Source organism: Cheilinus undulatus, linkage group 5 (genome assembly GCF_018320785.1).
Source record: "Cheilinus undulatus linkage group 5, ASM1832078v1, whole genome shotgun sequence".
Lineage (NCBI taxonomy): Eukaryota > Metazoa > Chordata > Actinopteri > Labriformes > Labridae > Cheilinus > Cheilinus undulatus.
The window spans coordinates 9,476,881-10,053,596 of record NC_054869.1 but is presented as its reverse complement, the minus strand read 5'-3'; the positions used below and the strand labels follow the sequence as shown (position 1 = coordinate 10,053,596).

Here is a 576,716-nt window from a genome sequence, read left to right as displayed (position 1 = left end):
AGGCTGTCAGAAATTACCGCCTCATTTTTCATGGTTTTGAAGCTTAATTTTATAAACTAAGGCTGGCCACACCCTACAGGATTTTAAGCCCGATTTGGGGCAAGATTTGCTTCCTCTGATAATCGTGGGGGCATATACCGACTGGAGCCTCATTGCAAACGATTATTTGTCTGAGTAGTCTGCATGTGTGTGGTGTCAACACGATTAATTTACTGCTCCAAATCGCGTCGTAGTCTCTCAAACCCTGAATCGTAAATATCAAACATGACTGATATTTACAATTATAGGTCGTAGTGCAGCTAACAGAGTACCCACAACAACCAATGAGAGTGAGCACACCGGGTAGCGTCACCAGACGAATCATACGTACTTTCACCGCTCACAACCATAAACACAACGGTACCTTAATTCCAGCCAGGATTTCATCCTGAGTCTTTCCCTTGTTTTATGATTTTTGCTGCACCTGTAACGCATGCCAGGACAGCCTGTTGTGGAGAGACAGCAAGACGGTATCAACAGACATCCGTGTTTTTTGGGTTTTTTTTTCTGAAGTCACGTGATCATGCAAGGTCATAGGCAGGTGTGTTGTTTCCAGTGACCTGACAGTCTGGCTGAGTCGTCTAGTGTGTGCGTTCAGAGGATTAAAGATGAAAAATCTTTGGAAATTGCCCTAAAGTCTGTGGTCTCCCACGGTTTTAAAATCATTTCACATTAAAAAATCATCTGGTGTGTGGCCGGCCTTAGAGATGTTTTATTTGATTGAAATTTGACCTGGAGTTCATAACACAGTGACCTGTCATACAACAAACCTAAATACAGATTCATTTTCACATTATAGGGTCTTTAACACTGATCAAAAGTGGAATCATAACTGTTTTCTTAAACTTCTAAAAATACTCCTAGAGAAAATTAAAAATTTTCTGTCACTTCATCCTGTGTCTGATGTGATTCAGGTCCAAATAATGTTTTAAGTCATTTCTAAGCCCTCTGGACATTATAAATTGGTCTAAGTGATCAAATATGAGCTGCACTGCGTTTGTGATAGAGCTTAAATATCATTTGTAAAAGGGAACTCCCCGTTTTATTGTCAGTCACTTGAGACTGATACAGAAGACACAGAAAGAAAAAATAAGTAGAATATCAGAGAGAAATTACCTACATAGCTGCCTGTGAAAGCATAAACCCGACGTAGAAGGTTTGGTGTGTGGCCGTCCTGCAGGGAGATAGCACATCATTCATCATCTCATTAAAGAAGCTTAAAGAAAGGAAGAAAAATGGCTGCTTGGGCTCATTTTCCACACGGTCTTTGCCATTGGATGAAAATGTGAAGTGGGTGTGGCATTCAGAACATCCACTCATCATCATTGGTGAAGCGTTGCGGCTGTCGGTGACGGCAGCTGATCTCGGGGATCGTGCGCTGTCAGGTGCAGCAGTCAGTCAAAGCTCTCAGCGAGTTGGCAATCGGCCCTGAAACTCTCACCCAAAGCCACAAGAGATACCTGCAATTTGTCACCCCTATAAAGTAACACTCTCCATGTAAATAGTCATCCAGAAGCAGAGGAGTTTGTGCTCCTATGGGGGAAAACACAACCCTGAATCTGTGTTTCTTACAAAGCTAGGTTTTATCGAGTTACCCCAAACTCTCCGCTCCTGCTGTTTTCATAGCAGTTGGCAGAAGGAGAGGAAGGTTTTTAAAGAAGACATGTAATCTTTCCTGGCTGCAAAAGCTTTCATTTTAGTCAGTGTAAAGAGTGGCAGGAAAAGCCCCGAGGCCAGCGCATCAATGCTTTGTTTGACGACGGGCTTGGCAGATCGCCAGGGCCTGATTTCTCACACCATGCATGCCACAGCACACCTCAGGCTTAGAGACAGAAACACAGATGGAAAGACTGACGACTGGATTCAAGACGAGAACATTTACTCTGCTGCTTTCACAAACTGTGCTGACCTTTTTTGTCATTTGGATTTTAGAAAGAGATTATCGTGTAATCTGACAGAGTCAAATACTTCCTTAAACAGCTGTAATTCCATTTTAATGAATTTATCATCTGCACGTATTTAAAGTGTTTACATTACGTCTAAGTAAAAGAGACTTTTCATATCAGTGGGGCTGACAGTGATAGGCCTGAATTGGTTCAATAGTTTTGCAAAGCTTATGAGTTATGTTTACTAAGCAAACACTTAACCCTTGAAACACCAAGCCTGTTGTTGCATGTTTTGGTCTGCCTGTATGTTTTATGCAGAAAATTCCTGTAAAATCTCAACCCTTTCAAACACAATTAAGTATCAGAAGTCTATTTTTTCAGGACCAGCTGGACTATCAGAATATTTGTGCTGCAACGATGTCAGATGAATGTCTCAAAAGTTATATTGCCAGAGAGGCCAAGTAAAAGCACAAAAAGGAAACTGAATCCTGCAGAACTTTATACAAATCACACCCAGATTAACAATGAACAAGGCTTTTTACATCTGCATTTTATCTCCACAGGCCTTTTCTATCAGGAAAGTAAATAACAACTAGCTAAAAAACACACAAAATAAACTATCATTATCATTTATCGCCATAAAGCCAATTCATATTTTGTGCATCCAGGTATTCCAGTGCATAAAATGTGCATGCTTTCCATTTCTGAAGTGCAAACATCCTCTTTTAATTATGTGGGGCAAAGAAGTCTGTTTTTACAAACTTGCAGATAACTATCTTGTCTCTTGTTGATCTTGGCTGGACCTGCTTGGTCATGAAAGCCAAGAAACAGCAGAAGAACTTGGAGCATGCTGATTAGCTGACAGGCTAACAGGAAGTCTTTGTCTTTTACTTCCAGTCACTTCTACTCCAACCCAAGGATGACTGATTCCATGTTTAGCCTCCCGAGACCTGAGGTTGTGTTTGGAAAGCATTTTCAGTTGGGATAAGTGAGTCTAATACGTTAAAACATCAGCGTTGTCCTCTGAAATGTTCCTTTACAAAATCTAAAAGACTTCCCTAAAACTTCAACTGAATTCCCTACATTTTCTGTAAATAATAAACTTATCACAAAAAAGTGCCCCAAAAAGTATTTGAATAGTCTTCAAATCAGTGAAACTTTATCATAAACCTAAACATTGAAATAAAAATCCCCATTAAAATTCAGTTCAAATTCCTGAATTTTTTAAAGCAATTCTCCCTAAGTAAAATCTCCCTTAAATCTTTTAGAAAATTCTACAATTAAAAAATACATCCCTAAAATAAAAATGGCAGAAATATTCAAACATTCCTTGACATTTTCATGAAAATTTCAAAGGGCAACCCCCCCCAAAAAAAAAAATTATAAAAAATAAATGAAATATATAAAAATACCCTCAAATTTCCACAAAAATAATTGATAGTTTTTAGCCAAGTTTCCACAATATCCAAACAAACTATCCCAACATTTCAAGAAAATTACTTCCAAACAATTATCAAAAAAAAAAAATCCAATAGCAGAAAATCTTACTATGCTACAGGAAAGTTAAAATGGAATGTCCTCATATGTGCATGCTGGGTCTAAGGAGGTTAAAGTCATAGGTCAAAGGTCAAAGTAACTGGACCTCCTGTTCATCCCTTGCCTGTGAATACTAATTTAGATCTCAAGACCCTTTTCAGGATTCTCTTGAAACTTCTCACAAGCATCAACTCTGACAGTAAGATGAACAGATTAGATTCAGAAACTGTTTCACAGTTATGTCTGTCTCCTTCAGGTCAGTTCAGATATTAGAGCATTCAAAATTTTCATATCTGCCAACACAGATCTCATAATAAGATGAGATCTATATCGTGCATCTCTAATTAGAACGCTGTGAATTTTCCTGTTTTCCTTTAATATTTGTATATCTCTGTTTCTTTTTGTCTGTATGTTTTGTGTCTGTTTTTATCTTCAGTAAAGCACATTGCATTTACATTTGTATTAATGTGCTGGTGAAATAAAATTGAATTGAAATTGAATATGCCAGTTCGCTGCACCTCACTGCCTCAACCTTGGTCCTGTACTGCTCTGGCCTCCTGACGGCCATCGTCCCAGTCTGCACCAGGCCCATGCCCCATCCCTCTAGGCATCTTCCCACAAGTTACAATGGTATTTTTTTGTCCATGCCTCACTTAAAAGCATATAAGCACAAGCATGGTCTATGTCCTAATAGCATTAGGATACATTTCAGTACAACACAGCAACAAAAGAAATGCAAGTTTAATTTATAAGTGCTAAAGCACTCAGAAGAATTTAATCCCAGAAGAACTATGCAAACAAAAGATTAGAGCAGCATCTTGTACTGCAGTAACTAAGGCCCCGTCCACACAGAGACGAATTCAGGAGTATATGCAAAAGTTTTTTGTCAGCAGTTCATCCACACGGAAACGGCGTTTTGGGTGACTGTAAACGATACGTTTTGAAAACGGGTCCCAGAGTGCACGAATCCGTAAACGACTACTGTTTCGTCTCTGTGTGGACGGCCAACCACATCTTTCTTGAAACGATTACGTCACACATAGCTTAGCCCCCTTAAGATGCCTGCGCCGGTCCAGCCAAAACAACAATGGCTGATTACAGGGTTGTGTTTGTGCTGCAGAAGCCACTGAGCTTTTTACAGCAAAATTTAATGCTACCTTACCCCCACCAAGAAACGCATGCACCATATGTTCTTAAATCCAACGCAGAGAATGACCAGAAGGGCAACTAGAAAAAAGTTTGTGTCAGTTTTCTGTGATCTTCTTCTCTCTTTTGGTGCATTTCCGTGGCAGTGTTACGGCGCCACGTACAGGCTTGGCATATGCACTACAGCATTTTCAGTGGTTCTGTGCTCATGCAGATATTTCCTGAAACGATCCCATCTTTACAGAAAACTTTTTCAAAACAAAAAGGCAGTATATCGTTTTCGTCTCCGTGTGGACAGGGCCTAAAACTCTAAAACTCCTAAAGTTTGTCCTGAGAAAGGTCATAATAGTTTTGGATTTTTGATTATTTTAAATTTTTATTTAGTTTTTACCTTCTTTGTTTTGAATTTTAGTTTAGTTTTACTTAGTTTTCACTGCTTTTTTTAACTTTAGTTTCTATTTTGCAAAAATTCTTAGTTTTAGTTTATTTTTAATTCTTTTTAGTTAGTTTTAGTTTTTTAGGCCAGGGCAGCACCCAAAAGGGCTCTTTAGTTTTCGCTGTAATTATTCAGTTTTGATGTTTGTATACAAGACCTAAAATTATCATTGTGTGAAGATAAAATCAGGTGATTTTACTCTCTCCAGGCTTGGGTGTTCATGTCAGTCAGTATGCAAATGACAGACTAAAACTAAGGAGATTTTGTCCCTAATTTTATTTCATTTTAGTTAGTACAGTTTTCGATTTATTTGTAAAGCTTGGTTTTTATTTAGTTTTAGTTAACTAAAATTATTTGTACGTTTTAGTTTCAGTTATAACCAGGCCCATTTTTTGTCCATCACTCTTCTAGATATGAGCCTCCTCTGGTTTGCACGGAGGATCAGTTACTTTTTTTGTCACAGTGAGTGAGCTTACACGTGTTGTCATTCATCTCCACGAGTGCTCCCTCACACATCTGTCACAAAACATGCAGATGCATGCGGGGGTAAGACGATTCAGTGGTGTAAAGTTATGTATGACATACCTAAATCAATAGAAACTTCCCTCAAGGCCTCCAGTCCTCATAGCTTATGTTTCATCAACTAGCTTGCTTATGGTTTTAGATGTCCTTCCTTTCCTTCTGCTGTTTTGTTGCAGTGCTATAACTGACTTCATATCTCCTATAATATATATGTTTACTGCATATGTGTCTCTGCATAGCCTGAGAGCACTCCTCTCTCCTGCAGGATCTGTATGCACAATCAACATTTACACAACTTATTATCTCGTTTACACTCGCCGTGACTCATGACAGACCTTTTTCACTTTACAGCACTGCCTTGCACCATGAAGGGCAGCTTCTCAGTCATCCGTATGTACTTTGTGACTACAGTAAGCACCTTTTTAATGCCATGCAAATGTCAGTGTCTTAATCTAAACTGTCACACCAAAACACACAGGGGACCATAGAGATTGCAAACACAGCTCACAGAAGATAAGTAGATAGGGAGTATTACAGATAACAGAAATGTATTACCCATGTACTGATTTTCCAAGTGTTTGCAGTGGCTTCAATGAAAGACAGGTCATCTTTCTTAGGCAGTTTGAGCTTCGTCCTTTCTATTTTCCTATGCAGGTATGCTTCCTTAAACTTTACAGTAATGGTTCTGTCACTCTTGTTGAAAAATTTGTAACCCTCCTGACTCTTTGAAGTAAACCAGAGCCATTTTTTTGCTCCAAATTTACCTGGTGTTTCTCCTGCTAGCCCCAGGGTATATATTACATGTAAAGAGGATGCTGCCCATTATGGAATTGCTTTATTCTGTTTTCTGTATATCGGTACTGTATATTCCTCCACACTATTTCGCTGACACTGTGAACATGTCTTAGAACATGTAGCATTGCAACCTGAAATGCCAGATAGACTGGTCCACGTAATCACTGCATTGGAAAAATTTGAAGGAAACTCATGCACACGGCGGCAGGGATAGCACATTCTTTCACATTAGACAGTGATGTCAGCGTCACATGGAGGTAAGAAGGAAACAGTCCACTCTGTAGACATGTCCGTGTGTTGGCTAGCATTTTTTCCACATCCTTAGAAGATTGGCTTTAGGCAGTGACAGACAGCTGAGCTGCACTCTGCTGCACTCACACTTTGCTGGAAGGAAAATATAGCTTGTTGGAGGCTACTGCACTAGTTGATGAGAAAAGTCAGCTAAGCTTCTTACAGCTATTTGATCAGAAAATAACGACACTACTACAAAACTACTGAAAAATGTAGTTAAGCTACTTACGATGCTATATTTAGTGATGCTACTGCCCAACACTGGTTTCTGGTGTGATCAAGGTGCAGAGTGACAGATATGGAGCAGTTGACGAGGCTTTAAGATGACACTACTGTCTGCTACTTGCTATTTCAATAACCAACAAATAGAATGAGTATTTTGATCTATTTCAGAGTAGTATTTCAAATCCCCGTATGTCCCCCTGCCATCAAACTATGTGCTAAGAGATTAAACAAAATGTTGTTGAACCTCAAAATGTCTCGTAAGCAGTTTCATTGCCATGTAGAGCTGAGCCGGAAGCTTTTTTTGCTATAAATCCAGATATTATCTCACATTTCCATGTTGACACAGGAACACAGGAGCGACAGTCACCCACTCATTCACCCACACCCACCATCAGACACAGTCTTTGGTTAAAAACTGGGCAGGGAATCCATGATAGCCTCTCCTCCCTGAACAATATGATTATACGCTGCTGAGTGTATCTAAGATTATGAAACAGGACATTGTCAAACAGAAGCATGTTGACTCTGCGAACCTCCCTTTGATGAAGAAAGGTTAAGACAACAAACAAGAAATGGAGAAGCACAGATGTGCATTATACTGAAGATGTGTGCACAGGTGCAAACACATAACTGCTGCTGCTTGACTGTAGAGTTAATGAACTGTAATGACTTGTTGTTTTAGATGAGGCTGACAGTTTCTTTAGATGTGGCTGATATCATTACTGCCATTATCCTCACCCACTTTACTAATAACTTAGAGGAAACAGTACTCACCAAAATGTCAAACATGACATGATTAAGACTGATGATCATGCAGAGTTTGCACAGCATGATGCTGGTTGGTTACATTTCTAAACTGGGAAGTATTTATTTTGCTATAAGCAGAAGATAGAATAAAATGAGTTTATTGAATTATGGCTTCTTCATGGAGGATGCAAAGAGAAATTAAGGCTAGTTTAGAGTGAGAGATTTTTGTGAGAACTTATGGAAATGTATGGGCTTTTGAATATTTGTATTGGTATAACCCCAGACTATACACCATGGCACTGGTGCAATGGAAATATTCATGTGCAGCAGCATGAGAAGAAGCAGATGATGATTGGCAGGGCCCTCTGCAGGGCAGACCGGCCGGCTGATGGCCTCGCTGGCCGACTGGTTTGGGGTTTTCCTCGTCAGCAGCTGGAAACGAGAGAGAGAGACGTGGGGGTGAGGAGAATGTGTTGGGGTGAGTGAAAATATAGAGAGAAAGAGAGTGGCAGACAGAGCATGGTGCCAGCGATTTGCTCTGCTGTTGCCCTGGGATCTTTAATAAACACATCCATACTCTAGCTGGGTCCCCAACTTTGGCCTCTTGTGCCATGTTGACTGAGGCCGGGGGTTAAGATAACCAATTTCTGTTGGTGGACTTTTTAAATATTTTATTCAGATTTCTGAGGAAATTGAAGTCAACACTTGTGGAGGAAGCCTGCATGGACAAATTGAGCAAATATGCTAATGTTAAGACCTTGCAGAAAGTCACTTTACCTAGGAAGATTGCACCTTAGCAGCTGTGACCCTGCTTTATGATTTTACATGGTCTTGTGCTTTTTGACCTAGTTGCTGTTGTTCCTAAACTCTTCCACTTTCTAATAATATCACTTACAGCTGACTGTGGAATATCCAGCAGAGGGGAAATTTCACAAACATCCATCACAGTACCACGCTTGGTCACTGAGCTCTTCAGAACAACTCTTTTTGTATCATAAATGTTTGCAAATGTAAACTGCAGGTGCTTGATTGAAAATTCAATAATAAACGGGTATGGCCAAATACTTTTGTCCATATAGTGTAAACTGAGGTGGGTCCTGTACATTCTGGCAAATTCAGTTATAACTTTTTGATTTCATGGACCAATAAGCTATGAAGAGTTTTCAGAGCTATGCATATGGACCTATTGGCAACAAAACCATTTTCTGTTGCTGTGAAAATGTAAATTTCTGTTGTAAAAAGTAAGATTTTATCAAAGATTCTAACGGGGACTGTGGGATGGCTTGGCCTACACAGCCAGCCCTAAGTGGACACTCACACTCTTTCGGATGTATTGTCTGCAGTTTTCAAGAATGGACTTTTTTTTTTTTACGATATCTGACTACTCAAAGCACTTTTACACCACAGGCCACACCTACCCATTCACACCCATATTCATTCACTGATGGCAGAGGTTGCTTTGCAGACGTGGCTACCAGTATTACTATTCCATACCATTTACTGACATTGACGTGGCAGTGGGAGAAAATTGGAGTTAAGCGTCTTGCCCAATGACAAACCGACATGTGACTGCAGGATCTGGTGATTGAACCCACAACCTTCTGACTGCAGGACGACCAACTCTACCCACAAAATCATATATCTTCACATGGGCAACACACATTTTTCATGATTAAGTAAAAGCTGACCAGGGCCCACACAGAAAAACTGATAAGAAAATAGGGCAACTCAGTTCCAAAATACAGTATATATGGACAAAAGTATCTGGCCACACCTGTTAATTACATGAAGTTTGGTGGAGGAGGGATAACGGTATGGGGCTGCTTTCAGGGTTTGGCCTAGGCCCCTTATCTTCAGCAAAGGCCAATCTTAATGCTTCAGCATACCAAGACATTTTGGACGATGCTATGCTTCCAACTTTGTGGCAACAATTTGGGGAAGATCCTTTTATATCCCAACATGACTGTGCCCCAGTGCCCCAAGGACTATATGGTTTGATGAGTTTGGTGTGGAAGACTGTCAAACACCAGTGCCTGACTTCAAAAATCCTGCACAGAATGAATGGGCACAAATTCTCCACAGAAACACTCCAAAATGTTGTGGAAAGCTTTCCAAGAAGATTGAAGGCTGTCAAAGCTGCAAAGGAGGGGGGGGGGGACTCCATATTTTAGTACATATACTGGAATACAGTTACAGTCCTTGTTGGTATAATGGTCAGGCAGCCAGATACTGTATATTTGTGTAAACCATCTGATAAGTGTTTTATTATGAATTTAGTAAATATTGACCACCTTGGAGCAATCATTTGGGATCTTGTGGTTCCTCCATCTTGTGTTAAAAACACTGATGAATGTCAATCTCAGCCCTAGTTCAGAGGTCCAGTCAAAGGTCTTGTATTGAATGTCGTTCTTAACCCTCCCATGGCTTTGACCTGGAAACACTCTGGTGTGTAACCTGCTGAACTCACTCCATTCATTCCTCACTCTCACACCTCCCCCCCACACTCACCCATTCTCAGACACCGCAGCTGTCCCATCTCCCTCCAGGGTCAAAGGGAACATCCTAATGCTCATCCCACTTGAGTCTGGCACCTGTTGGAGCGTCTTAGCCCTGCCTTCATAAAGACAACAGAGAATTCAATAAAGCAGGCTTAGAGGCACGAGGCCGGACGGTGCCTCCGTTCACCACTGCTTTTCTCCCACTCCTTGAAAGCCGTGAGCTGGGTCTGAACAAACATAAAATGTCCTCTAAAGTCTTGACAAGGTCTACTCTCTTCAACAGCAGATGGTTCACATAAAAAGACATTGAAACGCAGACAACACATGAATGAAGATGCATTGTTTGACTTATAGTGGGTTCATGCGGCCGGGACTCTCCGTGCTGAGGCTTGTCAAACAGTGGAAACAGTTGTTGGAAATTTGGCAAGTGACTCCTTGTCATGTGTGTTAATTAATAAGAATCCGTCTGTAGGGGCTGATGTAAAGATAAGATCGTAAAAAGAAAATGTAAAACCATCATTTTATACACCTGCTTGTCAGTGTCAACTTTATTGGTGTCATTTCTAAAAAGCATGCAGAGTTGACATGAAGCCAAAAACTCTTTATCAGCCAGTGTTTCTTTAAAGGAAGTAGGCGCAAAGATAAGATAGCAGAGCTATGGTGAGCTTGTTCCAATGCAGTAACAGAAATCACACCAGTTTATCATGTCCCATATCATCTGTGATCATTTTTATATCATGAAAAGTACTACGTTTTAATTTGGGGCTTTTTATACATCATGTTTATTATCATGAGAAGTGGTTGCAGTCATTTAACTTGAACTGTTAAATTTCATATCACATGCAATATTGCATTTTTTAGGATACAACAGTGGTTCCCAAGCTTTTTCTGCTAGTTCTCCATTGGCAAGCACCTCCAACCCCTAACCAAACACAACGACACAGAAACGTCTACTCTAAAAAGCCTGTCTTATGTAAGTAGGATGTGGTAAAAGGATGGAGTGTGGCTTTCTTTTTCATACCCACTGCAAGTCAAGGGTGAGATACATTGGCTCTAAAAGCCCAATTTTTCCACATTTAATTTAATTATGATATATAAAACTGAAAAACAAGCAAAATCTTTAAAGAGGTACTACTGTAATGACAACATACCGCTGGTAAGCATGGTTAGGGCAGCATCAAGCTTTGTGACTGTTTATATTCAGCTGGATCTGGACTTTTCATTCATTATTCATTAGGAAAGTTCCAAATATTACCCTTTTTGGCCATGAACCTTCCAATATCAGCTAGAAAGCTACAGATGAAGAGATAATTTCACCTTTCAGTGTGATATTGACCCAAAGAATGCTTTCCAGTATCAGGAGAAGATAAAAGTTTGGAGCTGGACCTGAATCTGAATGCTGAAAATCTGTAGAGTGACCAGAAGAAGGCTGTGCACAGGAAATGTCCTCTGACAGATTTCAACTGCTTTTGCAAGGAATAATAGGCAAATACTGCCGAGTTAAGATAGATTACGCTAGAAGTCCCCTACCCAAAAAGACTGCAGGTGCATTTCAAAATTTACAATATCATTTAAAAGGGTTTTGTGTGTGTTTGAGTGGGTGTGTGATTCACTTCATAAAGTTAAACTTTTATACATTTTAGATTTATCTCATACAAAGTGAAATATTCCAAGACGTTTTTGTTTTAGTCTTGATGAATACGGCTTACAGCTCACACAAGTCCAATCTAAAAAATATCTGAATATTGTTAAAATGACCAGTTTCTAAAGGCTTCCTGAGCCTCCTTTTTCTCATTCTGGTTCAGTACACACAACTGCAGTCATGGTGAAGACTGCTGACTTAACTCGTGTCCAGAGGACAATCATTGACACCCTTCACAAGGAGGGTAAGCCACAGAAAGTCACTGCTGAAAGAGCAGGCTGTTCTCAGAGGCTGTATCAAAGAATATTCCTAGAAAGTTGACTGGAAGGGAAAAGCGTGGTAAGAGAAGGTGCACAAGCAACATGGATGAGCTCAGTCTTCAGAGGATGGTCAAAGAAAGCCGATTCAAGAACTAAGGGGAACTTCACAAGGAGTGGACTGAGACTGCAGTCAGTGGATCAAAAACCAGAACACACAGACAGGTCCAGGTGATGGACTACAGGTGTTGTGTTCTTGGTATCGAGCAAATCCTAAACCACAGACAACATCATAACCTTAACCTGGGCTAAGGAGACAAAGAACTGGACTGTTGCTCAGTAGTCCAAAGTCCTGTTTTCAGATTAAACAAAATGTTGAATTTGGTTTGGAAATCAGGGTCCCAGAGTCTGGAGGAAGATCAGCGAGGCACAGAATCCAAGGTGCTTGAAGTCCAGTGTTTTCAGTTTTCACAGTCAGTGATGGTTTGTGGTGCCACACATCTGCTGTTGGTCCACTGTGCTTTATCAAGTCCAGAGTCAACGCTGTCAGCGGTCAAGGAGATTTTGGAGACCTTTATGCTTTCATCTGCTGAGAAGTTTTATGGAGATACTTATTTGTAGATACGTACTGTCCCTTATTTAATTTAATTTAATTTTTTATTTAAGTTTTGTTTAGTTATTTGTTCAATTCTATTGTATTTTTACTACCAGTTGTGTTGCTGCAATGCCAGAATTTCCCCTCTGGGGATCAGTAAAGTCTTATCTTATCTTATCTTATCTTATCTTATCTTATCTTATCTTGTTTCCTTTTCTAGCAGGATTTAGCATCTGCCCACAGTGAAGCCAGAACTACCAGAAACTGGTTTGTTGACCATGGTAGCCAACTGGTCTGACCTGAACCTGGTAAAAATTTCTGGGATTCACAGCACATAGCCACAATGCAAAATAGTGCCGAACACAGAGCCTTTCTTGGTGAAAAATAAAACGCTTCAAAACTTTTCAATATAGCGTACAATTGAGCAAAATTTGTTTTTGGCCCTATTTCACCTAAAACTCGCTAAATTATGCAGAGAAACAGTCTTTATCTATTGCACTGTGTAGCTTCCCGGCCAGTACGAGTCCTGTATATAGGGGCAATGCACACTGACATTTCTGGAGGCGAATGGCACTGCTATTGCCAGGTACCTCATAATACCCAACTTAGCAAAATGACGAAATATCCCTTTAACTGTTAACCTGACATGTACTTGGAAGCCTCTCACAACATTTTTAATGCTTTGCTTGCTGTGCAAAAGAGCACTCACTGCTCATCATGTGCAGTATAACTTTTCCATATAGGAAAATAGTCCAATTTCAGTAATAGTCCTTCAACATCACCCTCATGGACAATATGCAGGGGTGGCTATTCAGCCTGGTTTGATGGCTCACTTCCTCCTACTGTATCTTAATTTTATTTTAATGTGCTCTCAGCTGCCCATTAGTGTAATTAGAGGGCAGATGGATCCTACTGTAAAGCTATTACACTAACACTGAAGGAAAATAGGTCTGATTGTGACTCTGACATTGTGTGAGTCACCGCTCTGATCCTCTGTTCATTAGAGCAAATCCCTGCCATAAAGACCAAAGAAGAAGAGATTTACTGTAGTCTGGGAGGTCTAATGTCCCTGCATGCGTGTGTGTGTATCTGTGATGTAACCTGAAATGTTTCCAGACTTTTTTTTTTCCTCCTTTCACTGTTTCTATATCTGCTCTCCTGGCTGTCACTCACACCCCGCTGCTTGCTTTATAATTAACTGCAGTTGTTAATGGGTTCAAGAAGAATTTTGCTTGTAAGCTGATCCTACAATTAGGGCTTGTTGACTTTGCATAAATGTTGGGGGTTGCCCTCCCCAGGGGCGCAGGGGCAAGAGAAGGGCGTCTTTGAGGGGCTGCCAGGTCTGAGATGTTGGAGGGGAAGTGGAGTCTAAAACACACATTGAGGAAGCACCTCTAGCAGATTTCACTAGGATCCTTCAGGGTCACACAGGACACCAGGATTACCACTGAAAACTAAGAGGAGACCCCATGGACTAAAAGACATCCTCAAGAGGATTACCAGGTAGAGTTATTAAAAATAGGAAGAGGCCCCAGAAGAACTGAGAGCACATGGGATTCCTTCATCAAAATGTAAATTGACATGAATCATAAGTTTGAGGGCTCATGTTTATTCTGTTTCAAACAATTGTATTTAAAATAATACAATAAACATATACAATTTACCTATAACACATATGGTAAAGTGCATATAAAAAGTTTTTACCCCCTTGGATGTTTTACCCTTTTATTTATTTTATAAATCAATCACTGTCAACATAATTTGGCTTTTTATACCAAAAATATATGAAAAAACCTCTTTTATGTCAAAGTGGAATCTGGTTTCTACAAAATAATGTTCAATAAAAACATGTAAGGTAAAATAAGTGGCTACATATATATTCACAAACTTCAAGTCAGTATTTAGTAGATGTACCTTTGGCCTCAATCACAGCACTGAGTCTGTGTGGATAGGTCTCAATCAGGTTTGTACATCTGGATACTGCAATTTTACTCCATTCTCCTTTACAAAACTGCTCAAGCTCTGTCAGGTTGCACGGGGATCGGGTGTGAGTAGCCCCTCTGAAGTCCAGCCACAAATTCTCTACTTGACTGCGTGTGTCTTTAAACCATTTCTGTGTAAATAAATCTCCTCCCAAGCCGTAGTTCTCTTGCAAACTGATAAGATTGTCCTCTAGGATTTCTTATATTTTGCTGCATTCCTTCTACCCTCTAACTTTACAAGCCTTCCAGGGCCGGCTGCTGAGAAGCATCCCCGCAGCATGATGCTGCCACCACCATGCTTCACAGTGGGGATGGTGTGTTTGTGGTGATGTGCAGTGTCTGTTGTCCTCAAAACATAGCGTCTTGTCTGATGGCCAAAAAGCACCATTTTGGTCTCATCAGACCAGTGAACTCTCTCCCACTTGACCACGAAGTCTCCCACAGCTTCAGGCAAACTCTAGTCCTTCAACAGTGGATTTCTCTTTGCCACTCTTCCATTAAGCTTTGACTGGTGAAGAACCCTGGCAACAGTTGTATGCAGGTGCTGAAGCCTGTTACACCCTCAAAGTGTCTTGGTGGTCTCTCCCACTAGTCTCCTTCTTGCACAATCATTCAGTTTGTGAGGATGGCCTGATCTAGCCAGAATTTACACATGTGCCATATTCCTTCCATTTCTTGATGATGGATTTAACTGAATTATGGAGGATGTTGATTACCTTGGAAATCTTTCTGTATCCACCCCCTGACTTATACTTTTCAATAAGCTTTTCTCTGAGTTGCTTGGAGTTTTCTTTTGTCTTCAGGGTGTAATGGTAGCCAGGAATACTGATTAACCAGTGACTGGACCTTTCAAACACAGGTGTCTTTAAACTACAATGACTTGAGGCACATTCCCCATTTCAGTAATTGTGAGACTACTAGCACCAATTGGCTGGACCTCTGTTGAATCAGGTCAGCTTTAAAGGGGGTCAGTATTTATGCAGTAAGAGGTAAATTGTATACATAACAGTACAAAGTTCTCAAATCATGTAATTTGGCTTTTTTCATCACAAATAAATTTGAATTTTAACAAAGACTCAGACATTTGAGAGCAATTGCATAAAAGTAGAACTATATCGAGAGTGGGTTTTGCATAAATTGTCCCCTTTAAATCTGAACAACATGAACTTAACAGCTTGCTAAATTCTGGGTCTTGTTGATTTCATGTGTTTACACCCGTTTACTGCCTTGGGATACTGTGTTTTATTATGTGTCATTTTTTTCATCTACATCTATAATACCATATCTCCCACAGAGACACAAGTGTGCAGGAAAACAAATCGATCTTTAATGAAGTCATCACCAGGAGAAATGCTGTGATTGGCCCACAGTGAGCATATGTGTCTGATTCCAACTGCTGCTTTACAGTGATGAACGACTGCAGCTGAATTTTGCTAATGATCATTTTGGAAAAGCAAATAGATGTTTCCAGCATCAATATTTCTTAATTACCAAAGTTTCCTGTGGAATTCTCTGTTGATGAAAACAGGGCAAAACAATCAATCAGGAAAAAGAGAAAGAGTGACTCAGTGAAGCAGGAAAGTAAACCTCAAAGTATGGATTTCATCATTTCCAGTGGATTTTCACCTTTCTGAGGACGTCTTAAAGCGTGTTAGCGTGCATGTCTGAGAACAGTAAAGGGAGTGACACCTACAGTAAAGAAAGAAGAGTGTTTGGCAACCAAGAGGAAAACATGGTGACTTTCTCTGCCCTCTTAATCCCCTGCAGACTACATGCCAGTGGCTACATGCTGCTGTGAGAGGTATAATGCCCCGTCAGCTGTGCCAGTGGGAACCACGTACTCACAAATACACACTCATATAGTGAATCATCCACTGACACACACACACTGCTAACCCCACAGTACAAAGGGCTGCAGCTGCTGCCAAGAGGATCATACACCATGAGTCCTGAGAGTGAGTGCTTCAGATCCAAGGATGGTGGAACGGCATGTGAGTGAACTGTGTGTAACTGGAGACAAAGCTGATAAAGGCTGCGACTGTGCATAAAATAATATAGCTGGAATCTTAATGTCTGCACTGACAATTGGTTATGCGACTCTGTTTAAAAGGAGACATACTGGTTATCCCAGTGGAGAAGTTTTATGCTCCTACTGCAGTGTCCCATTAATTACCAAGTCTGTGGTGGCCCGCCATATTCTAATCTCTCCTGCCAAAGTCAGATTTTCCCCATTAATGCTGAACATATTCCTACACTATTCATAATAAACAGATCTTTTGATCTGTGTTGCCTTTGCCTCAGCAAACCTCCTGTCACCTCCAGTTAGTCATTCAGTTCCCCCACCTCTTCTTCCTCCTCCATGACTTTTACATGCAGTTACATCCTTAAGCCTTGCTTCCAGTGCCTGATAGGTTTATTTTTCCATTAACTGTGAAAAATTAACCAGACAAGAGAGTTTCATTTAGCAATGGCATGGGAAATATTTGAGATTCACCTGGGAAACCTCACAGAGAAAGTGTGTGAGAAGGGCAGGACTTAGGATTTAGGGCAGAGCGATAAGACAAAGGGAGGCAGTAGGTATTCACAACTCCAGTGAGAAACGTGAGCTATGCAGGCAGGAGCTGTTGGCGTTTACGAATGGTGGAGCTTGTTGGTAGATTAAACTCATGCCAGGGCCTGGTGGGTCAGTGGTTTTTCTGGAAGATCCATTTTCTGGTTGAAACCAGACTCAAACATCAGAAGAAACTCTTGTTATACCATTTGTTTGTTTTTAAGAAAAAATGGGGAAAAAAATGAATAATGAGCCGTTTTTCATGTTTTTTCATTGTGAACAAAAGAGGGAATGAAAAGTGAGCCATTTCTCATTTTTTCATTTTGGTCAAAAAACAAAAAAGCAAACAATTTTCTTTTTTTTCAATTAAATACTTGCTAAAAGTATATCATGTGACCCATTGGGAAAGGTGAACATTACAAAATAAAAGCCCTCATGCAAAAAATGTAAGCCATCCAAGCCAACCTTTACCCATAAGATTCATTGTTTGTTTGTTGTTTTTGCTGGTATTATTCCTTAAGTTATATTCTTACCTATCTATTGTGTACACACACTTATAAACCTTTCCACAAAATAATACGAATAATAAATTAAAAATCCAACTTTTTCTGTATATGGATAAACACCTCAAGCAAATCACCAGATCTTGTACCACTGACTTTATTTTTAGAGCAAATAGGAGGGCTTTTATTTTGAAATAATCACATTTCTGAATGGGCAACATGATTTACCTTACCTCAAACATTTCATTAAAACAAGAAAATAAAATAGAGAAAATAAAAAGAACAAAAAATTAGACCCCTTTTTAAAAAAAATGTTTTTCCATTTTGTGGCAGAATTGAAAAATACAAAAAAGAACTCATATTTCAGTTTTTTTCCATTTTTATGTAAAAAAGTGGAAAACAAGAAAACGGCTTATTTTCACCTTTTCTGACACATACAAAACAAAAGAAAAGAAATAAGACAAGGGTAAGTTTTTATGGGTTTTTTTTTCTTTTCATTTTTGTCAAAAACAGAATAAAAGTTTCTCCCGATTTTTGAGTCTGGTTTCAACCAGTAAATGGATCTAACAGAAAATACACTGGCCCAGTTGGGAGAAGTGCAAAAACATCTGCTCTGTCGAGAAAAGCTCAAAGTGTGACTCTCTGCTTTTGTTAAAATAAAGAAATGTGGTCCAGATCTTATAAACCGACGTGATACTACAGCTACATCCAGGCTAAATGCTACAGCAGCACCAGACATTGCTATCCAGTACAGCCAAACCCCGCCCACGCCTACCGCCACCTTCTCAAAATGTGCTGATTGATCAGGTCCATTTTCAGAACTGGTACTATCATTTCAGATTGGGCATTTGCAAGATTGATTTCTGTCATTTGCTGGTGATAAACATGGAATCTGTCCAGTCCACCTGCTTTGAAGGCTATACTCAGTCTACTCCTTTCCTGCTGTCTTACTTACATCAATCAGAAGAGTTCTGGAGCCTTCTTTCTATGTTCTCATTATGTTTTCTGAGGGCATTTTCACACCTCTAGTTTGGTTGATCTGGTCTGAACCAGTTTGATCCATGTTCACACTGGGGCATTGATAAGTGGATCTAAACCTGTAATATGTGAGGAAAATGCTCTCAGATTGGTCAGTTTAATTTGTTTTTTGTCTGCAACCTGAGATAAATCCAAATCAAAAAGTCATAATCAAATGTGAAGAAAAGAAATAAATGAGAAAAGTTGCCAAGCAAGTCGGTCCAGACATCCCTTTCCCCAGCAGCATTTCCCTTCTGGAGGATACCGAGGTGTTCCAAGACCAGACAGGATATATAATCCCTCCAGCACATTCTGGACAGACATCCACAGGGAAGCATCCTGATCAGATGCCCGAACCCCCTCAACTGGCTCTTTTCAATGTGAAGGAGCAGCAGCTCTACTCTTAGTTTCCTCCAGATGTCTGAACTCTCTATCTCTAAGGCTGAGCCCAGCCACCCTCCAGAGGAAACTCATGTCAGCCGCTTGTATCTGCAGTCCCAGAGCTGATGACCACAGGTGAGGGTTGGGAGGTAGATCAACCAGTAAATGAAAAGTCTTGCCTTTCAGCTCAGCTCTCACCACAACAGTCCAGCACAACGCCTGCAGTAGCAATAAATCCAAAAACAAACAGTTAGTTTACGAGAGGGACAGAATCAACATGCTCCACAGCACAGTGTGTTCATCTGTCTGCCAAAGTCACAGCAAGTGGGAGAGTGTTTGTTTATTGATTTCTCACATTGTTTTTCCAATAATTAATCAATTAATCAAGGGCCTTCCTTAGAGTGATGCCTCAGAAAACAGAGACATCTGTCCTTCTGGAAAGATCAGAGCTATGACAGTATGAGCAGTTCAGCACCGTGGACAGTCTGCAGGGACAGAGGGAGCAAGTGTGCGTTTATTAATTGATCTCGGATCACATAATTTATCCAAAAGTAATGAGAGGATGAAGAAAGATGTTTGATAGACTCTGAAGCTTCCTCTCTTTTAACACAACTTCTTCTGACTATGGTAGCTGATTTAATCCAAAAAAGCTTGATGTTTCCTGAGTCAGGGCAGACTGAGCTTGGTTCATGTACTCAATACAAATAAATCGCACCATAATGAGAATGGAAGAGGACTTTTCAAGCGGTCTTGGCATGGCTTTTTGGTCCGTACCTGAGTTGGGTGGTCAGCTTTCACACCAGCACAAACGAATCAATCTAACTCAGCAAACAAACTGGAGTTTGTTTCAGCTGAACCAAACAGGTTGGGTGTGGAAGCTCCCTTATGGTTAACAGTCAGAACTATACTTTTAAAAAAGGCCTTTAAATTTGCTTAAATTTCCTTTGCCTGAAATGAATTACAGGACTGGAACTTCATGATGTTGTTATTTGATGAATTTAAGATGATGCTGGATGACTGGGGACTGATCTGTTTGTAGATGCTCTGACTGATCTTTGAGGTTTGTATGATTGTGATCCAGTTCTGTCAGATATTTGCTTATTTGAATATTTCATCTTTTTCTTCTTTTGACTGCCAGGACACTCCTGGAAAAGAGATTTTTTAATCTCAGTGAGATTTTCCTGGTTAAATTAAGGCAGGGGCGTCAAACTCATATTGAGTTCGGGGCCAGATTTGCTCTGAAGAGAAGTCCTTATAAATTGTCTACCTCATTTTCAGCATTAGTAAAATATGAAAAAATATAAATAACACTGATAATAAATCACTCTGAGATGAAAAAAAAATAAAATGATAAATTTAAAGGCTCAAAGTCTGAGATTAAAAGACAAACTTATTAGTTCAAAAAGTCAAAACATGAAATTTAAAGGCAAAGTAATGTTTTTAAAAGGCAAATATTTGAGATAGAAAGTCAAAATCACAAGTTTAAAAGGTAAAATATGACATTATTTTGAGTTGTGATTCTTGAAAGTCAAAACTGACTTTTTTTCTAACTTCTTTTATTCTTTACTTTTTCAGAATTTTATAATTCAACAAGGATATTTCAAATCATCGAGGTAAAGTTTACATGTTTACTGGAGGAAATCCGCAGACCTCATACTGCTCCAGTTATAATAGAAAGATCTTATGGTCTTGCGGGCCGGATACAACTGTACCACAGGCCGGATTTGGCCCCCAGGCCTTGAGTTTGACACCTGTGAATTAAAGTCATGTAGATTAAAAAATAAATAGGGAAAAACTGCAGTACAAGGCGAAATGGTCTCATACAGCAAAGAAGAAAGAAGTAAAGATGACTCCGTGGCTCTTTTACTCACTGATAAAGAAAAGGAAACACCGGGTCCATCCATCCTACATACGTAGATGTCATCTGCACAAGCTTGTGTCTCATAGAGATGTGCCAAGTTAGAGCAAGAGCACGCAACTTTTCAAGTCTCTGTTCCAGTATGTGGCTGCAGTGACAGACCGGGATAGAAAAAAAAACTCAGCATGGGGCACAGATGGCAGAATGGTTAGTTGCGCCGCATGTATGCAGGCAGTCCAGGTTCAAGTCTGGCTTGTGGCTCTTTCACCGCATGGCTTTCCCCACTCTCTCATCCCTGTTTCCAGCCCGATACACTGCCCTATCTCTCCAAAAAAGGAAACAAAACCCTAAAATAAATCTTTAAAAAAGCCTTGGCATTTGCAACGGACCAGCCCTATAGTTCATGCCCAACTCATTGATACGTGGATGAAAAGTATTAACACTTTTTCTATGTTTAGAGCAGCAAATTAATCAAATTTTTTGCTTTGATTTAATTCAAATAGAAAAAAAAAGATTGTTTTAGATTGAAAAAATTAGATTTAGCAATAAATAGCCAACATATGCAAACAGCTAAATTTTAGAAGAAGACTTTTAGAGGTCACAAATGCTAACTGTCAAACAGAAAATCCTCATTATGCTTTAAACATATACAACCCAATCACGCATTATCTATCTGCCACTCCGTCCTCAACCCACCCACCGAGCTCTCTACTAACCTGACTCTCCCGTGTGAAAGGCCGGGATTAACCTTGGATTTGAAGCAGGCTGCATGCCCATACACTCACCAATCCCTCTGTCAGACCCACCCTCATGAACTCATCTCTTTCCAACCAGGGTCACAGGTGAGCACACACAACAGCAAAAAAAAAGGCTCAAACAGCCTCCATGTGTCTGAAAGCAAACTAAAGGATCCAGTGTTTTTGGCCGATACCAGGAAATAAAAGTCTGGATAATCCAGCCTCTGCTGTATCATCTTTAACCAGCCTGTTTCTAAATCTGTCTCAAGGAAGGCTTTAACACACCCGCCCAAACACACGCACAGACACTTGTCTCGCAGTGTGATCTAGTGTGGAGATAGTGCTTATTAGTGTCCTATAAATCTTCTCTACCTCCCAGTGGGGCCCTAAGTCGTAATTTACAGCCACACATGCTGCTGTTGTTCAGGCTGCAGCCGCCGTGAGATTCTGAAGGCTGATAGCTGCTGACTGTCGACTTTAACTTACTGCAAAGGTGATAAGATCATCATGGAAAACTCAACAAGAAATCTGGAGAGCTCCCAAGTATTATACTGAACACTTTAATGTGGAACAATCTGTGATGGGTTATAGGCTTAACTCAGGTTTCAATACTTTAGAGAATGTCATAAAATAAATCACACTGGCTTTTTATAGAGAACACATCAGCCTAACCAGGGTGCTCTACTCCCTCCTTTTATAAATTATTAGTATCAACGCATACCAACACCCCCAGCAGGAGGAGAAAACAGAGGTGTGAAGAGAGAGAGGAGTTACAAGTTGAGGAAGTAGAAGGTGAAAAAAGGAGGAGAAGAGGGTGGAGAGGAAGTAAATCTTATCTCCAGGCTTGTCAACACTGAAACGTGACATTTATGTGGACTAGTATTGGCTATAACTCTAGTAATGGCTCCAGATAGTGCAGACTAGCGATGTTCATATGTAGGTGTGAAATTTCTCATCTAATTAAATGCAAAATATAACTGCAATTAGCTGACTAGCCTGAAGTCAAATAAGTATATTCTGTTAACCAACTTCACACTGCACCGTTATGGTGCAAAGATGGTTTGCAGAATGTGGCTAATGTTAGCAGTGCTAGCACTGACAGCCTTCAGTCCTCTTTGCAAGTAAACGTCCACATTCCTGAGCTGAATATTGTCACACAATACTTTGGTCAGTGCTAAAGCAGTTAGCGGTTGCTTCTATCGGATTAAAGAGCACCGTGGCAGCGAGGCAGTACTCATTAAGAACAACTATGGCAGCTACTGGCGGGCTGCTGCATCGCAGTTCAGGCGGAGCGTTTGACCATGGGCCTAAATTGATTTAAAAAAACTAAAAAGAAAATATATTAATCATTAGTGTAACCAATTGGTAATTTATATGCAGATTTGGGGGTAGCCGTGGACTTAAGCCCAGACACCCCATTGGCTAACCCAGGTATGAATGTTAAATCACAATGTCTTCTTGCAATAAATGGCTACTTTTCCCATGACAATGAAGTAATCTCACAAGTTCTCTAGAAAACTGGCAAAAACTACACATAATGATGGGAAAAGAGGGTATACATTTTTTTTAGTTTTGTCCCATTTATATATATATATATATATATATATATATATATATATATATATATATATATATATCAGGTGTTTTGGTCCAATCATGCTCCAAACTAACCTGACTTGCTAGATGGATGTGTTTCACACATCCATCTGGAAAACCTCCAATAAACAACGTTTGGAAAAGGCAGAGCCTTTGAAAAAAACCTCGGAGGGTGGTTGGATGCACTTTCTGTCACATCTTTTTGGGCTAATTAGCTTAACAAAACACGTGACGTAGCCGCGACCGAGGTGCGCCCCTTCCAAAGGAGTAAACTCCATATACAACTGCATAACCCAAACAATGGCGACCGTAGACATGTCAGTACATGACTTTGAGTCGTTTTTGAAAAGAAAACAACTCAATGCTGTTCTTTGTTCTTTGTTTAACGAAGAAATGTCCTCAAGTTCTGATAAAACTGACGTTTTAGCAGCATCCACACTTAGCTCTTCCACCATAATCGCACCAGCCTCTAGTTGCTGCTTACTTACGTCACGACTGCCGCTCCTGAAAGTACTGCCCCTCGACGCTGATTAGTCCTGTCACTTTCTAACCAGACCCAAACTGTTCAGACAGGAGCTTTGCAAGATGGATTCACCAGTGAGAAACACAGAAACAGGAGAATCCATCTGCTTTGCAAGGTTAGCTCCAAACTGCAACATTTTCAATTAACTAAAGATGCATTGTTGACATTTTTTTTAAAACTTTGGTCTGGATTTGTCCTAAGACAGACTGGTGGGTCCTGAGGCTGGACCAGTTGGGAACCACTGGTTTAAGGACAATAAGGGGAATGTTCTGAAGTGGCCAAGTCAAGCCAAGACCTCAATCCAAAAGAGAATATGTGGCTGGATGTGAGAAGGGCTGTTCACCCTCAAACCCCATGCAACCTGACAGAGGTTTTGCAAAAGAGGAATGGAGTAAAACGGCAGTGTCTGATGCAAGCCTGAGTGAGACCTATCCACACAGACTCAGTGCTGTGATTGAAGCCAACGGTGCATCAACTAAATACTGACTTGAAGGAGGTGAATATTTATGCAGTTACTTATTTTACCTTACATATTTTATAGGCACTGTATATATTCATCTTAGCATCTTAGAATAAGAAAAGTTAGTTGTTTTTTTACCTAGGTGTAGTAGAACTAATAGCACTGCTAAGCTCTATGAGATGAGCTGAACATCTGAATTCAGTACTAATCTATAAATCTCTGAAGCTGTGGACACTTACTTGAACCAGTAGTGCAGACGTCATTATTATATTACTCTCAGGAATAAGCAAAAAGGTTGATTATTTGGGCACTGCCCAAATTACAAATAACGATAATGTAGAGAAATGTGTTGCCTGTACAGTATGTCTCTAAAATAGGCCTTTTGTCGAGTTAGACACATTTTTATCTTCATATAATAATGATTTCTTAGGCAATCCAAAAGCATGACTGGCCACCCCATCGTCAATAGCCTGGTTCCACCACTGAGGTAATTTCCAGCCACAAAGGGATCCAGGTTTAACCATGTAGCTGGCTAACTGGGTGCATCCGTAGCGCAGACTATTTGTAAAATGACGTTCCGAGGGAGCCATTGAAGAGAATGAGTGACAGTGCAGCAACACACAAAGCCTGAGAATAAACCTGTAATCTGGGGTATCGGATTCGACGCGCTGGTGAAACGGCATGCTTGGAGTGAATGGGCTCTTTGTGGAGACTGTGGCTTACGGGCTCATTTGCATGCAGTGATAAACGTTGTTTACACTGGACATACAGCTCTGTGAAGTGGTAGGTAAACGCAGCAGGAATGATAGATTTACTGCCTCACATGGGAGCCAGACAGTTATGTAGTAAGCTCACACACAAGCGCACAGCTGCACACAAATGCACACACACCGGCCAATTCATGCAACAGGTATGCAAACATAAGCTAAACAGAGACAGATCTGCAAACACACACACATTCAGATGGATCATTCTGCAGCATACACACACAGGTAGGCACACAAACACACACATGAAACAGTATCCATCCTCCTGGTGATAAATGCCTCCTTCTTTCCACTATGGCTGACATTCATATTTCCAGGCTATCTGTCAACATTATGCTCAAACAGAGTTTATTTTCTCCATGTATATTTGATAAACACATAGATATAAGCTGGGTGGAGGAGGGTAGAGGGGCGGAGGTGAAGTATAAGGCTGACCAGGTCCACCGCCTCACTGCGGGATGAGGAATCCCCTCTATAAGCAGAAAGGGCAGGCTTCAGGGAGGAGACCAGGGGCCGTGCAGGGTCTCAGGCCTATTTAAGGAGCTGAGGGTGATTTGTCATCTTGTGGAGGCGACAGACAGGAGGCTGGCAGTGTGTCATTGCAGAGGAGAGGAGGAGGTGGGGGTGTCAGACAGGGGCAGCGATTTAAGGCAGCAAACGGGTTTTGGGTCACTGGCATCGCACAGTGAGCCAGTCACTCAGCCCCATAACTGGACGAGGGGATGGAGTCAGGCAGCAAGGAGGTGGAGGAGGGAGTGGGCAAGATATGGATACCAATCCAGAATTAAGTGGTTTCAGTTCAAAGCCATCCTGGGTGTGTTTGTTTCAATCTGCCAGGTCACGATGTTTGACAGTAAGCTTTTCATTTTCAAAAGCTGAGCTTGTCTCTCACCCTCAGATGTCCCTGCATAAAGATGATATGACCAACTATGGAGTTCAACAACACTCCATCACAAACACAGCAGCTACTTTAGATTTAGTCTTTAGACAAAAATGTGTTTTATTTGTAGCCGGATTTGAGTCATATTTTTACCCTTCCAAGTCTCATTAATGAGTTGCATGGAATGTATTTCTCAGCCATCTGGGCAGCCTCCCATCTTCATCATTTTGGAAGTACAGGAAAAAAAAACTCAGAGAGTGTTTGGACAAACTGTCACATTCATTATAGACCAATCACAGGAACAAGACATATGACTTGGGCATGTGCAGCCCTGGTAGACGACATAATGTGAGCTTGACAGGCAGCTGCTTTCATTGTTCACTATCAGTGGAGTCAGGTCATCAATCAAACTCATGTCTAAGCTGGTCAGGAGAAGAGCAAAAGCATCCTTTCTGCCAAGAAAATTTTTCAGTGCAGTTCCTTCTCCTTTTATCTAAACATCCAAGCTGACCGCTTCCCCTGAAGCCATTGTTTACCGGCTTGCAGTACAACTAAACCCCATGCATAGCAACTGCCTCATTCTCCTCAAATGGTGCTTATTGGTCTGTTCATTCTCAGACCTGGCAAAAAGGTTCCAGATTGAAGCTTTGCAAGATGCATCTGTCTGTTGACAGATGTGGAATCTGGCCAATCCATTGGCTTTGCAAGGTGCAGAACTTAAACATTTTTTAGTGAAGTCTTAGTCCTTAAAAAGACCTTCCATTTTTTGTCATTTTTGTCAAAACATGTTCTTTCTTTAAACAAACTTAACTGGGCAAACTGTACGTTTATATTTGTGTATGTCTCTTATATTATTGCAATCCATCCATCAGTCCATTATCTACGCAAGTGGTTCTCACATGGTGTGGCAAGGCACACTGGTGTCTCACTAGCCTTGAGATTTTGGCAAGATGTCAGATTCTCCTTAGGCAAAAAAAAAAAAAGTTTGAAAACCACTGATCTACACCACTTCCTGTTCAGGGCTGACGTACACAGACAAACAACCAGCCAAGCTCACACTCACACTCACAAGCAATTTTTTGAGTCACCTATTAATCTAATGAGTCTGATTTTGGACAGTGGGAGAAGTGCCTGCAGAGAACCATGCATGCACAGGGAGAACATGCAAACTCCACACATAGAAGTCCCTTCAAACTGGGATTCAACAAGAAAACTTCTTGCTGTAAGGCAACAGTGCTAGCCACTGCACCATCATGCAGCCCTGCACCACCAGTACTTGAATTAATTCAAAATAAATTGATGAAGCTTGGAGTTAGTTCATGCGGGACGTGGAGGTCAGCTGACTGCCAACGGATTAAATTATCATCTTCCTGCAGATGTAAAGCTTTTGTTGCACCCTTATACTCAGTTTTATGCTGCTAAGAAGTGGTTTTCTGCTGAACTAAATTTTATTGTATTTGAGATGCACTGTCATTCATCTTCCTGTCAACATGAGAAGGTTCTGGCACTGCACTTTCTTGATAGCTCTAAGCAAAACTGTATAGCCATTTGGCAATAAAGATTAAATCTATGACTGAACCCACATACTTTGAATGAAGGAATTTAAGTGTAGTGGAAAACTTTCACAGTAAAGATCAGGATCCTTGATTTATTGATAATGATACCCCTCTGATATTTTTTAACCATCAAAGTCCTTATTGATCCTCTGTGGTACTTAACATAATTACCTTTGCCTAATAGTCGTTTCACTAGGCCAACCATGGACAAATCAGAGTTAATTTAAATCAGTCCCTAGTGAGTTAGCTAACAAGCAAAGTTTGCCAATAAATTTTGTTTTTATTTGATGCAGAATGCTGATGTGCTTTTTGGCCAAAAATCCTGTTGATTTTGACTGTTCAGCAGCCCACCTCTAACATTTTAGTCTTATCTCTTCTTGTTAAGAGAAACATACATTCTGCCAGAGGTTTTCTAATCAAAGATGCATTTTTAGGTCAGAACTGTTTCGTCCTTTCCATGGAAAAAATTAACGCGGTGCTCCACCCAACAAGTTTTTAGATGACACTGCACAAGTGAGATGAGAGCATTTTGGTAGCATAACTTGTTTTTCTCTCAGATGTTGCTGTGTAAAGATGATATGACCAACCATGGAGCCCTAGATCACCCCATCATAGCCGATTCAACCCCCCCTGTGTGAAGTGCATCTCTGTTGGTGGGAGAAATAATATTGAGTTTCCTAGTTTCCCACAGAGACTCCAGGCAGGGGAACGATGCGGGGGTCAGACATTTTTCTCATGTGCTGGCAGCCGGCTACTGCAGTGAAAGGCCAATAAATCAGCAGGAAGTAAACATAAAGACTGTGAGTGAGTGAAGAAGAACAACAAATGACAGCAGAGTTCACCCTCTGCTAAGTGGACCATGGGCTGGATTGTAAGGTCAGCGTCAGAGTAAGGGTGTACTTTGGAATATAATTCAACCATAATAAGGGGTAAAATTCAATAGAGAGGGTTGGGACCAGAGGTTGCACTGGACTTTTTTGCTGTCCGACATTTTGACGGACAGGGCCGCAGAAATTCCTTGCTGCCATGCAGTGTTAATGGCAATGAACATGGTCTGTAGAAACTTTTTTATTTTTCAATTTGTAATATAATATAACTCAATGACTTAAGTAGTAGCATCCATATTGTAAAGCACCCTTTCCCAAGTAATATTTTATAAAAAGAGCAATCTTTAAGGTTATACATTTTTTAATAGCATTGAGAGAAAGATGAACATAGCAGTACAGCGTTTACTTCTCATGTCATTTTTTACACAGGGACAGTGGAGCACAATCCCTGTCTCTAATCAAGCAACTATGAACGGCACCGTTTAAGACATCACTGACTGTTTTAGGAATATTTTGAATATCAAAATGTGGTAGTTTGAAGACCATGGCTGGTTAGTTGTTAAAAGTCCTGCACATTTCTGTCTGCTCCACCGGATTTCTTATCATTACCGTATGCTTATGCAGCGTCCGCACCTGCACAGCTTTAGTCCATTCTAGTCCAACGATCAGACTTACAAACACTGCATTCAATTTAATGAATTATAATGAAGAAACAAGGAAGGACAACTTAATGTGATCATCACATCCTCCTCCGCCAGGTGCAACAGCTCCATCTGCAAATATGTGTGGAGCATCTGACCATGTCAGAGTGATTTAACTCCTATGATAATAATAGTGATTAAATGGTAATGTATCCATCCATCCATATTCTATGCCACTTATCCCATTTGGGATTGTAGGGGGGCTGGAGCCTATCCCAGCTGTCACTGGCAAGACAAACAGGGTATGCCCTGGACTAGTCACAAGGCTGACATTGAGAGACAAACAACCAGGGACTCTCACACTCACACCTACAGTCAGTTTATAGTCACCAATTAACCTAATGAGGATGTCTGTGGTGGTGGGTGGAAGCCGGAATACCTGGAGAGAACCCACACATGCACAGGGAGAACATGCAAACTCCACACAGGAAGGTGAACCAGAAACCTTATTCCTGTGAGGCAACAGCGCTAACCGCTGCTGTGCAGCCCAGTAATATAATAGACTTTGTTTAGGTTATCATCATTTATAAACTGCTATGTTAATAATAGTACTAAAAACTAATAAAATGGACTTAAATTTTGCTAAGCATCAATGCTTGAGACAGACTTCTGATCACTTATAAGTTTACTGTATGGTTTCAGAAATAGCCTACTACAGAGTGCCTACCAGCTGCTATCATCATCATTTTTGCTCTGCAGGAGGTTGTCACTGTTTTTGTAATAAGGTGAACAGAATAATAAGAGAATGTTATTTCCTACAAATTGGTGCGTAACTGCTCAGCCTTTGTGCATGATCATTCTTTGCATAAATACCTTATTACCTCCGCCAAGGAGGTTATGTGATTGGGAGGGTTAGTTTGTTTGTTTGTTAGCAACATAACTCAAAAAGTTGTGGACGGATTTTGATGCAATTTTCAGGAAATGTCAGAAATGGCATAAGGAAGAACTGATTAGATTTTGGGAGTGATCTGGATCACCGTCTGGATCCAGGAATGTTTTTTAAAGGATTCTTCACTATTGGGAGATAGGGCTAATGGTGGAGGTCTGCGCTCTCCGAGTGTTTTTCTAGTTAAAGATACTTTCAGTTTCTCTAATTAATTCAGAGAAAATATCTGAAATATGACATTAACAGCATCAGGCCTAAATGACAGTCCAAAGTTGTCTGTTCAGTGTGCTCCCTGACCAAAGATCATTTCTTGTTAAATACAGATTCCACCCCTAAAACATTAAAGAGGAGTTTTCAATTTAAAGAGAATGCGTCGATTTCTGAACAGGACAGGTAATACTCAGGAAAATTCATCCCAAGCAACATCACTGTGTCAGAGACCATTTGTCAACCTTGTCTATGCTGTTCTTTTTACTTCATGTCCTGTCTCATGAGACCCCCACTCCTTTAATCTGACAGGGCGAGTACCTGCTATGAGGTGCATAAATGGACAACTAACTCGGGAAGATTTCAGGGTCAATCTGGCTGAAATTTTCCAGAATTTTTGGGAGTTCTTATCTTGGGTCTTGGAAAGATTGTCACAAATTTGACCACATCTATTTTAAAATCTAAATCTCCCAAACATTTGTATATAATTTTGAAGAAAATGTATAATTGTACTGAAGATGAAAGCAGCTATTTATTGCAGCTATATGGTAAAATCACAGTTTTAAAGAGCTCTCCCTCCCTGCTGTTCTGTCATACTTTAATGTCCAATATCACTGACCTCTCCTGTGTGTGCAGTCAAAATTATATTGTTTGTTTGTCCTTCCAAATGTCAAGATTTAATTTAATGCTTCCATGTTACAGTAGATTTAGAGTCTAGGGTCCAGCTGGCTGATGATTATAAATGCAGGCTTGTGGATGAGTTAACCCTGAGATGTACACACATGCACAGATGCTCATGCACACAAAAACACACTTGACTTGACTTGATTTAACCCGGTCTGACAGAGGCCTGATTGGTGTCTCTGTCTCTGGGTGGGCTGATTTAAAGTGTCCCTTAGGTCTCGTTTCCAGGTAGGGAGACAGACAGGGGTCTGGAATCCCCCACCAGCTCTCTCATTCCCTCCTTCTGAGGGTCCCAGTGAGCAGAACCCACCTGCCCCCCCCAACACATAAACCCTTTAGCAACCCTGATTCTTCTTTATCCACACAGTATCTATGCTTTCTCACACTGGCCCGAGATGTCTGGGTCTTTGGGTTACGTAGACTTCTCACCCGTCCCCGACAAGCTGCCGCACATTCCAGCAGCAGCAGCGACGGCTTATTATCGGAGGGAATTTATGGGGCCATTCGTTTAACTGGATCCGAATGACATCGGTTCTGGATGAGTGCTGCTGGGGCAAACTGCCGGGCCATGTGGTCCAGGGAAAACAGAGCAGGGGATAAATCAACTGACTAGGGGAAGGAGAGCTTGGTGGTGGGAAGGTGGGAAACAGGGAAGTAGAGGAAGAGAGAGGAAAAGCAAAAGGCAGAAGAGGAAGGGGTAAAAACAAGTAAACAGCATCATTGAAGTAGTCAACGTTTGGGCCTTAGGGCAACACAAAAAGATTAAAAACATACCAGAAACTGAGACATTTTACCATTTCAGTAAAAATATTTGTTGATTTTCCATTTGATGGCAGCAACGCTTCACATAAAAAGTAGGGACAGGGTAACAAAAGGCTGGAAAAGTAAGTGGTGCTAATGAAAAACAGCCGGGTTAATCATCTACGGGTGAGTAATATGACTGGGTATAAAAGAAGCATTTAAGAGAGGCAGAATCTCTCAGAAGTAAAGATGCGCTACAGAAAAGTGCATCTCAAATTTGTGGAACAATTTCAGAAAAATATGCCTAAATATGAAATTGCGAGGACTTTCTACAGCCCATAATATCATCAGAAGATTCAGAGAATCTGGAGAAATCTCTGTGCCCAAGGGACAAGGTCAAAGGTCAATATTGGGTGTTTGAGATCTTCAGGCCCTCAGGCAGTACGGCTGTAAAAACAGTCATGCTTCTGTACTGGAAATCACTACATGGGCTCAGGAACACTTCCAGAAATCATCGTCTGTCAACAAAGTTCCCTGTGCCATCCACAAATGCAAGATAAAGCTGGATCATTAATAAAAGAATGCCGATGTGAACACAATCCAGACATGTTGCCGTCTTCTTGGGGCCAAAGCTCATTTAAAAGGACTGAGGTGAAATGGAAAACTGTTCTGTGGCCAGACGAATCAAACATATAAATTCTTTTCAGAAACCATGGACACAGTATCCTGCATACTAAAGAGAGCCCATCCAGCTTGTTATCAGCACACAGTTCAAAAGCCTACATCTCTGATGGTAGGGGGTTGCATTAGTGCCTACAGACTGGGCGACCTACACATCTGTGTCACATCAGGTTTTAGAGCAGCATATGCTCCTATCCAGACAACGTCTCTTTCAGGGAAAGCCTTGCATCCATCACAACAGCATGGCTTCACAGAAGAAGAGTCCGGGTGCTGAATTAGCCTTACTGCAGTCCAGATCTTTCACAAATAGAGAAAAACAGCAAAGAAGACCCAGGACTGCTGAGCAGCTAGAATGTTACATCAGACAAGAATGGGACAACATTCCTCTCCTTAAACTCCAGCAATTGGTTTCCTCACTGCCCAGATGTTTACAGGATGTTATTAAAAGGAGAGGGGATACTACACAATGGTAAATACGGCCCTACTTTTTTGAGATTTGTTGCTGCCATTAAATTCAATATGAGCCAATATTTTTTATGAAATGGTAAAAAGTCTCAGATATGTTTTTTATGTTCTGTTGTGAATAACATATGGTCTTATGAGATTTGTTTGTTGTTTTTTGTTTGTTTTTTACATTTTACACCATGCCCCAACTTTATTGGAATCAGGGGTTGTAATTTGGTCCAAGTCCTCTCCCTGTCAGTTTGATTATGATGTTTAACATGAAGACACTGCTGTTGTCACCACAAACTAACAAGTTGATGCTTAATTTCTGATGTCCATCAAACGAGATTTCTGATCATAAATATTGATCATGTTTAATATATTGCACACAAATTGGAGCAGCCTGATTGCCTGCTGAGCACATCGTAGGATAATCAAGCCAGATAATCTTTAGAGCCTGGCCTCCCTCCACTGGCTCCATGTTGATTTTAGAATTGATTTTAAAATTGTATTCTTCTTTTTTCTGTAGTTGCACAGGGGCAAATTCAGTCTCTGAAACGATCAAACATGAAGCTCATTAAAGAGCAGATCAAACACATTTATAGAGCCAGAAAGCATGCCGAGTTTCATCATGGGATCTCATAAAATACCAAAATGTGATCTGAGCCCTCGTTTGATGTGGAAATGAATGTGATCTGCTGCTACCAAGTAATGTACTCCCCCGTCACCCATGTGATATTTTCCACATTTAAATTGGAACGTATGATATGGAGCCTTCAGCGGTAACCCGAGTCCTATTTACTCAGCCAAGCCTAATGCAAACAATCCTGCTCTCACAGAGACACACACAATCACACACACATGCACCGCACTAAGTGACTGACACTGACGGCTGTCACGAGCTGCTGGGGTGGAGGGTGAGAGGGGCTGATAATCCCTGTCCGCAGTAATGACCTGCCTTCAAAGCAAACACACATTCACAGAAACCTCATCCTGGATCATAACACACAAACGCCTCTGTACAACGAAAACTAACCGAGCAGAAAATCTCCCTATTACTGTGATTACACTAAACTATGAAAATAATGAGCTCCTTTTGAACTTTTCCAGTCTTTATTTTGGCCTGAAGGGGGTGCTGTGATGTTTGTTTCAGCCAAACTTGTATATCAGTGAGTGTGTATTCATAAAATGTGACGGACTCATGCAGGCTATTAGTCATAGGTCAGCGACAGCAGAGTTTGTTTTCTTGTTTTGGATATGCAGACATTTCATCAGTCATCATTCGCTTTCTTTACACAACGTAGCTGCACATACACAAAAACACACAAACACACACAGACAAACTAAACAGAAAGTGTAGTTAAAGCCAAAAAGAACACTTTTTTAAAAACTACTCTCAAAATGTATCCTGATTTAAAGTAAAAAATTCTGCAGAAGGAAAAAACCACACTAAATGTTTGGGATCTGAGGCAATACCCACTTGTATTATTCATCTAAGCGCAGTGCTGTGTGTGGGAGTTGGTCAGAAAGAGGGAAAAGGTGGAGTGTGGTGTTCTCACCACTGGATGCAAGAGCAGGAGAAGGGATCTCAGCTGTCTGTCTCCTGTTTACTCTTCTTATTGGCCAAGCAGCAGCTCTCCGTCCTGCAAATCAAACCCATTCCAACAGAACATGTGTCCCTTTCTGATGTCTTATTTTTGTCACACTTAAATGTTTCAGATCATCAAACAATCTTCATATTAGACAGAGATAAATCAAGTAAACACAAAATGTCTATTTTGTAACATTTATTAAGGGAAAAGGCCATCCTAACCTATCTGGCCCTGGGACTCCAGTGAACCACCGTAAGAGCCCTTATCCACAAATGGGGAAGACTTGGAACAGGGGTGAACCTTCCCAAAATTACTCAGAGAACATCCTGACACCAGTTCTTTTGGGACCAGGAGAGCACAAAAGGACCCAGAACAACATCTTAAGACCTGCAGGCCTCACTTGACTCAATTATGATTTAGGGTTTTTTTACATACTGTATATATTAGGGCTGAACAATTTGGGAAAACAATCCAATAGCGATTTTTTTCCCCAATATTGCAAATACGATTTGAAATGCAATTTTTCCTCAAGTTCCTCATCTTCTGTATTTTCCAACAAACACAAGCAAAAGATCATTCTATATTATAAACAACACAATATTAGATAAAACTAGGGCTGAACAATCTTGAAAAAAACTTCTAAATGTGATGATTTTGACACACATTGCAAAGTGGATATAAATCATTGTACTGAAGTGACTCAAGTAAGTGATAAGTTTTATGTCATCGTCATATTTAATCAGACAAATGTACAGAAATGGAGAAAGTAGGATTTTGTCGTAGACTATTCTAAAACATTGGTCTTGAATGATTTTATATGTAATGCATGACATTTCTGCTGCAAAAAAAGTTTTTAACTGGTATTATGAGTAAAATTTCAGGTTAAAGAAATATGGCAACTTCTGTGATTAGAAAATTGCAGCAGGCCATATTGCAATTTAATCTAATTTTCAATTAATTGCCCAGCCCTTGGATAAATATCCAAGGGCTGTCTTTATAATTTCTAAACCATTGTAAAAAACAAAACAAACTAAGACTTCAGTAATAGTGTAAGATTTTTGCACAGCTTGCATTTATATTAATATTTATATTATATAGATATTTCATTGGTTTTTACTGCAGTATTAACGCTTTGAAAGCCCTGACCATTGTGGTCACCACTCACATGTCTCTGTACATGGTTTGACTACATTAAACACTTTAAAGGGCTTTTTATTACCATTAAAGAGACTAAATCATGATGAAATTATATGTGTATTTTATTAGGTGGTTATATCAAGACCTCTGGGGGGTTAATGTTTCTGTTTATATTATTTTTCTGAATATATTATTATTCACAGTAGATGTCATAAAAAAGTAATGGTAATAAACTCTTAAACAAGTTTTGTCTTGTCACTCTGAATAGTCATATGTTGTGTTCCATCTGAGGTCCAAACTGACTCATTTTTCTTTAAATAAATTCAAATGGTTATAACATTTCAGAAATTAGGGTTGAGTTTTGTTAGTATGGAGGTGTTGGTGTGATTAGAGAAGCGCTGCATTTGTCCAGCAGTTAGGCTGCACACCCCCATGCAGAGACTGTTGTCCTCAAAGCTGCCAGCATGGGTTCAACTCTCCTCCTCAGCTCCTTTTCCACTCTCTCCTTCCCTTTGCCTTCACCAAAGAGAATAAAACAATAATAATAATAATAATAATAATAATAATAATAATAATAATAAAAACAACAACAACAACAATAATAATTCCACGAGTCCAACTGGAAAGAAATATCCGTATCCAAAAATGGATACGGATAAATGCTCTAGAAAATTTCAGCATTAATAAACCATCAAAAAAGCATTAGAAAATACTGAACTCATCTATAATGTAAAAATAATGATTTAAATATAATTTATAAGCAAAGTTATTGATGTTTAAATGATGCATTAGTAAAGCAGTAAATAGTATCATCGACAAAGCATTATCAAATAATTTACATGTAAATCAGAAACAGTCAAAAAACACTTCATTGCTGCATTAATAAAGCCTTTACCCGAACCATAACCCTATACTAATGCTTTACTAATACAAAAATAAAGCTTTCATATGTGCTTATAGTGGCATAAAACTGGTACATCATGCTTTATAAATTAGTAAAGTAATCATTAATCTTAATTAATGCTTTTTTAATGCTTGGTGTGGAGTTATTATAAAGTGTTTCCAAAAAAAAGTTATCACTGCATTTTGAAAAATATGTTTTGAACAAACAAACAAGTAAATAAATAAACAAACAAATAAATGAGCTTTCTCTGCAGCTGGTTTCCAGTGTTGTTGTATTAGGGCTGTCAAAAGATTAAACATTTTAATTGCAATAAATCTCAGAACTTCTGTAGTAAATCACACTTAATTGGATCCTTTTTATCACATTTGAAATTCCCCTGTTTTTCTATTTAAAGTGTTTTTAGGTAATTTTGGATTTCTGTTCCATCTTCATATAAGGGTAATTGACTCTCTGTTAATTCCATCGGTGCTCCACTCAGTGCAGCCTCTAGAGGCCTGACCCGAAGGCCCCTCTACCAGGTGTGTCCAGCTGAAAGCATTCCTTCACTGGGGGGGGCAGGGGAGTGTGGAGGTGGAGGGGGGTATGGATGTAAGAGTTAGGGTGCAGAAGGAAAATCCACCACCCACGAAGCCGCCACGCTCTCTGCTCCTGTGAAGCTCCCCTACCTGCTAATTTGCATCAGTAAACAAGCATCCGACATCTTCAAAGTGTCGACACCAATGAGGCCTGACACGGGAATGGACTTGTGTTTAAGCATGTGTGCAGGCATGTGTTTGTGTGTCTAAATGTAACTTCTAGTGTGTGTGTTGGGTTTTATATCATGGAAATACCTCTTTCAGCTCTGGCTATCAGGGGAAACTTCTGTGTTTTAATTTCACGTGGGCAGTCATGGACAAAAATGATAACCTGGATGGTATTTTAGAGGACTTCTGACCTTCCAGACGGTCTGTTTCTTCAACATTTGCATATTGTTGCGCTCTTTTTGGAATGAAAACAGTCAAAGTAAAAATGCTGAATAATATCTGACCACTGACAGCTCCGGCCCAAACAGCATCCATATCAGCTTTCAAAACACAAATCAGAACAGCCCTAGTGTGTATTTGTGAAAAATCCATCACTGTGAATGTGTGTATACATGTTTCTTTAGATGGGCCGCCACCCACGGAGACATGTCAGGTAAATATTTGGAGGGTGCGGGGTTGGGTGAGGGGGGTGTTGAAGTGTCCAGTGTCCAGAGAGGGCACATGCCATCTGAAACAATCCATCCACTCCACACAGGCATCTGATACAGACACGGACACCTGATCCTGCATTAGGCTGCCTCTGAAGCTACGCTATACCACAGCTCACCGTAAACATCAACTTGAACCAAAGGACCTCTCACCAAGTATCTCTGAGTTAGGGCTGGCAAGGATGTCAAGTTTTTAAAATATACTGAGATATCTTGAACAAACATGAGAGCTCCTTTTCAGTTCCACACACTTTTTAAAATGTTATCAATGCATTTGTGCAGTCAACACACTGCCTCCCCCCTCCGTCTGAATATCAAGACAATCCTACCTCTTATCAACAAAATAACAGAGATTCTATCAGTTTGGAACATATGGTATTTGAGTTGAAAACTTACAAAAATGTCAGTATTTTTGTTCAATTTATACAGTGGGGATGACTTTGTCTGCAATTTTTAATGAGTTCCAACACAACATTTTTTGTATAAACTTTTAAGAACAGATGAGAAATTGGCATGCATCTATCTTTGAGACCAGCTGCATGTTTTGGATGGTCTTATCGTTTTTATTATTTATTTGTATTTATTTAACCTATATTTAACCAGGTTGGTCCTACTGAGATTAAAAACCTCTTTTTCAAGGGAGACCTGGCCAAGACAGGCAGCAGCAAAAACACAAAGTTACAGACGGAAATACAAAGTACAATTTACAAAGCACAACATTTTGGATTTAAACCATCTGTGAGTCATATCTGGGAATCAATTGTTCAAACAGCTGAGCTAAAACACATGCCGACACATGGCTGATAAACTGCAACACAAGCTGCTAAAATGCATGTGTTGAAGGTGTTTGGGATTATTCTAAAGTCTTGATTTCAGCCTCCATACAGAAAAGCTGATGGATAAAAAGGGCTGTCAGTGTTAATGCCTTAATAAAGGCCCATAATTAGGGTATTGAATTTCTTTTATCGTGTTAACCACATGCTTTATTGTCCTCTTAGCACACTTTGAATAAGCCACAGCAGTGCCTCCCTGCAGTCACAGTGATGATAAATAAGTCCACCACTACTCCTTAATTTCTCATTTCACTTTAAAACTCACAGAATGCCCAGTGGACAAGTCTAAAGTCATCTGAGCCCTTATTCCTTTTTTAATCCATGACAGCTTCCTTTGTCTGTCAATCTATTTGAAGTCCCTTATTTACTTTAAAATAAAAGCAGACCTGTATCAGAACAGGAAGTCAACTACCCTTAGTATAAAGGCAGTACAAAAATCCACCATGAAATAAAAACTAGTTAAAATGAAAATTTCAAAATGTGACAAAAATGTAAGAATATTCACAACTAAGAATAGAAATGCCAAGATTAAACGCAATGAAGGATTTAAGGAGACTATCGTGGGAGGACTCCAAACCCTCTAGGAGGGTCTGGGGACAGGAGAAAAATGTTGACATTCTGAAGTGAAATGCACCAACCATGTGCATTTAAGGGCAAAAATTAAGGGGAAAAATCTATGAAAATGGTGCTCTCGTTAAACAAGTTTCTCTTGTAGTAATTAAATCAGAGGTTTACTGATTATAATCTGATTGGCCAATTCCAGTTTCCAGTTTTTTCCTAGTCTGATCTGTCGGTTGAGATTTTGGGTTATTATTTTCTTTTTAAAAATCTGTTATTGACATCTTAATATTACTTTTGAGCTCATCTTCGATGAATTTTTATTTTCAAGTTCATAATAATAAATCCTCTGTCTATATTAAATCCAAACTGCAGCAGATTACATGACCATCTCTGATTTAACTAAAACTAATCTCCACCTGAAAACTGTAACAGCCTCTATTCTCTGTAGTGTTTATTCTTATTATATTAAAGGAACAAAGACATTTACAGCAGATTTATTCTCTCTAACTCCTGAAGGAGTTATGAATCATCCAACTGCTAATTAAAATGAAAGCCTGTTTCACTCAGATGGAACTGAAACCTTTTACCTGACTATCTTTTTCCCTCTCTCTGCCTTATTGGTGGGTGGAAAGAGATTTTAAATGTGTTTTTTAATTGGCTATAAATACTGTAATTATTTCCTGTAAAGTGATATGTCTGACTGAATCTCAGTCTTCTAAATCACGTGGTTACACACTGAGGTTTTTTTCACTTAAGACAAGAATATAACCAGAATATTGAATCATTTAGACATTATGGTAGTGTGCTACGCAGCCCAATCCATACGGATACGCAGATCCTACACAGACATAAGGTGGAGAGGAACAAATGTTATAACTGAAAGTCTCAAGGCTTCATCTCCGGTGGTGAGTGTCTGAAGCTCAGTGACAGTACAGAGGGTTCATCTGTTCATCTGCACCATACTGTGCAAGAACCACAGCTCACATGCACCCATGGGTTCACTGCTGAGCTGGCAGACTGAATGTTGGCTTTATGAAGATGTGAGGCTCTTGGGGCAAATTAGCAATAAAAATCAGGCAATAAAAAATCAGATTACAGTGGAGCACCATGGTCTAGGTAACTGATAGGAAATACTGGAGAAAACTTCAAGATCTACGTCATGTAATGCTACTATGTGAAAAAAAATAGTCATGATTTTGGCCTGTATTTCCCTGCCCTACTCTGAGAGCATTTTCCAACCTGTGTGAGCACTTTGAGTCTGGTTAAATTCACAGAAACTTCAGAAATTTGGATACTTACAACAAAAAGTCACAAAATTGCAATCTAACTCTGAATTTCTATGTGAATGCTGAAGCTTCCTAGGTGTGTATGTGTGCATGTGTATGGGGTATTTGTTGTCATCTGTCACATGGAGAGAGAGGTGATGACAGAGGCTTCTCTGGCTGTGTTTTCCACAACAAGCATGTGTGGGTCAAACACTGAGGGTGAAATGCATGTCTTATTTGCATGCTAACTCATTGTAGCAGCTTAGATTCCAAAGCTATGCTTCACTTCCAAGCAAGCTGCTTTAACATCCAGTAGATTAGAGCATCTTTTAATGTCTCATCAGAGGAGTCAGAGTCTCACCTCCTGCTGTGCCAGTGGAGCTGTGAAGGCCATGTCTCAGTACCCAAATGCCCACCTCTCCCCCTGCCGTGCCAGGTGCTCTTACACCAGGAAACCACAAAGGGGAGCTACTGCTATTTCCAATGCCTATAACAGAAACACACACACACACACACACTTACACACAGAGTAGCATACTTTCTCCTCGGCCAAACCTCTCCAGTCAACCTGCTGCACCGGGTTCAGCGTGCATCAGCAGCGGAGCTGGAGGCGAGGAAGGCGGAGATTTCTTTCTGCAGGGAGAGGAAGAATAGCATTTTAGAGATAGTCTGCAGGTATTATAGCTGCTGAGACCTGTGATGTGACTCCAAATTAACAAGTTAGAGTAAAAAAGATTCACAGCTCAAACCAGGAGCCGGGGAAAGAATAATTGAAATAATACTATTTACTTAAAAGGATCTTGCCTTTCTACAGTACTCCCTATTAAGATAATCAAAGTGAACTTCTTATCCTGGTGTAAACATTTTGCCATAGACAAATATGCATTTTTTTTAAATATGTAAGTTGTTAATGAAATTCATATATTAATGCTTAACTTCACAAAGAATTGAAAAAATGTTGAACCTAAGTTGCTTTTTTATGGGCAGGTCAGCAAAGGCTGCAGGGTTTTAACATGACGAAAAGGCTCAATTAAAAAAGAAAATATTTCTAGCATTTTTGGTGTCCACCCTCTTCCTCTTAGTCATGTGTAAACACTCGTTGGTATCTAGGACAATGATGTCAGATACAGTAAGAGACGTTCAGCAAGCAAAGACATGTTCTAATAAATATCATTACCCTGAAAATATGCCCGTCTCTGAGATGCTCGCCATGACTTCAGTCAAGATTAATGAGCTGAGAAATCAGACCAAAACAAGACGACTGTTTTTTTCCACATCCACCTCGCACTAAAGTTCAGGAACTGTCTGCGTGCGCCACACGGGAGGCTGCTACAACATGTATGATGAAAAAATTCTCTGCTCGTCTGTGCTGCTTGGTTCATCTGTCGGGGGGGTCCACCCATATTTTAGAGTGCGGAGAGGACAATAGGGGCCTGTGGAATACCTTTATGTAAGTGTGGGTGAGGTCCAGTCATAAAAGTATAAATAACGGCATCGAAAACTGAGGCAGAAATACTCAGGAAAATAAGAACCAGGAGCAAACATGAGTATGGTGGAAATTAATTGATCATGAGGACACTTGTTTTTTTGTCAAAAATATGAAAATTTTGATCAGGATTTGGAGTTGTCAGTTTAAAAACTTTCTTCAGTACATTTTCATGGTTTTATAAAACTTTCTGATTACTAAGAATTACCTCATTTATGCTGTGTTGATGCATAAGTGCCAGTTTTCAAGTCTTATTTTCATTTTCTTACATAAATAAATATACAATTTGGTCATTTAGAATAATTTGACATGACTTTATATGCAACTGTGGATTTTTTATGCATGCATTGGATGATTTAATGTGTATTTTTCATGAAATATATATAAAATTATGGAATCTTGAACAGTAGTTTTCATTGGCCTCATTGTAAATTAATGTTGTTTATTAATTTGATCTTCATTTCTGTCTTTGAAAAAGCATTTTATTCATATGTATAATAAGCTACAGTTAAATATATATAATCATATTAATTGCAAAAAGTTTTTGATAATAAGAATTTCTTCATGATTAAGTTAAAACTGAAACCCTTTTTAACAATCCTGGTAAACAAAGAGGGAGTTAAACAGCATCAAGTGTGCTTTTTGGGCTTGTAAGAGTAGCGAAATGTAACAAAAATTCATAATGTAATAACTGGTCCATTATGTAACAAAATGCTGAGCACATAACTCAACTTTTTGTGCATATTGTAATTTTTTTTTGCATCTGCTATTACGTTATGAAGCAAGCAACATATTTTTCTCCTAATATTGTAATAATTGTATTTTTAGTGAGCAATTGCATTCCTCCTTTGCATTGTTGTTAAAGCAATGTAACAGAGAAATACACATACATCTAAAAAGTTAAACAGGTGCCAGACCAACAAACACTACTGAGGAAAGAAGGGAAGTCTGCACACTGTAGTAATAGCTCCCAAAGTAGATTAATTAGAGGCAAAAAGTGTCTTCAATGTCATAACCGCAATGATAAAATACACGTAATACAACATAGGATGCAGGGTAATAACAGGTAAGCCTAATAATAGCATACTTAAAGTCTTGTATTTACCTAAAGATATGTTATTGTTTTAAAACACTATGGAGAAACAACTACCATGTTAAGTTGTTGCAATATGCACAAAAAGTTATGTGCTCAGCATTTTGTTACATTATCAACCAGTAATTATATTCTGGGTTTTAATTAATTAATTTTTTGTTGCATTAAGTGTTGTTACATTATTTGGTCTTACAGGGCTGTCTGCTTTAATGCAATGATTCTGATGCAAGTCAGGTCCGTCATTGTTAGAGGTGACCGCGAGATCTCGCTGCGAGACGTTCTACCTTTGGGAAACATTCAGTATCTTTCAAAGGGAGCACATTAAGGAACAGTTTCCCACTCTCAGTCAGTGATCAACTGGGTCATCTGAAAGTGTGGCTCAGGACAAACCAGAATTGCGACCATGTCTAAGCATTATCCTTGTTAAACCATTTCTATGCGGACATGTCAAAGGTCAGAGAAACTCTGTGTGTGCATACAACTGTGCAATATTACATACAGTGCTTAACAAATTTATTAGACCACCTGTCATTTTTGTCTCAAAGACCATCCAGCATCATGAAGCGCTTTAATGCAGACTCTTTCATTTTCAGTCAGCTCTCCACGTTTTACCATTTTGAACAGGAATGAGGAATTTCAAACTGAATTCACCCAAATTTGAGCTGGCTCACTGGGCTTCTCTGAGAAGTCAGAAATTAATCAAGCATAACATTCAACCACTAAAACTCATTCTTCTCTTCAGGAATGCAAGTAAATAACTATAATTTGACATATTAATTAAAAATATTAATGTGCTTTACATTTTTTTTTTTTCGTTTTTTTGTAAATCAGTAAATTTGAAAATTCATGGATAACAATAATTATTATATTCTAGCATTAAAAATAGCATTTTGGTTAAAGAGCTTCTACATATTGGTGTATTAACCATTGCAGAAACATAAAAATGATTTTGATAATTACCAATGCTGTTAATTTAGGACAGCTGTGGCATAAATCTTACTTTGGTTAGGGTTAGGGTGGTTTAATACATTTATTAAGCACTGTAGATACACTTGTGAATGATATCCCTGCACAGTTATATATGCATTAACATGTATGTAAGTATATGCAAATTTTGTGCAATCACACTGGCACTTTAAATAAACAGGCCAAGGTTAAATGTGCAATTTCTTCAAGCACATTCATGATCATGTGCAATACCTATGCACTATAACACTTTACCATGTGCTTTATGAACTTTAACATCTCATAGACTTTTACTGCAACAGTCACTTTATTCCTGGTCAGTCTTAAGCAAAGTCAAACACCCACCTCCTTTATTGTTATATGTAGGTCTTTGTATGATATTGTACTACTTATGTTGTTTGTTCTCTGCGTGTTGTCTGATTTTATGTATATTTTTTATTTTCATTAAGCACATGCCTGATGTACACTTTCATAAGTAAACCATCAAACTGCCAGGGTATACAGATGAAAATTAGCCTATGGCTACAATGTGGCAAATTTACAAGTCCATGTTCATTAATGGGCACTGTCCCCTCGAACACATAGATCAATTAAATAAATTAATAAATAAAATAATAAGTGGTGCATTCATTTTTTAATTGCATTAATTGCATGCTTTATTGTCATGCTGTATCACGCTAATGTGTAACAGTTCTCAAACTTTTCAGCCTGTGACCTTCAAAATAAAAGTGCCAGACTGGGGACACCCAATGCACCTGGAGGAGGTTGAAGCATAGTTTAACACCAGGCACATTCAAGAACACTCATGTGCAGACTTACTTTTTACGTTTTTTTGAAACATTACTTTTATTTTAGCAAAAATCTCTTATCACTAATTTTATGCATATATTTTCAGAATTATTGATAAAATGCACAATTTGAAATCATTTAAAAATCTTATTAGATTTGAAGGCATCTGGCGACCCCCTCTCAGTGTCCTGCAACCCCCAAGGCAGTCCCAACCCACACATTGAGAACCACTGATGTAAAATACAGTAAGTCCACTCCTGCTCCTCATTTCACTTGAAAAAAAAAAAACTCACAGATGGCTGAGCAAACATGTCAAAAGTCATCTCCACTTTGTGTTATCAAAAATTTACCTTTTTACAGTTCCTTTATTCCCTTTTTAATCTAAAGCCTACTAAGCCCCTTTGTCTGAATCGTTGATCTGGCTGAAGGTTCTTAATTTCTTTCAAAATAAAAGGTTTTATCCAACAGGAAGCTAATTACCCTTAGTTTAAGACAATATGAGAATCCAAAATCATACAAAAACAGTTTAAAGGGCAAAAGAGTGGAATTTCAATAAGTGGCTAAAAGGAAGTTTAATTGTGATTAACTTCAGAAATTCTGAGATTAATCATGCTTAAAAGTTGTAGTTTTTTAAACAGCCCTTGTTTATTTTCTGATATATTCTACATGCTACAAGTGTAAAAAAAATCTACAAATTTTCTAATTTTTGTTGATATGAAAACACTGTGAAAAGCTTATCAGTATTTCCAAAATGAATGTATTCCTTTGGTAAATTCTTGGACTGTTTGAGCACAATAGCAGAGGGAACTTTTTCATTACACACCATGTAATCTCTGAACCTTTTGTTTTCCTTCTGCTCTCATATGTTCCTCGCCACCTCCACAGCGAGCTAATGGATGCAGATGGAGGAAGTGTTTGACATTACGGACACAGCAGTGCTTGTTTTAGAGGAGCTGGTCATGTGGTCTGCCCTAACAGGCCACACAGTACCCCCTTAATGTGACCCAGACCCCCCAGCTAACTCCAGGGGGTTTCAGGAACTGTTCGCTCTGGGGGAACAGAGTGTCAGTTTAGGCCCCTAGTGAACACAAGTCAACATGCCTTAATCCCCCAAATACCTAAAGTTACACTTTTGGTCTGCAATTAGCCAGCCGGCCTAATCTCCCCTACGCCTTTTTGGGCTTGCTTTTTCCCAGCCCTGACATGGAGCTCCGAGCCAGAGGGCCGCAGCCAGCGCAGAGAGCTCTGTGCTGGGACCTGGAGCTGCAGCTTGTGTTGATGGTTTCCATGGCACAGCGCCGGCCCGGCCACATGCTCCCTCATCTTTCACTGTCACTGTGCTAGAGAGGAAGAGATCAAAACAAACATGTGGTGGCAGGGAGCGCCTGACATGATGGATCGCTGTAATCAGTATCAGACAGCCCAGTTGGCGCTCTGATTGGTGGAGGCTGCTTTTGACAGATTTTCTGAGTGACATGGCGCACAGAGAGAGATCTGTGACCTGAAGCACGGACGCAGGCCTTCAATTAAAACAGCTAGTCTGCTGGTCATTCCACTCTGGGATGAATGTAAACATTTTAAGGTGGGGAAATATTTGCAACATGGAAACCGGGTGTTTGGCGGGCGCCATGTCCATTATCAACTGGCCATGAGCCATGCCAACAGAAATGATGGGGGTGTAAATTCCAGCCCTTGGTATCAGCTCCTTTCTGCACATTGTTTACCTCCTGTGCGACTTCCTGCTTCTTCATCTTGGAAGAGGAGCACAGGAAAGCCCGATAGTCCCCACTCAACCCAAATCTCCTGTTCGCCCAAACAAAAAGCCACATTGTAGCTCATTTTCCTGTCTCCTCTGCTGTGCATTTCCAGCCGGGGGTGTGGCATTGGCATTCCTCAAGGTCAAATCTCTACAGGCAGTACAGCCCCTAATTTCTCTGTCTCAGTTTGGTGTGGGGGCTTTCATAATGGACTTATCCATTTCCTCTTGTTGGTGAGCATGACCGTGATGATAGTGAACCAATCATCAGTTTTAAACCCCAACAAACACCAACAGCATTTACAATTCATAGGTTTGAGAAGGCTTGCTATGGGTTACACCAGCTACGCTCTTACCTACGACTGAACTTACACCTTATTAACATTTAAGGTGTTGCATCTGCTGAGAGAGGCTTACATTTTTACCCAACCCATCTTTTGCTAAGTGTAAAGTCCACCGTAAAATATGGTTGTCATTGCACTTAGTTTTGAAAGTGGGTTGACCTGGAGGATGATGAGGAGCTGAGGATTTCACTGGCTGTTGGGCTAGAAGTTTTGGGTGTAGGCTTTGGAAGTCAGCTAAAGCAAAATGCTTTGTCAAACCTTGTATCTGCACTGTTTAAGGACTAAGAGAAGTAAGCAAAGATTATTTGCAGCTGTTAGTCTGCTATGAGATGATTTGACACAGGAGGCAGCACTGTAACAAACACTGTGTTAAAAAATGATTTTTACTGATTAGTCAAATTAAGTGACAACGTCGTATCTGCGACAATATTTCAGGTAGTTTGGGCGTGAAGCTGTACCAGATAAGATGAACCTTACATCTCTGTGGTGCAACCGAAAAATGACACGACTAATCTAGTTTCATAGTAAGGTTTAGTTTTTAATTTACACCATAGCTTATGCATAGCTGATGCAACAGGCTCCCAGAGGGCAAAAAGAGTTAAAGAAAGTGGTGGCCCCCAGCCTATAAACATTCCCATGTTTACATCAGGGGTGCACGATATTATCGGCATGATTGTGGTATCGGCAGATATTAGCTTAAAAAGTTTATCATCAGTAGAAATCTGCCTATATCAGCTGTAAATATTGGCCGTACTAAAAAGTAAATTAGTGAAGTTTTTAGGCTGGATAAACAGACCTACATCAGCTGAAGTCTTTTTTTGTATTCATCATCATTCCTTGCACTTTAAAATCTGTTGTAAAGACTGAAGTTTTGGGTCACAGCTACATTTAAATATCTGTATCATTTTGTAAATATCTGCTTATCAAATACTGGCAAAATCCAACATTGTGCATCTGTACTTTACCTACATGTAGGGGAGAATCCTTCCTCTTACACCACCACCAGAATCAAAGTCTACAGCGGACATCTTTGTTGATGTGGCTAAGTCAAACCTGAAGGGCAAGAAATTATGTGGTCATGTCCAAAATCAAAATATTTTATATCTATATTTTTTCTATGACAATCTATTTTAGTCTAGCCCCTTAATATTTTATTAGCCTCTTCATATTTTTTTCTTCTTCTGTGTTGGTTTGCACTAAACACCAAGTCAAATTCCTTGTATGTGAAATTATACTTGGCAATAAAACCTGACCTTGACAAACTCACTCCCTAACCCCGTCTTTCTATTCCCCATATATTTAACCGTCTATAGTGGACTATATAGCGCACTCAGCAGCACACAAAAGAAAGAAAAAAAGGTTTCACACACTTTGCTGGTCAGAAACAACACCATCACTGCTGTCGCAGAATTAGAATAAATATCAACGACAGCTTGTAGATAACATGACAGCAGCTGGGGATTAAAAAAATAAAAGTAGAATTTCACTGAAAACTAAAAAGTGACTCAACATATTTTCACAGAAAATTAAAATACTAAACAAACGAGTTTTGTGAGATTTTAGCAATAATGATGATCTGTTTATTTGTGTTGTCTCACATTAATTTTAAGACCATGGCCTCATGTCTGTGGAGTAAAAACATTCTTTCATCATAAATCCTCAGCATTTTTATTATTGATTATACATTCTGTTAAAAAAAAGCCCCAATATCTAAACTCCTCTGTGTTTGTGTGTTATATATTCACACTAACTTCACTCCTCTCGTCCTAAAAGATTAATCAAACATCACTTTCTGCTCATTTAATCTTTGACCCCCAGTGCATGATGGAATTAATGGGCTATTGACCTTCATTGTCAGCTATTTTTCACATTGCATTGTGGGATACCGTGAGTACACTATATAGGGGAACAACAATGCTCACTCAGAATTTGTAGTTCTCTAAGAACGGTGTGATTTTGGACACAGCCTCTATTGTGACTGTAGGTATGTGCTTATCAGTTAAAACAAGATAGATGCTGTAAGTTAGTGATATTCTCAGGACTATTTCAGCCGTCACTTTCAGTCACAGCTGTGGGGCATCAATGTCAGCAAAAAAGCTGTGATTTTTGGGTCAAGATAACACGATATTTGATTGCAGGATCCAGAGAAGCTGTGTTAATTTTGTCAACTATTTAAATAAAGTTTTAGTCCCAGTCTGTAGATTAAAACAACTTTTCTGTTTAGACACATTTTAATCATTTTTAACCTTTATAGTCTTAGTCAACGAAAACTCGAAAACGTTTTAGTCTTTTACTTTTAATCAAGGCATTTATTTTCTTTGAACTGGTTTAATGTGCTATATTGTAAAATTAACATAAATGTAAAACACTCAAATAAATGTGCTACAAATACTTAAATTGATTTCAGCTACACTGAGGAAATAACTTTTTTATCTCAGTCTCTTTGATGAAAACTAAACTATTTTTGTCAGTTTTTATCTCCTAAGGTATGAGGAGAGGGTGATCAACTACATTTCTACAAGGGCTTTTTTCTTGTAAGCCACCAAAGGGGCTGGACCTCAGATAAACTAAAAGTAAATTTTGTTCCAATTAGCATATTAGCATGTTATGGTTTAATTACTTTATTTTCTTAAAAAGTGTAAATAATGTTTTGCCTTTGGTAGTGAGATCAGCCCCAATTGCCTGAACCGCAACTGCCACTTGGGGCGATTGCAATATTTTGGCTCCATATTTCTGGGGCTGGCATGATGTCCATCAGTGGGTTTGATGCTAAAATGCTGTGTTGTGATTGGTGAGGAAAACGGGCAGGACCGGCCAATTGTTGTGGTTCTCTGGCAGGAAAAATTGAACTCTCAGAGTCTGATGTGGAAAGTAGAGTTTGAAAAAGGCAGCTTTAATCAGGAACAGACCAATGAGTATGTGATTCTCATGCATCATATTCACCAATAACAAGTGATGGATGGACTTTTGTAAAACGGCTCAAACATTTAGCCAATGCTTTAAAGTGTGTAGGGATTTTTGAAATAACATTCCTGAATAACATGACATTTTCCTCTACACATTTTCTGATGTAAAAAATCTTCTGGGGGCTGAACGGTAAACTGCTTCAGGCCTGTTTCGGCCTCCATGCTGCCAGTTGATGACCACTGACCTGTGGTCTATTTTTAGCTAGTCTTAGTCTAGTCTTCCACATGGAAAAAAGGGATTCAACTGGCATTTTCTGTCATAGTTTAAGTCAAATTAACACCATAACGAAGTCATTTCCATTGTATTTTAAAAGGACAGTGAAACATCTAATAGCATTAACTCTTACTGGATTTTCCTTCTTAGATGTGGATCTGCTTTAATACAAGTACAAGTGCATCCAAGTAAACAACTGTTCCATTTAGGAATAAAAAATTAAGAGTGATAATTACACTGTGAAGATGGCATCTAAAGGTGGCAACTTCTCCATGTGGTGCAACAACAGAAAGCTTCTTTAACCTGTCGTAGGTGTGTGACATCACATGGAGGCACATTGGTAATTCATCACCAAACACTTGAGTTTGTTTAGGGAGAAGGAAGCCAAAAAAATCCCCAAAACAAGAGAAGGATCGGCCTCTCAATGATGCATTTTTACTGATCTGAATGAGACTTTGGAAAGTAAAGGGGTACACTCTGGCTGCCCCTCTGGCTTGGACATTACCTCTGCTACTCAAACACACATTAGCAGCCTCTGACTGGGAGGTTCAAGTTCACCAAAGCAGAGGCTGGTGAAGGAGGGAAAGATTGAGCTTGTGTTGTAGGGACGAAAGGATAGAGGGAGTTTTGGGGGTTGAGGGGCATGAGGTGGTGGTGGAGGAGAGAGGGGGGGTGAAGCTCTGAGCCCCCTCTGCCAGAAACAACAAGCAGGCCTTCTCATATTCAAATAAATACCGAGCCAGTGGGGAGCACGGAGGGGCTGCAGATAAGGAGGAGGCAAGGGGCAAGAGCCAGACTGGAGGATGGCTTCTCTGCTACACTGAAGCCTTTTTTAGGATCACGGGCTCGACCGAGAAGAGCAAAGCAGGCAGTGACAGATTTATAATGAGCGTAGACCTTGCCCTTGCATTTAATACCGGGCTTAAGATGTATTAGACAGACAAAGGCAGCGGATCCTGCCTGGGAAGAAGAAAGGCCTTAATTAATTTGGGAGATCACGGAGGCCCCGGGCCCACATCATCGGGTCTTTGTGGCAGGAATGCCAGCTATTTACCGGCGCTCCAATAGGGCTGCGGGGAGAGGCGAGGTGATGACGACTGGGGCCGCCGTGCAACAGATAGGGAAAGGATACTTTTCAAAAGCTAAAAGCTTCCCAGTTTTAAAACAAAGACAGGAGGGAAAGAGAAGAAGTGATTTTGAAAAGAGATCTGACTCCAAGCATCCCCCATCCCCGCCACCACCCTTCCTACGTCCTACACACACATTCCAAACTGTTTTTGCTCTCTCTGTCTCTGATTCAGCTTGATTAATACTGAAAACCACACCGAGAGGGAATTCATAGCACTCAGTGGTAAAATTATAAACCTGCAAGGACTGCAGATGCACACAGTTCAAATACTGCCAATCTTACTACCTTTAAATAAAGACTAAAAATATTTTTTTGTGTTTTTCTTTGGTGGCACAGCTTAAAGAGCATCCTACCCTAATGTTCCTGCTTTGTGATAAATTCTTTATACAGTGTTGCTTCAGGTGTGTTGGGGCTGAAGGGAGCAGAATGTGGAGGCCGGCCTGCAGCGGCCAGGCCGAGCCTGTTGAAGGGCACAGTTGGCAGCTGTCAGGCCTATATTGGTTAACTCAGAGAAGACATGTGGAGAGAGGAGCTTCCTTCCCAAAATAAACAAATAGCAGTGGCACACATCATCCCAGACAACTGCAAAAGGGGAGGGAAAAAAGTGAAAATTGTGCTACTTCTTTGTTTCTTTTTCTGCAAGGCAGCTTGGACAATTAGATCAGGTATTAAGTCATTAAATTTATGATCACAAAGAAGGGTGGAGAATGCGTTGGATATTTCACACTGCTGGAAAATACATATCACAGAAAAAGAAATCTTTAAGTCATAAGGAAAAAATTGATTTCTTAAAGCATAATTTTAAAACACACGTGGTGTTCTTTCATGTTCATGCTCGCTCGGGGAATTCTATTAAAGAAAAAAATAGAAGAAATAATAAAACCAGTAACAAAGGTGAAGTCTGCAGCCTGTTTTTCTGGGTTTTAACAATGTGTGGGAATATTAGCTGGAACTTGACAGACACTGGGGAATCATGATTTTCACCTTTGGTCAGCCATTGTGTTCATTTCCATTGTGTTTTTATGCGCATGTTCTCTTATGATGACCCCCAAAATACAAAGAGAGCAGGGCTGGACAGGAAAACCACATTTATATGCCAGTGAGGAAATGTGTTTGGACTTTTTTCCCCTTCTTCATTGAAAATGTAGAAACTCTGTGTCACTTTTACAGACAATGAGCAAATACAGCTAAACAGTGAGTGACATAAAAGCTCTCCTAAAGGTCTGATGGATCTTTAACCAACATGTAAAACTGTCTTTACGCTCAGCTGAGGGCTGTGGAGTCTGTTTTACATCGTCTCTTTTAACTTTAAGATTAGTGCGCCATGGCCGCCTTTACGCATGACTGACACTCTTTGGATGGACGTTGTAGATTTGTAACACAACATGAGCATGCACGTGCATCAATATTTACAATCTACCTCTACGCACGCGCACTTGCAAAATAAAAAGCAGTCTAATATCCTTATAAATAAGCTCGCATATTTGCTCTAAACGAGCTTATGCGCATTAGAGTATTTCTTTTATTTATTTACGATGGCTCTAACCAACGCAGCGGAAAGGTCTCCTAAATACGCAGCTGACCACTCAGTGACAGACGTTAACTTGAAATTACAAATAGGGAAAAACAAATAGTGATAGACATCGGACAAATATTCATCACTGTGGTCAAATGTTTGGACGTTTAGACTGAAAAACTCTAATTAGGATTCGCGCTGATGTGGACGTTTCATTTCAGGAGCGGAGGTGGACGGTTTTTTTTTAACTCGGAGGATTGAATGAAGGTATTCAGAGATTTAACAAACAGACAGGATTAGATCCATGATGGTGCTGAGAGAGAGAAGACTGCTGACACCTGCGCAACAAGGACAAACCCTGACTTTTCCACTTTGGCACTGGGAAACATTTGGTAGTAGACTTTAAATGGTTGTTAAATGCCAGACTATCCCTGGAGTTTACGCACTAGATTCCATATCTATGTTTTTGTTGGGTTGGTTTTTTCTCGTCCACTTTAGTTTTGTTAAAGGAACTGTTGAAGTCTGACTGTGGATAAGGCCACATAAGAAAGGAAGCAGCCTTTTTTTAATCAATACTTTATTTTTAACTTCACCATATTTGGTCACAGAGGGTATTTTAATACAGCTAATATCATTTTTACAACCGTTAGTTCCCAGCATGCACTCTGATTCTGAACATCACTGGGACTTTTCACAATAAGCTGTGTATCATTCCGCCTCAGCCAGGTGGTCTCAGTACTTCCTGTCCACCTCTAGGCCTGGCTATGCTTTGACTAAAAACTCTCATTCACCACATACTCTGATTTTACTGCTTTCATTATAAAGCTCACTTCTGTTAACAGAAAAGGAAGCTACATGCATGTTCTACTACAAACTAGCTGCCCTGTGGTGACCATGAACACAAAAAGTTTACAGATTAAAAAAATAATCTGACGTTTTTACTTCTTTTTAAATCTGTTAACTGTTGTATTAAAGCAACACCACACTCACAGCTGATTATCCTCTGAACTACCAGCAGAGATGATATTCAGGACATCACTCTCTAGTGCAGTATGGCAAGAAAATCATTTTATTTTTGCTGTTTGCACCTGAAAGCAAGAAAAAGGCAAACTTAAACTTAAACTGCTTCTACAGGGGTGGATCAGAAGGGTTTGATATCTGGGCTTAGCCCTAGGGAGGGTCCAGGGGTCGTTTTTGCTCATCAGGAAGTTCAGTGCATTATTTAAAAAAAAAAAGTATACAAATTTAAATTTATAACACCAATAAATCCATACACCATTTGGGCAAAAACATCCTTTGCAACATCATTTATTTTAAATGCTGTACAAGTCTGCTAAAAACACAGGGCACCTCTGCCTAAAAATTTGCAGAAAAACTGCAAATTGCAATTTTCTTTTTTTGAATTTACACATCACAAATATGATAAGAAATATGTGTAAAAGTTTACAACTGATAGTATTGGCTTAAAAAAAATCATCAATGTGAAATATGATGTTCTAGATTTAGATATACTCTGATAAATGCAGAACTTTTTAATATCTAATACAATGTAAAAAGTGTTTTATACTGCTGTGTAGGCTTTTAGGAGTCAAAAAAAAAAGTTTGATTTTATTCAGTTTGCAAGAATGAAATTTCCAAATCCATCATAAAACTATCAATCATTTCTTTTTGCATTTATTTATCATAAAACTAAGCAGTAAAGATTCAGGGCTTGAGCCCTGTCAGCCACCCCCTCGCTCTGCCTGTTGATCCTACTTTGAAAGACAACTCTTAAGTTAATATAAGGAAAAAAGCATTCTAACGATATTATCCAGTGAGAATTTAATCCACTAAAACTATGACTAAAACTATTTGTTGACAGCCTTTGTTTCCATGACAAAAACTAGACTAAGACTAACAAAAATAGATCCATGACGACTAAAACTGACTAAAAGTAAGTTTACTTTTAGTCAGGATGACTAAAACCAAACTAAAATGTAATGTAGTTTTTTTTAGGGGCATTCAAAATGTGTGATATTTCTCCACTGTGGGTATATCTGTCAAAAAACAATGCATCTGTAGCGTTCTGCCTCTCAGCTGTGGAAAGCAGGGACCCCAGGTTTAGCAGGTTTAGAACACACTGGCATGATTTGGTACCAGATTTAGGCAAGAAAATAAATGCCTGGACTAAAAGTAAAGACTAAAATGTGAGGACTTTTTATGGACTAAAACTAGACTAAAACTAAAATGAGTAGAAATGACTAAAGTGTGACTAAAACTAAAATGCATTTCATTTAAAGACTAAAACTAAAATAAAAAAAATAGCTGCCACAATGAACAGTGGTATTATCTTGTCTTATAATCTCATAATTTTAAGGGATTTAGATTGACCGTTAACCATAGTTATCTGTGGCTGTAGAAAGCTTATTTTAACAGAGAACAGACTGAGATTCAACTGTTTAACGCCATGTTTTATTTCTCAGAATTAAGTCTAAATAATCCCTGAAAAGTTTCTTTTCTTTTTTTCTTTTAAGAGCCTATATTTTTTTCAGTGGGATCTATAAAACATGGGTATTTATTTCTTGATTTCCCCTGAAAACTGAGGCTCCTCTCTGGATGTTTCCTCCCGCATACCTGCGCCTGTGCTCTGAGCGTTTGTTTCCCCGCAGCCCCGCGGAGAGAGCGGACACCCCGGGCCCTCTGCTGTCAGCGGTCAACTGCTCACTTCCTCTCCGTCTTCTTCAGGGATTCAGACTAATATTTAGATAGGCTCGGGTTTAACACGTGGAGTGCGCCGCCTCGGTCTCTGCAGCTTCACCCACGCTACATGCGTGTGAGAATCGCTGTTTTTATGATCAGTGAATTAGCCGTGATTTATTATCTGTTAAATGATGTGAGCGTGTAATTAATAACTTCATCATTCCGGTTGTGGCGCTGCAGACAGGATCATTAAATTAGAGGGTGGAGGAAAAAAATGACTCCACAGTATAAAGTTGATGCTGCTTTAATGGCTTTTGGTGAGCTGGAGCAAAACAACACAGATAGGCGCAGCCGCAGGTCCTTCCAGATAAAGCGATGATCTAATCACGTCTTTGTCAGTACGCTTTTGATTTTAGAGGAAAGATAACAGGAAGGAACCAAGCAGCATGGGGGGGGATCGTGCTGAGGAGCTGACCTGTCAAAATGAGCAGCTGGGTGTTAAAACACAGCTGGTGGTGTTTTCTTTATTTTCTTCATAGGATAAAATGTGTTTTTTTATTTTAATTGACCAAATAAATTATGATTTCTTTAAAATCTGTGCGTAAAAGCGCACAAAAAACCAGCACTGCCATACAGCCTGTGCTGTGTGCAGTTGGCCTTGCCATCATTTCATTTATTCCCACACGGTCTGTGCAGCCTGACGACCTAGAGCAATGCATCAAGGGAAAAATATACAGGGCTGGAAATGTTTTCGTGCGCAAAGTTAGTGCGTAAAAACAAAACATTAATTCCTAAATAATGAGAAACCGTATTTCTCAGACTCTACTTTTAGTTTCGCCGTTTTAAATGATGTAACAGTGGAAAGACTGCCTGCAGCAAACTCTACAAACTGTAAAAACAAGTGTGTGCTCGTGAGCTGCAACAGAATCATGCGGATGAACTCACTGATTGAATTATGACACGAAAAATTAGCGCTTTTTAACCAACATTACTCCACATTGGCCAAGGAGATCCTGCGCATGTTTGATAATTTGATAGTTTCTTTTTTTTATATCTACCAATAAACAAAATTTAATTTCCTTTTTAAAGAAGTAACGATCAACAAAAATCTTTTCATTTTCAATAATCACAAAATAGTCGTTTCCCCTTTAATATGGACTCAAAGACTGTCACATCTCTCAAAAATTAAGCTTTCTGCAATGATCAAACTATCTCACTGGCCATGCGTCACTGTTATAATTAGTACATCATTATTATAATGAAAGAAAAGAAACCAGTGCTGTCTAAAGGCGCAGCAGCTGCAGAGGGATGTGGCTCAGTCAGTTCACGCTGTTCTCTTTCCATCCGTCAGTGAAACGGTGCTGCGGCTGTTCAGGCCTGTATCCTCTAATCAGTGAGAGCTGTTCACATTACTTTGCTCACTTTGTCTACTTGTTGTCAGCTTTGTTCCAAACGTGCTAAACTTGTTGGGACTCAGTCTGCAGCGCTATGGAGTCCTTCAGAGCAAAGAAAGAAAGAGAAGCCAAAGAAATGCCCATAAAAATACATATTTTGATCAAATGGCACTGAGTAAGGAAGCTTGAAGAAGATTGGTGGTTCGGTTTTTTATCTCACAAATGCAGCGATAAATGCTCTCATTGTAGTTCATGAAAGCTTTGAACTTCTGTCAGGGTCTGACTGCAGAGAATTTGGATCCTCGCCTTACTGATCAAAGCTGATGATCTTTATAATGTACAAATATATTGGGTTTTTTTTTATCAATTACATGCTTTAAATGCATTTTTACGCACTGAAATATTACATTTTTGATTTATTTGGAGCTCCATAATTTTTGTTCTCAATGACTCTTTTTCAAAAGCACTTTTGTAACCTTAGAGAAGATCTCTCTGCGCAGTGGAAGCAGGTACATTTCCTCCCATATTTGAATTTTCATCCAAAGCTTTTTCCTCCCTGGTGCAAATGTGCAAAGTCAAATCCCACCGCAGTGCTTTGGCGGCAGCTGAGGCCTCGGAGCAAACGCCAACACAGCCTCTTCCCATTTAGTTCTGCTCCTGTATTTTGTCTGTTATCACCTGAGTATTTACAAAGGAGGCTTCCGACTTGGCAATGATGAAGTGAGACGGTATCGATGGCATCATATCTGATAGGGCCGGCTCACAGAGAGGAAAACATCACATGGGTTATGGTTTCAACTGAGTTTGACTGCGCCACGTGCGTAATTTCTATTTCTAAAGAATAGTCCATGCGTAAATCTATCTATCTATCTATCTATCTATCTATCTATCTATCTATCTATCTATCTATCTATCTATCTATCTATCTATCTATCTATCTATCTATCCATCCATCCATCCATCCATCCATCTATCTATCTATCTATCTATCTATCCATCTATCTATATATCTATCTATCTATCTATCTATCTATCTATCTATCTATCTATCTATCTATCTATCTATCTATCTATCTATCTATCTATCTATCTATCTATCTATCTATCTATCTATCTGCAGTAGTTTATTTGTGTTTCCTGCCTCCTGTAGAGAAACATCCAAAACAAACAAGGCTAATCCTCTAACTGCTTTATCTCATTAGAACCCCGCTGTTGCCTTCACGCTTCATTTAATGGCTGCAGTGTAAATGAGACTGTAAGCTCGCTATCGCAGCGGATCCAACAAAACACATCCTTGGTTCCTGCACATTAAAGCTGAACCTCGATAAGCTGAGAATCAACGAGGCGCGAGGCGGAGAGGTCAAGTCCAGCTCGGGCCTGAAGCGCCGCGTGTGTGTTTGCTCTCAGTGTTTACAGACGGAGCTCTGCTGCACTTACAAGGATGTGAGTGCGTAAAATTACGCACAACATTTTACTGGTGTTTGGAGCAGTGTGTTCATTAGAGCAATAAGTAAACAGTTGGGTGGCGCGTGGGGCTGAACAGTAATCCAGTTTGAAGACAAACTGATATATTTAGGCAGAGACAACACAGTAGAATTCCATTTGGTTCCTGTTGATGCTGATTTGAAAAAAAAAAAAGCTGTCAGATCAAAAGTCCAGTAAAGAGGTTGTTTACAGTAAGAACCACAAACAGTAATATGCTCACTGTCCACAAACTATTCAGTCTGAAAGTTCATTTAAACATGGAGCTATAATCCTGGTTATGTTGTTTAATTAAGGAGTGTTTCAACATAGAATTATATTCATACCTGTTTGATTTGGCAACCAAAAAAAGAGTACAAGAGACAAAATATTGGGAAAAACATTGTCTTTGATTCTTAGAAATTGCAGCAACCTCCTAGACTTTGTCTACATTGCACAAATATGTTGGCAATATTTGGAAAATGGGTGGAACCCCCTCTTTTCCAAACGTACCAATGCATCTTGCTCTCTTTTGATTAAAATGTGACTGAAGATCATGACATTTCTGGTATTTTTAGTACCATTTATCCTTCAAATAAGGGAGATTTGATTCTTGATTGAAACACGTGGTATTAAGGAGTATCACAATTTATTTTTGGCTGTAAAGTACTGAAATGTTGCCAATGTTTTTGCACAATTTGGCTAGAGTGTGAATTTACCTGACTGTATGATAATAAGAGATGAAAACTTGCCCAAACTTGGATGTCTATGGGTCTTTTTGTTGCTGTAGTATCAAATATGTGTCAGTTTCACTGGATTTTACAGTGAGTTTATAATTCTGGTATTGTGAAAGCAAACTGTTATTTACAGAAAAGTATTTAATTATCATGAATCGCCATTTGTCAGTAAAAATATCAAGATGTGATTCTTGGTCCATATCGCCCAGCCCTATTGGTGCACATTTTAAAAACTTTAAGAATCTGGAGAGTGTCACAAACTCAAAGTCCTTTAAAAAAAGAAAAATCTCTATCCTCTCCATTCATCTAATCTTTCACTAACATTTTCTTTTCTGACTGAATTCTTCTCACTGCATGTTTTTTGAATCATAAAACATCCAAAAGCCTTAAATCTGGAGGCGCAAAGGGACTTTGATGATTTCTTCTTGCTCAGATTCTGCTTTTATAAACTACATTTCCAGAGTAAATATTTGCGTAAAAGAAGTTGTGCGCCTCAGCCCCTCGTGTCCCAGCAGCAGCTCCATCTGCGCTCAAACTGTTCAAATATGCAAAGGCATCTATAAGAGCGGAATTTACTGGAAAAGTGGCGCACTTTGACGCCGGACATTGCAATGACGTTGGAGCTGAATTCAAATGACTGACACGGTCTTATTGGAATAAAACATCCCGTGCAGAGCGCAGACACTTTTTTCCTGGTGGTGCAGGGGAGGCGTGGATCTTGCTCACTTTTGACATTCTCGTTGCAGCAGTAGCTTCTCCTCAAGGCAGGACTCAGATGACACCACCCCGCCATCGACCGGAGGAGAAACAAGGGAAGCGCTCTCTCTCTCTCTCTCTCTCTTCTCTGTGGATGAACTATGTTTTGACACCAGGACGTGTTTAGAAGTTCATCAGATGAATCTTTTGGCGTCTTCTCTCTAGCAGTGGGAATACTTTGAGAACAGTTCACCCCAGACTCTCGCGCACACGGAGCTCCGGGGGCGGAATGTGAAAACCCCATTTTGGCGCATGTTCTTCTCCATTGTGAGCTGCCTTCTCCTGCTTTCTGTGCGGTTGGAAAGCGGAGGAGGAGGAGGAGGAGGGACGGCTTTTCCCGACTAGATCTCTTGCCTATGGACGACGGCGGTCCCCTCTCTCCAAAGGCTAATGCTTTCAGTATTGCCTCTCTGATTTCGGCTGCAGAGCAAGCAGGAAACGCAGCGTTTGACAAACAGAGCACCGGCCTGGACAAGCCAGACCTGCACAACCACAGTTCCTTTAAAATGCACTACAGCACTGTCACCCGGGAAATGGAAGGTAAATCTATTTTTGATGCCCACAGAGCTGCTGTAGCATAGATTCATCTCACCCAAAATTACGTAACACCTTGCGTCTGCTCAGTTAATCGGCATTTCCAAACGCGCAATTATGATCTAAGCGCAAAATAACAAATCAGTTCAGTTGTGAATGCGCAAATAAAGCGGTTATAAAATCAGCCAGTGCCTTAGTGCAGTGTAACTTGTGTCCTGATAACAGCAGAAAAGAAGTTTGCACAAAGCAGCCAGAGCTTAAAAAAAAAGTTTCCCATTCCAAAAGCCCAAGGCGATGCACAAAGAGTCAGCTTTAATTCACAAAGGGTCACGAAGATTGAGAATGAAGCCAGGAGGAGGAGGGTTTACACGGACACCCTGTGCGTAATGGTGAAAACAGACCATAACGCGCATTTCCAGCTCAGAGGGAGGTGTATATCCATTCCAGGGATCTATTTGTCCAATAACGCGAAAGCTGCAGTCACCTGCTGCCTGTTTGTTTGTTCATGCAAATCGATGTGTGTTTACCTTGTAAACCGTTTACACTCCGATCGGACGAGCAGATCCTCTATTGTTTGCAAACGGGGGTGATGTGGGCGATACCCTTATCCAAAAAGTTCAATGGGTGCCGGAAAGCCCATTAAAAGGGGCGCACTTCTCTGTCAATCAGTCTCGTCCCAAGGCGAGGAAAAGGCACATTACCTGAAGTTCCTTATCTAAATAGAAATAAGAACCGGTTTTATCGCAAAGGGGAGGCCCTCTGCGTCAGATAAGAGAGGAGTCAGGGTTGCAGCGTAACACACTGCAGCAGTGCACAGCAGAGGCCGCGCACAGCGCAATCGATCCAAAGGAAAAACGCTGACGCGCGCGCTCGAAGCTCGTTTCTGTGATTAGCTCGGACTTTCTTCGCGAGCATCGCAGCGTTTTGGGGACATTTCGCCGCCGTTCTCACGGTTTCCTCTAAAGATCCGGTAGACTGTGCTCTGGCAGCGGATGCAACCTCAGGGATTAATACGCCGCCGAGACGGAAACTTTTAATGCGCAAGGGTTGCTCTTATGTGCGACGACTTCATCTGGACCGCTGAATTCTGCTTCTGTTTGACCATCTGTGTTGTTATTACCCACTTACAGTGCGAGGCATATTTAGTAAATCCAGTTTTTTGGGATGATTTCAGCCATTTCCAGTCCGTGGCTGACGCAGCTGTCCCATTTTTGCGATGTTGCAGCCTTCACGACGAGCAGCCTGAGCAGCCTCAACACGCCGGGGGGCTATCACCTCTCCCCGTCCCCCGGGGATCCCTACAGCCAACATGAGTCCCACTTCGAGCCGTGCCCGGCCGCCCAGCACAACTACAACTACCCGGGCTCTAACCCGGGACAGGCCCCGCCGAGCGACAACGGGACTCCCAACTGCTCCTCGTCGTCTTCTAACTCCACACCGAACAGCAAAAGTATCGTGAAGAAGAACCCCAAAGTGGCCAACATTAACGTCCAGCTGGAGATGAAAGCTTTATGGGACGAGTTTAATCAGCTGGGGACGGAGATGATCGTCACCAAAGCTGGCAGGTGAGCGCAGAAACTACACAGGCCACACACACCTAAAGGTAGCCTAGTTTCTGCCATGCAGGGAGCAGGAGAGCGGACACACACTGAGTAAAGAGGACTTTTACATAAAAGAGAGTCAAGGCCAAAAATACGTTCATTAGAGAATTTAAGTATTTTATGGCACAGATTTTCTCCTTGACGATGATGAGGATTATACATTTCAATAAAGTCTGTTTTGTAATTCATTTTTTTTAAATATTAGGACACAAACATGAATCATTTTAAATACATTAGGCCACTTTTACAGATTTCTTTCTGCAGCTTTACTTCACTATGCACTGATTTTTTCCACACATTTCTTTGTTATTCTGTGTTTTTTATTTTTATACTTTATGGGTCCAAAACTGGTAAACTTTAATGCACAAAAACTCCAACAGTCCTATTTCTTCTCTCACTCTTAGACTAACAATTATAGTTTGTAATCAAGCCAGAATAAAATAGATCATTCTTAGATAATGCGTAAATCTATTTGACTTTAAAAGGGATCAAATATTTTGTCTGCAGTCTACATATGTAAGCAGGCCTTCTGTGCGTAAAAACCTTTAAAGACCAAATCACACGCATTCTTATATAAACATACATATATATACATATATATATATGGATGCGGATTTCAGCGCGCATGTGTCTGCAGACTCTATTTCTGTCTGCTCCTGTTTTGTTTTTAAAGATCCAGTAGGAACCACTGTGGCCCTCGGCTGCTTTTCTTCACCGTCAGTCTCACTTTTACGCACCGCTCTTCCACCAACATTATGGCTTCATTTCTTAAAGGTTTAACGCAGATCAGAACCTACACCAGCACGCTGCACTCCTGCAGTTTTGTTTGTATTTGGGTCTTGACACGTGTTTACTTTTTCCTTATTTCCTCATTACAGGAGTGTGTGTGCTTCCCTCCCTTTCCCCTTCAGTCTATAAAAATCTCTGCTTACATAAGCTGCATGAACACACCGAGCTGCTTCTAATTTTGGTTCATAATTTAAAAAAGGGTCTGCTAGAGAGTAAAATGTGATGTCTTCATTTGAAAAATAATTGCAGATTTATTTGTATGTTGCAGAATAAATATCTTGTATCATGGAGACGGCATTCTTATAGCGCTGACCTTTGACTCTCCTGGAGAGCCAATAAAATGCCACGCTGATATTTTTGCGCTATTTTTTCTGAAACCATACGCATGAATCATGCGTTTTTAAGGCACTCCAAATGCCGTCCGAGGTTTTGGAGTTTCGCAGTAATACAAAGAGGCATGAGATAATTGATTTAATCCTGAAAGCGAGGGTTGAGTTTCCCCGCTGCGCTGTCTGACAGGAGAAAGGAGATCTGCAGCAGAGCACTTTAACAGCTCCTTCAGCCTCACCTAGCCACAACACTGACGTTAATTGAGCGTTGATTTTAGGCTCCCTTTCACTGACTCGGCGGATTACTCAACTTTCAGCTGCTGTTGTTGGAGGATATGGATCTATCTTCAATTCTGACCCGCGGGAAAAGGAAAGGGGAAAGTAAAAAAGCGTTTGCGCAAGGGTGCCGGCCGGACTGTTGATGCCAAAACTTGAAGCATTTCTCCTTAAAGCGGCAACCCGAAATTCTGAGGACAGATCAGAGAAATTGTTGATGATGCTTGAAAAAAAAGGTCACACACGTATCAACACGCAGAGATAAATCCTTTTAAAGTGTTTTTAAAATTTCTGTCCTTTTCCCTCCTAATCCAAATGACTAAAAAAAAATAAAAATAACCAGACATTAATCTTAGTTCCTCCTCGCTGACTAAATAATGCAGATCGACGCGTGTGTATTCCCATAAATGTATGCGTGTGTGGCCCTACGTGAGTCTGGAATTCATCAAAACGGCAGAAAAGTACACAAGGCCAGAAATTACCAAAGCAGAGCTTAAAAACAACAAATCTAAAGCTCTATCAGATCAGGGGGAGTTTTTACGCACGGACTGAATAACGTCACTTTCAGCTGCTTCAGGCTTATTTCTCACTGTAGACCCAAGCACGCGGATCCAGTGGAGCTCAAAGGGCCTAGAAGCGCGCGTCCCTCTGCAGATATGCTCATAATGCTTTTATAAAAATAAATCATCATGTCCTCTGACTCATTACGAACAGTTACAGCAAGTTCAACACAATCTCCCAGTGATCACAGGAAAACCATCCTCTGTAAGAAAGTGGGTCAAACTGAGTTAAATGCGCTCTACCTGCAGAAAAAGCTACAATTAAAAGATAGATTCCAACTCAACAGTCCCTTTTGGGGTTTTTTCTTTGCAGGAGAATGTTTCCAACTTTCCAAGTGAAAATATTTGGGATGGATCCCATGTCAGACTACATGCTCCTGATGGACTTCCTGCCTGTAGATGACAAACGTTACAGGTAACTTTGGGATGTTTGGATTCATCTGAATACCTTAAACTGAAAACCTGTGATTTTTCACTACGTCAGAATGGATATCAAATAATTTAAGGGGCTTTTTCTGAGACGCACACTGCAGAAATAAATTACACCAGCAAAATAGAATTAAAAAAACAGTACACACTCAGACCTCTGGTGTTTTTACGCAGCGTTTTACAGCACATTTTCTAACTTCTACCTTACAGAACAGGTTTTAAATTCATGAATACATGCCCCCAAATGCATTTGACTCCTATCTAACATAAGGGCTGATGCTGTAATATTTCCACCATGTTATCAAATAGCCTCAGTGTGTTTCACCATTCTTGTGCTGACTTGTTTGGATTTTTTATGTGTTGGTATTTCATTGATCTGTCTGAATTTTGGGTCTCACCACCTTCTGTGGGCCTCGCAGGTATGCTTTCCACAGCTCCTCGTGGCTGGTTGCCGGGAAGGCGGATCCCGCCACGCCGGGTAGGGTACACTACCACCCGGACTCTCCGGCCAAAGGCGCGCAGTGGATGAAGCAGATCGTCTCTTTCGATAAACTTAAACTCACCAACAACCTGCTGGATGACAACGGCCATGTGAGTGCACAAGTGCAAACAAACACACGCAAAAAAGATAAAGATCAGTGCGCAAAGTTTAGTACATTTAACAGCGATTTAATTCGCCGTTAATGGTGAATGAGTATGTCATTATAGTCATTATTTAAAGAGTTACAGGCTGTGACTATGAACTAACTTCACACACTAAATCCATGCAGATAAAACCTCCAGCCGTTACGCAGAGGCTGATTCTATTCTACTCTGATAAATCTGTTTGTATGAGGGATTTCATCATGCACACTGGTGATTTCATTAAAAGCCTGATGTTTCTATGAGCCGATGTTCAATCCAAGGAAAGGGCGCTGCACAGCAGGCTGAGCTCCAAAAACGTCGGCATGGAGAAGGAATATTTCACCACTGGAAATGATTTCAGTCCAGCCTGTTTAATGTCCCTCTCTGTGTTTCTCTGTGCCACTGCACTACTGATGAAAACGCAAAGAAAACGACCTTTGGTGTCATAATGGAGCATGAAATAAAACCAGGACGACTGGACTGGATGTAAAGAAGGATAAAACAACGATCCTTGAATTTTCTTAATGGATATATGCTGAAAAACACTCTAAAAATGCTCTTTAAGATTTCGATAAGCTCATTACTTTTAATTATTTCTTTATTTTACAGGAGTGTCAGTAACTTCTGCATTATTAGAAGTGACCAAAACTGCGCTTATTCATAAATATTATTTTTTTAATATTAACGACGCTTTGTTCATCATAAATTAAATACATCCTTTTTATTTTGAAAGTGTATTTGCAATAATTTATCCTCCATATTTGTGCGTAAGCGCCATGTTTTATTTCTTCAACTGCCCTATCTTATCTTTAATGTAATAACATCTGTTTGTAAAGTGCCATTCTTCTGGTGTTTAGTTCAGTGTGTAATAATACCAGACTGCTAATGGGTCCTCTGGTTTTTACAGATCATCCTGAACTCCATGCACCGCTACCAGCCCAGGTTTCACGTGGTCTATGTGGACCCCCGGAAGGACAGCGAAAAATACGCTGAGGAGAATTATAAAACATTTGTTTTTGAGGAGACTCGCTTCACGGCGGTCACAGCGTACCAGAACCACCGGGTAGGAGGCCTTTATTACTGTTATTATTGTTCTGGCTGATGCGCAGAGACAAACAGCAAATGTATGAGCGCGTGAGCTGATTGAAAGGACCTTTAAATGTAAACAGTAGAAATGTGGGCACAGTGAGACAATAATGAAAACATAAGAACACAGAAAAGGTCAAAGACAAGATAATAAATAAACATTTTTTGCTGTTTTGGTAAAAGGTAACCTGACTTCATCTTGTTACATAACGCTTCTCTAGTCATCTAGTTGACGTTCACACGTCACTGACGCAGCTGTGGGGATATCTGAGGCCCAGTCTCTTCCCTAAGGACATTTCCACATGTAACTGCGTTGTTGGAAATAATTCCAGTCTTTATCTGTGAAGTCTCGGCATCTTTCCTGCGGTGCGTTTTTTGTGCGTAAAAGTTAGCCTTGCTCTTTACGCATAACTGTGCTCCGTTTCTCTGCTTCGTCCCTGCTCTGTTTCCCATCAGCCTCAGCGTCTGTTTAGATTTACCCATCAGTGCGTTCATGCTTTAATCATGTGACACATCTGATACAATTCTGTTGCTGTCTGCAACATAACAGTGAAGAGAGCCGGTGCGTAAATGTGATAGCAACCAAAAATATTCTTCTTCTTTTCCATTTAAAGTTAAATTTACCACATGTTGAACGTTTTCTCTTTGAAAATGGGGTAAATTACAAATGCCAGGACATTTAAGCATTTTTAATAACAATGAAGTATGAATTTAAAACACAGTAAAGAGCATTTTAAGAACGTTGTGGATATAAATCATGACTGATATAGGCTCCTTTATGGGTTTCCTCAGTTTGTGGCCTACATACACTGTAAGACTAAAAGTGTTTGAAAAGAGGTCAGATGTTCATTTCTGAATAAAAGCTCTTGTAAGTTACATTTTGTTTTAATTAACACTTACTAGATAAAATTATTCTGATCTGGACAATATTAGTAAAACAGCTTTGTGCTTTAGTTTTGTGCTAAAATTGTCCCCCTTTTAAAGAAAGAGCATTTGACTTTAAGCTTCTCATCATAGAAGCCAATCACTGTTGTCCTTACTTTTAGAATCTGAATTCAATAGCTTCCAGACAGAATAAATGTTGTTTATTTTATCCGTATTAACGTTTGTTTTCCCTTCTGCTCTGGATTTCAGATCACGCAGCTGAAGATAGCCAGCAACCCTTTTGCGAAGGGCTTCAGGGACTGTGACCCAGAGGACTGGTGAGTGTGTACATCCAGACATTCAGCCTTCCTGGCAGGTTTCCACATGGTGTAAAAATGTTAAGAAGCATTTGTAAAATAGTTTTGCTGTTAGTTTTATCACGCACAGGTGCCAGATGGGTGGAGTCTGCAACATGAAAGAAAACAATGAGTGGCATGGAGTTTAGAAATCACTGGATATTGTTTGAAAGTCAATCGACTGTGCTTTTCTGTCACTGACAAATTACCAAACACTCTGGTGGATGTCACAATGTTGAAAAAGCCACCCATCTGGTGCGCTCAGGCAGCGTAAAGCAATGTAAAGATGTATTCCATATGTTGTTTATCTGGCTCTGCGAATGACTCTCTCTTAAAAGCATTAAAACGATTACATAGAAGTTAATGAGAACTTTGGATTCTTTTATATAACAGAGCCATGTAATAAGCTGCTGCACATTTCATCCTTCGTAAATTGAGGGGTCTGTCGATGTGTAAATGCTCATTACATGCATCAGTGTAAACTTTTAAATGTGCATTCATCACTTTTATATATAATGAAGAAATTGCGCCCTTGACGTTCATTAAAGAAGTATGTAACTGAATCCTTTCTCCCTGTTCCAGGCCCAGGAATCACAGGCCAGGCTCTCTGCCAATAATGAGTGCCTTTGCCAGAACTAGAAACCCAATGTCATCTCCTCCGCAGCAGAACGGCTCAGAGAAAGGTCTGTAGCTGAGTCTGTGTTTTTGTTTGCTTAACTTGTGTCTTTTATCAGACAACAAAACAGTCATGTCAGCTTTTTCAGCACTTTATGAAAGATTATAATTTAATGTGATTGAGCATTTCACTTCTTTTTGTACGTTTTACTGCAGTGTTTCATTTGCTGGTCAATGTCGGCTGGCCGACATAAAAGGAGCTCTTTTATTATTTTGCAACTGAACACATTTCCAAAATCAGGTTAAAGCTACAATACTGTTATGCTTTTATTTAATAACAATAAAAAACATAAAGATAAAAATGAAAAAATTCACACTGGATACCAAAATTTAAAAACATGTTTCAATTCAGATGCTCATTTTAAAAATCCATTTATGAATATAAATATACATCATTTTATATGCAATATTTTTGTTGTAACAAAACAGAAACTCATATTTAAGTTATTCTGGGATTTATTTGACACTTGGCAGCTTCCATGTGATCCAAACAGAGTTTAACTAACTTAATAAATAAATAAATAAATAAATAAATAAATAAATATCTTCAGGGAATAAAAATTTGTTAAACCCTTTGTTTTTCAAATCAGAGGTCCCAACGTCCTTTGGGGTCATGAAAAGATGAGATGAGGGAAATATAAAAATCAAACAATAGCACTGTCCCAATACAACATACAGAAATATGCCCTTTTTGGTGTTAACACCAATCATTGAAAAACGTGGATCCTTTTTGTATGCAAATCTCACATTTAAAAGAAGAGAAAAAGTGTATGTGAAGGGTGAGAGGTCGATGGAAGGACTCATCTTTTTTCTGCAGAAATGGAAGAAGCCCCTGGAACTTTTGGGACTTGACTTTAATCTGGATCTTAATAAATAATGTTGCAGACAATTAGTCCTGTAAAGCCAACTGTATCATATTTGATACACAGTTTTGTGAGCTTTTTATCTAATCAACATGAGCAAAAACTTCCTTAAATATCTTTTGTTTACAATCTGATAAATGATTTTTAAAAATTCCTTCCAGTTAATTATCACTTTAAAACACCTCATGTATCAAATGTGATACAAAACAATATATGAGAAATGTTATGGTAATTTTTCTTTTTATTGATATTGTTATAAGGTTTAATAAACATCTAGGTTCCAAAAAGATGAGAATTTTCTGGCTATTATTTGAGGTACCAGGCTTTAAAGGGTTAAAGCATTTTTCTGACCTAGAGTAACGGACGCAAAAGTGTCTGAATCCCATAATTTGAGTTACTTTGCAAGTTCAGCATCTTACGTTTTTCTTATCTTTATCTTTCTTATCTATGTCACAGCACTTTTTATTATATGGATTATCTAGACTTGTGGTATCATTATTTGTTTGTTTGTTTACTTTGTTCTGGTGATTTCTTAAAACTTAATAAACATAATTTTAAAAAACAGCATCAGAATCTGCAACAAAAAAAGAGAAAAAAAAGAAAAAGGGGAGAGAGACAATGTTTACTTTAACTGCTGATTATTAAAAAGATGTGAATTATAAGACTGTTTACAAAACACACTAAATAGGTAAAAAGATATATGATTAATATTTGATAATAAAAAATTATGGAAGGATATCGATAAGAAAAAGGTTAAATTTTTTTATTTCCTATTTTAATGTCAAATAATTCTAAACAAATTTTGTAAAGAGAGGTCCCATCAGAGAATAAAGCCATATTGGTAATTTGCATAGCAATTAAGGCTGTCAAATGATAATTATTTTAATCGTAATTAATCTCAGAATTTCTGCAAGCAATTTTGGTAAATCTCACTTTTTGTCATATTTGAAATACCACTATCTTGCATTTAAAACATTTTTTTTTTTTTTTAATTTACTGTCTTAAAGGGTAACTGACTTCCTGTTTTGGTACAGAGCTGCTTTTATTTTGAAAGTTTTTTAGGAACTTTGGGTAGATTGAATATTATGACATCCACGTAACCACTGGATTGAAAAGGAAATAAGGGGACACTAAAAAGGTAGATATTTGATACCAAAAGGCTCTGATAAATTTTAACTTGTCCACTGAGCTGTCTGTGAGTTTTTAAACTGAAATGAGACATTAAAGAGCAGTGGTGGACTTTTTTTTACATTACTGTGGCTGCAGGGAGATGCTGCAATGGCCTATCCAAAGTGTGCTGATTGAAAAATAAAGCATGTAATCAGAAAATATGAACCAATTATGGATCTTAATAAATTTGGATTAATGCATTAATGCTTATCGCCCTAACAGCAATGTTTGGAAACCTCTGATGTGACCTATCTTACTTTAAACTTTAGAAAAGAAGGCTCTCCTGTTTTGTCAGCTATTTCCAATCTGCTGATAACCACGTTGACTCACTCTCACCACTTTCATGTCTCCTCCTACACAGAGGACAGTAGACGGGAGTATGAGCGAGACCCTAGTGGCACGCCCATACACGCTGACCCAGCTCACCAACTCATGTCCCGGGTCCTCAGCCCTGCCTTACCCGTCCCAGGTGGCCTCCACGCCGTCCCGCTCACCAGTGGCAGACCCAGCCCTCCCCATGACCTGCGTTCAGACCCCCACGCTCTACCCCCGGACACCTTGCACCACCACCCTTACAAATACCCCACCACCTATGAACACTACCTGGGAGCCAAGACCCGGCCGTCGCCTTACCCTTTACCTGGTATCAGAGGACACACGTACCACCACCACATGAACCCAGCCACAGCTAACATGTACTCAGCCACCAGTGGGCCCTCTAACTATGACTACGGGCCCAGATAATGATGACTCTACATCTGAGCTAACGGCGCACAGCACTCTGGGAACAGGCAGGAAAGGCAACACTGCCCTGTCTGTAGGCGGCTTACGCACCCTCATGGTGCATTCAGCGGGCTGAGACTCCTTTCTGCTGGATAAACTCTGCCATATTTATTTAAAGGAAATTTCTGCGTCAAGCACTGCCACCTACTCGGAGCCCTTAAAGAGGTCAGTTTGACCTTTGAACCAAAATGGCTGAAGCCCCACACTAGGGCTTCCTTTACCTAAGCGGTGCAGACATTGAGCCAGCAAACAGAGGCGGCAGGAGGGACCTCTCCTTAACACGGACGTTATCACAGACTGGAATTGAATTCGGTTTTTTTTGTTTTTTTTGTGTTGAATGCACTTTTTGATTTGCCTTGTTTTTAATGCTTTCAAAAAAGCCATATGTTATATAGTCCATCAACCTTCTAGGTAGACGAGATGTTTGCATGTTGAGCTCATCAGAGAGAGTGTCGAAACACATCGAAATGTTTTTGTTTGAGGAAATAAAAATACTAGATTTGGTTTTGAAACGAGCCGCTCCAAGAAGTTTGTACCATGGCACTGACTTGCAGCAATTCAAAGTAAATAAATGAAGCAGAATGACTGTTCTGTATCTGTAAAATAAACATTAAATTCCTTTAATTCATAAAAAACAAAAAGGTCTAAGAGCAGATCGTCCATTCAGAGCTGTGTGTTCTCTTGCAGTGCTGAAGGGGGGAGGGTTAAAACAAGCTTACCTCACTGATAGCATTGTTCAGGTTTCTCCGGCCGGATTTGCCCCGCTGAATTGGGTTGAGGTGTCGGCTGCTCCTGCACCAACTGCTGGTCAGGACTTGGAGGCTGTCTAAACATGGGGCAGCACTGTAGTTCAAATGTTGAGGTCTGGATCTGGTTTAAAAAAAAAAAAAAAAAAAAAAAAGGACATACATCGCGTAAATGCTCCACATACTTCCCTCTTAATTTTCATTAAGATAAGGTAGCCTAGGTCACATAACTGAATGAGGTTTTCAACTGAAATCCTCCTGAGATTAATGAATAAAACCTATAACAAAAGATCAGGTAACATAATAAAAAAATGCATTTATTTTTTCATGTTTAGGGAAAGTTTACAGGTACATAAAGTCATATATGGTGTGTTTACACCAAGCAGTCCAGTTTAGTTCAGTACAGCATGTAATTATTTGCCCTTTCCACTGTCAAAAGTTGGGAAAAGTACCAAAATAACTATTGTACTATCCTGCTTTTTGTCACACTTTCGTAAATGTACCAGAAGGATCAGTTTTAATAATGTGGAGACCAATGTGAGGTCTCCTCTCCATTTAGTTAAAAGCAATCATAGTGAGTGAATAAAATATTCTGAAAGATCTCTTTTCAGGTAAGAAAGCCAGAGAGCATATCAATAGGACATACTCAAATCTGAAACATAAATATTCAACAGTACTTCATCAGCTCTTAGAAGAGCATCATCACAATATGTTGTCTCTAGGCCAGGCGTTTCTTTAAAAATACTCACTATAAAATAATCACTATTGGTACAATGTCCATTCTTCTTAAATTTGTAACAGTTGCATGCCATTTAACCACACAGTAACCCGCAGGTCCATGGTTCATTTTTACAATATGTCTTTAAGAATCTAAACTATATTTTTGCTTGATTTGAAGACATTTGGGGACTTGTTGAGGGGCTTTGGCTCTGCTGTTTGGGCCAGGGGTCCTCACCAAGGACTTTTAGGATAAACAAAATCTATGTGATGATATTGTATGCCCTCTTGGCCCCTTATTTACATTCAAAGTAAACAATTAAAAGTACTTTTAAACGCATACATCATATGTTGACACATATCTTGAGGCCCCATGGAGCATGAGACCCCAAACAATTGCCTACCTGGAGTTAGACACCCGCTCAGCAAGTGAGAGAACTGTCAGCCATGGACTCAGATGAGGGTTCGCCCTACCAAATTGTACAGAACCATCCAGATTGTTTGATGGAAACACCACAGTGGTGTTTCTTTCTTAACAAAAAAAAAAAAAAAAAAAAAGTTAAAATATATTACAACAGTGTGTCAATGATGCTTATTTCTGTTCATATAGATACATCATCAAATAATATTACGCTCTTCTTAGGGTGTCAAGATTAACTGCATTGATCACGATTAATCAAGGTCCACAATTAATGCACTAATTTCTTTATTCTCAGGCTTTATCAGGCCTTTTGGCACACGTTGGTTAAGCCATGTCAGTGTCGCCCTGCAGCCACAGTGATGCAAAATAAGTCAGCTACTGCTTTTAAAGTCTCATTTCACTTTAAAAAACTCAGACAGTTCAGGTGTCACGCCAGAAGTCATCTGAACCTTGTGTTATATTTTAATATCTTCCTATAAAAGCAGGTCTACACCCAAACAGGAAGTCAATAGTTACAGACAGTAGAAAAATCTAGAAACACAAAAATAGTTCTGAATGCAAAATAGTGGAAGTTTAAAATGCAATTGTAAAAAAATGGTGCAATTAATCACGATTAACTAAAGAAATTCCGGGATTAATTGTGATTACAATTTTTTATTTTTTGACAGTCCTAGTTCTTGTGCAGACTTGAATGATGTATATGAATAAAAATAAAATGTAAAAAACCTGCAAATTACATATAAAAATAAATCTAACCAGAATAATTATTAAGCAGGAACTGCAATGGAGTGATATGAAAAAATGCTGTTTATTCAAGCATTACTAAAGTTAGTCATTAAGTTTATATGTGTGCACTCATGGTCTTCAAAAACATTACTGGACACTTAAAAAACTTTTTTTAGGGCTGTAAAAAATAATCACGAGCACGTAGTGCACTAATTTTTAAAATCAGGATTAATCACTTTTGGCACTCTTAGGTTATGCCATGTCAGTGTTTTCCTGCAGCAACAGAGATGTCAGATAAGTCCACCACTGCTCCTAAAGTCTCATTTCTCCTTAAAGACCGTGGATAGCTCAGTGGACCAGTCAAAATTTCCTTTCCAATTCATAAAAAGTCCCTTTTTCTGTGGTTGAAGTCAAGTTAAAATCTTCAGTCTCCCTATGAAGCAGGTCTATATCCAAACAGGAAGTCAATTACCCTTAAGACAGTAGAACAATTCAAAATGGCAGTTTATGTTGCAAAAAAGTACCATTTTAAATTAGATAAAGTAGACGTGGTTAATAGTGATTAACTCAGAATCAGAAATATTGCAAAAAATAAAAACATCTTTCTTTTCATATTTCAAATAACTTTGTGATGAAACTAGCTTCCCAGAGACCAAAACCATGCCATACAAACTGGAGAAAAAAAACAGCAAATACACTTCCTCTCAATCGAAAAGGAAACCATTGCTCATCTTTAATGGGACAGTCGGGTTGATATTTCAAGGATGTTCTCTCTGTGCAGCCATTTCCAGGCTCTATTTGAAGTCCTGTGAGGAATGCTTTGTTGTCAAGGTTAATCTAGTTGGGGAAAAAAGATGCTTTGGGATTTGTGCCTGTCGCTACCCTAATGATTGATTTCAATAATCTATATTTCCTTCTTAAACCCCGCTGCCTTTGAGCGGACAGGAGGGGGAAAGGATGCCTGAGGGCGCGTGACCCCCAGCTGTTTAATGGTGTGTAAAGGTGTCAAAGGTTAAATAACGTTTACATTTATCGAAACAAAGGACTAATTGGGTGCATCATTTTGTTTAGTTTGTTTGTGCCTTGGCAAAACATTCAAGCTGGTTGATTTCGACTGGACATTATTTTGAATCTTTTAAACACAGTAAGGTCTGGAAGACTGTTTTAAGCTAGGCTAAAAATCAGGGCTAACCAGTTATGCATTTATTGTGTTTTATTTTAAAGTTAGGCTAGTTTTACTTGGCTTCAACTTTATATAAGTCCCCCTTTTGTGTCAATTACACTGGGAATTAGGCTATTTTAGACTTTTATCAAAATAAAGCTTACTTTTGTGCACTTTGACTTAATATTTTTGATAAAGCCCATCAGTTTTTCACTGTTTTATTACTTTTGTAGCATTTGCTCATGGGCTACTTCCGGTAAACGAATAATATGGGTTTATTTCGTTTACTTATTTTTCAACTACTTTGTAGCCTACACAAATAGCCCACACAACCCGTTTCCGTGTTCCTGTGTAGTCTGGTCAGGAAGCCGCCTGGCGTGGACCGACGCCGGCCTGCAGGTGCTCAGGAGCCGGGGAGGACGACGAGACAACCCCGGGGTTTATCCCCGCACCGCCGGGGCTGGTGGGGAAGTTTGGCAAGAGTGGAACGAGGGGGAAGAGGGGTCGAAAGGTGAAATGGGGACTAATTATAGGTTTCACAACACAGAAGAAACATCAGTGAGGCTGCCCATGCACGTCGTATGCACTGGTCTGGATTATTTGACCGAGAAGAGCCTAAAAAAAACTATTAAAAGTTGTCATTTTAGAAAGAAGCCAGGGCTGTTTTTAAATCCCAACACATAGCCTTAAGTAAGTTTTAACCAGAGTAATTTACTTTTACTTTAGAACAATAATCTTGTACCTCTCCCACCCCCGTTGACGACACAGTAGCACACAGAGAGAATGAGCTGTTGTATTTTACTTTATCAATGAGGTGTGAATTTGCTTGAAAAACCTGGTTGGTGATATTCTCAAGCTGTTATTGCCAATAAGGAAAGTTAATATTTGACTGTACAACTCCTCAGTAGCTCCTAAGGCAGGGCAATTAATCTTAATTTAGACTGATTCGCTATTTATCCCACTGCAGTTTTCAAATAACAGAAGTTGCAGTATTTCTTTGACCTGAAATGTGTCAAAAAGTCAGTTTCTTACATTTTTTTTGCAACAGAGGTGTTGCACTCCACATATCATTCAAACACTGAAGAATCATTTTTTCATATAATAGTCTGCAAAATATCTTCTTATTTTTGTAAATGTTTTTCCTTATTTGAAATACAGCCTTTTGCATTGTATTTGCAATATGAGTAAGAAATAATCGCAATAAGATTTTTTCCAGAATCTTTCGACCCTTGTTTTCATGATGTTTGCTACAAGGCTGTAAGTCAAAGAAATCAGTAAATATGCTACGATGATCAAAGTGGATAACTTTAGGTGTTTAAGGTATTTAATTCATACTGATTCATGCATCATCTAATTACATTCTAACATAAAGGCTGGGCCAACAAGAAAGAACAGTTTATGTTTAATCTGTCTTATATTGTGTTGCTTATAATATAGAATGATTTATTGCTTGTGTTTGTTAAAGAAAATGAGATGAGAAACTTTATAAAAATTGCATGTCAAATCATAAATGCAATATTGGAAAAAATATATATATTTTTTCTAAGTTGTTCAGCCCCAGTAACAACTGAGTGCTTAGAGTAAACTTTGAATTCTTTTGACTCTTACTTGAGTAGAATTACAGATGAGTACTTTGACTTTTTCTTAGATAAATTTTAACCAGAGTAACTAGTTTTACTTGAGTACAACAGCCATGTACTTTTTCCTCTCCTGTCTATAAACTATGCCTGAATACAGCAGAAAAGCTATGGTGATGTATTCAGAGCACTAACTTAAAACAGCAATGTCTCAATATGAAATGCTTCATTAAAGTCATCTGCAACAAACATAACTGCAGAAAAACAATGTCTTTTTTGTCCAAAAAAAAAAAAGTACAGTTTCTCTGAAGTTGTATTGAAGGCTTCAAAAAAGACAAAATATCCCCTTGACTATAGTATATTTGGTGTAGTTTGTTAAGGTGGCCATTACTTTAAAAAATAAAATAAATTAAGCAAAACTGTAATTCATATCAGATAAAAATGCCTACCTGCATCCAACAGTATTTTTCTACCTTTAAACATTATTACTGCATTACTTGATGTCTATTCTTCAACTTATTGTGATGAAATGAATTTCAAAGTAGCCTAAAATTAGTAAAATAGCACTGCTGTGCAGCTTTCTCGTTTTACCTCTTAAAACCATGCAACTATATTCCATATACTATGAGGCAACGGAAATGGTCCTATTATTGCACTTGTGCAGATTGATTTGGATTTGAGGTCGAAGCCTTTGATCAAATACTGGAGATTCTGTCTGTTTTATTAGTTTTCCAAAATCTATTGAAGACGATTTGTTGAATCAAGATGTTAAAAATACATAGATGAATGAGAAAAGATAAGAGGTATAAGATAGAAAAGTAGTTGTCATTCTTTGCAAAGTGACAGGAGTGATTTTCAAAGCTGCAAATCAGTGAAAGTGCGCCTACTGGAGGAATTATAGTGCATTGCACCCAGTGAAGTCAGTGTGAAGTCTGCATGCCGTCTGTTTTGGAAAGCATCCTTCATTCCCCATTTGTGCACATGTACCAAAACAGTCTCCGGCATGCTTTCAGCAGACTAAACCCGTCATCAAGTACAATATTTCAATGCATGTTTCCTGTCATACAAAGGTAAAAAAACAACCTGCATCCATCCAATCACATTAAGGAGCAGTTAATGTGCCCAGATGTCTCAGGCTCTAGGAGACACCATGCCAAGGACTTGCCATTGAAGTATGAAGAGGTAAAGGATAGATGATAATGTAACCTGAGGAATCATATGACACTCAGCTGCATCTGGAATATATGTTGTGACAGGCCGATCAGGGTCTTGATTCCTTCCTTCCTCCTCTGTGTGCGTTCATGCTGCTGGGCCTCAGCTGTTTGCTGAACCTGGGGAAAATTATAAATTCAGGTAAGTCAACCAGAGTGCTCTGGTTTAACGGCTAAACACATTTCATATTTCCCTCATATGGCCTCTCAACTGATACAAGAGGTGCCAAGTTTCATGTCGTGTATAAGGCAGATGATTGACATTTTATGAGAAACATCAAAACACATAATGACAGGCAAGAAGCTTCATACCTTGAATTTTAATTTTAACTGCAATCTGAGGTGAAACATTATTGCGGCTTGAAAAGAAGAGATCTTTTACTTGATGCTTTCCTTCCTCGCTTTAAGTATTTCTCTAAATGATTAGGTTCAGTGTGGAGTCTAAATCCAATGGCTTAGCAAGTGTCAGCATCAACAAAATGAACAGATTATCTCCAATCCCTAAACCCAACTGACCTCTGACCTTCCAGGCCAAGGAGGACACACGTCAGGTGATAAGTGAAGCAAGGCTCTATTGTGCAGACGGTCTCCCTGTCCATTTATTGACTTCCTAAATGATCCATTATGAAGTGATTTACGAGGTCCCCGGCCCTCCACCAGTCACCTCTAAAGGCCGGTGGGTTGCTGTCTGCTCCATTCAGCACACATCTGCACCCATGGACCTGGCATTTGATTTATCAGAGAACGGACGGAAGCTGGCCCACGCCACCTCTAGTGTTTGTTCAAAGCCAACAGCAGAGTTAGGAAGCTGTTATGAATGCGGCGTGTCAGCGGTGGGGTCAGGGACAAAAGGTAGGGATGGTACTCTGCGGGGAACAAGGAAAACATGCCAGTAATAGCACAAAGTTAGAAAATACATGGAAAAAATGGTATAATCAACACTGATTGGTTAATGAAAGTCAGGGGTACAAGAATCCATAACATCACTTTAAATTAAAGCATGAAAAATGACCAAACATGCACTTTTTCATACCGGTAGCATCACAGCAAGGAAGCTTGTCTAGCAAATGACCTTGTCTTTCCTCTGTACGGTAATGATTCGTGGCCATCGTGTGAGTCTGTCTCTTTGATTTCTCAGGCCTTTCCTGTACAGCATGATGAGCTCCTCAGCTCAGGGTCATCCCAGGAGACAAAGCCTTTATGAAGCAGAACGTGGAGCGTTTGAAGCCCTGGCCCCACGGCCCCCTCAGCACAGTGCTCCTGAAACACATGGGCTCCCATGCTGCTCATTGACTCGCAGGGATATTATTAGAGACAGTGGAGAGAAAAACAACACCTCTGTAGCTTCTCTGGGACTTTGTTTGTGAAAAATGTGTATTTTTAATAAGACATCTGCAGAGCGATGCATGTGAGGTGCATTCAGGATTAAACCATGGATAAAGTTGTAATATTTTATCTAATAATAAAGAAGTCATACAAAAAAAAACCAAATGAAATAATGACAATCAAGCAGCATTAAGCATGTGCCGCTCAGCAGCTCTGTTGAACCAACATCTCTCAGTTCTTTATTTCCCTGCTGTGATTAACCTTGTTTGTCAAATACAGCTCAGGTCAGGCTGGAAGGCTGTGGGTGTTAGGCTGAGACCTGCTAGAATAACAACACCAGATTACATAGCTGCTCGGGTGCATCGAATAGCTCAAATTCAAATCCACTGGAGCAAACCTCCCATCAGATAAGTCAACACAATCACATAGCTGCATAGGGCATCACAAAAAACCTCTGCAAACAGCAGGGTGAAAAGTCAACAAGTGCCTAATTAACTGTTGGAATTATGTGGAAGATTTTAAGACCAGTGTCACATTTTAGTTTAGACTGCGTCTGCATATCTGACTCTGACAGAAATACATTGATACATGTAAAAATAAGATCTTTGATTGCCACTGTAATGGTCACGTTCACATTCATAGCAAACAATTTGAGCTCATGCTTTCTACGTAAGCGCTTCCAATGGCTGCCAGATGCATTACAAGATATCTCTACTCTCAGCGCTTCAGGTAAAAAGATAACTTTATAATAAACACTTATTGGTAAGGAGAGTTTCATGAAACTGAACATTAAATGCAAAAAATGAATTCACTGGGTTAAAATCACAAAAAAGTCAAAGCACTGCAGTCGTTTTTGTAAAACTACAATTAATTTCCAAGGCTGGGATCAAATAATAACTATGGAAGAAAGAAATATTTTTTATTTCTGGGATATAGTATGTAACAACATGAAAAGTACAGGAAGTTAATCCAAATTGATGCATTTAGCTTTAATGGTCTTAAGTAAGTGCAATCAATATGTAAATTACAAAGTTAGAATAATTCTATCCTGACATATCAGCGCTCATATGTGTATAAGAGTGATCTTTAGTGTTCAAAAAACCTGGTCAGCTACAAACAAATCACAGACAAGAAGTCTTTGGTGAATGAAAGAATTGCACATTGGTTTGAAGAACTAATATCTTCCTAAGAAAGGTTGGCAAATGAGGCCCAATTTATACTAACTTAAGCTAAGGGTGAGTTTCTGCTTTTATTTTTAAGGAAATTAAAACTTCAGGTAGATCAAAAATTTCATCAGTTTAACCGTAGACTAAAGAGAATGTGCTATGGATAGAAAAATAAATCAAAAATTGTAGGGATGCACAATATTGGATTTTTGCAGATATCTGATATGCATATATTTTCAAATTAATTTCAGCCAATACCAATAACAATTTTATAATTTAAATGTAGTTAGAACAAAAAATATAAGCCCTTTTAACACATAATTTAATGTTTGAGAAAGAAGAATTATCAAGTTTGAGTCCTTAAAACACTCTTTCAAGAGTAAAGAATGATGATGAATAAACAGGGCTTCTACAGGCTTTTTAAATATCAAATCTAAGACTTTTGAAGACATTATCTATGAAAAAAATGAAGACCACTTTTTGGTAAACTGTCAAAAATGAAAGGCATAAGAATTCTCAGTACACAAGCCAACAGCTGAGTTTTCTGATTTAATAAACTTGATGATGAAAATCCTGCCACATTTTGTGCCTCTGTTCTAGCAATATACAGCATATTATTATTTATCATAAAGTTTTTGTGTGTGTGTGCTGAAATGATTCTTAATAGTTTAACTATTAAAAGCAAAATTAACTGTTTTTCAGGGAAAACCTGTTAAAATATGTGTGGGCTGCAAGGATTCTTAAGAGGGCAACCTGCTAGCCCAGATGTTAGAGAACTGGACTAAAGTTTCACAACAGTAAAGAGTTCATTAAATCACAGTAGGTCAGATAAAATCAGAGAGGGGTCTGGGGTCCTCCTAGAGGAAATTCAGAACAATTAACACAGAAATCTTCTGAATTGTTGAGAATATTTATGCAATAATCCATGAAGGAAATAATAAAAATTATATAAGGTTGGATAGAAATAAAGGTTGAAGAAGGAGACGTCTTAGTCAAAATGCCTTCTAAAATTTAAGACCCCTCAAAAAAATCAGACTTTTTAAGACTTTTAACAGCCTAAAATGTAAAATGTGCAATTCAAGATTTTTCAAGGTTCTGCAGGAACCCTGAAAAAAGAAAAACACTTCAGCTGACATAGTTCTGTTGGTCCAGTTTTAAACTCCACAAATTTATTTGTTCCTATGGCCAATTTTTACAGCTGATATCCACCTTTTTCCTGGGGCTGCTACTGTAAATCTGAATGTGGGTGAAACTTCCGGTGCTGAAGCGGAAGTACATAAATACATGTATTCTAGTACAGCAGCTAACGATAGATGCTAACAAACAACGACAGTTGTTTCAATATGAATTCACCTCGAATTGATATATTTTTGAAATCACATGTTCACATTGTTTGTATTGTAAGCTGGAAATAAGTAAATAAGGTGAATAACACATTATTCCTATGCCAAAATATCAGCTGTTAATATTGGCAGAAGTGTTCATATCTGTCGATATCATGACGATAATATCGCGCACCCCTTAAACACTGCGAAAGGAAACCAAAAAAAAAGAGCAGAGTCAAGTTCATTTCAGACCTTAATTGCATTATAACAATTAACATGTTATAATACTGACAGCTCAAGTTATATATTATTGTTTCACATGAGAAAAAACCTTGTTTTAATAATTTAAATATTTATTTCCCTCTTCAAAGCCAGCTCAAGCAGCATAGTTGTCCCTGTCTCTTTTGCCACTCTCTGAGATTTCTTAGCCTTTGCCCAGACTCATGCACATGAATTTGCAGCTGATCTTAAACCATCTCACCCAGCCTGGTATTATTATGTCTTTCTAGGACAGATGTTGAAGATCTTAGTTTTTCTTATCTTTTTTCTGTTTTTAATATGCAAACTACTTTGATACTAAATACAATAAAGTCTTGTCTTTACTTGTTAAGATATTTGTCAGCTCCAGGCTGGTATAAGGAATTGAGATTTGAATTGGGCCAAATGTTATGATACTTTACATTTTGGATTCTTACTGGAGATAGCATAAAATACTTTTTTTCTTACTTCTTAGTAAGTAATTTTTCTGATTTTAGTTTATATTAACTAAATGAAGTATTGAAGGTTAATACAAAATACCGGGGCAAAATAGTGCTCATCTTCATTGAAACTAAACCGGATTCTGTTTACCAGGTCTTGGCCACATTAGTTTTCTAAGAAATAGACAGGGCTTGTTGTGTTAGATGAACTGAAATGTCAGCATCCATCAGCTTTATTTATGACTACGTTTTCCTCCTTTTATAATCACGTTAGCAGTCATACATAGATCAACATGTCCAGAAACTTGAGCTCACTGTCCATGCTGATACATGTTTTAGGAATAAATACCACTGACAGCACTGAATAGCTCTTTCCTTTTAAAATTATATATATATGGTCCATATATGCATATTAACCTTTACTCTGGCTGAAAACTAAACTGCTGGCAAACATCAGTACACACAATGAATTAGAGTTCATACATTCTTGCAGAGCTCTGAGTCTCAGCTTGTGTCAGCTCCCTCATTGTAAATTGACCACAGGCTGATCCGCTGGTCCTTGGATCCAGCAGCCAGCAGTCTTTGCTTGGGGTCCTGGTGGTCAGAGAAAGCCACACTTTGCACCATGTCAGTGTGGTACTGAAGCACTGCCAGTGGTTTAAGCTTCTTCCACCCAAACACCCGCACGCGATGGTCCCAGCCCGCTGACGCCAGAAGTTTACCATCCTCCCTGATACATAGCTGGGAAACCCCAGGGTTGACCAGCGTCACATTATCCTGGAGCTGTGAAAACACAAAGAGGAAGAGGATCTTAGCCATTTATCACACATGCACACCTTTAAATGCACTGCAAAAATCACACGAAGGCAAAAAAGGCTGAATGGCAGTTTCAGTGTGGTGACTTTCAGAAAAATATAGAGCACAGAAAACATATTGCAGAGGCAAAACAAAGACAAAACTATTAGGTCAATTAGTCGATTAATCACTGTCGTCCAGGGAAGCGAGTCCAAAACAAACACTGACAGTCAGGCTATCAGCTGATCTGATGACTGAGGTCCAAGTGTTAGCTGGATGTCTGTTGAACCTGGCTGGAGACTCCTGGGACTCAATCATCAGCCATAAAACATTACAGCACGCGGGCTGCTAGCACATCTCTCTGCATCCCACTATTTGGATTGGAGTTAGGGGGGCCTATTCTGAAAGCACGACTGACTTGAGTTACCTTTGTCACAGTTTGCGAGACCATCTTGGTGAAATACGTGTTTGCAGAGGCCTTGTTGCTTTAAGCGCCTCTGATGAATTACATTCACACTGAAAGGTCTGGTCAGCAGGAGAAGAGACCCGATAAATACACTGTTGTAGCGTCTGCCTGCTAAAGATTAGCCACAGCCTGCTCTCCCTGTGATCTACAGTGTCCCAAGGACGGTATCAATCTCTCTAAAGGGGCAACATTCTGACATATTATAATGAATGGCCGCTAAGATCCCTATCTAAAGAGCCTGCCGTGCGAGGGCAGTCCAAGGGGGCGAACGTGCTCTTCTTGCGATGTAGAGACCTGTAGACTGGATACAAACATCTGGATATGGGGGCTGAAATCAAACTAGGCAGCGTAAAATTGACTTCATAAGTTGTGTCTAAAGAGACTAATGGTTTTGGATGGGAGGAGAGGATGGAGGATTTATCTGCATGCTCCTGTTGAGGGCAGGAACCATCCACAGGCTGCATGTGGAAGATATAAGCCAGGTACTCACAACCCGAGTGGATAAAGTGGAATGTAAGGCAGAAAGAGAGCAGGAAGGAATGTCATTGATCAAAACAGAGAGAGGAAGCTAAGATCAGAACACACAGCAATGTGATATTTATTTTTAATCAAACTATCATCGCCAGTGTCACCAGAGGGAAACAAAGTGACGTAGGTTAGCCCAAACAAGCCGGCACACTGATACAAAGAAACGCTGGGGGTGAAAGCTTGTTTAGAGCTTTCTTATTACCTCAAGAAGTTGGTATGCCTCTGCCGCTCTCCATCTGGTTTGCATTAGCAGCCTGATAATGATGGGTTTAAGTGTCTGTTTTTGTTTGTTTTGCTTCCCATAGTTTGTGTCAGGAAAAGGTATTTGTTTCATTAAAGGGTCAATTGTAAGCAGTAAATGGCTAATGATGCAGTAATGGTTGTTCAGGCGGGCTGGTCAGATAATTGTTTTTACTTTCTACAGAAAGGAAAGTGGTCATCCTGTGCAATAACTCACAATTAATGCAGCTGATTTGAGGCTTTGCTGCTTCCTGGGCTCAAGTACTCAGGGTTTTCTCTGTGATTTTATGTGGTAATAAAGCTTACAGATAAAACTTTACACATTGGTATATTAAGCAAGGTATCTACACTCTTTTAAAGCCCCAATTTGAAAAAAAAAGCCACTTTTTGCACGGTAAACTGTCAAAAATGAGAGGCATGAGATTTCTCGGTACACCGGATAAGGACTGAATTTTCTGATTTAATAAACAGCTTAAAGTATGTCAAATGGTATTGGGCAAAATAAATTATTTTGGCCAAATTTGAATATTTCTAGCACGTTTAATTCTTATTTTCTATCAACATACAGCATATTGAAATATCATAACATATTTTGGTGCTGAGCTGATTGTTAACAGTTTAATTATTAAGCATCAGAATAAAACTTTTTGTCACTTGAGACCTGTTAAAATAAAGATGGGCTGCAAGAATCCCTAACTGGGCAAACTGGTAGCCCAGATGTTAGAGAACTGGAGTAGTGTCTCACAACAGCACCAAGATTATTTAATCACAGTGAGTCAGACAAAATCACCCAATACTGAATCCTCTGAATTATGGAGAATATTTCCGCGATGATTTGTGGTGGAGATGGTTGAAATCAATAAGGCTGGCTAGAAAACAGGACTGGATACAGACATGTCTTACTCAAAGCACCTGATAAAATCTAAGACCTCTCACTGGTAAAAAACAAACCTTTTTAGACTTTTTATGGCTTTAAACTATTAAAGACTTTTAAGGATCTGCAAGTACCCTGGTTAGATGACAACACTGAAAAACATGAGTCCCTGGCAACATTTTTAAATTGAATTAGTCATTTTATATTCCAAACATGTTAGTTCTGCTGCATAAATGTTTTGTATTACTGCAACTCACAAGCCAGTGTTAATCTTGCAGCTATTTAAATTTAGTCAGACCTTCGTCTCTGGATCAAAATACCTTTTAACAGGAGTGCAAAGTAACTAATTACATTTGATCAAGTTATTGTAATTGAGTAGCTTTTTTGTGTACTTGTACTTTTTTGAGTACTTTCAAAATCACTACTTTTACTTTTACTTAAGTATATTTTGAGGGATGTCTTGTACTTCACTACATTTATCAAAGCATCAAGTAATGAGTTAAAAAAAAAAAAAAAAAAAAAAAAAAAAAAAAATTAAAGCCAAAACGAGGAGGTTCTAGCTTTCTGCCAGCAAGAAAACATCCAGACGTTTGACTTTTACAGCACATGGGGGTCAGTAGTGAGAGAGGGATTCCACATTTGTTCCTAAGACAGCTGTTAGTTTTGACTTTAGATTCATATTCTAGTTATTTCCATTAAGAAAAGATTACATTTTACTGTATAACCCCCTCAGGTATCAAACGTAGCAACTCAGTACTCGGTACTTTGAGTAAATTTAAGATGGCTTTAAGGTGATTACTACTTTTACTTCTACTTAATTACATTCTATCCAAAGTAAATTTACTTTTACTTGAGTACAATAGTCTCGTGGTTTTTCAACCTCTGCATTTTAGTTATTATAACTCTTGAAAGTTGTGGTCTAGTTTTTAAACAATGAAAACTCAGAACATTTGGTTTCAGTTTTAGTCAATAAAAGGTTCTTACGTGTAAGCCTTTACTTTTAGTCAAAACATTTATTTTATTTTAACTAATTTAATCAGCCATATTTTAAAATTAACATAGATGTGAAACATTCAAATTAATAAATTATCAATGCTTTAATTCTCACTTTCATACTCTTGAAAAAGTCATTTCTAATCTCAACAAGGTTTTTTTTGTTAAATATTTTGGATTTTAAATGCCTGAAAGTCCAGGACTTACATTCTATTCCAATCGTAGTCTCCTTGACGAAAGCTAAACTTACCTTTCGCAAGAGTTTTTGTTATCAAAGATTTATTTTTAGCTAGCCCTCGTCTGATGTTCCTCACTGAAAAAAGTTAATTGAAGAACATTTTTAGTCATAGTTTAGTTGACAAAATTAAAAACGGTGTAAACTGACATTATTTGGGGTTTGAAGAGTCAACATGAGCAAGCAGAGGGAAACATCACTTTGGCTGATTGAAGATTGGACAAAGTTTGACCAATTTTCAACAATTTTCAAAAGTTACATTAAGGTGATATGAGAAAATAATGACAAACATGTTTGATAACTGTTAAAAATCTTGAGTCATGTTGGGTAATTTTGTTAAATAACAGTTTCAGATTTTGCAGCTGTTCACCAGTCTAAAGTCTTAGTGCCAATCTTATGTGAGCTGGACTGAATGTCTACTTTTAAAGATGCTCAATATTATCGGTATGATGTATCAGAAGACACGAACATTTCTGACGATACTTACAAACAACAAGTCAGCTGTAAATATCAGCCTTTATTGGCTGAAAATATTGGCTGCATATTCAAACAGTGTAAAAATATTTTTATACAATAAAATATTCTGTAAATATATCTACAAAAATCTAATACCATGCATCCCCAATTATCTAATAAGTGTGCACAAAGAAAACAGATAAAGAAGAAGTCTCTTGCGCTTCAGGCCCTCTAAAGGGGAACGAGATAGTGTGTCAGAAAAGGGCCCGAGACATTTAAAAGGTGTTTCAGGGCACAGATGGCCACACTTCATGTAGGTGGGCCCAGTACTGTGGCTCCTTTCCCTTCCAGCATGTCATTCCCTAGTCTCTCAGTTCTGTTTCTGACTTTATCCACTGTCCTCCTTTGAATATAAAAATTCACAAAATAAATCTTAAAAACAAATAAACAAGAACGAATAATTAAACATAAATCCCATTCATTAAAAGAAACTGGAGCACACAACCATTTGTTCAGTTATTAAGGTGAAAAGGACAAACCTGAACGCACACTGTGTCTTTAACACACTCTAACTTCGCTCTGATCTTCTCTAATAACACTCATTAAGAAAATTAAAGAAACAACTTCCTAATAATGTTTTATTTTAATCTAGAGGTAAGAAACTTTTGAATTTTTTTCTTTTTACAGCCCTTTGTTTTGATTTTGAGCCGCTGTAATGAAAAAACCAACAAGTGCAAAAATGATTAACTTTCCCATAATCAGCAGACCAACACACATTAAAAAATGTAACTTTGTTTCCTCAAAGTATAATTTCTCAAAGTAAGGCCTACTCATCTTTGTAAAAAAAAGGACATCTCTAAATTTCCCTGTCATTTAAGTCCATGTTCTCAGCAGCAGGATTGTTGTTCTTGCTGCAGAGCCACACAACTGCTGAATGAATGTATGGAAAAGTCTGCTAACTGCCAGAACAACCATTAACCAGCTCTCAATCTGTAATGAAATCCATTAACTTAAACAGGGGAGTCTTGGCTTCTTTCAGCTCACACCCCATCCCTCTTTCTTCTCCCTGCTTCTTTACTATCTGATCATGGACAGAATTCATCTTTGGGGTCATCATTTCTTGTCTGAAAACGTCTTCACTGCCTGTGTTGCATCTGCACACTCACAGCAGGCCTGCTGTCGAAACGCCAGCTCTCTCTGCTGTCAGGAGGCGATCAGCTCTGCTCGGCAGCTGGGCCCAGAAGATGTTCTGCGGCCCGCGACAGATCCAACACAAACTCACACTTCAGGATCCTCTCCTGTACCATTCTACCGACAGAGAAGGCGCTCAAAAGGAGCATCACCTTGGCAGATCTCACTCAAGCCACGCTCCCCTTCCCCCCGTCTTCTCCCCCTCAGTCTTGGCACGGATCTTGGCGTTCACGCTTGTCTACTGAAACGACCCATCATCGCTCACTCACTCGAGCCTAGCGGCTGGGAGGCTTTTCGCAGGTATTTTTGACACACCCTGTCCCTGAATCACACTCAGCGGCGGGGAGATTACAGCCTTTTGTCACCTCGCCTGTTAGAGCTCGACTGCGGCTGACAGGAGATGGATGTGTCAAACAGGTGAGCAGACCCATTCAGAAAAGGGAGAAGATGACGGAGTGGGCGCTGCTCAGGAAAGAGAGTTATAATTTCAATGACAGCAGCTAAAACATGCATCAGTCGCAAAGCAGACTTGGCAAGACCTGACCCATGAGTCAGACCAGAACAGTGTCCAAAGATGAGGCACTGCACAGGTGAGTATGGCGCAGGGCTGGGCGATACTTAGCTGAAGGGTGATGCAAGATACATATCTTCATATTTATTTTCTGCAAAGAAATAAAAATGGTCATCAGAAAACTGTTATAAATTCTAATATGGTTCTAATAAAAATAGAACCATATTGAAACTCACTTGATTCCTCATCAACAAAGAATCCTAGTCCTAGATATCCGATAATGGGGAATTTAATCCCTTGAAGTTGTCTAAAACTGCACAAACTAAACAATTTCATACACAGCCTAAATTTTACAAAAACATTGGCAACATTTCCACATATTGAGATTGTAAAAAAAAAAAAAAAAGAATACCATGTGTTTTAAAATGATAAATTTCAACTCAGCAGTATTTGGAAAAAATGGAGGAAATTTGCCTGTTAAAAGTATTTTCCAAATGTTGCCAACATATTTCTGCAATTGTGTCAGTGTGTGGGAGTTAGCCTGCAATTTTTATTCATTAAAGACAATAGAAGACTAAATACTGAGTGTCCACGACTTCTAAATTGTTATCATTGTATCAAACAGATATTAATGTAATTTTGTTTTTACCGATAGTTGCTACTTGTCCAAATGTTGCCAACATATTTGCATAACTTTAACAACAGGCAAAAGTTTGCCTGAAATTATTGATAACAAAAAAAAGGCTTAACATTGGGTGTCCAGGACTATCTAAAATAAAGGTTTCTCAAGTAAATAAGTAAATGGTGATAATAATGGGCTAATTTGCACAAACATGTTGCCAACATTTGTAAAAGTGTGTGAAACTGACCTAAAGGGAATGAGATGCTTGCTCCTTGTCAGTCCACCGACTTTTCCAAATGTTGTCAACATATCTGTGCAACCCAACAGTACGCAGAAGTTTGTTTGCAGATTTTTGGAATTAAAACAACAAATTGCTCAATACTGGGTGTCTCACAGGTATCATTGGATTTTTACTGATAATATCAACATTCCTAAATCAAGGAGATACATGAAATAATAATAATTATTATTATTATTATAATTATTATAATAATACAATAATGGGATGTCTTAATTGCATAATTATTTTGCCATCCTTTGAAAAAGTGTTTGAAACTGACCAAGAGGGAAAGAGACTCTTATTCATTGTCAGTTTTGCCCACTTTTCCGAATGTTGGCAACATATTTGCACAACTCTGACAGGATGCAAAAGTCTGCCGGCAATGTTGAATAAATAAAAGAAATACATTGCTCAATAGTGGGTATCCAGGACTTCCACAAAAAAGTTTTCTAAATGAGATAAATAATTAAAAATAATCATACTGGGCTGTCTTCATTGCACAATAATGTTGGCAACATTTGGAAAAGTGTGTGAAACTCACCAAGAGGAGGGAGACTCTGCACCTTATCAGTTCCACCCACTTTTCCAATTGTTGCCAACTTATTTGCACAACCTTGACAATATGCAGAAGTTCTCCTGCAATTTTTGACAATTGAAGAAAACAAATTGCTCAATATTGGTTGTCCAGGGATTTTAAACCAAAGTTTTTGAATTGTATAAATAAACAAGAATGATAATGGAAATTGCACAAATATGTTGGCAACATTTGGAAAAGTGTGAAACTGACATAGAGAGAAGGAGACTCTTGTGCCTTGCCAGTTCAACCCCGTTTTCAAAATGTTGCCAACATATTTGCACAAGGTTTTTGATTATTAAAAACAATTTATTGCTCAATATCGAATTTCCAGAACTATCAAACATGTATCAGCATCATTGGATTTTCACTGTTAATATCAAGGTTCCTACGTCAAAAATATAAATAAATTATAATAATAATGGGTTGTTTCAATTGCAAAACAATGTTGGCAGCATTTGGAAAAGTATGAGAAATTGACCATGAGTGAAGGAGACTCTTGCACCTTGTCAGTTCCACCCAGTTTTCCAAATGTTGCAAACATATTTGCACAACTTTGACAATATGCAGAGATTCTCCTGCAATTTTTGTTAATTAATGACAATATCCTATTAAGACGAAACATTTCAAACAGATAAGCAGTGACATTTTAATTAACAATGTTAATTGTTCTTAGAGTAAACAATCTTTTCACTAAGTATTAGGCCTGACATCTATTTTTTCCATCTTTTTTTATCATTAACAACATTAAATTACCTTTGATTTTATTTGAAAAATATAAAATTATCTTAAAAACGTGTGAATCACTGGTGTAGAAGAGGGGCAGGAGTTCCACCTGTAGAGAACTGTCATCGCTCTCAGGAATAGCTTGCTGTCAGCCATGCTTGATTTACACTGCTAATCTCCCTCTGTCTCTACCTGTTCTCTCTTTCTCCAGTCTGCGACCTCTACCTCTTTCTTTGTCCTGGAGGAACCCGTCACAGCTCCTGTCAATAGGTTCTGGTGGCCGTCTAAATATATGTCCATCTGGCTTAACAGCTTGTAAACCCTGACACCCACGCCCTCATAGTCTCAAGCTGACACATTCCTGGAAATATACCCGAGAAGAAAAGGAGAAAAAAAAAGGCAGAAGATGATGCCTCATTACTATGAAAATGTATCAGGGCAGCCAGGTCAAACAGCAGATAAAGGCCTCTGGGAGCCATGTGTAAGACATTAACCTCCATTCCTGAGGCTATCTGTCTTTATCTGGCCTTGATAAGCTCACTTCACAGCCTTTCAGCTTCACTAAATCATAACTGCACTGTGTTGTGTCACATTCAGTTTCCCCTGCATTTCACAAGGAACATCCATCTTCTGGGGCTGAGCAATAAAGTCGGTTTCTAAGATAAAATGATATATTTTCAAATGAGATATAGGGTAAAACTAAACAGTTAATATTGATGGGGTTTATGTTGAGTTGAATAAAAAATAAATGCTAGACCTGATGCTTAGAAAAGATTGTCTTAAGTAAAAAACTACAACCGGTGATATGCTTATTGACCCCAATAAAGTCTAAATCATATCAGTATCAGCAGGTATTGGCTTAAATGGTTAATAACAGAAATGAAAATTTTTGCCTATGGTAATAACAGCTACACTGGCCTACATCCTTGGAAGTCTTTTTATATGTTATACTTCATTCCTTAAACTTTAAAGTGTGTTTTAAGGCCTTAAATTTCAGGTCTGAACTACCTGCTATATTGGTATCAATATCAGTATCAGCTAAAATGAAATAGCAAATTTCTGCAAAAATTGATATCATGCAGCCTAAGTCTAAATAGGAAATTATGACTTTATTAATTCATTCAATTAAGGACCCTTTATTTCACCTGTAAAAATTAAATGATATAAATATCTGTTTCATACCACAGCAACAAAAATACAGACATTCTAGACACCGATAATAAGTTAATTATTTTTTCTAATTCTCAAAAAATGCAGACAAACCTCTGCATGCTGTCTAAATTGCACAAATATATCAACAACATGTGGAACAAAGTGGGTGGAACTGGCAAGGTTAATCAAGGGTTTCCTTCCCTCCTGGTCAGTTCCGCATACTTTTCCAAATGCTGCCAACATATTTGCACAACTTAGACAGCCTGCTATCATGTAATGTAATGTAATGTAGTTACTTATTGCAGGATACTTGTGTTAGGAATGATAAGTAAGGTAGAGTTCCTCTTCTCAGGTTTGGACTGGTTTTCATGTAGAAAGTAACCAACAGGTTAAGCTGTGTTGAAAAGTCACTGGATTGTCCTGTAATCTTGAAGGCAGCACGCCAGAAGCTGCTGCTGTGTCACCTTTAAATGACGTCACAAGGCTCAGGGAGATGGCTGCCACAGGGATGATTAGAAGACACCATGTTAGCAGACTCTACAGCCGACCCATAACCACGGACATGAATGAAACTAGTCATTTTAAAATTAAAAACTAAAACTGGACTACAACGAAGCTTAGGCTCACCGATCACTGCAATGCCGTCAAGATCAAACAAGGCTGGAGGCCCAACTGATTGGCGTGCGTGTGAGCTCAGCAAGCTTGTTCATGAAAACCAGTCCTTTCTTATGTTAACCTTCTCTTTTTCTTTAAAACACTTAAATTTAGGGCCAGTAGATAGTGTTTTTGTCTGCTACCCTGGCTCAACCCACAACCCTTGACATTACCAGTTAAAGTTGTATCAATTAGCTACCATGGCACAAGATAGAAATCCTAGACACCTAATAATGAATAAGTTACTGTGTTTTTATTCTCAAAAATTGCAGGAAAACTCCTGTATACTGTCCAAATTGGATAAATACATTGGCAACTTTTGGGAAAATGGGTGTAACTGGACAGTCCCTGTTTTATTCAAATGGTTCCCAACGTATTTGCTCAACTTACCCAGTGTTCTCTGTTTAATGAAAAACCATGTGACTGAAGTTACTCAACTGTTTGATACCACTGATGATTAAAATGATAGGGGTTTTATCCTTTCGAAACACATGGTAGTTAGGATTATAAAATATAAAAAACTTCAATGTATTTAAATATTGTCAATGATTTTTGTACAATTTAGACAGCATTTAGGAGCTTTTCTGCAATTTTTGAACCATTACTGGGTGTCTAGGACTTCTTTTTGAATGTAAAACAGGCCCTGATTTACTTGATTTATACTAAATATTTTTTTCTAAATCTCAAAAATTGCAGGCAAAATTCTGCATTCTGTCAAAACAGCAAAAAATATGTTGGCCACATTTGGAAAAGTGTGCGGAACTGACAAGGAATACGGGTTTCCTTGTTTCTTTCTATTGACCGTCTCTTTTCTTTAATTCAGTTATGTTAGGGCTATTAGATAAGGTATTTGTTCTAACCTTGGCCTTAGCCAATAACACGTGAGATTATAAGTAAAAATCAAATTTAGATTCATACCAATTTGACAACTTGGTGACAAAAATATTAGTCCTAAACAACCAATACTGATTAATTTTATGGTTTTTATCCTCAAAATTTACATGGAAAATATTGTATACTGTCTAAATTAAACAAATAAATTGGCAACTTTTGGGAAAGTGGGCTAGCCAGTTACACCCTTTCTTCTAAATGTTGCCAACATATTTGGACAATTTACACAGTGTCTCTTCTTTTGTTAAAAATCTGGCTGAAGACGATTAAGATTCTGATATTTTTGATACCACTGATCTTAAAAATTTAAAAATGATGTTCTTTCCTTTTGCAAACACTTTATGTAGGACTATAGAACAATTGAAAACCTTAATATACGGAAATGTTGCCAACAGTTTTTGTACAATTTAGACGGTGCTTAGGAGGTTTTTTGCAGTTTTTGATCATTACAATTAAAAATCACAGATTATTGGGGGCCCAGGACTTCTATTTTACAGTAAAACGGGTTTTGATATTGTTTGATTAATACCAGAATCATATCACCATTTATGACTCTGGTATTGTGGTGACCATTTTTATTTTTAACAAAAAAATCTCTCAAAATTCATATCTTGCATCGTTATTCAGCTTAAACATAAAGGTATGAATTTAGGTCCTTATCACTCAGCCCTGCTATCTACCCTCTTCCTCACCAGCCAGTTCCACTTTCCTGGACTGTATCTCAGGGTAATTTGTGGGCAGTGGGATGCTGAGGCACTTACAGCCTCCTCAGCCTTTATTGCAGCCTCCCACTGTGAACTACTGTTCCCTTTACTGCAGATGTGTTTTTTGTTTAGTTAAGGGGCCTCCAAGGTTTTGATATTTTTATTACCTCTCACGGGTCGTCCGTCTGGACCGGGGGCCCGGGTCTGCCACCCGGCAGGTCCTCCCGCCTCCTAACTGCTGCCACACAAAAATACTTTTGTGGGAAGAACTGAGGAGAGCTGTCTGGACGTCACACTGAGCTGCACTTCAGGATAATTTAAAAGCCCCTGTTGGATCTTTTCCCTCTCCTTGTGCTTTTTTCCTGTCATCCTCATCCTGGATTACATGCTGAATCAATATTTTGTTGCTTGAGAAAAATAAACCAAATATTCACTCTTTCCTGTTTTTAGTATATTGAAACAAATCCTTCCACGTGTTTTTGTAGACGCATTTTCAGGGAGAAAAAAATAGGGTTTTGCAAATATTTCTAATTCAAGCATTCATTTGTAAAAAGCGCTGGAAAGAATAATACCCCTGGACCTTGCAGCAGTGTACTATATCTGCCTCACGTTCCTTTCTGCTCTGATTCATGGGGGTTTGCTGCAATATGGGAGCATTCCCTTTAGCTCATGAAATCCAGAGAAAAATAGAGCTTCAAATGAGGCGTTAAGTCTCTGATGCATTGGCTGTTATGTAAAATGAATTATGCTACAGAGCTGATGATCTGTTTTTGGTGGCAGAGATTCTCCTGTATAAGTTTTAATGTAAAGTTTGGATCAACTACATGTATTAATGCATGTGCTAAAATGTGTTTTCTAAAGTTTGATTGCATCCTAGTTAATAGAAATAACAGGGGTTTTTAAACTTCTTATTGAGAAAAATATTTTTTTCTACTCTACTTTTTTCTATTTTAGTGATTAAAAATAAACTTATAATTGTAAACAGTATTTTCGTCCAGGCCTAACGTGCAACTATGAGTCAGTGTTTGTCTGTGGGTGGCTTTGAGTCTGGAGTGACAGCCCCAGACCGGCCCTTGGCCCCTGGCCCTGCCAACGCTGTGTAACCAGCAGCTGATTTATGGCCCCTGGAGCCCTGCTGAGCCTCTTCCTCTTTGGCCCCCGATGTTTTCTGAGAGAGTCTGGAGAAAGGCAACACTCCTCTCCTTCCATCTCCACCATTAGTTCTTTATTATCTTTTATGGCTTTAGCTGACTCTCTTGTGCAACAATTAGTTAACAGAAGCGGATTCTGGACCGCAACCAGAAGCTCTTACACAAGACAGCTGAACTCAATACAAGCACATTACTATGGCGAAACAGGGGCACTGCAGTTACCGTAAAATCTGGAATAGAAGTTGCACTGGTAAATAAGACGGTTTGTTTTGGGGGCTCTCCTAGAGGGGAAAGGCTTTTAACCGTCCTGTGTAATGATGTCCATTGTGTTCAGCCACGTCCAGAACATGCAGTATCTGTGTAGCTCTTTATAAATATCTTTTCTCACCCTGTGGAGTTTTTAATCCTTCAAGCTATTAGTTTTTGATGCACAGCTGCAACTCTCAGCCTAGGGTCACTTTGATGGTTTGGACCCACAGCCTCTGAATAATTTCTTTCAAGTTGCACTGCCCACCTCAGCCGGTCATTTGGTTTTTACGATACAAATGTGAACTGTATTGACTTTACCCTCTCAGCCCGACGCCGTGTACGACAAGAAGTACAGGTTATGTAAAGTGAAATAACTTTTGAACCATAAATCGGAGCCTCTTACTTTTTCTTCCTCTTGAAGCTCGCCATTGTGCCATTCCAATGATGCTATCCATGCCTTAGAATTCCTTATGGAAGCTTTTCCAGAGAGCCTGGAACTTGGGTGACTTATCAGGGAACTTAACAATTAAATTCCCACTGGTAAATCCAATATTGAACGTCTTTTTATCCATTTTAAATTGATTTTGAGCCTGTCTGACGCTAGTGGCTAATGCTAAACGCCACATTGTTTTCAAAACAGCTGACAGTGCTGGAGCCTATCCCAGCTGGCAATAGGCAAGAGGCAGGGTACTCCATGGACTGGTTGACATATAGAGATGAAAAAATATACAATATTATAAAAAAAATATACAATTTAAAAATGTATTTCAAAAGTGAATAAGAAATTAAAAGAATAAAATGTCTTTCTTTTAACAGTTTATATGTAAGATTGATGTGATGGATAAAGGCTGAAAACTTTACAGTACAATTATCTTGTACATTTTGGCATTCAAAAAACTAGCTAAAGCAAGAAGCAGTTGGAATATTTCAAATGCTAAACTAAATATGACCTTTAGGATACAAATGGCATATTTTAATGAGTATTGATAGCCTTCCCTAGTAAGTAGTTCTTACTTGCCAGTTTACCGATAATAAAGCATCTGTCATCTATCTAAAATAATTTCAAATTTTTAAAAAATCTGCAATTGATGTAGATGATTGTAAAAGGTTATTAGTTATTTTTGCAGAGCTGTGGTTGTTTATCAGAGTGAAAAGTGTGAAATCCTCTGAACTACACACCACCTCCACCCTCTCTAACCCGCTCTCTGCTGACCTGCAGGTTGTTCTGTCCGTCCAGCTTCCAGCAGGAGAGGGTCTTCTCAGAAGAGCCTGATATGCCCCTCAGACGTTCTGGATCAAAGGTCAGGCACATGACGGGTTCAGGGTGGGCTTTGACTTGGCTCAGCACGGACCTCTGGGTTACATCCCACAGCAGCAGAGATCCGTCCTCGTATCCAGCCAACAGGAAAGGTCCAGGCCCTGAGTCGGGCTGGAAATGAGGGAGGCGATAAGAGAGGGGGGGGGGAAGGGGGGACGGGTAAAGAGGACATAAAGAGTGAGGTATGAGAGCAGTGTAGTAAAAAACCTATGAAGAAACCGCCGTGTGGAGCTGGAAGCTGAGCAGAGCAGAGGTTATCATCCTGGAAGCTCCCGCTTACACTCAGATAGACACTGTGGGCTCCATTCGTCAGCCTGCTGCTCGCTCTTAACGGCACGCCATTACACCACTCCTCACTTTACTCCTCATCTGTATTACTGAGGTGCAGAGCTCGCTGCAGGAAGTCAGACCAATGGGAGTAACTGAATGCGAAAGATGCTGCTCGTCTTAAAACCTGGTTTGTTTAAATCATGATTAAAAAAATAGCAAATAAGTGTCACTTTCATGTTGCTAGGTTATTCTGCCGTGCTTAGCACTACAGTTTTGGGGCTTTAGAAGCTAATAGATACTTATTTGATTTCGTAGTGAAAAGTATACTCTCTATATTTCAGTAACCTTAGAATAGCATTTATCACGTTTGCAGTTTGATGATCATATCTAATATCCTTATTGTATTTGTAGAATGTTTTTTAGATATTTTTTGATTCTATGGCAACACATTTCATTTTCCTTTTAAGAAAGAGGCATTTTTCTAAAAAATAAACCACATAATACAGACAAAACAAAATTAAATACAACTGAGGCAAAAGCATTTTTAAGCTTAATTAACACTTAAAATCAAATATTGTCAATTATTAGGTATTATTTAGTCAAAATTTTTTCTTAAGTGCTAATTATTTCTCAACTGGTTACATCTATCTGAAAAACGGTCTTCATCCCCAAAATCTGGCAGAACAATTACAAAAACTAGAAAAGCACTCAGAGCGCAGACCTCTGCCATTAGCCCTATCTCCCAACAGTGAAGAATCCTTTGAAAACATTCATGGATCCAGACAATGATCCGGATCACTCCCAAAATCTAATTTGCCAATTACTCCCTCCCCGGTGGGGTGGAGACATGGTGAGGCAAAGCATTGGATTCGCTACGTGTGGACTGTCATGGCAGAAGCACCCATGGTCTCACTGGACAACTGGAAGTCATGGCAGAGGGTGAATATTCCTCTATTCCTCCCAGCATTGTGAGTATTCTCGTACAATTCACTGTCTTTCTCTCTGTTACGCTCCGACTCGTCTCTGAGTCGGGTGTGCTTCTTTCAAACTCTATAAACCCCAAAACTTTGAATAGCAACACACCAAAAATATGCTGCTTGGATTGGAGTGACTGGTGTAAAGCTGTAACAGCACAGACCTCCACCATTAGCCCTATCTCCCAATAGTAAAGAATCCTTTAAAAAAATTCCTGGATCCAGACGGTGATCCCGATCAGTCCCAAAATCTAATCAGTTCTCTCTTATGCCATTTCTGACATTCCCTGAAAATGTCATGAAAATCCATCCATGACTTTTTTAATTTATGTTGCTAACAAAAAAACAAACAAACAATCGAACAAACCCACCCGATTACATAACCTCCTTGGCGGAGGTCACAAGAAAATAAACTGGAACTAAAGTCTTTTCGGTATATTTTCTTGATAAATTACAAGAGTGGTTAATTAGAACTAGTGATGCACAGTATTACTGGCATGTCATTGGTATCGGCAAATTCAGCAAGTAGTAGTTAAGAAAGTTAATTATGGGTACCTGCAGATATTAAAATTGCTTCCAGTATTTACTGTCAATATATTGCCAGGACACATTGGTGAGTTGCACAAACTTGTAGCACAGTTAAAAGCAGAACCAATGGACCTACGTCGGCTGAAGTTTGTGTCTTTTTACATCTTCGGTCCTTTAAGGACTGAAGTTTTAGGTCTAAAATACACTAATTTATGCTTTATGCTGGAGAACTATATGTTTTTGTGTTGTGTCATTTCAGTCAATATCAGAATTAGAATTAGAATTTTACTGCCAAGAATGCATACAAGGAACTTCGCCTTGGTGTTTGGTACAAAACAGATAACAAGAAGGAGACTGAAAAGTGAAAGGCTAATTAAATATTAAGCGGCTAGAAATGCAAATCGATTATTATAGAAAATACTGTAGTAAAATAAAATATGGCTAATAAAATAGAAACAAGACAAAAGTGAGTATAAAGGTACAACAAAGGAGAAACTGTACAGATGCGCAGGCTTACTGGTGATTAGATTATAATTTTCTAAATGAGTATAACACAGTAATACTCCTTTGGTTAAACAGTGTTAAACAGAAGTGATAAACTCCAGTGTGTAAGTGAGGGCCAGAGTACTGCTCATGATGAAGAAACTGTTCTTGTGGCAGGAGGTTTTGGTCCTGATGGACCTAAGCTGCCTCGACACCCAGGAATCTGAAGAAATAAGCAAGCAAACCTTAAAAAAAAGCCAGCAACTAAGAGTATATTACGAGTGGTTCTGCTGGTATCTGTATTTCTCACTGTTTATATATTTTTACAAACTATCAAAAATCAGAAAAAAATATTAATGCTTAAAAAATATTTGAACCCAAAATAGAAACAACCCTCCAGCTCCAACTCTCTCCAAATCTTAGAGTCCTGCAAAATTGTACAGTTTGAAAACATAGTTATGTAATTTCACAGGTATGGGCAAAAATAAACAAAATGAGTGGTGAGTGGCAGACGACTTTAATATAAAAAGAGAAAATAATAGGCTCCATGACAATGATCAGTATTATTTTTATATCAATGATCAGATCATTTATGATCAGAATTAGTTCCTTCCTCTGTGTTACCTCTTTGCTATCTCATATTTGGACTTGTTTTCTGGCAAATTCAGTGTAATAGCTCAAGGAAATTACTCTCAATGTGCATGTCATGCACTGTTGTAGGTTTTAAATTTTATTCTTTCAGTCTTTGGTCATACTTTATACAACTGGGCAGTCATTTTAACAAGGCATGTATTAGCTAATGTATGCATGCATGTGCCAGTGTGTGTCTACATGTGAGAGAAAGGAAAGGCGCTGTATTAGGCTTATTTACCACTACTTATCTTTGTGCATGATATGCACAAGCCTGTGAATTTCATGGACATGCAGGTCATACCTTCGTTGTTCGTACATTGTGCAGCAGCTAAAAATTTAAGCACTGTTAACTAAAGTGTGTGTGTGTTTAATCACGGGTTGCATCATGAGGCGCTCGCTATTCACGGGTCTTGGGTCCAGGTACTAAATGGTCATAATTGCAGGTAAGGGGTTGGGTTTCATTACTGAGCTCTACAGGTGTGAATGCAGGTTTGCAAACTAGACCCGTGCAGGACTGTGCCTGAAATATCCTAAAACAATCAAATTTACACATTGTCAGTCACACATATTTACTTTTTTTCTGCTTCTTGCATGTAGTCTTATCTATTTATTTATTTACTCTATTGAAAACAGTGTAAATATCTGTTCATCGTAAACCTCATACCAAGTTTGTGACCTACAATGAACTATGGCATGGGTATGGCACGATCAAACGCAACTTTAGAATAAACAAGCTAAATGTGGCTAGCTGATAGCTACCTGCTAAATCATGGCATCATAATTTTGGTCTAACTGCCATTCTTGTCAGTTTGACTGAGGTGTATTTTACAGGACAAATCATATAAACACTTGTTTTGTTGCCAAAAAACAGGAAGTTGGTCCTCCATTTATAATGCTCACCAACCTTCATGCATTGCGTTTATAATTGTCGCCATGACGATGTTTGTTGTGCTTCTTTCTTCAGTCACCTCACTTACTGATTGGTAATTGCTCCATTCCAGGTCACAATATACTGTGTGTCTTTGGTTTTTGTCCCTATCACAACAGATTTCATATAGTAAATAATAAACATTTAATTCTTATGATTTCAGAGCAGTGCAGATTCTTCCAAGCAGATCAGGGAAGGTAAAATCATTCTCAGCACACTTCACACCACAGGGACAGTTGGCAAAATAATCCTTAGAAGCACCCTATCAATGGGTCTTTGCTGACTTTGATCAGAAGGGGGGAATCTGCCTCCAAATCTGCATGATTATCTTGTATTGTGTGCAAGAGAGAGAGAACAGAGAACCCCACCCAAAAGTCCAAGTGTCCATGAGTGTGTAGACTGTGATTTAGCCAGTGACAAGGAGGAGCAAATTAGAAGGAGGAGCAAACGGACAAGGGCTTTGGGACTATGGGACAACCGTTAACAGCTACCCCACTTCCCTAAAACTCCACATTTCATTCTAAATTAATAACTCCTGCACAACCAAAGACAAAAATGTAACTTTTCCACTGTCTGTCTGAGAAGACAATCCATTTCAGAAGACCTGTTAAAAACAGCTCATACACACATTTAGTGCTGATTTGTTACTTCAAAATACCATCAGACCCTCAGCTACAGCCCGATGCCCTGCAAAAGCAAGAAGAGAAAGAAATGTATTCCATATGTGCGAGGGGGCCACGTCTGCCATTTTTCATCCATCTTCAAGTCCTCTTCTCACTTAACGCTCAATATTTCTCTTCTCCAAGCTTTAAACAAATTATAGACAAAGTCATGTATTCCTTCCAAACACATCAGCCAGGACGAACACCAAGGCATTATGAAAACAAATAAAAACAAGTGAAAATCAGTGGCCTCTGCACGCCGGCAGGGGCCCTGCAAGGCGTTCCAGGCTTGGGGCCCACCGCTTCACTTAAGTGTAGAACCTCCTTGATTGATGATGTCATGGGTCAGAGGTCGGGGAACCCTGGGTAGACACCTAATTCATTATATCCTCCATAGGCCTTTCTACAAGAGGGCTCTCTGCTGGAGTGGGGCTGGGGCTCAGGGAGAAGATTCATCACCGGAGAACAGCTGGAGAGACAGATGGATGGAAGCTGGTGGAGGACGCAGCACCGGAGAAAGCTTGTGATTCTCTGGAAGAGCAACAAGTTGGGCCTCAACCTGTTGGTAGTTATGTGATGCTCTGTTCTTTATTTATAGAAAGTAGACAGCAATATGATAATGGTAAAGAAAGGACGAGAATGGCTTGGTGTAGATTTGTTGGTCGCTGGTAGAAAGGTCAGATCAGCAGTTTGGTCATCAACAAAACCCAAGGACCTTTAACGCTTCCTTTTTCTCTCTCCTTTAACAGTTACAGTTAGTGTGGAGGTCTTAAAGCCTTTCTGAATCCTACTACTGAGGCGAAACAGATGTACAGGGCCTATAACAAGTATTCGCGCCCTTGGATGTTTAACCCTTATCAGTGATGTTATCAATCAAGGTGAATATGATTTGCCTATTTTTTTTACCAAAAAGATTATAACAAAACCTCTTTAGTGTCAAAATGAAAACAGATTTCTACAAAGTCATGTCAGTTAAACAAACATATTTAATGAAAAAATAAGTGACTGCATAAATATTCATGCCCTTCAAGTCTGTATTTAGTAGATGTACCATTGGCTGTAATAAGAGTATTGAGTCTGTGTGGACAGGACTCAATCAGGCTTGCATATGTGGACAATGTAATTTTACTCCATTCCTCTTTGCAAAACTGCTCAAGCTCTGTCAGGTTGCACAGGGATCGACGTGAACAGCCCTCATCAAGTCCAGCCACAAATTCTCTATTGGATTGAGGTCCGGGCTTTGACTCAGCCACACCAGAACTTTCACCTTGTTATCATTTCTGTGTCGCTTTCACTGTATGCTTCAGGTCATTGTCAACTGGTGAACAAATCTTCTCCCAAGCCATAGCTCTGTTGCAGACTGAATAATATTGTTTCAAGTCCTCAAGGGCTGGCAGCCAAGAAGCATCCCCACAGCATGATGTGGTCACCACCGTGCTTCACAGTGGGGATGGTGTGTTTGGGGTGATACGCAGTGTTTAGTGTCCACCTATAGTGTCTTGTCAGTTGGCCAAAAAAAAAAAAAAATATTTTGGATCATCAGACCAAAGAACCTGATTTCACTGGACCATGGAGTCTCCCACATGCTTTCTGGTGAACTCTAGTAGAGATTTAATCTGAGTTTTCTTCAGCAGTGGCTTTCTCTTTGCCACTCTCCCATAAAGCTTTGACTACTGAAGAAGAAGAAGCCACAGGTGCCTTGGTGTCCTCTCTCACTATCCTACTTCTAGCATGGTCACATCGTCTGTGAGGACTGCCTGATCTAGGTAGATTTACACATGTGCCATATTCCTTACATTTGTTGTTGAGCTGAACTCTGGTGGATGTTGAGTGCCTTTGAAAATTTTCAGTTTTCTTTTTCTGACCAGGCTAAAAGTGGGGATTTCTGTTATTATGGAGAAAATTATTTCTTTATAAATATAACTGATCAGTGCCTTACAAAATTAGAGAAATATTTATTGAACAAAAGTAACAAAAGTGGCAGGTTATATATACCTTAATAACCCCTCAAGAGGATATTCAATTCACACACTCTATTAACTGACCATAACACACATATTGGCAGAAATAAATTACATTTTTGTTTGTTTGTTCATTTATTTATTTATTTGTATTCACTTGGGAAAAAGTTAATTGATTCCACAGCTTTAGACCAGCCATTTCTGTTTTTATTTTGGTTTTACTGTATTTTCTCAGCCTTGAACTTTTAACTGTCCCTATGTCACATAACTACAACAATTAAAACTACTGAAACAAATAATCTCAATTTAATTAGAGAGGAATATGTGCGTGATATACAGTACTTATTGTGTTCACTGCAGACACATTTATGTCATTTCCTCATGTGGTGAGACTTTAAAACTGTTGTACAACCAGTGACCCGCTGCTTGTGTGCTGATGTGGCCGCTGCAGGCCTCCAGCAGGCCCCACTTCCACATGAGGAACCAATCGCTTCCTCCGTTTTGTGTCCCACTCCGCCATGATGTCATGGCCACGAGGCAGCAGGGTGATGAGCTGAGAGTGATGGATATCTGTATAGGAACATTTCCTTTTCCCCACCAGCCTCTGTTCACATTAAAAGTCTTTCACATCATATATCACTACCGCCCCCCTGGCCAAGCGCTGCATCCTCACACACGTAAAACCCACATGTGGAGGTGCTTTCTTCCTCCATGTTCAATGCTTCACAGCCAATCAGAATCAGAGACAAAAGACAGAAGCTCTGCCACCTATAACAAACGGAGGTCTAAGGGATGGGTGGGATTCTGCAGAAGGGAAGCAGGATTGATAAAAAAGTGCTTGGCATTACAGTTAATCTTTCCATAAACTCCAGCAGAGAGAGAAGGGGCTTTAAAACCAACAATAAATCTGTTGGTGAGTCTGTCATGGAAATAATGGGAGGATAATCACTCCTCATTTCTAACGGTGAAGGAGAAGGGATGGTGAGAGGGCGAACAGAGAAAAGAGCACTGTCAGAGCCTTCTTCGTGTCCTTCCTGGTGAGATGGAGAGAGACAGGGTGGAGAAAGAGGAGGATGGGGTCAGCTGTTGCCTCCTGCTGTGTGAGGTTAAGGAAACAGCAGGTACCAGATGAGCATTTGATGTGAAAGACAGCAGGAGCATTTTTTTCCTCATGATTGACAGACATAGGTGTAGGTAGTGTTTTCAGCCAGCCTGCCAGTATGTTTACATGTAGTTAGAAAAAGTTTAACGATTTTGTGAGTCTGATTAAAACCTACATTTTTAAAGGAATCAAAAATCAGTCTAAGGCAAATGTCTTGGAATCTGACTAACAAACCTAAGTTACATGTTGGAGATCAATTTACTGTGAAGCATGTGATCTGAGAATGCGTCACAGTAACTACAACAGACTTTGACCTGAAAGCATAAATGTGTAGCCAAGGCCCAAAATTAACTTGTCTGACTCACTGACCAAGTCTGTGGGAAGACACAGCAGTCAAACAAGTTGATAATGGCCAAAAAATTAACTGCAAATTCCATGTCCAAAGTTTTAGGTGCGCAGTGTGGTTTGCTCTGACTGACGTCACGCCCTTGGCCTCTGCTTTTCCAGAGTAATGTGCAGCAGAGTGCAGCCCTGAGCTGCTGAAGGCAAGCTATTATCTCACAGGACAACTAAGTCCGTGTGGGAATGGTATGTAAACAACAGATTACTTTGCTCTCCACTTCAGTATTATTCTATGATTTCTTTTGCCTGTAATATAGGTGAGAACATCAGGAAGTGAAAAGTCTGTTTTCTTGTGAGGACATGTGGTGTCATTGCCGTACCTACCTTTGAGGTCACCAAGGTCAGAGCCAATGTATTTTTTTAAGGTTTATACCTTCATAGCTTTACCTTACTGTGGTAAATGCAAAGATACTAAAATGCCAAGAGAAAGACATGCTCAACAGCAACAGATTAAGTGAATGACTTGGGGATGAAGTGAATGCTCTTATTGTGAATAGGCAATCTTTGGTAGATGCCAAGGTTGGGGTAGCTAAACCAAAGCTGAAGGGAAAAAATGTCCAAGACTGAGGCGAAGAGTAGGCTTCTGAAATACAGGTAGGCCTACAGGTTTACCACATGATTTAGTAGGCAGCCAACATTCAGCAGGTTAATTCAGCGTGAGCCCACAGCTTGTCATGTGTCTACCTGCATCTGTGTCGTTTCAGTTACAGACTTGTCACTCTGATAAAAAGCTGAAAACACAAGCACGTCCATCACATAGTAAATCAACTGCATTACTGAGCTATAGCTGAGAAAATAAATACGCATCCTGTCCATTACAGACAACACTCCTTTCTAAAAGTTTTATTGTGAGTTCTGATCTGTTCGTGTAAACTGTGAGTCTGCTGTGTCCCTCCCCCCATGGGGGGGGGGGGGGGGGGGTGCTTCAATGGGTGGGAAACACTGTCTCCACCTATATTAAATTGGTTTTACTATCTTCAATATCCTCAAGGTTCGCTATATGAAAACAGCCCCACCATTCTTATATACTTCCATATGTGGCCCTTAGTGGAAAAAGTTTGGACACCCCTGATCTAGAGAATGCTTTGGACATTATCTGTCATTGTTTTGGGTTGCTGCCATGAACAAACATTTGCATAAAGAAAACATTTATGTCCACTCATGTGTTGATAAGGGTATTTAAATCTTGTGAAATATTTCCAGTATGGTACATTTAGAACAGACAGAAATAGTGTGATTAATTTGTGATTAATCAGGAGTTATGAAAGTTGTGAGATTAATTACGATTAAAAATTCTAATCCCTCGACAGCCCTATTGCATACTAAATGTGTTTGAAAAGAGTTTACACACACTCACAGAGGCACAAACAGTTTTGAAATCTACTCCCACCGCTCCGTCCTCTTGAGTCGCTCAGTCAGTGTAACGGATGAACACGCCTCGGCTTTAAAAGGAACCGGCCTGAAATGATTTAAAATCACTTGGGCCCATCGGCTTTGAAGTGAGACAGCTGACTCTGCTGTGTTACAATGATATTATATAATTTATAATGATATAATTGATCATTATGTTTCCTGGCACTCATCGCTGAAGCAGCTCTGTTTCATAAATCAGATGATGAAAGGTGGGTGTAACAGCGGAATCAAAGAGAGAGGGAACAAAACAAACGTAATGTCAACATTAAGTAAGTCTTTCTTCATGTCTCAGTGATAATTACATAAACACTTTCATGACCTTTAAATTGTTACGCTATCTCTGATAAGTATTACAGGAATACAGGGCTGAATGCACAAGTGAGACTCTGCCTACTCTGGTTTTTAAATTACAATCTTTTTTTTGCTTCTGTTGCCTGCAAACCATAATGTACATAATATTTATTCAAAGCATTCTCAATCTTGGATAAGTCTGAAACCTCACTCCCCCAAGAGCCTGAAACCTAGAGTTAATAATTAGCCATAAAAATAATTACAGGGTCTCGTTAATGGGGTAGGAAAAAAAATAAAACTTTTGAGAGCATTTACAAAACAGAGAGCAACTTTTTTTCTTCTCTGGGATCAGATTGGATGTACAGCTGCAGGCTGATATATGGCTGTGAACCCCCAGCCCTCCAAAACGCTCTAATTACAGTGTCGGAACTCGCTGCCAGCTTAGAAGAAGTGCTTGGAAAAAAGGCCCAGGACGAGTTGTTGTGCCGTAAATCATGTGCCACATCTATGGTGCACATTTTTGTTGTCTTTTCTATTATTGTGCTTATTATGGGCTTCTGGCCAATCAGAATACAGCAGGTAAGAATCGCAAAGGTGTCATTTAAAGCAAGAAGGAAAGAAAAAAGAAGGTGGGGATTCTCTTTTGATAATGGGTGCCAAAGTGAACTGTGTGAAGTCATGGTTAGACAGGGACATATAACAATTATGGAGTCAATTTAAAAAAGAAAAAAAAATGTTTACACCAGAGATTTTTTTTGTGGTGCTTACCTGCCACAGTTTGATACACATGACCATCCCCACCGTTGCATCTGGCACAAGGGTGCAGACCAGGGTCTTACTAGGCAGCTCAATGATCTTGATCTGAAGAAAAAAAAGATTTAAAAAAGTTAAAACACACGACAGACATGGTTTCTTTCACATTCTATATCCATACTGTAGCTGATAACATTAGCAGGCTAACATGTTAGAAATACTACTACTCGTATTACTCCTTGGTACCAGGTGTGATGCTCTGATTGGTTGTTTTTCACTGAATCCAAAGTTTTGACAAATCTAGAAAAACAGGTTCTTTTAAGGAACCTCTGGCATGGAATACTATCTCAAGAGAGCCAAAGTTAGACACTTAGTACATGTAATAGTGATGGGCTATAATATGGTAACACCATCTCCTGGGGTATTTAAAATAGCCACGGTATTGCTTTAATGACAAAAGATGTTGTGTAATGAGCACATGCTTATAAATAATGCCTGAAGAGTGTGTGTCTATTTCCAGCAGCAGCACCACTGCCTGTTTGTAAAGATGCAATGAAAGTGATGGCAGAACTCCTGTTAATGATGTTGGGCTAATTAAAGGGGACATATTTTACCCTTTTAAGACAAGTTTATATTGGTCTTATCAGCTTGTGTCAGCACACATTTTCTGAAAGGTGGAGGGGGGGGGTTCTGAGTCCAGGGGGGGTTGTGGACAGGACAGGGGCAAATGTTTTGTTGGAAAAGCCTGAAAAAGGGTTTTTTGCATAATATGTCCCCTTTAAGTTTATTGTACATAACTATATCTGCTATAGCAGTTACAATTAACACATTCAACAGTTTTTTAATAAACATTTTAACTTGAGTTAGCCTCTTTAATGGGATATGAAGATGAAGTTCATTCGTGTTTGTAGGTTATTTTGGGGGCTAGAGTGGTCTGTAACTTTTCATATCAGCTGAACAGCTACTAACGGCTGGACAGAGACCATATGCAGAAAAAAAAATCATATTTAGGGTCTATAATTATCTGCACACGGACCATTACTTCACATAGCTTAAGCCTGCCTATTATTAGTATTAAATTATTTGTCAAATAACCTCCAAGGAAAGGAGGAAAAGAAACCACATATGTGCTGTAATGCACAGAGGGAGAAAAACAAAGGGACAAAACTTTGACAATCTTATAATCCGTTGAGTGTGACTGAGGCAGTCTTGAAGGTACACTTTTGCTCATTTCCAAAGGATTTCACAATTTCAACCTGATAAAGGCACTTGATGAAAGCTAAAGGGATCACAGAAGTCATTACAACCCATCCTACATAAAAGTCTCAACCAAATATAACGGCATCCAATCTTCAACTGTAAGGAGAACTCTCTGAAAACCACAAATTTGGACCTTATGGCATCTGTAGAGAATAAAAAAAGAGCAAAAAAAAAAGAGTGGGCTTCACCTTCTGGGAAGCATAACATCTGCCCCAAATTTCATGGCAATCTGTCCAAAAGCTGCAGACAGTGCTATCGCTGTCCCACCAAAATCAGGATATTTAGTGCATGCAGTCTGCAGTCAATGCATGACATGATATTTAACACTTAACTAGCTTAAGTGCCTTGAACAGTTTAATTCAGGTGTCTTCTTGTGTCCCATTTATACCATTGTTAAAAGCTACACTGTAGTCAGTGTTTTCCTACCCAGTCTCTGATGTCACTACTTCAAGGTCTCAGCTAACTTAGTCTAACTTCAATGTTAAACTTAAAGCATATAATCTAATCTATCCAAATGTATTTTAGTTTTACAACACACTTTTCTACTGATGCTTTAAATACTGTGACCCAGTTACAGCTGCACACAAAACATGCAGTTATGCATATATTTATTTACAAGCTGTCTGCTCTTCCACGATGTGTTTGTCCTCTGAATTCAAATAACAAAGCAGCAACCTGAATCTGTCATTGTGGTTTAAGACCTCCGCAGATCAGAGAGCCTCCAACCGGCAGTACAGTACCATCCATCAGAGCAGAGCAGCCGCCCAACTGTCTATAATAAATCCTGCTAAAGGCCGACCCCGCGACGTGAACGGTATTTTCCTGCACACATTGGCACTGATTCTGATAAAATACACAGCCTAATGGAGCCAGTGATAAAGTGTGTACCCACAGCAGCACCAAAACTCATTCCTTCCACTTCCTCAGTGCTGATGATCTGCATATTCATCCTCATTAGGCCTCCGATTAAACAGCGCTTAAAGGAAGTGATCTGTATTTTAGCACTAGGCCACATCTGTCCTGTGTGTTTACTTCTGCATGCCTGACAAAGAGGGCCTTTAAGGACTTCCCTGTGCCTCAGGTGATTGCTGTTCTTGTGTGGCATCATGCTGCCCATAAATAAAACACCCACACTATTAATTAATGTTTCTGCTGGCAGGGATCTCGCTGTGAGCAGTAAACAGTAAAACCACCTGAATTAGCTAAGGAGGAAACTTTAATTCTGTGGTCTAGGTTGCATACCGAAATATTGATCTACCTGCTTTAATGCCATGAGCGTGTGTATTGTTTGTTGGGGGAATTGGTGGGTGTTTGATTTGCAGGCACATGATAAGTATCTGTCTTGGCCACTTATGTCTGTGGAATGAGGTGGGGAGGCTGAATGACAGAATCGGCTGTGGCCTGTTTTGGTCTGACTTGTATTCGTGTTTCTGTCTGTCTGTGTCTGTTGGGACAATGGCATTATTGAGGTGCTGGGAGTCACAGGCGCCCTGATGCCTGGCCTGCTGGATCGGGGTTAACAGAGGCACGTTTGGCTGGATCAGGTGACCGCTCTGTCCCTTTCAAGTGTGGCTCCTCCACAGAGAAGCAAGTAACATGAATCTGGAGGCAATAAAAGGTGGATGAATCGCTGGCTGCCCTCTCCTCATCAGACTTCACTCCTCACAAAACCCTACAGGCTTGTGGGTGTTGAGCATTAAGTGCAAGACAAACTGTGTAGACTAAACTGTGATCTCATTCTGGTGCACAATCTCCTCAGCCCTGGGAATTCTCTTTTTAACCACAAAGATTACAAACTTATACGGTCACTTTTATAAGGACTTTTTCATTTGCAAAGAACATGTTAAACATTATAAAAGTACAAAAATACATCTATATGAACTCACAGCACAATATCTGGATGATAACTAGACATTTTTATAACTGTGCATAACTGCAGAATTTTAAACAAAATAACCTCAGCTCACTGTTTCTTAACTTGAATTTACTGTAAGGTAGTCCCTTGAAATGCAGCATCTCATTTTCAAGGGGTCATATCTCATTTTCATCTATGTTTTTGTCTTACTTTGTCAAAATAACAAGTAAGGACTGGATCAGATTCCACTTAATTAGCCAAGTTTTGGCCTTGAAAATTATGTCTTGTAGAGTGCCATAGTCAATGATATGTCCAGGACACCCGACGACCCTGATTCAAAAAGATTACTTCTTGCATTTTCTGTCCAGTTTGACACCCTAACCTGATGTCAATGACATGTATCCTGATGTTGGCAAACAGGATAACATTTTCCCCCATCTGAAAGCAAAGTATAGCTGCAGCCATCTTTCTTTCTGTACTGAACTGTTTTAAAATGTCTACAAACACGCAGCAACAACCCCGCTCAAATCCCTGGATTCAGTTTATTACTCTTTTAGATTCATAACTTGAGATCCTTAAAACCCTTGTCATTGTATTTCGTATAACAATGTTGGGTGGTCTATTAGAGGCATGATTTCTTTTTACCTATTTGTGCAGCTCAAAAAGTTAGAATATCATAACAAGTTCATTTTTTTTTCCTGTGATTTAATTCAAGAAGTGAACCTACCTATATTTTAGATACATCTCTCACAAAGTGAAATATTTCAATACTGTCTTTGTTTTAATGTTGATGATTACAGCTTACAGCACACAAAAATGAGAAAATCTGCTATCTCATAATACTAGAATATCATAAAACATCAGTCCAAAAAGGATTTATAACAGAAATGTCAACCTTCTGGAAAATAATGCTCATTTATATACTCAGTAATTGGACACACCTTTTGCACAAATCACTGCATATATGCAACATGGCATGGAGGCAATCAGTCTGGCACTGCTGGGGTGTTATGAAGCCCAGGTTGCTCTAATAGCAGCCTTCACTTCATCTCATCTGTATCGTTGAGTCTGGTGTCTCTCATCTTCCTCTTAACATTTCCCCAGAAATTCTCTACAGGGTTCCGGTCAGACCAGTTGGCTGGCCTTCTTGATAAAGTAGGCTTGATAAAGACCAGTAGACCAACAGCAGCAGTTGACATGGCACCCCAAACCATCACTGACTGTGGAAACTGCAAACACTGGACTCTAAGCACCTTGGATTCTGTGCCTCTCAAATCTTCCTCCAGACACCGAGACCTTAACTTACAAATGAAATTCGAAATTTACCCTGAAAACAGGACATTGAACCACTGTGCAGTGGTCTATATCTTTTTCTCCTTAGTCCAGGTGAGAAGCTTATAATGTTGTATGTGGTTCAGGAGTGGCTCGACACTAGGAACATGACACTTGCAGCCCATTTCCTGGGCCCGTCTGTGTGTGGTGGCTCTTAATACGCTGACTCCAGCCTCAGTCCACTCCTTGTGAAGTTCCCCTAAGTTCTTAAATCTGCTTTATTTGACAATCCTCTGAAGGCTGAGCTCATCCGGGTTACTTGTGCCCCTTTTCTTATCACACTTTTCCCTTCCAATCAACTTTCCATGAATAAGCTTTGATACAGCCTCTGAGAACAGCCCACCCTGTCATGAGTAACCTTTGGGGGCTTACCCTCCTTCTGAGGGGTTTTGGTGATGGTCTTCTGGATATTTTTCAAGTCAGCAGTCTTCCCCATGATTGTGGTTGTGTGTACTGAACCAGGGTGAGAGAATAAAGGCATAGGAAACCTTTGCAAATTGGACTTTTCTACAATATTCTAATAATTTGAGATAGTGGATTTTTGTGAGCTGTAAGCCATAATCGTCAAGATTAAAACGTAAGTCTTGAAATATTTTACTTTGCATGCGATAAATCGAAAATTTATAAAAGTTTTAGATTCAAATGTTTTTAGATGCACCTGTTTATATGCTTGATTGGATGTACACCATCTTAAATAACATCTGACTGGACCACTGAATCTGAATTTTGAAAATCAGCTTTTATGCACCAAAAATGTGCAATAATTTACAGCACAGTCTCAAGATTGACATTCATGTTTCTCTGATAATTCAAGACAATGCTTCAAACCCTTTCACCTTAGTGTGTGAATGTTTTCCCTCAGTATCCTCCTTTTTGATTTGTTTTAATTTTGCATTTCTGTGCCTTAATTCCTGCTGCCATTTCTCCTGAATCCCAGATTATCAGCATCAGTCATATAAATCTTATATTGGTTGTGCTCAAACATGACTACTTGGTCAAATTAACCTACATTTAGCTGCTGGCTTATATAAAATGCTATTCTTGCAATGTGCATGCTGATTCATGACATGAAGGCTAGTTTGTTAATGATTCTTAAAGTCCTGGGTAACGCTTCCTGGCTGCTAACAGCAAGCTCACATGTCACATTGACTCATGACACATTTATGGACGGCTAAAAATATAGAAGCGTCCACCTGAGTGATCTGAAGTAATTTCCAATTGTGGGACTCGACCACAGAGCGAAAGATCACAGCGTGATAACAGGAAAGATGACAGCAGTCTGATGTAAGAGGACGACTCCTCCTGCTGTGGCATCTCAAATAAATTCTCTCGTAACTTGCTAAACAAAACTGAAAGCCACAAAAATGTCTGTGCTTCACGTCTATCAAGCAAAATGTCAACAGCATGTCTGGTCAGGCTCATACAAGCTGGTATTTTTATACCCGAGTCAGCAGTCTAACCAATTAACCATCCCACCTACCACCCACCTAGATATTCAACTTTATTTCATGCTAACATGGAACAGCATGTGTAAGTGGACAATTTGGTCTTAGCTGATTGCTTTATAATGTCTCTTAATCAAAATGAAGAACAACACATAAGCATTTGGAAAACAAGTAATCGTATCTCAAAGGTTAAAGAAGGCTTGAGTACTTGCACAAGGTGGGAGCCAAAGGTTCAGTTGGGTACTCATACCAGACTCATAACCATGCATACAGAGAATTTAGAGCTTCCATTCATGATATCTGACCTCCTCTGTCTGTTGTCCAGCAAAGGCCAGCAGGTGGTTTCCAGGGCTCGTCTCCAGCACAGAGCACTGACAGAATCCAACGCTGCCAGTCCACACAGAGTCCACCACTTCACTGCGACCTTCATTCAAATCCCACAGACACACCTGCATGTCCCGGCCCTGGCTGATCCACAAACACAAAGATTAAAGAAACAGATAACAGCTGCTATTTTATGTATATTTTAATGACTTTTAACCAAGCTGTGAACTATGAAAACAATTCTTTACCGTCAAATTACAATTGAACAGCCTTTAAGTAAGATAAAAAAAAACAAAATACTTGACATTCTTACCTGAGGAGGGTATTTGTCGCCTGCAGTGTGCTCACCCAGATGATCGAGTTTCCAGAGTGACCTTCCATGATCCTTTGAGCTCTTCTGGTGTTCAGGTTCCAGATATGGATGGCCCCTTTACCTGAACTGTAGAATAGGACATTTTATGAAATCTGCATGGATATTTATTCTGTATAAGATTGTCAAATATTTAAAACTTTAATTCCTTTTATGTTTTTAAACAATATACAGTGGCTATAAATGTATTCCCCCCTTGGATGTTTTACCCTTGTATTGATTATATAAATCAATCATGAGCAATATAATTTGGCTTCTTGGCGGAAAAAAAAACTCCAAAGAACCTCTTTACTGTAAAGTGAAAACAGATTTCAACAAATTTATATCAACTAAATAAATATACGTGACGTAAAAAAACTGACTGCATAAATATTCACTCCCATTAAAGTCTGTATTTAGCAGATGCACCTTTGGCTGCAATCACAGCACTGAGTCTGTGTGGATAGGTCTCAATCAGGCTTGCACATCTAGACACTGTAATTTTACTCCACTCCTATTAGCAAAACTGCTCAAGCTCTGTCTTCTTGCACAGGAATCAGGCGTGAACAGCCCTTTTTCGAGTCCAGCCACAAATTCTCTATTGGACTGAGGTCTGGGCTGTGATTCTGTCTCTCCAGAATATTCACCTTGATGTCTTTCAAACATTTCTGTGTAGCTTTCACTGTGTGCTTCGGGTCAAAGCCTTGCTGGAAAATAAATCTTCTCCCAAGCTGTTGTTCTCTTGCAGATTGAATAAGATTGTCCTCTAGGATTTTCATATATTTTGCTGCATTCATTTTACCCTCTACCTATATGAGTCTTCCAGCGTCTGATACCAAGAGGCATCCCCACAGCATGATGCTGCCACCACCCTGCTTCTCAGTGGGAATGGTGTGTTTGTGGTAATTTGCAGTTCTTGTCGTTTGCCAAACCTAGAGTCTGACTGATGGCCAAAAGCGCATGCCTTTAGGCAAACTGTAGGTGAGATCTAATACAAGTTGTCTCCAACAGTGGATTTCTCTTTGCCACTCTCCCATAACGCTTTGACTGGTGAGGAACCATGGCAACAGTTGTTGTATGCAGAGTCTCTCCCATCTTAGCTGCTGAAGTTTGTAACTCAACTCAGAGTAGTCGTAGGTGTCTTTGAGGCCTCTCTAGTTAGTCTCCTTCTTGCACGGTCACTCGGGGTGTGAGGACGGCCTGATCATATTCCTCACATTTTCATGAGGATTGATTAAACTGAACTCTGGGGGATGTTCAGTGCCATGGGAATGTTTTTGTATCCATCCCCTGACTTATAATTTTCAATAACCTTTACTCTGAGTTGCATGGAGTGGTCTTTTGTCTTCATGGTGTAATGGTAGCCAGGAACACTGATTATACAGTGACTGGAACTTCCAGACACAGGTGTCTTTATACTACAATCACCTGAGACAAATTCACTGTACTCAGGTGATCCTCATTTCACTAATTTTCACTTTGACATTAAAGAGTGTTTTGTCTTTTTTTAAATAGCCAAACTGTATTGACCATGACTGATTTAGAAAATAAATCATGGCTATAATGGTGATGACATATGAATCAGTGATGAGCAGGAATGAAACAGCCTGATGTTATGCATTATCATGACGATAAAGCTGCAGGGAAAAAACAGTTAATGTGCAGTACTATTCCTTTTGTAGAGATAGATTTAATGCACAGCAACTTCAAAAATAAATCACTTAAAACTGACTGACTGTGAGAGTCAGTGCCATGGAAATGATGCATTGTTCCTTTAAGTCGCTGCGCTGTAACCTGGCAGGTTTTTAGAATGTCGCTGAGTGGACCGTTGCAAATTTTTGGTCTGAAGTAGGCTTAAGAAGATTTCTGAGACCAAGTAAGGAAACATAAAAAAATTTCAGATTTGCTTTTGTAAATATGACAAAAAAAGAGCACTGTGAGGCTCTTACTGTGTGGAACTTTAGCAGCTTGCTAATCTAATTTTTATCATGCTGCCGTCTTGGCCAGGCTTCCCTTGTAAAAGAGATTTTGTATCTCAGTGGGAATAAATCCTGGTTAAATAAAGGTTAAATAAATTCAACAGGTGTTTCTAACAATGTCCTCGCAACTGCACAGAATTTTCTAACTAACCTGACAGAACTCAAAAGACAAAAGTAAGAAGTTGTGAGAATTTGATGAAGACTAAGGGACAGAATATTAATCTTGTGAGTAATGACTCACCCAGAATAAAGGAGCGGGGTGTCTCCACCATGGCAGCTTAAGTGGAGGGTGTTCAGGGGCCCGCCGGCACCCCTCAGGGTGTAGATTGGGGTCGGAGCAGGACGAGACATCAGCAGGTCACACAGTCAGTGTAAGGAGGAGAAGAATGTGCAAACCCATGTCAGAAATCCCACTGAAACAGAAAACAACATGACTAAGCTTAGAGAGAAGTTCTGGGATTTGATGAACTGCAAAATTAGCAAGGCATCTTAAAGTGGTGTTATTTCAGCAGGAAATGATGAAGTTATTCAAACCTAATTTTTATTTTCACTCTGTAAAAAGACGACTATTAGAAAAAAGTTAAGTTTAGGACTTGAATCTAAACATCTTTTTAGTTTTAGCACAAACACTGAACACAGGCTGTCAGAAAGAAGCTCTAATTTCCATTGAAGCTTTCCTCCTCCATTCTGCAGACAGTCAGGTTTAATGCACTGTCTGTACTTTCTCTATTGTTAGCAGCTCCAAACCCTATGGCTCTCTCTCTTTCTCTCTGCTATCCTCCTTCTAGTCGACATGATAACACCTCTCTTACTCAATACGTCATAAATCACAGCTCCTGACAGCTTAATTATAGTAAACAGACAGAGATCCAGGCTTCTCCCTCCTCTTGTGATCAACAGCCGTTGTCCCAGAGGCAGAGGTAACAGCTCAAGCTTTCATGTCGTTTGTAGACCAGGCAGCCGAGGAAACCCAACCGACCACAGGTATGCTGCTAGGAAGTGATGCATCAACATTAACCTACAGCACAATCACTGATGCATGTCTCTAAGAGATGGCTTCAAAAATGTATATCCACCTATCCATGCAAGCTCTGAGCTTCTTATGTATGTAATGACAGAAAGCTAAACTGTCTAATCATTCTTTAAATTCTGTGCGAAAAAAATTAACAGTAACCAACTTAACCACGTAATTACAATGAAAATGCTTGAAGGATTTACTGGCACACCTTAATTCTTCTTGGATCGAACTGAAAATGCGTTTAACCTGGCAATCTGCAAAAACATGTCCAACAAAACCAACAACACAAGAACAAATAGGACTCCACAAAAAGGTAAAATTAGACACGTCAGGCAACAAATGGCAAAACACAAATATACACTTTAGCTTCTTCTTAGAGAAATACATTCATATTTGAGAAACTGCTAATCGCTCTGCATAAACTCTCTCAGTGTGTGAGTGTTCCTTCCTCTAGCGATGCATTGCTTACTCTACCTTTGTCATCCTGCAGACATTACTGTAACTTGTCCTACCTTCTCAAATAATAAAGGGTTAAATCATGTTGTAAAATGATATCAAGTGCTGTAGTTAGCGCAAGTACTCAGGCTTAGTATTAGCACCAACAGTGGTGCAACCCTTGAAAAGAGCAGAGAAGAACATACCAGTGAACAGAAAACAAGTGAATGAAAGGCAGGAAAAAATCAAGTCAAGGGCGGTTTCACCTGGTTGCATTCAAACATGTATCTCATTCTGAAACTTTAAGGGAAATTCACAGAAGTTTTGTGTAAGCATGAAAAATGATACATGTCATAAGTCACAGGGAAAGGAAATAACTAAGCAAAGAATGCCTGCTTATTTTAAAACTTGAAGTAGGGAAGCACAATACTTGAGTGTGAAATGGGGATCACCTGAGTGCAGTGAATGTGTCTCAAATGACTGTAGTTTAAAGACCAAACCATTACACCATGAAAACAAAAGAACACTCCATGCAACTCAGAGAAAGGCCATTGAAAAGTCTAAGTCAGGGGATGGATATAAAATCAAAGATACTGAACATCCCCCAGAGTTCAGTTAAATCCATCATAGAGAAATGGAAGGCACGTGTGTAAATCTGCCGAGATCAGGCGGTCGTCAACAACTGAGTGACCATGCAAAAAAGAGACTAGTGAGAGAGGCCACGAAGACACCTCTGACTACTCTGAAGGAAACACAAGCTGAAATGGGAGAGACTCTGCATACAACAACCGTTACCCGGGTTCTTCACCAGTCAAAGCTTTATGGGGAAGTGGCAAAGAGAAATCCACTGTTGAAGAAAACTCAGATTAAATCCGGACTAGAGTTCACCAAAAGGCATGTGGGAGACTCCATGGTCAAGTGGAGAAAGTTCTTTGGCCTGATGAGACCATAATAGTGCTTTTTGGCTATCAGACAAGACGGTATGTTTGGTGGATACCAAACACTGCGCATCACCACAAACCATCCCCATTGTGAAGCAGGTGGTGGCAACATCATGCTGTCAGGATGCTTCTTGGCAGCCGGCCATGGAAGGCTTGTAAAGGTACAGGAAATAATGAATGCAAATACAGAGAAAGCTACACAGAAATGGTTTAAAGACAACAAGGTGAATGTTCTGGGGTGCCTGAGTCAAATCCCAGACCTCAGTCCAAAAGATAATTTCTGGCCTGAAACAGGCTGTTCACAGCCTGGGCAATCCGACAGAGCTTGAGCAGTTTTGAAGAATGCAGTAGAATTGCAATGTCCAGATGTGCAAGCCTGGTTGAAGCCTATCCACACAGACTCAGTGCTGTGATGTAGCCAGATGGTGCATCTACTAAATACTGACTTGAAAAGCATTTATACAGTCACTTATTTTACATTACATATTTTTTATTTAACTTACATTACTTTGTAAAAATCTGTTTTCACTTCGACAGTAAGGAGGTTTATTTTTTATTTTTTGTCAAAAAGGCCAAATTATATTGACCATAACTGGTTTAGAAAATCTATAGCCACAGCAGCTGATTTTTACATCAGTATAGGGTGATATTTACTGGCAATATATCGATGTAAATATCAGCAAAAATGTTTAAATATTGTTTTAAATGTTTTATCTTCAATACAATGATCAACTTTAGGATAATATATGCAGATACTGATATCATGCCAATAATATTATGCATCCCCAACTTGAAGTTTTCAAGACTTTTTTTATGCAGTTTAGAAATCAAAATAAAATGTACTACTGATTGAGCTGGCCATTCCCCTCCAATTCATGTCATCATGCTAAGCTTTCCCAGTTGTTTCCTGGAAAAACATGAACAATTGTTTTACTCAAAATATTTACAACTTAAGCACAATGTGGGTAACTTTATATTTAAGGTCATCAGAGTGAAGGAGCAAGACCTCGAAACCATCAACCCCTCCTCCACTTTTACTTATCATAACCTCTGCACCCTGCAGTCAGTAGAGACTGAAACTGGAGCCTGAGGCATCCAGGAGCAACTCATTTCAGGAGGTTAGTGGTTAAATTGTCCATGTGAATCTGTGAAGCGAAGAGACAGGGACCCCTGACCAGCCTGACTAATTAAGGACATAGTGCTGCAGTCTGACAGACTCACAAGGACAGAAACATGTCACCAACTTTAACAGCAAAAGCACCTCTCTAAAATGATCAAATGTCATATGCTTCCAGTTTTGATTACTTAAAAACAATGTGTTTGCATAAGATATTGGACATAGTCAACACCCGTTTACCTGAACTACACCAACAGTAAACTCTCTGGACAACAACTGTCCAAACTTGTTTTAGCATGGTATGAAAAAAATGGCAAAAACCGTCAACAGGGTTTTTGTGAGGGTCTATTAGTTAAGCTGTGAATGGGTGGGTAAGCCTGCATTCCTGAGGCAGAGCTCCATGCCTGTGTGAGAGTGTGACAGGGTGAGACTACCCCTGATAACAGGTGGATTACGAGTCTCTTATTGTCTTCTTGGAGCAGATCTTCATGGGGCTGTGAGTCATGGACACAACAGCCTGTCTGTTTTCATTGTCTGAAGGTAAGACTTTCCAGTCAACAATCACAGCTCGCCATCAGTCAGGGGGCGGTAATGGAGATGTCACTTGAGGCCTCATTCAAACCAATTCTAATGTACACCAAAATACACATATAATGGCCACTTTCCCCCGCTCAGTTTTCCAGGCGTCAGCATTTCCAGAGTCTGATTTACCCCTAACAATAGGTCTGTTGTGGTGGCTGCAAGTGAATCACCCACAAACCCAAATACAAACACGCAGGCAGCAAAGGAAGGGAGAGAAGGATACTGTAAACAAACAAGACAGTGACAGGATGTCACTCAAATCTATTTACAAGTGCCTTTAAATTGTTCTCTGCTAACAGAGAGAGGAGGCAGGGTAAACAGTCAGCCTGGTCATTTGTTGAGATTGTATGATGGATTAAAAAACAGCTCTGTTAAAGCAAAGGCATCCTTCTAGTGCAGCATCTACAGATGGGACTTATCAGGGGTTTCAATATTCCAATGCTCTTATTACCATAACAGCCACTTTGTTGATATGTTGCAAATCAGCACTCAATTCACCTGCACTTTCCTCATCCATCTCTTCCCAAACCAGGGGCTTTTTTCTGTGTCTGTGGCTTGAACTGTAGCTGCACAAAAAAAACATGCACTTGTGGAAGTCTTCTCCTTCCAAAAGCTTAATGGTAGCATATCTCCAATCAGAATTTTCAATATTTTCAGGATCTTCACTGCTCTTGTATGATCAAAAAATGAAGATGCATCGGTTTAACATCAATATTGACCCTTATGACAAACGGTGACCATCAGCAAATGACGTGGGGTAGGACGGATGTCGGCAGAAAATTGTCTGTTGTTCTGTCCCAATTTAATGCTGGCATTATGCACACCTAGTGGCTTATTTAAAGAGGACATGTATTATTGGGCAGAAGATGTTACCCGTTGGAAAAATTCGGATCTGTTTTATTTGTGGTCAACATGAGAGAAATTATTGGTATTGAGATAAGAGCGTTGCACCCAAAGAAGTAATAATCAAAAAATTGGAATCAGCCACTGTCAGAACTCTTACCAGCACTGGTCCTAATTTTTACAATTGATGCATCTGTAATCACTAATATGATGCTAGAAAACATGTGACGTGTCTCCACTCCAAAGTAGTGTTGATTTCGTCGAATAAAAATGTTCATCGACAGCCTTTTTTTTCCATGATAAAAACTAGACTAAGACTAACAAAAAAGATCTGTGATGTCTAAAACTGACAAAAAATACATTTAGTTTTCATCAAGATGACTAAAACCAGACTAAAATGTAATTTAGTTTTTTGTTGGACATTTAAAATCCGTGATATTTCTCCACTGTGGGTATATCTATCAAAAAAACGATGCAGCTATAGTTAGGGTATTCTGCCTCTCAGCTGTAGAAAAGAGGGACCCCAGGTTTGGCAGGGTGCAGAGAACACACCACCATGATTTGGTACCAGATTTAGGCAAGAAAATACATGCTTAGACTAAAAGTAAAGACTAAAATGTGAGGACATTTTTAGTGGACAAAAACTAGACTAAATTGTTTTGGAGCTTTTTGTCAACTAAGACTAGACTAAAACTAAAATGGATAGAAATGACTAAAATGTGAAAAAACTAAAATGCATTTCATTTAAAGACTAAAACGAAGGCTAAAATTAAAAATAGCTGCTAAAATTAACACTGCTCCGAAGGAGTAGAATCCCACTGTTTTTGTGTTGGTAATAGGGATGCATGGCAGGATGATCTCAGATCATGAAGAAAGCGTATGGTGATCTGCTGAAGTTGAAAGATCAGGAGAATCACATTCTACTTGACTACATCTACATTCACTCCTCCCCTCCCCTTCTACTTTGGCTGAGCAGGGATTCATGGCTAAAAAAGAAACTGAAACTTAAGATTACGTCCTTAAAAAGAGCTCTAACAGGCCAATATGGAACTGCTATGTTTTTTTCTGATCCGTCAGGGTGGAAGAAATGATTATTTGGACAACCTGCACAAAGTTTACTAACCTTTTTGACACTCTCAAGAGAGCAGCACCACAGTCTTCACTGCATGACCAAAAATCACAGTGTGTGCCAAGGCAGGCCTAGTCCGGTCATTTTGATTGAGAGCTGACGTCATTCTGCTGCTCTAGTGTTTTTTTCAAGTTATTAACAAGTCCCTCCACCTCTCTGCATGAGGCTTCACTTGAATGGTGAGTGAAACATTTGTTTTTGTTTTTACAGATGCAGGCGGTATTTAAAAATTTTTTAGACAGCATGATCACTGATTTACATGCATGATTTGCATAAGATACACATGCTACTCAAAGTGATCCTGTAGCTCTCTGTCTCTTTTGTGACACTGTCATCACTCCGTGTTCATAAATAAATAATTTCCCATTTCTTTTATAAATAGAAATCCCGATTGGGTCTAAATGAAATAAGGCCACTTCTTCAGTGCATGCCAGTATATCAGAGATGCACACAAGTCATATTGTCCATATTGCAAGTCCAAGTCAAGTCTCAAGTCTTTGCTCACGAGTCCAAGTCAAGTCTCAAGTCTCCAATGGTTGTAATGAGCGTTCTATGATCTGCCTCTGACGTCCAGTCTGCTTAGACCACTGCATTTTCTATCTAAAGAATCTAAATCCTGTACTCTATCATCAACATCAGTAGGGTGGGGTATTTTCTGTGGCCGGCTCGCCATGGTGCGCACATGTGTACACTTACATATGCACAGGGCTTGACATTAACTTTTTCACACCAGGCAGCCACTGTGACTAATGGTTACTAGTCACTCAGTGTTTCCACTAGCCACAGTTCTGTTGTTGGGGATGTATTTTCTATATATCATATGTACCTCAGCTTTAAGATGAAACACATGCTCTCTCTTTTTCCCTCATCAGCATGATCAGTTTAAGCTCTCCTCTTAATAAAGCTCCTCTCTGTGTACATCTGAAACACTACAGAGACATGAGTCAGACTTCACTGATAGAGACAGACACTAAGACACTGGAGATTAAATGTTCTTATTTGTCAGATATATTTCTTTAATGGTAGTAATTTTATACTTACACAAAAACACTAACTGTTAATGAACTGCTTATTCTGGGAAAAATACATAAATAAACAAATAAAAACTCAATGAGCATTTCTAATTCTCACTCAGACAGGTCTTCAACAGAGTATACTGAGTATTTCTCCATTCTCCTTAATAAACTTCTGTCATCATTTATGGTTTAAATTTCTTTATATGGGTAAAATCAAGCAAAATTTTACTTTATTCAGCCGAAATTTCCTGGACTCCTTAGTTATGATTTTTCTGTTACAGCCTCTTATCTGTCTCTGTTTCTCACTGCCTCCATGAACCGTATTTAAAGTTTTAATGTTCCTGTCGTCTTTTATGTCCGTTCATTATCAATAAGCAGCAATGCAGAGATTCTAACATTGATTTGTTCCCCACAAACGTGATATTTAGGGAATTATTAACCAAATAATATTTGAACATTGCACACACCCATGACTCACGCTGGCGTCACAGAGACACACAAAGCTGTAGCGCACACTCTAACTCCGTGGAGAGGAGTGTTAATGCAGGAGAAAAGAGTTTTGGTATTCTGAAACTTTTGCCCTCAACAGACTGAAGTCCAAAGTCTGCAATCCGTACAACCAACATGTTAGCATGCATTTCAAAGTAGGTGTGCGTGTCGCGTTTATATGTCATATGCAGCATGAACGAGGATGAGGTAGAGAGGTTGGTGCTGCGTAAAAGGCGCACGAACCGTCAAAGAGAAGGGGAGGAGAAGGAAAAAGAGTGACTGGGGGACAAGAGATCATGATGGAAAAATTAAAAACTGAAGACTGTGCACGAGTCCCAAATCACGAGTCCGAGTCAAGTCACGAGTCTTTTGTGCATGAGTCCAAGTCAAGTCTCAAGTCACTGATGTGTGTGACTTAAGTGCAACTCGAGTCCCCATCTCTGTAGTATATCACAGAAACGAATCCCATTTTGGCTTCTGTTTAAATTAGTCCATATTTTTCGGCTTAAAATACCTGGGAGAAAAACCTCCAGACCTCCTTACCTGGTGGTGCCAGCTATAAATTGTCAAATATTTGATTATTTCACGCACTGACCAACAGGCTTTTGCTGAGGAAAATTTTTTTAAAAAGATAAGTTTACTTTTAAGCTCAGTATTTGTGAATTTAACAAGTTTATAGAGAGTACAGTCAGAAAGTTTTTAAACAGACAACCTTTACTTTTTTCTGTTTAAAAGGCACACACCTCTCTTTAGAAGGCCTCAAAGCTGACAATGCATATCAGAGCAAAAACCAAGCCATGAGGTCAAAGGAACTGCCTGCAGAGTTTAGAGACAGGATTATTTTAAGGCACAGATCTGTAAAAGGCAACAAAAAAGTTCTGCTGCACTGAAGGTTTCCAAGAGCACAGTGGCCTCCATAATTCTCAAAGGAAGAAGTCTGGCACAACCAGGATTCTACCAAGAGCTGGGTGCCTGGCCAAACTGAGCAATCAGGTGAGAAGGGCCTTAGTAAAAGAGGTGACCAAGAACCTGATGGTTATGCTGACTGAGCTCCAGAGATCCTGTGTGAAGATGGGACAAAGTCCCAGAAGGACAACCGTCACTGCTGCCCTTCATCGTTCAAGGTTTATGGTAGAGTGGCTAAAAGGAAGCCTCTCCTCAGTGCAAAACACACGAAAGTCCACTTTGCTTTCATTTGGCAAGAAAGCTCCAAACCATGTTTTTTAAACCAAGGGGGAATTGTATCATGGTTATCATTGAAATAGATAATAATTTCAGCATTATATGCAAGTTTAAGGTCATATATGTCTCACTACTACATTGTTGTCTTTTAAATTACTTCCACACATCACTTTCCTGGTCATGATGGAACATGATGGGACTGGTGCATGATCCATGTTACACTCACTGGGTGGAACTATTGTTGCCTACAACAAAACAAATGCACAGGTAGTGAAATATTACACTAACAATGACAGCAACAACAAATACTCCAGTAGTTATGTCCCAACAATACCTCAGATCATAAAGGACTTTAGGTTGTTCTATCTAGACATCATGAACTCCTGCACAAGGTTGTTCTAATGAAACTAGGAAGCTTTCATAAAGTGATTGAAGGACAGATAATAGATACCCAATAGGTCGGAGAACTTTCTTATTAAACATGTCCATGGAATGACTCTCTGCAGCACAGGCTAACCAGCTAGGCCTAATTAAACCTGTGAGTGGTGGACAGGCCGTGATAAATCAGACTGACTGATTAATAAACTTGAGCCAGTGGGAAGAGGCAGGAGAGGAGGACTGAGGCTCCTGCTTGCCCTGTAACAGATAAGACAGCTCTGGGGTAATCTGACTCTAAGTCCGTGGATAAAGGCAGTTTGTCTCTTCTTGGGCCGTCTGTCCACACCTACTGGGTAATTAGGCCTAATTATGAGAGAAAGGTCCGCTTCCCCTTCATGTTATTAAATAAGAGCCAGCCTCGTCCGCCAAGGATCTCTCAACACCAGCAAGGGGCTGGCGACCTTCAGATCAAACGCATCCACTATCTGTGCCCCCCTTCCCTTTGACTGAAACACCCGTTCCCCTTCTCGGCATCACCGCACATATGAGGTTATGAGGAGGGAGGGGACAGGACGGGGAATTCGTTATGATATGGGGCATCAAAGTTTTTTTTTTTGACCAGAGGCTAGGGGGGAGTCCTGTCCACATTCCTTGCCTGGCTCTTTAGTCCTGGTATCATGTGATCGGCAGCTACCTACCCGAGCTGCCCCCTTGTCAAATTCTGCCATTCATAAATAAGAGCAGGGAGGGAGGGATATACTGATCACAGGGGTTTATTATAGAGGCTTTATAATGCTCCAGCTTCACAGGAGCCATTATAGAGGCATGGGATCCCAAGATCCTCTGCTGATATCCACCTCATCAAATATGAGATCTGAGCTGTGTGATGAAAACTCAAAGTAGATTACACACAACTCAAAAGCAGCATTCTAGATAGGCCGTCGAATGAAAAGCTGACTTCATAAAATTTCAAACCAACAGCCAATCTTTTCTGCTAGCCTGAAATAATCTGAATTTTTGAGAGAAAGTCACCTAATCCGTCTGCTGGTGCTACATCATACCTCAGACATTAGTCATTCTACTTACAGGCAACGGTCTTATCTGCTGTGTCCCTGCTTTTCTCACCAACAGGGCACTTCCTCCTCGCTGCCTGGTCAGTGGGTGGTGGGTGAGCTGGCTCTATGACCATTAGTCAGCTTTTCTGCCCTGACCCTCCCCCAACGAATACAGATCCTTCAGAGGAGGAAACCAACCTGCCAAATAGAGAACAAGCTCCATTATAAAAATCCACTTACACAAACATCATGGGAAGTGGTGAGGAAGACACACGCCCTTTATTGTGTCTTGGTGGGTTTATCTGGCCTGGATAAACAGACCAGCGTCGGACAGAGGCCGAAGTCAGACACAAGTGCACCAACACCCACTGTCAGTCACAGATCCACTGAGTGGGAAGAGGTGGCATTGTTCGCGTGAATAGCGTGAATGCTAAGCAGGGGCCATTGCAGATAAGGGTTAAATGCCTTGTGGCTGTCATTGAGGCAGGCACTGATGGAGCACTGTGCCGTTTCAGGAGGTCCTGACTGTGGTCAACAGGTACCAGGAGCCTTATCTGTTTGCATTATCACCCATTTCCTCCATGAGGTCATTTACCTGGACACTAGAGGATAAAGGGACACAAGAGGGTCGACAGCTTAAGTGTCATCATACATCACACATTAAGGGTGTCACAGGGTTTGGATCTACTGGGATTATGCTGTCCATACAGCAAAGACATGAAAACACCTACATGTTTTTGTGCAATATTTCCAATGTGACACACTGCAAGAAGTAAAGAAGAGCACAAAAAACATGATGCTACACTTTGTCAAACAGCACATCCCAAACAGTGCTACATCTGTCCGTCAGCTACAGTGAGTGATGAGTGACTGCATGAAGGCTAAGTAATGGACGGCGAAAAGATTGACTGAGTGCTAACTAAATAAACATGATAAACGGCTTCCGGAGGGATGGCAGGACTCGCCATTGAATAAAAAGAAACTCTGTGCATTACAGAAACTATTTTAAAGCTCCTATGAGGAGTTTTTAGGTAATTATGAAAGAGATTAAATGTTAATACTGAGGCCTCTTTACAAGAGAGCTACAAAAGCGAACACTACAATCAGTGACAAAAATGCTAGACTGATCAATTTTATAAGCTGATTTTTCATGCTTGTAAGCACTGCTGCAGGGTAGGTGTCAGATGAGGTTCACTGCAGATTTATGTAAAGTAATACCTCTTAACAATGACACGAAAAAAACTGCACAATTATCACATGCACAGGACAGGATAAGGGAATACATTAGAAGGATTGCTTTGTAAACAAGGGGTGCCAAAATGCAAATGCAGAAGCTTCACTCTGGAGCTTTAAGCTATAAGGTTTGTTGCCCCATAACTAGAGATGCACAACACCTGCTTTTGCCAACATCTAATATGCCGATATTTCCAAACTTTTTTTTAGCCGATACAGATGCATACAACTTTTTAATTGTACTGAACTTCAAATTAAACAGCTCCTGAAAGAGCTTTAGACAACAGCTGCAATTAAAATAAGCTCAATCCTAGACCTTCAAGCTCCACATAGCTCCTGGAGTCCCATTTCATAAATAGGTGTTTTTAAGAATTATCACGATAGATTGTATTTGCAATTTTATTGATTTTGTGAATGAACTGATTGGTGATCTCTTTTGTTGCTTTTATAAGCAGCCAACATGCATGGTACTCTAACAGTGGTTCCCAAAGTGGGGGGCCGTGGGATGCTTTCGATAAATCAAGGAGAAATTTCAACTGATTAAAATCATAAATTTTATCTATTATATTAAAAATTTTAATAAAACGGGTTTAAATAAAAATCAAAAGGTAGTTCTCAATTGGTATTTGTGCTCCTAAAATGCAAGTTTTGTACATGATGCTTCCCTCTCAAGGTAAGATGGGGGTCCCCGATCTCTGAAGCTGTTTTTTGGGGGGTCACCAGCTGAAAAGTTTGGGAACCCCTGCTCTAACTGACCTTCATAATGTTAAAAATCATAGGGCAGGCTTAATGGATACACAAACAGCCCTTAGTTTAGTTAAATATTTACTTTCTTGAGAGATTACAGTTGATCTCATTTAGATGTGTTTGAAGATAAAAAGAGAGGTGTAAGATTCAAGCTAGTCACAAACTGCATTTTGTTTGAGTCTGGTAAAACTGGTAGATTATTGAATGTGTTATTCACAAGCCTTTCAACTGTCTTATCATATTTCTGTCAAACTCCTGTCAAACAGGCAATATTTAATTCTAGTTTGCACTTACAGCACCCTGTTATAGATTCAGGAGTTAAAATTACACTCACAATAAGATAAGTTAGAATTTAAACTATTGATAATATTCTGCTCATGTAATATTTCATATCATGGCATTAATCTCTTTAGTGAAGGAGTCATGGGCAGGAAGAGAAGTCCAGATGGTTATAAAAGAAAGGCTGTTTGTTGAATTACACGAGTTTTGAATGAAGTTGAGGACTTCGTCTCTCCCAGCGGCTCTATTTGGTGTTGTAATAACCCTGTTATAAAAGCATTTCCTGTTGTTTTAAATCAAAAAGCGTGTGTATGATTTCATCTACAAGCACTTGTCAGTCTGTGCTGTTTGACAGGTTAGCAGCTAGCTAACGGTTAGCGACAACGGTTACAAACAACGTATTTACCTGGTTAAAATGACATGGCAGGCTTTACCAGTGGGTAAAATAAGGTCACTTTACCACAAAAAGCGGAAATAAAACTATAAACACACTTTCAGCGGTTCCATCTGTGGTTGTACAACGACGAGGGAGCCAGGCAGCTGTGGAGGAGAGAATACAAAACATGCGCCAGAGTCGAAGGACCTCTATTTACAGTACATTAGCTGCCCATTCAAGTGCCTGTCTAAAAATATCAGTGCGCTCTCTCTCTCTCTCTCTCTCTCTCTCTCTCTCTCTCTCTGTCTGTCTCTTACACACACACACACACACAGAACACCCAGCTCTGTGTGTTTTCTTTTTCACTCCTCCGCGCCCTTTGGAGGGATGCTTTTAGTTGTAAGTAGCCTGCATTAAATTAGTCGAAATGTGACGTAATACTCTGTTTTGTATAGAGAAGATGTGTTTGTAAGATAAATAGATGCATTCAGGAAAAAGAAGAGAAGACCTACTCTTAAAAGTAGTTTAAAAAAAAAAAAAAACTTGATATTGATAAGATAAGATATTCTTCATCGTCCCGGAGGGGAAATTTGTCCCAGGCGGAAGCGCACTTTCCACAGCTCAAAATATACTGGCATGTAAAATGAGAAGAAGCAACTGTACATTCAACAAAGTGTAAAAAATATAAGTACATGGTCTAAAAATATAATACAGAGTGCATAAGAGCATTGCAAGATCGTTAGAAGCAGAAGATGTGCTTTATTCATCCTTCAAGGGGAATAATAATTTCTTTAGTGTGATACTGACATGCCATTTTGGCTGAAAATAGCCTACATGGACAAACAAGATCCTATGGGCATGCACTAATGGAGGACTGAGGCGGTCCTGAAGAGTAGGGGTCTCAGCGTCATCATGAAGAGCAGCTCAGCAATAGTCAGTAGAAGTGAACAGGTACCTCACCACAGGATAAACCGCAGAAATCACCTGGCCCCTTACAGGTCCAACTGAAGGGCCCTCCTCAGGTCTGATTAAATAATAACACATGGGTCAGCAATGTGAGCGCTGGCCTTCTGGCAACCATTCATCTCCAACACCAGGCTAAGATCAATGGTTAAGCTGACAAAAAGTTGTTAACAAGTCTCTGTTGGGGTCATACGCTACATTTTTCCTTCTCTTTTCTTTTCCTGTATCCCAACTTTTGTCCAGGTCCTGAGCAAAAGATTAAGAAGATTTAGAATAAGAAGAAGTTTATTGTCATGTTCACAGTAAAGACAGCTTACACCATTAAAAAAAAGACTTACTCTGCCAGTCTACCTTTATACAATAATAAAACACAACACAGCTGATTATGGATTTTAAAAGAAGGCTAAAAGAAACATGAATAAATAAAATTTCAAAGGAATAAATAAATGTTCAAAATGTGTAAATTTTGAAACTATATTTTCTGAAGATGCAAACAATAAAACATAGATTTTTATTGCTTAAATAAGAATACAATTTGGTTGTCATTTCTTACAATTTGGATGGACTGTGTTTTGCTAACCCTCATGGGGCCCTATAAGCGTTCCCCTCTATCCCCCATTATGGGAGGCCTTGCAGTGCCATCCAACTTAGTCTGACTGTGATTTGAGCTGATAGTTTGATAAAGTATGACCCTTGGAACAAACCCAGAACATTGCAGCTTTTCCAAATTTATTCAAAATGGCAGATCCCCAAGTTGTATCTACACACCCAAATTCATAAATCTGAGCCAAACTGCCTTTTGACAGTGTTCCTTAGAAGCACAAAAGGTGGCGCTATTGGGGCAGTTCCCGAGGGGACGTTTTTGAAACCCATGTTAACTTTGCATCTTTTATGCCATCTATGTGTGTGCCAATTTTTACATATTTTTGAGCATGTTCACTGCCCTGAAAATGAGCAAATGAGGGAAATACTTTTAAAAAACTGAGTCTTGCACCACTTGGGCCCTTATAATAATAATGATAATATTAACCTAAATATAATAGTAATTTTTCTATAATCTTACTCCATCTAGGCCAACCCCGACAGCAGAAATGAGTGATAACTAGATTTCCAAAGCCCTACAATGGCCTGCTGCTCAAACAGGAGTCTTTTTTCATTCTTTTCAGTCTAATGGAGAAAGAAAGACAGAGAAAACCCCGGCTCCTAATCTACAGAGCACACAGGCCCCTTTCATGGCAGTGCTGGGGGAGACCTTTATTTGTCCATTCCTATCATAGAGAAAGCGGGCTTCAAGCTTGGCTAGGTCTGAGCTGGAAGATTAGATGAAACCAGAGTGTTTTAAACCTCTTCTGTGGCCATGGATTAGAGTCAGACAGTCCCCCTGAGCCTGAGTCTGAAATGAAACAATAAGGAGTACAGGTGGCTCAGTGGGAGAAGGTGCATGGCATGTCAAGCCCAGTGGGTTAGAAAACTAAATAATCTATTAGACCTGGGAACAAAAAGCCCTGAGAGATTAAGAACAGTTCACATTTACCTTTAAGAGGTACATGTGCACCTGATTTTAAATTAAATGCTAATAGACTGCATGGACATGCAGCACCTGTTGTTTACTGTGATGCAGTTACTGAATGTTGATGCAAACATGAAACCTCTAAAATACACCTTCTAGAAACATCATACTCAATTTGTGCTGAATGGGGCCTGTAATATTTTGGGTCAAGCATGAAAGAGGATGAGAAGTGTATCTAATTCACTTAGTTAAATGAAATGCATAAGCACTTAATGACATACATGTAAAGGGTGAGTTTCAGTTGTGAGTTTAAACCAATTAGTGCAAATGGAGGTGGCAGGATGCTAACCCCTCAGCAGGAGGTGGGAGAAAGTGTCTGCTGTCCTGTCTGGGCAGATACCATGGCTGACATCATCATCAATTATTCCTGGCATCTCAGCTTACCCAGGGGCAGGGAGGGAACCAGGGTGCACAATGCCAGGGTGCACTCGTGAGCTGCATGGAGCCTTGCCCCCATGGGTCCAGGAGGAGAGTATCATCCACCTAACCCAAGAGACCACATGGTAAGGAAATCCCTGGAATCCCACTCTTGCTCCTGTCGCCTGACCGTGGGGGCAGGCAGGTCACTTTACAGCTCATCACCGAATTAGAAAGATTGCGGGTCAGCCGGAGCAGCAGCCAGACCACAGAGAGGTAGAAATAGAAAGGAGGGCTATGAGGCAGTCTGCTGGCCCTCATTTAGGAGGCTCCTCTCTCATCATGGAGGAGTAGAGGTCTGTAGTGAGCACCCCTGAGGGCAAAACTCCAGGCAGGAACACAAACCAGTGCTCTGAAGTCCCATAAAGACTGACCACAAAGTAATGAATACAAAGTGTTTACACAGAGAACTACTGCACGGACAGGCTCATGAACTTTGCTTTTTTATTTTTCACCAACATAAAAGACATTTAAAAAAGAGGCATCAAATGAAGTGATTGCGTAATGCTCAGTTTGTGGATTTTTAAGTCAAAGACAGGTCTTTAAAGCTTAAAGAGAAACTAAACCCTCATACCACTTTTTCCAAATATGAACTTATGTAAATGCATATCCTCTGTTGGCCATTTAGGGTCCAAATCTGGACATTTGAGCACAGCTCTTTAATGTCAAAGTGAAAAAAAGAGTTCTACAGAGTTACATCAACTGAATAAAAATGTGTAATGTAAAATAAGTGTCAGCATAATTATTCACCCCTTCAAGACTGTGTTTAGTAGATGCACCTTTGGCTGCAATCACAGCACTGAGTCTGTGTGGATAGGTCTCGATCAGGCTAGCACATCTGCAATTTCACTCCATGCTTCTTTGCAAAACTGCTCAAGCTCTGTCAGGTTGCCCTGAATTGGGTATGAACAGCCCTTTTCAAGTCCAGCCACACATTCTCTATTGGACAGAGGTCCGGACTCTGACTTGGCCACTCCAAAACATTCACCTTGTTATCTTTAAACTATTTCTATGTAACTTTTGCTGTGTGCTACAGGTCATTGTCTTGCTGGAAAATAAATCTTCTCCCAAGCTGTAGTTCTCTTGCAAGATTGTCCTCAAGAATTTTCCTATACTTTGCTTCATTCATTTAACAGCTGATGGCTGCCAAGAAGCATTCCCACAGCATGATGCTGCCACCACAATGCTTCACAATGAGGGTGGTGTGCACTGTTTGGTGTCTGCCAAACATATCATCTTGTCTGAAGGTCAAAAACTACCATTTTGGGGGGCGCAGGTGGCCGAGTGGTTAAGGCGTGCGCCCCATGTATGCGGACAGCCCGGGTTCAAATCCAGCCTGAGGCCCTTCACTGCATGTCTCTCCCCCGCTCTCATCCCTGTTTCTGACTCTATCTACTGTCCTCCTCTGTCAAATAAAGGCACAAAAATGCCCAAAATAAACCTTTAAAAAAAAAAAAAGTACCACTTTGGTCTCATCAAACCAAAGAGCCTTCTTCCGTTTGACCATGGAGTCTCCCAGATGCCTTTTGGCGAACTCTAGTCCAGATATAATTCAAGTTTTCTTCAACAGTGTCTTTCTCTTTGCTACTCTCCCATAGTGCTTTGACTGGTGAAGAACCCGGCCAATAGTTGTTGTATACAGAATCTCTCCTCTCAGCTGCTGAAGCTTGTATATCCTTCAGAATAGTTATGGGTGCCTTATCACAAGTCTCCTTCATGTACAGTCACTCAGTTTGTTAGAAGGGCCTGATCTCGGCAGATTTAAACATGTGCCATAATACTCACATTTCTTTATGATGGATTTAACTGAACTCCAGGGGATGTTTGAATTTGTTTGCATCCATCCCATGACTTATACTTTTCAACAACCTTCTCTCTGAGATATTTGGAGTGTTCTTTTGTCTTCATGGTGTAATGGCAACCAGGAATACTGATTAACCAGTGTCTTTATACTACAATCACATGAGACACATTCACTGCAGTCAGGTGATCCTAGTTTCACTAGTCGTGAAACTACTAGCACGGATTGGCTGAACCTCTGTTGAATTAGGTCAGTCACTTTGTAGCGGGTGAATATTTATGCAGTCGATAATTTTACAGTACATATTTTTATTTAATTGACATTACTTTGTAGAAACCTGTATTCACTTTGACACTGAAGAGTTTTTTGTAATAATTTCATCTAAACAGCCAAATTATATTGATCATGATTGATTTATAAAAATGATTAAAGAGTAGGCACTGTAAATGGATGTTTATTTTTGGCAATATGTTAACACGTATTGGGTCTTAGGGGGGATCCAATTTAAAAAATGGATGGGAACCACTTCCATAAACAATCACTAAAAAAGATGGTATACTGTAGCTTAAAATTACAAATCAATGCTCAAATAAAGTAAATCAAAATTAATAATTTGTATCACAATAAAATGTTTGGATATTATTGTTTTTTCCACTGTCAGTCCCCATCCACCCATGTGTTACTGCATTGTATTCCAGATTGATGCAAATGAAAAGGTGCAGAAATGCGTGTTTCAAAATTTGGTGCAGAAATGTCATTGTTGATGTTTTAACTCAGCAGTAAATTGCGTTACAGTGGAAACCCCTGAATCTAGGAGACAGCACTGGTTAGATTTCCCTCCTATTTCCCCTCATGTACAACTCTTTCATAACAGTGGGACATTAGAAAATGTGTTGGTGAAACTTTCTACGTGTCGGTGGACGAGTATGTATTCAGTTATCAGCACAGAGGGAGAAGATAGCATGCATGGGAGTAAGTGTTGAATGTCCAGGTATCATAAGACAGGATGGAGAGGCCTCCCCTGCTCATGTTTTCATTGGGCATCAGTGCAGGTGTGAATGGAGAGATTTCAGGGAGAGCGAGGAGTGACCGGCCTGCTCTGTCCCTTTAGAAAAAAAAACATAACTTTAATAAATCTGTGCAGCAGGAAGGAGGAACAGATGCACTATCTGCTCCACTAAATCATCCTCCCATGGAGTAGTGAAGAAGAGGAGGAAGCCGGTGTCTAAAGTTAATACTTTTATCAGCCCTTCTGAAACTCCTCTGTAATGATAAAGCTGTTTCTCATGGAAACACTTTTGCTGTGTCACATTTAACTGCAAAAGAAAATATAGAAAAACAGAAAATATTAAGCGACACTTTATTCTTATTTTGCATTAGTTTGGTACAAAATCTACTTCTACTTGGACAAGAAATAAGGAGGAAAATGAAATTGTTTGATTTTTTCAAAAATTATTTTATTTATTTTACTGAGAATTTAGAGATGCTGATACCTCTCTCTTATTTACTTGATTTAAAGCATATTATTTCCAGCACATATACTCACCAACCTCTTCACTAGGTATAATTGATGAACTGCAAACTTAATGTAAATATCTAATCACCAGGGGGGCTGGAGCCGATAAATAATGGATTCCTTACAAACAGAATGTGTGTACCGAGGAAACGCTATCTTAAAATTCTGTATGAGGAAACACTGGAGGTTAGACTAGAATCTTAAAACAAAGTGACGGTAAATAAAATAAAAACAGAATGAGAAAATACTAAAATAACAATAAAAACAAAATACAGCTCAATAAAACTGTATAAAATAAGTATAAAACACCAAAAGAGAGCTTGGTAAAGTTATGATAAGAGGATAAACTACTAAAAGGCAATCCTAAAATTAGAATATAATGAGATAAAACCTAGAACACAGACAAAATTAAGATGATGAACTAAATTTTACCTAAAAGCCAGGCTAAAAAGGTAGGTCTTGAGTTTACTTTTAAAAACATAAACATTAGGTGCAGCCCTCAGGTCTTCAGGGAAGCTGTTCCACAGACGGGGACCATAGGTGCCTCACCGTAAGTTTTAGTTCTAACTTTAGGTACTGTTAACAGAGAACTGTCTGAAGACCTGAGGGCTCTACTGGGCTCATAGGCTGAAAGCAAATCTGATAAATAAGAAGGATCAAGACCAGTAAGAGTGTTAAAAACCAATGATGATGCTGAGATCCTTGCAGAGACTGTAGATGTCCTTGTGAGGGCTCTTAACTTCCTAAGTGAGTAGACTGAAGCTTCTCCTGGGCCAAAACAAAGATCCAGGAATTTTGGGGATGCCTTGAATGCTTCCACCAAATCTGTGTCTGTGAAAGGTGAAGAAGTTGTGGAGCAGTTCACATGTCTTGGCAGTGTAATCCATCAATCTACTGACTGTGAGGCTGAGGTCAACAGCAGACTTGGCCTGGGTGTCTTTCTGTCCTTGGTCCTCCTGATCTTACTATACTCTTGTGAGGCCAGGACGGCCAGAGGCTGCAGCTGGACTCCTTCGTGACGACTTCTCTTTGGCGCATTTTTTAGGTATCAGTGGCAAGGCTATGTGTCTAATGCTGACATGCACAGGAGAGCACAGATGGGAAGAGTCAGCAGCTGAAACAGAGGCAACAGCTGGGCTTCTATGGGCAACTAGAGCGCTTCCATGGGGAAGATCCAGCTCACTGCGTACGGGGTGCCTGGGACGAAGTAGGTTGATTTGTCAACCGCGGGCGTTGTGGAGGGGTCAGCTGGGAGAATACCTTGAGAGATAGGGCACGGGCCTGGTGCTGGCCTGGATGATGGCCATCAGGAGAGTACAGGACCACATGTTCCCATGTCTGACCTTTATCGCCCTTCTCAGGATACTTTGGTTAAGCCACTGCAGCTTCTCACTGCAGCCACAGTGATGTAAAATAAGTCCACTGCTGTGTCTTAAAGGTTTTTTTTTTCTGTAATTTAAGGTGCAGCAGCATATTACAGCTTGTGACCTAAATATTATTAACCTTGTTATATTATCATTATAGTGATATTATTGGATGATGGTTTTGATATGCTAACATTAGGCCTTCCTTTACACATGCAGCTCACCTGCAATGATTTTGGAATATGTAGTGAAACATTTCAAAAGAGAGGTGCATGTTATTCAAACACACAGCTGATGAACACTTAAAAAAGCAGGAACAAAAAAAAGGAGAAAGGTCAGGATGGCCATCTCTACCACCCAAGGTCAGCCTCATCCTATGGGAATAATTGTATGCTGTGTTCTGTTTTTTCAGTAGAGGCCTCCACATACAGTAATGACCACTCTTCATGTTGCTGCTACTTCATTTGTCATACAAGATTACATTAAAGCCAAAGGTCATGCTGTTAAGGCTAATTAGTAGCTGTAAAGAATAAATTGGCCTCTACACATATGGGTTCCATGGCAGCGACCTTCCTGTTATAGACCTGTCTGAAAGAGTTGAATTTGTTTTGGAAAATCAGAGCAGAGCTACAGTTATAGGCCTCACAGCTTTATTTTAGGAAATGCTCATGTGCACTTGAATGCAGCCTCACTGTGTAACATGCAGTACGTGTGGACATTCAAATAAGCCATACATAAGAGAGCTCATGTTGCCAACATACCTACACTGTCACATTCCCACCTGCCCCCAAACACACCAACCACACACACAAAACATACCATGCAAGCCATCTCTTATCAGCTCTGCGACCAACAAATAAACACAGGCAGAGCATAACTGTGAGCTCCAGAATCAGAGCTAGCAGATTCTGCATGCAGCATGTGTGTGTGTGTTCATCTTAACACACAGAGCTTTCATTGGCTAAACAGGAAAGACAGAATCAATCAGAGAGGCATCGACAGCAGCCGCAGGGCAGGCCCAGCATGCCGTCCATCCCCTTAACATATCATTGTCAGTCTCTGCAGCTCAGCCTGCATGTGAGTATTCTTTCTGTGTGCACGTAAGTGTGCAGCGCCATCAGCAGGAATTGCAATCTGTGCCAGCTACATGCTCAGCTCAGGCCCAGGCAGTGCCTTGAAGTTGCAGCCAGATGTTTTTGCTGCATAGCGGGAAGCCACAGAGGATCTGGAAGGTTCTGTGATTTATGTGAAGTGACTCAGACTGATAACACCAGAGCCCCGGAGCAGACACATTCAGAGGAAAACTGTCAGGCGGCTGTTTATACTGATTCTCTCCCTGATCTGTTTGTGTTTAGGAAAAACCTTTAGGAAGTGTAATGAAGTAGTTTGTTTTGTTTGCTGCTGAAGCTTGTTAACTTAATTACCCCCTTTATTGCCAGCTTGATGTCTGTGGGATTGTGCATTTTAAAGACTATATTGTCAAATCAACCTGCAAAAGCTCGTACGCAGCAAATGTTTTGCATTTACAAGAAAATCACCACAATCTTTCCATAAGACATCTTACGACAATAATTACGGTGTTTGTCTGTGTATGCCACATGCTCCAGTTGTCCTTGATACCTCTCCGAAAACTTCTTGGGTGTACTGGTTTGAAACTGGTGCCATAACAAAACCATAAATATGTAAAGATTGTCTATAAAACCAAACTTGTTCTGCCTTTTGCTTCAGTTTGCCCATATCCCAATACCCCGTTATGTCATTTCCCCTGTATAACACATACACTCATGTATGTAGAAGAAGAAATAGCCTTTACTCTCAAACACAGTCTCAGGCATGCAGAGATGCTGAGCCATTATGCAGGAAAATATCCCCTCTTCTATGCAAATTGGCCTTATTGCATTCAGTATCTAATGATGAGAACAGTAACAGCACAGTGTAAACAGAGAAAAGATTATTCTGCTGAGAGCTGATGAAAGTGTGCTGCAGTCTTTATGACGCACAGACTTTCCAGAGATAAGGAAACAGTTGACTTCAAATAAACAATGATAAACAAGGTTGGTAAATATTGCTTTGACATTACTATTACTATGGCGCCCACAAGGCCACGTATTTGGCACACCTGGATATGATGATACACCTGCTCCATGATCTCTGATCAAAGAAAGATCTCTTTAAAGCACACAGGAGACGTATCACATGGTGCTAGAAACCAGTTTGTTGTTATTTGTCTGTTGTAGCTGCGTCAACATGTTTGAATGTGATGCTTTGTTAAAGCTCCACAATAAATGCATGCTTTAAATAAGTGATTCTCAACTGGTGGGTGGGGACCCAAAAGTGGGTTGCGGAGCCGTTTACAGTGGGTTACAAAAGTGTTTCTGCAAAGAAATGGTGGCAAAAAGTCTATGAAGCTTAAGCCCTTAGTGAGCATGCATCAATGCCTTTAATGTACTATGTTTAACTGTGAAATTGGGTAAATTTAAATGCTCTATCAATGTAACAACTCATTTATCTTCTTTTCTTGCAATAAAAAAGTTGCTTTTCCATGACAATTGAGTAATTTATCAAGATCTCTGGAAAATGTGCAAAAATGTACATGCAATGATGGGCAAAAGAGGTGAAAAACTTATCAGTTTTGTCCCATCTCTTTTTCCCATCATATATTTTGGTCCAATCAAGCCCCAAATGGCAACATATTCAAATGATTAACTATTTGTTGCCAAAAATTTTAGACAGTTGGGTTGCAATTTATCTTTTGGGAGACTGGTGGGTCCTGCGACTAGACCAGTTGAGAGGCACTGCTCTAAACTATGTCAATAAGTCAATGGCACAGCTTTAACACTCCCCTTACTGGGTATTTGGCCAATCCCTGCAAACACACACAGGTGTGCAGAGATGCTCAGCCATTTTGCAGATATTTTGGGAAAATATTACTTTTTTCATGCAAATTGGCCTTATTGCATTAATGACTAGGACAGTAAAGATCAGTCTACTGTCTGTGAGAGCTGATAGAAGTGTGCTGCAGTTTTTATAATGCATGGACTTTCCAGAGATCAGGAAACAATCCCACCTTAGTATGAGTTTCAAATAATGATAAATGATGTGTAAATAAGGTCAGTTAATATTACTTTGACATTGCAATTGCTAAGCCATAACCAGGAGTTAAATCAGTCTAAGATTCTCAGTTTTTTTTTTCTTCACATGTGGCACCATTGTGCATGACAAGGATGACAAGGACGTGAGTGTTGTGGTTCTTTTCTCTGAGTTTTCCTTCATCCACTGAGGAAACTTTGTCAAGCTGGTGTTAACGTGAACACACTAATATTAACATTCCTTTAATTAATTGCACTCTGTTTTATTTTGAATATTTAACACAGACTGTCAGAATCTGTGGGCAATGTGAGCAGAATTGAACACACCTGCTGCAATGAGAGTGAATGGCATGTACTGCAGGAGTGGGCGTTAGTTGTCAGAAATCTTGGGGTATCAGGGTTAAGAAAGCGCCCCATTCTGGGCTCTAGTTTAATCAATAAAAGCAAGAAACTCCACCCAGAAGAGATTTCAGGGATAAATGCTTCTTTTTCTTTCAGGATATTTCCAACTGTTTTTGTACCAGTTTGGTAGAATAGCCCGTATTACATTACAACAATGTCATTGTAATATACAGTGACTTAGACCCACTGTCCTCATATGAGGACATCATTTCTTTTGTTGTTATACTTATCAGGCCCTACTAATCCAAAATAAGTTAGAGATATCAAACATGCATATCAAATTAAAGCTTGGCTCTCAGGAGGTTTAGATAAGCCTGGTCATTTCTTGAGCTTTCATTACAGTAACTTTATGTTGACATTATGAAAGCTTTTATCCTTATTTCTTACAATCCTCCAGCCAAGCCTTTTTAACAAAAAGCCCCTCTAAAGCCCTGATTCATTTCAGCACTAGTATAAATAACCACTAGTTCAACAGAGCTCTGAATGACTGAGGAATTACTTCAACAATAAACCTTATGTGATGTTTATCCTAATAAAAGTGTAGCCTATCAGAAAGACGATGATGAAGAGGCTTTAAAGTGCAACAACGGTCCTAAACATGTGAGTGCCAAACTTGTCTTGTTTTAATAGAAACACCGGTGTGTTGTGTGTATTTAAAGCCAAATGCTATCACACCAAACTGCATGTTTTGGCATACATACACACTCAAATACACGCCCTTTGTTGTAAGACATCTTCAAGTATCAGTTCAGTAAATCTCTGTGCTGCTTCCAGAGGTAATAAGGCTGCTTCCTGTGTGGCAACAGACCTGACTAAATGATTTAAGAGTAGAGGCTGCTGATCATAACGGAGCTCTGAGTGATATCCACTGATCAGAACCACAATCTATGATATTACTTTGACTACCTGCCACAGGAACTGGACTTAAAGCAAGGCCATGGACCGCAGGACAGGCCGAGATAGACCGAACCTAACCACAGAGCTACATCTAGCTCCTTTTCAAACACCTACATCTCAGATAAGGCTGCTGTTGCAGCCATGTGTATTGAATTTAGACCCTTCCTGAGGGTATCCTGTTCTTATCAGAGGTCAGATAAGCTCATTTCACAGGCCCTCACCTCCACAGGGCTACCAACAGGACCGCACTCTGTCAAAAGATGACCTCACCTACTCTTTCTTGATGTTTGTGGTTGAATGAGAAGTCAGGGGAGGCGGATTTCACTGATTGAATCTTTCTAGAAGCCACAGTTGTAGCAAAGTCAAGCATGTTTTTGAAACAAACAGGACAGCCTTGACATTCCTGACTGGGAGTGTTCAGATGGCAGACAGTGGAATTAAAATGTGTCTTTGGAGAGTGAAGCACCAGCAGAGGAGAGTAAACGGTGTACATTTGTAGGAAGAATGACAGGAAAAGCTTCATCACCCTTGTTCACACGGTTGCTTTTGTGAAACCTTCCATTAGCTTTAGCACACGGCTTCCCTTGGTTCTCTGAGCTAATTGTCTTGAACTTGGGAGGCCTGAGCAGGAAGAAACCAGCAAATCCAGGTTAAAAACTCACCTTAGCGTACCAGTCTCTCTCCCTCTCCCCAGCCTGAGGCCTGCAGGCATCTCAGGGCTGACAGCTCTTGAGCCAGATACTGGCAGTACAACAGAGCAGTCATAATTGGCCCCTATTCATTTCTCAGGGATAATCCTCACCTAGGTTGAGCCTTTTCTGTTCCTAGCGTCATTTTTCGCTAATGTTTACACAAGGTATGTATTGGTATCTCTTCCTCCTGAGGCTTTAGCTCTGGCTCTGTGGTTGTATACCCAGCATGTGTGTCTGAACGTATGTCTCTGCTCTTCCAGAAAGGCTGCGAGGGCTCAAGCCCTGAAATGACAAAGGCCCCGTGAATGTCTGACTCACAGACAACTGTCAGCGATCAATGGGCCGGATTAAGACGGAGTGAAGAACCGAGCGCACTCTGACATGTTGACATGTTCTACTAAGTGCATTTCAAGGTGGATTTAGCTTGTTTGCTCCATTGTGGAGGGACAGAGGAGACACAATTGCTAAATGGGGCCGACTATTCTTGAGACAGCGGGTGAACTTTACTCCCGCTGGCTGGGTTAGGACTGACACTGGCTTCATTCTCAGGGTGAGTGAGGCTGCTGTGGATCCTGAGGAGGTTCAGGGGTTTCAGAGAGCTCTGTCCTTAACCAAACAAACACAGTGGAATTTCTGCCATTGTTGGTGCACAGGGTTGAGTGACAGGGCTGCATAGCAGAGCTGCCTGTCAGCAGAAACGAGTCCGGGTCAAAGTATGACCGCCTCTTGTGACACTGCTCAATATCTAGACAAATCCGAGGAGTATATTACAAGATAAACCACTGCAGATTACAGAGGCTCAAACAGCACTGTCAGAGGTTTACTGCATTTATTTTTGCACACACTTGCACACTAATGAAAATTATTTGAAATAATACTTCGATCTCTGCAACAATAAATTTGTGATAAAAGTTGGAGAAGTTTTGATACAAGTGGAAACCTCCAATGCTAAGTCAATGCACTAGTGCAAAACAGAGCAGTTCCACAATTGTCACCTCAAAGCCATTAAAGTAAATGTAAAAAGGGCCACCCCTGCTTTGCTGTGCTCCAAACACATGCAAAGTCTAATTTTGACTAAGTTGCTTCCAGCATGCTCCAAGCTGAATAGAGCAGATCAACCTCAGCAGGGAGTTAGAGAAAGGAATGCCTTGAGCATCAAGTCAATTTCAAAATAAGATACTTGTCACTTTTTTTGGAAATTGTTCTCTTAATTTCCAGCTGATTTTGCAAACTCTTGAGCCAGCTGTTCTGCATTGTGCTCAGAAACAGATACAGTAGTTTAGATCAGGGGTACCTCAACTTTTCAGCCCGTGATCCCCCCATAAAATGACATTAGAGATCAGGGACCCCCATATTCCCTTGAGGGAGATAAAGTGCGCGATACTGCAAAAAGCATCATGTACAAAACATGCATTTTAGGTAGTTCTTATACTTTTACTTGCATTTAAGCACAAACATCACTTAGTAACTGCCATTTTATTTTAATTTGAACCCATTTTAAAATGATAGATAAAATTTCTAATTTTAATTCAGATGAAATTTCTCCTTGATTTATCGAAAGCATCCTGCGACCCCCCCCCGTCTTGCAACCCCCCTGGGGGTCCCAACCCCCACTTTGGGAACCACTGGTTTACACTGCGGATATACTTGGTGCTTCACCTTGTGTTTGCATATGTGTCTGGCCATGTCTGCAGCATTCTTGTAAATATACTTGCTTTTACGCAACGCATGTCAATGGAGGACATCACTAGAGGTCACACAGGAGAGTTCAGGCCATATACAAGGTATGGCTTTTAAACAATGAGACTGTGATTATGAGGATAAAACCACATGATTCACAGACACAGGAGTGTTACATATTGAAGGTTGGATATTCATGCTCAACTGCTGCAAGTTTCCAATACAATTACATCTTTAGTTCACTGCTAGTTACTGATTAAAATGTGTTTTTGCTTAGGCGTCAGAAAATGATTGGCTTAAAAGTTGACCAATGCATTGACTTGAAATTTTTTGTGAAATTGAACAAAACAGGAGTTGAATCTTTTGGTACTTTAACTATGGTGTATGAGGAACACTGCATGTCAAATTCATATGGCACGAAAGATTTAGTGAATGCAGAGAGGATGTCCAAGACCACAAACATTCTACAAAAAAAAAGTCTGAAAACATTCAACAAATTGTTTTAGATGATAAACGACTCAGTGCGAGAATGACAGCAGAAATGGTCTCCATTGATAAAGAGACAGTTAAGCTAATTTTGCAGAAAATATTGAACATAACTAAAGTGTGTGCCAAAGTTCTCCCAAAACTTTGGACTCCTGATTCAAATAATGCAAGCAATTTGTGGAGACCTTTTGGAACAAACTGAGGGAAATCCAGGTTTTTAGGAGTGATTACATGAGATGAAACTTGGATGTTCAAAAGTGATCCTAAGACAAAACGACAGTCACTGCTTTGTAAAACACCATCGTCACCAAGGATGAAGGAAGCAAGACAAAGCAAGTCCAAATTCAAGGCCATGTTGATTTTTTTTTTTTGTTAATTTTTACTTTGTCACAAGATAAAATCTGTACTCAGAGTTTTGAGTGTGTCAGAAGTTAAGAAAATAACGACAGAGGTTCTGAGACAACTGCCTGAAACAGAACTTCTGCACTGCTTTGACCAGTGGAAGATCTGAATGCAGTGGTGTGTTGATGCAGAAGGGGAAAGACATTGAAAAATGTTTATGTTTAATAAAATTGTACCTTAGGGTGCAGGTGTCAGATGGAACAAAAGTCAAGGTGCACACAGATCCTGGAGGCTTTAGGGGTCAATCTGTTACAATGTTGACTGAGAGTTCAGAGTTAGCATTTTAAATATGGTGACTGCCATTGATGTAGTTAGTAGTCTTACAATGGCAAGCCAAGCATAAAGTATGTTGTAATATTAAGTGTAAGGAAATTTGTGCAGACCTCATTTAATTTTTGATGCAAAATAAAACAACCATGTTAAACAGACCACAGGACATTTAAAGGTGGCCAACATTACTTTAATGGTGACACAGTGCATTCCAGTCTGTTATTACTTTACATATAAATTATTTATAACAAAGCTTAAATGGAAAATTACACTCCTCTATTTACAAGTCCTAAAGTTAGTGGCCAGGTGACATCAGGCCTGCACTCCCCAGCTTTGGGTTTTGGTGCAGGTCATCATTAGCTGGCCGACCTGAAAGATAAACCCTGACCCCCTCTGGGCACGGCTGAGGCTAACGGGCAAGTCTTTGGCCTGGAGAGACTCATCAACAATGATGAACACATATCTTTCATACACGTTAAATAAAATTAAATACTGAGTGTTCAGTTTTGTGCGTGTGCAGCCATACTGTGTATAACATAACAGAGCAGATGAGAAAACTCAGAAGGGAAGTGGAGGGTAAAAAGCAAACAGACATTACAGTTACACTGATGGCCTCAATAACTTCCCTCTCGGTGCCTTTGGCCCACCCTGAGGTCTCTGAAGTGGCTCGTTAAGCACAGGAACATCGACTCAATTACTCTGGGCAAACACACCGCTACCGCTCCGTGTTGTGTTGGTTGGCTGGCTGGTCGGCTCTGTCCGTCTCTTGGCCATCCTACCTTCCCCTCCCGCCCTCCGCCCTGAGCCCCCCCAGGCCCCTGCCGTGCAGCGCTGCAGCATGTGAGCCCTCCGTGCTCCGAGTGATAGAGTCAAGCTGTTCCTGCTGAGCGGAGGTCAGGGTCCTTCAGTCAGCACCTCGGCCCTGAACAGAGCACACAGGAATCCCCCTTCCCTCCCTAACCAGGCCTGAAACTCGGCTCCCTCTCTCTCTCCTCTGGCCTGGGTCCAAATAAACCTGGTACCCCTCTCTTTCTCCTTTTCCTCTCCCCATCTCCTGGCACACTGTCATTCCCCTCATCGAAATCATTAATCAGCCTGAGCAGATTAGACTTCAAATAAAAATAAACTACGCCCAGCAGCCTCCTCTTAGTTCTCGAGGTTTCTGCAGCAAACCTCCTTATTGACAGTCCTCCTCCTCTTAATAAACCCAAGATGTCCAGTGCAGCCAGCAGGTTGAGCACTCTGGCAAACTGTGGGGGTCTATTACTGCTCTATTGATATAAACAACCCGCCTTATCTTCCAGGGTGATGACTTTTAGACCAAACCTGCCATCCTTGTAAATACACAACAGATAACCCTTATCAGTTTGGCACCCTTAAAGCCAGTCTGCCTGCAAACTTCTTCCAAAAGCACATATCTTTTATAGGGATTAAAGGGATTAAATGTGCAACCTGAATGTATTCAGGCGGATGTTTTATCCACTGACTACCTTATCTTACCTTCAATTCTTGGATCAGTAAAAGTGGGGAGAAAATGAGGGCAACAGTGCCACCTTTGGGTGCTGTTAGGTAGTGCAGTTTCAGCAGCAGTTTCAGAGTGCTGTCACTGATGTCTAAGGGTTGGCCTGTTCTGTGCCGGAGCAGGGACATGAGTGTTTTAAGATTTATTGCTATGTTTTTAAATGGGAAACCAGGTAAGACAATGCTGTGTAAATCTACATGTTAATGTTGATTTAAAATTATAGATACCAGGTCTAACGCTCAGTAAAAAAAGTGTTTCCAGTAAGAAACACTAACAGTAATATGCTTTTGACCGCAAGAAATATGCAGTCTATATGGGGAACTCTCATTTTATTCATTTCATTTAATTTAGGGGCAATTTTTCTTATTAGCAAAAATTTAAACTGAAACTGAAATACATATTTGAAATTTAATTTATAAGTTTCAAACTGAATTAAAATGAACTTTAAGCTGTATTTTTCCTTTCCACAGTCAGCTCACTCTTAAAGTTCTGCCTCCCCATTTCAGTTTTGTGTGGTCCATTTAAGACTGAAGTTTTCTGTGCACATATCCAGCTGATAAGTAAGAGCAATCGAGCACAGATTCACAGCACACATTTAAATTAATGTTAATCATCCTAATATATATAAAATTATTTCATATGATAAACATAGGAAAAACCTTTCATTTATACTTAAGGAGGGTCCCTCCATGGACCTGGCATCTTGGATTCTGGCATTTGAATGTTTCTACAGTACCACAGAAGGGTTAAAGTAACAGATACACATTTTTAAACTCCACCGGATGCCAAGATCACCCCCAGAAGTGAGCACTGCAATCTAGAAACTGTTTGATTTTGCTAATATTCCCCAATTCTACACATTGCATCTTTGAATCTTTGATAAAATGAAGCCACAGAAGTCATATGACACAGTAGTCATATGCCCAGCCGTGATCAGCGTACAGCCAACTGATCCTAATTATTGTTTCCCAGCTCCCACAGCCAATCACAGCTCTTTATCTCAACATAGTGGTGTATTTAAAGTTGGTGTACTTCTCACTAACCCCTGCTTGGATTAATGCTGATGCACCATGCTGCTGCAGCTGCTTTAAAAGCTTAACCTCCTCCACCCCAGCCTCCTCCTTTACACCATAAAGCTTGTGGCGCCCTCATATTGAGATTCATACTACTGTGTTCATGCTTTTGAAATTATTTTACTGTATTAAATACACATTTTCATAAAAAAATGTTTATTATTTATTGTGTATGTATAATTCCATGTGGGGGTTTCTAGCTATGTGGTGCCTGGAAAGTTAAAGCATGCTGCTGGACTAACCCAGGGAGCTCCTTTTGAGCAGAGCCTTCTCCACCAAGTAAAACTGTGGATCCATTTTGCAATGAAATGGTTAAATGTATGACAAGAGTGTTCCTGACTGAACTGATATTACCTTGTTGTCCATGATGGATAGTGCAGGAATAATAAATCCTAGCAAGACACGTAGTCACGTGGTACAAAGGTGCTGACTGGTCAAAAATGAATGCAGTGAATCTGAACTTGATTGCTCTTTCTTATCAGTTGGACATGTGCACAAAAAACTTAAATCAATGCAAAACTGAAGTGTGAAAGCCAAATTCGAAGTGCGAACTGACTGTGAGGACTTGTATTTTTTAGCATTTTGTCAATTCCTAAGGGACTTGTCTCGTCACCATAGAAAAACAGTGTATTCCCACAAAAAGGAGGCAATTTAGCCAAATATCATGAGGAAACAGCCAAAATGTTCTCCTTATCATGTAAAAATCAAATACAATAACATTTATGAATCCATGTCCGCTTAAGGCTTCTGAACATCTTAGATTTCTTTGCCAATAGTTTTTTTCCTGTCACATAATGTGTTTGGACCCACCAAAGGTCTGCCATTTTTATAATCTAAAATGAAAAATTGCCTTTAATAGGATGTTCAACAACACTATTTTTGTTTCTGGGGTATTCAATAGGTCTCATATGGTTTGATTTTTACTAGAATCATACTGGAGTTTATAACTCTGGTATTGTGACAACTGTTTGTTTTTTTCTGCAGAAAATAAAAAATTCCATATATATCAAGAAATGCCGTTAAGCTAAAAGGAATTAGGAAATGATTTTTGATTACAACATCCGGCCCTGGCTTTAGCATCCAGATAGTTTCTGAAGTATGTTTATAGCCCCACTGTGTTTTTCATGCATCAGAATAAAGAAGGGCATGGGAGGATTAGGACGGGTCTGATGGGTGCTCAACAAGTCGGGGCTCCCTGGACAGGTCTTAGCTGTCTGACTGACAGGCAGCCCACCGACTGTTTGTGTGTGTCCATGGGAAATGGGGCGGTGTCACCGCGGCCACGGTCCTAGGGCTATCCATCAGTGTCATGGGGGGTGGAGTGTATGGTATGTGTCACCTCCAAGACTAATGGACAGGAAGTACAGCCAGAGAAACAACAATATTTGTAGAATATATATTCAGAAAAACGTTTGGGTTTGGACCATGGTTCTCGTACGATTTCAACAAAACCCCGAGCACAGACCTTAATCCTGATTGATGAGCGTGTTTATTTAAAAGACGCTCGCTCTGCGGTCAGCGCTCTCACTGACCTGATCTATAGCCTGCACTTTTGGAGCATACACTCACAACATGCTTGTATATGGTATAATCATAGCTGTGGTTATCAAATGACCGGTATGACTGGACTGTAAAGAAACCCTGTTACACAAGAGGTGCAGCAAACTCCCAGAGAGCAGTATGGAACTGAGGTCAAATATGGGGCCAAAAAGACGGAGAGGAAAAAAGAGAGACCGGATCAGACCCAGGTTAATTTCTTTCTACTACCACCGAAGGACCCTGTGTGCTTACTCGTGTTCAGAGACCGAGGTGCTTAACCTCAGCAGCCGGTTACCGTGGCGTCTAACCCAGAGCGCTTTGTGATGTTGACCTTGGTCAGCTCCTCAGCACAGGTCGGGTGAATACCTACTGTCTGAGACAAGTGGGAATATGTTGCTCCACACCTGAGACACAGACAAAAAGAGACGTCATCCAGGATGCATTTGCACACAATCACTCACGACCGACCGCTGGTGTTTACTGTAATCTAGTAAATCAAGTTTAGGGCTGCACGGCGTCACAGAGGTTACCACACTGTTGCCTTACAGCAAGAATGTTCCGGGTTCGCTTCCTGGCCAGGGCCTATCTGTGCAGTTTGCATGTTCTCTCGGTGTATGCATGGTTCTCTACAGTGTGAGCGTACCTGGTTGTTTGTCTCTGCATGTCAGCCCTGTGATTGATAATTGATGGATATACATAAGTATACTGTGTTTGCTTTAAAATGCAGCAGTTACCAGCTAGCTAACTCATATCTCATGTGTACTTGCTTATCTGCTTGTTGATTTATTTGGATTTTAGCTTAACCAATGCACTTATTTAATAAAATTGAGCCTTTATATTTGGCATCAAAAGTTGATCCACTTAACCCACAGACAAAAAAAAAATCTGTCTGGGGCAGAATATACGATTCAGCAGGAAAACCGCAACCGCAACCCTGCCTGCATCTCAAGTTTGATGACTACAGTTCATATTCACTTTTCAGAGTGTGGTTAGGACAGGGAAATGCTGTTAATCAGCCCTATTATATTTTAGGCTGATTCATAAAGTCTCTGGAGAGGCTGGTTTATGATATTTGAGCAGGTTTTTAATTTGGTGGAACAGTTTGGATTTTAAAGTAAAGGACCGACACAATTAAGATGTTTATTACAGTGCCGCAGGATAAGTAAGGATAAGAATAAACAAAAAAATACAAGTAAGTTAAATAAATTGTTTCTGGCCTACATATTAGTAGGGATGTTCAACTTCAAAATCTACAACCATAATATTTTCTAAGAAACAAATGCACAAATTAAAAAAACATAAATTAGATATTTAATAGCATGTTTAACTTACTGGAAGCCCATAGCAAAGCCCTGCGTGACTTCTCCAGCATTCGGACCTGTGAAATGCAGACCGAGGATCTTCTGGTCTCCCGCTCGCTCACACACCACCTATATGGAATATGCGCAGAAAGGTTAGTGGTGGCCATAATTATTTAATGTGTAGATTTCTGAAGAGTAGAATATCCTTCTAGCAGCAGTCTGAATCCCACAAACGTGCTGCAGGAGGATCCCCCTCCTATTGTTTTTAATGTATGCAAAAACAAAAGCGCATTATTCAAAGAAGTTTATTATCTAAGCAGCTAAAAGCAAACCTTTAAGTAACACTGGCTGGCATCACGGTCAGCTACAGTGAATTCCAGAGGCTTGTAGAAGGCATGGTAGACCTACGGAGAGGTAAAAACAGACCACAGATTATATATAGTGCCGATAAAAAATTTTCACCTCCTTGGATGTTTTAGCAATTTTCTAAATCAATCACAGTCAATACAGTTTGGCATTTTTGACAAAAACACCCTTAAATGTAAAAGTATTGTCAATTAAATAAATATATGCCATGTAATATAAGTGATTGCATAAATATTCATCCCCATTAAAGCCACTGATGTAATTCAACAGAGGTCCAGCCAATCGATGCTAGTAGTCTCACAGTTAGTGAAATGGGATCGCCTGAGTGCAGTGAATGTGTCTCAAGTGGTTGTAGTATAAAGACCCCTGTGTCCAGAAGGTCCAGTCACTGCTTAATCAGTATTCCTGGCTACCATTACACCATGAAGACAAAAGAACACTCCAAGCAAATCAGAGAAAAGGTTATTGAAAAGTATAAGTCAGGGGATGGATACAAAAACAGTTCCAAGGAAGAGAACATCCCCTAGAGTTCAGTTAAATCCATCATCAAGAAATGGAAAGAATATGGCACATGTGTAAATCTGCCTGGATCAGGCCATCCTCAAAACTGAATGACTATGCAAGAAAGAGACTAGTGAGAGAGGCCACCAAGACACCTGGTCTGATGAGACCAAAACGGTGCCTTTTGGCCATCAGACAAGATACTATGTTTAACGAACATAGTATCTTGTGTGTTTGCACATCACCACAAACACACCATCCCCACTGTGAAGCATGGTGGTGGCAGCATCATGCTGTGTCATTCAGTCTGCAAAAGAGCTACAGCTTGGGAGAAGATAGCAAAAGCTGCACAGAAATGGTTTAAAGATAACAAGGTGAAAGTTCTGGAGAGGCTGAGTCAAAGCCCAGACCTCAATCCATTAGAGAATTTCTGGCTGGACTTAAAACAGGCTGGTCACGCCCCCATTCCTGTACAACCTGACAAAGTTTGAGCAGTTTCGCACAGAAGAATGGAGTTAAATTGCAATGTCCAGATGTGCAAGCCTGATTGAGACCTATCTACACAGACTCAGTGCTGTGATTGCAGCCAAAGGTGCATCTATGAAATGCTGACTTGAAAGGGGTGAATATTTATGCAGTCATTTATTTTCTGTAACACATTTCTATTTAACCGACATAAGTCTGTAAAAATCTGTTTTCACCTAAAGAGGGGGGTTTTTTGGTCAAAAAAGCCAAATTATATTAACTATGATTGATTTTAAAATCAATAAAATGGTGGAACATCCAAGGGGGAAAAATACTTTTTATAGATACTTTGAAAGTGACAAAAAATCTGTTATTTGTTACTGGGTTTTAATCTGAGCTTTTTTTTGTGTTGAGGCTACAGACAATGAATGCTTCACATTGATATCTGCTTCAATAGCAGAATGCACACAAATACTCTGAAAGATTTTCTGCACTAATGAGCAAGTGGATGGCTTGGCATAAAATATGTATAAAAATATACAGAAAATTTTGTATCTCAAAAAACTTAAAGGTCTCATAAACACTTTTAAATTGAGTGACTTAATTCCTCAAATTCACTTATACTCAGGTTTTGTTTAATCACAGCCACACTCTAATGGCTCTCTCTCTCTCTCTCTCTCTTTAAGGATGCTACTGCAATTATTAAAACTGCCTTTACAGCTGTTTTTAAGCAACCTATTCAAAACAGGAATAAAAAGACATATGCTTGTTCATGATACTGATTGATTCCACCCTCCTCACAGAGAGCGTGTGTGCAGTGTGTTTTATTCAGCGGGTCGACGTGCCGACACAAGTCAGGAGAACCATGCAGCTGTCGGAGGCCGGTCTTGTCGGGCTCGTCCTCAGATCTCGGCGCGCCTGTCATCACCCCATACACACCTCAATCAGGCCTCCTGCTCGCCTGTCAGTCACAGCCGGGAGCCCCACCTCGCCAGCTAAACCATTTATCGAAGGCCTTGTGCAGGTGTTGGCGAGCATCTGGCACGGCGCTCATGTATGAAAGCACGTAAAATACAGAGCTGTTTGCTGTTTCTTTGTGCACGTGTGAGTGTGTCAATGTTTGTTTAGGAGTTATGGGATAGTGTGTTTTTTTAAATAAAGGTTGATGGCAGTATTAATCCACTAACAGTGTTTGTGTAGCTTCTTTGTGCATGTTAGGCATGTAGCAATCCTTTTATAGTAAAGAAAAAGACTCATAAGATCACACAGAGTCGCCATTGTGGGATGGTGCTATACATTACCTGTGTGGCTACACCACAGTTTGTTTCACATAGAAGAAGATACGTTGAATCAACTATTTTACAGACAGTGAAATAAATTTGCCATTTTTTATACAAACATACATGTAATTAAATATGTGACACTGCATCATATCTGAAGTACTTTTTTTATTTTTTTATAATTGAGGAATTTCACAATATTACAGAAACTTTTTAGGTGTTTATAACCCAGCTGAGTTCAAGGTTTAACTCTCTTTTAGGCAAGCACTGTTTATTTGGGCTTTCATGACGTATAATGCATTATCAACAGTATTAGAAATTTAATTTTAGGCATTTTTTCTTTTGTATTTTAACATGAAGTTACAGCTATCGCTTAATAACATCTATCTCACCTCTATGCCATCTTTTCCATGCCTTCTCTCGGCCTCCTCCTCAGACAGACCCACACAGCCATACTCGAGGGGAGTGAACACTGTGGTGGCAACCTGAGAAACACACACATTAAAGCTGGAGCTTAAAGAATGAGCAAAATAAATAATCAATTAAAAAGAATCAAAGCTTACTTCATTCACATGGGGAGTAAAAATGTAAAAACATGTATCTTTTTGTATTTATTTAATTGACTTCCATTTTCTCTGTTACTAGTGACTAGTTACTAAGTTTACACAGAATTTCAGAAGAGGCACACAAAATTGACAAAAAAAAAAGATAAATGAATAAATACATAAAGACAAAAAGCATCTCATATAGTTCCTGGATAGCAATTATGTTGAACAATGTGCTGTTATCTAAGTATACTATTTCATATTCTCCAATGTCTAGATATATTTGTTCACTTTATTACTCTGGGCACTTCATGAAAGTATTTACTCTAAATTTGATAAAAATAACTAATGTCTCGAATCATCCCAAGCAGTGGATGGAGGTCCTTAAATGTAGACTAATGTTCAGAAAATTATTATAAATAATGGGGGGAAATGTTAGAATTCATCTGTGACGGGGGTGGTCAAGGTTTCAAAGACTGCTACTGTCAAAGACTCAACCTAAGGAGATTTTATCTTTAATTTTTTTTTCATTTTAGTTCATTTTGTCAGCATAGAAGTTTCAGTTAATTTTTGTTGTCTTGTAAAGCTCAGTTTTTATTTAGTTTCACTTAACTAAAATGATTTTGACCTTTTAGTTTTAGTTAACTATAATAACTCTGGTACAACCAACATTTGTAGCGGCTGGCTCAGATGTAGCTATAGTGCAGTGGTACTTTGTGGTAGTTTTTATTAGAACAGGACCTCATGTCTTTATCAAAAGAAGAGGAAAAAACTGCACTGTGAAAGTAGAGATGCATGATTTTGGATTTTTGCAGATATCTTTCAAACCAAGATTTCCAAACTCATTTTAACAAATACAGACACTGATATATATACAACTTTCATTATTCTAAAGAACACCAAATGTCTCCACTGCAGAGAGAGGCTGAGTTAAGTAAAAATGAGAAAGGAGCAGGGAAGGGGACAGTATGGTAGATGTTTTATATTTGGAGCTTCATTAAAAATGTTCAGGGCTCATGCTAAACCTCTATGGGTGTATAGGACCCTAGGCAACCACCTATACCATATACCTGATGGTATTGTTGTACATTTAGCTGATATCTACGGCCAATATATGATAAACACCACTGATATGTATGGCTGCTATATGGGAGGAAATTTTCATATCTGCCAGTACTGATATTTTACTTTTTAAGATAATACTTACTGACAACAATATCATGCTGATAATATTCTGAATCTCTATTCGTGATGGATTTCAGGGTAAGACAGTGTGCTAACTTAGAATACAAGCTGCTTACTGTCAAACAGGCTAGTCTGAAATGTGAAAAATGTTGGAACATATGATTAGAGAAAAATGGGTTAGTTAACATACAAACAAACAATGGAATGGCTGAATGATTTAGCTCATACATCTTTTAATTATATATTTGTCAAAATATGCTCTGTTCCAGGTCGACCAACTTCTTCCCTTATTTCTTCCTGTGTGACATTAGTCCTGTTTGTCTCAGTATTTTCTTCAACACATATTCCAAACTACTTAATTGCAAAAAACTGACAAAATTTTCCTCTTCCAATGGCTACATGTAGTTTTAATCAGGTTTCTTTCCATCCTTAAAAATGAGCAACACATTGCTTTAGACACCAGGAGACATCATCTGTGTATTTACAGATTTATCAGTCACATTCATATGTGGAAACAAGGCGTTAGACACTGACACAGTTTGGCCACACCAGTCAAATAGTCTGGCTACGCCACTGACCAAAAGGCTACAGTCACAGGCTGCAATGTAGAAGAAATAACATCTTTGGTATAAGTGTGTTTTGATTGTCTGTGAGTGCATGTCTTACGTTGTCGTAGTTCATGAGCTCAGAGCTTTGTCCGGCCAGTCTGCGGGCGAGAAGCTTCCCAGCTTTAATGGCTGTTGGGGTCAATTCAGGACGGCCCTAAAACAAGAGACAATTCAATTTGTCATTTCATTGTTACTACAAACATTAAAGTTGTTAAAGCAGCCACTAAATTATTATAAAATTCTTGCAATTATGAACACAGGTGTAAAGTGGGAATGTAATGCATTTCCAAAACTTTCTGAATTAACAGAACAGTGCAGAAGAACTAAGGAAATACATGTGAAAGTGAACCAGAAGTCAGTGACTGACAAGTGCTAAATATTTAAACCGCTGTGCACATTTAGATCTCTGCTTCTGTGTTTCTGCCTGTATTGTTCTGGGAGTCTGCCAGACAGCCAAACACACACACATAGAGCAGAGTGTTGCAGGAAACAGTTGGGCTGCAGGGCAATTCTAAAAGCATGACTTAAAACCTGTTCAATTGCCACCGCACATCCTGTTGTCCAAAACATCTCCTGCAGCGCTGCATGTAGTTGGATGTTTGCTCTGGCATTCCAGTAAAAGTCTTTCGTCATACACACATAATGCATTCTTTGGCACACTTTTCTCAGAGGAAAAACAACAAAACACTGAAGGAATTGAGAGATGAACGTGTCTGCTTTAAGAAAATAATATTCAAGAAGGTTTCCTTGGTGCTGCAAAAGGCTGACAGATTGGGGTGGAGTATTACCCATCAAAGTATACTGTCAATCATAAAGGTGTGTGTAATTAGAGCTGAGAGGCAGGAAGGAAGCACACAGCTGGTCATGTTGGAAAAACAGCACTGACACTAAATGCAGCAGGTATAACTAGTAATAATGTGGCTGTTTTATTCGGGAACACACACACTTGCAACTCGATGATTATTTGACAACAGGCTGAAAACACTTCACTTTGGTCTTTTGCAAAGTTCCTTTTAAGGATAAGATGTCCTGTGACATGCAAAGAGAAACGCTTGATACTGGTAAGATAATAGTTACTATCTGGTGCAATAATCACTCTCAATCCAGAATTTTGAACAAAATGTCAAATTTGATTCAACTGAGCAGTCAGGTTTTGTGTGGTACAGCATGGTGTGTATATCTTTGTTTTGATTATTGAAACTTGGAAAGGACCCCAAAATAAACAAGTTGTAAGGTCGTATTTTTCTGGCATCCTTCTATAGGGGTGCCAAGCTTACCTATCAGATCCAGAAGGGTGAAGCTACACACACAGCAGACACATTGCAGTTCTTTAAATGGTCCAAAGAACCATCTCTGCATGTGTGACAGCAATAATAAAACAAACATGGACCCCGCCATGTTTCAACATCTCGTGGATTTTGAGAGAGCAACTTCAGGACAGTCTTCTTATTTAGGAAACAATGTCAGTGTGAAGTGCTGCCCCATGGACGACCTTGGAGGTGCAGACCTTCCTGAGGATTACTGGTGAAGAGGAGATGCAGTGGGAACTGGCTGGTGCAGTTAGGAATGAGTAAGGCCTGACTAGTAAAATCCACATACACCGGCTTCGCTGCGCTCCACAGCTCAGCAGTTTTGTTGCAACCGAATGTGAGCGACCTCTCACACTTGAAGTGTGTCTAGAGCACTGCACAACACAGTTCACTTCCTGAGTGCTGCTGAGGTACCCATGAGCAAGGCAATGAACCCCTAACCATCTGGACACTACTTGATGTGTAGCAGCCCCTCGCTCTGACATCTCTGCATCAGTGCAGGGACATAGCACCCTGTTTGTTCCTGTTTGTATCTCAGCCTTCACATATGTGTTTTGTTCAACAACAAAAGGTAAAAATTTAATTTCTCCTCCAGAAATCAGTAAAGGAAGACAGGGCTAGTACATAGACTCTGTCATCTATTTGTATCTTTCTGACTGAGCTGGTCACCTGAGAGTTTTATACTGGTATATAATTCGCCCCAGCATATAGCAGGAAGCAGGAAGATGAAAAAAAAACCAAAAAAAAGTATAAGTTTAGCTTTATACCGAATTTTACAGCAACTGTACTCCTTCCTTCATCTCATTTTATGTTAATTAAAAAATTAAAATGGTTTATTTTAATCAGAGTACTTCCTCTTAGCCCTCAATGTAATGTTTTTGTATTTTTCCTTAAAATATTTCAGTGATTTTATTTCCATATTTTTGTAAAACTGATTATGCTTTTATGTCATTTTCAGCCGATCTGAAATGCATATTGAAATGAAAGAAAGGGTTTTCTTTCTTCCCATTAAAAAAAAACATCAGAACAATTAACAAGAGATAGAGATCAGGGGCTTTTTATTACCCAGTACATTTCTTTATAATGTGTTAGTATGACCAGAGTAAGATTTTGCTCAGTTACTCACATTATCAGTAATTGGCCTGTAGATGTAGATTTTTGTCTGTCATTACACTATTGATCGTTTTGGGTGTAGATGTGCTTACGTTTACTTTTATTTACCTCTTAAAGCACTACAAACCTCAGGGCCAGCTGCTCAAACTATAAAACTCCTTTACAGTAACAGTGATGGGTGTGGACTTTAGCTCAGTGTTGATTTTTACTGTCTAAATATGCACTTTTATTTGATGTTTCCCACCTTTAACTATCTATTTATCTGTGTGAGATGGTGTCTGTTAATGCCTACCTCTCCGATGTCACCAAAAGCATAAATATTTGGCACTGAGGTGGATTCGTTGGCGCCCACAATTATTTTCCCCGTCTCCTTGTTGAGTTGCACGCCAAGCTTGTCCAGACCCAAGGCTTTGGTTTCAGGGGCTCTGCCTGAGGTCGGGGGAAGGAAACAACACAAGGAGAATATTACATTACAGCTTAGGGAGGCAGAGGTGTGGGAGAGGAGAAAAGCTCTCTGTACGATGTTAGGAACAGATTCTGTGGAGAATTCAAGGCATATGCTACACAGTCAACCTTATCCAATAAACACTGGAGCAACAACTTATTCTGTAAAGAGAGTTCAATGTGCCTTTTACACATTACTGCATTAAGCTCTTCCTTTGCTATAATTATACACTGATCATAAGTGGGTGAAAATTTGTATTCCAAATATTCCAATCAGTGCATTTTGAAAAAGTTCCCTTGCTTAGTCTTGCTACGGTGGGTAGCTTATTTTAGCAAGTTAGCATGCTAACCTATGCTAATGAACAACATCTGCTCAGTGAAGCAAAGAAGAGAAAGAAACTGATGAGCAATGAGGACTCAGCTTCTCATCAACCCCCAGGACACCCAAAGGTGTGATTCCTGCCACTTCCTGGGGGACGGCTGACTGATGCTGTCGACGCTGAGTCTCTATGGTGATGGACCACGGACCACTCGCCCCCCTCTTCCTCCACAAAGTTCCTCACAACCTGCCTGGTTAGCATAATAAACACCGAGCTCTGAGCTACCCATGTAGATGCTATCGGACAGCAAAAACAACAAACCCCTGAGACCCTTTTTCCTGGCTGGAGCCAAAGAACAAGCACCCCCCTCCTCCTCCTCTCAGACCGGGGTGGGGGGTGGGGGGGACATGGGGACCTATGTAGTGCTGGACGTATGGGTGGTTAGGGACGATGGAGAGCACGGAGAAGTCAGAGAGGGGAAGGTAAGCAGTTACCAATTCCCAAAAGCTAAATGCCAAATATTTTCTTGTTCAGTATTTACACATAACTGGAGTAATCTGCTCAAACCAGACCTTTTGGAATTTAGCTAAAAGGACTTTACTGCTGAGGGAATCTACCTGTGAATTTATGATAAATTCAAATATTCACATCTATTATTGTGTCAACTATCCATATAAACACAGCCAACCTATACTTAAACTAAATCAGCAGTTTTTGAGACAACCATGAAAGCCCCTAACATTTAAGATTTGATGATACACTATTTGGACAAAAGTATTTGGCCAAACCTGTTCATTATTGAGGTATTTCTATCAGACCTGTTGTCACAGTTGTATAAAATCAAGTACCTAGCCATGCAGTCTCCATTTACAAACATCTGTGATACAAAATGAGCCGCCGTAAAACTGAAAAAGAAGAAGAGGAATGACTGCAAAGGCCCATGGTGTGTAAAAGTCACCAATGCTCTGCTGATTCCATAGCTGAAGAGTTCTGAACTTCCACTCGCGTTAATGTTAGCAAAAAACCTCTGCAGCCAGAGCTTCATGGAATGAGTTTCCATGGCCGAGCTGCTGTATGCAAGCCTCACATCACCAAGTCCAATGGAGCAGTGTAAAGCACAGTGAGAGTGGAAACATGTTCTCTGGAGTGACAAATCATGTTTCTCTGCTTGGCAGTCTAATTGGTGAGTCTGTGATTGGTGGATGATGCAAGTTTGGTGGAGGAGGGATAATTGTATGGGGCTGTTTTTCAGGATTTAGGCTAGGCCCCTTATATCCAGGGAAGGGCAATCTTAATGCTAAAGCATACCAAGACATTGTGGATAAAATGTTTGTGGCAACAAGTTTGGGGAAGGCCCTTGTCTACTTCAACATGACAGTGCACCAGTGCAAAAAGCAAGGACTATAACGACAGGCATAGAGCCCTGACCCCAGCCCCTCTAATACCTCTGAGATGAACTGGAATGTAGATTGTGTGCCAGGCCAACATCAGTGCCTGACCTCGCTACAGAATGAATGGGCATAAATTCCCACAGAAAAACTCCAAAATCTTGCAGACAGCCTTCCAAGAAGAGTGGAAGCTGTTATAGCTGCAAAAGGGAGGCAAACTCTATATGATAGTACATGTATTTATATACAATATCATTACAGTCCGCTGTTGGTTGGTCAGGCAGCCGAATAGTTTTGTCCATACAGTGTATCTTACTGTTATACAGAAGTATACAAATACATATTATACTGAATTAAATTATGCCTAAAACCCTCAAAAATTAAACTACTGAATACATGCAGCTTTCTGTTGGCTTTGTTGGGATGATTAAAGTCAGGAAAGAGTTCAAATTATGTTAATTATTCAACCAATTAACCAAGATATGCCATAGAGAAGGAAAAAATAGGGATGCATGATATTGGATTGTTGCAGATATGCATTAACAAATTTATTTTAGCCAACACTGATATATTAATATAGTTCATACCCAAAAACCTGAGTTCTTAAAGCACACTTTAAAGTTTAGGATGAAAAAAGACACAAATTCCAGTCCTTAAAACACTCCTCTAAGTTAAAGAAACGAGGAAACACAGAAAAAAGACTTCAGACGCCATAGGTCTGTTGGTTGAGCCTAAAATATCACAACTTTTTTTAAACATATGGCCCTTTTTTACAGACTACTACTATTATCGAGCTAATATTTAATGATATCAATTTCATGTATATAAATTGTGCATCCCTAAAAGAAAATCCAAGCCCAATAAAGGCTCCTACCACCATCTGGGCCTGGGGTAGTCAGCCCTACTCTTCCTGCCGATGTGTATCTTTTTGAGGCTTTATATAGCAAGTAATACATTTCTGCAGCTGGGATACCGTTAGTTTTATATTTTCTGCTTTAAAAACACTCAATTTCAGCATCAATTACAACAAAAATATAAGTCTAGGCCTAAAAACGCCATATCAGTACAATCTAACTGGTAAGGAAAGACTTTTCCTTTCCATATCTGCCTTCCTGTCTGCCACTCCAGTCACTGATCTGCTGAGGCAGTGAGCACGGCTCCATTGTACAGCGACGACACAACAACAGCCAGGAATGATAAGAGATTTGGTTGAAGTCTGGACCAACAATCACACACACAAAGTGGCCCGATATATAGGCCAATCTGAACAAAGCCTGTTGTGACATTAAGAGGAAGCTTCCAGAGTGCTAGGCTAATTAGCCACAACGCGCCTCCTCCGTTGGAAATGAGAGCTGAATGCTTATCTGATCAATCAAATGAACAAAGACAAAAGGCAAAGAAATGTAAGGGAGGTCTGTTTTCTTTGGGGAATAGATCATACAGGATGTCAAAAATGATTTCTATAAACAGCAAATGAAAAAGATTGTACAATGATAATGTAGAATAAGAGCTCATACAGGCTTTGTAGTGCACACACATAATATAATGTGACAAGGCAATGGGAAACATAATGGGAGCTCTTTATAATATGAATCCTAAAGACTATTTGAGGGTAAATGTTTGGACTAAATGCTCAGGAGGGAGCAGGAGAATAGGTAATAAAAATACACCAAAACTATAATCCTAGTAAGTACCCTCTTGAGGACGGGAGGCCTTCTGCTGTTGTTTTGCCAGACAAAATAGGATATAAATAGGCCTGGAACTCTCACACATTACCAAAACCACAATATGGACATGCACAACACATCCAGAGACTCTCCTTCTGATTTATCTTCCCAGTCTTTTCATGTTTATCTATTTTATTTCTATTTTATCACATCCTTTCTTGGTTAATTACTGCCCAGCTCATGTCTTTGCTGTCCTCAAACACTGTTACCATGCACATTGTCTTACATTTGCATTATTTAACACTGTTTTTGCAAATTAAAGAAAAAAGAAAAAAAAAGGAAGACAATTTGATGTGCTTTAGTATCACCATGATTCCATCATTGATGACTTTGACAGTTAGCTAATGTTTGCAGTGTGGCCGACTTTTCATCAGGGACTAAGGAAATGGTATCATGATTTAGGATTTGGTTTGATTTAAAATCTATTTTGACTTGAATCATGTCCCCTCCCAAAGATCAAAATCATATTGAATTGTGATGCACTGAAAGAATCACACCCCTGGAGTTCACAATTTGTGCAAATTTTAATTCCCAAAAAGGTTAGGACACTGGGTAAAATTTAGATACAAACAGAATACGGTGATTTGCCCTTTCCAACTTTTTGAATAAAGAACAGAGACAAGATACATAATGTCCAAAGTGATTAGAAATTAATTAATGATTAGGATATTTAATTTGGAAAAACACACACATTCTAAATCAGATGCCTGCAACATGTTCCAAAAAAGTTGGGATGGGGGAAGAGAGGATGGGAAAGTTGTGGGATGCACATAAATGAATAAAGTAGGGCCACAAGGAGCACTAAAAGGGCCCTTGCACCCTGGTGCATCTCGGGATGTATGGCAACTGCAAGAGTGAGGTGTTTGTAACCCATACAGTGTTCTGCAGCACAGCAGAGAGGCCAAATAAATCCTCCAGGACTGCCATTAAATCAAAAATAACAAGCACATTGCACATTGTATATGAGGTAGTACTTGCTGTTTACACTAGGTTGCAGTATGACAAAACAAGGCACTAATATGCAGATATGAAGAACTGATATTTCTAATCATATAAAATTCAATGAAAATGGAAGACTTTATGTAAGAGGTGACACTGTTTTTTACAGTAGGAGGCGCTACAGTAGAATAAATAAACAAAATCTACAGGTAAGTACGTTAGTTGGTATCAGATTACAGTACCATGATCGGGTATAATAGGAGCACTCCTGCAAAGCCCAGTCATTAACAGGGTGGTACGAAGTTCTCCACTTTATGAAAGACTGCATGGGCAAACATACACATTATGTCACTGCAATGCCAAATGCAAGTTAAGACCACAATGCAAAACAGAAGCCATATATCAACAACATCCACCTCATCTGAGTTGTATCGACCTCAAGTGGAAAAATGGGCTGTGGTCTGAAGAGCCCACATTTCAAATTGCTTTTGGAAATAATAGCTATGGAGTCCTCTGGCTAGAGAGGATATAAACCATACAGGTTGATATCAATGCAAAGGTGAAAAGCTAGCATCTGTGATAGTGTGGATGTGTAATAGTGCCCATGGCATGCACTACTTGCAAATCTGTGAAGGCACTATTAATTCTGAGAGGAACATACAGGTTTTGGAGTAACACATGCTAGATGACATTCTTTTCAGATACGTCCCTGCTTGTTCCAGTGAGACAATGGCAAGCACATTATGCATGGGGTCCAACAGCATGGCTTCACAGTAAGAGTGTAGCTACTTGACTGGCCTGCATGCATTCCAGACCTGTCTTCCTTAGAAAATGAATGGCCAAGTATGAGGCGTAAAATACAACGATGGGAACTCAGCAATGTCAAGCAACTCAAGATCTACTTTAACAGCTCTTTCTTTTGCAGGGAGATTAGTTGAGTGTGAATGCTATCATTTGAGTGTTAATGTTATATATACTGCCAAATTAAGAGAAATGACAAATCAAATGTGAAGAAAAACAATAAATAGGCCTTGGAAACTGAGAAGTTAAAAGCCGTCTGTGACTAATATTTTGCAGAAAACTATATATACTGATAATGATAATAACATTCTGCATGAGATACAACAGCATGGCTTCACAATAAAACTCTAGACTTGCCTGCATGCGGTCTAAACTTCTTGTCAATTGAAAATTTAAGAAGAATTTGGAAGCTCCAAACGTGACAATGGAACCCTACCCTGTTGAAAAACTTGAGAAGTACATCTAACAAGAATAGGAAAGACTTCCAATTTCAGTACTTTAGCAATTTGTGTCTTCAGTCCCCAGACATTTACAGAGTATTGTCAGAAGACAATGTGATACAACAAAGCAGTAAACAAGCTCCTATATCACCTTTTTTGGAAATGGGGTTTGTATTTCCTCCATTACAAACCGTAACTTAAAAACTCATGCTTCTCCATGCTTCTGATTATATGAGCATGTGTACTCAACATGAAAGGGCCATTTTTGATAGCACTTCAGCCAGTATGTTTGCTTTGTTCTGTCTTACTGAAAGTCATGGTCATCAACACAGGGTATTTTCATAAAAGAAATGAGAGTAAATGTCTCTGGTCTCTTCAAGCTACACTAGATGTAGAAAACCCAAAGATATGAGTGCAACAATCAGGGGTGCCATCAGGAACTTAAAAAATTAAAACTGGTGCTCTGTATAAAAATGGGAAAAGTTTTAAAATGACATCCTTGAGGACTGAAAAGCACAGTAAAGAGGAAAACTAATGTTCCCACTGTCTGCATGCAGACAGGAAGTGTGGAAATGTTCTGTTTCCTGGTTTGTTCTGTGAGCACACCTGGACAGGGGAGCGGCCATGAGGCCAGGAAGGAGCAAGGGAAAGGTGGAGGCAGGCAGGACCATGGAGAAGGATGTGGCAGACGGTGGTGATACTGTCCCCCCGGTCCCCTCTGGCCTTTAATAACTCCGCAGAGGCCTTGGACCCTGCCTGGCCCCTAGTGTAAGGTCACAGTAAAGGGAAGTGGCCTTGTACTCATAACTCCTGCACGCACACATCAAAGAGCGGAGGCCACACTGTGACTGGTTCTCACTGAACTGGATGGGAACAAAAGATGTCACAGATATAGCTGGGTCTGAGCAGGGTTTAAGCTAGTAGCACCAACACAGAGGTATTACTGCTGGTGTTACACTGCAAAACAGATGATCTAATCTTTAGTTCAAAGGCTCAGAGAGAGAAATTCCCACCCAAATGGCTATAAATGGGAGTCAACAGAAAATAGAGCTATATTATATACAGTATAGTGCTGTTACACTGTACTGTTCTGTATAATGTTATTTCAGATTATCTTGTGTTCAACTTACACTTATACTGCATCTTATATTAAATCTCAAACTTCCTATCAGACTGTATGTCTGTGTGTACATTTCTCTCTCAGAGCCAAGCAGAGAGACTAGGCTACGTTCACACTGCAGTTTAAAGTGACCTAAATCTGATTTTTTTTTTATCATATGTGATTCATATCACTTTTTTCTTTAACAGTGTATACAGCACAAGTCACATTGAATCTGGCTGTTTTGTATCAGACTCAGGCCACTTTCATATGTGGTTTCAAGTCAGATATGTTTCTGATTTTTTATGTATTCTGTCTGATACAGGTGGTGGTATGCACATAGCTGGTTTACAAACCTGCCAAGAGGAAAAAAGTTACCATGGCAACCACTCAGGCCAAAACCTGAACAAAGATCGTTTATGTTTAAGGCCAAGTTAAGACCAAAGATGATGATATGATATAAATGTTAGACATGATCATGACAACAAAAACATCTCACAGTCACTCGTTAAAGTGAGCCACTGCAAGAGTCATTGCCATGGAAGCGATGCATCGTCTCCTTCAATCGCAGCAGTGTGAGCTGGGAGGTGTTTAGAACATCGCAGAGTGGAAAGTTGTGAGCATTTTCAGGTTTCAACTCGACTTGTTGTGAATCTCTGGTCTGACCTGGGCTTTAAGCTGGCAAAGAAGTTCATCCTGCCCCCATGGATGTTTTGAAAATCCCCTTTTTGATGCCAGCAACATCCCTCTTTGTATCTACATATCTACATGCAGCTTAGAGGAGTAAATGCACTGGCACTATGTTGATACAGTGGTTTTTGAGGTGACAGGAGACAGTTATTGCCTTTGCAACTAATCTCGCTGCTAAGCACTTGTGTTCATCTCTAAGGTGAGTCATGACAGGCCATTTATTGACTTGATTCTGATGCTTTCCACTTTTTACAAAGAAAAAAATGGGAGCAAAATGCTGCGCCGGGGAAAGAAGTTTAGTTTTAACGCTGATGTCATATAGGTGCTGTGACTCACGTATCTGGAGGCGACAGCGTTTCTGTTGAAATATACAACTGACATTTTGGCTGTAAAAATCTGTAAATATTGGCTGTGCATGCAAACAAGTTTTAGGCTTGACCAACATGCCTATGTCAGGCCTAAGTCTCTTTATTGATCGTTATTCCTTACACTTTAAAGTAAGGACTGAAATGTGTTAATCTGTTCACCCCCAAACTTTAAATTGCTTTTTATAAGGACTGAAGATTTTAGTCTTAACTATATTTGAATATCAGTAACGGCAAAAATCCAATATCATGCATTCTTAGAAATGTTTTACCTTCGTATAAAAGGGCAACAGCATTTAACAAGGCAGAAAGCGTCACTTGCAACTAGTTTCAATGTGGAGTTTTGTACAGCCTTCACATCATATTTTCAGCTAAAACTTACATATAGCTGGTGCAAAAGGCTAATGACATGCAAACATACATGGCAAAGAAACATAAGAGTTATGGTGAGTAAACTGGACAAACTAAAAACAACTACAAACTAACAAATAATGTAAAAATGGTCTGCTTAGGTTGACAAAACTGAATTCTCCCCAAATTTGTTACCTCCGCCAAGGAGGTTATGTGATCGGCAGGGTTTGTTAGTTTGTTTGTTTGTTTGTTTGTTAGCAACATAACTCAAAAAGTTATGGACGGATTTTGATTAAATTTTCAGGAAATGTCAGAAATGGCATAAGGAAGAACTTATTAGATTGTGGCACTGATCCGGATCACCATCTGGATCCAGGAATTTTTTTAAGGATTCTTTACTATTGGGAGATAAGGCTAATGGCGGAGGTCTGTGTTCTCCAAGTGCTCTTCTAGTTTACTATAGAACTGAAACAAAAATGTATTGGATGCTGAACTTTTTGGTCTAAACTATCAAGAAAGCTTCTGGTTAAGAGCTCAGTCTCTAAAGAATAAGGGAAACAAAAGCAATGCAGCATCTCATGCATGTCTGAAAATCCATTCATAAGTGCACTCAATGAAATTATCACTGTCACCAGCAATCCCACGCTGGCATGATGTGGGAATTGAGCCACAGGAGGGAAAAACAAACGTAAGCTCAGCTGCTGGGTCACGCACATCCTCATCACTGTCAAACACATGGAGCAAAAGAGGACAGACTCGAGCCTCCTCGTCCTACAACACTAGACAACAGCTGACAGTAAGGTGTCGTCAACTCTGGAAAAGCCTGATTTTTTGAAGCATTGTGCTGTCTCTGAATTTGCTCAACAAAAATACACCAACTGCAGCTATCCTGACGCATTTCCCCTTTATTTCTATTCAAACTGCTGAATAAGAGTAACTGAAATGGTAGAATAGATGAGAAAGAGGATGAGGAGGGCTACTGGTATTAGCACGCAAAGGGCTGCGGGCAGGGCTGGCAGTGACAGATGCGGGGTTTGTTTCCGCAGGGCTGGCATGAGCAGGAAGGCCCAGAGAGAGAGAACAAAGGGGGGAACGTGGTGACCCTGTGCCTGAGTGCATCCTGCCCCATCCTGCCTCTCTACCAGAGAGCCAGCGGTGGGTGATTAACACTTCCCCTGGCTGTTCCCATCACTCAGGCTTTATCACTTTGTTTTCAGCCTTGATTCCTCTGCAATCTGCTGACACTGCACTCTATTCAGAATGACAATGATAAAAATGGTGGTGTGGAAAAAAGTCAAACTAGTGTTTATTTCAGGATTGGATACATGGTGGGGGGTTTTACATGCAAGTGTGAGAAAAAATAGGGGATACGGAGCTAATAATGGCACTGCAGCTGTGCACTATTAACATAACACACTTGCTGAGTGGATTTTATCATAAATTAAAGCTCTAAAATACAGCTTTTACATGGAACACTTGTAGCGTGAACATTAGTTTTTTCCTGCAAGCAGGGCTCATATCTAAAATGACAGTTTCTGACTAAACAATGCTGGCTAAAGCTTCCATTGTTATTTTAAAAAATCCAATAAGGCAAGCATATTCTACATTTTAAGTGTCTATCTATATTACTTATTGGAAGTAATGCAGGCCTTTTTTTAACAATGTTAAATATCTTGAAATAAGACTTTTATTTGGGCGTGTCAGGTGATGATTGATTGAAGTTAAGTGTACTGAAATATTCTGACAAGAAATTAGACCAACACACTATTATTTTCAATTTTTTGCAGTGAACTTATATATAAAATTATGCATAATGACACATTATTGAAAGTTTGACCACACAGAGGAACAAACAAACACTCACCAACAGCCCATAACACTGAGTCAAAGGTGTCTTTTTGTTCGCCGCCTGTGCTGGCGTCCGTCCAGGTCACCTGCAGGGCCCCTGAGGACAGTTTGTCCACTCTCTTTGGGACGCACTTCCATGCAAAGTTGGTCCCATAAGCCTCCATGTAGTCTGTCACCAGGCCTGCCATTTGCTGCATAAAAAGAATGAGATTATCTTCTGTAAACAAGGCAAAAACAGTCATGATGAGTTTAACTGAGACTGTGGAACAGGGAGTAATACCTGGTCAAACCCCCGGAGGGCGATGCTGCGAACCATCACTGTGGTGTCCAAGCCGATGCCTGTGAGGAAACCTGCACACTCCAGAGCCACATCTGAGCAACACCATGTTCAGGATGATAACAACAGTACCGAAGCATCAAATATGTAGCCAAACAGCATACGGCAGTATAAGACAAGGTAACTATTATGCTGGATTTGGAAAAATGTAATCATCTTTCATAAGCAGTTAATAACTTTCCTCTGATTACGATTGGTCTCCAGTTACAAGCTCACTGGCAGACAAAGGATACAGCTGGCTCCAACCACAAGTCTGTAAAATACAAATAAAGAAAAGCCCTAAGCCGACTAATAACAAAGAAAAAAATACATTTCATCCTTTGTGAAGCACACTTTGGCCAAACAAAATAAAGCAGGTTGAAAATGTTTACTTTAAATCCTAGAACTGGAGAGGTGATGAATTACAAAACTTCATAACCTCCGACAGAGGTGAAGAGGTGTGAAGAAAATGCAGAAAACGGAGCCACTAAAAGAGCAGAGTGTGTTTTTTTGAGTATGTGTGTGTGGTCCAGGTGAATCACACTTCTAATTCAGCTCTCCTCAACAGCTCTCCTGTTGAGGAGAGCTAATTGCCAGCGTTTAGTCTAATCCCTGCAGATGGGTTGTGCCATGTTCAGGGCTCAGTCCACACATCAGTCAGCTGAGTGATCCCTGTCACCCAAATGTATGAGGCCCGTCTCTGTTTTTTACCTCCGTCCTTATCTGTCTGCTCCACCTGACAGCTCGGGCCCCCCGCAGCACATCCTGCCGGTCCATACTCACAGCAACCACTAAAAGCCCCAGTGCCCATTTTCTCCATGTCTGTATTTAGCACGTATTGTGAAGTGGCTTAAAGAAGATTAGGCAAAGAGCTTTAGTTTAATTCTTCACTTTCATCACTGAGACACTGTCTACTTTCCCCCCACCTCTCTTCTTTTCAATATACACTAGTCTGAAATCTGTGCTGATTTTCAACTCAGATATGTTGGATCAGATCTTCTATGGTCTTTTTAACCTATTTTTAACCTAAACATTTTTAGTGTCACTATGCATTACTTGCTCCGCTTTTATGTCAGTCAATTCGAAAATAACCTTATCCATTTGTAGCTTTACAATATAATAACAGCAATTAATTGATAGCCAGACAGACAGACAGAGACTTGATAAATCCTTAGGGAAATTCAAGGTATCCAGTAGCAGCTTACAGATGCATGACATGAGACAACTCTTACAATTAACCACCCCGGCCCCCACATTTACCAAATCAAAATTTATAAATTAACTTCTACATAGAAGTGAAAACCAAAATTCATCAACAGAGAAATTGAAAGCCTTTCCAGAAATTTGCCTTTATACAAACTAACCTAAAGTATATACATTTAAGAGCAAACACACATTTTAGCCTGTGGAAGAACATAAACAGTGCAAAAAGTTACAGGAAATTAAAGCAGTGTTTAATAGAGAAAAAAAGTAAAGATTTGAGTATGCACAAGCTCTTGTTTATATTTTTTCTAGTTTATACAATTCATGTGCATTGTTAGAATGGTTGCAGGATTTGCAAAGGGGGGGTGAGCTTTCTCCACAGTAGTTTAAGTTACAGCTGATGGATTAATTACTGCAAATATGCATATGAGGTGATGCATTTTATTGCAGTAATTTAAGTTAAGGTTAATTGATTAATTGGTCCAAATGTGCATATGAGGAGAGGCTTTTACCACCGATTTTTAAGTGACAGTTGATAGATTAATTAGTGCCAATATGCATATGAGGTGAGGCATTTTTACTGCAGTGATTCAACTTACAGTTACTAGATAATCTAGCGCAAATATGCATATGGGTATAGGCTTTTACCACTGATATTTAAGTGACAGTTGATAGATTAATAAGTCCAAACGCGCATATGAGGTGAGGCTTTTACCACAGTGGTTTAAGTTACAGTTTGTTCATTAATTAGTGCAAATGTGTATATAAGGTGAGGCATTTTACTTAAGTCATTTAATTTACAGTTAATTGATTAATTAGTGCATACGCACATATGAGGTGATGCTTTTTCCACAGTAATTTAAGTTACACTTATAGATTAACTAGTGCAAATATACACATGAGGTGAGGCTTTGTCCACTGTCAATACTTACAGTATTTGAGATACAGTAAAACAGTTAAAGAGGGCTTAAGCAGGGCTTAGGTATTTGTTAAGTCAGTGTTCTATATTATAATTATCTATTTCCTGACACTCCTGTAACTGTTGGGTGGTCATCGGAGTAAAAGAATAAAAAGAGTTTTTTTTTGTTTGTTTTCACTCTGACTTAGGAGTAGTTCATAAATCAATACGTGTTGGAATAATCCTGATTTTTTCATATCTCTTGGCTTGCTCTCCAATAGTCCTTCACTTTGCTGGTGGCTAATGTTATGACACTGTTGGTGCAAAAATCCAAACAGCTCAGTTTTGCTCCATGGCTCGCTGGGTGATCAATAAATCAGTCCATCAATAACTAGGATGAGAAGCAACTGTGTTAAATTTAATAGACGGTGAAAAAATTGGCAGCCAACCATTTCAAGATTTCAATTTAAGAAAATTTCAGACTTGTTTCTTGATATTTTTCCTGGAGCTGGAGAATATTAGTGTATTAATGGCCTTTAGGGCATCTTATCTTTTATAATTTTCCTTAACAGTTTGATTTCAACATGTAGGGAACACTAGTTCAGCTTTTATAGTGTCTCCAGAGTTTCAGCTGGGGATAAACTGGGCAACTTTAATCAGTATTTGTTCCCCACTTTGATTTTCATCCATGCTTCAGGCAAACCTCCAGACAAGATAAAGGAAATATCACAAACATGAAAGTCTGACTCATAAATGTAACTTTACAAGGGGGGAAGCAAGATTGCATAGTTTAGAAGTGTCATTTCCCATGAGACTCTGGGCTCCCATTCATAGTAACGAAGTTGACATGGAGTTATTAAACATGAAGAAACTTTTTAACAAAACTGTCTGGAAGCTCGGGCAAAGGCTTCACTGAACACAATGTTCCTCTGGGAGGATGTTTGCCATCAGCTGTTGTTCCATCATTTCAACCTTGAACATTTCTTCAAAAGCCCTGCCACAGCAAATACAACATTTTGATACTCTTTGTATCTTCCTTGAATGTGGGTGGTTTTGTTAAAAAGCCTTGATGTGAGTCCTGCTTCAATAATTCTTTGAAATGTTGCAAAGGCTTATGAAGGTCCTTTCATTAGCCTGAAAAATCTGTAAAATGGTTAAAATCAGTGATGTAGACTTTTTATCTAACCACAGCTTCGGCTTCAGAAATTAGCTTTTTAATTTTAATGCTAGTCACCACAGTATCCCAAAGGTAAAGGCAAAGCATGGCATTGTGAAAAGAAAACTCCACAATGCCTTTCAATATGCCTACTGTTACATTTAAAAATGTTCTCCTTTTTCCATTTTTCTGATTGATCCAAAACTCCTGATTGATCCAAAACCTTATCACAGCCATTATTGATCATCTTCTATTACTTGGTGGAAACACAAAAGACAATGTTTCTTCAAACAAAGTTGTATAAAATGAGTACAACATTAAAAAGGTCATGATTCCATCATTTACTGATAAAGAAAAATATTCCTCATCTTCATACCTTTATTTATACTTTCTACTGAGCTGATCTTGAATGCATCGTAATATATCGACTAGTTAGGTTCACTACTTTGATTTTACAACAGAACTTAATATTGGATTAATATTTTGGATTAATTATTTTCTACAAAGTTTGGGTGCACTTTACAGCACTGATGATAGCAGGTAAGGAAGAAAACAGTCCTGTAGCTGCTGAAGCCAATGTTTTGAGTGCATGCTACTGCCAGTGCAGGTTGAGTTTTTTTTTTCTTCAAGCTGACAGTCAAAGGTAGGCCAAGTTAATTTTGCTTTGTTTTGATGCACAATGCCGATGCGCTCTGTGCTTACGTTCCCCCTTGCAAGAACCGTTGACTGTTTGTGCTCCAGATGAGACTTGATAGCAGTATGGATAAGATCAAATGTCGTGGATTTTTGAGTTTTGTAAAATACAGAACTGAATCTTCAGGTACTATCCCAACCCTAACTGTAAAGCGCTGGTTTTGCAATTCAAGTAATCCGTTATTAGTCCCCCTTATGAGTAATCCATTGCTAAAAAACAGGCAATTTCCGCCTGCAGAAGCTAACACAGTTTTATCAGTGCTTGTGCTGATAATGCATTATGTGAGATGGCAGAGGGGACAGCATTACACCATGCTTGCTTTGTAGTGTTTTACTAAGTCACTGTGCTGCCTCCCTGGTTCAAAGAGGCATGAAGTATTACGCACAGCCAGTGTGTGATGTTGTTTGCCTCTGTCTAGAGCACTGAAAGAGTGCATATAAAGAGCTGTGAGGGTTATGACCTAGGTTATTTTGTGATCAGGCAGCAGAGTGACTGTGGGCTGCAAATATCCTGTGTGCTGTTTTTACGGCTGACATGAATCGAGTAGTCGAAGGGTTTTAATTTGTGTGAATGCAAAAGTACTTCAACAATGCAATTCATTCAGGTAATGCTACTCAACAGTGGTAGAACTAATTTAAGTTGACTACACTGTTTTTCTTCTGATTGGTTTCTAATACACTATTTTTAAACACAGCAGGAGTTTCAAGAGGCCTCTCGAGAATAGATATTTCAGATTTTCCTAAAAAGGATTACATTGTGCTACACTGGTCCATCTCTGTGATGTATTTGTTTTTTCCCAAGTGTTCAGAGGCAGTTTTATGTTATGAAAGCTCATATGTTTGATGTTTCAGTGCTTTAATTAAATTAATGATATTGGCTGAATATGTAAAACAAAACACATCTTTGGCTTTACTTCCCCTTTCCATTGTGACAAATCCCCTGACAAGGCACACAGGAGTTTGAGTCCAGTTATTTTCTGTGTTTTAGAGATTTTAAACAACTGCTAGGAAAATGTACTTATTCATGGGCCAATTTTTATTTTGATGCATAATCTTCCAGTTATCAGAGATGCCTACGTGCAGCAGGGCTGCAGCGTGGACCGTCGTGACCGTGTTGGCTGCAGTGTGACATTATGTTGCACGGTATCTGGTACTACACAGACACACAGTCCAAGTATGCAAAATAGATTCTGTGAATGTTTTGGCTCTCTACAGATGCTGGGAAGTTATGCTGGAGCCATCTGTGCTGCTTTCCAACTGCTGAAAGATGTTCCCAGGAAGTGTGGTCCTCTTCCGCTACACGACACAAGACAGACCCACAAACCCCTCAATCCCATTCAAGCACTGGCCTATCCCTGGACTGGTATCACAGTCCTGCTGGCACGCGCTCACTGCTTTCTCCTGATAGCATGATGATGGCAGCCGACTCTGGGCTCCGACCCTGGGGCCAGATCTGTCACTCAGGTGCGTGTATGCTCCATGACCCATTAGACACCCATCACTCTCCTGGACCCTCTCTCTCCCTCCTTCCCACACACAAACACCAGCCCAGCCTGCAGAAACAGCCTGTCGGACCTCACCTGCACAGCTGACAGCTCAGCAACACAACAGCTCCAGCTCTGACCTCACTCTGTGTTATGAGCACTTATAAAGGAAGATGAAGCTACAGCTAACCCTAAGGTAGCCCCTCAAAGCCTGCGGGGGGTAAAGAGACCCCACTAACCACCTCACGCTCACATCAAAAGACTTCCTGAGTTTGAGTGGTGTCTCTTTTAGATACTTCTGCTTCATAAACAAATAATACTTTGTTGAAAGGATAAATGCTACAGTGGCAATTGTTTATGGACAGATGCACTCATGTTGATCTGTGGAGTATTAGTGATTTCATACTGCCACCAAGTGGCCACAAACCTGAATGATAAACAGTAACCCAACAAATACAATAGCTGGTAGAAACATATTTTAGAAGTACAATGATAATTGTGCTGGTTTTTGTAGATTTTTTTTTCTTTGCTCCTCTTTACATCTCTCCCTCTCAGAATGAATAAAATTATACTGTCGCTTTATTCTGAGTTTGTGTTCAAAGATATATGGCTAATTTTCTGAGCCTTCATTCTCTCACTCTGGTTCAGAGCACACAACTACAACCATGGGAAAGACTGCTGACTTGACAAATGTCCAGAAGACAATCACTGACATCCTCCACAGGGAGGGTAAGCCACAGAAGGTCACTGCTGAAAGGCCAGGCTGTATCAAAGTATATTCATAAAAAGTTGAAAAGGAGGGATGAGCTCAGCCTTTAGAGGATTGTCAAACAAAGTAGATTCAAAAACTTAGAGGTGCTTCACAAGGAGTGGACTGGGGCTGGAGTCAATGGATCAAGAGCCACCACATGGACGGGTCCAGGGAATGGTCTACAAGTGTCGTGTTCTTAGTGTTGAGCCAATCCAGAACCACAGACAACATTCTAAGCTTCTCACCTGGACTAAAGAGGAGAAGAATTGGACTGTTGCTCAGCAGTCCAAAGTCCTGTTTTCAGATGAAAGTTAAATTTTGAATTTCATGAGGAAAAATTAAGGTCCCAGAGTCTGGAGGAAGATTATGGAGGCACTGAATCCAAGGTGCTTGTAGTCCAGTGTTTCCAGTTTCCACAGTCAGTGACGGTTTGAGGTGCTATGTAATCTGCTGCTGTTGGTGGTCCACTGTGCTTTGTCAAGTCCAGACACAAAGCTGTCAGCCAGGAGATTTTAGAGCACATCATGCTTCCATCTGCTGAGAAGATTTATGGAGATTCTGATTTCCTTTTCCAGCAGGACTTGACACCTGACCACAGTAAAGCCAAAATGACCAGTAACTGGTTTACTGACCGTGGTATTACTGTGTTTGATTAACCAGCCAACTGGTCTGACCCAAACCCACAGAGAATCCACAAGGAAGAGGAAGATGAGAGCAGGGCTGGGCAATTAATTGCAAATTAGATCAAATCGAAATAGGGCCTGCTGCAATTTAAAAATCACTAAAATTGCAATATTTCTTAAACTTCAAATGTGTCAAAGTACTAGTTTAATACTTTTTTGTAGCAAATATTTTATGCACATCATGTAAATATTCAATTGTTTTTAGAATAAAAATTTCCGTTTTATTTATTTAAAATGAGATGACATAAATGATCATCCCTTCAAAATAGCAATTGATATTAAATTTGCAATATGAGCCAAAAAATCTAAATCAGCTATTTGTTTGAAATTGTTTTGCCCTAGTATATTCTATATAATATTGTGTAGGTATTATATAGAAATGTAATGCTTGTATGTATTGAAAAACATATAAGATGAGGAACCTAAAAATCACATTTTAAATCACAATAGCAGCATTGGGGGAAAAAATTGCAATTTGATTATTGTCACACATCGTTCTGCCCTAGGTGAGACATCAGACTCAACAATACAGACAAGCTGAAGGCTGCTTACAGAGCAGCCTGGGCTTCATAACACCCTAGCAGTGCAATAGACTGACTAGATCCATGCCATGTCACATCGATGAAGGAATTCGTGCAAAAGGAGCTCCAGCTAATATTCTAAGTGATATTCTAATATTTTGAGATGGAGTATTCATGATTTTCCTGAGCTTTAAGCTGTAATTATTAATATTAAAACAAGACAAGTTTTGAAATATTTCACTTTGTAGGAGATGAATATAGGATAAATGGAAGTTTCAATTCTTGAATTAAATCACAGGGGAAAAAAATGACTTTTTTCATGATATTCAAATTTTTCTAGATGCATCTGTAGGCATGCAGCCACATGGTAGATATGAGAATGGGACACTTCCTTATAAGTAGGGATGCACAACATTATCAGCATGGTATTAATATTGGCAGATATTAGCTTAACAGTTAAATATCGGTATTGGCAGATATGAGCATTTTTTTGCAGATATTTACAGGTAGTATAAATCATATTTTGACATTAGATTTTAGCAAAAATGTACAAATGTACATCAGGTATACAGTAGGTAGTTACCTTGGCCCCACAAACTGAGAGCCCTGAACATTTTCAATGAAGACAAAAACATTAAATAAATCTACCAGACTTTCTACCAATCCTCTCTCAGAGCTGCATGACTCAGCCTCTCTTTGCACTGGATATTACATTTTTTTAAAAACTGTGTATATATCAGTGCTGGTATCAATATAGGACAAAAATTAATTTGGAAATATTGGCATATTGGAAATCAGCAAAAATTCAATATCAAGCATCCCTACTTTCAAGAGCTTGCAACACTATTTGGTATCCTACAACTTTAATAACAACATACTCCGAGACAGTAAAAACCAATATTAAGTTTGAATCAGTTATGGCTTCACTGATGTTACAAAAATTATGAAAAAAAGGAAGATGGTATTAAATGCTCAATATTGGTTTAAAAAACATATCTCAGGCAGCAACTATCATCATCAAGAGAAAAACACAAAATTCATAGAAAATCAAAGGCCCAGATACGGACAACCTAGATACATATGAAGCTTAAAAATCAAATTAATCATTTCCGCTTATCTTTCACCGAGAAGCAAACAACAACCATAGCCCAGGTATACCACAACCACTAGTCACCGTCTGCTTGTTGTGCCAAGAGGAAACATCATGTAAGGACCAATTAACCAGGCGATGACAGCGGCTAAAAGGCTGGATTAAAGAGCTTGTTCTGTAAAGGTCAGGATGCACGCTGCTAATCTGAATCATGAGGCGAAGACAGGCTGACAGGAAGGGAGAAAAACAAACTGCATGTCACCGATGAATGATTACGGTGCGTGACAGTGGGCCGTGTCATGTCAACAAGCGAGGTAACTCGGTGGGGTAGAGCGAGACATTAATACTGCAGAGGTTAGGGGCTCTGTTTGACTTGTAGCTCATTGTGTAATCCCACGCATATTAAAACAGAGCACTGAGGGGTAAGGAATTTTCCTGGCTTTGATTTTTCAGGTATTTTCTGCTAGTGGAAGAAACAAATGATGCTTTTTTTGATGTGATGTGGGCAGCGAGGGGTTGCCTTACGTTTTTCCAGGCGACTTCTTCAGCCAGAAGATGTCGTCACTGGTGAGGCCGTGCTCGATGGCTCCTGGAATCTGTTAGAAGAACAAAAGTCATCAAAAAACACTATTTCACTATCGACAAACTATGAAAAATTTAAACAATCCTAAATATATTCTAGCTTCTGTTTTAGCTGGTTCTTCTTTATTTCTTTTTCATTTAATTTGTATCTACATTTTAGACTTTTTTGGCTGTTTTAATGACTCTTAATGTTGTCTTCTTATGTGTTATCTTTTCCCTTTGTCATTATGTCAAGATGTTTGTGTAAGGCACATTGAATCTCCTTGTTGCTGCAATGTGCTATAAAAACAGAAGTGCCTAGCCTTTATTTGCCTTACACAGAAACCAGTTGTGCAACCCAAAAAATGACAGCCGAGTAAAACAAGGAAAGTAAAGCTAACTCACATTTGTGGGGTATTTGGGTCGTCCACCTGTGGCGATCACAATGTTCTTAGCAGTCAGGATGGTCTGTGTGAGAGAGGAGGGAAATGTTAAGTAACAGTCTTTGTCCATATCCTTCAGAAAACAAGGAAATGTCAAATGAAAGCAAATGGTCTCTACAGTATTCAACATTGATGTGATGATAGAAATATTCTGAAACCAACGAAAGACGCCTTCCCATTAGGTATGGCGCTGCACATGTGGAATTAGCTTTGCAAACTTGAATGAAAAAAAAAGCAGAAAAACATTAGATTTGCATATTTAACGACATGAGAAAAGTCACAAGTAGAACAGATTAACTCATTGCATGTGTCCAAAAATATGCATTCAAATATGCTGGAACTGTTGCTGAACGTTTCTCTCTGCTGTCTTGTGAACTGTGCTTGGAGGTGTCACAATTGGCCTAGTGGTCGGCTTGTGACCCATTTATTGAGGCAGTTGTTCACAAGTAGGTGGCCAAGGTTCAAGTCGGACCTGAAGCTACTTTCCTGCATGTAGTTCTTCAGCCTCCCTCCTGTTTGCCACTCGATCCACTATCCTATCTAAATAAAAGCATAAATAAGGCATACAAGCCCATGATTTAAATACTACTACCACTGCAACTATTACTAATAGGAGAAGTACTCATAATAATAACAGTAAAAACAACATACGCTTTTCGTAACCTGCCTTAATACAACAGATAATACCTCAGATTCAAACTGCTTTATTAATAACAGAAGGGCAATTCAGTTTCACAGTCTACCAAGTGTTACTAAAAGAACACAAGGTAAAATAGCCGCAGAAACATTAAAAGAGTTCAGCCTTTGCATTAAATGAATTCTTGCCCATAGCCTTATTCGCACAGGATTAGTGTCACCTAGGGACCTCTGGTAATTTGTAATAATCGCACAGGATGTCTGTGTTTTCAATCCTGTGCAAATCAAACTTGTCAGTAATTTGCACAGTCAAAATTCCAGGGCAAATTACCAACCAGATTTCAGCACAACAGGGGCCCCCTGGTTAATACTAATCCAAGCAAATCAGCATATTTGTGATTAAGGGAGATAATAATGTGATTTTTTTACGATCAGTGCGGCTTTTTCTGCTCCTTCTGACAAGAAATAATGGAGGCTGCATAAGAGATTTTTAAAGTTTTGACACATAGGTAATAAATTGTGCTTCTCTTCCAGTTAATCTCAGTCTATGTTTAAAAATGGCTTCAATTTACTGAACTCATTTATTTCAACTCTACTGTCCAACTGTGCATGCATACACCACTGCTCTCTTCAGGCGCCCAGCTCTGCTTTGCAAGTGCCTGATCTTGTATGAGTATTAATGAGCCGTACATTTCATGCATAACACAATTTATGATTTGAAATGTGCCGCTCAACATTCAGTGATTAGGCTGCAACAGCTGATTTGTATTAAATGGACGTAAGGGGGGATTGTACACTAGTTTAGTAGTCATGGACTGCTACAGATCTAAAAAAGAAAGAAAAGTCACGTGCAGAATGCAATGACATTGCATTGCATTTTTTGTATGAACTCTAGAAATAAAAATTCCCTGTGCATTTTCATTACTATAACCATCCTGCACCTTGATGTTTTCAATCAGAAATGTCTGTATATTGTAGTACATTACAGATTTCACTTATCCAGTGCAAATGCACTACACCAAACACACATCAGGGGCTAATTCACAAATTATCAGAGGTCTAATACTAAACCTGTCCAAATACTACTCATGTTTAACTACTGACTCTGTGTTTTTAGTAAACATCAGTTCAGAGTCAAACACCTTTCAAGATATCTGTACATATCAACAATGTGTACGTCTTCTCCATGGATTATGCTGGCCTCAAGTTTATGGTAATTCTGTCTAAAATCAGTGATCAGCTCCTTGGTTTTTGTGATATTAAGGTCCAAGAAGTTGTCATCAAACCTTTTGACAAACACTGATAAAGCACCAACATGCAAGTTGCAATATAATTTTTAAATATAGGAAGAAACATACAATTGGATGGACTAAAATTGTGTTTTTTTTCTATGAAATGTGTCAAAAATGTGAACAAAACATGTCTCAAATAGTGGTTGTCTTTTTTTCTATAATTGAACTTCACTTTCCAGTGAAAGAGCCACGAATAAGCACAACAAAATATAATGTGAATCAGCAGCCCACCTCTTTCCCTGCTTTAGTGAGTCCTTTAACTGTGTGCTCGTCCACCAGGCTGCCTTTCATGTTCAGATATTTCACCTTCCTGCAAAACAAAGAACAAACAGCTGGGTGCATTAGCCTGCAGTGGAAGTACGAGTACGGGAACTGATTAACATTCCTCTCACTCGTTTCCTGCTAACTTCCACTTAAAGTGCCAACATTTCATCTTCTGAATCTGTTGAAATGCATGAAGCTCCTACTGAGTTACCTCTAAAACACAAATAAACTCCTGTAGCTGCACAGAGAGGAGGACAAGGACATGTCAGATTCAAGTTTTAATGTGTCATTTTAGAGGTCTGTAACGGTAGGTGGTCAGAGGATGCTGATTAGACTTTTTAACTAGCCCTTCAAAGAGAAGTTTTATGCATAATGAGCACATGGAAGATATAAAGAAATAGATTATGCTTTAAGTTTCTTAACAAAAATAATCAACTGTAGCATCATAAATCCAGCCTCAGGTCCCCTGAAGAAAGCATAAGCATTCTGTAGCAACACTTGTAGTTTATGGGTAAGGTGGATGATTGATCAAAGTCAGTAATTACTGCTTTAATTGATTACTTTAAACGAAACTTCACTTTGTTTCAAACGTGTGTAAATTTCCATCAAAGAAGCCGTGCTGTTGCATTGTAAATGATTTATTTTGAAAAGCCTTGATAGGAATCAATAGCTGGAAGCTTACTTCAAAATTAATCACATTACATTTAATTAAAGTGTGAATAATTGTTTCTAAATTAATTTGTTTTCATACACTTGACTGCACAAATCTTTTCTCCTACGACTGATACATTACACTTTTATGTTCAAACTCTTAAATACTACTCAGGCTAATTGCATTTAATTACTTTCGGTAAAATCGATCTTAATTCCAACTTCTTAAAAATGGGTCTTTCACTAAACATCTGGTCTCCTGTAATTTTATATTTATGATTAATCCTCTGGTATGGAATTACTGCTCTGCATGGAGGTTAACAGTTTTTCTATGCTGCTCTGGAGCCTCATGAAGCTAATTATTCATGAAAATTAAATTATACGTGAGCATTGTTAATGGCCTTAATAGAAACAAATGATGTCATTTGACTGTAAATATTTTAGACTGAGTGTGGGCTCATTCACACACAGGTTAACACCTGTTTGCCCTGCAGCAGACGCTCATTCAACACGTGGTCGCTCTCTCAAAACTTCATCTGTGTGCTGAGAGAAATGTACAGCCCACAGCATTATTAATGTCATAATTCAAACACAAATAGACCTGATCATAAATATGTTGTTATTTTATCGGAATTCTGTTTGCAATAAAGATCTGTATGAAAAATGACTGAAATATTGGTTCTGTGAAGGCCGAAGAGAGACAGCATAAGTGGGTTAAACACAAATAATATTGTCATTGTTGTTAACCACAAAATATACTGAGATAAAAACAGAAATAACAAGATCAACAAGAATGTGTTTGTTAATTTAGACAACCATGACAAGCAAATAAGTCCACTTAAAATCTTTAAGACCACTTCAACTAGGGCTAGGAGATATGGACCAACAATAAAATTACTAGTCCATCTGTGTAAATATTCTCTTTCCACAAAGAAATAAACGGTTGTTGTTGTTTGCACCTGTTTTGTTCCATGGCACTGAAATACAAGTCCAATATCAATGAAATGAAAATGACTGAATAAAGTGATTGCAGTATAAAGACACTAGTGTCAGGAAGGTCCGGTCACTGGTTAATCCGCAATCCTAGCTACCATTACACCTTGAAGATAAAAGAACACTCCAAGCCCCAAGATTAGGCCGTCCTCACAAGCTGAGACCACGCAACAAGGAGACCTGTGAGAAAGGCCACCAAGGCACCAATGACTACTCTGAAGGAGAAACAAGCTTCAGCAGCTGAATACAACAACTGCTGCCCGGGTTCTTCACCAGTCAAAGCTTTATAGGAGAGTGGCAGAGAGAAAGGCACTAATCTCAGCTAGAGTCACCAAAGGGCATGTGGGAGACTCCATGGTCAAGTGGAAGAAAGTTCCAAGGTTCAAAGGTTTAAAGTTTGTGAATCTAACATTTATATGATGGTATCAGCCCTGAAAAAAACAGCATCAGCTCCTATTGGAAAACATTTTGCTCTATCTTAAAAACTCAATATATTGCACAGCCCAAATTTCAGTCAACTTTAATGAAAAAAGGGGACAGTAACTCTCATATTCCTGCCTACTATACTGCATTTACTGTATATTTACTATTGCATGACCACTACAATAAATCAGTCTGAAAGATGCAGGGAGACCTGCTGTCACTCACTTGTCTTGGAGCTGAACTCTGTGACCCCAGTTTAGAGACCTGACATGGTTCTGAACAGCCTCAGCCATGGTGGCCCTGAAAAACAAAACAAAGGCTATTTTATAAACACACATGAACGCTGCATTCCTCAACAACATGACCACACACAGAGGAAAAGATGGCTTTAGCTCCCTTGTAGGTATGTTGGATCTCTGGTGACATTTAATAATACCTCTCACACATGAAATAATGCACCAACACCAAACCACATGATACAATCAGTCATTGATTGGACTTTCTAATAGTTAAAAATGTTTATTCTTATATTTTTTGATAGCATATTGTTAAGAAACATTGCTAAACAGCAGAGTTATATTGTTTCTACATTGCATTATTTGTATGTACTTCCCTCTAATCTATATACATTGTAATTATTATTTAATTTTGAGAATAAAGGGTAAGATATGCAATCACCAGGAAAAGAGTTGATATTTGTACCTTTATAATAAAGCAATAAAATGATTCAATTTGCCTTTAGGAATAATGTCCTACAGAAGCGTAGTGCCATTTTCATTCTGCAGTTATAACACTAGATGGTGCTGTTTAGCCACCTTACACAACAAGTCAATGTGTTTACATAGATCTCAGAGTACTTTTCACTTAAGCAGATGAACAACTTAAAGGATAGGTTTTGATTGACCTACCAGTCATGGCAGATTGGCTCTGAGATCTGCCAGCCGTACTTCTTAGCATCTTTCACTGCTGTGCCAAGTAGAGCAGCCTGATGCATAAGCTTCTTGGGAATGCAGCCAACATTTACACACGTACCTCCCAGTCCCCACTTGGTACCTGTTTGGAAAAGCATTAACAATGAGGTTATAAAACCGTTAATCCACAATTGGATTTATTTTTTATTAAATGGCAAAAGGGGTTCATAAAATGTATTTCTACCTTTAGCAGACGGCTCCACATAATCTAAGACAGCAACTTTTTGTCCCAGCTGCGCCGCTGTAAAGGTGCCATGATTAAGAGGTGAGAGAAAAATATAAATCATTGCACAAAATCAATGAACATGAAGAGAAAAATTTAGAAATAGCTCACCTTCTTTGGAACATGCAAGGCCTCCTGAACCTCCACCGATAACCACCAGGTCATAGTCATACCTCCCTGTATAAGTATATCAAAGGATTAATTTAATTGATTAATTTTGCAATACATCAACCTCAAACATCTAGAGCAATTGTTGCATCATTCATACATCCAGCAATATAATCTGCACAAAGGTCCATCATCACTAAAGAAGGTAACTGCACAATTTTTGTCCTCTGAAAATGGATTTTAGTGTGATTCTCACAAGGCGATTTCTCCCGCATCAAAATTATCAGAGCTATCAAAGGGTTGGTTGCTCGTTTGCTGAATCATAAGCTGTTTTAACCTGCTGTTTATAAAAGCTACTCTTTCTGGTATTGCTTCTTGTACAATTATGCATGAATTGATGTCTGTAATCTGGTGACCATCAAGTGAATTGAGCCTGTCTGTGTCTAAAAGCAGTACTGGAAAATAGTCGGAGAGGACAGTTAACTGGGTTTCAGTTTTATTCTGCTTCTGGCATCCCATGATCAAAACAACTAGATAATACTAATATAATAAAGATTAAATGATTACTGTGCTGTATGGCATGTTGTATTAATTTGTCCAGAAGTTTTATTATGAGTGATTAATTCAGTATTTGTTTTATATTTTGGCCACAAAAATATATATTCACCACCGTATCTAACTTATTTTCATCTCCTTATTTACTATTATGCATTTCAATTTTTATATAGTATAATGATGATGCATCTAATCATGATTTTAACATTTATCATAAGGCTAAGTCTGGGCAATTAATAAATCACAGAAGGTGCAATTATTCTGACATGTGTCAAAATGAAAAAACATTATTTTTGCAGCAGAGACTTATGCCCAACAAATCACGCAAAGATTCAAGTGTCAGTTTTTTCAAGAGTAGTTTGCAAAAAATTCCTACCTTCTTACCAAAAATGGGAATCACAGAACAATGATCATTACCTCCAATATAACAATTGACATTGTATTTGCAAAATGAATCAAAATAGTTGCAACTAGATATAGCTTACTTTATGATCTATTTAATATTTTGTTGGTTATTATATAGAATAACTTATCGTTTGCATCTGTTGAAAAATATATATAAAGGTATACGATTAGGAGCTTACACAATGCTTGAAAAATTGCAATTAGATTTTTTTCCCAAGTCATTCAGACCTACACAGTGGACAAGTAACCTGCATCTGCACCTTATGTTATCAAGCGTTTCATTTTTTTTCCCTGTTCTTTTACTTCCTTTTCAATCCATAACAGGTTCCTTTTTTAGTGGTTAAATTTATAACATGATATTTGATCTACCCAAAGTTCCTTATTTTCTTTCAAAATAAAAGCAGGTCTGTTCCCAAACAGGAAGTAAATTTCTCATAGTTTAAGACAGTAGTACAAAACTCTAAAATGAAACAAAAAACATTTGTAAGGCAAAAAATGCTATTCAAAATGCAACAAAAGGGGAAAGTGACTGAAATTAACTTCAGAAATCCTAATATTTATTGTGATAAATATATTCAGTTATCATTATTGTTTGACAGCCCTAATGTAGATAGATAGAATAGCGCAGTATAGATGAATTACCTTATAAAAATATATGCATTACATTAAGCGACATTAGTAAGAAGACAATTTCAGACATAAAGCAGAATCTCGTGGCAGTTCTGTCAGGTTTAATTTTGCTGAGTCATACCACATTAACCAAAGAAACGACTGCATTGTTGAGAGTTCACCTCAGGACACATCTGTCTGAGACCAAACACATCTCAGGACTTTACAGCTCTGCTGACAAAGATTACTCTGAGCTGACTAGAACATATGTTAATACATTGATTAGAGGAGGTATAACTAGGGTAAGACGGTAACACAGTTCACTGTTATAACAGAAATAAAGGTGATGAAGAGCAGCAGCACTCACTCTTACAGCAGCGCTGCTAGTTTCTAAGCTTAGCTGTTTCCTCACTGAAACACCCCTGACTATCACCCTCACATCTCTCTGTTCTCTGTATCTACACACATCATTTCAGCAGCATTTTGTTACCTGTCAAGTTTCTCTTCAAAACATGTACATAATTTATCCCCTTCCACCGGTGTCTGCCCCTGCAGAAGGCGGCCATGCTGTTGTTGTGACAGGACCCTGGCAGGGGATGGGGTGGCTAGAGAAGTGCCTGATCAAAAATTAGCCGAACACAAAACTCTTTTTGCCCCCCCCCCCCCCCATTAGACAATAAAGGTGTCCATGCATAAACACATCTAGTCATAATACCTGACATTTTCGATAAAAATGTTTGGCTAACTTTAAAACTGTATGTTTTGAAGGCCTAATTTAATTCCCAGTTTTAATAAAATAATGGCCTATAATCTTAACTATGGAGGACTGAGAGTGCCAAAATGAAATATATAATTCATTAATTATTTAAATGTGTCATGAATTAATTGAAAGTGTCATGAATTAATTAAATGTGTAATTTATAATTGAATTAAATGTGTCATGAATTAATTAAATGTGTAATTTATAATTTAATTAAATGTGTCATGAATTAATTAAATGTGTAATTTATGAATTAATTAAATGTGTAATTTATGAATTAATTAAATGTGTCATGAATTAATTAAATGTGTAATTTATGAATTAATTAAATGTGTAATTTATGAATTAATTAAATGTGTAATTTATGAATTAATTAAATGTGTCATGAATTAATTAAATGTGTAATTTATGAATTAATTAAATGTGTCATGAATTAATTAAATGTGTAATTTATGAATTAATTAAATGTGTCATGAATTAATTAAATGTAAATTACACATTTAATTAATTCATGACACATTAATTAATTCATGACACATTTAATTAATTAATGGCACATTTAATCAATTCATGACACATTTAATTAATTCATGGCACATTTAATTAATTAATGGCACATTTAATTAATTAATTAATTATATATTTCATTTTGGCACTGTCAGTCCTCCATACTTAACGGTCAGTATCTTAAATTGGAATGTGTTAAAGTTACTTTTTCCCTACATAGGAAAAGAGCTGCCAACTCTCACGCAATGGGCGTGAGACACACGCATCTGCCACCTTACACTCGCTCTCACGGCTCGCAATTTATTTCTCACGCTGTCAAATCTGAAAAAGAACATTAAGGGACTTGAGAAGAGAGCTGATCAAGCCTACAGCAGTAGTGTACAAGCATACAATTAGCGCACAAGGCGAGAGGGACCCAACTGCAGTCAACATTGCCGACAAGGGCGTTGCTATACATCCAATCCATGCCGGAAGTCCCAAGCAGAAGTTTCTTCTTGGTGTTGGACTCAGCTGCCAGTGTTTGTCAGTCTTTTTCACACCTTAGCCTAAGCCTCGGTGCTGGATCTCAAATATATCACCTTCCCCACTGCGTTACCCTGAACCTAACCACTCAGGTTTTAATGCCTAAACTTAACCTTAGACGTGCGGACTTCAGGTTGAGACTTCCGGTATGGATTGGATGTATGTCGGCCATCTTGTCTGCATCAAGGTACTCTTGCACAAGGCAGCTCTGGCCTATGACTGGCTGACAAAGCTTTTATTTTGACAGCAAATTGAACGGTCTTGTGCACATGCTACTGCGAGCTTGGCGAACCTGCACGAGAACACAGCTGGAACTTCATTAAAGAGATGCTGGAGGATTTTAAGGAGACGCTAGAAGTAAAGTACAAGCCTAGCTTATTTATACGAGTTCGGATTGTTAGAGAAACAAAGCTATAGAACTAAATCCATGCCAAAGTTTTTTTTAATTTGAAAAAACAAAAAGTAATAATGATAACCGAAAAAATTAAGCTTGTACAAGCTATTTTAGACAACTCTTGGCAATTATTTATCTGTTAAAACATTTAAACATGTCAGATTGTTACGTTCATCACCCATACTTAAAGAAACCATTTTTCCACTTCCATATTGGACTGTGAATGCAGCGCAGCAAGGCTGCCCATTAAGCCCACTACTGTTTATTTTAGCGATTGAGTCCCTATCAGTAAAACTTAAAACTACACAGTCCATTCATGCTAGCAGGAGTGAGTCAATATACAAGGTTTATCAGACCCATTATCTTGTACAGCTGAGGGTTTGAAGATCCTATAGCCATTTGTCAGGTGATTAGATGAACTATTCAAAAGCATGATTCCCTTCTAATGCCAGGGCAAAGCAGATTCAGGGTTTAGATATCTGGGAGTCAGTATCAGCTCTTCTTTCTCTGGTTGGTTTGAAGCTAACTTCACACCTTTGCTTGAGAAATTAGAATTCACTTGCTAATTTTAGGGTTTGGCAGCAAATTTACAAAAAATAGTTTATTGGTTCCAACATCCAGATTGGTGCAGGGCAGAAGCAAATTTGTGTAAATTTACCTCCAGTCCAGTAGTTAGCTCTTCATGAAGAATCTGGATGCGGTTTAGACAAGCATTGAACCTACCTAACCTTTCTCTGTTAAGCCCAATATGCAAAAATCATCTTTTTCCAGCTGCCAAACGAGACATCACACTTAAACAGTGGGACAATATGGGACTAAGGACTTGTGAGGATTTTTTAGATCATGTTTTCTCCAGCGTCACAGATTTAGCCAACGTCTTTGCTATTTCTTTAATCTAGTTTTTTCTGGTATCTCCAGATCAGCCATTTCATTCAAACTCATAATTCATCATTCCCTCATTCACCTGGAAGTTCCAGCTTAGATGTCATCCTTCAGATGACTTTAACTCCAAAAGGTCAGATTTCTAAATCTATAATTCAATGATGTCGTTGTACTGCGTTTCAGCAGACGCCATTAAAATGAAATGGGAGGAAGAACTATGGACAGGCGTTCCTGAACTTTCATGGGACATAGCTTTGAGTGGGTGAATAAAACGTCGAAATCTGATTCCATTCAAAGTTCTTCATGGCGTTCAGTACAGTAAGGTCAGACCGGCCAAAATACAGCCAGATCTAGGTGAGACGTGTGAGCGCTGCAGAACTGCTACAGCACATGTTTTGAGCGTGTCCCAACATGAAAATGTTTTGGACATCAATATTTGGGATCCTGAATGAAGTCTGCGTCTACAATTAAAAAAATCAAATATTCCCATTTCAACCAAGGAAGATCAACCAAGAAATTCTGTCATGTCTGGGGACCCTTTACTGCTTTATTTGAACAGTCTTACTACCCTCCCTTCTTAAAAGCTTGTTAACAGAAGCCTAGAGCACTAATACCTGAACCAATGGACACATCTCCCTTTTCCATACTTTATTCTTTAAATTCATTATTTATGTTTTAGTTGATTTATTCCTGTTTTGTTGTCATAACATTGCTGTCAATATTAATAATGTCAGTGATCTATGTGGTCATTTATTTAATCAAATAATTTATTTATGGATTTTGTGGGTGTGGGGTTTGTTGGGGTGGGAGGGGCTTATAGCAATATAACCACTGTTCAATGCTTCAAAGGTAACAATGTTGAAGATTGTCTGCCAATAGAACCCTGGCAAACTATGGCACTCCATGTGACATTGTAATTACTGTCTAAAAAATCAATACAAATATATGGAAACAATACTTACTGTGAAATATGTGAGTCATTCTTTAGAGTTTGATTGGAACAGCAGTGAATTCTACATTCGAGCAACTTTAAATCTATATTTTTCCTGATGTGTTCACGTAGGTTAGCTATAAGTAATATTCTAAGTAGGGTAAGATAATCCATAGCCTAAAGGTCCTATCAGTAAGGGACGGAGGAATGTTACAGCTGTTTTTAATAGGAGAGTAGATGGAGGCGGTCTGCAGGTTGAAATGTCTCCTAAATTGAGAGCAGATTCTGATGGAGTGATAAATCACTGGACAGGAGTGAAACTGGCACTGGGGGGGAAGGGGGGTGGAGCAGATAAAACAGACCTGAGGCTGACTGGGCTGCAGGCTTACTCAATGTGAACCCGGGTTTCAGGGCTAGAAGTAGGTTTTCATCAGCCCAATGGAACATAGGTTTGATATGACATGACCAATAATAACACATGAAACTGGGTAGAGCTAGACCTGCAAGCTTTCTGTGTCTCTGAAGAGAACTGCTTTGAATTTGATGTGGTCCGTCATTCCAAATAAACGATAATACGCTTTAACCAGAGATTTGAACAATTCCTTTCTGAACAGAGTGGGGATGGTCTGGAAATATAAATACATTCAGGCAGCACTTTCATTTTTACAACATTAATTTATCCAGCCATGGACCGTGGAAGGTTCCTCCATCTTTCCAGATCCTTTCTACATTTTCCAAACAAAATTCTCAAATTCTTAGTGAACAGGGATGAAGATACTAAGATGGTCTCAACCCCTAGGACTATCATTACTTCTTTACCAGGGGTGTCCAAACTATGGCCTGTGGTCCAATTCTAACTGGCCTGCAGAAAGTTCAAGAAATAAAATGAAATACAGCCACAATAAAACGTGAAGCTTGAGCTGTATTGTACTATTTTACTCTCAGTTTAGACAAGGGAAGCACAATATGCTGATATTTAGCCAAGAAATTCATTTTAGCTGATAGATTGATATTAATATAGATAAACATAGCTCTGACCTAAAAGGCCCAAAGGACCATGGCAGCAAATATCAGCATGAATGGCACTCATTTGCTGAATCATCTGCTCCATCTCCAGCTCCACCTTACAGATCATATTCAGGCACCATCACTCCTAAAAAGTCTGTCAGCTTCCTTGCTCTTATTTAGGGTCTGAATGTTAAGATGAGCCGCCAGCGTCTCCTCTCTCTGCTCTCATCCTGGCTAGGGCCAGATCCAGGAGCAGACAGGACCATTTTATGTTGTGGCTAATAATGGAAAGCTCTAATGTAGGCCTTTTTTAAGTAAGGAAACTGCTCTTTATAGAGTGCAGTGGCCCTGAAAGGCAAGGCAAGCTTATTTGTGTAGCACATTTCAGCAACAAGGCAATTCAAAGTGCTTCACACAGGTCATTAAAATACATTGACAAAGGGAAAAAGAAACACAATGAAAACATTTTAAACAAAGCATGTAAAAAGGGATTAAAAACAGCAAATAAGACCCACACAAGATAGACACATCCCTAGTGCCATTTGTCTGAACTTTATATGTAAAACAGCAGATAAAATCCAAAAAAGATAAAAAAAAAAAAACACACATAAAAAGTTTTTTAAAACAGCAAAAAAAAAAAAACAAAAAAAAAACAATAAATTTAAAAACAGATATTAAAGTAAAAGCTACAGTGCAGAGTTTGAGCAAAAATGGAAAATTTGAAAGGTAAAATGTTATTTAGTCAAAGGCAGCAGTGAACAGGTGTGTCTTCAACCTTGATTTAAAAGAACTCAAACTCTCAGCAGACCTGATGTTTTCTGGGAGTTTTTCCAGATATATGGAGCATAGTAACTGAACGCTGATTCTCCATTTTTGGTTTTCTGACTTTAGGGACACAGAGCTGACCTGCACCAGACGACCTGAGCAGTCTGGATGGTTCATACTGGACTACAAGGTCTCTGATGTATTTTGGGCCTAAACCATTCAGTGCTTTATAAGCTAACAGGAGGATCTTAAAGTCTATTCTCTGAGGGACAGGGAGCCAGTGTAGAGACCTCAGAACAAAGGGCCTTTTGTTTGTGAAGTACTGTAGGGTTGGTCACAACTAAATGCCTTCAGGAGCGCTTGGCAGTTTCAGAGGTGAACTACCAGGTGAACCTCTCGCTCTGCAGCATCAGTAACCTGGTGGACTTTTTGGATCCCAGACGACTGGCACTTTCCATGGGGACTGAGTCTTCAAGGTAGGAGGTTGGGCCTCTGTTGACCTCAGGAGGCTCTGGAGGATGCAGGTTGCTTTCACACAGGCGTCTACATGTGGAGATGTTTCTCCATCACCTGCCAGAACATCCAAAACCTGGAAACAAAGATCACAAATGTGCTCTCTACCCCCAGCAGAGCCCAAGACACATGAATTACATATTAATATATAAGAAACACACACATGGGATGTCATGCCGTGTGATTCTGGGAGCCACAATGGCAAGAACAGCATCAAAGTGTTCCTGGGACAGCCTGAAGAAGTTCCTGAACAAATGCAGCGAGTTCCTGGCGCTGATGCAACAGTGTTCTCATCCAACAGGAAGAGATATTTATGAAGAGAATCGTAAATATCAAACACATTTGATATTTATGGTTCTAGGTCATAGTGCCTCTGGCGGAGTACCCACCCAGAATTATTTGAAAAATCAGAAAATAAGAAGTTTATCTAGATTTGCCAGGTGAATGAGGCCTAAAGTAAGTGTTCAGAGGTATTTCTGACCAGAAATAAGATGGACTGAGTCTGAGTTTTTGCCGGTGTCTGACGCATAAGGCACATAAGGCACTCGAAAAGATTTCCAAGGAGGCAGAGCAATCAGTGAGCTAATGGCAGCTGTTTTAATATTACATTACTCTTTACAACATTAAATAGTCAGGAACAGATCAACTGAAAATGATATCATATGCCCAGCCTAGGGGGAAAAAAACAGTTAAAAAAAACCACTCAGAAATCCAAAACAAACAGAGGTATGGTTGCTAAAGACCACAAAACATATCCTCAAAAGTCCCATTTCTTTTAATGGGAAATGAAGACTTAAAGTACGGCTTGGTTGTATTTGAGAAACATAAAAGACTGCAGACTTCTGTGACTACATTGTGCACGATGGGGTCTCACTATGATGAGGAATGGGGAATCATTAATTTTTACTGAAACTGATACTGTTATCGATACTCCTTATTGATCCAAGTCCTTATCAAAACCACTAACAATACTTTTCTATAAACTGGAGTAAAGAAAAAAATGAGGATAAATTCTTACAATAGAAGTAGTAAGAACTGAGTTTTGTTTGAGCTAAAATGTCATTATTCAGTCTGTAACATCTATTCTATATCCCTCAAATACAAACAATTTCCTCATATTCAAAGCTGCATTGATGTTTCCTGTCAAAACTAAATGTTCCTATCTTTTATGCTTCATGTACAGTCATGGACGAAAGTATTGGCACCCCTGGAATTTTTCCAAAAAATACACCATTTCTCCCAGAAATCGTTGCAATTACAAATGTTTTTGGTATACATGTGTTTATTGGCTTTATGTGCATTTGAACAACGCAAAAAGAAATCTGAAGAAAAAAAGACAAAACTGACATAATTTTACACAAAACTCAAAAAATGGGCCAGACAAAATTATTGGCACCCTTTTAAAACTGTGGGTAAATCATTTTATTTCCAGCATGTGATGCTCGTTTAAACTCACCTGTGGCAGTAACAGGTGCTGGCAATCTAGAAATCACAATTGAAGCCAGTTATAATGTCTAAAAGTTGACTCAACCTTTGTGTTGTGTGCCTGTGTGTGTCACACCAAGCATGGAGAAGAGAAAGAAGAGCCCAGAATTGTCTGAGGACTTAAGAAGCAAAGTATGAACAATCTCAAGGTTTCAAGACCATCTCCAGAGATCTGGAAAGTTCTTTGTCCACTGTGCCTAATATAATCAAGAAGTTTATAACCCGTGGAGCTGTGGCTAATCTCCCTGGACGTGGATGGAAGAGAAAAATTGACAAAAGAATGCAATGCAGGATAGTTGGAATGGTGGATAAACATCCTCAGTCAATTCCCACACAAATTCAGGCTGTCCTGCAGACTCAGGGTGCAAAAGTGTCAGCTCGGACCATATGTGATCATCTGAATGAGATGAAGCGCTATGGCAGAAGACCGAGGAGAACCCCACTGCTGACAAAGAGACATAAAAAAGCCAGACTGGAGTTTGCAAAAATGTACCTGAATAAGCCTCAATCCTTCTGGTTGAACATTTTGAGGACAGATGAGACTAAGGTAGAGCTTTTTGGAAAAGCATTCTACTGTTTACAGAAAATGGAAAGAGGCCTACAAAGAAAAGAACACAGTAACTTCAGTCAAACATGGCGGAGGTTCAAGGATGTTTAGGGGTTATTTTGCTGCCTCTGGCACTGGGCGCCTTGACTGTGTGCAAGGAATCATGAAATCTGAATACTATCAAAAAATTTTGGGGCTGCAATGTAGGGCCTAGTGTCAAAAAGCTAGGTCTGCGTCAGAGGTCATGGATGTTCCAGCAGGACAATGACCCCAAACATACCTCAACAAGCACCAAGGAATGGTTGGAGACAAAGCACTGGAGAGTTCTGAAGTGGCCAGCAATGAGTCCGGATCTAAATCCCATTGAACACCTACGAAGGGATCATGACACTGCTGTTGCAAGAAGGCACCCTTCAAATCTGAGAGACCTGGAGCCGTTTGCAAAAAAAGAGTGGTCCAAAATTCCAGTTGAGAGGTGTAAGAAGCTTTTTGATAGTTATGAGGAGTGATTGGTTTCAGTTATTTTTTCCAAGGGTGTGCAACCAAATAATAAGTTGAGGGTGCCAACAATTTTGTCCGGCCCATTTTTTTTATTTTTGTGTAAAATTATGTCAATATTGTCTTTTTCTTCAGATTTTTTGTGTTGTTCCAATGCACTCAAAGGCAATAAACACATGTATACCAAAAACATTTGTAATTGCAACAATTTCTGGGAGAAATGGTGTATTTTTTGGAAAAATTCCAGGGGTGCCAATACTTTCGTCCATGACTGTACATGAAGCATAAAACTGTCTTGGGCTCTCCTAGCTCACAGTCTCGGCCTTCTGTCGCCTCCTACCTCTCACTCCAGCTTGTGTGCAGGGGGGTGTGTCCCTCAGTCACAACCAAGCGGCAATCTCCGGTCCTGAAAAATGAAGCCAATGAGGAAGTGCAAAAAATTGCTATACCGCAAGTGTCCACTTGAGGCTGGCTGCAGGAACACCGGAAGTCCCGTCTGGACACACGTTAAACAGCCGGTTTTGACACTAGAAATAAACTGGTTTACACACCAAATGTGTCTCATTAGCTAGTGTCTTATTGTGCTCCCACTGTATGGGGGTGAATTTTTTTGTACCACGATCATTTGGATTATATTTAGGATGAAAGCTGATTGGTACGTCTCATTTGATTGACAGATAGCTCGGCAGGCAGAGGCTCCGTTTCTGTCAACGAGAAAGGTCTAGCTGCAGCCGCAGCCACTACAAACCACGCCCCGTACAAACACGCCTACCCCAATGAGCTACCCCTAAACCTAACCAGTGGAAACTAAAATGCTAAAGCTAAGCTAATAGCACAGGTGGGCGTGTTTTGTAGGGAGCGTCTTTTTTAGGGGGCGTAGCTTGTACCGTACCCACAGAAGTGGGCGTGTTTTGTGGGGGATGTGGTTTGTACGGTGGCTGCGGCTGCAGTTGAGTATTATTGGAAAATCACGGGTCCAGCACAAGAACTTTGTAGGTTACTCCCACTGTCCCTTTTTCATTCCCTTCTGTTAGTCATCAGGCGAACACGGTAAAAAATTGTAAGTGTTGCGACTATACTGTTTATGCTTTCAAGAAGAAAATGAGAAAACGTTGTAAATGATGTTTAGTTTGTTATTTAAAGTTTAATTTGGTACGATATTGTGGCACTGTAAGTGCGTTGTAATTCCTTAATTTACTTCAAAATACGGTGCTTTATTTTCAAGTCGTTCAGGAAGTATCATTGAGCTGCCCTCACATAACTCTGCTCTCACGTGAAAGCCACTTGTGTCTGCCTGTGCTTGGGAGGAATAATATTTATTTTATAGCTCACGAGTTATTAAATGTTATTTTAAGACGTATGTAGGACTTCATATGATTTATTGTTATTCAAACCTGAAATAGTCTTGTTTATTTCAGTTTCATGATGCTCCATGATGGGAAAATTCTTTGTCTGTGACTTCAGGCCTCAGGCCAGTCAGGCCAGGTCCAAGTAGATTTGCTTGTAACCCCATCTTGTAGACTTACAGAAAAGGTGTAGGGGATTGCAACAGTGTATTCTCAGCAAATGTATACTGTATAAATGAATTATGTTTGAATACATATGTATTATTATCACCTTCATAATGAGGAAAAATCATGTAAAAGAGTACTTTTAACAAAGATTACAAGTCTTCTTGTTTTTGCAGTTTTTCTTATAAATTGAGAACAGGATTTAAAATTTCCCTCCACATGTTAAGTACATAATCATGTAAGTACATTAAGTTTCGGCTTAACACTGAACTTTTTGATAGGTTTTATAGGGCTGGCTTAGATTTGGACCAGCTCTTAGGTCCATTTTAGTGTCATTCTGGACACGTGAAAAGAACAAGACTAGACTCAGGTCCAGGAGTGTGCTATAAAGGACAGATGTTCAGTTTAAGTTACTCTCACCCATACAAATGAAATAAGAACAGGATCAGAGCTGTTAAAACTATCTTAAAGATATGTTTTGGATAGTTATGCTGCTATAGGCTTGGGCTGCAAGGGGAACTGGCACTAATCTGGCTGGCTTAAAGGTGCGTTTATTTAGACAGGTGAAAAATGAGTTAGGATAGACAAAACAGGAGGAAATGAATGCATGAATAATCATCTCCATCTGAGCTGTGTAAACAGACTGAAGTGATAACTATGAGATTTTTAAAAATGTATGCATATGAAATTAAAGATGTAAATTTAGCCTTTAAAGTTAAAGCTGTAATCTACAAGATTAAAAAATAGGCTTAAAGCGGGCAATTCGGTTATTTTTACGGGTGTGAATCCCTCCTTCTCAAGATGTTTTGCATTCCAGTCTCGATTCACAAGCTACACTTCGATTCACTGACGATTCATTAAAATACAGAACGATTTGGTCTGATTCCATCCGATACAAACTGATTATGGAAATAAAATAAGTTTTTGCTTTAACAAAAATTATAAAAAAGGAGGAAACAAGATATTTCATAATAATCCAAGTTTATATGAGTTTATTTATAAAAGAGACTAAATGCCAGGCCTCCTGTTTAAAGATTCTGAAATTATGATAAAGAAAGTTTTCATCACCCATATACCCAGGTGTCTCACTTTCACAGTTAATTGGAAGATTAATATTAAAATTAGTGTTTACTAGTTCATACATTTTTGTCCTTTTTTACTTGCAAATTCCTTGGCATTATTAATCCTGGTAACAGTAAAAACTACATATCAAAATTCCCAAGAAGTACAAATTAAAAGCTGTTTAAAATCATAAGTAGATTTGGATAGACAGAGCTCTGTGTGTCTGCTGGTACAGGAGAACAAGGGTTAAAGTAATACTGAAAACGGTCAAATAAAAACAGCTTTCTAAACATTACATTTTTTTCTGTCATAATTCCTCTTAATCTGTGTATTTAGTCTTCATGTCACTAAAACATTATCTCCTCTCTCCGTGTCTGACCATTCTTGACTGTTTTCGTTCTTGAATTAATTCACTGAGATCAGCTGATCAGCTCAGTGAAGTCCTCTCTGTTTAATATCATATCAGTGGGATCAGACGTAGTGATTATGTCAGCAAATCAATCACTCTGGTTAACCCCAGTTTTAACTCAGAAAAGTGTTTATGTTCAGGTCTGTTTGTGCTATGTTTAGCGTTAGCATCTTAGCTGAACTTTAGCACCACCGTCTCAACAGGTGAGATTTATGAGCTGCTGTAGTTCTTAATCCCTTTTCTCCAAAGCGTACAGACGGGCAGGCATTTTGAAAGTTAACCCTCCTTCATATTTAGTCCACATGATTCTGAGGTGCAAAACTGTAACTGAAAGACGCCTCTGTGATGACTGGTGAAACACATCCAGCTACCTAGCTACCACCTACAGTGAATGGAACTCCCATTTAAAAGCCAAAGGTCACAGTGGGTCGCGCGAGAGTAAAGACTCTGAGCCAGAGCACGGCGGAGCGGGCTATGATGACAAGCTGCAGAGCCTCACTGACCCGCTCTCTAAAGTTAAACCTGTCCAAAGATTGATTCGTGCATCACTTTTACCGATCCAGGGCTCCGCAAACCGATGCACTTAGACCAGGAAGTACGTACTAGATTGACCCAGTTTAAACTGTAAACAGAGTCTTTTGGACGCCAGCCAGGCTAGATTAGGTCTGACTGATGGCCCAAGGTGCTGGAAGTGTCTTTACAAGGAAGGCACTCTTGTGCATGTGCTTTGAAGTTTCCCAACAGCCAACGAGTTTTGGTCAGGGATACGTATCACCGTAGGGAAAATTATTGGCCAGGACATCCCCTTCACTCCTAGTTTGTTTCTCTTGGGAGACCCCTCTGCTTTGAAAAAGTTCACTCCAACACTTGCAAGCTGGACCCAGACTGCCCTTATGCTGGGGAGGAAAATTCTAGTAAGGGAGTGGAAAACTTCTTCTGCACCTGCTCCATCCTAGTGGCATACATTTGTCGGTCACCTGGCTGCCTTAGAACGGTCATCCTGTAGGCTCAGGTAGGGTGGAGGAGTACAATTCAAAATGGGGGCACTACCACTTATTTTTAATGTCCACTGATGTTACCAGCTCATATAATAAACAATTAAGAACTACATAATATTCTGAATAACTGTGGCAAGCATTGTACAGTAGCCTATTTAGAGGGGGAAAGCAGTATTTAAGCTGTTTGTGCGTTATTGTTAAGATAAATCTCTATTGTCCCTGAGGGGCCATTTGGTTTGCAACAGAAGTTCACACAATCCATACACAACATCAAAATACATAAATACATACGTTATACATAACTTCCATAGATTTCATCATGACAGATGGGCAGTGGGATCAACACAATGCAAACAGTCCAACAATCAAAAGTTACACGATTCCATGTGAACATGTAGTGTCAGCAGTGCCTACAGCTTATCTAAACCCAGCAGCTGATGCAATAAATGACCTCAGGTATCTGTTAGATTTGGCCCTCCTGGCATAAGTAAACCTCCTCCCTTCTGTATGCATAGGGTGCTGAGGGTCTCCCAGGATGGCCTTCGCCTTCTGCGTAGCCCTTACATGAAAGACACGTCAGAGATTATTCAAGTCAGCGCCAGCAATCTTTCTGCGAAGTTTAACGATATTTCCCAGCCTGTTTTTGTCAACTACACTGAGATTACCAAACCAACAGATCATTGCAAAGGTTAGAATAGACTCAATAAAAGAGGAGAGATCTATTAACATTAAATCCTCTAACTTCTTATAAGAACAGTCTCTGATTGGTCTTTTTGCAAATGTTGTCAACGTAGGCGCCAATGCTTATTATCAAGGATGAAGCGTTAGTATTTATACTGACTCTTCACAGCAATGCCATCAATAAATGTTGGTGCACTAACAGGTCACTGTGGATGGAAATCAATGAACTTCTCTTTTGTCTTGGACTCATTAAGATGCAAGTAGGAGTTGTGTCACCATTTAACAAAACTTTCCAGATCTGGACCGTGGCTCATCTCATGGTCCTGCAAGAGGCTGACAAGTTAAGTTGTAGTTGAGTTATCCCTTTATATACATTTTATTCATATTATATACAGTGGCTTGCAAAAGTATTCATCCCCCTTGAAATTTTCCACATTTCTTCACGTTTCAACCACAAACGTGAATATATTCATGTGTAGATCAACATAAAGTGGTGCATAATTATGAAGTGAAAGGAAAATTATACACGGCTTTCAAAATTTTTAACAAAAATCTGAAAAGTGTGGTGTGCAAAAGTATTCAGCCCCCTGGACTCAATACTTTGTAGAGCCACCTTTGGCTGCAGTTACAGCTGCAAGTCTTTGCGGTATGTCTCTACCAACTTTGCACATCTAGAGGCTGACATTTTTGCCCATTCCTCTTTGCTAAATAGCTCAAGCTCAGTCAGATTTGATGGAGAGCACCTGTGAATGGTAACCTTCAAGTCTGGCCGCAGATTCTCACTGGGATTTAGGTCTGGACTTTGACTGGGCCATCCTAACTCATGAATATGCTTCAATCTAAACCATTCGTTGTCCTGTTGGAAGGTGAACCTCCTCCCCAGTCTCAAGTCTTTTGCAGATTCTAACAGGTTTTCCTCCAAGATTGCCCTGTATTTGGCTCCATCCATCTTGCCGTCAACTCTGACCAACTTCCCTGAAAAGCATCCCCACAGCATGATGCTGCCACCCCCATGGGGATGGAGTGTTCAGGGTGATGTGCAGTGTTAGTTTTCTGCCACACATAGTGCCTTACGTTTAGGCCAAAAAGTTCAATTATGGTTTCATCTGGCCAAAGCACCTTCTTCCATGTGTTTGGTGTGTCCCCCACATAGATTTTGGCAAACGAGACTCCTCATAGCTTTTTTTCAACGATGGCTTTCTTCTTGCTAGTCTTCCATAAAGCCCAGATTTGTGGAGTGCACAACTAATAATTGTCCTGTGGACAGGTTCTCCCACCTGAGCTGTGGATCTCTGCAGCTCCTCCAGATTTCCCATGGGCCTCTTTGTTGCTTCTCTGATCAATGCTTTCCTTGCTCGGCCTGTAAGTTTAGGTGGACGGCCATTTCTCCGTAGGTTTGTCGTTGTGCCATGCTCTTTCCATTTTGGGATGATGGATTGAACAGTGCTCTGTAAGATGTTCAAAGTTTGGGGTATTTTTTTTAACCTAACCCTGCTTTAAACTTCTCTACAGCTTTCTCTCTGACCTGTGTGGTGTGTTCCTTGGTCTTCATGGTGCTGTTTGTTCACTGATGTTCTCTAACGTACGTCTGAGGCCTTCACAGAACAGCTGTTTTTAGACTGAGATTAGATTACACACAGGTGAACTCTATGTACTAAACTAAACTAAATCTGAAAACAAGGATCCCAGATGTGCACTCTGCCCCCAGCAGATACCAGAAGAGACTCTCTTGTGGCTCTGGCGCCTCTGGTGCAAATACTGTATGGTTACTGTGTTAGTCAAAGAACAACAAGATCTGAAGTTCAGGCATCTTAGCTAAGTATAGACCTATATCTAAACTTGTTGCAAAGATCCATGAGAAAGTAGTGCTTACCAGTTATGTGGCTGTCTTCAAATGAACACTGCATTTGACTACTTAAAGTCAGGATTGAGAGCCCAGCTTAGCACATTGGTTAAACTGACTTAAGATCTACAGTCAGCTGCAGACAGAGGTCTTTTCTCTGTGCTTGTTTCATTACATCTTAGTGCTGCTTTGATGGATTGTCCGTTTTATCTTATTACACAGACTACAACAGTAAGTTGAAAGTACAGGAGCTGCTTTAAATCATTTCCATCTGATCCATCTCAGTTTGTAGATGTAAATGAGTTCTCTGCACACATCAAAGTTAGCTATGGAGTTCTACCATGTTCTGTACTTTCACACATCTTCTTCCCTGTGTATATGCTTCTTCTAGGCAATATCATGAGGAAATACTCCACAATTTTCCATCGCTTTTAGAGGACAGCTGTTATTAGGAATGAAGCCAGATGATATCAATCATCTAACTAACCTAGAAGTATGACTTAAAGACATTAGGACCTAGATAATCAGGATTTTGTTGCTGCTGAACACAAACAAGACTGTGTCCTGGCTCCCACGGCCTTTATATACAGATCATTTTTTCATCCTTACAACAAAGTAGAAATCTGGTATATCCTGCCTCAGAATGAAGCAGTAAAACTTATCACTGGAGGCTGTCTTTGCAAGTCACTACTGACTTTTCAGCTGTTCCAAAATGCTGCACTGACAAAAACTAAAAAAAGAGATCTTTATTTTTTGTAGACTTCTCTGCACTGTCTCCCTGTAAAATCTAGAATATACTTTAAAATTCTTCTCTCCACTTACAAAGCTCTCTTGACACTGACCTGCTTGTAGTACCCTCAGTCTCTAAAAGTAGTGTGGGAGGTAGATCCTTCAGACCCCTCTCCTTTGGACTCATCAACCTGCCAGAGTCACTCTTAACTTTTAGAGGAGGCCCAGAATGTACCTTTTTAAAAAAGCCTTTCCTTAGGTGTTGCTAAGGCTTGGATCAGCCCTAGTTATTCTATGGGCTTAGGCCGGCCACACACTAGACGATCTTCAAATCTGAAATGATTTTTAAAACAAGGGAGATCACAGAATCAGGTAAATTTTGGATGATTTTTCATCCTTTATCCTCTGAAGGCACACAGCACACGGCTCAGCCAGGTCATTGGAGACCACACACCTGCTGACTTGCCAGCGACCTTGCGTGATCACATGACTTCAGAAAAAAAGAAACAAACAAAGATGTCTGTCGGTACCCTCTCGCTGTCCCTCCACAACAAGCTGCCTTGGCAGGTGCAGCAAAAATCATAAAACAAAGGAAAGACTCAGGATGAAATCCTTGCTGAATGAAGATACATTTGTGTTTATGGTTGTGAGCGGTGAAAGTGTGTATGATCCGACTGATGACGCTACCCTGTCTGCTCACTCTCATTGGTTGTTGTGGGTGCTCCGTCAGACGCACTATTTAACATGTTTGATTTTTACAATTCTGGGAGGATATGGCACGATTTGTAGCAATAACACAATCGTGTTGACACCACACACATGAGGATTATTCAGACAAATAGTCGCTGCGATGAGGCTCTATTCAGGATACGCCCCCACAGTCGTCGGGGGGAAGCGAGCTTTAAATCCTGTAGTGTGTAGCCGGCCTAGACTGCTGGGGATTTGGCACACTGAGCTACTGCCTCTCCTGCTCCTCTCTATGCCATCATGTTGTATTAAATATTTGCAGCTTACTTAAAATCTTTATATCTCATTAGTTTTACTGAACATTTATCTCCCATATCTCGTTGGTTCTTCTAGATCAGGGGTTTTCAAAGTGTGGGCCTCCCAAGGAAAAGATGATTTATTCCACGCCCCCCAACCCAATAAAAAAATAACACTTGATTCATTTTTTTTTTTAAATATAGAGATAGAGACATATGGAGAGGGGTCTTATAGTCAAAAATGAATGCTTCACTTTTATAGATAAATCCTGGCAAGTGTAAGATGTTGGTGTACGAGCCCCAACAGAGTTCTTGAGGGTGCTACAGCATTTTACTTGAGCTAATTACTCCACAAGAGTAAAGGTTTTTAAGCAGACAAAAATATTTCAGATATGACATGTCCCATCTTTATTTAGTTTACGTCACTGAAGAAAGCCAGCTTTACTTTGATAACAGATTTATTCATGTAGACGTTAAAGTGACGATAAAGTGATATCCAGTACTTTATTAGGGTGTGTTATTTTTAAGCTTGAGTCTTAAAAAATGGCCTAGCTAATAATTTAGTTATATTCTTAATGAATTATTTGGAGACAGTAATTTTGTGATATTCATTTAATTCATCATTTATCCATTTCAATCAGTTTGTTGCTTTAGGGAGAGTATTTCAACCCTTGTGTTAGTTTAAGACTGCGGTGCAGTGGTGCATGCAGAAGTGGGCACGCTCTTGATTTATGTGCCATATATTTGTAATGAGTGTAGTGATCCAGCAAAGGATAAACTGTTTGTGTTGACTGCTCTTGCAACTTCTGCTGCTTGACTTTGAGGAGTAAGGGTCAATGTGAAATTCTGATGAGGGAATCAAGCTGATAGAATGTAGCACAGCCAGCTCTGTTTCCACTGTTATATATCCCATAGGACTACAAGGTGTGACCCACTTTATTTGACCTGTGACTGACCTACCTTCAAACTCTCACCAGAACATCCAAAGAGTCCTAGGAACAAACTGCAGCAAAAATCTGCATGATAGCATCAGAAGGGATCAGGAGTATAATAGAGACTTAAAAGTAATTAATGGGTTTACTCCGTATACCTGTGTGTACCCTGCACTAGAACAAGGGTTTTAGCTGATAAACAAGACAGCTGTCAGAAAGGAAGTTTGTCTCAGACTCCGGTCTTTAATCAACACAATAGAAAATTATGCAGAAAACAAGCCACGCTCTGCCCTGTGCCATGCTCTCTTTGTGTTAGGTTGGTATTTGGGGATTTTTTTTTAATAGATAAACTAAACAAATGAATAAATGAATAAATAAATAGATGTATGCACTGGCACAGAGAATTTGGCAAGCTCGGCACATGCAGTTCTCTCTAAAATCTCACTCCTAACGTTTCTGGAAAGTTGGCAGCCCTGAAAAAAGGGACATTTTCAAGGAACTTCCAAAGGCACAATTTCTTTTTTTTTTAAGATTTATTTTTTGTACATTTTGTGCCTTTATTAGATAGAGGAGGACCGTGGATAGAGTTGGAAACGGGGAAGAGAGCTGGGAGAGACATGCGGCAAAGGGCCACAGGCCGGGCTGCCCGTGTACACGGGTCACACGTTAAACCTCTACGCTTTCTGCACACAATCTGAAATAAACTTAAGCTCTTTTATCACTGCCTTTCAGAGAACTAACATAATTACTAGCTGGCACAAACAAAGATAAAAACAAATAGTAGAAAAAACTTTTTCAGATCCGTTTTTTTTCTTCCATGATCATGGCTGTGTGGAATAAGAATGATAAACATTCAATCAGTCACTGTTTTGCAGATGATCATAATTACACCAGTTGCTGGTTCAACTCCCAGCCAGAAGCCACTTTATGTCTGTCGTAGATCCAGGCTTGAGCATCAGTCATTTGGTTTAGTGGTACTCTTGTTTCTGTGTATTACTGTGTATAAATCAAGTTCTCCAAAAAATCCTGATCAATTTTTCAAAAATTACAAAAAACATTTCCCAAATTTTCATTAAAATGCTGATTTTTTTTTTTACACATTTGTAGAGTATCCTATTAAAAGTACCCCAAATTATCTTCAAATTTTTAAATGAACCTTACCATACAGCCAAAACATAACGACAAAATTTCTCCCCAAAATTCCATGTAAATCCTGAAATTTTCAAGCAAATTCCCTCTGAAATTTCTTATCAAATTCCAAAAATATTAGCAAATAAATTTCCCCGAAACTCACTGAAAATAATGGAAAATTCCCTGAAATTTATATTAAAATTAATGGAAACTTCAAAATTTGTACTCTAAATTCCAAGTTAAATTCTCAAAAATTTTCAAATAAATTTCCCCAAATTTCTATAAAATTTACCTGCAATCCCAAAGAAATTCCCTTTTAAAAAAATCTAGTGAAATTCTCAAAATTTACATTTCCAAAGTATCCATAAAAATGTCTGAAAAATTCCACGCATATCCTTAGATTAGCCCATTAAGTTTCCCAAAATATCTTCAAATATTCCCCAAATTCTTAAATTAAATGTGCCATACAGCGTAAACATTGCAAAATTTTACCCCAAAACTTCCTAAAAAATTTCAAGCCAATTCCCCCTCAAATTTCTTAACAAACTCCAAAAATATTACTTCATACATCTCCCCAAATTCCATGAAAATGATGGAGTCCCCCAAATAACTTCCCTGGTATTTTAATTAAAATTAATGTAAACTTCAAAGGTGTAGACCTCCTAAATTCCCAATTAAATTAGAAGCATTTTACAAAAAAACATTTCCCCAAATTTCCATGTAATTTACCTGAAATCCTAAAGCAAATTTTCTTCAAAAATTCTAGTCCAGTTCCCAAAAATTGCAAATACATTTCCCAAATACCCATGAAAATGCCTAAAAATGTCCCCCAAAATCCAAACAAATTTCCTTTTCAAACTTGAACAAATTAAAATAAAAAAAAGCAAAACAAACAAATCTCTCCAAAATATGCACATATGTCCCCAAATTTCTATGACAAGTCCTGACTTTTTCATAGTAAAGTCTCCAACATTTTAAGCAGAGTACTTCAAATTCAATTTACATTCTGGGCAATCATCTCAAATTCTAATAGAAATTATTACTGTTTTGTAGGAAAGCCAAAATGTAAATCCTTACGTGTGCATGCAGGGTCCTAAGAGGTTAACCGTTAGCTTTACGTTAACTGGAAGTCCTCTTTCAAAAACTGCCATGAATGGCAGCAGTTCAAAACAGAGTGCAATGTTTTACTTTCACTAGAAATCAAAACCATCATGTAAAATAAAGACACACAGCCAAGCAACAGGTTTCTTTCCAGGCATGATTTATTGAAAACACACCAAATTTATACTCTACAAACCAGTATTTTTCCGTTATGTTTAACAAGCGTAATATTTGCCTCTGGGTATTAGTAAAATTAACATAATACATTCTGTCACTGTGGCATCGCTTCTGCTCGCTACGAAAGCATTAACAACTTTACTCCTCTAGGAAATCAAAACCAATTCTTCGAATGACTCTATCTTTTTAAAAGTTTATAATACAACGTAATACAAGGCAGAAACCCACCAACAGTCTAAACTACTCGGGGCTGGGAGGGGAGAGTGAGGGAGGATGCGGGATGGATGAATGAATGAGAAAAGGGAGGGAGGGGACACAGGAGGAGAACTGGAGGGGTGGAGGTGGACAGACAGGATGGAGAGATGACAGTGGAAAGGAGGAATAAAGTTATATAAAACACACTTATTTTTATCTACCATGGAAAAGGTTAAGGCACATGATAGGTACAAACACATCTGCTACTGAGTAGTACAGTTACTTTATTTTGACGGTCTTGAATCAGTTATATCTACACAGGTAGGTTCGTTTGATTCGTCGTGTGTCCGTGTCGTGCGGTTATTTTACAGCACAGTCGCTTGGCTCTTATTTTGTAAATGTACAATGTGTTGCACATCCACAATAAAACCCTTAATTTTTATGAACGTGTGTAAATACGACTCCAGATCCTTTGGTTGTTACTGCAGACAGTCATGTGGGTCTTTGTTGAAAGGGTTCGGTATCGTCCAATGAAAGCACACACTTCTGAGGACACACAAAAGGGATGCTGGGTATTATTATAACTTTTTTAACCTCTTGAAATTAAAATTTATACAGTAAGATTTTTTTGTAGTTTATTAATTTTTACCACAACGTACACCTTTGTAAACACTGTGTAAAATATGCAAGCTTTATAAAGTCACATACGTCACAAAGAAAATCAGACTTCAATGCAGGCACATGCCGTTCGCCTTGATGACGCATGAGTGATACCCACTTGGATTGGCTTCTCTTTCTCTCGGGAGAAAATGGCAATATGATTCCGTTTCCCTCTGCTGTAATAGATCGCATCCACACCCTAAAACGTTGTAAAAATATATACTATATGACCAAACTTGATGTTTTTATACAGTGCGATGCAACTCTTATTTAGTCTTAAACCTCCAAATCCACTCGACCTCGTGCTCTCCCCTCCTCACTCCAATGAATTAGTTAATATCCAAATGACACCACAAAAAACTGGCACTTGGAAAGAATAAAATATAAACATCTGTACAGTTTTTCTGCATGCTCACGACTGTAGATTTCTCCTGTGAAGGAAGGTTTAACTTGGTCTGAATGCATCAGGAAGAAAAATGAATGGGGTTTATAAACACTGCCATCTCTCCCAGACAACACTGCAGATATTTCTGTTATTTTTTGACAAATACAAAATATAAATAGGTGATCATCGGCGACAATATTTGACACACATTTAAGTTACGTGGTTATTTTGTTGTTTACAAACATGGTGAGCCTTTATCAAATGAGATGTGCTTTCCAAACAATGTGATATTAATATACAACTAAGAAGTCTGCAATTTTTGTTATTTTTTCCTTCATTTTCCCGTTTTTTTTTCCTTTTGACCCTAATATACATTTATATAAAACCCAACAAAAATAAAAAACGCTTTTAGATCTATGCTCTCCACCTCTCCTTTCAAAATCACAACTCTTTTATAAACAAAATGCCTTAAATCCTCTTTAATACACATCATTGACACATAGCAACCAGCCAGGAAACTTGTGAAGCGCATCTCAACACAACCTGCGTGGTTTTAAATAAAACCGCGGCTCTTTGAGTGAGGGAAACTTGTTTCTATTTTCAGCGATGCAGTGTGAACAGAAACTGTGATTCCATTCTGATGCACACACCATGTCACTTTCCGCTCTCCAGACTACGACTTGCAGACTCCTCTTTTTGCAAAATGAACACCAATCACTTTTGATTTCAAAGCATCTCAGTGCAGTTTTTCTCTTTATAAAACACAGTGAACCAAAAATGGATAAGTCAGTGAGAGCAGCTGCTGATGGGATTTAATGCTAACGCTACAGCTCTTCTCAGGCTCTGTTCTTCTCCTTCAGTCTAAAACACAAACATTCAACAACTTTCAAACACACCAGTCCATACCTGCTCACTTAAAAACCAGAACAAACTGAGAGTAAAATTCTCCAAAACCCACAATCTTGAGGCATGATCTCCTCATGTGAAAACCAAAAATCTCCTCCAGGTTTCCTTCCAACACACGTTCCTCTTCCCACCTCCTTCACCTTCGCCCAACTTCTTTAGTCCATTTCTTCATCAGCACCGGCCTGTGTCCGTTCCTCGTCACCGTTAGAGCTCAACAAGAGTCACACTGTAAAATTCACATGATATCCAGTGGGAATGTAGATATGTGAAAGAAGGAGTAGTCACTTTTTATTCTTTTTTAAAAAAACTCAGAAAAGCATGAGGATGCTGGCTGCTGCTGGGTAGTCGCTGTTGTGATCAATATTTCTTTTTTAAATCCTCTTTTTCTGTACAAAGTCCAACTCCAAAGATGAGTGAAATGGCAGTGGTGATATGAGAGATCCTCCTCTAGCTGCAGTGTCGCTATTTAAGCCTGAAGAACGTGAAAAAAGGGAGAAATGTCAGAGAATGCATCCTTAAAATTCAAGCCTAAATACAACATATCCACTATTAATGCTTGAAATTAAATATGCCATAGTGGCGTGAAAATCAGGTGATATTATTCAAGTTGTTATGCGATTGTCAAGAAACTGTTAACCCTTGTGCTTTCAGAATTTGAAGTACATGCTTGTTGTCCTTGGGAGTCAAATCTGACCCACCCTGGTTTCACTGTTTTTAAAGTATGATAGCAACTCCATTTCATCTTATGAACACAAGATGTAAGATTTTTTTTCTGAAGTGTGGCCGTTATGCCTCCTTAAAATGATATCATTCCTCAGTTTTGAGTTTTAGATAACAATTTTGACTTTTTTCTCTCTAGTTATGTGTGAAGGAGCATTTGGTGATTTATGATTAGAGTCTGATACAGTATGAGTTCCCCATCATGCCCACATTTAGATGTGGTTTAGTTGTGTTTAGATGTCTCCTGTTGTATGGTGATCCCTGCAGTTTTTTCATGTTTCTGGTGTTGCTGTTTTTGTTGTTAGACACATTTACACCATGAGTGAAGTTATCCACTGAGTTAGAGTTCCTGCCTCTGACTTCAGGTGCTCCTAAAGGACACTTTGTGCATCAGTTTGCATTGTCTTGCTATGAGGTTGACTCTCTGCTTTGTTGTTTTCCAGAGGAGACCCCCTTTGCCACAAATTTTCATGAGTTACTGCAGCTCTGTCATATTGGAAAATATTTCCACTCTTTCAAAAGAATAGTTTAACTTTATGAAGCATGGACACAGACACTTTTAAAGTGTTACATTTAACTCTATATAAGTTTAATCTACATTGACTTTTTATGTCTATTTTACTTTATTATAGAGGTGTCAATTTTCCTGACCAACCTGGTCGGAGATTTAGTCTTTTGAATTAAATGCTTTTTACTTAAAGGGATACGTCAACATTTTGGCAAATTCGCCCATTGCCATATTTCCTATCGTCTTAGTAATATGTTCGTTACCTTCAGTTGTTGGTGCAAGCTGTTTTTAGATCGCCGCTGCCGAGTTCGGACCTGCTGTGCCAACTCAATGTATGCAGACGGTATTCCGGCTTTCTCTCATCAAACCCATCAAATACACAATCCAACAACTCCAAAACGCTCTCGTGGACAAGTTGTGACCTGCACATTCACCACGCTATGTAATAATAACGTATAATTATGTAACATTATGACACATGAAGCAAATACTCTGAACTATTTCTTGAGTAAACCACTGGGCGAAGTGACACAGTGCAGCAGCCATGCCTGGAGTGTAGTTCCGGCTTTGCATTTAGCTTTAAAACATCTCCGTCTTGTGATGTTCCATGATTATTTCATAGCACAACTTGTCCACGGGAGTGTTTTGGAGTTGTTGGATTGTGTATTTGATGAGTTTGATGAGGGAAAGCCGGAATACCGTCTGCTTACATTGGCACAGCAGGTCTGAACTCGGCAGCGACGATCTAAAAATAGCTTGCACTGACAACTGAAGGTAACGAACCTATTACTAAGACTATAGGAATTATGGCAATGTGCAAATTTGCCAAAATGTTGAAGTATCCCTTTAAGAAGATTTATAGACCAGTACTATTACTTATACTTAAGTAAATTTTACTTGAGTAATATAGTTGTGTACTTTATACACCCCTGGCTGCTGTTTGTCAGTCAAATGTCTTAAACACAATAACATCATCCAGAGCATGCCCACGTTGCATTAGGTCTTAAAGATGGAAGCATGCCATCATCTCATCCAGTTTAAATGGATTAAGAGTATTAAGAGTAACACAAACACATAGAAAATGATTGAAATCTCCACATTTTCTCTTGTTTATATGGATTTTTTAACATCTTGCTGCACGTCTTTATTTTTAGGCAACTTAAATGATCCAGTTTTTTCCCTGTAATCTAGTCAACCTCATTTTTGGCAACATCTGGAGCTTCCCAGCTGTTTTTAAAGCTGTTGATAAAGTCTCTGTAAGATCAGTTACCCCATGAAGCTTTACGAATGAAAAGACAACAGACTGGTAGGAATAAATTGTGCATCATATTTGTAAGGAGGTCAGAAAACAGTCTTTAAAATACATCTACTCCGTTACTCAGCGTCTGCTGGAGATGTAGAAATGCAGAAAATAAGCGAACACAGCAGCTGTAGAAACTTTTTAATGCTGTTGTACAGCTGTGGGAAAGTTAAGAGACAACTTTCACTAAATCTGCATCCTGTATGCATGAAAGCCTTTCTATTCTAGTGTCAGCTGGATTTAAATGGTCGAAGAAAAAGCAATGGTTACAGGCTTTCAAAGTTGAGCTGTTTAACAGGGGCTAACATGCAAAGATGTATGAAGATTGTTTTTAAAATCGGGTTTATTTCGACACCTTTATGTCTGAACTCATGTTTTTTTAAATCAAGACATCAGTGTTTTGTTGTTTAAAATTATTTTACCATTTTAGTAATTGTTTAAATGCTTATCATTGATTTACTAGCTTTAATAGAGGTATTAGTGAGTGCATGGAGCTACTGTATGGTAGAATCATACAGGATGGTTTTGGCCTTGAACAGGATCTGATGACATAACATCCATGAATAACATCACCCTGATATTTCTTAAACTTTTTTAAACAAAAATGTATTTTATATTGGTTTAAAATTGATTTCCTGGTTGTCCTTTCTTGTCTGACAGCAGGACAATCAGTTGGTGTAATCAAAGTAAATCACAAATCACATCACTGTCAACAAACGCTTCAAAAACAACAGAGCAGATGGTGAATGGAAGCAAGAGACAACAAAACAGATGTTCAAGGTGCCGGATGAAATCCTGAATGCGTCTGTGGAATTACTTACCTGCTGGTCCATTCACCACATTACCAAGAACAATATTTTACTAAAGTGAAACAAATCAACGAAAACCAACCGTTTACTATGCTGCTTCTACAGGTGAACAATGGGTCGCTTTTCCTATGACAGAGCAATGAGTGGAAATGAAAGAACTGAAAAAACAGTCATGAACAAAAATGGCAGAGATGAAAAGATGATGAGTAACACATCGTGAGAGGAGATCTGTGGCAGAGGAAGGCAGATAAAGGGCAAGAGGAGAGGAAAGATCACAAGAGAAGCTCACCCAGATCAGCATGCTGCTTTGCAAAAGCCATTTAGTGGGACATTTAATGGCTGGTAAGTACGGGAATGAAAAGACAAGCAAATACTGCAAGGAAAATGATCTTAAATGCACTTCTATTCAAAAATTTAGGTATGGTGAGGGCATTACTCAATTTTATTTCCTTGTAAATGCTACTTTGTTGCATATACATATCTTCTAAAGTAACATTCACAAAGGAGGAAACAGCTGTGTAAACACAGATACTTAAGAGTTTTTATCATACCCTTCATAATAAAATTGGTCAAAGCTTTCTGCTGAAATACATCTCGTTCTCTCCTTAAAACATTTTAGAAAGCACAGCACCAATGAAAGGTATTCACTCTTAGATTTTTCACCCTTTTATGGATTTTATAAATCAGTCATGTTGGATATAATTTAGTCTTTTTGACAAAAAAAAAGTTGCCCCTTTGGCTGCAATCACAGCACTGAGTCCGTGTGGATAGGTCTCAATCAAGCTTGTACATCTGGACACTGCAATTTTACTCCATTCCTTTTTCCAAAAATGTTTAAGCTCTGTCATGCTGCACAGGAATTGGCATGAGCAGCTTTAAATCTTCTCCCAAGCCGTAGTTCTTATGCAGACTGAATAAGATTGTCCTCCAAGATTTCCCTGTAGTTCTGAATTCATTTCACCCCCTACCTTTACAAGCCTTCTATGACTGGTTTCTGAGAAGCATCCCCACAGCATGGTGCTGCCACCACCATGCTTCACAGTGGGGATGGTGTGTTTGAGGTGATGTACAGTGTTTGGTATCTTGTCTGATGCCCAAAAAGCCCCACTTTGGTCTCATTAGATCAAAGAATTTTCTTCTACTTGATCATGGAGTCTCCCACATGCCGTTTGGAAAACAAGTCCAGATTTAATGTGAGTTTTCTTCAACAATGGCTTTCTCTTTGCCACTCTCATAACGCTTTGACTGGTGAAGAACTCAGGCAACAGTTAATTTTTGCAGAGTCTCTCCCAGCAGCTGAAGCTTGTGACTCTTTCAGAGTAGTCATGGTCTCTCTTACTGGTCTCCTTCTTGCACGGTCACCCAGTTTTTTGTGAGGACAGTCTGATCTGGGCAGATTTACACATGTGCCATATTACTTCCATTTCTTGATGATGGATTTAACTGAACTCTGGGAGGTGTTCAGTACCTTGTCTCCTTCCCCTGACTTATACTTTTCTATACATTTTCTCTGAGTTACTGGAGTGTTGTTTTGACTTAATGGCGTAATGGTAGCCAGGAATATTGATTAACCAGTGACTGGACCTTCAAGACACAGGTGTCTTTATACTACATATTTTACATCAAACATATTTTTATTTAATAAACATGACTGTAGACAACTGTTTTCACTTTGACATTAAACAGTTTTTTGGGTAATTTCTTCTGTCAAAAAATTCAAAATTATATCAACCATGATTGTTTAATAAAATCAGTAAAAAAGGATACCATCAAAGGGGGTGAACACTTTTTATAGGCACTGTATCTCCCCAAAGAGACTGTGAGTTTCTTTCCCTCTGAGAATTAGACTATCTCAGTTTTGTTAGAAGGCAGTAATCATTAATGTCTATAATTCTAACACAAAATATCCAAACGGACCTCAATCTGCACATAAACTGCATTAATGTGAGCTCACGCTCCGTTACATGTCTGCTCTGGCTATTTTCTTTAAGAGAGTCGATAATGTATGAATTTGTGTGCACAAATGTCTTCACTTCCATCATCGAATTATAATCCTACATGAATTATTTATATGAAGTCATCTCGCTCTGACAAGACGTGGTGTGTACGACGACTGTAGACAGAGAGGAGAGCGTTTATGTGTGCCTCTCAGTGTATGTGCTTGTTCCTTCTCACTGTGCGTTTCATTACTGGATAACTGAGTCTCTGGAGGATCCATCTGAAGTGCAGGAGAATAATTTCCCTTCATCATTTGCCACCACTTCCAACAAAGGCTGTCGAGGGACATGCTGAGTAAAGTGAGGCGTATATTTGAAGCAGACAGGTGGTGTCGAATGGTAAACACAGACCAAAGCCTGTTAGCTTGCTGTGTGTATTTCAAAGCAGAAGAGCTAAGTAGGTTTTCACACAATGCCGTTTTGATCCCCAAGTGACTGCTTTGGAAGTTGTGTGCTAAAATAAACACAGGATGCAACTTTAGAATGATAACTGACCCTGAGCCCCTGAGCCATACTTGCTAATAATAACAATAATAAAGGCAGATTTAACACCTGATTTATTTTGTGATTATTGACATTATAGACATCTACATGAAGAGCCAGGCTTTGGGCTTCTGGGATGCATCTATGCAGGTGCCATTTTGAGGAGGTAAAACCACACCTTAAAAAGAATGCAAGACTAGGACAGAGGAAATTTAAATACTTAGAACTCACTGAATGTGAAGGTATTTTCAACATATTTTTTTTGTTGTTGTATGAACTCTATTTATTTAACCCTATTGTTAATACTTCTGTATTTTTATGACCTTTTTGTTTTTATAAGCTCAGAAATTCTTTTGTTATTGACTCAACATCTTTGTAAATGAGGGATGACCTCTTAAGGATTTCTCTAGTTAAAAAAAAGATTGACAGATTGAGTGTTGCTCTAGGTTGCAATCGTTTAAAACTTAAATAGTTTTATGTCTACTGTGTTAAATTTAAGTTTAGTTTTTTTTAAAGCTTGTTTGTAGTTCAGTTTCTGCTCTATGATATATTTGCCCACATGTGTATAAATTACAGCAGAGGTGCCAGACCTGTTTTCCTCTGAGCACCCCATACTTCTATCTAAATGTGTTAAATTTGATCAATAGTCTTGATTAGAAAAAGTCATAACAGGGAGTCTAGACCTGCCCTCTTTGTAAAGTGTACTGAGAAAACTTTGGTTGTGAATTGGCGCTATACAAGCAGAGATTAATTGATTGATATGAAGTTCTATACAATTAAAGAGTGGTTGATTGATTTAATCAGGACTGTAAAAAGATAAAACTTTAAATCAAAATTAGCTTCGGAACTTCTGTAGTTAATCTCATTCTTTTTTTCGGACATTTTAAATTCACTATTATGCGTTCTACATTAAGGGGAACTGACTTTCTGTTTGGATACAGACATGCTTTTACAGGTAGATCAAAATTTAATATGAATTTAATCATGAAAAAAATACTTGTTACAGATTGAAAAGGAAAAGTAAAAAGTTACGATAGCACAATGCAGATGTGTTCTGTCTTCTCCACTGAGCTCTCTCAGCTATTTAAAGTTAAATGAGCCATTAAGGAGTGACGGTGGACTTATTTCACAACATTGTGGCTTAAAAAATAAAGCATTCAGTGAATCACGATTAAATAAATAGAGCACTAATTGTGGACTTTGATTAGTTGTGATTAATCCTAACAGCCCTGTTTTTTATTCATGAAAATGTTTAGTTTCAGTTTGTTTTCTATTCTTTTTAGTTTTCTTGTCAGGGGTGAAACCTGAAAGAATCAGCAAAAGTAAACATCAAATAATTTAAAGTAGGGCTGAAAAATTCAGAAAAATAATCTAATTGCAAATATTTCTCCCCAATATTGGGATTTAATACGCAATTAGTTATGACTAGGGTCCTAGTCTTATGTTTTTTTTTCAGCAAATAAAAGCAACATATCATTCTATATTATAACGTACACAGTGTTAGATGGAATAAACTAGGGCAGAACAACTTAAGAAATATCTAATCACAATTATTTTTGCTCATATTGCAAATATAATAATTGCTATTTTTCATTCTCATTTTGATTAAGTAAACATACATAAACAAGAAAGCAGGATTTTTCTTAAATTATTCTTATAAACAAAATTTGAATGTTTGCATGATGTGCATAAAAATCTCTGCTGCAAAAAATGTGTTAAACTGGTATTTTGGCACATTAAAAATACGGCAATTCCTGCGATTTGTAAACTGCAGTAGGCCATTAATGCAATTTAATCCAATTTGTGATTAACTGTCCAGCCCTTATTTAAAGGCAATATTCTTATACTGTGTGGTTTCTTTTTTATTACAGTATGCATGTCTGATATTTGAAAACTATTCAAACCCTAAAATACCTTTGTGTGAAGTCCTGATCAATTCAATTGCACCATTACATGCCATCCAGCCTTGGGTGGCCAATTTTTTAAGAGTTTAGGGTCCCTTTAAAAAATTGTGGATCCCCCCCGCTTGCCTGCTCATCAAACTTGTGTTTGTGCGCTCACTATCACGTCATGTTTATCTCTCAACAGCTGATGGATCTATAAAGAGTTATGCTGAGAGAAGGGGCTCAACTTTTACCCTGTAAAAAGTCAACAACTTCTCAAAGATGTTTGTCCGTATTTCCGTTATTGCTCGTTGCTGCTAAGGAGTCGCATCTGTTATCATAATGAATAAAGTATTTACAAGTTAGAATGACACGTCCAAACCAATGTAGGAAAGAGAGGAGGTAGTGTCATATTAGTAATAGTCATGATTGTCATTAAAGCATAAACAGATGGTTTGTGCTGTGGCACTCTCATGAACACAGCGCAGCAACAATCCCTCTTCCTATTAAAACAGGTCATCACAAATAGAGGTTTGGTATAAATGTTTAAAGGACTCTAAAGAACAAAGGCTCTGTCTTCAGTCTAAGAAAGGAGAACCATTTTAATACCCATTATCAACAAGCTCAATGCAAAATGTGAATCACGGCCTGAAACCGTGCTTTAACAGCATGTGAACGTCAGACTTCACATCACATTGCACACTTTCTGCAATGAATTCTCTGCCGTGTGAATTTCAAGGCTCCCCTTGTAAAAAGTATGACATCTATCACTTTAATTTTTAATGCAGACAAACAGAAGTGTGGCGTTTTAAGCTGACAAGCTTTTGACAGCTGTGGGGCAAACAGGTTTGACACAAGTCAGAGCAAAAGCTACATTTCAAACATTGTAATTCACAACTATCTCCCTTAATCTGCACCTGCAACAGAGATGTTGGTATGAATTTTGGGTTTTCATAAGACTATATGTCTGAAATCCTCCATCAGAAAAGTTTGATAGGATTATTTCTATTGGAGCTTCCAGTAAACTTTGTAAATTTCCAAGAACAGACCAAGGTGACTTGTGCAGCTGACTGCTCTGGGTGCTGGGTGACAGCAGGTCTACGTGATGCAGCGTGAGGGTGAGAAGTACACAGGTGGAAATGTTGAACAAACAAGGTATGAAAGAGGATGCTACAGTCAAACCCCAAGGGGGAAAAGGTCGTTATTTTGGTTGTGCTTTTATTTTGTCAGACCTACCATGCATGCATTTAGACCCAGGAGTCAACAGGCTGAGGCTTTACATCACAAGCGTCCACCAGACTGACCGCAGGCCTGTTACTCCTGATATAGTGTTTCCTATTTGTGTCATTCTGTGGCCACAGGAGGATGGGTTAAAAAAAACACAGCAAAACAAAAAGAGGTCAATACATTTCACAAATTCACTCCCACAAACATCCACAAACACGCAGGCATCCAGGATCAGAGAAGCCAGTGTTAGTTCCCTGCCGTAAGGAGAGCTTGGATAGAAGTCAGAGAGATTACAAAACAGCATACCAAACCATGCAAATGAAAGAGGGAGAGAGCCGTTTCAACAGCCAAGTTGCATTCAAAGCGGGCAGAAACACCTCTGGGAAGAACAGCGGGCAGACTTAAGAGACAGCTTTGGAGTGGTGCTTAAAGGCCTGTACACTGTGAAGTCAAACACGGCTGTTTGCTGAGATTACTTCTCCCTGTGTCTGAGTGTTTTCAAACATCTGTTGTCCTTTCAAAATGTGAGAGTACAACTTCAGCTCTATCTGATTTACTGTAGATCTAAGTTGGCTGAAGAGTCAGTGTCAACCAAAATAGATTATTCCTGAGGTCACTGCGGGGCTCTGAAGCTGCCAGTAGCTCGTAGTCGTTTTGAGCTGCTGTATTCTAAAGTAACTCTGTAAACAGGCCAAATACTGCATTTGTTTTGCTCTAAAAGCCTCTGAACAGCTCAAAAGATGACATGTGCTTGTAAAATTTGCCACTAAAGACTTCACAAATAAACAGTTATAGTCTCAATGACTATATTTCAATGTGCTGGGGAAAAAAACAGCAATAATTCTTTTAAAGTATACTTCTCTTTTTGCTCTGACTTAAACCCTTTAATTTTCTTCTCAAAGCAAAACATTACAGTATGCTGACATAAAGTCAATATGAAAAGAGAGCACTAGAAACAAATATAATCCTAAACAAGAACTACTTCCAGGTTTATACCTGTTAAGAAAAATTGAGATGGAAGTGTTTTATAGTGGTTTGAATTTATGGTGTTATGTACTGATGTTTAAATTTATTTCAGTCTTTGTGAATGCACATCAGCATCACTGTTGCGTTGGTTAAATCTGCCATGGAAGTCATTTTTGATGAACCAGAATCCCCAAAATCAAAACTTGTCACCCCGGAGACTACAGTAAAACATTTATTTTTAGCCATGCTAGGTCTCCTGTTTATCAGAACAAACACGTTTGCAGCACATGGCTTTTGAAAAGCAAGATATTTTTTTCAGCTATACCTGAAAAATATGTAAATTTAATTGTCTATTAAGGAATTATGAGGAAAGTTTGAATTTAAATCTAAATATAGGTTTGCAATAGCAGTAAAAAAAAGACCTATGATCAAGTGCATCTTAAATAATTAGAATATCATTAAAATGTTCATTTTTTTCTGTGATTTAATTCAGGAAGTGAAACATCCACATATTCTACATTCATCTTACACAAAGTGAAATATTTCAAATCTTTTTTTTTAATGTTGATGTTTAAGGCTTAACACTCACAAAAATCCACTATCTCAAAATATTAGAATATCACAAAACATCAGTCCCAAAAAGGATATATAATACATAAATGTTGACCTACTTGAAATTTATGTTCATTTATGCATTCAGTAATTGAGCTCTTTTGCACAAATTACTGTGTCTCTGTGATGCACATGGAGCTAATCAGTCTGTGGCACTGCTGGGATGTTATGAAGCCAATGTTTGGCTATGATGGCCTTCAGCTCAAAAGTATTGTTTATTCTGGTGTCTCTCATCTTCCTCTTTCCTAAAGATTCTCTATAGGGTTCAGGTCACACCAGTCAGCAATACGGTGTTTGGTAGTTTTAGCTTCATATAGGCAGGTGCCAAGTCCTGCTGGAAAAAGGAATAAAGCTTCTAAAATCTCCTGGTAGATGGCTGACAGCGTTGACTCTAGACAACAGCAGCAGATGACATGGCACCTCAAACCATCACTGACTGTGAAAACTAAAAACACCAGACTTCAAGCACCTTGGATTTTGTGCCTGTCTGATCTCCCTCCAGACTCTAGGGCCTTGATTTCCAAATGAAATTCAAAATTTAATTTAATCTGAAAACAGGACTTTGGACCACTGAGCAATGGTCCAGTTCTTTTTCTCCTTAGCCTAAGTGAGATGCTGATGATGCTGTCTGTGGTTCAGGATTGGCTTGAACACGACACTTGTAGCCCATTTCCTGGACCCGTCTGTGTGTGGTTGCTCTTGATCCACTGACTCCAGCCTCAGTCTTTTCCCTGTGCTTCCCTAAGCTTCCCTAAGTACTTGAGTCTGCTTTCTTTGACAGTCCTCTGAAGGCTGAACTCATCCCTGTTGCTTGTGCACCTTTTCTTACCACACTTTTCCCTTCTAGTCTACTTTCCATTATTATGTTTTGATGTAGCCTCTGAGAATAGCCTTCCCTTTCAGCAGTGACCTTCTGTGGCTTACACTCCTTGTGAAGGATTGTCCTCTGGACACGAGTCAAGTCAGCAGTCTTCCCCATGATTGTGGTTGTGTGTACTGAACCAGAGTGAGAGAATGAAGGCTCAGGAGCTCTTTGCAAACTGGACTTCTTTTTGAGATGGTGGTTTTTGATTTTTGTGAGCTGTAATCATCAAGATTAAAACAGAAAAGGTCTTAGGATATTTCACTTTGTACGAGATAAATCTAAAATGTACAAAAGTTTAACTTCATGAAGTAAATCACTAGAAAAAAAATGAACTTTTACCTGACATTCTAATTTTCTGAGATGCACCTGTCAAGGTAACTCCATAATTGAAGTATTGTTGTGAATGGGAAAAAAAAGTTTTATCTCTCCAATAGACATGCTAACTGAGCCACAGAAATATCTAATGAGATAATTTAGGCCTGTAAGGAGAAGCAGATAAATGAGCATCCACCTACAGAGGCATATGCTAACGCGTCTCTAATGACATTCATTTTACAACCCCAGAGGGAAAATCTTCTTCATCTAGATCAAAAACAAACCACAAAAGTACTTGGTAGTCATCGAACACATGTCACATTGTCTTAGGTCATTATCCTGTGACTCCTCTTTGAGGCTGGATTGCCAATCAAGAATAAACAAACTTCAGCTGCAGTGTGGCTGCATAACAAGCAGGCGACTGCTTGATAATACGCTGGTCTGTTCATTGGCAAAGCAAGGGCTGTCTCCACCAGGAGTGCTTGTTGGCAGTTCTTTTAATCAGCAGCAGATTAATTACTTTACAGAAACCAAAAGCGTACGCCCAATTAAATGGTGGCTTGTAGATTTGAGGCTGTCCACAGCGCTTGGCTGAGGGTGGCAATATTACCAGAGAACCACAACATCCAGCCTCTTTAAAGAATCGATAGGATTAAGAGCTTCTAACAACATCAAACACGAAGAAAAAAAGACTAAGAGAGGGCTAAATATTACTGAGACACCTTCATTTCATCGTCTTCACTCAAGCCCAGAAAATGTGTGATTGTACCTTTAAAGGCTCCCGTTCTGTCAGGTCCACCGAGCCGTCGCCTGCCTTGTATTTGCACTCCTTGTCCCTCTGGTCAATGGTGGAGTAACCGTCTAATGAGAGCAGAGAACAAAGGACAGCTTATTTTTCAATCCAAAAACCTAGAGAGAGCTTTTAAAAAGTTTGTTTTAACTTGTGAAAAGTGACTGACTCGAATATTTTCAGCACAGAAACACGTACGAGTGCCAGAAAGTTGTTGGACACAGAAAAGAAGACTGAGTAGCACATTCCTTACTTGTGCTTGTCAAAACTTTCTGGCTCTCAAAATATTTGCCACCAGAGTAAACAAACCAGATGAAGTATCTGTTCCCTGTCCTCAAAAATGTTAAACCATGCACCCATCTGTAGTTTTCATACGAGTCAGTACTTATTAAGCGTTTTTGAGTGAGACATCAGCCTTCACTAGATGACACTTCAGCAGCTGCTGCCAGCAGGAGTTAAAGCCTTTTATCAAACATCCTAACCTTGAAAATGTAGCTCCAGAGATTTCATTATCAGCAAGCAGTTGCCTTAAGTTGGCATCTAGGAACATGTAAGCAGATTTTCAAGAGGAGGAGATGTTTATTGAGGATAATGAGATCAACAAGACTTACCGTGGTGGCAAATATTTGGAATTGCTTTGACCAGCTTGTTTGAGATGCAAAGCACTTAACTAACTCAAAAACTGCTGACCACTGAACCTCACAGCATGGAGAAGTGTTGCAGCATGTTATAACTAAAAGTATCAGCAATTATTATGAAACTCTGCCATACAGCAATATTATCTGTATATTTCTTGCAGAAAAAGCGTGTTAAAATATGGCTATAGGGGCTGTGCAAGACTCTTACTGGCCCTCTCATATATATTTATTCTCCTTAACTCACAAACATGCATTTGAAGAATATTCTATGTACATAAAAGAGGGAAGTATATGTATGTGATACGAGTCTTGTTTGTGAATATTAGGACAGTGTCAGTGTATGCCTCTGGGAATAATGAAAATCTCTCAATAAGTCTGGTGAAGCCAGCTGTTAGAGTCAAATGTCTTCTAGAAAGGCCTTTCTTTTCTATGCAGCATTTGCAATGCATGTCAGGGTCCATGATGCCCTGAAGCAATGCCTGATCATTTCACTTTAGTTTAACAGTTACATAGCAAAATCCTCATTTCAGCTGTATGTGCTGAAAAATTTAACCAATTTTCTTGTGATTTACTCACAATAAATAGAGATTACAAATACTAACAAAAGGCAACATCATGATGCTTATTTGTAAAAGAGTAGCGATTCGATACCACTTTTTTTTAATGAAGTACTCAGTGATAGAGTACAACTATCAATACCATTAAAGTTCTTTAAGTTATTTTGAACATTTTATTTTTATTGGCTTTTTATTGGCTGTTTCTCAACACACCTCTTGACAATAAAGGAGTACATTACTGGCATTCTGCTCTTCTTTTATGCCCTCATTTGTTAAGATATCACAACACTGAAGACAAAGCTCTAACTTTGCCTACCTACTCATAGAATGACAGGCTAAAATCATGCTGTAAAACACTACTGAGAACAGTATCTGCAAAGTTTTACATGTCCAAGTACTTAGGCTTGGTATCAACAACAATACCTTACACTAGTATCAGAATTGGTGCATTCCCTTGTAAAAGCAAAGTCAAGCCTCAGCATTTCGACAATGGGAAACTTTTAAAATTGTTGTTGTTTAATAGATGCAGGTTGGTTGAGAGGGGTCTGGCTGCAGACCGTATATCTCTGACAACCATTCTCACACAGTGTTCAATAAAGACGGCATCTATCTCAGAGTAGAAATACACGCTGAAACTTTCAAAATAGAATCAGGTTAAACGTTTGGGGTAAAGGTTAAGGTAAAGGTTAGGATACCAAAAGTTGAAAGTCAAAAACCTGACCTGCAACACCTGATGACAAAACATTTAATAAAGCCAAGTAAACAGTCTGCTTACTGGAAAAAAGCTCATCCCCTCACATAACTCTGTTAGCTACATACATAGTGTATCTACGTAGCTAACATATCTAATGTAGATATGTAGCTAACATAGCTACAGCTAAGCTCACAAAGCAGATACATAAGCTACGCATGTAAGCTATGTAGCTAAGTTATCTTTAATACTGTTTGCCAAAGAAAACATTGCTAAAGCTGACTTTACTACATTGGCTAATGTAGTAGTGTTAATAACCTATTATTGTAGCCAGGGGCGTAGCTAGGGAATTCAGGCCCCCGGAAAGAATATTAATAATAGCAGGCCAAGCATCAAAAGTTGCATAAGTTTTTACAAATACATATGCATTTAATGTATTTACTTGCATTATTTTCCAGCACTGGATACCATTCGGACATTTTTAAGAGAGGAGCAGAGGCCCCCCAGTATTGATTCTACTCTATTTGATACAAATTTCAGTCTGCTGAGTGATTTGTTTTGTTGCTTTTGATTCAATAAAGACACTAATTACTAAGAAAAAAATAGATAAAGACACACTTTTCATTGCAGGCTCCTCAAGGGCCCTTCCCTGCTGTGGGCCCGGGTAATCAGTAATCCCATACTAGTCCACTGACCTTTTTCACTGTTTTATTTATAAAATGTTTCTTACTCTGATATCAGTTTGGTTATTTTATGAATGCAACTGCCAGACTTTGTTCATGAATAAGGTTGAATTAAAAAAAACAAACAAAAAGCTAAATATGCTGTACTGGCCAATTACGGCACTTCCGTTCTGAGTTATACAGATGAACACTCCGTAAGAGAGGCCATTAGAGATGCGAGGTCTGCAGCCAGACTGTCTTTGGTTGGTTTGACGTGTTTCAGATAGACATGGGACCTTAACACTGAATAGCTTTTCCTCTCCCCATGGTTGTTTGTGTTTCTTTTCCTTTCCTTTTCACATGCTGAAAATGAAAATCCCTGTGTATAAACTTCATTTTGGTTGAAAATCTAAGGTAAAAGAGAGATAAGGAGAACATGCATGTGGGAGAGGAACTGAATAAATTGGTTCATACGGCCCCTGATACGAAGCACCAATTATTGTATTGTAATCTTAGTTTTGCATAGGACTGTAAAGGATAAAAAACAACATTGATTCATATCTGTATGCATAACTGTCATATAATTCCTACACATAAATAAAAAATTAAAATAACTGCAATTCTATTAGCATATTTGTAGCCCTTGGCAAACATGCTGCCTCATTCTGAGCTCAGAATTTACCTCTATTTAAGATTTCAAACCACAACTGTCAGAAAGTTAAAATATGTCATCACAAATTCTTCTTAACAGCTCTGAGTGTTTCAATTCTCTCGAGAGCCTTTCTCCTTTTTTTGAAACTCACTTTGGGAAGTTTCATACATGACCTACTTTACAGTCTGAGTATTTTTCAGTACCACTCCAACTTCCAGTATAATTCCTGGGAGGGACTCTGAAAAATAGATCCAGCAGGCATGAAAGACAAGCAGCATGATAGAGTCTTGGATATCTTTTGTAAAAGGATGAATAATAACTTCATGTTCCTGTTAAAAGGGACTTCTTTATTGGAACAACTTTTATCTGTACGTATCACCACCTACAGTCACACAACTTCTTAAACGCTAAAGGGATGTCTTATTTACCACGTATTTGTAACAACAGCAGGATTACAGAGGAAGAGTCTAACCTTATAATTTATAAAGAGTATTTATTTCTGTGAAAACCGCCCACATCTAGAGCTCATATTGAAGGCCCAGCTTTGAACAAACATCTTATCAAGAGAGGGGTCTTGCATACATGATCAAACGGCTTCATGTCTGCTGTTTTCAGTGGTTTAATTTTATGAGTAAAAGCAACATTTTGGCAAGCATTTAAGAGCAAGTAGAGAAGTAAAATAAGAGCAGACGCTATTGGACACTGGAGGGGGATAAGACGAGAGCTAGCTCTTCTAAGGACAATCATGTGGTCTGTCTCTTACCTGGAGCCAGCTCATCCATAGGTATCATATCACCAATGCCACCTTTCCTGGTGCCTGAAAAGCATTCATATGCCATGTGTACATCAAGAGGCACATATAAAAACTAAGAAACTGAGCCAAATGCTGCTGCTTTGTTGTGTAATGGTTCTGGGCCAATGACTGGAAAAAGCAAACTGAGAGTGGGCAGACATGAGCGTCGCAAGTTGAGTTTATGTATGAATGCAAAGAAAAATAAATAATGGGACACAAGGCTAAAAATCAGGACGTTAAACTGCTGTGATGATGCTGACTCCTCTGTCAAAGAGATGTTTGTTGTTGGGCCAATGCATCCCACATACAGCGCTTATAGAAACGACCCTTTCAATGAGTATAAATCATCCATGGTCAATATAAATACATTTTCTGACAAAAAAAAGACAAAAAAACCCTTCTCAATGTCAAAGTCAAAAAAGATTTATACTAATTAATGTCAATTAAATAAAAAATATGTGATGTAAATTAAGTGACTGCATTAATATTCACCCTTTTAAGTCAGTATTTAGTAGACACTGCACCGAGTCTGTGAGGTTAAGTATCAATCAGGCTTGCACATCTGGACATTTTAATTTTACTCCATTCTTCTTTGCAAAACAGCTCAAACTCTGTCCGTTTGTGTAGCAATTAAGATCTGGGCTTTGACTCGGCCACTCCTGATCATTCACCTTGTCAAACATTTCTGTGTAGCTTTGGTTGTATGCTTCAGGTCACTGTCTTGCTGGAAAATAATTCCTCCAAGCCATAGTTCTGCAGACTGAACAAGATTTTCCTCCAGGATTTTCCTTATTTTGCCACATTCATTTTACCCTCTACCTTTACAAGCCTTCCAGGGCCAGCTGCTGAGAAGCATCCCCACAGCATGATGCTGCCATTATTGTTATTCACAGTTGGGGTGGTGTGTTTGTGGTGATGTGCAGTGTTTGGTGTCCACCAAACATAGCGTCTTGTCTGATGGCCAAAAAGCACCAGTTTGGTCTCAAAGAGCTTTCCTCCACCTGACCGTGGAGTCTCCCACATGTCTTTTGGCTTTTGCCAGTATCCTCCTCTTTGCCACTCTCCCATAAAGCTTTGACTGGTGAAGAACCCAGGCAACAGTTGTCAGCAGAGTGTCTCTCATCTCGGCTGCTGAAGCTTGTAACTCCTTTAGAGTTGTCATAGGTGTCTTGGCGGCTTCTCTCACTATTTTCATTGCATGGTCTCTCAGTTTGTGAGGGTGGCCTGATCCGGGATAATTTACACATGTGCCATATGCCTTCCATTTCTTGATGATGGATTTAACTGAACTTCTGGGATGTTGAGTGTCTTGGAATTTTCTTTTGTATCCATCCCCTGACTTTTACTAACATTTTCTTTGCGGTGCTTGGAGTGTTCTTTTGTCTTCAGGGTGTATAATGGTAGCCAGGAATACTGATGGACCAGTGACTGGACCTTCCAAACACAGATGTCTTTGCCCTGCAATCACTTGAGACTCATTAATCACATTCAGGTGATCCCCATTTCACTAAATGTGAGACTACTAGCACCAACTGGCTGGACCTCTGTTGAATTATATCAGCCACTTTAAAGGAGGTGAATATTTATGCAGTCAGTTATTCAACCCAACATATTTTTTGTTAAATTGACATTACTTTGCAGAAATGTGTTTTCAACATAAAAGAGGGTTTTTTGTTTTGTTTTAATGTCCAAAAAGCCAAATTATATCGACCATGACTGATTTTTAAAATCAATAAAAGGGTAAAACATCCAAGGCGCTGAATACTTTATAGGCACTGTACAGTCCCTCTCCCACCTGCTGTTATAGAAAACCTCCATCCCAGTTTTAACATTAAGCACAGAGTACATTTACTTCATAGTGGAAACTTTTTTCAGCATCTCTGACCCTATTACATCAATTTGAAACCCATGGTGAATATAAGAGTGCAAAAAAGCACTTTTCCTCTGTGAGCTGTCATAACAAACTTTTTGACAGTTGAAGGTTTAATAGGAGTAGATTGCTCTTCAAAATTTTCAGCTTTTGTTGAGATTAACCACACAGAACAGCTTTAACATACAAGAGATGAAAGTAGTAAAAAGGCAGGCACAGCATGCCGAACTCATCCATGGAAAAATATGACCTCAGCGTGGTGGACAAACACAATAACAAGCTTTTTAAAACAGGATAGTTTTTTGTTTCAACCTGCTTAGATGGCTTTATGGATGGGACAAAAAAGATAAATAAATATTGTAAAATAAACTGCTTAATGCAGTGTTTTCTGAGGAAGAAATGTGGTGATATTGTTCGTATTTCTAATGCTTAATGAAAGCCAATGAAAAGACCAAAACTGTCAAAAAAATCGGACAAAATCACCAACAAATACTGCATATGCAGCTTAAGTGTGATACATTCTGCTGCTGAGCTCCATATTCATCTAAAAACCATTAAAAACACATCAGCCAACAGCATAATTATGAAGGGTGACATTTTTCTTCATTATGATAAACAAGAGCACTGCAGTGAGTTTTAATTCAGTGCTACATGCAGCCAGGGATAATCATTGGAGAAACAAATGCTTATTTGATTATGGCTGAAAACTGTCCCATAAATGGACTATTTATTTAATTTTAGTGAAAAAGGGAATTATGTACGTTATTTTTGTATATTTTAACATAACATTTTCAAAAGACTTTTCCAGAAAAGAATTTTTTTTAAAAGTTTTGAATCATGGACTAAAACTTTGTTGGTTTTGGACTTTTCATGGAATCTGTTGCCACTTAGTTATGTCTAGAGTATTGCTGGGTCTTGAGACTCTAGTGAGCTTTCATTTCATTTAAATAATGATCTCTGAACTCTTATTATGCCATCACTCATCCAACATGTCCTCTGAACAGGTAAAAACATTAACCATTAATAACTCACACTCAGACTGACCTTGGTTCTTCTCCATCAGAGGCAGAGTGGTGTCGTCATAGCCCGGCTTGCCATTCTTTGTAGCTTTTGGGGTGGCTGTCACCGTGGGCTGTAATGAGGCAAAGCAAGTAGTAGATGAAAAATAAAGCTACAAAAATTAAAATACAGTACAAAAAGGAGATAATAAGTTCATATTCACTCTTAAAGACAAATATTAGCGCATAAAACCATTTGGTTTTCACTTCTCAACCTTTTACCTCTCTGATTGTGTGATATTCTTTCAAAAGCAATATTGGTACAATATTCATGTGCCTTCACTGTCACGCTTGGTGTAGGAAGTTCAGTTATGTCATTCTTATGAGTTCAAGGTTGTAAGTCATATTATTAAAAGAAATCAGACAACTGCATGTTTTTTTTTTTTTTTATTAGTGCTCCAAAAGACACAAAACAGTAGCAATCTGAGAGACATCAGGCCTAATTTCAAGTTACATCCAATATTTTTTTCTAGTTATTTGATAATTCTTTAGCAACTATCAAATATCTGTTTGTGTTAGGATTTGGCCATCCCTTTAACACTAGAACTGCCGGGGATCCCTATATACCTAAAAAGCCAGTGGGTAAGATGTACACGTTATTAGAGTGCATTGATTTTCATTAATAACTCCAATCAAGAGCATTTATTTAACCACAGGCAATCAACAGCTCATTAACCATGGAGAGAGACCAAGATCACAGTCAGATGATGATCCATCACATCCAAAATAGTCCTTGGATTTAGCTAAAACCGCAGCCTCCCACATTGACATTATGGAAGCAAACAGTCAAAGTAGCAAAACTAAAATTAAAAACAGAAACATTTTGTGTGAATTTTATGTGAAGACTTTGTGGAATATCTTATTGGCAGAAATCTTCTCAAAACTACAAGGCTCAATGTTCAAATAATCTGTTTTGCAGCCTAAAATAACACAAAGGTTTTTTTGATTCAGATTCAGTGTGAGGGCCATTGATCACAGTTCAGTACCTGGAAGTGGCTCTTGTTCCATCCATCCTTGGTCAAAGCGTTTCTCAGGTCCTTATAACTCCAGACTGTCTGCAGCACGTGGGACGCCGCTTTAGTTTCACGAGCTGATTGGCTGAGAAGACCACAAAAAAAGTGGAAAACACTGAGATTTAACCACAGCAGTAACAGTCAGACACCTCATCTAACCCTTAAACCAGTGACATCCGGGTGTAGTAACACACTGCCGCAGCAATCAATCTCTTTATTCAAAGACGCCAAGTCCCATGGGTGGCTGCAGGGTCTAGTTTTTAATTCACAGCCAGATGAGTGCACATTTCCTTTCATTAGCTACCTCTGAGCCACCAGTATTAATTACATGTGGGTGGGGGCCTCACTTCAAAGAAAGCTAATCTCACAAGGCTGCGAGAAAACACAGCTATTTGGTCTGTGAATGAACAGTGTGTGGTTATGCTAGTTAGAGCCAGCCTCTGTATGATCAATACTTCACGTCGCCAGGACGAGAGTTTGAAAAGTGCTCTTGATCTTAAATTAAAAGTTTGGTGCAGTCACACTTCATTTCAGCAGGGTTCACACTGTGGAAAACAAAAGACATTTCATATTTCCAAGTTTTCATTATCACAGTGTTGAGCAGAGCTTTGGCATACAGGAACGACTACTCGCTTATGAGCAGCAGCTTCAGAGGCACTCCTCTTTAACAATGCCCTCTAGTTCTGAGAGTCTGTTAATTAATGTGTAGTGTGTGGTGATGTTGTGGTAGCCAAGCTTGTGGCCATTAGAGACACATTACATTATCCTCCATGAATACTGATGTAAATGCCCACAATGCAAATTGCATCCAAGGTCATGCTGTAATTATAACATGTATAATGTCTTCATGTGTATTCACATTCCTGTATGCTTTACATTAGCATGACGACTTTGTTTAGGGCCCAGTCTGCTATACAATGCGGGTGACTCACAGACTCATGATTGAAACACACAAGGAAAATAAACAAGCAATAACCAATTAAAGTGAGATTTTCAGATTACTAGATGTTCTCCTGGAGATTTGTTTCACGATTTCATAAATGTCTGCAGATAGTAATATTTCTGCCAATGTCTACAGCTGACATACTGACCATAAATATCAGTAGAAACTGTAGAGTTTAAATTGAATAACTTAAGAAGACTAAAGTCATTTGAAAACATAAACTGAAATGAACTGAAAAAGTACTATAACTGGCCTAAAGTGTCAAAACTTTTATAAACTCCTGCTCATCCTCTATTTCATTAGAACATGGCACAGAAAAAGTCATAAAAAATATATAAATACATATACTACCCAAATTTACCTACATGCTGATTGGCACGGGATTGGTATTCCCTGTCAAAATCCAGTTGAAATAAGGCAGGCAATTTGGCCTGGAATTTACATTACAAATTATAGACATGGTGGATTTGCAAGGGATTAAAAACACAGGCATCCTCCAAGATTTTTTACAAATTATTAGAGGCCCAGATGATATTACTCCTGTGTGGATAGGGATTATATTTGTGGAGTTTCAGGCAGTACAAACAGACCTTTATATGCAGGAGTCTTTTTCCTTGTTTATACTAACCTCTTTAACTATAAAGTGTATTTTATAGGCTGATGTCTTAGGTCGGAACTATGCTTATATATCAATATTGGTATTAGTTTTGGCTACAATCAATTTGTAAATAGCAGTATATTGGATAACGGTAAACATCTTAAGTCGTGTATCTCCAATACAAAATCATAGGCTGTTGTTTTCTCATGCCAGTGTTGGGAAATGCAAATTAGTGAGCACATACAGCTGTGTTTAACATATTTTAACCACTTCCAAGTACAAAAGGGGTCAGTAGTCTATGGTACTGTTATACTTGGGTCACAGACAGAAAAGTTTGAGAACCCCTGTGATAGACAATAAACGCCTCTGGAAACAGAAATGAGTTCCTTTTCTTCTTCACAATTTCTGTGAAGCGAGTGAGAACCATGAAACAAAAAAAAAAAAACCCTTCCTTTTCTGTGTAGTGTTACTGTCTGCAATGTAAACCCTGACATTTCTTGGTTCAGACATCTGGGAGTAGTGCATGTTCACCTGTTGAATCTCATTTTAACTCAACAGTAGATGTCAAGTGTTGTAGCTACTTTACCCTGACCCACTTTAGTGGTGCAGCATGATAAAGTACTTGCAGTTAACAGGGGTGAGTTTGGATGAAATAACAACATTATGAAGCAAATTTGAAAAAGGAGAAGGAACACCTTTTAAGATGCTAAGTGTTGAACAGAGTACAGATCAATCACTTTTACTAAAGAGTCTGAAAAAAGTAAATTTATGGTTAAAAAAAAGTGGATAAGGTTGCTCTTGTTTTTGCTAGGCACACGTGCTTGAGTTTTTAAAAACTCCAAGACAAGATAGTTAAATCTGCTCTCACAAAATACAGCTGCATCACATCTTACCTGGTCCTGTTGATAGCGACCAGCTTTTCGATGGCCTGGGCCTGGATGAGGGAGCGGGCGTTTTCCGAGCTGTCGGTAACGATCTCATGGATGGTGTTGAGGATGGCAACCACTGTGTCCTCCTCCAAGTTTTTGGCTGGTCGCTGCTGACCGCTGGGAAGGTTGCTCACCAAGTCTCTCATGGCGTAACTTCCTGTAAAGTTGAGCATTTTTTTACAGTTAAAGAAAGATTTTTCGGTTAGAACTTTTCAAGTAATTTATGATCAAGTGAATACCTTAAAACAATTGCGGCATTTTTAAGTGATAGTGGAGGGATAGCAAAAACGGAATAAACTACACACTCAGAATGCCCTCACAACGTCTGACTCAACTTATACCAAATTCGTTTGGGATTAGTATTACCTTGGAACCTCTGGTAATTTGTAATAATTGCACAGGACGTCTGTGTTTTCCATCCTGTGCGAATCAGCATATCTGTAATTTAGGGTGGAAATTCTGTTTTACTTTATGGTCCATGCTGGCTTTTCTTATCAAAAGAATAATAGAGGCAGTGTAGGAGATTTTTAACAATGTTTTGACACATATAGGCTATAAATAGTGCTTCTCTTTCAGTTAATTTAAGCTTATGTGTAATAATGGCATTATTCTGCTTCTTCATTTAAACTCTGTTGTCCAAATGTGCGTGCACACCACTGCTCTCTTCATATGCACAGCACTTGTGCTCTGCTTCCTACAAGTTCTCTTTGCAAGTGCCTGATCTTATATCAGTATTAGTCAGCCATACGATTCATGCATGACACGACTGATGATTTAAAATGCATCGCTCAACATCTAGTGGTTAGACTACAACAGCTGATCTGTGCGAGGAAGGGTATTGCAGATGCGTAATAATCCCAAATTTATAGAGCACAGAATAACATCAACAACATCACCTGCATAGAAACTGTTAAAAGTAACAGGAGAGGTTCACATTTAACATAAGATGTCTCCTTTTCTCATATATTAGCAGAAGGGATGCTTGACTTTCTCTCTCTTCCTCTGTTCGATCAGCTGTAGATATGCACAGGTGACTAACGCTACCTTGATGCATAATGGGAGAGGTAGAGGAGATATTTCACTAGACAATTAGCCATGGGCAGCTTTCTACAGACTGTTAAAAATGTTAATATTAGGGCTGTCAAAGTTAACGCGTTAAAAACATGTTAATTCTTAACACCACTAATTTTTTGTCACATGAATAATGCACGCGCATTCTGAGTAGTTTGCGAGACCAGGAAGCAGCACCGCCGTGATGCAGTACAAGTGAGCAGAAATGGATAAAGGACAGAGACTTTTGAATGGCAGGTTCAGCTTTGAGATCATGCCAGATAAGACTGAGGTTATTTGCTCTTACTGTCGACGCGAACTGAGTTACCAGGAGTTTGTAGAGTCTTAAACACCACGTACCAATCTTGAATACCTGTTTTCGTTTTGGGTTGTTGCCATGAACAAACATTTGCATAAGGAAAGCATTTTTGTCCACTTGTGTTGATAAGGGTATTTAAATCTTGAGAAATATTACCGTTTGGCACATTTAGAGCAGATAAAAATGGTGTGATTAATTTGCAATTAATCTTGAGTTAATAATGAAAGTTGTGAGATTCATCACAAATAAAAATCTTAACCTATTGACAGCCCTAGCTAAAACACACACACACACACACACACACACATATATATATATATATAGAGAGAGAGAGAGAGAGAGAGAGAGAGAGAGAGAGAGAGAGAGAGAGAGAGAGACAGAGAGACAGAGAGGGGAAAACACTTATGTGCATGCTTCCTATTGGAACAGTATTTATCTATTTAACCGTTATTTAACAAGGTTGGTCCCATTGAGATTAAAAACCACTTTTTCAAGGGAGACCTGGCTAGTATGAACATTTGCTGTGCATTTTCAATTCTGCATCCATGCAGCACCCTTATCTTGTCCTTCAGAAAAGTCTGCTAATTTTGTACATGACAGACTTTGCCTATCCCGTGTGAATCCATTGCACCAAACAGTGATATCAGAGGTCCAGAGGTAATGCTACTTTAGATGGACAGTTAAGGCTGCAGATTTTCTTCCCTGGTTCTTTCATTTGAGCGTTATTAACTCTGCCAAAGAGCACTGCCAAAGAAAAGTTGAACAGAGGCTTTCATGGTCTTTGTTCATTCCTAATTCTTGGTGTGGCTGTGCAAAGAGTTACCTCCATATCAGTGATTTAAAAACATCGCTGCTTTTTTAGATTTTTAAAGTTTCATACCAATCAGGTCTTTGTTGCGGCGGTCAATGGACAGGTTGCGGAGGGCGATGGCCACAGCCCGGACCACCTTGTCAGAGTCGGAGCGCAGCAGCTCTACCAGTATTGGAAGACCTTTCTCTTTTCGCACCGTGGCTCGGATGTAGTTGGACCACTGAGGGCAGACAAAGGACATGATGTGACTACATTTTTTTTTTCATTTCAACCTTTACCCCTGTTGGTGGAGTGAGTGAGCACACGCTGTCAGCAACATCCTGTTTGACATTCATGCAGACCTGAGAAGCCCCACATGGGAGCTGCCCGGCATGTCGACACTTCTCTCTGGGCGAGCTTCACTAGACGAGTCCGGGTCACCTTCATGACACCAAGACGGTTCCTTTTTGTTCACACAATCTACACTCCCTCAGTCTTTCACTTTTTAACTACAAGCCGGCTCTGACTGCTCCTTGACTCTGACTAATTCACACATTACACAGCGGGGCTCTGCATCGACAAGTGATATAATTTGTCTTAATTTAAACATCAGTAGATTTTACTTCTCATTTTTCTGTAACATGAAACATTAAGTTTGACATAAAAGGGTTTTCTCATCTAAGCACCAGCACCCCAAGAGATGTAATTAAGCAAAAGGCACTGACAGCAACGCCACTAGGTGGCAGTAGCAAGCCTTTAAAAACAGATCAGTCCAGAGGTAGAGAGCTGAAAGGAGGCAAAAAAAGATGGGGATTTTTTTGAAGAAGCTCTGATATCCTCTTGGGGAGCAGGGACAAGCTTTGTCCAGCTACCAGATGTGAAATTGAGATGTGTAAGCAGCTCCACGGGTTCCTGAGCCCCTTGCCAGAAATTCTGATCAGCCTCAGAATGAAAAAATTCAGCACAGGAAAGAAGGATTTCTCCTCAAAATGTTCACCTTAGCTGAAAATCACTACTAATGCATTATTAATATAGAATTTGGAGCTCAGACTGGATGTTAACTCCAATAGTTTGTGTTCTTTTTCTCCACTCGAGGCAGAAATGCTTGATAGTGCTGATGAATTCACAGGACCGGAGGATGTGTTTACAGTCCACACCGTGGTGTGAAAAGAAGCGCTGCTGTGATAATGCTGCTCTCGGCTGAATGTAGCCAGACTGCTGAAACACTAAGTGACTCCTCTCACCCCGGGGCGCTACGAGTAAACGGGCATCTGACAAGTAGACCTCCCTGTTTTTCATCATTTCTGCCTGTGGGTCAGACAGCCTTCCTACAGTGATCTAATTGGAATAAATGTCTTGTGTTAACGTTCTTATATCATCCATTCTCAAAAGCAAACATCCAGCTGAGATGGAAGTTCAGTGTACTTTAGTTATCTAACTCCTATCTGGTCTTATTATCCCACTTCTATGGATGATTCTGACAAAGTAAGGCCCTATCATAGCTTCTTGCTGTCTGGTTTAATCGTGTCTTTAGACTTATTGTAGGTTTTTCTGTTTATAGTTTGCAGGAAAAACACATTTATAAGGCTGAGCTAAGACCACAGGAGTTTAAAATCTTACCATTTTTAAAGTTAAGTTGCATCAGGCTACATGAGGAGAAACATACAATTATTTTTCTCTTTGATCTCAAATATTAACAAGATAGGGGGAAATGCTGCATTTCTAACTACAGTATACCATAAATATAACTGTGTTTGTCAGAGGAAGAGGCATACCATGATCACATATATTATCATAGGGAGGGAGATATGAACAAAACAGACCATCCAGAGTGATGATTATCAGCAAATTAAAGCAAAAGGCTAAAGGTAAGTGGACAGTTAAATCAGTCTTAAGATCCACTGATGCTGTTCATTTAACTTGTTGGTTTTCTATCCACCTTATTCCTAAACTCCCATGATACATTGCATGAAGTCTGCAGGTGACATCTAGTGCCTTCTGGCCTTCAGGTTCCACCTGGTTTTAAGACTGATTCAGAAATAAAAAAGCATGAATCAGGACAATGCAATTATTCGTACTCCTTTAACTATCAAGAAATGAGAGGATAAAGTAAAGAAATAGCCTCAGACATCATGCACAAGTAAACAGGGGAATCTCAAACAATTAGGATATGATAGAAAAATTAATTTCTTTCCAAAAGTTAAATTTACATATATTCTAGTTAATCCCACACAATGTGAAATATTTCAAAGGTGTTTTTGTTAAAATCCTGATAATTATGGCCTACAGCTCACTAAAATAATAATATAAAACAGGTTCTGTTAAACTGCACACAAACTGCTCAGTCAGGCAAACATCCCTCCAGGTACGCCGACATTTGCATGTATGTAAATGAGGGACTTTTCTGAACTTTGGTGAAAAATTGCCCCCTTATGAAATGCATTCAGAAAGTATTTAGACCCCCTTCACTTTTTTAGTTTTGTTATGTTGCATCCTGATGCTACAGTTGTTTAAATTCATGTTTTTTCTAATTGATACACTCAGTACCTTGTAATGACAAAGTGAAAACAGAACTGACTTATAAACAGACTTTCCAACCAAGCAAACTTTCATGTGCAAAAAACATGAAATCCCTCTTATAGTTTGCAAAAAACACATGAAAGCCAAGCAGACTTTCATGTGTTTTGCACTGAGGAGAGGCCTCTGTCTAGCCACTCTGCTATAGAGCCTAGATACGTGGAGGGCTGCAGTGATGGTTGCCCTTCTGGAACAATGTCCCATCTCCACACAGAAGCTCTGTCAGTGACCATCGGGTTCTTGGTCACCTCTCTTACTAGGGGTGTAAGCCCTTTTTCCTTTGATTGCTCATTTTGGCCAGGCGACCAGCTCTTGGAAGAGTCCTGGATGTACCAAACTTCTTCCAGTTGAGAATTATGGAGACTACTGTGCTCTTGTGAACCTTTGGTGCAACAGATATTTTTGTAGCCTTTCCTAGATCTGTACCCTGCAACAATCCTGTCTTTGAGCTCCGCAGGCAGTTCTTTCAACCTTAGCTTGGCACTATAGCTTGCTTTTTGCTCTGAACTGCATTTTCAGATGTGAGGCCTGCTATAGAGAGGTGTTTGCCTTTCTAAATCATGTCACATCAATCAAATTTACCACAGGTGGACTCCTATCAAGGCGTAGAAACATCTCAGCAAAGGTCCAGAGAAATAGGAGGAATCCAAGCTAAATTTCAAGGGTTGCTGCAAAGGGTCTAAATACCATGTGTTTTTTTCTCTTTTTTAATTTGTAAAAATTTGCAAAACTTATAATTCTGTGTTTACCTTTTCATGATGGGGTACTGAGTGAAGATTAATGAGAATAAAAATGATTTTAAATGACAATAGCATTAGGCTGCAACTTAACAAACTGCAGTGTTTCTTAATATTTTACAGATTGAGCACAAATGTTGGAGCAGCATGTCTCTTTAACAGACGCCATTAATGAATCAGCTTAAAACAAAAGTAAACAGAAGGGCACCAGTGTGTGGTCATAGCCTTTTTTCTTTTTTATTCAGTCTCATAATTCTCTAAGGTGCACCATGCTTGCGTTTCTTTGCATGCCTCTGCACGAACTCGGTCTGATTTGCAGTTTCCTTTTCCCTCTGTGTCTCTGTCATTGCAGTGCCAGTGGTCTAAGCTCAAAGCCACTGATGCACCACTTGGCCTGTTGCAAAACACTTACAAAGTGTGCTCAGCTGCCCAATTTTATGAGGGTGCTAGTGCAGGTATATGAGCAGTTTCATATGTGGATATGGTGCAATAACAAGGCTAATAGCTGACGCTATATGTGTGGTAATGCTGGTGCTATTAGCACAGTGTAATTAATTCTTTGTGGATCTGCCCCTTGGCCTATAAAGCCCTTATATTTGCAAGTTATTTGGGCTATCAGCATGGATCATTGGCCTGAAGATTTGTCCTTCAATAGTCTAGTGAAGGTAATTTGGTGTAAATTAGCCCAAAATTCCTGTCACCTTAGCCTGTCACTGGCGACTCCAAGAATAATGCTTTGCTTTTTTGTGTTTCTGTTCATCAATCTAAGACATCTGCAACTGAGAGGTCAATGATGAGGACAGTCATAAAAACAATACAGCATTCAGGAAAGAAATGTCAGTCAGAGCACAATGTGTACATGTTGTACCCTCCCCAGCCCAAGACTCACGGTCCACTGTCCAGCGCTGAGGTTCTGAAGGGCCCCTGCAGCGGCCTCCAGGGTGTTGTAGTTCTGGCTCTCAGTCAGCAGAGATAGGTACAGCCGCACGACTTCAGGCTGATACAGCAGCTCAAAGCCTGCAGGGAAATACACAGAAACACACACTGGTTAGACTCCCTGGCATGACAGACAGGCCAATTAGGCTGAGTGAAGGTAGAGGCAGTACAGTGCTGAGGTTTATCTCGGACCAGAGGGAGATTCTTTGGCAAACAGGAGAGAGGCTTTACTATAATGCACAAAAACACTACAGAAAAGTGGGGGACCTCGACTTATGCAAAAGTCCAACTGTAGTATATTTGGAAAGTTTCTCAGAAAATAAGAGGAATATAAAGTCCTGGCCACTTGGTTTCACAAAAGGCTGCAACAACTTCACAAAGAAATGTTGGAGCGGAGCCCAGCATCTTTCCTCCTGGTGATTCTGAAGCGTTATGAGTTCGAATACTTCGGTAATATAAATGAGCAGAGCACAAGAAGGAGAGAATATTGATCGGACCGAACCCGGAGTGTTTGAGCAGGAGGTTTATCTCACATAACACATAACGCATTCCAGCACAGTCAGTCATTAGGGCCTCCCTCTGATGGAAACATAATTACATTATCAGCTATTAGACAGCGCCGGCACACGGAGAGACGAAGGCGTCCAATCACATCAAATCACATTTAAACATCCATGGGGTTTTCTTATGTTGCACAAACAGGTTCGGCTCTGCGTGCTGCTCAACAAGACACAGAACAGATCAATTAAAAGGTAGGGATTACACCGGGAGGAGAGTTTTAAAGTCAAGGTCATGTTAAGCCGGAGAGGGAGTCATACATTTTTATAGCTGGAGTGCTCACAGCACAGGAAAGGGAGACGTTTCATCAGATTGTGAAGGCTTGAGTAAAATATTTCTCTTCATTTATGATCCTGAAGGCATAGAAAGGCCTATCTTGAAGAATAAAACATCACCCTCACTGGTGGGCACTGGAATTATTAGTCAGATAAAGCACTTATTAACATTTTTATCATTTCAAGGTTAGCAATACCACTCTAATGTAGTATGTCTGCCACTATTTAGGGCTGGAGCTCCAGGTAATGCATACAAGCATTACTCCACAGTGGTCTAACACAAGCACAATGGGGTGCAGATGGCCTAGCGGTTAGATTGCACCCCATGCATGTGGCTCCTTTTCCGCATGCCTTCCCTCTAATCTCCCATCCCCATTTCTGATTCTATCCATGATTATAATAACTTATCTTTAACACCAGCACAATGGATGGATGGCACCTTGCAACACAGAGCAGTTTTCTAGTCTTCTGATTAAGTAAATGTAGATAAATTTGTGGACATACTGTGACAGAAAAAACTGGAAAAAATAGCCTTGTAAATGCTTAGTCGGAGAAATAAGTGCACAGTCTGGTGGTGCAAGCACTGCTATTTTCAGCCACATTTGGATGGATTGACTGCTTCATGTTTGCATACCTAACATGTCAACAATGACAAAACCATATATGCTTCCTTCCACGTTTAGCCAGGTTTCATAAATTGTGCTCAATCTGGACTGTTTTCTGGGTGTTTTCTTAAGCCACAGTCAGACTACGTGTTCTCAGCTCAATTATATCCTGACCCGACAGTTGTAGAAAGGAGGAGGATCAGGAGAGCCACATTCATCAATCCACATCCATTTCCTGAGAGGGGCGGAGTCAGGCAGCTCAGTAACATTTAAAGCCACAGACACAGGAACAGCTCGTTCTGAGCAGGGCTTTTTAGACATGCAAAAATCCAATACTGGCGTGTTTTTTTCAGCAACAGACATCACAGGCATGTTTTATGGATCTCTGAGACCAATATAAACTTGTCTTAAAGGGTAAAATACAACCCCTTTAAGTGAAATACTTGTGTTGTCTCCCACTTTGCTTCCTCAGACATTTTCCCTCTCAAAAATCATGTGGTCTGACGTTGGCTTTAATATGAATAAGTCGTCTAGTCTGATTTTAAATTTGCATTTAACTGACTGTGAAATTAGTCATCAAGGAGCAGCCATAATCATGACTAAAGACGTACATTTAAGGTTTGATTTTAATCCAGTCATCGTCCAGACTGCTTTTCCCTGATCCCAGCTGCCACTGGACAAAAGGTGACCACCAGTCAATCACAGGGCTGATATAAAGAGACGGACAAGCAGTTAACCATCTTGTACATCAATCTAACAGGCATCTCTGCTGGAGGATCAGGAGAGAACTCTAGCCTGCATACAGAGAACTTCACAAAGAAAAACCCTGTACAAAAATAGGACTGGAACAAACAATTGTCTTGCTGTGAGGCAACAGTGCTAGCCCCTGCAGTACTGTGCAGCTGGGATTTATTTGACAAAACTTGAATAAAATTGTCAAGGGAAGCATTAACAAAATTGGAAAAAGCCTTAAAACTGATGTGAAAACAAAGCTTGGTTATGACATTGACAATGTGATGACCAAAGAGTCTTTAGGAGTCAGAACTGAGCCTAAGTGCTGCAACTGGGGGCACAATCTTCTCTTCCTCAGTGAGGCTTTAACAGCCTGCTGCAGAGAGAGCTGGTGGCTAAAATCTCCTTTTACAGAAGCACCATTTCCCCTGCAGCTTCCCTCATATCCTCCACAACAGCACACAAGCAATTTTAAAATCCTCCTTCAATCCCTTCAGGCTCAAATTAAAAGAAAATATAACCCACTGTTTCTCCCCATGTCTTCTGAGCCCGTGTTTTTCCGAGGCTCTATTTGAAACCCCCATATTATGTGGGCAGGGATGTATAGTAACTCATTAGATTGATGCACAAGGGCTGACAATGCCTTTGGTACATTTTTAAACCATAGAATAAGAGAATCTTTTTGTAATGTGAGTCCGACCAGGGTCCCAGTATAAATCAAAACTGTTTAAGGGCGACATAGGGAAACAACTCCTTTTTATATAGATGTTTCATAAAAGGGCTGAGGAAAGAGTGAGAGTTTGTGAGCTACAACGGAAACACAAACTGACATTTTTGCCTCTGAATCCACATCTCACACCCGTAATTTGCAGAGCGGAAGCCTGGATTTGCCAGATTCAGACACAGAAACACTCAAAAACCAGGGTTTCATCCCTGTGGTGTTTTACCCCCCAAATCACGTCGGTTGTGCGTAGGAGGAAGAGCAAGGTCAGGGAAAGTATTAAACTTTCAAAGAAGCAGAAGACGCAGGAGCCGTCACACCTAAGACCCTCGTTGTAACCATGTGCTCCAACATGAATCACATCAATAGAGGCAACGTGAGGGGGACGAGCCTGCAAACCAGACACTCAGCAACATTCTGCATGCTCCTCATATTTCTGGGCCTACTGGGTGCACACTCAGCAAACTGGAGACCATGTTGCAGGCGCTCCTGTTGACAGACACTTCATCTCCTCGGCAGATTCTCTCCGTGCAGAATGTCAGCCATGTTCTACCTTTGTTGCCAAGTTCATTGGCACTCTCAGACTGTGCAGCATCCCCGTTAAAAAATCTGCAAATCCACATTTTCTCTTTTTGTGCAATTCCTGTGGTCGTGGTCTGGCAGCCGACTGAAGCGACTTATGAAATTGGCATTTCACGAAAAAAAGGACTAAAGACCAAAAAAAAAAACCATCTACTGTTCGACAAAGGAGAATGGTAGTGGAAAGAAATTCACTAGGGCTGTAATTCCTTTATCCTTTAGTGTAATTTTTTCCTCTTGAGCCAGAAAATATCTATGCCAGAGTTTTTATTCTGAATCCTTTGCCTTTTTGTCACCACTAATTGCCTTTAAACATTGCTGATAGCATCTGCCAGGTTGAGTTCTGTCATCAGCTGAGTGCCTAAGCGCTCTTGTTGTTGTTGTCATCAGTCGTTCCTTTCTAGCCTTTGGGCCTGCTAGTTGTCAGTTAGTTAGGCAGCATTACAATTCAGCGGGGATATGAGCTGTCAGAGAGACGTGACCTTGGCTTTGCTCAGGGGTGACATACAGCCCTATATTCTCTGACAGGCTGTGAACATGATGAGATTACCTAAACACAGAGGTTATCAGTGGAGATTCTGCACGAGAACGGTTTGTTTATAGTGAAAAAGAAAGACTAAACTCAGATTGAAGCTGGATTTAGGGCTAGATAGAGGACATACAGTGCCTATAGAAAGGTATTTCGTTGTATTGATTTCATAAATCAATCATGGTCTATATACACTATATTACCAAAAGTATTCACTCACCCATCCAAATAACTGAAATCAGGTGTCCCATTCACTTCCATGGCCACAGGTGTATAAAATCAAGCACCTAGGCATGCAGACTGTTTCTACAAACATAATTTGTAAAAGAATGGGTTGCTCTCAGGAGCTTAGTGAATTCCAGCGTGGTACTGTGATAGGATGCCACCTGTGCAACAAGTCCAGTGGGGAAATTTCCTCGCTCTTAAATATTCCACAGTCAACTGTCAGTGGTATTATAACAAAGTGGAAGCAATTCGGAATGAGAGCAACTTAGCTACGAAGTGGTAGGCCACGTAAAATGACAGGGTGGGGTCAGTGGAGTGCACAGAGGTCACCAACTTTCTGCAGAGTCGATGGCTACAGACCTCCAAACTTCATGTGGCCTTTGGATTAGCTCAAGAACAGTGCGTAGAGAGCTTCGTGGAATGGGTTTCCACGGCCGAGCAGCTGCATCCAAGCCATACATCATTAAGTGTAATGCAAAGCTGGACTCTAGAGCAGTGGAGATGTGTTATCTGGAGTCATGAATCACGCTTCTCCATCTGGCAATCTGATGGACGAGTCTGGGTTTGGCGGTTGCCAGGCGAACAGTACTTGTCTGGCTTGGCATTGTGCCAAGTGTAAAGTCTGGTGGTCCAGCTGCCAAGAAGCATCCCCACAGCATGATACTGCCACCACCCTGCTTCACAGTGGGGGTGGTGTGTTTGTGGTGATTTGGAATGTTTGGTTTCCACTAAACATAGCGCCTTGTCTGATGGTCGAAAATCACCATTTTGGCCTCTTTAGAGTACAGAACTTTCTTCAACTTGACCATGGAGTCTCCCATATGCCTTTTGGTGAACTCTAGCAGAGATTTGATCAGAGTTTTCTTCACCAGTGGCCTTCTCATTGCCACCCTCCCATAAAGCTTTGACTGGTGAAGAACAACAGTTGTTGTATGCATTGTCTCTCCCATCTCAGCTGCTGAAACTTGCAATTCTTGGTGGTCTCTCTCACTAGCCTCTTTCTTGCACGGTCACTCAGTTTGTGAGCAGGGCCTGATCTAGGCAGATTTACACATGTGCCATATTCCTTCCATTCATTGATGATGGATTTAACAGAGCTCTGTGGGATGTTCAGGGCCTTGGAATTTTTTTGTCTCCATCCACTAACCTAAACTTTTCAACAACCTTTCCTCTGAGTTGCCTGGAGTGTTCATTTGTCTTCATGGTGTAATGGTAGCCAGAAATACGCCAGTGTCTTTATACAACAATCAAAGAGGATTTTGTTGCATTTTTTTGTCATGAAAGCCAAACTATATTGACCAGTAAAGATGCATCACTTATGTAAAGGGAAGTATATTTGCAGTATCATGATGCAGCAGGAATATTTCTGGCCTAGCAAGACCACTGCTGAGGAAAACAGGCAAACACATGAAATACTAAGACACCTGACGTTGTCTCTCCTCACACAAACACAGAGAGACTCAGTCGATACAGCACATACGAAGTGCTCTTGGGATCTGCTCTCATCCCTAAATGAGGTGAGCAGGAGCAGCAGCAGGTAACTTTTCAAAGCAGAAGATGATGCTGACAACTCCTGCAATTGAGGCAACGCTCAATTAGCACCTAGGCCCTGCAGAGAAGAGGTTCTGTGGCGCTGCGGTGTGTGAAAACTGGGTTAGAAACAAAGTTTAGCCAAAGTGATTGAATGATGCTTAGCACGGAGCTACTGCATTAACTCGGTTCAAATAGATTCACTATTGAGTGCAATTAAAGGCAAGGTGTGGCAGTGTGACAGCCTGGTAAATGATAATGGATTAACTGAAGGAGGGACACCCCACATTTACACATGCATGTGAACAAAATGTAGACCCTGTTCTTTTTGCCTTCCTCTGGGTTAGTCCGGTGCAGTCGTGCAGACTGGACACGCACATCCACAAACACAAAACAAACCCTCTCACGGTCATGTCAGAAAGTGATGTTCATCGATCCAGCCTTCCTCTAACACTTGCTTCCTTCTATTCAGGCGCTGTACTTGCTCTATTTATTTCCAGGATACAAACAGAACACGGCACTTCCATCGAATCAGAGGGACATGATGGCGTATCACTTTTTACAACTCATATGGGAGTTTTCAGCGCTGTGGAGGGACAGGAGAGATGGATGAAGGTAAAGCGACTGACAGATGGGAAATATAGAAAAAAACAGCAGAAAAAAGCATCCTCCTAGCTGTCATTTTTTCCCCAATATGTTTTTGCTTTGGTATAGTTTTTCTGCATTCACAGGAACATGGTAAGAACACATGGGCTAACCTTTTGCCCTCATGATGATTGGTTAATAGAAATGCTGATGACATGAAGCACTACGGGGACTTTCTGCTGCGGCTCTCATTTGTTCAGTCTCACCAGGTAAGAGTCATCGAGAGATGGAAAGAGCAGCGCTGACCACGGGGTCACCATCTCCTCATAATGAATCACATGCATAAATAAACAAGGCCATTCCAGTGGGAGAAGCCTCAAGCCGCCGTGTCTCCAGTCTTTTCCACAAGTGAAACTCGAGCACATTTGTCCACACCAGCTTTTAAAAAGAGGGTTGTTATATAAGGACATGCTAGTACTATATAGTGCTAATGAAGAGGGTAAAACTGCAGCAGGGTGATGGCTAAAGCAGCACATCATTAAAAGTTGTATGCCACCAGTATTATAATGGCGGTTAGTCTCTCAGGTTCATTAAAAACCAAAAAAGGTGAGTGGTAGAGCCACGTAAACAAAACAAGTAAATTGGCAGGGCTCCCGGGGGCATTAGAAACGCCTGAAACAGCTCTGCCTTCAGTCTTAATGGGTTTTTGCAAATAATGCTGATTGTCCACCTGCTTGAAGGACCAGACTGATGACATTTACAGACTGCAACGCATATAGATCAATAAAATTATACAGGACACAGTGAATGTTGATAATCAGTCAATGTAGAGCACAACAGCGTGGTTCCAGAAATGAACATCCCACTCATTTTCTACGTGGTAGATTTGATTATTAATGCTATAATGTCATGCGTATGCAAGGTCGACCAATCAAGAGCTACCCAAGTGTACACGGATGGTATAAGGTCCTATAGACCCTTGGTTCTCAACTGGTGGGTTGCAAAGCCATTTTCAGTCACTGGCATGTATGCTTGGAAGAAAACATATGTGGCAAAAAGCATCTAAAGTCTTTTATTTTGAAGGAGACATCTTTACATTTTAGCTCTGTTCAATCTTTTGTTCCATTCCATGTTCAAACGCTCAATTTTTCATAGAAAACTTTGGATTATGACTGAAAAATATTTAGGAAAGTGGGTCCCGGTTTGCCATTATGGTGTTGGTAGTGGGTCCTGATGCCAGTTAAGAGCCACTGCTGTGGACGACCAAAGTTGGTATGATATTCACCTTAAGAAAAACATGGTTTATTTGTAATCTTATGCTAAGAACTGAACTAACCATGACACTTGAGTGTCACAGGTGTGTCTCTGATTGGTGAAGCCCATGTTACCATTAGAAATATGTCTGTCAGCAGTCGGTGATGACAATACGAATGGCACACTTGATATGAAATACTGCATACATAAAAAAGAATATATATCTACTATAGCTGTTAACCAATATTTTTAAATAATGATTAATCAGAGAATTTCTAAAGTTAATCACAATTACTATTTTTGTAACGTTTTTAAAACCCTCTCTTTTGCTTTCAAATGTTTTTATATCATTGTGATTTTTCATACTATCATAACTTCTTACTGCTACTACTTTATAGATCGAAGGTTCTGACATTAACTCAACAACAGAAAAAGGTAAATGTTTCATAAAACAACATGCAGATGACTTCTGACTTGTCCACTAAGCTTTCTGAGATTTTGTAGTGAGACATTAAGGAGAAGTGGTGGGCTTAATTACATCACTGTGGCTGCAGGGAGACACCGCAGTGGCTTGATCATACAGCATGTGATTAATCACAATAAAATAAATTATCCACTAATTACGGACCTTAACTGCATTGCAATTAATGCATTAATGCTGACAACCCTAATAACAACATTACTTTAAACAATTTAAATGCAGGATGCAGATGGCCTAGTGCATAGGTTGCACCCCATGTGCACAGACGGCCTGGGTTCGAGTCCAGCATGTGGCTCCTTTCCTGCATGTCTCTCCCCCACTCTCATCCCAGTTCCACTGTCCTCCACCATCAATAAACACATCAAAAGTCCAATAAATATATCTTTAGAAAAACTCAGTTTAAACACTACAATAAAGATAAATGAAGAACAGAGGTCTGCCTATGCGTTGAAAGTTTGTAAAGCTAGTATTATCACTGACTTATGGGAATCCCAATGGATTAAGGGACGCAAAATCCCATCTATATTAGAAAATATTATGCAACAGCCTTGCACCTTTGCCATTACTATTTCTGTGTTGAATCCTAGTCATGAGTATTACGTGGCTGGTTGGCTTGGCTCCGGGATTAAAAGCATTGATAACCTTATTCCTGAGGGCTCTTCTGTTGATATGATCATGGGCAGAACTACAGCTGGAGCAAGAAAAATCTTCCACTGGCTGTTGGCTAACTACCAATAACAATTTCTAAAAGAAGCCAATTAAGCAAAAACAGTCTCAGTTTTTGACCAGATGTTTTGCAAAATTACAATTCGACTTTTAAATGAATTTTAATTTTTCGAAATGTCCATGCAGACTTCTGGTACCTGTCTCGTTTGCATTTGTACTAATAGCCAGATGAAGCCACTGTGTTGAGCATTTTGTTTTCTGTCTTCTGAAAGGAATCCCTTATTCCAGGTTTATTGATTTGAAAGGGCAGCTCGCATGAATAAAAGGCATCAACATTAAGACGTTTAAAAAAGAGACTTGTTAGTGAAAAAACGACAGTTTCACAACCTCCACAAAACATAAAATATTTGACGATCCTTCTGAAGTATCTATGCTAGTATTTATCTTAAGCTTTACCTAAGCTTGTTTTGAATAGAAAGCATTTAACCATGTTGGCTTGTGTTTTTGTGCAGATTTTGTACTTAAAGTGTGATCATAGTTAGCCACTCGCTACAAGCATAAATAACAAAAAGCCAGGCCTGATGTCAGATATCAAGGCTATGACTGGGCTCTACTTCTGCTTTTAGTACATACGTATGGCTGTGCCCTACCTCCTTTAGTATCACACAACCTTATTACCATGTAAATACTAAAACGGAGCCAATACAGTTCGCTAAATAAACTTGTGTACATTATCAGATGCTATTTCTTTATACTGTCCTCTTATCCCTCAATATTGGAAGGCAGAGGAATATCACATCATCCTGTCTGAGGTGTAACAGATGACGTTAACACATTTTTATCTCTGAATCACTCTAACAATCAGGATCAGCATATGGTAACTATGGAAAACAGCACTTTCTCATTCAGTGACAGCAGACACTAGAAGTTATATAACATATTGGTGACTTGGAGTGACTGATTTTTACCTTCTTGAAACTGTTAGGACTGCAAGTGAAGATAATATGCATTGAGAATTGGCAAGGAGATGATGAATCCTTCCATTTGTGTTCTAGAGATTCATTTTAATGTGAGACATAAATGTAATCAGGCTCAGACATGAGATGCATGTGAATGCTGAGCATAAATCACAGCAAATTACACTTAATTGACTTTCAGGTTCTCTTTCTGCTGCTCCATCCGGTGTCATTTCTTCTGGGGCGAACCACTGTGAAATTCTGCCTCCCCACACGGGTTACACTGACAACAAACACTCTTTTGGAAAAACAATTTGACCCTTGTCTGGTTTAGCTGATTTAAAAAAGGCATGTGTCTTCATCCGAAGCCGCAGGGAGAACATGTGATAGAGTCTCGCATTCCCTTTCTCTCCACAGCCTTCCCAGCAGACTCAGAGCCGACTGGAGCCAAAACAGAGAGCAGTGCCAGGCTGCAAAGGCCGTTCACCCCCTGGTCACCCCTTCAGACTGACAGGGTCCAGAAGTCAAAGCTTCGATTTCTCCTCTGCTGCAGATTGGCACCTCTTTGGGCAGCCCCTGGGCGCCACACATTAGCATACCCACATGGTGGCTTGGCCTTAGTTTGCTGGATGTTGACAAAGAGAGGCAGAAGGTGGCAACTGGCCCGTTGCTTGGACAGTTACCCATCAGCTCTGGGCCACAAAGATGCCCTGGTGTGATGGGGGGGTGGTGAGAGAGAGGAATGAGATTGTGAAAGAGATGTAGCTGATGAAATATGCAGCACATTTTCCTCCCGCCCTCCCTTTTTTCCATCTTTGCCATTTCACAGCAGGGGTCCAGCTACAGCTCTACCAAAAAGTCTGCTCCATGAAAGCTCATTTCCTACCATTAAGCACAATGGGACCCTTTTCACAAAGCTGCTTTAGCAGTGACACAGAGTACTTCCTCTTTCCTGTGCTGAGAGGACAGCAAAGTCCCGCTGTGGGCTTTCAGTCCAGAGAGGACACATCAACACCGGTAGCAAGAACACGCTGACAAACAGACACCAAATCGTCTGAAACTCCACTGGAAAAGCTCCATCTCCGCCGCTGAACTTTGTACAAAATCACAGAGTCAGTAGGTCTCTAAGTCTTGAGCCACAGTTGTATGAGGGTTTCTGTGGCTCGTTCAAGAATGTGCCTCGCAGCTATCTGGCTTCTTGCAGGATCAAGCGGGGTAATGCTTTGGTTGTTTATTTCCAATGTTCCCCTCACTAATGTAATAGTCTCAGGGCCTGGGGTGAAGGTGTTAGTTTATATTACAATCTCTGTCAGGCACAGATATTATTTCCCTCAGGTAGAAAACATATTGACAGGATATGTCAGGATATGTCACTTTCTGTGCTGTGTGGATATGACGAAGCCTTTCAAAACAATTTACCAGTACAACAAATGGCTTTCAAAGTTAATATGAGCTAATGTTTAGACAACTATTGTTGGATTTTACAGATGTCTAGCCTGTGCAGAAAGTCCCACAGAGCACAAAATAGACTCAGGTAAAGAGTAAAATCCATTTTTCAGAGTTTATTTACCCTTTTTGAGGACATTCCTTACTTTCAAATCTGCCTGAAGATATAAAAGACAAAAACTCTGTGTATAAAATAAAATATAAAGTCCCCTAAAAGGGAAGCTAAGGGTGATAACACTGTACTCGACCAAGATGACAGTATCCTGCTGGTAGTTCATCTCTCAGTGTTCTTAGCTAAATATTTGTCATGCCATGTGAAAGTTCTTCTAATTGCCATTTTCCGGGCTTAAACATGATATGAGTACCATTTATGTCAACATACAAGACTTAATTTCATTACTGACACAGTTTACTTAGTTGTATTATGTAGCTTTTCTTGAGGTGAAATGATACGGAATGAAAACAAACATAGCTCAAATGAGCCAGGCTTTACTGTTCAGGGTAATTCAACACTAATGTAATCATTGATAATATAACCCTTATATAACCAAGTCTGCAATGCTAAAACTTACATAAAATACACGTTTGGATGATGACTAATTCTTTGTTCAGTGCTGAGCCTAGGCTTTCCATCTTAAATACTTGGCTGCATCTTTTACATTAGTAAAAACAAACAAACAAACAAACAAACAAAAAAAAAAAACAGGTACAGGTAGAACAGGTAGAAAATAATGACCATGTCCATATGATTGCAAGTACAGCCACCACTATCAACATTGTACGCCCACTGACAAGACTATACATAAATCCCCATTCGCTATGTACTGCAAGATATGAAACTTGTCAAGGTGATAAATCCATGTCTGTCATCAAGTGGATCCATTCTCCAAAGATTTAAGTTGAATTGTTTGTATCTGCTCAGAGACTTACCAATCCAATCAGCGTCATCAAAGGTGAAAGTAGCAGCTACAGTATGGCACCATTTCTACAGGGCCGGACATTTCTTCACTAAAAGAAGAGCAAAGAACCACATTTAAAGCTTTTCTTGATGGGAAAAATGTTTTTACTCTGGTCCCAACTTGCTTCAACAAGAGTTTGATGCACTCAATGGCTCCAATAACCCGTTATTTCCTAATACAACAGCTGTGCTGTGCTCCACAGCACCACAGTTTTGCTCCAACCAAAGGTGAGTGACTTTGACACTGGTGTAGCGCACTGCAATGCCACACAGAACTGATCAGCTTGAGACAAGAGGGCAGAGATTGTGGGGAACTGTGAGTTCACACAGGGATATGTAAAAACTGGATTATTTTGCCTATTTGGGGTTGATTTGCAATTCATTAGTACATAACTCCATGATTTTTTGCTTTTGTCATGGGTGAGTACATTTTTGAGCTAAAATGTAAAAGTCTGTGTCTTTATCTGTGTCCAGCTAAAGATCTGCTTTGGCAAGATATGGAAGAATACATGTCAGCATATATACTCTTGGATTGCTTCGCAGTAAGAACTCAATGTTTTTACAGCTTTTAGGTGAAATGAAAAGAAGAGCAAAAGCTCCAGAGTTGTAAAACTTAACATCTGAGTGTTAGGAGATGCTCTTCTGTGTTTTGACCTCTGACTAGCCTTCAGATTCATGGCTCTTCACTTAAACTTGACTCACTAGATCAATTTCTGTGTCTCATCTGAAGCATCATGCTGGTATCAGTGCAGTATGCTGCATCCTTTTAATATGGGCTTTTTTTTTTTTCCTGGCTAAACCCAAGTGTAAATTGTTGGAAGCATACTGATACCCCATTAAGACACACACAGTGGTGCGGGTCAAACTGGGTCAAACTGGGTCAAGTGAGAATCAGCAGTCAGGCTGAGTGGGTCAAAGTGTCTCAGCTGACTGTTTCATAACATCCACAAGAGAGAAGGAGAGAGAGGAGAAAATGTGTGTGTGAGAGAAAGGAGTTTGATGTAATTCTGTGTAATTCTCTGGCTTCCTCTGAAGTGTAAGGGGCTGCACTGCGGCCATGTTAAATGTGTGATGATGTGAAGCCTTGCAAGTCAGAAACACTGCTTTCAGACTTCTATCCTTAATATTGTTGATGAATTTTATCTTGTACTGCTGTTAATTCATAACAGCTATGAGGCTGAGGCACGAACTCTACTGTACTAAAAAGCACACACAGACTGCAGATGTGTGTGTGGACTCTTCTGTGAAGCTGACTGCAGATAGAGAACAGATAGTGAGAAGCCTGCTGCTCTGCTGAGAACATTCATTTTCATGCCTTTTAACACCACGTTTCACATGTGTTCTCTCAGCCTGCCTGTCTTACGTCCTTAAATCGCCATCATAAAAATGCAGTCGACATGCCAAAATCTATTGATGGAGACAATATGCAGAGATGAAAGAGAACACAGTGGTAGTACTAGTGTTGCTATGGAAACCCCTCTTCGTCTCCACTAACAAATCTGTTTATTTGAGGTTTCTGTGATACAGTTTGGCTCTGCAAAACAAGGAACAGGAGAAAAAGACAAATCCTAAACCTGAAACAGGACTGAGCCATATGGACCAAAAATCTCATTTCATGTTTTTTAACTGAATGGGGATACACAATATACAGTATGTGATGCTAGTTTTTTTCTGCAAAGAAATAAAAAGATCCATTGTTAGTAGAGGGATTGAAAATAGTCTTTTTCATGATGCATTGTAATTCAGATGTAGACAATTCTGCATCGATGCAGACAGACAGATGCTGCTTGTCTCTTTCCCCCTGCAGCTGAACCTCCTGTAAATACACAAATAACAGCCTATTTCCTGTCCTAACAGGACTGTTGCAATGCTTTTCAATGGTAGTCTATTTGAAATGGTATAGCTTCTCCTGTCTTTGCGATAGCACCAGCGTTAAGACTCGGCTGGCGTTAGAACACGGAAGTGACAGAACCACATAGGCAAAACAGGTTAGAGAGAACGGGAAAATAAGAAAGCAAAAAGATGCTTAAATTGATGATTGACAGACTATTTTATGCTTGTTATGTTCCTTGTCATCGATTCGTCGTAAACCAGTCGTTGAATGTGGTAATGTCCAACATGACTATGACAAAACACCCATCTTTGGGGTGACTGTATCATACACTGACAGAAAATAAACAAAATGTCCAATTGGCTAAATTTACCAGAGTCCTTACTCATTGAAAAACTGCCTAACAATGTGTCAACAGCGTTTCCTCAAAGTTACGTTAGTTTGTGTTGAAATCATTTAAATGACACAGGAGGCCTACTGTCACATATTCAGCCCAGATTTAAAACCTAACAGGGCAATCTGAAGTTCATTTCTCTTATATCATTTGACTTGTGAGCATGAGGGAAGGAAAAAGAGAAGGAGTTTATGAAGATATCTAATTGAAATATGCAATGTTGTATATCATACATGCCATACGTCCATTGATGTATGTCAATACAACAATTGGTTAATTTATTATCCAATCAGATCAATAGAAAGTCAAAATATTAATCTCCACCATCATAGTTCCGCTACACTTTTATTTTGAAATTCTTCCTGCACACCTGTTGACAGTTTCTGCCGCTCTGTACGTCCTCAACAAGCTAATGGTAGTGGTAGTTGCTAACACTTCGCAGCCATGTTCTACTCCTCTATTGTGAGGAAGATCAGCCTGGTAACTCACTGAGTGTGAATCAATCAGTACAGTGTCAGTGTGTGTCAATAGTGCAGTACCAGGTGCGTGTCAGTCAGGGCAGAGCCAGGTGTGTGTGGCTGATTACCACTGATTGGGGCCAGATGTGGCAAACTTATATATACTCTCAGGCTGCAGCCCTCTGTGCTGACTCATTATCTCACCATCAGAGGTTTTGAGAGCATCTCCTAGTGTTACTTCTCGTGAGTTTGAAAGTTTCTGGTCACATAAGTCAATGAAATGTCTTGATTATATTTTATGAGAATAACCAGCTGCCCCTGGGTTAAAGATTAGTTGGTGCTGGAAACCATTAACTAGTATTTTTTATTTTTTATTTTTTGTTTAAATTTATTATTCATTTCATTCTATAAAACAAAAACAATTCATACTCAACATAAAAATCTTCCACTTTGAATGAAAAGGAGCAGAATGAAGAATAAACTTCTACTATGCCCCGTTTTCACAAAATATTGATCAACAAATCATTACCTGCATAGTTCTCCTTTTCACACCAGACTGGTGATCTTTGGTTTTTCAGCTAAAGATAGATTTCTCAGTCTCCCTAAAAGTTTGTGTTCATTTCTGCTGCATGGCAGCAGTGGTTTAGGTTCCTCTTTTCTTAGTATTGTCAAGAGCGGGAGTTATTGGTTTCAGGCTAGTTTTCTTGAGTTTTTCTTTTACCCCTTTTCCCATTAATCGCTTGCGATTTAGTGGTTATCCTTCTAGGATAACTTTTAGAAACCTGTTGTCTGCAGTTGTGTCCCACTGCCCCGCCCACCTGACATCTATAGGCTGTGTGGGCATACTTTGGAGATAGACAACTGCTGGGCGGGCCTCTTGCCTTGTTTAACTACATCTGCAATTTTAATATATAAAACCACTGCCTTATGAGATCATTTACAGATAAAAACCGCTCTCCCCTCGCGAGTGGTGTCTGATACAGGCTCTACAGGTAAATGAGGGGGGAAAAGTCTGCTGTCTTGTGCCTCCACTGATACACAGATTGTAGTCAGCCATATCACGTTAGATTGTCTGAACTCAACATGGTTCAAGCATGAAAGCTTTTCTCTATCAACACCCCTCTCTCTTTCTGTCTTGTTATGAGTCTACTCAATGTACGACATTTGTGATATAAAATGGGTCGTTCTGAAGAGCTCAGGGACTTCAAGCTTGGTATTGTGATGGATAGCACCTTTGCAGTAAGACAGTTCATGAAATTTCATCCCTGCAGGATATTCCACAGTCAACTGTAAGTGTTAATAATAAGAGTGGAAGCATTTAAGAACAACACTGACTCAACCACAAAGTGGAAGACCATATAAAATTACAGAATGGGGCAATGACTGCTAAGGTGCATGTTGTGCAAAAGTCGAAGATGCTCTGCTGATTCCATAACTGACAAGTTCCGAGCTTCCACTAGCATTTATGTAAGCACAGAAGCTTCATGGAGTGGGTTTCCATTTCTAAGCAGTTGCATGCAAACCTCACATCACCAAGTCCAAAGCCAAGCTTTGGATGGAGCGGTGTCTGTCTGGCAGTCAGATGGGTGAGTCCGGGTTTCAGAGAACATCTGCCTGACTGCACTGTGCCAACTGTGAAGTTTGGTGGAGGAGGGCTAATGGTAAGGGGCAGTTTTTCAGGGTTTGGGCTAGGCCCCTTATCTCCAGTGAAGCGCAATCTTAATGCTTCAGCATACCAAGGCATTTTGGGCAATGATATGCTTCCAACTTTGGGCTTTCCCCAAACTTCCAACAGTTTGGGGAAGGCCTGTTTCTATTCCAACATGACTGTGCCTTAGTGGACTACAGCAAGGACTATAAAGACATAGTTTGATGAGTTTAGAATGGAAGAACTTGACTGGCCCACACAGAGCCCGGACCCCAGCCCTATCCAACACCTTTGGGATGAACACTTCAAAATCTTGTGAAAAGCCTTGCAAGAAGAGAGGAGGCTGTTATAGCTGTTAAACGGGGCTAACTCCATTTTAAAGTGAATGCATTTAAATACAATGTCATGACAGTGCCTGTTGGTTTAAGGATCAGGTGGCTGTATACTTTTGTCCATAAGGTTTATCTCAAAAAACAGCCCTAACACAAAACTTGGTCATTTGGGTGATGTTCTGCATTTAGAGGCAGTGTGTGTAAATGAAGAGAGGGATTAGCAAGTCAAATTGGCAGCCAAAGTGGCTCCAAATGAAGTTTATTCACAGCCTTAGGTATAATTCCCATATTTCAGCAGCAACTGGGCAAAACGTTGGCCTGAGGGCTACAATTAGCAGCCAGGCTCTGCTCATGCTCCATGTAAGTTTGTGTTTAGCAGCAGCAGCAGCTCCCTCAGTCGCTCAAGTGCTTCAGAGTGGAGAGGTGTATATACGCTTTCAAGCGCATTAGTGTGCATGACTCTGTGTGTGCGTGTGAGAGAGTGGAGTATGTTTCAGCATCACCTTGAGTGCCTGCTGTCTTTATCCAGGCAAGTCACGTCCTCAGCCAGACACAAACGAAAGTAAAAAGTCAGGCAACACCAAGAGCCTGCCAGAGAAGGGAAGAGATACGGGGAAAGAAGCAGATGTAGAGAGAGAGATGGAGATAAAGACAAGGGAGAGTTTGAGTCCATAGAGAGAAACTGTGGTGGGCGTGATGGACAGCGTTTCTTGTTTCCTGTTTGGCAGTTTTAGTCGCTCATCTGAGCATGAAAGGCTGAAAAACAAGCTCAGGTTTCAGGACAGAACTGTGGTTTCAGACAGTATGTTACTTCCAACATCGGACACGGTGTGGGAGAATATATCAAGTTTTTAGGATAGATCTATAGATTTTCAAATGAGACAGTTTGGCAAAATGAGACACTAACATCACTGTGGCTGCAGGGAGACACTGCAGTGGTTTAACCATTGACCGTTTTTCATTGTTTTGCTTTTACATGTTCGAAATACACTTCACTAACTAAAGTGTGCTGAAAAGGGCAATGAAGCAATAGCTGTTGAAAAATGAATGCACTTATGATGGACCTTGATTAATCGCAATTGATGCATTATTGCTGCCAGCCCGTTTTATAATATTATTAATTTTGGGCGACTGTGGCTCAGTAGGTAGAGTCGGTTGTCCCCCACCTCCTGCAGTCACATCTCCATTTGCCCTTGGGCTAGACACTTCACTAACCAATTTGCTCCCATTGCTTTGTTGGTGGCATGTAAATGGGTATGAATGGAATTAACTAACACTGATGGCCAATCTCCCATAAGAACTCTGCCGTCACTGTGTGAATGTGGAGTAAAAGGGTGTGAATAGGTAAGTGAGACCTGCCGGACCAGGGATCTGGACATCACCACATGAGACTCCACAGTTCCCCTGTTACCTGTTCCATTATTCTGTCCATAAAAGGTACTGAAGAGTGTAGGGGAGATGCACCCCTGCCTCACCCCAGAACCCTCCAAAAGTCAACAAAGGACCTGAAGTGCAGCCTACCATAGACCTCTTCGACTGTTCAGGCTGCTGATTTTGGAGCAGTGGGTCACAGATCCTGTTCAGCAGTACCAAGAGAAAAGCAATACCCTTGTAGTTATTACACCTTTGCACATCAGCCTTTCCCTTTCAGATAGGAAAAACAATCTTTCTGTCAGTAGGAATGATGCCTGATCTCCATACAGAGCAGATGCAACTACAGGAGAGAGGTTTCACAACCTGCCTTGAGCATCTCAGCCTGGATCCCGCTGACACCCGGTGCTTTTCCGGCCTGCAGCCTGTTCAGTGCCTGTCAAGACTCCTCAACAGTTGGTGGATCACAGCTCACAGGTGGGTCCACTCTGACTGCATCGGCAGCATCCATTTGGAGCGCACAACTGGGAAGATCTGCTCAATAAAACTGCTCAAAGTAGCTGGACCATCATTCCTTGACATCTCATTCCTCTGTCAGGATTGTGCAATCAGGACTCTTTACCGCAGAGCAACATGAATTTACCATTAAACAGGAAAGACAACTGATAAGAAGCGTTTATCAGGTTAAGAGGGATTTTATTTTTAAACCGTATCGCTAAGTCCTAGTTTAGGCTCAATAACTGCTCAGCTTATTTTTTTCTTTTGACCTCTATTAAATCTTGAGAAATCACTGAAGTCACGCCCTCATTTTCAGTGACATCTAGGGTACAATTTAAATGAATAGACTTAAAGATAGAAAGAGAAGAAAAAAATAATAGAATAGTCAAATAAATCTTGAGCATCAGATTGCAGTCAGAAACAGTTACATCCATGAAGAATCAAGGATGATTTTCCTATTGTAGAATTACATTGTAGTATTGTATTGAAACTCTAGCACCTTCAGCATTAGTCAATCACACAATCAGTTTTATAAAATATAGAAGAATTTATGAGTGAAAATCAAATGAAACTGAAATTAATTTGATACCCCTGCAACAGAAAAACAGAAGACCCAGATATCCAATTATTGTTTTTGACATGAAAATTGCAGGACTAACTATCACACACTGCCTAAATTGCAGAAGTACATTGGCAACTTTTGGTAAACAGGCCAGAACTGAAGAAAAATGAGGGTTTCTGAACATTTTTCTAAATGTTTCAATGTATTTGTAGATTCAGACAGTGCTCTCTCCCTCTCTTTTAGTTAAACATGACTGAAAATTACTTAGCTGTCAATGTATGCATTGAAAAGTTGCTAATGTTTTTCATAAACTTTTGACAATAGGAGTTTTTCTGATCATTTTTATAACAGGAGATGAAAAACAAGCCAATATTGTTCGTCCTACAGTTGTCCTTCACCTTTATTTCTATTGTCTTTTTAATGTTGTTCGGTTTAACTAGAATCATACCCATGTTTATAGGTTTTGATCTTGTAGCAACCAATTGTTTTTTGATATTTTGATACATCACATATTGCCATTCAGGTACTAAAATACTGAGATAAGAATTTTTGGTCCCTACTGCAGAGCCCTAATCTGACAGCGATTTCAAGTAGAAAGGAAAAAGGAAGAAAAGGGGAAAAGGAGAAGAAAGGCAAGAGAAAGGTGAAAGGGAAAACATGGGGATGGGGTGGTGGGAAGGGGATGGAGGTAAGAGGGAAAATAAAGGGCAAAGAGAGGCTGAAAGAGGAGAGAGAGGAGGAGAGAAAAGAGGAGGAGTGGAGACAGCCAGGGAGCAGGAAAATGGGCGAGGGACAGGAGAGGGAAACAGAGGAGTAAAAAAGTGGGAAGAAATAATAGGACTGAGTGGAATCAAGCTATGAATATTGTATGGTGGATGGGACAGCTGTCTTGTAAACAGTCCACAGAGATGCAGGGGCACAAAGACAGAAAAGACATCCAGAATAAAGCAGAAGAAAAACTGATGCACTGCAGCACAAGCTAAATGATGTCCTCTGCAGTTTGGGATGGGGGGTGAGTGGAGGTTGGGTGTCCAGCCTTGGGGAATAAGCCTAGATAATCCTGTGGACTGCTGCTGTGTGTCTGTGTGTGGGAGGGGGGGTTAATAGAGATATGGCAGCGACTGGAATGAGGGCTGAAGATAGAGGCCTTAGACTGGAGCAGATGTGGGGTGAGGGGGGAGGTGGAGGCTGACAGGGGTCTGGGTTTGGATGATGGAAAGGAATCAGGATTAAAGAGACAAGAGACATATGCACAGACCAGAGTGGCACGAATGTCTGCTCTTGAATCTTTAGCTCAGAGCTGCTGTTACCAGTAGTGTGCCATTAAAACACTCCAGCTGCCTTCAAATAAAACAAATACACAAAACATATTCCCTATTCCAATATGGTGCCAGTATTTAGATGTTTTCATCCAGTTAGAGTTCAGAATATACACCACTTTTCTCAATCTTTTAAAGGAACAAAATAGTAAAAGGATTTCTTTCTCAGATAATCATCTGTAGCACAAACATTTGCAAATGACAAGGGTCCTACTAAGAGTTTCACATGTTAAGATTATCTGCATATCCATTAGCTAAATCCATTAGGGGCCAAACCATACTGATTACCTAGGATCCACCGAGACACCTATGACTACTCTGAAGGAGTTACAAGCTTCAGCAGCTGAGATGGGAGAGACTCTGCATACAACAGTTGTTGCCTGGGTTCTTCACCAGTCAAAGCTTTATGGGAGAGTGGCAAAGAGAAAGCCACTGTTGGAGAAAAGTCATTTGAAATCTGGACTACATGGGAGACTCCATGGTCAAGCGGAAGAAAGTTCCTTGTTCTGAGACCAGAATGGTACTTTTTGGCCACAGTGGTGGCAGCATCATGCTGTGAGGATGCTTCTAGGCTGCAGGGCCTGGAAGGCTTGAAAAGGTAGAGGGTAAAATAAATGTAGCAAAATATAGAAAAATCCTGGAGGACAATCTTATTCAGCCTGCAAGAAAAGCTTGGGAAAAGACTTGTTTTCCAGCAAGACAGTGGCCTGAAGCATACAGCCAGAGCTACAAAGATATGATTCAAAGACAACAAGGTGAATGTTCTGGAGTGGCCGAGTCAAAGCCCAGACCTCAATCCAATAAAGAATTTGTTGCTGGACTTGACAAGGGCTGTTCACGGCTGATCCCTGTGCAACCTGACAGCTTGAACAGTTTTGCACAGAAGAACAGAGTAAAATTGCAGTGTCTAGATATGCAAGGCTGACTGAGACCTTTCCACACAGACTTAGTGCTGTGATTGCAAAAGAGCCAAATTATGTAAACCATGGTTGATTTATAAAATAGATAAAAGGGAAGAAACAGTCAAGGGAGTGAATACTTTTTATAGGCACTATACATGCACAAATCATACATTCACTCATTGTGCATCAGGTAAATGTACTTTCTCTATTCTCCAAGTTTGATGTCTGCAAAGAGGAGCAACTTCAAGGGAGTGTGCTCACTTTGCAGAGCATCTCTGTCAGTCTGTCTGGGGCTTAAACGCAGATCCATGTGCTGGATCTACTCACTTTATCTTGAGCACAGCACTGCAGTGATTTGCATCTTCATTACAACAGCTTTAAAAACTGCTTAAAGGTGTGTTTCGACTTATGAGTTGCTGGTTGAGTCCAAGTTGATTAAAAGAAGCAGGCTGTGGATGTGAATGTGGTCATCATCGATTCTTTGCCACAAAGAACAAACAGAAGAAGTGCAGTCACTTTGGTAGTTTCATAAGAACATTTTTTATTCAACAGTGATGTTATGCAACTAAACCTTTTTGGGACAGTTTGACAAAAGAGGTGTTGTGGGTTTATGCTCACACTATGAACTCCAATGAAACAAGAGAAAATCTTGATATGTTTGTGTTTGATTTAGACCAATAAGAAGAGGGAGGAAAAACACTTAGGAAGTTCATGAGCTCTTACAGAAACCCCTACATTACTGTACCCTCTGCTCAGATACAGTCCAGCCAGGATGTGTGATGGCGGCTGTGATGGTGTTTGACGGTGGAGGGATTTCCTGTGTCTAGTCCGGTGTCAGCACCCATCTCTCATTTACAGCTCCCTCCAGCCTCAGCAGCCCCCTCTTTTTCTGTGAAATGGCACTCTGAAGTGTGATGGATACTCGGGATTAACTCTCGCCTCTGAGGATGAGAAGGTAGCTATGCTTTTCTGCACACACACATACACGGCGGTCAATTTTCCAAGGTAATAATCTTCCTCTCTCTGTCTGCGACACTGTGGCAGACAACACCAACTCTAATAGCCACATAATACCACCCTCGCGGTCAGAGGTTGAGTGTGCGTCTGTGTTTGTGGACAGCTGTATGACTTGGGATTTGAATGCGGATTTGCATTATTGTGTGTGTGCTTTTAGAGTCAAATGAAAGGCAGCGAGGATGAGAGGAGTCGCCCCCTCCGGCTTAAACGAACCCATCGTCAAATCAAACGCACATTAAAATCCTAAATACTCGTCATTATAGACCAGTCAAACAGATTGGCTGTGGATGCCGAAAAACTTGCCGCCGAATAAAGCATTTCACGTCCTCGCTTTCCACCCACTCCTCTTCCTCTGCCACATAAATAGACGCTCTGATCTTCCTCCTTAGACTGTTTACACTCCCCCTCCATCTGCCTCCTCTTTTTTATGGTTGCAGGAATATTGTTAAAGCGCTGAGACCTTGACCTTTTGCTTACTTGCTTTTAAGAAGTGCTGAAATTTAATGTTGGGTGTGATATAAAAGTCTGTTAAAACCCTAAAATATAATCCAAAGTGTCATGCCTGCCAGAGTAAAACCTCAGCAAAGGGACAGTTTGATTGGATGCCTTCCAGTACGAAACTCATCTCCTGACCCTCTCCTTCGATTGTGCACAAGGGCGGCAGTCCTTAGGGTGCATTTAGGTGTTCCTGTTTACAACAGTCTAGACTGTATACAACCAATATTTCACTTACTGTTTACCAGTAACAGGACAGTGGCAAATTCTAGAGGGGAGTGTTTTTCCCCTCACTAAGCCTCTGTTGTAGCTCCAGTGATGCCAGTCAGCACGCCATTAATCTGCTTTTAATTAGATTAAAGCATCTCTCGCAGAAACAGGAAGCAGCGCTCTTGTGCCTCAAACGGGGCCAAACAAAGGCTCCAATTGGCAAATAAATCTTGCAGGCTTCCTCCCACTTCCCTGGAATCATCCGTGTCTCATAATTATTGCTTTGCTCCAAACGCTCAGATTCGGGGAGATGGGGGAGGCGAATGACATGGCTGATCATCTGAAGAGCCTGATGTTGCTGGCGACTGTGGATCTCCGGCACTTTACAGAAATCCGGGTGGGAGTGTTGTAGGAGGATGAGCGCCGATCGGGGAGTTTTTCTGGGGTAAAGAAAGTTTAAAGAAGTTGTGAAGTAGTTGATCACCGGGAAGAAACGCTTTTAAGTTGAACCGCCACGGAGGAGGTGCAGGGGATTAAAGGCGCCCCACTATCCTGTGCCAAACACAGGTGGATAAACGCTGCCATGCGTCCACACACTAATCTGCAAGGACTTCATTTCACTAATGATGTGTAGCAGCCACTCCACCAGACCTCCTAGGAATAGCTTTATTATGCAAACCTCTTTGTATTTCCGACAAAACACAAGGTGGTACCACTTAAATAAACCTCTCGCTCCCCTCATTTGTTTTTCACTCCTCCACACCTTATTATCACTCCTTTTCATCACTGCCTGTATGAAACACCTCATGAGAGGAGAGGAGATGAAGGGAAGGTGAAGTAGCTAAAATGTCAGCTGCAAGCCGCTAGCTATGCTTATAATTAGCCTCTTTTTCAGGGTTGTGCTGAGTTTTGATTTAAAACAACAAAGACAGGAAAGTGATTGGCATGAGAGGAGGTTAGCTGACAGGGTGCTGGTCACCCGAACAGCTGGGGTGGCAAACAGGGGCTCAGTTTCAATCTGGAGGAGGTTGGTGATGGATGGGCTAATGGGAAATTTTGTGTCTGGAGCAAAGTGGCAGGTTGGTTTATAGTTAAAAACCAAGGACTTACAAAAATGTGCATACTTCTGCACTGTTGCCATCTGTTTCCCCAACTTAATGAGTATAAAATTTACTTTTAACTCTGCAGCACCATACTTCTGTTTCACTCTTTCTAGCAAATTTCTGGACAGTGAGGTTGCTGGTGGCCAAGCAGGTAAATCTGCTTAACTGCTTTTTCATTTTTATGCCAATTTTATTATTTATGTATTCTATCATAACCGCAACAACACATTATAACCAAATCCTGAAGCCTTAAAAGTTACATGGAAAAACTGCTGCAATTCTCTGTCCTGTATTGGTGCATTCACATCACTCGCTCTAGCGGCTTTGCGTTGATCGTGACCTCAGGCTTCGATGCAGTTCAATTTTATTTTGGTTGGGTTTCAACTCAAAAACAATGACAGGTGTCGTTCATGTCTGAGGGAGGGAGTTTGCTGTAAAGTCTGTTGACAAGTTAGCATCTTCTCATTCTCTCAGTGGCAGCTCGCCGCTACCTGAGTCTTGTGACGTAGTTTAAAGGTGACAGTTGCAGCTTCGCATGCACTGCCGGCATGGTGCATTCAAGACAGTCGGACATTCCAACAGAGCTTAACCCAATGCTTATTCCCCACATGAAAACTAGTCCAAAACAATTTTACAAAGAAAAAGGTCAGGAAAGGAAGAGGAACTCTATCATGCTTATCAATGCAAATATCTAACAACAGTTATTACTGCACCTTTTTTTTTGTTGAGCTTGTACATCCTAGGCCAAAGATTCAGCACAAAGTTAGCGAGCAGTTTGTCTGTCAAACAGTGGAAACATGGAAAACTTTCCTGCTCTCCTTCAGCTGACTGAGGTATTTCTCCTGGCCTGGCTGACCTCGCCTGTCCAACAACGCTTCTTGTGCTCACACTCACCATGTTAAAAACTTTGTTGTTTTCTTCACTGTCTTCTTCTACATCAGCTGTTCAGCTCAAGGTGTCTATCAAAATTAAATTGACCCAGGGCGCGCCGGTAGTTGAGTGGTTAAGGCGCACAGCATGTACGTGGGCAGTCCAAGTTCGAATCTGGCCCTTTGCTGCATGTCTCTCCCTGACTCTCGTCCCTGTTTCCGGGTCTATCCACTGTCCTCCTCCATCCAATAAAGGCCCAAAAACAAATCTTTAAAAAATAATATATAGTTTCAGTAGGACTAAAAGGAATGTCTGCCAAGGAACTTACCAAGAGCTGATGCAACACATGGATCAATTGCAATATGTTCAAATGTAATTGTACTACTTCTCAACAATCTTATTTGAAAGTGTAGTCTCCGCTGTGTTTTTGCCTGCTTATTCTAATATTTTAGCAAGACTCTGATGTGTTAGAGTTTTAAAAAGGAAGTGTAAATGGAGAGACAAAACATCTGTGCCTTGTCTAACACATCATTTATCTCCTGCCACTCGGTGCACTCCTGTACAAACTTGTTCACTGCAGGAAACTGTAATTAGACATAAAGAGTTTGGGCGGAAATTCCAGGAGGAGCACTATTATGTCTGATGTTTTGTTTTTGTTTATCTTTATTTATCTCCTATTTAAATGGGAGGTCTCCTGAGATTTGATATCTATTTTTGTTGGGGTTTTTTGTATCCCGTTTGACTTTTTCTGCTACATTTGAAGGTTACTGCAGAGCAGGGAGAGAAATGTGAAACCAATTAGTCACAGAAGAGAGTAGAATTTCCTCTAGTCGTGCCTGCATCCAATGTAAAAATATGTACGAGCTGTATGTATGCCATGTGTATACGAAACAGCATAAGGAAGGAGTGCTGCCAAGGGAAATGTAATGAGGTCGATGGTGATGTAAGATGCCAGACAGTCTGGATCCGGCCCCGTTTTGATGCGTCGTGATAGAAGCTGAGAAAGCGTGTGTGAATGCGCACCAGAATATGGTCTCTACATGTGTTATTTACATACACATGCTCTTCTGTTTGTGTCATTGCTTTCTGTACGTGACATTCCATCTCTGTGAGTCTGTGAGTGACTCTGTGAAGATGCCATCGACGTACAGGGTCACACTCTGCTGTCAAATGTGACGGCTGGAAGTGAGGAAGAGGAGGGAAGAGTGGGACGTAACTGGAGAAACTGAGTGCTGTGTTTACTCTGAACAAAAGAGGGAAAGTGATTCAAAGTGCTGTAAGCTAGCATGCACTTAGCAAGGCCAGGAGTCAGCGTTCATGTTCAGGGTGATAAATTCCACAGCAGTAAAAAAAAGATGGAGTCATCATGAGACTGCTGCTTGGAATTAAGGTCTGGGAGTTAACTCTTCATCTTTTCTGCTTCAGTGTGGGTTGTTATGTGAAGCAGGGTCCTAACACTTGAAGTTTTAACTTTGATATGACACTAGAAAATAAAGATTAATAATAGGGATGAGGATGCACAGATGCATCAGCTTAACATTGACACTGACATTTAGCACATCCAGTGGCTAATTCAGTGAAGAGATTTATTATCAGGCAGAAGATGTGGCCTGTTGGACGATCTCTGATCTGTTTTTATGCTCAAATATGAGAGCAAAGTTGGTACCGCCAGAGTGCTGCACCAAAAGAGTAATAAAAACCAAAGCATTGGCATTCGTATCAGCATTCGGTTCTGATTTTTACATCTTTCATCAGCCATGACAGCCGTCGCTCAGTGGGCTTGAGCTCACAGTTTAAGCACCTATACCATCAGGTAAGTCAGGATCTCTCCTGCCAACAAGTCCTCACTAAGGCTTCTCTACCCACCTTCTTTCCACTGAGTCTCCTTCAGTGGAAGTTCTTCTGTGTACTCTGGTTCATAAAAGTGTCCCCTCATATCCAAAGCCATCAGCATGTCATCGTCACTCAAGTCGAAATTGCTCATTTTGTCTTGTTTTAGCTGAGTTACTTGTTGAGCGCTTAGCTAGTAGCTGAAGCTCACATTGTAAAATAGTACCAAACTCAGAGGCTTTCTGGGTGAAAAAAAAACAACACCTGAGGATCGTCATTAACGGTAGAATTTTACTGAAAACTGATACAAAATGTAATGTATTTTCACAAAAAAATTAAAAAATACTAATAGATAAAAATGTTTGTGTCTTAAGTGGCTAAATAATATACATTTTGTGTGTATTATAACTTATTTTTGCATAAAGATGATGGTCTCTGTTTTGAATCCTTAACATTTTCTTACAGATAATATACTTTGGTTAAAACCAACAAACAAAAAAAGTATATGAACAAATGTTTTTATATGTGTTCCTGTGCTCTTGCGTTCGTCCATCATGTTTGAGAGAAACAACCTCGATGCATGATGGTAAATATTGCTGTCTTATTGACCATCGGCTGTTCGTTACTTTTCAAAATGCATTGTGGGACAGAATGAGTGCACTATACAGCGAATAACAATGCTCACTCAGAATTTGGACACCTCTACAAAATTTAGTATTCACTATAGTGCACTATACAGTGAATAGGGAGTGATTTCAGACACAGCCACTGAAACTACTGGCATCTAATGCTACTAGTAGCCAAATACCTTACACAATCCAACTTCAAAAATACTAAAATATCTCTTTAGATAAAAATATATATATATATATTGAAACCTTTAACCTTCAGAAAAATCAGTTTTCATTCATTTTCATTACTTGCACTCACTTGCACCAGTCTGCCACTGAATTGAATTGCAGGAGCTGGGTCAACAATACATGCCAATTAAATTAATCCACATTACCTATTTTATTTTAGAGAATTTATTGAATAACAAGTCAAAAACCCTCTCTGTCCCAGGAGCTTCTATTGTGAAAATTTGCTTGGCCTGCTGCGCAGGACTTCGCATGCTCGTGGAGCTCTTCTGGAGAGAAGACAGTTGTGATTTATCAAAACAGCTCAATTATTTGAGTAAGTAAATGAGTCACTGCTGTTGAGTTCAATGTCTTTGTTAAAGGACTAACATTCAGTGAAGTTAAAGTCTTGATTATCTGTACCCACCCTGGGTTTTCCATCAAAAACAAACGTTGGCAATGTTTGCAATTTGTGCACAAGTGTGCCTCCTATTTTGATAGTTTCATACCTCCCCTGTGCACCTATCTTATGAGAAATATATACAGTGCTTAACAAATTTATTAGACCACCTGTATCAGAGACCATCCAGCATCATGAAGTGCTTTAATGTGTACTCTTTCAGTTTTTCAGTTTTTTTGTAAATCAGTACATTTGAAAATTCATAGATAACAATAATAATTGTATTTTAACATTAAAAATATCATTTGGGTTAAAGAGCTTCTACATATTGGTGTATTAACCACTACAGAAACATAAAAAAATGATTTTGGTTTTACCAATTTTTACCAATGCTGTTAATTTAGGGCAGCTGTGGCATAAACCTTACTTTGGGTGGTGGTCCAATACATTTGTTAAGCACTGTAGTTTTCAGCGTTTTTGTATGACTGTTAATATAACTGATGATTGAAATGATCACTTACATGTTCAAACAGAGACTGTGTTGTTTTAAACGTTGTATTGACCGAGTGTCGGACATTTTGAAAGCTTTAATGAGGACGGAATACAGGCCAAAACTTTCTCCCCCCACTGGATATGTTTTACTGTCCTGAAACAGACTTGGCACCAGAGATGCTTTGTTTTGAAAAATGGACCTTTGTGAACACATTTGCTCTCTGTAGCGGGACATCTATCCAACCTTTGGGCTACACTGTTGTTTTTCTTTGCCACAGCTTATGAGCCATAGAGATATTGCAGGGAGGATTAGAAGAATCAGATTCCTGCCACAGAGCCATTAAGTGAAAAAATTTCTCCTCCAACAGCAGAGACAAACAACGAAAGTGATGCTCTGTTTCCCTTAATTCAATTGCGCCTGTGACTTTTCAGACTTCAAGAGCGGCGATACATCAGAGACAGAGATGACTCCGATAGCACAACAGTCAGCGCTCATTACACTAAAAATAGAGCTCTCTGCTGGGAGGATATCAAAGAGGGTTGTACAGTGCAATGCAGAACAGCGTACGCTACAGATGTTTGTCAACGCAGAGACCTCTGCAAATTAAACGTTCAGCTTGCGAGACAAAGCAGCGAGATGTGCTCCACAGTTGTCGTCTTGGTAAACGCTCCAGTTTTCTCAATTGCTCAGTGTGCGGTTCTGAGGTGAGTGGAGCGCTATCTTCCTCCCAGCGATGGAGAGAAAACTGAAGTAGCAAAGAGAGAGAGTTATTAAGCCAGCGTAGACAGACGGAGAGCAGGAGGGCAAGCTCATAGGAGCACTGAAGCTTTACAAACACAAGGCCTTTATGGCTTATGCAGATTGCCCTTATTGTCAGATATGACTAATTAGCACCACATAATGCAGTTGTGATCAGTCAGCCCACTGGAAACAACAAGCAGTTTGACAAATAGGTTCATCACGGTGGGAATAAGCTCTGCCCGAGGAAACAGCCTTCTCCTACAAAGTTTCGAGTCATTTTTCATATAAAAAATTACACTCAAGGGGAGAGCACCAGCCAAGAAGTGAGGGCAATCAGGAGCTCATCGATGTGTGGTTTCACACCAGCAGAGAATGAACACCTTTGACTGACATCACTTTAATACTGTAGAAAAGGTAAGCTGATACATAAGTCCACAAAGTCTTCCTTTTTAGCTTCGTCCAGCCAGCACAGGGGCAGTTAACATGACTGGAGGTTCAGTGCGCACTCGATGTTGCCAAATGAATTATTCAACAACTTTTGGATGAATGAGTTTCATATTTAGTGCAGGCATTCATGATTCCCTTTAGTAAATATTTCCACATTTCCTGGATGAATAGGTGTGAAATTTTGTTCACAGGTTTAAGGTCAGGCATCCTCATGTTTTCTTTTCTTCTGACTTATTCTGCAGAAGGTTGACTTGTTTTGAGTCGATTGAGAAGATTGTGTTAAAATCTAGCACCAACAGTCATGAGCTCCAAAGGATAGACTGTATAAACTCACACTTTCATTTAGTAATAGAGTTAGGTCCTAACTATCTTCAACTATAAGTACAGGGGTGTCCAAACTTTTTTCTATCAGAGTCACATAAAAAAAAAATACATGGCTCATTGGGCCACTTTTACATACCTCACCTCTAGCGTGAGTTAAAATAAGTCAAAAGAGTTTAAGATGTGCTTGGTAATTAGATGTGCTAGAGGAAAAATAAAAGCCATTTCAATGGCTGGCAAGGGAAACAGCCAACCATCATAAAGGATTTTGGGCTAGCCAATCAGGTTCCAGGAGGGCCTAGGTCGGCCCCATGAAATCAAGAGGGGAGACACTGACATCTCATTTCTACACAGCAAAAACTGTAGTTGTAAATTCTATTCTCAGTGTTAAACATTTCAGTGTTTATTTTAACACTCAAAGTGTAAAATATGTTGTGCAGATTTCCTATTGTGCTTTTGTTCAGTGTGTTTGGATGTTTTATACATTTAGATTTACTTACTGTACATCAGTGTTAATTTTATCGACTTAAACTTTGACTAAAAATGTTCGTTGACAGCCTTTTTTTCATGAGAAAGTCTAGACTGAGACTAGCCAAATATAGATCTGTGATGACTAAAACTAGACTAAAAGAAAGGTTTAGTTTTTATCAAGATGACTAAAACTAGACTAAAATGTTATTCAGTTCTCATCAGACATTCAAAATCTGTGATATTTCTCCACTGTGGGTAAATCTGTCAAAATACAATGATACTGTAGCTATTCTGCCTCTCAGCTGTAGAAAGCAGGGACCCCAGGTTTAGCAGAGTGCACAGAAGACACTACTATGAGTTGGTACCCGATTTAGGAAAGAGAATAAATGCTTGAACTAAAAGACTAAAATGTGAGGATTTTTTATGGACTAAACTAAAATGTTTTGAGTTTTTGTCAACCAAAGCTAGACTTAAACTATAAAGGGTAGAAATGACTAAAATGTGACTAAAACTTAAGGGAATGTAATCTCAAGACTAAGACAGACAAAAAATTAAAATAGCTGTCAAAATTAACATTGGTTTGGATGTTTATCTGTGTTTCCATGTTGTCTTGTGTGCAGTGATCACTGCTAGGATTCACTTGCACACGTTTCTTGAATTACTGTTGTTTTTTTATGTTAAACACTTCTGCACCATGAGTGAAGTTGTCTACTAAGTTGACCACTTCCTGTCTGTGGTCATGGTTGACTTATAACAGCGGCGTGAGAGCAAACTTTCTATTCAGGGCCTCTCATAGCTCTGAGTCTGTCTCATTGACCCATGGCTGCCATAAGCTACCTCACATCGTCACAGTGGTTTGACGTGAGGTGGCACTGATATTCATTATGAATTTAAAGTGTTTTTCACTGTGCAAATAAATGAATTAAAATGACCTCAGATTTACACTCATGACCAGATTAACACTTAAAAGTGTTAAATATCAGGGACACTGGGAGTGTTATTTTCTTCATAGAGTTAAACTTTATTAACCCTTTGCAGTGTAGTAGTGTATAGCCCAGTCTAATTAATTTGGAGCAGTGTTTCTCTGTGGACAGCTAATATGGGTTTCTGTATTCATTCACCCTACTCTTAAAGTCAGAGCAAACATCAAGTGAAAGAAAATCCATATTTTTTTAGTTTTTAGCACTTCTTTAAAACGTCAACTCTGTCTCCTCTGTTCCTCGCCTCACTTGACCTTTCTCCGATCTAAAGGTTTACGCTGTGGTTTCAATTAACTGCTGTTTCATCATCTCTGTGACCGCTGCCGCACTCGCCAGCTCTTTAATAAAAACGTCTTTTTGCACTTCTTAATTACTTTTGTGAGAGCTTTCTTTTTGTCCGCCTTGTGTTCTTAGCAGCGTGGATAATGCACTGCCAGTAAAGTCTGGACTTCTCTGCTTCTAAGTCTGTGAAACAGGACATCTTTCTGGTGCAATTACACTGACAAATTACTCTCTTAATCATCCTGATGGACAGCATGCTCACATCAATAACTGGAACAGCAAATTAAAAGAAATGAAGAAACTACCAAGACATGGTCATAGGAAAAAACAGCGCTGTTTTCAGGAAAAAAGGTCTAATCTTTGTCCAGCTCAAAGTTGGTTGGCTGTCACACTGTCCTATGTTGCCTTTAAAGGAGGATAGACCTGCACAATGTAAAAATAAAAGCAATGTGCAATGATTGCATTGATCAATATTGCAATGACAATATGAAATGCAATGCACAAGTACTTAAATCACAAATATTAGCTATATCTCAGTTTCTACTTCTGAATGCTGATCTTCATGTTTTACACATGTCTCAAACACCTGTGTTTCTCCTGAATCTTAATGATTAAATGATAAGACAGGGCTTTGACTTGGTGTTTACATGTTCTCCTCATACATGTGTTGGTTCTCTTTGGGGTCTCTTCTTCCCAAAGTCCAAAAACATGCTTGTTAGGTTAATTGGTGACTCTAAATTGTAAGACTGTTAAAATTTTGGGTCTTTGGTTAGTTTTTTTATATATAAATGGGAGGTCCAGCCACTGCTCAATCAGTATTCCTGACTACCATTACACCATGAAGACAAAAGAACACTCCAAGGATGGGGATGGATACACAAAAATTTCCAAGGCACTGAAACTCCCTCAGAGTTCAGTTAAATCCATTATTAAGAAGGAATACGGCACATGTGTAAATCTGCCTAGATCAGGCCGTCCACACAAACTAAGTGGCCGTGCAAGAAGGAGACTAGTAAGAGAGACCACCTATGACTACTCTGAAGGAGTTACCAGCTTCAGCATTTGAGATGGAAGAGACTCTGCACACAACAACTGTTACCTGGGTTCTTCACCAGTCAAAGCTTTACATCCCTACGCTCATAGGGACTTTAAAGAAAAAAAAAAAAAAAGGAAGTAGTTTTTGTTGCTGTGGTATCAAAACAGGTATCAATATTGTTTGGTTTTAACTAGTATTGTATTGAAATTTAAAATTGTAGTGTCCTGACAGCTGGGAATGGCTCCCTGAACTAGATAAGTGGTCAAAATAAATGGATGGATGGACAGACGGACAGACGGAAGGACGGATTTTCGTCCTTACTGCCCAGCGCTTGTAGGAATATTACCTTTCTCTCTGCCAGAGGAATGCCTTTGACTTACAAAAAAGTCATGCAATTTCTATGAGATCCTGAATAAAATGCAGCAAGTTTTGTTTTCAAAGGACAGAAACAACATTTACTGCCTTAGGTTATAACCAAAGTTGTTTGTAAAGCCCTCAAAGGGAAGACAAGTTCATTTGAAAAGCCTTTAATATCTTTTAAAGTTTTTGCATGTGGAAATAAACTATATGCCTGAAGCCTCTGAAACTTACCACTCTGCCCTCTTTCTTCCCTTCACCTCCATGCACAAACAAAAAGATTAATCATTGCCCACTGCCAGGTCCAGCCCACACTGACCTCTCTCTCTGTCCGACATCGGATCAGGATCAGGATACACATGTAATCTCTCATATCTCTGCTCCACTTCACTGCCAGATGAGAGCTACTTCCTATCTCTATCTCTCTGCACAGGATCATGGACTGGGTGGGTGCAAGAGGTGGAGTACATGCCCCAGCCTATACAAACATACATTTCCTCAGGCAAACAAACAAGATGACGTTTATTGTCCCACCATCCCGAACACTACTACCCCCAGACTCCCCAAAGAGAAAAACTGATAAATGTGCCCCACAAGTCAAAGTGGGTTTTGCCCTGGTGATTAAGCTGATTATCCGTGCACCTCACTGTTGTTACTCGCCTGTGTGTTGGGCTAATAAACGTCAAATATGATTTGTCTGGCTGTGGGCAAGAAAATGCCGGGTGCTCTCTCCAACACTGAGCCACATACACATTTCAACTGTGCATGACATTTAGGCCTTTAACGATAATTGCTTTCTCTGGATTCAAACCTCCAAAGGGTGTTGTTAGCACGTTGTGCAACGTAATCACACCACAATTGTAACCACCACGGATGCAGAGTTGATGCATGCCAGCTTGGCTTTAACCCACAGAAACCCAGTGAGTGGAAAATATTAATTAGCATCCTTGAAGCTCATGCGCTTCCCCTTACACTAGGTTTGATTAAAAAAAAGGAAAATCAGCTTAACTTGGAAAAACACAGCAATTAATCGTGATCTAGTTTAATGAGGGCCCACTTTGCCGTGTTAATGTGGCTAATTAACAGTCAGACAGGAAGTGGTATTGACTTTGAGTGGCTGCCACTAGGCGATGATGAAGCTGCCGATGTGTAAATACCACATAAGTGCGCAGGACAAGTGCATGCAAATTCCACGGACACCACAAGACTGATGGGTGTCCTGCACCTTTCCACAGAGGAGGGAAGGTATTATACAAGCACACAAATCCACATTCTATCAGCGTCTGCATGCGCTGATGCGTGTGCTGCATACTAATGTGCTTTTATGACTGCTACAACTGCCTGTCAGTGCCAAAAAAGCAAAAGCAAAGAGGAAATGAGCGCGCATACACGCGCTGTTAGTCACACATGGCTGCTAGAACCAGTTTCAGAGTCTGGGGATGCAGCTGAACTCTTCAACCGTCCATGTGAGGAGTTTGCCAAGTTACCTGATCACATGTTACACAACAGTTATAGAGCAGAGAGGAGACAGTTTCTATTCTCTGAAAATGGTCAATAAAAGCACACTTCCTTGAACTTCATGACCCAGCAGCAGTGCATTCACTCTTTCAAACAACAGCGAAACACTTCTTTCTATCCAGCTTTGTTTGCTGCCGACACACAATTTCAACATCGTTCTGCTGTAAACAGGTCAAATCGAGGCTGATGATACATCACAACAGCCCTTGGGCTCTTTTGAATTTACTGTATGGTGAGAAAGCCAGAAAAGTTCTCCATCATCAGTAGGTTTTATTGCATCTACAGCAATTGCACCCTCTCTTATCGTTCTACAGTCGACCAGAAGATCTTCATCAATAAGGTTAAATAATTTGATTTGTCAGCCAAACACAGACATAACCATCAAAGTATGGAATTTAGAGTAAACTCTTAGGAGGGTTGAGTGTGAAGAAACAACAGTCCTCAATGAGCTAATCACGCTGACTTTGCCACTGTTTCGTGCACGTCATCCCTCACATTTCCATTCCATCCTCAACTGTCCTGCCCAATAAAAGGCCAAAAAGGATCTTATGAAATGAAAAAAAAAATACTCCTTAATCATAAAAACTCTGAGTTAAAAACTAACATACTAAAAAAAAAAAAAAAAGGCAAATTCACATATCTGGATCATTTTGAGTGAAGTTATTTTACACTATTTGACTGTGTTTTTGTTTTTGATTTTCTTGACCTTAGATATATCAACTTAACACAATTATAGTTTGTGTTTAATCAGATGTGAGTTATTCACTAAAGAGCATCACTAATAATGACAGTAATTAAAGCACTTTTATACCGAAAAAAACATAGTCCTTAAAAGTTAAGATTTGTTTCCCATTTAATCTCAAAGTCAAATTGCTTGTGTCATTAACAACTGATACGTGGTGGGTGGTAAACCAGTGTCAAAACCGTGTTCCGGCACATAACAGGTTTAAATGCAAGCGTTGTGGTGAACACATGAGGCAAAAATGATGCCGCCGTTAGCATAGCAGAGTGATATGTAACAGACAACAGCTCAGTCTGAGTCCAGATATCAGCATGTTTCGCTCCGACACCTAAAAGCAGCCAGGTACGATTACAAGCCAAACACCAACCGTTTAAAATGTGATTATTGTCAAGCAAAGCAGTGAGGTAAAATGAGTTCTTTCCTCTTGTGTATAACAACAGCAACATACAGTAAGTATCTTTGCGCTGCATAACGTCTCTGTCAGTCTGTCCAGGTTTGAACAGAAGCTGAGCTGCAGCGGATCAACTTGGGTTGTCCTCAGCCTGGTTTGATAACAGCTTAAACAACTGTTTAAAGGTGTGTTGTAACTCATGACTTGCTTGTAGCTTTTGATTCTGTGGTGTTTAACAAGGTTGGAGAAGCAGATTTAAACACAGTGCCTGGCACTGTCGCTAAAGCTAAGTTAAATCAATGTTAACCACGCTATTTCCAACAGGTTCTTCACAATAAAAGTCTGCAGATATCATTTTGCTCAGGCCCTTTATTGTGAACACTCACATCATGAAATACGTGGTTGTCAATAGCAGCCTGACACACCTCAGCAAGAGAGAAATGGAACTTAAAACTACAGGTACAAAGAACTGAACACAAAGAGACATAAAACATTTTCTGAGATCCTGTACTCAAACAGCTGAATGTGCTATCACAGGCTTGTGTCAGTGGGAGAGTGAGGATTGAATAAATATCCAAAGACAAAGGAATGGGCATAAGCTCAACATTAATTTGGTATTTTAAATTTTCCTCACACAATAAAGTTCACTAATGACAGTAATGTTAGATTTACTGAAATGCATGCAGTAATAATATATTATCATGTACTTTCCCCATCTACTCAACACATTTTCATTGGACCAGTTTGCATATGACTGAAGTACATTGCCATTTAATTTCTTTGAGTGCATTTTCATCATAAAACAAAGAGAATCTGAATATCATCCATGTAAGAAGCTAGAACCAGAAAATGATCAGCATTTTTGCTTGATAAACAGCTTAAATAATTAATTAATCCCTATGCAAAAATAGATTTTCTGCTCATTAAATAATCGATTCATCAGTAAGTTTGAGCCTCTCCTGATTAAACCGAGCATGCTCTGCTGGGACAGTCGATTCCATATCTCCCTGTCCCAGGCTCACTAGCCACCAATGAAATATGAAGACGTACAATGAAACAGACACAACAATGAATGCCCATTATATAAAATCTTGATCGAGCTCTTTATACAAAAACAGCCTGCCTTTGTTTTGCCTTTTGTGTCACAGCACATTGTCGCCGTTTAACAAAAGTAAAGCTTACAGAGTTTAAGTTCTCATAAGCTGCCAACAATGACTGTCACAATAAGGGCACAAAACCATCAAACAAAGCTAAATTACCAGAACGCCTCTTTTTCTATCAAAGGCAGAGGCTAATGCTTTTGTTAAATGACCCAGCCGACCTCCAAACAAACCACAATCTTCACCAGCATGGCTCACAAATCTTCAGCTAGGATAACATCTCAATAAGGGGAGTCATTTTCATACACGCCTCCTGCTTCAGAAGTTCAAGTGTTAACAGAGGGATTTTTGAGCCTGACAGACAAGGCCTACCTTTAGACGGCTCTGCACGCTTGGGCAGATCCAATGTATCGTAGTTTTTGTCGTTCTCACCGTTTTTTCTGCCTGGATGGAGGAAAGAGGAGGGAGGACAATGTCAGTGTCATATGCTGAGTTAACAGAATAATAAAGGACAATGTTTTTGACATAGAGTTAGACTGATATGGTTTAGAAAGGCTAGAATGAGCAATTGAATACTCAAATTAAAATCAGCTTATACTTGTTTTTCAGTGATGTGATATCTTTACAGCAAACTTTTAACACTAACAGCCTGTTCATCTTTGAACGGGTATATCGGTCTAACCCCAGCTGACACACCAACCACAGAAAGCATGAATGTTGGCATATGTACACAGTACAGTACAGTACAGCTATGAGCATGATATATTTAAACACACAAAACTTCAAAACCATCCTGTTTGCATCTGTAGCTTCACAAAGATGACCTTACCTAGCAGAACCATAAAAAATGAACACAAAACGAAGCCCAATGTCTTTTCACAATGGCTTGCATACACTTTAAACTTTAACAGTGGTACTTCCTGAGTATGAAAATCCTCTTAAATAATGCACAAGTAGATGGGAAATGATAGTAGGAGGGGTGTGGGCGATGGCAGCTCAGCCTGCTAATGGTCATTTCACATGCACATGAACATGCCCATGGGACAGGAACGCCACACACAGACCAAACGTCTGACTCCTCTGGTAAATGGAAGCTAAATTTCCGGTCTCTGTGGCTGCTTTAGGGAACAAAATCCTGCAGTAACATTGCCTTAATAAAATATGGAGGATATTGAGTTGCAGTGTAATGCTAACAGGCAATCTTAAATGTCAACTAGCTGAATGTTATATACTGATAAAATGTTGCAAAACATCTTCAGCTTCACCTCTATACCCAACAACATAATAGGTTGAAGGATAGAAGGATCCATGAAGTATTACACTGCCTTGTCTTGCTTCTGATTTAAAACATACCTTATTTCTGCACATTAAAGACAGTGTTAATGTTGTCTACTCAAACTGTGACTAAAAATGTAGGTGGACAATCTATTCCACAGCAATACTTTGTTGGTAACCTTTTTCATGAAAATAATCCATTACTGAAAAAACACTCCACTAATCCATTTCTCTTTTGTGAAAACAAAAAACATAAGCTGCATGATAGCGATAGGATAGCCAACTGATTCAAAGATTGTTGGATGTTGTCAGCTATCACATCTTACATCTTTGCTGTCAATGATGCATACACTATATGAACAAAAGTATTCGGTCAGACCTTTGAATTCAGGTGTTTCAATCACACCTGTTGCCACAGGTGAATAAATGCTTTAGTGTACCAAGGTGTTTTGGACAATGCTATGCTTCCAACTCTGTAGCAACAGTTTGGAAAAGGCCTTTTTCTATTCCAACATGACTGAACCCCAGTGCACAAAGCAAGGGCTATAAAGACATGGTTTGATGAGTTCATTATGGAAGAACTTCGGTGGCCTGCACAGAGCCCTGACCTCAACCCTATGGAGCTCCTTTGGGATGAACTGAAATGGGGAGTGCAACTAGGTCTTCTCTTCCAATATCAGTGTCTGACTTCATAAATGCTCTACAGAATGAGTGGGCACAAATTCCCCAATCTTATGGAAAGTCTTCCAGGATAGTGGAGGCTGTAATGGCTGCAAAAGGGGGGGAAACTCCATATTATTTGAATTTTATGTCATTACAGTCCCTGCTGGTGTAATGGTCAGGTGCCCGAATACTTTTGTCCATACAGTGTATATCTAAAAGCACTCAAACACAAACCCACACCCAATCATTCGTCTGTAGCAGAGCTTGACATTTGTCCTTAGACCAAATGGGAAAGGAAGAAAAAACTGAAATCTAAAAGAGATATTTGGTCAGAGTTGATGGGTCAGATTTATCTGTAAGAATGGAGGCCAAATATCTCTGTCACATCCTGGATTCTTTTGAGGGAAAAAATATAGAGTTTAAATTTGAGACATGATAAGTCAAGCTCTGCTTTACATCCTGAAACTTACTTTTAGACTTACCTGTTTCACCAGTGCTTCCTTTATCTTTAACATAACCAAGGAACAGCTTTTTTTCTATTTAATGTAAAAACTACGAGGGGTGGAGTCTATAAAACTCAGAGTAACACTAGATAGGAGGTAGGTATGATGAGGGAACTGTGTAAAATGAATGAAATAACCCTATTTTTCTGTAGTCCTTATACATTTCTTAGGTTTTTTTGGAGGTCACCCAAGACTACTTATACTATTTTCTACAGCCAGGGGACAGGAGGAAGAGGAGGGGGGGATGGAGAGGGGGAGGAGGAGTAGAGCTAAAGGGAGACACTCACCTTGATTAAACCATTCCTCTATAGTTAGCCAAGGAAGCAGCAGCAATGCCAAAAAACACAAAGCGGGGGAGAAGAGAGAAAAAGCATGGTGAAAAAGGCGTGTGTGCAAGTGTCAAGAGGCTGTCTAGTAGATGTTAACAGTTTTTACAAAAAAGTCATCGCATACTGAATAGAGGAGGGGACAGGGAGAGGAAGCAGAAAGGGGGAAAGCAAGAAAGGGCAAGGGGAGAGAAAGGGGTTGAACTTTTGAAATTGAAAAGAGAAAAGTTGGGGAGCCATTTGAAGTCAAAGGGAGCAGGTTTTGCTCTGGGAAGTGTTCTGAAAGATTTTGCAGCAGTGGGGTCGTTTTTAGAGTGAGAGGAAGAAAACAAGTCATGTCACTAGAAAAGTGTGAATATAAAGAAGAAAGTAAGTCGTAAAAAAGAAAGCTGAGAAAAAAGGCTGATAGAAGGGCAGAGTCACAGGGAAACATAAACATAAAAACTGCCAGCATGACTGTATAAGTGCGTCATTAAAATCCCTGCATGGAAATACAGAAATAAGCTCAAAGTGATGGAAATAACAGCATAGAACCAGACTGTTTATACGCTAAAACAAAGCTTGAGCTGTATGTTGATCATTATTGCATGTCATGACATTAAAATGAAGAAGAGGCCAAATGCAGCCTACTTAAGGTAACAAATTACAAAGCATATTGCCGACAGTGCTGCTTAACCACCCTAGTTTATGCTCTGTTATAGCTGTGTTTAACGTTTCTGTACCTAAGCTTTATTCTCTACAGAACACCTTCAGGGTCTACAGCAGCGAAATACTACTCATTATTCACGGTGTGTTTTTGTGAGAGTATTTGTGTTTTTAATTGATGTCTATCTGTACACATGCATGCTCCCGTGCTTTCCTGACCCCTGATCCGACAGGATTCTCCACGGAGTCGTTAGGTATCGGGGGTCACTGGCTCGTAGTCACACCTCATTGGCTGACTGATTAATGGCGGCCATTATTGCTGCACAGCGGGGAGATAACAACGTCGTTTAGCTAACAGTCTGTGAGGATGCTGATTAAGATGCTGCTAAAAACATGTGTGTACATGGCACATCTGTTAAGGAGAGTCAATAATGACAAAAAGCTCCTGACGGGGCAGGAAGTGCCTCGATTGATGTCTCAGTTGAAGTGCTTGAACACTAACGTCTTATCTTGAAAGCAAGATTTTATGGTGGCATTAACTGCACAAAGGCATTTCGTTCAAGCATAAAATTCAATATGTGCTATTTGCTCTTCTCTAATGCATAGTTTTAGCCTAAAGTGGACTATTTTCTGTAAAATTAAGACTCTATTTCTTGAGATTTTGGACAAAATGAGGGGTTTCCAAAAATACATGATCTTTCTTTGCACTAAATAGACAGATACTCACATTTCCTTATTTTTTCAGTGTAAAGGGGATTTTTATGAATACAGTGCTCATATTTAACCATGAAAACTGAACCACAAAGAGCAGGATTATAACAAAAAAAGAATAATGTATTCTAATCCATCTGTGTAAGATTAATGCCTTGGTCTTCATCAGTTATTTTAATAGCCTTCAGCTTTACTGAAAACAATAAGGAAAACAAAAGGTGTGCAACAATAAATAAGACTTGGAGGCACTACAGCAGCTTCTGCTGAGGAATGGAGCATTTATTTTCTAATTAATCAAAAATTTTCAGCTTTTATTCATGCCAAATTGTCAACAGGATGGCATGTTTTTTCTTTTATTTAGTGCAGTTACTATTTTTTATTACATGTTTATTGAGGAGACAAAAATCTCTATCTGTAATTGTGTAATTGTGATAAGTTGTGACAATTTTTTTATTCTGTTTCCCTCTTTCCTCCTCCTCACCTTTGGCTTTCTTTCCTCCGAAACACCCAGCATCATCTTTCTTCTTCCTCTGTGGTCCTGCTGATCCAGGAGCCTGGAGCGATGAAGGGTCCTGGAACTTTTCAGCCCCCGGCACCTCTTTGTGGACGTGGTAGGAGAGGTTCCTCATGATACAAACACAGTTCTCCACCGACTAGGAAGAAAGAGAGACAGAGAAGTTAAGCAGAACAATACTTGTGCTGACAAAAAACTCAGTTATGTCACAATAAAAGAAAACAGATGAAATCCTGTACAAGTGAATGCACCGTTCACATGAACAAATGAATATTTTACTTGGTGAGCTCACCTTGTTGTCCATGTCTTTCTTCCCTACAGCTGATTGGAGAGCGTGCAGCAGGGCATCCACCAATCCCTCGCATTCCCTCAGTCTGCGTCGAGCCTCTGCTCCATCGGAGCTCACATTTCTGTGGTAAAAAAAAAGTCAGATAACACAAAAAACCTGTCAATATAAAGAAAGAAAACTATAATGGTGAAAAACACACATTTGCTTTTACCTTGTTCTAATTGGGCAGTTCTTAAGGGGGTGACTCAAATGTTGGGAGATGGTGTTAACTATTGTTAACTATGATCACAAAAGTTTGTTAGATTCTAAGAGATAGTTTAGTGAAGATTCAGGAAGACCTCATTAAGGCATATGGTCCTAATATGCTTTAAACACTTAAACATATTATTCCAAACTTAACAACTTTGAGGCAGGATGCATCACCTACTTACTAGTACTAATGGTATTACAACTGCAAGGAGTAAAATCATTATTACTACTAAGGATGCATGATACTGGATTGTTGCTATCTGAAATACCAACAAATGCATTTTAGTCAATGCTGATACTGATACAGACATAGTATGCTGTACAATCCAGTGTATAATCATACTTTTGATACCTAATTTTTCATCTAAAAAGTTGAGTGCAGCTTAAACACCAGGGCGTCTTATATACCAGTTTAAAACACTAAGATGTTATTATGTCATGTACATCCACCTGCCACCATCACACACAACACAAGACCTAATACAACTGAAAATTCATCCCCATTCAAGTGAACTGCAAGCAGACACTTTGGCTCTACCTCACAGATTGTGCTGAAACAAATAATGACACAAACCACACAAGCAGGGGTTGGTGCAACTTTTTAACCGCTTTCCGCCCTCGTCATGTCATAACTGTACATTTAAAGAAAACAGGAAGTACACCATTAAGTAAACAAACCATGTGGAGCACTGGTTTGACTGAAAACACTCCTAAGGACAACATGTAATGTACAGGGGAGGGCTTTAAGTCTGTCTCATCACTGCAGGTTGATCACCACTAATTTGGCTACATTGCAAGTTTGTCTTCCACTCTGGTTTCATTTTCCCTCTCTTCAGTCTCATCTATTGTCCTACCCACAGCACAAGACTTCATGTCACACATCTACCAGCCAATCAACACTTAGGCCTGGGTGGCACTAACAGTAGGCATGTACAGCTCCATCTCCTGTTTCCTGCTTCTGCTGTGTTGCTCTGTGCTGTTTCTCATGTTGACAGAGCTAGTGCTAAATCGTTTATTTTTCTTCATTTCTAACATGCAGTTTCACTTTTGCAACATAAAGTATGTTCTGTTTGTCATAACAACTGCAAATCTACTCCAATTATTGGTTATCTGTCACATGCACAACTAATAATCCCTAAAGGTATCTATCCTGAAAAAACAACATTGATCAACCCTTACTTAAAAGTTTAACAAATCAGGATGAGCAAGCTCAAATCTGCTGGTACTATTTTTCCAATGATATTGTGCATGTCTAGTTACTACTAGGGCTGAACAATTTGCAAAAATAATCTAACTGCGATTTTTTTTTTCCTAAAATATTGCGATTGCTATTTAATATGCCATTATTCTTGGGTAAATCTTATGTGTTTGTCTACAAATGCAAGCAGTAAATAATTCCATAAATAAGGCCATGTGTATTGAAAATATTTCTGAAGCATTAATACATAGTAGCATGAATCTGAATAAGCAACAAGCTTTAAGCTATAAAGGAGTCAGCTGGGGTGGAGGAGGGGAGGCTTGCTACCAGCTGACCGTAGCCTGGGTATGACTTTCGTGAAGTAACGCTAGGCTTCATCAGTTTTAGATAGAATGAGCTAACTATTTTTGCTCATATTGCAAACGTGAAATCATTTGCTTTGTTTAAGGGCATTATCATTTTTATGTCACTCATTTTGATTAAGAAAAACATACATTAAACAAATAAAGGAGTATTTTTGTAATCCATTATAAAAAAAACGAGACTTGAATGTTTGCATAATGTGCATAAAATACATGCCCCTGCAATAAAATGATTTATTAAACTGGTATTTTGACACATTTTTGACACACATTTTGACAAAGAAATATTGCAATTTGTGCGATGTGAAAAATGCACAGGGCCACATGGCAATTTAATCGAATTTGAAATTAATTGCCCAGCCCTTGTTACTACAACCATTAAAACTAGCTTATTCAAGTTAAAATTGTACAGAAAGCCTAATAAGATTGGATGAAATTATAAATTATGGAATATTATCTGGATATAAGTTAAACTTAAACAAAACTGAAGCTATGGAGGTTCGAATACCCTTGAAGGAGGATTTTAAGAAACAATACAACTTTAAATGGGACAGAAAAAATGTAAGATACCTTGGTATTATTATACCGAATGAATTGAATAATCTTTTTAATAGCAATTATGCTAAATTGGAAACTTCAGTAAGACAGGACCTTAACAGGTGGAAGATCTTACCACTTACCCTACTAGAGAGACTCAACATTATAAAAATGAATATTCTTCCCCGATTTTTATTTCTATTTCAGAACCTGCCACTTTATATAGTACCCACATGCTTCAGAGTTTGGGAGGAGTTACTGAGGGATTTCATATGGGATGAAAAAAAGCCGAGAGTAAAACTTAAAAGTTTGCAAAGAAGGAAAGAAAATGGAGGACCTGCATTGCCTAACTTAGTTAATTACTATTATGCAGCACAAATAAAAACAATTTTAATGTGGATGAATAAAGATATGCTCCCTAAATGGAAATTGATAGAATTTAAGTTGGCAAGTCCAATTAGCACATTATTTTTTTCAAATTATAAGAAATCACCATTTAAAGAAGAGAATGACTCCATAACAGATACCTTTAAAACCTGGAGGAGAAAGTGTAAAGTAATGAAGGTTGAAGATCAACAGATTATATGTTTAAGAGAAAGAGCAAGGGACCCAGACTTTACCCCCAGTGCCTATGATAAGGCCTTTAAAACATGGGAGAGTAAAGGACTTATACGGTTTTACCAGATGTTTACTGAAGAGGGAATTGATTCTTTTGAAAATCTGGCAAGAAAATATGGACTTGAGAATAATCATCTCTATCGATACCTACAAGTCAGGAGTTATATTAAAGAAAAAGTTCAAATTGGAAAATTAGAAGATCTCTATCCCCTCACAGTTATATCTGAACAAGAGTGGAATCAGAGTTTTAAGGACATATACCTCAACATTAAATCCCAATATTGGCAGGAGTATGCATGGAAGATAAATGTAAGGTACTTCAGGACACCATCAGCTATCTCCAAGTATACAGGAAATAGAGTTAGATGCTGGAGAGAGTGTGGGGAAAATAATGCAGATTATGTGCATATATTCTTTACATGCAAAAAAATACAAATGTGTTAGTCAGATGTCTTTAGAGACATTGAACAGATGTTAGGTAAAACAGGACGTCGAGAAAAACACATTTTACTAGGATTAAGTCCCAAAGGTCTCAGAAATGAATCATATCTTTTTTGGACTCTGAGAATAACAGCACTAAAGCAAATCAATAGAAATTGGAAGAAAATAGAACCTCCAAATGTGAAAAAGTGGTTAGAAACTGTAAAGAACATAGATAGCATGGAAAAATGAACTTACAAAATGAAAATGAAAGAAAGGTTGTTTGGAAAAGATGGGCCCTCTTCAAACCAAAGGGGGAAATTGTTACCAAACTATGGGACAAATAAAAACACATAAAATGACACATATACATTTAAATGAACTGTGCTTAGCCCCTACACGATGAAATAAAAAGCCTTTTTTAATATGTGTTTATTATTTTATTTTACTATATTTTATTTTGTTTTTTTTTTGTTTGTTTGTTTGTTTGTTTGTTTTTTTGTTTGTTTGTTTTTTTGTTTCTGTTTTTTCTCCATATAGGTCAGGGGGAGGTATTGATCTACTTAAGTGCAGGGAAATCCATGAAGGGTGGACACTTATATCTGAATGGATGTCACATTCATAACAGGGTTAGCTTTAGAATTCTGCTAATCTGAGGACCCTTTTTTCTAGAAACGGACTTTTATTATTTTATTTTACTAATATGGAAATGTTGTATGTATGCATGGGTATGTGTGCATGTATGTGTATATGGGCATGGATGTTTGTGTGTATGTAGGTATGTATGTGTATATATGTATATATATACATGTATGTGTGTGCATATGCGTATGTGTATGTGTATGTTATGTATGTATATATGTATATATGTATGTATGCACAAGTATGTATGTGTGTGTGTATGTATGTATGCATATATCTATATCCCCCTTTTCTTTAATCTGTATGGGTGAGGGTGAAGGAGGGATGAGGGAACAAGGGTTTAAATCATAAAATGGGAAAATGTGTCAATGTAAATGTATGTGTGACAAAGAAATGCAATTCTCTGTATCAACTTCTACTTATTGACACAATAAAGTATAAAAAAAGAAAGCCTAATAAGACATGCATAACACATTTACCATACTCTCTGATGAGTGCATTTCAGGTTTTGCTCTTGTGATCTTGGCTTATTTATCTTGTTATATCTGAATGTCAGAGATCTTTCCATGTGTTTCTTTAAGTCGTTTTCTCAAGACCTTGAAAATATTTTTTATCACATAAAAAGCAGCACTGTGATCCTGACATCACTACATAGCTGTGGGCACTTTGATAGAACAACCAAAAATGCATTATTTATCAAGGGAAAACAGGATGAAAATGCATCCTCTTCACATGATACAAAAGCACACAAACTGATTTACCTGAAAACATCTGTGCGATAAAATAAAGTTTCCTATGAGTGGCGTAATAATAGCATTAACAGGTTAGTGATTCATAAATGGAGAAGAAAACAGTGACAATAACTGGTATATGTCAGTGCTGAGCAACTCAGAATCAGTCAGCCACGACCATTTAAACCCAGCTATGTGATTTTCAAATGTGACCTGTAGCCTTAATGCTCCCTGGCTGCCTCAAAACAACCCAGTATTAAAGCCTCTCTACATTAGATAGCATCTTTGAAGCATTATGAATAGAAATTGATATTTACAAGGAAATGCCATCTATGTTATGTCATGCAGCACAGCTTCTGTAAGCAGCCAGCAGAGCTGGTGCTGTCTTAGCGTGGCTGTGTGGCTGACTGTGAAAGACGAGGCTTTAAAGAGGGTTAGGGGATAGCTTGGGCTCCTTGCTCCTCACTGGGGACTTCATTTATGAGGGCTTCCAACTCACATAATCCAGTTAGCCGACCCCCAGTTAGTGCTGTGGAAGAGTGGCAGCAGGGCAGAGGTAAGCAGTGCTGATGTGTCGCATGGACTAAAGCGCAAATTACACAAACAAAATAAAACAAAAAATCCAAGGCTTTGTTGAATGTCCTGCATAAACTCCAATCACAGTAAGTGTATTTCTCATCAGCTATAGTCAACAGACAATTTCAGAAAACAACTTATTTCAATGTACTATGATCAATAAATAAGGCCTGACTGGTGTCATTGTATTATAATCCCTCTGCTCATAATTATTTTTAAAATCTACAATCAACTGAATGTTAACCTTTGTCTACCAGCCAACACAACACAACTCAAAACCACCTGAGTTACACCTTGTCTTGTTCTTGGCTCGCTACGAGTGTCTGCCATTTGTCAAAGCAGAAAAGGACCCTCCGAACAGCCCCACACTTTGCGCTAATTAAAACTCATCTTCGGTAGAGAGCAGGCAGACAGCACCGGCCATCTGGACCTGCTCATAAACTAAACCCATCCGTCTCCAGCTGTCAGAAAACGGTCACCACCTCTCCTGTAAAAAGGATCCAAAGGAGCGGCCGTGCTGGATTTATTTGACAGGAGTGAGTTTGAGGGCAGACAGACTGAAGAGTTTTATTGTCAGCTGTTTCATTTCCAGGAGTCTTTCAGGGAGCAGTTGTCTTGGTGGAAGGTTTATGGATACTGCATCTGTCAGCGGAGACAGCGATGGGCCGTGCTGCTATGGTTATCTGATGGTGAAGAATTCAGGTTTTAGGTCTGCGTGTACTGTAAATAATTAATCTCTCTGGAGGTTTAGCATTTGCTGTTGTGTTACAGCACTTTCTCTCTATGTTGGAAACTTATAAATGCAATCAGATACTAAAAACATCTCTGTAAATTACCTAATGTGGGAGATCTGCTGTGCTAGTTGAAAGAGGCAGCCCACTTGGATTTGTGAAACTTTGACGAAAATTTCTTTAGAGCTTTTAAAAGCATGGTGCCTCTTTAAATCAAAGCCCTCTCCTCATATCTGTCTGCATAGCAAACATAAGCATGGAGCTAGAGCATTTTCATTCAAATTATTCTACAGATAAATGTTGTAGGTTCTAAATTAACAAAGGAATTAGCATTTTAAGCCTATGCTGATAACAAGATGATAATAAATTATCATGTTATTGCCCATTTGGTTACTAGAGAGAAGTTTTGAAGCCTGTTGATGGTGGTGGCTATGCTGTCTTACCTGGAGATGGATCCAATACCATCTTTTCCTTCCTTCCGTTTGGTAACGCGCAATACCAAGAACTGATCTGATACCAGGGTAAACTTTCTGGACCAACTGCACTGTGGAAAACTGGCACAATATTTTAGCCCTACAGTGAACTCAGAACACTTGAAGTCTTTTTTCGTACCAATTATTGTGAATTTAACTACTATATATTAAAAACACAATGACATCACAGGCCCTCAATCTTTATCTCTATTGTGTGCTATTCAGGCCAACTCCATAATGATCTTGACACAGCATAATGTGATGATGGAGAAGCCTGTCATTGGTTACCAGCCTCTCATAAAGCATTCTGGGAAAACAATATGGCCGTTAGCATTCAAGCTAGTGGCAGTGCTCTGTGGTTAAATCTTTAAATTTCCCAAAACATCACCCAAGTTCAGGTTCACTCGAAATGTTTCTGTAAAGGCTATGAAGGCATGGATAGTATCAATGGCTAGCTTCAAGGGGAAAAAAGTAAGAGGCTATGATTTGACGATTTTGACAACTGCAGTCATATATTCTTGTCACATATGAATATACTGCTCTGGAAGGGTTTTAAACAAATACATACAGAGAAAAAGAAATGTCATGCTGCCTCCAAACTTTGCTGCTGCAGTGGATCCTTTTTTCTCTTTTCTTTGGTTCTTCTTCTCTAAAAACATTAGTTTGTGGGAGCAGTGTTTCTGAGCAGCAAAAAAGAACTGTTTTCCAGTTTCTAATGCTACCATAAAGCATGGCTGAGTAAAGCTAAATACAAAGTGAAACAAAACAGCATTGAATCGTTGCATGAACACGAGTTCTAACTGATACCATGCCCACATTTTCAGTAGTACTGGACGTATTTCTGATACTGGTATAGGACTCTGAACCAGCCTTCACCTAATACTCTGTCAACCTGACAACAGGCTAAGAGCTGAGGTGGGCTTCATGCCTCCTGACAAAAATCTGCACTGGTCGATCATCCTTGCCTGATAAAAAAACTCATGTCCTTTAAAAAATCAAATGGACAGTGTGATCAGATAAAGACATGAGCTACTCAGACCAAATGTGGTTTCTGAACCAGGATGTAAACATGTTTATTTCTGCTATATAAACTTTTTTTTTTTTTAAATGAGTGTGTATGTGACGTCTGGGATTTCTGCCACCAGCCTCCAGTGGACACTTGAGGAACTGCAGGTTTATACCTTTTTTTCTTTCACTTAAAACAAATAAACTGTGCAAACACACACCTAACTTCTAGTCAAATGAAGCTAAGTGTCTTGAAAAATTCTAAAATTCCAAATCCTAAAAAAGCTCCTTCTTCTTTTTATCTAAGAATGGCATTTCTTTCAAGATAAAACCAGATTGGACATTGGGAAAATCATATGTTAAGCCATAAACACCAAAAAGAAGAACTTATTATAATCATGTTTGTTTGTTTAAGCTGCTAGATGGATCTTTCTTGCAAAAATGTTATTATCTGTCATTGATAAGGCTTTTCTTTAGGCCACTTTAGTTTTTCTGTTTCACTGAGGTGTCTGTATCCATACTTTATATGCATATTGCATTTGCTTTTAATCAAACTCCTTTTGTATTTAAAATTGATGTACCTATTTTCAAGGCAATAGTTATGTTGAAATTAATTTTGTTTGACGGTGCTTTGAGGGCATGATTTGTCCCTTAAGCCCCAGACGGAAATTCAATTAAAAGTTAATCACAAAAAAGCCTGAACAACATCATGCATTTATTCAGTTTTGTTTCTCAAAGCTAATCTGGTGTGGGATTTCTGGCTTTGCTTGCACACAAAAAGACGAGCAAAGAAGCGTAGTTTTAATGCCAGTGTTTTGATAATTATTTATTCATTCATTTATTTATCATTTTCCCTGTAATGGTCTGCCACATGTATGTTTTTAGGACTACTATAAGCGTTTACTAATCTTGCAAATCTCCCATGCTCTGCTCTGACATTTGCTTTTTGGGACCTCTAAAACCAGGAAAAAACATACGAGCTGGAAAGTACAAGAGAGGTATCCTTGGACATTAAAGTACCATAGCTCCATGAATTGCAATGTCAGTCTTAAATGAACGCCGGACAGGAAGTAATGTACAACCACCGGCCTCTTCTTCAGGCACATCTGTTCAGCTGTATCTAATCAACTAATCACATGGTAACAACAAATGCATTTGGGAAAATAAACATGGCCAAGAGGATCTGCTGAAGTTTAAACCAAGCATCAGAATGGGGAATAAAGGTGATTTAAGTGCCATTGACTTCAGCATTGTTGTTGGTGTCAGATGAGCTGGTCTTATCTAATGGGATTGTCCTGCACAACCATCTGTAGGGTTTTCAGAGAATGGTCAGACAAAGGTGAACATGCCATGGCAGTCGTTGGTCCAGCAGGCGTTTATGTTGTCTATACCAAATTCTGACCCTACCACTTCAAATATCGCAGCAGAAATTAAGACTTATCAGACCAGTGAAAATTTTCCCTATCATCTGTTGTCCAATTTTGGTGAGTCTGTGTGAATTGTAGCTTCAGTTTGCTGTTCCAAGTGGGCAGGAAAGTCTCCCCGTGTGGTCTTCTACCTCAGTTATTTGAACTATTATTGCCTTTCTGTCTAGTTTGAAGCAGTTTGATCATTCCCCTCTTAGCTCTGCCATCAACAAGGCATTTTCACCAGGAGAAGTGCAGCCCAGTGGATATTTTCCTGTTTTCTGACCATTCTCTGAAAACTGTACAGGTGGCAGTGAATGAAAATCCCATTAGATCAGACCAGCCCGCTGACACCACCAACAACGCTGCATTCAAAGTCACTTCAATCATTTTTCTTCCAACATTCTGATGCTTGATTTAAACTTCAGCAGATGTAGATGTAAGGTCATTTCACAATTGCTTGGTCATGTCTTCTTAGATAGCAAATATGGGATTATTTACCCCTGACATCAGGGACAAATCATGTATTTGCCTTCTTATTTGTTGGTTGAAGTTAAGCATTACATAGTAACAAATGCAATGATACAACAGTTCTGAGGATAGCATTGGCTTCCTTTTCTCTGACATCCACGTACAGAAATCCATTTCTCCTGGAGAGCACAAGGCCATTTATTATTACTGAGGAAACAGATAGCTCAGTGATAGTGCTGCTTTTCTATGTGATGTGCTCTTTTTGTTCTCTCGATTGGCAGAAAGGAAAACAGATGCCACAGTGGATCAGCGCCATCTAGAAACACGTGTGCCATTTCTGGTTGCCTTTCACAAAGGGATAATTTGTTCTTTTCCTGGTCTTATTTTGGCCCGTTGACAGGAGCGCGGACTTTTCAGGCAGTGAAAAAATAAGAAGGTGTTGCATTCGGGGGCCTGTCTGTGTCAACTCAGAGACTGACAGGCTGTCATTGTGGACCTGATGTGTCTTTAGTGTGTCTGCTTTATCAGATGGAAAGTGGGTGTGAAGGTCACTCAGAGTCATGCGGCCATCAGAGGACAATAGAGCAGCTGGGACGAATAGACCGCAGCCAGGCTGATGGAGACTGATGGAGATGGATGGAGACGCGGCTGACCTGTGCTATCGGCCCTGCAAGGTCAATGACAAGACTGCATGACCATATGTGGACCCTGGGGCTGAGTATCCTCGAGAATTTATCGATCCTGATTTCATGTGTAATTCATGCTGTTCCTTAGATAATCCCTTTTTAAATTCATCAGATATTACCTCAGGAAAAACATGAATAAAATACGCCAAATGCTAAAACTACCTCGAATACTAGAAGAATTTTTCTGCTGAAGACGACGGACTGAAAAAAAGGGGGAAAGTAACAACCAAGGGTGAAGCCAAAACTTTGAATTCCTCCCAACAAAAGGCTGCAGTAGGGGATTTATTGCCAATCTGGGGTAAAACCCCAACACTACCCATAATCCTAAGGTGTTTACAGCCATGCCCCTGATTGGTAGGGTGAATTTTTACCCCCAAACCTCCACATTTGGCTGGTATAATGAATTTAATGGATTCTTTCAAAACTACAGACAATTATAGGGAAACACTGGTACATGCTGATGTTAATATTGTTAATGTCTATGAATGTTGGCTGGCACACTGACTGGAATGAATTATCAGTTACTGGTTCAGTGGGTCACCAACAGCTTTTGTTGCTAATGGTGGCCCAAGTTAGTCCACCTTGGGTGAAATGAAAACTTTTACAGAGAGTATTACTTGACATTTTAAGGTAATCAGTTGACTATTATAGTTTGAGTGCTATTTATCTGTGTTTACAGTGCACTAAAGATATCAAGTGTTGCACACTCAAAGTAGATGATTTAACCTAAGTCCTGCAAACTTAAATTAACATTTGAATCTCAGGTTTGAGCAATTAAAATAATTGATTTTAAACTAATAGTGAATACTTAAATAGTTCATGTAGAACAATACTGCACACTAAAAATAAACAAGTTTTTTAACTCACAAATATCAAGTGTAGTTTACTTGTTATTTTTGAGGCAACGTGTTTCCATTTTTTTTAAAGTAAGCTGGACTAATTTTGTTTTACAGTGTAACAGTGTGTTAAGATGCTTTAAACATGATAAATTAAATCCCGCACATGATTTTGAGCAAACATTTCCCTGGAAAATATTGACTCAGCTTCAATCTTTATTTCTAATTCGTATATAGCTTACGTTATTTAAGAAATTCAACGTGTTGTATGGACTACTTCAGCTACCAGTTCTTCATAACTTGTAGAGCATTAGCTCTGGCCACATGAGAAGCAGCACAGAGCAACATCGTAGCAGCAGGAGACACAAAGTGATGCCTTAAACTTGTTGTTTTTCACATTAATCTACACTCAGTACCCCATCGTGACTAAGTGAAAGCAGAAATTTGGAAAGTTGTACAAATTTGTTAAAAATGAAAAATTCAAATATCACATCGACATAAATATTCAAACCCATTGCAAAAACACTTGAAATGTACCCAGGTTCCTCCTATTTCTACTGAACTGCTGCTGAGATGTTTCTAAACCTTGATTGAAGTCCAACTGTGGTAAATTTAATTGGTTGGACATGATTGGGTAGGGCACACATCACTCTGTAGAAGGCCTCACAGCTGACATGCATATCAGAGCAAAAACTGAGCCATGAGGTCAAAGGAACTGCCTGCAGAGCTCAGAGACAGGATTGTTGCAAGGAATAGATCTGGGGAAGGCTACAAAAAACTGTCGCAACAACCCAGTCTCTGAGCTCTGCAGGCAGTTCCTTTGACCTCATGGCTCGGTCTTTGTTCTAATGTGCATTGTCAGCTGTGAGGACCTCTATAGGTGAATCACATTGTCGTGAGTAGACAGGCCCTTTACAACGTCACTTAAAATGTAGCTCAGGTTCCTCCTATTTCTACTGATCTTTGCTGAGATGTTTCTACACTTTGATTGGAGTCCACCTGTGGTAAATTAAACTGATTGGACATGATTTGGGAAGGGACACACCTCTCTGTAGAAGGCCTCAGCTGACAATGCATTTCAGTGGAAAAACCAAGGTCAAAGGAACTGCCTGCAGAGCTCAGAGACAGGATTGTTGCAACACAGTTTTTGTAGCCTACCTCAGATCTGTGCCTTTTGTTTTATCATAAATTTACAAACATTTCTTTTTTCACTTTGTCATGATTGGGTAGTGGGTGTAGATTAATGAGAATAAAAATGATTTATTTTACTGTAGCATGAGCAAGTAGCGTAGCAAAACTGAAACAAATCAGCGCTCCCCAGTCCTCAGTGTCGATCGGCTGGTAGTTGTGTAACATCAAGCCGGTCAGTAGTCTGGACATTAGGTGAGACTGTAGAGAGTGAAATAAGGCAAGAAGGGAAGACACACCTTGCAGTAGAGTAGTACACCTTTATACCAATTAATCTTGTAAATTATTGGTAAAATTAAATGTTGATATGATAATCGGCTTAATGTCAAATATGTGCATCAATAATCGGCCAGGCCGGTAATTGGTCTGCCCTTTATAAATGATCTTAGAAAACTTATAGAAGAAAAAAACATCAGGTTCTTGAAGTTCTGGTGCAAAAATAATCTGTGCCTTTTATCACTATTGTAGAGTTTTCAGAATTTTTCAGAACACAGGAATAAATGAATTTCTAAGCCTGTTTAGTCTACAATGGGGAACTCTAAACCTCTTACCAGAAGGCAGCAGTTCATTAGGACTGAAGAAAGAAGGATGATGGTGATTATGTTAATTTTGCAGGTTTTAATTAAAAAAAACAAAACAGATGACTGATTAAAACTTTGCCCTGTTAAAAACAAGATTTAAACACTTTATCTTCCTGAAAATAAGACTACTGAATGCTAATGGATGCTGACTGTGGAAATTTAAAGGCATTTTATTTCCTTAAACTCATTTAAGTACAACTTTAGAAGCAGCGCAACTCTCAAACCCATCCTCAGAATATAAAGACGCCAACAAACACACATACACACACACAGTGTTTCTCTCTGACCACGCCCACAGGGTAAACACTGTAAATAAGCCGGCTCCTATCGACAGAGGAGGCCACAATAATAAAACTATCCACCGCTTTATTGAGGTGTAAGCTGCGTCTCTGTTGGCGTGAGTAAACAGATTCTCCCTGGCATCAGCATTTCTCCCCAGCGCACAAAACCCCCCTGTGTCTGGCGACTGTGTGCCGCGTTACCATGGAGACCTATTCTCGACAGAAGCAGCCAGAAATGCAGCGATACTGAGATATGTGACAGCAACGAGATTGGTGGCATTAGAGGTGATGGGGTTTGGATATTGAGTTTGGATAAAAGATGAAGAAACAGACACAATCATAAAGGAGGAACTAAATGTGACAGGTAATGAAAGAAACAATAAAAAGATGCTGAGAGACAGTAAGAACCAGAGAGAGCAGCTTTCCTCTGTGGCCCTGCTCTAAAATGACATGACTTCTTTGTGACTTCTCCCTACTCCATCTGAAAGCTTTCATTTATTCCCTCCTGGTTCATTAATGCAGCTTTTCAACTCAGCAGAAAATGTTCTAAAATCACAAGCAAGTTTCCACACTTTCTTCAGCCAGGGCAAAACTAGCTGGAAACCATCTAAAGCAATAATGTGTGAAATACATGCTGCGACTTTCTGTCTGAGCTGGATTTGGATGTTAGAATATTCTGGACTTCAACCAGCACTCCTCGTCTCCGCGTCTACTCGAGGAGACGTGCAGCCCGGGATTACAGTCTAGACAGTCTTGCCCAGCCTAGGATGAGACACGAGGCATGATGCACACTCACTGTCTTTTACTGTTTACCACAGTCTGTCATCCTGAGAGCGAGCCAGAATGAAATACTTAGCTGGGAAGGTAGAAAAGAGAAGATGCTTGAAAGTTAATCACAGGTATTCAAGATAGCACTTAGGTAGAGGAGACATTTGACCAAAAATCTGAAGATGTGAGGTGCACTTTATTCTCTCCTGACACGTAAATTGCTTCCAGTTAAAGTACAGCGTATCCACTTTGTTCTCATTTTGACAAAACCTTCAGAAAAACTGGAGTATTTTTAAAAAGTTACTTTTAAGTTGAATATTTATAGCTAAAACTAACAGATATATTCATTATTAATACATCTTTTGCTAAATAAGGTTAATTATTGTCAGTGTAGCGGGCAGACTGGCAAGCTGGCATACCGGGCATTTTCCTCCACAGGCCCATAGAGCAGGCTAAAAAAGTCACATCACAACTTTTTAAGGGTGGATCATTATCACGATTTTATCCTTTAGGCAGATTTTTAAGTTACAGAACAAACTACCAAACTTATTTACTATTTCAGCCAATAATCTCACATTGAAGTTTGTTTAACCATTTATCATGCAACATATTATGTTTGGCGCCAGGCTCTGACATAATCACTCCTCACAGATTTTACATACAGAATTTTAGGAATGATAATATAACAGCTTTAACCCCCAGTCGGAGCCAACAGGTGGATGCTGGGGTGGAGATGGGCTGAAGGCGAGAGCACAGCGTCGATCGAGGCGCAGCGTTGCAGCACAGGAAGAGAAAGGAAAACTCACAGCTTAAATAGCCCACTGGTTTAGGAGGGTGTGAGTCATGTGATTTGATTAAGATGCATGTCAGGTGTGAATGATTGTGCTCGAGATTACTGGCAGAATTAACTCGCAGGTGTCATTTCATTTGATTTTTTAAATGAACAAATGTGTTTAAATGAAAACTTGATATGTACTTTGACCTGAGGCTGAAAGATATGGGAAAATAATGTACTTGTGTTTTTTTTCACCCCAATATCGCAAGTGCAATTTAAGATGCAATTACTTCTAAAGTTCCTCTTCTCATGTATTTCTCGACAAAAAAAGCAATAAAAACAAATTCTTTATCACAGCAAATGTAATATTAGATAGATTAAACTGACGATGAACATTTTTTTAAGAATTGACATTATTCTGATTTATTGCAAATTCAATATGAACTGTATTGATGAGAATGATTTTCTCATTTCCAACAAGAAAAACATACAAAACAAGGAAAGTTAGAATTTTTGCAAATTATTCTAGAAAAAAAAAATTGACACTTGGATGTTTCCATGATATGTAGGGCACAACATGTCTGCCTCAAAAAAATGTATTAAACTGGTATTTTGTGACATATTTCAGGTCAAAGAAACATTGCACCCTCTGCAACAAAGATTGCAGTGATCGATTAATTTCGATGAATTTCTCAGCCCTACTTTGACCTTTTTTATTTCTCTAACAAGCTGTCACTCCCTGCATGATATCAATACAGCTACAGCTTTATACTTCAGTTGCAAATGCAATATTATTTAACAGGCTTCATTTATGGCCTGGCAAGAATATTTCTGCATGCACACAGTACCAGATGTTTGATTTTCATGAATAAGTTCTTGTTACACAAACAAAGATAGTTTAATTCCAAACTGGACCATGTAGCTGATCCCCAAACATAGTTATGACAGCATTTATATAACCGTTTAAGTTATTTTTCTTTTCTTTGAAATCAAGTTTTATGTCATTAGGGCTGAAATGCAAAATTTAAAATATACTTTTGTAAGAAAACCTCTGTTATGTGCAATAATAGCCACTTTAAATAAAGAAGTTATAGTTCATTTAAGAGACCTACCTTCTTTTTTCTGCCATTGCTCTTAAATGAAGAAAAATTGATCAGTTTAAGATTTAATTCAATTTAATTGTTCTATCGCCCACCTCTTGAGCAGGGGCTGTGTTCAATTGATTGTTTCCCCTAAAGACAGTCGACTGGCCTGATCACGTCTCCTAAAGGTCAGTTGACACTGCTCCTCTCCCCACTCTGCTCCTGCTCAGAAAGTTAAAGTGTCTGAAGGAAGTGCAAACCTTTGGCATGCAGATAATCGATGGGGTCAGTAAATAATCGTCAAAGAAAAAACTGTCAATCAAGAAGTAGTAAAAGTTCTTGGGACTCTGCAGTCCATGCAGCATGAAGCTACGTGTGGAGGAGGAAGAGAGCCAGACAGCAGCTGTGTGACAGGAAAGCAGAAGATCGTCAGCATGTGGAGAGTGAAGCAGTTATGTAGTGAGCCCTGTAGAGACATTATTAGACTCTGGGTCCCGTCCAGAAAGATTTATGAAAAGGAAAAACAAAACTGTTTGAGAGGTTACATAGAAGTAGTATCTCTTATCCTTAATAGAACCAGTGAGAATGCTGCTGCTATATTGATACCATAACCAAATTTCTATTTAATTACACTATTCCAGTACTGCAAAAACACATGAAAGCCCACTTGGAGTTTTCAACAAACTCCATGTGAAAGCCAAGCAGGTTTTTATGTGTTCTGCACTGAAGAGAGGCTTCCATCTAGCCACTCTGCCATAAGCCCAGATACGTGGAGGGCTGCAGGAAATGTTGTGCTTCTGGAACTTAGTCCCATCGCCACACAGGATCTCTGGAGCTCAGTCTGAGTGACCATCTGGTTCTTGGCCACCTCTCTTACTAACGCCCTTCTACCCCAGATTGCTCAGTTTAGCTGGGACACCAGCTCTTGGAAGAGTCCTGGTTGTTAAAAACATCTTCCATTTGAGAATTATGGAGGCAGCTGTGCTCTTGGGAACCTTCTGTGCAATAGATTTTTTTGTGTCCTTCCCCAAATCAGTTCCTTTCAACCATCCTGTCTCTGAGCTTTGCTGGCAGTTCCTTTGATCTTACACTTGTTTTTTGTTCTGATATGCATTGTCAGCTGTGAGGCTTTCTATAGCAAGGTGTGTGCCTTTCCAAATCATGTCCAGTAAATCAAATTTACCACAGGTGGACTCCATCAAGGTGTAGGAACATCTCAGCAAAGATCAGGAAAAATGAGAGGAACCTGAGCTAAAATTCCAGTGTTTTGCAAAGGATTTGAATATTTATGTCAATGTTATATTTCAGTTTTTACCTTTAATAAATCTGCAATCAGTTCTATAATTCTGCTTTCATTTTGTCCTGATGGGGCACTGAGTTTAGATTAATAAGAATAAAAGTGATTTTTTTTAACAGTAGCATCAAGCTGCAACATCACATAATTGGAAAAAAATGAAGGTCTGATTACTGAATCCTCTGTACATAGGTTGTTTTGAAACCATACGTACAGAAAGTTTAACAGAGTCTTGACAACACAATCTCTGATTCTGAAAGGGTAGAAGCTCAAGCCCTCTTGGTGAAATCAAGCTGTAAGGAAACAAATGAGTGTTAAGCATGGTCAATACAAAGCAACCTACCCACTTTGCATTATGGCAGGGCCCTGACGTATTCTCCTCCACAGGATATGTATGTGTGGGGTTTAGTGAGGGCGCATTCGAGCTATTATCTCAAGGCTGAAGCAAACCTTCACTTCTCAAAACAAATGAAGCAGAAAGGGTCAGCACAACGGCCGTGTGAGTCACACAGCTTAAGCAGTGAGGTAGTCGATGTGGAAATGGAGAAGTTAACACCACTTTGGATGACTGACCTGAGGACAATTCAAGGTTTCACATGCAGCCACTGAAAATAATCAAAGCCGGGCAGGGTGACTCGGTTTTTCCTGGTCCAGTGAGAGGACTTTCGCTTTTATAGTAGGGTTAATGGCGTATTTATTCAAAGGTTAATGGTTTTCCTTCCATACTACTCTAATGTATGCATGCTGTTTGTACCGAGGAAACACATACTGACCTGTTGTCATGAGGTAAAGATTTGCACTGTGGGCTTAATTTAGCTTGACTCAACCTTAACAAGCTAGAGACTAACTTCATTTGTGTAATTATTTAATTATAATTTGTTTAGTTTGCAGCTAGTGTCTCTCTTTTCCCTCGGGGTAGAGTTGAAATAAAGTTAGTCAGCTGTTAAAAGATCAACAAGAGAAGCATAATGACACAGGCTGCTTTCTTTTCTCTGTAACATTCTTGTATGTAGTCAGAGCCGAAGGGAGAAGTTTAGGGAAGGCCATATATAGCTTTATGTTTTTTAAAGTCACAGACAAAAGTCATCCGGTGATCCTGTGGCAGATGTCAAACATACTTCACATGCATAGAAATGAGGCAGGGACCGAAGGAACAAAGCATCTGCCATATCGTAAATTCTCTTAGAAACAAAAGAACTTAAATCCGACCCTGGGTCAGCAACAGCAGAGTAGCAGTCTCATAAATGCCACACCTGTCCCCAGCTACAACTGTTGTCTGAGTAAAAACAAACTTTAAAGGCCTTTGTGCCTCATACATTAAATCAAAGTGGGCCAACTGTGTCTGCTGTAAAGCTGCCAGATTCAAGATGTGGGATTATGTAAGGAATTCTTTGCTTAAAAAAATACTCTTGCTTCTCCACAGTAAAATTTTTATTGAAAGCTCTCATAATAAGGGTTGATTTATTGTAGGGCAGCAGCTGATGAGTGGTTAGCATCTTGTTTAACATATGGATTATTTTCTTTGATCAATTACATACAAATTCAGATGAATTATGTGAAAAACTGGTGATTTCAGAAATTGAGCATATAGCGTTAGCTCATGCCACAGATTTATGAGATCAGCTGATCTCATGCAAGCCCTCATCAGCTGATGGCCAGCTGATTTTCTCTAAGCATGCTATTGGCTAATTGCTCTCATGCTGCCTTATTTCAACTCTCTCTGCAAGCTACTCTTGCAATCCTCCTCCACCCCAGCTCCTCCTTCATTCTGCTTGTAACATAATCAATGCCATTCTGTTGCCATTGATGCCTGGTCTGCTTTGGGTTTTTGCTGCTTTTATTGTTGCCTCAGGTAAATATCAGTATTGGCAGATATCATTTCTGATGATACTCATAACTGATCTATTGGCCATACATAGGCTGCAGTAAGGCTTATAATGGCAAGTAAACCCGCCTGAGGGAACTATCTGGCAAGAAGGAGGATTAACACTATGCAGGTCGTGCTCTTGATCGGTGGTTCTTAACTGGTGGGTCAGGACCCAAAAGTGGGTCACGGGGCAGTTTTCAGAGGGTCGCGACTAGGTGTCTGCAAAACAAAAAATGGTGGCAAAGTCCTAAAGTCCTTATTGGACGTGCATGGATTCCTTTTATTTTAACCCGTTGTACTGTGAAATTGGGTAAATTTAAATGTTTGATCAATATTTCTACTAATTTAGCTCTTCTTCTTGCAATAAATGGCTACATTTCCCATGATCATGAAGTAATATCCCAAGTTTACTGAAAAATTGGCAAAAAAAAAAAAATACACATATTGATGGGAAAGAGGGTATAAAATGTGTCAGTTTTGTCCTTTTTTTTCTTTTTTAATCAGGTGTTTTGGTCCAATCATGCTCCACACTGCAACATATTTCATTAACTAAACATGCGTTGTTGAAAATGTTTTTGGAAAGCTGGGTCGCGACCTGTCGTAAGGCAGCCTGGTGAGTCCTAAAGCTGGATCAGTTGAGAACCACTACTCTAGATGTCCTCGCATATTACCTGGGGCATGGGAAAATAATCCATTTTGAACAAAAAATAAAGTCCATACCTTTAGGGCGGAGTAAAGGATAGATGTGAGTAAGCATTACCTAGGGTACCATCAGGGCAGGTAGCAGGGTAGCCATGAGCCCCTGGTTGTGCTGTGGATGTCCAAAGGCCTGAACACTGCAAGCAATGTCTGGGCACATCACCAGGGGTGAAAAGGCCCAGAAAAAGACATGGTGTCAAGCTTGACCTTGGCTGCCAAGGGACACATACCCATGTGTGTTGACATGTCGAGCTGGATGGTGTTGGCTAAAATGAATATGTACATTTTTCCATATCAGATAACTTTAACTATGCAATATTGTGCATCTTGTTTGTATTTGTGACCAAAGCTGGTAAAAACTCCTGCAAGTCGTCCGAGGTCATTTTTGAGTTTTTTACACATTATGAAAGCATAGATTCCAAGCTTTCTACTTGTGTATCATACACCTTAATCTGAGGATATTTCACAAAGATATGCTCATTTGAATGTTAACTTCTAGTTCCTGTTTGTTCAGAGAAAACCAGACTCAAAGTTTCAGGACTTTTCCTATCTTCAGGCAGGCCAGGTAATGGGCGTGAACAATAGAGCTACATTTACATAAAGTACACCCAAACCAAGCTTCTGAATCGGCTGGTGACGCTCATCAAAATATTCCCATAGGAAATCCGCCTTCATCAAACTTTCACTGTCGAGTGATCCTGAAGTTTTCCCAAGTCTGTTGATAATTCTTGCTGCTTCTTCATCATCTCTTCTACTTTTCTTCACTGCAGGGTGCATCTTTAGGCTTGTTGATAAAGGTGATAGCTAGACACAGCTGTAGTTATGTGCCAACGGGGGTTAGAGTTTGAGCCATGAAGTGTTTGTTATTGTCCATCTCAATGGGCGAAACTGGGGACAATGGCAGGCTGAGTGGCCAATTATCACCCAGCAGTTTCGCTTTCCCCTCTCCTCAATCTCCCCGCAGAAACTACAAAAAGAAGGCATTTTTAAACACAAAATTAACGCTTTTAAATATCACATTTGTGTTAATTTGTCATCGAATGATTAGATTAAATGTCGGACTTGCATAAAATGAGAAAAAACGAAAAATGATCATTTTGAAGAAAACTACTTTGTATCCATTTTTCTCAACCACCGGAATGCCGACTTGCAGGAACTTTATCTGGCTTCAGTCACATTTGAGAGTGGACATGAACCATCAGTGTGTTCACTCTCTGAGGGGTTCTCATTCTGACCAGGGGTGGATTTCAGTGGTAGCCATGGCCGACCAGGGCCCCCCCTGAAATCTAATTGGCCATCTAACGAATATTATTAGTGCATAACAATTTTTAGTAAAACAGGCAAACAAGCTCTGTGATTAAGGAAAGCGAAAGAAAATAAAGGAAACTTTTCTGTCCGCTCCTTCTTTGCTTGGTTACAACCAATCTCAATGCCAGCAAATAGAAATAGGGAAACAGGAAAACAGTTTCATCGCGCTGCATCAGGCTGCGTTATGTTGCATCACTTGCATGTTGTCAGGACACTACATTACGATTCAATCTAATCAAGCTCATTTTGTGGCTGAGGCTCACTCATCCAGTTAGGGCTCAGTGTAATATGTGATGTGACTTCACCTGAGGCACCCAGAGGTGTTCTTAAAGACGGTGGTCCATTCGGCATCACGTGGCTTCGAGTCCTCGTTGGGCTCGTGCTCCCAGCCCGAGTGCGGGATGATGACCTCGTTGGTCATGGTCTGCAGGCCGTGGTTGATGATCACCATCTTGAGGGGCTCATAAGATGACAGATTCCACAGAGTCCCTGGCAAGAGAAAGAGGGATAGGAGAATAAAAGTTAAATAGGAGGACAGAGATAAGCAGAACGAAATAGGTGATTTAGAAAGAGGATTATTGAGAGAAATAAGGAGGATAGAAGAGAAATAATATAAAGAAAGGGGATAATAAAAGAGGAATGCAGCAAGAGGGATATATAAATGGAGAAAAAGGGGGATTTAGGACAGGAGTTAAGTAATGGGAAATAAGGGGTTTGAGGGATTTTAGAAGACACATCAGAGAGAAGCGTAATGCAGTAAAACAACAGCTGTAAAGCAGAAAAACATACTGTCCTCACAGTCAAAACAATATTAGCAGTAAACAACAAAAACTCTGCTGGTTGTTCATCAGACTACAATGATATAATCACATATTGCACAGTAGACAGAAATCACACTGGTGTAGCTTTATGAATGTCCCATGAGGGAACAGCTGACAGACTAACACAGCACTATAAACAATACTGAGTTTATAAAAAAGCCATCACTTTAAAAGTATTCTCATGATATTTATTCAGGACAGTGAAGTTAGAGTAGCTTTAACCTATTAATCATAGTCTATTCTCAGCAACCATGGTATCAGTAATGGCAGGGTTATCCAAACTATGGCCCGGGGGCCAAATGTGGCCCCGACCCATTTTCAATTAGTCCCCCAAAAAATCTTTAAATTAAATTAAATACGGCCCTCAACAGTCACGAAGCTTGTGCTAGACAGTATTATTCTTTTTAGTTTCAGCACAAGGCAGTGCTACCATACTAACACTCTAAACAAACATTTTGACAAGTTTTTATGCTGTTTCTTTAAAGGATTAAGTTGATACAACACTGTAAATAGTAAACACTGGCAACCAAAATAATAAAGATATCCTGATTTATAATGCCCTGATGGATTGCAGCAGCAAATAGCAGCACCAATGATGTTCCAGGGGTGGAGCCAGGGGTAGCCAGAGCCCACCAGGGCCTCCTGAAATCTGACTGACCTTCCCAAAATCCTTAAAAATGATTGGCTATTTGCTTTGTCAGCCATCACCTAGACATTTAAGCATACCCAATCACTGAGCATGTTTTAACCTGCATTAGATTGGTTTTACGTACTTTAACATCAAGGTGAGGTTAATGAAAGTGGCCCCACCATGCTTTCTGTATGTGGCCTTCAATGGAAAAAGTTTGGACACCCCTGAGTTATGGCTTTATATAGATATTTCACCATAATACAGTCATATTTTGCAGAATCTGTGTTTATGATCAATTTAAATAAACAAACAGCACAGAGATGGTGTGTTTAAATCATCTCGTTTTCTGTTTCCACACAATGAAAGCAGAGATAGAACGTTTTCTCTTTACCTGCATGTTTGTAAAAGATCCTTATGTTATACTTCTTCTTGATCTAATGAGAGCTGGCTTTGTGCATCCTGAGGGTTATCAAAACAGACGTAGGCAGGGAGGAAAACATGCTTTTCAGCACAGCTAGGCAGCAAACCCATCAAAAATAAAAACTGTTTTAAGGCATCAGCATCAGACACATGGAGGCTCCTGAGTGAGGCAGACATGGCTTTAAAGAGAACAAAAGTTGAAGAAACAAAGGGAAAACTTTTAAGTTCATGTTTGACAGGGCCTGAGCTCCTTTATTCTACTTTTTCAAACCAAAGCCTGCGTCTTTGATCACTCATCACCCTCCTTTTAGTCTTTTTAATTCAGGCATTTAGCTGGCACTTTTATCTGGAGCAATTTACATTAAATGACTTGTTAGTCTCCAGTTGGAGTTTCCAAAGTCTGACACCAAGAGGATCATTAAAAGTATGTTAAATCAGCTACTAATGAACCCCTGCATGTACAGACAACCATTGCTGAATTTCTTTGGTACAGAGAAATTTTTAAAATGGGAAGTGAAATCAGAAAAATTCTTGATATACAAGGAGAGTCTTTCATGGTTTCCAAGGGGATTTATGATGTTTATTGCTCTATTCTGATGGTGTTTCCAAGTGCATTTGCTCTGAGTGAGGTGCGCAATACAAAGAGGTTGGATTAAGTCGCCTGATTTATCAAAGGTGGGTTTTGGATGTGACATGAATCAAACCAATTAGTGTCAGCTCTCACTTCTTCTAAGAATCATTGGGCTCATGCATAAAATAGTCCATACCAAAAAGTGTGCACCATAATAATTCACATTTTTAAAATCATGTGTATGCACACTTGCAAGAAAAATCCCAATAGAGTGCCTGTAAAAAGTATTCAACCCCTAGGATGTTTTACCCATTTATTGATCCCATAAGTCAATCGTGGTCAATGTAACTTGGCCTTTTCAGCCCAGGTCCAGCTAATTGGTGCTAGTAGTCTTACAATTAGGTAAATGGAGATCACCCGAGTGCAGTGAATGTGTCTCAAGTGATTGTAGCATAAAGACACCTGTGTCTGGAAGGTCCAGTCACTGGTTAATCAGTATTCCTGGCTACAATCACACCATGAAGACAAAAGAACCCTCCAAGCAACTCAGAGAGAAGGTCATTGAAAAGATTTGGGATGGGTACACAAAAATTTACAAAGCTCTCAACATCCCCCCCGGAGTTCAGTTAAATCCATCATGAACAAATGGAAGGAATACGGCACATGTGTAAACCTGCCTTACTCAGGCTGTCCTCAAAAACTCAGGGGCCATGCAAGAAGGAGACTAGTGAGAGAGACTATCAAGACCCCTATGACTACTCTGAAGGAGTTAGCAGCTAAGATGGGAGAGTTTCTGCTTCATGGGAGAGTGGCAAAGAGAAAGCCACTGTTCAAGAAAACTCTGATTAAATCTGGACTAGAGTCCACCAAAAGGCATGTTGGAGAACCCGTGGTCAAGTGCAGGAAATTTCTTCGGTCTGATGAGCCCAAAATGACCATCTGATTGATCATTAGACAAGACACCAACACTGCACACCACCACAAACACACCATCCCCACTGTGAAGCACAGCGGTGGCAGCATCATGCTGTGGGGATGCTTCTCAGCAGCCGGCCCTGGAAGGTTTGTAAAGGTAGAGGGTAAAATAAATGTGGCAAAATATTCAAAGTGGGGGTATTATGCCTTTTTTCAAGGCTTTACACCATCTCTCTGATACGCACGTAGTAGCTTTACATGGTTTAGAGCTCAAAAAACTCCTTATGTTTCTCACACTGGCGTCCTGAAAACCCCTTATTTTAACCTCCGTCTGAAATGCTTCGTTTATGCTGCTGTCTCTTTAACAGCCCCATGCTCCATGGACCTGCTTTCCTCCAACTGGCCGATTTTCCAGAGGCTGGCTGGCAGCAGGACTCAATGTTTTGTGCCCGCCCCCTCTAATGTGGCAAATGTTGTTATGCTAGTAGTTGAAGACTTTGAATGAACCGGTCCGACTGAGTTAAAATATGGCAAATTTTGATATACATCCGTACATGTTAGACCAGGAGTCTGATCCTGATAGTATGGAGAGAGGAGAGAAGAAAAGCAGCAGCAGCGAAGGATAGAGCAGGACCTATCCGTTTGGTAAGTGTTTAATTACCGTGTTTCAATGGCTAAATGGCTAAGAGGCCTTGTGGGGGCGGTCTGTTCTGCTTTGCCGGCAGCACGGACGAACCACGAAACCAGTCAGGAGATAATATTGCGATGACCTCATCAGTTCGCTCCCTGTTTGCTCCATCAAAACATCAGGGTAAAAGGGTAAAACATCCAAGCAGGTAAATACTTGATATAGACACAGTTCATCACCAGCTATGCGAACATGCGCACATGTCGATCATCCTCATCCCCCTTTGAAACGCCAACATACATTCAACCATAAAAAGTCAATGCAAGGGACTTTATACCGGAAAATGCATAAAAATGAGCTGTCAGATTGAAGGTATTTAGTGGCCAATCATACCACCAACTGCAAGAAAAGCAAAGAAAAATATTTCTGACATAATTTGAGGCTTTGTGTGTGAATATACAGGGCCTTAGAACATGTTTTCTGTTAAACAAGAAAATAACTCCAAGGCTCTCTCTTCAAATGTTAAAGTGCCTTTATTTTCATGGCATGGTCACATGGGCCTCAAATACGCACTTGTACATGTCTCAGCATTCTTCTTCTTTGGGAAGAAAATCAAGGCATTTCAAAGTTTTTTTCTTCTTATTTCACTGGCAACTTGAATCCAATGCCAAATAGCTATTCAAACACACTCTCATCTTGAGTCCATGAATCACTCCTTTCTACAGTTTTTTGTATTCTACACATAATTCTTATTTTCTACTGCAGGGTCATATACAAAAGAAAAAACATACCAACACCACACTGCCTCTGCCGATTCTCTTACTCCTTCTGTAGTGCAAAAACATCCACCGATCATTGTTACACATGACTTTCACTGCTGTTTTGATTTGTTTACAGGACCCACAGTGATTTCTTCACATAATCAGAGTGCTCTCATCACTCAGAGGTCTTGGATTTTATTAAATAGAGGTTTGATCCATGAACACAAAGCTTTTAATCACTATTTCATCTTGTCTGTTTGTTTGGTTTGTTTCATCCTGATGAGCTCAGCCTGCTCTGAGATTATGAGAAAATGTGATGATTGTGTACGAGCTGTCCAGGCTTCACGTCCAGGATTAATCGACATCCTTTGCTCGATTATACAGTAATTCGGTGCAGATGATGAAGATGTGCAGAGTGATGAGAAGCAGTCTAAGTCGACACCACTGTGTATCAATTTACATTGTATGTCTTACAACATAGTTATATTTGAACAAAAAATCCCACCTTGTGATAAAAGAACAATATGTGAAGACATTAAAAGACCACTGTCCCTTGGCTTGCATTGATTCCCAGTATTTAATGTTACTTTGGATTTCTATATGAAACAATTAAACTTGGATACAGTGTTAACATTTGCTCTCCAGATGACTAAAGGGATAGGAGATAAGATCACACTACTAAAACATGTACTATATATAGAAGAAATAAAAAGAACAGAGGCTTGTTGTGTTTTTGTTGGCAAGGGTTGAGCACGCAAGCACTGCAGTCTAAAATCTGACAGAAGTTAGCAATATTCTAAATTATACACACTGTACCTTTAAGTCATTTTTTACATAAGTATTCCCACAACATCAGAAATAGTCAAAAAGATTTCCGAACATCCAATATGTCTGCAAGAGGCACAAAACATATTAATCAGTGTTAATTTTGGCAGCTATTTTTTTATTTTAGTCTTAGTTTCAGTCTTTGAATGAAATGTCTTTTAGTTTTAGTCACATTTTGGTCATTTCTATCCTTTTTAGTTTTGGTTTTAGTCATCAAAAACTCAAAACATTATGGCCGAGTTTTAGTCCATAAAAGTCTTCACATTTTAGTCTTTATTTTAAGTCCAAGCATTTATTTTCTTGCCTAAATCTGGTACCAAATCATTGTAGTGTGTTCTACGCACTCTGCCAAATCTTGGGTCCCTGCTTTCTACAGCTGAGAGGCAGAAGAGCTACAGCTGCATTATTTTTTGACAGATTTAGCCGCAGTGTAGAAATACTACAGATTTTGAATGTCTGACAAAAACTACATGACATCTTAGTCTAGTTTTAGACATCTTGATGAAAACTAAACTTAGTTTTTGTCAGTTTTAGTCATTACCGAACTATTTTTGTAAGTCTTAGTCTAGTTTTTGTCATGGAAAAAAAAGGCTGTCGACGAACATTTTTTTGTCATAGTTTTAGTCGACGAAATTAACACTGGTATTAATCACTAAGTCTCCTGATAAACTGACAGGATCAGACAGGACTCATGTTAATTATTATTCTGTGTGCTCAACCACAAGCTCGATGACAGGATGTTTTCAACACACTGATAAATGTCCTTCTTTCTATAGCATTCCCTAAATAACAGGAACAAACTGTGCAAGAGAGTTTGGACTCTAGACCAGGCATTAGGTTTTCTAAGGCACGACTGTTTTCTGTGTCCTCAAAAAAGATACATTCCTGAGAGCTAAAGATGGTGCAAGCTAATTTGCTATCTTAAAATGTGATTGCTGTTTCCAGATATGACCCTGTGAAAGATTAAGCTGCCTTTTTAGGCTAGTAACTTTATCCAGGTGCTAGACTGTCCTAATTATCTTTCGAAACTTCTAACCATGGTGGGGAAAAAGTTCAATCGTTGGGCCAAAATTTAGGAAGCACCTATTTGAACCTCAAAATTCTACCTCTAACTTCCACAAACTGTCTAACAGCAGCTAGAGCCCCTATTTGACAAGTCATGCCTCAACGTAACAATTACCAGGAGCCATTTTATAGATTAATCCCCCAAAACGCCATTCACTCAGTTGTAAAATACTCAAAGACACGAGTGTTTTGTATACATTGATGTACTGCGCACACACATGCACAGCCAAACACAGCCTACGGTTCCCTCTTGCCCTGCAATGACAGGCCATCAGCAGAGCAGTGGAACCGTCACACTTCCTCGCCCTTTTTCTTTCAAACAGTTTCTGTACATTTTCCAGATGGTCAATATTTCCTCCGTTAAATCATGCTCTCTGAACATGGGGGGAAAAATCTCCACAGACAGACCCGTGCTAAAAATAAACCCAGTCCTTCTGGTGTGGTTAGCCTGGAGAAAACTGGTTTCCTTCACTGAGACAGAGACAAAGGAAGAGAAAAACTCATTAGATGGATCTTTAACTGTGTTAAGGTGATGTCTGAGTTTAAATGGAGCTTCTGGGCAAAAAAGGACACCCCTTCATTTTACATCTCTATAGTAACTGTAAATACACCGTACCACCATTTCCACTGTGGTTAAAGTCGGCAACTAGACGAGCTTCCTGTGCGTCAGAGACTCCCAGACCAGTATTTTAAAGGGAGGATATTAGATGTTTAGGCTGAGGTGTGGCTCAGGATGTTGTACACATGTGAAAGCAAACTTTATGTCGCAGTTATTGCTGCATAAATAAACAGGTAGTTAAAGATTGTCTACAGACTGGATGACTCACCTCATATTAATAAAGGTTATAACTTACATGCACTTCCAATTTACCCAGGTCTTGTATGACCATCAAAACCGCCACAGTGAACCTCAAGCTATCGATCTAATTCACAAAAAAAGTGAGCAGAACATTTCTTCATTGTAAACACTGCTAGACAAAGCAATTCATGGGCAAAATGACCCAAAAGCCCCTATACTCAGTTAATTACATTGCTGTTTTTATTTTGTGCTTCATGTGTTTGCTGTAAATTTCATCCCTCTAACAAATTCAAAATGGATTTTCTTTTAACAAGCACTTTCACGCTATGCTGAACTTGGAGAAAAACAATCTGCAGTGTTACTTAGATATTTGGATGTTCTTCTTTTAGCATAATTGGAGCTCAGATTAAAAAATAATGAGTATTTTTTATGCTTGTATTTCGCTTTAATTGCACAATGCTGTCTAACATATGAGTGCTGAGATTCTGTGTGTACATTGATTCAGTGGTGGTCAGGATTGGCCAAACCGTAGAATATTTCGGACTCTAACTTCCATCCTCTGGTGCTCCCTGATTCCCAGCAACCACTTCTAGTTCAGTGAAGAGCTTTGATTGCAACATGATGAAAACGTTAACTTGCTAATATAATCCAAAACATTTCCTCCTACTGAATGAAATTTGTCCAGAAAAACACAAAAAACCAAATGGATGTCTATCTCATTTGCAAAGAGGTCACATTTTATTAGTTTAATTACTTTTAACTCTATTTCCTCTTCAAGCTAGGTTATAAATGCAACTCATCCATCACAAAAAAACCTTCAGACTGTGCACAGCTGAACTCTTAAGTCTACCTTTGTCAAATAAAATTATGAATTTGTGCAAAATCACCACTAATGCACTTCAGTGAGACACCCCAGACTACCTAATATAAACACAGGATGTGACATTGTAATGGAGCCTGAGCAGCACACTTTAATACACCATTGTGCACAGTGTTTTCTACTTCTAAATATCAGCATCATTATCAGAATTTAAAATGTATTAGCATCAGTAATGTCCTTGTCTTTGTTGTTTGATAGCAGTTAGCAAAAAGCTAAAAGCATTGCCACCCCCTAGATTGATGTGTAAATACTGTCATACATAACTGCCTTTTTCCTCCATTCAGAAGTATTCGTCCTGTGACGGTGTACACCAAAGTGTACCCTCTGAACTTACAAATACATTTACCAACTAGAAAAGCACTCGGAGAACGCAGACCTCCGCCAGTAGCCCTATCTCCCAATAGTGCAGAATCCTTAAAAAATTCCTGGATCAAGACGGTGATCCGGATCAGTCCTAAAATCTAATCAGTTCTTCCTTATGCCATTTCTGACATTTCCTGAAAATTTCATCAAAATCCGTCCATAACTTTTTGAGTTATTAGACTGAGAGCCTCACCCATGGTCTCACTGGACGACTGGAAGTCATGGCAGAGAGTGAATATTCCTCTATTCCTCCCAGCACTGTGAGTATTCTCGCTACAATTTGCTGTCTTTCTCTCTGTTACGCTCTGACTCGTCTCCTCAACCAGGCATGCGTCATTCAAACTCTATAAACTCCAAAACTTTGAATAGAAACACACCCAAAAATGCTGCTGGGATTGAAGTTACTCATGTCCGCCATCTCCTGGTGTAAAGTGGTAACAGCAGAGACCCCCATTAGCCCCATCTCCCAATAGTAAAGTATCCTTTAAAAAATTCCTGGATCCAGACGGTGATCTGGATCAGTCCCAAAATCTAAACAGTTCTTCCTTATGCCATTTCTGACATTCCTGAAATTTCATCAAAATCCATCCACAACTTTTTGAGTTATGTTGCTAACAAACAAACTAACAAACAAACTAACTAACTAACTAACAAACCCACCCGATCACATAACATCCTTGGCGGAGGTAATTATTGGGAAAAACTTAGTGCTAATGATAAGTGATACTGATCATTAAAAAAGTCAAAATAGTAAGTTTAAAGACTCAAAGTCTGAGATGAGAAGTCAAACTTATTACTTCAAAGGGTCAAAACACAAATTTAGATATCAAAATACTGTTTTAAAGGCAGATATATTAAACAGAAGGTCACAATCACAATTGAAAGGTCAAATATGAGATAAAATTTGGAATTAAAAGTTTAGAAGGTCAAAATATGAGTTGCAATTTTAAATTGTAAGGCTAAATGGTCAAAATATGTGATTAAAAGTTAATTTTAGGGCTGAAAAGGTTAAGAAAGTTGAAAATACTTAGTTAAAAGGGTCAAATGGTGAATTCAAATTTATAATTGTATACTTAAAGGGCAAAATATGGGATAAAATATTAAAATCATAAGTTTAAGTCATAATTGTGTGATGCAAAATTTAAAAAAATAATTCAATTTCTTAGTCTTTCCTTTTCCATTTTTATGACTTAATGAGGATATTTTAAATCATCAAGGTTGAAGTAACATTTTTATACTAAAGGAAATCTGCAGACCTCACACTGGTGGGCCAGTTAATATAAACATATGATACGGTCTTATGGGCTGGGTGTAATTGTAGCACGGGCCGGATTTGGCCCCCGGGCCTTGAGTGTGACACCCCTGCCCTAGAACAAAAAAGTAATGAAACACGGGTCAACCAATATTGTTTTATCAGGGCTGATACTGATACAGATTATTATTAGTTCATAATACAGATATTTGGAACTGGTAAGCATTTATGACATACAAAATGTACTTGATGTGGCAACAGTAAAATTGAATTATCTAAAAAAATGAAGGAAAATAAACAATTTAGCCCTATCTCAATCAGCATGAGAAACGACACTGCGCAACGAAGTAGCAGCAGGATAACAGGAAGTGAGGCCACATGCTCATCGTGTCATTGGTACAAAGGATTAAGTGTTGAATGGCTAGCCAAGTGCTCTAGCCTGTGACATCTAGCCAATTAGATTGTGTTGTACAAGATATGGCTGTTAAATATGGACATGGCCATTGATGAAGTGACAGTTTGACAAATTTTGCATTAAAGTTTGAACATGAAAAAACTTCTGACTCATAGACAAAAGGAAAAAGTCATAATTTTGTGGAGACATTTTGGAGCAAATTGAAAGAAAACCACATTTTTAGAAAGATTTAACCTGTTTTCTAACGCTTTAGCAAAAACATGTGCACCTTAATCAGTAGCTAACATTGAAAAAATACCTTAGAGTAAAAATAAAGCCGGAAAGGAGTACATAACACACTGTCCCAGATATGACTGAATCAAATCATAATTTTATAGCAGAGGATATCTTGTGATATCCTCTCACATCTCAATATTTGCTTAAAGAATCACCGTAACATTGTTTGTGATGAATCTGATGATTTATACCCTGCAAGGACAATAATGTGTATCTTTTCTTACATGATGCACAGTTGGAGCAGAGTTGAACATACACAAGAGTGAATGAGTCATTACTGCACAACAGAGAAATAGTATTGTCAGTAGGTGAGATGTTTTGGTGTAAAAAGAGAAAGGCGTGGGGAAATGTTACAATTTGGCTGTGTTTTACCTGGCTTGGTTTTCCCATGTATTTTTATGTTTTTGTAATGACTGCTCCTCTTTTAGTAGTCAAAATTGTCTTTAGTTCCACATCCTCCCCACTGGTGCATATTTTACACCACTCTCGCATTTCATGTTGCCAATCGTGCCATTCACTCTACCCACATGCGAGGATGAGATGAAGTATCAGCATCCAGGCATGAATCACATCAATCACAAATGTGCCGTCATGGTGTGTGTATTCTGCTATGATGATAGCTAGCCAACATTCATGGATGCCTGCATGCCAGGCTGACAGTTTGATTACCTGCTCAGTTGTGTCGTTAGCATCAGTTTTACTGGTGACATGCAGCAGTCAAAACATGGAGAACAATGAGAGCTAAACACGGACAAGTAAGCTAATGAGAAAACTTCTGACAGAGAGAAGTATTTAGTGCTTAGAAAGTGTATCAGCTTTGCAATGAGGCAAAAATGCTGCACGCAGGAGGAAGGAATTTATGGAACATTAATAAATACTTCTTATTCATTCCTTCTTTAATTCCTGCATTTAAGTATGATGTAGAAGCCTATTGTGTAACTTAAAACTAGCCATGGGATTAATGGTGTGTGCCCCTCATTCATACCAAGTATGCTGAATGTTATGGTCGCTATATCATCATAAAAATGGTTCAACAGCCCATATCTAACATTGGTGTAGTGCATTTTTGTAAAGAAAACATAAAATAATCCATCTTCTACCTCTGCTAAGCAATAAAAAGATACATGTGGTTAGTTCAGGTTTAAAGAGAAATCTAATCCTTGACGCAGAAAATGCCATCTATCCATATGCAAACTTTCCAGCTGAAACAAACCTCAGTGAAACCATCCAGCCCAGCGTTGATCACATGTATCAGAGGGGAGGAAAAGGCATGTCTTTGCTGTGACCGTGATCCATCAAGTATGACAGGCATACAGCCCACAGACGCAGTGTTATTTAAAATGACAGAGCACCGTGGAAGTGACTGTCTCCATCCTGCATCCCGCCACTGCTTCAGGTCGGCAACTCTATATCAAGTTAGGTGGATTTGCCATCTTCTTTCAGCCTGTCAGAAGGAGGTGTTATGGGTGTCGTCCTGTCTCCGGAGGCTGATTCAGATATCATGCAATTGTGATGTCAAAATCTCCTCTTACACCTGGACTCTATATATGCCGCTACATCTGAATTTCCACCATGACTGCCACGGACTCAACAGCAAAAAACTGTGGACCCTCCACTTATTTAGTGTACTGACTATACAGAGATACCCTAGTAGTCATAAATGTGTCGTCCTGCCAATCAGTACAAGAACCCATAAAACTAAAAGAGATAAATAACAGCAGTAGAATGCATCAGCTATGCTGAAGTTTAAACATAAGATCTTACTTACAAGTGATGGAGTTTACGCTTGTCTAACATTTTAGGTTGTGCACTAGCTGAGATAGTTCCAATTAAATCTGTACCTCATAGCAGGTGTAAAGTCAAGAGGTTGAGGAGTTGCAGAGGATTTTATCAGCTGCTTGGTGTCAGCAGTGTGTTCTCAGATTGTGTAACAGCTTTCAGATTTTTTTATATTACTGCTCTTTATCTTATCTAAAGGCATTTAAGTATTTGTGGAAAAACTGAACTTTTGCATATGGAGCATCTCCCAAGACAAAGATGAACTGCACCTGTGCAGAAAGTTGCACTGGCTGAAATGTTTTTATTTGGCAGGTTTGACAATCCAAGCTGTAAACAACCAAGGACTTCTGGACTAGAGTTTTATTCTGTTAGAGTCACTGTGTTGTCTGAATACTAACTTGAGACACTAGAACAGAGAAAATGTGGATGACATCTAGTCTCAGATAATTAGCAGCAGTTGGATGATGTTTGTTTACAGAGATTAATTAAAGCCAGATTGTTGTCCGATGAAAGATGATGGAGCCAATAACTGGCTTATGGCTGATGTTTTATTACTCTCATGCTCTTCACAAGGACTGTTTAACTAACACGATAAATACCTGCTGAAGCTGGTGGACTATTATACTCAGATCACTTAAGAAAATAAGTGCATAGAAAAAAAATATGAACCCCCTTGGATATTTTCCCTTTTAAGATATTATAAATCAATTATGGCTGAAAAATGTGGCTTTTCTTGACAAACAAATGCAAAAAAATGTTAAAAAAAAAAAAAAAATCTCAAATGTCAAAGTGAGAACAGTTTTCTACAAAGTTGTGAACTAAACAAAAATATCTGGTGAAAGAGGGATCACCTGAGGGCAGTTAATGTGTCTCTAGTGACTGTAGTATAAAGACACCTGTGTTGGAAGGTTCGGTCACTGGGCAATCAGTTTTCCTGGCTACCATTACACCCTTAGGACAAAGAACACTCCAAGCAACTCAAGGGAAAGGTGATTGAAAAGTATATGAGAGGGGATGGATACAAAAAATTCCAAAGCACTGAACATCCCCCAGAATTCCCCTAAATCCATCCAGAAATGGAAGGAATGGCACATGTGTAAATCTGCCTAGAGTGGCCGTACAAGAAGGAGACTAGTGAGAGAAGCCACCAACACACTACTCTGAAAAGTTACAAGCTTCAGCGTCTGAGATGGGAGAGACTCTGCATACAACAACTGTTGCCCATTTTCTTCAACAAGTCAAAGCTTTATGGGGGAGTGGCAAAGAAAATGCCACTGTTTAAGAAAACTCCAATTAAATCTCCACTAGAGTTCTCCAAAAGGCATGTGGGAGACTACATGTTCAAGTGGGAGAAAGTTTTTTGGGCTGATGAGACCAAAATGGTGATTTTTGGCCATCAGACCAGACACTATGTTTGGTGGACACCAAACGCCATTCCGCTGTGACGCACCGTGGTGGCAGCATCATGCTGTGGGGATGCTTCTCAGCAGCCAGCACTGGAAGGATTGTAAAAGTAGAGGGTAAAATAAATGCAGCAAAATACAGAAAAGAGTGTTCAAAGGAGGCATCCCTAGGCTCAAGTTCATCCTGTGGGTCCTTCAAGCAAGTCATTCCCTGCTCTCCCCTCCTTATTTCACACACTATGTCCTATCCAAATAAAGGCAAAATAAAAGCCCAATAACACACCTTAAAAATGCTTCAGTGACTCATGATGTGGAATTCATACTTACAGATGGTGCAATCTGAGATCACATGGTATATCTGGTGTATTAGGTTTAGGTTAGATTTGTACATTAAAGGCTTGACTGGATGTTATCTTATTCAGGTTTAGCGAGCTTGTTGTATTGTAGAGTATTTCACATTGTAAGCCGCTAGCTAGGACATAAATACTCTTACACACCTAAATGCTGATAAAACCCATCTACATTTGCCTTATGATTACATACAAAACAGTCATCTCAGAGGGAGAGAAACATATCTTTCGTTCCCCAGCATGATTCATGAGACACCCGCTGAGTTCATCATTGGCATACAGTTTCCATACTGTGAGCCAGCGTATGTGTGCATCTTACACCTTTCACCAAGCCTTCCCAATCTAATTAACAGCTTTCTGGGGGTTGCAAACACAAACCAAAACATCTAAAATTATTCTCTCTTTTTTCAATAGATGTTTGCCAAAGATTCTTCCTCCTCTCATGTCGTTCTGATGGCCTCTCTCCCCTTTTTTTCAAACTCTGTCGCCCTCCCTCTTCAGCACTACGAGTGTGATGGATGGCATAAAGGGTGAGGAGGGGAAGGACATCGAGGAGGAGGAGGAAGAGAGCGGTAATAGGCAGAACTAAGTTAATAGCCCTGCTCGACGAGTAACATGCCTGCCAGTGGTGGCTGGAAAATTTAATTAGCCTCAGCTCCAGTCTCATCCTCATTCCCAGTATTGGTCCCAGTGCCCCTAGCCTTGCATCTATGTGTAAAAGAGTTGTAAAGGAAAGGAAAAAGAGTAAACAGAGAGACAGGAGGTTAATACTCATCTCACATCTTGTTTTCTTTGCTCTCTGTCTTGTCATTTTCTTTGACAAACATACAGATGCTGTTTTGATCCAAGCATTGTTGCACAGTGTCAAGCTCTCTGTCTGAGGCATTGAATGATTGAAGAGGCATGTAATAATGTACATCTTCATCTTACCCAGCGGCAGGATTGGATTGAAGACAAAGAAAACAAAAGCAAATCACAGCTTTACGGGAGAACCTGAACACAGTGAGAGACTGTTGCTGCATACATATCAGATCTTGCTGTTTTTCCTCTTAAGCCTTTCCTATTGAGGGGAAGCGAAGCGTAGCGCGTGTGCAGACTTTCTCCGAAGTCTATGAAGATATTTTTATCTCTGAATAAATTCTGTCTACAGGAATATATCGCAGTATCTTTTACAACTGGGTTCGCACATTCATTTAATACATGCTGCTTTTTAGATGGTTCCTTCACAACCAACTCAAGCAGACTGTTTACCCTCTCTGAGCTTTTCTCCGCACATAAACAACATTAATAAACCAGAAAAGGAATAGGATTTTAAGACTCTGAAAGCACACTGACTTAGTTATGGAAGGTCATGGGGAAGTCTTGGAAGTTTTAGTTATGACTCTGCTGGAAATCTTCACTTCATTTGATGGCAAACCTTTGATAAATGTTTTTTTCTATTTTCACTGTGTATTACAAGCTTACAAGGACAGAGACTAACATTTCCAAGAAGCAAAGATCTCTTACCCTAACCCTAACCTACCCCTAACCATAACCCTTAAACTAAGTATTTTTACTATTAACCCAAATAAGACATCCTTGAAGGCATTAGGCATAAGGTATGATTGTTTGCTTTACTATGATATTGGGTTTTAGGACAGTTTTGTTAAGCCTTCTATTTTGTGCTCTCAATGCTCTCAATCTCACTTTAGAGTACTTCTCGTGGACTTTTACTGATGTTTGCTTCTGCTACTGTTTTTGTTAAAAATAGTTCCATGTATTTCATCTTGTACTTGTTGTAAGGAAATATCACCAAGGAAACATATCAGAGATGTAATAAATGCAGCAGCTCTAGACATGAAAGTTGCACCCATGAGGAGATGAGCCCAGTAGATTCCCTAATGACAGAAGTCCTGCCTTTTCTTGATCTTGATTGGTCAGTGAGGGAAACATCAAGTAGTATTGACGAGTCTGTCAGTGCTCCAAAAGTTAGTAGCATAAAAAGTTAAGTATCTTATCAGCAGAACGTGCATTTCTATGATATTCAGGTAGGTAAAAGTGGTTGCCTAGGTCGGTCCACACTCAAGAAGGCCTATCATAAGCCTCGTAAGCAGATGGATTTGCCAGACTCCATCTCTGTCATCTTAAAAAGCTCCAATCAACAACATTCTTGCCCAGCTGAACATTGTCTGGACCAATTAGCATCATTTGGGGAGAACGAGACGGTAATTACTTTAGTTCAGTCAGGAACACCCTCGTCATAGATTTAAACCATTCATTGCCAAATGGAATACAGCTAGAGTTGGCATTATAGCTCTGCTTTTCAGAGTACTCCCTGGGTTAGCAAAGCAGCCTGCTTAGGCTTTCCAGGGAGTGCATGCAAAATCCCCCACATGGGTAAATACATGCATAGAGATTTGATAGGATACAACATGCAGACTTAATAGGAGGATGCTGGGGTGGAGGAGGTAATATTTCAGACAGCAGCGACGGGGTAGGAGTAGCAGGGATAAGTGAGAGTGGAGAAGTAATTTAAATACACCGCCTTATTGCTAAACACGCGCTGTGATTGGTTGAGTGGGGTTGGGAATGGTGATTCGAGCATCAGCCTGTCAGCTGATAATGGCTGGGCGTATGACTTCCGTGTCCTTCATGAACTTATGTAAACTTCATTTATAATGAAAGCCGTTTGCAAAGACTACCGCCACTGCAGTGGTTAGCTTGTATGTGTAGTATGGCAGAACATTTACCGGAGCTGGACCACAGTTCTGTATGAAACAGCACTATAAGCTTTTCATGATAGATGGACAGATGGATGCGTGAATGAATGGACAGATGTGTGGATGCATGGATGGATGGACGGATGGATGGATGGATTGGTGGATGGATGAATGGTTGGATAGATGGATGGATGAATTGACAGATGTGTGGATGGATGGACAGATGGATGGATGGATGGATGGATGGATGCATGCATGCATGGACAGATGGATGGTCGGACGGATGAAGCCGAGCACTGGAGAGGTATGTGATTAGCTGTCAGTGTTACAAAACTGGCTGGGCTGTGGTTACATAAAAGTTAAAACATGTTTAGTTTGATTTGAAGGACTAGAGCTGTCTGAACTGCAGTTGTAAAGTTTTTGGCAAGGCTCTTCTGCAGCTCTAAGTTCAGTTTGTGAACCAATAGTAGTTCTGTGGTCACAGTTTGATATTGTTGACTCACTTGGAATGCATTACACAATGCAAGCATTATAGTCTCTTCTGTATCTGAGGGTTTTTAGTTTGTTTTGAAGGTGTTTTTCGCAGCCATCTCCACAGTGTGACTGACCACTACATGATGGATCTCAACGTGCCATGATTATGAAAAGCTGCATCACTAGAAACATAGTTACGGGCGCACTACTGTTACCACAGCAAACATAGCAGCTAGGCTGGTGATGTCTGGACACTAAAATCTGATCTGATCTCTTAGAAGCAACAATACGGACTGTTTGTCTTGGAGATTTGATTTTAGAAAGCAATCTGATTTTCCTGCCGTGGGAACAAAGCCCCAGTGTCAGGCATCCTGATCATGATGGATGTGATTGTTCATTTGATCACATTCTTATCGAAAAGTCATCAATCAGTCTTGTAAGACTAACACAGAGTGACAGCATTGAGAGTGTAACAGAGATGCTGTTTCTGATTCCATTTGATTTGTCCTTCAAAATCAAACAGCTGACTGGTGATTAAACATTGGATCATTTCTACTGCCACTAATTTACTAGCTGTCTTTGACAACAACTTACATCTCTGGAAATGGATGCTTCTAAGTCCAGTAAAGCCTACAAATAGCGTTAAGTGACTTCTGGCCCAGACCTCCTGTAGAGTTTAGGTTGCAGATGTAAATGCTAATGGCTTTGTTAAAGGTTAATGTCTTGGCTTATTACATCCCTCGCAGTGTCACCCATTTATCTGTTTCTGGTGAGTCTTAGTCCAAGTTATACAGCACTTATATTCTACTTCATTGTTATGAACATTAAAAGGGACAGTTCTTAAGAACAGATAGCCTAGTGCATCGGTTCCTATCCTGGGGTCCGGGACCGTGAGGGGGAGGGGGAAGCGGACAAAGCTTTGTCTGTTTTTAGGCAGCCAAAATCAGACCTGCAAATATTGACTAAAACTAAGATAAAGCAGTTATTAACTATTTTTTAAAGTATGCATAGGCCTTATTTTAGGCTTTAAGAAATGGACGTTGATTTTTGATGGCAATGTCTCTAAACTTTTTCTTCTCTATTGGATCCTGGGGGCCTGTTCAAGGCTGTTGTCCTTGATTTTGGTGGCCAAATCCTTCATGCAGCTCCTTCTCATGCAATCCATTGTTGTATTAACCTGACATGCTGGATAGACTGTTTCATATGTCAACTGCATGGATATTAGATCCTGATTAATATGGGATTTTTGGGGCCGATGCCAATACCGATATTGGGGGCTAAAAAAAGCCGATATCCAATATATTGGCCGATATCCAATATGTGGGCTGATAACCGATATTTTGGCCGATATATGAAAGAAGAACATTGATATACACAGGATATATACTGTACATGAACACAAATGTGGACGTGTGAATAACCAGTTGCATTTATCTTTGTTTGTTTCACAAAGATGCAACTTAGAGGACATTAAAATGCTGTATAATAGTCTTATACTGTGGCTGTGGCCCATATTAGACAGGAAAATGATGAATGGAGAGCCATATTTACATAGTTGTGGCAAATATGCACACAGAATAAGTTTACAATGCGTTTCCCTGAGGAAGGCCACAAGCTTAAATGCACCTGTTTTATAAAGTTGTTCTCTAAAGATAAACACCATATGAATGGTTTTCTGGTTTGTGCTTTTCAAAGTAAAAGCCTGGTTTAGTATTTCTATACTAAACTCTGTTCACTTGCACTGAATGCTTTTATTTTGAAAAGTTCCCGACACAGTTCCTCTGTACACTAAATCAAGAAGCTTTTAGCGGCGTTTACTGAGGTAAAACTTATGAAGAAGAACAGGGCTTTGAGGGCTTTGAGAGCAGGGAGATGCAGCTGACATGCAGAAAACTCACGCCCTGTGTGAAAGCTGCAGCGGCAGGAACCGGAGCTGACATGCTGCACACGCAAGCCACAAAACACAATCCCAGTCTGAAACGAGCATTAGTCCTCTACTCTGCTGCAGTCAAACTGCGCGAGGATGAGCCTGCCTGTAAGTGCTTAGGGACAGAGAGGGGCCCCCATGGTAGCAGTGCTGCTCAGTGAGGACAACAACGATACATGCTTTCACATCCAAGTCTCCAAAACTCTCCAGTAACACCAGAAAAAGTTGCTAGATTTGTTGCTAGTTGCTTTTTTGAAAAAGAGTTGCCAGAGGGCTCTGAAAACTCGCTAAATAGTTGGCAACACTGAGTGAGGGAGAGCTGCTGCTGCTGCACTCTGTGTCTGAGGGGGAGGGGACAGGCACTCGGGCTGAGTCCGGGCTGACAGGAGCAGAGACAATCACCACGGAGAAAAAAAGGTTAATGTATCAGCTACATTTTGGCCGATGTTGATTAATCTGTGAAACGCTATCATCAGCCCGATTAATCGGCCTGCCAATAAATCGGTCGGGCTCTAATGGATATATTTCAAATTCATCAGGGAAACATCCCATAAAGAGCATTTGGGAAGGGCAAAATTCTCGGAAGGTGATTGTATGAATGTTTTTTCACGTTCATTACAGACCAACCAGATAGACTAGACAAAGTGAGGAAGTAGACCTACATAGCTCCAGTACTAGACTGACATATTCAGGCCAGAACTTACACAGTTTATGAACGTCGGAGCTAGTCATTGGATACAACCCATGCCGAAACCGGTCAGAAGATGCAAAAACAACCTCTCTACCAAGAGAAGCTTTAAAGGTGGCTCTTTGCTCTTGTTGTAATGACGAAATCTGGTCCACTTCTGATGAAACTGCCACTGTACTCTAGCCACATCCAAGCTAAAGGCTACACCAGCAGCAGCCATCTCTATCGACTTCCATTGCAACCAAACCCTGCCTACAGCTACTGCCTCGATCCCCTCAAATGGCACTGATTGGCCAGACACATTTTCAGACCTGGCACAACGTTCAGATTGGAGTTTCGCAAGATAGATTTGCCAGATAGCAGAAATGGAATCTGGCTAATCCATCTGCTTTGCAAGGTTACTGTCATATCTCCCAAAAAGCCTAAAAAATATACCTTTAAAAACAATTATTGTGATGTACTTGCAATTTACATGAATTAAGTTTGCATAAATAACAATGTCATGATGTAACATGTGCTGTATCAATTCAAATCCCCCTCTATTTATAGCTAAGCTGACTTAGGATATATCCCTACATCTGTACTGATTAGCTTTTACAACACTGCCTCATGCACATTCGCTGCTTAACATTTAACCAATAAGCCTCACTTTTATGCAGATATTGGTTTGGAGCAGCAAAGTATCAACTTTGATGATAAACTTATCGGTCATTCCCTTACATACCTGCTTTTCCTGTCCACATGGGATATTTCTCCTGAATAAACGTACACCCACTGATTAATATCATATTTCTATGAAAACAAATATTACCCAAAAACAACTGCATTATCCAAATTATCCTTACAAATCATGTTAAAATTTCATTTACCTCTGCCTAATAGTTATTTTACCAACGTGACCTAAAACACATCATAGTTTTACCCTAGGTCACCACGTTTAATTGGCTAAGTAGCTTTTGTCTTGCCAGTTCCAGTTTGTATTATTCTTTCAAACTAACTGGACTTTCATAATGTTATGGCTGCTTTGAGGGGAGAAGCATGACCGAGCCACAGCAGAAGAAAAACAAAAAGGAGGAAAAAAGGAGACAGAAATTTCAGGCAGTTGAAGGTAACCTTGCAAAGTCCATTGACTTGCCTGATTCCATGTCTGTCATCAAGTGGATCTGTCTTGCAAAGCTTTTCGCTGAATCGCTTGTTCCCTGTCAGAGAATAACCGGCCTGATCGGTGTCATTCAATGAGAATGAGGCAGTGGCTGCTTGTGGAGTTTAGCTGTACTGCAAGCCAGTTAACTGTGGTGATGAATGGGGAGAGCATGGATGAAGCTATTGCAGCAGTTTAGTCAGAACTGGACTACATTATTGTTTCAAAAGTAGAGCAAAGCTTTTCTTGGTGGAAAAGAGGTTTTTTATCTCCTCCTGACCGGCTAAGGGAAAAGTTTAATTTACCAACTGAGTCCACTGAAAGTGAGTAACAAGAGTAATGCCTTCCTGATGAGCTTGCATGAGCCATTTCATGTGTTAAGTTGCTCTGATTGACCTATTTATTTTAAGGAATTGTCTTGGCCAAGCACCATGTATGGGATGCTGCCGAGATAGATAGCAAAATATCTCATGTCATGGATTTGTGAAAAAGTCTATTTTGCATGCCAGACTCGGTCAGGTATATCGGTTTAATCTGAGTCACAATGTAGCTGTGTTTCATACTGAGGATTTAACTGTAAACAGCAACATGCACCAGTGAGTTGATTTAAATGGTCTGGCTTGACTTGAGATACAGCGATACTCTACAGAACTCACAAGACTCAATAGCAGCATGTGGGTTTTGAAAAATGTGGAACCAGGCCCTTCTTTGAACCCTAACTGCTATAAAATGAAACAGTCAGATATCCACAGGATCTCTGGAAGTAAAAAGACACCTAAAATAAAACATTTTTCCACTTCTGTGCCACAACATCAGCACAAATAATGCTGCAGACTAAGCTTCTATTGTTGCACACTTTTTACAGATTACTTTCACCAACACTTGCCCGTTAACACAACATTTGTGCTTTCACACAGAGACCCCTGGGGTTAAAACTGGAGTGCACTTAGAAAACATTAAGATGCTTAAGACTCAATCTGACCCTAAATAACTCTGCATATGTTATGCAGAACTCAAAAATAACCCACAGGCTCTTTGCATGGGTACACATGTAGACGTCACATTCCTGCCAACTTGCCCTACATGCATTTTTCATCCAAACAGACAAAAGCAGCATCAAGCACCTGCCTGAGCATCAGTCCACAAACTCAGACGTCTCCTGCAGGAAAAAACAGCAGACAAATCCGCTTAATAATCTACATTTCCAGGGTTGGGAATAGCTGCAGGGCACAAACAGCCCAGAGCCTACCGGGAGGGGAAATAGAATTACTCTGAACGCTACAAAGCACTAAAAATATGAACGACTGGTCTGTCTATCTTGTGTGTTGGAAAATAAAATCACTCGGTTCCTTCCACGTCACCCGTTTTTCCCTCTGCAGAAAACAGAGCTCTGTGTGGTTTTGTAGGGAAGGCAAGAACTCAGAAAACTCTTAAAGCGCATGGACTAAGAAAAGGAGTCTATATTTAAAAGCCATATTTAATTGTAGAAAAACATGGTCAGTTTTAGCCACACAAGCTGAGGCTGTAAGCTGAGCTTTCATTGTGACTGGCCGCTATCAGTGAGGCCAGAGCAGCGGTGATGGAAACCTAAAGCTGGAGAAGGAGACAGAGAAAGGGGGAAGAAAGGGAGAAAAACAGCAAGACAGGATCAGGGAGAGTGTAGATAATGAATGAAGGAGAGGAAAAAAGAGATTTAGCAAGGGGAGGGTTGGATAATGAGTGAGAGAGGAGAAACGAAAGGAAGCCTCCCTCCATTCTGTCCTCCTTGTCTTGTGGTGCAGGGTTATTTTTAGCTCAGATGGGGAGCAACACAGTGCTGTAAAGGCAATCATTTCTGCTGCGGCACAGTCATCGCTCACTACGACATCTCTGTCACAGCGAAGAGAGACTACACACAATACACACGACGCACATTCATGCACTCATTCATGTATGTACAACACAATTCAACAGGGACAAGTATCACTAACTACACCTCTGCAGTGAAGCTGTCAGCACCTGATAACATATATGGATTTTCATTCTTTAGGGCTGCAGCCGCACAGATCTTCACAGCATGATCTCCATCTACAATTCATCGACAGCTGCCAAATCTTAGCATGGAATCTATGTTCCTTCCCCAAACTGTAAAGTGGCCTAAAAAGTAACCTCCTTTAATGCCATGGTGTGACTCTACAAAGGCCAAGTTCCCTGCGTTAAAGTGGTTCTCATCTGTCACACAAGTGCTGTGAAAACAAAAGCCCCCTTCTCAGATGACAAAGCATGAATACCGGCATAGGTGTATAAGGTCAAAGCAATCATGTTCGGGATTAGTCAAGAGCTTGAAAGGACATATATGTGCACTATGCACTTTAACTGTATTCCCTTGTTGACATTTACCAGGTCTAGGAGAAGAAACCCAATCATGGCGCCTTAATCAATAACTCCTCTTAAAGGGATTAAAGCATGTTTTATTACACAATGCAGCTAAGCACTTTCTCTTCTGGGATCAATCTTTATATGCCAGCTGCTGTTCATTGGATAATCACTTCATTTTTGCTTCACTTCCTATTTCTGCTAGTAATATTCAGTGTGTCTCACTAATCAGGATTATCTGTTTAGATTCACTAAATGGACAAAAGTATTCAGGCGTCTGCAGGGACTGCATCAACACTGTGTACATGCATGTACTTTTATATGGAATTGGACTCCCTTTTGCAGCTATAATAGCCTCCACTCTTCTTGGAAAGCCTTCCATTATTTGGGAGTGTTTATGCTCTGATTTGTGCCCATTCATTCTGTAGAGTATTTCTAGTTGTGGCACTGATGTTAGCAGAAAGGCTTGGTTTGCAATCTCCGCTCAAGTTCATCTCAAATGTCCTTGATGGAGTTGAGCAGACTGTGGACTGGGCAGGCCAGTCAACTTCTTCCACACTGAACTCATCAAACCATGTCTTTACAGTCCTTGCTTGGGTACAGTCATGCTGAAATAGAAAAGAGCCTTTTCCAAACTGTTGCCACAAACTTGGAAGCATAGCATTGTCTAAATTGTCTTGGTATGCTGAGGCATAAAGATTGGCCTTCACTGGAGACAAGGGGCCTAGCCCAAACCCTGAAAAACAGATTACTACCATTATCCCTCCTCCACCAAACTTCACAATTGGCACAATGGCAGGTAACACTGTCCCAGCATCCGCCTAACCCAGACTAACCCATCTGACTGCTAAACAGGGAATTGATGCATCATTTCACAGAATTTCCTCTACTCCACCGTCCAGTGTCGGTGTGCTTTGCACCACTCCATCTGACGCTTGGCATTGTTAATGTATAGATTGCAAATCACTTCTCAATTTAAGGGTCATTCTATTTTTCTAGTTATTTTTCTTGTGATGAATCAATTATTGCTGAATGATTGCATTAGACCACATCTTATTGTATTGTATTTTATCAAATAGTTTTGTGATCTATGATACTGTATCATAAGGTACTGTATATTGTGACCTATCATGATATAGTGTATCTTATCATATAGCACTGTATCTGATCAAATGTAACTGTATTGTAATGCATTAAATCAAACCTTATATCATACTGGCTCATATCGTATTATATCATATGGTATGGTATCTAATGATATAACATGATAAGTCATATCATATCACTTCAAATCATACCACAGGGTGTCACAAGGTATTGCACTATATCCGTACTATATCAAATCAAAAAGAATCATAACATGATCAAACAAATAACAAATGTGGATTTTTTTTTTCCAAATCAAATCATATGGCAATGTATCATATCATATGATATTAGAGAGTTTTGTAGCCTCTTGTATCTGATAGTATTACATTGAACTGTATTGTTTCTTATTGTATCATCAAGTATGGTTTGGTGCTGCAATTCCCAACCCCTGTCTATAACTGTGACACTTCAATTTTACTGAAGAAAATTCTTCTTGTACCAGCTAATAAACTAATTAACACTTATAACTTCTCTTACAGATTGCAACAAGAGGAAAAAAATATATAAGACACAATTTCCCCAAACTGTGTTTTCACTTCAGTTACATTATTACAGCTCTGAAGACATACTTAATATCCTCTCACTACAACAGAGAGTTGCACTACTCAATGCTAATTCAGCATGCACTGTGTCTTTCCACGCAAGACGCCTGAGGCTAGAACATATCAAATAATGTAAAGTGGTTTAGCATGAGAATAGAGCATACTGTGCTGCTGCTAACCACAGTGATGTGTCTTAAACACACAGAAAAACTTCCTAATTTAGTCTGACTCAGCCCTACATCTCTGTGCACAGCATTGGATTAGGGCAGCCAGCTCACTATATCCCTGGATGGAATATACAAGCAGGGAGAGGTATGCAGCAAGGTATTGGAAAGGACGGCACACTAAAATTCTATCATATCAGCTTAAAAGGCTTCAAAGTAGCACTTTAAACTTCCTGTGTGAGAGAGAGAGAGTTGAGACTAATTTGGCGTACAGAAATGGGAAGAATACATTTAGTGATGAGGACAGCCAACAGGCTCACAAATGCAGGTGGTTTTTTTGCATGGCATTAGAACCATCTGCCAATAGAAGATCAGTTGCTGTTGATGTTTTACTTTCATACACATGTACAGCAGCAGAGCGGCCACTTACAATACACAGCCAATGGGTTGAATTCAGTTGTGTTATATCTTGTGCAGTCTGTGACAGTGGCAGCTACACGCCCATAAAGTAATGCATGTCTCTGCATTTTATACTGCTTTATTAATTGTATTAGTTTATAGGACACAGTCCAGTCTTTTAAATCTTTAACACTAAGCATAAGAAAATAACTAGAATAATTCTCTGATATTGATGACAGTATTGGTGTCATGGATGATCTCCTGTGTTTTTTTAATTTAGAGTTTAGATATTTATTTTTTATTGGAGAAGTGGATCTGTATCTCTTACTGCAGGCTGGCTGGGGAGGGCAGGAGCACTGGGCACCAGTCTTCTGATAATCAAGATCTGCACTTTATCACCTCATGTTGAGCCTTCAGATGCCAGAGTATTCCTTCAGCTTCATGAGTGGTAACCTGGCTCTCTTAATGTTTGACTGAGTGTGCTTTTGTTTGTTAACTTTTTAGTGACTTTTTGACTTTGCTAATACATTTCTGTCTTCTTCTCTTGCAGTGTCTCCTACTTTCTGCGACCAGCCAGCCAACTCACCTTCATTTTGCACCATTAACCCCTATTAAATAAACTCATTTTACCCCTTCTACCCTCAACCTTGACTTCTGCTCTCCTTCTGAGTCCTAGTAAGCTATTGAATATTAAAAAAAAAAAAAAGAATTTAAATTTACACATATGAAATGGAAATGACAAAAAAATCTTCTGTATAAAAGAAGCACAGGATATGAATTTGTCACAATTAGAAATGATTATGACAATAACCAGCCTCAGGGAAAAAAAAGACTGCAAACACCATTTCTGCTGCATGAATTAAGCACCTTTAATTATGATGACAATTTGTAAGTTTCACCTGATACCTCACAGAGCACACATAATTTGATCCAATTATTAAACCTAGTATTACTTTAATAACCCTGTGCCATGCTTTAATGTAGCCCTATTGTGTTTAGACGTTTGTGTTTAAAATGACATATATTAGCACAAGAAAGTCAAAGACAAATCCTGCCTTGTTTTAATTTGGACAATAAGTATTTTCTTTTCAACTTTATGCCTTTCACTCGTCTCCTTACTTTAATGTATTCTTTTGATGTTGTGTTCAGGGAGCAAAGTGGCTTAGCAAGCAGCCAAAAGGAAATCATCTGCCATGGTTGTTCACTGTAAAATTTGTTTAATTAGATATACTTTTTATACCTTTTTGTATAAAGGGTTGGCTTCTCATATACCACTGAGATCAGTCCATCCATCCATCCATCAATCCATCTTTGTCTGCCTATTCAGGGCCAGGTCCCAGTGGCAGTGGACTGCGCAAGTTAACCCAGACATCCCTCTGTCTGGCAACACTTTCCAACTCCATTTAGGGCTGGACGTGCCTGAAATATTTATCCAAGGGAGGCACCAGAGAGGTATCCTGATCAGATGCCCAAACCACCTCAACTGGCTCCTTTCGGTGCAAAAGAGCAGCAGCTCTACTTTAGTTCCTCCCAGAAGTCTCAAATCCTTACCCTATCTCTAAGGCTGAACCCAGCCACCCCCCTGAGAACACTCATTTTAGCTGCTTGTATCTGTGATCTTATGCTTTAGGAAATTACCCAGAGTGCATGACTACAGGTGAGGGTTAGGAGGTAGAACTACCTGCAAATCGAAAGCTTTGCCTTTTGGCTCAGCTCCCTCTTCACCACAAAAGACCAGCATTACACCCGCAATACTGCCAATGCTGCACCAATCCACCTGTTGATCTCATGCGCCTTTATCCTTGCTCTTGAACAAGACCCCAAGATACTTGAACTCCTTCACCTGAGATAGACACTCAATTCTCACCTGGAGGGAGCAATCCACCATCTTCCGGCAGAAAATCTAACATTTAAAATGCTAAAACATAGCCAAAGAAGGAAGCTAGTGCAGCACATCTATCATCCACAGCACACAACTTGACATGACTGAAAATTCACCCTCATTCATGCCTCAACCAGCTGCTTTGCTGCTCAAAATATGTTGCCAATGCCACTTTGGAACAGCTTTTCTCCTTCAGAAGGTCCAAATTCAGCATCTAAAGAAAACAGTGGTATGCTGTTGAGTAAATAAACCTTTAGGAGTTCTAGTTTGGCAGAAAAGACTCCTCAGTTAAAGTCAACAAGTGACTGGTGGAGGACAACTAGACAATTTGCTCTGGAGCTGTAGTTCTGTGCTGATCGTTTAGACATTTTTTTCTCTGGCTAACCCCCTGAGACAGATATCAGGTGGTTATAAGGCTCATGGTAAGGTCCGTCCAGTAGTTAATGGGACTGATTTTTACCTAAATCAGGTCAAAAATACAGTTCAATGTATAGTTGATTATGCCATTTTATTAGTCATGATCTCTTTTGTTCATACATAGCCTAATAATGAAACATTCATCTTACCAGTGATGAGCTCTCTGACTTCCATATCATTGGTCTTCCTCAGCAGGCGGATGAGTGCTGGGATGCCGTCACAGTTCTTGATGGCCACCTTGTTGTCATTATCTTTGCCATAGGAGATGTTGCGCAGGGCCCCACAGGCCTTGCGGTGGACTTCAGATTTAGGATGGTCCAGGAGCCCCACCAAAACAGGAATCCCTTTTAGCTGACGCACGTCCTTCTTGATCTTGTCGTTCTCGTAGCACAGGTGCTGCAGGTAGGCGGCTGCGTTGGATTTGACTGGATCGATTGGATGTCCGAGCATAGCGATGACCTCGGGGAGGTCTGGGTCACGCCAGCGAGGGTCCTTGCGGATGCTGTCGATGGAAGGTGAGCGCCGGCCTCCCATGCGGTCCAGGCTGGCCATGCTGCCCCTCTCCGGCTGAGCGAGCGGCGCTGAATACATGCCGTGGATGTACGGGTGGCGCTCATCGATCAGCTCGGCCTCGATGGGGTCGTCCGCGTACCCTCTGTAAGACGACAAAAGAGAGGACGGTAAGGACAAAGGAGATGGACGAGGTAAATGGAGGGTGACTGAGAGAGATTTGTCTGAAAGAAGAATTAGGCAGCCGGGGGAAAGACTTTGAGAGAAGCCAAGTGAGGTGAGAGCGGCTGACTAATGAGGGGAAAACAGAGGACAGGGTGAGAGAGAGGTGAAAGATGTGGGCGATGGAGAGGAAAAAGGAAGGTTTGAGGGACGACACGATGATATGTGGCTTGGATCTCTTATTAACAGGCCTGTCAGAGCGGCCGTGGTGGCAATCCCCTGCAATAAGAGTGATATGGTAAGCAACACTACTTATTATTCGTCCCTGTCAGGTGGTGGCAACAAACATGTCAGACTTCAACAAACATAAAGTCTTAGAGAGAGTGATTGAGAGACAAGGAAAGACTGCACAAAGAGAAAGCAGACAGTTCACAAAGAAACTGAAACAAAGGCAACACCAAAGGAAAAGCTTTGAAGAAAAGTCTTGTGAAGTTTTTTTTAGGAAGTCACCACATACAGTGGAGAAAGAATTTGATGTCTTCTCCCTGCGGGAAGAGAGGAAAGAGCTGTGCTGTCCCCCTAGGGAGGATTACGAGCCCCTGTGATGCCCCCAGGGCTCCCTTTTCTCACAGCGCTCGAATCCAGCATGCAGTTACTAAAATGTTAATGGGCTTCTCTGCTAGCATTAGCCTCATTAGCATTGCTACCAGGGATTTCAGCAGTGTACTCATTTTCAGTGATGGAAGTCAGTGTTAGGGGAGAGAGGGGGGCGTTTTGAGGAGATTCGTGGAGGGTTTCCCTTCAATGAATCTCTATTACCCCAGCCTCTCACAGTCTATGATCTTCACTCTGTTCTCTCCAGTTCTTTCCTCCAAAGGCAGCCTCATCAATTCTCCACCAGAACATGGCTGAGAATATTGGTACTGAATCCAAAAGACAGATCATTTGTTGCTGGAGTGCAGGCAACTTATTCTACTTAGCATATGAGCAATTTTTCACTAAGATAGCCCACTCCAGCTGTGGATTCAGAGTCAGATTTAAACTGAGAGAGAAGATGCACCAAGTATTTTTTGAAACTTAACTTGTTCCTCTCAAATATGTACCACTGAGTTGGTTTAAAGGATGTGAGAGTGTGGGGTAGTAGTATTTATGACATGGGAAGAGGAATTTAATTAGGGTTGTGTACTTATGCACAGCCTTTATCATCCCCCCACCTACCCCACAGTTTGGGACTTGTTTATCCTTGTTACATAATCCAGCTGGCCTCCCCTCACCATCTTTGATGTATAGCGGTTAGTGGTGCAATAAAATGGTGGCCAACGCCGGCGGTTGGTGGGGAGCTCCAAACCAAGCTTTAATTTTAATGAGTTTTATGTTAATTATGTGTTTTTACAGTTCTTCCCAGGCATGCTGGGAAAAGGGGGGGCTCTGCATGCCATCTCGCCTCAGCTCTGGTGTATTCCTCTGTTGGTTTGTTTTTGTACACCCGCTTCGCTGCAGCAGATCTGCTTTTATTGCACGACTTTGTGCATCTCACAGCCAGGGAAATCGATACGAGATGAAGTGGGAGAAAAACTCCTGCTTGAGCAATGTAACAAGATGCTAAATCCCCTATTCAGTTAGATGGAGAGGAGATTAATAGAGATGGAGTCTAGTCTCTGTGTCCAAATGCTGCAAGGCAACAGTGCTACCCCCGATCAGAGAACCACAGCGCTGAGCAGCTCTTGCAAGATTTGTAGGACAAGCTTAAAGTGTCATTTTAGTAATCATATCTTTAACACATATTTAACCAGGAGTATTTCCATTGACATATAAAAACTCTGTTGCAAGGGAACCCTGGCAGTGACAGCAGCACAGGAAGTTTCACACATATGGCAAACAATAACAAATAAAGGTTACATCAGCAGAAGTCAGCAGTATAGGATGCATTATTGGTCATGGTCACATGTTAAGAACAGCAGAGCCTCATTCACCAGCCAGTGTCAGGAAGAAATTTGGTCTGAAACCAGGAAAGATCCTGGCATTCACCAAAGCTGTCTTAACTGGGAAATTGTTCTGAGTCAGGGATTCCAAACTTTACTGCCCATGACCCCCAAATTAACAGCACCAAAGAGTGGGGACCCCACCATCCCTGTACCCTGAAGGTGGTTAAAGCATAGGATGTTGCGCAAAACACCTTGTAAAAAACATTATATTTTACTGACTTTTGTACACGCAACTAATATTTAGGCACAGTTCTTACTTGATAACTTAAATTTCAAGTAATTTTAAGGATATATTTCTGCATATTTGAACTATTTTAGAATCATCAGGGTTTTTTTTGGAAGGCACCGCTTGACCCCCACTTTGGGAACCACTGTTCTAAGCAGGGTTGTCCCGATCCTGATCGCATGTATCGGATCGGAGATGATACAAACATTTTAAATTGATCGGAGAATGACAATTTGATCCGATCAGCCCAGCCGATCATTTACATCTGGATGGGCACCTTTTGCATTTGAACCGGTACGGCACTGAATCCCGGTACCTGTGAACCAATACCAGTACATAACGGTACCCATTTTACGTTCTTTGAGTGTGAATAATATGCAATAATAAATGTTATATAACCTCAAAACTTCTGAATTTTCTGAAAACCTAAACTACTATAACTACCCAGTGTTTTTTCTTTATATTGCACAAAAGAAAACCCAGCCCACTACCTCCTATTCCTCTAATTTGTCTTCTTGGAGAAATGTGCATTGGGGTCGATGGAGGGAGAATAAGTTTAAAACAAATGAACAATAGTGTATGGATTTAAAATAACTAAATGGACAAATCACTGTGTTTAAAGCAAGGATTCGCTACGAGAGAGTGAGAGGGAGGGAGGCGAACAAGCAGGAAACAGCAGGAGCCAATCAGCCATGCTTGCTTTGTTGATTCAGTTAGCTGCTACCGACATCATTACTCACGTGCGTGCAATGCTGCGTTCGTGTCTGGCATGGAAAATCGACTACTCTTCCACTCTCTTGCAGTCACAAGGATGCGTTTAGGTACTGAAACATGGTACCGTTTGATTTTACGTGAATCGGTACTCTGTAGTACCGATGGAATTCGGTCGGTGCCCATAAAAGTGCTGAATTTGGTACCCATCCCTATTTACATCAGCTGTTGTAGATGGAGCACAATTAATGACAGGCCATAAACGCACCAGTAGCCGTAGCAACACTAGCATTCCTGTGTTTAAAATGTCAGCGGTGTGGAAAAACTTCAAACATAAGAGTGAAAACAGTCCAATAGCCACTTGCAGCATTTGTAAGATGACTGTTTCACAAAGTGGTAGCAGCAGAGCAGCGTTTAACTCTACAGACTAAACATGCAGCAGAATACGGCGACTTCACTAAAGCAACAAGCAGCTTCAACAAAGCAATGCACTCTGAACTTTAAGAGGAAAGACAGGTACCCTCAAGAGAGCAATAAGGCAAAAAAGATAACAGAAAAAGTGGTTGAATTCATCGCTTTGGACAACCAGTTTTTGTCGTTATCTTGAGCTTTTGGACCCCCACTATGCTCTGGCGTCTCAACATTACATTACTGACACCGCCTTACCAGAGAAGTACAACAAAGTACGTGACAGCATACTAGAGAATTTAAAAAGCAACTTCACTGAGCAAATAAGTTTTAGGCTGGACCAACATGCCTACGTCAGCCAAAGTCATTTTCTTTCTTCATCATCATTTTTTACAAATTAAAGTGTGGATGGATGGATGGGTGGATGGATGGGAGGGTGGGTGGATGGAAGGAGGATTTATTTAAATCATTTCATCATAAATTGAAAGGGAAAACAATCAAACATATGGATTCTTGAGAACTGTACTTGTCAAACTTCACATCTTCATCACAGTATTAAGGAATAATGTGCATCACCTTGTTTCCCTCACGTGGCTCAAGCCTCAGATAAAAGTCAATTTAAAGTCCTAAATAATATACTTAATAAAATAATCAACTTATGACAATCCAATTGTTAATTGCCTATATCTAAGCCTATAAAAGCTCTCTGCATCTGTCTTAACCAACTTCATGTATTTGTTAAGCCATAATCTACACCATCAAAAGAAGAGATATGGCAATACCATTTCTATTACAATATTGTTCAGCCCTAGCATAAAAAAACCTTCCTACTACCAAGGACATTCATCCAATTTAAGGAAGAAAAAACAAGAACACTCAAGCAACTCAAGTTCTTAAGATGCATGACCTGAAAAGATTCTCAAAGAACTTACAAAAACATTTTTTACAAGATTTTTGTTATTCATTGGAAGAACACAGGTGCAAATTTATTTTCATAGCTTTATGAATCTACCATAGACTTTTCTTAGGATCTTTGCTCTTAGTGCAAATATAAGACAAAACCTCATGAAAATATGAATAAGGCCAAGCTGTTAGGTGGAATCTCTTTAAAAATATGTTTTATTTTAAGATAAAGAAAAACACTGCCTCGAATACAGCCAAATTTAATTAGAGTGACTGTGAAATCTGTCTATAAAGAGGTTTTCCAGCGTGTGGAGCGTGTTAAAGAGCCACAAACCTCTATAGGCAGTGAGTAACCACAGTATGGGAGGAGGGGCCGATCAAAAGCCAGATTACCCCACGTCATTTTGCAGCTCTGAGGTTTGGAGAAAACACTAACCCGTCTGAGAGACTGCATGACAAAATGCAAATTTATGAGAAGTGTGCACATGCTTGTGATCAGAACACATAATCCACACTAGGAGAGCATCATCCAGCTTTCAATTGCTTTAGGATATTAGATGTGACATAGCAAAACAACCCCCCGTACAGAAAGGGCAGTACACAATCTCGGCATGTTCATCCTCGCATCTCTCTCTCTGACTTTCTCTCTCATTATCTGTTGTGTTTTTTCCTCCTAGCACACACTTCAACACACAGATGAGATGTACAGTTGTTCACATCGTGGCTCATTTAGATTTGGGCTGATGTGGCGGGGGCTTTTGGTGAAACAGGCGTCACAGCGCTGAGTGATGGGAATGTCAGGATTTGCATTTAAATTGGCGCCATTGTGTGTACAGGGAGGGGTTTATTCATAGGATGTGAAAGGGCTCTCCGCTGTGAGACGCGACGCTCTAAGCATGATTACAGCAGATCACTCTCCTCATGTTAATGGAGCTGCTAATATCCGCGCCATTTCTGTGTTTCCATGCACTCATCTTTGAATTAGTGTGCTTTTTTTTGTTAAACAAAGAATAGAGGATAAACAGATACAGCAGAGATGGGATGTATGACTGTCCCTAAACTTTGATGGAGCGCTCATCTATTTATCTGGACTCTGTCACATCCTCTCCCTTCTCCCTTTTCTTCATTTTCCGTCAATTACTTTCATCATCCTTCAACAGCAGCTGTTCCTGACCCTGCTCTCCAACAGGCCCATAAAAGGAGAAAGACTGAGAGTATTAGACACTCACAAGAAGATGTTTGCATCTCATATGCACACATAACAGCTCTGTGGTGTTTATGGGCTTTTCTCTGCTGAGCAGATTGCTTGTTCTGAATTATGGGCAATAATTGTTTTATGATGCACAAGAGTCTTTGCGGGACGGGGAAGAAAGAAGGGGAGGAAATCAGCAAAGGCGGAGAGTTTATGTCCCACCACTTCAATTTCTCTGACTGTTTAGACGCTGCCTGTTTCCATTCAATTAAAGGAGAGTGACATTGCTTGGAAGTTCCTTCTTCAATTTAGGAAATGCTTCTGAGAAACCTCAAACAAGACAGAGAGGAAGTTTGATATTAAACAGGATATTTAACTCTCACTGACTGCATGCACATGGACTTGAGTGTCCTGGTTTCTCTGGTTCTTTAAGTACCCCTGTTTCTCTTTGTGCATGTAAACATTAAAGAACCATGATACAACCTTATCCCGGTTTTGACAAACCTGGCTCTGCAACTCCAATAGAAACAGGACATTGTGGCACGCCTACCTCGCATCCCATTTTCTGACAGCTGCAAATTAACTGCACAAGTGCAACTTTGATTGGACTCTTCATGTCATGACACATTGAAACATTTCAGATGTGTGGCAGAGGGAGGGCTGGTCTGTTCTGCCCAGAGAGTGTGACAATCAGACTGCTGCGTCTGCAGCAGAGCCGCCTGTCAAAGTTGATGGCAGTGTTGTGCTTACATGCGCTCATATTTAGGTGAATGTTGAACTGAACATTTTAATTTTTAAGCCTTGACTGAAACATGAGCATAGTTTATTGTGAAGAAAGAAAATGAACACTCATTCTACAAGTCATGAGGAGTTCAGAGCTTGTTGTGCCTGAAGTTGCATTAACGGCATTTATGAAGCATCCTGCTATGTCTATCAATGAGTCCAGTAAAATTTAGTTTAGGTTCCTCCCATATTTCTCATGCTGTCATGTGTTTTGCACTCTAACATAAGCCCAGATTGGTGGAGGACTTCAGTGATGGTTGTCCTTCTGGATCTTTGTCCCATCTCTACACAGGATCTCTGGACCTCAGTCAGAGTGACCCTCAGCTTCTTGGTCATCTCTCTTACTACGGTCCAACGCCCCTGATTGCTCAGTTTGGCCAGGTGTTGAGCTCTTGGAAGAGTCCTGGTTGTGCCAAACTTCTTCCATTTGAGAATTTTGGAGGCCACTGTGCTCTTGGGATCCTTCTATGGAGCAGCACTTTTTTTGTAGCCGTCCCCAGATCTGTGCCTTGTAACAATCCGGTCTCTGAGCTCTGCAGGCAGTTCCTTTGACCACTGATGCATCATCAGCTGTGAGGCCTTCTAAAGAGAGGTGTGTGTCTTTCCAAATCACGTCCAATCAATTTCATTTACCACAGTTGGACTCCATACAAGGTGTAGAAACATCTAAGCAGCGATCAAAATGCCTGTGGCAAACCTGAGCCGAATTTTGAGTGTTTTTGAAAAGGGTTGGAATACTTATGTACTTTAATGTGATATTTTACTTTTTTCTAAAATTCTGTCATAATGGGGTACTTAGTGTAGGTAAATGAAAATAGAAATGAGCTTTTTCAACTGTATCATCAGGCTGTGACATAACAAAATTGAAAAGAGGGAAAGGGAGACTGAATACTTCCTGAATGCCCTGTAGATATGATAGCGCTACTTGTGTTGTTTTCAAAATACAACACAAAGCTTGATCTTTGTCCAGGCCTGTTATGAGCTACGCTTCGTTTTCACAAAAGCTTTTATTGTGAAGTTGTTCTAGAATAATTATTTAGTGACTAAAGTCACTTTTGTTATCTCCTAGCTCTTCAATGGAGACTCTGCTAACTCTCTTAACAATAAAAAATAATTTTTGCCAAATATTTTCAAAACATCAAGTTATCTCGGTCTAAGCATTTCAAATCTTCCTCTCAATTCTCACAATCCTCTCAGTCACTTTTCTGCAGCAGTTTTTTACACCTGTACATTAAGTGAGAACACGATTTTAATGTAAAAAGACTGTTTTCAGTTGCCATTTAACAACTCTAATAACTTCTGAACAGTTAAAGGAAACAGCCAGAATAATTAAGACAATAATATGTCAGTTCTACTGATGTGAAGTAATTGAAATCTGTGATAACTGAGTTTTGATGAGGCTCATTTTAAACAAAAATGTACACAGCACTGGCTGACAGTCAGCCTGTAGCGCCTGATCTTTTCCTGATGCAGGAATGACATGGAAACCATATCTGCAATATGATGTTTGCATAGTGTTAACCCTGAAGTAATCATGCTGGTCTCATTTTTCTTAGATTTCACAATCACGTGCTGTAAAATAAACATCACAGACGCCTGCGTGTATAAGACGCAGTAATCAGGAACTGGGATGCTGGTATTTCTCATGCAAACAGGGATATGAATAACCAGGTTTCCCTGTGAGCATCTAAACATGCTATCCTGAATATGATCAAAGTGGGATAAAGCTCATAACAAGGACACTGATAGGGGGCCTGCTGGTGTCAGATCACTACCACTGGGACTTCAGACACCTCTGCATTACAATGAAATATCCCTTCTCAATTAAGGAATGGATGTGCATGCGTTTAAGTGAGTATGCATGTGTGTATCTGTGTATGTGTGTGTGGGGGGGTGACCCTCGGGTGCAGGTGGGCAGGTGCAGCGGAACGAAGTCGCCCAAGGAGAGATGAGCCATTAGAGATCGGCTTAAAGACACCCTCTTCTCCTGGCAGAGTTCAAAAGCAGCTATTAATCACACTGGCATTAGAACGCACACACAAAAAACACACATTTCACACGCTGTTACACTTAATCCGGAAAGAAACAAGAGAGAGAGGCGAGATACACGTTCATTATCTGAGAAACCTGAGCAGCAAAAACGAAGAGAGATTATCTTCCATTTATTTGGAAGCTGCAAGTTTAAAAGTGCTTAAAAAGAGGAAAATCAAACTGATGGAAAAGGTCTGTTAGGATGATCAGAGTCAAAACACAAGATAACGCAAACATGCAAAGCCAGGGACACATTTGTTAAAAGGTGATCATTTATTATAAGCTTCAATTTTTATTGACTTTAAATGTGACATCAAATAATTTTCCAATTTAGGTTTGGGTTAAGGTTAGGGTTATGTATTACGATTAAAGCAGGGCTATCAGCATTAATCGTGATTGGGGTAAGATCCATGATTAGAGCATTAATTCTTTTCATCAAAATGTAATACATGCTTTATTCTCCCTTTAAGCTCAATATCAGCTACAAACGAATTTGACAATATCAGCCTATCAGACATTTTCAAAATCATACATCACTAATTGCTAGTGACGTAGAAACCTTAATCATGTAAAAATTCTTAGATTTCAAATATTCTGGTTAAAACAACAACCTGTTATCTATTATTTACACAAGCCTCTTGAAGGCTGTGTGTGTAAACCTAAACAGTGACCAAAATTTGTGATTTGTAGATTATTTCTTTGTTGTTCAGTGTGCTTCTTGGCAATAATCTTACGCTGTTGGAAAGCCTGTTTATTTCCCTTTTAATGGGTACCACATTTGTAAGGAACATACATTTGGGGGATGAGCAGCAGAGCTGACGATGTGGGTTGTGCTCATGAAAAAATTAGCTAAACCTTCCCTGCCTATGCCACACAGCGTATTCTGCTGTTCCTATCTTCTCTTGTTTTGACACCCTTAGAAGCCTGTTTCCTCACCCTTTTAGCACTTAGGAACCATAGGCTGTCTTCTACACATTTGGAGTCAAAGTCTTATGAAAAATATGGCTGACTGCTCTCTGCCCAGACAATCCAGAACAGACCACATGCAACCAGTCTCTGGTCTCATGGCTGCCAGGAGGCCTGCCATGACTGCCCTTCACCGTCAGGCCCATTTGGCTGGTGTCAGCAACACGTGCACTAGAACCTGAATATGTGGAGGAACATTATGCTCAGTGATGAGTCCAGATTCTGCCTATGGCAGCTGGATTGTACAGTCAAAGTGTGTAGAAGACATGGAGTATGCTACGCTGATTGCTGCACTAATACAGTAACATCTTTTGGTGGAGGCAGTGTGATGGTGTGGGGCGACATCTCCCTCACTGGAAAAACGAGGCCTGTTATCATTGGAGGTAATCTCAATGAATTGAGTTATCGAGATGAGATTCTGCAACCAGTGGCAATCTCCTATCTCCACACTCTGGGACTGAACTATCTTCCAAGATGACAATGCTAGTCCCAAAAAAGCAGGGTTTATCAGAAACTACCTCTAAGATTTGGGAGTGGAGAAGATGGAATGGCTTGCCAGCAGTCCTAACTTCAACCCCATTGAACACTTGCGGGACCAGCTTGGGCGTGCTGTTTGTGCCAAAGGGACCAACACAACCACAATGGCTGACCAGTGACAAATGCTGGTTGAAGAACGGGATGCCATCCCACAGCAGTGTGTGACCAGGCTGTGTGACCAGAATGAGGAGGAGATGCCAGACTGTTGTGGCTGTGTATGGTTCTTCCACACGCTACTGAGGCTCCTGTTTGTTAAATGAATTAATTGTTACATTGCTTAATTGTCTTGTTTCCTCAGACTTCAATCATCCAATCCACCAAAGCTGTTCGGCATTGGCACATTTTTTGTGGGCACAACTCACATACTCAGCTCTGCTGCTCATCCCACAAATGCATGCTCCTTACAAATGTGGCACCATTTAAAAGGGAACTAAACAGGCTTTCTAATGGTATATGATTTATTGCCAAGATGTATTGTTACAAAAAAGAAATAATCTATCAAACACTAATTTTCTTACTTTTTGTGCTAAGTTCAGTTAATGTTTGTCATAATGGGTAGAGCAGCTGGGGATTTTGCAGGTTCTACCAGATGCCCAATCCAATCTAATCAAAGTTGATTTATAATTACATCCTTATCTGTGTTAAAGCCACTGAATTCATAATTTTTTAACCACAAATTCACCAATGCTGCTCTTTAATCCATCAAATACTCTTAAGCAAGAGAAAAAATTCATTATAGCTTTTTTCCACGCAAAAGATAAAATAATACATCATTTTTCTGTGACAAAATAAATTCTTGGTGCTGATGCAGGAAGCAGTTTTAATCCTGAACATCTTCATTTTCATCTGAGAATTACTGAAAAGGATAATATGTAATTAAACCACTTTAATTCCCAGGTTCATTTCATCACTCTGGAGTTGCCGCTGCGTTCTTAGATGAATACTAATTCACTGTGAGTACATACGGGGCCACAGTCTGTGTGATAGCTGATAGTCGCTGCTACTCGAGGGAAAATACTCTATAGTTTACTTCTATATGTTAAGTGATCTGAAGTGAGTGAGGGGGAAAATACTTAGTATCTTATTTCAGCTGTAATTAGCCTTGCATTAGTCAGTTAAAAGTTAACAGAGAGTGTTTGTGCATTCACATTAGCAGCTGTCGGTATGTTGTGTTGATGTGTCTGTGCGTCTGAAGGGTGTATGTAGCTAGTGGGGCTGTGTTGTGACACATGTAAGGCAGGCTACAAATTGCCTGTCACAGCAAGAGCCTCTCACAAGGCGGATGGAGGAGTGACTCATTTTCTGAAGACTTTTATTGAGTGTTTGTGTGAGAGAGACAGAGTTATAGTGTGTGTGAAAGTGACAGACTGAAGTCGGGATGTGTGAGAAACAGTCTGATTAGGCATCTGTTTTTTCATGCCTCATGCACATCGATGCAATTCTGCTGGCTGTAAATGTATTAATATGGAAAGGTCAAATAACAAGATCGGTCGCCTGCAAACTTTGAGCATTATATTTCAGTGCAAGTACAAACTAGAGATGTACAAACTGGTTAGAAACTTATAATTTCTGGAGAATTTTCATTAAAAACATGTGAGTAGAGGATCAGCACTGATGCTTCTGGTCATTGATCACCAAAACCGATCACATATGATTAAAGAGCCTAGTGTCTGCTGACCACATTTATATTCATAAAGACATTAGAAATAGCATCCTGAGTTCTGATCACTGCATCATTTCTGTCAGGACATCTTTGTCTGCCTAAGGCAGGGTGAGAAGCAGCAAAAACCCAGAGAGCCCAGAGTACAGCAGGCATCAATGACAACAGAATAACACTGATTAAGTCAGAAGCAGAATGAAGGAGGGGCTGGGGTGGGGGAGGGATGCAAGAGCAGCTTGCACAGAGAGTGGCAGAGAGTACCCAGGCAAGAACAATTTAAATATGGCAGCACAAGAGCAATTAGCCAATAGCATGCTGGGCGTCAGCTGATGAGGGCTTAAGTAAGTGCTTTACCTGCCTGGACTAATGCTTTATGCTTGATTTTTGTGCAGGCATCCATGATATTTGCTTTTACAACACATACCCTGGTATTTTTTTTAAAATGGGACTAATGTAAATTATTTTGGTCTTGACACCATTAAATATTAACATTACGATGGCGATTTAGTGTTCACCTTGTTCCAACAGAGTTCCAATTCTTATGAATATGGGGCAACTTAATGATCATTCATCACTAAGAAAGTTTAGCTAAGACCTGAAGAAAGAGCTGAGCAATCATGCAAATGAACTCATTCACTGAGTAACCGTGCAGGAAATAACTTAATGTGGAAAGATGGGTAGCAGAACCAGGTTCTCAACACCAGGATACTCGCATATCCCAGTTTCTGAAAACCTACACATGCAAAAAAACAGACACCTGGACACGCAAAAAGCCTGTCAGAAAACCGGGATGCTAAAGACCATGTATACACAGTCAAATGACTAACGTTTCAAGCAGAACATTTTAACGTTTGAACAGTTTCAGCTGGTTGAATTTTGGGAAGGAGAAAGCAAGCCAAAAAACTGGGCAGGAGAAAAGGAAGATCGATATCAGGACCAGCATCAACAGTTCTTGTTCACAGATGTTGGTATCAGAATTGGTTGCAAACTCTGGTTGTAGTATTCCAGTAGAAACACATAAAGACTGAGATGCTCATTCTTGCCCCTTAGCTACTTCAGTTTTATTCCTTTCAGTCTGGTTTTGCTGAAGCGTTTTTCTCCTGTATTAGAAGGAAAGTGAAGAAAACTCAAAAATATCCCTCTGCTACAGATCACCAGCCACAAAAAAAAACGGCCTTACAACCAAGTCGACTCTAAACCCCTGCTTCAATTTACTTTAGGGTGGACATTCTTCCCAGCCCCTCTTTTGGGCAGCAATAAAATGATTGGAACCTATTAGGAGACAAGAGTCCATTTTAGGTTCTTATTGTTGGAAGCTAAAAGGCTTCTTTTCAGCTCACTGGAGCCACGGGTTACTCTCCTCCTCTCAACACAGGTTGCACAAAAAAGGGAAGGCTTTGAGAGATAACTGTCAAAAAGCCTCCCATCTTCTGCATCCTCCCTTCCCTCCCTCTTCACGTCTCAAATCATTCCCACCTCTTTACCTCTGACAGTAACACTCTTTCACTACCCATTTGAAGGAAAATGGCAATCAAAGCCTCGTTTTTTTACTTGCTTTTTCTCTCAAACAAGTTACTCTAGCAGAAGAGACATCTGTTTACTTGTGCACAGTGTAATGTAGTCTCTTTTTATGACTGGAACAAGACAGGAATTCTTTATTCCCTCTCATCTTAACAGGCCTGATCTCCTTTTCATGTCAAGGCAAAGTCTGCACTCATGCATATGTACAAGAGCTCACTGTCCAATATAAAAAGAATTATATGTCTTCTGCATGAACTGGAACACCTTCACAACTCCTGCAAGCTCCAGTAGGATGAGTCTTAACACAGTATGTCAGCTTTTAAAGTATTAACTACAGGGTTTGATGTTGAATAATAACTTCTTTGCAGATTTAACATGCAAGGTAGAAGTGCAAACCTCTACTACCTCCCATCATTGCGTCTTTTCTCACCTGACTCGCGGCCCATCACGAAGAGGTTCCCGGTGGGTGCGACCGCGGTTGGCCCCCTGCAGGGTGCGACGATTGGCAGTTGAGTAATCCGGCTCCAGCTCATATGGCTCCTCCTCTTCAGGTCCCAAGCTGCGGCGATCATCCTCCAGGCCATACGGCTCAGGTTGGAAGCGTTCAGGCTGTGAGCGGTTCAGATCCACAGTGCTGCTACCCATAGGCACCTGGGGCTGGGCCACATGGCCATAGTCGTCCTTACGTATTGGGAGTGTGTAGCTGTTCTCTGGCCGGTAGCTGTTGGGCATGTAGGGGTAGCGTGGCGGCCGGAAGTTGACGCCACGTGACAGGCTGCCGTAGTTGTCTGACAAATCTGCGTAGCCATCGTGGAGGCCATAGTGGCGAACATACTGGCTTTCAGGTGCCTCACCGTAGGAATCGTTGTACGAGTTGTTGTAGCTGCGTGTCAGGGTGGAGGTCGCTTGGGGAGTGATGAAGTTACCTCCGTTCTTCATGTAGCGTCGGTCGATGGAGTCAGTGTAGCTGCCAAGAGGGGAAGTGCCATCAGGAAGGGGCAAACCATCAGGACCAATGGGAACCTGGCGAACTGTCCGTGTGGTCACAGTCTTCACCATCTTAGTCACCTGTAAGAAGCACAGATACACCTATCAGGCAGCCTGTCATGACAACAGTATGAATCTAAACTAATCACTGATTGGATCCCAATAATATAGTCTTGTTGCATTTTAGACGAATACACACAAAAAGACATGCCATCTGCCATATTCTTTGAATGAGATTAGAACACTGCGTTAGGAGGCCACACAGTGAAGAGTCAGGCAAATCAACAGGGTAAGTTTTATTCTTGGAGTTGGGACTGTAACAGATTAAAGTAACACCAAATGTCAACCTTTTGGGTTAGTGTTGCTGGATTAGTGAAGTCCTCTAGTGTGGCAAAAATCTTTAAATTCCAGCATGATATTTATGAAAATCAAACACGATCAAGGCAGCACTGTCGCCTTCTGTGTAGAGTTTGCGTGTTCTCCCCTTGCATATGTGGGTTCTCTCCAAGTACTCCGGCTTCCTCCCACCACCAAGCACATGCTTATCAGGTTAACTGTTGACTAGATAGGCCGTAGGTGTGGTTGTGAGCGTGCCTGGTTGTTCATCTCTATACTGTACAATGTCATTGGTTATGTGCAGGCAACGTAATTGTGCAACTTAGGTTCAGATTCAGGTTCAGGTAACTTAGAAAGTTTGCAAGCATTTGCCTAGTGATTAAAGAAAGGTAAATCAAGGTGCCTTGGACTAGAGTTTTTGTTGCCTTGGTGCTGTGATTGTCTGGCAAGCAGTCCAGGTTGCACCCTGACTTTCACCAAATGACTGCTAGTCAAGGCTCCAGCCACCCACAGCCTTAAAAGGGATAGTGTGGAAAATGGGTGACTAGTTAGACTAGTTGGTTAAAGCAGTTTGATTTTGCAGTAATCTGATGTGAAATTATTTGCCTGGGACAATGCTTCCAGAAGCGTGGGCCAGGACCCACTGGGTGGCCCCAGAGGTTTTCTAGGTGGGCCATGAAAGGTCATTTACAAAAACTGAAAATCAAAGACATTTTGACAAACTTTAAACCTCATTCTAAACAATCATAAAACACTTGATTAAATATTATTATTTTAGGACTTAGAAGTAACAAAACACAGCCAGAAGTTTTAACTCATGACACCTTTTTATCATTTATTTTTTGTTATGTATACAGCCAGTGTCATGGTTTAACTGGTATTGGATTGGCTGGTGATACATTGTTAAGCATTCAACTATGCCTCACTTCATACACATTAATGCTAGTTGGGAAGAGTTTTCTGTGACACAAAGTACATTTTTAGAGATGAATAATAGAAAAGAAAATTGTGCAGAAAATACGCAGATCTCTGATTAAAATAAATGACAGTAGACTCTATTCAGTCTTTGGATGACTAGTGTAATATTTGATGGTTTCACTGAGTAAATAACATTATTTCTGTGCTCAGTTAGGGGTGTTATTTAATCTGAATTTATATACAGCCATATGTGTAATAGGTTAGCATTGTTTAGTACCAATACTATTTCATTATTATTGTTACTTTTTAGTATTTTTTGGAACATTTTTCATGCCATGGGGGGTCCAGCCTGTTTGGTTGGCATGTATGTGTGTTTGTATAATAATGAAAAACTGGGTAATATGTGCATTGTTATGGAAACATGTGATGCTGATAACCCAATAAAGATATTTTAAATAATTAAATAAAACAAATGACAGTGGCTCATTAGATGTACTTTCCATGACCCACAAACACCTCACCAGTTATGTTAATGTATCTGAAAGCCAAGCATTTGCAATTAAATTCCCTGTTTATGAAACGAAAATATGATAAATAAAAGGTAAAAACTGAAGTCTTGTTGGGTTTTTTTTGTTTGTTTTTTTGTGGACCCCTGCTGATATTTTCATGTTTCATATTTGGTCACAGGATACTGAAGTCTGGAAAATGCTGGCCTAGGAACATCCCTAAAATGTACCCAGGTGATCCAGGTTTTAGTCCACCTGTGACTCCTTTCCCACAAGTCATTCCACACTCTCTCTCATACTTATTTCCATCTCTATCCACTGAGCTCCTTGATAAATAAAAAGCTCCCAAATAAGTGGCAAAAAATCTGGTATCGTGACAACCCTGGTGTGTATTGTTTGCAGTACAGTTATCCATTTAGAAAAAAGTGACTCATACACAGGGACTGTTTTCTCAGACTGACTCTCCTGGAATGTGCCTCTTAAATTGCTCCACTGCACCTTGAATCCTTTTTGTCCCTGAGGGCTCATGGTAGCAGCCCACTGTAGCTGGAGGACTTTGACAAGCACACTTGCATGTATCTATCACTCACGCTCTCTTCCTCCTGAAGCTGAATAACTCCACTTCCTCTTCTGCCTCTGAGGACGTCTGTGTGTACAGTTACAGACAGCTGCCCCCCTTCCTCACTGGGCTCTTCATCCATACAGGAACCAATTTGCTGCCCAGTGAATTCTGCTGTGGCCGATAATTGGCTATTTTGTCCGCGGCCATAAATTCATCTTCAAAATTAATGAGGTTGATGAAAATTAATCGTCAGCTGCAGGGGTGCGGGTCTGATGCAATTTGTGTTGTGCCTGACAAGGTGTTGCGGAGAGGTTTGTTCTCATTTGATGAGAATTTCTTTGGGAATGGGGAAAGAACAACACAATGCTAATTTCTGCATCTGATGGGTTTAATTTTCAGCACCAGCCCTCTTAATTGTAATATGCTTTCTTCATTTTTCCATCAATGCGATAATTGAGGTTTTAATCAGCAGCTGGAGAAGGCATGTAACCATGTCAGGAAACCACAGCGAAGCATTTAACCTACAGAGAAGGGTGCAGAGAGCACAAACAACATCATGGCTGCTCAACATGGCACCCTCATTAACGTGGTTAAAACAAATAGAAATCTTCTCTGGCCTTGTTTCTTGATTACGCCCTGGCTGTGCACTTCACAACAAAGCCTATTTCAGGAGCACACCAGGGTTTATTTCCATGTTCTGAGTAATTAGGGAGTTATTTACATTTGTTTCTGCTGCCAGATCTACTTACCTCTGTATGGTCAAAGATACAGAGCTCATTTGATGATTCACATTAAAGAAAGCATATGTATGACCTTGGAATAGCAAGGTCAGATCAATCCTGGTTCACAGCCGAGACAGAGCATCACCAAGGCTGCTCTGGTGTTTATATCGCTTGAGGATAATACAAGAGGCCAAGGCTGAATATCACACCCTGCATGTAGCGCATAACGTTAGCATAATAAATGTTATTCATCAAGTAACAATTTGCCTTGAATTCCTGATGGACGTGTTGATTTCTCTTGAGAAATATAGCGTCACCCTTCCAGATAGGAGATAATGTCAGATGGCTTTTATTCCATTACAGTACTTTTATCACCTTTTATTCATCATTATGTGCTCTTCTCCTCTATTCAGCCTGTCAGAACTGAGGGAAACAAATGCCACAGTTTCCCAGCTCTGACATGCCCAGCTGCCTTGTACTAACACAGCTTTTCAGGCGATCTGCAAGGCCTGCAAGAGAGCCATCACACATTTTTCAAACACTCTTTGATGTACTCTCAAGTTCACAAGGCGTTAAACCACTGCGCGAGAGGAAACTGTAAGAGATGAGGGGCCTGTGTTTCAGAAACACACTTAAGACGGGTAAACAGGTATAAAAGAGAATCTCTAAAGCAGTGGAGCGTGCGGGTATACTTGATGTAAGCATTAGCTCATATACACATGTAGATCTACAACAGATTTTTGCACGTATGGAAAATCCCAGCTGTGCTTAGAAGTGTTTGAAACAACCACAGGCAGTTAGACGCCGGAGTTAACTGTTTACCAAGCTGTTAAAAATGGAGGGAAAGGCAGCAGGCGTCAAACTGTCCACTTTACAGCACTGTAAGAGGTTTCACAACCTCTGCGGCGTCCTCTTTATTGAGAGCTTAAATGGACACGCCGGCCCAGGGGTTAGTGTGAGACGACGAGGTAGTAATTCACATTTTAAAGCAGCCTGTGATTCAATCTCATCTAAAGAGCATCTAGGAGGAAATAGAAATCACTAGTTTCTCCATATTGTTGCTAAAAGAGAGGTTCTTTAAAGCATCATGTTAGAGGGAGGCAGGCAAGAGGGAAGGGGGCAACACAGCAAATATCACACAGGGCTCAGGGCTTTTACTGGATCTTTCTCAGAGAGGTTGGGGGTCGAGATGGAGACCGGGGTGGGTGTCCGGGTGGCGGGACTGGACTCCACAAACAGGCTGTCAGGCACTATCACTGGGTGGTAGGTTCGGCGGGTGATGGTTTTGACCACTTTGGTCACCTAGAGTTGGAGGGATGAGTGGGTAGATGTGTCAGCAGAGGACATTATGAATGGATGTTCTTCCAACCTGTTGGACCTTCCAACCTGTCTTTAAAGCACAAGCCTTGCACAGTTTTAGAATATGATATTCTAGAAAGAACTTGGTGTTTTGTCAGTGACCATTTTGCTCTTAGAAACAAGAACAAGGCAATGCTATGATAATATTCTGTGTACTGCTGTGTACCATCCTTCCATTAAATATCCGTAACTTTAATTTTGTTAAATGCCACCAGTGAGGAAAGGTGGGTTATCCCTGCACCAGTTGCCAAATAATCACAAAGCTGACACATCATGTCAGTCTTAACGTGCCAGTTTCACCGTGGACAATTTTTGGGTGTCACGTTGCCTAAGAAGTTCATGTTTTGGCATCTATTTGATCTGTAACCACAAAGCCGAAAAATGTAGCTGTATTTTATGGTAAAACATATTTCCATACACATATACAACTTCTTAACTCCCACTAGGGTTTGGATTTAACCACTTTCCAGCTAACACTATGGTTTAATAGTGTTAAATCAGGGGTGGGCGATATATCAAGAGTATTCAGTGTATCACAGCTTTTGGTGCTAGGAATGTAGAAAATGACTAGCCTATATCGCAAAAGATGGAAGATTCTCTCTGGAGAAATGTTTTAGTCCATAAAAAGTTTTCACATTTGAGTCTTTACTTTAAATCTAAGCATTTTTTTTCTTGCCTGAATCTGCTACCAAGCCATGGTAGTGTGCTCTATGCACTCTGCCAAAACTGGGGTCTCTGCTTTCTACAGGTTAGAGGCAGAAGAGATACAGATGCAGACCCACGGTGGAAAAATATCATGGGTTTTGAATTTCTGATGAAAACTACGTTACTACATTACGTTTTAGTCTTCCTGACAAAAATTAAACTTACTTTTTGTCAGTTTTATTCATCACAGATCTATCTGGCTAGTCTTAGTCTAGTTTTTGTCATGGAAAAAAGGCTGTCATCATCAATATCAATAACACACCATCAACAACTCGCCAAGACGAGGTAGGGATGTAGCCAAAATACATTGCGGTACTCACTTTAAGCCATATCGCCCAGCTTGATGTAAAATACATAGTGTGTCACATTACACCACCAGGGGGCTCTCAACCAAAACAACAACACAATTTGATGAGTACAGACCAGCGCTGCCCAGCTCCACTGTTTACTTCTTGTTCTTAACTGAGGGCTCTGTTAAGTAAAAAAAGCACCTCATCAGGGAAAGTTACTAAACAGAAGGCCAAGCTTTGTTTTCATTCATACATTTGTTATAATGAGGCAGAACTGCGCTGAAAAAGTCACTTCTGGGTTCCAGCTGAAAGCAGTCCTAGCGTATATGCACTGGCAGTGACGCTAACGATTCTTAGGCATGTGTCTACTCGGTTTTTCTTGGTGTTTACCTCACAACACAGGATTTCTAGCTGTAACATTTTTAATATTCACGATCTTGAGTCAGAGAGCCTCTGATTTCCCTCTGAGCTGAGAAAAAATATTCTTAACAAACCACACAACACAGGATAATCTGGCAAGATAATCTTGAAAACCATCTTATAATCAGGCCTTTGCTGACTTTGGTCAGAAAGAAGGAATTCTGCAAACAAACAGCATGATCATCTGGTCTTGAGTGTCAGGATTAGGCATAGTTTTTTTTTTATATGAGACTATTTTGGTGCAAACATTTATCCACCATGTGTGCAAAAATCTACTTACATTTTTGCTCTTGGTGGGTGTTGACTTCAGACTCTTCCTATTTATTATCACATTTACAATATGGCTGATTAAACTAGTTGAAAAAGAGAAAATGATTTGATGACAATGTCATGACTTCTAACTTACTGTTTATCACTGACAAACATATTAAAAGGGGCTAAAATGACACTAATGAGCATTTTTGTAAACAAAACTAACATCAAATCTAAAAGAGTTTGGTTCATAACATTTTGTACTTTCTGTTTAATGTTATCTTGGGAAAAGCAGCATAATAATTCTTGCATTCTAATGGTGGCTAACTTTGTATTCAACATTTTAAAAGATGCCCTGTTGTACCTTCAGATTTTCACTTTCCATTGTTACATTTTTTGACTTTCTTAACTTTTCTGGCTGGAAGTGAAAAACATGGTTGTTGTTTTGTACAGTCCTGTTTTAAAAATTGGCTTCCTGAAGAGAAGTCTAGCAGAGTTATGTAATGATATTCAACAGGGACACCTTCTCTTCCACAGCAGCTGTACCTGATAAACTATCCTCTACCTACTCAGGGCTGCCTCCCTACTGTGTGCACGGTAGTTAAAAGGCTTTTATTTGTTTGTGTGGTCTGCCTTGAACTCTCATTAGCTCATATCCAGAGGAAAGAGGAGGACCGCTACATTACTGGCACAACTCGGCTCTTCCTCCTACATGACTGGAGTTCCATTCAGTCAGCGTCTGCCAGCAGGAAGAGAGGACTGGAAGGTGGCCAAAGGGAAAGCATGGTATGCTGGGACATGATGAGGGATGGCGATCTAATTGAGCACGTACATGTGCTGAGTGCTCATGCACACATGAAGGGTTGTGGTCCAAATTACTCTGAGTTGAATTGATTGAAAACATAAATAGAAGAAGCAGCTGATCTGCTTTGTAGGGTTGTTTTCTAATCGTGTATGAAAATGTCTTCCTCCTCTTACCTCCCTAATTTGTCAGCTCTAACTTACCCTGACCTTGCTGCACATGCACTCACTCTTAACTGTTTCTGCTGATACAAACAGCAGCTTCATCTTAGGCCAATGTTTCTGCTCTCTTTCCAGTATTACAACTAGTAATACTGCAGATTCTAAGTCAGCTGGAAACATGTTTACTGGTCAAAAAAATGTTATGCCTACAAATCAGGAAGATGGAAGAAGCTTTCTTGTTTCATCTTCCTGCAGTCAGACGGGGGACGACCATCAAGGGGAAAGCGTGCGCTTGCATTAGACAGTATGGTTCAAAAGAAAAGATAAGCACATAAATAAAACTGTGAGTTGCTGTGAAATGAAGAGATATGGAAAAGGGGAGGGAGAGTAAAAACAACACATGAAAGCGCAGCAGAGAGACGGGATGCAAAGAGAGGAGAAGACAGAGGGAGAATGAACAAGACATGTGGTGGGATTTCTTTGTGTAAACTTTGGCATGGATAAGTTTGACACTGCAGAGAAGTTGGCTTCCACAAGTTCACCCTGAACAATAATCTGCTTTTCTCCTCAAAGTGACTTCCAGAAAACACCACATCCCTCCTCCCAGCCAGCCCTTCAAAGGAGCGTCCTTCCTTGTCACTTTCTCAGCAGCAAAGCTCTTGATAAGTGTGATTACTGCACATGTCTGTGTGTGCTTCCTCTAAGAAGTCCTGTGTATGGATTCATAAGAAATCATGTGAGTGTGCGTGAGTGCGTGTGGCCAATCCGCTCGCAGTACACAGGCTGTAGGGCAATGGGCCCTCCCTGATGAGGGATTAGAGCCGGCTTTTTAATTACAGTTTCACAGTCCCCAGAGTAGACACTTTCCACTCCTCTGGAAGCATGCAGCAGCACACAGTAGCTACGTTTACATCTGAATCCCAAGCAATATGTCACTACAGACACTTCTCTTTGAGGGGATGTCTCAAAATGCTAAGGCAGGAGGAAGGGATTCCAGCCCACACCTTGCTCCCTAGATTTGTACGTTTACTGAAATTATTCCAAATGGAAATCTGGTTGAATTCAGGTGGGAGTTCTTCTCTATGCTGCAAAGAGGATTTGAATTGTTGGTATTGTTGAATTTATACAAATTAAAAATAAAAACCCAGCAGACACAGGGCTACAGCTGGAAAAACAGTCTGAATAAATCAGAACTTTTTAAAGCCAATAAAATAACTCAGTATTCTTGACATTGGAATAATAAGTGTCTTTCAGATACTTTTATATTAAAAAAAAGAAAACTAACACTTAAGTTATGAATTTAACAAAAGTTTTGTCTTCATTTAATATTCCTCTGTCTTCTACATGAGGACTACTAGATTATATGTAAGCGAATGGTTTAGTTATGGCAATAATAATTAGTCTTCAGTAAGGCTGGGTGAATTTAGATTTTTGTGAAATGTGCTACTCAAATGTTATTAAACTGAGTTATCAAACAATTGCACTATGTAAATGCATATGTTATATTTATGGTAATAGATGTACTATGTAGACGCATGAGGTTTATTTACGGTAGTAGTGGTGCTATGTGTGTATATCAGGTGTATTCATGGAAATAGTTGTAGCCTATATATGTGTACATTGGGTTTATCAGGATTAACAGTTGCACTATGTAAAAGCATGAGGTTTTTATGGTAATAGTTGTGCTATGTATTTGCACAAGGTTTATTCATTGAAGTAGTTGTACTATGTACAGCTGGATGTCATCGGCGTAGCAGTAATTATTAAGTCCATGGTGGCGGATGATATGACCAAAGGGGAGCATCTCCACCACCTCCATCACCTCAGACACACACTCCACATTAACCAACTGCCTCACTGAAATAAATACCTGGATGAACAACAATATCCTTTCTCTAAATTACAATAAATCCGAATTCATGATCATTGGCCCCAAATCAGTCACCAAACCCATCCATAACTCAGCCTCCAAATTGACTCTTTCACCCTATATCTCTCCCCTCACATCCACAACCCGCTTGGTATCATTTTTGACAGTCACCTCACCTTTCATCAGCACGTCACCCAGCTAAAAAACATAGCCCACATCTGACCACTACTCTCCTTCCCTGCAGCTGAAACTCTCATCCACGCTTTCATCACATCCAGACTAGATTACTGCAATAGCATCCTTTATGGCACATCCTCAAAGGCCCTCAATAAACTCCAGTACATCCAGAGCTCTGCAGCACCTCTCCTCACCCATACCTGCTGCCATGACCAAAATACCCCCATACTTCAAAACCTTCACTGGCTCCCAGTCCCCTACCCTATCCAATTCAAAATCCTCCTCCTCATCCATAAAGCCCTAAACCAACAGGCCCCTCCTTACCTTGCTGACCTCCTACACCATCACATCCCCTCCTGTAACCTCTGCTCTTCAAACCTCAGTCTCCTCTCTCCACCAACATGAACCAAGCACTGAACCCAGGGGGACAGAGCTTTCACCATAGCCGCCTCCTCCCTCCAAAGCTCACTTCCTAAACATATCCAAGACTGTACAGACTCATCCACATTCAAATTCCTGCTCAAAACTCACCTTTTTAAACTGGCTTTTAATGTTTGATTCTCTTGTCTTTTGCTGCTTGATTATCTGCTTGTTTGATTGCTTGTTGTTTGTTTAGCTGTGATACGGTCTTTTGATTTCTTTGGTATGTAATGTCTTTTAACTTTTGTACAGTGTCTTTGAGTCTTTGAAAAGCGCTTTATAAATAAAATGTATTATTATCGTTATTACTATGTACTGTTCTATTCATGGCAACAGCTGCACTAATTGCATATTTCTATTTAATGCAGTCCTGCATATGGTTATATTTTCAAAATGTGAATAAGTTAAATTTAGGGCAATTTTTGCCCTACTGGAAAACAACGTCTGTCAATGCCAATATTTACACCGTATCAACCATTTACAGTTATGTGCATTAGTTTCGGGCCTTTTATGCGCTAACGGACATATCAGGGGCCGATGTGTCACAACTCAGGGCTGGAGAGTGGAGAGAGGGCGGTCAGAGTCTAGATCGACACACGTTGGCACGCATGTGTCACTCTGCAGCCAAGGTCAAGCTCAATGGCATTTTTTTGTCCATGCCATTTCACCTGTGGTGATACGCCCAGAGACCACTGGCGGTTTTCAGGGCCGTCTACAGCACGACCATGGGCTAGTGGCAACCCTACTACCCGTATGGCTGGTACCCCAGGCCATGCTTAAACTCCATATCCACACCTTAATCTGTGTATCCTTAGGGTGCAAACTTTGTTATTTTTTTGAAAGATTATTTTCCCATTCTCCTGGTGATATGCAAATACATCCAGAGCATGACCGAGGTTGTGTTGGTCCTCATTAACACCCAATGGGTGTAAAGCGAATTCCCTTTGAGACTAATGAAATTTTACCTTAACCTTAACCAATACATGCCACATTCAAATACTGGTGCAGAGGATGCTATTCACTGTCCCTCTGTATCAACTAAACTAATCTTAACACATTCACATGCTGCTGAACAGCCATCAAGAGCAATCTGAGGTACAGAGATGGGATTGAACAGCAGGCCATAATGCCAATTATACCTCTTTTGTAGCATCATAGTATTAAGGGACACATTTTCCACTTGACGTAATAAGAAATGACCTAGATGATATGAGGAAATGTCTTAAGTTTTACAAGGTCTCACCATTGGCTATTTGTACCTATATTCCCAAACCTATGATCTATAGTATCGGTGGGGTATGTTACAAGATAGACATAACAAATAAAGAGAGAAATTGCAAGGTTAATAGTAGAAACAGAAGCAGAGAGCAGTGAAACTGGACACCATTTTAAGTATAGACTTCAGCGTTATTTAGCTTGTGGTGGCGTGTCTTGCATTAAGCTGCTGTGGCTTGTTTGGGCACACATAACCTGGTGGTGGGGTGTTGGTTAAAAAAAGCTACATACTGCTGTAAAGGTCCACTCACCTTCAGGTTTGATGACAAGTCCTTACAGAAAAACAACACAACAAAGTAGAGGACAAGTCAGCTAAGGAGTTTTTAGGAGATACAAAAAGAGAAGGACATAAAGGGAGTTCACTCATAATAATATAATTTATAAGAGGGAGATGAATCCACTTTTGGCTGTGGGATTATGGGATTTAGAGTTCTTGGGGTTGGAAGTATGGGAGTGGAGGTACAGTGCTGCACTTTTTTGGAAGCAGTAAGCGAGCAGATGATACTTAAATGGATAAAACTGAGTTATTATTGCAGCTATGACCTCAAAAGGATCTATTTAAATTGAGGATTCTGCTTAAAAAGCCTTACCTTTGTTTCTGTACGCCGTGTGGTGCCATCATCAGAGGTGACCACCGAGACGTGGGAGGTGGGGGTGCCGGGGTCCTCCTCTATGGTGACCGTCTCCTCCACCACCTCCTGTGGCTCCTGCATCATAGCCAGGGATGTGGCGTTACTGGGGCTCTGCTCCTGCACAGAAGAGAAAGAAAAGAGAGGAGAAGTTAGACAAATTGAACAAATACTTACTTAGTTGTAAAGCAGCATGGAGGAAATGGCATAGCATCCAGGTGATCTGATGTAAGATAAACAACAGGATGGCACTTTAATTGAGCTACAGCAGCAAGAAAAACATCAGAATCTAGCAGAAAAAAACAATAGTATAAACAACAGCACTGCCCATGAAGGGTATAAATATAAAGTAACCCACAGTTTGAAATGCAACTATTGAGCCTAAAGTAGAGAATGAAACACAGTAAATGAATAATAGAGTGGATAAAAACGACACTAAAATACACTCTGACAAGGAGATGGATAAAGGATGAAAATAAGTGAAGCAGCATCAGGGTAGAACAAAGCTGAAAAGATAAATAGATAATGATGCTCATGTAAAACAACAAGCAACAGATAGACAATACATTGTTTCATACATTATTAGACGATTACGTCGTAAAGAAATGATTCAATCTATGGAGAGGTTGTTCTTCTGGTAGAATGCAGAGTTGTCTTAACAGTGCAGTTTGTCAAATATTGGGGGAAAAAAATAAATTTTAGGGAAAAGCACATTAGTTGATAGAATTCTAGGCATTTCAAGAGGTGATGGCTGTGATCCTTGGAGACTAATACTAGACAATCCAGCTGGATGTTGAACCATATTTCTTATAAGATCGTTGTTAGAAGCCCAAGTTAAAAACACGTTTCACATCATGGTTTAGACACTTGTTCCCCAGGACCCCTTAGGGAAGGGATGTCAAGTGCAATCACAGCAGGGGCTGGATTTGTGATTCAGGTCTAACCTGAGGGCCTAACAGAGTCAACATTTAACCTTAACTGTCAACCTCAATTTACCAGTGATAAAATATTAAAAAACACAGCACTGATGATAAATCATTTGGAAATTCAAAAAAGTTAAAATGATAAGTTAGAGGCTCAAATCTGAGAAAAAAATTCCAACTTGTTAGTTCAGTAGATCAGAACACAGAAAAAAATGTTTTTAAAGAGCAAATATATGAGGAGAAAGTTAAAATCGTAAGTTTGAAAGGTGAAAATATGAGATCAATTTTGAAATCATGAGTTTAAGAGATATGACCTAAAATTCTAAATTGTGAGTCTGATATTTCAAAATGTGGGGTTAAAAAGCCAAAAATTAGGAGTTGAAAATGTCGAAATATAGGCTAGAATTCAAAATGATGAGTTAAAAAGTTAAGAATATGACTTAAATTCAAAATTGGGAGTCAAAATATGAACGAAATATGAAAAGGTCAAAATATGAAATAAAAAGAAAGAATAATTCATTTAAAATGTCAAAATGTGCGAAAAAAAATTTAAATCATGTTTTTAAAAGTCAAAATATGGGATTAAAAAGCCAAAGTAAGGAGTTGAAAAGGTCAAAATATGACTTAAAATTGAAAATTGGGAATCTAAAAGATAAAAAAGATATAAAGTCCAAATTATGCATTGAAAAGGTCAAAGCATGAAATGAAAAGTCAGAATCATAAGTTTCAGTCATAATCTTGAGAAACACAAATAAATTTCTTTACCGTCATTCTTGACTATTTATGAAAACTTTCTTACTATTTACTTTTTCAGGTTTTTATGGCTTAAGGATATTTTAAATAATTAAGTTCAAGTTTACATTATTATACCGGAGAAAATCTGCAGACCTCATACTGGTGGGCCAGTTATAATACAAATATAATATGATCCTGCGGGCTGTATATATTCGTTCCATGGGCCGGATTTGGCACCCAGGCCTTAGGGGGTAGCCAGAGATCTGGGGAGGGGGGCATATGTGACTGAAGCCACGAAGGGGGTGATGTCAAAGAAAAAATGGTTGGGAACCACTAGTTTAGACAATCAGCCTAGATTATTTCAAGGCAAATGAATACACAGGCCAAAGATCAGAAAAAAAACACTGTTACTGTTAATAAAAACTTACCATGAACAATTAGCCTACTGAATGTTTGAAGCTGACATTCTTGCTTGTGAGAACCAGATCACTAGTTCATTAAAGCCTCACTATGTGACATTTGAATCTTAATATAGAAAAAAAAATCATATTCCCAATGTAAAAATATTGTATAGTGGTATCTTACAAAGAGAGGGAGGTCAAACTCAGTGAGATTGTTGATATCAGCACTGTGTTTACAATTCCTTGATCAAGGACTTGTTCCTTACATACAGCCTTTGAATGTGTCGCTTGCTTGTCTGATTTTTCTGCTTGTCTTTCAAATAAACTCTTTTCTCTCTGAAAGTTAGTCTTGCCAACATGTAAGGGATGCAAAACAGGCCCATCCACACAGCAGCAGTGTATAATGACGGATATGAGAGCACACAGGAGCACAAAAGGACTTTGCAAACTGAAGAAAGTTTTCCTCTGTTTGAAAATAAACAGATAAGAGCCAAATCTAGCATTCAGTAAATCATTTGAAGTGGATCATTGAAACTTGTTTATCAACACTTGTCTGCTGCTTTCTATCTCACAATGACTGATGAGAAATAATAGGATGGAAGGGGAAGAGTGGAGGTTTATCCAAGGAAAGCATTTGTTTGGTATGATAATCTGTTGTTTAAGTCACACAGTCTTTTAAGAACTTTTCAATAAAAAAAATGTTGGTCTAAGATGTCTGTGAACTGTTGATTCAGCCAATGCCACTAGCCCTAGCTGCAGCTCAGCTTAGTGGACCCACACTCCCTGCTCTACTGTGCGAATGTAAACCAGCACAGTGGATGAATGGCATGTTGTAAGGAGGCTGAGTAAGGTAAAAGTGGCTGTTAAACAGTCCACTATAGTTATGCATAGCCACATTCAGTACATGCATGTTGATACTAGCCTGCAAGGAGACTCAGTGCTGCAAACACTTGTAGCATTAGTTACAATCTGCAAACCAATTTGACTTCATTTATCAGCACAGCAATACATGTAGCAAAGAGCCACAAATTTCAGCCACATTGTATTTCCATTAATTGTATTATTAATGCAATGTGGCTGAACTGTTTGAAACAACAAGACACTACATGGAATATGCTTTGGACAGCGTTTAGTCATGTAGTGACCACGCGCTTTTAAGGTGGCTCTGATTTGGGGAGGAAATCTCCTCATCCAGATCCACCGTTGATATTTCCAAAAAAAAACATGAGTCTGGTGGTAATCAAGCCAATGAGCTATGCATGACTATACAGCATTTGATTTGATGCAAAGAATTGGATTAAAAATGGAGGAAATGGCAAAGGTAAAGAGACTGTGTACAGATTTCTTTGCAGGAGTGAAGGAACTTCACATCCCACAATCCACTGTAAAACAACGTCCAACAAATTAAGCTCAGCATTAGTTCATGCAGGACACTGTAGTCATACACCCAGCTGTGATCAGCTCACGGCAAGCTGATCCCAGTTATCACCTCCCAGCTCCTACAGCCAATCACAGCTCTTTCCCTCAACACAGCAGTTCATTCTAATATGACAACCTTCTCACTAATCGTTGTTTTATTAATGCTGATGCCTCCTCCACCCCAGCCTCCTCCTTTATAGCATAAAGCTTGTTGCACCTTCATATTAAATAGATAGATAGATAGATAGATAGATAGATAGATAGATAGATAGATAGATAGATAGATAGATAGATAGATAGATAGGTTCTATTGTCATTGTACATGTATATACAACGAAATTGTAGCAGCTATTGAGATTCATGCTAATTGCTTTTGAACTAATTTTACTGTATTCAGCACACATTACCATGAATGTATCCATTCACATGGGGGTTTCAAGCTACGCACTCTCTGGAAAGTCAACGAATGCGGCTTGACTAACTCAGGGAGCATCTTTTGAGCAGAGACTTCCAACTGAGTAAAACTGTAAATCCATTTTGCAATAAAATGGTTAAATGTATGACAACAGTGTTCCTGACTAAAATAACAGTTTAGCTGACTTCTTTCAAAGCATGCAAGGACATTTTTTCTATTTATCTGCATTTTAGTGCTTATATGTACTCATCAGTAGCAAACAGCCGAAATTTGCAGTGGGGCACAAATGTATTTGTGACCTTCAAGGACTGTGGTTAGTGTAGCTCTTCTACCCAAGATCTTGAATAAATCATACATTTCTTAAACAAGGTTGCTAACAAACAAACATATCTTCTGTAAGTGCATTTCTGATTGCTTCACACAAAGGTAGCGTGTTGTAAGTCTACCTTGGATAGAGATGACATTATGACTAATAATCAAATCTGTTACAGAGAAAACTAATGGGACTTACATGGCACCTTAACAACAATGTTGAGCTCCAAAGTGCTCAGCTTTGACTGGTTTTGGAGTCAAAACAAGTCAAAAGGAAAATTAGTCACTAAGAATGTCCTGAACACAAACCCAGTTCTCTTAGGTCAAACTGGGACACAATCGACTCCCCTTCTGATATTAAAACTTTTCCCTTTGCTTTGAACAAAATAAGATCCAGGCTCCACTGAACACTGCTTCAAACAGCACTTGATATGCCACTTCTGTAAGCACACACAGTCCTTACAAAGGCTTTGTACTGCACCATACAAGAAAACAAAGATAAAGTTTTCTTGTTTGTTTGTAGTCCTGACAGTGCATGATTTATTTGCCCTTAATATTACATCCAAACACTGCAATGCAGGGAAGCAAGAAAGTCCTCACCTCTCGAGACCCCAAATTGAGTTAAAGCTTCTTTCAAGGCAAGAAAAAAAGCCTGGAGGACTGTTTTTGATTCATATTTCATTGGGAAGCCATGGATGTAAAGAAAAAGTGTCCACGGGCTGGGGATGAAAGTAACCACAGAGGTTCTCACACACCACCTGACCCTGAGAGAGAGAGAAACATGTGCTTCCTGATGCATTTCCTGCAGATGGAACGTGATACGGAGTGAGTGGATGGAGATGCACCGCCCTCACCGCTGTGCACGCGTGTGACAAAATTATAGCTCTGGTGATGTGGAGGGGAAGGAAGGCATTCGAGGCAATCACTGATAACCAAAACAGCACGGAGCCAAGAGAGGGAGAGGAAATCGAAAGTAATGGAGAGGGCTGAGAGGGAGTAGGAGGATGGTGGAGTGAAATGTTGAGTTTTTCTCTCACAGGAAGAAAGAGGAAGCAGGGTTGTATACTTACGGCTGCAGCTGACCTTAAGGGTTTTCTTCAGGATGTTTGGCATGCCATTCCTATTGTGTTCACTTCCCCTTTCTTGAACCGAGTGAGGGGATGTCATTCTTCTCATAAATGTGACAAAATCCAATAAATTTGTTTGCACACTTTGGCTTTTCAACTTAAACTCTATGACCTCCGTTAATCTTAATCAAAAATAGAGGATCAAAGCTTGGAAGAATAAAATATGTCCTCCAGTGTCCTCCTATTATCTTTAAAGCATTTGCAAAATCCACCTTGGATACAAAATAGTTGAAGTAGACTCTTTTTCAACCCCGAGCTGGAGAGAGAAGGCAGAAGGCCAATGAGAGAGTGAGAGGGAAAAGTTCCAGTCCTGTTCTTGACTATTTTTCAAAACATAACTACATCTTAGAGGGGGAGACTGCCTGTTTTCTCCTTGTCCAGGAACACACTAACAAGTGAACAGTTCTCCATTGATTGGCCAACTAAGGCCTTTACTGTCTCAGGCTTCAAAGCACCGCACAGTCCTCATTGATCTGCAGCCTGTCTGCTGATCAGTCAAAAGTTTGCACTTTTCTATGTTGAGGATCTTTCTCGTCTCCAGTCTCCATGGGAGAAAAAAACACCAGGGTTTGGGTGTTTAAATAATCTCATTTAGCAACCCACAGCAAATGAGAACTTTCTCTATTCACCTACTCTACTCTGTCCTGTAACTTAGAGTCAATTAGCACTCTGAACCGAGCCCAGTTAGGTCATTACACCAGGAGAAAGGTTCCAAAGTCCCATTATTGAGGTTAATGACTTTGAAGGCTATCAGCTACGTGGAAGGAGACACATTTATTTACACGCAACCAAGTCTGAGCCGAGGGGAAGATATTATTTAAGACTGACCTAAGGCAAAACAGAACAGTTCTGCTGGGAAAGACTCTATAATGATATTCAGGAAAGGTCACTTCTGACTTGTTGCCTCTAATCAGCATTGTCGCCCCGTTAAATTAAAAAAGTGAGTTATATTCTTAACTTGGCCTCTAGAGCTGCAAAAACTGATAATACTTTATTTGCAAAGTCTCAGAGTGTTTACAGTCATTTAAAAATTCTTAATATTTTAGTATTGAATAGTGCCAAAGGGAAGTAAATTAATGAACACCATTGACCAAAATGAAGTCTTGATTAGGCAAATCATGCAAACATGATTCTGTTACAGGACCAGTATCATAGGGGTGATTAGCTGATCTCACTCATAGTTGATTGGCTGATCTCATTCATAGATGATTGGCCAATCTCATTCATAGTTGATTGGCTGATCTCACTCACAGGTGATTGGCCGATCTCATTCATATTTGTTCTTACTCATCTTACTCATAGAATTTCGGTTGATCTCAATCATAGATTATTTGCCGTTCTCATTCAAAGGTGATCAGCTGATCTCAATCATAATTGTTTGGCTGATTTCACTGATAGATGATCGTCTAATCTTACTCATAGGTTTTTCAGCTGATATCACTCATAGATGATTGCCTGATCTCCTTCATAGGTGATCAGCTCATCTCAATCATAGATAATTGGTCAATCTCACTCAAAGGTGATGGACTGATCTCACTCATAGGTGATCAGCTGCAGGAAACCTGATTAAGGCATCCTTAATTTTGACCTTGGAACTCTGAAGATTATTTTGCCTTGTCAGTGTTGGTACTTCCCTTAATATACATTTTTTCTTGTGTTATTTTCAAACCCCAGAATTTGTCATGGACATCTATGACTATGGTTGTTTCATGTTTTATTTATTGGAACAGGGAATGAGTATAAGATACCAGATTCTAGACAGCCAGCTCTGCTGATGTTTTTTTTTTTTTTTTTGCTATTTTCTTCTATATGCTAGCTGTTCAACTGCATATAAGCAATACTGCACTCAAAGTTGGGGTGTTGTACCAATATCAGCACTGCTGTGATTATCTCTGTCCCTTGGCCTGTGGCCATGCGGCTACGACTGATTCACAGCACTGCTGGCATTCAGGGCATCACTCTGTTGTGATACACTGGGATTGCACTTAAAGATGGATGTTTTGGCTTGCCACTGCAAAAATAATGTCTCCAGCCCTGTTGGGGTTTCTTTCAATGATTAAACTGAATTACAGCAACAGTGTAAACGTCAGTCAATAGTTGATTTGTCTTTTGATAAAGATCATTAGGTCATTGTGCATGTTTAAACTCATGCGTTCCAGTTTACAGAAGGATTATCTTTCTTTATTTGTGCAGGATGAGGCAGATACTCTAAATCTGAACTGTTACTCACAGTGAATAATCCACCTCTTTGACTCTCTGCTAATGAAATCTAGACACATTCCCTGCATGCCGATGTTGATTCAGACCTTTGAAGGCTTGGTGGGTAAGCCCTGAGGAGATGCCGTCAAAACAGCAATGTGTCATAAAAGCAGCAGCATACTACTCCTGCTTAAAAGACATGGTGGACCGAGAGGATGCATGGATCCTCTGAGGCTCGCTAACAAACCGCTCCTGCTAGTCTCTGCGTGCACTTCGATAAGGGTGAACTCCACATTACAGCCCTTAAATAAATGATTAAAAGGCGTCTGGCTGTGGGCTAGCACAGTCGGTTGGTCCATGAGGAATATTCTCAATGAAGGGGACTCAGGAAAGCATACTCTTAAGTCAAGGGCAGAGGGAAGTGGAGCACAGTGAGTTAACAGCTGGTTGCAGATGGATAAATGATAAAGTAGCAGAGGGGTATGAGACGGAAAGGTGGGGGAGGAAGTTTGAGTGCTGGCAAACCTTGTGGAGATGGGATAGGAAAAGTGGTCAAGGTTGGCATTCATGGAGTACACTTCCCAATCATCTGGATCAGGAAAGGCTTGTCACAGCTAAAAACGAAGATCCCTTGAGTAGTCCATCTAAACACATCTGTTACCTTGGAGCAGTGACTCTATGGAACGACATGCCATAAAAATGTGGAAGTGTTTGTGTCAGCAGGAGTGGAAACCTGGATAAAGCGGATAAAAACACATTAAGAGCAAAGAAAGAATACAAAACAAAAGCTTACATAGGCCAAACAAGCCTATCTGTCGAGGATCAGGTTTATCCGGAGACAAAAGCCCACCTTAGGGTTCCTGAGCCTGAGTAAATAACAAAACGACAGGAATGTTTGTCGCTTTGCCTCCCCTTAAAAGCCCTGCCAAGAGCTGGACCCCACTTCTGATGAGGAGAAAAGAGCTTTGAAAGGCTTTGCCAGTTACATCACTCGTGTTCAGCCAGTGGTAGCAGAGAGGCAGAGGCGCAGACAGACAGGGATTTGGCTCCGAGGATGGCCTTAGGATTTGTACAACCTGCACTCCATTCTGTTCAGTGTGATGGGCTTTGACTAGCTGTATGAGGAAGAGAGCTATTATACCAGCTAACTCTTGAATGAAAGAGGCTTTGAGTGTGTTTATACTTGTGTGGTATTATAAAAAAGAAACTTCTCATTGGTACTTGGGATACCTAACATCCAAATACATCAGAGGCTTTGTGCGTCCAAGCCTAGAATGCTCTTACCTATAACACAGAACATGATGAACTATATTCTTCAGTAAAGAGCCCTTGTGTATCTATTGTGCAGCATATTTCCCTACAATAGATCATGAATGAAAACAGGCTGCTTCAGCATGACTTATCCAAGCCATAATGAATTTGCGTCTCGATAAAAGAAAAGGTGGAGGAGGAGGGAGACACTGGATGGAGATGAAGTGATACTTGGTGTCAATTAGCAGCGTCCTGCTATCTGCCTTCAATCCTCACCCATTAATCTTCTGTGTTCAATAAGCAGCTCTGTGTTGTCTCAGCACGGAGAGATAAAATGATAGAAAAAGACAGAGTACGCAGATAAGAGACTGTCTCCTCCCAGGACAGAATCACAAGAGAAGTTAGAGTTGAGGAATGAGTCATCTCTTCATGACGTGTCCAAGAAAAAGTACTAGACTTACTTTACTGATGCTGAAGTAACAGCTTTAGAGCTAGAAATAGAAAATTTGAGAGCATACACAGTATTAAGACTATGCTGACTACAAGTTAGTAAAAGTGTACCTAAGACTAGAATGAAAAATTACATTCTAACTAATCAGCAAAATATTTAAACAGATGTTTGAAGATCTTCGGTCTGAAACACAGAAAAATATTTTTGAAATCTAAGCCGTTCCTTTTAACGTGAGAGACCCCACACAGGGCAACATTTACCGTACCTTTAAAACGTATTCCCCCCTTGGATGTTTCACCCTTTTTTTGATTTTATAAATCATCCATCCATACATTTTCTATACGGCTTATCCCATCGGGGGTCACTAAGATTATGTGTGCTGCAGTAATGTCACTTGAATTTTGAAGATATGAAACCAAAAGAAAAAAAAACTTAATGGAAATTAAAATTCAAAGATTTTTATGTATTGTATAGTAAACATGAATGGCTCAGACTTTTTTTTGTTTTGTTTTTTTTTGTTGCAAAAACTTGTTTTCCCATCTCTGGGGACAAAAAATGAAAAAAAAAAAACCTTTCAGTGTAAGTTTTTAAAGTATTCACATATTTACAAAGAAGTCCTTGTGCTTTTTGGAAGTTGCTTATCTGAGCCATTATTTAAAGTAGTTTCTGTCTGCAGTGACACAGAGGGACACATCATCTCTTTCTCTCTGTTATGAGTCATGCAGGCTCTCTTCTCCAGTTTCACAGGTGCTGTTCGGCAAAGCATGACATGATGAAGGAACAGCTTGCCATTGGTTATCACAGTCTGTCACAATGCATTGTGGGAAATTGCTATGGTGGCTAATTCTAAGGCTAGTGGCAGGGAAAAATCAAAAAATTGAGTAAATAATGGATACAGAGCTAAACGCCATGGATTTAATCTTTAAAGACCCCAGTAAGTTACCCAAGTTCCAGGCTTGGTAGAAAACTTTCTGTAAGAGCTACGAAGGCCCAGGTAGTGTCAGTAGAGCAGGGAAATGGAGGGCTTTCAGAGAAAAAGACAAGTGGCCAGGATTTATGGTTGAAAAGTTATCTAACTTTGAATAACACGTCTCCTCTTGTCATATATGGCAACAGTCTCAGGGGGTTACATTTAAATGGTACCTGAATAAGAATGGGTACCAAATTCTGTACTTTTAAAGGTACCGACTGAATTCTGTTGGTACTCCCAACTCCCAAATCAAATGGTACCATGTTTCGGTACCTAAACGCATCTTTGTGACTGCAAGAGAGTGGAAGAGTAGTCAATTTTCCATGCCAGATGCAAACACAGCATTATTTTGAGGTTATATAACGTTTATTATTGCATGTTATTCACACGCAAAAGTACCGAAAATCAGTACCATTGTGTACCGGTATTGGGAACTGGTTCAAATGTGAAAGGTACCCATCCCTATACCTGAAATGGATCTTTGTCACACTGTAATTTGAAAGATGCAGAAAGCCATATTGAGATTCCAGTAAAATTCAGACTCCAAATTGTTCAGGCCTACTCTGCTGAAAGTCAAATCAGGGCATATTTCAAGCAGAAAGACAAACATTGACTAGGGAGGCTACAGTCAGCTCAGGATGGCGCTTCAATGTCTATCACTGGGTGTTTCTACTTGTTCAACCCCACCCCAGAATACACCTGTAGTTATTCTTTGGAAATCAGTACCTATGCTTTCTCTATAACTTTAGTTTATGTTACTGAGACATGATGAGATCACGCCCCTGTACTGTGCACATACTAATGTGACATAAGTCTAAAACAGTCTTAAGTATCGGTTATATCTAAAGTGTAGGAGTTAAAGGCAGAAAGGATTCAGATTGGACTTTTAATGTTGTGTTCAGTACTTAATGGACTTATTTACGAGATGTTTTTTTGGTATATTGTCATTATAAGGATCACTCCATGATTTAGAAACTAGAACCAGCTCTTTCATAAATATAGCTTAAACTTTAAAAGACGCAGGCATGCTGAGAGCCACATTAAGGGCTAAAAGCCAATCAGCAACAACAAAAGACTCCTATTATCAGCTCACTTGTTTTCTGATGCCTTTAACTGCAGGGAAAGAAGAAGAAAACTTTCCCTCTCCCTCCCACACTACTTCAATGAGCAGACATTAGATCTGTCTCGGTCTGAACTCAGTGGGAGGGAGTCTGGGCTTACTTTCAGGTTGAGACAACAGAAGCTGTCAGATCGCCACCTGGTCATGCATACCGCCGTGATCAGAGTCACCTTCTACACAGAAACACACATGCACGCAAACACAACATGCTCAGTCTTAGCCTGACCCCTGTGCAGTGACTAACAGGATTTCGCTCCGGAGACATGCCAGTAATCATTACATGGCTCTTACACAATTAATCCTCTAGCAAAGATCGCCTCGCTAACCTTGGGTCGTCCAATTTCCCATCAGCCCCTTCTGTTTCTACCACCTGCCCTGTCTGCAGCAGAATCACATGATGAAGTTCAGACGAGAATCAGGAGAAGCATGTGAGGGTGTATTTCACGAGGGTGACCGTAGCCGTGTGATCCAAACATTCAGCAAAAACAAGACTTGATTGTGGGATGGTATCAAAGCAGGAGGGAAGTTAAGAAGAGAACAGAGATCTAAAGAGGGTGGCAAAGCAAGGCGAAGGCCCAAATCGGCATGGTAAAAAAAAAAAAAAAGGGGTCATTTGGTCTCATCCAAGGCCAGCCAGGCAAGCGTCGTCTCAGTAACAGCCAGGGCAGAGGTCCCAAAATCTGCGCTGATTGTTAGATGTGTATTTCGTGCATGCTTCAGCTTCCCTATACGGGTATTCACAGACAAAAATACAAACAAATAACTGAAAGGGTGAGGGCCAAAGCTCTGATGATACAGCTGGGAATGATGGGACCTTAATCTCTCCCTCTCCGTCGACTGATCCCGGGCCAAATCTGAGCTCCTCTCTCTCATCTCTGTCACGCTTGGCCTCCTGGTTTCAGACGCCTTCATCATTTCCCTCCAAAGTCCTGCACTGTTCCCCCTCCGTCTGCCTCCCCTTTCACGTCATCATCCGTCTACATGCCCTTTTGTTCCTTTGCACCAGTGCCAAGTCTGAACTCGAGTTAGCCAGACTGCTTGACAGCCTCAGACCCTGAAAGCAGAGGCCACCTGCAAACCTCGAGACAAACCGCCCCAGCAAAAAAAAAAAAAGAAACAGCTGCTTTTTTTTATCCAGACAGGGTGTTAAGAGCACATTTTCTCACTGCAAAAATGACTTCTTGCAACAAAAGGAGTACCCATGTTGGTTCTTGGCAACTTTAACACAACCTCAATCCCTGAAAAGTCTCATACTCCCATTCAAATTTGCAGGGAGATGTTTTGAAGCCTCGGATAATTTCTTACAGATGCCATCAATTATACACAGTGCATACAAACACTCTTGCACACATGGAGTCACATACCACACATGTTTCCCTCGAATTTCAAGGCCTGGAGTCAGATTAAGGGCAGAATATGCAGAAAGTTGCTGTTAGCATGGAGGAGGATATACAAGTTGTGCAGAAGTAAGAAGCCGAAAAGAAAGAGTGGGAGGAGGATGATGACTAAAAAACAAAAAAGGAGAAACCACATGGAGCCCATGGAGTAAAAACAGTGTGGCTTGTGAAGGGGTCAGCTCAAATGGCAAGAGTTTGATTGTTTGAACAATGGGCGCGGCCATGAAAGAGAGAGAGAGAGAGAAGAATCCAGCACTGTAGAGGCAGATTAGCAGTAGCTGGCCGCGGTGGATGGTGGGCGGGGTGCGGGGTGCGAGGTAGGTGGGTTTGCTGGGTTCCCGAGGGCTGGGTTGTTTTGTGCTGCCCCTCCTCTCTGCCTGTGGATCACTGTCAGCATGACTTTGTTGGAGGACTGGTGATTGGAGGGCAGGGGGGGCTGTTTGTGAGTCTGGCTTTGCCAGAAGCTCAGTTCATGTGAGGTCTACTAAAGATTTAGGGAGTTGGAACGGGGGACATATGCTCCACTTCCTGTCAGGCTACCAGAGCAACACTTATTGTCCCCCAGACACCATTTCTCCAAAATGTGTCTGCATGTGGAGCCACAGGGTCTCCCGTTTAAGAGAAATTTACCCCCCGCCTCCCTCCATCTCTGGCGTTCTTTCTGAGTCTCTTGTGTAGAAAACAGTAAAGCCTGGAGCAGTTATAACGGAGGACTACTAACAGGCTTAGCAGGGTGCTAACAATGTTTTAGGAAAGATACTTAACGCTCTCCACTGGGACTGGATGTTGGGGTGGATTCTAAAGATGTTTCTATACTGTTTTCCTCCCTGATACTGATTCCAGTATCTGTACTGAACGACTCTGTGCATCCTCCCACTGCCAGCAGCATTAAATAAACTTGTTTACCAGTGGAAAAACATTAGCATCATTTAAACGGCAATAACAGGGTGGAATAGTTCCACCCCTGTGACTTCCCACCTTGAACACTGATATGGCAGAATGGGGTGACAAAGTGCTTCCATTACAATCTGAGATAGAAACAGAGACCTTGCAGGGGAAACACATGATCACTGTAAGCATCAGAGAGTCTGAGTGTGACTGTATGCAAAGCTGATGCCGTGTTAAGCATGATGCCAAAGTGACATCTCAAATTACACACTAGGACATCAATATTTCACAAATGAAGATTCAATATAAAAGATGTAATGAAAGCAGAGCGTAATTATGGCAGCTCTGAGAAACTGCGAACCTAAAAGGGTAAATGATTGCTGATTTTTTTGCTAGCTTTGACCATAGACAAGATAAACCATAGACTTAATATGAGTGATATCAGCTACTGTTTCTGGTGGGCTGTTTAGAAGGCAGTCTCCATGTCGAGAAACATTATCTCCACCAAACTGTTCATCCTTCTAGAAACAATTAAAGAGGTCTTGGAAAACAGCTATGACCACCACCTTTTCTTTCACACAACAATGCTAAAATTGACACAAATAAATGAATGAATGAGTCTGTTTTTGATTTGGGGGAAGAAAGTTAAAGCAAAACACCACGCAGGGGAGATAAGAAGCCCAGAAGCCTCATAAATTAAGATACCTCCCCTCTGATATGAAGACTTACTCCAGGCAGCAATGCAGGTTAGCTGAGTAATGTTTGCAAAGTGACTCCAAAAAACAGTCATCCATCATTATTTTTTTCTCAGGAGAGGTTCCGTTTTTTGTGCTTTTTTTTTTTTTGCATTCTCCATGACATTTAAATGGGTGAATTACTTTCCAAAGCAGTGACTGCTCCTTTCTCTCTCCCTCTCCTTTCTGAAGCCTCACTTTAAACTCTGAGGTTTGCCCACTTATCAATGATAGCCACCATGAAATATGATGGGCAAAATTAGCACTTACAGCCATGCAACACAGATGGCACAGCGCTGTGATACACAAGCACATGCAAACACCAGTAAAGTTTCTGGATTTTTGAAACCAAAAATAATTGACTCAGTGTGCAAAGACCTTTACTCGCAGACCAGGTATGCACACTGATTTCAGGTCATTCATTTTTGAGTTGCAAGAGGGATTTTAAAGTCAGGTGGAATTCCAGATTGAATGTGCCTCGTTTGCCGTGTGGTGCACCAGGGGCATGAGGGCCAGGAGCCCAGTCAGCTGCTTCTGACAAGAATTATTTTCATTTTGAAGGAACAACAGTAAACAATGGCACAGAGAATAATGCAAGAAAGGACTGCTATTCTGAAAAAAAAGCAATAATCTTGGTGGAAACAACAGAAAAGAAAAAGGGAATTTAGTGGGGATGCATGATGCTGGATTTTTGTCAATATCTAACAGGCCAGTATTTACTTGGGTTGGGTAATTAATCACAAATGAGATTCAATCACAATGTTGTATGCTCCAATTTACAAATCGCAAGACATTGCAACATTGCTTTAATTTAAAGCATGTCGAAATACTAGTTTAATATATTCATGTTTTGCAGCAGCAGAGATTTTATGCACTTTTAACAAACATTAAACTGTCCTTTTTTTATAAAATGGTGGCCCATTTAAAGATGGCATACTGCTACATCCTCCTTGCATCAATGCTGATGCATCACATTGCTGCTTCATCTCCTCCATTATAGCATAAAGCTTGTTGCTCCCTCCTATTCTGATTCAGCTATTATGGATTAAGTCCTTTGACTAATTTCATTGTTTTCAATGCACATTTTCATAAATGCATCTATCCATATGGGGCTTTCTTGCTATGCACTCCCTGGAAAGTCAAAACATGCTGCTTGAAAACGTGTAGGTTGTAATACAGAATGATTTATTGCCTGAATTTGTTGAAAAATACACAAGATAAAGTACCTAGCAACATTCACATATCAAATCAATGCTGGGGAAAATAATCACAATTAGATTATTTTTGCAAATCATTCAACCCAAGTATTTACAAAATAATTTTAGCTCATACTGACATTTCAGTCCTCAAAACAATTTTGAGTTTGAGGATGAACAAATTTACAACTTTCAGTCCTTAAAACAGACTTTAAAGTGTAAGGAACAATGATGAGTAAAGAAGAAGACTTCAGCTGATGTAGGTATGTTGATTCTTTACTAACTTATTTGAATGACAGCCATTTACCCCTGATATCGGCAGACTTTTCCCCCTGAAATATGGGTTGTAAATTTTTCTCTATCTGCGTATACAGATATCAAGTTGATAAAGTCGTGCATCTCTAGCACCTCTAGCATCTAGTTAACTTTTTAGCCACTGAACTTTGTTCAAAATGTAAAATTGTAAACTTTCAATGTGATCAAACCTGGAACAATTCAAAAAATCCTACAGAATTTGTTACACATGTGGCTGTCTCTAAAGACAACCCAAAGATTTATTCAAACATTTGAGACTCATGAAAATGTTAAGTCAGTTAGTAAACATGTCTAACAATCCTGTTGTCAGTATCACTCAAAATAACCATAAATATAATTTTCGCCAGAGTCGAACAGCTCTAGTTATTTGGTTTAGATCATTGGATTATTGAGAGTGGGGGTGGTCTAATGCCGGTAAATCATAAGACTGGACTGCACTGATGGGCCTACTTACAGATGCCTTTTACAGTATTTTCTGCAGACCTGAATGCTAATTCTCCTATTGGTGTTAGATTGAAACCCCTCTGGTGCGCTGTCATGAAAAAAGCCATATTTCTTAAGACAAAGCTACCCGTCTTAAGTCATTACTGCAAAACAGACCCTGTGAACGTGATGGAAAAAAAATCTGTACTCCTTGATTTACTTCCCAACAGTCCTAACATCTTCAGTACTGCTCTGGGAATAAAAAAGGCGAGACTAAAATTTGTGACTGCATTCACTCAAGTTGGGACGTTTAAGAGCAAATTAAACAACTCTTCATCTTGACAGGAAACCCACATAACCTCCCGCAGGAGTCCCAGATCCCCCACAGCAGCTCCAGAACCGCATTCTGAAAAAGCGCCGTCGTACCCGTAGATAACACCTCGCAGAGCTAATGCAGTCCATCACAATAACTGTGACTGCTTTTCAAATATGCACTCAGTCAAATGTGATTAAATGCCCTCTGGGGATATTTTTACGGCCTTGTGCCAACCGCCTGCTAAAGGATTAGGCTCATTTTAACGGGTGATGGCATGGCGTCAGAGCCACAGGCGTAGGACAAACCAGAAAAGCGGGCGACGGAGGAATCCTGCTAATTTACCACTAACCTTCAGCGGGTCATGAGATAAGGTGAGGCTGGATGTATGCGCGTCTCATAAAGGAGGCATTGTGCAGATGGATAAATCTATCAGGATGTTTGAGCTACAGCCAACTTTTTTACTTATTATTCTCTCTCTGTCAGATGAAAAGAAATGTGAGATTACAACTTCTCTGCTTGGCTCGACTCTACAGGCTTTGTGTAGTAAAGGCATGTGTGAGGAAGAGGATGTAAGAAGTAAGAAGAACCAGGAGAGCTCAGTGTCCTCTCACTCTGAGTGCTTTCATCCGGGCACAACACAGTGTCCGAAAAATCAATGACAAATGTCTCCACTCTTTCTTTAGTAGATACCTTTACCCCTTTTCTTCGCAGGTGGCATTAGACTACTCATGATGCATACACACTCTGATTGCAAAGGATGCTATGTAAAGTGTTTGTTAGTGTTAACTCTTCCTATTCATACACCGCTGATGCAGCAGTGGGAGCAATTTGGGACTAAGCATAACTGGATACCTGTGCACTTTTTGAATTTGTATACGAGTAAGAAAGGACACCAAGGAGAAAGTTCTGCATTATTTAAAACCTCTAAATGTATAACAGTGAGTCACATGGGTTCTGTGACGTGACATGCTTTTGTCATAACTCTTGTACTAAAACATAACCTTTCTTCCAAGAGGGAACAAAAGATCCAGTCATATCAGCCCTTTGCATCATCAGCAAGCAAGGCATGCACTCATAACTCTGGCTTCAGCTGCCGTAGGACAGTTCTGCTCCTTATCTGCACAGATTTCCTTTAAAAGTGCCCCCAAACGTTTCAGCAAGTCTGGTCAGTGGCAAATATTGATCAGTAGAATAAAGCTGAAATAAAGTTGGTAGAATAAAGTTACTTAGCTTACTCAATAAGCTGGCTATATTATGATGCGTTCACAGTCAGCTCAGTAAAAGGCAATTAGAAGAATGTAAATAATATTTCATGATGTATCCAGATTAGAGATGCACTGATGCATCAATGGGTGGTATCATTTTTTACATACCGTCATACTCTCCCCGAATTTTACTGGGGTAAACATTTTTACCGCCATGTTTTAGTAGTTAGCAGAAGCACACTGTGTGTGCCCCTGCAGGTGTTTCATTTAATCATTTATCAAAATACTGAGTCTAAAAAACACTAGGTGATGTTTCAAGGGGCTCTGAAAGTGGCTTATAGTTGAAGCATTGTTTTCACCTAACAAGTAACCTTGAGTTGCATCAGTACAGATGATTAGATGAAGTTTCTCTCCCACTTTTCCTCTCTGTCTATGACACACATGCTCTCTTTTCCACTCTCTTCCCCCCTCCACTATGAGAAATGATAATCGACTATAACCATTAAGTGTCTGGAACTGTGAAGTGACGTTCCATGGACTTTTAAAAGACATATATAGTGCCTAAATATTATCAATTCCTCCGTCCAGCCACAAGTTTGCTTTACAAGCTGATAAAAAGGATGATGCAGGATGCAGCACATATGGTTATTAATAAACTTCATCATTTTTCATCATCTGTCTACACCAAGAAAGAAGAATTCAAGTGCTTATGCCACTGCCATGCAAGGCCATGGCACGGGTTTACATGCACCAGTTTACGTGCACACGTTTGTCATTTTCCAAATTGGCCCAGCAATCATTAACAGGAGTTCTTTCATCACATTTAAAGCATCTTCAGAAACAGGCAGTGGTGCTGCTGATGGACAAAGACACATAATCTCAAGGCATTTATTATAAGCTTGTACTCATTACACACCATGTCCATGAATGTAATCAAAGCAATACCATGGCTATTTTCAACATCCCCGGGTACGGTATACCATATTAATGCCTATTACTAATGCACAGTAGAAAAAAAAAACAACAAAAAAACAAGGCTGATGCCAAATTCAATGTTAAGAATAAGAAAGCAGCTGGTGGCCAACGCTGATGTAGAAGTTTGTTTCTCTAATTCTTTTGGTGCAACACTCCCAAAGTGCCAAAATGTCTTTCATGTTTAACCATGAAAACAGGTCACAGTTTGTCCAACAGATCACATCTTCTGCCCAATAATACATCTGTTCTCTAAATCAACAGTCAGGTCTGCTAAATACTAGCACACCTAACACGTTTGTTGAAGTGTGATGACTTCAGTCAATAAAGAATCTCAATAAGAGTAGCATTATCAATGAAAATTAACAATCCTTTTCCCTAAACATGAGAGGCCACTCTTTTAAGATAAATAGTACAAACCTCACACATGTTAACTGCAACCACAAAATAAACACCTCAATATTAAGGGGAAAACATGATGGTTTAAACTAAGCTAGGTTTGACAGGATGCTGCAGCATGATTTCCATGTCCATGTATGAATGCCTGGCAAACTTAGTTAGCACCAGCCACAGTGGTCTGTGCTCATCCTTCGTACCATCTCTTGACCTGCTCTCGTGTGGAAGAAGTCCTCATGTCTGTGTGAAAGTGGCTGTTGTATTTTAAAAATCGACCTTACCCTTGCTAGTTTCTGAGAAGCTGTCTACTTCAGGTTTGAGTTTCACACATTTGTGCTCATTTTTAGTGAAATCTAGTAGTTGTTTCAATATCAACATCAGGCTTTCCATCTTTTATGTAACTGTCAATATGAGAGTCTACCTCTACAACACATAAACACCCAGAGTCAGCACAGCTTTGATCCAGGATTACTGTTATACATTAGCACAGATCTGGAAACTAAGGGTCAACCAGAGTACACAGACATCATGCCCTCCACATAACTCTAAAACAAAGCCCGAGCTCTCTTTTTATCTCAGAGCAGAAAGTTAAAAACACTCAGCCTGAGTGTGCACAAAGAGCATTTTTCATGCCAAGGTTCATACCATCAGTAGTGAGAGAAAGACAAAGGTAACGCCACCATGTCTGAGCCCCCCTGTGCCTGTGAAGAAGTTAAACAGAGCTTAACAGGATCTGAACAGGATCTGCATTGGTTTGCTGCTGATGACATTGTGTTGCAGTTAAGATTTTTAATCAGAAATTAATGGTGCCCCAAAAAACAACAGCTCATTTACAAGCTAATGGAAACACGTCTACCTGATTTCCTCTGAATATTGAGTAGGGGATAGAAATGCAGGAAGACAATAGACAAGAGCCTCGTTCTGGTGCGCTGAGACTTTATGAGCGTATGCGAGAGCCTTTTAAGCTTACTTTCAAAGCTGCAAGCTGATCATGAATATTTAATAGAAGGCTGATATCTGAAACATAGTTTTGGTACTGAGCCTTTTAAATAAGCAGTAAATAGTATTTTTTGACTATGAGCCACACGAGGGCTTTAAGATACAGTTTAAAAGACGTACAGGTTTTCAGATGAGAAACAATGCTGTTTATATCACTATGGTTTGAACTGATGTTGATTTGAAAAAAGAAAATATCTGCCAGTTTTAATACTCAATAAAAAGGTAGATTAAAGTAAGAACCAGTAACAGGAATGTGCTTTTGACTACAAAATAATCTGTTTGAAATGTTTAGTTGAATGGGAATGATCATTTAGTTTATTCTACTTTATTTAGCCTAAATTTCCAGTATGATAACATGGCAACAAAAATAGAAGTCATAGTCACCTAATATTGGGTTATTCATGGTTTTTAGTCCAAGAAAATTGAACAAAAACTGCTGCACACCGTCAAAGTTGCACAAATTGGTTGGTAACATCTGGTAAAATTTTTCTAAATGTTGCCAGCCCATAAGTAACGTCTCTTCATCCATGGATTTGTTTTACCTCTGTAACTGAATAACTGATATTTTGTGGCCTGTGCCACAGGATGAGATGTAATGTAGGTATACAGTGCATTACAGGCTCCATAATTCACAAGTGGATGTTTTTTGGCCCAACTAGGCCTCTTCCAAGAGCTGGCCATCCAGCCAAACTGAGCAATCAGGGCAGGACGGCATTGGTAAGAAAGGTGACCGAAATTAAGGAACCCAGGGCTGCCCACAGATAAGGCTGAGCCTCTAACAAAGCCAGAAAACAGGCCCTCTAACAGTTACTTAATTCAGGAGCTGAAAAGTGTATAAAACATTACAAGGTCCTAATGTTGGAATTCTTAATTGTGCCATTTTTTATCCATTTTAAACTCTTCCTTCTTCCATTTTTGCAGCTTTTTGGCACTTTTTAACAATTAGGCCTCTTTTATAAGCATTTTAACCACTTTAACAAACATCTGGCCACATTTAAACCCATTTTGATCACTTTTTTTCCACCCATTTTTTTGCCATTTATAAGATATAAACGCTATTTTTAAAATTCCATTTCACCTCTTTTTCTGCTGAATTTTGTCTAACCCATTTTTGCCACTATTAACCCTTTGTTTTACAACTTTTAACATCCATTTTTGGCAATTTTCATTTCCACTTTCCACTATTTGTTACAACCATTTTCCCACTTTTATCCATTATTTTTGCTGTTTTTTTACCACCTTTAACCCCCTTTGTCACTTTCCACAATTTTTGGCCTCTGTTGACCCATTTTTGGCACTTAAAACACATTTATGACACTTTTTCACCATTACTGCTACTTTAAAAATCCCTTTCTTCACCTTATCATCTATTTTTGTAATATTTAGCCCATTTCAATGAGGTTTAAAGAGTGGGGTGAATGAATAAACAATGATAATATGTGTTACTTTGACAAACTGATCATTATTCGGGAAAAAAGAACAAAGAAAATATGGTTATCACAGCTTAATTTAAAAATGGACCATGGTTTTTCTGACCTCTGTGGGCCCCCTGTTTGGCTGGGCCCCAGAAAGTTCTCCCCTTTATCCCGCCTTTTGGGCCGCCTTGAGACAATGTTAAAAAAATTAAATGTTTGATTTCCCATGATGCAGATGACTTAAGACTTGTCCACTGATCTGTTTGTGTTTCTGTGTTTGTGTAACACTGATCATCAATATAATAGAGACTTTGTAGTAAAAGTTTATAATTCTGGCACTGGAACTACAGTTCGGTATTTTTTACAGAAAAAGATACGGAGAACTTTTCGGCTAAAAATACTGAGGTATGATTTCAGATCCATTTCCCCACTTTGAAATAAAGAAGCATGTTTGAAGCTGCGCAACCCTCAGTATGGAGTATGTAAAAATATCTGCATGTTGAATGATAAGGGGATTTTGTATGCATACTAAAGCCTTTTGACTGAAAGGTTCCTTCTGCATAACAGGGATGGGTGAGTGGGTGAGTGGGTGGGTGGATGGGGTGGAGTTTCCATGTTTTGTTTCGTGCAGCGGGTGGGGTAGCTTTGAATCTCCCCGTCTAAAAGAGAATAAAAAAGCGCATCTTTTTCGTCTTCTACAGCCGCGTTAGCACTGCTGAAATTTTATTTCAGTATCATGCACTATTCATGCTCTGGGTGTGTGTTGTGCTGCTCTGCAGGTGGTTGGGACGAAGAGGAGGATGCAGATGAAATATGGATTATCTCCTCTCAGTGTCTGGCTAAGCCCCACTTTGCTGGCACCGCTGCTTTTCAATGTAGCTCCCCTCCCACTCTGCCAGCCAGCTGCAGGCCTAGCATCTGTCTGCTAACCCCCCGCCCAGGCTTTAATCAACCAAACACACACTCACGCAAAATCTCTATCCACCCCCCCACCCCCCTGCCCCTGTGATGAAACAATCCCCCCTCTCCTGCATCAGCTGCTGCTGCTGTTTAGAGATTTTAGTTCAGCAGGAAATGCTGACTCTGGTATTCAGTAAACAGGATCTTGACCCAAAATAGCCGTTAGCTAGAAGAGGAGTGACGACAGTCAACAGACTTTCCACTGTCCTATTAAGAGAACGGTCAGGGTATTTTAGACGACAGATATTATCCAGTCTCTGGTGAAGACATGACTCCCTACAGGAAGGAAATCTCTACCCAGCCCTTCAAAGACTTCTGGGAGATAAGCCAGAGATCCAGCTCTAAACTCGCACAGCTCCACGGGGTTGGCTACTTCACTGCCTGATTTCACCTCAGAGGATGCACAGCATGATTTTACATGGAGGATGTTTTTTTTAAAGAAAGAAAGCTGAAGGATTTTGGGTAGAGAATGAAGGCACCCAGATGATGGATCACAGATTAGCTTAATAAAGTTGGGAAAACACAAGGAGCCAAAAAGCAAAAAAGGTTGCTCTAACATCTCAGAAACAATTCATTGGCATTTTTTGACATGTGCCTTTCAGAAAATTTAAGGCAATTGCCCAAAAATCATCCAGAAATGATGGACAAGTTCAATGCTATGATCATTTCTGGCTTTATATCAATGCGACATGTAGACTGGTATATTTTACATATCAGCAAAAGCATGGAGAAGAATATGTTGGCAAAAAGAAAGAATAATGAAGCAGTTTCAGACTCTGAAATCACATGGGTTTGTGCCGGTATGGGTACCAGATATACATGGGGTTCAGATCTGCTCGAGGCCTGTGTTTGCTGGTGAAATGACAAAATATGATTGGCTGATGTATGTACAACTCTGTGCAAAGTGTGTCCTTAATTTTATTAGGGGTCACTGTCAATGATTATAATAGGAAGATGTATTTGCAAATAAGAATATTGGAATTAGAGCTGCAACCATGAATCAATCACACCTATTGACTTCATAGTGAAAATTTACAAGAAAAATCCTGGGAAAAGTTGGTATAAAAGACTCAGCCATACATGTAATTCAACCAAAAAAGGACATTTATCAGAGATCTGTGAACTTACAGAAGCACTAAATCTTATAATTTTCTTTATGTTGGGGTTTACAAACCAACTGACTGGTTCAACTGGAAGCTGTTCCTTAAAACAAATATATATGCATTAAGTGCTTCTTTTACTGCTGAGTAAAACGGAGATAATCCTGGCTTACTGTTAGCATGTTTAAATCCAGATCATTAAATATTTAGCATGATTGGTCCTTACACAACCTGCTCTGGATCTAACACTCAGTCCTCACCCACTGACCCATCAGCTGTCTTGAATCGACTCCAAGTTTGTCGAGTTACAAGGGAAATCTCCACTCTCCACTCTGAGCTGTGAATCTGCTGCTGTCATTCTGAAGAGAGTCCAGAGTTTTAGTTAATAATAGTGGCATTTCTTGTTGTGGGCTTGATTGCACACTTTAAAAGAAAGCAAAAAGACTGTAGGGACCTCAAGCAAGACAAGTTTATGAGTATGCCATCATGTTGGCGGCAAACCAGCACAATCACCAGTATTACTTCTGCCACAAAATGGATTTCTACTATATCTTCAACACCAGTAACAACTCAAGTGTTTTCCTGAGGTGCACATGAGGTCAAATCAATGCCATGGATAGCTCAACCTTCAAGCCAAGGTTGCAGATTTTAAAGCAACCTAACAGGGAGATATGTGATGGACAACAGCTCAGACGGAGTCACGGACCTCTGAAATAAAGAAGCAAAGCAAAAGTGACCAACAAGTCTATGATCAAATAGCACTGCCCCATCTTCATATCGGAGTGCTGTCAGTGCCAAGAGTTATAGTGCAATCAGTTTAACATTCATGTAATTGTTTCATTTTACAGCAAAATAAAGTGACTGACCATGCTCACTTCACAACTCCTATACATTCATGAAGCACAGCTTAAAGTTGTGTTTTAACTAATGACTTCCTTGTTTTAAGTCCAAGATTCAAAGGAGCAGCTGCACTGTAAATCTCTTGTCTTCACTGTAAATAGCCACATCTGGAGAATTGGAGGTTTCAGTGCCATCTCAACACCTCTGAGGGAGAAATACAAACTTATACCACAGATGCAACTACAAACTACAAAAGAACTATCAGAGCATGTTTTGCGATTGTATGTACAATAGGGGTGCAACGATCGATCGGCCAAAATCGGAATCAGCGCTTTTTAAAGATCGGTGATCGGTGATCGGCCAGAAAATTGCAATCGGTGCACCCCTAATGTACAATCATGAGTTGAGTTTCAGGCTTGTTTAAGCAGAAGAAGGGGGGAATCGTGTCTGTACATGCATTGAAATATGGTTGATTTTAATTTAGTAATGTTGCAATATTACTAAATACCGTTTAGTAACACCATTCATTTTGTAAAGAGCATAAATATACTGTGAAACAAATTCCTGGTCATACCACCTTAAATTTTGCACTATCTCTATCGGAGCTTAATTTTTCCCTCAAAGTATCATTCCCATTCACCTCAGAAGTGCAAATTAGTAACAGCTGTCATGTCTTACCCTCTTGATTTGCTGATCGTTTGGGCTGAATTTTTAAAGAAAAAAAATAGATAAAGAAGTAGACTTTTTAAACTTCAATTTCTGCAACTGTAATGCAAAATATACTAGTATTAGCAAATTTCCAATGCATGTTAGCGTCAAGCTAAGAGCTCAAATGTACATTCAGGTCCATTTGAGAGAAACTGCACCCCCACTGAAGAGCAGTGCACCAGCTGGCACTGGGAATGATGGATTATTTCAAACATTTTGATGCATTAAGTGTCTGTTTAACATTAAATAAAAATGTTTGGGATAATCCTGGATAGTTGTTAGCTTGTTTAAATCCACATAATTCTATATTGAGTATCATCAGTCTTTAGACAGCTTGTTCTGAATCTAACACTCAATCCTCCCCCATCAACTTGTCACTGATTTGTCTATTTACACGGCTCTGGATCAACGCGACGGTCTTGTTCAGTAAAAGCTAAATCCAACTCATGCTGCTTTGAGCTGAGGATCTGCTGCTAATGCCACAGACCCTTTTAGTTAAACTTTGCATTATTAACTGCTGTGATTACATCCTAAAGAAAGACTGTGTGGTAGGGAAGCAATGTGATGGTTGTTCACCAAAATAAGAAGTCATACTAGTCAAACTGGTCCTTACTATGACCACATATAGACATTACAGCATTCATTGATTGTCTTAGGAATCAAGTGCACGTACAATGAAGAGAAGCAAACCTGACTAACCAATGAATTATTAAACAGAAGATGTTTGAGCGCCATTGGAACCAAGAAACACCAACGTGTAGGACCTCATATGCTCTAATGACATTCTCAGTTAAAACAGAGCCTCTCCATGAGGAGACGTCAGTCATGAAAACAGAAGCAAATGACAGTATGAGTCATTTATATTTGATCTCACTATAAACAGGAATGAGTAATGCTAACATTAAACTGTTGCTCATCTTCCCTGCCACTTTCTCCAGGAGCTTTGGGGATCTCCAGACTCCAACTTGAAACAGATGCACAACACCACAACATCAGCCCAGGGGAATATGGGTAATAAGCACAATTAAGCAAAGAGCAACAGTCATCGCTGCACACTTTACTGAGCAGTGCTCCATAACCAGTACAAGTATCAACAGCTGATAAGCGTCCTGAGTCTTCCTGTCTACAGCGCTGATTATCAGACACACTGAAGAGCTTGTGTGTTTTCGTCTCAGTCAGACAGAGGATGTCCGCACAACCATAACCTGATTACCCACAATCCTGATTCTGTGCAAGTTACTCAAAATCAGTTTAATTTCCCGTCTGTGTGTTAGCTGACAAGAATATGGGAACTTTCCAAGGGTCAGTGACCAGGGTTTAGGAAAGAGGGCGTAACCTGAAACCAGGAGAGAGCATGTCCATCATAGAGCATCTATAGTTTTTTAGTATGTAAACAACTGCAACTCATTAAAACACAGAGATGCACTGATTGTAAAATCTCTGGGCCGATGCTGATGTTTTTCCATTACCTCTTTTGGAATAAGACTCACACTATACCAACATTTTATCTCAACTTTAAAGTGTTTGTTGAATGTAGGTCTGATCAATCACTTCTGATGCATTTAAGGTAGTCGGAAAACTAGACCCTTGACTTCCAAGTGGAATTACATTTCTACAACAGTAAGGAGACTAGTGAAAGAGACCACTAAGACACCTTTGTCTACTCTGAAGGCGTTACAAGTTTCAAAAGCTGAGATGGGACAGACTCTGCATCGAACAACTATTGCACGGGTTCTTCACCAGTTGAAGGTTTATGGGAGAGTGGCAAGGAGAAAGCCACCGTTAAAGAAAACTCATTGAATCTCGATTTGAGTTTGCTAAAAGGCATGTGGGCCACAGTCAGGTGGAAGAAAGTTCTTTGGTCTGATGAGATCAAAATGGAGCTTGGAACACTGCACATCACCACAAACACACCATCCCCTCTGTTTAGCATGGTGGTGACAGCATCATGCTGTGGGTGCCTCTAGGCAGCCGGCCTGGAAGGCTTCTAATGGTAAACAGTAGAATGTATGCACCAAAATATCAGACAATCCAGGAGTCAGTCAAATCCCAGACCTCAATCCAATAGAGGATTTGTGGCTGGCCTTAAAAAGGGCCGTTCACGCCCAATCCCTTTACAATCTGACAGAGCTTGAGCAGTTTTGCAAAGAAGAACAGAGCAAAATTGCAGTGTCTAGATGGCCTCTTATACCTGCATACACCAAGACCTGCTAGTGCAAAAAACCAGATGACTGACTCAAAGTAAAAGACAATACTGGCAAATTCAGGCCTCTGTATACAGATTTGAATTTTCAAACCTATTTAGAGTTTAGTTAGTTCTTTTGTCAGAATATAATCACCTTCAAACATTAGGAAATAAATGTCTAATTGCCTATGTCTAAATGCTTTTTGTTAGTGCCAACCACCTCTTTCACTTGATCTCTAGTTCTTTCAATCACAGCTGCTCTCTCTCCTTTTTTCTTGTTGTAAATTTGTGCTCAAGGACGACAGATCTGCTGTTCTCTCAAAGCTCACGGTTGTTTCAGTATTGTTGAAGGTAAAATTAATTATGCTTTCTATCATTTTAAAGCATGCAGCCTTGAAAAGTACCAAAGCAAAAACTTTTAAAGCTGTGACAGCAGAGACAGAGTTTTTGTTTAACTTATTGTACTGGTACATTTTGTGTTACTTGCCTTGCATTATGAGTAATATGGGAGCTGGGCTAACTGTATGCAGACAGGGAGGAAACATGGGCACTTGATGCCTTCCTGCTGTCTGCCCACAGTGGAATCAAACCCCACCCTGGTAGGCTGAATTCATAAAATGCAAACTGGTGTGAGGAAAAGTGCAGTAGGAACATGATGATCCATTGTCTGTGTCCAGAGAAAACCAGTCATGTTCTAAAAGGGGAGAACAGCTGGTTGGTGGTACAAGTTAGCAAAAGATTCAGCAGCTTATAACAAGAACAAAACATCAAACTTCAGCCTGCTATTCTCCAAATTTATAGACAGAACAAAGACAGTGGACTTTTCAGAGCATGCTATTGTGTGCTGACCCAGTGGTACAGCCCTGACAAACACATCAATGCCCCTGTAAGAAAGCAAACTTTAATGAGCATCCTCCTCAAACTTCCATCGTACATCCAGGGCAGAGGTTTCGAGAAGCCGCACCATCTGGACACTTACCTCCACTATTACCTTTGCACCAGCTGGCAGCAGCCGCTTTGTGTGCGTATGTGAATGTCTTTGGAGAACTGAGGCCCCAGGCTCGGGCCCACACAGAGAGAGTGGGGTCCACTGGAGGGGGAGCTGGCCTCTGTCTGAAGGCTTAAAATAGAGTGCAGGGTGTGAGATGAGTGCAGCCAGGCCGACTGTGTGGAGAGCTTTTGTCAGGAGGAGGGGGAGGAGATTTGGGGGGCCGCATTCAACAACTCTCACGGCTGTGTGATGAGTCCTGCAGCGTGTAAGTGGATCTCAGAAATAACCCACTACAGTGTTCAATATAGAAACATGTAGTGCTGGGTAATATTTCAACTTTTTGAGCTTTACCGAGACATCCAAATGGCGCAGTGGGTAAGGCAATATTGTTTGTATTGGATTTATGTCGCAGTAAAACAACAAATCAGCATTTCTTCTGACTTTATCTGACCGTTCATGAGCGCAATGTAGAAAGAATGGGTTTGAATCCAGGCCTAATTTACCCTGCAAAGCCAACTGACTGGCCAGCTTCAATGTCTGTCATCAGGCAGATCCATCTTGTAAGCTTCACTCTGAAACATTTGTGCCTTGTCTGACATCTACCTGACCAATCAGAGTCATTTTAACGATACTGAGGCGGTAGCCACAGGTAGGGTTCAGTTGTACTGCGCACCTGTAAACAATGGGGACAGGCAGCTAGTCCAGCTGTAGCCTTTAACCACACTGGACACTGCTTAACTAAAAGAAGAGCAAAGAACTGCACCAAGAAGATGTTATCGCCTTTCTCCTGACTGGCCTCTGTTTAGCTTTGCAGTAGCTATGGGTGTGGTTTAGTTGGACTGCAAGCCAGTAAACACTGGCTCCACAAACACTCAGCTTAGAAAATTTGGACTACCTTCATTAACAGAAATGCCCCCAAACTTTTTTGCACAATTAACCCTTAGAGCTCACAGCTATTTTTTCACCATCATGTCTTGTCTGGACTTTTTTGTCTTAAAAAGCTTGTAAAGCATCAACCCTGTGGTGCACAACAAGCTCCATACATCCTTTGTTTCAGGACAGCCTGGGCTTTAAGAATATATCTACTACAGTAATGTCACTTGAATTTCAAAAAAGTTATAGGACTCTAAAGACAAAAGAAAAAAAACTAATTGCAATTTGAAACTCAGAGAACATTATTGACTAAGCCTTTTCTTTGCACAGACTTGTTCTCCCATCTTTTGGGGACACAATGGTGAAAAAATTAAACATTTTGTGACCAACGCTTTTCAAAATATCTACATATCTACAAAAAAACAGTCCATGCACTTTTTTGCAGTTAGATTCATTTGTGCCATTCCTAAAAGCAGTAGAGATGCAACTGGTCAACTGCACCTCCCACAATGCATTGTGGTAAACAACATGGCGATGCCCTGGGCAAAAGTAGTAGTAATCGGAAATCAATTAAAAATGTATAAAAAGACGCTTATTATCAGATCCAACCTTGTTGATTCAATCTGTAAAGACCCCAAAAGGGCTGGCTAGAACGGCGTCCTTTAGGGCTACAGACACATCGAGGGTAGGAAACGAGAAACAAGAAAGTCAGCTTTTAGAGGAAAAAGAGTGTCTATGGCATATGTTTCAAAAGTTATCAACGTTTTTATAAACTTGTCACTTCTTGTTATTTACGACAACGCCGTCCTCGGAGACCCCGGAAAGTCAGCCAAGTTCAGGGCTCACTAGAAAATGTTCTATAAGAGCTACAAATGCAAGGAGGACATAATTAGAAAGGCACTACAGAGAGCTTTCAGTTAAAAAAAAAGTGCCTACGACTTACAGTATAAAGGGATGCCCCTGTGGCACGAATCTGTGCCGCATGAGCTCTAAGGGTTCAGATAGTGTGTGGGAGTTTAGCTGCAATTTTTGATCATCAAAAACAAAAAAAGCCCAACAGTGGGTGTTAAAGGGACATTTCAGTATTTTTGAAGTTGTGTCATATGAGGTATGCAGCAGTGGAATAAGCCTTAAGTGATTTTCGAGAGCAGTACTCCTTTAAGAGGAGTACCGGCCAGGAAGCTAGTAATACAGCGTAACAGATGGGTACAGCTTCTCACTTGAATTTAAAAAGATTTTGATACAAATGGGCAACAAAACGATATTGGTTCAAATGTACGCACTCAATATTTTGAAGCATTTTATTTTTTACCCAGAAAGTCTCTGTGTTTTTGTCACTATTTTGCAATACAAGAGCACATAACCAGCATGCCAAAGGCTGCAAACACAGAGGTTTTCTGGGTAAAAATAGAAAATGCTTCAAAAGTTTTAAAGAGTGTGTACATTTGAGCCGACATTGTTTTGTGGCCTATTTTTTACAAAAAAATCACCAAATTCTAGGGAGAAACTGTACCCTTATGTTACACTGTGTAGCCTCGCTTCCTAGCTGGTACAAACAGCAAGTCCTTCTTAAAGGAGCAATGCTCACTAAAACCAGTGGAGGCTAACACTACTGCTGCGACTACTAGGCACCTCATATGGCCCTACTTCAAAAAATACTGAAATATCCCTTTTAGGACGACTATTCTCACTGTCATGGTATCAAATAGAATCTTATATTGTTTGATTTTTACTAAAGCCATATAGGAATTCCTTTTTTTAATATAATAACTGCTGTTTATTCTTTAAATATACTGAGACTCATCAATTTGCAAAAAAATTAGATTTTTGCTCCATGTCACCCATCCCTAGAAACATGCCCTACATAGTCAGACATGCACTATTGTTTTACGGTTGCAGAGTTTACAAAATCAGACAGTAAATTTTTCTAATAAAACATGAACAGTATTATGTTCAGGTATGTTAGGAGCACCTTTGGGTGAGATGAAGCAGATTTTACTGCAGGTTTTACAGGCCCAGACTCCTCTGAGTCAAATCCCGCCTCGCTGGAAAAATCTCCGATATAAGACGTCTGCTTTTATGATTATTATAATAATCATAAAAAATTTCACTAGCTGTGGTCACCGAGGAACGTCATTTGTAATGTAGTTGGACAAGGCTGACCAGATAACATCTTATTTGAATCTACTGGCTAACATGCTGATGTTCTCCCTCTCCAGCTCTTTCAGTCAGCTGCAGCCAAACAGAAGGGCAATTCTGCTAATTCTGCTATCAAAACACACACAGCTGTGTATCTGAGAACACACACAGCACTGCTACAAGGCTTTTATTTGTGAGTATAAAAAAATTTACTGGACAGTGACAGCTTTTTCCAATAATCCTTCTTGAGAAAGAGCTACAAGAAGCCAGCTTGAAGAAAGAAAAAAAAAGCAAGCACACAATCGAAAGCAAATCTTTCTCTGGGAAAGTGGAATATAACCACGGGGCTTTTTGTCAGCTTTACAATGCTGGAAAAGAGGCAGATCTGCAAGTTTTACTCAAAAGGTCCACAGTCAGCTTTTCACACAGGATTGCAGAGGTTACAAAAGGACTGCACAGGAACAGACTAGGAGGGCTGGACCGACACCAACGGCATCAACTACAATACACACTAACATCCTGTGCTTCTGTGGCCTTTGCATTGTCCTCTTTCTTTATGTCTGCAGGAATGTGGAGTTCATACATGTTGAGTATGTTTAGGAAACATTCCCCGCTGATATATTGTATCCCTGAGGTGGCATTCATAATGTCAATGCATGACACGCATGAAAAACTGTCTATGAGTGAGGTAACAGCTGTGAACCACCATCTTTTCTGTAAGGATATGTGTGATAACTGACAAAGGATGTTTTTTTTTTTTTCCTGAACAGAAGACTGAAGATGTGCCTGTGGCAGGGCAGAGGGCAAACACGATCGTTTTAGTCGCCCAGTCTGGCCGAATGAATTTCTGGCATGTTTGATATTTCACTTGTAAGGCTGCAGCCACACAGTGAGAGCAGAGCCATGAGCAGATTCACAAATTCAGGACTTTTTCCTGAGTAAACCGCACATTGCCTACCACGCCACCATACATTCAATAGATACTTCACACTGTTAAGCACCGAGCACTTCTATCACTTGGCATTAAAACTTCAATGTTTTATACAAGGAGTCATGTAAGGAAGTTTATTCTGGGAATTGCTTTAATTGCTTTAATGAATTATTCCCACTGTTATTGATTAAAGCTAAAATGGTGCTGGGCAAAGAACAAGTTTGCACCTGAAAACACTCTTAACACTCTAAGTCAACTGATCACAAACTAATGTGGCTACCGAAATAATCCAAACGATCTAGATCAGTGGTTTTCAACCTTTTTTTGGCACAAGGCACACCTGAGAAAAATTATTTTGTTGAAGTGCTTTGACTGTGAAAGCCCATATCAGGAAATTTGGTGTTGTTGGTTACAGCCTGACACACCCCAGCAGGAGAGAAATGACACTTAAAAATATAGAGATGTGAACAAAAAAAGAGGTCTAAAAAAACATCTTTCTGTGACTCTATGCTCAGATATGAGTTGAGTAAGTCATCATGCTTGTGTTTTTTTTTTTTAGGGGAAGGGGGTAGTAGCATATAAATATGCATTTAAATTCATTATCCCTTTAAATGATGCAGTACCGGAACTAGGGTTGTTCCAAATACAATACTAGTATCGGAAATATGTCCGACACTGCTTAAAACGCAGGTATTGGTATCAGGAAGTAACTGAGTCTATGCACCTATCCCATACAGTTTGGTTTAACTATGTGTTTTGCTTCGTTTAACCATGCTAAATGTTAGCGCTATAAACCAGAAATCAATTCTTCTTCACTGCTGGAAACGGGCTACTGTTTTTGGCGCAGTGAAGAAGAACCAAAGGACCCACTTCAGCAGCAAAGAATGAAGGCTGCGTGACAGTTTTTTTCTGAATGTGATCGTTAAAATGCATTCCAGACCGGCGCTGTCATACAGGACAAGACATGACACAGTTTATCAACATTTGAATAACTTTTGAACCATAAATCGTTGCCTCTTACTTGATTTTAGTCTTGAAGCTAGCTGTTGTGCTTTCCCACTGACTCTACTGATGCCTTTGAGTCCTGTGCGGCAGCATTCTCAATGAGCCTGAAACTCGTGTGACTTCTGGAGACTTAAATGATTAAATCTACACCAGTAAACCCGATATTAAACATGTTTTTATCTATTTTAATTGAATTATTATCATTTATTACCACTAGCTTGAATGCTAACCGCCATATTGTTACCCTCTGTGAGTGTCTGTCAGCCAATAGCAGGCTGTTCCGTAATCAGGTCATGCTGCCCAAATAGAGCATAATGGAGTGAGCTAGAGAGAGCCTGGGAGGCAGCCCCCTGGATCATTGTTATTTCAATATTAAGCAGGTAAACTCAATAATCAACAGGAAACAACTTTAGGGTCACAGAATTGCTGTACATTATGACTCTATTTGTTGAGTCATGTTCTGAGTCAAATAAAGGTCTAAAATAATTTTCTAGTCTGTACAGTCAGTCAGAGAGTTCATCCTGGTATCAGATCATTCCTCGGTATCAGCCAATACCCAACACCTTGGCATCAGAACCTCCCTAACTGCAACATAATACTGTCAGTGCAAAGAGCAAAAAGAAACTGTAAAATAATTTTATGGCATATCACCCAGCCCTAATGATGAGTCATATCTCACCTTCAGCTCCACCTGTACTATGATGGGTGTCAAAGAGCATCACACTCCACCTTTTTACCACATACTACATGGGAGATGGCCTGTCCTGTGTTTACTAAGATATATTTTTGTGGCGATGTGTAGGGAGGCTTGAAAATACTTTCATCTATCAAAGACTGAACCAGCAGAAAACATTTGGAAACCACTGACTGCTACCATCATTTCAAGGAACTGTTATCTTTAAAAGTCACTTTATGTTGAAACACTGTAAAATCAAATCAGTGTGAGGGTTTGTTATCAGACAATGATTTGCATCATTTATGTGAATTGTCTCATCACCTGACTTGTGTTCTCTGCAGCAGCTCCTTTTCCAGAACAAGTTTGTTGTTTGATGGCAGAATTTTTGACAAAGCGATAGGGGCCATCTCTTCTACATGCTTTACCCCCCTGTTCAACCATCGTTTCTGCAAGACTGTGCGTATCAACAAGGCTACCTAAAACAATCTGAGCACTGTGAGCATCGCCCTCTCAGTAATGATGGCAGAGCAGCGACTCAGTCCTCACACAGCAATTTCCACAAATAAATAAGATATGCAACAATTACTTCATGTCTAATTCAGAACTCTGGATGCACCATCATTTCATTAGGCTGAAATTCTGACAGAGACAAAGAGAGACGAGACAGAGCCATAAGCATTGCATGCCAGAGATAGCAGACAGGCACCATCCAATAACAAAATGAAGATTCAATCTTATTCCCTGCAAGCACCGGAGTTGTGATTTTCTCTTCAATCGGAGCAGATTTTCATCTAACCACTAAACTGTTGTGAACACATCGACTGCTGGAATGCCCCAGTCATGGTGAATATTTCATATGGAGCCTATTGTCGTTGGCCCCACTGGGGCCTCAGCAAATGGCCCAATGAGGGAGAAAACACTGGAGTGGATTCCACGGACCAAAGCCCATTAGTCCGCTGGCCTCAGGAAGGAACTAGGCAATATCTCAAAATGATGAGAACAGCTTCTCAGGCCAGTGATGCGGTGAGCAAAGACTGAAGAAGGATGATATCTGAAGACCTCGGCTAAACCTGGAGAAAGTAGCAAACTGGGAACAGCCTGTTCCACATTAGGATTCAAGGATGCAAAAAGAAACTGTACGCAACACCACCACAAATGTTTCCCCACTCTCTGGGAAAGAAAACGATGACTCGCAATGTTTACGCTTAACTTAGTGTGTCGTGTAAAAAGAAGCCAACAAACCCCCACCCAAAAAGCCTCAAAAACACAACCCTGAGAAATATTCCTCCCAGATTTGGTGCCCAGAGAAATAACATCTTACAACATGAGTGACACTGTATTATATTAACTGTAGTCTTCTGTGTTGACTCCAGGCTGCGCCACAAACGGAGCCCATCTATGACTGTTCAACTGGGAGAAAAAGGAGACGGCAGTATTTCCACACACAGCAAATTTGTCACAAACTTTAAGAAAAGAAAATCACCACTGTGAGTGCTGAGAAAAGACAGCAGAGAGCCAAACAAAGCTATTATCAGGGTGACTTTGTAACAAGGCTAAATGTTCCGACACAAAACCATACAAATACACAGAGGAGATAAAAAGAGACACAAATTGTTCTGCAGAAAAAGATCTGCAGAACAATGGTCATTGTACTGATGTGAGAGTGAAAAAGATGACTAATGCAATACATTGTTCTGACCCATTCCACCCCATTTATAATGTGAATAGAAAAGCCAAACGTGTAATGAGAACATTGGTTAGTCTGGGAAGCAGACAGTCTTGACTCATCAGTGGTCGTTTAGTGACAGACTTCTTGGAACAACAGCAGAGGTGCCAAACGGCTACGCTGCCCGGCAGAGCATCTCGCCCCACAAACAGGGCAATTATATCTGACATAAAACTGCTCTGCTCAACAGAGGAGACACTTTATGTGGGGAACTTTCCAGAAGTACTGGCTGTCGGCTCAACATGACTATTTGAGTCAATGGTGGCTGTAGGGATTTCATTTAACTTAATGAAGGGTACCAGTAAGCCACCGAGATCGGCTCAAAGCCTCAATGAAAAGCATGACAGAATCACTCTGTGTTTACATGCTAAGAGGAAATAAGATTAATTGTGTTAATTCCACTAAAACTGGTCTTTAAAATACAAGTAAACATGGTAGTCCAGCTGAAATCACCCCAGCTGATAATGAGCTTAACGATCAATTAACTCTTCCTCACATATGCCTAAACAGAAACCAAACTGGGTTGATGTTAGGGGAGTAAATCCCCAGTTTCATCATGATATGATGCAATATGGATTCTTTAAATCAGTGGTTTTCAACCTTTTCAGCCTGTGACCCCCAAAATAAAGGTCCCAGAGACCCAGGACCCCCACTGTACCTGAAGGTGGTTGAACAAAGCCATGCACATTCAAGAATAGTCATGTGGAGACAAGACCGTCCTTAAGGGGGGATAAAGGGAAGAGTTTTCTGGGGCCCAGCCGAACTGGGGGCCCATGTAGGTCAGCAAAATCATGGTCTATTGTAAAGTTAAGTTTTACTATCCTTATTTTATATTTAACCTAAAAAAAATAACTACTCTTAACAATGAAACAAGTCTCTTTTTAAATTCATTTGTGTAGTATATATCCTTCATAAAAATGTAAATCTATTTTGTATTAAAAAAAAAAAATTAAAATGGGTTAAAAATTGAAAAAAATGGGTTAATAATGGCAAAAACATGGTGGAAAAAGTGGTGAAATTGGATCTTAAATGTAGCAGAAATGGGTTAGAAGTGGCAAAAATGATAAAGGACTGGCAAAAAATAACTGAAAAAAAAGCAAAAAGGGGTTACATTGGCAAAAGTTGGCATAAATAGTGGTTAAAGGGAATAGAAAAGTGGCTGAAAAGGCTTTTAGTTGGCAAAAATTTGAGAAAATCCAATGAAATGGAAAGATAAATCAATATAAACTGGCAAAGTAGTGCTAACTGAGAAATAAAGAATAGGCAGATATTGGCAGAAATTGGTCAAACTGGCCAAAATGGGCATATCAGATAGTGAAATGTGGTTAAAATGGGAAAATTGGGCATAAAAAGTGGTAAAATGGGGTTAATAGTGGCAATAATGTGTCAACAGAGGCAACATTTGGCTTATGTGGCAAGAATTGGTTTGGTAGTGGCAAAACCAGGCAGAAAAAAAGTGGTGGAAAGGTTTAAAATGGCAAAAAAAGTAAGTGTTAAATGGCAAAAATGTGTTAAAATTTGTGGGAAAAATGATTAAAACTGGTTAAAATTTGGCAAATTTGGTGTAAAGGGGCAACAGTGGAATTTTAAGAAAATTATTATTATTTTTTTAGAGAATCTGGAGACCCCCTCTTAGGGTCTTGTGACCCCCAAGGGGGTCCTGACCCCAAGGTTGAGAACCACTACTTTAGATGACGATGCAAAACTTCCTGGTAGTCTCTGCCATGATATGATCTCGATCCAACTTGATTCAGGAGCCTAAGGTCAAGACTGGATGATAACAGAAACCTGCAAAGGCTGCCATGTCCAGTGCTGAGTGTTTAAATGTATTTTGTATATGATTAAAAATAAAGGGCCCCAGCACACTGGGAAAAGGTAGTAGTCCAATTGCATGACCTCACTGTACATATAACTTACTTACCGGTTTGTTCTGAAGGATACCAGACATTTTTGGATAATTCATACGGCGGTAAAAACGTCAATGAAAACCTAAGGAATCTTAACTTTAAACAAGTTCAGAGTACTTACAAATAAGATACTGGTGGCAACTCAACCTCTTCAAGTCGATGCAAAGATGAGTGTTAGAGAAACCGAAAGTAAGAGACGATCTTAAGTCTTTTCATCTCATGATTCTGATGAAAACTCGACTTTTTGATAGCCGCAAACTGCAAAGCATACAGTAGATGAAAGGAAGCTGAAGTAGGGCTGTACCCAACCAAAGACAAAACTTTGTTGACTGAAATAAAACCCACGCAGCGGCCAATCAATTGTTTGTTACTGCAGGTTATCTAAATCTAATTAGTGACAGTGTCCTTACCTTACTCTCCCATTACTCTAGATGAACTTAGAAATGAATATAACAAGGTTTATCCTGCAGCACACTAAGTTATTTTAGTCTCATTGAAACAGTAACTGACTCAGAGACGATGAGTGTGCACCTGCCTATTTTCACCTGAACACTGCACATCTATGTAGAAATATGAACAAAATCACTTCAGATTATCATTTCTATCTTTTTATGGTAACAATTAACAGGACCCACAGGTAAAGTGAGGATTAGTCCTCAGGTCAGGACATGAAGACAAACTTACAGGGAACGTGAGATGTCTTTGTCTCTCTTCTCTGCTTTTCGTCTGCCAGTAGTAGACAATAAAGTTAGCATGTGCACTTTAATGAGCTGATAAAGGGACTTAATAAAACATATTTTCTGACTGCTAAATGAATCACAGAGTGGAGGTATGAGCAGTGACAGAGGGTGGACCTGAGACACTCACTGAGCTACTCAACAGAAACAGAATCCTGCACTTTCAGCACAGTTATGCAAAGTTCTTGATTTGTGTTTTATTAGGCAATCAGAATCTGACACACAGATAGACTGTTGTACATATGCACTGCAAAGAATATATTTCACATTCATCCGGGAAATCTCCCCTACAAAGCAAGAAAGTAGAGACAGGAAAATCTTGGAAGGTGATTGGACGGATGTTTTTTCTATCACATTCATTACTGGCCAGTCAGAGTGACAAGACAAAAGGAGGTAATAGGCAGGTCTGGCTGAAACCTGAGCTTGACATGCAGGGCTGCCATAGTTTATGAACACTGGAGCTTGTTGGTGGATAAAACTCATGCCGAGGCCAGTTGGGAGATGTGCAAAAACAAGCTTTCAGTGTGGCTCTTTGCTCTTTTTTTGATAAAGAATTTTGGTCCAGCTCTGATCATCTGAGCTCATGGCTACATCAGCAGCAGCCATTATAATGGCTTCCAGTACAGCTAAGCCCCGCCTGTCACTACCGCCTCATTCCCCTTCAATGACACTGATTGGTCGGGTCATTTTTAAGACCTGGCTCAATTGTCTCAGACGAGAGTTTTGCAAGATGGATTTGCATAATGACTGACATAGAATCTGGCCAATCCATCTGCTCTACAAGATTAACACCATCAGAAAATAACATATACTCTGCCACACTGCTGTTATGTTTTCTAGCTCTGCATGCTCCCCTTTAAAATGTTCATGCTTTCTCTCTCTTTCTCTCTCTCTGTCCGATCAGCAAGATTTTGGTCAGACGAAGGCTCAGCAACCAAAATAATCAACCAACCAACGGGAGGCTGAAGACAGTTTAGACCAGGAGTGTGCAAATAAGTTAAAGGTCTAAATGTTCTCGTCTCCATGGGCTTTAGCTCAGGATAATGGCTCTGCTTTCCCAGCTCTACTTCCTAGATGTAAATCAGAGCAGTGGATGGATGGAATCCTGTAGGAGCAACTCATGTAAACTGGTAAATAACCATGCTACATTCAGCAGAGGTAACAATCTACGAGGAGGACTGAGGGATGGTGAAGCTAAGACTGCTAAAGTTAGCAACCATTGTTGTGGGCAGAGTGATGACAGTAATGACGATCTATGAACTATGCTCACTTACTACCTGTAGATAAATCCTCTAATCTGGTTTTAAATTTGTGTTTAATCAACAGGGAATAAAGTCATCCTGGACATTCCTAATCTACTCAAAGATTTGTCCACAGCTAACAAAGCTCACTCTGAAGATTTCCCCTGTGTGCCTGTGCGTGTTTCAGAAGTTAAGAGTACTACAGGGGGGCTACAAATACCCCTTCTACACTGCGTGCCAAAAAAGAAGCCACGTGGTTCTGCTATTTTGTCCTGAAAAACAAGGGCTTCAAATTCCTAACATGTTGTGGAGATTAGAGCACAATTCTGCAGAATTCTGATCCCCATATGGTGACAAGGTGCTCACATTTCCCTCGATTAGAGCTTTGTTTCCACGCCAGGAGATCCAGTTCTTATTCGGACGCCAAAATAAAGATTAAGCAGCAGAGGGGAGCAAAGAGAAATCGGCAGTGTGTGTTGCAGTAATGCTCATTTTGGTTCCTCTAGGAGAAGGCCCTGGACTGTAAAGTGTGTGTGTGTGTGGGGGGGGGCGGGGGGGTCACATGGATCATGACTCATTTGGGGTATTAGTCTGCTGCTGCTCCAGTTTCCCAAATCACCTCTTTTGACTTGTTGAACAAAACACAGTGAGTCAGACCTTGGACAGACTGAATAAAAAGATGGTGGCATTCCCTATTTAATCCATAATGAATGCCACAAATGAGCAATAAGCTCAGATTATGCAAATTTTACAAAGCAACCTCCTAAAATGCAGGACCCTGTACCTGTGTGAGAGCTCAGCAATGTCCAAAAGGATTTTAAGGTGATTGAGTGTTTACTGGGTTACCTTCGCAGCACCTGTGATGGCTCCCAAAACATTGGATCCCCTGCACGTCCAGCTAGAATTAGGTTGTCATGGTGAAAAATTAGTCTCTGTAACCATCTGAGTACATGGCTGTCATATTTCATCACATGTGCTTTTTTCACAGGGCCACCCTGGCGACAAACACAAAACATCCAGACATTAACCTAAAGTGTCATCTCTGCTGGATCACGCTTTGACATCAGATGGGGCTGAAAGAGGCATGAAAGAGATATCGCTCCTTCAGTCCGCAGCATCCTGAGTGGCGTCAACAAACCAAAGCAGTTTGTTGCATCATCAAGGCTGCCCTGCTTGTTGGAGCTGAGATATTAGAGAAAAAACAGCGCTGACTGATTAGGACTCCAGCAGCCCCATTAGAGAGGCACGATCCAGAGGCATGCAACAATTAAGGCGGCTCAGCCTGCCAGCGAGGATGGAAGATGCATGAGCAGCCAAATGCTCATCATTCAAAGCAGCTAAAGTGAAACCAGAGCCAAAAATGTAACTTCTAGAGAGAAAAGTCTGCACATTAACCAAAAATATGATTGACTAAAGTGTTTCTGCTGCAAGGTTATAATTGCTTCATTATGAAACATGCTCAGGGATCAGCCAAAGCAAAACTTAATTAGAGCCTGAGAGTTATGTCTGCAAGCCAACAATATCAGACTAATACCTGTGACAGAGATATACTGGTGTATTTCCTAAACCTGTTTACTACCTTATTCTAACATACACTGTATGGACAAAAGTATTCAGCCACACATGTTACTGTTTCAATTCATGTGTTTCAATCAGACCCGTTGTCACAGGTGTATAAAATCAATCACCTAGCCATGCAGTCTCCATTTGCAAACATTTCTTTTACAAAATGGGTCGCTCTGAAAATCTCAGTGACTTCAAGCGTGCTACTGTGATGGACGCCACCTTTGTCTTTAAAATGTCATCTCTACTTGATATTCCGCAGTCAAATATGAGTGATATCATAAGAAAGCTGAAGCATTTAGGAACAACAGCAATAAAGTGAAAGACCACATAAAGTCAGTCAACTGCTTGGTGTGTAAAAGTCCCCAACAGTCTGCTGATTCCATCGCTGAAGAGTTCTGAACTTCCACTGGCATCAATGTAAGCACAAAAAACTGCAGCAGGAGCTTCATGAATGGGTTTCCATGGCTGAGCAGCTGCATGCAATCCTCACATCACCAAGTCCAATGCCAAGCATTGGAGAGAATGGTGTAGAGCACACAACACTGGACTGTGGAGCAGTGGAAACGTGCTCTGCGGAGTGACGAATCACACTTCTCTGTTTGGTAGTCAGATCAGTGAGTCTGTTGGTGGATGCCAGAAGAACGTTACCCGCCTGACTGCACTGTGCCAAAGTTGTGAAGTTTGGTGGAGGAGGGATAATGGTATGGGGCTGTTTTTCAGAGTTTGGGCTCAGCCCCTTATCTCCAGTGAAGACCAATGTTAACACTTCAGCATACCAAGACATTTTGGACGATTCTATGCTTCCAACTGTGCGGCAACAGTTTGGGAAAGGCTCTTCTCTATTCCAACACGACTGTGCCCCAGAGCACAAAGTAAGGACTATAAAGACATGGTTTGATGAGTTTGGTGTGGAAGAACTTGAAGAATTACAGCGAAAATGCTGAATCAAAGAAGAAATTTTATTATCAAGCAAGGGAAGTCACCTAATGGACAGACTCTTGTCTGCTTTCACGGTCGAATGTGAGATAAACTGTTGGCATTGAAGGAGTCCCTTCTCCCCTGTTTGCTCAGTTTGGCCGGCCGTGCTAATCCTGCTAACCTTAGCCACATTCTGTTAACCAATTTTGCTCCATTATAGTGTGAAATAGTTTTACCATTGCAGTGTGCAGAATGCATTCACAGGACTTAGACTAGCTGTCTTTGTTTTTAATCAGATGTGAAATTATTTGCCTGGGAACATCACTAGTACTAATAAAAGTCAACTTGTGTACCTGTTTGGATACCACGACATCAAAAATATAAGTCCTGGTCATCTACAATTGTGCAGACTTTTGGTTTTGTTAGCAGAGCATTGTCAATGTATTTGTGCAACTCTGACAGCGTTGTTTACTATGCTTACATTAGGGCTGAACGATTGCAAAAAAATCTACTTGCAATTTTTTTTCCCCAAATGTTGTGATTTAATGTGCGATTATTCTTGGGTTAATCTTATGAATTTTCGACAAATTCAAGCGATAAATAATTCCATAAATAAGACCACCTGTATTAACAACAATTACATTATTTCCGAAGCAATTACTCCATAGTAGAAGGAATCTGAATACGGGTGTGCAACAAATTTTAAGCTATAAAGGAGGCGGCTGGGGTTGGGGAGGTGATGCTGGCTACCAGCTGATCGCAGCTGGGGTATGACTTTCATAAAGTAATGCTCGGCTTCATCAGTTTTAGATAGAATGAGCTAACTATTTTTTGCTCATATTGCAAATGTGATGTCATTTGCTTTATCATTTTTATGTCAGTAATTAAGAAAAACATACATTAAACGCAAATGGGAGGATTTTTGTAAACAATTATAAAAAAATTGACACTTGAATGTTTGCATAATGTGCACAAAATCTCTGCTGCTGCAAAAATTGATTAAACTGGTATTTTGACACATTTCAAGTTAAAGAAATATTGCAGCTTGTGTGATTTGAAAATTGCAGCAGACTAAATTTTGATTTAATCTAATTTGTGTTTAACTGCCCAGCCCTAGCTTGCACTTAGATTTTTTATGTTCCTTATAAAAGATTTGGTGCTTTTTGACAGGATCATTATCTAAAATAACAGAATGTATACAGAAAAGGTGTTACAGAAAAGTACTGGACTATTAAAAATTCTGACAACTTTATTTGAGAGTGGATTAAACTACATCAATATTCATCTGGCTCTAATACTGGGCCTAAGGAAAAGAAAGATGCACTCGAACAAATGAGGCTTTGTGTAACATGAGTGGGCAGAAGTACACTACTAGTATCCAACTTTTGAAGATACAAGACAAAGACAAATGGTAACTTCATGAATAAATCACCTTGGGAGCTTTAATGCAGAATGCAACTTTCTTATATCATTTCTTTTCAGTGTTCTCTTTCCCACAAGGGACAGAAATGCGCCAAGTCACAGCAACAGTAACGCCAGCCCGTGGCATATTTCTTCTGGTTATACGTTTTGTGTTCTTTTTCTCACATGCTCCTCTGAGAGGGAACAGCAGCTTCAGCACTACAGAGTGGCTGACCCACTTCAGATCCTTGCTGCACAATACTGCAGTGCTGCCGCTAGCAAAGTTCACAAACACAGCCAAATATACCCAACACACAGGAACTCACATATAGAGATTCACCAGCAGTTACTTTGCATATAAAATGGGCACAAACAGAGAAACATGCAGCGTCTGTTTAGTAAGAATACCAAAGAAACCTAGTTTCAAACTCCATCCTGCAGACTCCGGCTCCTCCCTGGAGAGGTAAACTGCAGTGAAGAAGGCAGAGAAAGTTCTCTGCAGCACCTGCTTTAGACTCAGCACACCTCTGCAGCCATCAAACTTAAAACAGAGCGAGCCACATATACGATTCCTAAAGTTTGACTTTGAAACAAACCTCTGAGAGATCAGTTGCTCTGCTGGCTCCAGAAAGCCGAGGTGTGGGGAAAACACTCATGAAGAAAGAGCACTCAGAGTTGAGAGGACTTCTCAAAGAGAGCAGTCGCTGTAAAGGAGCATTCAGCCAGGAGGGGAAGTTAATTAGGTATATGGGTGCATGTTGGAGGGAAAAGACAGAGGACATGTTTGCCATAGGAGAAAAAAAACTGGAGTTCAGATCAGCAGCAGTGGCAGCAGCTTGTGGCTTCGGGGCTCCCAGGTTGGAGGACTGGGGACGTCATGCCAGTCCTGCTGCCTGCAAGCCTCAGATTGCAGAGAGAGTGCGGAGGCCTGTAATTTCAGATGGTTCTCTGTGCACATGCCCACTGTGATTTCCACACCACACTGTGTCAGGGGATACAATAGGTTTCACTTTGAAGGCCTTCCCTTAGATCCAGTATCCAAATCTCAGTCCCTGCTGTGATGACCATGTTTCAATGAGACTGTTTGGAATAATTCTGGGTTCTTTGGAGATTTCAGGCAGTTTGTCATCCCTAATATAGCGAACATGAACATATTTGCATATTCTTCATTTGTAAAACTGTAGCACTGCAAAAGCTACAGCAGTAATGAATTATGTAGAGCAGAAAGCCACAATGTTTTTAATCAATATATCAGGATTAAAGTGTGGGTGAAAAAGTAAAACTGACAAGTTTGCCAAGCTTGGAAACACCACTTTCACTTACAAATCTGAGCACATAGAGCTATTCCTTTAAGTCAAGCCTAGCTTGTTGAGCTTATAACTCATTCCTGATGCAAATGAGGGAGACTTTTCAGCGATCAGTGAGCAGCTATACCTTGATAACCGTTCACAGGATTTTTGCAGCAACAAGATCATGCATATTGATTCGCTGAGTATTTGGTTCAGTGGATGAGCCCCTATTTACAATCTCATTTAATCTACAAAAGTGTCCCAGTATTACTGGAAAAGTCCCTCCTCTCCTATAAGGTGTCCAGAACAGTACTCTGTGGTTGGACAACCTTTCGACCGGGCTCTTCTCCAGGCTCAAAGGATAACACGGACCCAATGCTGTGCAGGTCACAGAGTTGGTTTTGTTGTCAGCTTACAGAGGCCTTTGTGTGCTGACACCTGACTACTTCCATAGACAGTGGGCTGTTTGTACAGTAGACAGGACCTGTGTTTACTAGAATGTGTGCACACAAATTGTGTCAGATTACACAACTTTTATATTTGCCAGCATAATGTGGGTCAACACTCCAGAAAAGAAGCCGTTTATCAGTTTCTCAGTAAAATAGCACATTAGAGCTGCCGTTCTGGCCTTGAAAAGCCCTGTAGTTGTTTTTTTGTTTTGTTTTTTTTGTTTTTTTTGTTTTTTTTCCAATACACTCCTGGAAATTTTTAGAAGGGTTCAGAAAAGCTGATACTGGCATCTTCCAGCGCTAGCTATTCACAAATGCACCTCATAACAGGAGATTTGGGAAACAAGCGTAAAAAAAGAAGTGATGCAGAAATGGCAGATAGACAAATAGTCCAGCAATGTGATGTCAATTGTTTTAATCGTTTCCTTGTATAGTTCAACAAATTCAGCATAACAAAGAAAAAGCAGGGAAGAATAGCAGAAAACATAGTGACACAGTGCCATTGCATGCACAGGAATTGCACTGATTGCAGGGAGGGATGTGCACGATTAGCCGGCTAAAAAGTTAAAATTCAGATCCCTTGGTGGTTGTTTTTTTTCCGTTATGCTCTGTTCAGGCTGTCTTCATTATGATTTTTGTGCTTAAGCATGCACAGTTTGACAAAGCATGACATGAGGATGGAATAACCTGCCATTGGTTGACAGCTTTTCATGAGGGGAGAACAATATGGCTGTTAGCTTTTAGGCTAGTGGCAATAAATCATCGAAAAGGTATTAAAAAAAGGATTAAAAAAAAACATACAGTATCATTGTTGATTTAATCTTCAACATCCATGAAAAGTAACCCAGGTTCCAGGCTTGACAGAGAAGCTTCTGTAAGACCTATGAAGGCATGGATAGCATAAATGGGACGCACAACCGCTAGCTTCAAGAGGGGAAAAAGTAAGAAGCTACGGTTCATAAGTTATCTCACTATGGATAGCCTGTGTCACTTCTTGTCATATATGGCAACCCCAGTCGGAAAAGGAGCAACATTTCTCACACATTTTCTTTAATTTAATGACTATTCAAATAGTGAAACTCATGACCTATCCATAAGTCATCGCCCTCTCCAATCTGCCTGCTGTGAATTTTCCTTAAAATATCCAGCAGCATTTTCACTTCCTCTTAGCCAAACTTTAACCACAAAATGTGTCAGTTTGGGCAAGTTTTGTTGTGTAAATGTGAAAGCACTGCATTATATTTCTAGTGTATTTCAAGCTTAAGAATACAGGGAGTAAAATTTTCACTTCCCCCTTAATTTTTCACTGACCGTGAGCACCATCTTAGTTATGTTGAGGAGGTAATTATGGGACCTCGTAACGCACCCAGCTCACTTCCTTTTCATCCCCATTAACAGTTCAAGACTATAACAAGGCCTTGTCAAAGGCCCAGCATGAGCTGCATGAGAACATGAGGGATCCAGCGCGCTCTGTCAGGCCTCCTGTGACTAGTGGCTCACCGGTAAGTGACGCCTGAACACGGCACAAGGAGGGCATTGATACGTGTTCTGCCTGCCGGTTACAGACAGCGGCAGCATTAATTAGCACCAGTATTTCAGGGACATTATGCTTGAAGGATTGTGACACAGGGAAAACAGTGGAGGTGGATTATGGTTCGGAGCAGACTGAGAAATCAGGGCTCCCATCTGAGCACTGAAGTCAGGAATGTAGCTGCTCTGTGACCCCAAAAACACTCCCAGTGTTCCCTTGTGGCCTGAACAACAGAGGCAGCAGCTGGCCGCTCCTTCAGAGGAACATACCCAAACCCCCACGAACACACACTCAGAGCCGAATTCAAGAGACGGCGCACAAAACAGTCGAAGAGTGGGTTTATTGGATTAAGCCTCTCTTAACTGTACTAGAAAATGATGGAAAGAATTTGGAAACTCAAGGAGGTCTGTATCAACAGGTCTTGTTTGATTAACTTTGAGAACGTCGCTGGGTTTAGAGCTCTCTTTTATGCACGTCCTAAATCTGAGTGGGTAAAAAAGAAGAAAAAATATGCTCAAGTTCAGCCGCTGACCAACCGGAGTGTTAAAATGAGACCCTCCATGAATCTCCAGGGGTGAGAAAAGCAGCTTGGTAACCCATGGCAACCTAGAGCAGCCATGGGGAAATAAATACCCATGTGAGCGTGACGATTATGTTAGCCAAAGGTCCAGTAGGAAAAATACTGATTGTGATTCTTCAGCTCTGGGTATGTCTTGAAGGCCTTCAGTATAAATCTTAGGAGAAGTATTTGTTCTTCCACAAAGTCTACAAGCAACAACTGTGAAAACAACTCCCTCAGACAGACTGAGGCTGGAGCTACTGCTGGAGCTATTTATATAACTGTCTGCCTTTCTGAGACGTGTAAAAACACAAATAATATTGGAAAACAAGACATTCTTGTGTCTATGTAGCTTATGTACCTCAGAAACCAGGCTTATGACTTTCTATTGTGCCTGACAATTACACTGCAGCAAAGTTTGACGGTCTGATATCTGCGATTTTTTATTTTCATCAGTTGTGCATTAAGGGACAAGATGGAAAAATAGATTGCTGTGTGAGGCTAATGTTAGCAGTGCTAGCATGACCAGCTTTGGTCCCCTTTGCAGGCTAACACTGACATGCCTGGGCTGGTTGAGTGACACAGGTAACATATCCTAGAGTAAAGCGCTGCCAAACCACTCCATGCTACAAGATGCCATCAGTCCATGATGCTGATTTACATCCTGGTAGTAGAGCAACAGCCCAGCTAATGACAGGTGGCTGTGCTGCAGTGACATTTAACCACCACCGTGGGTCTCACTGATAAGGAATATTTAGTTAATTCAAGCTAAATGACTTTGTGCTGCCTGGAAAGGGGGAAAACTTTACAGCTGGATAGCTCAGTGGTTTACATCACAGACAATAGGGGCTCTAAGTCCAGGTTGGGGTATGATCATTATCCAGTGTGGGCCCTTGGGCAAGGTCCTTAACATCATGAACATCAATCTATCTCTCAGATTTGCATCGCTTTGGACAAAGGCATCTACTAAATGACATTGTAACATCCCTTTTCTGCAGACTAATAGTACACGTCCCATAAAATGACCCTTCAGTGTTCATAAATCTTGAAAGTTTTACCCATGAGCCACTCTCCTCCTCTGCTGAACAACTGGTAGCAATGATTATACCAGGTAACCTCTACAAAAAAGAAGTTTACCATCAAAATGTCTTTAATCTGTTGTCAGATATTAGAGCATGCTTACTCACTGCTTAAATCCTTTATCATGTTTTATAATGTAGTTCTAATGGCATAACTTCAAACACTGAGGAGGTCGTCTGCTGGAAACATTTTAAATGTATGGTAAATAGGGCTGGAACTGTTCAGAGAGGACACGGTTCAGTTCGTACCTCTGTTTCTGGGTCAAGGTTTGATTTGGCTTTGACACGCCTTATTCTTCATTTCCCTCCTTTACTTATTTTAAGGTGACAGTATTGTAGCTTACAGTTTGATCCTTCTAGAGTGAGAACCATCTGTGTATTAAACATGAAAAACATGTAGGCCTATGTCTTTTAAAGACACAAAATAAAAAGCAGCACAGAATGAATAGTCCAATATCTTCTTTGAATGATAAAATCAATACAACATGATGAAAACAAAACATGTATTTTATGGCCTTCTTAAGGTATTATATTTATGATTTATGTGGTGTGCCAGGATGCCTTCCCATAGCATTTCAAAGTCTGTCAAAGTCTATGCTGTTTAAAAAACAGCATGGAGAAGTTGGCGAGAGGAAGAAGCTGGTGGGTCTCGGTCTTGCCACTCCTCAGCTACTGCACCTGTGGTTAACTTTTGTTATTGATGTTTTGTTTTGCCTGGTTCTTCCGCTTCTTCATTGGTTGTTGAAAAGTGGTTAGCTAACAGTTCTGAGTATTGATGCCATCTATACTGACAGGTAATACTGTCATCAGCAATTATCGTTTCTAAGGAATCAGACCATAGACTGTAGAAAAAACTGTCATGGCTTGAGCTTGAACTTGACTTTAGCTTGTATAGTGGTTGAGAGATGTGACAATCTAACAATGAAGTTAGAAATGAAATAAATGATTGGCCAAATTTCATTTTCAGGCAATTTCAGCTATTTCCAAGGTTTGGCTGTCCTCTGGTGCTCTATGTCAATGAAACTGCAGGATATGAAAGTTTAGTCCCATACAAACTTGAAAAGCTGCAAAATTCTGCAAACAGCATTAAAAAACTTGTTTGCCGTTTTCTTTGTGGCTCATTGTGTCCAGAGTATGATATCTCTCTCATAGTAGAGAGAGTTTTGAGTCCCAGAACAAAGAGAGTCGCTTGTTCTGTGTTTCATGTCCACTCTGGCTCTACCTGCCTGGCCCTGAATCCTGACACAGCCTGTTCTCTCCAACTTTAGCTGCCCCCTCTTCAGAAACACAACACACAGATACCATGTCCTATTACTGAGCTAAAAGCTTGCTTGGCTCGAGCACTAGGACTCTGGCAGCTCTGAAAGCCTCCACCACAGGGCCGGGATTGTACGTGCTCCAACCTCGCGCAGAGTGTTAAGTACAGCACCTTCCATGGATGGCTGGCACCTGTCCCTCTGTATCCGCAGACCTGGCTGGCACAGATCAACGCTGCACCACGCTCCACTTGACAGCCTATTACACATTCCAAACAAATTAAATATGAAGGGAGGGTGATGGTATTTTCGCTGTGCCCCAGCAGCCAGTGCGGGCCATGCATGCGGTAGAGGTTCATTAGACAGCTCAATAGAGCCTTGTGGAATGTGCGAGGAGGCACATCACTCCATTGTTCAGCAGCGGCTCCTCTGGGAACAGGCTGAGCGCATATCAAGAGAAGATTGGGAGATGAGTAACAATGCATTGCCATCACATGTAATAGCAGATGACAGGCAGCCCAATACTGGGATGCCTCTATTGTAGACGCCATTAAACTGTACAAACCGTTGTCTGCGTGGAGAATCAAACACTAAGAATGCCAGGAACTCATTTATCTCTTTTTTTCTGGAGGTTGTGTTTCTGGTTTGGCTGAACTCTTGCCACTGGTTAACATAATGTTTGTGCACAGACAGCGCTGGGGCCATAGAGCCAGAGGCTACGTGTAGCAGCGGCCATTGAGGCCCCAAGGCCGGCCAGCTTGCAGCGGTTTGGACTTTCCCTCTCGCTCTTTTCTTCTCTATCATTCTCTTATATTTCTCTCCCTGGACTCCAGCCATCAGCAGTTACAGCTACTATTGTGTGTTGTGAGGTTCAGAGCAGCATGCTAATGAAGTGCCGGACCTCATCAGCGCACTTCAGTCGCCAGTGGGTCAGTAACGGCCAGTCCTCTCTCTTCAAACTCCCCGCAGGCTTGACTGAGCTCTGAGTAAGCAAAGCATGGATCTACAGTCTTATTTACATATGGTCTAATGTTCTCTCACCAGGTTACAAATCAACTTTTCAAATTTGTCTGATAGATTCTACACCAATTAACTGTGGTCATCAATACATTACAGACAACGCAATAACCAATACCTTTAAGAGGTACAGACTAATACTGGGCCTAAGTACCACTAAATTTAACATAGGTTGCACCTTTAAGAGCTTATTTTCATCTAAAAGTTGTCTGCAACTTACAGGGCAATCAAAATACTTGCATAAAACACAGACATCCATTATGACCACAAGTGAAGCTGCTCACATCACCCACTACACCAGAAATGATGCTATATAAATTTCCCACTCATTGTGTATTGTAAGAACCTCAAAGCACAATGCATGCTTTGTGACAAAGATCAGACTCGCAGGCACACTGTGGTTCAGTAGGGAGAGTTGTCCGCCTCTAAACCTGAGGGTCAGGGGTTCAGTACCCAGCTCCTGTAGTCACACCTTGTTGGGTTTTTCCGCATGACCACTGAATTTGCATTTATCCCAAAATTGACCCCACAGTCATTTCAGTGGTGCCTGAATGTGTATGCATCCATATGAAAGAGATTTCAGGCCATGCATTTTAAGCACTTCAATGATTATCTGCAACTGCTTTTTGTGAAAATCACGGATAAAATTAACAAATTACAAAGTGTGCTACTTCCAATCTGCCGTGAGTCTGTGTCTTCTTTTAACAGCTTTTCTCCATCACCAGGTTTATGACCCTGTATTCAAACAAAACAGTGGTATAATAGTGAGTTAATGCACACTATCTTGCCAAAAGTATTCACTCACCCATCCAAATAATTGAAATCAGGTTTTCCAATCACTTCCATGGCCACAGGTGTATAAAACTAAGCACCTAGGCATGCAGACTGTTTCTACAGACATTTGTGAAAGAATGGGTCACACTCAGGAGCTCAATGAATTCCAGCGTGGTACTGTGATAGGATGCCACCTGTGCAACAAATCCAGTCGCGAAATTTCCTCACTCCTAAATATTCCACAGTCAACTGTCAGTGGTATTATTATTACAAAGTGGAAGCAATTGGGAACAACAGCAACTCAGCCACGAAGTGGTAGGCCGCGTAAAATGACGGAGCGGGGTCAGCGGATGCTGAGGCGCATAGTGTGCAGAGGTCGCCAACTTTCTTCAGAGTCAATCGCTACAGACCTCCAAACTTCATGTGGCCTTCAGATTAGCTCAAGAACAGTGCGTAGAGAGTTTCATGGAGTTTCAATGGGTTTCCATGGCCTAGCAGCTGCATACAAGCGACACATCACCAAGTGCAATGCAAAGTGTTGGATAAAGCACACCGCCACTAGACTCTAGCGCAGTGGAGACACCTTCTCTGGAGTGACGAATCATGCTTCTCCATCTGGCAATCTAATGGACGAGTCTTGGTTTGGCAGTTGCCAGGAGAACAGTACTTGTCTGACTGAACTGTGCCAAGTGTAAAGTTTGGTGGAGGGGGGATTATGGTGTGGGGTTGCTTTTAAGGAGCTAGGCATGGCCCCTTAGTTCCAGTGAAAGGAACTCTGAATGCTTCAGCATACCAAGAGATTTTGGACAATTCCATGCTCCCAACTTGTGGGATCAGTTTGGGCATGGCCTCTTCCTGTTCCAACATGACTGTGCACCAGTGCACAAAGCAAGGTCCATAAAGACATGGGTGAGAGAGTTTGGTGTGGATCAACTTGACTGGCCTGCAGAATCTTGACCTCAACCCGACAGAACACCTTTGAGATGAATTAGAGTGGAGACTGAGAGCTAGGCCTTCTCATCCAACATCAGTGTGTGTCCTCACTAATGCACTTCTTTCCAAAGAGTTGAAGCTGTTATATCTGCAAAGGGTGGACAAACATCATATTAAACTCTATGGATTAAGAATGGGATGTCACTTAAGTTAATATGCAAGGCAAGGCAGGTAAGCGAATACTTTTGGCAATATAGTGTACCTTTTGGAGTGCTGGTTCAGATAAAAAACTCCTCAGTTAAAGATAACGAGTGACCAGTAAAGGAGGGCTAAGAGTTTTAGTATTGTGTCTAGTATTGGCAGATATGAACATTTTTGCTGATATCAAAAGTCACAATATCGGCTGTAAATATCAGCCATATAAAATAAGTTTGTGACCATAAGTGATTCAGAGCAACATTAGCAACATTTTGTCACACATGTAGTAAATGAAGTTTAACAGATGATATAGATTTACTGGATCCATTTTCTCTGTTTATTTTGTACGTTTATTTTGAACACATATAGCCAGCCGCTCCTGTCAAAATCCATCAGCTTTTAGTTTCAAGCACCCAACTGTGAGGACTCCTTACTGCAGTTAAACTAAGCAAGTTGCTGAAGCTTCATGCACGTTCTTCCCACAGCCACATGTCAGTGTAATCTGGACGGTCAGCCAGCACTGATAGAGCCCCGCTAAAGAGCTGTCAGAGGAGATCATTAATCCCAAAAGGCAGCATGAGACAGATGGTACGATGATGGAGAATCGATGCTCTCCCCGGCATCCCGACTGCTTCCAGCGGCCGAACCCAGAGACAGGAAGTGGGCTAATCCCTCAAAAGAAAGTTCCAGACTAAACATGCAAGAGAAGCCTAAGCCATCTCTCACTACCCCAGCCCCCACAGCTCCAACCGCTGCATGTAACTCCAAGTACAATGTGGATGGTACTGGAGGGGGTTAAGAGGAGAAAGGGAGAAGTAGGGAGGCGTTTGTTCCTGGTTTCTGGTTGAGGGAAGCTTTATGAGGACTTTGACCTTCCCCCTCAGGGCCCCTCTTAGAGGTCCCCAGCTGCAGGACAGAGGGGGTGGAGCCTGTATGAACTATACATGACTGTCAAAGAAGCCCCAGTTTCTTTTGAAAAGGCCCCAGAAACAGACCTCTCTGCAAATGAAGGTCGGGACAGCAGCAGTGTTCCCAGTGAGGAGTGCAGGAAGAGAGGGATAAGGAAGGAAGGAACACAAGGAAAAACCTTTCCCTGCATGCTCCTCATTGACCCTGTATGCTCCTTTCAAAATAAATAGCACATATCATATCAATTAATCCACTAATCCTTTAGGCTATCTTAAGTACTGTTTATGTTCCTGCATGCCAGCTAATGGGCTTGAATGATTGCTCTCTTCCCCTGGCAGTATAACATCCTTACTACTAATGTTATACTGAGAAAGCAACTGATCAGTCTATCCTCTCTTTACATTAACATTCACAGACTGTATTTCTATACAGGAAGTGGAATTTTCAGCCTCTCGTGTCATCAATCTGCGGCTCTGAGGACTATTAGTGGGGCTTAAACAGTAGATAAACTTTCTTTTTTTATGAGTCTTCATAAACATGACGACAATCCTGGGACATCGATTGTGCACATTCTCAAAAATTGATACAACATGGTTGAGGATACAGGATGAAAATGAACAGAGAGTAGGAGTGTAGTATCAACAGGGGTAAACACAGCTTCAGGGACAAAAACGGCAGTCTGCAGCTATCCACATGTGTGAAATGTGCCATTAAAACTGCACACCAGCAAACGTGTTCTCTCAAAATACAGTCGCTAGAAAAAGTATGTGAACCCTTTGAGATTTCTTGGATTTCTGCATAAATTGGTCATCAAATGTGTTCCGATCTTCATCTAATTCACAACAATAGACAGACACAGTCTGTTTAAACTAATACTGCACAAAAAATGATATGTTTTTATGTTTTTATTGAATAAAACATGTAAACATTCACAGTGCAGGGTGGAAAAAGTATGTGAACCCCTAGGCTAATGACTTCTACAAGAGCTATTTGGAGCCAGGAGTCAGCCAACCTGAAGTCCAATCAATGTGATGAGATTGGATGTGTTGGTTAAAGCTGCCCTGCCCTATAAAAAATACACACCAGTTTTGAATTTGCTCTTCTCAAGAAGCAATGCCTGATGTGAACCATGCCTGGCACAAAAGAGCTCTCAGAAAACCTACGATCAAGAATTGTTGACTTGCATGAAGCTGGGAAGGGTTACAAAAGTATCTCTTAAAGCCTTGATGTTTATGTGTCCACGGTAAGACAGACTGTCTACAAATGGAGAAGGTTCGGCACTGTTGCTACTCTCCCTAGGCGTGGTGTCCCTCTAAAGATGACTGCAAGAGCACAGCACAGAATGCTCAATGAGGTGAAGAAGAATCCTAGAGTGTCAGCTAAAGACTTACAGAAATCTCTGGCACATGCTAACATTTGTGTTGACAAATCTACAAAAAATAACACATTAAACAAGGATGGAGTTCATGGGAGGACACCACGGAGGAAGCCACTGCTGTCCAAAAAACACATCGCTGCGCGTTTGAAGTTTACAAAAGAGCACCTGGATGTTCCACAGCACTACTGGCAAAATATTCTGTCCATAGATGAAACCAAAATTGAGTTGTTTGGAAGGAACACACAACGCTATGTGTGGAGAAAAAAGGCACAGCACACCAACATCAAAGCCTCATCCCAACTGTGAAATATGGTGGAGGGGCCATCATGGTTTGGGGCTGCTTTGCTGCCTCAGGGCCTGGACAGATTGCTGTCATTGACGGAAAAATGAATTCCCAATTTTATCAATACATTTTACAGGAAAACTTAAGACCATCTGTCCGCCAACTGAAGCTCAACAGAGGATGGGTGATGCAACAGGACAACGACCCAAAGCATAGAAGTAAATCAACAACAGAATTGCTTTAACAGAAGAAAATACGCCTTCTGGAGTGGCCCAGTCAGAGTCCTGACCTCAACTCAATTGAGATGCTGTGGCATGACCTCAAGAGAGCGATGCACACCAGACATCCGAATAATATTGCTGAACTGGAACGGTTTTGTAAAGAGGAATGGTCCAAAATTCCTCCTGACCGTTGTGCAGGTCTGATCTGCAACTACAGGAAACGTTTGGTTGAGGTTATTGCTGCCAAAGGAGGGTAAACCAGTCATTAGCCTAGGGGTTCACATACTTTTTCCACCCTGCACTGTGAATGTTTACATGTTTTGTTCAATAAAAAAAACATAAAAACATATCATTTTTTGTGCAGTATTAGTTTAAGCAGACTGTGTTTGTCTATTGTTGTGAATTAGATGAAGATTGGAACACATTTGATGACCGATTTATGCAGAAATCTCAAGGGGTTCACATACTTTTTCTAGCGACTGTAGATGAAAACTGCAAATCTATGAAAACAGGTTTGGCACTGTTTCGTCCAGGAATGGACTGGGTATGTTGCAGATAATGTCCTCAATGTCATCTTTTCAGCCGTGATCTCAGAATTAGCATAACAATAACCTCCTTGACTGTCACCATGGCTGCATGAAACATGGACATGGTTTCAGTGACAATACCCATTAGCTTCTGAAGAAGAGTTTTCAAGTCCATTTATGGTGGTTGCCATGTTTAATGCAGACTGACACTAACTTTTTTTTTTTTTTTTTTAAAGATTTATTTTTGGCCTTTTTGCCTTTATTCGATAGGACAGTGGATAGAGTTGGAAACGGGGGAGAGAGCAGGGAGAGACATGCAGGAAATAGTGCCACGGGCCGGATTTGAACCCGGGTCGCCTGCGTATATGGCATGCGCCTTAACCACTCGACTACCGGCGCGCCAGACTGACACTAACTTTTAATCAAAATAGTAACTAACAGATATGGAGCTCTACCCTCCTTACAGCTAAAACCACCTGTCTGTCAGCTAGACCCTTAATCATGCATAATTCTAGGTCTTAAAATAATCTAAACAAATGAGTAATAAAAAATAACTCCATAGAACATGCCAATAAAGAACCGAGCTAATAAAACCAAAGCTCCTTTTTTAAAAGGCTGTCTATTTCTGCTATTAAAACTAGCATTCTAACATGGGTGTTAAAAGTTTGTTACTCAGCTTCTGCAGACAGCTTCCAGTGGTCACTCAAGGAACTGTCATTTTTACCCTCGGCTTGGCATTGGCTTCATTTTCAACCCAGGAGGTTGTCACTGAGCTCCCTAAAGAAACTCCTGAGTTGCATCTCCCTTGGACTTTCAAACAAAACCTTTTTGCTGGCAGAGCTTCTTCTGTCTGTGGGGATAAAACACCCCTCGCCCCTTTCTACTGTCCCCTATCAGCTACAACATCATTCAGTCTATGCTGCTTTTCAGATTTGATCATTAGCCATATTTGGGGATGCAGGATATTATCAGCCTATCAGCATCAGCAGTTGGCTTAAAGACTAATGTCAGTACTGGCAGATATAAAGATTTCTGCTGTATTTACAGCTGATATATTGGACGCACATGTTGGCAGTATAGCCTAAATCCTTTATAGGCCTTTTATAACGGAAAAATGTACAACTGTACCATCATGTATAGGTGATTTCCTCCAGTACAAAACACTCAATGGGGGGCTGTCTACTTCCACCCTCCTCTCTGCTTGACTCAGCCTCTTTTTGCAATGGAAACGTGTTTTCATATCTGCATCTGCTATAATGAGCTTGGAAACATCAGAGTATTGGGTATTTTGTCCGGTTCTGCCCCAACGAGAGAAATCTGTGGTTGTTTTTCAACAAAAAGATGGTTGACATGGGGAAATGAATATATATGGTCATTTAGGAGAGAAAAGCGAGTATATCACTGACCTTGTTTTTAATACGGCCATGGTTTCTTGTGTGATCTCAGGCCATAGACCAACATTACCCACAATCCTGGAGAGTCACAGCAACATCTCTGATTTGTGGAGCAATACATTTCAACTGTCTGCTACTATTAGAGAAGTTAAGAATGGGTAAAAAGTGGGTGGTTCTAACCTGTAAAATGCAGTTGCCATGCATTATTTTTGGCCACAAAATGTAGAATTAAAATATGTTATGCTAAAATGTCAAAAATCTGACTCACACTGATAGATACTCCTTCTAAATCCCTATATACATTGGTTATCTGAAAAATTGGTCTGAGTCACTCTTTCAGTATGAATGATGCAGCAGGTAGTGTACTTCAAAGCAAGGTTTAAAGAGAGTAAATCTCCAGCTTTATTCTTCCATGGTGCCAAAAGAACATTCACATGTGCAACTTTATGCAGATCCCCCTCAGCCAATTAAAGCAAAGACATTCAAACAAATGCACAAATACAAGTATATGCATCACCCACGCACTGTGCACGTCCACATGACACAGAGCATCAGGTTATTAGGAAGAGAGTCCTTTTCTTCTTGAGTCCGTTAGTCCACTCTCTACTCCATGAAGATGCTTTTCATGTGTTCAGATAGACTTTTTTCTCCTCCATTAGCACTACAAACATCTTTTGACAGCATCACTAATAATCCGACCTGACAGACCACGGTTTTCATCCTGACTGTAGAGTGGTGTTTATATCTCTTAAATGAGAGCATCAGGCTGTGTAATAACCGAACTGTTGCCATTATGTAATCATAAAATCATTGAACTATGAGATTATCATGTAAATATTGTCCCAACAATAATTACAGCCTTGATGTGGCCAAAAGCACAACATTATCGTAAGTGTAATGAGTTCTTCTTTCAAAGCCTCCTGGTCAGCCTGAGCCACGGCCGCAGCGTGACTGAGCCGTCTTCTGCTTTCTCTGGAGCGAGCGGCTTTCTTATCTAAGCGATCGAAAACACGGCTCTTGTTGCTGGCTTCCAGCAGCACAGATAGAGAGGTGTTTATTGAACACTGTCAGGAAAAACCATGAATCCAGCCCCCATATAAACACGCTTAGCCTGTCCATTGCCTGCAGTCGAACACAGATAAATAAACTCGGGATCCAATTGACATTCCACTGTATCCTGCAGTCTGTGTGTGTTTGTTTGTGTGTATTTATCTGTTAAAGGAGGAGTAGGCTGACACTGAGTCTACACCACAACTCTGGGGGATTTTCTATTTTTGGCAACAGAATAAGCACTAAAACCTCTTAATTGGCTCAGTAGTCATTAAAATGTGCTGGAAGTTTGCTGTACAAAATGCAAACCTGGAGATGTACATAATGTTTCATGGATAAATGCATTCATAATGGAGTCACGCTGTATGCAGCCTGCATGATTTTGTGCCGCATAGGTAAGAAAACAACATCTCTAGCAAGATAATAAGCTGCCATCTCATTAATGCTTCTCCTCCTCAGTGCCGTTCCAAACATAGCTGTGTAAAATCATCCACCTCCAGCCTCCAGTTTACTGCCACTCACCTTTTTTAATTCCATCAACGTAATAATGAAAGCTCAGAGAGCATTACGGCCCTCACCAGTGGTCAGACAGTGAGTGAGCGAGTGCAGGCGCACATCGGTCACACTGTCAGACAGCCCAATGGGTTAAGACAGAGAGCTGGGAGAGAGAAGGGGGAGGCGGGGGATCTATAATGCCATGGGTTGAGTGGCACAGACCCCTCATGTCGGAGCAGGACCTTATAGTGTACTATGTATAGAAAAGTCTAACATTTGCTGGGGTCAAATGGGCTTTGCACATTTTTCTCTGTGTTTGTTTAAACCCCCTTGGAGGACCAGATGTCTCGGTGTAGTGTTGCATCAGGAGATTGGAGATAAAATCAAACAAAGTGAAACTTTATAAATTGCAGTTGGTTTTAGCAGCAGCGTAGTGCTAAGAGGGAAGCATTTAAAAGCATAATTTAATGGTTAATTTGTCCATTGATGTAAATACTGGATGGTTTTCTTAAATGAATGCTGATCGTTTGTACTATCAAATAAATCTGCCAGTTTGGGTTCTTGCCAATGTGAGAACGCTTTATGGTTCCTTTTCTTTCTCTGGTTTAAAGGAAAGACTGTGATAGCTGGGCAGATTTACACATTTGGGGTCACAGATGGCCTAACAGTTGATTAGAACCCCATGCTCAGAGGCTAAGGCCCTCCAAGCAGTCAACCTGCGTTCAAGTCCAACCTGGGGCACATTTCCCCATTCTCTCTAGCTGCTTAACTAATCTATCCCCTTTCCTATTGACTCAATAAAGGCACCAAAAGACCAAAAAATAAATTCTTAAATAAAATAAGTAAAGAGATTAATATGAACACTGATTTTCTTTGGTATTGACACAGGGTAGATGTTTGTGTTAAAGTTGTTAAAAAGTAGATAAGTATTATCTACAATTTGCACAAAGCGCAGCTACCTCTTATGGCCATAAGGTGCAATCTTTAATGCACATTTGTATGTTTGATGTTAATATTTTAATGTTCTGCCAACAAAGTACATTGTGTGTGTTACTTCATTTTAAAAAAACTTGGTTAAATGATTTCAGTGTGTGTATAAGTTCTTTTTTTAACATTTTGAGCACATTTCAACAATACCGTGATAATAATGATAACCATGATAATTTTGGTCACAATAACCATTATATGAAATTTTCATATCGTTACATCCCTAATCAGTATAGAATGAAATCAAAGTAAACATCATCCTACTTATTTTCAAACATGTCTGGTTTGGTCTGGTGTTAAACAGATACTAGTATCTTGGTTTGCACTGTTTTTGTTGTCGCTTTTTTCGTTTATCAATATTTTCTTAATTCTATTGAATATCCAAAATAAAGATATCAATAAAAAATCATCTAGTAATGCTTGCAATTAGACAGGTTGCTTAAAGTCCTTTGGTTGTCAGCACCAGCATTAAGAGATGGTTAGACTAACTCTTAAAATGATATCAGTTCAGTTCAAATGCTCCATCTAAACTGTAATTCAGGTGCCCACCACCAGAAGCCACTGTAGCTGATCTTAATGGCTACTGCCTTGCTTCCATAGACTTTTTTATTCCAATGTAAACAATAGTGAACTGATAGCACTGATAGAATCAACAGCATTTCATAGGAACACCATGGTTGAGCAATATTTTGATCTAGAATTTGGCGATAAAGTTGTCCAGAGGCTGTGCCAGGTTATCCTCACATATAAACAAAGTACTGAGTGGTGATATTCAGCACAGGCATTAATCTGCAAAAAGATGAAGGCTAGTATTGCTAACGTTAGCCACTTTCCAAAACAACTTTGCAACTTTTAAGTGGTTTAGTTGGTTTAAAGAATGTACTTGACTTCAGACTAGTCAGCTAAACGGAACTAAACTTCACACCAAAAGTTTTATTAGTAGATTATTTCTTTGTTGTAACAATTCAGTTCAACTAAAAAAAAAACAATTTGTCCCCAGGAGGGGGCAATTTGTGACAGATGCTTCTTGGCAATTAATGTTAAAGTATCAGAAAGCTGGTTTATTTCCCTTTTAAATGGTGCCAAATACATTTGTGGGATGAGCAGCAGAGCTAAGTATATGGGTTGCACCCCTAAAAAATTTGACAGTTCTTCTCTGCAAGTGCCAAACAGCTGATTTTGGCAGACAAGACTTAGCACATTTTTTATGGCCAGAACCCACCTACTCAGCTCTGCTGCTCATCCCACAAATGTATGTTCCTTACAAATGTGTCACCATTTAAAAAATAAATAAACAGGCTTTCTAACAGTATAAGAGTTATTGCCAAGAAGTATTGTTACAACGAAGAAATAATCTGCCAAACATGAGTTTCCTGGCTTTTTGTGCTAAGTTTAAAATTGCCATGGGATTTGAAATTATTCAACAAGAAACATCCTCATAATCATCAAAATTCCTTGTAGAAAATGTACGTAAGAATATGGGCAGATCAGTGATGTAGTTTTCCCTCTTTCCTTGTAGACTCCATATCTTTGTTCATCAAAAATACAAGGTAAGCCCTCTAAAAGACATTTGATAAATCATTCACCACATAATTCCACGATAGTTAATTTATGCAAATCCAATTTTGATAACCTCAGCAGGCAGACCTTCACCCCCAGATATCCTTGGCACCCCTCTAGCATGGCCTGGATCCCAGGTTCAATACCAAAGGATTAGATGAAGTCAGAGCCGCAACTCTAAATTCACTGATTTCTTTATCTCTGAAATATCATTAAAAGTTTCCTAGCTGGCACCACAGGTGGCATTTTTCAACGTTTGTTTAATTGGACCGTTTAGCTGGAATATAAATCTCTTGATAAGCTGGAGAAGCAGAAGTGGCGTAAGTAAGTTGCTTCATAAAAGTAAATATCAAATTAAAAGTCAATGTAAACACTACAGTAATGAAAAAGTCGATACTGAGAATGAAATATTGAGTGGTTCATGAGGAAAGATACACCACTTGATTTGCAAATGATATGAGTGAGCTTTCATATGCTGAACAGGGGCATATGCATATAGGGTGTTGGGGGAAGCCATGTAGCAGAGGAGTATTTATCATGTGGAGGTACATATGGTGTCAGCTGCTCTGAAGTAAATTCAGTTCATGTTACTGAAAACCGAAAACACCCACCGAGTAAAAGTAGTAACAGAGTAGGTGGGAGGGACGTTAGAACTGCAGCTCTTGGATATTTAGTGAACTAAATTTCAGATACTATGACATGTCAACATGTCAAACCATGACATGTCGAGGGTCATGCCTTATGGCAGCCATGAGTACGGTATGTGAAACATGGGGAGCATGACCAGCCTGTGTGATGGGAAAGCCATCTGGTGTCACTGGTCACCAGCATTAACCACCATATGACCATACGCTGTCACCTTCAAAACACACCAAGCACTAACAGCACCTCCCTCCTTCCTCCCATCCTGCTCCCAGCCCCCCTCCTATATCATACCCCTCGCACTGATGCACTCTCCTCGGCTATTGACCATTCATTTCATATGTTTCCGGTCACTGCCATTATTCCTGCATGACCCCCACTCACCAAACAATAGCACTCCTCATGCTCTACATGTCTTCAAATATTGATCTGCTCGGCCTCTACTGCAGACACAAACAGGGAGCCTGAGGAGACAAGCGGAAAAGACTACACAAGGATGGGCAAGATGTCAAGCAGAAACAACCCCGGCAGAGGAAAAAAGATGGATAAAAGTTTGAAGGATTTTTAATTTTGGTAAGAAATCAAACAGCATCACAGAGAGAGGAACTCTCGGCTGCTGCAGCTGAAAGCCCCGCGAGCTGTCAGGAATCTGGCAGTAACCCACAGCCCGGAGAGGAGACCTTCTTTAGTCTTTGGCTTCATCATTGATGAATTATTTTGTTATGCAGACAGGTCCTCCACATTCTAGCTTGCGGTGGAGAAGTAAAGTCCTTTTTTGATAGACTTTGGCTGGATGATGACTACTGGATTATTCATAATGTTTTCCTTTCTCCTTCAATACAAATCTGTTCGTCTATTTTTTATGAGAAGATGCTGCAGACTCTGCAGATGAATTCAGAGGATTTAGGAGCTACCCTGCTGGTTTTAAGTTCCAGAATAAAAGCCAGTTTATATTTAACTCAGACGTGGTCTGGTGCAGGCTCCCCCACTAATTGAGGGCTCTGCAGTAATCTTCAGTGAGCTAAAACTCATTCGCAATAAGCTCTGCTGCAGCATTTAGATGAGGTCAAGGCAGATCAGCATCTCTCTCATCTCTCCTTGATGTTGTCTACTTTCTTCAGTGTGTAAAAACTGATTTTTAACTACTGGACTGACTCACATGTGGAGTACTACTGAGCATCACTCATTAAGCACCAGAACTTCTGGAAACCTATCACTCTTAAAGTGGCTTATGATTTTATCAGTTCATAATGAGAAGGGCTGGGCAATTAATCAAAAATTAGATTAAATCACAATATGGCCTGCTGAAGTTTTCAAATCACAAAAGGTGCCATATTTCTTTGACCTAAAATTTTTGTCAGAATACCAGTTTAAAACTTTTTTGTAGCAGAGATGTTGCATGACATGTCCTGCAATCATTCAAGTGCCTTTTTTCAGAATAGTCTACAAAAAAATCCTACGTCCTTCGTTTTTGTACTTGTTTCTTAATAAATATAAGAATGACAAAAACCCTTTAATGCAACAATTCATGTCCAATTTGCAAAATGAGTCAAAATCATCAGAATTAGACACTTTTAAAAGATTGTTCAGTCCTTGTTTAGGAATAAAAGAAAGTTAAGGAATAGTTGCATATCAAATTGCAATTGTAGTATTGGGGGAAAAAATCACATTTCGATTATTTACAAAAATCATTCAGCCCTAATAATGAGTAGCAATTTTTAACAATTAACATCAAACGTGGGTATAATGTAACCGTAGGTCAGGCTACAGCCTTAATCAACACATGGCAACAAAAATGGAAGTGCGCCTAATATTGGGTGATTTCTAAATAGTAATCAAACCCCCACACATTGTCTTAATTTCACAAATATCAGAAATGTCTCCACTTTATTTGTGCAATCTAGATAAAGTGTTGGAGTTGCCATGCAAGTATTGATGGACTTATTCCTCTCTCATTCAGTTATCCAAAAAAAAAGCTCCAAATCCCTATGAGTAGAGTGCACCTCTAAATGTTGTAATTCTTTGGGTAATTCATCTTTTACCAACTCTAAAAACACCATCAGGACACTTAGAGTTTATTACAGGGGCCCTAGAGGTGCTAACAGTTGTTCACAAACTTCACCAGTACATAGAGTCACATTAGGATAGAGGCCCAAATGAAGATTTTACTTTTTTTCTCCACCTTTGTGCACAATGGTGCACATCCTCTCTCTCTTTTATTTTCTCTTGTTTCATGAACACTGGGCTGTGTCCAGTATGTTCGTATGAATATCTGTGGGCTCTGTGGCAAACTGTTTCACTGCCCTGTCTGAAGGTGTTCGGCAATTTGACTAAGACGGCTCAATGCATGTGCCATGATGGCATGCTAACTCCTGCTTTGAGTTTAGTTTAAAGCATTTTATGTACTTTGTGATTGCTGATTTACCCCCTGACAAACGAGTCAAAGCATTTAAACCACACATCGACTTAAATGGCATTACAATGTTACATTCTGACTTCTGTAGAGATTACAGCGTGTTTTTATAACGTGTCACCTGAGAGAACTTCTAATTCAGTGGTGTCCAAACTATGGCCCAGGGGCCAAATGTGGCCCATGGTACAATTTTGATTGGCCTGCAGCAAATTCTAGAAATTAAATGAAACATGGCCCACATTTGAACAGTGGCAATCAAAATATTAATACCTGGTTGTCTACCTTGCTGATGAGTTTCAGGCAGGGCTGAACGATTTGCAAAAATAAACTAACTGCGATTTTTTTTGCCCTCTTATATTGCGATTGCGATTTGCCAGTGTGATTACTCAACTACAATAAATCAATATTGTAACCTGCATTCAGTCAGGAACACTTATCATCCATTTTACCTTTTAATTGCAAAATGGATATAGCCAACAGTTTTCCATGGCAGAGAATGTTCTGCTCTAAAGATGCTACCTAGGTTAGTCAAGCAGCATGCTTTGACTTTCCAGGGAGCATGGCGAGAAACCTCCATACGGATGGACACATAAATTACAATGTGTATTGAAAAACATTAGATTATTTCAGAATCACTTAATCCATAGTAGCATGAATCTGAATATGAGGATGCAATAAGCTTTAAGCTATAAAGGAGGTGGCTGGGGTGGAGGAGGTTAAGCTTGTAAAGCTGCTGCTGCAAAAAATGAATGTATAAAACTGCTATTTTGACATATTTCAATTTTAAGAAATATTTCAACTTCTGCAATGCCTAAATTGCAGCAGGCCATACTGCGATTAAATTAAATTTGTGATTATTTGCCCAGTCCTAGTTTCAAGAGCAAATAGAAGTACCAATAATATTCCAGGGGTGGAGTTAGTGGCAGCTAGGGCCAAACAACACCCCCCTTAAATCCATGTGGTATCCCCACAAACCTGGAAATGATTGCCTGTCTACCTTGTCAGCCACTGAATCAAGCATTTAGCGTTAGTTCAGGCAGGCCAACGAGTCAAGCTCTGCCCCAATCAGCTGATCTCACACAAGCCCTCATCAGCTTATGGCCAGTTGATTTGCTCTAAGCATGCTATTGGCCAATCCCTCATGCTGTCTTATTTAAACTGCTCTTGCCTGGCTATTCCCTGCTGTTCTTGCAACCCTCCTCCACCCCTGCTCCTCCTTTTATTCTGCCTCTGACTTCATCAATGTCATATACCTCATCCTGTGGATACTGAAGTGGCCGCAATGCCCTTACATATTTCTGTATGTGGCCCTCAGTAGAAAAAGTCTGGACACCCCTGGTCTAAACAGTGTGTCCTTCTTGACAGTTGATTCATTTGAAAAATTAACCCTACATCCCTGATCATCAACTTGCAGACTGAGGACCATATCAGGCCACCTAAAGCTTCCCAGAGATGATTTATGTGTGGAATAAAAAAGTTATTGAGATTTTTAGAGTATCTTTAAATCTCTACAATATTAAAACAACCCCAGAAGGATCAAGATTGCTTTAGTTCTATCAGAAATGATAGAATGTTTGAACCCGTTTTTACAGAAATTCACATCAGCCATCATTAGTAAATATGATGCATGATAAACACATAATTATCGGACCAGGCTTAGATAAATCTACAGGTTTAAGTGTCAACTTTCCACTTCAGGCTTTTGGAGATTAAGAACAACCTGTTTTCTGCAAGTGTTTCTCATCATTCATCTTATTAGATTCAAACTCAGTGATGGACAACATGGAAAACAGAGACAAACGTGGCTCAAATATGTCCATTGCAACCTTGTTGGCTGCTGTATTAGCATTAGGGAGTGATCTCACTGTTAATGTGTAAAAATTACTGAAATTTTAAAAGAAAATAAAAAATGCTAATACAATACAATGTTAATCAGACCACAATGTTAATATTATTTTAATTCATTTGAAGGCGTTGTACCCTAAAGCATGAACATGAATATTATTAGACTACAAGCACAGGCAGTGGTGCTGCTGCTGGAAACAAATACACACTTTGAAGGCATAACGTGCAAATTTCACAGTAGATTTTTTTCTTAATTAAAGCAATTTCATGTCTATTTTTAAAATATTCAGGATACCTAAAAACCACCCAGTCCAACTGCTGACACTTCGATGGCTGATGCTTGTCAACAGAGCAGCCGGCACCAATGTTAAATCACTGCATCAATGCATCCCGAAGTTAAACCGGCCAAATATTCCCCCCAACAGGGAAGTTACACAAAGCTTGTTTTAGAAATCTCCTCATCTGACACCTACCCCACAGCTGATGTTTCTGGCATTACAAAAATAACTACACAAAAATAATGAGTGGCTCTATGCGGATGACCTTCTTTGATTCTTTGGCTCAAACAGAGACGTCAGTGTTTGTTACAGTCGGTTTCAGAAATTGCCAAAAATCAGCACAGTGGCTTTAAATAGATAAGGTCACACATTTTTTAGCAAACTTGAGGATATGACTGATTTTAGGATTTAAATGCAGTTATTACTCCACTGTGGTAGTTATTTCATTAAGCAGCAATGAGAAGTTGTCAGAATGACAACTCCTCTGAAGTGCTCTTAATAGCTGAGAGGAGATGGCTGAGTAAAAACAAGCAAAATGACAACACAAACAACTAAATAGACTCTGAAATCGATCCGTCTCAAGTGTGACTCCCCCTTCAAATACAGCACTGACCAAGCAGGTGTTTCCTGGCTGAGGAATGTCCAGCTGAGTTGAAAAGGTCACGTCACGATGCAGACCTGCCCTGAGGTATGCCAAATATCTCAGTCCCACAGGGGTCACGGACTTTTGAGGGGGCGTCCTGCACCTCTCTGAAAGGTTTTAGAATGCTTCTGAAGAGGACATACTCTCAAGTTGTTGACATTCATTTTATCCAAGCCAACAGGCAACTTTTGGCCTGCTTTGCATCCATCGGCTGGCACAGATGAGAGCCTTCAGACTTGTCAAAACCAATGGATTGAAAGAACAAAGAATGCGTGAGAGAGAAAAACAGCTTCTCTATTTGGCAGCGGCTCCTTCAGTTATCTGGTGGCACTCATCCACGGAGGCAACTGTTAATGTATTATTATCAGAGCAGCATGCAGAGCGGGTTTTCTCTGCCAGACAGAGGTTTGGTTACTCCACCCCTCTCAGCTCAGCGAGGAGAGCGGCTCTAAAGTGAAGTTGACCTTATTCAGAGTGATTTTCTTCCTTCACTTTTCTTTCTTTCTTTTTGGATGTCTGTCTTCCATTTCTGTGCATCCAAGCGCTGCCAAGCTCGACGGGGAAGAGAGCGTAGTGATGGTGTAGGCTGCCTGTGGATGCGCTTCAGACACAGGGAACACTTCCAATAATGTATGCACATCATGCCCTGCTACGCACACACCCACACAGACACAGTAACACACTGGCAGGAGCTAACAAAAGCACATTCCTGTGGTATCTGTGCAAGTGGAAGACAAAAGGGTTTAATGCCATGTCTCTCTCACAATTGGCACTACAGCCCATAAAGGCTATAAATCCTGCAGGCCAGGGCTGATTCAGAGCCTAACAGGCGATGATCAGGGACAAACTTTCAATACTTCACTGCTTGTCCCATGATCACAGCAGTCATTCTCTATGTGCTACTGACACATGTGAGCCCATGAATGTGTCAGTGAACCCATAAGTCACAGCACTGCTTTCCTGCAAGGCATCCCCAACTCACACAGAGGAGCACCACGAAACATAACCCAGGGACCTGACTATTTACAGCACAAAATAGTCACTAAGTGGCTACACAGTTCTTACTGTATCTGATGTCATGCAGCAGCTCGAACACATGCAAGCATACGCTTACACTCCTGCAAGCATCCACACATGCAACCACAATCATCCTCCCGAAGGACATAGATACATAACAGAAACACTGCTTACATGAATTAAACTGGGTAGAAAAGAAATGTGTAGCGATGTTTCAGAATAAAATCATAGTTTATCAACAACATTCAACCAATAAGGAATCATTTCAGAGACAAGAAGACTCAAAGAGGCTGAAGACACGATGTGAGAGAGAGGAGACCGGTAGGCAAGCACATCAACACTAACCTGTTTCACTTCAGCAGGCATGGTCCACTATCAACACTTCGGTCCCGACAAAAAATACAGATATTAAAACCTCCCGGGGAAATGTGTTGCAAGTATTTCCTCCTCTCGGAAAAGTTCTCCTTTCCCTCCTCTCCTCCTCTCGTCTCCGCACGTTTTTCCTACTCTATCAACGTTAAGTCTCTCCCTCTGTGAGCGCAGAGGTAGCAGCTCAGACGCAGGCAGCCATCCTCTGCTCGGCTCTGAGTGAAGCTGGAAGCACTGAGCTACACAGATACAGGGAGCGAGCCCTTCAAAATAAGAGCGCGACCGTTACTCGGTAGAAAATAAATGCAGGTTAAAGAAACAGACGTTCTGCACTGAAATATCTATATTAATGTTAAAAACAACATTCCTATGTTGAACATTTATTTCACTTGGGGTCTTACAGTTACTCAAATATGTAAGTTTCAGCGACAGAGATATTTTTTTATTTTGGCAACAGACATGTCTTGTCATGGTGGCTGTCATAGGTTGCGAGTTTAATCCCTCACACTTGGCATTTTCAGCAAGTTATAGGGATATTTTAGTACTTTTAAAGCTGCATTGTGTAAGGTACTTGGCAATATTTTTGACATTAGCCTCCAGAGAATTCAGTGAGTGTTGCCCCTAGTGCTTGTGGAAGCTAGGCTATACTGAGCTCACACCAAATAGCTAGCTAGTAGCCGCAGCTTACATTACAAAATAGTGACAAACACAGAGACTCCATGGGTGAATATATCTTCAAAATTTACCTATATAGAACACAACTGAGCCAGTATTGTTTATGGCCCATTTGTATCTTTGCTTTACTAAATTATGCAGAGCAACTGCACCTGTTTGTAATGCACCCTGTACTCAGCTTTATTTAATGTTTTGTAAACAGGTTTTGCAGGTCAGGTTTTTAACTTTCAACTTTTGGTATCCTAATATTACCTTAATCCCTACCCTAAATGGAAGTTTAATCTGATTTTATTTCAAAAGTTTTCGCATGTATTTCTGTTCTGACAGAGACGGTGTCTGGATTGTGAGAGTGGCAGTCTGAGATGTATTGTCTGCAGCCAGACCCCTCTTTCTTACAGGGATAACATACACTGAAATCACTGGAGGCTAATGCCACTATTATTGCCAGGTACATTATACAAGCCAACTTTAAAAACACTAAAATATCCTTTTATGATACTACTCCTTTTAAATTGAGGACTCGTTCAAAAAGCAACACCTCATCAGGAGAATATAATAAACAGACAACCAACATTTTGTTTCAATTTGTAAATTTCTCACGAGGGAGAAATGCACTTAAAAGAGCACTTCCACATTCATACTGGAAGCAGGATGTGTGCTGGAGGCAACGCTAGAGCTGAAGTTGTATTTTTAAAGTATGTTGCTTTAAAGAAAATTAAACATCAAAATATTCAAGTTTATGTTCACTTAAACAGTGATAAGCTAACGGTTAGCTTATCATGGTTCAGGTGAGTTGACTGAGCTAGCAAGCTAGTACAAATTAACCTACATAACCTCACTAAAACTCTGAGAATTTTAAATGATAAATCTGAATAAAAGGTCAGCTATTCTGCCACAAGCAATAACAGATAAAAAACAAAACAACAACAACAACATATAATATTTTCATAAAAGGGTTTATAACTAACAATCCACACTTGATTGTCTACAGTCTTTTATGCTAGGCCTTAGGCCTACTGTTTACAGAGTGTAGGCTGCCAAAATTTTTCTATATTCTATATAAAAGCAAATCATTTTTTACTTTTTACCAGAGCCAAGTCATTTTAAAACTATTACAATTTATAATTATGCCAAGTAAAAATTTTACAGTATATTCTAACTTTATACCGCTGTGTTTTATCTATGGCTTATGTTATATTACATCAAAGTAGGCCCTCCAAAATATTGCAAATGGGGTGAATAAAACTTGTTTTTAAAATTGAAAAATGAAAATTCAGCCAAAGTTCACTGGTGACAAAACCATCATAGTTAAGGGTGTATGTCACTTTATTAAGAGTAGGCTATTTCTGCAGCCCCTTCATTCTAAACTGGTGTGTAGGACCCTAAAAGGGGTCCAGTGGGTCATGGATTTGTGCCTGGAAAAAAATGTAAAAAAAAAAAACAAAACAAAAAAAAACAAAAAACAAAAAAAAAAAAAACACCATGATGAGCTTTTATTTTGAAGGAATGTCTCCATCTGTGATTGGAACATTCAAGAAATGTGGGTCACGATTTGTCACTGGGGAGGTGATGGTGGGTCCTGAAGCTAAACTTATGAAACTGCCAAGTGCATTAAAAATTCAAGGGTTAGGATTAATTACCAAATTCTGGAGCAGCAGTGGTCCTTTACACAACAAATTTTTACTGGGCATAGCAGTATTCATGTACATGTGAGTTTACTTTTGTTGAGAGTGTTAGGCTTTTATTTTGAAAGGGATATCACCCAACTTCCAGTGTAATTCTGGCTTTTCCAGGATGGTTTGTCACAGCACAGATGAAGAGGCATTGCTTTCTCCTTCATAGGGATGCTGCATGTGTAAATATGTCTGTAAGTATGTAATGTATGGGAGATGTTTGTATGTGGGCCAGTGTAGTGTTTGGCAATGACAGAACTGGAGAGGAAATTAAGTCTTTGCCCCTAAAGAATCCCCTCTCTCTGACTAAAGAGGAATCCAAGAAAAGGAATGGAGCTGAGCTGAACTGTGTGCATGTGCACGCTCACTCACACACTCAACAAAAAAAAGTTAGCCTAAGCGAGGACAAAAAAGCTGCGGGGCTGAGAGAGGGGGGAGAGAGAGGAGGTGTGTAAATAGAAAGGAGGGTTTCCCAGACAGGCAGCAGGAGCTGGAAGTGAAGCAGCTCCCTCTCCTCCCCTCTCTCTCTCATTGGGTCTATGTCTGGCATCTTTTCGGGGTGGGACCTGCTCCCTCTATGCACTCCAGCTGCGTCTGTCTGTCAACCCGTCGACCCCTCCCCCTTGTTGGCATAGACAGAGAGAGAAGAGGAAAAGAGAGGAAGGGGAGGGGGTGCAAGGGGCTCACACACAAAACAAAAGTTGCCCCTTTTGAGGCGAAAGCACCCAACACTGCAAATTTTTACACCCTGCTCATACACACCCACACTCATGCTCACACAGCTCCTTTTTTTGGCTTCTTTGTGCCGTTCCTCTCACTGCACTTGATATAAGGGAGGGGTGGGACGTACGTGAAAGAATTCACATTCAAATATCTATGACTGTGACCAAGACTGAGGAGGAATGTTAATCTAATAACGTCGACGGAGGCTTAACGAAGGACAACTTTGAGGGGCGTCTGGACTTACAGAAGAGAGAAGAAGAATGACTGGACTGAAAAAGAGAAAACAGGGAAAGGAGAAATCCCAAACGGAGGGGAAACGGCTGAGGTTTTGCATTCCTCCAGCCTGGTATTTCATCCTCCTGGATGTTACTGCTCCATTTGTTCTTAATGAAAGACCTGGCCCTCCATGCACCATTACATCTTAATCTATTTGCTCTCAATAATTCCATTAAGATTTCATCCTGCAAACATTACCTCCTAAAAGTAGCTTGAAAAAAAGTTCTTGTAACTTTAAATGCTGTTCATTCCTGTCTCTTATGTGATTTGCAATATCACATTCCATTTAAGACATTTAAGCGTTGAGTGAGTTTCATAACCCTGTTTAAAAATCCATTAAGTGCTCTTAAAAACTCATGGGAGCAGATCAATGAAGAGGCATTCATCTTTATTTTCTTTCTATATCTGTTCTGCCTGTGTCCATTTTATTGTTTAATGTTGCTTTTATTTTATTAAGGAATATTTTCAATTTTTTCTGCCATCTGGAGTTACATAAGAATGTGAGTTACAGCCACCACAAAATCAGTTCTGCAAGCCTGCAGGGAGTAATGCACTGTGATGCTTTAAGCTGAATTTTCACATTAACATGCATTTAAAACCTAATGTGTTAGGGCTGATCTTGCATAAATATCTTGCAAACATAGTTGCCTTTTTAAATCATTAGCTGACTGGGTTTTGCATGCATATACCATATTATTTTAGAAATACAGTCGTTTGAGATTTTGGGATTAAGACAGTGTTGAATCATCATAATTAGGTCAAGTTTTCAACTGCTTAAAGAAATGTTGACTAGTCACTTACTGCCAGACTTCAAGTCTCATTACTGGGGTACACTGAGGACCTGATTTAAGATCCCACATAAAGAGTACTGAATTATGTACTACCAAATTCCCCAGAAGTTGGGACACTGGGTAAAATGTAAATACAAAAGGAAAGCCATAATTGCAAATCTCATAAAACCATATGTTATTCACAATAGAACATATCACATGTTGAAAATGAGACATTTTACCATTTCAGGAAAAAAAATGAGCTCATTTAGAATGCAATGACAGCAACACATCTAAAAAACAGTAGGGACAGAGCCATGTTTACCCTCTTCTTTTAACAACTTCAGTGGGAAATAAGGAGACCAGCTGCTTGAGTTTTGGGAGAGGAATGTTGTTCCATTCATGTCCGATGTAGGATTCTAGCTAACCAACCATGCTGGGTTTTTTTTTGTTTATGATCACCAAATGTTTTACATTCGTAAAAGGTCTGGACTGCAGGCTGGCTTTTACTGTGAAGCCATGCCGTTGTGGTTGATGCAGTAATTGGTTTAGCATTGTTTTGCTGAAATAGGCAAGCCTTCCCTGAGGAGGACGTAGTCTGGATGGGAGCATATCGTTAGCCTCATAGCATAATTGCCTAAGTCATATTTTTTTGCTAAATTGTGACATCTGCCTGACTGTCCTAACGCTGCTGATTCATTGTGCCTTATTGTCTATATCCTCAGCCAGTCAGAGTGATTGTTACAGTCCGTAATCATCTATTAATGATCATCTATTAAGTCACTTTTATCTGTTATGTAGTCCTTGTTGTGGCTTTTCTTTTAGAATAAACTTGTTCGCACATCTAGTAGAACTAACTGTTACAGTATAAATGAAAAAGCCACATGTTTGCCAAAATATGTGTTTTTTTTTTTTTCTTTTATTCTGAAAATTTTTAAAAATGACTTAGGCAGTTATGCTATGAGGCTAACAATATGATATGAGATAGTGACTTTCTTGATGTGTGAGCACCCACACCATAGGCACTAATGCCCCCCCATGCCATCAGAGATGCAGGCTTTTGAACTGTGGCTCTCTTCTTTACTCTGCAGGACATGGTGACCTTGGTTTCCAAAAATAATGTACATTTTTGATTCATGTGGCCACAGAACAGTTTTCCATTTTTCCTTAGTCCATTTTAAACAAGCTTTGGCCCAGGGAAGACAGCCATGTTCATGAATCCTGTTCACATATGGCTTCTTCTTTGCATCATCGAGCTTTAACTTGCTTTGTGGGTGACAAGGTGAACTGTGAACTATTTCTGGAAGTATTCCTGAGCCAATTCAGTGCTTTCCAGTACAGAATCATCATGGTTTTTATGCAATGCCATGTGAAGATAATGAGGATCCAATATTGACCTTCAGCCTTGCTCCTTGTGCACAGAGATTTCTCGAGATTCTCTGAATCTTTTGATGATATTGGACTGTAGATGGTGGGATATTCATTGTAATTTCATGGTGACGAAACATCTTATGAAATTGTTCAACAATTTTTACCTGCAGTTTTTGGTAGATTAGTGAACCTCTGCTTATTTTTATTTCTTAGAGACTCTGCATCTCTAAAATGCTCCTTTTATACCCAGTCATGTTACTGACCTGCTGCCTGTTAACATAATTAGAGGCAAAATGCTCCAGTACCAGTCACTTTTCCAGCTTTTTGTTGCCCTGTCCCAACTTGAGAAGCCATCAAATTCAAAATGAAATGGTGAAATTAAGTGTTTACAATTTTATTTATTTATAATACACATGTGAATGCTATGTAACTTTAAAATACCGTTTCCCCTTTCTAGGCACATTCTAATTATGCATCTACCATGTGTGAACTCATAACCAACCAGATCGGGCCTTTTTATGCTGCCTAGGCTTGTATAACAAGCAGAGATGCACTTATACTCTTGCATGTTTATACGCTGAGCAGCAGATCCATGAGGGAGAGAGAGAGAGAGAGAGAGAGAGAGAGAGAGAGACATGTGACAGAGAGAGGCTCAACTCTCACCAGGTAAAAGTCAAACAACTTCTTAAGGTGTTGTTAACACCTTCCTCTTATCGATCTCATCCACAGTGGCTGACACTGGATCTGCTGAGATAGTTGAGTCTGATTTCATGACTGGATTAACATTTTTAAACACACCACAAAAAAAAAAGAAAGAAGGAAAGGCATGGGTCATCACTGAATGTTTCTATTTGATCTAATTGTCTTTGAATTGTCTCAGATGCAGAAATCAAACCGTTTCTGATGATATAAGCTCAGACAGCACCGTGCACCACTCTTTTTTCCTCTCTCTCTTCACTATTTATACAAACAAATGAGAAATTCAACTTTATCATCAAGAAGAAAGGATTTCTTTCCCTGGAATTTAAACAAAAGTGTTTTGAAGATTAATTTTTGGGTCTTTAGCATCGCAGAAAATAAAGAGGATCAAATTTTTGCATTGGGCAGTAAGAACTCCATGCTACTCGCACCAATTAATAAAATCATACATGGCTCATGAATTGTCTGTGAGTAAACAAAAGACTGTCTCAAACATCTCCAGGATTTCCCCCAAAACGATATCTTTCAACTTGAAATTTAATGACTTTCTCTAGGTTGACCCCTACATTAGAAAAAGTCAGTTTCATCCTGCAAACATCAAGAGTGATCAGTAGCACACATAACAACAACAAGACAAGATGGTTTTGACCCATGGAGTGCACTGTCTGTGAACGGTTCTGACCCAAACAGCTGGCACTATAGATGAGAAATGAGGGAATAGCCCAGCTCTCATGATCTAAATATAACAATACTGCCACTTTGTCAGTGTGTGTGCAGTTTCAGACCCTACAGAGGGTAATATGTGCAGGAAAGAAGGTGCAAACATTTTTTTGCACTTTTTTTGGTACTTAGAAATACAATATAAATACTGCACTAGAAAAGTTACTACAGTATAAAAGATAATGCACATAGAAAACAATGAACAGTGTTATAGAAATGAGTGCTGTGTCCTGAATAAATGCAGTCTTCCTGCTGTGTGAAGAGGAAAAACTCTGGTATTCACACAATTTGTGGTGAATGAAAAGTCATTTATTCAATCAAAATGGATTTGGTGTTTAACTTTTCTGGGACCCCGGGACCCAGTTGGGCTTTTTTAGCCACTTTTTATTTTTTAATAGTCAATATTTTTGAAGATTGCAGAATGGCAGATTAATCACGAGCGTCAACACGTTAATGTTAACAGCTCTAGTTTCTTCATACGTTCATGTAAAAAGGTTGATGCTAATGTACTAGTTCTGATTAGGACTGAACCTGATGAAAGTGGAAAAATATTAATTTATATGATTCTTAAAGCAGTTTATCTGCAGGGACCTGAAAGGGTCCTAAGGGTGAGTTTTTGATATAAACCTCTATTGCCCAAAAAACTAATAATGCAACAAAATCAATGTTGTTATATTTTATGACACATACAAGGCTCTAATAACTTCACTGCAAACATTCCACTCTGCAATTCATATTTGGAAAAGGTTTAATATTATGTGGTTTTCTCTTTATAATATGGGCTGCCATTATGAAAAAATAGCAGAAAAATGTTTAGGAAAAAAATGTAAGAAATAAAAACTTTGTAGTTCTGATTAGGGCTGATGCTGATTAAAGATTAAAGCTTTGAAAGTGGAAAAAAATGTTGATCTTTATGATGTTTTAGGACTTTTTAGCAGGGACCCATTTGGGTCCCAAGGGTCCTAAGTGTGATTTTTATATCCAAACCCATACTGCTCAAAAATATAATAATGCAAAAAAACTCAATGTTGTTATATTTTATTGACACAGACACGGCACTAACAACTTCACCTCAAACATTCCACTCTGCAATTCATAACTAATATTTTGTGTTTTTCTTCTTAAAACAGTGGCTGTCATTGTGACAAAAAATGGCATGAAAATGTAAAAAAATATTTAAAAAAATAAATAAAATCTTTATGGTTTTTATTAGGGCTGAAGCTGATTAAAAGATTTAAGCTTTGAATTTGGAAAAAAAATATTAATTTACATGATTTTTATAGCATTTTTTTCCTGCAGGGACCTGTTTGGGTCCCAAGGCTCCTCAGTGTAAGTTTTCCTGGGACGACCCAGGAGGGTTAAAATTAAATTAAATTAAGCTGCTTTATTTCTTTATTTCGAGGGTTTAGTGAAGGCGGGTCATTTTGACCCAGAGAGGGCACACGGAGGCACAGAATATGAGGGCATCACGGGGGTTAAAAAAATTTACAACATAATAGTCTACAAGAAGAGGAATTTGATTTACTTGGACAAGCTCAGCCAAAATTATGATTCTGGTGCCGTGTCTGTGATAAGCCAATCACAGTCTAGAATCTTTGGGTAGCCACTGGAGAGCCCAGAGTGATTCCAGGGTGGTCCTTGAATATGCCCTTGCATTTGCTGAACAATTCATAAGATTTTGTCACACAAGTAACAATCTGGTGCAAAATGGTGAACAAGAGAAAAAGAAGGTTTAGACAGACAGAATATCTTAAAATCTATTTTACATTTCATTGCAGTATAAATCTTGCACTGTGCTCAGCAACACAGACGTTTGATATATACTGTATCCAGAAATACCTGCTACTGTCAGACAAAAGCAGTATTCCCTTGAGTGCAGGCAGCCCACGCCTGGGTCTTGTAAAATAAATGTACAAGGTGTATGAATAATCCAGGAGTTGTAATCAAAGCTCCTGAAGTCAGCTTCACTCCATCAGGATGTGTGGTGTGAAGCAGATGGTGGAAAGGTTAATGTTCAGCAACAAGGCGTGCTTTGACAGCCAGACACCTGCAACGAAGCTGCATCTGTTAAAATCAGGCGTCACGCTTCCATTCAAAATGCCAAGAGCAGAAAAACACAGGCAGAGGGGAGAGAGAGACTGGTGGTTTTATAATATATATGGAGTTTCATTACAAAAAAATAATGTTTTTATAATCTTCTCTTTCAAAGAGACTTTAATGACATCTAATTCTGACTCGTACTTCAAAGCCTTTCCTCTGTGCCAAGAATACACTTCTTAGGAAACACTTCTTTAGCATCAAACTTTTAAAAAGAGGTGAGGAAGTTCAAAGAAAACCCTAACCATACATTAAAGAATACATGTTTTTAAAGATAACACTGACTTTTCTGCTCCGCGTTCTTTAAGCCAATAACAGTGCAGTATGAGGGCTCTGCTGTAGATATAATTCATGTGTGAGAGTCTCCAGACCTGAGATGATCTGCTCTGCTTCAGGCTGACTGCTGTTCATTGGAACAAGCTTGCAAAAAAGAGACTCTTATCTAACTACTCTTACTATCATGTTTTTTTCCTCTCCTTAAAAAAGGGTGACTCAGCGATGCAGGGAATTACTATTGCAGGCTTTTGTCTTAGAAAAAGGCAGTTTTCTTTTAGGGTAATAAAGCCCATCACTTTAGATCAAAAGTATCTATTTTCTGTTTTTAGGGCTGCTATTGAAGGAGCAAGGCCAGGGTTTCTAAAACTGGATTAGACTTTTCTTAACTGGAAGTCTGACACTGAAATGTAGCTGGGCATAAACGTATCATTTTCTGATGGACAAACTGTTCTCTCTAGTATCTCTATAAATCCTAGTATTACAGCCTGTTCCCTTGTCCTTTCTCTGTTGAAGCCCACAGCTGATCGGGAGATGACAATATGTGTTTGCAATCACATGATCCAGAATGTCTGTTGGGGGTCAGGAAGTGGAGGAATGAATGGGAACAGAGGAAAGTTAGTACTTTACAGCTCTAAATATATCTCTATGCTGCTGTTGTAATCGGAAAATTTCTACATACATTAAAAACGATCCCTACATGTTACCAAAAAGTGATTTTGTTCCACAGTGTAACTGGTTTATCAGCATGGAGGTAACCAATATCACAAACACTCAGCCCTACAGACCTCCTGGTGTCTGGTGTCAGATGAAGGGAGACAAGGGTCTCAAGGAGTCTTGTACTGAAAGAGGAGGCTGAAAATAAATCATAATTATGTTAACTTCCAGGCTGTGTTTACACCATGCTTTAACTGTGAGTTTTTTGGACATTCAGACTGACTGTTTCATATATCCAATGCATGGAATATACTTTACATTCAACTGGGAAACCTCCCATACAAAGCATTTGGGAAGGGCAGGACTTTCTGAAACTTCTCAGAAGGTGATTGGATGAATGCTATGTCTATCATATTCATTACAGGCCAATCAGAGTGACAAGACAAAATGAGGTTGTCAGAAATGTGCAGCTCCAGTGGTAACCTTAGATTAGTGTTACTCAACCCTGCTCAACCAAAGAGCCAAATTGTCAAAAAAAATATCTTTGCAAGGGCCACGATCTAAGTGGTAAAAAGTGGCAAAAAAAGAGGTTAAAGCGGCTTTAAAAAAAAAGTTAAATATGGCAAAAATGGTCAAAAGCGACATTAAAGTGGCAAAACGGGTAAAAAGGGGCAAAATAGGTATCAGACAGAAAAAATTGAGTGAAAATTGACAAAAAATGAGTCCAAGGTGGCAAAAATTGTCAAAAAGCAGCTAATATGTAGCAAAAAATGAGTGAAACGTGACTAGAATGGGAAAAACACAGCAAAGAGTGGCAAAAATGGGATAAAAATGGCAAAAATAAGTGGTAAAATTGGCTTTAAGGAGCAAAATGGATTAAAAGTGGCAAAAATTGTAAATAAGGGCAATGGAAATATACAGTCAGAAAGTAAAATGAAAGCTTACTTTATAAGTGTGGGAAACAAACTGATTTATGAGACTTGCAATGGATAATTCTGAGGTCAAAGTTTCCCTTTTTAAGGTTTTCTGGGGGAATAATATCTCAAATTAAGACTTAAAAGAGCCGCAAATCATCACAAAAGAGCCACATGTGGCTGAAGAGCCACAGGTTGAGTAACCCTGCCTTAGGTCAACAAGCAAATGCTGCTCTGCTGTAGTTCATGGATGGTGGAGCCACTTGGTGGAAAATAATCTATGCTGAGGCCAATCGGAAGAAGTGCATAAACATCCCCACCAAGAGACACTTTCATTGTGGCTCTTTGCTCTTGTTTTAATAATAGAATTGTGGCCCAGTTCTGATAAAACCTGCTGCTACACTACAGTGATATCCAAACTAAACACTACACCAGCGGCAGCCATTGCTCCTTCTGTACAACTAAACCCACCTGTAGCTACTGCTTCGTTATCCTCAAATGATGCTTATATGTCAGGTCCATTTACAGACCTGTCACAGCTGTTTCAGTTTGGAGCTTTGCAAGATGGATTTTCCCGATGACAGACATGGAATCCGTCCAATTCATCTGCTTTGCAAGGTTAGCCTAAGGCAGGACTGACTCCAGTCATTCAACCAGAGAGCAAAGTCATTGCATGCATGTGTGGCTCTGACTTAATTGCTATAATCTCATAGTTAACCACCTGCAGACCGCTGCTGCTGCCGTTGCAAAGTGCTGATAATCCCTCCAATGCACACAGGTGGAAAAGCGAGAAATGACTGGAATGAGCAAATACCAGGAGGTTTGTTCTGTTAGCATTAAAGAGAAGTGAGATTTAAGGCTAATTCCAGGTAAAGTATCTAGCTGAGAGTTAAAGAGAGCCTCTTCTGAGTTGATTCATCTGCTATTTGGTTTCAGGGTCCTAAGGGGAACTTGTTCAGACTGTTTTTTATCTGATTAATCATCTACTTCAGCTCTTTTTGAAATACAGCTTAATCTTTCCAGGAAATGTGAATGCAAGTCTGGTATTCAAACATAAAAACTATGCATTTCTTAAACAATCCCTAAATCCAAAGGCCAGATTACATGCAGATTACTCTGTTAAAAGTTTAAATGCAGATAGCCAAAGCGGTCCTCACTAAATTGCTTTACTTGACCTGAATATTCACTTTTTAGTAACCTTTATTAAAGAGCACTCTGGAGAGGGATTGAAAGCCCCTCTAGCTATTAGGATACTCTTTAGGAATCTCTGTCCAATAAAGCGCTGATGTACCTCTGCAAAACAAGGCTGTGCTGCTCCTGTTCCTCATTTGAAGAGCGTTTACATGCTTGTAAGTCATGTAGTAAAACTGTCGCAGCAGTAAGTTAAACTCATGAGGATAATTAAATCAAGACTTTGAAGAACACCTCCAGACCCACTACAAAGATCTGAGACTGTTTTCAATACACTGTTTTTCAGGTGAAAGAGGTCAGAGCTTGTTTGGTTATCCTGCTGGACACTGTGAATGTTGAGGTCACATTCCTCTGGTGGCATCAGGGTCCTGTAAAGGAAGGGGGGCTTTGATTTTAAACACATGGGCTGCAATTTTTCAGAGCTTTAAGACTAAACAGCCTGTCTAGACCACACTGGTCATCTTAAAGCGCATGGGTGGACTAACATCAAGATCCCACTTCATCTTTGTTTGCACAGTAAAGCCAGCAGAAACTAGATTTGTTTACAGGATCACATGTGAATAAAGAGAACAACAAACATGTAACAATTTGCATTGCCTTTATAAGGTTGATATGATATGTTTGGGCCAAAAATCGAGGCTGAAGTAATGTGTAGATGTGGCAAATAAGTTGCCTGAGGGCACCATTGGGCAGGAACGATGATTGACTCAACTCTGGTCGAGCTCTAGATGTCCTTGCATGTCACCATGTGCATGGGGAAATACTCCACAGAAAAGTCCACACTTTGTACTCTAGCATGGGCTAGAGTACTGTTCAGGTGGGCAGCAGGGTTGCCATGAGCCCCTGGTCATGCTGTAGATGTCCCAAGGGCCCGAAAACTGGCAATCGAAAAGGCTCAGACAACAGACATGCTGTTGAGTTTGACCTTGGCTGCCATGCTAAACACTTACGTCGACATGTGTCGAGCTTGACTCTTAAGAGGCTACTGAGCTCCTTTAACATAAAAAAAATCCTTATTTTGCCAAAAACATGTGTTTAATTGAATCGTTGATAGACTGTCAATCAATTTAACCTTGTGGGTAATGATGTGACGTTCACGAATGAGCCTGTTCTATGAGATGGCTCTTTATGTGAGCCGCTATAGCTAGCTTCCATTTGAGTGCCAGTTTCATTTCCTCCATTTTTTGTCAGTATCTAATCCATATTAAAAAAAAGGCAAACTGTTAGAAAAGGAAGAGCCATTTGGGAGCCATACAACCATCTCTACTGAGCTGAGACATATGATCGTGATCTCTTAAAAGAGATTGATTTTCTGTTACAATGAGCGAGACTGGACAGACATTAGCTAATGAAACATGGGCAGGATCAGGATTGAACATGCTAGGCTGTGAAAAATCCTGTATCAAACCAAACCGGACTGCGTTGTGGAAAGCCATACATGAGTGGTAACACTGCTCTTCAAGGTTTTAGATGGAGGTATTAATCTGGGCCTGTTGCAGTTTCTTTATGAACATATCAAACTTTTTTTCCTGCCAGAATGTGTCTCTATTTTCAAGACACAAGAATGCACTTTCAGCGGTTTATACAGCTATAAAGTGCATAAACCAGCATTTTAATTGTGTCTCATGCAGAAGTCACTTCTTGCCCCCCATCTAGAGTTCTCTGCTGTGGCGTGATGTCATTTGCACAGAACCTATCATACCTTAAATCACTGCATCAACTTTAACTGACAGTCCCAAGAGCACAGACCGAAAGTGACCGCTGAAGCTAATAAGCACCACCTATGCTTTCATTATAAAGAATTTCTCGCCTGTTTTCTTTCCAAACAGCTTAAATAAGTAAACATCTCCAAAGTGAAGTTCTGTCAAGGGCTTAGCTGTTTGTTTGTCAGTGACTGAAATAGTGTTTGTGCTTCAGTTAAAGGGTCACAAGGACCAAAAACTGACAGTTTATCTCAATATCTGTTTTTCCACAGTTGTCATGTGATGTTGAACATCTGACGCCTTGAAGAGAAGACAATTTAAAAGCCTGTGCTGCAGCTTCAGTGTGTTTAATGGCAGCTGACACTTTGCTAAACCAAACTTGCTGTAAATACTTCCACAAACACTGCTGTGTGTGATGTCATGTCATGTTTTCACTCATGTGAGTCAGTTGAAAACCATGACCAGTCCTGATACAAGCTTCATTCAAAAAGTAACATGAACAGCTAGAAAAAAAATCCAGTCTAAGGAGTAATACTTGAGCATTGAAGCTTGTGGTATGAGAAACTTCTCTCAGGTTTTCTCCTCACCTATGTGAGTGAAGAGGATGTCTGGTAAAGAAACAGGAGTAGATACCCCACTCAGAGCTCTTACTGATCCTAATAGTTTAATGGATCGTGATCAAATGGCAGGGAGGTGCACCAGGACAGGCATTAAGTCCACCAGCGTTGGGGTTGATTTGAAGGATGAAGGTTTGAAACACCCCAGGGGAATATAAATAGCCCACAGCACAAAAGGCTTTTTCCTGCTGCCTCCCATTCAAACCTCTCTCTCCCTGTTCGACTGAACCCGACAAATATGCGCAGACCCAACCTTGAGTAAAAATTCCTGTCCTTCCCTGTCAGCCCCTAACCCAAGCTGAGAGGTCTGACCCCCTACCTCGAGCAGTTAGCGGTGTGATTCATGGGCCATTGCCTCAAACTTGACTCTTAATGTTGAAGAGGCTGAATAAAAGATAAGCTTAACTTAGATGGCACACTCTTTGCATTTAAGCTTAAGTTAAGGAGATGTCGTGGGAATAAGCAAGAAGTTTCTGCTCCTTAAATGTTTGATACGTCCATAAGAATTTCAAATGGATTAAAGGGCTCTCAAAGTCATCTAGACCTTGAAGTGGTGCAGGAAGAACTGAGAACTGAAGGCCAAACTGAATCAAACAATCCACTTTTACATCTGAAATCTAGTCTGCTTGTTTGCATCTGCTGAATCCTTAAACATTCCCATGTAAGTTAATAAACAAAATAGAAGAGGCATTCTTCTTTAAAACATCTTCTGTCATCCATCAGAGAAAAACCTCTGGAACTGATCATTTGATTTAATTATGTAAATAGAGCTCCAGTCAGTGAGTTACACTGGTCACAAAGAGATATTTCTTCAATGGTCATCATTAAAAAGACAGCTTACCATAATATTATGGTTCTCTGACATCCAAGGGCTGTACTGCATTAATCACAATTAATTAAGGTTCATAATTAGTGCATGCATTTTTAAAATCCCAATGAATTGCATACTTTATTGCCCTTTACAGCACGCTTTGGTGAAGCCACTGCAGCGTCTCCCTGCAGCCACAGTGATGTAAAATAAGTCTGCCTGCTCCTTCATGACTCATTTCACTGTAAAAACTTCACAGACAGCTCAGTGGACAAGTCAAAGCCACCTGCACTTCTGGTTATGATCCCTGCACTTTACAAAAAAGAGTTTTTTCTGACAGTTTTAATGATTTACCTGGTGTTGAGGCAATCAATATCGCAAATTACTCATTGGTAATTGGTCCTGTCACTTTCTTACCGGGCCCAAATGGTTCAGATGGGAGCTTTGCAAGATGGATTCATCAGTGAGAAACATGGTAATGGGGGTATCTATCTGCTTTTAAGGTTAACACGAAGCCACTTAAGTGCCTTTTGGCTTGCAAGAAGGGGCAAAATAATCCTCTATTAATATGATACTGAAAAATCATGGAGAAATCACAGACATAAATAACATTATGACTAACATGTTGATGCTGACAGACTTAGATATGAAAATACAATTTTGAATAACAATTAATCTCAGAATTTCTATAGTTAAATATGATTAATCACATCTTTTTATTGCAGTTAATTATTAACCTTGCAAAGCAGCGTGGTGGAGTCATGACATAAGCAAGCAGCGACAAGAGGCTGGTGCAATTATGGCGGAAGAGATTAGTGTGGATGCTGATAAAGCATCAGAACTTGACGACATCTCTCCATTGAAAGAAGAACAAAGAACAGCATTGAGTTATTTCAGTTTATTCAGTTAAATGGACCACCAGAGCAGGCAAAGGTGGTTGCAGGGAGGAATCGGAGAGATCTTGAACGATACAAGTGACAATGGACGCAGCTTGGTTAGCAAATGGCACACTCAATGAGGACTGGAAATGTTCGGATGGTTTATTGGAACAAAGAAGCAAGACAAAGAGTTGGTGCCAAGTTTGCAGTTTAAAATTAGAATTTCTTGTTTTTTTGTTATTTTTTTTTACTTTGAGTTACACCCACTGCACTATGATGTAAGAGAGCAGTTAAATTATACAAAAACATACAATCCTGTGACTTTGGTGGACATTTGCTTTTTTCATGACAGATGAAAATGAATCTTTTCCTTAAGAACAGGAGTATGATGATTTCTATGAAAATGATAATGATTTAGCTGAACCCTGTTATAATAGAATATATGAAAAGTCACACTTCAGTTTTTTGAAGTCAACTGAACATAAATCATTTAGCTTTGAGAATGACATTGATCCAGATGCAAATCTTTACAAAGATTGGAACTCTGGTTCCAAATACTACATGGAAAATCAGTTTAATGAACTTAGTCTGGATGGTTTTTCAATTATACACTTTAATAGCCGAAGCCTCTATGCAAATTTTGCTCAAATCAAAGAAAATGTACAATCATTGAAACGTAGGTTTCAAGTCATTGCCATTAGTGAACCTTGGTTGACGAATGAAAAGGGTTCTAATTTTATGTTAGAAGGATACAATCATTTTAGTGTAAACCGCAAAAATAAAAGGGGTGGTGGAGTGGCCTTGTTTCTACAGAAAGATTTTCAGTGTAGAGTGGTTGACAGTACAGTTGTGGATGATATCATGGAGAGTCTGACAATTGAAATCCATTCCACTTATCTGAAAAGTATTTTTTTGAGTTGCATATACAGGACACCTGGCTCTTGCATCGATTCATTTGTTAACTCCATGGTTGACATTTTAGGTAAGGTATGCGATAAGAAACAACTTTTTGTTTGTGGTGATTTCAATATTGATTTAATGAAATGGAATGAACATAAAATGACAACAGAATTTTGTAATACAATGTTTAGTTTGGGTCTCTGGCCCCTAATTGACAAACCGAGTCGAATAACCAAAGACAGCGCTACACTTATTGACAATATCTTTACAAATACTCAACATCAAGCAACAAGTGGTTTGCTCATAAGTGATGTCAGTGATCATCTTCCTGTTTTTGTAGTTGTGCATAATTTAATTGCTAAATGTTCGGTTGATGAAAATAAAAGTAAACCTCCCTGCAAATTAATGAGATTGAGAACACCAGAGAGAACTGAAGCCTTAAAGATGGATCTTAGAAATTATAACTGGGATGAGGTGTATGTTGATGATCCAGACCTAGCATATGATGCATTTTTGTTTGCATTCTTAAAATTATATAATAAACATTGTCCTATCAAAATGTGTAGGGTGAAAGATCAATATAAAGGAAAACCATGGATGACAAGAGGTCTGCAAAAGGCATGTAATAAGAAAAATCAACTGTACAAGAAGTTTTTACAACAGAGAACTAGTGATAGTGAAGAAAAATATAAGCGTTATAAGAACAAACTAACTACCATTATGAGGACTCAAAAAAAGGAATACTACAGTAAAATATTGGAGGACAGTAAAAATAACATACAAAGAACTTGGAAAGTAATCAATCATATCATTCAGAATAAAAGTTATACATCAGAACTTCCACATAATTTCATAAATAAAACTAATAATAGAGTGGACGATTTACAAAATATTGTTGATGAGTTCAACAACTACTTTGTAGATGTTGGTGCTGCTTTGGCAAGACAGATTATTGCATCTGATGACAAAAAACATATGTTTAATAATTTGATAAACACTAATGCTTGTTCTATGTTTCTAAGTGGGGTACTTGAAACTGATATTATTGAAATTATAAGAAAATTAAAAAATAAGAAATCAATCGACATACATTCAATTGATACAGTAATCATTAAAGATGTTATTGATTATATTGTTAGACCTTTGACTTATGTATGTAATCTGTCTTTCCAAAAAGGAATCTTTCCTAACAACATGAAGTTAGCAAAGGTGATCCCAATTTATAAAAATGGAGATAAACACTGTATGGAAAATTACAGACCGATATCACTTCTGCCACAATTTTCTAAAATTTTAGAGAAGTTGTTTGTGAAACAATTAAATCAGTTTATTCATAAAAATAAATTATTAAGTGAAAACCAGTATGGATTCAGAGAAAGCAGAACTACTGCTTTTGCAGTAATGCAGATGGTTGAAGAAATAGCAAATGCCAATGAAAACGATGAGTGATCTGTTGGTCTGTATATTGATCTGCAGAAGGCTTTTGATACCATCGATCACAGACGGTTATTATAAAAATGAAAGATGTATGGGATACGAGGGGTTGTTCATTCTTGGCTGAAAGTTATTGAGGTAAAAGACATCAGTGTGTACAAATTATTGATACTGTATCAGCATTTAGAAAGATCACCTGTGGTGTACCACAAGGATCAGTGATTGGTCCAATACTGTTCATTCTTTATATCAATGACATCTGCAATGTGACTGATTTCTTTAGATACGTAATATTTGCAGATGATACAAATTTATTTTGCTCTGGTAAGAATTTAAAAGAACTTTTGTGTGGTGTAGAAAGGGAGCTGGGAAATCTCAAAACTTGGTTTGATGTCAATAAGTTATCTTTAAATATTAAGAAAACAAAATTTATGGTTTTTGGGAATCTAAAGGAAAGTGATGGTAATATTAAACTAAAAATCTGTAATGATGACATTGAAAGAGTTTTTGAGACCAAATTCCTTGGGGTTGTGATCGACCAAAAGTTAACATGGAAACAACATATTGAATACATTAAAGGGAAAATTTCAAAGTCAGTTGCAATTCTATATAAATCTAGAAATGTATTAAATTCTAAGGCCTTGCATTTAATCTATCACTCATTAATTGTTCCCTATATATCTTATTGTGTGGAATTGTGGGGATCCACCTTTAAAACGACCATAAATTCTATAATAAAACTACAAAAAAGAGCCATACGCATCATCAATAAGGCTGATTACTATGCTCATACGGATCCACTTTTTCTAAATTCTCATGTTATGAAATTTTATGATTTGTTTTATTATAAAATAATGCAAATGATGTTCAGAGCAAAGTCAAAAATGCTCCCTGACTCAGTACAGAGGTTCTTTTCAATTCAGGAGAGTCCGTATAATCTCAGAGGTGTTTGTAAATTTATTGTGCAAAAAGCTAAAAAAGGTATGAAAAGGAGATGTGCTTCTATTGTTGGAGTTAAATTCTGGAATGATGCCAGTATAAATGTAAAAACATGTAATTCTCTTTTGGTTTTCAAGAAAATGGTTTGTAAAGCTATCTTTGAAGCGTATAAGTGTGACTGATTATCTGTTGTTGTTTCTTTGCATTGCTGGAAGTTAGTAGCTTAAAAAGTTAAAAATGTAGGATAGGCTTTTATAAGCAGTATGCTTCTGCCTATGCCTTTTCATTCATTATTCAACACATGACTATTGATTTTGTTTGAAATTTCTATACTGTGCAAAATGTTTGGTGTTGTGTTATGATTGAATAAACTAAACTAACTAACTAACTATAAACGACAGAAGTCATGTACTGACATGTCTGCAGTCGCCATGGTTCACGTTATGCAGTTCTCTATGGAGTTTACTCCTTGGTAGTGGCTACATCATGTGTTTTGTTGCTCTGATTGGCCTGTAAAAATGTGACAGACACATTCATCCAATCACCCACTGAGTTTTTTTTTCAAAGGCTCTGTTTTTTCCCTAACCCTATCTATGAGAGGTTTACCAGATGGATATGTGAAAGAAATCAGGTTAGTTTATTATGCTTTTTTTTCATTTTGGATTTTTCTGCAGTCTTTAACGAAGGGTTTTGACTGTTTGGATACAGACCCAAATTTATGGGTAGATCAAAGCTTTTAACATGAACTTAACTACTGGAAAAGGAACTTGCTATGGATCTTAAAAGAAAAATGTAGAAAATAAAAAGGTTAAGGTTTTATAACACATGGTGCAGATGACTTCTGTCTTGTCCATAGAATTTTTTTAAGCTAAAATGAGACATTGAGGAGCATTGGTGGACAGTAATATGGCTGCAGAGAGACACTGACTTGGATTAGCCGAGGTGTGCAGAAAGGGACAATCAAGTATGCAATTAATCACAATTAGAAAAGATTTGTGCAATATTTATGGATCTTAATTAACTGCAATTAATAAGATTAATCTTTACAGCCCTAAAAATAAAAGTTAATAGCATTTAATACCATTAGGGCTGTCAGCAATAATTCATTTATTGCAGCTAATCAAGGTCCATAATTAGTATGGTATTTATAATATTTCTAAATGGCAATATCTGGTTCAATTTGGATTTTACATCAATACTTTCATATGTAAAATGGATCTTATTGGGTCATAATGCCATAATACAAAAAAAAAAAAGCAAACTGAGTTTGCAGTGTCTGTTGTCTTTAGCAGTTCGCTTGTCTACACTTCTCTGTCTTCTGCCAGGTCCACAAGGTGCTCGGCATCAGTTTGAGGAAAATGAGCAAAGATATGAAGATATTTCTGTGATTTCTAAACAGAATTATTGATGTTTGAACTCAGTGGACACCAGAGATCCTGCTGCTTCTTTAAAGAGTAAGTGTTTATGAAGCCTGTGTTGGATCTGATCAGAAGTTAAGTCAATTTTCAGGAAATGTTGCAACGTTTGCTGCTGACAAGTAACTTCTGGTGGAGGAAATATAGTTTTATCAATGTTGGTGCTCTTCATATGGTGTTCAAATCTGTGCAATATTCTTTTCCAAGTAACCTTTAAACTGCTTAATGCATGTAAAGATATAGTGGTGGCAATATATGAATTTAAATGTGACTTTTCTGCAGGCTGGTTGGAACTATAATCTAAGAGCAAAGTGGCGTGGGAGGGGACGGGAACAGAGCAGAATACGAAAATAAACAAGGAGCCACTTTCACTGCGAGGTAATTAGGGTGTTTATGGGAGGAGAGGAGGTTCGTGATGGCACAGTGAGAGAAAAAGACAGGGGAGGGGGGTAAACTGAGCCTCATTGTTAGGCAGGTGATTTACGAGGGTACAGGGGCTCCGGGGCCCTGCCAGCGTAAGGATAGATCTCCTGTCGCTATAGCACCCTCAGCCCTTTGTGTCCATTGTTCCTCGACAGGGCTTCGGGGGGCTGTGGGGATGAAAGTGGGTGGAGGGCGGCCGGGGGCGATTGTTGGTTGAGTGCTGTTGTGCCATCGCTGGGCCTGTACATCTTCAGCACAGACAGCAGCACAGATCAAAGCCTGCACTGTTGTCTCTCTCTCTCTCTAAAGCTTGCAAGCCTTTGAAAACTTCCCATAACATTAGCACAGGGGGATGATATGGCTCTGCATTGCTAGAAGCCTGAAGAATGTAGAGTCTGAATACCAAACACTAACATTTAATGATATCCACAGTGCAAGAAATTACTCAGAGTTTCCCTTTCGATGAAGCCGAGTGATTGTATGCAAGATGGGAATCGTGCATTTGCCGGGCAGCGGCCGCGCGTCGATAGATGAGACGTCTGTTGTATTTGAAATGAGGTCACCTTCTCCCTCAGCTCCTAACAGACGTGGGTGTCTGAGTGCTGTCTGCCTTTTTCCACACAGAGAGGAACTGTCACCGTGCTCCACTTGACCTTTTAGAGCCTGGCAGATAACGCTCCTCCAGGCTAAATCAATTACAACCGGCAAACACAATATCAAATGAAAAGAGAGTAAAAGTCCTAGCACGGGAACGGTCACATGTTTGGAGCCGTCAATGGATGCAGATTCAAAGGCGTCTTGGTGCGTGTCACTGAGTCTCCTCTGATAATCACATCAGGAGGGCTAATGGAGTGTCCGACAGCTTTGTTCGGATGTTTTTCACAGGACACTGCGACCTGGAGTAAACACTGTCATCCTCTCTCTGCCTGGTGATTCATAAAGTGTTTTAAAGAAGTGAATCAGGATCAGAATTCAATTAGTAAGGTCTAAGAAAGTAGGGCAGACCTGTTTACAAGAACCTCTCCTACACTCATTGTTCAAACACAATGGTCACAGTGTCATGTAGAGATCTACCTTGAAACACCAACAGCATGCCAGGCCAAAATAAACATCATAAAATATTGAAATAAAAATGAGCTGCACTAACATATTCTTTAATCCTTATCTGCTGTTTGCACTCCAGTTAAACAGGATGACTGTTACGATCAGAGAGGGAATTATTCATTTTAAGGAACATTTATTTAACATTTATTTAAATGTGGCACTCGTTTGTCTCAAGAAATTTACTACCTAAACTCACAAAAAGTTGGGGCACTATGCAAAATGTAAACAAAAACAGATTGCAATGATCTGAAAATCTCATAAGCCCATATTTTGTTCACAACAGAGCATAAACAAAAAATTCGATGTTGAAATGGAGACATTTAATGAAAAACTCTGGCTAATTTTGAATTTGACGGCAGTAACACATCTCAAAAAAAGTAGGGACGGGGCAACAAAAGGCTCGAAAGTAATAAGAAACAGCTGGAGGAGCAGGTTGAAGCTAATTAGGTTAAATGCTAACAGATCAGTAACATGGCTGGGTATAAAAGGAGCATTTTGGTAAGGCTCTTAGAAGTAAACATTGGTGGATGCCCACCAATCTGTAAAAACTGTCTAAAAATTAAATGTTAAATGTTAAAAATTAAATGTTTCTCAATGTAAAATTGCAAAGATGTTGAATATTGCACCATCTACAGTCCATAGTATCAACAAAAGACTCAGAAGTCTGTAAAAATCTCCATGTGCACGGGAGAAGGCTGAAGGTCAATATTGGACGCTGGAGATCTGCAAGCCCATCAGATGACACTGCATTAAAAATGGGCACGATTCTGTACCTGAAACCACTGCATGGGCTCTGGAACACTTCCAGAAATCACTGTCTGTCAACACAGTTGGCTATGCTATCCCCAAATATAAGTTAAAGCTGTATGATGCAAAAAAGAAGCCACATGTGAACATGATCCGCCATCTTCTCTGGGCCAAAACTCATTTGACATGGACAACATGGAAAATTGTTCTGTGGTCAGGTAAATCAAAATTTGAAATTTTTTTTGGAAACCATGGATGTTGTGTCCTGCAGACCAAAGAAGAGAGGGACCACCCAGCTTGTTATCAGCATGCAGTTTAAAAGCCTACATCTCTGATGGTATGGGGTTGCATTAGTGCCTATGGCGTGGGCAGCTTACACATCTGGAAAGGAACTATCAATTCTAAAAAGTGTACAAAGGTTTTAGAGCAACATATGCTCCATCCAGACAATGCCTCTTTCAAGAGGGCCTTGCGTATTTCAGCAAGTAAACTACCTTATCAATCACAACAGCATGGCTTGGCAGTGGAAGAGTCCGGGCGCTTAACTGGCCTGCCTGCAGTCCAGACCTACCACCAATGGAAAATATTTGCAACATCATAAAAGGAAACATCCAGCAAAGAAGACCCAGGACTGCTGAGCAGCTAGAATCCAACATTAGAAAAGAATGGGACAACATTCCTCTCCCAAAACTCTGCAACTGGTCTCCTCACTTCCCAGATGTTTTCAGACTGTTAGTAAAAGGAGAGGGGGTGCTTCACAATGGTACACATGGCCCTGTCCCTACTTTTTTTAAAATGAGCAAATATTTTTAATGAAAAGGTCAAATGTCTCAGTTTCAACATCTGATATGTTATTGATGTTCTATTGTGAATAAATATGGGTTTATTAGATCTGCAAATCACTGCATTCTGTTCTTATACATTTTACATAGTGTACCAACTTTTTTGGCATTAGGGTTGTAAATCATAGCAAACCATATGCTGCCTGCTGCAGCTGCAGCAAAAGAAAACACAATTTCATTATTAGTTTAAATGTACTTCTTTTAATAGATATGAAGGAAAAATGAGTCCTCATCCATGCTACTGTAGAGACACAGGGTCTGTTCTACATCACATCTGTGTTAATGAAAAAAAGGTTGTAGGCAAACATTTTTGGTCATAGTTTTAGTCAATAAGGCAAGTGACCCCTGCTCTATCTTCAGTAAATTCAGTGATTTACATCTCTTTGCTGGTCAACCCAAAACAGGCATGGGCTCCTGAAGTAAAAGTTACTTCTGCTTTCCTTGTCACTGGATGATTTTCTACAGGCTGCCAAATTTACAGATTGAAACAAGCCACTGGCAAAAGTTCTGGGTTTTTTTTGTTTGTTTGTTTTGTTTAGTTTAGTTTTTGTCTATCTGGTAGATTTTTCACAGGAAGAAGTGAAAACTGTGTTCTGCTTTTATAACCACAGGCTTATACCATTAGGATTCAAACTCTGGGTACTGTGAATGTACACAGAACTGTAGGCAGTTGCTGAGATTGCATTAAGTTTCTTAAATAAAGTTTGAACAGAGACTTTATAAAGTATTGGACAGCGTTTGAGTGACCCATTTGGTCCCTGAAGCTATCTTTTAAAGCCAATCTGTGGCAGTCACCAAACTCAAAACATGGTCTAAAACTAACTTTTAGTCAATCTAGGCTATGTTTAGACTGCAATGCCATCTAAAGTTTTGGAAATGGACTCTAGACTCTAGACTTTTCAAAAATGCCACTATTATCATGTAAACTGGCAAACTGGCATTTCCTCTGAAAACGGAGTCTTTCGTAACATTATGGGTCTAGTCAATTACCATTAATTGGTGGACTACAGCAAGAATGGCAGATTCTTAACGTCTTTTTGTGCTTTTAATCCAACTTCTTCAAATTTAGGGTCACTTGGAGTAACAACCCCACCTCACTATCCTCACTGTGTTAGCCGTTTTTGTTTGTTTACACCTCACAGCTCTGCAGAAGGAAGCGTCAGCCTTGGTCCTGTTCTGCTCTTGCCTCCTGATGGCCATCGTCCAGGCCTGCACCAGGCCCACGGCCCATCCCTCCAGGAATCTTTCTCGCATGCAGTCGCCCCCAGCATCGCCAGAAGCCCATCAGGTCCTGGGCACCCACTATGCAGTGAGCTGGATCAGGCCTGGGGAAGTGTGCAAGGTGCCTGTAAAAGCGTAGCTGCCATTCCCATCCTCGCTTTCCTGAATCCGACAGCATTAGACGCATGCTGTTACCAATGATACTCAAAAATGTGCCAAAGAGAGGTTGTCACAAAGGAGCCCAGGCGGCCCTCCGGCAGTCAGTCAATGTCCAGGCCTCACAAGAGTATAGTAAAACCAGGAAGACCAAGGACCAAAAGACTGACTTTTGTCTGGGTGCCCAGATACCGGGAACGCCACATTGTCTTGCTCAGCGAACCCATCGCCCCATTCACAAGTCCAGATCTGCAGTTGATCTCAGCCTCGCAGTCAGTGGACCGATGGATTACACTGTCAAGGTACGTGAACTGTACCACAACTTCCATGCTCTCACCATCCACCATACCCAAATGCCTGGATCTTTGTTTTTGCCCAGGAGACATGCATTCCCAATGCTTCAGCCTCCTCACTCAGCAAGTGTAGAGCCACCCCAAAGACATCTACAGTCTCTGCAAAGATCAGAGCATCAACAAAGTCCAGATCCGTGATCTAGACGTCACCAAATGACACTCCACAGTTTGCTGCCCTTGTTACCTGCTCCATTATCCAGTCCATACAGGTACTGAAGAGCGTAAGTACCTGTGTTTTTTCATCCCAGGAGATTGTCGCTTGTTGTTGACCACCCTAAATTCATTCTTTTCTTTGCCAGCTACAGTCTCTAGATTTTGCTGAAAATATCCTTAATGTCCAATATTCCTATGCTCACAGAAACATTACTTTAGTAATTCATCACCAATTCAGCATTAAGAAAAGCTACTTATCTTCCTGACTTTAAATTTGAAGTGGGAATGACAGCTTTATTTTCACATAACACTGTCTCATTGTCACTGCATGACTTATTCGAGTCGTTTGGCTGCCGTCCAGGGCTGTTCCTCACTCTCCACCAGGACAGAAGAGCCTGCTGTGTTAAAACCAACAAACTGAGGGTTAAGGTTTGATTAAAAAAAAAAAAGTGAGAAGTGTTCAACATTTCAGAGAGCCGTTTGAAGTGACAAATCATCCCATGCTGTGCTGAAGTAATCTACAGGAATCTCAAGATAATTCCCATCACGTGGTCCTTCTCTCTGAAGCTGGCTTGTGTTTAAATGCTGACAATTCTGATCTCAATGATAAAGACAGATGAAAGAGGGAGCTGCCCGCTGGTGTTTGGACACAATCTGTTCCACATAGCAGAGCTCTATCTAGATCACTGGCTTATCAATCCCATTAGGTATCAACTAGCATCTAATTTCATTAATCAGATTTTTGCTTTTCTGACCCCAGCTTTAAATAACAGCAGTCCTTGTTGAGTCTGGCTGAAGGGCTGGAAATATGAACCCTTAGCTGCTCGTCTATGTTCCATTTTAATCCATCATGCGGGCTATGGAGTGTTTGTGTGGAGTGGAAACTAAGGAGAGAAGGAGTATAATTTGATGCATTCTTCATCGCTCATACTGTTTCATTATGTGAACGGAGTGGGTCTCCAGGTGCAGCACACTCACTTGGACTCCTTCTGGCTCAAGATTGAGTGAATATACTGCCAAGAACTCAGGTGGTGTTTGCCCCGGAGCACAGGCTGATAAACCATCCACCTACGTGTGCAATTCTGCTTGGCATTTATAGGTGTTTATGATAAAGCCGTCCGTCCAACGCCTGGTGACCGATGGCATTTCAAACTAACATAAATTGGGAATGAATGCGTGACGAAGCCTCGATACGCCCAATTGACCACCAATTGGAACCACAAGAATGTGTGTATGTGGTGTGATCTGTGCATGGCACAGGTTAATCCACTGCCAGTAATGTTAAGCCCGTAAATCATGGAATCATTCATGATGAAGCAAGGTTTCTCACTCTCTCCGTCTAAGTATAAGGGGGCTGGATTGGTCCTGTTGTGTGTGAAGACCTGACAAGTCTACTATAATTTTCCCACATCCTCTTCATTATCAGTTCATGAGGCCAAATTGGCAGCAAGCCCTTTTAAAAATGAACGCAGACACCGACTGCTTACATAATGTGACTGAGCAAATACAACCGCAGGCCAATGTGGGCAAAACAGTTTCATCTCTGTGAGTCTTGCTGTATCAATAATACATGAGTGTTTCCTTTACCCTGATTAAAGGTGATGCATCCATGAGCTACGGTGCTGCAAGGCCAAATTGAGCTTTCAGATTTCAGTAAGTAAAACATGCATGAGACCGAAAGAGCTTCTGCAAAGACATGATGGTACCCAAGAGACAAACCTCTGTAGGAAGGTCTGGGAAAGTCTACACATAGAAATGATGATTATTCCGCCCTCCATTAGATATTAATATTTATGGTTTTAGCATTTAATGCAACTTCACACGAAGACTTAGTACAAGTAAACACTATCACGTTATAAAAAAGCACCATAAAAATGGCAAAAATTGTATGCTTTTCACTACAACCATGAGATATTTTCCAGTCCCAGACATTGTGACTTATTCAGGCAAAACTGCAGCAGACATGGATTAAAAGCTTCCTTCCAAAGTCTGAGCGAGCTGAGGCAAACACTCTTGTATGTTCCTTTTCCAAGAGGCGGTCTGGTTTGGATCAGCAAAGTTTGACATGGTAAACTCTGCTCTTTCTTGAGTCCACAGCCTTTAAACGTGACTGAGAGTCAGTTCTTTGGCTCCCAAACAGCTCTCATTTGGTAACAGTTATGCTTTTCAAACGTGCATGAATTAACAACCAAAATAGAAGAAAAGAAACTCATTATCAAACGGAAGCCAGCTCTTTTGGTTCCTTGAAAAAACATTTCACGTTTAAAAAAAAAAAAAGCTTCACACACTCAAACCTTGCACACTTAGGCCTTTCCGACCAGCAGGCCTCCGTGCCAGTTTCCAAACCTAATTTTGAACCGGACGGCACACTGAAGCTGAAAAAAAAGCTTCAAAAACCTTAAAAGTTTGTTCTCAGCTGGAACTATAAAACAGTTGGTTCTTCCTCCTGAACTGTGACATCTTCAGTGGGCGTGTCATATTCTAGGTTGTGACGATCAGCGAATAATAGACAAAAGGTTCCGTTGATGCCTAACCTGGCACGTCCGATGACATCCATCTGGAAAACCACTCACAGACAGTGATTAGGAGAGGGCATAGCATTTGAAAAAACTCAGAGGGTGATTGGATGAACGTTCTGTCTGTCACATCTTTATGGGCCAATCAGAGCAACAAAACACGTGACGTAGTCACTACCAAGCTGCGCCCATACTGAAGGAGTAAACTCCATACAGAACTGCATAACACAAACCATGGCGACTGTAGACAATGTCAGTACACGACTTTTGTTGTTTTTGAAAAGAAAACAACTCACTGCTGTTCTTTGTTCTTCTTTTAACAAAGAAATGTTGTCAAGTTCTGAACTGGCGCTTTAGCAGCATCCACGCTAATGTCTTCCACTATAATTGCGCCGGCCTCATGTTGCTGCTTGCTTACGTAACGACTCCGCTGCTCCTGAAAGTACTGCCCCTCATCGCTGATTGGTCCTGTCACTTTCTAACCGGGCCCAAACGGTTCTGACTGGAGCTTTGCAAGATGGATTCCCCAGTGAGAAACACAGAAACAGACGTATCCATCTGCTTTTCAAGGTCATGCGATGTCCAGATCACAACCAAACATTGTGTATGCTTAGCAGACCACTTTTTCTCCATTTTCTGTTCTTCCTCACAACCTAGAATATGACACGCCCACTGACAATGACTCAGCTCGTGAGAAGGAACCAACTGTTTTTTGGTTCCAGCTGAGAACCAACTTTTCAGGTGTCGAACCAATATTTTTCCAGTTGGAACATGCCGGCTGGTTCAAAATTAGGTTCAGGATCGGGAACTGGCAGGGAGCTCTGCTGGTTTGAAAGGCCTATGGGGTTCTGAGACTACAGAATGGAGCCAGATTCTGGTTGGAACCAGAATCATGTCTTTGTTTACCTACAGTAACATTTTTATTACCTCCGCCAAAGTTATGTGATCGGCAGGGTTTGCTAGTTAGTTTGTTAGCAACATAACTCAAAAAGTTATGGATGGATTTTGATGAAATTTTCAGGAAACATGACATGGCATAAGGAAGAACTGATTAGATTTTGGGAGTGATCTGAATCACCGTCTGGATCCAGGAATTTTTTTAAAGAATTCTTTACTATTGGGAGATAGGGCTAATGGCGGAGGTCGACGCTCTCCGAGTGCTTTTCTAGTTGTAAATGTCCAGACCACATTTCTTTATTAAAACAAGTGCAAAAAGCCACACTGAAAGCATCTCATGGCAGAAATTCTGTGTTTGCACATCTCCCGATAGGCCTAAGCTTGACCGTTCAAACATTACAACAGCCTGTATAACTCAGGGTGGCACTGGAGCTCATTTTGTCTTGTTGCTGTGACTGACACAAAGTTCATCCAATTACCTTTCCAGAAGTTTTTGCAAAGTCCTGACCTTCCAAAACACTTCGGATGCAAGGTTTCTTAGATGAATGTGAAATATATCAATGCAATGGATATATAAAACAGTCTTTCTGGCGTGTCAGGTTAGATTTGACCATGGGTGAGCACAGTTGTGAATTAAAGGATTTATGTCTCTACAGGGCAGCATGGCAGTGGTACGTGTTGTTGCCTCATAGCAATAATCCCTGGTTCGAATCCTGGCTCTCTCCTGTGCGGAGATTGCATACTCTCCCCATCATGCCACCAGAGCAACACATGAACGCCAAACACAGGGGAATATAGGCTTTATTTCTGTGAAACAAAATGAGACATTGTCCCTATTAATATACAGTCAGTGGACTGTAACTGTAACATTTCCCATTCAACGTGGCAGCTAACAGTTCGAGGTGTGTAAATCAATGCACTGTTGTCACTGCTGACATTTTCAGGGGATTACAGCTGTCTCATTTCTACATCTTACATTTCCTGCTCCTGCTGGGTCCGCCAGCATTGACAGGAGCCCCGGCCAGGACACTAATGTCCCTCAGACACTGGGCAAAAGGCCATGGCCAGTCAGCAACAGAACAAGACAATATCAAGGACATTTTGGGGGAGAAGAGATGGGATTGGGTGGTGAGCAGTGGCGTAGAAGAAGGAGGCAAAGGGAGACAGAATGAAAGGTTGAATCTCATCATTCTGCTTTTTAAGATGAGTCGCCACAGGGCAGATTGTAGCACAACATCCAGGACACTGGGTTCAGACAAGAGAAAACAAATTTCCCAAACCACAGAGAAACTGAACAGAGAGGTTATTGAGTTCCCGGAATGATGAAAAGCAATGACCTCAAGGACATATGGCGGTGGAATGAGCTTGCTCAGATGAGAGGAGGGAGCAGGAGGAAGATGGCAGCTGAGGTTGTTGGTTGATAATGACATTGGGTTGGCCAGCATGCTGCTTTCATTTACCTGCATCACCACCTGCTGCCATGGCATTGGCTGGCTGTTTGGCGGGTTGGGAGGCAGGTTGGCGCGCTCTAGCTGCAGGTTGACGTTGCGACGCTCCTCCTCGAGGGCTCGGGTCAGCTGCTCGAAACGCGCCTCCTGCTCCTTCACCGAGGCCAGGATGCTGGCGGCCGAGCGAACGTCATAGTCCTCCATGTCCAGTGTTGGTCGCAGTTGTACGGATCTTCCAAGTCAGGAAGGAAGGGAAGAGAAGAGGGGGGAGGAGGAGGCACCAGGTCATTACAGACACCTTGACCCAGCAGGCTGGGTGAGAGGTATCAACACTGACTCATGCCTCTATTTCAATTCATATATCAGATCTATTCATTCACCTAGACAGGACAGGGATGATGCATCATTCATATATGCTTTAACCCTCCAGAACCCAGTGGTGTTGCGGATGTTTACTGAGAATCCCCATTAATTGGAGCATGAGTCAACCCAACAACTCTGTTCCCCTGAAACAACCTATCACTGTGTGGATAATCTAGTTCAGCTAGATGAATAATAGAGGACAGTAATTACTAGTATTACAGCAGCAGAACACTGGCTGACAGCTGAAAATCCCTGATCATCAAAACATTTAATATTGGTTGTTAAATAAAATGAGCTAGTTAGTTTTAGCTAACTTTCCAAGCATTATTGATCCAAACACATCAAAAATATATTAAACTGTCTGTTCTTTTATAAACTTCCATCTCTGTGGTGGTTTTAGGGCAAATACTGTAGACGTACCAGAAGGCATCATCATGTAAACATTGCCAGAGCTAAGTTCTGGACTTAGCTTCTGTTCTTGAATTTCTTTAGATTGTGCCATGATATGTTGCTTTTGAGATCTTTTGCCAACTTCACTTTGTTAGACAGGTTCAATTTAAGGGATTTATTGATACAGCAGGTCTGGCAGTAATCAAACCTGGCTGTGGCTTATGAAATTGAACACGGCTTTCCAAAAATTTTGTTGATCACAGTTAAATCATGATTTAACAAGGAGGTGAGGTAGATTTGGGTGACTTTTTTCCTTTTTTCTGTGACAAAAATGCAATACTTTTTACAGCAGTGTACATGTTCAGTGTAAGCATAGCAAAATTCTTTCTCTCTTTCCACTATTTGCATTTAGGAAGTCCCTCTCAGCACATTTTACTTGGCTTGCACACAGTGTAAGCCAAGCAATGCTGACAAATGGAGATGGCAACCACATTTTCAGCATTGTTTGGCTACCACAACTTTATGTATCTACTAAAGTTTTTCCTTTGTTTGCAGTGCTTTGATTCTCTAGGACAGCAGTTCCAAACCTGGGGTCCAGGAACCCCTAGGGAGGGGGGCGCCAAAGATTTTAGAGGGGGGGTGTGGGACCTGTGTGCTCTCACCTTTTCAAAGTTAGATGTACAAATATGTACAAAGGTTTTTGGGGCCACCCTAAAAGCTAAAAAAAAAAAAAAAATCAAAGGGATCTACTATTTCTTAAGCAAAAAGGAAAATTTTTTTTTGGGGGGGGGATATAATATTTTTGAGATCATAAAGCCATATATTTCAAAGAAAACAAACTCAAAATTTCAGAGTAAAAAAGTCACAAATTCACAAGACAAAATTTAAAATTTCCAAGTTTAGAAAGTATTCAATGTTGACATTAGATACTCGTGATTTTCTGTTTTTTAAGATCATAAATTTACAATGTCGTAAAGACAGACATGTTTGGCAGTGATGGTTCAGTTTTTTACATTATAATCCTGAAAATTCTAACTTTTACCCCTTTAAATTTCCAACTGTTAAAGTAAAAAAGTTCAATTCTATTCTCATGAATCAATGACTTTTTAAACCTGAGAATTTTGATTTTTCTTGAAAATTAACAGATCCTCTTTATTTGTTATTTTTAGAGCGTTCCAATTATGCAATCATAATAATGGATGGTTTATACAGAGATTATTTTTCAGGATCAGGTGTAAGTAGGTCTATTATGTTGAGATTTTGTTCATAAAAACGATTAAAATTGATGTTTATTTTTTCAAAGTGGGGCCTGGGGGAGGGGCTTAGCTTTTCTAAGAATACAATCTGAGGGCCCTTAGGAAAAATGTTTGGAACCACTGCTGTGGAAATCATTTAAAAATGACAGGGCCTATGGGATCTTGAAGGTCATCTTATCTTTAACAAAAGACAAACATGGCACATCAGAATGGAGCAATTAGCAGATTGATTGGACAACTGGGAAGTAGACGGTTACAGTCCAGAGTCTACTTTAACTTGTAAGTTAAACTGAGGTTTCTAAAGCCAATACCCTAAGGGGACAAGCTCAGATTCTCCCCGCAAAGTGTGACTACATGGAAAAGTCTGTGATACTTCAAGCCATGCATAGCAAAGAAACTAATGAGGATGCTCTGCTGGGTGCCAATTATCTTTTCGCTTTCAGAAGTTTGAGCCTTTCTTGTAATTAAGACAGTCCTGGAAGCTCATATTAAATTCAATACAGTTTTGCTGGAACATCAAGGCAGCAAAATGAAACATTATCCACCAATTCAAAGAAGATGAAACAGCAAAGTGCACAATCACAACAGTCTCTGGACATCCAAAAGGTTGAAAGGAATGATCGTAGCTCTGCAAATAGCCGGCGTGGAGGAATGGGGCTGTCATTGGATATAGTCATGCAAAGAGCCATAATGCATTCTGACACACAAGCACTGACACAGGCACGAATCCAACACATGCAAGCTTTCCACAGCCAGCCATACGGACACCCGGGCCACACACATCTACTGTCTATCATAAACAATCAGGATTTCAGTAGCAAGCCACATGAGCGCTTTACTGTCACACGCAGGCTGGTATCCATAACTGATGGTGGCCAGATATCAAGGGGGCTGACAGGCATGGTTACGAATGGGGTTGGAAATACCAATCCACAGCTATACAGACCTAGTAGATAAGCAGGCTGAGAGGTGTTAGAAAACAGACATCCCCCACTCTAACGGGAGCAGAAGGATGAGACAGCCAGAAGAGCTGGGAGAGAGGGGAAAGAAAAACACAGGGAAGAGAAAAGGCAGAGGTTAAAACTGAAATGTTAAGCAAATTACACATTCTGCTTCTTCTGACTAGGTCAGATTTGAGCTCAAAGTAAAAAAAAGATGTACTGAAAATTGTACAAAAGGCATATAAAAAAATGGCAGATAATCGTCTGCATACAGTTTAACATAAACATTCATAGCTTGATCACTGTATGTTCCTAACCCACTGTGGGACTATAAACCATATACAGACACTTCAGTTAACATCCTGCCCCCTACATTTCTGTGACAGAATTAGAATTAATAGACAGAATAAGAATTATTCTGCAAATCAGTAGAGATCAGTCAATGCAGTGGACCAGAGTTTCTCAAACTTCCTGTTCCCTCCAGAACTTGCAAAGTGCAGTTTTACATCTTTCAGCCCCACACAAATGCCCCCGGGATCATAACTATTCATGGTAAGATGATGAAACTTGCACATTATACAGGTAAAAAGTATTTCTAAATGTAGTAACAGGTGTTTACATTTGATTTAGCAATGACTGCAATTAAAGCATGGGAATGGAGGCACAGTATTTGATCATATACCTATTTGGAGATATAATCGCCAAATTCATCTAATGGAGCCACACTAAAGGATATTTTCTTTACGGACCACTCATTATAACTTCTGGTAACACACTCACTGGTGTGTTATGTGTTGCCACATGTATGTCAAATGTTGAAGAACAATCCAATAAGAATTTTAATGTAATCTATAGCAATTTTCAAGGTAAAAGTAGTGAAACATATGATTTTGATCAGTTTTGAAACCTTTTGAGTTTTATTATACTTTCATGGCATATATCAGTTAATTTTACTGTGATACCCATTGATGTTTTCACTGTGAACCTATGACTGCCAAAATGCGTAAGTCAATATTTGTGATTTTAAAAAGTTGTTTGATGATAAATGGACTTGAGCTTTTTCAGCACTTCTGATAGTCTGACTACTCAAAGGTCACACCCATCACACTCATTCACTCCAAATTTACACACTAATGGCAGCAGTTTCTATGGAGAACTGGCCATCAGAATTAGCTGATTTAATTTAAATGCATTCATGCCCATGAAGAAGTGGGAGTAAAGTGGGGTTAAGTGTCTTGCCTCGACCTTCTGACTGTGAGATGAGCAACTTTACCTACTCAGCAATTCCCCAATGAATGGATGGAACCAAAAGGAAAGATAAGTAGTACCACCTTTACTTATTCAGCACCAGGCGTTGGAATAGAACAAGGCCTTCCTCAAACTGTTGCTACAAAGTTGGAAGCATAGCATTCTCCAAAATGTCTTGGTATACTGAAGCATTAAGCTTGCCCTTCACTGGCAATAAGGGGCCTAACCCAAACCCCCCAAAACAGCCCCATACCATTATCCCTACTCCACCAAACTTCACAGTTGGCACAGCGCAGTCAGACAGGTAATGTTCTCCCAGCATCTTCCAAACCCAGAATCCCCCATCTGACTGCCAAACAGAGAAGCGTGTGTGTCACAGAACAAGTTGCATGGTTTTTCCACTTCATGGCTGAGTTGCTGTTAAATCCTAAATGCATCAGCTTTCTACTAATTACACTCACAGTTGTCTGTGGTATATCCAGCAGAGATGAAATGTCACAAAGTGTCTTGTTGCAAAGGATCCATCCAACACAGTACAACGCTCAAAGTCACTGAGCTCTTCAGAACGGCCCATGTAGGATCACAAATGTTTGCAAATGGAGACTGCTAGGCTAGGTGCTTGATTTTATACACCTGTGGGAAAGGGCCTGATTGAAACACCTGAATTTAATAATAAACAGGGGTGGCCAAATAGTTTTGTCCATAAAGTGTAGATGCTGTTCACCAATGTTGCTCAACCCACATTTGTCTTATTTGCTTTCAGTTCCCATTTGCAGGCACGTGGAAACCATCATGTCACAGTGGGTGGCAGAAGTGCCACAATGACACTGGGCCACTTTGTCTTTTTGCTAATTATCACATTCAAGTGATCTTAGGGTACACAAAAGTCTTGATGTCCTTGAAAGTCATCAGTATACAGTGTCACATTTTGCCCTGCAACACCGTCATTTGACAGCATTAACATAAGTTCATTTAGTGCCTCCAGCAAATGAAAAATGTTGCTTCACACTTCATTCCATGTGCAAAATGTGTACTACACCAATTAACATAGGGAATTTGTTGGCAAGGTAATTTATTTAGCCCTGGCATGCAGTGAGTAACACGTCCCAGTCTGGCTGGCATCTTGTGACATAAGATGCTAAAGGGTCTATAGTTTGGGTGACGGTTCTACTGGTACAGCTGGCTGTTAAACTAACTGCCCCTTGATGATAGTAAAGAAATCTTTCATCCTTGATCCAGGTTAAGCCTATTCTATAAAGGCTTCAAGTTGATGGAAGCAATCTTTTACACAGAAGCAGCACATATAAGTGACATGATGTTCTGTCCTTGGTCCGGGCTTTTCATTCAGAGAATTAAAGATTAAAAATGTTAGCCAAGCATGGAGCTGGGAAAATACAGTGCATCAGGGTGTCCCAATTACTTTTTCCCAAGGGCCAAAATATTTCAAGGACAGAAAGCCGAGAGCCAGACATTGGATTTTTCTTTTTTTTTTTTTTATCATTTACATACACACGCACAGAGTATGGCTTAATTAGCTACTTTAGACAAAGGATTTGCTTGCAAGTAATCTAAACAGGTCAGTCATAACTATACTGTCCTTACATCAGATGGCAATTTTTTCGTATTTCTAACATTTTTAAGACCCACTGAGACTAAATGTACAAGACTGGAATATTCATTATAACCATTAATTCAGCATGACTGTTTTTGGCTTTAAAACAGCAACCTATTGTACACAATATCTGATGTGACCCTGAGATGATTTCACCCAACCTTGAATCAGTGGACAGAGTCCAGGGGGGGTTTCTGTGAAGATGTTTCCCTTACTGCTCATATGGTACTGCTCATAGAGCTACAAACCCTCACCTACTGAGTGAAAACTAGACTTATAAACACATGTCTGCGCTACAGCAGTCGTTCCTCTGCATGTTTGTTCTCTCTGAATCCCCCTGAGATCACTGCACGCGTCATGAAGTGGTGCATCTCCGTGCGCAATTTTGAAGCCTTTCAGTGCCGCGCCAAGACCAAAAATGCAGACCTCTCAAGTCATAGGACAGCCTGTGTCCAGATTGGGGTTAAATGTTTGGTTAAAAATAATTTGTTTTACCGTTAGGAGAGGAATTTTTACCATTTGATGAGACCTGTAGTTAAAAACGCCACAGGATTTATAAACGATGTCCCGTTTAAAAGTAAGTGATCAAGACCATATTTGCACATCTTGTTGACATAAAATTACATCGTATGTGAATAAATTAGGTTGATATTAGTTTGGCATTACACATTTTTATAATTAGTGATTATATCAGGCTGGAGATTGAACTGAGTCTCTCACCAAAGCGAGACACGACGTCTGCATTTGTGGCTGACGGGCCGTTACGGACTGTTTGCTATCCTGCTATCCAGCTGTTTTAATCCCCCACAGGGAAAGAAGTTTTGTTTTACAAGGCAAAAACCTCTGACATTGTTAAGGCCTGAGATGCAGAAAACTTGTCAGAGGTGCGGGCAGGGCTGGACTCAATGAGAGTCCGTGCAGCTGTGCACGGTGGTTTAATTTTTCATATTGAAAAAAGAAAAAAATAAAATTAGACAAAATAAATCCCTCTCCTTCAGTCTTAAAAATCAGGCAGTCTGTATTAGACTGTTTTTGGATAGCATGTTTGCAGAGCGGAGATGATGAAGGAGCTGCGCTGCTGTGCGCTCTACAGTGTGTCTTTTTACAATGTTCCTCCCTGCTCTAAAGAGAGTTCAATGTACCATATTTAACTCATATATTGCATCATATTAAATCCTTTCCTTGCTATAATTATAGAAAGATCATGAAAAATCAGTGAAAATTTGTATTTTAAACACCTAAGCGATAAAATATTGAAAATTAATATATATTTTTAAATTTCCTTCTTTCTTCCCAAATGTCTCAACTGGCCTTGCAGGTTGAGCCAGGCTGGGGATGGCTGCAGAATATCTTGAAGCAGCAGGCAGGTTTTTCTTACGCTAAAATGAAGTAAACACATGTAGGGGTGGCTTCTTGTATCCTGTCATGTAGGTATCGAGTTTATAAATTGGGGTTACAGAACAGAAATCTAAGGTCAGTGTTTACCTGAGCTCCACATGATTACTCAAGAAGGTACTTATGTAAGCAGAGAAATGACACTGAATCAGAAAGCATGTTACGCATTTTGGGTATTTTGTAGCTGATCCTGTCACTGAAAGAGACAAAGATTGAGGATGACTGGTTTGGCTCAGTGGGGAATGATCAATGCGGATGCAACCATTAGAATCTCAAACAGGTGGGATTATAAAAACAGGCCATGTGTGTGTGATTTCTGTGTGTGAGCACATACGCAGATTCATTCTTCACTATAGAAGCTGCTGAATGTTTGCTCTTATTCCCTTTGAAGCACACAATCCGTCTTTGATGTTTGTTGCAGGCTAATCATTTATTTATCTGGAGTGGAGTCTCGTCTGACACGACTCTTCCTTTACTCTTCCTCAAAAAGTAAAAAACACCAAGAGGAGCCTGTGTTCTGAAAGTAAAACTCTAAGTCTGTGTGAATAAAAGAAAATGTTCCCTTTTCATCTTTACCAAAATGTTGGAACATAATCTCACATTACTTAGTCAGTTTCCTCATTCTCGTGGGTTGCACCAGCTGTCGGTAGCTTCAAACGTGGCCTAGTTTAAACCTGAATTTAGGACTGAGTTTACACTAACCTTTAAAATGTTACAAAAGTAGGGACAGGGCCGTGGTTACCACTGTGTAGCTTCCCCTCTTCTTTTAAAAACAGTCTGTAAATGTCTGGGAATTGAGGAGAGCAGTTGCTGGAGTTTTGGGGGAAGAATGTTGTCCCATTCTTGTCTGATATAGGATTTTGACTCCTTAACTGATATTTTCCTTTTTCAATGTATTATTTTTACTTCTTAACTTATATTTTCCCTTTTCAATTCACTATTTAGACTTTTTAACTTATATTTTTCCTTTTCAATTTACTATTTTGACTTCTTAACTTATAGTTTGACCTTTTCCATTTATTATTTTGACTTCTTAACTTTTATTTTCTATTTTCTATTTATTATTTGACATTTTAAGTCATATTTGACCTTTTCAATTAATTATTTTGACCTTTTAACTCATATTTGACCTTTTCAATTGATTATTTTTGTCCTTGTCTACACCACTCTTGCTGTTGTAAATTTGGAATTTCCTCTGATGTGACTAGTAAAAGATTATCTTATCTCTTATCTTATTTTAAAATTTAGAATAACAATTTTTAATTTAAGTCATATTTTTAATTTTAGTCATATTTTTGCCTTTTACACTCATGATTTCACATTTTCAACTCCAACCTTTGACCTTAATCTCATATTTTGACCTTTTAGGCTTGCAATAAATAATTCTAACTGATATCTCACCTTTAAAAACATGACTGCGACTTTCTATTTCATATATTTGCCTTTAAAAACATTATTTTGACATCTAATTTTGTGTTTTGAACTAATAAGTTGGACTGATTGTCTCAGATTTTCATCTTTTTAACTTATCACTTGGACTTTTTAAATCTCAGAATCATTTATCATTGGTGCTTATGAATGAATCAGATGTGAAAATGAGGTTGACAGTTTATGGTTAAATGTTAACCCTGTTAGGCCCTCGGGTTAGACCTAGATTCAGAAACTGGCCCCTGCTATGATTGAGCGTGACACTCCTGGTGTAGAGGTTCAAAACTGACTAAAAGTGGCATACAATAGTGGCAAAAATGGGTGGGAAAAGTGGATAAAAAAGCAGACAGATAAGTAAAAATCAGAACCCAATGACAGTTTGAAACACTCTTCATCTCCTAAATGAAGTAACTACCCAGGACGCTAGCACCAATGTAGGGCTGCAGTAATCGATTCTTTATGTAATTGAAAACTCTACTGATTCTTCTGGTGATTAATTGAGTACTCTAAAAGGAAATACTGCATTTTTTTAATCAGTCACTTTTGTTTTTTTTCAAGAGATGTAGTACTAGACTAATAAGAAAAGAAGCTGGGCCACATTGATGAACTATTTCTATATTAAAAATTGGTATTAACAGGTTCTCTAAAGAAAATATATTTTACAAAGAACAATAAAGTTCTGATGGCAGTTTACATGTCTTAAAGTTACAAGGAAAGGAAGTTAAGTAATTACATAATATTATGCCATATTTGGGGTTTTAGGGATCCTCTCCCAGGAAACTTTTGGTGCCAACACTTTATTTCTTCTATTGTAGTTTATTTTTATTTTCTAAATTGTCATTAAAGTAAAGGGACACTCAATCATTTTAACATCCTCTAGTTTATGCATGAATGTCATATTTCACATTATAGCAAGAATTAAGTTCCATCATTCACACAGCAGTCTGATGATGGCTGAACGGTGAACCTTTAGATTACAGGAATACGGTCTATTTTTTTAAAGGGTGTTCACTTTTAATTTTTGCACATTTTTGTTTGTGAGTTCATGCACCATGAAAATATAACTTTTTAGGACCATCCACTGACATGGAAACACATTTTAAGGGATAAAGCTGCTTCTATGACCTGTTGAATCCTGACTGTATGATGATGAACTTTAACCTATTTAGTCTCAGTCACTGTCTGTGGCAATAGCGTGTTTCAATATTAGTCTTATCAAATGATTCGGGACGCTGAAACTTTTTAAAAAATATGCTGGAATCAAGACGTCAGTGCGCTGAATTCTAAATAATTTATAATTAAATGTACAACATATACAGGACTTGAATCGTGAAGCCTGAAAGTGTTCTGTGAAACCGGGTCAATCAGAAAAGTTTTTGAAATTCCCCGAACTCTGCAGACACAAACTGAGCGCTGTCTCACACCAGCGAGTCATGCAGGCAGCGTGTAAACTCGGAGAACTGTGTAGGTTTACCGGTGCAGGCGTAGTGCCATATCTGCTATGAAGTCACAAGCAGTGGATGCCTAAAAATGCAGGACGCCTGCCTGTAAACATCACTGCATCAACTTGTGCCACACAAATAACCATCCGTATGAAATACAGCACGCCGTGCAACAAACAGCACGATGTCCAAGCTTACATATATGGATACGTGACTGATTGAAGCGAGGAATCGTTTCAGCCCTACACCAATGCTACTGATCCAACACACATTCATTAATATCATCAATAAATCACAACTGGAGAGGACCCACTTTCTGGGTCTGATAGGGGCCCAGACAATTCTGTGGGCGGGACGTGTTTATTGATGGCGTTGATACTTTTTTATCGTGTGGTGGAAGGAAATAACATTTTTCTTTAAATATTTATTGTTGGGTTGGGTTTATTTAAACAAGTAAAAAAGAAAGATTTATTCAAACAAACAATCAAAAGTAGCACAACTAAATGTTTATAAGATAAACAAAAGCAAAAAAAAAAGAAAGAAAAAAAGACAAAAAAAGGGAGTCTAATTGCACATCACAATGGAGGGAAACACTTTAGGAGGTAAAGGTAGACATAAAGAGAACAGGTTCAGGTAGATTTGCTTTGCAGCCAGTGAGGTTGTAACATCCTTTATATCACACAGGTCACAACAAGACAGAAGGAACATGAAACAAACAACAGAGGACTACAAAATAAACAGCAAAGACAAGAAATCAAACCTGGAACAATCAGAAAGAAACACAAGCAGTCAAAAATGACAAAATAAGCAAAGAGACAGAGAGAACTCAGAATAAACACAGAGTCAGAAACACAAGGGAACAGACAAAATACAACAGGAGACGCATTTCAGACTTGTGTGATAAAAACAAGAGGAATCTAAATCAAGGCTGACAAAGACAAGACAGACAGGAGGAGCAACAAAATAAAACAGGAAGACAAGACAAATGAAGAAAAACAATCACAAAGAAAAACATGACGAACACAGAAAACACAAAGAAATACTAAACCATGAACAAACTAAGATCATTCATGAGAGCTGGAGCAACAACACACATCTACTTATTTACCTGTGAAAGAGTAAGAATCCTGAGCCTGCTCTTAGGAGGTAAAATGAATCACAGACTGAGTGCACCACTGCATGCATTTTTGGGTGCTTATTAAAACGCAAGCAAACAAAGGCCCATCTCTTCCCTGAGTGCTTTTATTGTGAAATGGTACTTGACCTAGATGAAGAACTCCTGTAGCATATTCCTCAAAGAAAGACAGAGTTTAATATCAAAAAACTTTATTTTATTTGAAGATTTCCAGTAACAACACATTATCTAAGCTTTCTAAGTTATCATGGTTCTTAGCCCTTTATGGGGCAAGGAACCATATTTGGTCACTTCCTTTGTGGCCTCTCCCCTCTAGTATGATTTCTCCCAGCATATCAGTGATCAGTCAAGGTCACAGATGTGACACCATACCATCTGACCAATCAGCAGTGGTCCAGAGCGTCTCAAACTTCCTGTTTCCTACAGAACTTAAAAGGTGCAGTTTGACACTTCTTGGCCCTAAAATCATAACTCAGCATATGATTTGTCAACATATTAATAATCAAATAGGTGGGGTTTTTAGCTTTGTTTTAAATTCTTTTAACAGTTTTATTATTCTTATGTGGTTTATATCAGTTTAAATTTTAACTGCCAGCCTTATGCCCAGGCCTGCCCACAGACTTGGCAGGGTCCCTGACAAACCCAGAGTTGGGTCCCTGACAGATCCAGAGAATGGGTCCCTGACAGATCCAGAGAATGGGCCCCTGACAGATCCAGAGAATGGGCCCCTGACAGATCCAGAGAATGGGCCCCTGCCTCTTTAACCCATTTTCCACACATTTTTTGCCACTTTTAATCATTTTTTTCCCCAATTCTTCAATTCTTCACCCATTTTCAACACACTTCTTGCCAGTTTTGCCAGTTGTCGTCATTTTAAACTACATGTTTTTTGTCACTTGTTTTTTTTTTTTTTAAGATTTATTTTTGGGCATTTTTGTGCCTTTATTGGATAGAGGAGGACAGTGGATAGAATCGGAAACAGGGTCAAGAGTGGGGGAGAGACATGCGGTAAAGGGCCAAAGGCAGGATTTACGTATACGTATACATAGGGAGCGCCTTTAACCACCAGGCCACCTGCTCCCCGTTATTTTGTCACTTGTAACCCGTTTTCACCAATTTCTGCCACTTTAAACCCATTTTTACAAAGTTGTGCCACTTCTTTGTCTCTTTTAACCCATTTTCGAAATTACTGCAACTTTAACCAATTTTATCTTATTTGTTGCCTCTATTAACCTCTCTTTGCCACTTTTTTTGCCACTATAAAAACCCTTTTTCTCCATGTTTTTGCCCCTTTAACCTATTTTTTGGTACATTTTGCCATTTTTTTACCCATTTATAACACTTTTTTTTGCCACTTTCTACCATTTTTTGGCATTTTAAAAAAATTTCTTACCCATTTCCAAAGTGTCTTTTTCAATTGTCACCCATTTTTGCCAATTTCTGCCCACTTTTAAATAGGTAGATAGTAATCATTAAAACGATGTAGTAAAAATTAAGTAAAAGGTATAAACATATCAAGCAGTAAGTTATCTAACCATAGAAACAAAATGGCAAATAGGTGAATAAAAATAAACCCAGAAAATAACAAATAAAAATCTATAACCCCGTAAACCATTTTAAATGCACACTTGTAACCCATTTTCAACATGTTTTTTGCCACTTCTAACATTTTTTTTCCACTTGAAGCCTATTTACACCACTTCTTCTGCCTAATTAACACATTTCAGCATTTTTTGCCACTGTTAACCTCTCATTGCAAGTTTTTTGCTACTCCCATCTCATTTTTGCCACTTTTGTTGCCAATTTTAACCCAATTTTGCAACTTATTACCCATGTTTCCATAATTAGGAATTTGCAAGTGGACCAATGGACCGTGATTTTGCTGATCTTAATGGGCCCCCATTTGTCTGGGCCCCATAACGCTCCCCCCTTTATCCTCCTTTAAGGCTAGACTTGCTTATTTCTGAACAATATTCTAGGGCTTAATTTTGAATTTCCAAGTATTTCACCGAGTGTCCTGTAAAGGGTTAAAAACTCTAATCTACCTTGTGTTTTTGTAGTTGTTTCTTCAAATACTGCCTTGTTTCATCATACCTTTCTGCATGGACTGACGACATAAGTTAAGCAGAGCTGGTGCAGCGAGCCTCTAGAATCCAACATTCACAAACTCCATTCTCACTAAAAATATTCCTCCCAGTCATCAGCTGGAAATGTATTTTCAAAATGGAAACAGCTCTGGATAATGACGGCTCACAAAAATAGCCTCCTTGTCTATTTCCAAAGCTTTCCACTACTTGAGATAACCCGCAGCCGTACAAGCCCATAAGCCATGCTGATTGGACATACTTGATGACGGACTCTAATGATTCACGTCTCTGGAGGGGAGCGGGGCATCGCAGCCATTGCTTCCTGAGTCATAAAGGGAATAATATGGCAGGCATGTCAGCTACACCCCACAGCTTATCATTAAACACCAACTTCTGGGCATACTTAAAATAGCATAGGGAGGGGCATCTGAAGAATTCCCCTCTGCCCCCATGACAGGCCTGGTTTTTTAAGGCTTTGGTTCTGCAGATGTTTGCTAACGGCCTGAGTCAGACGGGATGAAAACATGGCCAAGGACTTCATATTTAAAATCTTAAAATATACCAGGAAGTCCTGATATTATGCGGTGGAAACAAATCAAAGAACAGCTCCAAGAGCAGGCATAAAAATGGAAAAATGTTTAATTAATTCCACAAGAAGAAGTATGTTAGATTTGCCTTCTCTCAAGGCATAAACATCTTTAATTAAAAGGAAAAAAACAGCCTCATATATTCCATCTGCAGCACCTAACTACCAGCTCCACTTGTGCTGTTGCAAGGCTTTTCCCCAAGTTTAAACGCACTTCAGCACAAAACCACAGCTCTAAAAATAGCTCAGTAATAAATATATCCACACACACACGTGGCTGCAATTTTGAGTGTGGATCGGCAGATGAGATGCAGCTACGCTCACTTCAAAGGCATGCTGGAAAATGCGGCGATAAATCCTTGGCACCTTATTTATCAGGTCCTCCCCTGAAACAAATCTTTCAATGACAAGTCCCCCTGCCACTGTGCCGCTCTCTGCAGCAAACTGGCAGGCATTTAAGTGATGTTATTCTCAAGAACGGCTTTAAATGAGCAGGCAGTTTGGATTCTTGTTACAGTACCATATGTCTGACACTAGAATTAGATCACAAAACCAGCGCAGCAAGAAACAAGAGAGTCCAATCTGCATAAAAAGAAGCTTTTGTGATTCCCTTATAGTGGAAATTTCTGCTATTTCAGCCTTGAGCTACTTTGAAGCGCTCTCTACTCAACAAACTTTAATGACCAACACTTTAGACAGCTCTGTTCTTATGTTTCTGGTTTCCTCTAGTGCAGTGGTTCTCTTTTAGTCTGGCCTCAGAGCCAACCTCTCAGATTTATCTAACCTCCTGAGACCTGGGCCTTTATTTTGACTGCATTGTCAGTTTCACCCACTTATTTAGGATACATGTGACAATTAGTAAAACCAGAGCTTTGTCTTTAAACAGGAAGTAGTTTTCACCCCAACTTCACCTTTACTTGTAAAGGAAATGGAAAACTAACTTCAAATAATTAGACAATTCCAAACTTCCTGAAAATAAGCCTGAAGAAACCCCATGCCAATGAATATTCCTTAATGTTTGAAAGCAAATTCTCCAAAATATAGATCCCACTCATAATGCTGAAATAATTTCATAAGAAATTACATATAAATGCTCCCAAAATTTCCAAAGAAATGCCCCTAAACATCCTAACAAATTCATAAATTTTCAGGAAAATTTAGGGAAATATCAAAGGTTATCCCCCAAAAATTTCAAAACATATTACAATATGTATGCAAAAGAGTAAAAAAAAAAAAAAAAACATTTCCTTACAGTTTAATTTCCATGAAACTGTTAAGAAAAAAAAATCATACTAACTTCTCAAATATTGACAAATGAATTCCCCAAATTCCCATGAAAGTTCCTTAAAAAAGTCTGGAGCAAATCTCTCCAAAACTTCAAATAAAAACACACAAAATATGTAAAACCTATCCCTAAAAATTTCCTTGAAAATTCTTCAAAAATTCCACAAAATTTTAAACAAATTCCCCCAAACACCCAAACAAATTCCCCCCAAATTTTCCCCAAAATTTAGGAAAACATGAAATGATATTCCTACAAAGTATCAAATCAAATTCCCATATTTTTTCCAAATAAATTCCCACAAAAGTCCCTAAAATTCTAGAGAAAATCCCTCTAAAACTTTGGATCAAACTTTAAAAAATCTGCAAAAATTCCTGAACATCTTCATGAAAATTCCCCCAAATTTTAAAGCAAATTCCCAGAAATATGAAAAATTCCAGTCATAATGTACAGATAATTTCCCAAGAAATTTGAAAATACATTCTCAAAAAAATTCCATGAAAATGATCAAATAACCCCCCACATTCAAACAAATTCCCTAAAATTTCCATAAAAATCATCAAAATGTCAACATATATAAATAAAACATAAATATAACCATAAAACCAGATAAGGATGTATGTCTACTCAGGACTTCTGTACATCATACACTTCTATTCTTTTATTCAAGACTCAATGACAACTGCTTTCTGACCCACTTTTGGGTCTGGACCCACCAGTTGAGAAACGCTGCACTGATGAAAAGAATCCCAGACTGGTGTACGTTTGCTGTGTGCAGCCTACTGACATCATAACACAGATTTATTGCGTTTATCTCTCATCACCACTTGATACCACCAGTGTGGAGAGATGCCAAGTGCAGCTTTAACCACAAGGCCACACTACTTCAGTGGAGATAGGAAGTGGCGCCAAATAATTCCTGCCCTGCAGGGTATGTGGGAGTCGAATGAGGTGACACTCTCATAAGAAAGATATATTTTGTATCTTTATATGATTTAAAGCAGCAGTTCAACATTTTGGGACAGAGATTACATATTTATCACGAGTTCAATGACATTCAATTTGCCTGCAGTCAGTTTAACTTTGCTACCTTAACTATAATCAGGCATACACTGTTAAGAATGTAGGTTTTGCTGTATAGGAAGCAAACATGACAACATTATTTTACTGCTGTTTCTTACTGTGAAAAACTGTTATTATGTAAAGCTACTGCTCAGTAAATTGACATCATCAGTGATCAGAGCACTCAAATGTAATAACTAGCTTCTGTGCCAATCTTATAGTAATTTTTAATGTAGAAAATTGATGCATAATGAGGGTGAGTTAAAAGAGAGCCTTGTTTGCTGTCAGTGCTTGTGGTCTTAAGCGTCTCTTCCTGGCTGTGTGCCATTTCATGATGTGTCTCAAAGGAAAGTTGCTGGTGTGAAATAAAGATGAGCATTGCTTATGAAATCAGCTGTTTCTTGTTTCATAACTGTCTCTGTTTTCAGGCTATTTTTTTCTCATTGCATCGCTGGGGCTGAACTTGGGAGAGCCTATGTAAGAGTCGCTACTGTATTTTCCAACATGAAAAGTATTACCATAGCTCTTGCACAAATTTGAATTAAAAAACAGAGATAAAAGAGGACTACATCAAGCACAGAGGTGACCCTGAGCAGAATCACCATGTGCCAGATGTCTTCAGGGCTTTGAGTCGGGGGTTATTAGGGGCTGAGGGGAACAGATTGGGTGGTAGAGGATGAGGAAAATTGAGTGTGACCACCACTGCCTGATATCGAGTTAGAAACATTCACCTGATTAGGGACTAGGTGGGTGGTGGGGTCCTTCCTCCCCCCTGAAGGCCAATTTTCCCGTTTCCAGAGGCCGTAATTGCTGCTAAAATTAATTCCTTGTCTAAACACATCTGATGCCCATGTGAGGATGCAGCTCTCAGTGGCACAACTGAGTGCTTAAAAACACCTGCTCCTCCTCCTGCTGTGTGTAAATGGACCTGCATTTTCTGTCATGATAATACATTTATATCGTCAGAGAGAAATTAGAGGGTATCACTCTGCCTTCATCTGTCATTTTAAAGCCACTAATTTCAGACTCTCTCCAGAGTTTTTCCTCTTGGCTGAGCTGTCCAATATGTCAAAGCTCTTACGGAGAGTGACTGACACTTAAGTGATTCATCACAATGACAATCTGCTGCATTGGGAATTTCCACTCACCAAGAGGACGGTTTTTATGAGTTTGATGACTGTTAAAAAACACTACTCATGAACATGACAGTCAATTTGAATGTCTACGTGTGAGGAAAAACAAAGCTTTTACTCATCACACGATGACAGGTATGACTAAGGCACATGATGACAAGTTTTACAGTCTTTAAATGATTTTTTATGTGCATTTCCATAGCGACAGGACTTTAACTGTCTGTGAAACAATGCAGTATGCTTCATTAATCATATACCTTAAAACTTTGAATAAAAGCTCATCCCAATTTAGGCCCAGTCCCTTTGAAAAGTCTGTTGTTTCTTCATGCATTGTCAAATTAAAGGCAATTACAGTAGGCCATATTTCAAACCTCCAAATAGGGACACTTTCATTTTCTTAGCAAAATGACATGTACAGTATGAGCTCATGGTGCATCTGGATTTTCCATCAGTGCGCCTTTCAACACAATGTGAAGTGATTCAGCAGGTGAGAAATCAAGCCTCCCAAGATTCATCAGAACTTCATCAGACAAGTGTGATCATTGCTTTCTCACTTTTTCAGTCAGTGTTGTTCAGGAGCATGCTAAATGAGCATGTTCCTGCACAACACATTTCAAAAACCTATGACAATCTAAGTCAGGAGTCAGCAACTTTATCTGTACAAGGGCCGGGCTTTTCCTTGATGGATGCTTTGGGAGCTGGATGTTAAACTTAAATTAAGAGAAATTTTGGTCTAATTAACATATTTAAAAATATTTAGTCAAATGTACGCCATTTTTAGCCTCTAAAAATAAGATCAGTCCCTATGCCATAGCCAGCCACAAGGGGGCGATTGACATATTTAAGCTGAATGCACCGGGGCTGTTATGCTCTCCATTACTGAATTTGGTGCTAATATGTGTGCCTTGACTGGAGAAAAACCTTTGTAAGAAAAAGGTCTTTAGTTTTGATTCTCAGGGAGGAAGACGCTTGAGGTCGAAAGAAAAAAGTTTTAATCAAGAATGATCTCAAAATATGTGTTTATCAGTCAACATACTTTCTAACAGTAAGTGACAGGTGGAGTTCTATCAAATGGATCAAACATTTAACCAATCTGGACAATTTTATTCATCTCAGTTTTGTTTTGTTTTGTTTTGTTTTTTGATAGCTGTAAGGTATTAAAAAAGATGCCTTGTATGCATCAACCTATGATTTTTCCTCTGCATATTTCTGAATATAATAATGTCCTGGGGGCTGGATGGGAAGATGTGGGGGGCCTGATGTGGCCCTCAGGCCGCCACTTGATGATCACTGGTCAAAGTGCTGGACTGACACAGTAAATGGTGAGCAAGTGGTTGTTCTTCTTAAGGAAAATGACACATTTCCATGTTTCTTCTGAGATGATGAATCTCTTTAACAGAAGTTTTATTGAATCTAAAAGGTCATTTACAACAGGCGGGTCCTGAGATGGGCTTAAGCAATGATAGATTGTCTATATCATCTGCCTCAGAGATTCATTATGTGGACAATAGTATTTGGCCACACCGTCTAATTATTGCATTCAGGTGTTATAATTCAACCTGTTGCCACAGGTGTATAAAGCACCTAGTCATGCAGTCTCCATTTGTAAACATTTTTGATAAAAAATGCTATTCAGAAGAGCTCAGTGACTTCAATTGTGGCACTCTGATGGATGCCACTTTTGCAGTAAGACGGTTCGTAACATTTCATCCATGCTGAATACTCCACAGTCAGCTGTGAGTGACATTATTAGAAAATTGACACATTTAGGAGCAACAGCAACTCAGACATGAAGCAGGAGACCAGGTAAACTCACAGAGGTGGTCTACGAGTCACCAACACTGCTGATTCCTTGGCTGAAGACTTCTCAACTTCCACTGGCATTAATGTAAGCACAAAAACTCTGCAGCAGGAGCTTCATGAATGTGTTTCCATAGTAGAGCAGCTGCATGCAAGCCTCACACTACTAAGTCCAATGCCAAGTGCAGAAGGAGTGGTGTAAAGCACATTAACACTGGACTCTGGAGCAGTGGAAATGTGTTCTGTGGAGTGATGAATCATGTTTCTCTGTTTGGCAGTCAGGTGGGTGAGTCTGGGTTTGGTGGATGCTGGGAGAACCAGCCTGACTATACTGTACCAGCTGTGAAGCTTGGTGGAGGAGGGATAATGGTATGGGGTTGTTTTTCATGGGTTGGGCTTATCAAAGCTTCCAGCTTTGTGGCAACAGTTTTATTCCAAAATGACTGTGCCCCTCTGTGCAGAGCAAGGACTATACAGACATGGTTTGATGATTTTGGTGTGGAAGAAATTGACTGGCCCACACAGATCCCTGACCCCTACCCCATTAAGTACCTTTGGGATGAACTGGAATGAAGATTGCAAGCCAGGCGTTCTTATCCAACATCAGTGCCTGACCTCATAAATGCTCTACAGAATGGGCACAAATTCCCACAGAAGCACTCCAAAATCATGTGGAAAGCCTTCCAAGAAGAGTGAAGGCTACTATAACAGCAAAAAGAGGGCCAACTCCATATTAAAGTACATGTGTTTGAATAAAATATCAGTCCCCGTTGGTGATGGTCAGGCAGCTGAATACTAATGTCAATATCGTGTAGATTGTAACCTTGCGAAGTCAATGGATTGACCAGCTTCCATGTCTGTCATGGGGCAGATCCATCTTGAAAAGCTTCAAGCTGAAGCCTTCAGTCTCAGTCTGAGAAAGAACGGACCAGTCAGTGTGATTTTAGGAGAAAGAGAAAGTAACTACAGGTGGAGTTTAGTTGTACTGCAAGCTGGTAAACACTGGCTGTTGGGGAAGTGACTAGCTTGAATGTAGCTACAGCGGCAGTTTTATCTGAACTGGACACATTTCTTGATAATGGAGCTGCTGCGCTCATGTTATGTCACATGTCTTGATACTTTGGCTTTTAAGGAATGTGATGGCGGATGGAACAATTGTCCAGTCATCCAAATAGACTTTCTTCTTTCTGGTTATAGCTGGTGCATCGAGTTAGATACTTTAAGCTTTTGCCCTCAAGTTGCCTAGTAGGAAGAGAAAAGGCTTCAGGCCCTATCAACCTATTAATAGCAATATGCCTACACCATTATCACTGCTCATTTGCACATCTCTACATTGCACTTTGCATTACTTGGTAATAATTTCCACTTTGGTCAGATCATATTTTTATTGTCGGGTTTATTTATATAGTTCTCTATATTCTGTTACTTTTATTTTGTGTGACTTTAAGGATGTTTTGATTGGTTCTTATTTTACTCTTGATGTTGTCCTTGTGTTTGTTTTTTCCAAGCATTTCTTCTGCAAAACTCACTTCGCCATGTGGGACAATAAAGAGAATCTGGATCTTAATTTTGAAAAGATTTAACACAGCAAAGAAAATTAATGCACTATCACTTGGAATGAGTCACCCTTTAAATTTAGGATTCCAGTCCTTGGTGGTTTTGAAGAACATTAAAGTGATAGTCAATACCCAGAGGGGTGTATTTGAGTGATGCCAGGATAAGCTGGGCTTAGTGAGGTTTGTGGAGTCCGTAGCCGATCACTTTCACAGCTAGGAGACAAGATATGCCGCTGTTGTTTAGCATCCATATTTCATTTCATCGTCTCTTTGAACCGCCTCCCCGTGTGGAGGAGTTCATGCCTTAAAACGCTGACAAAAACACACATGCATTCCCAACCACGTTCAAAAACACTTTCACATGCAAATACAGAATGTATTATGATTACAAATGTCTTTGTTGGTCTCTTTGAAAAAGATGAAACAAGCCATTAATACTTTGTGATGCTGTATTCTTCACGACAGACAAAATGCTGTACAGTAATAAACACTGGGTGAACAAAGCTTCAAAAAAGCCCCAGTCTATTTCAAATACATGCTCTTACATCTTAAATTTTAAGCACTGCTTAAAATACTGAGGGCTTTGCCCAGCAGACAAAGCTGAGATCTTTTATGTTACTGCTCTTTAATATTTCATTTCATATGACAAAAACTCAAACAGATCTGTGGACAAGTCAAAAGTCATCTTGTAACAATTATTTCACTTTTCATTGTCCCCTTATTTCCTTTGTAATCCATAATAAGTTCCTTTTTCTGTAGTTCTGTAAAAATTCTGAGCTTAATTGAAACTTATAAGCAATGGTACTTTTAAAAGATTTAGGGGAAATTTAAGTTGATCAATGACTCAGAACACAGCTAAAACGAGCTAATTTGATTTCTTATTAAAAAAAAAAAACTTAAATAATGGGCCGCTCTGCTGAATGTGGTTAATTTTGTGTACTTTACACTAGAGTTGACTTGTGCATAATCTTTGATAATTTTGTAGTTAAGGCTGTTGCCTCTCATGTGAACAATTATGGTGTTTTTTGCAAAGCAGTGTGGCTGTAATCTCTGTTTGGGCCTCTACCCACTTGTTAGTTTTGTAAAACAGATAGACTGGCCAGACTCCATGTCTGTCATCAGGCAGATCTATCTTGCAAAGCTCCGAACTGAAACGATTGTGGCTGGTCTGAGAACGGACCAGACCAATAAGCATCATTCGAGGAGAACAAGATGGTAGCTACCAGTGGAGTTTAGTTCTACTGGAAGCCGATAGCAATGGCTGCCTCCAGTGTTGCATTTAGTTTGATGTAAATAAAGGGTCAATCCCATTTCTACCCCTCTGGCCCTTATCTTAGCCCTTCCCCTTGGTTTGCGTGTTCATGTCAGGTGAAGGGGTATGCCAGTTCTCTGTTGAATTGAGGGCTAGGGCTAAGGGCTACATAGCCCTTGAGACAAAAATTTTTCTAGACCACACTTGAAACCAAGGGGTATGATGAAATTCCCGCCATGCATTGCGTTCACTTGTGAAATGGCACAATGGACTACAATGGAGGCGCATAAATGTAAATATTTTCAGCATTTATAAATGATTATAGAAAATACAACAGTTGTGTTTTCATATATATTTAATCTTTAGTCACTAGGGATGGGAGTTTATTGTATTTTTGGTACGTACACATGTAAACCAGGGCTATTAACTGTATAAATACATGGAGAAGCTCAACACGGAGATCCACAGTATGAATAAGATGGTTGAAGCTTTATTGTCACCTCTGATGACATGCTGTTTATCGGCAAAGTTTGATGATCAACAGCAATAAAGTGGTGTCTCGTTTCTGCAAGGACGGTTTTCACTCCTAACACTTACCACTGTGTTTCAAGTGGCAAAGGGAAGGGTTAAGGGGTAGAAATGGGATTGGCCCATAGTATAGGGGCAGCTTTACCAGAACAGGGTTACATTACTTTATTAAAAGAAGAGCGAGCTTCTCTTGGGAAAGATGATGTATTTGCGCTTCTCCTGATTGGCCTTGGGATGAATTTTATCCACCAACAAGTTCCAGTGTTCATAAACTATGGCAGCGCTTGTCATGTGTAACATTATTAATCAAGATGTCTTCTCATCAAAATGTTTGTTTACAGAATCAACATGGTAGCACTGCCCATAGCTGAAACTAAAAAGAACAATACAGTTGACCAGACTTGATTATCTCATGTGGGCCATACTTTTATCTCTAGAATTTGGCCAAAAAAATGGACTGCAGGCCGCATTTGGCCCCCAGGCCATAGTTTGGAAAATCCTGGTATAGTTTAACAATATTTTAATGTTATTACATTAGCTATTAACCTTCATTAACAAAGTCTTGAATCAAGGATTTTTTTGTCCTTGGTATGAGTTTTATCCATCAACAAGTTCCAGTTCCAACCTCATTTTGTCATGCCACTCTGATTGGCCAGTAATAACAGACAGAATGTTCGTCCAATCACAGTCTGAGAATTTTTTGAAAAGTCCTGCCCTTCCCGAATACTTTGTATGGAAAGTTTCCCAGATGAATGTGAAATATGTCCCCTGCGGTTGGTATATGAAACAGTTTATCTGGTGTGTCAAGTTACCTACTTGTTATTTATAGGAGTATGCATGGCCATGATAAAATTTCATCTGTATGCCATGCTTCATGTGATGCAGAATCCTGCCATTATGCATAATTGTGAAAGGCCTGCATTCTTGATAGTTTCAATATGCATTATTGTATCTGCAGTATGTGTAGGTGCTGCCATTAGGTGATGAGCGTTGAGGACCCAGTGTCTACAAATATAAAGTTAGAACATGATATAATAAATGATAGCTGTAAATTATGGTCATCAGGATAGCACTGAAGGTCCAGCCATTGACCAGCTAATGGTTTTTAATTGTCATGCCAGTCTAAATGATTCAAGAGACATGAGAGTAGCTTGTCTGGACATACTAAAAGCATTGCACAAAGCTTTGATAGACATGAGCATCAGCCATTATCTCATTTAGCTTTCATAGCCTGTGTCTCTCCTCTTTGACAGTGATAAGGCACAAAAAGTGACTCAAAGTTTTAAACTAAAATAATTCAAACAGGGCAAATCCTTTGGAGCACATAAGACGTCCAAATTATAATTGTCTCAGGTCGTACCGCAACAAGTGACAGACTTCAAAAACTCCATTACACGCTTGAGTCTGATGTTAGAAAATTGACCGATAGAAATGTCCTCTCCTGTTCGTCTCTAAAATACTCATAAGTCTGTGAAGAGCCCTAAAATGGCTTTTCAACTGACATTTACCTGAGCTAATTCAAGTGTGTAAATTATTGAAATCAAAGCACATTTCCTGAAGGAAAAAGCTCCTGAATGTATTGAAATATAAATCATACAAGGCACCTTGGCGACAAAGTGAACTGAAGTGAAGTGAAGCGAGGCTCCCTCGAGGAGAGATAACACAGAGAGTCAAGTCTTGCATTTGCTAACGAAGAAAAAAAAAACTGTCAGGAAATGTAATTACTGCAATGATGAGCTGAACAAAGTGATTAAAGGAGGCTGGAGGTGTAGAGAGGGAGGGGGGCTGTACCTTTGATGTTGGTGAGTGCCGTCAGACTGCAAGTAGACCGAGGACGGGCGTAGATCTGTAAGAGTTGACTCGATTGTTCAGTCTGCCTGGGGAGACCTGTGGATGAAAAGAAAAAACACAAAGATAAAGAAAGATAAGTATCCAGCCAACCTGCTGACAGTGCAGTGTGATTATAGGAAATGTGGTGATGCAGAGTCACAAGAACAAGCACAGTTGGTTTACAAGAGTAATCTGAAAAAGCTGTAACTGTGGTGTTCCACAGGGCTCAGTATTAGATCAACTACTTTTCTGTTTAGTTACCTATACACACGACATTAATAACCAAAACAATGATAATACGTTAATCTTTATGCTGATGACAGCCTAATATGATTGCCTATTAGACAAGCATCCCTTATTTCTAACTAAATTGTTTCATCCCCTGGGGGACACTCCCTCTCCTGTATATTGATGTTTCTTCTCTGTACTCACAACATGACACTTTACTGGGCCCAGACCAGATCTGACATTTAATTATGATCAATATTATTATTAGATCATTATTTGCATCTACTTTGTGAGCTATTAAACATCATAGGAAATTCTACGTACAGTTCAGGGGTGTCTGAACTTTATCCACTGAGGACCACATACAGAAATATATAAGAATGGTGGGGCCACTTTCATACCCCTAATCTTGAGCATATTTAAGTAAATAAGTAAGAGTATTCCAATGTAAGTTAATTCATACTTAGCGATTGAATATGCCTAAATAGCTTGTTAATGCCTGACAAGGCAAACAGTTATTTTCAGGATTTGGGCCAGCCAGTCAGATTTCAGGGGGCCCTGTTTGGCCCTGGCTACCACTGGCTCTGCCCCTGAAATGTTATTGGTGCTTCTATTTGCTGCAATAATCCATCAGAACACTATTTATCAAGATATCTTCTTGTCAAAATGTTTGTTTACAGGATCAACATCGTAGCACTGCCTAGTGCAGAAACTAAAAAGAACAAAACAGTTGAGCACAAGCTTGATACTTTATTTTATTTCTAGAATTTGCTGCGGGCCAATTAAAAATTCACTGCAGGCCACATCTGGCCCCAAGGCCATAATTTGGACACCCCTGGCATAGTTTAACAATATTTTAATGTTATTACACTAGCTATTAGCCTTTATTACCAATGTCTTGAATCAAGGATTTTTAAATGTAACAATGAATCTCTACACTCCAACACTTCTTGTACATTCTACAAGTATTTTCCCTGCCACTCAAACGACATTTCTGTTTAGTAAAGAGGGCCACTGCTGAGGTGACTGTGGCTCAGTAGGTAGATTTAGTTGTCTCGCAATCAGAAGGTTGTGGGTTCAGCCCCCAGCTACCAGCAACATGTCGATGTGCCCTTGGGCAAGATACTTAACCCCAGGTTGCTCCCACTGCTTCCTCTGTGGCATGTAAATGGGCATGTCTGTGTTTGAATGGGATTAGGTAATACTCATGTTGCATACATACACTGATGGCAGAGGTTGCTAGGGAGAGTCGTCTGTGATTATTGTGAAATAGTAGGGTCAGTATACAATCTCACACCATCTATCTACTTAAATATCTAAATGTATTAAATATTATGAGCATTTAAAATTAAACTCTGAGAATGCATTTTGCTCCTTTTTTAGTTCTTGTTCCCTTTTTTAAGCCGGTACCCCTTTGAAATTTTCTTCAACCTTTTTTTGAGCTCAAGAAAATCATTGAGGGCATGCCCTTATTTTCAATGACACTGAAAGTAAAATCAACACAAAGAGACACAAGAGAAAAAGATAAAAATAAAAAACTGAAAATAATTTTCGTTTGTACTTGTGGTACCTTGAATGTTAGCAAATCACTCGATCGAGTCTGTTAATGACTATGTGCCCTGTTTTGGATTGTAAATACAAATGTATAACTTTTGATTCATAATAACAGTTGTAATTATAATTATTCATATTTTGACGATAACCAAAATTTAGCACATCAAATCCCAACACCACTGCTCAGTTTTCTAGAATTACATCCATTCTGTAACTGATTGTGTTTAGGCCAAGTCTTGCATATGCATTCACAAACTGCTGCCTTTAATGTCAATATCTAAGTGTCTTTATATTAGGGCTGTCAAATTTTGAGTAGCAATTAATCCAGAATTTCTGCAGTTAATCATAATTAATCTCTTCTTTTTGTGGCATTTTCAAATTCCACTTTTTTTTTTTTTTACAAATAAAACCATTTCTATTTCATTTAGAACTTTTTTACTGTCTTAAACTAAGGTAGCTTTCACACTAGGGGCCCTGTCCCAGATATGAGTGCAACTGAGTCCAAAGTCTGCTTTGTTTTGGTCAGTGTAAATGTAGAAACACTTGAGGAGCAGGGTTTGATTCAGATGTGAATGCAACCACGCTGGGATACAGGACAGGGAGTTCTTTCAGTGATATGATACTGTAAAAACTAAACTTCTTTCCACGGCGTGGCAGTTTGTTCATATTTTTTTCAATGAACAGTGGATATCGTGGCAGGATGGTCCTTTTTTGGTTTTGCTGGCTTAAAACAAAAGCAATCTTTGCTCAGGTCATGACCCAAGTGGTTGCCATGGTAGCTTCTTCTTTCTCCTCCTTGGGGGGTTTTTAAACCAATTACATGCTTACTGCCACCTGCTGTATCAGACTGGGTAATACCCAAGTGGGCCCAGGCATGGTTCGATGTTGTGTGAAAAGCAAGCCAGGAGGAATTGCACCTCGGCATGATTCAAACCAATCGAGCCTAATATGAAAGCAGCCTAAGGGTGATCAGGTTCTTGTTTAATAACAGACCCGCTTTTATTTTGAAAGAAAATAAGGAGCCTCTGGTAGATCTAAGGTGATTGCATGAACTTAATGATGGACAAAAGGAACGTGTGATGGACGAAAAGGGGAAAAGGAACTATAAAAAGGTAATTTTTTTGGAAGATTTATTTTGGGCATTAGGAGTAGAGTCAGAAACAGGGATGAGGGCAGGGGAGAGACATGTGGTAAACGACCTCAGGCCGGATTTGAACCCTGGCCGTCCACCTACGTGGGGTGCACCTTAAACCACACCACTAGGCCACCTGCGCCCCAAAAAGGTAAATGTTTGATAAGACAAGCTGCAGATGACTTCTGACTTGTCCACTGAGCAGTCTGTGAGTTTTATAAAGTGAAATGAGACTTTTAGGAGCAGTGGTGGACTTGTTTTACATCAATGTGGCTGCAGGGGGACAACACAGTGGTTTCACCAGAGTGTGCAAAAAGGGAAAACATGCCATCAATGCAATTCAAAATCATTAATGCACTCATAGTAATGATGAATGCATCAATGTCACCCCTATTTTGATACATTTTTCTTCCCACAAATGGCCGATTACAGATATGACTTATGCTGACATGCAGGATAAAAAAATCAGCATTTGTGCAGCCTAGAGCTGTCAAAGGAAATCCAGGATAGTAATGGATGCTCTGATAAACAAATAAACACTGACATGTGCTGCTGCTACAGTAGTCAGAATAACGTTAGGCCGATACCTCCAAATAAAGATCTACTCTCCTGATCAATTCTTCACTAAATATGTGAGGCTGGAGGTTGTCTGGCCAATATCTGATTTTTAATAATGAGGCAACACTTACTCGATACTTTCTACAAACCAATATGTCAGCCTGACTTTAGTATTCACTCTGCACCACCACAACAATAAAGACATCACAAGCTCACAGAGAGCACCGGACCAGCGTCCAATACTGCCGTGCAAATTGTTTTTGATGCTTCATACGGTGAGATGAATCACGCCGACCTGTCCAGACACTCTGCTGCCTTTGATGACTGAGAAAACAAAAAAAAAAATACCTCTGGATCGACTTCACCCTTCAAGATGTCACTGATGATGAAATCAAAAGCACCCTTACAAATGCGCCCCTGCAATCTAGTTCAAATTTCAAACATGGGTTTAAAGGATGTAATTGTTCCTAGAAAATTGCCTCATACTTAGAGAAACACTTTGAATATTTTTGTGGCAAGAAAAGATCTAAATTCCCTAAATGAGTTCATAAGCAGTTCACTTTAAAATACGGGCTGTTGTGTTTATATGCAGCTGAGATTCAGATCAATTTTTTATTCTTAAAAATAAAGCCAAAGTTGTTTTCATACATTTTAAAGTTCATTTTTCCCTGCTAAGACCAAGACAGCATCTCAAGCATCAGATATTACCCGCTGACCTTTCATGACTTGAAGCTGCATGAATTCTTGCTGAACATCAGAAATATGAACTCCTGTTTAAAGCTTTAATGTATGGGCTGCTCTCCACATAAGTGTCTCCAGATGCAGCTCTGACTGCGGGCCAAACAGGCATCAGTGAGCAGTGAAGCCATGCGATGTTTCATTAGCTGTGATCAGAAGACACCCACAGTGAGTTTGAGAAGAAAAAAAGAATCGATACAAAGTCAACTTTCCTCTCCAGGTTTTAGCTGGCTCTGGGATTAGAATATCTCTGCTTCTCCAGGGATTCCTGGGTGTGTTCACTTCAAGGACAGATTGGCTCTGAGCACCTTGGATTTCTGGTACCAACATCAAAGGTGAAGCTAAGCCCGGCTGCATTAGTTATCGTCCCGTTCTCTCTGTCTCTCTTTCTCTGGTTTTAGACGAGTCCTTACATCCCTCCTGAATGGAAATTACTTCGACACACAGCCACAGCTCACTGTGGTGCTTTTTTAAATGCACATTTTATTCTATTTTACATGATGCAATGTGTCTGTAAGTGAGGTTTTTTTTCCAGATTAGCAAGTTAGGGAGTGGGAAGATAGACACTCAGGGCTGATCAAATGAATGGGAGATGTCCCTCTCACCTTCAGATGATGGCACTTAACCTTCCAGCTGATCCCATGGAGCTGAACAGGGTCAGTATGAGCAGAATATGATTATCCTGAGTGGCATCTGAGGGATCCTGTCACTGAAGAGGCGTTAGTAAATGACAATCCTTACAATAACCATTTTTTTCTTGGTAAATTTCTACAACAGAGCCATTAGGAATGCCACTACACCTTAAAAAAGTGCCTCTTCAAATGGGCCAAAGCTCCTTGGTAGGCCGCAAGAGGTCATTTGTGAAAAATAAAAACACAAAAATCATTTAGAAAATCAAAAGTGAAATTGGGATCACCCGAGTGCAGTGAATGTGTCTCAATTGATTGTAGTGTAAAGGCAGCTGTGTCTGGAAGGTCCAGATCCTGATTAATCAATGTATTCCTGGCTACCATTACACCATGAAGACAAAAGAAAACACCAAGCAACTCAGAGAAAAGGTTATTGAAAAGTATAAGTCAGAGGATGGATAAAAACAAATCCATCACCAAGAAATGGAAGGAATATGGCCCATGTGTAATCCTGCCTAGATCACCATCCTCCAAAACTCAGAGACTGTGTAAAAAGGAGACTAGTGAAAGAGGCCACCAAAACACCTATGACTACTCTGAAGGAGTTACAAGCTTCAGCAGCTGAGATACTCTGCAAACAGCTGTTGCTCAGGTTCTTCACCAGTCAAAGCTTTATGGGAGAGTGGCAAAGAGCAAGCCAATAATCTCAACTAGAGGTACCTAAGGGCATGTGGGAGACTCCGTGGTTAAGTGGAAGAGAGTTCGTCGGTCTGATGAGACCAAAATGGTGCCATTTTGGCCATCAGACAAAACACTATGTTTGGTGGACACCAAATGGTGCACATCACCACAAACACACCATCCTCATTGTGAAGTACAGTTATGATAGCATCACGCTGTGGGGGTTCTTCTCAGCATCCAGCTGTGGAAATGAATTTGGCAAGAATATAAGAAAATCCTGGAGGACAATCTTATTCAGTCTGTAAGAGAACAATGGTGTTGGAGAAGATTTATTTTAAGACAATGACCCGAAGCATACAGCGAAGGCTGCATGGAAATGGTTTAAAGACAACAAGGTGAATGTTCTGGAGAGGCTGAGCAAAGACCCAGACCTCAATCCACTAGAGAATTTGTGGCTGGACTTGGAAAGGGCTGTTCATGCCTGTTTCCCTTAAAATCTGACAGAGCTTAAGCAGTTTTGCAAAGAAGAATTGACCAAAATTGCATCCAGATATGCAAGCCTGATTGAGACCTATCCACACAGACTCAATGCTGTATTACTAGTCAATGCATTTTGTCTGATGTATTGCAGACGTTCTGTTATACAACAGTTTATTAATGCCTCCAGAGACATTGGTTCTACTAGGAAAGGGTTAATTAAGTTACAAAGTCAATTTAAAATCATAATAATGAGAAAATAAAGCTAACTTTGCAGATACCTGCTCAAAACAAAATACTCGTTGTGGCTTGGTAATTGTATTTTGTTACTCTGCAATCACTTTTCAAGTGTTTCTGTCTCTGACAACTATATACTGACACAGAAATGTTCCGTTTACAAAATAGAAATATGGAGATAAATTCTTAGTCTCACGTTATTGTTGCATGAAAGTTTTGGTGGTAACCAGAAGATTAAGGAGAGAGGAGCAACCTGCAGATTCATAGGTTTAATATACACTGGGTGGTTTGGCTCTGGTCTGATGGCCCGTACCCTTGCCGACTGGATCAGTTTCATAATAGTACAGTACAAGTTTATAGAAGCTTTATTCAAACTTATTCTAAACTCCTGGAAATTTTGCTGAATTAACCCTAAGTAAGCTGCATATGTGAGTGAAGTTTTTCACCCTGATTTTGTCTGGAAATGTTCCTGCTTCCCCCTTTTATTTCACTTTTTTGATTCAGCAGCTTGATAAACCAGAAGTCAGAATGAAATTGATAGGGCAATTGATGCATAATGAACCAAACAAAAACAATCTTATCATTATTTGTCATCATTTCTTGCAAACTTGAAGAGTAAACGGTGACGTTTTTGCAGCAAGGCCTGCATGTTTAACAAGGATTTAAAAGGGTAAAACCAGAGTTCTGTCTGAAGCAGACAAAATTTTACACCACAACACTCACATACAATCAGTTGCATTTACACAGCTCACAGTCAGATACATTTTCTCCACTACTGCTTCTGTCGACGTGTTGACAATCTTCACCGCTGGCCCCAGAGCCCCCGCCATCATCTGACAGTAATAACTTGCAGAGCCTTCATACAATATTAGCGCTTCATTTCAGTGCCTGATTCCTCACCTGCTGTGCATAATGCAGACAATTGCATATTCTATCACGACTTGTACCCTGTCGACCCTCATCGTTTGGAGAGCGCCCCGGTCTAATGCTGTGATAAATAATGAATGCAGAGTGAGAGTTAGCTAGCTGGCTGACTGACTGAAGGCCTGACTGTCTGGGGAATACTGCACAGAAGGTCTCTCCTCATCTGTCTGTGATGCTGCACAAAAGGAGAGCGGCACAATCCCTATGTCCGCTGTGCATTCAGGTTAGTTGTGAATGCAGTGAGCAGCCTGAGTCATTGTTTGGGCTGCTACGGAAATAAAATGATAATGTGAAAATTAAAATGTAAGAGGAAGAATTAATTATAAATGTCTGCTGTGAACATGGCTTAATCTCCAACAAGTCCCTCTACCAGAATGACATAACACCATGTTTGAAAGAGTTTTCAAAAGAGAGTTAGTAATTTCTATTGTCAGGATGCATTTGTAAGTGCCTCCAAAACACAAAAACACTTATGACAAAACATCACCTAAAAGATTCAAATGTGTTGCTTCCTTTAGCAGGTCGGTAGCTGCATGACTTCTTTCAAAGCGATGCAGGGATTAGCATTGCTGCTTTACTGCCAATAGGTTTCTGGTTTGAATCCTGGTTGCACAGGGCATTTCTGTGTGGAGTTTGCATGTTCTCTTAATAACTGGCGGGTTCTCTGCAGGGACCCTGGCCAAAGATGTCCTCATCAGGTCGGTTGGTTCAGCTCTGTCATATTGTAGAATGACAATAAATAGTTAACTATATTAAGCTTGGACCATCACAGATACTGTTAAAGTGTTAAATTTAACTTTGTATGAGTTTAATCAACACTCATTTTTGCTGTGTATTACTTTATCATAGATGCATGACTTTACCTGAACAACCTGGTTGGAGATCTATTCTCTGGTAATTATTGCCAATAAGGAAAGATTATATTTTACTGTGCAACTCCTCAGTAGCTACTCAGCACTTTAAGTAAACTTTGAATTAAATACTCTTTACTTTTACTTGAGTGGATTTATAGATCAGTATATTTACTTTTACTTAAGTCAATTTTTACCAGAGTAACTATACTTTTACTCGAGTACGGTAATAGTCGTGGTATTTTTTCCAAGGTGCAGCATGGATGCATTGCACTTGCACTGCTCCTCTGTGTTTCTGTGTTCACTTGTGAGCCCGGTCTAATAAAGGATCTGATTGGCCAAGTAGTATCATGTGTGATGATCTACATTAAAGTCAAGAAAAGCTGCATTATTAAACATAGAATATCATCTACAAGCATTATAACGTTATTGTTTCAGATGAGAATGCATGGGAATTGGCATGTTGTCCCTTAATAATACCCTGACCTATAGAGGGGGGTCTGCCCTTATTTGTTTGTGCAGCCCACAACCCCAGCCGTAATATGGGGCCCAGCCACAAGTATACAACTGGTTTTATTTCAAGATTAAAGGTAATAAGGACTTGGTCATAAGGAGTACAAAAAGGTTATCAATATTAATTGACTGAATGACCCCAATCCCTAATCACACACACCCCTGATGCACAGTTCTGCACAAAACAAGTCATAAAAAAGTCAAAGAGGTATTTTTTGTTAATAAGGTAGCATGCATATTAGCCTGGAGCCATAAAGAAGCCCCACAGTCATCCTGCACATGAACAAACTTCAATATTTGGACACTTAAGAGCAGCCAAAGGATGCAGCAGTTTTCTGCCTTGGGTTAACATCTGACTCATTCTGCATGCTATCCACTCTCTCTCTCTACATTTCTTTGTTCTTCTCTCCATCCTCTCCCCAGCACACACACATAAAACAGAAAACCTTGCAGCTTAACGCAGCCGGTTTGGAGCACTCTGTACTCTGACAGAATCCCCTGACAACTCTGTATTTCCAGGTGATTTTTCAGCTGAGAGCAGAGCTAAGACACACTGTACTGCAAATGCTCCTTCTTTGAATCCCCTGCTGTGCTTGCAGCGGGCAGCCGATAATTGTGTATATTCTCAAAGAAAATTACCGTCATCACCATTAGTCCACACAGATGGGCAGGTCTGCACCGTTTGAAAGAGTCAAGTGGTTTCAGGGTTTCTGAACTTGTCCTGGAGGGCTGACCTTGACGGACTTTTCTGATTTAACGCAGGAAGAAAAGAATCCAACTCATCAAAACTTACCGCCCCTTAAAATGTAAATAACATCAGGTGGATCAAAAGAAATGATTTCCTGCCAAAACAAGGAAACAAAGCTAACTAAGAAGTCTGAAGTTTGAGGGGAAGATGGAGGAGGAGGAATTGATTGGCTTGTTTGTTCTTTGGACTGTGCACAGTTTGGGGTTTTCTTGTTTATGTCAGCAGAGTACTCTGAGAGTTGGTGTTTTTGGAGGTTTATTAAAGGCAACATGAGATCAGTAATGCAGTCCACCTTCCACAGCCTTGGTTTTATGAAAATTGCTCATATTTTACCAAACTTTACACACAAAACAACCTACTTTCTGCATCAATGTCTCAGCTCTTCCCTGTACTCTTTGACCTTGTGACTGCAGAGGCTAACAAATGGATTTATACATTTAAAGACACCACTGTCCAGTATACTAAGATAGATTATTCAGTCTTTGATTACAGTAACCACAGTGGATCTTACATGCCTAGCGATACCCACTTGTTTAAGAAAGGAGACACAAACATCTAAGCCCTGAGGAGCAGTGGAAACGTGTTCTGTGGAGTGACGAATCCCACCTCTTCTTTTGGCAGGCAGATTGGCAAGACTTGGCAGTTTCCAAGCGAACGTTGCCTGAGTGACTACATTGTGTCAACTATGAATTTTGTAAGAGGAGGGATAATGGTATGGGGCTGTTTTTCATGGTTTGGGCTAGACCCCTTATCTCCAGTGAAGGGCAATTTTAATGCTTCAGCATGCCATGGCCTTTAGGACAATACTATGCTTCCAACTTTGTGGCAACAGTTTGGGAAAATGTCTTTTTTAATTCCAACATGACTGCACCACCGTGCACAATGCAAGGACTATAAAGACATGGTTTGATGAGTTTAGTGTGGAAGAACTTGACTGGCCTGCACAGAGCCCTGACTTCAACCCTATCAAGCAATTTTTGTATGAACTGGAATGGAGACTGGAGGCCAGGCCTTCTCATCCAACATCAGTCCCTGACCTCATAAATGCTCTACAGAATGAAAGGGCGCAAATTCCCACAGAAACACTCCAAAATCTTGTGAAAGAAGAGCTGCAAAAGGGTGACCAATTCCATATTAGAGTACATGTATTTGAATTCAATGCCATTATAGTCCCTGCTGGTGTAAATGGGCAGGCGGCAAAATACTTGTGTCCAACCAAGCAGCAACTTTAACATTGAAAAATGCAGCCAATGTAGCAGTTCTTCAACTACATGTTTGCCATCAGTGTAATAAGTCCATTGAGTCGCCAGTCCATTTTTAGTTTACTAAATGGGAATACAGGGCTTCCAGTCAATTTCAAAATAAAACTTCAGGTTCAGTCTACTGGTTGTTTGTCTTGACTATGTCCATGCTTATACGTTGCGTTTGGCTAATTCTATTCAGCATGGGCAGAGTTTGTCCAGCATATTTCCATATACTCTGCTTTAGAGCTCCCTCTCTGCCTCTTGTCTCAGCAGGCGTGATGCCCTGGTCAGAGTCACTCAGTCAGTCAGTCAATCCCATTACGCTGACGGGTGCGTAGGGCAGAAACAAAGTCCCTGGTAAGAGCGGAGAGGTTAATAAGACCTCCAGCACAGTGAGAAATCTGTTAGCACCTGAACTGTCTCAGTTTGCTGCTTGAGTCCACTCATCTCTGCTCTGACACACAGTTATAACTCTGTCAGCTTAGGGACTAAAACTCTCAATTGGACATGCTGGGGCAAGGTAGCTGGACCTTGTACAATTTCTCTGCTGTACGTTTACATTGATTTGATACTGTTGAGGCAGCAGAGGCAGTAATAGCTGTAAAAGTTTATAAGTTTATTTATATCTCTGCAAGTCTCTTCATTCTCAAGTGCGTATGTCTGCAGTTGATGACTAAAAAAATCAATAAATTCAGCACAAAGAAAGAAAACAGTCTGCTTTCTAAGTCAAAAACAAACAAAGTCGTCTAGCCTTGGTGACAAATAGCATACACACTTCCTCTGATGATTAATTATAGCAACCAAAAACAAATACTGTCACAGTTTGATGAATCGTGGGTAGCATGGAGGATTTAGAAGGTAACAGTTTGACAAATTGGATAATCTTTGCAGGATTGAATGATAAGATTAAGGTAAATGATGCACAATCATTTTATTTTTCGAATTTTCTACATGCATTTCTATTTATAAGGGCTGTAACAATAGTAGAATTTGGAGCTTTGCTGCACTGGTAAAAATCCAATGATTCAGTTCCTGTTTGGATACTATAACAACAACAAAAATAGATGTCCTAGAACATACAGTATGAGGTGATTTTGTGTTTTGAATTATAAAAATTTGAAAGCATATTTTGTTATCAAAACATTGCCAATGTATTTGTGAAATTTAGACAGTGTGTAGGTGTTTGCTTGCAGTATTTGATGGATTTATTCCACTCCTACAAACCTGTGTTATTGTCATAGTGTCCTTTTTAAGAGCAGTCAGTATTTTTTGATACAAATTATTATGAAAATAACAGAAATTTTCAGTATGCAATTTTACAAATATGTAGATAGATGTGCAAATGGCTTTAGAAATCCACAAATGCTTGTAGAGATATGCGAATATGGCAAATATGTGCAAATCTGTAAAAGATTCGTATGCTTTTGCAGATCTGTATACATATTTGCAGATCTGCATGTTTTTCTGCAGATCTGTACACAAATCTGTAGATCTGTGCACACTTTTTTCAAATCTGTGCAGGCTTTTAAAGATTTGTGCACATGTTACAGATCTGTGCACACTTTTGCAGATCTGAACGCACTTTTGCAAATCTGTGCACACTTTTGCAGATGTGTATGCACATTTGTAGATCTGTGCACACTTTTGCAGATCTGTGCACACTTTTGCAGATCTGTAAGCACATTTGTAGATCTGTGCACACTTTTGCAGATCTGTACGCACATTTGCAGAAGTGTGCACACTTTTGCAGGTCTGTATGCACATTTGCAGATATGTGCACACTTTTGCAGATCTGTGCACACTATTGAAGATCTGTGCACACATTTGAAGATCTTTTCACGCACTTATGAATCTTGCATGCTTTTGCAAATATAACTATGCATTTGCAGATTTGTGCACAGTACTCAGTACTGAATTTTTTAAAAATTTGTTTTTGGCCTTTTTGCAATAGGACAGTGGATAGGGTTGGAAACAGGGGAGAGAGCAGGGAGAGACATGCAGGAAATAGTGCCACGGGTAGGCTTCGAACCCGGGTCGCCTGCGTATATGGCATGCGCCTTAACCACTCGACTACCGGCACGCCAGTACTGAATTTTGACTTATATGATACCAGTGGAAAACTCAAAAATATTGATTAATGTTTCGCTTGTACAGCAACAACAACAGAAGTCCTAAACACCCAATACTGGATCACCTTGTTTTTTCACTCCTGAGGAAGTGCATTGAACAAATATGCTGGCAATCTTTTAGTTTCAAAAGTCCAAAATTTAGAAAATGCACAAGTGATCGTGTCCATTTTCTTTCACACTCATCCCTCTGTTATCTGAGACTTTCAGTAGGTTCTGTCTGTCATGGCTGCACTGTGGTTTGACTGCATGCTCCGCCGTCCATCAAATGCCGCCGACAGAGCTTCAGTCCACAGCACCTCCGGACTGCTCAACCAGTGAGGAGTTCACATGGTAACTACAGATGTGTGAGTATATACTACTGAGCAAACATATGTGAAGCTACAGGAATTGGAGAAGGGTGGACTTGCTTGTAGTTGTTTCTCTCTTTGTCATTTGAATTTTTGTCTTCTATCATGAGTAACCATAAAACTTCAACTATTCTTCTTGTCCCTCGGAATTTGTCTGGCATCAACAGATTTTATTCTAAAATTTAACCAGATATTATAATTCGGTTTTGGTGAAACTTCCTTCCTTGCATGATCTTCGTTGTGCTGAATAGATGCGCAGTGGTCCAGCATCAGGCAAAAATAGAAGCGCTGCTGCAGAGGGCTCCAGGCTGCCACAGCCGTGACAGAGCAGAGATGCAACACTGTGGGCCTGGGGGAAGTAGCCACCCTATGTTCAGCGGATCTCTTAGGCTTCTCCAATCTGATACCAGCAAACATCTCTCTGTTTCAGAAGAAACATTTTAATATCTGATTAATGACTGTCAAATCACATCCTGATGATGTTGAGGTCCTTGCTCATGAAAGAGCAAAGGAATTAGCCAGTGGAATATTTATTACTATTTAGCTGCTATTTGTGTTTGCTGGCAATGCCATTTATGTTTTGTGGGTGTAAGATGACAACAGTGTTTTGATCACAGTTTGTAGCTATTTGCAAACCAGACATTAAATCCAACAGGCCATCCTGGCTTTCTTATATAGTGTGAGCACATAAATCCTAAGCATTAGTAGTGTGATGTAAACAATTAAGTAGTTCTGTGTGAGCTGACTTTCAACCACAACTGTTATAAAGTCAGCTTCTTTCATAAAGTGTACGCATGGCTTAAGTTGTACAAATACATTGCCAATGTTTTAGAACTGAAACACGGCCAATGCACAGAACTGCGCAAAACTTTTTAGGCATGTTTAGGCCAAAAATTGAGGCTGATGTAAGGCGTAGATGTGGTGAGTAAGCCACCTGGATGTCCTTGCATATCATCAGGGGCATGGGAAAATAACTTGTTGAAAAAATAATGAAGTCCACACCTTTAGGGCACAGTAAGGTAAGCACTTAAGGTAGGTGAGCATGGCCTAGAGCAGTGATTACCAAAGTGGGGGTCGGGACCCCTCAAGGAGTCGCGAGACATTGAGAGGAGGTCCCAAGTTGTCATTCAGAAATAAAGAAAAATTCTATATGATTTCAAACTGAACACATTTTATGCATACACTTTCACAAAATTAAGTAAAATGTACAGTTTAGAATTAAAAACATGCTAATTTGGTGAGATTTATGCCTGAAGTAGAATTTAAAAAAATCCTTAAAATGTAAGTCTGCACATGACTATTCTTGCATTTGCACGGCTGTGCTCAGGTATGCTTCAACCACCTTCAGGTACGGTGGGGGTCCCCAGTCCCCAGCATTATTATTTGGGGGTCACAGGCTGAAAACTTTGGAACCCTTGGCCTAGAGTACCGTCATGGTGGGTAGTAGGGTTGCCACAAGCCCCTGGTCATGCTGTGGATATCCCAAGGGCCTGAAACCTGCTGGCAGTCTCCTGGCATATTACCAGGGGTGAAAAAGCCTGGACAAAATAGACGCCATTGAGCTTGACCTTGGCTGCTGACTCTGGCTGCCGACCCCCCTCTTGTGAATCCTTGGTGCCCTACATGCCTGAAACATATGCCCATGGCTGTAGCTCTGCATTACAAGTCTGTGGCAGAAGTTTGCTTGTACTATAATTTAAGATGTTTCATTTTCTCTCCTTCATCTGTGCTTCAGTGCTTCAGTGCATCCAATCCGATTAATCATTAAGGCAACAGAGACGTAAAACATGGTATCAAAAGTCTCAATAATTCTGAATATGTTAGCATGTGTTCTGGTCAACCCAAGGGACGTTTGTAGAGAATTCAACCCCACAACCTTCAGCAAGGTATGAGCCCCTCAGACAATCGCTCTCCCTGATAAAGCAACAGAACCTGGCTGAGAGGGATTTCTTTTTTTTTTTTTAATGTGCTGCTTCTTTGAATAAAAGATCCGTACTGGGATTCGCGCATGACGAGAAGCCCCAACCCTGCACTCGTCAATTATGTAATGTGCAGCATCGCAGTCTGGCGCAACACTCGCTTCTCATCTGCAGCCACGAAGACAGCAGAAGACTTTATCTGCGGTATCAGGAAATGAGAAGTGGGAGAGGGGGACGGTGGAAGAGAAGGAGGCAGGTGTGAGTGTGTGATGGGGCTGTCAAGGCCGTCAACAGATCAAACATTGTTCTGGGATGTTATCGGGTGCCTCTATTTGCAGCAGAATGAAGGAGAGAAGGTGTCATGCTAAGTAAATTACACTCTTGTAACTGAATATATAGAAGATCAGCTCTGAACTTGTGCAAACAGTGATATGGACAAAAATGTCAGAGAGGCATTCATTTACTGACATTCCCTACAATAAACTTTGACTGATAGGACTGAAATCATATATACAGAAGCTTTAAAACATTAGCATTTATGTCAGTCTTAAATGTTGGACTTAAGATGCTCTGAAAAAGGAAAAAAGGCTGGAAACTGACTGCATTACATCGCTGCTGGACACACTGAATTAAAGGTGACCGTGATGCTTCCCACTTTACCTCCTCTTCCTGGTTTTCCGCCATGAGCCACAGTTCATTACACAACAATAAACACTTTGTTTATGCTGATTACCGTGTAATTAAGAAGGACATATTGTTAGCAGAAGCAAGCGGATAGAAACTCCAGGGGAGAACAACAGATTAATTGTCGACAATCCCAAATCTAATTGCAGTTAACTGGCGAAAAAACACAACAACAACACAGCCATTCATGCGAAGCGGAGCTTGAAGCCGCGTTCGTGTGTGGAGTGAAGTGGACTTTCGGCATGAAGGTCGTGACATGGCTTGTAACAAAGTCAGCCATGATAATTAACTTCCATCCCCCAAAAAGAAAGTGGTAATTGCATCTGCAAATATAAAATTGACATCGCACAAACTTCAGAAAAGGACTCTGAAAGCAATTACTAATCAGCTCAAGTCTCCAACATTGAGTGAGTGATGGCTGGCTGTTGAAACGGTTGCACTTTCCCCCCCGAGGCAGGGAGGGAATTCAGCCAAATGTAACTGGCCAGCGCCACATTTCTGGTAAAATAAAACAGCTATTTTTAGAAACACGACTATGAGGCCCAATTTCCTGAACTGGGCACGGAAAGGCGGCTCAATTGGAGTGAAACTGGCCACTGGAGAGAAGGAGAATATTCTAAACCAACGGCTCCAGCGTCTCACAGGGGCCGTGGTCTCCTTTTCTAGTCACGTATGATTACACAGCTAACCCTTAAATACCTTTTATTCATGCAGAAAGAAAAAGAAAAACACTCAGGAGTCTCTGAGCAGCCACACACCCTGGAACTGAATGTTTCAACCAGGTTTTATCTCTATTATGTCTGGGGAGTTACTCACCTTAATAAAAAAATATTACAATCTTTTGTATGATTTTCATACAGATGGAGGCACAATTACAGCACGCTGTTTACTGACCTGGATGAAGAATGGCTGGAGTTAACACAACTGAGGACAGCTTATTGGACAATGACATTTTCTAATGGCAGAATCATGGCTGCTCATAACCAGAAAACCTGCTCTATTTCAGTGAGGTCAAATATAATCTTAAATTACTCTACAAGTTTAAGTCCTGGGCCCACATCAGTCGGTGGCACAGATGCAGTTCTGGGGTGGCTGGACCAGGCTGGTTTTAGGGCTGTAAGAGCCGCTGTGCACGGTCAGTCTATAGGTCATGAAGGCTGCAATCGCAAGGTACTTGAGTAACATCTTTGCAAACTTTCTCCTCTTTCTGCATCTCCTTCCCTCTCTGACAGTATCTTCCAAAAAAAAAAAAAAAAATGTTTTCTACCTGACAGCCAACCTGTATGCTTGGATGGAAATGTCCATTTGTTTCCATCTGACAGGAACAATACACTTATTTCGCTCTGTAGTAACGCTTGATCCTTGAAAACATGATTTCTCTGCCGAAAGAAAGTCAAGATGATAATAAACAGAAAAAGATGGAAAATAAAAAGAGATGTGGTACTGAAGAGAAAAGATTAAAAAGGATCCTAAAGATTTAGAAGATGATGCTGTTAAATGCACCAAACTTGTCAAGGTCTTAATATGGATGTATATATATATATTATTGGTGTCGACAAAACAGTAAAACATTAGTTACAGGTATCAGCAGATATGAAAATTTCTACCTAAATTAACAAATTTATATAAAGTGTAAATATTTTTATATTATAATGGCTGTAGATATTTGCCAATATTGTGCAGCCCTATTTTTTAAAATAAGCTTGCAGCTTGAAGGAGATGCCCAAGCAGAGATAACTAGCAGTGCCAGTTTAAGTGCAACATAAAATACAGTTTACAATGTGCAAACCAGCGTCAAAGTGTATGAATGACTTGTTTTGCATTATAAAGCAAAGAAAAAAAGGTTCCCAACCTGGGATCCAGGCACCCCAAGGAGGTCACCAAAGATCTCAGGGGGGAGCGTGAGGCTCTGCCTAGTCTCATGTGCCCAAAATTAGATGTGCTAATAATTTTTTTTTTAATCATAATTAGAAACATAACTTATGATGGCTTATAATAGCTAAAAAAAAAATCATCTCTTAATTAAATAAAGGAAAAGTAATTTTTATTATAAAATTGTATATTTATTATAAATCAAACTCTGAATTTCTGAATTTAAAAAGTCACAAATTTAAGAGAAAAATCTAAGAATATCAGAGTTTTATTCTTTAGACTGGCCCTATATGCTCTTGTAATGGATAGTTAATGCATAGATATTTTGTTAGGAACAAGCGAGTGAAGGTCTACTATAAAACTGATGTTTAGTTTTCCGAGTGGGTCCGGGGGGGCCTAGCTTTTCTTACCCGCAATTTCCGCATAGGATGACTGCAGCATGCACCGAAGCACTGCGGGTTTGCTCCGACCGAAAGCGAGCGACCTCGCCCATTGGAAGCAAGTCTAGAGCACTGCGGTGCGCAGCCCTGATCAGCAGGAAGAGATCACAGGAGAACTGCGAGTTCACGCAGGAATAGTGTGTCAACAGCGGACGATTTTACCTTAATTTATCATCCATTCTGGTATAAGTCCATGATATCATTGCTTCCACCATTGGGTGAGTACATTAGGAAGTTAAAAAATTAATGTTTGCTTAAAGGATCTGTGGTTTTATGTAAAATTCTTTGGCTAAATATCCCCAAAAGTTAACTTTTCCTCGTCAATGGCACCGTTGTAGCTCTGTGACCCACTGACCTTTTGGTGACCCTTTGCTCTCGCTGCAGAACAAGACAAAATGTTGATATAGTGATGATTTACAATCAGGAGTCCGTGCATTGTGTTGTATTTTGAAAGAACCGGATATTCTACGCTTGTGACTTTCTCTTCTGGAGCTTTCTGATTGATGGGTATTGATGTGGTTTGGCAGCAGCCGGCGCTGAAAATAGACCTGCAGTGTATCTCGAATGAAGCGGACCGAAGTGGCAGGACTAAAGAAGGAGCGACGTGCTTTGCAGTATGATTCACTGGCAGATCACGGTGTGATTGCTGTATGTAGAAATCAAAGGCCCTAAGAGCAGGCAGGTTGGATTCATTTAATGTTAATATTATGAGGAGTGCCAACTATACCAGCTCAATATGAGAAGTGCCCACAAAAAAAATCAGTATTTTATAAATAAAACTGATTTTGTTTAACCTGACATGTCAGATAGACTACATCATATATCCATTGCATGGATATAGTTCACATTCATCTGGGAAAGCTCCCACGCAAAGTGTTTGGGAAGTATGGGACTTTAAAGAAAATTCTTAGCAGGTGACAGGAAGAATTTTCGGTGTGTTCCATTCTTTACAGGCCAGTCAGAGCGACAACACAAAATGAGGTAGCAGGCATGTGCAACAGTAGTAACCTAAGGTCGGCAGACAGGCACTGTCGCAAAAACATCTTCAGTGCCAGCTGAAAAGCTTTCAGTGTGGCTCTTTGCTCTTGTTTTAAAAAATAATAGCTGCCTACTTCTGTTAAAATTTGCTGTCATACTATAGCTACACCAGCAGCAGCCATTGCTACCTGCTTTCAGAACAACATAACCCAGTCAACTACTGCCTCGTTATCCTCAGACGATGCTGTGATTGGTCAGGTCTGTTTTCAAACCTGGCACGATCGTTCCAGATTGCAGCTTTGCAAGATGCATTTTCCTGATGACAGACATGGAATCTGGCCAGCCATCTGCTTTGCAAGGTTAGACTTGGCTGAAAATGTTTATAAGACAGGCTGCAAAAGACTTGTAACACTGTAAAGCCTGTCCTTGGTGAGTCATAATATGGTTCAATTTTAAAACTTTTGTGTCAATGGCAGTTCCAGGTTTTTAGCCAGGATGTGTATACTCAGAAATTTGTCCCCTTCTCTTGTGCTTATGCTCCTTCTGAAGCATGCAGCACCTAGCATTCACCGATACTGCCTTTGCCTAGGGCTACCTCTGATGTTTACACTTCACCACCAACTACTGGCATGTATAATACAGGATATTTAGTTGCTTTTGTGGATTGATGTCACAGCCATTGTTATCAAACCATTGTTGTCTGAACATAGAACATTTCTGACACTGAAAACAAAAGATGCATCCATTTCCAGTTGATCATTTCAGTGGAAAAGTTGCAAACATCAAAGAATTTTCAAGTGGTCCTGTCCAAGGTAGGAACATCCAAAGCTCTCTCATTACCACAGTATCTATCTGTTTGTCTATTGTGCACACATTATGCATTCACAGGGATTTCTGTGCTTGACTATTCATGCTTTTATTCCAGAGCAGGCAACATGCATCCCTCTCTTTGAGCCTTTGTGCTGAGCTAAGCTAACGTTGGTGCGGATCAATATTTGCTGTAATGGACAGAGCAATCTTCACATTTTACTCTTGGCAAGGATTGATTTAAAGTGTTTCCTACAATCCTTCACAATACACGGTACTCAGAAATGTATCTAATAGCTCTGACTGTCAAATGAATGCAATGGAGCAAAAAGACATGTTTACAGCTAAGTTTAGAGCGTTAAAGTCCAAAGATGCATTAAGAGTAATACAAATGAAAAGAAGATATAGGCTACTATAAAACAGGCAGCATACCACACAGCTCTGTATGTTTAATAAATAATCACAAGCATTTCTGGCTACAAATCGAGCTCTTCTGGCTGAAGGCTTTCTGAGAAACGCTTCATTAAGTATTCATGTGGACCCTCTACTCTTCAGCCTCTGCTGTTGTCATGCGTGTCACCGCTTTCCAAGCTTCTATGAAACTGCAATGGAGGAGACTGCAATGAGTTTGGAGAGATGGAAGGGATGGGTGGAGAAGAGTAGAGAGCTTCTCATTCATACTGTATTGATATTCTTCCCCAGTGTGCAGACTGGGGTGGTGACAGGAAGCAGGAAGGTGGATGAGAAGGAGCGGGCTGATGGAGGGGGAACATATACTGTCTGTGAGCCATCACTCTAAAAGACAGAGAGCCTCAATCCATCACTCGTCTCTCTGTGCCTGCTCTCTCTGCTCTGCTCATTCACTATTAATGAAAAAGTCTCTGACCAAAAACTCTGCATCTACTCTCCTTTTACCTTTGAGTGTTGGAGAATTGTACCTCAAATCTATCTGACCTAGATGCAGAACAATTTAAAAGTCCTGTCAAATGAAAGCTACCCAAGTTCTGTCTCAGGCTTCAGGTTGTGTATGACTTTCTGAGTTTTATGCAGGAGGTTTGCATGCTTTTCTACTTTTCTAGAGTTTATGCTTCATATTTTTGGGGTATTATTCTACAGGCTGTGCATGTTTCATTTTTGCAGTTTCATGCACTATGTTTTGTCTTTTTTAAAGTTAAATAATGTAGGTTTTGCATTTGTTCTGAGTTTCATACTGCACCTTTTTGGCCATTTTTCCCCAGAAGGCATTAAAAGTGTTTCTTTGTATAAAGCTGTAAGTTTTGCATGTTTTCGTCCAACCCCCTTGTAGATTTTCACATTTTTGGCATATTACCCTGCAGGTTATGTATCATTTTTCTGCAGTTTTATGGTGCTTGTTGTGCATTTTTAGGCTGTTTTAAGATGAAGACTGTATGTATTAGGCAGAGGTTTTGCATGTTCTTTTTGCACTAATAGTGTGCATGTTTTAAGCAGTCCCTTTGGGCAAATTTTGCATTATTTTTTTCTTTTATGCTAAGTGCATATCTTTTGGACATATCTAACATTATGTTTAGAGTTTTGTGATGCAGGTTTTGCATGATTTTTTTTTGGGGGGGGGGGGGGCACTGCAGGTTTTGCTTTTTAAGCAGTCTTGTAGGGCAGATTCCACCTGATTCTTTCTGGTTTTATGGTGAAGGTTTGCATTTTTTAAGGTAGTCTTATAAGACAGGTTTTGCATTATTTTTTGAGTTTTAAGGTGCAGGATTTACATGTTTTAGGCAGCCTAGTGGAGGGAATTTTGCAAGATGTTTTTTGTATTAAGGTAAATGTTTTGCATTTCTTATGGGGCCTATTTTCAATGATTTTTGTCCTTTTTTCTGCATATTCTGCATAAATTGTTGACTTTGACATTGCAGGTCTTGCATGGTTTAGGCTGTCTTACTTTTGGAATTCTTTGATGAATTTTTTGCACGTCTTGTTGGCTTAATCTTGCTTGCTTTTTGCAGATGTATGGTGCAGGCTGTGCACATGTTGGGTGGTTTAATGATGAAGACTGTGCATGTTATGGCATAGTGCACATGTCTTTATAGAGTTTTGTCCTGTAGGTTCCACATGTTTTAGGCTGTCTTATTGCTCAGATTTTGCACTTTTTAGACAGTCTTATGGGGCAGGATTTGCATTTACATTATTTTTAGACATTTCTGAGTGTTTTACATGTCTTTTGGACTGATCTGGCTCTATGTTTGGAGTTTTATGGTGCAAGTTTTGCATGATTTTTGGGAGTTAAACATTGCAGGCTTTGCATTTTTTTAAAACAGCCTAATAGCACACATTCACCCTATTTTTTTTAGTATTATGGTGCAGGGTTTGCTTGTTTTAGGCAGTGTTATAAGGCAGGTTTTGCATTATTTTTCTGAGTTTTGAGGTGCAGGATGTGAATGTTTTAGGCAGCCTAGTGGAGGGAATTTTGCAAGATGTTTTTTGTATTATTGTGAATGTTTTGCATTTCTTATGGGGCCTATTTTCAGTGTTTTTTGTGTTTTATTCTACATATTCTGCATAAATCGTTGACTTTGACATTGCAAGTTTTGCATGGTTTAGGCTGTCTTACTTTTGGAATTCTTTGTTGAATTTCTTGCATGTCTTGTTGGCTAAATCTGGCGGGATTTTTGCAGATGTATGATGCAGGCTGGGCACGTTTTTGTATGATGTTTTGGGACTTTTACATTGCAGGCTTTGTTTTTTTAAACAGCCCAATAGGACATATTCTGCTGATTTTTTTTATAGTATTCTGGGGTGCAGGTTAGCATATTTAAAGCAGTATAATGGGGGCAGGATTTGCATTTTCATTTTTGAAGTTTTAGGGTGCAGTTTTGGAGTTTAATGGTGAATGTTTCATATATCTTACAGGGCAGGTTTTCCATGATTTTTTTGAGTTCTTTTTCTGCAGGTTTTGCATGATTTGTGGAGTTTAACATTGCAATTTTAGCATTTTTCTTCATAGCATTGAAATTCTCCTAAAAATAAATAATATCAGGAGAATAAAGATCTGCCCCTCTTTCTGAGGTAAGGTAACCTAGCCTTACCTCCATCCAGCCCACATTTGAATCCCACAGTCTTTGCCAGCTTGGCACTGAGCTGCACTTCAGTGTTGCCCAGATTTTACAGCTACGATTTAACATCTAATGTCAAGGCTTTGTACACAGTGAGACAATTAAATCCTTGTTTGAGCCAAATGAATCATGTACTGTTCTGGAAGAAAAAAAAAAGCTCTTCAGTGATGAAGAGCTACTACCGGTCATTGATGGTGTTTACCCGAGTCAGTGCGATGAATCCAAAAAATGGCCTTTGTACAGAATTGCACCCTTCCTTTGTTTTGCTCTCTGGCTGGTGTTTGTGGCCGGATGGAAACATGCTGCTCCTGCACGATAGCCATCATGTGACAAACATGCACCAGCGCTGACAAACAGCTGAGCATTAAAGAGAGGAGAGATCGAGAGGAGAAGTCAATCAGAGTGAGAAAGAGAGGCAGGGAGGTGTAAATTCTGCTGCCAGCGCTCGCTGACGTTGATGTGAAAGACCTGAAGTTACCTCCAGAAAAACAACATCAACATCAGGGCAGACAGAAATTCATCCTGAACTTCACAGTCGTCAACAGAAACAAATCCACACAGAACTAAACATCAGAAAAACAAGATATTGTGTTCCAGGGAATTTTTCAATTGGGATCTTGCTGCGGGACAACAGTGAGTGAAATGAGAGCCCAGAGGGTGCAGACTTTATACGCCCTTATACTCTCCTGTCTCAACAACTCCTTAGAGCAAGGCAACAAACCTCTAAGCACAAGGGCACCTTCTCTGCAGTGGCTCACAGGTGTCAGTGTGTGAGAGAGCTTGAATCTATAGCATCATGTTGAGAAAAACAGAACACAAAGCCTCTCTGTGCACAAATATAGGCAAAAGGAAAATTGCCAAACGAAAAGACCATGAGGCTAAAACTCTCCAGCGAGTATTTAAAAACCCATGGACCATTTTCTCTCCCTCATTTCGAGGTAATGTTCTCTTAATCTGTGCAAAGCCCGGAAGAATCTCTCAGCACTATCTGGGTGATTAAACAGAGCTTCCTCTGTTACAATAGTGCCGAGCCGGCACACGATTATAGAGCTGCTGTTAATAGTTGAGAAATGAGAAGAGCCTCATGGAAGTGGGCATGGACCCCACAGAGAAAGAACAGGCTTTTAAGTGTGCTGATATTCTGTGGGTGGTTTGTTGAAATGAAGATGTCAATCAATACTTTTCAACATCAATGACAGCTCAAAGCTATTCGATTTTGATTTTTTTTCAAAAGGGAGAGAATGTTCTTTAGAAGCAAGAGGGCAATTAAAATTTGATTTGATCTGATAATTTGTGAGCTGAGGTCAGGGACCTCTTATAGACAAGCTCAGTTAGAGCTGGGGGGTTACAGAGAGACCTGCTCTAATCGATGTTCACCAGGGGGAGGGGTTAGATTCAGAGCTTTAGGGGCGCTCAGCTAATAAAGACATTGTGACATGTGGGCTGCATGGCAGTTCAGGGGTAAGCGCTGTTGCCTCACAGAAAGAAGGTTCCTGGTTCACTTCCTGGTCAGGGCCTTTCTGTGCATGCTTGTTAGGTTAATTGGTGACTCTAATTTGGCTGTAGCTGTGAGTGTGAGTGTGCCTGGTTGTCTGTCTCTATATGTCAGCCCTGCGATTGACTGGTGACCAGTCCAGGGTGTACCCCGCCACTCGCCCAATGACAACGGGGATAGGCTCCATCCCCCAACTGGATAAGGAGTATAGAAAACGGATGGATGGACATGTAGACAACAAGGTTATTATAGTTAACTAAAACTAACTAAAACTAAAATTTCAAAATCATTTTAGGTAACTGAAACTAAATAGAAATTAAGCCTTGCAAAAAATAAAAACAACAACAAAAAAAAAAAAAAAAACGAGAACTAACGGAAACTGCACAGTAAAACTAACTAAAATAAAATAAAAATGGAGACAAAATATCCTTAGTTTTAGTCTTTCACACAATCATACAGACTGGCACCGACACCCAAGTCTGGGGGTAAACTGGCCTGATTTGATTGGTTAAGACTTCACACAGCACTAGTTTTACCTCTGGAGTTGTATTCAAACATAATATTTCAATAAATAAGATGATAAGTGAAGAGTAGCCAGTTTGAAAATGCCTTAAAAAATGTATGTTCACTCAGCCCTGACATGTATCCAAAAAAAAACCTAAAACCCTGAAACGAATAAAAACTACACTAAAACGAAGCATTTTTGCAAAATAAAAACTAAACTAAACTAAACTAACAAACCAGCAGTCAAAACGAATCAAAACTAAACTGATACTGAACAGAGAATGTGAAAAATGAAATAAAATAAAAACTAATGAAAAATCCAAAATTATTATAACCTTGGTGGACAATCATTTAAATTCACTTCAATTCACATTGAACTACACTCATTACCTCATAATGACAATGTGGAAATAGAATTCTATTCCATTCTGCCGCGATGGTTGTCCAGGGTTTCCTCCAGGATTTTTGAAACTGTGAGGGAGGGCATTTCGTGATAACCATTTCAGACTCTTATTATGGTTGGTAAATGTGCGCAGATATAGACTCTATGTTTGTATGGATCCATTCATACAATTAAATTTACATTTTTAACATCTGAATAAAAAAAGATCAGAATTCTGAAGGCATGGCGGCTTTTATTTTGGCGTGGTGGTGCGCCACAATCAATTACATGTAGCAGAAACCCTGTTGTCCTTCTTAAACTTTGTCCTATCTTCACACAGGATCTCTGGAGCTCAGTCAGAGTGGCCATCAGATTCATGGCCACCTCTCTTACAAGGCCCTTCTCCCCCAGTTGCTCAGTTTGACCAGGTGAGCAGCTCATGGAAGAGTCCTCCCTTTGAGAATCCTGGTGGCCACTGTGTTCTTGGTAGCCTTCAGTGCAGCAACACTTTTTTGCAGCCTTCCTCAGATCCGTGCCTTGCAACAATCCTGTCTCCAAGGATTGTTCCATTGACCTCATGGCTTGGCTTTAGCTCTGATATGCATTATCAGCTGTAAGGACTTCTGTAGAGAGGTGTGTGCCTTTCCAAATCATGTCCAATCAATTTAATTCACTGTTCAAACTGTTCAAACTGTTTTACTTACTGTGCAACAGACATCAGGAAGGTATCAACCTATTTTTAAACTCTGAATAAGGAAGTAAGTACTAGTGTCATTTCAAATAAGTTATTTATTTAACAGACATCTGTCATACACTTTGCATCTTGTCCCAGCATGGACAGATGGATTCATTAGCTACTAAATGTTCTTTAGAAATAATCAATCTTCTCCAGTAATGAACCGTCTCTTTGTCACCTGCTACAAACCTCTTAGTTCCTCTGATCATTTCCTCAGTGCCCTGAAGACACTAGGAGAACAGTGTACTGATAAACTGGCTGAGGCCACCTTGCTTGGTCATTGATAACAGAGCTGGAGCTGTGGAGAGAGAATCCCTTTACAAATAGCTTCATTGGCTCTGTCAGATTGTGCAGCCGCTGCACTACATCTCATCTGACCCCACGCTGCCTCTGAGCCCCCCGCAGGTCACAGAATCACCACTCTTGGAACAGAATCGCACCTCTCTCTGCAACAGTACTGCTAACATACACGCACCACAGTTTACAAACTGATAAAATCACACTGCAAACACGGACACGTGAGGTCAGGTGATCAGACTGCAGCTGTTTGTAACAATTTGGCTCCTGATCAGATTGATTCAGAAGCCAGTTGAGGACATGCATTCACCCATTTTGTTCTACAAGTACATTTTGGTTGTTTTTCTAAAGATCTCAGCTTTCTCTTGTTATATTGTGATAATAATGCAGGGTTTCCATACAAATAAGAAAACATCTATTGGACAAGAATGCACCTAAAATTGACTTGGTAACACTGGCATTGTTGTCCCCAGACAAGGAAAACAATAGGCTTAAGAAACAACCAAAACTGATTCATTAGCAAAGGAAAACATATCCTTGAAAGGTTGTTGGGTCGGCCAGATTTCATGACTGTCATCAGGCAAAGCCTTCAACTGATCATTGTGAGAATGAATAGACTAATCTGTTTCATTTAATAAGAACAGGGCAGTAGCTATGAGTGGTTTATTTACTAGTCAGTAAACAACCCAACTGCTGAAGAGATAACCTCAGATGTAACTTTAGGAGCAGTTTTATCAACCTGTAATGATGTGACAGACTGAGAGTTTTTCCAATCACCCTCAGAGGTTTTTTTTTTTTTTTAAAGGCTCTGCCCCGCCCAAATAACATGTATGGGCTGTTTCCCAGATGGATGTGAGATATATCCCATGCAGTGGCTAAATTAAGCAGTCTATCAGGTATGTCAGGAGAGTGAAAGCAAAGGAGAAAAGACCAACAGATTTTAAATCTTTGTTTTAGTAGATGAGGTTACCCTGCAGTGCAGACTAGGGGTTAACCAATTATTGACCTGACCAATTATTCCAGCCGATGGTTGGCATACCAGCACTTTATTTTACTGATAAGTAATAAAGTTAATCAATCAAAAGGTGCACTACTTTTGTTCCACTGCAAAATGTCTTTCCATCCACCAGGCCATCCATCCATTTTCCTCCACTTATCCAGGACTGGGTCACGGTGGTCCCGAGGTGTTCCCAGACCAGACAGGATAGATAAACCCTCCAGTGCATTCTGGGTCTTCCCTGAGGTCTCCTTCCAGCTGGACAAGCCTGGAAGACCTTCAAAGGGAGGCGCCCAGGAGGTATCCTGATCAGATGCCTGAACCACCTCAACTGGCTCCTTTCGATGCAAAGGAGCAGCTCCTCTACTCTTAGTTCCCTCTACATGCCGAACTCCTCACCCTATCTCTAAGGCTGAGCCCAGCCACCATTCAGGGAAAACTCATTTTGGTCGCTTGTATCTGTGATCTCACTCTTTCGGTTATTACCCAGAGTTCATGACCATAGGTGAGGGTTGACTGGTAAATCAAAAGCTTTGCCTTTCAGCTCATCTTTCAATCTGCCTGTCAAGCTCACACTCTTTTTTTTTACCCTCACAATGCCCTGATATATTTGAAGTCCTTCACCTGAGGCAGAGACTCCCTCCCCACCCGGAGGGAGCAATCCACCGTTTTCTGGCAGAGAACCATGGCCTCAGACAATCCCAATGCCTGCTGGAGGTCCCCTCTGGCTTTATTTTCACTCTCCACAGTCTCAACAAATATCCTTCATATGACACAATCAGAGTGGCTAGATGTCACATGAGAACTAGCAAATCAACCGTTAAATCTAGACACTACTGACACAGTGAGCATATGGCACCCTATCCTGTTTTCCAACTTCTGCTGTGTTGCTTTGTGCCGTTTCTCACGCTGATAGAGATGGGGATACTTTTTCTTTTGCCTTCATTTTTTTATCATGCAATTTTGCTTTTGCTTCATTAAGTTCCTTTTTTACATCATAATGAATGCATATCAATTCCAAGTTTCAGTTATCAGTTCAATACACCACTAACCGGCCCTGGAAAACCAAGATCTGTCCACCGCTACTGTCACTCATTTTAGTAAATAAAATGAAATTAAATATGTAAGATTAACAATGTGAGGGCTAAGCTTTGAAAAATACCACCGAAGAATTAGCATGCATAATTTGGTGCAGCAAATGAATCATGCAGCAGATATCCAACTGGAAGCAAGTGATGGCCAAGTTTTACATGCTGGTTTTCTTTTGTTCTCATATATACTGAGTTTTGAAGATTTAATCCTTCAAGGAATTTTTTTAAGTATAATCTAAGGACATTGGAATATATTTTTGTTACAAATTAGCAGTATGAACATCGTTTCTCAAAGAAAGAGAGGCTAATTGCCGCCTAAAATGTGTTATTAGCTGGTGCATCCTGCGCTGCTTGCAAAAGTATACTTTCAGAATAAAAAAGCACTTTTGTAATGATTATAATCAAGGTTTCAAGCTCGTTAGGACTAAGTTGCAATCTTGTGCATGTCTTTACTGACAATGTGTGTTCTTCATGACAGGTTTAAGGCTTTAAAAATGCTGTTAAATTAGAGTTTGGACAGACAGCTACAGCTTCTTTATAGGGAAAAAAATGGCTAAAGCCAGGATGAAAAACTACGAGGATGTTCACAGATGTGAGTGCAGGACTGAAGAGGTTGGATATGATTACTTTTTTCCACAGGTAACCAATGCACAGCCAAAGTGAGGCATTTTGGACATTGATACTCCAGTAACTGGTTTATTCATGGTGGCAGTGAGGCTCATCTCACAGTATTCCAGATGCCTGTAAACAGCGTAATCCAAATAAACCCTTCATCGAAATACTGCCAATAGCCGGCTTACTCCGTGTGTAATATTAGAGCGACTGCTATCCTGCAGCTGCAAGACGAGGAGGGGGAGAAAACCCGCAGGAGGAGGAAGAGGAGGAGGCCTGAGAAATGAGCCGAGACATAAGTGGCATTGATTGAACTGCTGCATGTCTGCCCTCCTTCATAAACAAGGATAAACCACCACATGCTTCAGGGTGATTTGTCAGCAGAGCTGGCCGTCAACCCGGCAACACCTGTGAGGGCTGTAAAGAGAGGGTCTGATCACATAAAAACAGTAAAAACACAGTTAAAAATAATATATTAACACATCAGAAGTAGATAATATGTATTGACAGATTCTTAAGTAGACTATTTGTCACATTTGGTTGTGGAAAAGTCTTTTTTAGACACAGTGCTTTACAAGAAATGAGACTGTATGCTCCAAAGCACTGTATTGATTGGTAAAAAGGTGCTTCTTTGTGCTGCAAATTGAAGTGAAACTGGCCTAACAGAGCAGAGAAGCTGAATCAAATCACAGGGTCTGGATTATATATGTGACGTAAAATTCTCACAATAGAAGAATGTTTAGCTCTGCTGTGATTCTAGTGAAAATTAAGAACATCAATACCTGTTTGGATACTTCAGCAACGAAAATAAGTCATTGGCACCAAATATTGGATAGCATCTTGCTGTTAAATAATAAAAATTTCAGGGAAAGTCCTGAAGACTATCTACTAAAAAGTGCACAAATACACTGGTAACTTTTCTGTATGGAAACAATTTTAATGGTAATATTTTTTCTTATGAAATAGCATTAAACTTTTTAAAAAGTGTTTGTACTTTTTGATACTATACTGATCACTAAATTAAAAAGTATTCTTTAAAGCATGAGTCATTCAGGATCTCCTCCAGTTTATAAGTCAGTGCACATGCGCTGGTTGGCAAAGTATGACATGAAGACGAAGTCCTTGGCTGTAACAGCCATACAGACAATATAGCAGCAGCCTAACTCACTAGCTGCAGGAATGATAAAAAAAAAAGGATTATCAATGGATAAAAAGGAATCCAATATCAGAGTTACTGGTGTTGGTTTAATCTTTATTGATCCAGGAAAGTCAGCCAAGTTCCAGGCTCACTAGAAAATGTTCTGTAAGAGCTACAAAGGCATGGATAGCTTCATTAGAATGCAGAGGTGTCAAGTAATGAAATACAAATACTTCGCTACCTTACTTAAGTAGAAATTTGGGGTATCTATACTTTACTGGAGTAATTATTTTTCAGCCAACTTTTTACTTCTACTCCTTACATTTTCACGCAATTATCTGTACTTTCTACTCCTTACATTTTAAAAATAGCCTCATTACTCCTATTTCATTTCAGCTTGTTTTCATTTCAGCTTATCATCGTTCAAAAAAAAAAAAAAAAAAAACACAAAAAACCCCGCCAAAAAAACAAAACAGACATAATCAAACATTTTGGCTGGCCTAGATTATTTTGAAGTGATCTAGCCTTCATGTTGAGTAAGACCCTATTGGTCAACACCAGCTGGTCCGGGTCTTGAATGTGTGTGGGTGCTTGATGCTTGGATGTTCATTTACATTCCAATGAAGGCTACTGATAATATGCCTCTGAAGTTTGACTTTCTGCACCATTACAATACTCATAGACAACTAGTGATCATATCTTCCACTCCATGAAATGCATGTTAATGCTCAGGAGTACACATATATGATTCTTGAATGTATTTGCACTGTACTAAAATGGGTTCATTGTCAATGGTCATAAATGTAGCTGGAACAGGTGCATCCCAAATTTTTCAACATCAACATTCTAATATAACATTATAGTCATTATGGCCTTTAGGAAAATGTTTTTTTTTGTGGAGGTGCACTATGGCCCCTTTGGCGCAGCCTACGCTTTTGTCCTTAATGGCATTTTTTCCCCCTTACATTACTTATACTTTTATACTTTAAGTAATTTTGAAACCAGTACTTTTACACTTTTACTTGAGCAAAAAGCTTGAGATGATATTTTAACTTCTACAGAAGTCTTTTTTAAACCCTAGTATCTATACTTCTACCTGAGTAATGAATGTGAATACTTTTGACACCTCTGTTAGAATGGCACATTGGAGGGCCAAGTCTTTAGTCTCAGAGGGTTAACTTCTTAATGTAGTCACCCATGATAGAAGAAAAAACAAATGGAATAATTTCAAAGTGAATGGTTAATCATCCACAGAAATGAAAAATAATCTGTTGTTTATGTACTTTTTTAACACTGGACTTCTTTTAGAGTGAATTTGCAAAACCTGTGTGAACTTGTGATCTTGTGATCTCTCACCTCTAGCTGCGCAGGGCTGCACTGCGCAATGCATTGCTCCAGAAATGCATCGGGAGTGTGCCTAAGGTCAGAGCAAACCATGGCGTACATGCAACACTAAGAACAAAAAGTATATGGAAGTGGGTTAGCCTAAGTCACAGTTCACATGGGCAATCACAGGTGGGGCCACCATGGAACCCATGGATAAACCCACATGGGACCATTATTGTAGCCCACATATGTCCCATATGGGGCCCACATAGATATACAGGCATGTTTGTGAACTAGTGCTGAGGAAACTGCTCACTTGGAAACAACCATAGCCTTCTGCCAAAGTTACACAGTGCTTAAAGTGGACTACTGGGGCGCTCTATGGTAATGGGGTAGACTCTTGGATCTATGTTGAAGTTATGACTAAGTCAGATCAAGATTGAAAGTTATTATTGAAAACTAGCAAAGAATTAAACACTGACAATATGAGTCTGATAGCAAAGATGAGGTTCAATCACACTTTTCAAAACAGATTTCTGCTGCCATCATTCATCATATTTCCACATCTGATCTGATCAGAGATAGATGTACTTCTTTCCATCAGAAACAAAAAAGCAGCAAACTCTAGAAAATGTGTGAGTACTGACTTAATGAGCCAAATGATTCCTGACATGGAGTCAATAGCGCATCTCTGCCCAACAGTGACAAGAATCCAAGAGCATTTGGGGACTGGCTTTTCATGTTTCTGGGGAAATAAAGGCAAACTAAAGATGTGGTCGTCCAATTTGAAAAAGATGCATGCACAGCCTCCCTATGAGAGCAGAAGCCCGCAGCCAGACAGGCTTGTTACTGTGAGGCTCTTCAGCTGGTGGAGAGTGAGCAGCTGCAGAGTTTCACCCAAACAAAACATAAATTAGGCTCATATCTTAGCTGGGAAGAAGCGTGAGCGTGTTTGTTAAGACAGGAGGCCTCCTTCTAATCACTTTGATCAAAGCGCTGACAGTTAAATCTGCAACAGACTTCTCAGACTTAGCAAATCCCAAATGTAAATTGATCCAAACAAAGAAATCCTAATTAGCATGAAGATCACAGAGGGTATGTGAAGTGACGGAGGTTGTAGCTCTCCTTCAGTCATGCAGTGCTCAATCTGGCATTCATAAGTTGCTGTTATGCAGACGCCCTCGCTTGTTTTCCACAATCAGGCGTCTTATTTTGGGGCGTCCTCCAGGGCACGGCGGAGCACAGAGCAGCGCGGTGCATGACTTCAGCTAGTTAGATTACCCATATAACGATGCACAGTCAGGATCACATAGGCTGCATCTCTGAGGACACTAAGACGTGAGTTCATGCGGCATGAAGTTTCCAGAGGTGCCACAATGAGTCAGACTGCTGAAACATCTCAAACACAGGAGACTCCCAGGGTCTCCACCATGCATTCAATCATACACTTAAAATAGAAGCATGAGTCATTATAAACCAGCAATGTAAACTACATAAACAAAGCCACAGGGACAGCCGCTAATGTGCAACACCAACAGCTGTTTACACCTCATCAAAAGAAAAACTAAAGACGATGCACTGGTCTGAAGTATCCAAAGTTTCTACTTTACCATTAGAGTTGTCAAAATGTTCACTCTTTCTGGTACCACATGGTTCAAATTATACAGTCTTACAACCCTCAACTCCTCTGTTCTTTTTCCTTCTTTAATGAAAATGAGGAGTATGGGGAAGTAGAGCACCAGTCTGATCCCAGAGGGCTCAGACCCTGTATCTGCTTCCCCTGTCCTCTTGCTAAACTCTTCTGTCAGACTTTTCTTTGACTTATCATTACCTCGACTTTTATAGTTTCTGTTCTTGTGCAATGTTGGCACCAAGAAAGCATTTACCTCTGACAGCATTTCCTTCTAGTTCAATGTAGAGTGAAAGAGCAACGAAACCATCTTCATAGTACGAGACCTTGTACATAGATAATAAATAGAAAAATAAATGCAAAATGTTTCCGGCATGCAGGGTTTAAATGTGTAACCTCATGTATTTTCTGTCCTCATCAGATGTCAGTGTGGATAGTAAAAAATGTGTGCTTTGTCTTGTAGTAATGTTTGATTTATTGATCACTAACATACTGAAACGTACAAGGTTGGAGACACAACAGTCAATTAAAAAGTCTCTTTTTTATGGTATTCTTTTCCTATTTCTAACCGCAGCATCTCTACTTTTCCTTAACTCACTTCCTCAGTTGTCCCTGAGACTCTCCCAACTTGTATCTGTATGGCAATGGGCTACACAAAGGCTCACATCTGAGTATGCTGAGTATACATAGTACGCACAGTCTTTCGCTTTTCAATCAGGAAAGAATCAAATAAAAACAGCAGTCAGAACTGCAATGTTTACATGGAAAACAACCTGGAATTTAACAATATGACTGGAGCATGGACGTTGTGGGAATACAATCGTAAAATGCTGGTATTGCATAAAAACTGCATATATCACATGCAGCTACCTCTATCGCTAAAATGAGAGAAGCTGTGCAGGTCAAGATAGATCACCGAAAATGTAAAAAAGCTGATAAGAGCGCTTTTCAGCATGAGATACCAGGTACACACAGGTCCGGATAAGACAGCACCGGATCCAGACCGCAGTCCACCTAGTAGTTAGGTGGCACCCCCTGTACACGGGCAGCCTGGTTTTAAGGCCGGCCTGGGGCCCCTTTCCTGCATGTCTTGACCCTTTTTTTTTTCCTGTTTCCAATTCTATCCACTGCCCTACTCTATCAATAGAGGCACGAAAAGCCCAAAAATTTACCTTAGGCCGTTTTCACACCTGACAGTCTGGGGGACTCGGTTCGGTTCAAATGGTAACATTGTTGCACTTTCCTTTGGTTTGGTTTGCATTCACATTGCACTCGGTCAAACGAACCAAACTGTCTGGATAACATCAAGCCGTTACACATTTCTGGTGCTGTCATCCCAAACAAAGCGTGGTGAAAAAGAAAAGGAAATGTAGAAGAAGAGGAAACACATAAACAATGAAAAAATGCCAAATTTATGCTGTTTTAGGGTTTCTGCTTTTGCACTGGGGCATTAAGGGCAGCCAAAGAAGCAGCGAGCTGTCCAGCATGTTGTTCTTAACATGAGATGAATAAATCAGCACAGATGAAAAAGGCAAGCCAACATGTGAGTAACAGACTATGACGTGTTGCTATGGTTACGTAGGCGCCAAGCGAGGTACCCACATGAACTTGAGTATATTAAATTCCATATAAATCCATCAGTCACTACGCTTTATGCCACCTCCTGCCTTTGGTTCACAAGTTTGGTCTGCTTTGCTTTCACTCCTCAAACAAACTGCACCAGGGTCCGTTTAAAACCAAGACCCCTGTTTTTCAGTGGACCAGAATCTGCTTGTTTGGTCCGCACCAGAATTCGAGCTTTCACACCACTCCAAACGAACCGGACTATCAGGGAAAACGGACCAAAGTTTGTTTCAAGAGGACCAAACAGCTCGGGTGTGAATGCGCCCTTATTATATCTCATCAGACTTTTGCTTTTGGATGTTTATTTTCAGCCACACGTCAAGTCACAGACAAACAGGAAGGGAGTCATGAAGCTAAACTACGGGGTGATGGAGGATTTAAAAGAGAGTTTTTGTTTTGATCTTAAAGTCTGCTCTGACAGTCACAGAGCAAGAATTTCATGCAGCACAGTCGCAGTTTTACATCACAATAATTTCACATGCCATTATTTAAAACAATACATAATACAGCATCTTTCAAGCTGTTATAGACTCAATGCTAAGTTTTAGGTATGAAGTCAATACTGCATCTTCAATGGTGTGATTTTGAAGTCAAGACAAATGGAGCATTTTTATAAAGTGATGTTAATGATAAGGCAAACACATGGATACTTCTTTGGCCTCTTATAAAAAATAATGTTAGAGATAAATTCACAGTGAGAGTGATGGAAAGTTTGTTTGGTCTCATTAAAATAATGAAATCCAAAGCATCAGAGTGGAAGTTTAGCATTCAGAGGAATGAAAGCATCAAGGTTTGTGTCACTCTGCTTCTTCTGCTTCACCTCACATCTCTAAGAGACAGTGAGCAGTGAGTGAGGTGAGAATAGTTTTCTGTTTCTGACTCCTTATTTTCCTCTCTGTATTTTTCTGAGCTTCATTTAATTGGAGCAATCTTTGAACTGATCTGACACTTGCCCTAAATCTGATTTCTTTTAAATACATGTAAAAATATTCTATGTTTATGTGCAGCAAACTTCAAGATGCACTTTAGCCTTCATTTCTTCTGTGCTTTTCAGAATCTTAACTTTAGGCTTTATTTCACTCTGAAAGCTCTTTTATGCTTTATGTAAAATACTTTGAACTTCCTTTTGTATTAAATGCTCCACATCAATAAACCTGCATTGGCCTGGCTGTTCAGAATCTGGTAATTGGGGTCATTTCTGCATCAGTCTGTCCTCGTTGAGATGTCAAATATGCAAAGAGAAATTTGACTGCTGACCTCTCTGGGTCAGCATAAGTCAGCTGTTGAAGTCTGTGACTGTGAAAATCTGTCAAGTGTTTTTTTCTCCTCATGAGGCGAAGCAGTGTTTGATCAAAAATCACAGCCTGAGGCTAGAGGAGATCCTGGCATCACAGAGCAAGCGGCCCATAATGATGCCAAACACAAACAAGTCTGTCATCATGAGGCGTTAAAAATTGACCAGTGCTGGGGATGAGAGATGGATAACGGAGAAGATGTGAGGAGAAAGCAGAGTCAAAGTCGTCTGTGAATCCATGCCTAGTGTTTTTACATGTGAGAAAGTACTAAAGCGTGTCATTACATTAAACAGAGCGGAACAAAACATGAGCCAATGTGCTCTGTCACTGGATTATTTTATTGTTTGATAAAAGTTTTCTTAAGCGCCCTGAGGCGAATCGAACTGGTGATTTTCCTTTAGTAAAAGGTGACATTAAAGGTCCTTTAACACACACAGCACTGCTCAAAACTCACAGAAGGATCGTTGTTAATAAAATCGTGGATCAACAGCCTTTTCTCAAGAAGGAACACAAAACCAAGATCAGCTAAAACACGGGTCTTTGATAATAAAACTGAGAAAAAGTAAGTTTAGTTTTAGACATAAAATTGTTTGGATTTCGAATAAAACAGTACATGGTGTTGTTTTTATATTGAGCCCATAAATAATCAGAAACCAGCACATCTAGACATGGCATATTGACCACAAGAGCATTCACCTCATCACCCACCCACACAATCAATTATTATTGGAGCACGCTGTTCTCTTGGCATTCAAAATCTTTGCAATTGCCACAGGAAACAAAAGTTATTTTTAGGTATACATCTAGAAAAAATGACAAGCTCCTGACTTTAGTGAACTCAGTGGTTGGTATGGCAATGCACTGAAGTGAACCAGTGTGGATGGCAAAAGCCTTGAAGCCTCTAAAAGGTGATAAAACATGTATGGGTCAGTGACATATAAGGTTTTATTCATTTGCGGTTGCACCACCTGACATTTGCACCTAATTGCAAATTAAACAGATAAAAACTCACACAGGTTCCTTTTATTCTTGTTAGAAAGTGGACTTTATGTTTTTTAATTAATTGAAGAATTTTATGGTAAAATAAAAATTTAGCTGTTTTACATTGGTTGTACCACCTGACATGTAAAATGTACCCGCTCACCTACACAACATGGTAACCCTTTCCTTTATAGACTAATTACTATGTATTTACCTGGTAAATGTATGGTAATTTGTATTGTGTTATTGCATAAGTACTTCTGGTAATACATAAGTACAAAAAACTACAGCTCAAAGAGTAGATATTTACCATTAAATGTATGTATTTCGTACTGTGTTGTTGGATAAAGAACTCTGGTATTACAAAGGTAAGTAAAAGAAACTACAACAAGTTGGAGTGGTTCAGACTGGAGAAAGAAAGTTCATTCTAAAACATCAGATAAGACAATCTGTCAATATTGTCTATCGAACCATAAGATAATCTAGCCTTCTCTTTTTGTTAGATGGAAGTAAATCTGACCAAAAATCAGCATGTTCATCCTTTTGCCAGGCTTAATCAGTTTAAGGCCCTGTCCACATGGAGACGACTGCAGGAGTATAAGCAAAAGTTTTTTGTTGTATCGGCATTTTATCCACGTTGAAACAGCGTTTTAGGAGGCCGTAAACTTCACTTTTTGAAACCAAGGTCCAAAAGTGAACAAATCTGTAAATGCTTACAATTTCGTCTCCGTGCTGACAGCCAACCAATTCTTTCTTTGAACGATTACGTCATACATAGCGTAGCTCTCTTAAGGCGCATGCACGTGTCAAAACAAAACAACAATGGTGGGTTCCAGGGCTGTGTTCATGCTGCAGAAGCTACTGTGCTTATTATGGCTTTAACAGCATAATCTGATGCTCCTTTACCACCACTGAGAACAGCACATCGATGTTCTTAAAGCCACCGCAGAGAACGACCACAAGGGCAACAAGGAGAAGGTTTGTGGCAGTTTTCTGTGATCTTCTCTCTTTCGGTGCATTTCCGTGGCAGTGTTACAGCGCCACGTACAGGCCTGGCATATATACTACAGCATTTTCAGTGGTTCCATACTTAAACGGACATTTCTTGAAATGATCCCATATTTACAGAAAACTTTCTAAAAATGAAATGGAAATATATCGTTTTCGTCTCCGTATGGACAAGGCCTAAGTGCCGTGGCTCCTCCTGCTCCTCACTTAACTTAAAGTGAGAGCTGTTTTGGTGGGAGGGCCGAAGCACACACCATGTTATGTAAAGGGAGAGAGTGTGTACTCCTTTAACCACAGCAACAAAACCTATGAAAAAAAGGTTTTCCCTCATTCCAAAGTTACTTTGCTGCATGCAGCAATGTAAGATCTAAGGAGGCCAAAATCAGAACTTAAATTGAAACTCACTGATAGCCCAGTTAGCTGAAATTAGTGTTGCATTTGGAACAATGCCCTGCTAGGCAATGTCAATTCAATGGTCATAATCAAAAACTTCAAGGATGGAGACTCCTGGTATCAATCTTTCCACCAAGAGAGAAGAAAAATTAACATAGATTTTAATTGATTCACTGATAAAAGCCTAAAAAAGGGTTTTATCATGCTTTTCTTATCAAAAGACCTTTGTATAAACTACTCAATAACTGCTTCATCATGGTTTTAGTCAATGTTTGCAGCCTCAGAGCAGACAAAGCCTCACACCCACCCTCCTAGGATCTTTGGCACCCACCCTGAGGGATCCCAGACTCCAGGTTGGGAACCAATGAGTTACATTATGTACAACCAGTCATTCAGCAGGCATTGTTATGGCCATACAGGCAGCAGAGAATAGAATGATATGAACGCATACTTTAGCAGACATACATTTGGCTGTCTTTGTTTACACTCAAGTCTTTGAGGGGCTTATGGAGCATAGGCTGCTGATGAAGTGCCTGCATCCATCCCCTCCTGTCCTGAGCCATCTGGAGCCAAGCGATGCCATGGCTTTCATCCCGCCTTCACCCCCCCCTCCTCCTCCAGGGCAGCAAATTTCCGCTCGCCAAATGCTGCTAAATTTTGGATGCGGCCACTAAATCTGTCTGCTCTACGAGCCACTTTGGCAGGTCACCAGCCTCGTTCTTTTCTACTCTAAAAATATCTGGTTAGTTTGCAAAATATCTAAAGTGCTGGGCTGATTTGAGGAGTTTCAGCTGAATTGTTTTCAGCTGCCACTGTGGTCCAAGATTGGCAAAGGAGCCCAACTCCATGTTTTCCAGACACTGGTACAAGCATTAATAATTTATTCACTCCTAATCATTCGCTCAATTTCAGCCTACATCAGCTGTGATAATCACCTCCCCTGAATCAATTCTCAATCTTGGATAATTTGAACTCATTTTTTCACCAGTTATACTCTGAAATGATAAATCAGCCTCTTTATTTCATGCGTTTTGGCTTTTCCTCATCATGTTTTTCTTCTTGTTTTTATGCAACAGGAAAGTAAATAGGACTATTTTGTTTTGCTCCCCAAATGCATAAGGCATCAGTCAAGATACAGACTACAGGAAAAGCATCACTGGTCATGCATTTCCACTTAAAACCCATTCAATCACCATAGCACTTGTTGAGATTGTCAGCTGTAACATCTGCAGCAGGTGTTTCTGAACAAAACCCGACTCATCAGCAGGCTCAGGTACGACAGCTGTTCTCCAACACGTGCTGTTAGCTCCGATCCTCAGAGAGCCTCGAGTGAAACAAACAACATTAACAGAGAATATAAAGCTCCGCACGATCACCTTGTGTTTGCAGCACACAGGGCCACAGTGTGCAGACCCACAGGGGAGAAAGAGATTAATCTGTTACAGCGGGGAGGCTGGCACTGTACAAGGAGCAAGGTCGTTCCCAAACAGAGGCTACTCTGTGATTAGATACAAGATGGTGTAGATCTGTCAGCCAGAGAAGGACAAAAGTATTAAAGAAACACACTGAGCTCTTTATAGAGGCTTCAAAGTTCAGTCTGGTTTTAATGGAGTATTTGTGAGATTTTTACAGCTGTTTACAGCACTAAAATGCTGGAGACAAGAGAAACATTTAAATGGCTTTACAAGGCTTCTATATCAACAAAATACTACCTTTAAGATCCTTAGGGGTGCCATGTCTACTAAAATGTACAGTGCCTAAGAGCAGTTTTCTATAAAGTAATATCAATGAAACTAAGATATCTAATGTCAAATAATGACCAAAGTGTAGTGAATGTGCCTCAAGTGATTGGAGTGTAAAGACACCTGTGTCTGGAAGGTCCAGTTACTGGTTGATCAGTATTCCTGGCTACCATTACACCATGAAGACAAAAGAACACTCCAAGCAAATCAGAGAAAAGTTTATAGAAAAGTAAAAGTTAGGGGATGGATACAAAACCATCTCCAAGGCACTGAAGCTTCAGCAGCTGAGATGGGAGAGACTCTGCATATCACAACTGTTGCCTGAGTTTATCAAAGCTTTATGGGAGAGTGGCAAAGAGAAAGCCAATGTTGAAGAAAATTCTGATTAAATCTGGATTAGAGTTCACAGGAAGGCGTGCAGGAGACTCCATGGTCAAACGGAAGAAGGTTCTCTGGTCTGATGAGACCAAAATGGAGCTTTTTGGCCTTCAGACATGACGCCAAACACTGCACATCACCACACACACACCATCCCCATTGCGAAGCAGGTGGTGGCAGCATCATGCTGTGGGGATCTTTCTCGGCTGCAGGCCCTGGAAGACTTGTAAAGGTAAAGGGTAAAGTGAATACTACAAAAGCTGGAGGAAAATTTTCAGTCTGCAAAAGATCTATGACTTTTGAGAACATTTATATTTGAGCAAGGCAATAACCCGAAGCGTATAGTGAAAGCTACACAGATGTGGTTTAAAGACAACAAGGTGAATGTTCTGGAGTGGCAGAGTCAAAGCCCAGACCTCAGTCCCATAGAGATTTTGTGGCTTGACTTGGTTGTTCATGCCTCATCCCTGTGCAACCTGACAGAGCTTGAGCAGTTTTGCAAAGAAGAATGGAGTACAATTGCAGCGTCCAGATGTGCAAACCTGGTTGAGACCTATCCTCACAGACTCAGTGCTGTGGATGCAGCCAAAGATGCATCTACTAAATACTGTCTTGAATTGTGTGAATATTTATGCACTCACTTATTTTACCTCACATAGTTTTATTTAATTGGCTTTACTTTGAAGAAATCTGTTTTCACGTCGACATCAAACATGCTTTCTTTTTTTGTATTGTCAAAAAATCAAAATTGTATTGGCCGTGATTGATTTATAAAATCACTAAAAGTGTTAAACATCCACAGGGGTGGATACTTTTAAAGGCACTCCATTGTTGTTTTTCTGTAGGGAGGGAATGGTTGCAAAATAAATCTGTTTTATCTGTTTTCTGCATGAATTGTGATGCTTGAGTGCAATGACTAGTAAAAATGTATTTGAGAATCATTTTTGTTTCTTGGTATGGTCTGAAAACACTTTTCCTGAGTATGAGTAAAAGTTGGTTTTACTGCTGGAGGGAGACCAAGACAGATAAGTACAGGGGAGGAGGAGGGATCATCCACTGATTCTCTCACTGCAAAGTTTACTGACACCTGAGGCCATGCCTGCTCGTTTACAGGGAGGAAGACAAGTTAATGAAAAACTATCGATCCTGCCTCTGTGTCCCCGGAGAAGAGGGGAAGTAACACTGATACTTCAGAACTTTGCTTTCCTCTTCTCCTGACGCTCTGGTCAGTCAGTGACCACACCGAGTCTTTGGGGACGGGGAACAACAGAGGTGGGGATTCATGTGAGCAGTGGTGCTGTCAACCACGTTTAACAAGAGAATAAAGGGGGGACAATAAGGGTGAAGGAGGGACAGAAGAAGCGGTCAACGCTGGCTGAACTCAGCTCCACTCAATCAGAAAAGAAAGAAAGAGAAGGAGAGGGGTCCGTCTCACTTTACTCACTTCCACTCAGAGTCATGTTCCTGTTCTCTTAATGTTCTTTGTCATCCTTCCTTGGTGTGTGGTAGAACTGTGGTGTGAAGCCAAGAGCAACAGACCTTTATGAAGTATGAAAAGGACACAAAAATGTGTCTAGGAGTCATCATATGTGGTTATGAATGGACAGAAAACCACAGGACACAGAGGAAACATGGGTTTGAATCTTGTCAAAAACAAAAGTTGATATTTTTCCCCTGCTTTTACAAACTATTTCTTTTTAACCATGTTTTAGAAAGTTGGGCCATTTCTACACAAAAAGCATCCACAATAAAGTGACATTTTTTGTTTGCATTTTCAGAAAAGTTCCATATTCTAGTGTCAGTGTTTCATAACAACTGCCATGCATACGGATCTGCAAAAACAACTAGAAAACATGCCAAGTCAGTAGTTTCAGTGTGACTTTGTGAGTAAAGTGGTAAGCATTGTTGCTTCACAGCAGTAAAGTTTGAATCCCAGTCCCAGGATCTCTCTGTACAACATTTGCATGTTCTCCTCATGTGTGCGTGGCTCCTCTTTGGGTACTTTAGTTTCCTCCCATAGTCCAAAGACAAGCTCATTAGGTTAACTGGTCGCTCTAAATTGCACTCAACTGGGATCAGCTCCAGCCTCCTGTGGGTCAAGCCAAATTGATCAGTGGTTCTCAACTGGTCTAGCCTCAGGACACACCAGTTTCTTCACTGACACATCAGGACCCAAAATTAAAATCAAACAAAGAAATAATGAATAATTTTGCAGTTTTAATATTGAATAGCACAAAATATGAAAAAAAAAAACATTTTTTACACCCCATTTCCCCATGAATTCATGTATTTTCTTAATTTTAACATTAAAAAATGAAAAAATACCTCATTTTCACGGGAGAAGCAAAATTCTTTTTGCAAGAACAGGAGAAAAATTAGATGAACTACTGGAAAACATTTACATTTCCCCATTATTCTGATGAAACACAGTAAAATAGCATGTATGGATGCATGTCCACTAAGGACTGCAGTACTTCTCAGACATTTCACCACCATTTCTTTCCTCAGACACGGTTTACGACCCACTGGAAACAGCTTAGCGACCCACTTTTCGGTCCCAACCCACCAGTTGAGAACCACTGATATGGATAATGTAGAGTTCATGGATACTTTGCCCAAGCCTGATTCCCACCCCCTCCTGTGAGCCTGAGTCAGGTGGAGCTAAGGTGAGTCAACAACGTCCAGACGTATCAGACGTTGAAGCATAGCTATGTTTTATCCAAGATCTTTGAGTTTTTGTCTATTCTTTTCCACTTTTTTCCATATTTTTCTACTTCAGAACCCTCAGGGTAGACCCACAGCACAAACAAGGCACTCTCCAGGTCCACTGGTCAGGTCTTACAACTGTAACTGGTGGTGTGTCTGTGTGTCTGTCTTGATTTGCATGCCACACCATTGCTTCAGTTGTCCTTGATACCGCTCAGAAGACTTCTTTAGTGTACTGATTTGAAACTGGTGCTATGAATAAATCATATATGTACAACTTTTAAAACAAATACTAAATTATTACGCCCCCCTCCCCGTCCTCAATTAAGTCACTTCTCCTGTGTAGCACATACGCTCACTCAGCATTGCATTAAGCATCTAACTATGAGGATGGGAACCACATGGAGTTAAAAGAGTAAAGATTAGCCTACTGTCTGTGAGAGCTGATGGAAGTGTGCTGCAGATTTGATGATGCACAAACTTTCCAGGGATCAGAAAAACAGTTCCACCTCTGTGTGACTTAAACATAAATGATGATAAATGGCATGTAAGTAGGTCAAAAAATATTACTTTGACACTGGTATTACTAAGCCATAACTGGGAGATGAATCTGTCTGAGGCTGTCAGCTGTTTTTTCTTTGCATGACAAGGCGTGTCATAAGTGTTGTGGTTGTTTTCTTTGACTTTTCCTTCATTCATTGAGGAAACTTTGTCAAGGTGTTGCTTAATTGAATAATATTAATATTGGCATCCCTTTAATGAAGCACACTGTAAATTATTCCAAATACATAGCATGGATTACCAGAATTTTCATGGGTTTGAGTGGGAGTGGACGGCATGTAATGGTTAGAAATCCAGCAGGTGGCAGGATTAACAAAAGAAATTAAGAAAAGAAAGAGTCCCGCGCAAGCCTCTGGTTTCTTGAACTGAGAAGTCTTTCAAAAAGTATGCCCCTGGTGGTTTATTTACTGAATATATCACTTTTCCCATGTTTTATTTCTTGACTGTTTTTCTTTAAATGCATGCTGCTGGCCTGCTAATCTCTGCAGGCACACAATGATATGGTGCAGGAGGGCTGCCATTAAGAGAGAGTTAGTGCACAGGTGGAGGAAAAAGAAGCAATTATTTCAATTGTTCATGTCTTCTAATGCAACGCAGTGTAGATATGAAATACTCTGCTAACAGACGGACGATCTTAAAAAAGCTCCTGGCATTCAGTGCACAGTGATGTCTGCATCTGCTTATTGGGTTGTTGAGTTTAAATGGGACTAAGGCCCATTATACAGTTAAAGGTAAGGGCTGGACCAAGCTCAGAGAGACTGTGCATGGGGTCAGGCTGGAATTTTTGGGCCAGGCTTAAGCTCTAAAAAAATTATTTCTAGATATGTCTCCATCTAGGTTCAAAAAATTTTTATTGTCATGCTTTAAGTGCACATACTCTACTGGATGTAAACTTGTCTAGCTTGATCTTAAAAGGATATGAGTTATGCATAATTAGGGGCATGGATGATGTGACTACAAACCAGCACAGTAAAAGTGTTTATCAGAAGGCTAAGACCTGTCCTAGCACCACTTTGTTGTCTGTTCCACCGTTAATATGAAGGCAGTTAGAGACAATGTTTTAATTATGGCAACCACCGAGGACCCCTTTTAGTAACCAAAACATAGACATCACTCAGGCTTCATCCAATATTCACTAAAGAACAGAGTCTTAAATGTAGATAGTTAAAGCAAAAACAGCATCATATAGACTGGTTCACTACTGACTGACTGTTTCATGTTTGATGTTATTCCAAAAGGCTTCTTCAGTTTCAGCATAATCATTCCCTGACACATTTCAACACTCTTTTGGCAGATGTGATAGCATTTTCAGAATCTGGTCCAAAATTTCTGTCAAAATTTGACAAAAACTGTTTCACATTACAACCCAAAGCCACACTTTGGGTTCAGTTTTAACACATTTCCTCATAGTTGTCGACAGCGGCGAAGAAAAGCCTAAAAACCACACTGTGTTTCGTGAGTCTTCAACTGGTGATGACAGAGATCAATGACTGTGAGGTAGAGGCTCCGTCAACCTTTACCCCCCCCATCTTTCACCTCAGTGTGTGGTCTCTTTGGATCCCGGAGGTCCCGCTGTGGGCTCATACTGGGAACCAGTGGAGGGAGGAATTGTCACCCTTCAGGGATCAAGCTAAACGGCTCCTGTCTGGAAAAAGTCACGGTGTAATGTTTGATCCTGCTTTGTCTGCATTGCAAAAGTCATTAAAGAGAAAAATAACAACTAAAGAGTGAACAAGTAGGAGGAATAAACAATAAATATCTATTTTCCCACTTTATCTGTTTGCAAGACAACCTGACGCCATCAGCAGAGCTGGCTAAAAAAGACTGAAGGCTTATGTATTTATTATATTTTACTTAATGAGAACAACATTCAATTCTGTAACCCAGAAATGCATCCACATTTGACTGTTTTATGCATGCAGCTGTACTGTTGCTAGTCTGAATACATCATCCTGACTGTATGGAAGTCCTCACATATAAAGAGCTCTCCACCTACATTGTTCAGTCTTTTCCAGCTGAGATAATAGAGGATATCACTGCAGGTCACTTCAGTTTTTACGTTGTTGAACAGGGCTCCAACTCCGTTTCCTACAATTAAAGCTATAAGAGGTGGGTGAAGCATGGCCAGTTATACATTGCACAAAAGCACAAACACACGTCAGTGTGCATGCAGGCTGCATTATGTGTCCAGAGTTCTGGTATGTTCCAATCTGCAGCAGATCCTTCACAGATTATGTCCAACTAGAAATGAGTATTATTGAAATATTTATAGTTTTCTCATTACAGCTTGTGAATACAACGCTCATGCTTTATTTAATAAATGTGAAGAAACAGTTTACCCAGCAGCAAGTATGTTTAGCTTAGCGTAGCATAGCAGCGGGCACAGAATGAACAGTGGGGCTAACATTTAACCTAGCTCTGTCCAAATGTATTAAATTTGTCCTCCAGCTCCTCTCTTGTTATTGTTCAGTTTAAATGGAATCCTACAATTACTGTATAAAAAAGTCCTACAAACCAACACCTTTGTATTTATTCTGCATAATTGGGATTAAGGGAACGCCCACATAATGTCACATCTGCTTTGTGCAGACCTGGAAAACAGAACAGTGTATTAAAGGTATGACTGAAGGCTGTGTTATTAACCACCAGGCCAAATTTCAGCAACGGAAAACATCTCAACAGATATGAAATTACATACAAATCATGAAAAATAAGGTAGTAAAATTGCTTTAGTTAAATGCCGTGAGGTCACTCACAAGAAAAATCCGTTCTTAAATTTAAAACAGACAATCATTATTGGGAAAAAAATGAAAAAAAGAAAATGTTGAAAGAAGTGAAATGGGAGAAAGGTGGCAAAAATTGTCAGGAAGCAGCAAAAAAAGGTAAAAAGTGGTAAAAATGGACTGGTAAAAATTGGATTAAAGTGCCAGAAAGAAGTGGCAAAAATTGACAAAAAGTGGCAAAGTAGTTGCAAAAATGGGTCCAAAAAAATGCCAAAATGGGATGAGTGCCAAAAAAGGTGGCAAAATTGGGCCAAAAATGACCAAAATGGGCAGAAAGCAGTAAAAATGGGTATAAAGTTGTAAAAATGCACAGAAAGTGGCAAAAATTGTTCAAAAGTGGCAAAAAAAATGGGATAATAGTGCCAAAAGAAGTTGCACAATGGGTGAAAAGTGGCAAAATGGACATAGAAAAGTGGCTAAGAGGTCAACAAACAGCAAAAAAACAGCAAAACCTTCATGTGTCCCTGAGCCCTACATTAAGCCCCACCAGAATAAAACCTAGCCCTGTAAGTTGTAAAAAAAAATTCTAAAGGTCTACATTTATAATTTAGTCACAAATAGCCTTAAGTCTTTTCACATTAACAGCAATTTAATTCCAGCATACCGTGGGTGTTCTGAGACCATTTTTGTTTTTTGCTTTGCAGACACTTTGAGTTATTTTGTGCTTCAGTCTGTGGAAGGTTGCATAACATGCTCCCTCTGTCCATGTCTCTGCTCCCTTCACATCACCAGTGCAAAATGCCAGTGCCAATCTTCAGGGATATTTTGCTTCACCTTTAAAAATGTAGAAGAGATGGAGACACATCATCCAGAACTATATACATCAATATAAACCCAGAAAAGTCACTGGTCCTCTACTCTCCTACTCCAAGAGATAGTGGATAAGAATTTTTCCTAATATTCTTTTAACCCTAAACCCAATATCACCTCTAAAATAGGAGTAGAAAACAAAGTGGTTCTGTTACCTCTCTGCTTTATGGACATGTAATGTTTTACAGACATCTGGAACGGTTTAAAAGCAATATAATTTTAACGAGGGATTTAAAAATCTACACTGGATTGCACATTTTATTCTCAACATTCAAAACAGCTTTCCAAGTAATTTTATGATCAGATTTATGAGAAAGCATTTGAAACTGCGTTAGGATCAGTGTGCTGTAAAGCTCCCAGACTGAGATCTCCACACACTTAGAGACAAGCTGATATAAATTACTTTAAATGATGTAGTTTAGTAAAAGTGCTGAATTATTTAAAGTATGAAGATCATTTACACACAGTGTCTGTTAAATAACACAAAAAGGACACAATGTTGAAATAAGGCTGAAGGAATAAGTAGGCACACATACTCATATTAATACCAACACATTGGATGGGCTACTGTAAACCATGTCTCATCTACAGTTTACACTGTGTCTATAAATCTACCTAACCCGAGGCTTTATGAAGAATCAATAACAGCAGTCAGAGAAACACTGCTCCAAAATAGTTTAGGACAAGTGTGAAGTGACATTGACACTGAAAACTTTAGAAAGGATGTTTAGTTATAAACATGCGGTAGCTTCTTGCGTCTCTGTTTCAGATCTCTGCGCTCTGGTCACTCGCTGCAGAGACAGTTAGGCTGGCTACTCTCAACCGTTTCCATAGCTACCATTGAGGTCACCGAGGTCAGGACCTCAGCATTTTTTTCTGATGTGTATACCTAGAGAGAACAATTTTCTGCTCTGATAAGAGCCATTTATTGTGTGCATGTGGGTAGATGACGAAGTGAATGCTCTTGTTGTCAATAAGCAATCTTTGTATGATGTTGAGGAAAGTGGCAGCTAGAGCCGAGCATGCTCTGTGCAATTTCAAGCCAATTTTATAAGCGACATGGTGGAATGTCAGCTCACAGCGTTCGTTCTAATGGACGACCTGAGTGCTCATATTGTACCAGGGAAATGGTGCAGACTGGGACGAATGTCCGGGGAGTTTTCTCTGTAGAGTCTTTCAGACAGAGGTTGAGGTCAGATCTATTGTCTTGTTTGCACAGTTAAAATAGCTACAAATCACTTGCAAACACAACCAGCAGTTCAATAATAACAAATATTGTGTCAGCTGGAGGTCCACTGATAGGCCTATTTTGTTTTTTTATTGCAAGGGAAGACTTTTCTGCTGTTATCATTGTGATTTCAGATACTGCTGGACAGTTCTCAACGAAAAACGCCCCACAGTTGGGGATTCGGCTCGTGTTTCTGCTCTCATTGTGGGAGTGCATGCGGTCATACGACCGATTTAAAACATGTCAGAAATCCATCCAGTCAGTTGGGACCAGCTGAACGAGCCGCACGTCTCAGTTGCTCCACTGCCAACTGAGTCATGCAGCTCAGTGTAGAACAAACTTGTTCAGCAAATTGAAGAATAGATTTCTAGAATGCAGTTACAGTTTAACCTGTGATTTGGCGGGTATAGCCAACACTCAGCACATTACTTTGCCATGAGTCAACATTAAATTGAGTATTGTTTAGGCATGGACTCACTGCTCTGATATAGAAAAGCCTAAAACACAGGCAAGTCTGCCAGTCTGTGAATCTGCTGCATTACTGAGCTGTAAGCTGAGAGAAAGAATCTGCATCTAGCAGATTACAGACAGCATTCCCTTTTAAAAATGTTCCTTTGAGTCCTGATGGTTTTGATTCACCTCTGTGGCCTGTGGACTGGCGTAATGTGACATCCTTCTATCTGCAAAACAACTCAGCATTCAGGGTTTTTATTTAAAACTGATACAAAGCATCATGATTCACATATCCTGACATCCCTGCTCTGTTTGAAATGAATCCTAAGGTATCGGCCTTTTAACATTAACCTTGCTGATATGATGTTTATGATACAAATTGTGACTCTTGGCTTAAATTGATTCCAATAAAATGTTTTTACCAGACTCCATATGCATGAATAATTCAGGAAGACAAATCCTATCATACTGCAGAGGTTGAGTGACTCAGTTTGAATGTTGTTTTATTAATTCAATCTCTGACCTCCTCTGAATAAAGCCTGGTGTGCATATGGTTGGTAAATTGTTCTGAAAGATTCAATCCTCTGTATAAAGCCTCTACTTTGTGCTTATGCTACTATCTGGTTCTGCTACATCTCCGTGCAAACGGATGTAAGTTCAAGGTTATGCATGTGCTACACATGTATGTAAATACATCTGTACTGATCTCTATATTTAATATATGATCCACAGAGAATTGCATATATAAGGGATGAGGAAATAAACACATAATGAGCTCTTTATTATAGTTTGCATGTGGGAGGAGAAGCCTCCAGTCAGAGGTCTGTGTTGATCTTTCTGTAGTCGCTGTCTAATCTACCGTCACCTCCCCTAAACATCAAATGTGAGGCTTCACGCCAACGCCGCGTCCTTGAATGTGTGACTCCTGTGGAAAGGATAGAGAGTAGAAAAAAAAGAATGAAGAAGGGGGAGGAGAGGAGCGACAGGGAGAGAGAAATGATCTAAATGACGATTAGATTTGTAGCACTGAAAGGCTGCTCATTAGCATAACTTCAAACCCTTTTCCGCTGGAGCCTTAATAATACATGGGGCTGCGAGTCTCCCTGTGAATCACCTCACAGTCTGTAATAGTTCTGTTTTTTTATTTGTTATCAGGCAGGGATGTGTGGGAGAGAGGAAGGAAAGGAAAAGGGGAGATTTCAGCAAGCACTCCTCCTCTCTCTCCCTTGCCTCAGTGGGGCGAGTCGCTGGGCTTCCTGATCTTTGATTTATTAAAAGCGGCCTTGTGTGTTATCTGTGAGGGAGACCCATCATCCTATTAACGCTCCAGTAAAGTGTGTCTTCAACTCCCTTCCTTCCTTCCAAGTCATCAATTGTAGTATCTCGGTCAGTGGCCCAACGCATCAAAACAGGGCCCTTTAGGCACCGCTTGAGTGTCATTTCTTGTAACTGTACTCTAACTTATTGGTTTAAGTAGCCAAGAAGCCAAGTGAGCTATTGAGAAGGGCTCAAAAGTTTGCACTGGGTGAAGGTCTGGAGTGAGGACAGGTCAGACAAACACTGGGCTTGCAACAAGAAAACAGGCTAGATTCAACTGTGAATGGAAAGCTTTACACAGCAAATGATTACACAATACTGACACAACTGCAACTTAATAGCATGCAAATACACAACTTCAGACCAGAGCCTGCAAAAAGGGCCTTTAAACTGACAAATTATATCACAGACCTCCTTTGAAGATTATTTCAAACTGTTTTATTGCCTAAAATGTAATAAAAAAATCAGGACCAAAAGTCTCAAATCTATCAATTCTACTTTAATAGGACACATTACTGCAAAAAATGATTTTTCACACCCTAAGGGGGATCCTTACTGACCCCTAACTCCATTTTGAAAACCAATTAACCTTAAATCAAATAAAAAGATGCAAGTTACAATGATTTCTCACTCCTCTTGATTGCTTAAAACTCACAAAAATGCACTAATAAACACTCACCAGCCACTTTATTAGGAACACCTTGCTAGTACCGGTCTGGGACCCCGTTTTTGCTTCAGAACTGCCTTAATTCTTCAAGACACAGTTTCAACAAGGTGTTGGAAAAATTCCTCAGAGCTTTTGGTCCATACTGACATGGTAGCAGTTGCTGCAGATTTGATCTATGCTGATCTCCCGTTCCACCACATCCCAAAGGTGCTCTACTGGATTGAGATGTGATGACTGGAGTACACTGGAGTACAGTGAACTCATTGTCATGTTCAAGGAACCAGTCTGACATGATTTTAGCTTTGTGACATGTTGCATTGTCTTGCTAAAAGTCGCCATCAGAAGACAGGTACACTGTGGTCATAAAGGGATGGGCGTGATCAGCAACTGTACTCAGTTAGGCTGTGGCATTTAAACGATGCTCAGTTGGTACTAAAGGGACCAAAGAATGCCAAGAAAATATCCCCCACACCATTACACCACCACCAGCCTGAACTGTTGATACAAGGCAGGATGGATCCATGTTTTATGTTGTTCCCTAGCATCTGAATGTCGCAGCTGAAAAATCACAGCTTTATCAAGACACATCAGGCTAGGTTTTTCCAGTCTTCTTTTGTTCAATTTTGGTTGATTTGGTACCAACTGTAGCCTCAGTTTCCAGTTCTTAGCTGACAGGAGTGGCACCCGGTGTGGTCTTCTGCTGCCGTAGCCCATCTGCTTCAAGGTTAGTCGTGTTGTGTGTTCAGTGATGGTATTCTGCATACCTTGGTTGTAACGAGGGTTATTCAGTTACTATTACTATTGCCTTTCTATCATCTTTGATCAGTCTGCTCATCTGTCTCTGACCTCTGACATCAACAAGGCAATTTTCATCCACACAACTGCCACACTGGATATCCTCCCTTTTTTGGACCATTCTCTGTAAACCTTAGAGATGGTTGTATGAAAATCCTAGTAGATCAGCAGTTTCTGAAACACTCAGACCAGCCCGTTTGACATCAACAACCACGCAACATTCAAAGTCACTTAAATCTCCTTTCTTCCCCATTCTGATGCTCGGTTTAAACTTCAGCATGTCGTCTTGACCATGCCTAAATGCATAAATGCATGGAGTCGCTGACATATGATAGGCTGATAAGCTGTTTGTGTTAACAAGCAATGGAGCAAGTGTACCTAATAAAGTGGCCAGTGAGTTTAGCTTGTAGCTTTTGCTAGCGTGGCCTTCTTGCACAGCTCTTCACCAGCAGGCCATGTTAAGACATGCTCACCCCTTTATTTAAAATTTCCTACAGCACAAAATGAGTTATAGAATTTGGGCGATGCATACTTTTATCCGAAGGTGATGATCAGTGCTTTTGATGTGGTACATATTTATCTGATGCACAAGAGCAAAGGTGGACTTCACCATTAGGCAAAGGTAGGCAACAGCCTTGGGCCCCAGCCTACTAGGAGTCCCATGAAGACATAATCTGGCTGTATTCTGGCTGTTTTGGAGTTCTAAGGGGTTAACATACTCATAAAAATTGTGAAATCTAAAGCCAACTTTGTTAAGATATAGACTGTTAGATAGAGGAGAATCTCAAGATTCTGACAAAGTTTAGCAGATGCACAACAACAGAAACTACTGTAGCACTTTCATGTGAGGAAAATACACACACACACACACACAAACTCATGAAACTGCTGGTCCATGAAGTGCAGGCATGTTCCCATACAGTCATAAACATGATGTATATACTGTACCTTTGAGCCTATTCATATTGAGCAACCAAAATATTATGAATAAAGATAAACAGCAGGGCTGTTGTAGCATAAAAGAAGTGTTTTAGGAAAAATGTTCTCCTTGTATTTGAGATTTACAATCAGGAGAAGTTCGAAGGTAATGGTTGAATCTGGAGCCAGCTCAGGGCGAGTCAGCACACAGAGATTTACTTTGTCCTCGATTCACTGGGCCGCTCTGTCTACTAAGAAACGGTGACAAAGAGAAACAGATGAAGAGAAGTAGAAGTTTAAAAAGAGACAGAGGAGGAAGAAAACAGCTTACTCACTCTTTGTTTTTCCTACAGACATTTATGTGTTTACTGGGAGATGTTTGACACCGGATTACTCACAGGCTTGATGGAGTGGTTTACTGACTCATTCATAAAGGATTATTGTCAGTTTATACAATTTTTCACAGAATAATTCAATTCAACCAGTTTGGACCACCAAACACATGATTGACTGAGTTTTTTCTTACAAATTAAAAGCCCTTACTGTCTGTATCTGTATGTAAAGGTTTAACCTCAGTGTCAAAGCCATTTGTGGCAAATAAATCCATTTTTAAAAGAATAATGAATCATTGACCCCCCCCCCCCCCACCCCCCCCACCTCCCGGCTGTCTCTGTGATTATTGATTAAAAATAAACATTTATAATGAACAGATGGAACAAAATTGTCCCTACAGATGCAAATCATTTCACTATCCTTCCTTTTATACTTTACTTTTATCTAAGTACAATGTGTTTAATAATATATTTCATTTAATTGTTGTGATTCCTGTTTTATTCTGTAGGTTTACTTCCCTAGTGTTTCCCTCCATTGTGAGAGTGGGATTAGTCTCAGCCATGTCCAATAATCCTGGTATGTACTAAAGCTGAAGTCGGACTACACTTTTCAAAAGTTCAATAATATGGCTGGGATTCATTCAATTTAAAAAAAAAAAAAAGACTCAAATCTGCCGTGTAAATACCAACAAGCTTGCTTGCAGGTGCACCTGGCTCTTAAAGGACATGAGGGCTGACATTCTGATTGGTTTGATTCGTGTCACACCAAAGAACCCCCATGTAAAATGAAGTGATTTAAATAAACCTCTCTGTTATCTGGCTGAATATGGCTGAAATCACACCAGATGCTTCATACAGCAGACCTCAGGCTATCAAAAAGGGCTCTAAAGGATTTTTGTGTGCAGTGTTTCAAAGTGGGTTTGCACATACTGTGGGTGTTAAACTCAGCTGATATTTTTGAAATAATTATATTTCAATTATATTTTATTTGTTTTTAGTCTGTTGTTTTCTCTGCATAAAAACAGTTGGTACAAAACAACACTATTGCTTTTTTACCTTCACATACAACACTGGCTTTATTAGTATTCCCTCTCTGGTGTGTAACATGCAGGAGCTGAAGCCAGCAGGGAGACAATCAGAAGAAGAAGAAAACTTGAGTTTCCCTCTCTGCAGCTGAAGAGGAACAAAGAAATCCAATTAAAAGAGAAGAACTGTACATTCCCAAATTCACAATTTCTCTCCTGTCGCACATCAGAAGACGAGGCTTTGTTCAGTACTCCCATGCTTCATTTTTGTCATTTTTGTAATGACAGGCGAAATGAGCATTAAAACAGAATTAGTAGGTCTCTGAGGGCCTGCAGCTATAACAAAGAAGTTAAATACAGTGAAGTGTGTGTTGTCAGAGAAGCTTAAAGATGACACACTTTAAAAAGCAGCTTTAAAAATCCAGTCTTTTTGAGTTATCTTTAATATCATGGCAAAAAAATACCATGACACCAACACTGAACCTTGCTTTATATGGCTCCCTCATACAGAGAAGTGAGGTTGATATATCTGCATCACTGAGTGTTGATATTATGACAGAAATGCGGCCTGTTTGAAGTTGATGGCTTCAACACATCTCAAAAAAAGTGGGGGCAGGGCCATGTTTACCATTGTGAAGCATCCCTTCTTTTAGCAACAGCATGTAAACATCTGGGAAGTGAGGAGACCAGTTGCTGGAGTTTTGGGGGAGGAATGTTGTCCCATTCTTTTCTGATATAGGATTCTAGATGCTCAACAGTCCTGAGTCTTCTTTGCCAATTTTTCATTTTACGGAGGTTTAGCATTGTCTTGCTGAAATACATAAGGGCTTCCCTGAAAGAGACAATGTCAGGATGGGAGCATATGTTGCTCTTAAACTTCTATATACTTTCCAGCACTGATAGTGCCTTTTCCCAGTATGTAAGCTGCCCACACCATAGGCACTAATGCAGCCCCATACTATCAGAGATGCAGGCTTTTGAACTGTGTGCTGATAACAAGCTGTATGGTCCCTCTCCTTTTTTGTCCGCAGGACACAACAGCCATGGTTTCCAACAAGAATTTCAAAGTTTGATTCAGGAGACCACGGAACAGTTCTCACATTTTGCCTCAGTCCGTTTCAAATGAGCTTTGACCCAAACAAGACAGCAGCATTTCCAGATCATATTAACAAAAGGGCTTCTTCTTTGCATGATACAGCTTCAACTTGCATTTGTGAATGGCACAGCCAACTGTGTTGAAAGACAGTGATTTCCTGAAGTGTTCCTGAGCCAGTACAGTGATTTCCAGAACAAAGTCATATGTTTTAATCCAGTGCAGTGCCACCTGAGGGCACAAAGATCGCATGCATCAAATACTGACATTCTGCCTTGTCCCTTTTGCACAGAGATTTCTCTAGATTCTCAGAATCCTTTGATAACATTTTTACTTTTACTTGAAGTGAAATCATTTTCCTAAGCTGGAAATCACAAATCCAGTGGATAACTTCACTTAACAATCGACCACAAACACGACCACTGTTCAACAGGAAACATCTAAACACGTTTACTCACTTTTCTACATGTAAAATCATACACCACATGTAAACACATATTCTAGGGCATGATGGGAAATGTCCACCCACAGATCCCCCAGCTTTGAAATGGCTGTGCTTTATTCAACTCTTGTTATTGGAAGGCACTTAGAAAATGGCTTTAAGTTGCATTACAGTCATCATTTGGTCAAAATACCAAATTACATCCAGAGGCTGTCAAAATAAAAGAAAAAAAAACTATTTTAAAGATGAGATAAAGTAAATGAAAAATTCCATTTTTATACATTGTTGACGTTTAGAATATTTGGACTGTCTGAAATTCAAACATAAGGCTAGATAGTCTATCATTATATTCTAAAGCATTGTTCTGAGGCAATTATAACTGAATCTTTCAGGTATTTTTTTTTAACTTTCTGCTTTTATACCTTGGCTAAAAGAAAGTGAAGTAGCAGGTTACAAACTTGGCAAGCTGCCTGCTGTTCTCCTCTTAACTACTCTATATGTGTTGATATCTATCAATATCAACTCTATTTCCAAACTATTTCCAAATCATACCGTCTTCCCGTTCATCCATCGCTATGTGTGAGGCCATGCGTGTGCGGTCCCCATTGTGAAGGCGTGAGGCGTGAAGGACAGCCTGCCGTACACGCCACACAGGAGATCCCCAGATTAGTCACGCTCGCCGGCTCTCTGCTGCTGCCACCCTCTGCCGCATCACCGCCGTGCATCCAAATACAGACTCAAAACAGCACAGCGAGGGTAGCGTCACACACCCATGCTATGCACACAGTGGATCTAAACAGCAATCTTTGACACAGTGTGGGGTGTGCTTATTATTAGTACAAATAATAGAAACCAACATGTGTGCAGTACATATAAAGTACCTGGCTGTGTCGGAAAATGCATTTGGTGAGGCATGCAAATGTATCTTATCCATCTGAGGGGCCTTGGCTTGTTGTCTGGTTATTTGTTTATCTCAATCCTGGTATACTACAAATAGAGATGTAGTGATATTACAACGTAACATTCATTACTATCCCCCCACACGCGCACACACACACACACACGCACACACACACACACAATCTGGGTCCACCATAACCTTGCAAAGCAGATTGATAAGCCTGTTTCCTTGTTTCTTACTGGCGAATCTATTTTGCAAAGCTCCCATCTGAACCTTTGGGCACGGTTAGAAAGTGAAAGGACCAATCAGCGTTGAGTGGCAGTACTTTCACGCGCGGCGAAGTCATGAAGTAAGCAAGCAGCAACAAGAGGCCAGTGCTGTTACGGCGGAAGAGATTAGTGTGGATGCTGCTAAAGCGCCAGTTTTATCAGAACTTGACGACATTTCTTCATTAAAAGAAGAACAAAGAACAGAATTGAGTTTCAGTGAGTCTTTTCAAAAATCTTGTACTGACATTCCTATAGTTGCCATTGTTCACGTTATGCAGTTCTACATGCAGTTTATTCCTCGGTAGCTGTGACAACGTCACGTGTTTTGTTGCTCTGATTGGCACGTAAAGATGTGACAGACAGAATGATCATCCAGTCACCCTCCAAGTTTTTTTAAAGGCTCTGCCCTTTCCCAAACGCTGTATATCGAAGGTTTTCCAGATGGATGTGTGAAGCAAATCCATCTGGCGTGTTTACTGTAGACACCTTCAGGTTCTTGGGATCAACAATCCCCTGCGATCTGAGGTGGCTCAGTCCGGAATAAGGTCCAGCAATGGTTTAACTCCCTGATACGGCTCAGGTGTTCAACCTGCCTCAGGAGCTGCTCATTTTCTACACCACCATCATCTTGTCTGTTCTCTTCACTTCCATCACTGCCTGGTTAGGATCTGCCATCACATAGGACAGGAACAGGCTGCAATGGACAATGAGGTCTACAGAGTGAATTATTGGGACCAACCTCTCCTCCATCCAGAACCTCTACCTGGGGCCGGCTATATGCAGGGGCAAGAGGGGGCAACACCCCCTCAAACAAATGCCTTTCCCCCTCAAATCAAATCCGACGAAAAGGGCACCATCTTCCTCATCGCTCTCTCCCCTCCGCTCCATGCTGTGGCACACAGCCGCCCGGCATGGGTGGCTGTATGGGATCTACTGTCTGCAGCCAGCATAGACCCTCCTCCCAGGAAACACCCAGTGCTTCTGTAACCTGTCAGTCACTCTGAGTATCCTGTAGGGTTCAATGGAGGGAGCCGTGATGTGATTGGGAGAGAGCGCGCGCCAGCGAGAGATGGTTGTGCATGTCGTGCCGTGCGTGTTTTTATGTGTGTGCGTGTGTGTCCGCAAGAGAGCTAAACTCTCTGAGACCAATAAAGATGGTAAATTTTGTTGTTTTTGGCGTTGGCTACGGCCCACAGTAGCCTGCACTGAATTAGCAAAAGCTTATACAAAGCGGGAAAACGTCCTGTTGTATAGGAAGAGTGGGGGTCCTGATAAAGTAAACAAAAAGTCGAAATGCTGCAGTATTATACATTATAGCTAGCAAAACATTCTGGTGAGAGGAGTTATGAATTAGCCTCATGTTATTGTATTGTACACCCAGCCGCCACATACGCTGATGTAGACAGATGTTATGATCAGATGTTTCTGTGCTCTTCATCAGTGTTGAAGGAGCAACCCCCAGCATCTAAAGGTGAGATAATACAATCATGTCTGTCTCCAGTAAATTACAATAATTGTGAAAGGTGTATTCATCTCTCTGAAAGTGGAGTGTGTGTTTAACCCTAACCAGTTACTGTATTGATGAAATGAAATATACAGATTAATTCTGTTATGTTGTTGAGCTTCATAAGATCTGCCGTTTTTCGGAGGAATAGAGATGCAGGTGGTGGTCATGCACCTGAAATCAGTATGTTGTGATGGTTGACTGTTGTTGCTTGTCATTAGAGGAGTTATTTTTGGTGTACTTAAGCTGTCAGTGGACTTTTATGGAGTTTTGTTCATTCGTCAAAAGAAAAAGCACTAAATATTGATTATTGGCCTGTTTTTGTGCATTCTGGCGGTTTTTTGACAAGTTTTGGGCTGGAAACTATCAGCTGTATCTGGCAACAATGATTGCACAGTGAGCTGTGTATGAAGAGGCTTGGCTGGTTAGCATATATGGCCTGTCATACATAAGTGTGGTCTGAGGTTTGTCACTGTCAGGGTCTGTACTTGATGATAATACTGATAGGCCATTTGCACATCTGAGCGACTACATTAAAGTTGTGCTGTTGCGCATTTCATGAGAGAAGTTGTCAGTCTCATTTCTTATATAGCATAATGTGAACATGTATAGATAGATACTTTATTATACATTCATACTGTCTAGTAATTCTGCTTGATTTTTCTCTCAAAATGCATCAGATTGACGCTTTTAAATATGAAATATTCAAAATTTTCTTAGGGGGGAGAATTCCCCCGGACCCCCCTAGAGGGGTCATATCCTTCTCACCTTTTTCACCCCTGACCCGTTTTCACGCCTGCTACAGAAAGCCCCACCAAGTCTCTAGTTCTGCATGCTGGTTTGAGGTGGTTTGATGATGATGATAATAATAATAATAGTAATAATAATAATAATCACAGTAATTTTTACAAAACTTTACTCTCTTTCCATTCCCACTGCTTTCAGCAGCTCATAAAGAGCTTCATGTGCGTTTCTGCATCCATTTTCTACAAACTCAAACTGATCATGACAGCGAAGCATAAAACACAATTTTGCCATTGGACTTAAAGTTTCCTTCAGTTCTGCACGATGCATCCATTTTTCAGAGCTTTTAAAAAAGGTATTGCTGCTCCTGCCTGTACCAGTAGCAGTGATGCTGCTGGTACCTCACAGACAACAACAACAAAAAATATGCTGGAGCATGATGTGTACGCACGCTGCCCCCTTCACATTTCTGCCTGCCCCCTCATGTATGCATGCCCTGCCTCTACCACCCTGGACACAAACTGCTTTAACTCCTCCCTTCTGGTAGGCAGTACAGGGCATTGCACATCAAAACAACCCGACAAAGAAACATTTTCTTCCCCTAGGCTGCCACTCTGATGAATGCATAACAGTCACAGAGTGTCAGAGAATATACTGCTGCTGTCATCTCACATGCACCTTAGCCTCATTTCATGTATAAATATCCTGCACTAGTTCCTACTTTGCAATTACTAAAAGTAACTGTATCTATTGCATCGATATTTCACCTTTATCTAACAAACCTCCCATACAGAGGGAAATGGCAGGACTTTTCAAAGAATTCTCGGGTGGTGATTGGATGAACCATCTGTCAGTCACAATCACGACTGGCCAATCAGAACGACAAGAGAAAATGACATAGTAGACACGTGCAGCTCCAGTGCCAACCTGAACTGCTGTAGTTTATGAAAAGAGGAGCTTTTCAGTTGTTTAAATTCATTCTGAAACCTTTCGGGAAATGTGTAAAAACATCACCTCTGTGTTTGGTGTGGCTCTTTACTTTTGTTATAATAAAGAAATTGGTCAAGGTCTGATTGAGCTGCTGCTTTTGTACAGCTATATCAGAGCTTATCGCTACAGCGGTAGCAGCCATTACTACTGTAACAATCCAAAACTCATGCCAAAGCAGGTTGAGAGAAGATCAAAAACATCTTTCCCATCATGACAAGTTTTCAGTTTGGCCCTTTTACTCTTTATTTAATAAAGAAATGTGGTCTTGTTCCGATAAAACGGACACTACACTATAGTTACATCTGAGCTAACTGCTACACCAGAGGCAGCCATTGCTATCTGTTTCCAGCCAAACTAAACCCTATCTATAGCTACCGCCTCAAATATCACTGATTGGTCTGAACCATTTTCAGGTGTGGCACAAACTGTAGATTGGAACTTTGCATGACTGATTTGCCTGGTGACATATGGAGTCTGGCAAATCCATCTGTTCCCACAAGTTGTCCTCAGTGCTGTAAGAAAGCGCTCACAGCGCATCTAACATCAACAAGAACAACAATCCACGCATGGTTCATGGCATATATGCCTGTCATTCTGGTGTGTTATGTAAGGAAAGTTGTGGAAAGGCAGGCTTATAACCTTTATTTACACTTACTTCTATGCATCATAAAATCCCAAACGGTCCAACAGACTGTCCCTGCTTTTCTAGTGTTAAACCATACATCACTGATGATTGCATTAAAACCAGCAGTACATGTTACAGTCTGACGTTAAAGAAGACCAGAATTCATTGTGTCATGCCTTAAATCACTGATCATCAACTGGTGGCCCAGGGGCCATATCAGGCCCCCCAAAGCTTCCTGTCCAGCCCTTGAAAGATCATTAAATTCAGAAAAGGAGGAAAAGAAGATGTGGTTTTAAACGTATCCTTTGGCCTAAATGTCTGCAGCTGTTAAATCCATCCCACAAACAATTAATATTGAAATAGTTTTAGAAATTACTTAAAATATGTTGTTTTTACAGGAATTCACTGTCATAATTAGTAGATATTTCAAAAAAAGGGTAAAGGTTGGCAGAAATGGGTTAGAGAGGAGCAAAAATGGGTGATACGTGGCAAAATGGGTTGTGAAGTGGCACAAAGCAACATAAATTGGCAGAAAATGTTGTGAAAAGAGGTAAAAAATGTGGAAAAATATCTAAAAGAGGAAAAAAAGTTGAAAAATGATCAAAAATTGGTTACAGATGAAAAAAATAGTGCAAAAACAATTATTAAAGGGGTAAAAAAGTGGCAAAAATAGGATGAAGAAGTGGCATAAAAGGGATAAAACATGCACACAAAGTGGTTTGAATGGGTTTAAGAATGGCAAAAAAATTGGTTAAAAAGGCAAAAAAAGGGTTAAAAGTGGCAAAAATTGGTTTCAAAGTTGCAAAAATTGTTGAGGAAAATATAATGAAAAGGGGTTAAAAAGTAGCAAAAAATAGAAGAAAAGTGTCAAAATGAGTTAATACTGGTACTAAATCAAAATTGGGGAAGGCCCATTCTCTTTGATTTTCAGTGGCCCAGCCATTTCTGTTGTCAGGCCAGTCTCCTTGTGGCCTGCTGCACTATAGATAACAGGGATAGATCTCACTAGTAATGCCAAAAAATGTCCTGTGTTTTGAAACAAAATACAAGTACTCCTACAATAATATTTCAATAAGACCAAAATATTCATTTAACTTTTGTGTATTTGAAAGTCCGGCCCCCAGAGTTTCTTGTGAGACTAAATCTGGCCCTTGTGAAAATGCACTTGATGACCCCTGCCCTAAATAGTGAGTCCTTTTTAGACATGTTCATTTAATTGGCATATCAGGCCTACATCTTTAACAGTTCTGTCAACACTTTTATAGTATCTCCTAACATAGGCTGTGGTGCTGCTGCTAGAAACTGACACAATCTCGAAGCATTTACCACAAACATGAGCACATTACACAGTGGATTTTTACATGACAGTGATTAAAGGGAAAGCATAGCTATTTTTAAATAAACCAGGATGTGGTATTACCATATTATTGCACAGTCTTACAACACACCAAGACACTTTGCACCAGTTGTAAGATAGGGCCCTATATATTTGTCAACCAAGCTGTGGTTGCCCACTTCTGCTGGCAGACTAAATTAGAACTCTCCTTATTATCATTATGACACAGCAGCTTAAAGAAAATGAAATCATCACACATCCATGCAACACGGGAAAACAAAGTGTGTTAATCCAGAAACTGATGTAGAACACCCTCCTGTGGTAACATAATTTGGAGACTTCAAAAAAACTTAATGAACTCCTGGAACAAGATGCATGGTCCGCCTGCTACTCTGAAGGATTTACTTATTACAGGGAGAAGCTGTAAACATATACATCAAAAACAGCTCCACTGAAACGGTGCAGTCCGTTCAAAAGCAGGGCAGGAATTTATACTTGTGCAGGAACTCTGGTTCAAACTCACAGCTAAAACCCGACCACATTCATGTCCGGTGCTTCAGCAAATTTCAGCTTCACATCCGCCACACCTCCAGCTCCACTCTCCTTATCCTGCTGTCAAACATGTAATCTTCTAAGGGGGTTGCAAAGCTATTTTTCACTCTAACTGCTTTGCCCTAGATGAAATGTTTGAAATGACATGTTACGAGCACAGTCAGACTCATTACTGTAGTAAATGCAAGCAAGAACTGGAAGGTGTTGTCATTAAAAACCTGTAATTTTCTTAAAAGACTGCAAATTCCTCTGTGGACCGGAGTCGACTGCACGCCTGCAGACCCCATTTCACCCTCTGTCTCCACCAATTCATGGTGCCACATCCAGCCATAAAAAGCTCCTCTCGCTTGGTGTACTTTAACTTATTAAAGTCGTTTTCTCAGGCCCATTAATATGCCCTAAGTGCATAAATGACAAATAGCAGCCTCAGGCTCACTGACTTTAAATGAATCAAAATGAGTAATAAACAATGTTTGAACACTTCCTGCAGCTGGAGGACAAGACGACAAGAAATCATTTCAAAAACAACATGGGCTGAATGTCACTTGGAGTTGCAATTCTCTGGCAGAATTGTGCTTATTAATCATGTTTAAATGGAATGAAAAAGAGGCAGGAAGGCGACGAGAATGAAAGTGAACCAGCGCCTTTCTGCCTGATGAAAACGAGTGATTAACTTTGATAAATTCTCTTCCATCATAATTATTTTGAAAACAGGACATGCAGATCTCTGGGCTGTAGGCCAGCAGTGGATCTTCCTTCAAAGGAAAACAAAACTTCTCTGAGGTGTCAGCAACAGAGAGAAACATGGGCAGAGAGTGAATAATGTAGTGCATTATGGGAAGGCTGGGAGTTCATGGCTATGGGTCTGTAGGCCCTCAGAGACAGTCTGTGTGACTCCGGGCTAACGCTGCCTTATTAAAAGTCCTCCTCTGCACATTCAACACCACTGACAGGAAAAGTTACTTCAAAACTTTTTCAGAACAATTTCTGGTTCCATACAGTCAATGAGCAGAGCTGAGCAGAGCCAGATTATAATGTATGCTTTATGGGGCACACTTTCATCCAAAAATAGAAAGGCAACACCGGTGGGAACCCACAAGTCACTGGCTTGTTAGTTGGCGTCAGAGTTTTCCACTCTACTCAAACTAGATAACTAAGCTGAGACGGACACAAATGAGACTGACCACACTGTTGTGTTGACCATAGGACTGATGAAGAGGCCTGTTTCTGCTAGCATGTCAAAAGTGTCCAACTGAGCAAATTTTCACTTCCTATTTTACAGTCATTTTGGCTGCATTTCTTTAAAATGCATATTTCAATCCAATTAAGTCCATACGTCTTCACTAACCTTAATTTTTTCTGAGTTTTCTTTCTGACTGATGTGTATTTTTGTGCTACCTTGACATGTTTGACTGCTAAGTTCCTGCAGTCTTCATCAGCCGAGTCACGTGATTTTGCTGTCGTGTTTTATCAGCTGATCTTAGTCAGGTTTGATCCCTGACATGTTTCGACTGCTAAAGAAATTAGCAGTCGAATCATGTCAAGGTAACACAAAACTCTATTTATATGTCAGTAAGAAAACAGACAAATGCATGATATTTTATATGAAGGATTATTTTTAAACATTTTGAAATTCCCCAGGAACAGACACCTGACTACTCTGAAGAAGTTCCAAGCTTCCGCAGCTGAGATGGGAGAGACTCTGCATACAACGACTGTTGCCCTGGTCCTTCACCAGTCAAAGCTTTATGGGAGAGTGGCTGAGACAAAGCCACTGTTGAAGAAAACTCATATTAAACTCGACTAGAGTTCATCAAAATGGCACGTGGGAGACTCCATGATCAAGTTGAAGAAACTTATTTGGTCTGATGAAACCAAAATGGAGCATTTTGACAATAAGACAAGATGCCAAACACTGCACATCACCATAAACGCACTATCCCCGCTGGGAATCACAGTTGTGGCAGCATCATGCTGTGGGGTTGCTTCTTGGCTGCTGGCCATAGGAGGCTTATAAAGATAGAGGGTAAAATCAAAGTTGCAAAATATAGGAAAATCCTGGAGGACAATCTGATTCAGTTTGTAAGAGAACTCGGGAGAAGATTCTTTCTCCATTACAACGATGACCCAAGGCATACAGCAAAGTCTACACAGAAAATCAAAAATATGCAACTTTACACCCAATTATTGCCACTTTCCAGCTATTTTTGCCTCTGTTAACTCATTTTACCACTTTAAACACATTGTGCCACTTTGACCCATTTTTGCAACTTTTTTTAATTTCACCACCTTATCTGTCCATTTTAGCCTCATTTGACTTCATTTTTCCACGTTTGATCCAGTTTCACCACCTTTCCAGCCCATTTATGTCTTAGCTGATCTGTTAATGTCACTTTTTAATGTAATTCCACCATCTTTAAACCCCATTTTTACCACTCTCCCACCTGTTTTTGCATCTGTTAATCCCTTATTTCTACTTTTAACACATTTTTGCCACTTGAAACCAATTTTTGCCAATTTCTACCCAATTTTCTGCCTCTGCTTACCCATGGTTATCTTTTTTTGACCCATTTCTTGCCACTTTTTATCCAGTTTCAATATCTTTTCTGCACACCTATGCCTCATTTGACCTGTTTCTGCCATTTCTAATCTAATTTCACCATCTTTTAAGCCCATTCTTGCCACTTTATGCCCGTTTTTGCATCTGTTAACTCCTTTCTTTGCGATTTTTGCCACTTGAAATGAATTTTTGCCATATCCTGCCCATTTTTTTTGTTTATAAATTTTTGCCTCTTTTGATCCTCTTCTTGACACTTTTTATCCAATTTCACCACCTTTTCTGCCCATTTATGCTACTTTCCAACTAGTTTTTTTGTGATGCATAAGTGTTTTTTTGAACCAATACCGATAACCGATAATTTCCTACTCCTGATGGCCGATAACTGATAAGAACCTATAATTTTTTCAATTGTTGATTTTTAAAAATACGTTTATTTCATGTTTTTATGCACATCTGGGGGTAATAAGGGGTTAATATGTTGTGAGCAAAGATATTTATAACTAATTCTAACTGACATCACTTGTGTTAAAACAGTTCTGACTTTACAGCAGTTATTTTTTAAACATTTATGTACCAAAGTACAACATACACAAACAACTGACATACTTGCTCCCCTTTTCCCTTGAAATAAATTTAAGTATCTTGACAAGTGGTCAAATCTGACATTTCAATAAACTAAAGAATTCAGCTGACTAAGACATAAAACCAAATGATAACAGGCTGTCATACTTAACAAACGGAGATGTTTGGGGGTCTCCTTTTTGTTTTCGCTGCATAAGTCAGAAATAGAGCTGAAGTCTTACATAAAGATTAAAAATATGCACTGACATAAGTCATATCAGAGATAGGATAAGAATGTAAAGTCCACCGTGGTCTGTGGCTAAGCCTCTGTTCCTAATGTCGGTCAGACTGAATGAAAGCACATCAAACAGAGCAGGCAGGGATACGTCTATGAAAGTAGCGGTGGATCAGGAGACTGTCAGACTGATTTTATCATTATTAGCGTTGCCTTTTGGCTCTGACGAACTTTCTGCAGTTTCCAGTGCCTGCTTTATCAGCACTCTGCCTCGTCTTGACCTTTGGCTTGGTCCTAAAGCCCGCGGCTAACGCTAACGCTTTGTTTTAACGTCGATAGGATGATGGCGTTTTAGTGACTTATGAGATCAGTTGTGTGAGAGTGCAGAATTCGAGGACTGTTTTCCACTCTTCGCGAGCTTTGCAGGGCAAATTTTGCTACCACTGTCGTGTTATCCTCCCCGTATATACTGAAAAACTCCGCCAGTATGGCTGAGGCTGCATCTTTCTTCTTCTCTGGTGGTTAACAGCGGGTCTCGTACTGCGGTGCCACCTAGTGTTTTGGAATGCGTAGTCTTCTGAGAAAGAAAACAAATGCCTTTATTATCGGTGGATTTTATTGGTTATTATTCTATTATTGGGATAATTAAAATATATAAATATATGCGTTATCAGCTGATAATTTATCAGTACCAATAATTATCATGCATCCCTAGTTTTTTGCTTTTTCTGCCCATTTATGCCTCATTTAACCCAGTTAGCCACTATAAACCAATTTTTTTTTTACCATGTTAAACCCATTTCTAACATTTCTACCTGTATAACTCCTTTTTTAGAGTGGTCATTATTTGGGTAAAATATATAATATGGTTATCACACATAACTTTATGATGAATCATGATGTTACTGGCCTCCATGTTCCCCTAGTTGGGCCCCAGAAAACTCTCCCCTCTACCACTCTTATGGGCGGCCTTGATGGTGATTGATTTATGAAATCAATGAAAGGGTAACACATCCTGTACTTTTATAGGCACCGAAGATCATCTTGCACCTTATATAATTCTTTGAGAAGACAAGTCTTACAGTGACATGCCAACCCTTAGTAATGGGCTGAGGTTTCTTGAGCTGTATCTGGTGTCGGCTCAGTAAATTTTCACTTTGAAACACGCACCAGAAATATTACCATATCCTGCATTCTTGCCCAGGCTGTATTTACAGGCAGGATACAGGCAGGATACGCTTCATCACACACTTCATGGTTTTTACCTCTCTGTACTTCACAGAGCATGAACACTTGCTCAGTAGAGGTCTACACCATAAACATAAGACAACTCAACCTTCTCAGGTCTGTTTCAAGGAGAAAATGTGCTATACTCTGGCCAGAACATTACATTTTAGGATACACAGTCTCAAAGTTTACGTATAGTTCTCCATACAAATCACCTAGAGTGTCTAGAATATTCTTAACAGATTGCTTTTGTGTATTTTAAAGTTCAGCTTCATGCAGCCCAAGAACATGAGAGTTTAATCACTAAGTTTAGGTTTGGAGATGTCATACTAGTTCACACCAGGCTTGCTCGCACAGTGACAGTCAACTATAATTGGTCCCTTGCCAGTAGATTAATATGCATTCCCCCTCTATTAAAATGTCCTTTTCCAGTGAAGCTCCAGAGAGTTAATTAAAGCAATGCCATTTTGAAGGGCTACGGATTCAGGGATAAAGCTAGCATGATCTGTGAGGTGGATGAATATCTGCTCTGTCCTCATGCTGATGCACTTAACCTTCTCAGACTAGCTTTTACCCTGCAGTGGTTACAGGCTGAAGCTGTTGAACTCTGAAATGTTGTGCTGGAGTACCGAAGGCTAATGTGTACATTATGTATAACTGAAAGGCAGCTGCTGAAGTTTTATTCAGAAAGGTCATGCTGAAGGTCAAAAAAAACTCCTCAGGTTTACATTCAGCTGTGATCACATATACAGCACTTGAATGCAAACAGCCACTGTGTTTGTTGCTTTAACAGAGGGAACAGGAGGTTGAAGGTTGGTGTGAAAAAGCAAAGAAGTGGAGCCAAGTAAACACGCACAAATAAAGGGAAAATGTAGCTAAACAGAAATGTAGAGAACATAAAACTCAAGTCAAACGCTGTTTTCACACACGCAACAATGTTCTACAAAGTTTCCTGATATTTTCCAGGAATGCAAACAGCCAGATTGTTCCCTTCTGACTTACAACAGCTGTTCAATAAACAAGGCAGGATACAAGGAGTACAAGTGCCTGTAAACTTTCTGTGAATGCAGCAGAAAATATTCAGGAAAATTCCCAGCTATCGAGTTGGATGGGATGACGTTTATATCCTGTTGCAGGTGCAAAAATCAGTGCAATCATTGTGCACATAGTAAAGCTGCATTATAAGTTGTTTGCAATCACATGATCTGGATGATGCAATGACAGACAAGAAGGAATCAATGGGAATGGAGGAAAGTTAGTACATTAAAGCTATACTGGCACACTGCAGGTGGCATCTGAAAATGTCTACATACATGTTGTGTAGAAATGATCCCTTCACTTTACAAAAAAAGTGATTTTCCCACAGTTTTTCACGGTTTGGAGCAGAGGTGAAAGAAGACAAGAGACTTGAGAAGTCTTGTACTAAACTTAGAGGCTAGCTGTATCTCTTTAACAGCTTTTTTTCCCTCGTTTTGTCATAAACATGCTTTAATTGAAGCATCTATCCATTATTTTCACCAGTTGTCCTGTTCAAGGTCATGGGGGGCTGGAGCTAATCCCAGCTGTCATTGGGTGAGAGATGGGATACACCTTAGACTGGGCACCAGTCAATGGCAAGGCTGACATGCAGAGACAAACAACCAGACAAGCTCACACTCACACCTACGGGCAATTTAGAGTCACCAGTAAACACATAAGTAAGCACGTCTTTGGCCAGTGGGAGGAAGTCAGAGTACCAAGAGAGAACCCACACATGCATGGGGAGAACATGCAAACTCAACACAGAAAGGTCCTCTCCAACTGGGATTTGAACCAGGAACCTTCTTGCTGTGAGGTAACAATGCCAAACCCTTGGCCACCATGCAGCCTGTAACTGAAATAGTGATGTAGTATTAATCAAATAAACCTTGGTAGGGTATGCAGCAAATTAATGATGTCACGCTCGCAAATGAACCTGTTAGAACCCAAACTGGTACCAAATGAAGAGTCATTCAGGAGCCAAAAGACCAGCTCTTATTACTGAGCTAAGCCAAATGACTCACATCTCTAAATAGATACACACTTCCCACTGTACTAATTGAAGCTGGATGGGAGCATTGGATGCTGAGACACTGAGCCATTATGCAGTTATCTGGGGAAAAACAAAGCTTTCTATGCAAGTTGGCCTTATTGCATTAATCATCTAATGAGGAGGTTAATTACAGCACGGCCTTAATAGAGTAAAGATTTACCTACTGTCTGCAAGGGGGGATGAAAGTGCTCACACTGAGGTTTTTTCAGAGATCAGGAAACACTTCTGCATGATTTAAAAATAAATTATGTGTAAGTAAGGTTGGAAAATGTTACATTGACATTGCTATTACCAAGCCATAATCAGGAGTTAAAACAATCTGTGGCTCCAAGCTGCTCTTTTATAAATGTGTGGCACTGTTATGCATGGCAGTGATTTGAGTGTTGTTGTTATTCTCTCCTTCATTCGGGGAGGAAACTTTGTCGAGCTACTGCTTGAGTGAACTCATTAATATTGCCATTTCTTGTTATACTGAATATTTACCATGGATTGTCAGCAACCGTGTGGGATGAAGGCGGGACTGGAAAGACTTGTTGCAGGTGCAGGCTGGCGTGGACAGCATGCGCTGCAGAGGTGGGCGGTAATGACCAGAAATCCAGCGCTAGCTTAATAATAAGAGTCTCTCACTGGGCTCTAGCAGAAAACTCATTTTTCCTTCCACTCTACTGTTTCTCAGAAGATAGTGCAAAACACACTGCAAACCTTTACAGTGTGAATGTGTTTTAGAATGTGTATTATTTATTCAGAAAATTGCCTTTGCCAGATGGATTTGTTTCACACATCAATCTAGTAAACCTCTCCTACACAGTGTTTGGGAAAGAGCAGAGCCTTTGAAAAAAAAAAACTCAGATGGTGGTTGGGTGAACGTTCTGTCTATCACATCTTCACAGGCCAATCAGAGCAACAAAACACATGACGTCGCTGCTACCGAGGAGTGAATTCCATAGAGAACTACATAATGCAAACTATGGCAACTATAGACCTGTCAGTACACGACTTTTGTTGTTTTTGACAAGAAAACAACTCACTGCTGTTCTTTGTTCTTCTTTTAACAAAGAAATGTCAAGTTCTGATAAAACTGGCTCTTTAGCAGCATCCACGCTAATCTCTTCCGCCATAATTGCACTGGCCTCTTGTTGCTGCTTGCTTATGTCACGACTCTGCTGCACCCGAAAGTACTGCCCCTTGTCACTGATTGGTCCTGTAAATTTCTAACCGGGCTCAAACTGTTCATAAGGGAGCTTTGTAAGATGGGTTCGCCAGTGAGAAACAAGGAAATGGGTGTATCCATCTGCGTTGCAAGGTTAGACTCAGTCCTGATGAGCATTAATATTTGCCTCTGAATTATTAGCATTTTCGTGCTGTTAATTCACGTCATCCTTGATGTGTAAAGGACTTAAGATGGAGGTTTTTAATCCATGTCTACCTGTTTCTCTTTGAGCTTTGAATGATCCATTGTTCCAGCACTCAAAAGTAGCTCAAACTGTGTTTTTTCTCTTTGATACCGTGAAATGTTCCTATAAGAAGTGGTATTGAAGTAAAGGAAAAAATCTATGGTAGACTGCTGCTGCGTCCATCTGGATTGGTGCAAATAAGAATGTAAAATACCTTGTGATACAGCTGATGTAAAAGAGGGCAATTCAAACTGATAAAATGAAAGAAATAACTGGGAGACTCTTTCTTTAATCAGCAGAGTGCTTTTAATGTCTCTTGTTTAACCTCAGTGACTGAAGAAGGGAAATGAATAGACATGATAGTAGCAAGATGGATTATGAGATGTGTCTAGTGTTAAAGAAGGGGAATACAGCCATTAGCATGTGAAGAGACAGCTCAACACATTTTCAAATGCATTCAAAATGCTTTTCACTGATTGGTTAAATTAATTGAAAATATATCTGCAACAATATTTTGGTTACTTTAGACGTTAAGATCTACTAGTTATAATAAACCTAATGTCTCTGGTGCAACTGAAAAACTTAACTTACACAAAGCTGGTGCAACATCTCCCTCCCCATCTTCCATCTGAAAATCTCTGCAGTAATGGGCATGTGTGAAAAGGGAACTCTGGGCAGGATGTCCTGAAATTTTCTGGGAACTTTCACGAATACATGCTAGAAAAGGGGCCATATTCAAACATTTACACTCTGAAATCTCAAACTTTTTCCCTAAATTTATTTTTTGTGATATTATTTCTCTGAAGGTCTACAAAATTAATTAAAAAGCTTTGATAAAAACTTTGCAGGGACTTTAGTGCAAAAAGTTCTCAAACATCAAAAACTGAACAACTCCTGGTTGGACTGTACTTAAGGAGAAACTGAGCGTGTGTCCGTGATTTGACCTCCCTTAAAGCTAATCTGCAGTAAACAGTCGGCCCACAGATGGCCAATTCTTCCCACCTTGATGAATCATTAAGATTAGGATGGGGCTTTAAAACAAACTAACAACATTTGTGCTTTTGCACTGTGAGCTATGAAACAGCACTGGTAGGACAGGATAGCTGCTGGTTCTGTCCCAGCAGGCAGAACTCTCAGGGGAAAAGCAGAAAAGGCACCAATCAGAGCAGTTAATCTTCTTTCCTAGTGCTTTCAATAACTGCATGTCAAATCCTGGCTGTCCTCACCATTTTCTCCATTTTTTTCCTCTGCAAGTCTTTAAATCTTCCCCTCATGTCAAGTCTTAAGGCGCATATCTCATCCCAGTCCGGGCCGTAACTCCTAGTCGAGGCGCACAGATGCAGCTCTGGTGATGTACTGCTCCCACAAGAACAGCCAGCGCAGTAGCTCAGTCCCATTACAGAAAAAAGTACAAGACCAGGACAGAAACAAAACCCTGACCTGGAGTTGGGATCCATTTGAGCTGCCAGAAACAAGATTAACCTCAGCAGCAGAAAGGAGCGACATGGTAGTGACTCAGGGTTCTCGTAAATCAGCGGCTAAAGAGAGTCCTCACGTCAAAGGGAGCAAAGAAAAGGCCGACTGGTTCGCCTTTTTTTTTGTTTTGTTTTATTCTGGAAACAGGGCTGCCACAACTTCAGTTCACAGCTCCCGGGCAACCAACATTAAGGCCGGGATTGTTTTTCAGGTTGAAACTTTACCTCTTTGAAACAAGAACATTAGTACACTGGAAGACTGAAAGCAGCAGAGGAAAGACATTGAAAAGATCTTTTGCTCTCCCATTAGCTGCTTTAAGTCGTGTTTTATCTGTTTTACAGATATAAATGGCTAATTAGCAGCACAAAGAGATCATTTACATCATTCCTAATAACGTCCTGATGATAAAACCTTAGCAGGTTGACCTCTCTTATGCCTTTTGCAAATATCTAATGGCTCTTTTAACTATATTTGATGTTTAAGCAAGCTGACAGCACTGGCAGCTCAGGTACAACCCATCCTACTCTGCTTCTGATTGGCTTACCCTACTTTTCAGCCCAACCAACCAACTGATAGAGGTAACAGTGAGTCAAAGCCAATTAAACAGAGTAAGGTGAGTCATGGCTTCCTCATTCTAGGAAAAGTGTTCCAGGAAGAGTGTTACATACCCTGCACTTCTCCACTACTTAAATCCATTGGTAACAGAATTAATAAAGTAAACAGATAGATTAAAGAGAGAAGGACTCACCTTTTGATGAGGAGAAAGACCCATACAAATATCAGGACTGGTTGACATTTACCATCAAGAGCAACGCTTGTGATGCCACACCTGGAAAACAGAGAGAAAGACATTAAAGACGTTTGTACAGATTGGTTAAAGGTCTTAGGTGGTTTGAGAATACAGTATCTAATTTACTGCCAACTGGTTTTAAAAACCTTGAATGTTAAAGGTAAGACGTGATTTTCAGAGTAGATGCCCAGTAGATGTTGCACTTCAGCACCAAGTCTCTGCAATCAAAACAAAGTTTTTCTTTTGCCATAATTCCAACGTCCTTAGGCGTACCGCTTTCTCTCTGCCTCCACCCCTCCCTTTCCTCCCACCATTGCCATAGGTGTATAAAAGCAAGCATCTAGCCATGCAGTTTCCATTTGCAAACATTTGTGATCTTAAATAGGTCGTTCTGAAGACCTCAGTTACTTCACTTGAAAGTGGAAGCATTTAGGAACAACAGTTACTCAGCCATGAATGTGAAGACCATGTAAAATCACAGAGTTGTTTTAACAACTGCTTAGGTGCATGGTGCATAAAAGTCACCAATCCTCTGCTGATTTCAAAGCTAAAGAGTTCTTACTTAAAATACCAGATGAAACATGTTTGATCCTCTGGGTGAGATAAAAACTTGCTGGAGGCTCACGGTGCTGAGAAAAACAAACCTAGAGAAATTTTGATTCTGTTCTTTTTGTAAGTCCCCACTCACTGATATCTACTATATTGATGAATAAATTTGATGGCTATAAGACCTTAAAACAGCATATAAGAGCTGCACAGCAGCCCAAAGGTTAGCGCTGTTGCCTCACAACTAGAAAGTTCCTGGTTTGAATCCCGAATGGACAGTTAACGTGTTCTCCCTGTGCATGTATAGGTTCTCTCTGGCGCCCTCCCACGGTGCAAAAATATGCTAGTTGGGTTTGCAGGTAAATCCAAATGACTTATAGGAGAGTATAGTGAAGTGGATTATCCTGCAGGTGTTTCTGTGAATGTCGCTTGTGTATTTTTTCATAATTATGCTAAATGTATTCACCAGAGAGATATTTAATCATGAAAATAATACAAACACATGCACAGAAACACCTGAATAAGAGTCACCAGTTTCCACAGATACTTGTTTGACTGTGACCTCCAGTATCCACTGACTGTCTGCACAGCATCAGCATGCAAGGTGCACTGTGGAGCAAATCGCTGCCTTTCTATGCAATCTTTGCAGTTCCACTGCAGCCTCTTGGTCAGTCAGCACCACTTTCTGATTGACATACATGCCAGGAGGAAGAAGGTGCAAAGCATCAGGTAAACTTCAAATACACAGACTTCTGATAGTCGATCCCATCACATTACCGACATTACGTCCCACCCTGTGGCACTAGTCACACTCGCTGGTTGGTCAGTGGGTCACAAAGGAAATAAAATATTACACATCCTTGTAGGAAAACACAAACATTTAAATTTACTAATGTACTCGCCCATGGTGGCAGCAAATAAATCACAGAAATTTTACAGTGAACAGTAAATCAGCCCCAATAAGACAAGGTAATCTTCTGTTTACATATCTACTATTCTTGCATGAACAGGTTTAAACAAAAGCTTTATAACAAAATGTATTTGACGCACATGTTTGTCACTGGCACCTATAAATGTGGAATTGGTTTGTCAATTTGTCATAAAAACTTTTAAGCATAGTCCAAGAGTACTTTTAAGGGAAGAAAAAGCAAAGAACTTTCTGAGGCCCCATTGTGGTAAGAAAGTCAGAAACATAAAGTTAAGCTGCAATAACCAAAATTTATTTTGAACCTAGATAGGCACCATTCTAATTAACACCTAACATAAACATCTTATAGTTGCTTTTAAAAAATTGACAAAAAGAAGCTTCCCTTTTCCTTATATGGTTCAAGCCTTTTTGGCATGTGATAGACATGCCATGCCCTGCACAAAATGAGAAGAAACTGAGTTAACTTTCAAGGAAACTTGACCTCAAAATAACTCAATAAGAAACTTTTATACTCCAAAAAGAGGTGAAAGTTAACCAGGAGGCCAGCAGCAAAGATTCTGATTGAAATTATGGTTTAAAAATACATTAAAATGCTTAGATATTTGTAGAAATGATACAACATTTGTTGCTTGGCTAGGCGGTTAAGGAGGGCCCTGTGTAATATTCTTTCTGGGGGCCAAAAATCCCCAGCTACGACCCTGGGGGAGGGCCCAATCACTAGGCTAGTCAGGGGCCTTAAAACAGATCATATTGTTGCTTAAGTAAAATTTGGCAAGAAATGTAAACCCCCTTTTTCTTAACATGGCACTTCTATGAGCAGGCCAGGCCTTCTTGCATCCATGTCACACTGATTTTTGAGGATGTGCACTCCCAAACTGGTGCAGGGGATACATGACAGCCATAATGCACCTCAACAGCAAGCATATGTCCAGCCTTAGTTGACGTAACAACGGTATCTGTCAGAAAATCTCTAACTAGTCTCTAACTGGGATTCTGTTTTTGCAACCTTAATGCGTCTTTAAATGTACTGCTGAGACAGAGAAGAGCACCCAAAAACTAATTTTCATCAAATACAGAGCCCTGTCTCATTGGAAATGTGACGACATTTAAATTCCTTGAGCACAGACAAACTGTGGCCTCACTCACAGATGTTGCTCATTCTGCAGGATCTTTTATGTGGCACCATTACAGCCTTTTTTTAAATTATTATTTTAACAATGAAGATTTGATGCCTTTTATGAAACGAACAAAAATGAGTTCTCCAGAGCAAGCAAATACAGATTTCAACTTTCTTTTCAGAAGCCCAGAGGGAAAGATTAGTTAGAAACAACGGCATGGCAGAAAATGGATCCGACAATCAGCGGCGTTGGGCTGAGTCATTATTTGTCACCCATGCACGCAGCACAGAAGCGCCTGCTGGTGTGAGACTCAACATAAGGCAACTGACTGGAAATAGATGTGAGAAAGTGGAACTGGCAAAACGATCACATTACAGCATTGTCAGGCTTCTATAAAAGCATGTGACATGTTTGACTGGAGCTGTGTGGTGTCTAATGGGCAGGAGGGGTTTCTTTCTGTTGTTAATGGAGCCAAGTCTGACGCTCCTGTTTCAGCGCCTGCTGCAAATACAAAGAAGCAGCTGGATGTCAAAACAGCTCACTATCAGCCTCCATATCATCCACAATGGCATGTTTGTTACAAGGTTTGGGTTGTATCTGATTTTAATGAGCAAAAATACATCCACACATGAGGAAAGACATGGTACTGACTCCAAGAAGTCAACAAAACTCACCCCAAACTGTCTTTCCAGGTCCTTATCTCCCACCAACACCCCCCGCTACACATCTCACAGCACCCATGTGTTCAGAGAGGAAGAGAGCTTCCATAAATAGAAAGCAGAGTGGGCAAGTGGCTGCTGGGAGGGGCTTTTACTGGGAATATGATCGATTAAAAAGCAATTTGCTCCTCCGCTCAGGCCCTGCTTCTCCTAAATGACAGCCCCCCCATGATCCAGATGGAGCTCTGAGGGGTCTGTGGAGTCGGCCGGCCCCGCCTGCCGCTACATCCTCAACACACTCACACAAACACGCTCGGCTTCCTCTCCCAAGCTGGAGCCTCGGTCACAGTCTGGTGGGCTCCTAGAAAGCAACCAGGCAGAAACTTCAGGCGTCCCCTGCTGCTCTGACAGAAGATCTAGACGCTGTTCGAACATGCGGAGGATTTGAGAACGCTGAAAGAGGGCAGGTAAAGGAAACAGGAACAAAGTTGTGAATTTGAATCTGTTCATCAGGGAATACTGGCTGAACACCTGCAAATGCAGCTGCTATATAAGTAGACTGTCCTGCAATATGTCAGGAAAGTCTGCAGAAATGTGATTTCATGCTGTTTAATGTTTAGATGAAGAAAACTTACACCAATGCTGCAGTTCTCATGTTGACTTTCTGCTGTTCAGTATTCAGCGTACCATGTCTTACATGGTACATGCACTAACTGCTGCTGCTGAAAAATGAAGCTATAGCAAAGTTTTTTGAGTGTCCACTTGAGGCTGGTTAAAAGTTCCATAAGTCATGTTCACACCAATCCTGAAAGATCCATTATAATAGCTTAAATAAACATGCTTACAGCCATATCAAATTTGATCTCTAAAACCCAAAATTCACATACTCGACTTTCAGCTCTTTGCTCCTACTGATGGCGAGCAACTTTGCTGCCCTGAGCAGCTTGAGACTTCAGATCACAAAATCACAGGAAACCATAAGTTTAACAGTATAAACAGCAGGTTTTTTTGCCTAGCGGTGGTTGATTTGCACATTTAAACATGAGTTCATGATATACCACCATGGGTGAGTATATTAACCCTCACAGCTCACAGCTATTTTTTTCACCGTCACGTCTTGTCTGGACTTTTTGTCTTTAAAAGCTTGCAAAACATCAACGCTGTGGTGCACAGTCAAGCTCTATACATCTTTTTTTTTCAGGACTACCTGAGCTTTAAGAATTTATCGAATACAGTAATATCAATTGATTTTTAAAAAAAGTTATAGGACACTAGAGTCAAAAAAAGAAAAAACAAATGACTTTTACTGATAACACACAATAAATGATAATGACTAAGCATCTTCTTTGAACAGACTTGTTCTCCCATCTCTTGGGGACACAACAGTGAAAAAATAAACATTCTGTGACTAATGGTTTTCAAAATATCTACATATATACAAAGAAAAGTCCATGGTCTATTTTGCGGTTAGATTCATCTGTGCCGCTCCTTTAAGCAGTAGAGATGCAAACACTCGCTTTTGGTCAACAGCCCCTCCCACAATGCATTGCATGTCAAAAAACATGGCACTGCCCACTGAAGAATGCTAAAGTACATGATTGAAAATTGATAAAAAATTCATAAAAAATAAGCTTATTATCAGATCTAACACTGGGATTTAATCATTAAAGACCCTGAAAAGTGACAGAAGATCCAGCAACGGTGTCCTTTAGGACTACAGAGACATCGACAGTAGCAAATGAACAGAAAAATGGTCAGCTTTCAGAAGAAAAAGAGTGTCTATGACTTATGGTTGAAAAAAGAATTAAAAATGTTCTGCGAATGGAGGACATCATTAGAAAGGCACAATGCAGAGCTTTCATAGGAAAAACAAATTTGTGCCTATGACTTATGGTTCAAAAGTTACCAAGCAATTTAAAAAGTGATGTGCTTGCATCATGGACACATGCCACGTGAGCTCTAAGGGTTAAGAAGTTAAAAAGTTTACATTTACTACAAAGGATGTGTGGGTTCATGTATAATTCTGTGGTTTTGCAGCCAGTGGCCTGTTGTTTGTGCCAAAGGATGAGACATAATGTAGATGTAGTAATAATTTAATGTCAGGAGCCCATTAATTGTGTCCCTGTGTCCAAACACAGTCAGCTCCACATTGGCGTGGACACTGGATGGACGTGGTTTGGCTGCAGCAGCGCTGAAGACAGATCTGCAGCACGTCTCAAGTGGAGCAGAGTGGCATATATGGAAAGCACCAGAGATGAACTGGAGCATGTGTAGTGGAACTGCAAAGATTGATCAGAAAGGGAGCTCTGCAGTGTGCTTTGTGAACAGATCGGGTGCAGGTGGAGTATGTGAAAGTTGTAGATTAAGTCACCAGGGCAAGGTGAGGCCTTAGGCAGACTCTTAAATAAGCCCATCAACTACTACCTCTACTATGTTTGTTTCCACCTGCAATCTGATCTGAAATTTGTTGTTTATTAGCCTACACCTCCTTGCAAAATGATCAGTAACTTTACAAAGTTAAATTGTTAACTGACTTACTAAACACTGGCAGAAGTTGACATGCGGGAAGGGTCCTACAGCAACAGGTGGATTTACAGGAGAAAAGGTAATGAGAGTGTTTCTGTGTACCCACAGGAGCTGTATGCACCATGATGCAGCAGTACCATCATTTGCTCCATCTGACAGCATGCACTCACATTTATTACATTTCTGTGGTTGAGCAAAGCTCAGAGGAGCTGGATTTACAGATTTTAAGAAAGCAATACAAAAACATATTACTTTCATTTGTGAAGGTTAATTTGATATTGTATGAACTTTTTATTATGTTTAAAATTGTTTGCGATGAAAATAACAGAAAATTTGTACCAGAGAGGAGCCATTCTTTTATACCATAAGGCCTTTTTCAACTTTTTTTTCCCCTCTCCTCTCACTTCCTCTGTGAGCTATAATGCTGGCTAGCCCTGCAGTCGCCCCTAAGACATCATGTTAACAGTCACCATTCACACAGCTCCACATCTTGAAGAGTGTATCAGGGGCATCAGCAGATGACAGCTTATAGCAGGAACTCATTCGTTTTGGCCCTAAAGAAATAAAAGGACAATATTATCTGTGAGTGCCAGAGTTTTTCTTGTCAGCCCTTACTAATCCCTCAGTTTTTGTAAGCTAACAGAGGCTTTGGCTGACTTGACAAATGGTGTGAATGCATGGCCTGAGTTTATCATTAAAAGGTCTTTCTTTTCCATCGCAAGTCGAGAAGTTCTTTATGGTGTTATGTAGCATGTACTAATAAAAATGAATGAAGAACATCAGATTCATCAATCAGCAATACTGAAAGAACAACAGTAAAAAATAGTATTGCCTTGTTCTGGGCAATTGCAGTCTTGGAGCATGTTTGGTGCGTCTTCCCCCACCTCTTTGGCTGTCCTATCAAAATAAAAGCATAAAGTCGTACATCCAGGGGACACAGCTGACCTCTGGGCCTGAACATGCTGCATATGTGTCTGATCACCTGCTGGGAGAAGAGGAAGGGTGAAGAGGAGGGAGGGATGGTGCCATATGGACCTTGGATGGACAGTTTGCCCTGCTGCCTGGGAGAATTTGTTTGGGAGATTGGTAAGGCTAATCTCACCGCTGATAACAGAGCTTAGCTTTACCAATAAGGGTTATACAAGACTGATGCCAAAGTTTAAAGGAGAAAAAAAAGTCACAGGAAGCTGTTATTGCAGCTCGACTCTGAGCAGTTACTGGTTTCAGTTGTTAAGAAAAAAACTTGGCATGCAGAGACACCATGAGGCTACCATATGATAAATATTACATACTTTTTAGCTGGTTCTGATCAAGGCAATAGTCTGCTTCTGCGGTCAGTTGCACCAATGGTATGTAAGATATTGCACCACGGAGACATACAAATTCTTCTTAAATAGTAGAGTTTAACATCCAAGCTAATAAGTGTTGTTGACAGAACATTTCCACTTCATTTGACCACTCAGTAAAAAGCATTCTTAATGCAGTGACTTTTACAGTGCTGCCTCTCATGCCGAATATCTGTGAAGCTTGAGGTCACAGCTCTGTGGGGTCAAGTCAAGTTCATCCACATCAAACTCATCAAACCATGTTTTTATAGTCCTTGCTTTGTGCACTGGGACACAGTCATGTTGGAATAGAAAAGGGCCTTCCCCAGACTGTTCCCACAAAGTTGGAAGCATAGCATTGTCCAAAATGTCTGGTATACTGAAGCATTAAGATTAGCGTTCACTGGTGCCTCCTCCACTGTTTTTCACCACTCTATCTGATGCTTCACATTGGACTTGGTGATGTGAGGCTTGCATGCAGCTGCTCAGCCATGGAAACCCATTCCACGAAGCTCATGCTGCACATTGTTTGTGCTGACATTTATGCCAGGTGGAGTTAAGATCTCTTCAGCTATGAAATTAGCAGAGCGTTGGCGACTTTTATGCATCATGCACCTTTGGAGTCTTTGACCTTGCTCTGTGATTTTATATGGTCTTCCACTTTCTAATAATATCACTTTCATTTGACTGTGACATTCCATAAACTGCCGTTATTGCAAAGATGGCATCCATAACAGTATCACTGTCACTGAGTCACTGAGCTCTTCAGAATGACCTATTTTCTATCATAAACATTTGCAAATGGAGGCTGCAGGGCTAAATGTTTGATTCTATACACCTGTGGCAACAGGTCTGGTCTTCAAAAGTTTCAAGCACTGCAGTATTTTTTCAGTGTTTACAATGTCTACATGCACTAAAGGTTTTGGTGCCATTTTTGATGAAGGATTGTGTGTCATTACATCAGACATCAAAGGCTGAGGGTTAGGCATATAGGCTACTGACCATATGTCTAAGGTTATGTTCAACATCCAAAATGGTTAGGGTTAGGACTAGCCAGTCAGGAAGGGGATAAGACCTTTAGCCCACTGACCGTAAGCCCAAAGGCTAGGCTTAGGCTTGTAGCCCACTGACCACATGCCCAAAGGTTAGACTTAGGCTTGTAGCCCACTGACCATACGTCCGAGGGTTAGGCTCAGGTGTGTAGCCCACTGACCACATGCCCAAAGGTTAGACTTAGGATTGTAGCCCACTGCCCATACATCCAAGGTTTAGGCTTAGTCATGTAGAACACTGACCATCAACCAAAGGTTTGTCTTAGGTGTGGAGCAAGAATGGTTAGAGCAAGAGGAGTTGAGCTGCAATTTTTGGCATTAAATAAGATATTACACAATATTTGCTGTTGATTGCATTGATTTTTGTATGAATTTTTACAATATATTTGAGTGTAAAATTCTGTTACAGTTACAACCCCTAACGTCAAAAATGTTCTGCAAATAGCCTGACATGTTGGGTTAACCAATATTAAGGTTGTTAAACTAAGTATAGAATCATCTAAAATAATGGATTTTTGAGTTTAGCAAAAAGAAAAACACCAGTCAGCCATCCATCAGCCTTTACAGCTGTATGTCCAACACTGACACACTTTTAGCCTGAGTATAGCTTACCAACACTCCCCTGACTGCTGCCCTATCAGTTTACTTTAACAGCTGTCCTCACACTGCACCGCCTTCGAGGGAAGCTTCTGGTGTCAAGTTTTCTTGCTGTGGATAAAAAATACAATCAAAATAAATTTCACAGCCAGATCCATCAGCAGGAACTCTGCTGAAAAAGCATATCTCTGTCAGGCTTCAAATAATAAACAGTATTGTGAGGAGTAGGGAGAAATTTCTCTGTTACCATCGCAACACACATTGTGAGTGGTGGTGATAGTGAAGACCAGGATTTCTTTCAGATGAAACATTAGATATAAAGTCACCAATAGAAGATGCTGCTACAGTGTACCAGTAGACAGAATAGCTGAATCAAATTTCATCCTTTACATTCTCTTATATTCTGTTTTCCTCCACATGACAAACCTGCTGCTCGTCTACCTTCCTGACCTTTCAGCAACACTTCCTGCGATTATCCTCTCTGTCTGCAGCTCTGGGCTTCAGCGCGGCTCAGTCTCAGACCTCCTCAGACTTAGAGGCTGGAGGTTAATAGATACTGACAGATGACATAATGTGGAAGTCATTTGTAGGGAGGGATCTGGCTTCTTTATCAATGACGCTACTCCTCACTGACACGGAGCCATGTGGGTGTGGGGGAGTGTGGGGGTTAACAGATGGGACTCTGTCCAGCAGAATCAGGCCTCCACAAGCACAGTTTCAGAGGGATAACAGCTGAATGCATGCCAAAGTTGGAGATAATGTGCAGGAAAAATGCTTATTTTAAAGCTTCTGTGAAAAACTTTTGCTTGTGTTGATTTTTGGCACCCCATGTGGACAAAAAATATCAGATGATTTTGTGTGTAAACACATCAATTATCATTATCTTTAAACAGACAAATATATATGAATCATTACAATGGATGCCATTTCTGCAGCATGCTGTTTATCACCTCACTCTCTGTCTACCCCATTACACCGGTCAAACTAATAAAAACATAACTTCATAGAAATACTCAGCCACCATAATGATGATCTGTGATGGCTGGTGCACTTTTATCTCTGGGAGAGAGGAGTACAGGAGTAGCATGTTCATTTTAGTTTGTTAGCCTGATGCTAATGCGTGATAGAAATGGCCAGTTACAGGCTAAAAGAGTTAGCATTGAAAGTGGTGTAGCCTACTGTATATGTAACCTAAGAAATAACTGTAAAACAGATCATTTCTTAAGTTGTGAGGCGCTAAGTTAGTTTCTTTGTCCCTCTACAGTTTGTGACACTAAGGATGTCATTTATATAGAGTCTGCTGGATTGAAAGATTTTTCCCTAAATCATCAGTAAATCAAGGAGACATGCCGTGACTATTATCACATATGGTTGCTACTCTTGGGTTTGCAAAAATCCATAACCATGGTGATCAGTTATTTAAAGAAAAAAAATCCTTTTTGTATAAGAAAGCTCCAGCCCTGCTACAGCATTTATACTAGCCACCCCTGGAAAAAGTTTTATCCATCATCTTTTTAGCTTAAACCAAACCTATTAATAACAGGAACTTTATTTATATGTCACTTTTAAAAACAATGTCCTTGGGCATGTGTAGATGCAAACAGAAAAACCCCAACAAATAACAAGACCAAGACAAACCAACCAACAACAAAGGCAGCAACAAAACCCCAACCACAAAAGAAACAAAAAAAAAATCCAAACAACATATCCAAACATCGTAAGAACCCAAAAATCACGTCACATCATAAGAATCCATAACACAGCGTAACAACATCATAAGAGACCAGCTACATACAGTGTATTCAGAAAGTATTCAGACCTCCTCAGCTTTTAAAAGTTTTGTTGAGTTGCATTCTGATGCTGCAGTCCAAAAAAAAACATTTTCATTCTCATTAATGTACACTTAGAACCCCATCATGACAAAGTGAAAGCAGAATTTTAGACATTTTTGCAAATTCATGCAAAATAAAGAACCGAAATATCACATTGACATAAGTATGCAGACCCTTTGCAACAACACTTTAAATTTAGATCAGGTTCCTCCTACTTCTAATGATTGTTATGAGATGCATCTACACCTTGGTTAGAGTCCACCTGTGGTAAATGTATTTGGTTGGACATGATTTGGAAGGGTACACACCTTTCTATAGAAGGCCTCATATCAGAGAAAAAACCAAGCCATGAGGTCGAAGGATCTGCCTGCAGAGCTCAGAGAAAGGACTGTTAACAGGGACAGATCTGGAGAAGGCTACAAAAAAGTTCTGCTGCACTGAAAGTTCCCAAGAGAACAGTGGTTTCCATAATTTTTAAATGGAAGAAGTTCGGCACAACCAGAACTCTTTCAAGGGCTGGTCACCTGGCCAAGGGGAGAAGGGCCTTCGAGAGTTAGGTGTCTAGACTGAAGCCTCTGTTCAGTGCAAAACACATGAAAGCTCGCTTAAAGTTAGCAAAAAACTCCAAATGAAAGCAGAGTGGGCTATCGTGTGTTTTGCACTGAAGAAAGGCTTCCTCCTAGCCACTCTGCCATAAGCCTAGATCAGCAGTGATAGGTGTCCTCCTGGAGCTTTGTCCCACCTCCACACTGGATCTTTGGAGCTCAGTCAGAGCTTTTGGATAACTTTTTGGTTATAAGTCATTTAATTTAAGGCTTCTTATTTAGGCAGATGCTAGCCAGACACCTGATACATAGGGCTTCAGTCCTTCCAGCACTGATGGTCGCTGGTTCAAATCACTAACCTGACACTGTTGGGTGCATGCCATCTGTGGTTTTCTCTTCCCACATCCTCCTGTCTATCTTTAACATCCTATACAAAATAAAGTTAAAACCGTTAAAAAGCCTTCGGTCTTTTTTATTTTAATGATCCATGGTTCATCAAATTACCTAAATAACAAAATGTCTACATTTTTACACCCATTTATTTTAAGATGGACTTGGAAAAGGAATGAATAAGAAAAAAAGAAATTAGACAACAAAGCCCTTGTATAAGGGACCGGTTCCAGCCTCAATATTTATAACCTGCATTAGTGAGGTATCTGCTTTTATATCTATCTTTGGCAAATGCAAGTGCATTTCTAAAAATGTAGATGTATTCATTCTCAACTTGCACTTTTATCCCAAATTGAGGCCCTGAAACCTCAAACCATATTTTCTCTGAAGGCTGGACCTGGGCAGCTTAGACACGGAAACATTATCCGGCATCTTTCATCAGTGACTCGTTGACCTTGCATGGTTGATCTGAGGTCTCGTGAGTTCGCTGCTAATGGGATGAAGGGATAGTGGAGGTAGGGGAGTGCGGGTAGAAAGGGTCTTACTGGATTTCACTGAGTAGAAACATCCAGTATTAAAGCCCCTCTGGGGAGAAATGAAAAACCATCAGAGCCTTTGTTCCCTCGTCTTTTCAGCCATGCAGAGTGGCGTGCTGATTGATATTCTTATGAATGTTAATACTAAGGCGCCTCTTCCAGAGCACACCTTGATGGAATTGATTTTCCTCCAAAAAATAATTCAGCTGCAGCATAATGGAAGCTAGTAAAAGTGCCTCAAAGGCTGAATTCAATGGTTTTGAAGTGAGAAAAGTTTCTGGTGTGATTCCCTTTGGTGCTGAAATGACTCCCTGTAGACTGCAGATCCAATCTTCAAACTAAGGAAAGATTCAAAACAGGAATGTCTACGTTTGACTCTATGACCTATTGTCTCCTGCTCCATCCTTGCACATAAAATATTCATTTATCACGAGCGTGCAGAGTAAGAAGATTATTGCTGCTCATAGGGAACATCCTCAAAACACTTCTGTTCTTAAATTAACATACTGAAAGTTTTTTTGCTTAACCTCTTCTCTGAAAAACCACATCAATACTAATAAAAACAAAATGTTTGGTTGTCAGTCCTAAAGTAATGCATTCACTGATGTTGCTCTCTCTAACAGAAGATAAACTAGAACTACTGCCTGGTGGTTAATGCCTCCATGAAGTAAAGAAGGACTAGGCTGGTTCATGTACAGATCAGTGGTGTCACCAATATTGAGGCATGTTTTGTAATGAACATTAGATTAGAGAGCTTGTTAAGTAAATGGGGGACAAATTGATGCATGTGATCTCCAAAATCTCCTCAGTCCATCCTCAAGTCCAAGCATAGGTTAGTGCCAAATTTGACCATCTGTAAAAAGGTGCAGTTCCTTACATTGGACACTAGGAGGCGTCGTCTGTACAGTTACGGATATGGACATCAGTCACATACGTATGTGGAAACTAGGCATTAAATGGTACAGTAGCCAAAGCTAAGTTAAATCAACAATAGACATGCTACTTCCGTCAAGTTATTCACAATAAAAGTCCGTAGTTGTTTTTTCTGAAGTAATTTTATGTGAACACCCACATCAGGAAAGGGCTTAAGTCATATACACTTAACACACCTCAGCAGGGAAGAGACAAAATCTAAAACCATGAGTGCAGTAAGAGGAAGTTAAAAACTAAAAAAGGACATTTTTCTGTCATCTTATACTCAGACATGAGTTCAGTATACTATCAAAGGTTTGTATCAGAAGAACAAGGGGGTGGTAACACATGAAGATGGATTCAAATGTACTAATTTATCTTTTTATTTTGTAAAACTGTGATAAAATACAGTTACCGTAAAAGGCAGAAAATACTGTGATATGATATTTAGGTGCCTCACAGCAAGAAGGTCCCTGGTTGGCTTCCTGGTCAGGGCCTTTCTGTGCGGAGTTTGCATGTTTTCCCTGTACACGCGTGGGTTCTCTCTGGGTGCTCCTGCTTCCTCCCACCACCAAAAACATGCTTGTTAGGTTGATTTGTACCTCTAAATTGGCCGTAGTTGTGAATGTTATCGTGCTTGCTTGTCTGTCTCTATACGTCAGCCCTGTGATTGACTGGTGACCAGTTAAGGGTGTACCCCAGCTCTTGCACAATGACAGCTGGGATAGGCTCCAGTCCCCCACAGCCCCAAACAGGATAAGGGGTACAGAAAATGGATGGATGATATTTAGGCTATATCGCCAAGGCCTACCAACAACATCTAAAATCTGATGATTTTTTTCTTGAATCAGAGTGGATATTTGTGCCACGTTTGAAGGAAATTTATTTAAGTATTGTTAAGTTATGGCATGCACAAACAAGGGATGAACATGAAGCCCAAAAAACCTTAACCCAGGAATCATCAGCTACATTTGTACAATCCATCTAACCCATCCTCGATGGATGCTTTGGGTGCAGGACATTAAAACAAACTTGGATTAAGAGACGTTTGATGTCAAACGTATGCCATTTTTAGTCCCTAAAAGTAAGATCTGTCCCTATACTGTAGCCAGCCACAAGGGGGCGATTGAGATATTTTAGATGAATGTGTCAGGGCTGTTTTGTTCTCCGTTACTGAATTTGGTGCTAATATGTGTGCCCTGGTTGGAGAAAAACCTTTGTAAGAAAAAGGTCTTTAGTTTTAATTCTCAGGCAGGAAAACGCTTGAGGTTGAATTCCTGAATTTAATAATGTGCTGGGGGCCAGATAGGAAGATGTGGGGGGCCTGATGTGCCCTCAGGCTGTCAGTTGATGATCACTGCCTTAACCTATGACCTTAAAATTGAGAATGCAGCATGTTCTCGTGTAAGAGTGGACATTTCGAAGAAACTAGTTCTGAGTGTTGTTGAGACATTGCATTCATTAGCAAAGGATGAACATGGGGAATTATGATCTGACTTTTGACCTATGGCCCTTAAAATTTAATGTTTTATTTAAAGTCATGAGTTATGCCAAGTTCGACAACAAACAAAGCATTGTCGAGATATGACATGCACAAACAAAAGCTAAATATGAAGGCCAATGACCTTTACCTATGACCTCCAAAATATGAGTTTATCCTTGAGTCAGAGTGGATATTTGTGCCAAGTTTGAAGGACACTTGTTTGAGTATTGCTGAGATATGGCATGCACAGACAAGAAATGAACATGAGGCCCAACAACCTAAACCTATGCCCTTAATCTCCAATAGCAGTGATGTTATCCTTTCAGTTAGAGTGGACATTTGTGTAAAAGTTGAAGAATGTTCCGCCGAGTGTTGCTGATATGACATTGATAAGCACTGAATGAACATGAAGCCCAGTGACCATAACCTTTGACCTTAAAATTATAATGCGGACATGCCATCACTTGTGTAAAGTTTGGCAGAAATTCCTTAAAGCATTGTTGAGATATGGCATGTACAAACAAGAGATTAGTATGAGGCCCAATGACCTTAACCTATGACCTTCAATATTCATAATGCAGTCATGTCATCCTTGACTCAGAGTGGAATCTTGTGCAAAGTTTGACAAAAATCCCTCCAAATACTACTGAGCTATTGCATTCTGAAGCAAGGGCGAAACATGAGGCCAAATGACCTTGACCTGTGACCTGCAAAATCTTTTTTGTGTGTGTAAGAGTGGATATTTCGGCCAAGTCTGAAGAAATTCTGTTCGATTTTTGTTGAAATATTTCATTCACAAGAAAGGTTTGGACAAAAACATAATGCCTCCAGCCTTGGCCATCTCCGGCATGGTGGCAAAATAAAACATCCTGTCATCCTGGTTGTCAGGGTCAACCTCCAATCTCATCTGATTGGTCAAAAATTGGATACAGGAATAAGAAAATGTGGACACTTCTTCTTGATACGATATTAAAGCAGCAGTCGACTGTTACGGCTTATGGATTAGCCGGTCTAAACTCTCCCACACACACACTCTCCTGCACACACAGCTTATTTTGGCACAGACAACGTGTCAAACAATAGTTGCCAAGTCTGCTGCCTGCAACAAAAGATGGAAAGAATTAGAGGAATGGAAATGGTGATTCAGTGCTGTTATGAAAACTGGAGCGCAGCGTGCAGCGACTGAGTGAAAACCCATTCAGACGGACTTAATGCTGCGTGGAATCTCTTCCCCCGCCCCAAACCTCCCTTTATCTGCGCTGCTGGAGAAATGCAAACAAATATCTACTGTATTGTCCCTGAGCTTTTACACACTCTGGTTTACCCTCACACACACACACACTCCTCCCTTTTCCACCAGTCTGTTTGGCTTCCTCTATTAATGATTTGATATTTAGCTGCCATATTGACTCTGCTGATTGGTCTCAACACTCAGATGCAGAAGATTTTCAAGCTTGGGCATATTAATAAGCTCAAAACATGCTCAAATAAAGTTAAAACTTCCTTTTGTTTTCAACTGTAAAGAAATTTGTGAGTTTGACTTCTAAACTGCAGAAAAAGGGTGCAACTTGGTATCATGTCCTAAAAATTTTGCACATCCAGTGCATTTTGGGACCATTTATATCCTCAGCTCGAGTTCACCTCACCTCCCCTGTCACACACAACAAAGTTACACCATACTGAATAGAAATAGTGCCTGTGCAGACCTTTCTGACATCCATTTAAGCCGTCAGCCATAAATCTGAGTCTGGGACTGCTCCAAGCAGCGGTAAATACCCGTGCAAAGGCAGCGGTGCTAAAGCACTACACAGGGCATTGGTATTCAGACTGGCAGCTTCCAAAGTTGAAGCTGCATAAATAGCCAAAACTATTACGTAAAGGTAAACACAGCACACGGTGCCGGATAAAATCGACTGTGCTGCAGCAGGTGTATAAACTGACAAAGGCTGTTCTGCACATCTAATGGTATGGTAATGCGTTTTCTTTACTTTTATTAATCGCTGTGTCAGAGCACAGGCCAAAAGCTGACCACAGTGAAGCACAAAGAGATGACAAAGGGAGGGCAGAGCAGAAAGATGGCAGAGTTACACAGAAAATGGGCCAAGTGAGAGCGAGCAGAGAGAGCTGTGAAGTTTGAGGCCTCAGTGATGACTTGCTATGCCAGTTAGGAAAGTGGGCCAAACTATTGAGTAATGTGGCCTAAAGCTTCAAAATATGACAATCTAGGTGCCAATCTGGCCTCAGTTTGTCAAAGGCAGGGCTCCGCTGTCAGGCTAGGTGAAATAAACAAACAATTAACAATAAATAAGTTTAATTTCAGCTTAGATGTTCTACTTGAAATAAACACAAGACACCTCCGCACTAATGACATAGACATGCTCAGTACAGAACTCCCTGGTGCCCTCCTTCCAATACCTGAGTTCTACCATGTGATCCTAAGTGGACACCAAAACCAGCATTGCCACTCTAGTAAGGTCAGAGATTTACTTGCTGGTTCATCTTGTGTGTTACTGAAGGACACCATTAGAAAGCACAGCAAGCTCAGGCTGTATATCTCATGTGTGGGATGTAAACCACAAACATGGTGACAGTGAGAATTATAATAACTGAGTTTAAAACTAAAAATAAAAATCAGTACTCAACAGTAGCATCAGGTCATCTCAGACTGATGAGCAGTGGTCAGAACAGGTGTAGGAGGAAAAAGAGAGGAAGTTTGTTTGCTCTTCTGTCCTGATGTAACTTAGTTTACTAATTAAGTGTAAGAACAATGTTTCAATTATAAATCACTTCCAGTGCTCCAGCATCGCCCACATGATTACTTTTAGACCTGAAGTAAAGTATTTAATAAAATGCCGGTGAAGGCACGTGCTCCAGTTACTGTGTATGCCAACAAGTGCCGTATAATGTGATTTTTCATCACCGTATACCCCTGTAAAATGTGGGGAGGGTATGATGGTATCAAAAGTTAAATACTGCCCATCCCACGCCTACCACACATGTGCACACAGCAACTTGTGCCTGCATCACGCTAATTTTGGGGGACTCACTAAACTGACTCTGAGGACTAGTGGCAACCCTCACACAGGCCCAGCGTTAAAGCGAGTACTGTACACCTAAGAGATACACTGCAGGTCGAGTGTATCTCTGGGCAGATACTGAAGTGTTTTTTTAATCACTCTTTTGGTGTTACACCCTTAAACAGATCAATCAGCGTCGGGAGGTAGTACTTGTGGGCGCGGCAGAGTCGTGGCGTAAGCAAGCAGCAACAAGAGGCTGGTGCAGTTTTGAAGGAAGACATTATCACGGATGCTGCTAAAGTGCATGTTTTATCAGAACTTGATGAAATTTCTTTGTTAAAAGAAGAACAAAGAACAGCAGTGAGTTGTTTTCTTTTCAAAAAAGACAAAAGTTGTGTACTGACATGTCTACAGTCGCAATGGTTCACATTCTGCAGTTCTGTGTGAAGTTTATTCCTCGGTTGCGGCGCACGCGCATCTTGGTAGCAGCTATGACATCATGTGTTTTGATGCTCTGATTGGCCTGTAAAGATGTGATGGACAGAATATTCATCCAATCACCCTCTGAGTTTTTTTCAAAGGCTCTGCCCTTTCCCAAACGCCATCTATCAGAGGTTTTCCAGATAGATGAGTGAAACAAACCGGGCGTGTAAGGTTAATGCATGTGTCCATTCCTATCTGGGTCCTTAAACAGAACAAATCTCTGTGCGTTTGTGCCCCAGGATACAATTTATCGGACCCAAAATGGCCAAAAATAAAACCTGTAGACAGAGATGCATCATTTTATGAGCTTTGGACATGCAGACATCATGAATAGAAGTTTAGTCATGTCTAGCCACCTTCTATGAAGACTTTTAGCTGGTTTTGAAAAAAGACTGGAAGTACTACAGATGTATTTTTATTGCCTTCAACAGCAAAAGTGAGATAGTTACACGACATGGTTACCTGCAGACTCATGTCATGAGTTGTACCGCTGGATTGAGACAGGGTTTAAAAACAGCAGAATATGTCTTGCAGTTGCTTACAAACCCTCTACAGAAACCATGGGATATTGTTTGGTAGTCCGTCTCAAAAGTTTGTACGAAGGACCACCATGACAAACAACAAACATGCACATAAAATTCACTTTTCCTATTTAAGTGACGGCTCTCTTACAGCAAACATCTCTGCATCACATCCAAAATGCGACACTCTTGTCTGTTAGCAGGAAGAGAAATCCATCAGGTTTATGTTGCTGTCATGTCAGCAATACTCGTTGTGTACATATCTAAATTTAAGAAGCATCTGCAGGCTGCCAAAGAGAGAAGTGTGAAAGAGATAGGACGGGATATTGGACGAAAACAACAAGAAGTAAAAATGTGACACATGACACGGGCAGGTAGAGGGGGATAAAGGAGGCGCTGATGGGGATTTAAGGAGCAGCAATGGCTTTCCACATCTTAAGGTGGTCCCTTATGAGGGAGTGTAGTGTCAGGTTGTCTCTGCTGCTGTCAAACAGCATCATCACTCTCCCTCTCTATGGACACATGAGATGATGTTTGTTTATCCTCCCAGTCCTGCAGGAGAGTTTGATCACTGTCAACCAGAACTAACCAAAACATTTTAAAAAGATGTTTAAATATTTAGCAAGTATGGTGGTAGAGAGGAAGCAAAACTTCAGGGTTTACAGCAAGGTCATACTAGCTGGTCAAATAAGGCTGTACAATATAATCTACTCATCTAATCTAGATGTTATCACACCAAAGCTGGATTATCTTAATCAATTTGTTACCACTACTATGACATACTTTCTGTTTATGTGCTGCTTCGCTTGTGTAAGTCCAAGTGCCGGTGGTTGTGTGTCTCTCTCTGAAATACTTTAACAGCTACAGATATTAAACTTTACACAGTCAGTATGTTTTCAGCTAAAGGCCTTCGCACACAAAGGGTGATGCAAATAAACAGTACAAAACTGAAACCGAGGTGAATTTTAATGCACCTTTCACATCAGAAGCAACAGGATTTTGGTGTTGCAGACGTCTGCAGTGTTGTTTGCACTATTCGCTGGTAAAATGGCATACTGTACATAAGAAGAGAAGATCAAATGATGCTGCAAAGCAATGATCTGGAGAATGCTGCAAAAAAGATTCTGCTGCACTCAGGGTTCACATGGCAGTTCTCATGACAGAGTGGCTAGATGAAAGCCTCTCCTCAATGCAAAACACATTACAGCATGCTTGGACTTTGCAAAAAGTTCGCACTGAGGGGAGGCTTCTGTCTAGCCACTTTGCCATTAGTTCAGATCAGTGGAGGGCTGCAGCGATGGTTGTCCTTCTGGAACTTTGTCCCATCTCCACACAGGATCTCTAGAGCTCAGTCAGCATGACTATCAGGTTCTTGGTCTTACTAAGGCTTGTCTCCCCCTGATTGATCAGGGTGACCAGCTCTTGGAAGAGTCCTTGTTGTGCCAATAAACTTCTTCCATTTAAGAATCATGAAGGCCACTGTGCTCTTGGGAACCTACAGTGCAGCAGATTTTTTTGCAGCCTTCTCCAGATCTGTGCCTTGCAACAATCCTGTCTCTGAGTTCTGCAGGCAGTTCCTCTGACCTCATGGTTTGGGTTTTGCTCTGATATGAGGCTTTTTAGTGAGACATGTACCACTGCAAATTCTGTCCAATCTGTTTAATTTATCACAGATGGACTCTAATCAAGGTGTAGAAACATCAAGAGTAATGTGAAGAACCTGAACTGAATATTAAGTAGTTTTGCACAGGTTGCAGCATAAGTAAACTGAAAAAATGTGAAGGCGGTCTGAATACTTTCTGAATGTTCTGTATATTGAGGGTGCACTTGAGGTTAACTGGACTCACCTATTTGCCTTACAGGCTTAGGCAGAGGAGTAATTTCATAGAGCTTATTGACACTGGGGTAAAGTCCCACAAGTGTAGAAGCAACTTCAGCTGTGCATATTTGGTTCATTCATATTACTGAAAATGTTTCCAACAACTGCCTGCTGCCTCTCTCAGACTTTCACAATGCTACATAAAACAACATTAAAGACAAAATAATACAGGCCAGAGAGAAATAATTATATAAAAAGGGAAAAAAAGATCATACCCTTTAATAGAGAGGAGGTTTTGATTGGTCAGATATGAGTTCATCACAAATGACACTTTGGAAAAATCCGCCTGAATTAAAAATAAGTGGCAGTTTCGCTTGGTGTAATTGCGTTGTAAGTGTGAAAGCTATCACTGACTGGCTACAGGCTTGAAAAAATATAAGTCTCTGCAAATTAATCACACATTTAAATCTGGTGTGCAAAAAGCCTTAAACCTAGACTGTTGAAAAAGGCACACAGACATCATAGACAGTTTAAATCTTGGATGAAGCCTGAGTGACATCAGCCATTTGCAGAACCTTATTGAAACACAGTAGCTCAACTTAACTTCTTATATGATGCAGTTTTTTAAACACCTGGTGGTAAGACTGTGCACTGTGGGAAAATCCACCCAATGCATCACCCAATCCTCTTGTAGAGTTCATACATGTAGTTTAAATTCTGACCTCTGTGTGTAAAGGTGGTTAATGATGCTTCTTCTTTCTCCAGACTGCAGAGCTGCTGCACAGATTAGAAGTTTATCACTTTTCTCTCTTGGAAACATAAAACAACTCCACTCAAAGCTGCCAGGACATTTTTTATTCAAGATGACTTCAAACACAAACTCCCCTGCTTAATCAGAATATTTTGTTCTGTTTTGTCAAATGGATTATTGAACTTTTCTGTTTAGCTGCATGCATGCAAGCCTAAAAGTTGCAGAGCAGTGTTATATTGTCAGTGAACCAATGTGATAACTTCACTTTGTTTAAACTCAGAATTTAAAATGATGAATTGATGAACTGTGAGTAAATGTGTAACAACTTGTTTAGATTTCATGTTAAAGCAAATCCCCATTGTTTGCTCCCACCCACCCGTGGCAAATACTATCAACAGGAAGTGAGCATTAGGATTTGACTGACAGCCTCTCTCAGAAGCGGATGTGGAAGAACAACACTAAGCCTGAGTACAATACACAATGAAAGCCTGTAAATCATGTCTATTCTACCCTGCTGGTAGCCACATGGTTCTGCTGCAGTTCACTGGCTGATTTGAGGTTCATGATTTGTTTCAGCTTCAGTACCAATGCTGTCGCAGTAACAGGAGGGACATATGGTGGCGGCAGCATGTAATTGGTTGCTGATGAATGCTTCTTACAGCTTAGATTGTGGACAACTTTTCTGCTCAGACACAAGGAAAAATAAGGCCATAGTTGTATTCATAATCTGAATTTTTTCAGGATACAATGGAGACAGAAATATCTCCCATACAGACTAGAATGTCATACCATAGTTTATGAGAACCCACACAAATCCTCTTGTTTCTTTTTCTCCAAATTAGCAGCTAATGCAGCATCAACATATACTTTATATTATGTTTGTCACAAGCAAAAAATGAAAAAATTCAGTCAGTCATCTGATGATATCAAACTCAAACAAGCAAACAATGTCAGCAATCAATGTTTAACCATGACACATTTTATTCATTGAAAGTCAACTCAATAACGGTATGGTATAATACAAATAAAGACATTTGAAGATAAAAACTATTCTGTTAAAAATGTACATATGTATCCATCTAGCATCCAGCAAGCAAAGCAACTCAACCAGACCTCATCCTCCCCTGCAACATTTTCCGGCTCCTCCAGGGGTATTCCAAGGCGTTCCAAGGTCAGATGAGATATACATTCACTCAAGCTCCTGGGGCCTCTACCGCTTGGACATGCTCCATAGACCCCCACAGAGAGGCAACCAAGTTGCATCCTGTCCAGATGCCAAAACCATTTTAATGGGCTTCTTTCAATGCGAAAGAGGAGTGGCTCTACTCTGAGGTTCCTCTGGATGTCTGAGCCATCCTCCTAAAGAGTCCCATTTCGATAAATTGTATCTGAGATCTCATTCTTTTGGTCACTACCCAAAGCTCATGACAGTAGGTAAGGATTGGAACCAAGATTGACCACCAGGAAATCAATAGCTACCTCTTAATGATGATCTGGTACAACACCTGAACTCCTTCACTTGGGGCAAAGACTCACTTCCTATGCAGAGGACACAATCCACCTTTTTCTAGCCTCAGACTTGGAGGTGCTGAACCTCAACCTAGCTGCTCCCCCCTGAGCTGCAAACTATCCTAGTGCCTGCTGGCAGTCCCCAGTTGAAGAAGCCAACAGAAACACATCATCTGCAAAAAGCAGTGACAAAATTCTGGCTTCTCAAACACCGGAAACCCTCCTTCCCCACAGTTGTGAGATCTCCAAATGTTGTCCCTGCCTAACTTTATATTACTGACAGCTGCTATCTGATACAGATGAGGTCCAGCCAATGGGTGGTAGTAGTCTAACAGTTACTGAAACGGGGATCACTTGTGTGCAGTGAATGACATGTGTTTGGAAGGTCCAGTCACTGGTTGATCAGTATTCCTGGCTACTATTACACCATGAAGACAAAAGAACACTCAAAGGAACTAAGCGAAAAGGTTATTGAAAAGTATAAGCCAGAGGATGAGGATGGATACAAAATAATTTCCAAGGCACTGAAAATCACCAAGTTCAGTTAAATCCATCATCAGGAAATTGAAGGAATATGGCACATGTGTAAATCAGCCTGGATCAGACCGTCCTCACAAACTGAGTGACAGAGCAAGAAGGAGACTAGTGAGAGAGGCCACCAAGACACCTATGACTACTCTGAAGGAGTTACAAGCTTCATTAGCTGAGACGGGAGAGACTCTGCATACAACACCTGTTGACAGGGTTCCTCACCAGTCCAAGCTTTATGGGAGAGTGGCCAAAAGAGAGCCACTGTTGAATAAAACTCATATCAAATATCAACTAGAGTTCACCAAAAGGCATGTGGAAGACTCCATGGTCAAGTGGAAGAAAGTTTATTGGTCTGATGAGACCAAAAATTGTGCTTTTAGGGCATCAGACAAGATGCTACACCAAACACTGCACATCACCACAAACCCACCATCCCCACTGTGAAGCACGGTGGTGGCGGCATTGTGATGGGGGGATGCTTCTCGTCAGCTGGCCCTAGAAGGTGTGCAAATATAGATGTCAAAATGAATGCAGCAAAATAAAGGAAAATCCTGGACAATCTCATTCAGTCAAGACTGAGACAATGACCTGGAGCATACAGCGAAAGCTACACAATGACTTAAAGACAAGAGGATTGCTTATTGCTTTTTTGTTTGTTTTTCATCAGTACTTGGAGTCTGTTTCTGCTTAGGAAGGCATTTAAAGGCCAAGCATGGTTTCAGAGTATTAATAGTGAGTAGTGAGTTGTTCTTTGTGTGTAAACTCACAGGTCCAACACTTAGCCTAGATAAGACATCGTCACTCCAGCGTGGAGCTACGCACATTTAACTGTGGCTAATTCATCTCCGACTCATTTTCTGCAGCTTTAAACACCGGAGGAAGAACAAAGGTCTACGATGTGTGACGCAGCGTACAGTAAAGCAGACTTAGCCTGTAGAAAAACTGCCTCCATTTACCCCTACGAGTAGGGGATAAAACGCAGCTTGAGCCACTTAATTTATGATAGAGTAAATTAATGGGTGCTGACAAGCTCAATGATTTTTCAGAGGCAACAGATAACAGTTATAATTATCAGCCATGGAATTAAACAGTCATTGGAGAGACAGTGGGCACTTATAAAGTGTGAGTGTGTGTTTAATATCGTCTGCTGGCCGACTCTGGGCTCATTAATGAGAGACCCTGAGTGGTAATGTCATATTGTTTGGTTTATTAAAGTCCAGTGTCTGCAAAGGGGTCTGACTACAGAGATTTTATGCCAGCACTTGCTCCGTCTGCTGTTTCTCTGCCTGACAAAAACAAATTACATCTAGAAGGGCCTTTTTCCTGAAACAACTGTATCACCAGTAAAACAATAGTGCAGCTGCAGCCACTGTATGCAAGGAGACACATTTCTACAGCTTGCATTAAATGTCAGGAACAGACCATCCGCTGTGTTATGATTCATTACCCCACAGTCGTCTGAGGCAGTGAGTGGTAATCAATGGCTGTTCGTCTGCATTGTGAGCTCAGCCTCAGTGATGACTTTTAAAAAGCTTTAAAGTGAGAGAGATTCAGATAGAGGGAGACGGACGGGGATATAAACTCTGTGGAAGAGAGCTCTGCATCAAAATAAACAGGCGAATTGTCTCTGGCAGATGCCTGACTTCATTAGGGACTTGCATGCTGCTTCACACACAATCCAAAAAGCCGGAGTCACAAACAACATGAAAGAAACAGAGTCTTTGTGAGGGCTGTGAGCATGCCAGGCCAGTCACACAGGAAAAACACAGCACCTCTCCAGATATCTTGTGCTATCTCCCTCTGTTAGAGCAAGAGGAGAGATTGTAGAGAGCACAGCTGCCCTCTATGGGTGTGAAAACAGCCCCACACCCCCAATGCTGAGATGCATTTTTAATTTCTGCTGCTGCAAAAAGAAAGAGAGCTGCTATTGTTAGCACTCAGGTGTTTAGCGCTAATTAGTCGGCTTATCTCACTAATGTTGCAGAATCATCAAACGTAGCGCTGTCAGCGTGCAAAACAAGGAGGATTTCTCAGCATAGAGACACATATTTAGCTCCTGAGGAATGTCAAGCATCTGACATGTGTTCGGATCATTTTTTTACGCTTGTGGAATATATCGTCCACCTCCAGCAAGCATCTCCAGTTTCAGATTCTGTGCTTTTGCATGCCAAGTTCAATATAGCACAAGGAAAGGGGTGTTTGTCTTTTCTTTTCTTTGTCCTGGCTGCCCTGTGCTGAGGACACAAACCATAAAAAACAAGGTGAAAACACACAGAACTGCTGTCTTTATAGATTTTATAGAGCGGGCCCAAACAAACAAGTCCTTGTGTACACTGAGCTTTAAAAAGCCAAAGGAGGCCTCAGTTCATATTTCTAAGTCGGCTGGCATCTCTGCCGCACCACAGAGACCCCGGGGAAACAGAGCAGCATGTAGCTCTAGAGGGAAGCCGTGTATGAATCCTCCCATCCACTCAGAGGTCTTCCCCCTGATCACACTGGACACGCTGTGATCTGTGATCCTGCAAGGACCTGAGAGGATGAAAGGAATATATAAGATCACCATCTCTGAAAACATTCATTACCATGTCAAAGATGGTCCAGTGGTTGTGTTCAGAGGAAATGTTATGTTACTTCAAGGCAAAAAATGATCTTAGAATCAAAGATTTAAGAGATCTCAGGCAAGATCAAATAAAAAAGAACACTAGTTCACTATATCTTTAACATTAAGATCATCATGGGTTCTAATCTTCAAGATGATGGCATTAATAAAGTTTATACCATGGTCTTGGTGAATACTCGATTCTGATTGGCTCTGGAAATTCCATTAGTGTCCATTAACATCTGATAGATGGACACCATTCGAACTTCACACTTTTGGTCAAAAAATCATTACACTGTACCAAATTAATGCACAGCAGCCGTTAGCCATTGCTCCGTTAGAAGTAACTATAGCAACCTGAGACAGTCATATTTCCTGAGCAGGGAGTACAGCGCTGCCAGCCTAAGGAGCCTATGGACCGGCATCAACCATCACTTAACTGACACAAATAAAATGACAGCCTCCAGGTTTTAGACCAGAAACGTAAGATGGTCTTATCTTCTTCATCTGATGTAAGTCTCGTTTCCAGGCTCACCTTAACATTAAGAGGTAAGTGTTGCAAAAAATTCACCTCCCTCCTGTTCTAACTGCTATAAACTATTGTCAGAAGATTCAAATAACAGAAAAAAGAAAAGAAAAGAAGCCATTATTTCTTTGTAAGGCCAAAGGAAACGCTTCTGATAAACCGGCATGATACTATCTGATAAATATTGACATGTCTGATGGACAATCAGCACCTGCAGGGCGTGAACAGCTCCGTTTCACGTCTGTGACCTCGTAGTGCAGAAGGAGGTATTATTCTCTTTATTCAAACAGCTGGTCTGCTACAACTAAGCTTTCAATCAGATGACGGTTCACGTTATCTTAAAGGTTTACAGTCTGATCACAGATCACTCTCAGTCTCACTTATCTTTATGTCTTTTCATTGATAAATCTGTTCAGAATGTGCGCTGAGGAGACTATTTTTTTTGTTCCATTGTGACTTGGTATCTATGGCCTGCCCTATTTACTGGAGAGCTGAATAATGTTTACATTCCCTAAGAACGTTATGTGATTAGAATGGCTATTCCAATTATTAGTCAGGCCCTCAGGCATTGCTAGGGGAAAGAAGCGGTTGTTTTAGTAAAACGTTCTATTTTGATCACAAAACATATGAAATTATAAATTAGTAGTTTTATTAATCATTTTTGTTAGCAAGTGACCATGGTATAAGCAGGTTAATGCCCTTCGAGGTGTCTACTTATCAAGGATAAATGGACTTCATGAAGGGAACCATCCTCTGCTGCGCGTTGGACAGTTCAGGCCTCCACATCGTCCATTAATCCCTGATACCTCTTTAGGCATTAACCCTTAATCAACCTGCTTTAATAGCATGGCACCAAAAGAGAAAAAACACTGGCAAAGTTTCCTCACCCAAAGTTGCCATTGTTTTTTATGTTGTTTAGGAGTATGCTTACATTTTTGATGGATTCATTGCTCCATGCACATTTATTGTGAAGTAGGTGCAGCCAAGATCCACTAAATGTAGATTTGCAACACTGTGGTCACCAGTATGTATTGTGCTGTAGTGCACACACAAGGCACAACTACCAGTCATGGTGGTGGGTAAACACAGCAGTGCAACAGAGTGATATTTGACAGACATCAGCTCAGTTTGAGTTCCTCATCAGAATCTTTCACTTCGACATTTAAGAGCAGTAAAGTAACTAAATGAACTTCACCCATTTATGTCAGAATAATTAAAGTACAGCAGGGCAATCAAGTAAAGTGTGCATTCTCTCCTCTCCAAGACTGATATCCGTAATAACAGCAACACAAAGCGAGTTTTCTCATTGCATAGTGCCTCTGCTGGCTTGCCATTAACTGTGTGCTACAACTAGGACTAGGCAGTATCCAATTTTTAATACTATTAAAACCTTCCCAAATGTTTCCTGTGGCATACAGCAGTGGTTTTCAAGTGGCCTTGCCTCAGGACCCTCTACCAACTCCTTAAAGGGCAATCACAACCCAAATTTCTAATATATAACTATTGGATCAGCAGAGTATTGGGGACTTTTACGTACCATGGGCCTTAGCACTGCGTGGTGAATTTACGTGGTCTTCGGCTTCATGGCTGAGTTGCTGTTTTTCCTAAATGCTTCCACTTTCTAATATTATCACTTACTAGTACATAGATGGCATCCATCACAGTACCACACTTAAAGTCCCTGAGCTCTTCTTCTGTATCACAAATATTCGCAAATGCAGTTCAAATGAACTGCTTCTGTTGGTTTAATGGACAAGGAGACCTCTTCTAGAAGTTTGGCTATGTGCTCAACCCTCATAGACTTTTAGGAAGGCATTTAATGTTGGGACAACTGTATAGAGTATTGGAAGAGGAGAGACTGAGGTAGGCATAAGACCAACTTGACTTTAGAAAAATGTCAAGTTTCTTTCTTCATCATGCTATACACAGCACTTTTGTTCACAGCATGACTCTCCTAAAAGGATGACAAATCCTATTAGATTTAATTGTTACTAAATTGGCACCAGTTACTCTGAGTGAAGTTGGTAGCTTCAGCTTCATGCATCAAAATAGTATAAAATTACATTCATTATACTTGTGCCTCCATTTAATAGATACAACGTATTCTTGCTGAGTGAAACATTCATTGCATAAAGTATGCACTTTGGTTTATTGAAATGAAATGTATACTGTTGCGATGGGTTTATTGTGAAAGTTCACATAAT

General features: G+C 39.9%; 4 protein-coding genes across 13 annotated transcripts; 1 reads left to right on the top strand and 3 right to left on the bottom strand.

The window, feature by feature from the left end:
- The first annotated feature begins 59,343 nt into the window (after positions 1-59,343).
- On the top strand, positions 59,344-72,352 carry tbx1 (T-box transcription factor 1). 2 transcript variants are annotated; one of them, XM_041786493.1, is made up of 8 exons: positions 59,344-59,946; positions 61,166-61,505; positions 63,809-63,910; positions 64,344-64,515; positions 65,456-65,611; positions 66,769-66,836; positions 67,437-67,537; positions 69,924-72,352. In XM_041786493.1, the coding sequence occupies exons 1-8, from the start codon at positions 59,763-59,765 to the stop codon at positions 70,304-70,306; spliced, it is 1,506 nt and encodes a 501-aa protein (XP_041642427.1). In that variant the 5' UTR covers positions 59,344-59,762; the 3' UTR covers positions 70,307-72,352. The 2 variants fall into 2 exon arrangements, with proteins under 2 accessions (XP_041642427.1, XP_041642426.1); XM_041786492.1 differs by having other exon boundaries at positions 61,115-61,505.
- An 8,610-nt stretch (positions 72,353-80,962) lies between these two features.
- gnb1l (guanine nucleotide binding protein (G protein), beta polypeptide 1-like) lies at positions 80,963-127,991 on the bottom strand. 5 transcript variants are annotated; one of them, XM_041788603.1, is made up of 8 exons: positions 127,825-127,991; positions 125,230-125,357; positions 115,216-115,387; positions 112,960-113,085; positions 112,628-112,790; positions 106,446-106,538; positions 95,926-96,141; positions 80,963-82,203 (listed from the first exon to the last, which is right to left on the bottom strand). In XM_041788603.1, exons 3-8 carry the CDS (start codon positions 115,323-115,325, stop codon positions 81,925-81,927), a joined length of 987 nt encoding a protein of 328 aa, XP_041644537.1. In that variant the 5' UTR covers positions 115,326-115,387; positions 125,230-125,357; positions 127,825-127,991; the 3' UTR covers positions 80,963-81,924. The 5 variants fall into 5 exon arrangements, with proteins under 5 accessions (XP_041644537.1, XP_041644535.1, XP_041644538.1 ...); XM_041788601.1 differs by having other exon boundaries at positions 125,191-125,357; positions 127,825-127,990; XM_041788604.1 differs by having other exon boundaries at positions 125,191-125,357; positions 127,911-127,979.
- Positions 127,992-146,018: 18,027 nt separating this feature from the next.
- Positions 146,019-184,073, bottom strand: txnrd2.2 (thioredoxin reductase 2, tandem duplicate 2). Its single transcript, XM_041787689.1, has 17 exons — positions 183,983-184,073; positions 181,927-181,992; positions 181,777-181,833; positions 181,530-181,674; positions 180,847-180,921; positions 178,522-178,600; positions 176,325-176,387; positions 175,884-175,954; positions 167,134-167,153; positions 166,844-166,935; positions 166,580-166,754; positions 156,444-156,580; positions 153,787-153,882; positions 151,783-151,875; positions 149,111-149,182; positions 148,810-148,907; positions 146,019-147,881 (listed from the first exon to the last, which is right to left on the bottom strand). The coding sequence occupies exons 1-17, from the start codon at positions 184,056-184,058 to the stop codon at positions 147,758-147,760; spliced, it is 1,539 nt and encodes a 512-aa protein (XP_041643623.1). The 5' UTR covers positions 184,059-184,073; the 3' UTR covers positions 146,019-147,757.
- A 19,767-nt stretch (positions 184,074-203,840) lies between these two features.
- arvcfb (ARVCF delta catenin family member b) lies at positions 203,841-475,547 on the bottom strand. Of its 5 annotated transcripts, none has more exons than XM_041787920.1 (17): positions 475,497-475,547; positions 351,999-352,157; positions 351,660-351,680; positions 340,077-340,714; positions 326,201-326,706; positions 298,366-298,549; positions 277,280-277,397; positions 276,955-277,126; positions 272,723-272,794; positions 235,249-235,376; positions 231,136-231,286; positions 228,851-229,043; positions 226,390-226,501; positions 225,390-225,477; positions 218,462-218,553; positions 214,944-215,056; positions 203,841-206,479 (listed from the first exon to the last, which is right to left on the bottom strand). In XM_041787920.1, exons 2-16 carry the CDS (start codon positions 352,122-352,124, stop codon positions 214,955-214,957), a joined length of 2,703 nt encoding a protein of 900 aa, XP_041643854.1. In that variant the 5' UTR covers positions 352,125-352,157; positions 475,497-475,547; the 3' UTR covers positions 203,841-206,479; positions 214,944-214,954. The 5 variants fall into 5 exon arrangements, with proteins under 5 accessions (XP_041643854.1, XP_041643850.1, XP_041643853.1 ...); XM_041787916.1 differs by lacking the exon at positions 475,497-475,547 and adding an exon at positions 451,222-451,413; XM_041787919.1 differs by lacking the exon at positions 475,497-475,547 and adding an exon at positions 420,593-420,819.
- Positions 475,548-576,716: the final 101,169 nt, after the last annotated feature.

Coding starts and splice junctions, on each gene's coding strand:
- tbx1 (XM_041786492.1), top strand. CDS start 59,763: ATGGACGACGGCGGTCCCCTCTCTCCAAAGGCTAATGCTTTCAGTATT. Junction 59,947..61,114: donor TGTCACCCGGGAAATGGAAG/GTAAATCTATTT, acceptor GGATGATTTCAG/CCATTTCCAGTCCGTGGCTG. Junction 61,506..63,808: donor ATCGTCACCAAAGCTGGCAG/GTGAGCGCAGAA, acceptor TTTTCTTTGCAG/GAGAATGTTTCCAACTTTCC.
- gnb1l (XM_041788603.1), bottom strand. CDS start 115,325: ATGTCTCGTCCTGCTCCGACCCCAATCTACACCCTGAGGGGTGCCGGC. Junction 113,086..115,215: donor ACCCCGCTCCTTTATTCTGG/GTGAGTCATTAC, acceptor CCTATTCTACAG/TTCAGGTAAAGGGGCCATCC. Junction 112,791..112,959: donor GCGACAAATACCCTCCTCAG/GTAAGAATGTCA, acceptor TTTGTGGATCAG/CCAGGGCCGGGACATGCAGG.
- txnrd2.2 (XM_041787689.1), bottom strand. CDS start 184,058: ATGGCCGCCTTCTGCAGGGGCAGACACCGGTGGAAGGGGATAAATTAT. Junction 181,834..181,926: donor CCTTGCATGTTCCAAAGAAG/GTGAGCTATTTC, acceptor GCACCTTTACAG/CGGCGCAGCTGGGACAAAAA. Junction 153,883..156,443: donor CTTTTGGTGACATCGGAGAG/GTAGGCATTAAC, acceptor CTCTTGTTTTAG/GGCCGTCCTGAATTGACCCC.
- arvcfb (XM_041787916.1), bottom strand. CDS start 451,413: ATGGAGGACTATGACGTTCGCTCGGCCGCCAGCATCCTGGCCTCGGTG. Junction 277,398..298,365: donor AACACCTCTGGGTGCCTCAG/GTGAAGTCACAT, acceptor TTTTTACCACAG/AAATGTGAGCTCCGATGGAG. Junction 218,554..225,389: donor TCTGATGGAGAAGAACCAAG/GTCAGTCTGAGT, acceptor TGCTCTCATTAG/ACGGTTACTCCACCATTGAC.